General features: G+C 47.1%; 8 protein-coding genes, 1 long non-coding RNA gene and 2 pseudogenes across 26 annotated transcripts in view; 7 read left to right on the plus strand and 4 right to left on the minus strand.

Moving 5' to 3' along the window:
• Positions 1-4783, plus strand: part of LOC118499576 — an 8087-nt gene extending 3304 nt beyond the window's left edge. The window contains exons 2-3 of the long non-coding RNA XR_004902072.1: positions 4024-4136; positions 4663-4783. This is a non-coding gene — a long non-coding RNA (uncharacterized LOC118499576). The remainder of the gene's footprint in view (positions 1-4023; positions 4137-4662) is intronic.
• A 32865-nt stretch (positions 4784-37648) lies between these two features.
• On the plus strand, positions 37649-37936 carry PRM3 (protamine 3). The gene has a single exon (XM_028508058.2). The coding sequence runs from the start codon at positions 37649-37651 to the stop codon at positions 37910-37912; it is 264 nt and encodes an 87-aa protein (XP_028363859.1). The 3' UTR covers positions 37913-37936.
• A 14959-nt stretch (positions 37937-52895) lies between these two features.
• SOCS1 (suppressor of cytokine signaling 1) lies at positions 52896-54675 on the plus strand. Its single transcript, XM_028517684.2, has 2 exons — positions 52896-53032; positions 53581-54675. The coding sequence occupies exon 2, from the start codon at positions 53631-53633 to the stop codon at positions 54261-54263; it is 633 nt and encodes a 210-aa protein (XP_028373485.1). The 5' UTR covers positions 52896-53032; positions 53581-53630; the 3' UTR covers positions 54264-54675.
• Positions 54676-93274: 38599 nt separating this feature from the next.
• CLEC16A (C-type lectin domain containing 16A) lies at positions 93275-313984 on the minus strand. Of its 11 annotated transcripts, XM_036020927.1 has the most exons (26): positions 313732-313975; positions 298810-298938; positions 295629-295762; positions 290249-290397; positions 286935-287040; positions 285638-285643; positions 285138-285261; positions 282227-282401; positions 280691-280744; positions 276658-276771; positions 253487-253718; positions 237524-237653; positions 233653-233753; positions 218620-218742; positions 215036-215145; positions 214204-214248; positions 211136-211186; positions 209034-209162; positions 204273-204308; positions 200599-200719; positions 148701-148852; positions 146273-146477; positions 144383-144550; positions 106296-106457; positions 99637-99760; positions 96118-96251 (listed from the first exon to the last, which is right to left on the minus strand). In XM_036020927.1, the coding sequence occupies exons 1-25, from the start codon at positions 313809-313811 to the stop codon at positions 99684-99686; spliced, it is 2913 nt and encodes a 970-aa protein (XP_035876820.1). In that variant the 5' UTR covers positions 313812-313975; the 3' UTR covers positions 96118-96251; positions 99637-99683. The 11 variants fall into 11 exon arrangements, with proteins under 11 accessions (XP_035876819.1, XP_035876817.1, XP_028363631.1 ...); XM_036020926.1 differs by lacking the exon at positions 99637-99760 and having other exon boundaries at positions 93275-96251; positions 253535-253718; XM_036020924.1 differs by lacking the exon at positions 99637-99760 and having other exon boundaries at positions 93275-96251.
• A 2162-nt stretch (positions 313985-316146) lies between these two features.
• DEXI (Dexi homolog) lies at positions 316147-329077 on the plus strand. The gene is made up of 2 exons (XM_028516699.2): positions 316147-317000; positions 328413-329077. The coding sequence occupies exon 1, from the start codon at positions 316558-316560 to the stop codon at positions 316843-316845; it is 288 nt and encodes a 95-aa protein (XP_028372500.1). The 5' UTR covers positions 316147-316557; the 3' UTR covers positions 316846-317000; positions 328413-329077.
• A 1204-nt stretch (positions 329078-330281) lies between these two features.
• On the minus strand, positions 330282-381726 carry CIITA (class II major histocompatibility complex transactivator). 5 transcript variants are annotated; one of them, XM_028522740.2, is made up of 20 exons: positions 381354-381724; positions 355536-355679; positions 355202-355297; positions 352524-352586; positions 352264-352344; positions 350056-350100; positions 348753-348905; positions 348157-348297; positions 347053-347217; positions 346062-346130; positions 343556-345206; positions 342587-342745; positions 341824-341895; positions 339088-339168; positions 338431-338523; positions 337001-337087; positions 334594-334677; positions 334347-334430; positions 333538-333635; positions 330282-332958 (listed from the first exon to the last, which is right to left on the minus strand). In XM_028522740.2, exons 1-19 carry the CDS (start codon positions 381634-381636, stop codon positions 333560-333562), a joined length of 3627 nt encoding a protein of 1208 aa, XP_028378541.1. In that variant the 5' UTR covers positions 381637-381724; the 3' UTR covers positions 330282-332958; positions 333538-333559. The 5 variants fall into 5 exon arrangements, with proteins under 5 accessions (XP_028378541.1, XP_035876822.1, XP_035876823.1 ...); XM_036020929.1 differs by lacking the exon at positions 381354-381724 and adding an exon at positions 370283-370613; XM_036020930.1 differs by lacking the exon at positions 381354-381724 and adding an exon at positions 368693-368813.
• A 22062-nt stretch (positions 381727-403788) lies between these two features.
• LOC114502264 lies at positions 403789-404371 on the plus strand (annotated as a pseudogene).
• A 361-nt stretch (positions 404372-404732) lies between these two features.
• On the minus strand, positions 404733-404883 carry LOC114513376 (annotated as a pseudogene).
• A 40051-nt stretch (positions 404884-444934) lies between these two features.
• On the plus strand, positions 444935-472651 carry TVP23A (trans-golgi network vesicle protein 23 homolog A). 4 transcript variants are annotated; one of them, XM_036020933.1, is made up of 8 exons: positions 444937-445343; positions 448046-448125; positions 468618-468762; positions 469328-469417; positions 469598-469726; positions 470775-470873; positions 471513-471572; positions 472406-472651. In XM_036020933.1, the coding sequence occupies exons 1-7, from the start codon at positions 445317-445319 to the stop codon at positions 471570-471572; spliced, it is 630 nt and encodes a 209-aa protein (XP_035876826.1). In that variant the 5' UTR covers positions 444937-445316; the 3' UTR covers positions 472406-472651. The 4 variants fall into 4 exon arrangements, with proteins under 4 accessions (XP_035876828.1, XP_035876826.1, XP_035876825.1 ...); XM_036020932.1 differs by having other exon boundaries at positions 444942-445343; positions 470745-470873; XM_028516352.2 differs by lacking the exon at positions 444937-445343 and adding an exon at positions 447558-447793 and having other exon boundaries at positions 470745-470873.
• On the minus strand, positions 472525-491099 carry NUBP1 (nucleotide binding protein 1). The gene is made up of 11 exons (XM_028516340.2): positions 491003-491099; positions 490816-490920; positions 488711-488844; positions 482552-482620; positions 478750-478782; positions 478043-478133; positions 477227-477381; positions 475331-475441; positions 474964-475066; positions 473527-473610; positions 472525-472803 (listed from the first exon to the last, which is right to left on the minus strand). The coding sequence occupies exons 1-11, from the start codon at positions 491019-491021 to the stop codon at positions 472703-472705; spliced, it is 1005 nt and encodes a 334-aa protein (XP_028372141.1). The 5' UTR covers positions 491022-491099; the 3' UTR covers positions 472525-472702.
• An 18635-nt stretch (positions 491100-509734) lies between these two features.
• TEKT5 (tektin 5) lies at positions 509735-543293 on the plus strand. The gene is made up of 7 exons (XM_028529866.2): positions 509735-510337; positions 513471-513554; positions 514158-514228; positions 518319-518462; positions 522601-522823; positions 540114-540268; positions 542928-543293. Exons 1-7 carry the CDS (start codon positions 509762-509764, stop codon positions 543142-543144), a joined length of 1470 nt encoding a protein of 489 aa, XP_028385667.1. The 5' UTR covers positions 509735-509761; the 3' UTR covers positions 543145-543293.
• Positions 543294-576716: the final 33423 nt, after the last annotated feature.

Raw genomic sequence — 576716 nt, forward strand, 5'->3', positions numbered from 1 at the left:
AGGCCCAGCCTACTTACTTACAAGTCACTAATGCCCTCCCCCACCTGGTGACAAACAGGCTTCCTATTCCCTCATTCACATAACATCACCAGGAGGTCTCTGGACAGACTGATACTTCTTGGCCTCTGGTGCCCCTTTTTCTTGACTCCAAACCAGAGCATGGGGCCTTCCTTTCCACAGGCCCCAGCCATGGAAACCACAGGCCCAGGCCAGAGTGGGGAGAGGTGCAATTACACACCTCAATGACCAACACTGCTGGGTCCCCGGCACCAATGGTGATGCCTGCTTTTCCATGCACACTTGAGGTGACCAGCTCTACTTCTAGCTTACTGGAGGAACCTCTAAGCAAAATTCACTTTTTGGCAGTAAGAACCATCCTTCCAGGTTAATACTAACAGCAGCAACTGCTTCTGCCACTACTGCTACAGGCCATGCATGGTGCCAGCTGCTATCGCCACGCCTGCTCGTTTCATCCACAAACGCCTGCCAGGGACCTTTACAGAGGAGGAAACAGAGGCTCAAACGCACTAAGCATAAAGCAACCAAACCCACGTGATAATGCAGGATTCTGATACAGGAAGGCTGTGGTGCCGGTCTGCAACTTATAATTACCACCAAGATTGTATTACTGAAAGTGTTGTGCACATCCCACCATTTAGATTCCACAATGAACAGTTAACGCACCATATCGCATCCCTGTCCACCTGTCCTTTCTACCCATGCACCTGTGCACCTTATGTTTTGATGCATTTCAGAGAAATGAACTCATAGTATCTATGGCCAGTTGCTTTTTTATACGGGTCGACAAGATCATTCAATGGGGAAAGAATAGTTTATTCAACAAATGGTGCTGGAACATCATGCAAAAGAAGGAAGTTGGATCTCTACCTCATGCCACATACAAAATGGATCAAAGACCTACATGTAAAAACTAAAACTATAAAACTCTTAGAAGAAAACATGAAGATAGATCTTCATAACTTTTGACACCAAAAGCACAAGTAGCAAAAGGAAAAATAAACTTGACTTCATCAAAATTAAAAATATTTGTACATCAAAGGACATTGTAAAGAAAGTGAAAAGACAATCTACAGAATGAGGGAAATATTTGCATATCATATATCTGATGAAAGTCCAATATCCAGAATATATAAAGAATACTTGCAACTCAACAACAAAAAGACGAACAACCCAATTCAGATACATGCAAAGGACCTGATTAGAATTGTTCCCCAAAAGGACATACAAATAGCCACCAAGCACATGAAAAGATGCTCAACATCATTCATTCATCATTAGAGAAATGCAAAAAGGCACTAAGCTGGAATTTGAGCCTGGATCTGTCTGACTCCAGAGGCCTGAGCTTCCTGAGTCTGCTCCCTCACTCCTCCAACCCTAGTCCACATCCTCTAAGGGCTGGTCCAGGGGATTGAAGCAGGGTCAGATCTGGGGGTGGCACGGCAGTGGTGGGGCTGGGAGATGAGTCAGTGTCAGTGAAATCTGAAAACCCAATGGCTCACATCCCTCTAACAAACAGTCCTGTCTCTTTGGGGTCACTGATGGATCTCGGCACAATGCCTGGGACACGGTAGTTGTTCAATACATATCTGTTGAATGAATGAATGGCAAGGTTATGGCTTGACAGGTTCCCTGGGAAGCTGGCAGGCTGGCAAGTAGGTATACTGGAAGTAGCACCTGCCTGGTAGTGAGAGAAGCAGAAGCAGAGGGAGGAGCTGAAGTGTGCTGCTGTCCCCCCAGAAGCTCTGGAGCTGCGACAGCCCTGCAGAAGTGTCCCACCTGGGGAAGGGGCCTGGACCTTTGTACTCCATGTTGACTAGTGGTAGGAGTTGAGGATGTGACTTGGGGGCCATTCTCAGAGAGGGACTCAGCTGGGAGTCATCAACTACCAGCCCTCCGAGCAGCTGAGGTGTGAGTGCTTGAGTCCAGATGGTGTATCCCACCCACACACTCACCACAGTGGCTCAAACAGCAGGCAGTTTGTCTTCTCTCTCCAGGCTGCTTGGTTTATCTCAGCTGCATTTAGTTCCCATCAACATGCCTTCTTTCATTCAGCAAGCATGTAGCAGGCACCCACTCTATGGCAGACACTGTGCTGGCCCAGCTGACCCTGGGGTTACAGAGACTTACAAGGCAGACCCAGCCCTTGCCCAAAGGGAGCAGCAATTAAGTTGGGGGACAGACATAGAAGCAGTACCATAAGGTCACCCCTCTGCCTTCATCTCCTCTCTATTCCTTCATTTCAACCCCACTTGTCTCCCTGCTGTGCCTCAAATGCACCAGTACCCTCTGGCTTCAGGGCCTTTGCACATATCAAATCTTTGAAATCCACTGAGTATTTGACACTAACAGCCCATCTGGACTTACAAGCCACAGCTCAAGTGCTCAGTTGCCTCATGTGGCTAGTGGCTACTGTGTTAGTGTAGTTCTGTGTAGTGGAAGGCAGGGCCCCCTCAGCTGCTGGCTACATGGCCCTGGGCACAACTTACCCACATTTTCCTTGGCTTTTCAAAAACCACAAACTACTGAGAAGAGCTATGCTTTTCCCAGTCTGTCTCTAAGGCATCTATGAATGCTCTAACCCCAAACTGGAGGCAATGCAAATATTATTCAGCAGGTGAATGGAGAAGCAAACTGTGATACACCTGCACCATAAAATACTACTCAGCAAGAAAAGGACACAGCAACTTGGATGAATCTCAAGTATATTATGTTGGGCAAAAGAAGCCAGACTCAAAAGTTAACATACTGTAGCCATCAGCAAAATGAAAAAGAAACCCACTGAATGGGAGAATGTATTTGCCAATAATACATCTGATAAGGGGTTAATCTCCAAAATATATAAAGTACTTATAAAACTCAACACCAGGAAAACAAATAATCCAATTAAAAAATAGACAAAGGACCTGAACAGACACTTCTCCAAAGAGGACATACAGATGGCCAATAGACATATGAAAAGATGCTCAGTGCCACTAATCATCAGAGAAATGCAAATTAAAACCACAATGAGATATCATGTCACACCGGTCAGAATGGCTATCATCAATAAATCAACAAACAACAAGTGCTGACGAGGACGTGAAGAAAAGGGAACCCTAGTGCCCTGCGGGTGGGAATGCAGACTGGTGCAGCCACTAGTTTTGAGGAAACCAGTATGGAGTTTCCTCAAAAAAATTAAAAGCAGAATTGCCTTATGACCTAGCAATTCCACTTCTGGGAATATATCCTAAGAACCCTGAAACACCAATCAGAAAGAATATATGTACCCCCACATTCACAGCAGCATTATTTACAATAGCTGAGATTTTGAAACAGCCTAAGCACCCATCAGTAGATGAGTGGCTAAAAAAAAGCTGTGGCATATTTACACAATGAAATACTACACGACTATAAAAAGTAACTCTTACCCTTTGCAACAGTATGGATGGACCTGAAGAGTATTAAGCTAAGTGAAATAAGCCAGTCAGAGAAAGAAAAATACCATTTGATTTCACTTATGTGTAGAATCTAATGAACAAAATACACTAACAAACAAAATAGAACCAGGGGCGTGGGTACATGGAACAGACTGACAGGTCTTGGGGTGGGGCAGGGAGAAAGGGGACTGGATAAAAGGAGAGGAAGGGATTAGCCAAAGAACGTATGTGTGTAGCCCAAGGACACACACACAGTGTGGTAAAGGCCAGGGCAGCTTGGGGGCTGGAGGCAGGTGGGCAAAGAGGGGAAAATGGGGGACATTTGTAACAATGTCAACAAAAGAAGTTAACATTATAGTGTAGGAATCCATTCATATGACATTCTGCAATGGCTAAAATTATATGGACACAAGACAGAGTAGTATCTGGGGCCAGGGGAGGTTGGGGGGACTGCCTACAAAGGGGCAGTAGGGAGGTACTTTTGAGGTTATGGAGTTACTTTGTGTCCAGGCTGTGGTGGTAGTCACACAAACCTCCACCTGTGTGAAAATTCATAGCACTGACAAACACTTTCTCTCTTACACAGAGCAGAATCCCAGCCCCGGCTGACTCCATGTAAATGGCAGCAGGCTGTTTGTTGTCACCAGATGTGACCCAGCCAGAAAACACCATTTCCTCTTCAGGGGACTCAGCCTAGATGTAGGAGACAGTTCTGCGTGGCGTGGGCCCAGCTCCCACTTGGAGATGCACAGGACCCAGGCCCACAGATAGGTTCTCCCGTGGGGAATCAGGCCTGCAATGTACCTGGGCCGCTTTGAGTCTTGCTCTTGCTAAAAAACTCCCTCACCCTGAATTGAGGACATTACTGCAAAGTATCTTCCTAAAATCCATGCTAAACTTCCAAGGATGAGAGTAACCGGTTTGACCACTTTTCTCTTTTCATTTGCAAATATCCCTCTTCTGTGATGTGATTAGCGGCATTTGCTCCTTTGTTTTCTGTAAAAGGTAACCACCTAAAGCAAACCTGCACATAGTAAATGAGGATCATCATGTAATGTGCCCAGAAAAAGAAATAAAAGCCTGTCATGGCAAAGGCCGTGGCTTTTGCTCCCCTTGAGAGTAAAGGCGCCCACCCTTTTCCTCCACGGACTCAGTAGTCCGTGTGAATGTCTCATTTCATCCATGATGACGCGGACACCGCGGGCCAGTGTCTGCATCACTAGAGACCCAAGGAAGTACAACAGTGTACAAGTTAATGTTTAAAGTGTACTGAGGGGTGAGGAGTGGGATGTGGCTGCTCAACGGGCACAGTGTCTCCTTTGGGGCTGGGGAAGAGGCTTTGCAACTAGATGCAAATAGTGGTTGCACGACACTGTAAATGTACTAAATGCCAGCAAACTACACTTTAAAATGGCTAATATGTGAATTTCATCTTTATTTTTTTAATGTTCAAACCAGAAAAAAAAATGTCCTAAATTTACACCCAAGGAACCAAGACCTCTGAGTCTCGGTTTAAGTCCTTGGAGTTAACCTCAGAGAGATTAAGTAAGTGACTTACCCAAGGACACACAGCCAATGAAAGGCAGATCCTGAATCAGTCTGCCTCCAGAGCTTGAGTTCTTTCCACTGGATGTAGGTGATGAACTGGGTTACATATCACCCCATAAAGCGACTGGTTATTACCTGGAAGCTCTGATCAACTGTTCCTTTTGTACCACAGATGCCCTCAGGTCCCTGAACGTGTGGCTTCTAAGAACACCTTTTCCCAACCAAAACTGGAGACAGAGTCCAGGTCAGGATCCCTTTCCCCCTGAGGGATGTGACCTGATTTATCTTCCAGGCGTGTAAACAGGAAAACAGGGCCAATGTATTGTGCCTGTAATGGACCCCTTTTCCCGAAATGATGACAGTTCTGAGAAAGTGTAACTGTTCTAGAAAACAGACTTAGTGAGCATCATCATGCATGTTTTTACAGAAAACAAACAGACAAAAAAAACCTTTGAACAAGGAAGTGAATAGGAATGCCTTATTTCATGGGACAGGAAGGACAAGCGGGAGACACAGGGCATTGAAATAGCTCCCCAAAGGCCGCAGGTATATTCTTTGGTGGGTTTCAGGCGGGCGTAGGCTGGGAGGTGGAGGGATGAGCACGATGACCACTCGTCAAAGTCTGAAGCTGTTTCTCTGAACCAGAATACCCTAACTGCCAGAAAGAGGTAGTTTCTTAACTGTCCTGGGGCTGAGTTTTTCTGGGGAGTGAGAGGGGGCATGACTTTCATGGCAGGGTCACTGAGGCGTACAGCATTATCACCTGAAGGACTCAAAAACCTCAGCCTTGCAAAACAGAGACACTCTTGAGTGAACCCAGCTGGGGACAAAGGAAGTGTGACTCAACCCTAAGAGGTTCTGAACAAAAGGCTGCATTAGTATACCACAGGGGGTTGGGATGGGAGGTCAAGTTTGCATGAGCTCAGATATGGGCTCTGGGTGCCAACCCCCAGCCATTCTTGGGGTCCTGTCGGGTAGGCAGGGGCTGGCTGTAGAGGGCTGAGCAGTGCTAGCCAGGGAGGTCGAGGGAGGACCATTGTGCCCAGGCACAAGGAGAGGGGATTGAGGAAGCTGGAAAGAACCAGGCTCCAAGAAGGGTGGCCAGGAGGAGCCCTTGGATGAGGGGAAAGGAACGCCAACTGTGTGCAAAAGTTACCTCTGAGCCACACCATCATCCTGCCAGGGGGGTTTGATGTGGCCCCATTTTACAGAGAGAAAGACAGAGTCTGCCTTTTCATTTCTTCACTCAACAAGTATTAATATTTACTGAATGCCTGTTGTGTGCCAGACACTGGGATACAGTAGTGTATAAAGCAAGTAGAAAAGGCTACTGATTTTATGAAGTTTACAGTTTGGTGAGGGGTAAGGAGAGAGACAGAGGCTGTTTTGGGTAATGCATATGCACATAAAAGAAATAAATCAGGAGGGGTGGAGACTGGCTCTTTATCTGGAAAGACTCTGTCAGCTGGCAAAGTTAGTCTGAGACCTAAATGATGAGAGGGAGCCAGTGATCCAGGGGAGGGCACTGCAGACAGAGGGAACAGCAAATGCAAAGGCCCTGGGGTAGGAATGGCCCTGTGTGCTTGAGGAACAGAAAGCTTAGTGTGGCTAGGTACAGTGAGTGATGAGGTGGGGGATGGGGAGGTGACAGGCAGAGACTCAGGCTTTGTTCTAAATGCAACAGGGGTGAAAGGGGTGGGGAGGGAGAGGGGGAGAGGGAGAAGGAGAGAGAGAGAGATTGACTGACTGATTTTCATTTTGACAGGAGGCTGTGTAGAAAGCGGACTGTGGGAGCAGAGAAACAGGGAGACCAGCCAAGAGGCAGTAACTGCAGTAACTGGAGATGGCTGAGGCTTGGAGCGGGGTGGTATCGGGAGATGAAGATAAGTGGCTGGTTTCAGTCCACCCCCCAGCAGCCTGATGAAGGGTGACAAAGAGGAGTCAAAGATGATGCCCTGGGTTTGGAGTCTGAGGTGGATGCTCTCTTGACTGAGACCAGGATGATTTCAGCAAGTCACCCAGCCAGGGATTGACCATCCCTCCTTCTCCCTAGAACTCTCATCCCCCCAAAGGAAAGCCCAGGGTGCTCACACCAGCATTCTGGGACCTCTGCACTTCTACCTCCTCTTGCCTTCCCCCTGACCTCACGCTGCTCCCCAAGGCACAGAGCTGCTCTTCCCACTCTCTCCCTTGATGTGTCATGCTTGGGCCCCCCTCCACACATTTGCTCGCTCCATTTCTCCTGCCAAAGGGTCCTTCTTCCTCCCGTAGGCTCAGTGGAAGCCCCATCCCCTCCAAAGACCCCTCTAAAGAGCTGTGTAGGGCAGCGGCTCTAAAGCCAGTACCTACTGCATTCAAATTCCAACTTAACCACTTTGGCATGTGATCCTAAGTAAGTTCCTTAACAAGACTCAATGTCATCTACAAAAGGAGATTGAAGATGTAAGTGCTGACCACAGGGGGTGCCTGCAAGGTCAAAGAAGGAGCTCTCACTCATTTAGCTCCTGAGACATAAGAGATGTCCAACAACTGTTAACCAGTGTTATTTTCAAGTGGAACGAAAACATGTGGGGAAGCAACCACTCCCTGATACTTCCATGTGCTAACTCAGGGAAGCACACAGGGATGTATGAAGAGGCTGGGCCCACCATAGGACTGTCCCATTCCTGAAGGTTTCACCTGATGGGCCCATGGATGGCTGCCTATGTCACCTGGACTTGTGAAATCTTTCCTACACCAAGGTAAGAACCCACACACTACAGCTGGCCCTAGGCAGACCCACTCAGGGACAAGCCCTGTCCGGTAACACCTAGTGCACTCCATCCCCGCTCCCTTCTCCCTGCACAGAGGACATCCCACCTGATTTTACAGGAGAGGAAACAAAGGTCCAGGCCCACACACCTGGATATGCTGTGGGTAGACTCCTTCATGAGTTTTTCTCTCTGGTGATTTGGGCCCTGGTGATCCCTGAGACAGGTCCCCAGAATGCACCCACATTTCCTGAGGCAGCCCTGCTCTCACCAGCCCCAGTAGTGCATGACTTTCCTCAGGCTCCTGCGGTTGGCTTCATGTTACAGATGTCCCAGCCTCTGTAGCTGACAGTGGGGCCAGATGTCCTGCCTTCATTTACATCCCCTCTACACCCTGCAGCTTGAGTAGTGAGAAGGGGAAGCCACAGGCCAGACCAAACCTGGTCACAGTGCCCACCACCACTGTTGCGCAGTGTCTGCTGGAAACTAGACCATGAGATTTACAGGAATCAGGGCCGATGAGCAGCACCGAATGTGAAAGCAAAACTCACACACACACACAAGTAGGTACCCAGAGGTACACATGTGTGTATGCACACACATATGGCACGTACACAGATGGCCACAAGGTGCTCACAAGGCGCACACACATGCAAGGCACACACACTCCTCTCCCTGCAATCCCTCCTTCCCAAATGGCCGACTCTCACTACCCCCACCCAGCAGGAAGCAGCCCCCAGCAATCACAACAGATCAGAAGTGAGGGAGAGAGACCTGGGCTGGGGTTCTGGCTCTGTCCCTGCTGGCTCAGTGCCTTCTACAAAGGATTTAGCCTCTCTGAACCTCAGTCTCCATCATTACTAAAGTGGAGAGAATCATAACACTAGCAACCTGCTTCCTTGAGAGGGGTAGCATGGCCAGCCAAGCACTAAGCAAGTGCTCAGTAAAAGCTCATTAAAGGAATGAAAACGAATTCACAGCAGATTGAAGGGCTGCCATGTTTACAAACAGAACCCCGGGAATGTGCACAGCAGCCCCAGGAGGCAAGAGGGCTCTCATCTTACAGAAGAGGAAAAACTGAGGCCCTGAGTGTATTGACGTCTTGTCTGAGTTACTAAGGTCTTCAGTGGAGCTGACATCTCCTGACCTCAGCCTAGCCAGCGTGTCTGTAGGGAGAGGCAGGTCCAGGCATGAACCCACTGGGGCCTGCTTGGCGCCATCCATGGGAGGCTCCTGGCCCACCATGCTCCCCACAGGTCCTGGAAAGGTCTCTGGCCCACTGGTATTAGGGGTCAGGGAGCAGGGAACCCAGGAGCCGAATGGTGGGGGCTGAGCTAAGAGCACAGAAGCCCAGAGAGGGGAGGGGAGGGGAGTTGCCCAGGATTGCCCAGCATGTTGGTTTCCTAAGACTGCCGTAACAAGTTTCCCTACACTGGGCTAAAACAACAGAAATTGCTTCTCTCACAGTCTGGAAGCCAGAAGTCTGACATCAAGGTGTCAGCAAGAGCACACTCCCTCTGGAGGGTCTAGCGGAGCATCCTTCCTCGACTCTTCTAGTTCCTGGCAGCTCCAGGCGGTCTTTGGACCTGCATGATTCCAACCTGCCTCCATGTTCACATTCCCCCTCCCATGTCTGTGTGTCTGAACATCTCCTTCTGGCTTTCTGTGATAGGGACATCTGTCACAGGGTTTAGGGAGCACTCTAAATCCAGAGGTTCTCATCTAGAGATCCTTAATTATATCTACAAAGACCTGTTTTTCTAATAAGGTCACATTTACAGGTTTTGGGGGTTAGTGTGTGGACCTCTGTTTTGAGGGACCACTATGTAACTGATTGTACCAGTAAGCCAGGGGTAGTACCAGGCAGAGCCCTTTCCACATCTGGAATATGGAAAGACCAGGGTTAGGATAAGAGACAGATTATGGAGCATCCCAGCCTGGCTTGGTAGCTTTTTTTAAAAAAAAATTTATTGGTTGATTTTAGAGAGAGAAAGAGGAAGGTGGGAGAGAGAAAGAGGAAGGGGGACAGAGAGAAAAAGAGAAACACTGACTTTTTTGTCCCACTTATTTATGCATTCACTGGCTGACTCCTGCATGTGCCTTGACTGGGGACTGAACCCACAACCTTCACATATCAAGACAGTGCTCTAACCAACTGAGCAACCCAGCCAGGGTTGGCTTGGTATCTTGATCTTACCTTTTATTTGCTGTGAAACCTCAGGTAAGTAACTCACCCTCTCCGTGCCTCGGTTTCTTCACCTGTAAAATGAGGATAAGACAGTACTTACCTAATAATGGAAACTAAATGAATTGATAGATGTAAAGCCTCAGAACAGTGCTTGCCTGAAACTTAGAAAGCTCTCAATCAATATTTGATAAGCGAATACATAAAATCATGTCTGGCATACTATGAAGGCTCAGTAAATGCTGACTATTGTCTAAAGGCACCTGGTATAAAGGATCCCTCACCGAGTAACAACCTGGGTTCTCCTCCTCACTTCCCTGCCCCCACTCAGAAAGGCCAAGAAGGTCAGAATTGTCTCACTTGTCAGACGGGAACTTTGAGGCCCAGTGCAGGGGTGGGGGGACAGCCCCAAACTTGGTGTCCTGGCCCCAGGTGAGGGTCCTATGTGCTGGCTTTCAGACTAGGTCTGACCCTCAGCCCTATCTTCTAAGCACAAAGAGAAAAGCAGGACAAGTTAGTAGGCGTTCCATTAGCTAAAGCGAAGGCCAGGCCTCGGAACAGTCTGACAAAGAGCAGTGGCTCTCAAACTGTGGAGCCCAGGCCAGCAGCATCAGTGTCACCTAGAGACTTGTTAGGAATGCATGTTCTCAGGCCGCCCCAGAGGTAGAGGAGCCCTGGGCAGCTCTTTAGGTACCACTGATGTATGCTGAAGTTTGAGGACCACAGGCCTAGGGAGCCATCCCCCCTGTGAGAATCCTGAATTTGTCACCTAACAGCTGTGTGGCCTTGGGCACAATACTTCATGTCCCCAGCATCCACTTCCCAGCTGGAAAGAGAGGTGAGGCTCATGAGGCTGCACCAAGGCCTCTGTGAGCTCGTACCCGGCACTGTGCAAGTGCTGATCGCTGCAGTTGTTCCACTTCAGTGGCCAGCTGTCGTCTGACAGTGTGAGCTTCTCTGTGTGTGTGTGTGCGTGCATGCACACGTACGTGTGTGCACATGTGCACACCAAATATGCTTTTTAGGAATTTTAGGAATTTAGAAATGTAGATATCCATTGCTTTCTTCAAAACTCCATACTTGAAATACTTTAAAATATTTTTAACATTAGTAATTAATTCCACCAGTCAAGTCTGCTGATCCTTGAAATCTAAAATCAGGTAAGCAGTGCTCTAAGGTCACTATGACAAGCTCTTTCACAAGTTGGTAAACTGGGCTCCCTGACCACTGCCTGGGAACTCAGCTGGCACCAGGGGCTTGTTCTGGACCCTGCTGGGAGTGCCAACCCCACAGGAAGTAACACTGGCTGCCATGGAAATTTCACTGACCTGGCCCTGCCCAGGAAACAGGAACCAGCTTTCCCCAGGCTCCTGTGGCCCCCAGAACCTCACATGGGCAGAGGGCAGGCCACCCCGGCACTGCAGTCTTGAACAGGGGACCAAGTGCCAGGCTGCTGACCCGGAGACCAAAGGCAAGTGGGCTGACTGGTTTCAGTGACAGAGCCTCTCAGGCCTCAGCGTGTGCATCTGAAAAATGCTGACTTTGCAGACAGGCGAGAAGCTGGGACCCGTAAAAGGGGGTGCCAGGGCAGGTTCAGCTCCCTAGCACTACCCGTGGCCCCGATGGCCCTTTGAGGGGGGACAGGGCATAACCAGACATCAGGGGAGCAAATGACCATGTGGATGCCAGCTGGGCGGTTACTCAGCACTTACTACTGTGGAGAATTCTAAGGGCTCTACTTGTATTTGCGTACTTCATCTTCACAAACAACCTCAAGGAGTTATTTTTTATAGGCAAGGAAACCGAAGCACAGAGAAGTTTAGTCGCCCACAGACACACAGCAAATCAGTGTGGAGCTGATTCTGACCACACACACTGGTTCCAGAGCCAGAGCCCACACTCCCTACTACACAGCTCCTGGGCCCTGAGGGACTAGGGACTCTGAGGGGACGAGCCAGGCAGGACACAGAGAAGGCAGCCAGAGGGCTGGTGGTGGAGGGGGGTGAAGTGGGCAGAGGGCAGAGGCCATTCACAGAAGGGCCCAGGAGTCACCGACAGCAAGGGAGGAAGGGACAGGAGAGCAGGACTTGCTGCTGAATCACTGGGTTCCTAGGCCACGTGAGCAAAGGAAGGAGTGTCAGGGGCCCTTCCAGAAAGCAGCACAGCAATTATCAGCTGCCTGAAACTGTGCACTCCCTTTGAAGCAGTAATCCCACTTCTTGGAACCTCTCCTAAGGAAATTCTCCCCTTCCTCTTCCTGGGGGCCAAACAATAATGCAGATGGCTTTGTCTCCCCACCCAGGGACCACACGCATTTCCTGAGAAAGGCAGGCTGGCTGGAGTGTGCTGCTCTCCCATTCCCCCCAGCACCTGGTGGGAAGGGTGTGTGCGTTGGGGGTGTGGGGCTGGCGGATACTGAGAGGGTAGGGTGGGGGAGAAGAAGGCTGAGTGGCACTGTGGGTGGCCAGGCCCAGGAGATGGCTCATTAACCATTCTGGGTTCCTCTTGAGACCATTCTGGGTTTCTTTCTCAATGTTATTTAATTCCTTGTCCATGTCGCATCCCAAATCATCTGGGTGTGCATGTGTGTGTGCTCTTTTTCCTCAAGGTGTAACCCACACACAGAAAGTGCACTCATTTGAAGTATGTGGCATGATGCGTTTTTACACTCGTGCGCGTGCACACAAGCTGCAGCCCAACAAGGGCCTCGGTTGCTCACAACAGGGTCCTCAGGCCGGCAGCACCCACCCGTCTCTCCAGGGAGCTTGTTGGGAATGCAGAGCTGCAAGCCCACCTGCACCTCGTGGATTGAACAAGACCCCAGAGGATTCACGTCCTGAGGCCTGGAAGCAGGCCATCATCCAGACCAGGTGCTTGGAGGCCCAGCATTTCACTACTCCTCAGAGAGCCTTTCCAATTTAGGGGAGGGGAAGGGAGTCACACAGCAGGTGACAAGTTGGTCTAGGCACCAGATGCCCTGACCAGGCCTCTCGCTCTGGACTTGGCTACTTTGTGCCTCAACTTACCCATCAGCAAATAGGCATAAAGATCTCTGCTCGGCCTGTCTCCCATGGCAGTGGGAACCTTTGTACACTGGGTATTTGTGATGTTCTTGGCACTTTCTTAAGCATGTCTGTGCACTGTCTCATTAGAGGCACACAACAAGCTTATAAGGCAGGAACTATTATTATTATATTAATATCAATACCATATCAACATGAATATCAATAATGTGCCATTTTACAGGAAAGAAAACTATGTCTCAGGGAGGGTGGGCAGTCTGCCCAAGATAGCTACAAAGTGAAGCAGCCCGGATTTGAACCCAGACTGTGTGAGTCTAAAGCCCTAATTGATTTTAACCTAAATCTCTCAGAAAGTGAGCAACATAGGATGTCCCTCCAGCAAGCTAGTTTAGGGAAGAAAGCTTCTTTCTTTTCTTTCTTCCTTTTTAAAAAAAATAACAATGCATGCTTATGATTTAAACAAAAACTCAAAGCATCCAAAGGCTTTGCAGAGAAATACGTCAGCTTCCCTCCCACCTCACCCCAGCCTCCCACTGTCCTCCCTGGCGGCAACTGCTGGGACTGGTTTCTTGTGGGCCTTTTCAAAAAGACGCTCGTTATGTGCCAGCACGTGGAAACCATACTGGTTTTTCCCCCACAAATGGGAGTACAGTCTACACCCAGACCTGCCCTGCCCTGGCTTTTATCGCCCTGCACTTTGTCTCCCTATCAGCACATAAAACCTGGATTATTGTATGCATGTACCGTGACTTGCCTTTTCACTTTCAGATTGCCGGGCACACAGGTTGTTTTCAATCTTTTACAGCCACAGCATTGCTGTGCCAGGTCACCTGGCACTCGGGTTCCTTTGCACTCCTGTGAGCACTTCTGCGAGATGCCTTCCGGAGATGGCCCCGCCCAGCCCTTGGTATGTGAGATTGACCCTGGGAGATACAAGGGGCATTTCTTATCTGCCAGCCTTGACCAAACTCAATACCTCTGGCGCCTCTTGTGCCGGGATCTTGGGTGGTGGCTGAAAGGAGGGGCCCAAGTAGGGAAAGTTGGGCTTTCCAAGAAACTAAAAGTGAACTAGAGAAAGGTGTCAGCAGGGCTATAGGCACCTTGAGAGTGAGGGACCTGGCTGTGCAGCTACTTCTCCAGAAATGAGGGCTGGGAACCTCCTTTTCTTTGAACATCCTGGGGTGACAGCCCTGCCCCACACCCACCACATGTACATACCTCTAAGCCTCTCAGACTTGAGTTTGCCTTAGACTGGGGCCTAGAAGGCAGCAGAAGCCTTTTCTGTGTATTCACTCAACCAACAGACACATGGCACCACTGTGTCAGGACGTGTTGGTGCCAAACTCCCTTAGGCCAGGCAGAGCTCTAGCTGTTAATTTTACAGCCACTTTACTGAGTGATAGCTGGGTATCAAAGGCTGTTTCAAGCAGAGTGCAAGCATTGGTTTATTTAATGCTTCAAAACATATTATGAGGTGGTATGGTTATTATACCCATGTTACAGATGAGGACCTGAGGCCGGAGAGGTTAAGAACCACATCCAGGAGACACAGCTGGTAAGGGGCCAAGTCCACACAAACATTAAGCTACAGGCAGTGGCTCCAGCAGTCCCGGGGGAGCTTGCTGAAACACACTGTGCCAGGCCTACCCCCAGAGTCCCTGAGGGAATGGAACCCCAGATGCTGCATTTCTAACAAGATCCAGGCTATGCTATGCTACAGGTTAGGGACCACACTCTAAGAACCACTGACTACAAGTCATCTAGAACATTTTCAAAGCAGGCCAGTTAATGGAGGCTCTCTACATGCCATAGGATCCTTTACTGGATGAGAGCTGGTCATCAGGCCTCAGATGGTGATTCTTCATGTAAAGTCTCCTGCAGCACACCCGCCAGAGGCACATAGTGAAGAAGATGAGAGCGGGAATGCTGAGCATGGGCACCACTGGGCCTCCCGTGAGCAGCTGCTGGGAGTGTGAGCTGGTATGTTGCAGAAATCTGTCTGGCAGCATTTCCTGAGACTGGCCATGCACACAGCCTATGATCCTGTAATCTCCCTTCTGAGCATATGCCCAAGAGAAATTGTTGCATGGTTGTCAAAAGGCAGGCCCAAGAATGCTCAGATCGGCACTATTCTTAACAATCCAAACTGGAAACACGGAGCTCATCAATAATAGAACGGATAAATAAGTCATGGTCTAGCCACAAGACAGAATATCACACAGTGGTGAGAATGAATGGCCGTGACGGCACGTGCAAACAGAGTGAGCGCACACACGGCGCTCAGACGAAGAGGCCAGACACAGCGTAGGGCGGGCTGGGTGGCGCATGTATGACATGTGAGGACAGGGGTAGGACTCAGGTGACAGAGTCGGGTCAAAAAGGACCTATCTGGGGGGAGAGGTGTTGGTGGAGCAAGGCCTGCAGGAGCCGCTGGGAGCTGCATCTTCTCTTAGTCTGGGTGGTCGCCACACAAGAGTGTCCACATGTGAAATTCCATCAGAGAGCTGGGGACCCTACTACTTGTATAAGACAATAGTTTCTTTTATTTTAAAATTTTTAATTATGTAAAACATATGTAACAAAACTTATCATCTTAACCATTTTTGAGTGCATAGTCCAGTACTGTTAAGTACACTCATGTTGCTGTGAATCCATCTTCAGAACTCTTCCCATCTTGCAAAACTGAAACTCTGTTCCCATTGAACAATAACTCCCCATTCCCCTGACACCCGCCATTCTACTTTCTGTCTCTGTGAATTTGGATATTCTAGGTACCTCATAGAAGTGGGGTTATATTTGTCCTTTTGTGACAGTCTTATTTCATTTAGCATAATGTCCTCAAGGTTCATCTATGTTGTAGTGTGTGTCAGAATTTCCTTCCTTTTTAAGGCTGCATAATATACCATTGTATGGATATACAGTGATCCCCACCTTGTGTCCTTAGGGGATACTTCCAACACCCCCCAGTGGATATGTGAGACCATGGATAGGACCGAACCCTACATATACTATGTTTTTTTCTGTAAGTACATACCTATGATAAAGTTTAATTTATAAATTAGGCACACTAAAAGATTAACAAAATAACTAATAATAAACAATTATAACAATACACTGTAATAAAAGTTGTGTGAATATGGTCTCTCTCTCAAAATATCTTTTTTTAAATGATTTTTAAAATTTATTTTCAGAGAGAGGGGAAGGGAAGGAGAAAGAGAGGGAGAGAAACATCGACGTGTGAGAGAAACATCTGTTGGTTGCCCCTCGCACATGCCCAGCTGGGTACCTGGCCCGCAACCCAGGCATGTGCCCTGAGAGGAATCGAACCAGAGACCCTTCGCTTTGTAGGATGATACCCAACCAACTGAGCCATGCTGGTCAGGGCTCTCAAAATATCTTACTGTACTGTATTCACCCTTCTTCTTGTGATGATGTGTTGACTTCAGGCAGCCGGAACCTCAGATTAAGTGGAGACTGCTGCACTACGTTTTGTTCATCCATTCATCTGTTGATAGACACGGTGCTACTTCCACCGTTTGGCTATTATGAACAATGTTGCTATGAACATGAGTCTGCAAATGCACAATTCTGTGGTATTCTCTCTCTCTCTCTCTCTCTTTGTCTCTCTCTCTCTCTCTCTCTCTCTCTCTCTCTCTCACACACACACACACACACACACACACACGAATGAGGAGGGAGCAGGGCAGAGGTTCCAAAGCTGAGTTCTGGAATCAGACTCAGCTGGAGATCAGCTAGGCACTCACTTGCTGTGTGACCTTGGGCCAGGCACTTTCCCTCTCGGAACCTCATGTTCTTGTCTGGAGACCTCGCACAGAGAAGACATTCAGTCATTATTAGTTATTATCATTCTCATCATCATCACTCCCCGCACAGCCTCTGCACTCAGTTCCCCAGACCCCAGAGGGAATTTTGACCTCCTGAGTGCAGTCATTCCACAGAGCAGGGCAGTAGCCAGGAGGGTCCCAAGGAACGCCCAAGTGATCCACAATGCAAAGGGTGCCTGCTTTCCCAAAGGCAAGTGGCTTTCAGTTCCAGGATTCAGTAGGTTTCTAACTGTGTTCAGTAGGGTGAAGGGCCTCTGGCAAGGAACTGTGTTAATGAGGGTCGTTTATAGGGAGACAGTTTTAACGTGTTTATTCCCCTCCGATTTTTTATTATCACCAAGCTGATTTCTCATGGGTAACCTCCCATTACAAGCTGCTTGCCACTTGTGTCCCATGTCCCCAGAGCCCAGGGGGCCTCGACCCCCTGAAATTGTGGCAGAATGCAGCGTGCACAGTCTAGGCAGAGGGCCCATGGCATGAGCGGCTTGTCTAAAAGCAACTGTGTCCCTCAGACAAACACTGCTGCCTTAAACCAGGGGGGTTAGCCTTTCAACTCTGAGATTTGTCAAAATCCGCATACCTGGCCCCCATTCTCCACAGTGTGGGATTCACTGGGAGGGCCCAGAACCTGCATTTTAATAAAACTGTGGGAGGGGCCACAGTCCCCAGTTTGAACTACACCATGCCCACCTTGCCCCAGCTTCCTCAGCTGCTAGGGGCCTATGGGGCTGGGTCCTCCTCGCTCACCACCCAGCTCTGTGGTTCTCAGCAGAGGTGAGAAGTTTTGCACTTGTGGAAGTTTTTAAATAACAGATCTATTGATATATAACCAATATCCCATGCATTGCACCTATTTAAAGTGGTTTTAGTATAGTCACAGAATTGTGTGACCATATCCACAATCAATCTGAGGAACTTTCATCACCCCAAAGATACCCTAACCCATTTGCAGTCAGTCACTCCTACTCCCCCCTTTCCCCAGCTCTAGGTGACCACTAATCTACTTTCTGTCTCTATGGATTTGCCTGTTTAAACATTTCATACAAATAGAATGCTTCACTATATGGTCTTTTGTGTCTGGCTTCTTTCATGCAGCACATTTACAAGATTAATCTGTGTTGTAGCAGGTATCATGGATACTTCGTTCCTTTTTATTGACAAATAATACTCTGTTACATGCCAGGGAAGCTTTTCAAGCACACTGAAGCTGGTGCCCCAAACCAGACACGCTGATCCAATTAGTCAGAGGGGTTCGGGCAGAGCAACAAAATCTGTAAAGCTCCGTAGGCAGTCCCTGCTGCCTGGGCTTATCATTCCTGCTTTGCTCCTTCAAGCTTCCACATAGGTCTTACTGAACCGTTTCATAGACCAGGAACTCTTGGCTCAGAGAGAGGACCTCAGCAGCCCAGGGTTCCACAGACAGAGCAGCTAAAATGATCTGACTTCTTCCTTCTATTTGGCCAGCATGAATGAGGCACCAACTGTATGCCTGGCACCATGAGATCCAAATCCAAGATGTTCCCTTATACTATTAGTGTCCTTGACTGACACAGAAAGCCTGGCCTCTGTTTAATAACAAGTAGGATGAAATGAGACTGGAAAGGAACAGTGACTGTGAGGGTAGGGGATGGTTTAATCAGTGCTTTTAATAAGTGATGGCTTTCAGGCCTTGGGGAGTGCTGACCCGTTGAGAATCTGAAGGACACACTGGGACCCTGTCCCCAAGAAGAAGCTGAACAGGGACCATGTTTTGCCTACATTTACAAGGGATTGATTCTCCATCCTCTGAAGCACACTGGTTCACAAGAAGTGGAAGCCCTTGTCTTAAAGAGAGAAAGAAATGTAATCGCACACTGGCCGGATTGTTTTCTCAGCACCTATGATTTGGCAGGCACTGGGGCTGCAGCTGGGTGCAAGATGATATCCTTGCTCTCAAGGGTAGCAAACAAATAATGACACGGGACAAAGGACCAAAAGATCCACCTAGATGCGTCTTGGTGAGGGGCAGGTAAAGAATGTTAGCAGGTGCTGTGACTGGGAGGGCTGGGCAGGCCTGTGACATTTTGCTGAGATCAGGGCATTTCAGGCAGAGGGGACAGCCTGGCAAAGACCCTGAGGCAGAAACATGATTTTGATTCCAGGAGTTGAAGGGGGTCCAGAGGCTGGAACATAAGGGGTAAGAGGAGGGTAGAGGCAAGAGTGAGGAAGGTAGGTAGAGGCAGGGGAGGGCTCAACTACTCAAACAACAAATATGGGTCTGGCTGGTAATGAATGGGCCAGACTGGGAGCCTTCTCTTGGAGCTGGGGGTGGGTGGACAGCAAGTGAGCACTTTTACAAAATCCACCTCAACAGCCCAGAGGCAGAGGCGTCCAGCCAAGGCAGGTGGGAATAAAGGCCTGAAACGGCGAACAAAGGGCTGTCTGTAGGTAAAGTGTCACACATGGGGCTTGCACCAACCTGTTGTAGCCAAACTGCTGGCATTTGCTGAAATTTCGAAATGAGGCAAAACTGGGGCTTCTGAACATTTTCTCTAACTCAACATTTATCTATGTAATATATGTATATATTTCTGAGCACCCACTCTACACCTGGTGCTGGGAGATATGCTAAGATATTACTATTATTTATATCCCTGTTGTCATTTTTCAGACAGCTTCCTCTCATTCCTTCCAGCATTTATCTGCATCTCTGGTGCAGTGGTTGAACAGTGCTCCTAAAAAGATACACCCATCCTAACCCCTGAAACCTGTGAAGGTGACCTTATTTGGAAATAGGGTCTTTGTAGATGTAATTAAGTTAAGGACCCCAAAGTGAGATCAGCCTGTGTTATCTGGGTGGGCCCTAAGTCCAATGACAAGTGTCTTTATAAGGGAAGGCCGTGTGAAGATGGTGGCAGAGCTGGAAGGACGGGTCTGTGGCCCAAGGAGCACCAAGGCTGCTCACAGTGCCCAGAGGCTGGGGGAGAGGCAGGGGTGGATCCTCCCCTGGAGCCTCGAGGAATCAGCCCTGCTGACACCTTTGTTTTAGACTTCTGGCCTCCAAAACAGTGAGAGAATACATTTCAGTTGTTTTAAGCCACCTGGTTTGTGGAAATTTGTTACAGCAGCCCTAAGAAACTAATAGGACATACATAATTTATTAACAAGGTTGTATACATGAGGATTCTTGCTGATATTTTATACAGATATGGGGAAGGACTTCAAAAACTTTTGGGGACCCCTCACTTAACCTGCCTGGTTTCGAATCTACCACTCACTGTGTAACCTTGGACAAGTTCTTTGGTTCCTCTGGCTTTGGTTACCTCGTCTGTCCGAGAAGGCCAGTGGACTAGATGAAATACCGAATCTGAGGGTAGAGGCGCCATGCAGGCACACAGCAGGCCTCCGTCAGGGCCAGCCGCTGGGATTTCTGCTGTCGTGACCACAGTCTCAGAGCCTCAGGGCTTCCGCAAGCCCTGTGGGACCTGTGAGTCTCCTCCTCGCAGAAGGATGAGGAACAGCAGGGCTTGGCCAGCCCGAGCAAGGGGTTTCACAATCCACACCAGCAAGGGAGCTGAGGCCCAATCTGGAGAGCAGTGCTGGCCAAGCCCATGCTTCCTGCCCTCCTGTTGCCCAGCAGCATTCTGGGAGGCCTCTGCTCCTGCAGCAGCAAACCAAGCATTCCTGCACAGCTGCTCTCAGGCTTCACAAGCAAAATGACATTTAATCCTCCCAACAACCCCATGAGGATCTTTATTCCCATGTGGCAGATAAAGAAACTGAGGCTGAGAGAGCGCCTGCAAGGAGCCTGGTACACCACAGATGCTTGGTAAACATCTGCTGGGTGTGAACTGAATGGATAAAAGGGGATTTACGTCTTGTGCCTACGCTCATAGGACTGGTAAGGGTAGAGCTGGGGTTTGAACCCAAGCAGCCTGACTCTAGATCCCTGGCCATAACCTCCACCCTGTACTGCCTTTTGACACAGATGCCAGGCTTTTCTCTGGGATTGTATCTAATCCTTACACAGAACCTATAAGGTCTAGTTTACCAGCCCCTTTTCCAGATGAGGAAACTAAAGGCTCAAAGGGCTGAACACACCTGCCCAATTTCTACCTGACTCAGTAGGTGGCTTCTTTTTCCTCCCTCTGCTGGGTCCTTTGGTCTAAAAGTGGGGTTTGAGGTTGGGGAGCCAGGGCAGGGCGAGCCAACAGCACACGGCCAGGAAGCTCAGGGTGTGGTATTTACCTAGGGCCCTGCTAACCTGTTCACCTGAGGGTTGGCTGGCCCTTGCCAATTATCCCGGCAGAACAAGGGATGACCTCCCATTGTCCTGACAGCCAAAGGGCCACCATCGGAATTTCAGGCCAGGACTCTCTAGGCTGCGGGTCTACAGAAATCAGGCTTGGGGTCAAGGCAGAAGGGTCTGGGAGGGTAAGACCATTACTCCCTTGTTCCAGGTTCCCCCAGGGCCATGAAAAGGACCTCAGACCCAAGTGCCCCCAGCTGGCCCTCCCCTTAGGGAAGTCAGTTCATCCCCTCAGCCTCATCTGATGTGTCTGTGACACAGGGGCTTCCGAGAGGGGCTTTGGGGATAAAGGAGCCAGCCTCTGACCCTCCCTGACTGTGGGCACTGGGGCCAGGCTCAATATGGTGCTGACCTTGGTGCTCTCCTTCCAAATGGGAGAGCAGTGCTGACCCCAAGGGCTTCTCCCAGAGAGCAGACATGTGGGAAGTGTCAGCCCCCCCCCCCCCCCACACACACACTGGAGGATGAATTTGGCCTTTCCTGGAAATGGAGGCTCCTGCATCATAAGAGGTGCCCCCAGAGGTTCTTACCACAGGTCTGGGGACTATAAATAGTTCTCAAAGCACTTTTTTTCTCTCATTTTATTAACTTTTCCTTTTTTAAAATCACAAAACTACTACCCTTGCATCCAGAAACATGTCACCCAGGACAAAGATAGGTGCGCTAAAGTGCTAATGTTCTCCCTTTCTTTAATCCAACCTTATGGGACAAACCATGTTAACAATTTTGTGTAATACAAACTTTACACTTTTCTCAGACAAATTTGGACATAGTTTGGATTTCTTTCTGTTATTTTAATTTTTATTTTAAAATAGGGTCTCATAGCCATTTATGCTTCCTGCATTCTTTTTCCGACAGCCCCAACATCAAAACACAAAGCACAAATACATGCTGTTGACAAGCTTTGATTCCCTTTGGCAAATGGGGAAACTGAGGCCTCAGGCTAGAGTGAGCTCAAGCAGAGGGGGGGCAGCCGAGGAGGAGATCTCAGGGACTCAGCCCGCCGTGAGGCACTCCTGATCTCTGTAGGCAGCCCTCCTGGGTGTGTGTGTGGGCGGGGGGGGGGGGGGGGGGGGGGGCACATGCAAGGAGCTGGCTGTGTGGCTGCTGTATCCTCACTTGCAGCCTCCTCTGCCAGGTGGGCGGTGCTGCACAGTCCAACTGCAGACCAGGCAGGAAAGTGAAAACAAACCCTGGCTGGCTGCTGAGTTTCTCTTTCCCAGCAAACAAATGCCTTATTGCACCCAGGGCTGGATGTGTGTGTTATCTCCATTAGCTGTATGTGTTATCAGGGCCTTCAGGGCTGTGTCTTATTTTCTTAAGGAATAACATTTACACAGTAAAGTGTATGAACTGTATCAACCTTATAGGTCCACCCTGATGCTTTTTTAAAATAGATATGTCTCCACCACTTGAATAATGATCAAAGGCATTCCCAGCCTCCCAAAGATTCCTTTGTGCCCCTTCCCACCCTCCCCTGACCGAGGTAACCACTGCTCTGCCTTGTGTAAATATCAGAAATTGGCCTGTTCTTAAACTGCATACAAAGCAACAGCCACATGGTGTGACCTTTCCTTGTCTAGTTTCTTTGACACAATGTGACACGTGTGGGGCCATGTGTGATGTTGCATGTAGGGACAGTGTGCTATTTCATTTGCTGGCCTGTGCTCTGTCGTGTGGGTGTACCTCTATCTGTTTATCCAATCTCCTGCGGATGTTCCTAGCTTGGGAGTATTAGGGGCAAAGTTGCTGCAAACATTCATGTCCAAGTCTCTGTGTGGAAATACACTTTCTTTTCTCTTGAGTAAATACCTCGAAGTGGGACTGCTGGGTCACAGGGTAGGTGTATGTTTATAAGAAACTGCCAAACAGTTTTCCTCCTTGGCTGTACAGAGCTGCTTTAAGACCTTGGAGGCCCCATTCCACATCACAGCAAACCTGCAAAACAACCTGTGAGCCACATGAAACATCTCTTTTTTTAGTGTAAAAATACTTTTACAGAGGCTTTTCTAATTTTGCTTTTTGAAATTATTTGGCCCCAGAGCACTTGCTCTGTGGGTCTGCTGGAGTGCCTGAGCAATTGGATTCGGGCAGTCTGACAAAGAAGGAAACAGAACCCCCAAACTGTTTTCATTTGGAGTGAGATTTTTATGCATAACACACTTAGCACTTAAATGCATGTTCTTCCCTTCTTCACTGGCTTTGTGAATTTCTACTAACCCCTTGAAACCCCACTCAAAGGTCCATACCTCCACGCAGCCCCCTAGTTACAGGGAACTGCAGCCCCCCACCCGACCCCTCACCGAATCCAGAGCCTGTGTGTGCTCACGCACCCCGGAAGAGAGCACTGGTGCCATCACAGTCAGTGCACTTGAGGAGTCTGTGTCTGGGGACAGGGCCCACCTCAAACCTTCCTGGATGCCTAGACTGTACCGGACACCGGGCACTTGCTTGTGGAGCAGATTTTTCCAGAATTATTTGTACAGCAGCTGCCCTCACCCAGAACTGCTAGGCTGGGGGACAGAGAAGCTGAGACCACATTGAATTTGTATGCCCAGTACAGGGTGCTGGGGCCAAGGGCCATGTTTTCTTCCAGTTCTCAGAGAGGTTGTCTATGAACCCCCAAAGAGTTGCGAGAGAGAATCTTTGATGGCCCTGGAAGGAATGTTTCCTGGGAGAGGACAGCAACTACTCACAACCATGGAGAGCCAGAGAGGGGACGGAGAGCATTCGTCCAACAAGCACTGGGGTGCACCTTTGCTCCCTGAGCTGGGCTCTGGGGCCGTGGCAGGGCGCACGACAGACCAGGTCCAGGGGCAGGCAGTGCACAAGGATAACTTCAGATCATGATCGGGGCTGTGACAAACGAAAACAGGGGAATGTGACAGACATTAGGAGCAGGAGGAACATCAGACAGGGAGACCAGGGAGGACCTCTCTGAGAAGCAGGCAGCTGGGCAGAGCTGTGGTGTTCCATGCAGAGGCAACGGAACAGCTTGTTGTTCCGTTGGCAGACTAGCCAGGAGGCCCTCAGGATCCAGGTCTCTGCAGCACATGGAGTGAGGAGGGTAGTGATGGGTGTGTGCAAGGGAAGAGGAGGGGACTCACTGGTTCTCTGACTCCCTGAACTCTCTCTCAGCATGCCTTTCCCCATGCTCCTCTCAACCAGCTCCTACCTACCACATGAATGTCATGTATCAGAGATGTCTCTCAGACTACCGCCCCCCCCCCATTTAAACTAGGTACACCCACCTGCCTCCTCCTTACAACCTTGATATGAGTGGAAGACCTGGATTCTGAGTGCAGTCCCCTCAGAGTCTCTTCGCCCCACCACAGCCTCCTCCACATAGGGGACCCCGAGTCCCCTTCCCTACCCTATCCTAGGATAGGTAAAAGCTATCCTAGGCCAAGATGTAAACCCAGGCCATCCCTGATCCCACTAATTACAGTGGCCATGGTGGGAACCCCCCGCCCTCCACCAGGGCCTGCTGGGTTGCCAAGGCCCATGGCCCAGCCAGCCAGCCACGGAAACCCTGGCTGGACAGGAGACCGGCCCTGCAGGTGGAGCCCAGACCCGGGCCTCCAGCACTGCCCTCCTCGCACTCTCACCAAACACACCTACACCTGCGGGGTTTCCCCGAAGTTTGCTTATTATATTAGTTTTAAAAGCAATATACCAAATGCAGTGTGGGGTTCTAGTTTGGATCGTGGGATACAAAAAGGACGTTAGTAGAAAAACTTGAAACCTGCAACTGTAGTGTCCTAATACAGGGGAGGGCAGAGGTAGGTCTACAGCCGTGAGTCACAACACACAGAGTTAATGAAGCCATTGTGGTGACCGCGACCTGCACGTCTGTTTCCACGCAAACAGCCGTAAACCCCCTTCGCCCACCCCTGCGGTGATGACCGGTGTTGTGTGTTTACTTTTCACACTGAAATGCAGGAACTGGGGGGAGGCGTATAAGGGAACCAAATGGCAATGGAAAAAATGCAATAGAGATTAAATAAAAATAAATAAATTTTAAAATGGGGAAACTGGGAGGAGTAGATGAGAACTCTCTATACTAACCTTGCAACTTTTCTGTAAGACTAAAATTACTACAACGTAAGTTTAGTTTAAAAAATAAATTAAAGAGTAAAAAGAGGAAAGTAAGCCACCCCACAGATTAGTTTAAAAGTTAAGACCCGACACACAGGGAAGGTGATGTGAAGACACAGGGAGAGCCCCGCGTGACCACGAGGCAGAGGCTGGAGCGATGCGTCTACCAGCCAAGGATGGCCAGGATTGCCAACAACACCAGAAGCTAAGCAGAAGGCACAGAACAGCTCCTCCCTGAAAAATGTTGCTAATATGTGGTTAGGTGAACAAAAGTAAGTTGCAGAAATGTGGTGGGATGAAGTACTTCTTCTTTTTAAGGACAATTTTGTGTGCGTGTGTGTACGTACCAGCAAAGGTCTGGAAGGAGCCACCAGGCTGTTCAGCTGGCTCTCCAGGAGGAGGGGCTGGTAGAAGGGGACTATGCTGCCTACTGCACCTCCTTCTTAGTGGTATCAATTCTTGTTGAAAAGGATGCCCTTATTTACTGAGTAAGAAAAAGTCACCTTGGAAAGTTTGGCCAAGTGTTTAAAAGCATGGCCAAGCTCCCAGTTTCAGGCAACGGTGCTCTAAGAGGAGGTCCTTGTGGCCCTGAAGCAGGACTCAGGTGTAAACTAACACCTCCATCCTGGTGGGTGGAGCCATGGGTGGGGCTGGATTCAGCCTGAGTTTGAATCCTGACTCTGCGAGACCCTGGACAACTCTCTAAACCTCTGAGCCTCCTTCCATTCCCCTTTTATAACTTGAAAGTAATCCTTTCTGACTGCACAGAGCTGCCATCAACCAATGTGCCAGAGAGGCAGACAGAAGCCTGGCAGTGGGCATGATAGACTTGATGTCCGCCCTCCACTGGAACGGGCAAGCCCTCAGTGGGGAACTGCTGCTGTTCCAGCCCCCATTTGCCTGCCCTGCAGCACCTGCTCCCACATCCCCTCCCTTCCTGCTAGGTACTTGGGTGATCACCCCGTTCCTCTCTAAAGCCAGTTCCAACCCTTGTGTCTGGCTGCATCCGTCCCCTCTGGCCTGCTCCAGGATAGGGTTCCGATAACTGTTAGCGAGTCTCATCATTTTTTGTTCTCAAAAAATGAGCATGAGTGTTCCCACCAGGAAACACTCATGCTCTATTTTCCCATTTCAAAACCAAACTCAATCAAACCTCCTTGTGGTTCCACTTCCTCTGCCAGCTACATTCCTGTTTTCCAGTTTCCTTTGCAGTGGGAGTCCCTGCAAAACCTGCCAGTCTGGCTCTCTCCAGTTCCTCTCCTGCCCTCCTCCCTAAAACCTACTCCCATCAGCGCTCCTTGCTTCACGTTTCACACAGGCCATTCTGAAGGTTATCAGTGTCCACCACGTTGCTAACTCGTGGATGGATTCTTAGTAGGAATACCTCTGGCGACCACAGTTTCCTGACTGGGTTCCCCACCTCCACCGCTGCCCCTACGTCTTTCTTGACAGCAGCAGGTAATGTCACGCCTGTGGTGCCCATCTCATGCAGAATGAAAGCTAATCCTTAGAGTGACTGACAAAGCCGTCCATAACTTGGCTCCCCCACCTCTATGACCTCGTCTGCTACTGACCCCTCACCTCTCTTTACCCTTCGGGGGCCTCCTCACTATTCCTTGAACACAGCAGATACGTCCCTATCCTCAGGGCCTTTGCGTTGGCTGTTCCCTCTGCCTGTGATACCCTTCCCAGGTAGCCACATGACTGACCGACCACCTCATTGCCTTCAGCATTTGTTCAAATATCACCTAATCAACAAGGCCTGCCCTGATCACCTGGACTGCCACTTGTCCCAACCACCCCCAGCATGCCCGGCCACCCTCATCCTGTTCTACTTTTTGCTTTCTTTCAACAGCTACACAATGTACTTATTTATCATGCTCACCACTCTACCTCCTGCTCTAGAATATAAACTGCATGAGGGCAGGGAGCTTTGTTTTGTTTACTGTGCTTAATGAGTGCCCAGCGCAAAGGGTATTCCATAAATAGTAATTGGATAAATTCATGAATGGGAAGTTATGGGGTAAAAGTAAACAATTCCATGACCACTACATGTATACTGAACAGGAATAATTAGGTAAATGGGTGATGAATGGCAGAAGCCAGGGTTCCCACTACTGGGCAAGGACGTTACAGCTAAGCAAGGGGAAGGCTAGCATGACTCATGTAATGGTGGGTAAGAGTTGGAGACATCAGGATGAAATGTTTATTTTAATAGTAACAGACAGTTGTGTATAGAATATCTATAGATATGTATATATACTTAGGTTAATATACATACATATATTTCATTGCCCCACCACTAAGAAGGCCTGGAAACAACATCACCCCATAACAACACCATTCTCCACCCAGGGCTCCCTGGAGAAATAGCTAATTCTAGGTCTAGGACAGGAAATATACAAGGTGAGCTTGGAGCATCTCGTAGGACCTGAAAATAAGGAAGTGCTGAAAAACTCACATGATTGGGAGGAGGGGTGGGATCAGAGGGACACAGGGGTCAACTAAGAGCTCCTAGTGGCCAAAAACTGGAACAACTTGAACAATAAAATAGCACTGGATTATAACCCAGAGTATGAAATTTCCATGAGTCTGTGCTGATATAAATATATGATTAAATAAATAAATGAGGCAGGAGAGACAAACATCCAATGCAGAAAAATTTCAAATACTTTATGTACACAGTCTGCCCTCAAGGAGGTGGGACATAACTTCCCATCCCTTAAGAGTGGGCTGTGCAGAGTGACTCCCTCCCAAAGACTATTGTATGAAAAGGAGTAACTCTACAGTACAGAAACCTGATAAACACACCTCTGCCAGGTGATCAAGGTCAACATCAGTCATGATATGTCATCCTGAGAGCACGTGCCCTTGAGAGAGGATGAGAACAGCCCTTTCCCTCTGTCACCTTCCTCCCAAAGCACACAGCATCTAGTTAAGAGAGGGGCCGGCACTGGTTTCTTAGCTGTGACAAATGTGCTGTGGTGATGTAACCCAGTAACAGTGAGGAAAAGTGGGTGAGAGATACGGGAACCCTCTGTAGCCAACTTCTCAACTGTTCTCAAAAAAAAAGTTTATTAAAGAAAAAAATATATAACCTCACAACTAAATGGGATCATGAGACACAGCAAATATTCAGATAATATAGTAATGGGTATTATTACTTTTCACTATTTTTTTCTGGTCGTGGAAATAACATTCAGCAATGCCTTGGCCCTTGGGTGAAAAGTTTCAAACAATACCAAAATGAATAAAATAGAAAGTGGAACTTTCCATTATTCTATTCTCCACTGTTAAGTTATATCCTGGACTCTTTCCTAGGCAAATGTGAATGTTTATTTAAAACCTTTTTTTTACAAACATGGGACGATGCCCTACATTTTACTAACTTGCCTAGTGTTGCTCTATTGCAGAGGGATCCGCTCCGAATCTGCGCACCTCCCTCTGGCGTTCTTCTGAACAGCTCGAGCTGCTCTGCCACGAGGACCTAACAAGTGACTGACCGTTTCCTTCAGATGAACACTTTCATGGCCTATGTCCTTCCCACAGGCAATGTTCCGGTGAAAACCTTCCTACACAGACCTTTATGAACACGTGTAAGAGGATTTTTGCAGGACAGATAGATTCCTGACAACAGAACTGAGGAGGTGATGGCACATTTGAAACACTGTCATCTTACTGCTAAATTGTCCTTTCATTGTCCTGAGAATTAACTGCCTGGCTCCAACCCCTGCCTTCACCTCTTTGGTGACAAGAGGTGAACAAGGGGGTGGGCGGGGGAGGGGGGCATTGTAACATCACAGAAGTGGGGGGCGGGGCAATACACACTGTCTGATTGATTGAGCAGGACCTCAGGGGACAGTAACACCCATCCTTCTGTTTCGGCGAGTGGCTGAGATGGCAGGAGACTTTGTGATTAGTGCTGTTCCTCAGCTTGGGGTTGTACCCAACAGAACCAGGGCAGAGGACAGGGAGAGGGTTTTTGAACATTTCAAAAATCAAACACGACACCATAATTTAATAGTTGGGAAATGATAACAAACGAATTTTCTCATACAATGCATCCATTTATCATTCAGTTCTTCAACAAGTATTTGGGTTTATGTAGTGATTACTCTCAGTACAAGGATTGCCACAGTGAACAAAATTAAGCTCCTGATCTCACAGAACTTATATTCTCCTCGGAGGCAAATAATAAACGCAGTAAGTATCAGTGACAAGTGCTGCATTGTGTAGGGTAGCAGCCAGCTGTGAGAACAAATAAACCCCAGCATTTCAAAAGGCCACCAAAGTCCTCCTCACGTCAGACTAGGCCAAATGTGCTCCCCCTCCCCATAGCCCCAAGGGCCTCTTCTTCCAAGACATACAACCTATGTCTGTGATTTGATTAATGCTTGTCCCCCCACCCCGCCCCACTAAACTGTAAGGCCATCTTTCAGTTCTGAGCTTTTTCCTGTGCCCCTGCCAAGTCTTCAAACCAACAGACCACTCCCATCGGCCAAGCCTCAGCTCACATGTGCCCTCCACAGAGCGGCCTTCTCAGACCTCTTTGGGATACAAGCGTTCTGCCAGCCACTCCTCTCACCGCCAGCTCTTGTGTCCCTTCAGCTGTGTGGCAGATGGAGAGAAGAACACCAAAGATTCTCATTCCCTTTTTCCACAGCATGACATTTCTGGGAAGCAGCAGTCCACAGACTTGACTCCCAGGCCTTCTTTGTGTCCCACAGCATCATCAATGATATGGGAACAGAAATGAAGTGTGTCACTTCTGGACCAAGGCAGCAGAGAAACAGAGGCAGCTTCCCTACTCTCTCTCCCTCTGTCCAGGGGTTGGATGTGAACATCCAGGACACGCTGGAAGCTCTATGTCCAAGAAGGCAGAGCTGCATTCATCCTGAGTCCCTGACTGACTGTGTGGGCAGAGCCACTGGCTCTCTCCCTGACAGGGAGACCACATTGAACAGGGGTTGGCATAACTGGCTCCTTACCGCTCTTCCATTCGACTTATCACTTAGCTCAAATGACAGAAAGGCCTCTTCCAACACCCTCCAGTCGTTCTCTGGTACATCAACTGATTCTATGCATAGTTGTGATAAACTTCCAAGTCTTTTGTTCATTTATTTGTTCACTTGAATACTGTGTGTCTCAACTAGCATGTAAGCTTCTTGAGGGACAAGAGCTCTCATCTCTCTTGCTTATGCTGTATTCCCTGTGCCTAGAATAGCATCTGGCACATAAGAGATGCTCAATAAAAATGTGAATGAATGATTGATCCAGCCCATATGTTTCAAATACCTCATCTGTAAAACAGGGTAAATACCAAACTCCACCGTTTCTTGGGGCTCCTCCAGGACCATGTAGGTTATCTCTAAAAAGAATTGCTACAAAATTGAAAGTGATAATTTATAGTTGATTTAGGTATAAATAAATTTTTTAAATGTATTGTTAAAACATACTATATGCCAAGCACAGCCCTCTTAGTAACTCAGTGGACTTTAGCTTCAAATTCATGGTTCTCCTACCTTCTTGTGAGTTTGTGGGTAGGGTTCTGGAAGGTTCTGGCTGTAACCCCACTGGGACAAATAGTACTATCAAACTACCCACTGACCCCTTTCTTCTTCTAAGAGCTCCAGCTTTATCCTGAGGGGCAGGGTGCTCACACAGTCATTACTCTTTACAGGGGAATGATTCATTTTACCTGCCTCCTCTTCTTCTCACTTCCTGCTTGGATAGTAAATATGGATGAATTTCCAGGAGGGCCAAGGCTAGCCCTTAGTGTGCCTTTCTTGAAATTAGAAAGATTTCCACTGTAAGCAGCCAACTTGGGAAAAAAAAAAAGACGGCTCATGTGGACAGATGCCCATCTCTGGACCTTGGGTCTGCATTTCCATCCCCACCCAGTCCCTAGTCTGAGAGTTCTGAGCAGTACACCAACAGCAAAACCATCTCTGGCAGCCCCGATTTTGGCCTACGAGGCGAGCTTGAGGATGGAAAGTGCTTGCTGAGGGCAGAGCCGGAAGATGAAAGAAGCCCGGGCCCCTGATAAGGGTGGAGCCCCCACACCAGCCTGGAAGGCCTTCCTCCTGACTTCTTTTCCTTCCGTTTTTTTAAAAAAGTTTAGTGATTTATTTTGAAATAACCTCAAAGTGACAGAAAGGCTACAAGAACTATGCAAAGAATTCCCCTTGACCCAGACTAGTCAACTGTTATCATTCTGTTCCATTTACTCCACTACCCTCTCCTCACCACCCTCCTTGACCTCTTCCTCTACGTAGATACGAACCCATTGTTCCTCTACCTCTTCTGGACCACCAGAGAGCACTTGGCAAACATGATGCCATCACCCCTAAATACTCCGGTGTGGGTACCCCCAAAACAAGGACACTCTAACGACCATCCAAGTCTCCTCTGACTTCTGAAGTAAAACATAAAACTTCTATCCAAAAGTAATTTATTTCGGTTTGCTTTTAGAAGTAACCAAATCTACAATGTCACTCCAGTAAATTCACTTAAAAAAAGGAGGGAAAATAAACAAAAATAAAAATAAAAGTAACCAAATCTAATAAAAACTGCTACCCTCTGTATTCCTAAAATTCCTGGGGGACCTGGGAAAGATCATAGGAAGCTCAGAGTTGTCCGGCCTCATCTTGTCCACCTCTCTGCCCCAAATTTGTGGGCCTTCCTTTGATGCCTTACACCTGTCAAGCACCTTTTGGCCTCAAAACTTTTCAATTAAGGTAAAATTCACCTAAAATCAATCATTTTAGAGTGAACAATTCAGTGGCATTTAGTACATTCACGGTGTTGTGTTACCACCACCTCTGACTAGTTCCAAAACATTTTCATCATCTCAAAAGGACACCGTACCCACTAAGCAGTCCCTCCCCAGTCCCCGCACTCCTGGCAACCACAGATGGCTTTCTGTGTCTATGGATTTCCCTCTTTTGGATACTTCCTAGAAGTGGAGTCATACTTTCCGAGCTGCCTCAGAACTTTGCACCAGCCGTTCCCTTTTCCCCGATGCTTTTCCATCCTCCAACTCTAGCTCACCCTTTAGGAATTCACTTCCCCAGCCCTTCCTTAGGGGGCTTTCCTGGGGCCTCCCATGAGGTCAAGTCCTTTCAACATATACCCTCATAAAAATCTGAAGTTTCTCTTGTCAGCATTTTTCACAACAATGATTCTGTGTGGTTATTTCATTAGTGTTTCCTGTAGTTAAAAATTTTATTACACAAAAACGTATCTGCTTTATTTATCATGTATGCTGAGACCTGGCCCAGAATCTGGCACCTAGTAGGTATACAGTAATATTTTGTTAATTGACCGAGTGAATGAGTGATTATCTTTACAGAGAAGTCATCTTGGTGACACGGGCAGCCCCACCCTGCCCTCACCAAGGGCCTCCCACATGCCCATATATGGACATGATGCAGGACCGCTTTGGCTGTCGTCTGAGGTGCAGGCCTCTGCGACCTCACAATGCCCAGGGTCCTGCTATGTCTATAAGAGGCCCAGGAACCAGCCCCTGGCTCACAGCCCACAAAGTTCCACCTGCTCACAGGTTGGCTGGCTCAGTCAAGGTGGTACACCTGCTCTGAGCATCCAGGCCGAATCCATCCAGCACCATGGCCAGATACAGATGCTGCCGCAGCCCAAGCCGGAGCAGATGCCGCCGCCGTAGACGAAGATGTCGCAGACGAAGGAGGCGCTGTTGTCGGAGGCGGAGGAGAGGTAAAGGGGGGTCCCCATGTGGGTAGAAAAGCAGAGGAGCTGGGTGGACCTGGGGACTCAGCCCACCCTGAAATTTCCTCTCCCTTCATCTTGCTCCCCAGTGTGCTGCCGCCGCTACTCTGTGAGGTGTAGGAGAAGAAGATAAGATGCTAAAGGCACAAGCCAGCAAGTCCACCACACTCCTGCCTGAATTTTACCGGCCTACAAGACCCTCTTGCAACATCTTGAACATGCCACCATGCCAATGAAATGAACAGGAGCCTGCTAACGAACAACGCCGCCTGTCAATAAACATTGAAAAAATAACCCCACTCTTGTCTTTGCCTTGAGAAGGGCACTGGGGGGAGAGGAGGGCTTGGGGATGCCAGGAAGGGGGGACATAAGTGACAGCTGTCACGATGAGTTCAAACTCTTGACTACCCAATCCGTCAAAATCTGCCTCTCCAACCACCCCTTTATCGATCTCCCCTGCCGTGGGGACAGGAGCCAGGTCACACTAGTTTGAGTGCATCTCTCTGCACCTCTGTACTCCACCACTCTGTTGGCAGCTTGAAATGAACCACAGAACCCCGGATGGTGTGGTTCAGTGAATTGAGAGTGGGCCTGCGAGCCAAAGGGTCACCAGTTCAATTTCCAGTCAGGGCACATGCCTGGGTTGTGGGCCAGGTCCCCAGTTGGTGTGTGAGAAGAAACCACACACTGATGTTTCTGTCCCTCTTTCTCCTTCCCTTCCCCTCTAAAAAATAAAATCTTTAAAAAAAAAAAATGAATCTTGCTTTCCCTTGTCCCGGCCCCAGAGAGCCAGGTAAACAACTTCCAGCTCAAGCTCATCACTATATCCTGCCAGTTTTACCCCAAAATGCCCACGGTTTATTTCTTGCCAAAGCTCCCATCAGTTTGGGTACAGTGATGGTCACTTGCTCAGGTACCATTCACTGTAAAAGCTTTCACATTTAACCTATGAAGGGGAAAACATGGTAACATGACCATGTCATTTGCCCACTCAGGTTTCGCTGATGGCTTGAAAAACCAAGGAGATGTGGAGATGGTTCACAAGACACTGTGAACATCGATCTACTGGGCTTGCTTCACAAATTCATGGTGGCAGAGCAAAGCCCAGGGCTGACACTTATTCCCCAGTGTGACAGGGTCACCTAGAACCTAGAAACATGCCAATGACCTCCATGTTTCAGGCACCACAGTGTACAGGAATTTGCATTCATCACTTCTAGGCCTCACATCAACCTTGCAAGATTCAGGTGAGGGCATTAAATGGGGATCTGAAATGGCTTCCAAGACCCCAGGCACTAGAGGGCTTCCCGCACCCAGTCAGACAATAATGGCAGATGGCTAGACACAGAAATCCCTGCCCACCCTAATGCATGTGAACACCAAGGTGAAATTAAGCCTCTGTGTTAGTTTCCTATGGCCACTGTCACAAATTACCAGAAACTTCACAGCTTGTAACTCAAATTTATTATCTTACAGAATTCCAAAATGGGTCTTACGGGGCTAAAATCAAGATGTTGGTGGAGCCATGTCCCTTTTCCATCTTCACAGCCCCAGCATCACCAGCACATGTGCTGCTGCCTAAGTCCCGCGTGCTCACCGATTGTGCTACTGGAGCACGCTTTTCCTTCTTCTCCATCTTCAGGCCAGTGGCATAGGATCTTCAAATCTCTTTTCCTGTGACCCTCCTGCCTCTTTCTCCCATCTTTTAAGGACAAAGGTAACTACTTTTGAACCCACCTAGGATAATCCCAGGATGAGCTCCCCATCTCCAGATCCTTAACGCACACCCAGAAAGTCCATTTTGCCAGATAATGTTCACAGGCCTAGGGCACAGATAACTTTGTGTATGAAAGGGAAACCAGTTGCTATTATTCAGATTCTACTTTAACGGGATCATCAAAGTACAGAGAGGGCTGGGAAGGGGATGGAAAGCCAAGGGCATGGACTCTGAAGCCCCTTATTTTCAGTGACCTTGAAGAAGTTATTTAACCTCTTTGTGCCTCAGTTTTCCCTATGGAAAGGGGATTATAACAGCGAGGACTAAATGTATGGAAAGTAAATGACTTAAATGTCTGGCATATAGTAACCACTAAATACCTGTTGGACAGATAAGCAATAATAAAGTCCCACCCGTGACACAGCCTCTAAAGTGATAAGGCAGCTTCAGAAATGGCTGTGTGTGGATTCCCACAAGCTGGGTGAAAGAAGGGCTTAGATTTGGACAAGAAAAGGTGGGCAAGAGTCCCACCTGCTACCAAAAAAAACCCAGGAAGGAATGGCTTGCCCTTCTGGGCCACGCTGGCTATGGACGGACCCCTGCTCTATGTTTTCTTCACAGAGAGGGCTGGCCCAGGGTGAGGACAATGGTGGGGTGGGGCTGCCAAGTCATAGTGGGGGGTCCCCTTTATATACAAGTGCCCAGAGAGCTGCCAGCAGACCAGACCAACAACAGCAAGAGCAGGTGGGCAGGCCTCAGCCCTCCTCCTCTGCCCATAAAGCCAGCTACAGCCTTAGCCTAAGTGCCTGACCTGTGATCACAATGGTCCGACACCACAAGAGGAGTGTGAGCGAAACTCCACGGCAGCAGGGTGAGGAGCAGGAGCAGGACCCGAATGCAGAGGAGTCCCAGGTCGATGGAAGGACGCTCAGGGGCTGCTATCACTATAGACGCAGGCACTGTTCCCGAAGGCGGCTATATAGGAGGCGTCGCTGCTCCTGCCGAAGACGCCGAAGACGCACCTGCAGGCGCAGGAGGCGCTGCAGAGGTTCGGCCAGTCCCAGCTGCTCTCTCTCTGGGCATCCCTGATACCTCCAGGCCCTGGCACAGGAGGGTAGTGGGAGGCTCATAAATGCCCTGGGACTCCACCCCATTTGATAGTCCCCAAACCCCAGCCCTGCCCAGGTCCCCTAGACTGCCCTATGACCAGAGCTTTCTTTTCCAAAAGGACGCAGAAGGAGCAGGAGGAGGAGACACGGAAGGTGTCATTAACCCTTCCTAGGCCCGTCACACCCCTGGTTGGAAATGAAGGAAGTCACCTGCCAAAGAACACCTCACAAGAGCATAGCAATCCCTCCATGCTGGATGCCCATGCCCCAAGCCCAGAAGTTCTTGAGTAAAATGAGCAAAAGTCATCTGCCAAATAAAGCTCGAGATAAGAAATTTGTTGGCCTGTCAGGGTTTCATTTATGCAAGTGGCACAAATGTGGCTTCCGTTTCTTGGGGAGAAAAGGGGCTGGGGGCTGGGGGCTGGGGGCTGGGGGCTGTGGGCTGGGGCTGGGGGCTGGGGCTGGGGGCCAAAGCAGGGGGTTCAGCCCTGAGTGCTCCTAGGAACCAGGCATAGAGTGTTACGGAGTCAGGGTTTGCCTTTTGTGATGCCAAAGGCCACATTAGTCCCCCCTTGACCTTCCTATTTCATTGTCATCCACATCTCTGGGGGCAAACTGAAGAATCTTAAGGATCATGCTGGGTAGCTTGGGAAAGTATGCTGAGATGGGAAGCAGGTCTGGCACGGAGGAAACAAAATCAAAGGAGCAGATTTGTATGAGCCCTGTGGGCCACTCAAATTCTGAGACAGGACCCTGTGTACCAGTGTCATTCTTGCCTCTTCCTAGTTTCTGGTGGTTCCCCAGCATCCTTGGTGTTCCTCGGCTATAACTGCATCACTCCAGTCTCTGCTTCTGTGGTCACATGGCCAGCTCTGTGAAATAATCTGCGTCCCTGTATCCCTTAGCCCCCCCCCCTCCCCCGCTAACCTAGGGTCATCTCCCCATCTCATGACCCTCAGAGAGTCATTCGGCCTACCATAGCCACAGAGGATTTGGGGCAGAAAACTAGCAAGATATGACTTACATGTTGGAAAACTCTTTGGACTTAACTCCCCTTCTCATGCTGAAATTGTGTCATATGGGCATGTGGAGCTAAGACCTGTAACACCAAAATCTTAGGAGCACTGTCTTTAAAGAGTGATTTTAAGAAGATAGGAAAGGGGTTTTCTTTAGTTTTACAGGAGTGTAGTTTATACAGAGGACACACATTTTAAGTATACCTGTATAGACAGCACCCAGGTCAAGAAAATGAATGTTTTCAGCCCTTCCCACCAGAAAGCTGCTTTGTGTCCCCAGCTCCAAACGGTAGCCACCATTCTGGACTGTCAGCATGAACTGTCAACAGCTCTCTTAGGCCGGGTGTTTCTGGGATGGGGGAGGAGTCTGTGTACTCTCCTGCTCCTGGAATTTCTGTCCCCAACTGTCATCGCAGCTAGAAGGGGACTTTTATTTTTTAAAGATTTTATTTATTTTTAGAGAGAGGGGAAGAAAAGGAGAAAGAGGGTGAGAAATACTGCACGGGCCCTGACTGGGGACTGACCCGCTACCTAGACGTGTGCTCTGACTGGGAATCAAACTAGTGACCTTTCACTCTGAGGAACGATGCCCAACCAAGTGAGTCACACTGGTCAGGGCTGAAAACGGGACTTTTATCAGGACAAATGAGGACAAGGGGAGGCAGCATTGGCACTGGTATTGGCACTGGCCTGGCATCCTGTCTCTGTTCTGCTCTGCAGGTGGCGAGAGCTCATTGGGGCTGCTTGTGATGTGGGTATCTGAGGGTGGGGAACTCCAGGGGCTCCTTTGTGATGTCAGCGCCCTGCCTACAATCCTCAAGGCCCTTCCACTCTGAACGCCCCTCCAGTGGCTTTCTCTCCCAGTCCGCAAAGACAACCGAAGCAAGCAATGGGTTCCCACTGTGCCAAGCTAAGCACAAGCCACAGCCGGGGCCATGAATCCTCCATGAAGAAGCTCGTGGCCTGCGTGAGCCAAGATAACTTCTCCTTATCTTCAGAGGGCGAGGAAGAGGAGGAGGGAGAAGAGGAGGAGGAAGAGGAGCTGCCGGTACAGGGCAAGCTGCTGCTGATGGAGCCCGAGAGGCAGGAGGAGGGCGCTGAAGATGACCCTGTGGCCGAGCAGAGCCCCAAGCCCAAGCAGACACTCTCCTGATCTCAGATGATGGCCCAGGAAGAGGTGCCTGCTGCTGTTCCAGTGAGAAGAACTTTCAGAAAAGAATCAATAAAATCTCCAAAGGAATTCTTCTCCTCCTTTCTGGTCCCCCCAACCCAGTGCTGTGGTACCTTGTGTGTGTGTGTGTGTGTGTGTGTGTGTAAGAAGGTTGAAGAGTTGTCAATGGCCCTGCTCCTGATGTCCAGCCAGAAGTTCCCACAAGGTTTACTCTCTGTGACTTCTCATCTGCCCTTCCCTGTTTGGAAGGGGGCAATGAAAATGTGGTAGCCTGGGCTGGAAAGTCATCTCAGCCAGTCTCATCTCAGGGTACATGTATGACAGGGGACAGGAGGTGTAGGTGAGTCAGGGGAGATTCCTCTCCAAGTCTGATCAGACACAGGCTGAGAGCACCTGATGGGACAATGTAGCCACAGATAGTTTTGTTGAGAAGTACTGGCTTGGGAGTTCAGCATACCTGGGTCCAAATTTCCTTCTGCTAGCTGTGTGACCTGAGCAAGTCACTGTCTGTCTTTAAGCCTTGGTCTGCCCTCCCCAGCTTGCGGGCAAGAGTAGTAGTACCCAATCGGTCCGTGGGTCAGGAGAGTTAACTGAAATGTTGGGTGGGCCCAGGCCTGGCGCAGAGTGAATGTGTAAGATGGTGTTGTTACTGAAGTGTGGTGGCCCCATCTGCCTCGCTGGCCCTGCTTTTAGGGTCAGAGTGTGTGGAGGGGTCTGAGGGCTTCTCAGCCAGTGATTCTTCTGCTGCCACCCCACACTCAAGGTGGTACGCAGAGGGTCCTGTGTGCCTTTATCAAGGGGTCTGGCTGTGAGCACAGAACCCGTGTCCTCATTAGAGCAATGGGCAAAGGAAGCCCGGAGAAGCTGCCAAACACAGATACAGAACCCAGGCCGTGTCCACATACTCTGTCCACTTGGAGAAGCAACAGGATGTGTCCGTTGTCTGTCCTGCCCCTGAAGAAATGACAAATGTGATCTCTACCCTCTACCCTTGGGAGGCCCCCAAGAACCAGCCATTTAGCCGAGAAGAATCCTGATCAGGGCTGCTGGGGGGAGGGAAGGGGCAGCGTTCCCAGGGAATTTCAGCTTCTTTGGGGGTAGGGATTATGTGCTGCGGGTAAGGAGAGACCTTGGGTTACTCAGAGGGGAGGCCACTGTTGAGACTTGCAGACAGCAAAGGGCAAGTGATGTCCAAAGGAGGAGGCGCCTGCTGTCCTTGATTCCTACCCATACCCCTGACCAAGTAACTTGGTTAGCTAGCTTTGTCCTTTTGTGCAGTTCCCAGAGATCTAGCTGCCCATTCGGTCACCCAGCAAACATTTGTCGGCCCTTCTGTGTGAGTCAGGCTCTAAGATTAGTAAACCACAGTCTCTGTCCCACTACACACGCAAACATGTGGAAGTAGGGGGTTAGCAGTGGAGGTGTGTGGGGAAAGATGGGGGGCTCAGAAAGAGTTTTCACAGCATGGCCTCCAACCAGCCCAACTGAGCCCGCAAAAGGCAAGGCCACCAGAACAGAGCCACATGTGCCCTCTGTCACCCCCTTGGACCCCTCAGCAACCACAGGGCAGGACAAGAGGGAGCTAGACCTTGGTTTGGACCCTGGCTCTGCCACTGACGAGCTGTGAGACTATGGGCTAGTTACCCAAGCTCTCTGAGTCTGCTCCCTCTTTGTAAAATGTAATAATCATACCTGTCTCATAGGGCTCACTGGTTTCTTGGGGCTGCTGCAACCAGTTATCACAAAGTTGACAGCTTAAAATAACAGAAATTTAGCCCAGATCAGCGTGGCTCAGGTGTTTGAGTGTGGTCCTGCAAAGTGAAAGGCTGCCAGTTCGACTCTCAGTCAGAGCACATGCCCAGGTTGTGGGTTCAGCCCCCTGTCGTGGCGTGTGCAAGAGGCAACTGATCAATGTTTTCTCTTTCTCCCTTCCTTTCCTTCTCTCTAAAAATAAAGAAATAAAATCTTTTTTAAAAATAACAAAAGTTTATCCTCTCACATCCTGGAGGCCAGAAATTTGAATCAAGAAGTCAACTGGGCCATACTCTCCCTGGAGGTCCTAGGGGAGAACCCTTCCTCGCCCTGTACAGCTCACGGTGGCTCCTTCTTTGCTTCTGCCTTACATGGTCTATTCTCCCCGTGTGTCTTCTCTTCTGCCTCTTATAAGGATACTCGTGATTGGACTTGGGGCCCACCTGGATAATCAAGCACTCTCCTTAATTTAATTACATCTACAAAGATGCTTTTTTCCAAATAGGGTCATGTTTGCAGGTTCTGGGGTTAGGACCTGGGTATACCTTTGGGGGCCACCAGTCAGACTCTACAACAAAGGGCCATTGTGAGACTCAAGGACTAAGCTGCCTAGAAGAAAGGGGGTTGCCCGGAGCCCAGCTATATAGGGAGTACCCAGTAAATGAGGGTGGTTTTCACTGCGAGTGAAATGACATGCTTGTTAAGAAATAAACTGTAATGAAAGTAGATGATAGCAAAGCCTCATAACAAGAGGCAAAGTGTGCATGAGTGACAGACAATGAGAAATAGAAATGGGTGAGGGGTCTGCCAGGGGCAGGGAGATGGAGACTGAGGGAGTTTCATGGGGGAGAGGGGAAAACTTCAGGCTAGAGTGGCCAAGAGCTACGTCCAAGGGCATTGGCCAAGGTGTAGGCAGGGTTGGGCTGCTATTGCTCACAGGACTTCCTATGCAAACACAGGTTTGGGCTTTCTTCCATAGGTGCTGGGAGATCTGGGTCAGGGCTGGTGTGATTCCAACTATACCTGCACCTTCGTTAGCGGGCGGTGGGGGTGGGGGTGGGGTGGGGACTGTAGAGTCAGGAGGCAGGAATCTGAAAGAGGAAGAGAGTTTTCAAGGGCCTCCAGTGGCTTGACAGGGGCCTCAGGTTCACAAGAATACCAGGAAGGAAGGAATGACATCCCTTTGTCAGATAAGGAAGCCAAGCCCTAAAACCAAAGCAACTAACCCAAGATAGGACATCAGCACAAACTGAAACTGAACCTGGCTCTAAATCTTGCTGGGAAAGTGGCTTGCCAGGCAGGCCCCAGGACCACCCGTCAGCCTAATCCATCCATTACTCTTATCACTCATCTGATAAGCCATCCAATCCATTCAACGGTATCAACCACCCACCCTCCAGTCAACTATCACTGGGGTCAGGACTGTGACCTTGGCCTCTAAACTGCCGGGGTGGAATAAGAAAGAGTTGGAATGCTTAGTCAATGTTTACTGAGTTCTTACTGGGGGCTGGCCCTGAGCCAACTGCTGGACACAGGGTCTCTCATTTAATTTGTCTGGCGTCCTTAGGAGGTAGGTATTCTTCCTGTCCCCACTCTACAAAGATAGGGGAACTGGGGCTTAGAGAAGTAAATGCCCAGGTGAGTGACTCATAAAGAAAGGAAAAAGCAGATCTGTGATGTGGACACAGTTCAATCTGACCCAAGGGTCCCTACCCTTAACCAGCAGATGGGATTACCCTAGAGGGCCCCTGAAAACTGCCCCACCCTGGGGGTTAGGGTATGTAATAGAGGGCTTTGTCCCACTGGGGCACATCTGTTACACCCTTGCCAGAAGTGGGCCCAACTATAAAACTAGAGGATGCCAGGGACTCTGTAAAGCTTGGTGTGCTGGAAGAAGAGGAGGAGGTAGCCTCTGTCCCTCCCAGCGTGGCCTCCCATCACCCACACCCAGCCCTGTAGCAACTCGGCCCCAAAGCCAAAGCTGCAACCAGTGCAACCGCAGCCACCACTGCCAGAACTGCAGCTGGAGCTGCAGCTGGAGCAAGAGTGACAGCTGAAGCCAGAGCTCCAGCCACCATTGCCCACCAGGCCACCAGAGCCAGAGTCCAAGCCCCAGCCCACCACCAAGACAGCACAAACACACTATGCATTCCCACCACTGCTGCATGCAACCTACCACCCATTCCTGCAGTTGCACCAAGAAAAGAAAAAACTTGGAAGGAAAAGTGAACAAGAGGAAAATGGTCAAGAGGAGCCAGTAGGTGTACAAAACAAAGAAGTGAAGCTCAGGCCACAGAACTCCCCAGGTGAGGGGGGCTGTCCAGCCTGACACTGGGCACAGTGAGGTGAAGGCTGCAGCCTCCAGGCTACAGCACAGAGGAACCACAGGCAATGCTAAAGAAGGAGAGTGAAAACTATGGGAGTTTTACACATGATGCATTTTGCTGGACTAGTTCTTCAAATAAGTTGGATGGGTTGATCGGGAAGGTGGACAGGTGCCAGGTTAGCTGGGTGAAAGGATGAATGGGTGGATGGGAGGCCAGTGAATAAGTAATTCATTAGAAGGGTGGTTAGGTGAAGAGATATGGTAGAAGGGTTAATGACTGCTTCAATGGACTGATGGATGGGTAGAGGGATGGACTGGAGAATGCGTCAGTTGAATGAGTGGAAGGTCTGGATGTGGTTGATGAGTATCGGATAGTGAATTAGTTAAATAATTGACCAGGTAAGTGGATGACTAGATCATCGCGGACAATCCGATGGGTAGGTGAACTGACAGATGGTTAAGTGGATGGATGAATTGAATGGACCAACGGGTGGAAGAACATATATTTGGACTGAAACTAGATGGGTAGCCTGGTCATAGCTGAAAGAATGAAATAAATGTTGGATAAAAAGACTGGGATGACTCATGGACGGGCCACAAGCCAACCCAGTGTTTTTATCTTTTCACCCAGTGATTTTAAATGGTTGGGATGGATGGATTCATAGATCAAAAGGAACTTGGTGAAAGTCTATGCTCTTTCCATGTCCATATTTGATTACAAATGAGCAGTACAAGACCGAAAGGAGAGGGCTAGTAACTTCATGAAGTACAACTGTTAAAGGTCCCTTTCCTATTCCTTCCACTTAGGGCGGAAACACAACTGAGATCGCACTCCATGGCTTGCTCCTGTGCCTGTTCCACCCAAATGAGAAACACCATCACACATGGACTGCTAGAAGGAAGTCAAACTTTTTGCAGGAAGATGTTACAAGTGATTTCTATGTGGCAATGATTAAAGCTGTACATTGGGTGACTTTCCTTGAGTCGGCATTTTGAATTCACTAAGGCTGTTGTGTTTGGGGAGCGCAAAGCAGAAAAGCTGGGACGTGCACCTTGTGATGACGCCTCATGGAAGTGTAAGGAGCCATGCCAGCACAGGGGCAGAAATGAATGGAGGGTGGAGACACCAAGAAGTTTTCAAAGTAGAGGGCAACACTCTGCTTGTGCAGAGCCCTCCTTTGCCCTATATGCTCACTCGTTTGTGTATGCAAGTGTGCACACACAGGATCCCTCGGGCCCATACACTGTTGATGTGATCCAAACACAGCAGCCAGCCGAGGTATGGCAGGAGACAGGCAGGAAGAGTGAAGCAAGGTGACATGACGCAGAGCAACTCTGACGGGGTTCCAGGCCGAGGAAACAGCATGTGCAAAAGCCTCAAGGGGGGAAACAACTTGGGGTGTTCCGATGACTGGAGTAGCTGGTTCAGGCTACACAGATGGCAGGGGAGGAGGTGGGAATGCCAGGAAGGGCCAGGCTATGCAGCGGTCACAGGCTGTGGAGAGCTTGGACATTATATTGGCTGCAAGTGACAAGGTCTAATGTGTATTTAAAGATTGTGCTGGCTGCTGTGTAGAGGCTGAATTGTAGAGGGCGGAAGGGACAAGAGGAAGAGCCATTGGTAGGTTGTGGCTAGGAGAGAGGGATGGAAGGATGGCACCGGAGATCTCCAATACGAATGGGCTGAAGGAGCGAGTTCCTCCTTCAGCAAACATTTACTGGGTGCCTACTTATAAAGGCATTGGACTAGCAAGGGAAGAGGAAGGTGAAGAGAGACCTACAGGAGCACAGGTTCCAAATGAATTAGGAGATAAGATAGTGTCATTAAATGATTACACCAATTATCAAGAGAAAACTTGGGCTTTCTCATCTACAAAATGGGTCTCTTGTTGGAAGGCTAGAGGGTTCAGTGAGATCATGTGTGTGAAGTTGTATCTAGGCCCAGAACATAGTTATCACAAAATGTCATAATGACACTTTGCTATTATTAACTGGGCATATAAAGTACTAGACAAATTTTTTTTTTAATGTTAGTTGCCAGATAAAAGGATTAAGGAATGGTCAGGGTCCCATGTAGATTACCTTCTGACCTTCAAACCCACAAACCTTGGCTTTAGGGTCAGACTCGGGTTTACACTGGCTCCCACACTCCTAGCTGGGGGGCCTCGGGCTAGTCACATTCGCTCTGAGACTGACGTGTCTCATCTGCCTAGCAGGGTGATAATTCCAGCCTTGGGGAGATCAGCAGCCACAGGAGTGTGAAGGCACCTAGCGCAGGACTGGCACACGGTTGCTCTTACTCCCTTTTGCGTATCATTTGGCATTTGGGCTGAAGGAATGAGATAGAACATGTGGTGATGGAGGACGGAGCAAACGTGGACTTGGGAGGGTGTTTGCAGTGCAGGGAGAGGGACCAAAAGGGGGGCTTACTGTGGTGGTCATTTGTCTGTAACAGACACATATATCATTTCTTTAAAAAAAATAATTGCATTCCTTCCATTACCACTTGATTACATATGTCATTTCATTGTGACTAATATAATATGTCGATTATAGCTCAATAAAAAAAGGAAGTCTGAGTTTTGCAGAACAAGCAGTGGCATGCTGTGGAAGGTCCTCTTTCAGAGCTCGACTGTGTGGCCTTAGCAAGTCATTTCCTCTCTCTGTGCCCCCGTCACCTCCTCTGTAAAATGGGAGGCTAAAGTGCCTCCCTCGAGGAGTCGCTGGGAGTCTGCCGAGATGATGATCATGCAGGCATCTAGCAGAGGGTCTGGGACACAGTCTGCATGTACAGCAGGGAATGTTCCAGGTTGATACCACACACCTTCTTAGAGTGCGGGGAAGGGCCCAGTCAGGCTGAGGAAGTGACCATTTATTGAGCACCTACTAGGTGCCAGACCCTTGGACATAATATACTTCCACTGAGTCCACATATCCTCAGCAGGAGGTATTACTATTCCCACTTTACAGATGAAGAAGCTGAGACTCAGAAGTGAAATGATTTGATGAAAGCCTCCTGGAGGGCAGGTCTGGGATCGGAGATTCATCCTTTGCCCCAAACCTCCTGGTTCCTATTTAAAAATGTAAAACCACATAATCCCATGACAGTCATTGAAGTCACAGTGCAAAAGAGTTTGGAAAGCACTTCTAGGGAGCACGTTTAAGGGAGAAGGTAGAGAAAGCGGGTCTGAGCACAAGGTCAGGGACTCTGAGCTCCGCTCACCAGAGGACTTCCCTATTCTCTGAACAGGTCCTTTTATAATATGACCACTGAAGGTGTAGAGACATGGTCTCTACAACAGAGGAAGTGAACTGGGAAGCAGACAGACTGGGTCACATTCATGGCTTATAGACCCATCTTAACCCCACATTTCCCTGAAACCAACATGCAGAAAAAAAGGGGACAGATACCCAGTCACATATCAAAGAAGTCACCACTCAAACCCACTCAGATCCAGTGACCTAGGTTCATTTGAGGACTCCCAAATACATATACACCCTCCCATGCACACGGGCCGGCTCTCGCCCGCCTCCCCTCTCACACTGAAACACTCAAGCAAGCACTCACAGGCACACAGCCACCCTCCCACAGTCGGACACATGATGACAAGAGGAAAAACATCAAACCACAGATTCATTCTTTCACTCGTTTGGTTTGGGGTGGGGCAGCAGTAGTTTGAGGGCAGGCCTGCTGGAGACCCAAATTCAGGAAACAGAAACAGACACTCAATTCAGCCACTGAGAGGCTATGCAGATTCTGAAGGCAACCTATCTGACTTTTCTGGTTAATTTCGGTGGGGTACTGGAGTACGGTGAGGTCTGTGGTAGGACTGTGTTCAGCTGCCTGGGGCACCGTCACTGCTGCAGGCCCTAGATGTCATTGGGAGGCCCAGCAGTCCTGGGGGAGGAGGGAGCAGTCAAAGAAGAGGGTGCAGTGCCTGCGATGAGATGCGCATTTGAGATATGATTCAGGATGAAAACATACATCAAACTCTACAGCTACACAGACTGAGTCAACTCCAAGCTCCCCCATTCCCTCTCTGGGTGATACCAGGCCTGTCCCTTAACCTCCCTGAGCCTCTCTCTCTGTACCTCATGCTTTGTGAAGAGGTTCCAAGGGACCACGCTGTTCTTGACGGCTGCATCCCAGGTACTTGTGCACATTAGACGCTCAGTGATTATTTGTTGAATACATGAAAGATCAGGCATTAAAGCAACGGCGAGATGCCACTTGGGTATCTGTTGAATGGGCCAAAATGGAAATGGTTTGATAAAAACTAGTACTGGTGAAGGCACGGGGAAGCGCATAAGGCCAAGTGCCACTGCCAAGAGGGTGAAGGTGCATGGCACGTCGGTGGACAACCGATGGTGTCTGTTGAAGTGCTTCTCACACGGGTGCTGAGACGCTCTGCTCTATGGGGAGGTGCAGGGCCACATTGTTTGCAAGAGCAGAAAACTGGAAACAATGTATGTGCCCATCCATGGGCGACAGCTAAATGAACACTGAGGAGGCAGTTTAAAAAATATTATGTAGTTTTTTAAAGGAATGAGGTTGATCTTTTTGTGATCTATCCAGGTTGCCAGGATATGTTGTTGGGTGAAAAGGGCAATATAGAGAAAGATACAACATTTATAGAGGAAAAAATTCTACACAAAGCAACACTGTATTCTTATGGGAGAAAATGCAGTATGTAAATGCATACAAAAAGATCTGGAAGGACACACGTCTTGGGAGGGAAAATGCTTTAGTTATTTTATACAAGGAAATAATAAAGTAAATTAAGGGAGAGAAAAGAAATGTGCATCAGTGAAGCATCTAGTAGGACAGCAAGTGCTCGGCAAAGATTTGTTGGCTCTGAAAAGAGATAATACAAAAATGTTGAGCATAAACTCTGTTACTGCAAAATGCTATCTTCACTCTAGCCAATGGCATCAGATCCTTTCTGGGCTTGATAATCTGGGCAAGGTGACTCAGAAGGCTTTCCCCACAGGGACTCTCTGCCCTGGGCAGGGAGAGGCTAAGTCCGGCCCATTGCCTTCCGGGCAGCCAAGCCTCTGCCTGTAAACCATTCTGGTGGCCCTGAGTGCCTCTCCTGCTTAGCTTAGGCTCATCTCCTGCCATCTGCCACTCAGGTCCTCAGTTTTTTTCTCCAGACCTGTGTCTGTGCTGTGCTCTGCCAGGAGTGGCCTCCCTTCTTTTCCTTGGGTTAAATCCCACTTGTTCTTTAAAATTCAGGTCAAGGATCACCTCCTTCCAGGGCCTGCTCAGGGCCCTGCTGGCTTGGCCAGGTGCCTACTCTTACACCAGCAGACACTGGGCTTTGCCATGTCATGGGCCAGTTAAATCTGCTGCTGGTCAGTGTGCCCCAAAACAAGACAGCTCCTCACACTGAGAGAACCAGGCCAAATTCAACCTCTTGTCGTGGCTCCCACCGCCCTCAACAGCTTTCTCACAGAGAGGGGTCCATAAGCCGAGGAGTCTTCCTGCCCCCTACTCTCCATGTGCCCAGCCTGCCCTGTGTCAGTTCTTATCTAATCTCAGAGATTCTGCAAATTCTACCTCCACCCCCCATGTCAACTGCAAGGTTATCTGCTACTGCTTCTTGTTGTCAGCTGCTGAAACCTAACTTGCCACTTCAGAAATGGGGTAGGGTGGGAACCCAGAGCAGCTTATTAGAAAAGTACGTAAACATAGCTGTGAATAGGTTCGGGCAAGGTCCTGAGGATTTGCTGATGACAAGGCACTGGAGCTGCTTCGTGAGGCAGTTCTTAGAGCCACTGGATCAAGTGGATTTGCCCGAAGCCACAGTGCTGATAGGGGTGGGTGGGGACCCGCGACCGGAGCCAGGTCTGTCTGGACTCCACAGCCAGTGCTCTCAGAAATCCTCTTTCCAGCCCCTCCTGTTTTGGATTCTTAACACAATAATGGTGGCTACTTTCTGAAAGCTGGTTAGTACCAGCTACTTCTCATCTCTGACCAATGTCTCCTTTCCTCACCTGTCACGCAGGGATAAATGGGCCTGCTGGAAGGCTCTCATCACGTCTCCCCAGGACTGCGGAGGAGCCAGCCTGTCATCACGTTGGAGTCCGGCCGCCGGCTTGTGTTGTCACTCCCTGGCCTTTCGGTCTCCTCTGCCCAAGAGGAGAAGCTTCTTCTTGGCCTCAAGCGTCCCCAGCTAGCTGCAAAGCCCCCCTCCACTAAGGCATATAATCTCCCCTGCTGTTGGGAGGGGCTGGGACTCCCGTCTACCACACACAGTGAAGTGGGGCTCCCCCAAAACACCTTCACCAAGTTCCACCAGCTCCCTAAATGGTGCTTTCTCATCTGGTAAGTGGCGACACCTAATTTGCAGAACCATGAAAAAGAGAAAATAAGACAATGTACCACAAAAATTGTCACCAGCAAATGGTGATCCCCTTCCCAAGGTCTCCAGCGGCAAAACGGCCGACCCAGAGCTCAGGCCTCCGGAAGCACGAATGTCCCAGTGCTTCCTCAGAGGTGTCTTGACACCCCTTTCAGGGGCTAGAGTGCTGACATCCTGGGTGGGGGAGGTGCGCTCAGGGTCAGCTGTGAGGTATGTCCCAAGGTCCCTACTGAAGGTCATCTTGGCTAAAGTCCAAACTGTCTGGAAGGTCGGCAGCCAGAGGGATCTTTCTTTCCACACTCAATCCTACAGTGTCCCCTGGGCTTTCGGGTTTGTTTCCTGCAGTCAAGGTGAAATCCAAACCCCTCCTGCCTCCCAGCAAGGCCCTGCCCCATCAAGTGGCTGAGCCCTAGGCCTCACCCCTGCACTCCCCTGTGCTCTCTACGCACGTGGCCTTTCTCACCCCTCAGCATGCCACTTCACCCCCACCTCAGGGCCTTGGCACCGGCACCAGCTCTTCTACCTGCAGTCCTTGTCACTTGCTTTTAGAAAGACCTCAATTCTCATGTCGCCATCTCCGAGGGGCTTCCCTGACGACGTTATCTCGCTCCTCCCCCACCCCATAAACATCTTGTGACACCCTTTCTCCATGTTTATTTCCCACATAGCACTTACCACGATCTGAAAAGACCCTGTGAATTTACTGTCTGTCTCCCCTAGGTCTGCTAGAAGAACCTTAAGTCCTCAGTGCCTAGCAGACAGTAGGCACTCAATAAATACCTGCTGGATAAATACTGAAGAAGTGAAACAGATATGTTATTACCCTCATATTGCAGATAAGGAAACTGAAGCACAGAGGAAGTAAAGCCTGCCCCAGGTCACATGCTTATTAAGTGACAGATTTAAGCCCAGGCTGGCTGAGAGCAGAATCCATGCTCTCCACCCCACTGTTTGGGGCTCCCCAGAAGCACAGACTCCCATGGGAATGCTGGCTGCCCCCAGAGTTGGAAGAGGACTGCTGAGGAGTACTGGGTGAGAGAGCAGTTTCAATATGACACTTCCTGACCAGGTGCTGCTTTTCCCAGCAGGACTTTGCCAGTTGAGGGGTGGGGAAACCCTATGAAATTGAGTTCCTTGGGCTGGGCCCCTTACAAGGCCTGCCAAGTTGGGGAAGAGAACCTTCCCACATGTCTGGCTGTGGCCGAGCAAGCTGTGGACACAGGGCTGACGCTGTAGCGAGAAGTCATGTATGCTGAGCACGTTTTCTGTGCTTGGCACTTTGCTTCAGGCTTTGCATGCATTGCTGCTCTATGGGGTATGATACTTCCACAACACTTTTTTTTTTCCAGAATTCATTTTGAAGATGGGTCAAATGAGGCCCAAAGAGGAGAGCTGCTTGCTCAAGATCACACATCTGGGAAGCAGTAGTCCTGGAGTCCACACGCAGTCCCGTCTTGCTGTGGACTCTGAGCTCCACAGGGCTGCCATGCCCCTTAGCTTCACATGAGCCTAGCACCAGTCCTCCAGGGAGAACGGCCAGGAGGCAGATGCTTGGCAATCAGCATATTTCTTTTTTCCTTTTGGCATCTAGATTTGGTTTCATTTTGAACTCAGAGCTTCAGAAAATGAAAACAAAGCTGTAGTAACCGTCAATGTTGGCACTGAAGAGAACCCACGTGGGTTAAGCAACTAGGTCCTGACTCACCACGCTTTCACAACCAGGATCTGGCCAGGTTGGAGCATGGGGCTAGTCCCATTGTGCAGGCAAGGAAACTGAGACTCAGTAGGGCCCAAAGCCACAAAGGGCAAGACGGAGGCTTGAATGCCAAGACCTGGTGCTCACCAAGCTCATAAATAAGAGGGAAGCTGGCAGACCTGCACCCACTCTTTCCCAGGCTGGCTCAGGATCCAAATGAACCTCTGATTTATTTCCGTGACATCTACTAGTTTTCCAGAAGACAGATGAGGATTTGAGAACACCAGGTCAGGGGGAGGGAGTTTACAATGCAGTGGGCAAGGACAAAAGCTCTGGGGTCTAATATCCTGTGTATTAATCTCAGCTCTGCCCCTCTTAAGCTGTGTACCCCTAGGCAAGTGTCTCCCCTCAGCCTCAGTTTCTCCATCTGTAAAATGGGCAGGTTGGAATGTTGTATGCCAATCCAATAGTCTAAGGAGTATAAAGCATTTATCACACAGTCAGCTTAGGCCAATGTATCACAGGTATCAGTAAATGAAATGAAGGAAGGGGCCCCACAGGGATGGGTGGGAGGGTATCAGCAAGAAGGAAGGAGCAAGACAAGGAGGCCCCAGTCCTGATGGAAAAGGGGTGGCTCTCCCAAGTAGCCAAGGAAACTCTCCATGGGGGCTGAGGGCATATGGGCCATCAGCTATTTATAGATCTCCCTCTGCCCAGAGGCCTGCCAAGGAGACACGTTGGCAGGAAGACAAGTCATGTAGGAGCCAGACCAGCCTGGTGACTTTCTCTGGGCCTGGACTACCTGCCCCGGCTCAAGCGAGAAGAAAAGGAGGTGCTACCCCTCTCCACGGCCAACATCTAGGAGCCTGGCTTCCCCAGTGAAACTCTTCTCCTGCTCTGCCTGTGCCTCTTCTAATCTGTGCTCCCTGGTCTAGGACTTCTAAGATGGGCATAAGGAATGAAGCCATGTATCTGTGGGCTCCAAAGCACTGCCACACCCACAGGCACCCTTGGGTGAAAAACAGCAACAACAAACACCTAATGAATGCTTATTATAAGCCAGGGACTATTCTAAGCACTTGACCAACCCATGATCACTCATTTAATCCCTACCGCTGCAAGGGAGGTACTATTATTATGTTTCACAGGTGAAGAAACCAAGGCAGAGGGGTTAATTACATGTTCAAGAGCACAAGGCTAGAAAGTTGAAGACGTAGAATTAAAACCCAGGTAGTTTGAATCCCACGGTCCAGCTCTGGAATGACCACAGCCCCTGACCACTGGCACATGCATGGCTCTGCATCTTTGTCATCCTCTGCACACAAATATGTGCATATGCACGCACACACAACCTGGGACCACCACATCAATGACCAACACTAGCTGCTGTCACACACAACTCAGGGAGCCAATGGAGTCCTAAGCAAGATTGATTCTGGGCCACCTCCTGCACCCCCTGTTTCAAGGGGAAACAGGAGGGGGTAAACACCAGGCAAGAAGGCAGGCAGGAAAACCAGGCATCAGGGCTTCAAGAAGAGGAGCTGGCCAGGCTGCTTGAGAGCTGCCTGTAGAGGGCAGTGTGTGCCAGCGTGAGGCCAGTCACCATGCCCTTCATCAGTCCAGTGTTCTAACTCCCTCCAGACTCTGAGACTTCCCACCCACCAGCCTTAACCCTTATTCCCTCTTCTTTTCCTTCAAAAGTACATATTTCAGTCAGGTACCTACTCCACGCCTTTCTACTATAGACAGGAACACTGGATCACACACAAATGTACAAAGTATAGCCCACATCACCATCCCTACCTCGCCCAAGCCCAAGGTGTGAGTGCCAGGTAAAGCAGATGCTTCACTGAGAGTGGGAGGGGAATCTACAACGAAGAAGTTGGGGAAGAGAAGGGCTGCCCAAGATAAAACAGTAGGTTTTAAGAGTCATCACATGAACCATCTTTTCACTGGGCGCCAAAGTACACTTGGGGTGCACAGCTGCTCTCTAACCAAAATAAAAGGAGGAGGGTGAGTCTCCTCCAGAGCTTCCCATCTGCCAGTCACTGCAAACCAGAGCCCCTCCCCGAGCCTCAGTTTCTCGACAAAGGAGGACAGCCAAGTCCTCCGGGGACCTTGCCGGCCCCGCCCAGTTTCTGAGGAACTCGAAGCGCAGTGGAGGTGCCCCTCCTGCGCTACCGAAGGGTTCCTCCGAAGCCTTGTGGTCAGGCCACGACTTCCTGGGAAGCCCAAGCCAAGACCAGGGACAGCGGCAGGCAGGGAGGAGTGTGGGGGTGGGCCTCCTGGGCCCCCACCCCCCAGGCTCATGGACTACGGGGTAAGGGCAATAGCCGTAGTCCCGAGGGGTCAAAGGCTGGGATCTTCAGGCAGGACCCCAGGTTGGGTGGAGGGGTCTGGCTCGAGCAGAGTAGAAGACAAGAGATCTGCTGAGTTGGGTGCTGAGACACTTGGCCGGGAGAGGCGTGTCAGGGCTAGTCTAGAGCATCCCAAAGGGCTAGGTTGCAGAAATCTGTAACCGAAGGCAGGGGGGCGAAACAGGGGCTGCAAGTCCAAACGCTGCAGCCGAGAAGTGGCTAGGCGGTTCAGGGGCGGGGCCAGAGACCTTGATGGAGGGTTCCTAGGGCAGGTGCGATGTTAAGCCAGAGCAGTGGGCCTCCCACGGGAGAGTCTCCAGTGTATGAAAAGGTCGAGCTGGTGTGGCTTCCAACGCAGAAAAAGAAACCGAAAGTGGCGCGGAAGAAGAGAGCCTGCAGGAGGGGGGTGGAGCCTGTAAGGGGAGGGGCCTCCTGTAGATGGACCCCGCCCCCCAAGCTGATTTAAAAGACTGGTGCAGGGGCGGGCTCCGAGCAGAGCGAGCTGCGGCCGAGGCAGCTGCACGCCTCCCGGTCCCGGAGCATGCGTGAGAGCCGCCCCGGAGCCCCCTGCCGCCCCTCCCGCGGTGCCCCTCGCCCTGCCGCCAGGTGAGCTGTGCACTGGGCAAGGAAGCGGGAGGGAGAGGGGGTAAACTAAAAGGAAAGGACAGCAGAGTGCCAGACTGGCCTCAGGGCCACCAGGCCCCTGGCCCCCGCCGGCTCCACCCTGGCAGCCCCCCGCGCATGGGGTTCCCGCAGCACAGCTTTTCTTCTGCCTTTGCCCAGATCTCTCGGAAGAGGTGCCAATACCCCGCCTGGCCAGCAGGCGGCGAGCCGAGGGCCAACCCCATAGTTCAGACAGGCTATTCCCTGGCAGCTCTCTCCACGCCCCCCTCGCTTATCCAAACTCTGTGCCGGCTTGAGGCTGGACCCTGCCCCCATCAAGTCCCCACTGCCTGGAAGAGCTCTGCGCACTGGGAAGTGTATTTTCTAGACCACTAAGGCTCTAAGGGGCCGCACGTAATTGGTCCTATGCCCTCGGCTCTTTAGTGTCGGCGGCTCAGCCTTAAACTCCACACATTCCCGGCTGCCTCGCGGCCCCTCACCTGTACAGCCCACCCAAACTCTCCACTCACTGCCTCTGTTTCCCCTATCAGCGCACCCCCGGACGCTATGGCCCACCCCTCCTGCTGGCCCCTCGTGTAGGATGGTAGCACACAACCAGGTGGCAGCCGACAATGCAATCTCCACGGCAGCAGAGCCCCGACGGCGGCCAGAGCCTTCCTCTTCCTCCTCCTCGCCTGTGGCCCCTGTGCGCCCGCGGCCCTGCCCGGCAATCCCAGCTCCGGCCCCAGGTGACACACACTTCCGCACCTTTCGCTCACACGCCGAATACCGGCGCATCACCCGTACCAGTGCACTCTTGGACGCCTGCGGCTTCTATTGGGGACCCCTGAGCGTGCACGGAGCGCACGAGCGACTTCGCGCAGAGCCCGTGGGCACCTTCTTGGTACGCGACAGCCGCCAGCGGAACTGCTTCTTCGCCCTCAGCGTGAAGATGGCCTCGGGCCCCACAAGCATACGCGTGCACTTCCAGGCTGGCCGCTTCCATCTGGATGGCAGCCGGGAGAGCTTCGATTGCCTCTTCGAGCTGCTCGAGCACTACGTGGCGGCGCCGCGCCGCATGTTGGGGGCCCCTCTTCGCCAGCGCCGGGTCCGGCCACTGCAGGAGCTGTGTCGCCAGCGCATCGTGGCCACTGTGGGCCGCGAGAACCTGGCCCGCATCCCCCTCAACCCCGTCCTCCGCGACTACTTGAGCTCTTTCCCCTTCCAGATCTGACCGGCCGCGCAGGCAGCATTAACTGGGGCTCCTTGTTATTATTTTAATTAATTATTATTTCCCTGGAACCACGTGGGTGCCCTCCCCCGCCTGGGTTGAAGGGAGCTTGGGGGGGGGGGCTAGGCCCCTCCCCCTCTTCGACTGGAGATGAGGCCGCTGACCCCTCCCCAACTCTTGGGGGCATGCCCCCTCCTGGTGCTCCCTCTGGGTCCCCCTGGTTGTAGTAGCAGCTTAACTTAACTATCTGGGGCCAGGACCTGAACTTGTACCTCCTACCTCTTCATGTTTACATATACCCAGTATCTTTGCACAAACCAGGGGTTGGGGAGGGTCTCTGGCTTTATTTTTCTGCTGTGCAGAATCCTATTTTATATTTTTTACAACCAGTTTAGGTAATAAACTTTATTATGAAAAAAAATTTTTTTTTAAGAAAAAAGGTTTCTAGAGCATGTGCTTTGGTCAAAGGTTTTCCTTGGTTTTGAATGGGTCTTGGATCCATTCAAAATCCCTTGAAAGGGATCCTAAGACTGGCAGTTTGGCTGGAAGTGGTGTGTGATCCATGTTCTGTGGCTAAGAACCCTGCTTGGTTCCCCCCACAGTCTGGGTACTGTTGGTCTAGTTTTGGTATTGTGTGTCTGGGTAAAATGGCAGCTCATGGATGAGCACTTAATGTGTACCAGGCGCTATTTAGACTTTTACCTGCTTTCATTTACTTAATTCTACTGAGACAATTCTATCAAGTAAGGCTCTTAACCCCTTCTACAGAAAACAAGTGCAGGGGTAGATTTGCCTTTGGTCATTCCTGTGTCAAAGAAGACACTTGGGCCTTTTTTGGCTGTCCACACAGAATCTGAACTAGATGACAGAGAGAAATTTCCATTCTGTGACCACAATAACTTCCAGGAAGGGAGGGGGAGTGGAGGCTTGATGAGTTTTGAGAAGAACGTGTGGCACATTCTGAACTCAGCATCAAGGGTTCTCAACGAATATGTATCTCAACATGTTAGATGGGATGGAAGATACAGGGTTGGACCTGACTTCCCTCTTCCCGTCCAGTTCTGTCTTGTGTACTTTTCGGTGAACGCACAACTTGGAGTCACAAAGAGGCTTTGTGGTCTGTGGTGACGGGAGGGCCCTGCTGGTGGCTTTGGGCAATTCCCTTTGCCTCTTGGAGCCTCAGCATGGACCTCAAAAATGGGCTTGCTAGAGCAGGTGGAACCCTCAGCAGCAGGTGTTCAGGCGTCGCAGAGAAAGTGGTATTTCAGGAGTCAGGGGAGGGAATGGCTGTTCCAGGATGCTTGTGGGGCTGGTCTGCATCACTAGAAAGTCCCCATGACATGGGTTTTATGGCTACACCTCTGTCTGTGACCAGCCCGACAGATAAGCCATGCCAGCAGCTCTGCTGTGCTGCCGTACCCAATGAATTGAGTCATTCTCAGGTTTAGGGTTAAGTAGACGTCGCACTTCACTTTTAGAAGTTAGAACAGTCCTCTGCAGACTTGGACATGCTTGTATTGGAGTGTCCTATTATTTAATAATACCTTTCAGACTTGAAAGTGTGGCAGAAAATTAACTTGAGACCTGGAGCTGCCCATACTTGTCTTGGATATTATATAGTTTTCAGGCTTCAAAGTTAAGGATGGCCAGGAGAGATATAGGATCTCAGAGAGCTTTGGAAATTTCATCCTTTAATAAGGTGGGGTGGGAGGGAATGAGGTGACGTCTTATCTCTGGCTCCAGGGAATCGCTGCTTTCCCTTTTAACCATCCTCCTACCCTTTGTTCTCTTCTGTGTGGATCAAGTTCTGTCCTTGTTCCGACTTCCTGTCTCCTACCTAGTCTGAACAGTGCCTGAAGAAACAGAGAAATCCAAGAAGGCAGTGCTTGGGCATACCACAGACACTTAGTGAGTTCTTACTGTGTGCAGGGCCCTGTGCTGTCCTGTTTAATCCTGACCAACTAGCCTGTAAGTTAGAAACCTCCCGTTTTACAGGTGGGAAAACTGAGGCTCAGAGAGGCAAAGTAGGGCACACAACGAGTGGTGGAGCCAGATGTTCAAACTTAGATTGTACTGCCTCAGAGGCTGGGTACCACTAGGTAACAGCCTCCCATGAGGACCTAACGGTCGCAATAATAATAACAGCAGCAGCTGCTAACATTTACATAGAGCATTACTGTGTAGGAGCTATTCCAGGCCCCTAGTTACCTAGATTAAAACATTCAACCTTCACCCTAGCCTCATGACTTACTATTAACATCCATTTTACAGATGAGGAAACAGGTCTTCATCTATAGAGGATGCATTAGAAGGTAGTTGACAGTATTTTCAGGTTTTTCCTCCTTTTAAAAAAGTTTAAAAACAGCGTCTTCATTACACAAACCCATTCCCCCCAATCAAACCAGGAGCAAAGCAGCTAAGAAAGACGACTCCTTTGATCACACCTCCCAGATCTGGCCCCTTCTCTTTATTTAAAAAAATCTATACTAACATGTACAGTGGCTTAGCAGGACCTAGAAGTTTCCGGAAGCTGCACTCCAGGCCCGAGTGACTGAGACCCTGTGTAGACACCAGTGCAGAGGAAAAGGGCTGGGGGTGACGCAGTGTGTGCCCTGTGGCTTCCCCGGCGGTGCAGATTCTCCCTCATACCTCAGCTTCGTGATTCAGCAGCACTGACGTCAATTTACAAGAATGAAAAGTGAGAGGAGGATTTGTGTGGGGAGTGATGGGTCGGGGGCCCAGTGCTGCTGAGGAGGTACCCTCCCCAATGAGAGCTGGTGATCTGGGCTGCACGGGGATAGAGAATGGGAAAGCGGCAGCTCTCCAGCATGATGGGGGCAGCATGCAGGCGCAAGAACACTTCAACCCGCATCAAAGCCACCCCCGAGCCAGGGACTCTGATCCCCATTATAGAGATGAGGAAACGGAGGTGCAGAGAAGTATAGTCACTCAGGGACACACAGTCCAAACGTGGCAGCCAAGACCTGTGCCAGGTCCATCCCACTCTACAGGCCATTGGTTTCTTAAAGAGTGGGGGCGGGAAGGGGGAGGAATGCTGGGGAAATGCATGTTCCTAAGCTTCACCTCAGCCTGCTTGATCCTTCTAAGCTTATGAGTAGAACTGTTATTGTCCACAGCCAGGAAGTGGAGCACCGAGCCTCTTCCTGAGGTTGTGCACCTAAAGCACTTAGCACACAACCTGGCAATACATCTCTGAATGATGCAGTGCTCAGTAAACGATAGCTAAGTCCATGTAACACACAGCCACTGGGCACCTACCCAGGCATTACTCTAAACCCAAAGGATACAGGAATGAACAAAATTGAGGGAGTCCTGTCCCTGGTCTCATGGAGTTCACATTCAGGGCCTCCGACAGTAAGTAGCTACACATGGAACTAAAGAACAAGTACATTTCAAGTAGTGCCAGTGCTCAGATGAAGACTCACAAGGTTGACTGAAGTGGGGGCAGGGGGGTGGTGGGGAGAGTGATGGATTTTAGAAGGAAAGGTTAGAAAGGCGCCTCTAAGGGGACACGGAAATTGTGCCTGGAATGACAGGATGGAGCCAGACTGGGAGGCAGGCACTCCAGGCAGAAAAACAGCAAATGCAAAGGCCATCAGCCGGGATGAGTTCAGTGCATTCCAGAAGGCTGGCCTAGCTGGAAGGGATCAGGGGGAGGCAAGTAGCAGAAGAGTTGGAATGGGAAGGGGCAGTGGGCAGGGGCCAGAGTCCTTTAAGCCGAGGTAAGATAAGTGGATTTGGAGTGTGATAGGGAGCCTGGGGATGACCTGATCTAATCTGTGCTGTGACTAGATCCTCTGGCTGCTAGGTAGCAAGGACAAAGGCAGGGAGGCCTGGGGAGACAGCCTAAGGTTCTTGCCTGTGTTTGTACTTGGGGTGGAATGGAGGGGGCTGTGGTTCATTCTTGGCCAGACCCCCTCAGCTCCAGCCAATCAGGCCAACAGCAAGGAAGGGACAGCCACAGGAATGCGGAGACCTGGCTGAACGCTGAGGCTCAGGGTGCGGCAGGCCTCAGTCAGAAACCCCAAGTATGACCAGACCCCAAGCATGGGTCTGAAGAGAGCCCCAGGGCATGGGCCCCAGACTCCAATGAGGGGCTTCTTGGAGCAATGTTCACCTGTGCAGCACAGAACTTTCCTCAACTTTGGGGTAGGCTGCTGCGTAAGACTTCAGAGGGGGTGGATCAGGCTGACGCAGGGTGGGCGTGGCCAGTATTACCTGGAGGCTTTCTTTGCATCTCCCTCACCTGGTCTCCACCACCTTCATCTAAACTCTCATGGGCTGGAGGCTTCCCGGGAATAACAGGCTTGGCCTGATTTGGGGCAGGGTGAGGGGAATCTCAAAGTCCCTCAGAGATGGGATGCAGTTTTCAACAAAGCACATTCACATGGGGGCAATGTTGCCCCAGGGAGGCGCTCAAACTGTGCTGCCCAACCCTGGTCCTGGCCCCGGAACCTGCCAGACAACCTTTAGGGAAACCTGGGTTCCACATTTGACTCCGACTGTCCGGCCCCAGTGCGAACCCCTACCATGCTCCCCACCCCCTACCCCCACCCCGCCACACACACACCCAGTGTGTGGTCGGGCATCACCAAGCCCCAGTCCTCCGATGACTCCCAGCCTCGCGTAGGTGAAGGCCCACCTCCCATGAGGACCCTCCAGGCCTTCAGGTGGACCCTACCCACACGTCTAGCCTCAGCACTTACCACGCTCCCTCCTGCTACTGGGCCTTTGCATATGCTGTTCCCTCACCTCCTGCGTCATGGGTGACATTTCCCAGCCGGTTTCGAGGTTATATAAATAAAAGACGCTGTTGCCAATGCCGGAGGGCTCCAACGGACTCCCGCGCTGCCCAGTAGCCATGTGCGGCATGCTGGTGATGTCACCACGCTGCCCGCCCCAGCAGCCACTGCCGAGCCCACCCGACAGCACTCGGCAGTGCTCGGTTCTGTTCAGTCCTACTCAGTTCTCTTCAGCTTCTTGATCCCCTGCGGTCCCCTGGCCCCTTTCTCCTCAGCGTGGCCCTAATGCCAAACTATGCATTCTGACTCTGAGAGCACACATACCAAGGGCAAACCAGAGCAAGCCCATAATAGCAGGCTCTCCCCCACCCCCTCGAGTCCTCAGACAACACCCCCCCCCGCAAAAAAAAGTGCTTCCACCCCATCCCAGTCCACACCGACCCTTGCCTGCCCCAACCTTAGGTCTCAAACACTCTTTTTCTCACCTGGATATGCAATTAATAATTGTACTCAGCCCATGGGTGAAATTAAGTATGAAGATGCCTGCAAAGTGCTTTATGCACGATAGGTATGTAATAATTGGGACTGGCCGTCTGTTTCTTGACTCTTGCATTGCTTCTGTTTTAAAATAATGCCATTCATTGAGCACCTCATGGGTGCTAATACTTCACCCAGTTTGCATTGTGAGGAAACAGGCTCAGAAAAGTGAAGGAGTTGCCCCGTGCATATATAAATGGCAGAGCCAGAGTCTGACTCCATGTGCTTAATGCCCATGCTTGTGATCTTCTTACTACAAAGTCCAAGGGTTCATGGGTTTATGCTTAATTTCTAACACCTATGATCACCCTGGAGGATGTTCAGAACTAGCCAGGGCTCAGAGCATCTCACTTGCCTGCCCTTTCTTCACAGCACAGTCCGGGGAGCCAGGAGAGACAAAGGACTGATAACTTAACTGCAAGCCTGAGTCAGAGTTTAGCCTAGGAGAGTGGTCTGGGCTACTTGATCAGAAGGGATTCTGGGGAGTGGCCCTGGCACAGCCCTGGCTGCTGGTGGGGGGGCCATGGATGCAAATGAGGATGGGCAAAGACAGGAAAGGTATGAAGCAGAGAGCTGGATCCTGTGCAAGGGCAGGGCTGGGAGAGTGACATTCAGGGCTGGCCCCACCTGGGGACCTGCAGGGGCCTGTGTGGTGAGACACAGACTCCCTTCCACACCAGGGTGCAGCTGGGAGGGGCAGTCAGAGGTTTGATGAAGGAGAGGAGGGGGCAAGGCCTGGCTAAATCAGCCTTAGAGGGCCCCTCCCCACCAACATTTCCCTCTGGTAGATAGCATGGAGGAACAGAAAGAGCTGGAACTTAGGACTGTGTGACCATAGTGGTCTCATCTAGAAAATGAGAATTGGATTCAAATAGACCCACTGCCCTGTTTCAAAAGGGTCATGAGGATCAAATGATTTAATATAAGTGGAAACAAAATGAATCACCACCCAAATAAAGGAATTATAATAGCTATTTTTCATCACACAGGTTGCCCAGATATATTTGAGTCAGCATAGTCATGAGATCAGACAGACCTGGTCCCATTCCCAGTTTGCCATTTGCTAAGAACTGCCACAGCTACCAGCTCACCATGTCCAATGCTCACTAGACACTAGGCATCATTCTATGTAATTCATGAACAGTATCTGATTTAACCTCACGAGAACCATACAAAACAGGTACAATTACTATTGTTATCCTCACTTTGCAGATGAGGAAACCAAGGGTGAAACCCTGAGTGCCCAGGGTCACACAAACAGAGAGGTGGCACAACCCAGGGGATTCTAACACAGAGAGCCCAATTTTATTGCCACTCCCTCATTTTCAGCTCTAAGCTGAGTTTAACAAACCATCAGACACGAGCTCCTCTTTTATGATTTTTGCCAGATTTATTCAAGTTCCAGTTATTCTGTCATTCAATTAGTATTTTCTTCAAATCAAGTTACTTGATTTGTAAGTTTTCTTTAAGGGGAAACATCATTACCATACACAGAAAGCCAGAATCACCTGCCACAAAGAGGTAACCCTTGCAAAAATGCAATGAAATTCCAACAATGTTAGTGAATTTGAACTAGATATTGGTGTCTTACTCTGCTCTGAGAGCAGATCTATTCTGTGTTTCATTGAAAGGGGAGAGGGAGAGGGAGGGGGGAGAGAGAGAAAAGTTTCAAGTGTTACGTGTTTAAGACACAATAGCATCCATATGAGACTTTCTTCTTGACTTAAGCAGAAAGACTAAAGAGAATTAAAACAGGGAACTGCTGTTTCACGTCAGGGGCAGGGCTCAATGTTTTATAAAACTATCCCTGTGTCCCACCTAAAACCATCAGAGACCCTCCAGGGCACCCATCCCATGTCTGGGAAACACTACCCAGCTTGGGTGCCAGCTGTGTGTCTTGGGCAAGCTGTCCCTTTACCAACTCTGAGCCCCAATTTCCTCATCTGTGAAATGGGGTAAGCATCCAGATCTCACAGGGTACAGAGGATTAAACGGAAGTGCTTGTAAGCAGTTAAGCACAAAGTTGCTGCTCTGTGAGAGTCACCATGCTGGTGGGGCGGCTGGGTGCTATGCCAGGGCCCCTGTCCCCTTCCCTAGGCATGAATAAATGATCCAAGGCATGTATAAACTAAAGGTCAGATGAATGAAAGGGAAGCACTGGTGGCTGAGCTGAGTAGCAGGCCCTCAGGCGCTGCAGCCCCTGCTTCGGCGCCAGTAGCTGTGTGCCAGCGGCCATGCAGGACCCATCTGGGCTCCAGGGCTGGCCCACATCCCAAAGTGTGGCTGTGCCACCACTTGACCCTGAGAAGTTGTGCCTGTACTCCCCTCCCCTCCCAACCAATACCTTGGGCACCTGCCTATTCCACTCCGGCCCCAGAAAACTGAAAGTGAAAGCCATCCTGAGCTTTGCCCTGGCCTTCCTGTCCCTCAGTTGGTTTCTTAGAAATCAGCCGCCTGCACTTCCAGCTGCAGCCTGGGTTTCCTCCCTCACCCAAGGCCCCCCTTCCCCAGAGGGTGCCACACTGCCAGCAGTGACAGGGCGAGAGAGCTGTGCTGGAGTTGGGGACCATAAAGCATTGGGGTTATGCATTCATCCCACAAATGTTTATTCAGCCTCCTGTGTGCCAGCTGTGAAGGGAGCAGATGAATCTGAGCCATTCAGAGAGTTAGAAGAAAAGGACTTGGCCATGGTTTCACTATCACCCTATCCAGGCCTACAGGAAGATGGCTGGAGGGTTGGTTGGGTGAGGGGCACCAAAAATACATAATTAGGCCTAAGAATTATGGGGAAGAGGGTGGGAGATGTGGAGTCAGGGGAGGTCCCTGAGGCTCAGTCTGAGTCTTCTAATGTGAGAGGGAAGGAGTTCACCCTGGCAGCCTCAGTGGGAAAGAGCATCTCAGGCAGAGGGGACAGTGATCTATATTACCTCTTGTAATCCACGTAACTGCCCAAGAAGTAGCAGGTTTCTCCTTTTTTTTTTTTTTGTAGGTGAAGAAACTAAGGCTCAGAGAGGTGCAGTGATCACTTGCCCAAGACCTCACAGCTATCGTGGAGATCCCCGTGCAGCCCGTGTGGCTGACCTGTCCTACTCAGGACTCTCCTAGCCCCCAGGACCCCTGTCATGGCTGTGTCGCCTGGAGCACTCTTTCTGCCCCAGGCCTTGGACTCCCGCATACCTCATTTGAATCTTCGGCACCACTCTGGTTGAGAGGAAAAATAAGGCTGAGAGAGGTAAAGTGACCTGTCTAGGTCACACAGCTTGCTGGGAAAGAGCTGAGGTTCTCACCCAGAACCTGGTGTGTGGGATCCCAGAGTGCCCCCTCCTTCTCCAAATGAGGGATCTGGGCCCTCCCAGGACACAGACCTGAGCTGACAGTCTCTGTCTCCACATTTTAAAGAGGTGGAAGGAACAGCAAGTACAAAGCCTCTGCAGCTGGAAAGCAGGGTCCACATATGATGGGTACCAAGAGCTAGAGCTTTGCTCTGAAGAAACCGCCCACCCAGTTCTGTATGGTCCTGAAAGGACTGTCAGTCATAGAGCCTTGGCCACAGGTGGACATGGACCAGACTTGGCCAATCCAAGGTTCCCATGCCCAGGTTCAGGTCTAAGCTGCGCCAATAAGAGACTCTCCTGGGCTTTTAATGCTGAAATGAAAAGCAACTCTTTCCTCTAAGCTGGGGCCTGTTGGCAACCATTGTGCCCAATGTGTCAGAAAAGTTGGAGAGAAGGAGCACAGGCCAGAGCACTGAGGCACTCATGAATGCCTGCATCCAGCCATGCCTGAAATCCACCTCTGGATTTACCTATTACACATACCACAGGTTTCCTTTTTTTGCTTATGTTTGTCTGAACTATGTTGCTGTCACTTGCAACCCTGAGTCCTGGGTAGTCAGAGTCTGAAGAACATGGGTCAGGGGTCAGGTCTGTCTGGAACAAAGGGCAAGCAAATGAGATAGAGCGATGAGTCCTAGGAAGAGACAAAACAACTGCTGGTCGGGCAGAGACAGACCAGTATTGCCAGGATGTGGGGCCCACTGTGACCCCCTCTCACCGGTGTCTGTCCTTGAGGAAAGCTGGAATGCAGACACTTTCACACTTCCTGATTCATGGTTGTTCTCAATAACTTACTTTTTTCACTTAGAAAAAAAAAGTCCACGATAAAACAAAATTGTCTTCCCAGTTTTAAAAACAGACTTTATTTTCAGAGCAGTTTCAGGTTCACATCAAAACTAAGTGGAAGCCCCAGACTCCCCCTGTGTCCACTGCCCCCCGCACACACAGCCCCTCCCACTGTCAACGCCTTGTACCTGTCCACATTATTTTTTAACTTCCACATTTTTTTAAATTTTAAAAGATTCTGCCAATAACGTTATCTTCCTGATTTCTGCAGATACATATATTTTTTCTTTAAAAAAAGACACCCTCTTTTCTGACCCATATTGTAACCTACTTTTTCTACTTAGCGTTTCATGAGCAGCCTTCCAGATCGCTGGTTGATGAGGTGGGGAGGACTGTGCCCACCTGGCCACTGAGGAAGCTGAGGGCCAGCGGACCAGGGAAGGGCTCAGTGTGGACCTTGTGATGCACATTTCATCAAATGCTCTCAATTGTCCACCGAAGTTTTGTCCCTTTTCCTTCTTTTTTTTACATTTTTAAAAGATTTTATTTATTTATTTTCAGAGAGAGGGGAAGGGATAGAGAAAGAGAGGGAGAGAAACATCTATCGTTTGCCTCTCACGCACCCCAATCTGGACCCTGACCTGCAACCCAAGAGTATGTCCTGACTGGGAATCAAACCAGCAACCTTTCGGTTTGCAGGATGACGCCCAACCCACTGAACCACACCAGTCAGGGTATTTTCCTTTTTCAAGGATGGAAAAACTACTGTTCAGAGAGGAGAAGTCGCTCTGGTTGGGGGCCCTGGTGGGCTGGGGAGGGACTGCTGGTCAGCAGCCATGAAACTGGGGAAAGCAGGGGCTCTGGGAGCTCTGTCATGAGACGAGGGAGGCTGGCCATCGAGGTGCCCCCTGAGATGATGGGCTGCTGCTAAGGGGCTACTGTGTGCTGGGCAGCTCCATATACCTCCATCTCAGTTAATCCTTCTTACTACCCTAGAGGGGCAGGACTAGAATTATCCCCATTTCTCAGATGAGGAAATTGAGGCCCAGAGAATTGAAATAACTTGCCCAGGTTCACACAGTTTGCTTGTGGTAAAACCAAAATTGGACCTCATGAAGTCTGAATCCAGACAGAAGGATCAACACCCAGGCCTTGGGCCCGTGACTTTGTAAACTGTCTGGCACACACACATGAACATGTGCACCAACTGGATGAGCAGCCTTGAGAGTGTGTCACAGAGAGTTCTGGCCTCAGCTATGCCTTATCTTCCATCTGGATTCCTTCACAAGAATCCAGACAACTTGCTTATCGCAAAGACAATGAACCCACTGGGCAAGGGTCAGGGTCCCAAACAAGCCCTGGATTAAGGCATTGAAAAGGTACCAAGGCGAAATTTAAGACATTAATACAGCGCTGGCTGTTGAGGCTCAGTGAATTCAGTGCCAGCCTGTGACCCGAAGGGTCGCTGGTTTGATTCCCAGTCTAAGGCACACGCCTGGGTTTTGGGCCAGGATCCCAGTAGGGGATTTTGAGAGGCAGCCACACATTCAGGTTTCTTTCCCTCCTTTTCTCCCTCCTTTCCCCTCTCTAAAAATAAATAAAAACAAAATCTTTAAAAAAAGACATTAATACAAAGTCCTATATAGGGGTTAAAAAAACCAATTGCCCCATTATGGGTTGATTCCTGGCCCTAAGACTATAGTTGAGTGTAAGCTCAAGATTAACCGTGAGCACAGTGCCGCTTATGCAAGTTAATGTGGCAACAGGACCTTCCCTCAAGGATGCTAGGAACGAAGTGACCTATAGTGACAGTGTTGGCTCATGCACCTTGTGTAACATGAATGTTGAGCCACTGGATCATTCTTGCACCTGGTGCATGCTCAGAAATCATGGGGACAGTGAGTGTTGGTGACAATGAAGAATGCTTACACCCATACTGGGCACACGCTACATGTTCAATTAATGGAAGTTCTGTGGGCTCGACAAGGGGAGAATGGGTGGAGGAACCGGTAACGTTTAGTGTCATTATTATCACTGGTGCTATACCGTTAGGAGACAGAAAATATGTATTATAATGTAACACAAGGACTATTTTTATTTAGCACTTGTTACATACAGACACTGTGCTAAGCACTTCACAATGTCTTACTTAATTCTTAAAATAATTTTCTGGGTAGATCATGTTAGGCTTGAATCATATGAAATTGCTGTTTTTGTAGGTCAAAAACACAAGAGCCCTGGCAATTTCACACGGTTCAATCTAACACCATCTTCGTTTCTACAGATTAAGTTAGCCCCATTGGCAGGGCCTGGAGGCTTCTGCCTCCTCAAAAGTTTCAGGTTTTGTCCTTGGTTCCCCCTTTTCATCCACCTGTCATTCTGGGTACCCGTGTGCCCACCACCCCGCCCCATTGTGGCCAGATCTATATTTATAGCTCTGGTTTCTGTGAACTGGGGAATTGAGGAAGTGACTTATTCCAGAGTCATCACAGCCACCGAGAGATAACAGCATCCAAGAACCCTAAGTTTCTGACGGGCCCCCTCACCCCTGCCAAAATGGGATTCACCCCCAACTTGGATTTCCAAACCAGCAAGACAGGATCAGAAATGGTAGACCTGCCAAGTGTCCACTCTGGGGGGGCAGATGAAATGGATGGGAGGTTTGTGTCCATTTTGCTGCCAGTAAATCTGTGCCCAGCCTGATGGCCAAGTACCCTTGGCAGGGGCTATGAGGAGAGGGGGTGGGTTTCTGGACATCCTGGGGTCCCAGCCTGGTCCAGCCAGGCCTGAGCTTCCCAGAGGCTGTTGGAAAGACCCTTTGGACCAACCCTGACCCTCCGCCGCCCCTGCTCCGGGGATGCTGCTGAACTGACTGACAGCCAAGCTTTAGGGGCTCTGGGCCCGGATGGGGGGAGTATTTCCAGGTAGTCAGACTGAGATAGAGGGTGGCAGCTGCGGAGACAGCGGAGGAGGAAAGGGGCAGCCTGATCCCCGCTGCTCACAGCCCGCCTGCCAGGCACAGCCGGTCTTCGGGGAAGTCGCCGAGTCGGAGTTCCAGGAAGCGATAACGCTTGTTGAAACCTCTTTCTTGTGGCCTGGTCTCGTCACATGGCTTGGTGAGGACCAACGTCAGGCAGGGCCGCAGGTCTGGGCAGGCTTGCACTCTGGCAACTGCTGCCACCCTCTGCTCTCCCCAGAGGCAGAAGGGGGAGGTGGGGGCTGGGCAGGAAGGTGGGCATTTGCCCCGCCCCCCCCAACACACACACACACACACACACACACACACACACACACACGGGGCCAGGCTGAGCATCTTCTGTGTCCCCCTTCTGGTAAGTTTAGTCTCCAATTAGGCTTTCAGCGAATGAGGCTGAGTGTTCCCAGGCTGTAGGGTTGCTGTGAAAGCAGATAGTAGGCTTGAGAAATGGAAATTCTTCGCTCCTCTCCCATGAAGTCAGGGAAGGTGTCTTTTATCATTCTGGAGCAGGGTTCCTCCGCCTCGGCACTGTTTGCTGTGTGGGCTGTCCTGTGTGTTGTAGGGTGGCTAGCAGCCCCCTTGGCCTCCACCCACTAGACATCAGTATACCCACTTTTTTTTTTAAGATTTTATTTATTTATTTTTAGAGAGGGAAGGGAAGGAGAGAGAGAGAGAGAGAGAGGGAGAGAAACATCAATGTGTGGTTGCTGGGGGTAATGGCCTGCAACCCAGGAATGTACCCTTGCTGGGAATCGAACCTGGGACACTTTGGTTCCCAGCCCGTGCTCAATCCACTGAGCTACACCAGCCAGGAGTATACCCACTTTTCAGTCGTGACACCAAAAATGTCCTCAGACATGGCCAAATGTTCCCTGAGGGGGGAAACCCTGATCTAAATTTAGTGCCTAGCACATAGTAGGTGCTCAGGAATTAGTAGGCCCTCAACTTTGATGGCTGAGCATATTTGGTGCATTTTATACCCCACTGCCTGGCAGCACAGAGGTACCAAAAATAATTTGGGAGGCCCTTAGCCCTCCAATCTGTATCATCCTCTCACCCCTTTTTTTAGGGATGGTATCCCTAAAAAGTATACCATCTAAATAAAAACTGTGCCAGAGGCCTTGAATTTGAGGATGACAGGCTGAATCGAAGGTGGGGTCAGGCCTGACGCAGGGAGTAAGGGAAGACCACATGCCTATCAGCAAGACACCCCTTCTCCCACCCTTCTGCTTCGCCCCTGGAAGCTGCAGCCTTGCCTTCCCCCAGGCAGGTGGCTTGGTGGGGGTGCTTCTTTAGGGACACTGAACTGCCTAAAAGAAGACAATTCAGATGTTGACACCAGGGTCCTACAATGACAACCAGATCCTGCTCAGTCACCCAGATGAGTCTCACCTGTTCTTATGCTGTGCTCACAGACAGGGAGCTTTGACAGCGAGATCTGTTTTCAGTTTCTTGCTTTAGTATTCCTTGGATACTAAATCGTAGCCAAGGGTCCCTGGGCACAGGAGGTGAGCCCGTGACATGAAAGGCAGAGAGCAAAAGCAACAGAGGAAAAGAACTCCTGGAAAACAAAGCTGGGGCAGGAAACCTCTTCCAGACCACAAAACGCCTTCAGAGAAACAAAAGATGTCGCATTTATAAAACAAGAACAAGCGGCTGTGTAAAGAGACATTTCAGAGATCAAGAAAGAACTAAAGAGATGAGAACGGAAATAAAAAGGTCAATATTAGCATTGGAAGAGAAGGTTAGGAAGTCTCCCAGGAAGACAGATTGAATATGCGTGAGAAAAGATAAGAAAAGTAGAAGATCGTTGCACATGATAACACATCCGGCTCATGAGAGTTACAAAGAGAACAGAAAAAACGGAGGGAAAAATTTTCTGAAACAAACGGATGTGAGCTTCCACACTGGAAAAGTTCATCAACTACAGTGTTCCTTTTCTCTGTGTACCCAGTTACCCAGCTCTTAGTGGCTGTGGTAGTCAGGGTTTTAAGGTAGCCCCATTATCTAATCAATCCTGCCCCCCTGCCTAATCAATCCTCAGGACGCGAGTCTGACTGAGAACTCCGCTCCGGTGGCTGGGTGGTGCCGCACGGCACGACTCCTTCACACGAGGAAGGTTGTCCGGGGGACTGACTTAATCACAGGAACCGTTTAGAGGCAGAGCATTTTCTCTTGCTGGTGCCAGGAAAGGAAGTCAGAGATTTGAAGCACAAGAAAGATCTGATGCTCCGGTGCTCGAGTGGAGGGGGAGGGGCCGCACAGCAAGGGATGCGGGGCACCTCTCAAGCCGAGTGCAGCCCTTGGCAGGTATCTGGGAAGGAAGTGGGAACGTCAGCCCCAAAACTACAAAAACTAAGTTTTGCCAAAATCAAGAATGAGCTAGGAAGTAGAATTTCCCCCTAGAGCCTCCAGATTGGGAACTGATGATACTCCAGCTGACCCTTGGTTTTTGCCCTGTGAGACCCTGAGCAGAGAATCCAGTCATATAGTCCCAAATTTCTGATCTGGGAAAACTGTGAAATAGTAAATATGCATTATTTCAAGCTGCTAAGTTTGTGGTAACTTGTTACACAGCGACAGAAAACCCATACAGCTGTTTAAAACAGCAAACGTTGACCTCACATAGTTTCTGTAGGACACACTGGGGCTCCATCATTGCTGGCTGCTATTATTATCAATGTTTAGGTACTGGGAGGCAAATTGAAAACGATAAAAAGCTGCAGTGATGCAAAATTTCATTGCCTGGCCTTCCAAATATTTCTAACTTGCCTTCAATAAGCCTTAACCACACAAAAGGTAGTTTTGTTTCTTAATTGTATGGGAGAGTGACCTAAGCTAAGGCCCAGTGAGATGAGGAGAATGGCCTGGTGCTGCAAAGTGAAAAGGGGCAGGTCCCAACTCACCGGGACCCAGGGCTTCTGAATCCAGGTTGTTGGCTGGAGTCCTCGGTGCAGTGGGCCGGCGGTGGTCCTTGTGCAAAACAAAAAGGCAGAAGGTTGGGGTTTGCACTTGGGATACTCCAGCACCCTTGAAGAGAAAAGCTGGGAGCCCCCAGCTCTGATCGGCCCAGTCAGGCATAGCAGGTTCACAGAGACAAAAAGACATCCCAGGGCATAGTGGAGGATGCCTCTGGTCCGCGGAACGGAAAGCCTGATATAGTGGCTTAAAGAGCCTGAAGGGTAGTATCGTGTTCCACAGGAAGTCCAGAGGTTGGGTGGGTCTGTGGACTGGTGGATTCTACTACTCTCCCAGGCCATCTGGAACCCAGGCTCCTACCGTCTGTCTGCTCTGACGTTTCGGTATTGGTTTCTCGGGGGGTGGTTCCAGGGTGGCTGATGTAGTTCCAGATGTCACATCCAGAAGAACACCAGAAACCTTTTCTCCCTGGGGCTCCCCCTTTGAGGAAGAAAACATTTCCCAGAAAACCTCTAGCAGCTACCCTCCTATCTTATTAGCCAGAGCTGGGTTCCTGCCCATTGTTGAAACAATTGCTGACCAGGGACTGGAACTTCCTTAATCAACATGGAATGAGAATTGGAGAAGGTGTCAAACTGATTGAAAAGAAAAAAAAAAAAGGCACCAATCCCTCCCTCCCTGTATCCGTGCCCTTGACAGTATGACTTTGCGGCTTCTCTCATTAGGAAGTCTGTATCCCATCCAAGGAACCTGGGCTGCTTTAGCCAATAGGAAGCGATAAAGTAATTGTACTGCTTCCTACCTAAACCTCAGAGGCCTCTGGCTTCTGGTTCCGTTTTTGGGACTCTGCAACCACCGTGGGAAGAAGCCTGAGCTGGCCTGCTGCAAAATGAGAGGCCGTGCAGAGGAGAGGAAACATCCAGCTGAGGCCACCCAAGACCAGCCAGCCCCAGCTGACCCATCGGCTGGCAGTGGACCCAAGAGTGCACCAATCCAGGGCAGCCTAGCCCTGCCCAGACCAGAAGAACCACCCAGCCGCCCCACAGCCCCCTGAGCAGCAGTAAATGCTTTAAGTCACTCATTCTCGGGAGATCAGCTGTGCAGCAGTAGCTACCTGATACAGGACAGACCACCTTGCACAGTTAACTACTCATTGGAGTCTAAGCCTTTCAGAGAAGAAAGAAATATCATTCATTCATTGCCTATATCTTCCTGCCAGCTCCTTGCAGGTTTTTTACTAGGTACAGGAACCACAAAGTCTGATAAGGCCTGGCCCCTGCCTCAGGGAGCCCCCAGTCTGGCTGGGAGACAGGTTTGTCATCTGAAGCTTATTGCCCTCCAGTAGCTGTCCACTGCATAGGGAACAGGGTCTGCAAGGTTTCGCAGGTTATGCATTCTGTTTCTGCCGACCAGCCTCATTCCTTCCCGTTCCCCCGCTCCTCTGCCCTCCCCCAAGCCCCACACTCTCTGCCCTGGGCCTGTACCTTTGCTTGTTCTCCCTTTCTGCTGCTATGGCCCACCTTCTATGACTTATGGACACTATTCTCCTTTGAGACCCAGTGCCACCGTCCCCTCTCCCAGGAGCCTTCCCGGAACCACTTCCCACCCAAATCAAGAGCCCCCTTGGGGCCGCCACAATCCCCTGGGCTTCCCCTAGTCCCGCCTTTGTCACGCTGCATGGTTACTCTTTATCCTCCAGTGCAGCTGCCTCACCTCGCAAATGTGGAAACTGAGGCTCAGGAGGGGAAAGTGACTTGCTCAAGGCACAGCAGAGCAGCAGCCCAGCCCAGGGCATTTCACAGCCCCACCTGCAGCCTGTGCTGCTGGCCTTTCCTTGGCACCCCAGCCCATGGGGGACCAGAAGTGGCGTCCAGCTGGGGCAGGGGAGGTAAAGGACACCTGTGCTCCTACTGGGTGCCAGGTCCTGTGCCAGAATGAGGTTCCTGGGAGGTTCTCCTGGGAGCCTCCATCCTCTCAACAGTCCTGACAGATAAGCACAAACAACACTCCCCTTTCCAGAGGGAGACATGAGACTCAGAGGGAAGAGACTTGCCAAGGTCACCTGGACAGAAAGGGACAGAACGGGGACTTGAATGCAGACCTCACAACACTCTGCATCTGGCCCCTGCTATGGCTTTCAGGCTGAGCTGGGGCCAGCCATAGTGAGAGAGGGGCATGGAGAGAAAGCTGGGGCAGCAAGGGGGAGCAGGTGATGTCGGGGAACCACCGAGGCAGGAAGAGGCAGAGCAGAAAGTGAAAGGGGACAGTGGCCAAGAATAGCTGCGGGTGACAGAGTGGGGGACTGCAGATGCCGCCAGAGAGAGAAACCAGGATGGGCCCCAGGGAGGGAGGGAGGGGGCGGTGACCCCGTGCCTAGGAAGCCGTGATGGGCTGTGGCCCCAGCTGACCCCGACGCCCCGAACTGTGGTAACAAAATTGGGGGTGAAGAGGCTGTCTGGGAAGGCTGATTATGCTGACTTCAACATTGCTGATATCTACTACAATGGGCTTGGAGGATTTGGGAACTGACAAAGCCTGTCAAGAAAAAACAGCCTGTGAACCACGAGCCTGTGCTGCAAAGAGAAACTGATTTATTAATATCTCCGTCATCACTGCCACTGTCTCCAGTTCAGCACAGTGGTTAAACAGCCTGCGTTTGTTCCCAGCTCTCCAGGCCTCTGTTTGCCTTATGGGGGTGTCCCACGGAGCTCAAGAAACATCTTAGCTTGTCTTCTCCAACAACCACATCTATAGTGAACCACACACACACACACACTCGGGCGCGCGCACATGCAGAAAGTCCCTCCAGAATGTAAACGGCCCAATAGCAGAGACTTGATTTTGCTTGGTAGTGTTTCCAGTACCTGGAGCTGTGAGTGGCTGGCTTACAGCAGGTGCTCAATAAATGTTTGTGGAAAGAAAGAAGGAGGGAGGGAGGGGTGAGGAGGGAAGGAAAAGGAGAGCATGCTATCTCCAGGTGTGGGGCATTCAACCTGTTTCTCTGTTTTATGCTTTTATCACGTTGCGGTGCACCATTTGAGTTGACTAAAAAAAAAAATATTTTCCGGGACAGCCAAACCAGGGGGCGGAGGCTTGTAAGCTGTGATGGTCTTTTAGCTCAGGATGGCCCCAGGACCACCCCCCTCACTGCTGAGAGCTTCGGAGACTAGCCTCTCCAGGGTCAGGCTGGGGGTGGCAGCCTTGTGGCCAGCAGGCAGTGAGAGGAGGGGACAGGAAACTCTACAGGACAGACTGTTCCCAGCCTACCGAGAACTGCAAGGCGAGAGGACATACTGTTCGGGGCTGAGACCTGCAGGTCCCAGCCCCACCCACTGAGGGGATGTGTCACCAGAGTCCAGGGTGGGGACCTCTGCCCTGGCCTGGGGATCTTGTGGCTCCTCTGATCTCTACGAGGAACTCAGGGCCAGCTTGCTTTCCAGGAACGCTTCCTGTAGCAGTGGCGAGGGCTCACAGCCAAGGTCTGAGGAGGCTATGTGACCTTGGACTTGTCCACGTTCCTCGCCTCTCTGTGCCTCAGCCTCGGCTTCCTTACCTACAAAACAGAGAAAATAGGACATCCCTTGCAGGGCACTGTGTGTTTGAAGAAGGAAGTGAAAATATTTTGTTTTACTATTAATTACTTTTAAAAAATTACAGTAAAATACACATAACATAAAACTCACCATTTAAAGTATGCATTTCACACATTCACAAGGTTGTGTAACCATGGTCACTATCTAGTTCTAGAACATGTCATCTCCCCAAATAAAACCCTGTACCCACCAGCAGTCACTCCCCATCCACCGCCCCCACCCCGCCCCCAGCCCCTGGCAACCACTGGCCCACCTCTCTTCTCTGTGGATGTGCCTGTTTGGGACATAAGTGGGGTCATTTTGTGTCTGGCTTCTTTCGCTTGAACATCATGTTTCCTGGCTCATCCATGTTGTAGCATGTGCCGGTGCTTCTTTGTTATGAGTCCTATTTTAAAAGTGTTTATGTTTTTTAAGATTTTATTTATTTTATTTTTAGACAGAAGGGAAGGGAGAGAGAAGGAGAGAGAGAAAAATGTCAATGCGTGGTTGCTTCTTGCGCGGCCCCTACTGGGGACCTGTCCTGCAACCCAGGCATGTGACCTGACTGGGAATCGAACTGGTAAAAGTGTTTATCGAGGTAAAACATACAGTCAGTAGTGTGCATTCATATAGACTGTCCTACTTGATATATTTTTACACAGGTTTATGCTCATGGAACTACCACCTAGGTCAAGATCTGGAACATTTCTAGCATGTGCGAAGGTTCTGTCAGACCACCGTGCCCCCTCCCCCGACCACCGCCATCCCTGAGTGTTACTCCTCTACACACTCCAAATAACTCCGGTACAAAGACAGTCAAGGCTGATTACAGCAAAAGACTAGGAACAACCTCAACAGAGGACTCAGTAGAGGACCGGGTACACAAATCATGTTGCAACCATATGGAATACTATGTGGTCAAGAAAAATAAAATCACTTTCTGCATATTAATATGGAACTATTCTGAAGACCATTGCTTAGTGACAAAAAAAAAAAGCAAGGTGCAGAGTGAGTGAGATGTATGTCAGGCAGCCTGCAGGTGACTCAGTAGTGCTTACCTCCTAGTCTTCACACCCTGCATGGCCCTCTCTTACATTAGCTAATTAACTGTGTAATTAAGAGGAATGGTGGAAATGTGTGCCTCCTGTGGCTCTGTCATAAAAGTGTGTAGCTTCTACCTTGCCCTGTTTTAGATCATTTGCCCTGGGTGAATCCAGCTGCCCTGAATGAGGAACCAAGGCCTCCTGCCAACAGCTACATGTGTGAGCCGCCCTGGAAGTGGGTCAGTCCTTCAGCCCCAGTTGAGCCTTCAGATAACAGAGCCCCCGCTGGCAACTTGACTTGAGCCCCAGTTGGCAACCCTCCTGTGAGACTGAGCCAGAACCCCCCTAGCTGAGTGGTTCCTGACTCTCAGAAACTGGGAGATAATACGAGCTTATTGTTATTTTAAGCTGCTAAGTTGTGGGGTAATTTGTTACATAGCCATAGATGACTAATAATGTTGTGTGCGGTGTCCTAACTTTGGAGTTGACGTGTTGACGCTCTCTCAGGGTACCGTCAGACACTGGTATCAGGGAGATAGCCCAACAGCTCAGGGACAGAGGACAGGGGGACCTTTTTGTCCTGTTGGCATTTTGACCTATCTTTTAGAAAACTGGACTGAATGTCAAATACCTAAATAAAAACTTCAGCAGCCCTTAGTGAGTAGCTGCTGTGAGTTTTCATTCCACAAATATATATGTTTAAGATTTTATTTATTTATTTTTAGAGAGAGGGGAAGGGAGGGAGAAAGAGGGAGAGAAACATCGATATGTAGTTGCCTCTCATGTGCCTCCCACTGGGGACCAGGCCCACAACCCAGGCATGTGCCCTGACAGGAAATTGAACCAGTGACCCTTTGGTTTGTAGGCTGGCACTCAATCCACTGAGCCACACTGGCCAGGGCTCCACAAATATTTTGAGAGCTGCCAGAAGTCCCTCTTGAGTGTGTGGGGCTGAATCTACAATATAGATTTACGAAGAACAGGAAAGGCTGGGGGTGACAATCATATTAGAAGCCCCACCATGCACTAGCTATGTGCCTTAGGGTAGGTTGCTTAACCTCTCTGAGCTTTAGTTTCCTTAGCTGAAAAATGGGGATGATCAGTATAATGACTGGAGCCAAGTGTTTAGCCAAAGGCCACGCATGGGGTAAACACTAGATCTGGCTGTTATTATTAATAAGCTTCAAGGATCCTGCTCTGGGCCAGGAGAAGTGAGGAACCTGTGGAGCCCCTTGTCCTCATGCCTGGGGATGGTGGCCCACAGGGGACAGCTGAGTCGGCCTCCCAGAGTAGAAGCTGGGAAGATGGAAGGGTTATCAAGGCCAGGGGATCAGAGGCTGAGAGAGAGAGCCCCCAGTGCAGGATCACCTGTCCGCCCAGCCCTCATCCTTCTTTGTTCAGGACCTGTGAATGGGGCAGCCCTGATTTGGAGGTTTTGACATACGCCCATGGAACTATACCAGATAAATCATGCCTGCTGCTGCCTACTCCCTCCACAGGTCTGGTGGGCAAGTGCAGAGCAGGAGGTAGCTCCTACTCCAGAAGGAGGTGGTGTGCCTTTTCCCCGGGCCCCCGAATGTGTCAAGTGCTCTACACTTGCATTCTGGCTTTGCCCCAGGACTCACAGCTGGGAGCGGGCAGGGCAGGGGGAGGGCCCACCAGTCATGAGGCGTCACTCGGCAGAGCAGGAGGGTCAACAGGTTCTGGGAGGGGCTAAGGGGTTCTGAGATTGGGTGCCCTGGGCTTCAGACCACCCAGAGCTCAGCGTGCTCTCTCCTCTTTCTCTCTATCTCTTTCTCTCTCCCCTTCTCCCCATCTCTCTTGCCAGGAAGCGTGTTTGAACGACCGGCACCTGCACTCTGGGATGACTCTACAGGGTAGGTGGGGGGCCCGGGGAATTTCCACGTGGGAAAACTGGGCACTGGCCTGGTAGAGCAGAAAGGTGCTGGGAAGCAGGGCAGGTCCTGAGGCACAGCAGCCCCGATCTGCCAAATGACTGTGTCCTCTGAGTCCTGTGGGGTTTACAGGCTGCCTGCCTGCCTGCCTGCCTGAGTCTGAGGATGACGGGAGGCACCCCTGCCCTGGCTGGGGAGAAAGGCTTGAATGGGTTTCTTTGCGCATGACTCATGCTTTCTGGGACCAGCCTTGTCCCCTGGGAGGCACTTTCCAGGAAGGTCCCCATCTGGTGCCCTCTGCCCTGTGCAGATGTCCAGGCCTCAGCTGTGCTCAGTCCAGGCCAGGAAAAGGCTAGTCAGCCCTTGGCTGGGAGAGGAGCCCTGCTGGGATGGAGTCACCCTTTTTCTGGATGTTGAACAGCCTGGTGCACTTTTGGCAGCACAACCGATAGAGCCACTTGTCCACAAGGAGGCTCTGTGCCCCGCCCCCGCCCCCACTCAGGGCTCCCAGGCCAGTGTCAGCCACCTTGCACAAGCCGAAGCCTGGACTCAGCCTGTTCTTCCCTCTCGGCCCCTCAATGGGATCAGCAACTGTCCTCTCCGGGGGTTCCCCAGAAGCAGGTCGAGAGGAGGGTTCCAGGGTTCCCAGGAAGGGCATAGGGAGGTAGGGCCAGAAAGAAGCTCAGCCAGGAGCAGACCTGCCCCGGGCCTCCCACTGGAGCAGTGAGGGTCACTGATCAGGGCACACAAGCTGGAGTTTTTACCCCCGTGTCTTCTTCATGCCCACGCTGCTCAGGTGCGTGAACTGCCAGCAGCAGATGGTGCTGTGGCAAAAAGGGTCAGTTCCCCAGGAGAAGGCAGTGAAGGGATGAGGGGACCCAGGTGGGTCACCCACAGCGCCTGCTGCTGCTGCTGAATGATTTAGATTTGACCTCTAATTATTTCTAGAAAATGTTTGCCTCTCTCCATCCCCGTATCTGTCCTCGTCTCTTGCTGGGACACCCAGGAGTCCCTGGCCTGGGGAGGGTGGGAGGGAGCCAGGCTCCCTCTGTCCAACTTGAGGTCAGTGGTGCAAGGTGGATGAACACTTCTGCATTATACAGGTGAGGCTCAGAGGAGGGGAGGACCATGCCCAGGTCCACCCAGCCAGGGGGAAAGGGTGTGGCAGCCAATGCATGTATGGTCCCCCTCACCCCTGCAGCACCGGCCCCCCTGCCCTGGTCCTCAGCAAACCAGAATGGGGCCCAGAATGGGGCCTGCCCCTGGTATGGGCCATTCCTTGTCCTTGTCTCACAGGCTTGATGCAGATTGTCGAAGCGAAGTTGCTTGTCTGTATTCCCCAAAGGGGCTCGGTCTCCAGCAGGGCTGCTGTGGAGAGTGGGAGAGGGAGGAACGTGGAGGGGGCGGCCCCAGGATGCACTTGTTCTCTAGGCATTCGGCTGAAGGCTGTGCACGTCCCTATTTCCCAGAGGAGGAAACCGAGTCACAATGAGGAGCTGGCACAGAAACAGACCCCGTTGGCTTTTCAATTTGGGGTTTGGGGAAGGAAAAAAAGATCAAGTATCTTATGTGACTCTGGGTTCCAAGTTTTCATCCATAAAATGGGAAAATGAGCCCAGATATTCTTCCTCATCCCAAGGGACAAGGCCAGTGTAATTTGGGGGCAATGGTATGGGGTGAACCTTGGACTTGGTATCCATCTGCCACTGCTCTCTGATCTGGAGATTTCATCTAACTTCAGATGCTCCCGCCACCCCTGGGCTGGCAGGGGCAGCTCTGTGCTCTGTGATCCTCCTACCCCTTTTTCCAAACCGTCACGTTCCCAGACCCTGACTGCCTGGCCTGAATCCCTCTTTCTGGGCCAAGGTGGCTCTCTGTTTCTGCCCCTCCTCTGGAGCCCACAGCCCTGGCAGTGGTCTGGGGTTCACAGACCTGCTTTCTGTTCCCAAATCATGTCTGAAGGTCTATGTCAGCTTGGCTGGGTCACCCAGTACCTTATTCCTGAGGAGAAAACCCTGAGAAGCTATAAGGGCTTTTTAAGGACCAGATAATATTTGGGACCCATGTCTGGAAAGAAATGGAGTTCAAACTCCACTTTCTGATGGTCATGTCAGGTCACCCAGACCTCCAATGGCTCTCCTTTGCCAGCCACCCTGGACTCCAGTTCTGCCTTTGCCTATCACCACTGCCTCAGTCTTTGGGCTCTCAAGACTATCTGCTGGGACCATTGCAGTAGTTTTGCACTTGGTATCTTGCTCTTCCAGTCTCTCCCCATCTGGTCTAGTTTCCCCTAGCAGCAGAGTGAGCTTTCTAAAACACAAATCTGATCAAGTGATCTGGTCTTCACTGCCTGTAAGATAGTGTTCTTGACCTGCCATGCGGGGCTGTCTTGGATCTGATCCCTGCCAGGATCTCTGACCTCATCCTCCACCCTGAACCCCACACTCTGAACCCAGGTGAGTGGTTCTCCCCAGCACTGCCGGTACTGAAGCCTGATTTTGACCCTGGTCAGCTGTTCTCTGCTCCGGGAATACACTTCCTGTCCTTCCTGCCAACACTGGCTCCTCCTTCAAGGGTGATTCCAGGGGTGTCCCCCGGAGGAGCCTTCAGGATTCTTAGTGACAAACAATTGAACCAACTGTGGATCGTTTAAATCGAAAAAGAGCATATAATACTTGCATGCTCACTGAACCCCCAGAAAAGCAGGGGGCCCATGTGAAAAAAAGGCCGAAGGTGGAAGACCAAACCCCAACTCCAAATCTGCCACAGAGCCAGCCTGGTGATGCCTATGCATCTTTGCGGATCCCTCAGGAACTTAACCTTTGTGGAAGCTCCCTGGAGGAAGACACTGAGTTTGGACCAGCTTCTCCCACAAACTCCGGAGTGGGTGTCTCTGATTGGCTGAGCCCAGGTCACATGGCTGGCCATGCTCTAGCAGCAGAGGAGGATGGGAAAGTGAGTGTGGCCTTTTTGGGCTCCTCTGGTGGGAGACAGCTCTACCTTGCCTCAAGGCCCATGGTGGGCAGGGGGTAAGATTCCCAAATGTGGGAAGGCCAGGGTGAAGGATTCAAAGATAATCGAAGTTCGTGCGTCCTCCTGACCCCCAGCATTCTCCGTTGTGGGAAAGGCACAGTGGACACAGTGGGCACGCCTTGACACCTCTCTCCACCTCAACTCACATCCAATTTATCACTAACCCATAGGTCGAATGTTGTAAGTGTGCCTTCCATCTGCCTGTGATTCCCCGCCTACCCTGACTTCTCTGTGCCAGTTCCTCCAAGAGCCCCCAGGCCAGGGGAGGAGACAGATACAAAAGGAACAACGACAGTCCAGTGTGACACATGCCATTATGGAGGGACATGCAGGGAGCAAGGGAGCCCAGAGGAGGCACCTGGTCCTACTGGGGGTATCTGGGAAGGTTCCCTGGAGGTGATGATGCTGTCCTAAAGGGTGAATAGCAGTCAGAGGAACAAAGGTGGAGGGAATGCCATCCCAGGAAGAGACAACAGCTTGAGCAAAGCCACGGAGATGCAAGAGGGACCTGGGAGCAGTTCTGGCATCACCAGGTCAAGGTATGTGTGAGGCAGGAGGGCCAAGAGATGAGGCTACGTGGGGTGGAAGTGGCCTGACTGTGGACCATCTGTGGGAGCCTGCTTAGAGCAAGGACTTGCTACCGGGGCAGTGGGGTGACATGGTCAGATGTGAGCTCAGAGTGGCCCTTTGGACAGTCTGACCTGAGGTGGGGGTTGGGGGAGGCCAGCCAGGTGGGGCAAGAATCTCAGCCAGCCGGGCTGGTGAGGCAGCAGGGCCCAGAAGAGGGATTTGGAAGACCACTAGGCTTCTGGTAGCAAGCAGAAGTTTGCCAAGGCATGTTGCTGAGACATGTTGGGGTGAGTGGAGAGGGGCGGGACCTGGGCAAGTCCCTGGCACAGTCTGGTGTCCTCAGTTTCCTCATTTGTAAATAGAGGGGACTGGGCGTGGTGATCTCTGGGACGGGAAGGAAAGTCAGTGAGGCCATCTCTGCTTCCTGCTCCGAACTCCCTGTGCTGCGGATGCAGGGATGAGATGTGGAAGCTGCCTCTCAGCTCTCACAGCGAGGCTGGTCCCGGTGGGTTGGACAGGTGGCCAGTCCAGCCAGGTCTGGGCCGAAGACAGCTCTCCCAGCAGGGCCCTAGCCCAGCAGGCAGGCTCCCACGTCAAGAGCTGCACCAGGAGAGAAAGGGATCTTAGCCATTTACACCCTCCCCCTCCCAAGGGGGCCCCACTGGGGCCAGGTTTCTTCGGACAATCAATGCCCTCATTCCAGGAAGCCTGCCTCAGGAGAGGCCCTGATTTCCCCCCATTTGCATAGCCATAGTAACAGGAAATAGGACTCACGGTGCCTCATCAACACGGCTGCGCCTGGCCAGGCCAGCTCAGGGCTCAGCACCGCGACCCAGCCTGTCCCTGGGCAGCTGGCTGAAGCCCCAGCTGGGTGCTCTGTCTGGTGGCCAGACAGATGGCTGGATAGACACTCCTGGATGCCAGACATGGAGACCCCAAGCCAGGCCAACTGCGTTTCCCGGGAAGGAAGGGGGACAGTTAACGGTGACAGCTGGGTGCTCCACCAGGGTCAAAGTGCAACGTGCTCTTGCTGAGCCATCACAGTTCCCAGCAGTGATGGGTAGACTTTCCACCTGCAGGAAGTGTGCCTGTCGGCTACCTGGCCCCTCTGTGTCCCTTCTTGGTTTCCCCGGCTCTTTCCCGAAAGCCCCCCTGGACTTTGGGCAGGAAGCTGATTTCTCAGATGTCCTGCCGCAGGTCCCCACAGGGACCCACTCGTCTATGTGCTGAGCTGGGCTCAGACACAAGGAAAGGCCGTAAAGTGCAAGTTATTGCAGTTCCAGAGCTCAAAATGCTTTAGATCAAAATGCACTAGTCTTCTTCATGGCAGCTACTGAAAGAGAAACCAGATTTTAACTGTCTGTGAAGCATGGCGGAGCAAGGTTAGCACCCTCTGGGACACCCTGCAGACACAGCACAAGCCCGGTCTGGATGCCGGCTAGCTCTGTGGCCTAGGGCGAGCTCCCTAGCCCCCTTGAGGCTCAGGTTCTGCATCTGTACAATGGGAATAAATAGCGGTACTCGCGGGTTGGGATGAGGGCTAAATGGGAGAAGGCATGAAAAGGGTCTGGTGAGAGAAGGGCAATTTAAGGTGGCCATGAGCCCACTGAGGGGCTAAGCTCCACTTAGAAGTACCCCCTGTGGGAGGTGCTGGGGTTACAGAAATGAACCACCTGCACCTATGGCTGTGCCCTCAGAGAAGTCAGAGTCAAGGGGAGGGGTTTAGAAGCACTAAGTCCCACACAAGGAATCCAGTGAAGGGCCCAGGAAGGCCTGTGTCCGGTGGGGGCATCCAGGGAGGCTTCCTGGAGGAGGGATGTCTGAACTGGTCTCCAGGGCCGACAGGTTTGACGAAGGTGGAAGGGGAAGCATTCCAGGCAGAAGAATCAGCCTAGGGACACACTGTGCCTCCCCACCCTGCAGGGCCCCAAACCTCCCTACCCGGACATGGATGGCCACTCTCCCTCACTGCAACACAACACACCACACCAAACTCTGGTGTCTTCAGACTCCCATCAATGGGGACACTGCCTTTTCCAGGACATGGGAGCCTCCGTTACATTCGACGCTTGGTGACACCATGCCTGATGGGCTGGGCCCCATCTTTCCCTGTGGGACCCTGCTCTCCCTTCTTCAGTGTTGCTGCTATAACGCACGACCCTATAACACGCAACAGTCTTCTGGTCATGTTCTGTGCAAACGCTTTCTAAATGAACAAGGACGGGGTTGTCGTTTCAGACTCCTGCAACTTGCTCTTCCCTGTCACGGCGTACCACAGGTGTTTCCCCAGAGTAGGCAGTACTCCAAATCACCATTTCAGTAGTCAGGGCTGTCCATGGTATGGACAGGATGTGGTGAATTTAACCAAGTCTGTCAGTTCAGCAAACATTTCTTGAGGCAGCCAAGGTGTGAACGGCCAAAAGAGCAAAGTCCTGAGTTCTGATCGTGGCTCCACCTCTTACAGCTGTGTGACTCTGGACAAATGAGTAAACCTGTCTGTTTGTTCTTGGCTTCCTGAAAAGTGGGGAAAGAGCAGCCTCTGCTCACACCTTATGGTGGGACTTCCAGGAGACCCTGTGTGTGCAGCACTTAATTAAGCACAGTGCCCTGTAGACAGACAGGAGACATCCCACCCATGGGGTAAAGGTCGGTAGTTGTGCTACTTGAACCAACCTTGAATACAAGGTCTGGGGAGTGAAGGGCTCCCATGTGACCACAGTTTGAGGCAGAGGGAGAAATGCTGGGGGGTGGGGCCACTGCCTCCTTGCCCGCCTGCGCCCTGGCAGAGAAAGCATCTGAATCTCTTCAAGTTTGCCTGGTCATCAAGTCCCAGAACCATCTGGGGCTGGTTAGCCCACAGGCTGATCACTGCAGAAAATCATAACGTAACTCTTGTCTGCCTGGAGCACCATCATCCTCCCCCAACTCTGTGTTTGCCAGACCTCTCCCTAGGTCCTGTTTTCATATGCAAAGCAGCCTCCCCAGGAGGCTCTGCAGACTGCTTTGGTGAGGGCCACCATGGGGGGGGGGGCTGGATGGATGGACCAGGCACCACCACCCCACTCCAGAAGAAACCCTGGCAGGAGGGCAAGAAAGCCCCAGCCTGAGGAGCCAGCAGCTGGAACTCCCGGCATCGAACTCCCCTGGTGGGTATTGTCAGGCAGCCCTGCTCCCCAGTGTCCCCACCACAGGCCTCCTTACTGCTGTTCCTTTGTTCCCCAGTACTCCCTGAGGGTCTCAGGTCTCTGGGCCCAGGAGCCAGCGCCCCCACTCCTATCTTCCCCTCCAGGATGCTCAGCCCTTCTGAGCCTCCGTTTCTGTGGAACAGGAGTGCTGAGACTGCTGGATGGCACAACACACAAGACTGTCATGTCTGGGAGTCAAAAGCAGGTGGGATGTGGGCAAAGCCAGATGTCTCCCTTCTGGCAGCTGGGGTGAGGACCCAATGAGGAAATAGACGGAGGCTCTTGGCTCAGTGCCGGTTTCCCTAAATGCTGATTGTAATTACTATTGCGTGTTGTGGGGTGGGGCTGACTGTGAGGTGACACCGCAGCACCCCAAAGCTCAGATGGGCACCCCACCCCAGGGGTCTCTATGTTCTGCAGTCTCATCCAGGGGGGTGCCAGGAGCCTCTCTTGGCCTGGCCACAACCCCAGACTTCTCTAGAAACTCCTTACTGAGCCTTTGACTCTTATTTCCTCCAAAAGCCCTGATTCATGATCTGCTGGGCATGGGAGGTGGGGTGGGGGTGAGGGACACTGTGAATTGCAGGCCTGGAAGCAGGAAACATGATTCAAGGGAATCCTGCTAGGCTCCTTGGCATGTTCTTGTTGGGGAGTGATTAAGTGGGGTGTCATGGGTGTATGCTGTGCATAGTGGGGAACCACTGCCTCACCCCTGACCTTGTTATGACTCAGAGCTGGCCTCTCCTCCCCTCCCCAGGGCCAGGCCTCCTCTCTGCAGCGCTGGGAGGCAGGTCCTGAGTGTTTCACTCATTGATTCATTCCTCTCATCTGTCCATTCATTGCATTAGATCGATCACAGTGGCTTATTTGGGTGACTCATGAACTGGTCCAGCCCTTCATTCATTAGTAATAAGCCGAGCCATCCTTCTGTGGCCTGTCTTCCCAGTGGCTACCTTGCCAAGTGTGGTTTCTTCTGCAACCCTACAGGGCCCGAGAGGAGAGCTGTCACCCCCATTATACAGAGGGGAAAACTGAGGCACAGGAAAACTCAGCACCACTGCATGGAGCCAGGATTTGAATGGGGCCTGCCACCATCTCTAGGTAAAATGTCACTGTCCCTTCTCCAGCTGTGCCTCCCTCACTGGGTTGGGGAGCACTGCTCTGTGCTTCTGAAACAGCCGGGGGACACCCAATGCCGCTGCAGTGCCACATGCTGAGGTCATTGTCACTGTGTCAGCCTTGTCCCCAGGCTGTGAAGGCAGGGACCTTGCTGACCACCTGTGTCCCTTACTCACTCAGCTCAGGTGTCTTTAACACTCAGCTGGTGGAGTTGACTCATGAAACCACCTGTCGCTGGAGGCTACACAAGGTCCCTAGACCTGAATTCCAACCCCTCCGGAGGGCCAGGGCCTTCCCTCCAGGTCTGGAAGAACTTCCAGAGACTTCCAGTGATACCGCTGTCTCCCACCGCACGTGGGATCTCTGTTCCTCATCTCTCAAACCCAGTGAAAAACTCAGCCCTCCCGTGAATTCCTCAAAGCAAACCCACACTCCCATGAGGAGCCCGAGGTGGGTACCTCCTGGGTGCCTGTCTGAGGCTGCCTGACCACTCCCTCCCCCTTCCACCCCAGGAAGCAGACACATGGCAGGACCCGGCTGGCCACTGGCCTCAGTGTGCCTGACAGGTAAATACTGGGTGTGGCCCTTCCTTCTAGGAACAGGCTGCCTGGTGATTTCCTTAAAAGAAGTGGGTAAGGACCCACCCATCACAGCCGCCCTGAGGCTGAGCCAGGCCTCCGTTATGGACCCACTCTGTGTGCCGGGCTATGCAGGTGGCGGCACTGACCATTTTGGTTTTGCCAGGGAGGACATATGGTTAGGGGGTGCGAACCTGGGGTCTAGGTCAGAGGGACTGGGTCCTGGGCCCCACTCTGCCCTGAGCAGCCCTGGGACCTCAGCAGGTTGCTCTCCCTCTCTGGCCTTCACTTTGCCCATCTGTACAATGGGGCTGATAAAGCACTGACTGCATTGCGCATGGCTGGAGTGAGAGATCTGGTAGGTAATGTGTTTGGCTTATTCTTATGCCACCCTCTCTGAGTCTCAGCTTCCTCCTCTGTGAAATGGGTGAGTGAGTAGTGGGGCCTCCTCACAGGACTGGAAGGTGAGAGGGGTGGAGGCAAAATGCCCAGAGTGGGCTGGGCAGCGGCAAGTCTGAGTTGGTGCTGAGACTGATTACAACCCAGATGTGCAAACAGTGACAACTTCGTCCTCACTCCTGCTGATGGCAGGAGAACCTTCTCTCGTCACTCCTGCGGTTTAAATGCAGTCTTTCTCACGTCAACTTTTTTGATTCAGAACTCTTGTTTTTGGTTCCTCCCCACTCCACCCCTTTTCCCAGGGGTAACGTCCTGTTGGGGGAGAGGCCCTCTGCAACTCTGATGGTCCCCGGGTCCCTGTCCCTGGGTGTCTTGGGCTGGCATCTGCCCAGTGGAGGAGCTCATTCTGGGCAGTGGGCTGCTCAGGTCTGGAGTCCTCCAGAGTGTGGGAGACATTGTTAAGCCCCCCAAGATGTCTGGTTCTCCTCTCCTCCTGGGTCCACACCCTCTCGCAGGTCGCTGTGGTCCAGGGCCCTGCTTCCTCCGTGCGGTGTGAGCAGATGTGATGTTTGACCTCTGAGCTGAAACCCTCCGGGGCTGGTGGGATCCCCCCTGCTCGTCTGTGCTGTCTTGTCCTGAGATGCGTGGTGCCTCCCGCAGCCGGGAAACGCAATGATCGTGACAGGCAGAGCCCTGCACCCAGTGCTGGACACGTGGTGGGGGAGAGCTCACCCCAGCTGTGTTCAGCCACCTGTGACTGCAGCATAACCTAGGCCACCCTGACCTAGGTGGGCACACAGCCCCTAGGCCTCTGGTTAGATTCTGGACCCCTTGGGACTGGGACATTTGATAACTTCTGGCTTTTCTGCAGGCCCTTTGCAGGCCCTGGGCACTGCGGGTGGCCCAGTCTCAGGCCCTCCCTTAGCCGGCACGTGTCTCGCAGCCCTGTCCAGCCAGAAGCAAGGCTCCAGCCTTCTCTGTGTTCAGCTGCGCCCCCTCTGTCCTCTCTGGTTTCCAGAGTCCTGCACCCGTCCTCTCTTCCTGGGCTGAGTCGGGCTCCCTTTTTTCACCTGGCAACCACAAGTCTGATCTCTCTTTTTTTTTACTGGTTTTTTTTTTTTACTTCCACATATAAATGAGATCATAGAGTATTGGTCTTTCTCTGTCTGGCTTATTTTACTTAGTATAATACCCCTCATGTTTATTTATATTGTCAAAAGTGGCAAAATTTTCTTCTTTCTATGGCTGAATAGTATTCCATTGTATACATATACTGCATCTTATTCATTCACCTGTTGAAGGGCATTTAGGTTGCTCCCATGTCTCAGCTGTTGTGAATAATGTTGTAATGAACATAGGGATGAATGCCAGTATATCTTTTTGAATTAGTGTTTTGGGTTTCTTCAGATAAATATCCAGAAGTAGAATTGCTGGATCACCTGGTAGTTACGTTTTAATTTTGGGGGGAACTTCTGCACTGTTTTCCACAGTGGCCGCACCATTTACATCCCCACCAACAGTGCGGGAGGGTTCCACTCTCTCCACGTCCTCACCAGCCAACACTTGCTGTTTGCTGTCTTTTTCATGATAGCCATTCTGACAGGTGGGAGGTGACATCTCATTGTGCCTAACGAGTTTATTTTAAACCCAATACTTTGAAAAGCTAATTTTAATTGAAGAGGTCCTTTCACACTAATGCCACAAGTGAAACATTCGCCTGTTGCCATAAGTAGCAGACAACTTAAACAAGTACCATGAGAATACAATCGAACAGTCAGTTCTGGCTCCAGAGATTGCCTGTTGAACATTGGGAGTTTCTTTCTTTTGAAAAAACGGGAGATCAGCAAATGTTTAAATGGCTGTTAAAGACCAACAAAGCACCCACAGAGACTTCCTCTGAAGGAATGGTAGGGAATGAGAACAGGGAATCACTTTTTATTCTGTGATCGGAACTTATATGAGACACCCGTAACCCCATTGAAGCATCACCCCTGGGGGGAACCCAGTGGGGCCGTGGAGAACACTGCGGGGATTTTCAGGGAGGTTGTGGTGGAGGCTGCCGGGCTCTGCACATGACACCATTCCCATCCCCACAGGACGCCCCCTCTAGCCTGCCCTTCTTGGGCATAGTATGGGAAACAGATCTGGGTTCGAATCCCACCCCTAGGACTGGAGCGTGTCCCTGCCTCTTCCTCACCTCAGCTGCCCACTCTGGGAAAAGGACGGCACTTTGGGAGAGGACACGAGACACACCGCTGCTCTGGAGAGCACCCGTGCAGACAGAGAAGATGCGTGGTTATCCCAGTGAAGGTTGCCCCCTGGTCCCAGGCTGAGACCCTGGCCGAGGCCAAGGCTGCCCTTCTCAGCTGGGGACCAGGCGTGGCTGCTGGAGCGGGCCTGTTGGGTGAAAATCAGTCTCAGCCCGTTTCCTAGAGAGGTGATCTTGGGCAAATCTCATAACCTTTCTGTGCCTTGGTTTGCTCATCTGGAAAATGGGGGAAATCACTGTACCCACCTCGCAAGGTTGTTGAGAGGATGAAATGAGATGGATGATGATGATAACTTTATGCAGGGCCTGATGCAGAGGTGGTATTTAGCAGAGGCTAGTGATGAAGATGAGGAAGATGATGAGGATGATGCTGATGGAGACAAAGACAACGATGATAATGATGACAACTGTGTGTGGAACAGTGCAGGGCAGGGAAGCATGGACTCAGAATGTTTTCCCACCTGTTTTTCACGATGACCTTCCCACAACTCAGCAGCATCCAGGCGGGACATGTGAGTGGCTCTGTCGCTGAATCTTGTGGTGGGGTGTTTATGGGGCTGCGGCTCCAGAGGCCAGGCACTCTGGAGGACAGCAGTGACCTCTGAAGCCCCCTGCCTGGTCTGGGGCAATCCTGCACAGAGGCTCCAGAGACCTGGTGGTGCCTGCTGGTGGCCACTCCCTGGAGTCAGAAGCCAGGGTAACCAGTCCACTCGCCTCAGTGTACAAAGGGTCATTGCATGAGCACCGCTGGGACCAGTCACTCACCACTGCTCCTCTGGGTGAAGTGTGAACATTTGCCCACAAACACTTTGGGAAGCAGGTATCTGAACTTCCACTTACCAGGAGTGGGGAACTGAGGCTCAGAGATGGGAAGTCGCTTGCTCTCAATCACACTGAAAACTGGTTACAGAATCAGGAGTTGAGCCTCCGTCTGTCTGGCTCCAAGAGCTCTGTGTGTGCACTTGTGCACACGTGTGCACAAATGAGAACAGAGTGTATGTGTGTGCATATTCACACAGGTGCCAGTGTGTGTTGGAGTCTCAGGGCAAAGCTAATGGGCCTTGTTAGATTGCTGAGCTGGACTTTTGCCAACTGCCTCCTAACTAGCCTCTGGCCTCCACTCACCCTGATCTAGAACATTCTCCAAGCAGCAGTCTGGGTGGCCCTGATAGAACAGTCAGGACATGGCCTCCTGTCCTCAAAGTCCTCCCAGGGCCCCCCATGCTCCTCAGAGAAAAGTCCAAGTCCTGGAGTGGCTTCCCGGGACCCCTGGCCCACCCCACCATCCCTCCGCTCACCTCCACTCACCCATCCCAGCTGTTGTGCAGCCACGCAGGCCCTCACAGCTCCTCCAGCCTGCCCTAGGCCTTCGCACTGGCTGTTCCCTCTGCCTGGGATTTCCTTCCTCAGACATCCATGAGGCTTCCTCCCTCACCTCCCTCAATCTTTGCTCAAATGGCCTTTCTAAACATGACCTTCCATGATCTCCCTGTTTAAAGCTGCAGCTCCTCTCATCTCTTCTTTTCTGGGTTCTTCTTATAGCACACAGAACTTTCCAATCACTATGGAATTTATGGGTTTATTTTGTGTATTGCCTGCTTCCCCTGCTGGGAGGTTGGCTCCAGGTGGCACAGTGTTTGGTCTGACTGTTCACTGCTGCCTCCTCAGTGCCTGGCTACACGGTGGATGTTCCATGTTTGTTGGATAATGTTCAAATGATGAGAGAAATGGAACTTGTCTTCTCACCCACTGGGGGCTTCTGGGGAGGGGCCAGAGGGTGGTGGGGCTTTGCTGTCACTTCTCACAGACAGATGCCACCAAAGCCAGGCAGAGGGTGCAATTCCTCAGGTTTTTGGCAGTGACTGTCCTTGCCCAGGTGGATTGGCAGGAAATCTCAGCACCAATAAAGTGCCAGAGATAAGCAGGTTCAAGAGAAGACACTGCGATAAGGTGAGCTACAAGCAGTTCCTATGAATTTTCGGGGCAGGTGAGGGGGTGGGCAGGTGCCTTGCCAAGGCAGCTGGAGCTGGCAAGGAGTCTGCCTGGGTGAATGAAGAAATGAAACGTGGTCTAGCTGTGTGGTGGAGAATTGTTCAGCCTCACAAAAGAATGAGATTCTGATACAGGCTACAACATGGGTGACCTTGCGAACTTCATAGAAAGTGAAACGAGACAGCCATGAAGGGCCACCTATCACATGAGTGCACCTGTGGGAAACTTAACAGGCAGAGCCACACGGACAGAAGGATGGCGGTGCATGGGAGGTGCCTGCCTAATGCCCCCGGGATTTCCTGTTGGGGCAAGAAAAATATTCTGAAATTAGACAGAGGTGGTGGTTGCACAAGGTTATGAGTGAACCTAAAGCCACTGAACTGCTTATTTTAAAATGGTTAATTTTATATAATGTGAATTTTACCTCAATTAATAATAATAAACAAGGAGAAAAAGCTGAAGGAAGAGCCGCCCGTCCGGGGCCCGCTCTGCAGCAGGCACTGCTCCGCTCAGGCCGCCACGGCCGCACTGCCCAGCTGGGGGGCCTGGCATGACTCTGAGGGGCGCAGGGACACACGCTGAAATCGCTGAGTCCCAGGGCGAGCTGCGGCTTCTCTCTGCTCAGCCCTCTGACCCCAGCAGCGAGGAGGCCTCGGTCGGTGCTGACAGGTCTCCGACCCTGGCTGGTCTCACTTTCAGCAGGGAGAGGGCGGGCCTCAGGCCCAGAGCCCAGTTAAAATTTAATGACATGGATTTGCTTTTATTGTATTTACTTTTATGGTAGCTTTCATTTCTAGGAAATACAGTGTGTTGAATGGTGAGCCCCTGCCCCACCCCACACTTTAAAAAGATAGGTCCACATCCTAACCCTCAGTACATGAGCATGTGATCTTATTTGGAAATAGGGTCACTACGGATGCAGGGAAGTTAAGGATCTTGAGAGGAGACCATACTGGATCGGAGTGGGTCCTAAATCCAGTGACTGGTGTCCTCATAATAGAAAGAAGATTTGACACAGAGGTACTGAGGGAAGGAGGCCATGGAAAGCAGGCAGAGATTGGAGTGGGGCGGCTGCAAGCCAAGGAAAGCCGAGGACTGCCAGCGACACCAGGAGCCCAGAGAGGCCAGGAACAATCTCCCTAAGGGTCTGGGGGGGGGGGGGAAGTTCGGGAACCAACTCATGCAACCCCTTGATCTCAGACCTCTGGTTCCCAGAACTGTGAGAGCATCCGTTTCTGCTGTTTCCAGCCTCGCAGCTTGTGGGGATTCTCTATGGCAGAGAAGTAAAGTCTCCTTTTTAAATACAGTTGATCCAGCCCTGGCTGGCGTAGCTCAGTGGATTGAGCGCGGGCTGCGAACCAAAGTGTCGCAGGTTGGATTCCCAGCCAGGGTACATGCCTGGGTTGTAGGCCATAACCCCCAGCAACCACACATTGATGTTTCTCTCTCTCTCTCTCTCTTTCTCTATCTCCCTCCCTTCCCACTCTAAAAATAAATAAATAAAATCTTAAAAAAATACAGTTGATCCTTGAGCAACATGGGATTTTAAAAAATAAATACCATAAACATACAAGGTGGGGCAGAAGTAGGTTTATAGTTGTTCATATGGAAAATAATACAATAATTAATAAATAGTGCAAGAATAGACTGTTGTGCATACTCACAACTGTAAACCTACTTTTGCCCCTTCCTATATTTTCTCTTCCTTATGATTTCCTTAGTAACATTTTTTCTAGTTTATTTATTATAAGAATATGGTATATAATACATACACACATAAAATATGCGTCAATCCACTGTTTATGTTATCAGTAAGACTTCCAGCCAACAGTAGGCTACTAGGAAAGCTTTGGGGGAGTCAAAAATTATACTCGGATTTTCGACTGCATGGGGGGATGGGTGCCCCTCACCCTTGGGTTGTTCAAGGGTCAGCTGTACACTGCACTTATAAGGGAAGTCAAGAATCAAGGGCGTGACAGGCCAGGCGCTGGGGCACGTGTGTTCAGGTGGGCACATACTACCGCCAGGGGGGAGATCAGGCTGAGCTGGGTGGCATGTGGCTCAGGAGGAGGAGTGGTGGAGGCATCTGGGGGCATTGGTAACACACAGGTCGCTCATGCAGTGGAGCCCTGTGGCCTGTCGCGTGCAGGGAGGCCCCACACTGCCCCACCCACACACTTGAGTGCATTTGCAGGAAAGCCCACATGTTCCCAGGCCAGTGATTCAGACCTACCTTCCTTTGGACAAAAGCACTGTAGACAGGGACGTTTTTTTCCCACCACCCTGAAGTGCCTGGAGGAGACAGGACAAGAGGCGGAGGGAGTTTCCAGCAGCCAGCCAGCAGGAAAGCGATCTTAGGACTTGAGGTCACTCACAGGCAGGATGCTGCCCACCCTCACCTGCCATCAGAAGATGCATGGACAGGCTCACTGGCACCTCCACCAGGACAGATCCCCCAAACTCTTGCTAGCCACAGTATATGCCCCTGGGAAACACGGGGCCACTTCCAGCTGGAGGGAGGGCGCTCATGCCTTACAGATGAGGCGAAGAGACTGGCTCAAGGCCACCAAAGAAGGCCTTCCTGGGTTCGAGCCTGAGCTGAGAAAAGGATGGGGAAAGCTGCCCCTGAGGCCCCAGGCCACTGGTCCTGAGCTGAACACATTGCCAATGTGACCCCTCCAGCCTAACCACCTACGAGGCAGGCCTGTTCCTGTCCTTACGGTGTGGACAAGGAAACCCAAGCACAGGGAGGTGACCTGGCCCCAGCCACACAGCTGTCAAGTGGCGGAGGCTGAGTACCTGCTCTGTGTCCACATGGTGCAAAGGGCTGTCAGTCAGGCACCACCTCGGGGACTCACTGACCAGGTCTGGGGCAGCATGTAGTTCCGGATGGTGAACAAGTGTTCCAAATGATTCTGCCACCAGTCCACACCTGAGAGCCGCTGCCTCAGCCCCTTCTTCCTGTGACCAGCCCAGGCGCACTTGGCCCAGCTGGTCCTCACCTCGGTACCTGTCTCCTTGTAGCTGCTGTCCTCGGTCCTGCCGTCCTGAGGCCCACCTCCCACCTTCACCAAGGTTCCCTTCCAGGAAGATCCTGTTTTTACACTGAAGTCATTGTGACGCAGGAGTGCCCACGGGCCTGTGAGGCACACGCTGTGGGGACGGGCAGGGCTGCAGCCGGCCCTGACACCGCACTGGGTGCTGAGCAGGCCTCGGGGCAGAGTGGGGTCCAACCTCAGTTCAGAGACTCCCAGCACCTCTGAGGCCCTGGGCCTCGTGGGCCAACTTCAGAGAACTGGTCCAGGTAAACTGGGCCAGGAGGGGAAGAGAACCCTGCTGGGGCACGCAGGAGCCTGCAGATCCAGGGCGGCTGGCCCTTTGCAGCGGTCTCCACCTTCCGGTGGCATCACTTCAACCTTTGGCGGGGAAGGCAGGTGGTGCGCCATTCACTTTGGACTCAATTTAGGTTTTACCTCAAGGCCCAAAAAGTCTGGCTGTTTCTGGGCCAGGTTTAAGCTGGGATGTCAGGAGTTGCTGTTAAGAACCCATTTCCGGGGAGTTTCAGAGCTCACGCTGGTGCATGTCGGTGTGTTCTGCAAGGAGCCCGCCCCAGCATGGGCTTCACTGATGCCTGGGCCCTTCCCGCTTCCCTCAGCCCAGCGGCACATCAAAGCCACAATGGGGAGGTTCCCTGTGCCCGTGGGAGGTAGGGCTATTAGCGGCACCTTCCCACAGGTGCAGCACCTGTAGAGAACTACCTGACAGGCGAGGGACAAAGAGCATGGACCAAACTCACTGCACCTGGTGTGGGGCAGCGGCACCCTCTGGGGTGGAACCTACTTCCCCTGAGTTTTCCCAGCTCTGGGTAGGAACTGCCCCACCTCCCTTTTTGGAATTGGGGAATACCTGGCCAGGGTGGGGGCAGGGAGGGGCTGCCCACCCCTCTAGGCAGCTGTGACAAGCTGAGGGGTCAGACCACAGAGAACCTTCCCCTTTGCCTGCCACGGCCTCCGTGCCACAGCACCACGAAGCAGCAGCCACATTCTGGGAACTCTTTCTCTTTTATTGCCAAGTATCAATTTACAAGGAAGTTCCAGTTTTCGTTTCCACCCTGGTGTGCAGTACTCATGAAGCATGAGTCACACTGGTAAGCAGGTTCTTCCCTGGAACGGTCCCTCAACCCAGAAGCATGAGGTTTCCTAATGCTGCTCCTCCTTGAGACAAGAATTATTTACATATTTTTCAGTTCAGAGGAACATTAGGAATAGGAACCCTTACAGTGTATGCCCAGTGTCAACATGACTACATGAAACATTTCTTATTGCATCTAGAAAAGATGAGAATCAGTTCACCCCATGCTTTTTTTTTTTTTTTTTTTTTTTTTAAAACAGTGCATCTTGAGACCTTGGAGAAATCTTGTGTATGTCTGTGAAGGGGTGAGTTTCTTCACTCACCCGGGTCACTTGCTAATGCCAGTGTTTTGGTGGGAAGCTGCCTTCTGCGGAGAGCGCAGGGCAGGGCAGGCTTGATGGAGGGGAAGGGGAGCGGAGAGGGCCTGCTGGTGGAGGTGGGGCCCTCCTGCCCACCCCTCCCTGGGGAGCTCCTTGAGCTCGCCCCATCTGACTTTTGGGGAGAGGCATCCTTACTCAAACCAGAAAGGACATGTGCTTCTCCACAGCAGCTTTCAAAGTTGAGCTTTGGGGGTTCATGTGTCAAGCCTGCCCCCTGACTTGGCAAACCCAAAGGGCCCAGTGTGGACTTGGGGAGGGTGAGACCAACCCCAGCCGATCCTTCTGTAGGGATGTGGAGATGGGGCTGGAAGGGCTGACTGAGGCTAACCCCAGAGATCTGAGTCTAAGGACCCGAGGGGTCAGAGGGCCCCCCCCCCCCCCCCCCGAGGCGGGCTGGGCTGTCTCCCCTGCCCAAGACATTCCTTCCCCTTCAGTGCTCTGAGGCCACAAAGCCACCTACACCTGGACTTCAGACAGTGGGCGGTGGGCTCAGGGAGGGCCTGGGTCCGCCTGCGTGGGCTTGTTCCTCCCAATAATGCCGCTGGCCTGGGAAGTCACTGGTCTCTTCACTCCTGCTGCCCCAGTCAGTTGAAAACCAGACTGAAGGTTGGTGGACACAGCTCCTGGAGGCCTCTGATGACTAGAGACCCGCGCCCACAGGCACGACTGCGCCTCCTCCGCAGGATGTGTGTTTGCTTCAGGAGGCTGAAATGTGGCCTCAGCAGGCCCTGCTGTGACAGCTGGATTGAGGGAGGCAGTGAGGATGGTGTCCTCTAATAGATGGATGATGAGCATTCGCAGCATCTTCTGAGGCCACCCGGTAACTGGGCTCGGCCGACACCGACGCTGTGTGTGCTGACACCCCTGGTGGACACATGGAGGAAAGTTGTGGAAGGTCTTCGCATGGACCAGAAGGAAGGGGGGGTCGCTTGGCTGTGCCAAGTTGCAAGGAACACGTTGGCTGCTTTACTGGATATGGTGGAGAACTGCCCCCCGCCCCCCACACACCCAGCCCAAAGGAAGAAGGGACTGGGCAGAGGGTTCATTTTAAAAACAAGCTCATGTCTTTCTTGCAGCAGCAGAGAGGAGGTGCGCAGAGCTGCGCGGCAGGTGATGTAGAGGATGGCTTCCATGGCCTTTGCTTCCCATCGTAGCTGCTGGGGCTGGGGTCCTCATGGTCCCAAAGATTCTCTCTTAGACAAACAAAGATGGCAGCCACAGAAGGTGATGCTGAGAAACAGTCCTGCTTGCCTCCAGCCCAGAGAGATGAGGAATGGGCCCCAAGCCAGGAGCTGACTGCATGACCCCCTTTTGTGAAAAGATCTTTCAGATAACCAGTGCAAGGCCCCTTGGCTGCCACGACAGAGAAACTCTCAGCTCTCTCCACTCTGTGTGTACCTGAGAATGCATGTGTCTCCCTTATTTTGTTTAAAAAATACTCTAAACTTTCCAGGAAGGTACTTTATCATCCCACAGGCTTGCAGAGTCAGTGAGCAATAAAGAAGTAAGAATCACTTAAGAAAACAGAGAACGCCAGACTGAGAACTCTAAACCCAAACAACTGGGATGTTCAAGGGAAAATGAAAATGAAATCTGAACAGCAATCTTACACTTTTTACATGACATCAAACCTTAGCATTGAGGACTTTTTTGGACTTTGTCTTTTAAAAAATAGATGCTTTTTAAATAAATGCTTTTCACCTGCTGCCAAAAGCGGAAATAAATACCCAAAAAAGATGTTTATCAAAGTTCACTTTTCTACAAATTTCTACCTACAGCGACCTTGTCCACTTCTTGTGTGCACAATGGGATGGCACGGCGGAGCGGTGAGCAGCCTGGGGAGGGCTGGCTGCTGAAGGGACTTGTGCCGAAGGGCCCTGCCCCCCGGGGGGCGGTGGGGCTCAGAGAGCAGGAGCCCAACCTCCTTCCCGAGGGCCACCTCAGCCCTCTGGGTTTGCTGGGGTGTCTCCACCAGGCCCAGCTGTTCTCCACAAAGTGCGAAGTGAAAGAGGAATTCAAATGCAGTCAAGGAGCACAAGGGTGGGTGGCGAAGATGGTTGCTGTGGATGCTCCCAAAGTGTCTTTGGAGTCAGTGGCACTGGGTCCCTACCAGCGGGGCCACACGCACAAAGGGAGGCTGCTCAGCTCCCACTTAGTGCTCGGTGGGGCCTGCTGGCTCTGGGGGTGCAACCTCCTCGCCTGGGGTCACTGTGCCCTCTGTGGCTAGTGTGGGGGGTGGGGGGATGCCTGCAAGGGTGCGGAGGCTGTGGGGGTCAACGGGTGGGATGAGGGTCAGTGACTCTACACTTAGCGTGTCGGCAGTGTCCTCACAGAGCAGGGAGATGGTGGGCTGCTGGGCCGGGGTGAGGCTGGGGGACAGACTGACTGTCTCCATGTCCACGCTCCTTGCCAGGCTCTTGCTGGGCCTGGTGTCTGCTTCCATGTCATTGATGATCACCAACTGGTCAGGAAGGTTAGGCTGAGGCTGTTCCATAGTCATGGGGTCATCTGGGTGGAGGGAAAGCAAAGGGACACTTAGCTCTGAGACATTCTGCTCCCGCTGGCACCCTCTGCTCCCATCCTGAACAAAAGCCCAGGGAGATCTGGGTGGGAGATGGTGGTGAGGATGGAACAGCTGGCTCCACCTCCTCCTTCTGGGGACACAGAAGCTGGTAAATCCAGTCTGACTGAGGCTTGGTGGAAAATCTGTCAGGGCCCACGGTTACCCTCACTTGTGATGCAAGGAGAAAACGAGGGGTTTGTGCAAAAATCAAATGGTGGGTTATGGAAGCCCCTTCCTGGGTGCCAGGGAGTGGCCCAGGTGGGGTGTATGTTTGCACGGGTCCTAGACCACCTGCCTGAGGGTAGATACATATTTAGCGAAGAAATGGGCTTGGGTGTGCTTATCACTTTATGCCATTTCCAACATCTAATTTGGTGACATTTAGCCAAGAGGGGACTCACTGCGTGCGACAGTAAAAAAATTTAAAAAGGAAATTCTATAGCACTTTTTAACTTGTAGAACCAAACCCAAACCTCAGACGGGTCTGCCTCCTGTTCCTTCTCTCAGTGCTGGGTGAGCACTCAGGAAGGGACTGTGGTCACCCGGGACCACTCCTGCTCCCCATGGAGACAAACCACGCCAGGAGGAGGGTACGGGGGGCTCTGCCTGAAACAGTTATTCTCAGAGCGGCAATTTCTTTTTTTGGGTGCTTTTCAAAATCCTTGATTGGATTACAGCCCAATGGCCTAACTTGCTTTCCAATGACGAATTTGCCTGGATGGAAACACCAGTTGTGGCGGGAGTGCACTGTGGAAAACCTTTCCTGGGGTGTCACAGGCCTGCAACTCGACAACACCGACAGGAAGACCATGGGCATCTCCTCTGGGGAGCAAATTCTAGTGTGCAGACTGTGGGGCTGACAGGCTGCCGGCCAGAGGTGCCGATGACACTGCGGAGCTGCAAGTCTGAGCGCGCCCTGGGTTCTGGGGCTGGTGGCAGGCACTCTTTTGTCCAGTGTGACTCCAGCTAGTTTCTCCCTTTCTTATAAGTTTGCCAAAAACAAAACAGAATTGCAAACTGAACACAGAGTAAAAAAATTAAAAAAAGAGCAAAATAAAACCATAGGGCACACAGATGGGATAAAAGAGAGGACAGGATCCCCGTCGTGGAGAGAAAGTGCAAGCAACAGATTGAGTTTCCGAAAGTACACGTTGGCGTTTCTTCCCACAAGACTCTCAGGCAAGATGAGCACTGCAAGGTCCCAGCTAATGTCTTTATAAGGCCTTTTTATTTTTATTTTTTTTTAGGTGAAATAAGGCCAGAGGAAACCACTGTGTGGGACTCTGGGCCTGTCCTCACTCCCGGAGGGTGGTGGCGGGGCCCCACGAGCACCAGCGGAAAAAGTGATTCGAGCGGGGTGTGAGCTGGGCCCAGCATGCCGAACACACCACGGGCTCTCTGGTTTCTCTGAATTTCTATGACTCTGCTCCGTTCAGTAAGGATGCCTGTGGTGACGGGCTGATTTCGAGGCCCAGGCTCAAGTTCCAACCCAGCACAACCTGCCCGGCATTCATCAGGGTGCATGGCTCTCTGGGAGGGGGCTCGCCTGCTCTGGTGGCCTCCACCTCGCTTCACATGAGCGTGAGCACGCCCGTGAACTTTGTACGTATGGAGATACATGTAAGTTCAGCTGCTGACAGGGCAGTTCAGAAATGACTAGTTCTCCAAATGGCACTTTTGTGCCATCTGGAGACAGAGCTGCAAAGCATTTCCTTCAAGTTTTTCTCAAAACTTCTGTGTAAGAGTTCCCTCTTTGCACATCAGCATTTGCATGCAGATATTCAAAAAAGCTGGCAAACCTCTTTCCCTGATCCCTAACGGGGTTTTTGCTGATGAGAATAATCAAGGATATGGGAAAGTTGCCATCAGATATATTAAAAAACAAACCAACCAACAAATAATACTATATATACAAAACTGTTTTCTTTTTTAGGAAAAGAACGAACAATTTTATTAAAGGGGATGGGTCCCCCTCATAAAAATAGCCTCTATTCTTTTTTTTGAAAGAAAAAAGTAACCTCCTCTTACCCATCACCCACAATATGGCCTTACTTTTATTTATTTTTACTTTATTATTTTTTAAACTAAGAACTGCTTCCTGAATGTGATCTTCACATTCATCCACTGGGGGAGGGGGACTCTGCCAGGTTTTTAGCGGGGAAAACTACCCAGTGGGGACACATTTTCTGGCCAAGTGCCGAGCTGCAAAGGTTACTGCAGCTGGTGTTTTTCGAGGTCTGAGGCCACAAGCTAGGGCCTGCTCCAGGAAATGAGGGGTTTGGGGAACACTCTGGCCTCCCCGCCAGGGGCGACAACTGGAGCGGGAGTGGGAAACCCCGGAAGTCCAGGTCTCCGTGAGCGGTGCTTGACCTCCCCAGGCTCTGCCCCAAGCGGACCAGCGCGTCCCTGGAAGGCACCCTCCACCCTCGGCAGCTGATGTTTGGCTTTGGAGCAGGGGCTCAGCTGACCCTGGTAGAGTGAGTTAAGTTTCCAGTAAATATTTGGATTTGATGTGTTCAGTCTGGAATAGGTGGGCCTGAGTGATGTGGGGAAGAAATGAACAGCACAGCACAGCAAGTCAGAGGGCAAAGCTCAGAAGAACAGCTTTTAAACAAAAAAGAAGGCAGGAGGCTCCTGACTGGCAAGTGCCACTGCTGCGGAGTGGCAGGGCACACATGGGAAAGTCTAGGAAGCACCAAGGGCGGAGGCAGCCGCGATGGACCCAACAGGTGCGCCGCGGCCGCCAGACCAACCTCGCTGCTGTTTGGAGCACGCAATGGAAGAAGGAGGATGATGGCATTACCTTCGTTGGTGTGTCTGCAACTTTTGGCCTTTGGCTGGAATGTGATTGCAAGTATCACTTAGCTTTGAGCAAAACCAGGGAAAAAAGGAAAAAGGGAAAAAAAAAAAGAGCTGACTGTTGCTTTTTGCAATTTCTACCACCCAACCCCGTGGCCTAAACTGGGGGTGCTCTGAGAGGGCTGCACTAGGAAACCTGCCTCTAGCTCAGGGCCTGTGCTGCGCCTGACACTGGCCTGCTCTGCATGCAGAGAGAGTGACAGCATTTCCAGGTTGCCTGGGGCTGGCGTGGAAAGGGGCAAAGAGCCAGGGGTTTTGATCCTCAGATGAGAGGAGGCTACAAAGGGATTGGGAGATCCAGTGTCAGGGGAAGCAGAGGAAATGCCCACTTTGAGGATGGCTCTCAGGTCGTGACCTGGCGTCTCTGGGGCCCAGCCTGGCCTGGCTTGCCATGCAGAGCCTGCCAACTGTAGAAGTGCAGCGTGGCGCGGGGGCGTCGCGGGCCCATGGAGGCTAAGGGAGGAGACCTGCCTGAATTGACTGTGCCAGAGTTGCCGTGACAGCTGCCGTTCGAAGCACTAAACCCAGTGGCCGCCGTGACTGTCGGCCTCCGACAGGCTGAACACTCGCCGGCGTCCTTTCCTGCCACTCCTGACTAGAGGGAAACACAGCGACAGGTCACAGAAAGCCTTCAACAACAGGACAGAGAAAGGTGACACAGGGACGGGCACAGAGCAGAGATGAACACTAAGCATCGATGAGAGTGCAAGGGGAGGGGGGCAGTGCCCCAGCAGGAGCTGTGACAGCTGGGGTGTGGGTGCAGCCCCCCACGCGGGTAAGACACCCCCAGTCAGCCCCCCCGGGACGAGGTGCTATCAGGACAGCTGAGGTTTGGTAGAGACAGTGAAGATTTGGTCCTGTTGGAAAGCAGAGAGTGGGGCCATCAGCGACATCTGGTCTCAGTGAGAAACCTCAGGGGGACAGAACAACAAAATTGCCCATCAGTTTTGGTGCGAACCAGCAGTTACGATGTAAACCCTGCATCCCCAGGAGAGTCTGAGGAGGAAAGGCTGTGTGGTTGTGGGACGGGAGCCAAACCAGCTGGTGAAATCAGCAGATTTCTGACCCAAATGATAGGGCCGACGGTTCTCGGTGTCACCACCCTAAAGCCAACAGCGCAGCTCTGCGAGTGCTGGGAGAGCCTTGGGTGGGCGAGGCGCTCCGAGACATCCTCCCCAGCCGTGAGGTGGCAATGTATCTCCAGGCAACGCTCTGGCGAACTGGACCTTTGAGAACCAAGACTGAACCATGGCGGGAAGATCTGAGACCTGGCACCAAGCGGCCTGGGGGTGGGCTCTAACTGGCTGAAAGAAATATGTTAGGAGTATTTCCTTGAGAAGGAAGGGACCATCATCTCTGAGACAGAGTCAGAATTACAGCAAAGCTTAGAATTAAGGCTGCAGAACACAAGGTGAAGGTAACTAATGCCACTGAAGTATAAGCTTAAACATGGTTGAAATGGTACATTTTATGTTATCTATATCTTACTCCATTTTTTAAAAAATGTTGTGGAGAAAACTGGGGAGAAAAGACAATACTTCTTACTTGGATTTCTGCCCTTGAAATTCCTGCCTGACTCTAGTAACTGAGTTCAGGGACACCCAGTTCAATCTTGGGCTATCTGGCTCTAAGTTGGCCCTAAGGGGATCGTGTCATGGGGTGAAGGTCATACATTCAGACAATCAGCTCAGGGAGCAGGCAGGGATTCAGGAGGAAGGGCCAGCAGAGCAGTACCCTGCCTCTGGCAGGCTCCAGGCAGAACCAAATCTTCCTTCTTCCTGTAAACCCTGGGGAAGACTCACAGTGTCCACAGCTCCTAATTTTACGGGCCCACGGAATGGGCATCAGAAAAAGCAGGTTGCCCTTCACTCTGACTTCATTTCTTTAACAAACACTTTTTCTTTCTCCTGTAAGTAGCTCCCCAAGAACACGCATGAAATGCAGCAATCTAGAGACGGGAGGCACAAGTGGCTAGTTAAGGATGAAATGCAGGCCACAGAGCTCTTTCCTGAGATGATTTTCTTACCAGAATCCCTATGCAGAACATGAGTGTGCAATTATGTGTGGAAGTATGTGTAAGCATGCATTTGCATGTTTGTACATGCATGTGTCATCTATCATGTTGTGTGCACACTCATAACTCAGAAAATATTTCTGAAGAATTCTTACTGATCCTACACTTGGTTCCAAAGTTGGATCTATTTTCTCTTTCCCGCCATATGTCCTCTGCAATTTCAGCTTCTCAAAACAATAAAATGTTTAGGAAAAAATATGCTGATGCCCACACTGTAATTTTCTCACTGGGGAGCAAGCTGAGGCCTACCAGGCCAGCTCTGCTGGGCGAGTGGGCGACAAGGGGCCGGTTCCTGGATGCTTCCCAGTGCAGGGCGCCCAGCTCTCCCCAGAAGGACTTGAGGATCTTAAAGCATGTTTGAAAAAGACACTGGGAACAAGTCAACTCATGTATTGGGTGTTGAGACTGGATAGTAAAGTCCCCTCCGCACACCATTAACAGGTAAATAGTTAAAGATGAACATAAAATCCCTCGCTCCCAACTCTTCCTGGTTGTTTACTTTGGTTTCCAGAGAATTCAGTTTGAACATTCCTTTGGTTGGGAGCATCCACTGGCCCTGGTTTGAGGGTCAGTACTTGCAAAAAGCCCCTCACAAGCATCCACGGCTTGTCTCTGGCACACAAAAGAGCATCCAAAGCAGGTGCTCCCAGCCCAGAGGGTCTCTCTGGGCAACAGGCAAACCAGTGACCCCTCTGGGTGGGCTCCTTTCCCCTCCCTGTGAGGGGCCCTCTGCCAGTGCTGGGCCGTAGGCTTTGGCCCTGCTGGCCATGGAGACTGTTTCTCAGAAACAGGCCACCCTGACAGACCCCAGGGAGATGGGGAAAAGGAATCAACCTGTCTCCTGACGGATTCCAGGCTCCTTTTGGGAGACACCCAGAGACCGCCTTCCTCACGGAGCCCTGGTCTGGTCAACCCCTCATCCTTTGGCTTTTGTCCTTGTGACGCCTCCTCTGGGAGCTGCCAGCCCCTGCTGCAGCTGTTCGGTGTTGTTGGAGCCCCTGCATGTGTCCTTGGTTGTAGTTTCTAACTGGACACTTCTCTGTGTGGTCACCTGATGGACTGCACACTCCCCTGCTAGCCTGTGCATACCATACTTGGTTACCCTGTATCCTAGTGACTGTGAATCACAGGGGCTCAACAAAATCTGCTTGTTTAGAAGAAGTTAATACAGTGTAGGTGGGGTACCAAGACTGAGGCAGAAAAGGTGCAGAGAGATGAGCCACTAAGAGGCTGAGGGGCTGGGTATGCGGCCAGCTTATGGAGGGACCCTACTGAAATCAGGTCTGACAGCCACAAAACTGAGTCTCTCATACTGAAGGCCCCATGGGAAGCTGAGAAAATCTGCATTTGCTATAAACCTGTCCCCTTTCAAACTCAGGCAGGAAATTTAAGGTCCCCTGGGCTGGACAGAGGGTAGAGGCGGAAAAACAACTGGGTATCAGAATGGTTTCATGTCCTCATTTGGGGACGCACCCATTTGGGCTGACAGAGGAGATGTGGCTGTCTGCGGTCTACTTTGCTGCTGATTTGGGGGGACCACCGGGCTTTCCTCTACAGGGGCTACAGACCCCAGCCTTTGCTGACTGGGGTGCACAGTTACCTGGGTCTCTGCAGATGGGCTGTGGATTTTCACTTGGACTCTTGAACAACCATGCTCATTGGAAGGAGAGATGTGTGCACCTCATGAGCAGTGCCCAAACCTGGGGCCCAAGTCTCTGTGGCGCCCCTCAAGGTACCTGAGATCGACCGACGAATCCCATTGATATTCTGCTGGGTTGTTTCAGAAGGTAGGGCATGGGTTTTGGAGTTGTCGTGACTAGGGTTCACACCTGGGCTCCTCCGCTCACCAGCAGCAGCATCTTGGCCAGGCTGCATGACCTCTCTGGGCCCCCGTGTTTTCAACTGTACAATGTGAAGTGGGATTCCACGCAGAGGTGTCTGTGAAGCACTTCTGAGCCCAGGGCCTGCCACATGGGGGCTCAGTTTTGGGAGAAGCATCCACTGGGACACTGTGCATCAGTGTATATCGAGGAGGCTGTGTGGTGGTGCCATGCCACACTGACTGCTTAAACAGTGGGAGGGTCACCCCTGGCTTCACGGGTCTCCTTGTACAATTCCCGGACTGAAAACTGTGGAGCAGAGACACAGAAAACTGGGCCTGTGTCGTTCCCTGGTGGATGGCACTTTCCATCTTTTGTGCACTTTCCCAACCAAACACTTGGCTGAGCAAAGCATGGCTTCAAGAGCGAAGAAGCCACCAGAGTTTGCTAATTCTGGCTGCAGAGAATCTGGCAGCTGCTCTCCACACTGGGGGTGGGGGGGGACTTCCTAGACTTGGAGGCTCTGGAAACACAGGGCTAAGAATGCTTTTGATTCAGCATTGCGCCCTCAAAAACCACTTTGGGGACAAGTGGCCCCCTGGCTGGGCTGTGGGTTGAGGCCCTGGCCCACCCCCTGCCCACTGTCCCTCTAAGGAAGCCGCCTCTGGTAGACTGTGGGCAGGCCCTGAGGGTGGAGAGTCTGCTAAGAAGGCGACACAGGGCCAGCTTCTCCAAATCAGAAGCCTGGACACTGGCCACCACTCCAGGCCAATATCAAACCAGGAAACTGGCTAAAACCCACCTGTTCCAATAAAACCTTCCTCCCTTCTTCCACCCTTGGCTTCCCATTCAGCATGGCTTGGTAAGATACCAGGCAGATGATGAAACCATCTGGGTATACCTGGCCCTACAGGGAACATGGAAACCCCATGCGCTGTCTTGTGGATGCACCTGGGAGGTTGAGGCTAGCCTGAAAGGTTGGCAACGAGAGACAAGTGAATGGGGGACCTCCTGAGACCTGTAGCTCCAGCTCATGGGCCTAGGGACAGAGATGGTTCCTGTGGCTGGGTGCCTGTGATAGGCAATTGCTCGTGTACTCTGATGCTCTCTCTTCCCAGGGGTCAACAGTTGGGCCCTTGGTTAAGAGTGAAGCATAAGCTGCTGAAGAGGTGAGTTATTTCAGTGCCTGCAGCGATTCAGACAGGCAGGCTGGGCCTCAGGCTTCTACTGTCAGGTGGCATAAAAAATGAGGACTCACACGCTGGCACCCACAGGCCTGCCAAGGACGCACCAAACAGGAGCAGACACCCAGGAGGGCCTGACCGTCAGCTATTGACTAGAACTGCCTGGCTCCTCGACAGCCAGGCTAACAGCCCCTGCATTTTTGGGACAACGTTGCTGGCACCCTGCAGGGAACGGTGCAGGTAGGGATAGAGGGCTGAGGGAGGCCAGGAAAAAAAAGAACTAGTGCACCCTGAGCCTCTGGGGGGAGGTGCAGAGGTGAAGCCCTTGGGGCCACGCTCAGGGAAACATCTGCATACATGGCTGGATTTTGATAATGTGGCTCTTTGCTGGTTTCAGTTTTAGGCAAAGAAGTGTATGGGCTCATTTGTTCACTTGACTGTTGCCTGTTCTGCCTTACAAATGGAAGAAAGGCCCACCTGGCTACATAAGAAAGAGACCAAAACATAATTTTAAGTATACATGAGTTTGGGTGCACACAACACAGACAGAAATGTGCACATGCAGGCAGCACATGGGTGTACACACAAGCACACACACAGCCCTGCACTTTGGCCCCCAGAGCCAGCATGAGACCAGGCTTCAGAGGGAGGCTAAGGGATGTACTCAGCTTCTGGAGGGAGCGCTGTCTGAATTTCCCAGCTATGAGCCTGGGAACGGCAGCGGCAACTGCTTGGATATGCAGCCAACCTTAAACAGGGCTCAGAAATAGCTCAGAAAGGGCGGTCATCTCCCCCTGCCAGGGCTGAGAGAGGAGCAGGTGCTGAGCAGAAAAGGGTCTGAGTGAGGTGGCTTGAGGGTGACCTTGCTCCTTGAGCCTCGTGAAAATGTTAATAGGAGACAGAGGTAATGGATGCTTGTGTGTGGGGGGGAGGGGTGCAGGCAGGCTGAGGTCCCCCGTGAGCCACAGGCACACTGGCTTAGCCCTTTGCTAGGGACTGCAGAAGCTAAAAACTCCAGACAGAGGTGTGAGCACCCAAGGAGATCTCTGCCTCTGGAGCTGAGGGGATAGAGGCCAGGGGCCCTCAATTTCCCTGGCACCGAGGTAGCTCATGCCCTGGCACATGGCTTTTGTCATGATCCACTGATCTACAGCTTAACAAGAGTTCGGTCAGCTGTCCCTGAAACATGATGGGCGAGAGCTCTGGATGGGACCTCACAGGAACAGTGAAGAACACTGAAGGTCCCCAAATGGGGGTGCACAGCAGACCCAAGGGGTCATGATACTGGGGTGTGTGAAGCATCACACACTCTCAAGGCCCTCACTACCATCCCAGCTCAAGCTCTGCTCCTCTGGCTGCACTTTGGAGCCATGTCTTTCAGTGAGCCTGGCGTCTTTATTCCTGGGTTTGTACACAACACAGTGAGGTGCTCACGTGGGAGGGGCTCACAGAAGCTGAAAATGGGGATGGGGGGACACCCACTCACAAGTCCCATTCCAGGCTCCCTGTTCATGGGGTCTCTCTGTGACACTTGTGTAACAATTGTAAGTTACAGGAGGGCAAGATACGACGCTAGCACACCTTGACAGACACTTGGAAGGCAGCGAGCTGCACCCATGGTCACAGGTGACTGGGCTGCACAGAAGAGTTAAAGAGGAAACTGGTATGTCACGGAGGGGAAAGCATTGAGGGACATGATTCTTTTGCCAGGGTTCAAACAGTTGAGTTTAGGAGATCTTTCTTTGTGACACCTCAGGCTTTGGAGGTGATGAGGGGGTAGATTCAGGCTTGGCCTATTGTCCTCCCCCTCCACCTCTGTGGTCAGGGCAGGCCTTTCGGTGGACCGGCCCACACAAGGAATAATTCCTCCCCTGCAGGGAGCTAAATCAGCCAGCCTGTGGGCAGTGTCATGTCAGAGTGAGCATGGAACCCCCGAGTGGCAGTGGCCTCAAACAAGGTGGTGAGGAGAGGCTGGATATCAGTGGTCTTGGTGTCGAGGAATCACAGGTTCCCCAAAGACCCCCCACACTGTGCCGCTCGGCCAGTAAGTACCTGATGGGCTCTGGGCAACAGAGGGGGTGGACGATGAGCTGGCTCCTCCTGAGTCGCAGTGGCTGGTGCTCCCGCTGCCGCTGGGGCTCCCGCTGGCAGATGGCGATGGCGAGGACAGGGACGGCGAGCTGTGCTGGTTTATGCACTGGGCCACGGCAAAGCCTGTAAGGCAAGGTGGTGGGTGATGTGACCAAGTGGGAGGAAACCAGCCAGCCTGGCAGGAGGTGTACCATCTGCCCCAGCTGGGTGTGGGACCCTATAGGGCAACCCCCACCTCCATGGTGGGGCTGAGGCCTTAGTGTAAAGGCCATGCTAACCAACCCAAACCCAGCTCTTTGAAGGTCTGGGTCAGTTCCCTAGGAGCTGACCTCTCTGGTTATGGGACTAACCTGGACACACTTTGAAGCTGTTTCAAGGAAAAGGGGGCAGCCAGCCATAGCACCTGGGGCAGGACTGTGAGCCGTGAGTCTGTGTGCCTGATGCTGGCTGAGTAACACGCCAGCTGTGCTCTTGGAGGGGACACGCAGCCTCGGAGCTTCAGAAGCATCCTGGAGAAGTTCATGCAGGGACCTGGGACCTTTGTTAACGTGTCCGAGTCCTGCTGAAGGCAGGGCACCAGACCCAAGCTCTGAAGCCACACAGGGTGGGAGGGGAGAGCCCCCAAGATGCCCCCAGCTAGAGAATTCGCTCTGCCCTGGCATGTCTGGCGAATTTGGCATGGGAGGAGTGACAGCTCTGGTGAAAAGCTACCAGTTAGTCATGTGCCTCAAAAGGACGTTCTGGTGGTCCCATAAGATTATAAGGAGCTGAGAAATTCCTGTCACCTAGCAGTGTCACAGCTGTCATAGTGCAATGCATTCATTACTCATGAGTTTGTGGTGATGCTGGTACACACAAACCTGTTGTGCTACCAGTTGTCTAAATTATGTACAGTACATAATACTTAATATTGCTGATAAACGACTATGTTACTGGTTTATGTATTTACTTTTTATTGTTATCTTAGAATGTACTCTTTCTGCTAATAAAAAGTGTTTGCAGTAGCTGTGTTTAGCTTGTCTCTCAACTGCCTTGTCTTTTCTCATGCTCTTTACTCTCGTGTTGTTTTGGATGGTAACATGCTCTACAGGTCGTGGCCCAGGAGCTGTCGGCTACACCACAAAGCCCAGACGTGTGCACGGTAGCACACACAGCCTCGGTTTGTGTGAGTGCACTCTGTGATGTCTGTCCAATGATGAAATCGCCTATGAAGCGTTTCTCAGAACAGATGCCCGCTGTGTGGCTGTAATGATGGCACAGAATCTCACGTGGCCCTCGAGTGACTCAGTTTGGAGAGGAGACGACACATTTCTGGGGCCTGAGGCCTTCCTAGCACAGGGCAGTGGATGAGCCCCATGTTCTGGAGACACTCAGTGTGGGGTGAATCTTGCTTCACCACGTAGAAGCCCCGGAACACACGTCCTGTGCCATTTCCTGACTGCCAGCTGGGCGTGTTGTCACCAGCTTCTCATCACCCCACTGAGCTGGGGACACGATGAGAGTGTGTCCATTAAACTCCTGCACGGGTCTTGGCACGCGGTGAGAGCAGCGCGTTCTTTATGACGAAAGGGGCTCTGCTGCAGGGCCCGCCCGGGAGCTACTCTCAGTGGACGGTGCTTCTGCAGGCTGTGACATCTGTCTTATTTACAGTCTGCTTTTCTAAAGGGCCATGGCTTCTGATTTTATTCACTAAATACATGAAAGCTCTCATGGAACAAATGCCCATCAGTGACCCCAGGAGCCTGTGCAGACCTTGGTGGTTCCTGCTTCAGCTCCTGGGAGCTAGACAGGATTACCACACAGGTGCTCTGCAGGCCCCAGTACTTTTGCTCCATAATTCAGAAGCAGCAGCAAGTTGGGGAGGGGAAGGGGGACAAATCCTCCTTCCAGCTGAGAGTGGGAATCCTGATCCTCCTGGGATCAGCAAACCTCTCCTCTTCCTGAGTGCACTCCCCCTAGTCAGCCCCAAACTTAATTCATACCATCTGCACTGCCTGAAGCTCACACGGCCCAGCTCCTGCTGACAGTTCTGGAAGTTCTCCAGGCACTGACCTCGTCTTTTTCAGAACTCAGGAAGGTGGCAGGGTGCTGAGCAGGGGTGACTGGTAAGTGAAGTTATACTGGCACAGCCATAGTCCTCTGCTTCCATATCATCTGTGGCTGCCTTGGAGTTGTAGCAGTAGCACTAAGTAGTTGCCATAGGAACCACATGGCCTGCAAAGCCTGAAATATTCTACTCTTTGGCCCTCAGTGGAGCCTGGTAGCAGATGGAGCAGGGACTCTGGCACAGGGAAGTCTGGGTTCCATTCCTGATCGGTTCACTTTCCAGCTATGGGCCAGGGCAAGGCTGTACTTCCCTGAGCCTCGTCCCTTCACCCATCAGTGTGTGGGCACAGGGCCTGGCTGGGGGTGGACAAGGGGTGGACAAGGGGACCTGCTGCTCTTTCCCTCCCTTAGGACTTAGTAGGACCCTACACCTGGCCACCACAGAGGGGCTATTTTGTACTATTTGTGTGAAGTTATTTTTGTCTAAGGATCAGCTTCTTAAAAGTCACACCTCTACTTATATCCCCTGCCAGGCCCTTCTGGTTTGGGATGATGTAATGGCAGGTGGATGGGAGGCCTGGAGGGAGCGTGGTGGGTAAATTCACCCACCTCTCTTTTGCAGAGGATGAGACTCCCTGCCTCCACCTACGGGCGGAGGTCAGAAGAGCAGGATTAACGCACTCGAGTTCTTAGGAACAGGCACAGAGTGATGTTCTGTGAGCTTGGTGGGGGGAGGGTGTGCCTCAGATGAATGATGACAAACATAAAGACAGATCCAAACACGAGTCGGGAAGATCCCCAGAGGTAGTCAGCCGCAGCCCCACAGAACCAGCTTTATAGCTGCTTGCTTCTTAATCACTCAAGTGGTAAACCCCCAACTTCACAAGCTGTTTACCTGCCTCGAAAACGAAACGTCCTTCAACAAATCAAAATGTCAAGATGGCTTTTCCTGAGCCGTGTATCTACCAGAGCCATGGAAAGGGGGCCTGCACGTGTGGGAACAGAGTTGGGACTAAGCCTCTTGCCTTCCTGACTTCGCCTCAGCCCGAGGGGATGAAGGATGGTGCTGTCATCAAGGTGGTCACTCACCCCTGCTCTCAAGACATGTGTCTTCTCTCTCAGGCTTTTTAAAGCCCTGGTTTGTTGCCCTAAGACACTGCAGCTGGGGCCTGGAGGGCAGCAGACAAGATGCTGAAGCTGCAGTCAGACTAGCAGAATTCCTTTGTTTTGGCAAATCACAAACATCCTAAATAGTTGTTTTATAAATCTTTTTTTAAATGATTTTTTAAAATGTTGCATCCCCCCCCCCCCCCACCTCCACCCCTGCCACAGCTGCTCACTGGGGCCCTGAGGCAGCCAGCATGCGTTGGTGGTCAGGCCACTGACTGGCAATAAACACTGCATATCTGTTGTATGTGCTGAGAGTTAAACAGACAAAAAAAACCCCACCTGTTTGTAGGGTCTAGGTGGGCAGAGGTCACTGAACCCATCTCTCCCTCACTTGCGGCTACTAAAAATCCACCTTGCCTGCTTTTCTCTCCCTTCCCCACGGCACTGGGAACCCAGGAAGGCCCAACAATGTGTTGGTTTTTTTTTAATCTGGGTGCCCAGATCCGTCCTGTAATTTCAAGGGGCTCCTCCCCAATTAAGGTGTCAACCACCTTGACCTGGTTTGACTTGTCAAGGGTCAGAAGGCCACTGAAGGGAGTTCAGGACCAGGGCCTGTGGCTGCAGCGCCTGTCCTCCTGCACTTGCTGGGTCTGGGCAGGGCAGCTCCTGAAGGCCCGGCTGTGGCAGTGGAGCCAAGGGGCTTTCTGGGCGTGAGTTAAAGACACTCGGACTGCCTCGTACTGGCACACGCACAGGCAAGCCAGAGGTCATGGGACAAGGGCACAGGCAAAGAGGCCTCCCCGAGAGCTTCTCCAGCAGATATAATTCTTGGCTCTCCCAGAGTATGTCTCAAGAGCAGCCTGCAAAAGATGTATCAAAGACTGAAAGATTTTCACACTACCTGACTGATTCCACATCTGGAAGGGTGTGCTGTGGAAGGGATCCACCCAGAGAACTACGCGGGTGTTCAAAACACTGGTGTGTGCAACAGGGAAGTGGAGACGATCAGAACAGCCAAAAACAGGGAAAGGCCAAATGAATGCTAACACGTCCAGATGATGAAATCCTCTGCTGCTGATAAAAATGCTGCTATGCAAGAAGACAGAGTGTAAAGGGAAACACTCAAGACATAGTAAGTAAAAAAAGTTGGTAAAGGCATGTCCCACATGCTCCCATTGCTCTAAAATAATAAATAAAATACAGGCTCTGCCTCCTTCCTTATACAGAGAAGAACAGATAGGCTGAAGGGATCAGAGCTGAAGTTGGAGGAGAACCCAGTGGTTTTATTAAGGTGAACTTTATTTTTTGTGCTTGCCTGAATTTTTCAAGATTTCTAAAACAGACGTTAGTTTAAACCAGGAAAACAAGGGAGGGTGAAGGCAGGAACACAAGCTGCCAGGGGGCGGGACAGGCTCTGGCTTCCAAGTCCCTGACACACCCCTGGGATCTGCCCTAGCTTCCAGACTCTCTCCCTAGACTAGCTAAGAACCTCCCCGAAGCTGGAGCAGGTGCCGTGCTCCGGAAACTGGCGGCCCTGCGCCATGGGCAATGTCCGGGAGTCTGAGTTTCCCAGGGGTAGGCCGGGTCCTCCTGCTGCTCTTTGGCCTTCTTCTGCCAGTTATTCTGGGAAGATGAACTCATGAGTAAGTCTCTGGCATTTGTCAAGTACAAAAAAGTACAACAAAAGGGTCAGCCTTCTATTTGAGGCCCACTGATAGAGGGAGCACAGGGCTGGGAGTCAGAACCCCAAGTTCGAGTCCCAACTCTGCCCAAATAGCTTTGCAATCTTGGACAAACACCCTTTCCTGTATTAGTGAGAATCTCTTGGCTTAAGTAGTCAATAGTTTTCTTTTTACCTCTAAGTCTGAATCTGATTTGAACTGTGAGAAGGCACTAAAAATGTACTTTTAATATACTATTTACACACCCCTTCACTTTGGATAGCACGTCCACTAAAGTTTTCCCCATGGACAGCCAGGCTGCTGAGTGAGTCTGGACCCAGGTCTGGCCAACAGCAGCCCAGGGGCTTGCAGATGTGATATGCTTGGCTCACACCACGCGTGTGTCTGTTTGTTTTAGGTACCACCATTTTATATACTGGAAGATTTCACATGCAAACCTGAATTTCTGGCTTCATACAAAATAGAAAGATCTGGCATGACTGGGCCCCTCTGACATCTGGAGGGAATGAGTGAATTGGCTCCTCCCCTCCCCAACCTGACTTTTGTATCAACTCCCTCCTCAAACCCTACCCCTCAGAACCAGCAGGTGAATGTGTTAGGAAGGGGCCGCCTGCCTTTAGCAGCCTAGGCAGGTCCTCACACTGCATGACAAGAACCACTTTCTCTCTGCCTCAGCTGGGCTGTTCTCTTAGTCCAGAACTCCTTATTGCCTCTTTTCAGTTTTCACAAATCCCTTCCCCATTCTTTAAAGCTTGCACAGCTTAGAGCCAGCTCAGCCCAGCTGCAGCCTGGTGGGTTTAATTGTTCTCTCTCCTGTGCCTGCCCTGTCCACCTTGGGGCCTCATCAGCTATATAGGAGTTGGCCTTCCCAAGCAGAGAATAAGAAACTTGACTTCCAAGATGCTTTGCTATTTTGTGCAATGACTATCATTACTTTCACGTTCAGCATCTGGAATCCTCTGTGGCCAAGAGGGTTTTGGACAGCATTTCTGATATTGTGAGCTGTTTCCCGATATCCATTGTCCCCTTCATCTGCAGTTACAGAACCTGGCAGCTAGGCATGGCCAGGTGACTAAGTTGTAGCTGAAGAAATAGAAATAAATGTGGCATGTTGGATTTCAGGAAGGCTTCTTAAAAGGAAAGGTGTGTGCCTTCTTTCATTCTGCTACCTAAAACATGGATGTGATGGCTGGAACTCCAGCAGCTATCTTGGACCATTAGAATGAATCACATATTAGGGAGCACTGAGATGGCAGAATATTGAGCAGGAAGGAGCTTGGATCCCTGGTGCCTTTGTGGGGCCCTTGACTACCTTCATTCAGCTTTTCTCTGTCTGAGAGGGTAACACACTTGTCCTTTGGATTTTTCTTTACTATGTGGTTGAACCTAATCTTAACTGACATTTGTGAAAAATCATTGTTAACTCAGGGAATGTGATCTGAGTTCCATAGGGAGAAGGGACTGGCTGACTCCCACAGCTTCCAGTGTAGGGGAAGCTGCCCTGAACTTCTGGGGGGAAATCTGGGAGTGGGAGTGGTGGAGAGAAAGGAGGGGAAGGGTCAACCGAAATGGGGAGGTGACCTTTCCACAATCCCCCATATCTTTAGGAAATGCACCTTCAACTCTTTCTTTGCAATGTGCAAGTGGACATTTTTGGTGGAAACCAGTGAAGGGAACTGAATTTTTTCGGGGTTCATACCAGGTCACAGAGAGTTTATGCATGAAGGCCAAGACCTGGAAACAGTGGGGGTGCAAGAGACTAAAGGGTGGTAAGGCTTGCATGTGCACGGGCCAGAGAACTCGGGCGGGGGGAGGAGGTTGAGCCAAATGTTTCCTCATTTTCCAAGGGGCAGAGGGGCCCTGGATGACCTCTGTTGTCTGCTCAGAGCTTGTGCTGTCTGGCAGACTGCAATTCCTCCAAGGGCACTGGCTGCGTGACTAAAGTGCAACTATTTCGGGTTCAAAACTGGAAGATGTGCAAACTACCTAAGCATGTGAGGGATTCCACAGGGACCTCTTCAGAGAGCTGAAGTGAAAGGAGCCCAGCTGGCTTAGAATTCATCTCAGGGATTCCGCACTCAGGAAGCTCAGCCCACAGCCTCATCCCCTGCAGACACTCTTCTGTGTCACCTGCTTCCAGGGAGGATTCAAGGTGGCTCATATTTTAAAACCCAAACCCAAATGCCATAGTTGCCCAATACTGACACCATCAAAACACAAACTAAATGATGAAAGTCCAACAATAGAAGGTGGGTAGAAAGTGAAGTTACCCTAGAAGGACTTCCAGCTATGGGAAGCTGATGTTAACACTTGGCTCTGAGGGCCCTGGGAGCCAGGATCTCAAGGAAAACCTGACTCTCAAGGCATTCCAGTGCATGTGCTAGGTTCCCATCCCATTACACCCTTTCAGGCAACGTTGCCAAAGGCAGCCTCCTGGAAGAGACAGCTGTCTGGCTGGAGATAAGGCCTAGTTCTGGGAAGATCCCAGAGCACTGCACCACAGGGCTCTGCAAACTTTCTTCCTCAACATGAGACTTCAGTTCATATACAGGAGGAAAATGGAACCTGGAATTATACCCACAGAGGTATCTGTTTATTCCCAGATACCTCTACAGATCCTACCTTTGAAAATCATATACAAGGCAAGTGGGTACCTTAAAGACTCGAGCCTGTGGGCTGCAAACTCGAGAACCACAGGGCTGGATGGGTAACATCAGTGAGTGAGGAGGGGCCAGGGACAAAGGCCTGATAGTCCTCCCCATTGCCATCAGTTCCCCCGTTTGACTGTGACACGGCACACAGAGACACATTGGAAATGACAGGGACTGGGGATAACTGTACAGTACAGCTCCCCAGCCTCTCCTGATTGCTACCACCTGAGAACATGGGCCCTTATGTGGCCATGGTTTCCTGTTCTTCAAGAGAAGCCAGGTATCTGGATTTTTAAAAAAATTTACTTTTATTTATTTATTTTATATTTTTCTAGAGAGAAGAGAAGGGAGGGGGAAAGAGAGGGAAAGGCACATTGATGTGAGAGAGAAACAGTGATTGGTTGACTCTTGTATGCGTCTGACTGGGGACTGAACCTGCAACCCGGGGACCTGCCCAGACTGGGAATTGAACCAGTGACCTTTTGCTTTGCGGGATGATGCCCAACTAACTAAGCCACACTGGTCAGAGCAGGTATCTGGATTTTTATGTAAAACCTCCTGGTTTTTAAGATGGTTAACAACTTAATTCACATCCCCATTTTAAACAAGAAGCAGGCAATCCCAGGCGAGTCAAACCAAGTGTGTCTCCTGTGTGTGGGGGCCACCAGCCACAGCCTCTGCTCCAGGTCGATTCTAGGGTGTTGCACATCGAGGTCCCCTTACCCAAGCTCCTGACATGAGGGGCTTCTGGGTCTGAAGTACTTTACCCTAAGCCATTTAAGTCTCAGCAAATGTGCTTCAAAGATGTCCAGTTTTCACAAGATCTCTTTTAGGATAAAGCTCTTCAGATTTTGAGGGAAGAGCTGTCTGCCCTAACGAAAAAAAAAATCTATTTATGCTGGTTTCACACTGAAGAGCATAAAATAAAGCCCAGCAAGGGTTGATTCAGGAGAAGCAACCCATGCATTTTTGACAATCTCTGACTTGAATGAGGACCGTGGGGTGGGCAAGGGTGCACTGAACTTGCCTTCCATTAGCAAATTCATTCCACTCGGCCTCAGCTCAGGTTTCCACCATGTAGTGTTCGGATTTTCTCACCACCCCCTGATGCTGGGAAACAGTAAAAAATCAATTGGCCTTGTGACCTCGCGCATAGAACTGAAGACAGCAAGTGCGGCCATGGCCTATTTCTTCCCTCACTGGCTTCTTCCTCAGCTCTGCCCTTTCACCCCACAGTACAGTCAGCCAGGTCCCTGGGGTGAGACAGGAGGGGGTGGGACGGGACTGAGTTTGGGACTTCAGCCTGCTGGTGGCTCTGGACTGACTGTAGGTAGCATACAGGGGCTGCAGGCAGCACAGGGCTTTCTCATCCCTGCTTCTGACTCAAGAGACTGCTTCCTCCCCACTGCCACTGGGAAGATGAGACAGATGCTGGCAGGCAGTGGGGGACGGGGACCACTGAGTGGGGGGCCACACCAGAAAAGCCAGACTACCTGAAGGTGTGGTGGGGGAGGGGTGCTGAGGAAGCAGGGTCAGTCAGAGTCAAGTCAAACTGAACCACTGGGCCAGGGGAGGCCTGGGAGCTCACCCATGACTTCTCTTGAAATTCACACAAAACGAAGGACTCTACCAATGCAGGTGCAAGTTCAGAATGGCAGCACCTCTGTAGGCCAGCAGGACCCTTGGGGTTCCCTCCCAATCCCCTCACTCACCGCTAGGACCCTGACACTTGAGGGAAGGTGGAAGACAGCCATCTGCATGGAGACTGTCCTTCCAATCTCCCTTTAGTGAGCCACACCTGAGTTAGTGTTTCAGGACTATGTGAACAAACCGGGCTTTAGGGGCAACCTTTGGGCTTCCCCACAACGGTTACCTTATATGATTTCTGATTGTCTTCTTTTAAAAAATATGTTTATTGCCCTGGCTGGTGTAGCTCAGTGGACTCAGCTTGGGCTGTGAACCAAAGGGTCACCAGTTCAATTCCCAGTCAGGGCACATGCATGGGTTGCAGCTCAGGTCCCCAGTGTGGGCCATGTGAGAGGCAACCACACATTGATGTTTTTTTCCCTCTTTTTCTTCCTTCCTTCCCCTCTCTCTAAATAAATAAAATCTTTAAGTAAAATATATTTATTGATTTTAAAGAGAGAGGCAGGAGAGAGAGAGGGAGAGAGAGGGAGAGAGAGAGAGAGAGAGGGAGAGGGGGGAGAGAGAGAGAGAGAGAGAGAGAGAGAGAGAGAGACAGATCGATCGATTGGCTGTCTCCCATACGTGCCCTGACTGGGTATCAACCCTGCAACCTAGGTATGTGCCCTAAAGAGGAATTGAACCCCCAGCCTTTCAGTGTATGAGATGATGCTCCAACCAAGTGAGCCACACCAGCCAGGGCTAATTTGCAAATCAGAGGTCTGGGAAAGTGGCATTTCTATGTATGGCCTCCTCGGCTAAGCCTGAGCAACCTCATCCTAGATCAGTGACTGGCTGCACCTTAGAATGCTTACAGACTTTTATTTATGGTTGCTTCTTAAGGGATAACATGTCTAATAGATAAAAATAGCTAGGAACTTGCAGAATCTTTTAGCCAACAGCTCTTTATCCATAGATAAATCCTCTTGGATATTAAGGACTACATTTGAAAATGTGCAGAAGATAAAAAATGGTCTTTCAGTATCTTGCTTTCTCTCTCTGCATCATCTCTGTCCCAACTTTGCCCCTCAAAATGTTTGATCTCCTGGGGGGAAGCCTGCCTGAGTGGGCTGCCGCCTGTGGGAGAGACCCAAGGTCTAAATGTCCCTTGCTGCTGGGGGCATCTGGGCTGTGTGAATGCCAGCACTAGGCAGTGCTCAGCTGGGCCAGCATTCCTTTGCAGCCTCAGATATGGGCACCCTCCAGGCCACAGAGGGTTGGCTGGTATGGGGACTCAGGTGAACTAGATCTCTGAGGATCTCTTACAGTGTGACATGACCTCACCTGGGTTTTCAAAACTGAAGGTTGCCAGGATGTGGGCTTTACTCCCAAGGACCAGGTCCCTACCTGGCCAGGCCCTGTCCTCCTCCAGTGGTATTACCATCTGTATGTTAGTAAGCAAAGAACTCCACAAGGGTTTTTCAGCACAGGTGCTAGCAAGCCTGTCAGTGGTGGTCTTGGCTGCCTCTCTGTTGAGGCAGAGAACAGGGCTAAAAGAGCAGTGAGAGGGAGGTAGACAGTTATTAAGGAGTGCTTCCAGACACAGGGAAGGGGGCCATGATCCCTGACTCCTCTGGCCCCAGAGCCTAACAGGGCCGAACCTAGAATTACTGGCCAAGGCTGGCATGGGTCAGCTATGGCCCTGCTTGCAAAAGACACCTCCTGAGATTCTCATGGGCCCAAGGATCACCTGATTTTTTTCTGGCAAGTTTCTCAACTCATCAGCCTGCTCTGTGCTCTCAGGCCAGAAGTGAGGAATGCCCCACGGAGCACACCCTACACTGACATGTATGCCTAGCCTTATGTATTCTCCAAGGTGGCACTGTGCAAAAAAGCCAATGAATTAGTCTGGATCTGTTGCAAAAGGCACATACACTCAACACCTACTTAATACATTCCAAAAGCAGAACCGCACACTTGTGGTCCTGGTTCCACCTGCATGTGCATGTGTTTGCCATGACTTGGGTTCTGCAGAGTCGGGTGGTCAACTCCTGAAGCGGGGCCTCTCCCACTGTGTTTTAACAGATTGGGGCTAGGACAGACTGACAAAGGCTGATGCACTACTACATATCATCAACAAAAAATACTGGAGACGCTATCTGGATGTACGAGGGTCAGACAGGATCAGGGAGTGTGTGACAAAGACCTTGATGGGTATCGGCCCAGAACAAGCTTCAGAAGCATCACTGAGGTCGTCAAGCAGACTGGACTCTGTTAAGTTGTCTTGGCAGACCTGTGGACCACACAAGCAGGGGCTGTGCACATGGCACTGTCGTCTGCAAGGGAGGGGCCTTGAGAAGGGCAAATACTTGGGTCTGGCCACTCTGGGGGGCGTGTGACTGCGAGGGAACCGCTGACCCCGTAAGCCTGCACAAAGCAGGGTGACAAAAGCACACCTCAGAGGCCTGAAAGGGCTAAATGAGTCGACAGAGTCTGAATGTTCAGCTAGCATAAGCTAGGTTGATTACTTAACTGGCATTTACGGTCCCTGGAACTTGGGCTCAGTGAGGTAAGAACTGTGGATTTTTATTTTTATAAGTGTATTTACACATGGAGTATGTGGCAGAGGGAATGGCTTAGCTCTTTAGAAGAAACACCACCACACAAAGCGAAGTTCTTCTTCATGCTTGCTGTTGTGACTAAAGCTTTTAGGAGTTAACAAAGTGAGTAACTTTAAATATCTAAGTTTAAGGGATTTCTATGAAAACAGTAGATGAGAAAACGGACTACTTTTTCCCTCAAATCTTTTATGCTTGGGTTCAATACACATGTGACTGTGTTCTGTTTGTATTTTTTTGCTGCAGAGTGGAATGTATTAGGTGGGACTGTATGAAATAGCCTATATTCAACCATCATAACCCACCAAAAAGGGTGATTTCATACAGTTCAACCTAGCTGGGATTTGTCCCTTTTAAAGATCTCCACTGGAAGTAATTCATGGAGAGAGGAAAGGAGAAACAGCCAACTGTATATTCAAATGAGTAGCTTTCCCCAGTTCTCCCTGTTTGGTTACCATCTCTGCCTGTGTGTGTGTGTGTGTGTGTGTGTGTGTGTGCGCACATGTGCACGCACCTCTCTCCAGTCTGGATTCATCATTTCATTTCCAAAAGGCAGCAGCTGCAACAAAATGCTTGGAAGTGGTCTGGACACAAGGAGGTGTGTCTTCTTGATGGAAAAGCCCTGGAAGGGGATTACAGGGCTCAAAGGGGCTTCTCAGAGGTGCTCCAGCACAATCTGTTTCCCTTGCAAATGTTAAGCTAGTACGTTCAATGTTAAAATCACTCTGGCTATTCTGCATTTGTAGTTTTGACTTATTTTTTTTAGTATTATTAATATTTCATTATAAAAGTATTGATTTCCTTTAACTAAGAGACTAAAGTTTGCTGCATCCTTAAGCATGATTTTATTATGTCTTGGGGCCAAATGTTTTTCCCTCCCCCAAAAGAATTGCTTTTCCTTTTATATAATGTGTGTCAAGAAGAAAAGAGGAATTGATTCACAGAATTCTGCATTATAGGCAACTTTTAAGGAGCGTTATCTGGTAAGTATAGTGGATAGACATTTTCTAAACATGTTCATGGTGTCTCATTGTTAAATCCTTTTATCTCTTAAAGGTAAGGACCAAAGCACAAGATTTGCATTAAAATACAATTTAGCCCCAAGAAAACTAATATGAGAATATTAAGACAATTCCAGACATGAAGCCAAAGCTTAGAAACTCCTTACAAGTGCTCCAGGACTCCTAAAAATCCCAGTTTGCACATTGCCATCTCTTCCTTCCTTTAAGAACACCAACAGAAAAGAAGAAATACTGCTTGTGTGAGGTTGCCTACAAGAGGCTCTGTTTCCCTCTTGATCTAAGTACCTGTGTCAGTCACCAGTGCAGAGTTAGGGAACGCCTGCCCGGTTTTACAGAACCCATCCAGGAAGTGGGTGGAGGGCAGTAACTGGCAACACAGACGAAGTGCTCTGAAATGTTTAAATATTGAACATCCTTTCTCCTTCCTCTACATTCATTATTAACTTGGACCCACATCACTGTGCACATTGACCATTTCTTCCCAAGAATCCAAGACACAATGGACAATGCTCAGGGCTGGCAGGTGGGGGTGGAGCTGAGATTTGGGTTTGTTTCTTTCATGCCCTCGCTGGAAACCCTTTACGGTCAGCCCTGCGTTCTTAGAGCCATGAATTCCTGGAAACGTCTCAGCCTTTCAATGACCCCTGGCGCCCAAATGCAGATAATTAGAGCCCCAAATATTGACAGACTTCCCCTCCAAAGAAGGGAGCAGGGAGGCTGTACGGAAGACTGTCACCACCAGACTAGGGAGGCTGGGGAATGTCATCACGACAGGGGCTCTGCTGTTGGGGACGCACACACGTCCTTCAGCTTTGCCGAGGCAGAAAGAAACAATGCCGTGATGCCACACGAATGCCAGAAGTGTTTGTTAAAAAATCCGTCTACACCCAGCAGATGTCCTTTGTGCAGTTACCAGACAACTGGGAGGGGGGCTGGCAGTGGACCTGCTCTGACACGTTAAGTACATCAGATGTCAGTCAGCAGCCTGGGCCAGCAGCTAAACAAACTCAGCCTGGGCCAGTGCCATTCCTTGGGAAGGTGAACATTTGGGACTAGAAATATGAACCTAAACTCTCTGAAGAAAACATGGCAGCACCTCTCCTTGGGAACAAATAAAGGAGGGGGAGGGGGCCCAGCCATCATCCCTGTGCAGAAACCAGCTGCTCTGTCAGAAAAAAGATCCTCTGGCTCTGCTGGCAGGATAAGCTGGTGACAAGCATTCATTTTTTCCTGGGCTTTTATCTGTTCAAGTGAAATTGTCCCAAATGACCGGCCTACAGCCCTCACTTTCCTTTAAAAGACAGCACTACATTTCAGATCGATGTTTTCCCCTGAAACGCTGGCTAAATTTATCCTTCCCTGCATCCTGCTGGCCCTTGCCCTGCTGAGTGAAGCGTCTGTCTTCCCACGCCGCTCCGAGAAGGGAGCACGCCAGCACCTAGCCCTGTGCTTCTCTTCATCACACACACAGCACTCCCCAGTTCTGTTAAGCATTCCTCTGCTGCCTCCTTTTCTGAAGTCCTCGTAAATTAAGCTCCTGCTTCTTTAGCTGGCCCCAGCTCTCCAATTCTACCCTGAAAGGCCATCAAGTTGTCTCTGTGTGAATGGCTCTTGAGGACACCCTCCCTACCCGCGAGTGGCTGATGCTTATTATCTGATTGCCTTTCGAAGGAATGGGATGATGCAGGCTGCTGCCGTGGGCTCCACAAACTGAACCAAACCAGAGAACTTATCTCTCCTGGTCTCTCGCTTGGCGGGTAGCCCTGTGTGAGTGAAACTGCCCCGACGGATTTAATGTCTGATGCCCAGAGAACTCAGTATTTTCTGATATCTTTATCCATATATGCGGTTGCAAGAGAAACATGCCCTAGACAGACACTTTGAGCTATAGTTTCTATTTTGCAGTTAACCTGTGGACTCTCTCTTTTTGGTAGGAATAAGAAATCAAATACAAATGAGACTTGACAGAAAGAATGCAGGTGCCTGTGCTGGCAGGTATGTGCGCACATGCCGTAAAGACAACTGTGCCTTGACACACCCAGCAGCCAGCACCTCTGAGAGCCCCAGAGAATGAAGATATGGAGCCTGGATACGGCCAGTTGGGCATCCCCCACACTGCTTTCTGGAAGACAACCGGGCAAGGTGCTATCAAGAGACTTAAATATTGGTATTCCCAGGGACTCTAAGGAATGGTTTCTAAAGGAATATTTGGAAACATGGACAAAGATTTCCACATAAGGATGTTCATTGAAAGGTGATTCACAGTACAGTAGAAATAACTTAAATAGCCAATATAAGTGGCTGGTTAAGTAAATTCTGGCTAATCCAGGATTTTACAAATTGAATTCTCTGGCCCCTGCCCCAGTTCTTATTTTGAAGTCCTAAGATTCAGTACCTCAGAATGAGACTTTATGCAGAAATAAGGTCATTCTGTAGATGTAACTGGTTGAGATGAGGTCAACAGGGTAGGCCCTAACCAATGAGTGGTGTCCTTCTAAAAAAGGGGAAATTGAGACACAGAGGCATATGCAGGATAATGCCATGTGACAATGAAGGCAGCGACTGGGGTGATGCTTTTATAAGCCAAGTAACAACATGATTGCCAGCAAACTACCAGGAGCTAGGAGAGAGGCAAGATTCCTTATCATCATCCCCAGAAGGCACCAGCCCTGCTGAGTCCTGATCACAGACTTCTGGCCTCCAGACCAGTGAGATAACAAATTTCTGTTGTTTAAGCCGCCCAAGTCATGGTACTTCGTTATGGTAGTCATAAGCAACCAACAGACAACAGACTATTATTCAGTCATTAAAAAGGAAGCTTAGGAAGAGGTATTTTGCAGCATGGGGAAATGCTCCTGACATAGTAGTGAGGTTGCTAAAAACAAAACGCCATGACCCAATGGTTCTGATCTTGGGCTATATGTGTACACGAACAGGTACATCCAAGGATGCAGTGCTGTCTAAGAGAGTAGAAACTCAGAAATGAAGAAACCATGTATCCACACTGGAATACACAGCCTTATAAAAAAAGAGTGAAATCTGTATGCACTAACACAGAAAGATTTCCAATTCACAGCAGTGTCTGAAAATCACGCTGCAGAAAGGTATACAGAATTATCACTCTGTTTAGGTTAATAAAAAAAGGCAGCTCAAGTTATAAAACAATTATAGATTTATAATCCCTTATCTTAAGCCCTAAAGGCTAGAAGTGTTCAGAATTTAGAACCTCTAAGGGTTAAAGGGCACATGGTGCATACCTGTGTACTAGGGCACCTTCAGCTGGGTCTCAGGCAGCAAAAACTGAACATACCAAATTTCCACAGGAAGAAAACATTCATCTTCACAATAAATGGCACATGCAACTCTCATAAACAGCCTATAAATAGTTCAGGGCAGGTTGTGCCAAATAGTGAGTTGTAAAACATCTTCGGGTGTTCAGTGTTACTTGGATTTAAGAACTGCAGAGGGGTTGTGGCCCTGTCCTGCCCCTTGGCTGTGGGCACACGTACGGCATGCCGCTGCACACAGAAGAGTCTGGAAGCAGACGTGCCAAACTGTGGGGTGTCTGGGGAGGGGTGCAAATTGAGAGGAGTAGTCAAAGGGAGCCTAAGTCCTGCCAGTAACATTTAAATTTTTTTAATATGAAGAATCAACTCATGTATTTCTTGGATAAAGAAAAAAAACACACAGAACACACAGATGAGAAGAAAACTGAAATACTAATGATGCTTTTTTTCTGGGGTGGCAGTGGAGTATGATGATTTCTTCTTCTTGGTGCTTTAACAGTTTTCATTGACAATTTTCTACATTTGTGTATTAATGGATACACAGCGAGCACAAGGGGCCTGTGGGAACAGCGGCACAGCTGACAGGTTCCACCCATTTCTGTCGGCAGCTTATCCCCAGGGCCCGGGGGACTTTGCAGGGCCGAGTTCCACTGCTCTGACTTGTGGCCACCGCCACCCCACGTTTGCCCCTGTTCCGCTGCTCAGCCCAGCCGCCACCTCACCTCCATCGCCATGAAATACGGCCCCTTTCCGGGGCCCGTTCACACACTTGCCACTTTGATTCATCATCTCTCTTACTCTCTCCGTCCTTTATTTTCCTGCCCCCTTTGGCCTTTGATTGCTTTTCAGGAGTTTATCATATTGAACTTTTATCCCTTTCCAGGAAACCCTATTCTTTTTTTCTTCCCTTTCGCAATTAATAAATAATTGTGAGAGCAGTTCTTTGGACAGAAGCACATCCTGCCTCCTAAAAAGAACCGCTGGAGCATTTCTTTGGGGGCCCTTCTGGGACTGTGAAGGGCAGGTACATCACCTGTGGGATGAGCGGGAGAGCATTCTGGTCCCTCACTGTACTTGGAGGGAGGGTGCCAACGGGGTTCTCCTGATGTGAGCTGCTCTCCATTCGACAAGACTCCTGTGCTTTCACAGCCGTCCTCCAGAGAGGGGAGTGGGAGGGTGGAGCACCGGCCTGAAGGTCTAAGTGCCAGTTATGGGGAGGGAAGCAGAGGTACCCATAAAAGGTCAAATGTGGGTTTTGGATATGGACAGACTGGTTCAAATCCCAGGTCAAGGCTGACTGCCTAGGTAGCCTTGAGCCTTGGTTTCCCTGGGTGCAACATGGAGGAAATAATTCCTACTTCACACACTGCTATGAGGATTAAGTGACAAGAATACATGCAACCATGCTTAGCACAGGGGCTGATGCACAGTAACTGCTCAATAAACAGCAGCTGGCATTACTAAGTCACAGAACCAGCCACGGCTCTGAGCATTTCTCTCCTGACACCCTTCACGACTTTCTCCCACACAGAAGGAGGGGCACAGCTCGCCCTGATCTTCTCTAGGAAATAACTAGGAGCAGCAGGGATCATGTTCTTAAGAAGTTACTGGAGTTGGACGGAGTGCCTGACTATCATCTAGCAGCACCAGGAAGCGACTTCCAGAGCAACAAGCAGGTATTGTTCACCTGTTTTCCATCTTAATTCCACAACACAGACTGCCTGCCACTTCAGAGGTTTTCAACAATGCTCACGGCAGTGATTCTAATACCTACTTTCTTTCCCAGAAATCATGATTCTGAGGTCAGACCACAAGCAACAGAGATTTCTGGAAAGGTACGAAATGCAAACTTATCTCATAATTTACAGGAAAGAAAAGGGAACAAGAGGCTATTTTACCAGTAAAAACAGAGATTTTTCTTCAAAGTCAAAAAGAAATGGAAAAAAGGAAAATGTTAGGGATGAGGAAGGGTGCCAGGTGAGTCTGGACTGCATCAAGGTTTCCAAATTATTCCAGAATGTGTTGTGGGTTCCAATTTCTTTTTTTTTCTCATTTGGACTGCTTTAAGGAAAATGTTGCATAAACGAGACTATTTTATGATCAAAATGGGACATGAGTGAGATAACCTGGCCTTTAGAAAAAGATGACAACTTTGTGACAGTCTGACTAGTTTAGAACTGTTTTTTAAAAAATATTAACAGCTTTATGGAGATATAATTCACACACTGTACAATCTACCCACTTACAAGGTGCATCCCACTCTATTCCCAGAGTTGCACAGCCATCGCTACAACTCGTTTTGGAACCACTGTGATCGTAACTCGTGGCACAGGGCTCCAAACACATTTACCCCTGACTCTGCGGAGTGAGCCTTTTAGAGACCGCCCACTCCAGGCTCTGCCATTTAGTCTCTTGTATAAGGCATAAAACATTTCGTTCTTCACATCAGGCCTGAGCGCAAGAAGTTTCCATCCCAGTAGAATTCACCAGAAAAATGCCCTGGGCCCAACTCCTCTTTCCATGCTCACTGCTAACGAGGGGAGGAGACCTGGGCCATTGTTGGGAGGGAGCCCAGCCAAACCAGTGGCAGGTGTCCCGTGGACAGCAATGTGTCTAGTCCTTGGGGATGCGGGCAGCCTGTGGGCTAAGGCAGCAAGGCTCTCCCATCCACGTGGGCTCCTGTGTGGGGTGGATTTTTGCCCAGCTTTGCTCTTCCACCTCCTCCCAGGTCAATGTCCCTTTCTCAGAGAAGCCTTTCCTATTGCTGTCCAGGTCAGATACCTTTATTGTACATTATTCCAGCTCTCAGTCCATTTCTTTAGGGCCCTGACCATAGTTGGCAGTTCTGGACTATCTATAGCAAACACAGTGCCTGGGAGCTCCAAAAAGACTAATCTGTTTGGCTCACCTGAGTCCACAGTGAACAATGACTAGCATGTGAAGAGGATATTGAAGATTTGCTGACTTGCTCCATCCATCCATTCCTCTCTTCCTTCCTTCCTTCCTTCCTTCCTTCCTTCCTTCCTTCCTTCCTTCCTTCCTTCCTTCCTTCCTTCCATCTAGTACTTCTCAAGTACCACCTACCTATATGCCTCCCGGTACAGTTCCAAGAAGCTGGGTGTTTAGCAGTAAGCAAAATGCAGTGTCTGCTATCTTGGAGTTTACAATTCAGTAATGGGATGGGATAGGATGGAGAGGTGGGGTGGCAGGAGTGGACAATGAAAAAACAGAAAATGCTGAGAGGGAATGAGTGCTACCAAGAGAACTGAGCAGGGCAGGGGGTTTCTGGAGCACCTGGAGTGGGCAGGGCTATGATTTACACAGGACAGTCAGAGAAGACCCCACTGAGATAGTGAGGTCTGAGGAATGACCCCAAAACGGTGAGGGCAGAGCCACCAGGTACTTGGGGTGAGAGTGTTCTAAGCAGAGACCACCCAGTACAAGGTGAGGCACGCCTGGCAGAGGCTCCCATGGCTGCTTTGGAGTGGGCCAGAGGGACAGTGGGGAGAGGTGAGGTCACTTTTAGAAGGGGCAGAGGGACCGGACTATCTGGGCCCTTGAGAACCACTGTAAGGCATTTGGTTTTCACTGGGAGTGAAATAGGAGCCAGTGACAGGTTTAGGCAGAGGACGCATGATCTGACTTACATCTGAAAAGGATCTTTCTAGCTATGGTGCCGAGAACAGACCAAAGAGGCCAAAATTTTGAAGGCCAAGATCTGGAGTCAGCAAACAATTTCTGCAGGTCAATTCCCCAAATCCAGTAATGGGCCTGTTTTTGGAAGTAAAATTTTACTGGAATGCAGCCACACCCTCATTTGCATATTGTCCATGGCTGCTTGGCTGCTATGGCAGAATCAGATTGCGACAGAGACCACGTGGCTCATAGAGTTTTAACTGTTTACTACCTGGCTCTTGAAGAAGTTTGCCAATCCCTGGCCTAGGAGATGGGATGTAGGTCAAAGGGGACTGGATTCTGACTGCATTTCCCATGTAACAACATTGACAGGCCAGGTAAGTGGCTGAACTAGTGATTTGGTTTCCAGCTGCTTAAGGGGAAGACATGTTTTCAGCTGTTTCTTTTTTCCAGTTAAGTGTGGGTAATAGGATCCCAAGGGCAGCCCAGCCTGGGGCCAGCCCCTGTGAACAACCGTTTTCCTGCTCTGAGGGCTGTGTGTGGTCAGTTTAGGGGGCAGCCGTTAGCCCTCCTGCTTGGAGTCTATCAGTGTACCCCTGGGCCCTCAGGTGAAGTCACAGGTCATACCATGTGGTCTCATCTCCTGCTACTCCCGCCCCAAATGGCTCAGGCTGCTTGCAGAACTCAGGTACCCACTGTGTTTTCATAGCCAGGGATGCCCCACATTTAACCTGACCATCCGTCAAGACCTCCTTCCAGTGCCCACCTCGCCCTCCATTTCTGGGAGGGCTAGTGCCCGTCTTGGGCTCTCACTCCATCACAATGCAGATGAAACTATGTAGCAGTAGTGGGTTAGGTGTCACCTTCCCCAGGACACCGTGAACTACTTGAGGGCAGAACCCATCCTAAACCTTCTATGCCCCAATTCTGGGCACAGCCTGGGGCAGAGCAGTGCCCACAATGGGTTTCCTGAAAGCACGACAAGCCTTTGAAGAACTGGCATCTCCTGAAACTGAGCCCGGGCGACAAATATATCCTGCTCCCTTACTCAGAATCCCCCAGTACCCCAAACTTTCTAGAAGCAGCAGCTCCAACAGAGGGGTGTGCCTGTCTGGGTGTGCCCCAGGCTCACCATGCTGTCAATCCATCTCCAGGCCATAATTGAGGTGGCTGGCCAGGGGTGCATTAGCTCCCTGGAAAAGGGACCTCATGCCACACAAGCCCATGGCAAGTACTCAGTGAACATTTGTGGATTAAAGAAATGACAATCAGGCCATCATAGCATTTGACCCTAATGGTTACACAGAACCCTCCTGAAAAGCCATCTAAGAGCAATTCAGTGAGATCTTTTCATCTCCACTAGTGCTGTCAAGATTGGATGAATATTAGAATGGTTAAGAAGCTTCAAAAACACCAATGACCCTCTCCTTACTCTGATTTAGCTGTGCTGCACTGGTCTTGAACAGTGGGGTCTTTCAGACACTTCCAGGGTGTCTAGAAATACAAAGCCAGTCTGAGGGCCACAGGGTCAGGCTGGTTCAGCCCACGGCCCCAAGCAGAAGATCTTGCATGGCCTGGGACTCTACGCTTCCAAAGGGCTGTTCCTCTGCCCGACACTGGGAGGGCAGGTTCTATGGGCCACTCCAACTGAGTGAAGGGGTTCTAGTTGACTAGCTTCCTGATCACCTAGTTGGCCATCCCACAAAAGCCATGGAAGCCATGGGGCCATGGAAGGACAAGTCCGCCTACTTGGAGAAGCCAGGAGCTGGCCTGAAGGCTATGCTGAGCTGAGCAGGCCTGTCACCCCAGCAACGGGACAGGGAGGTCCCTCCGCTCCTTGTGGATGGTACTGCTGTGCCTTGTTTGGGTGTACTTTTAACCAAGACTCAGGGGTGTGCAACTCTAAGGCAGAACCAGTGAGGCCAGGGGTCAATCGACCAAGTGGTTTGTTGAGAAAATGCCATATGCCAGGGACAGGAGACAGTTGCACAGCATGGTTTTGGGCTTCCAGCTGTTAGTGGATTTGAGGTTAATAACTTAGAATTGTCCTCCAATGGACTTGTTAGTTTTGATATCTCTGGCAGGCCTCAGAGTCACATCGGTAGTAACACAGGACGGGGAATAAGAGTACAAATGAGAATGGAGAGACGAAAACTGGCAAGAGCACCGGCCAGAGGCAGGCAGAGGTGGGATGGAACACTGGTGTTGCTGATTCACTGTGCAAGTCCAGCTAAGTCTGAACCTCAGGAAACTTCAACTGAAAAATAAGTGTATGTCTGCCTCTCCCCATTGAGGTTCTGAAGGTATGATAATGAATCCATGGAACGTAGTTGGTACTGCTTGAAGCACAGGTGTCCCATCAACGGGAGCTAGGAGAGCCAGCCTGGTCAATGATGGGGTGCTAGGGAACCAGCGAGACGACCCCCTCCCATCAATGGGAGCCAAGGAGCCTCTCCTCTCCCCCTTAGTCTGTGCCTTAGTGCTTCCCAGACTCAGGGTCCTCATACATGCCATCCCCTGCCTGAAACACTTCCTCACCTCCTCATCTGGTATACTCCAATAAGTCCTTCCACTATTAGCCCATACCACCCACTCAGGGAAGCCCTCCCTGATCCCCACTAGAGATGGCCAGGTCTCCCATTATCAGCTAATTATTTACTGGTATGATTATTTGAATAGTGCCTGTCACTATTGAAAGAATATAAGCTCTATGTGGCAGGGCCATGAATGTCTGGTTTCCTCATGGCTGTCACCCCAAACCCAAGCACAGCACCTGGCACATAGTAGATGCTCAATAAATATTTGTTGAATAAAGGAATGAATGAAAAGACAAACTCCATGGTGTTCCACTGAAGCCCACCTTTGTGGATCCATAAGGGCAAAAAGCTAAAGAAACCCCCAAACTTGCATCACCGAAGGGCTTAACTACTCTGGGTCAGGCCCAGCATCTCCCAGAAACTTTCTAAATTCATCCCTGACCAGCAGTCCTTAAATTCCTGCTGTAGAAGCTCCTGTGCTCGGCAGGCACACTAGTGTTTTTCATGGTGGATCAGTACCTTATTATTTTTTAAAAAGAGTTCTGGCTGAGAGCCAGCCTGGGCTGCAAAAAGTAGGAGAAAAAACCATTGATACATCACACCTATTGGGCAAATGTCACTTGGCTTGTGGAAGCCTAGACAACCACTTAGTGCTGCCACCAAGCACAGGCATCTCGGCCTGATTTATCAGCAGCCCTGACAGGCTTGCTCTCTCTGCTCAGCATAAAGATGCAGCTCAGGAGCCACTTGTGAGGGGCTGCAACCGAGATTGTGGTGCCCCAGCTTCCAACTGATGCTCCCCCAGGGTAAGGCCAAGAATTTCTTTAGGTCTGCAGGCTGTGAGTAGGACTCCTGGACACTAGGCTGAGCAGACTATGGGGTGAGATAGCCTAGGAATAGTTTTAGCAACACCAGGTACCACTGTGTGACCCGTGGCAAGTTACTTAACTTCTCTGAGCTTCAGCCTTCTCACCTGCTTTGTGGGTAGTAATAGCATCTTTCTCCCCAGATTGCTATGACCTTTGACGTGAAGACATTTAGCTTGATGCTGGAAATGCATGAGCCCCAAGAAAGACTCCTCTTCAGGGGTGTCATTCAGACATTTCAACCTCAGTATGGCTCAGGGAGCAGGATGCAAAGCACACCACCACTTCCTGGAGGTGGGACCTGGTGGTGCACCTCACCTCTTGAGCCTCAGCTTCCCCATGGCACCCAGAAATCACAGATGGGAAATGCACTGCCAACCCTGAGGTGCTACGCATGTGGGGACAGTGCCATCCTCAGGAACAGATCTGTCATGAGGCAAGCTGCACCCACACCTGTTGCTGACTGACCACGCGCAGGCCAACATGTAACCCTGCAATGCCCAGCTGCTTTTGGCTTCTGGGGGCACCACAGTGCCCCTGCACTGCTGTCTCCTATCCACCCCTCACCCAGTAGCCACAATGAACTTAGACAAACATGAATCAGGTTGGGCACTCCCCTACATAAAGTCCCCCAAGCTGCCCAGAGTTCTCAGGATGAAATCCACCCCCCTACCCCCAGGCCTACCCTACTCCCACCTGGTGGCCTTCTCTCTACCCCCCACCCCTCACTCCCTGCATTCCAGCTGTATGGATCCTCTAGGTGACAGACCTATCAGGGACAGCCCCTACAATGCTCTCTGGTACAGGGATCATCCCATTTCAACATCTGCCTGCCCCACGTGGCTACCGGCTGCATGAGGGCAGGCATGGGCCCGCAGAAGGTGCTCAGTGCCCACGTGCTGGGAGAATGCACAATGCCTATGACGGGGCACAGGCATCTCTAGTGCTCTGGCAGGGCAGAAGTCCCCTTGCTTGGCAGAGCCTGAGAGTGCCGGCTAGAATACCTGTGAAAAGCCTATGAAGTGGGGAGCTGGGCCAGCTGTTCTGCAAGGGGTCTGAGCCCTGGCTGGCCACCCTAAGTGAGAGGCCCTGGGCAGGCGCTCTATCCCCCTGATTCACTCTCATAATAGCAGTGGCTACTACAATATTATGCTGGCAGGAAGCACCTACACAGCACTGGCCCAGGGCTAAGTGCCTGCCCCATGAGGCAGGTCTTATTATCAGCCCCATTTTACAGAAGAGGAAACTGAGGCTAAGGGGCCTTAGAGAACTTCCTGACATCACACATTTGTCAATGGACAGGTGTTGACAAAGCCAGATGGGCTGAGTCCAGCACATGTGCCCCTAACTTCATGGCAATGGCTCCCTGGCAGACTGGCAGAGATGTGACATGGTTTAACCAGGATGGTGGCACTTCTGGCACACAGTAGGTACTCAAGTGCTAGTAGCTTTTAAGCTACTTGAGGCCAGCAGCTTCCTGTGGGTATCTCAGCCAGCACAAAGAGCCCCTCTGTGACTCAGTGGGGACAGGAGTCAGTGCAGGGTAGCTTCTGCACTTGCTGTCTGCTGAGGGTGGAGTGAAGAGGTCAGAGAAAGGGGACAATGAGCAGTCCGTGGCCTCTGCTGGGTCCGGGCACTGCTTCAGGAAGCAAGAACGCTGCTTTGAGCCAGTGGACATTTCCCTGGGGCTTCAGGCTGGAAATTTGGCAAAAAAAAGTGCATTTTTCCAAAACGCCCAAGATTTTATAAATGTCAACTATTTCAGAACATTCTCTAAGTTACTAAGGGTAGTGGCAGGGGTATTTGAGGAGGTTCATTCCTTCAACACTGATTCTTCCTGCCGCCTGGCTGTCCAGATGATTTATGAGGACCTGCGCAATCCAAGAGACTAGAGTGTGCGTGGGATCCAGCACCTGAGGCCCAACTGTCGCTCTGTGAAGTCAACACGCTCAGAAAGCCACAACAAAGGGCAGCTTTAACTCAGACGCTCCACGGAGCCTTTAAGTCAACTTAGCAGGAAAGGAAAGAACACTCAGCAGGCGATAACCTTCTTCTCAGGAAGCAGGTAGGTGAGGCGTTCAAAAGAGCGGGAGCCTGAGACCAGACACACACACTCTTTCTCTGGGTCAACTCTGGGACCACGGGCAAGTGACTGTGCTTTCTGAGTATTACTTGTCCCTGCTCTGGAAGTGGGATTAGTGCCATGACAGTTTTACATATTTATCTCCTTATTTTATGTGAAACAATTAGCCAGTGCCTTGCACATGTTGGTGTTCAATAAACAAGACCTTTGTCCTGGAGCCTTGACAAATCTGTGATGCTAAAAGTATGCCACAGATACTATGCACCTGAATTTTTACCAACTCAATAGTATTTTGGGTGAAGCCATTGCAAATCACAGTCCACACTTTGTATTTCATACAGTTGAAGCATTGAAATCATGCCATGAGGGGGTGGCTTTCAAGGACTTGAACTCTGGAGACACAGTAAAACAACTCATCAGTCCCAATTTGATGGGCTTCAGACTGTTTTTGCGATTACTCTGGGGCTTAAGGAAGTAGGCTGCTTAAGTGTGAAAAGATGTCACAAAATAGCCATTCCAGTCACATTGGGATAATATTGACTTTTGGCCCTTTGGGAATTTGAGATGTTAAAAAAATAGTACTGTGTGTTTTTTGGAGAAGCACGTTTATACAAAATGCTATGGCTGGACAGCTGCAAATAGAAGAAGCTGTATTCTAGTGATGGGATGCTGGCTCCAGAGAGAAAAGAATCATAGAAAGTCATAACCTCAGCAGAGATGCCAGGAAGCAGGAGCAGAAGCCATTGGAGGCTCCAGTGCGCCAAGCTCTGACGTTCTGTCTGGGATGACAAGTCAAGCCATGGGCCAGTGCCCGGAGACCCCTGTGAGCACCTGGAAATCTTTTTGATCACTGCAGCTCCTGAAGGCCTCCTAGATGGAATAAGATCCATAAGAAATGAGAATTTTGCTGGGTCAGAGGTTGCGAATCATCAAATTGCCCTTGTTAGCTACATTCACAGATACCATTCATTGGGAAACTAAGGTTCTTTGATATTGTGTCTTGAACTAGCCCTGTGGCGTCCCATTTCCTCCAACCACATACTTCACCGGTCACCAAATCCTATTAGTTCCACAGCCTAGATATTTCTGGACTCACTTCCTGGTTTTCCCTGAGGTATAGTACTTACCTCAGGGAAATCCTTGTACGAGGGTGCATGGAGGCTCCAATTAGTTGTTAAGGACAAAAATATTGTCACAACCTACACATCCATCAATGGGGGATTGGCTAAATAAACAGTGATTTGCCTATGTGATGGATTGCCCTGCAGCAGTCAAAAAATGAATGAAGGTGCTCTTACAGACTTACAAAAAAACCTAAGACATATTTTTGAGTGAAAATAGCATTCATTTAGGTTAAAAAAAGGCAATGTAATATTATAGTACAAGTAAAGTATGTAAATACCCAGAAAAAGGTATACAAGGACATTCATTAAGCTGAGGAAGAGGGTGTATCTGTGCAGAGACTTTTTCTCATTCATAACATGGGCATAGCACCACCTAATGCACAGGTGGTGAGTGCCGAGGGAAGGGTTGACTGTGCCTTGAGTCTTTCTGCCCACCCCCTTGCCTCCTGCCCTTCCTGACTCCTGTCAATCAAAACCCAAGTGCTCTGACTCATCACCCCTCTGTCTTAGAACCTTCAGTGACATTTTGTTGCTTCCAGGGTAAAATTCTAACCTTTCAACAGGTTGGAAGCCCTTTGCCATCTGACCCCACATAGCTTTCCAGCTTCTTGTCACTTCCCTAACCATGGCCATGCCACCAAATATCACCCACTCCCTCATGCCTTTTTGCACATGCTGTCTTCACCACACCTGCCTCTTTGCTCTACATGACCTGTTTATACGCTCACCTCCCCGGTCTGGTCCTATCTGTATGCTTGGCACAGCATGTATTTGATTCATAAGAGACCCCAGCAAATACCTGCTAAATGCACCTCCCTTTCCTGACTCCAGTCAGTGTATTTGTCATGTACCTACTCTGGAATTCTTGTAGTTGCCATTATCATTTTTAATCCTCACCTGAGGGTAGTTTTTATTAATGATTTTGGAGACAGAGGAAGGGGAAGAAAGCGATGGGGTGGGGAGGGAGGGAGGGGGGGAGAGAGAGAGAGAGAGAGACAGAGAGAGAGACAGAGAGAGAAAACATTGATGTGAGAGAGAAACATTGATCAGTTTGCCTCCCATATGTGCCCCAACTAGGGATTGAACCCACAACCTTTAGGTGTACAGGATGATGCTCCAACCAACTGAGCCAGCCTTCAGGGCCCTTCAGTTGCTTTTAAAAATGCCAGTTCTTCCTTTACCCTGCCTTTTTCTTCTCTTCCTGGTGGTCCCCTACCCTGGGCCCTAGAAGCTGCCATACTTTGAAGAGGCCATCTAAGCCTAAAGAAAAGGGACATGTGGAGGACTCAATGACTCACGTCTCTGTGTGAACGTTCAGCACTATCATCACGTCCCCCTCTTTCTACTTCAGTTCTTCTTGCTCTTAGTGGGTCCTCACGAATTTGCAACTCTTCTAGTCATCTGCACACTGAGCAATGCCACCTACTTGTGTCACCTTTTCCTGGATCCCAGGATAGGCACTATGACTGGATTTTAGTAAGTGATAGAGTCATTCTCAAATCTTGTTCTGGGGGAACCAGAACAAGAACAGGAACCCTGGGGTTCCTTGAGCTAGTCAGAGATATTTTAAGGCAAAATTAAATCAAGGTGGTCTTTTTCTAATTCAGAGATAAAATTAATGTCTAGAGTTTTCTGTTTTTGGGTTTTACCCCACAAATGAGTCGTCAATCCTTGGCATTTGTTAACACTTATCTGCTAATGAGAACTTGCAGTTGATAAAATAAATGACTCAGCAGCAACAACAAAAAAACATCAATGGAAAAAGGCTCAGAAAGTTTCTTCAAATAATTTAATGGACTTTTCCTTTAGCTGCAGAAACTTTCATCCACGGAACACAGGACTGTTCTCTGCTGGTTTCCGAGTTCCTGTTTTGCACATGAAATGGAATATGGCAATCATTTGTGGTGTTCTGTCACGGAATGATCTTCAGGACTGGAGGAGACACCATGGCTCATGAAGTGGGAAGTAGAATGCGTGGCCTGGTGCAAATGCCAGGCTGGCCACCTGTGAGCTGTGTGGCACCAGGCCAGGTGCTCCCCCTCTCGGAGCTCAGGTTTCTTGGTCTGTAGACTGGGGAATGGCACTGGCCTCTTGGGGCTATTATAAGTTGCAGTGGGAAGTGCCCAGAGCAGGCAGATGTGGAGAAAATGATGGCAGTTCATGTCTTGGGTGAGCAGGTGTCTGCTGGGCTGGGCTGGGCTGCAGGCAACAGATGTCTGTTCTTTTTTGGCCCCAGCCCTGCCCCTAGGAGCTGTGGAACCTCAGGCAAACCAGAGTCAGAATCCTCATGGCCCTTCTGCAGGAGGCTAATTCGGCCCAGGTGTTTTATCAACACCCAAAGAAGGCTCTTCTGAAATGAGCAAATCTGTACAACTTCAGGGTCTGTTATTTATACTAGGTGGGACTACTGGATTATTAACTTTGGTTGTGCAAACTTATTTAATGTATAGTCAGGGAACCTATAATTTGGGATCCCTGGATCAGCCCTAATGATAACAAAAAATACTGGGTTCTGCCAACCTTTATTGCCTGCTGCACACGTGTGAGGAACCCTTCTGGGCACCTAAGTGAATGTATTTGCTGTATGCTCATGACAACCTACTGAGGTGGGTGACATCTTCATCCCTGCATAAAAAATTGTGGTGAAATACACCTAGGATTTACCACATTAACTATGTTTTACTACAGTTCAGTAGTGTTAAGTGCACTGACATTGTTATGTTATTTTTTATACGGGTAAACAGGCCCAGAGGGGTAAACTAACTGGCCCAAGGCCATGTAACAAGTATTAAGTGGAGCCAGGCCTTGAACAGGACTGTGTGCTCCAGGGTGGTGCTAAGCCATCTCCTTTTGCTGACTCTCTCTCACCTGGGCAAACACTCTGCTGCTGAGAAAAGAACCCCCCAAGGGATGAACAGAAAGAACACTGATAAAGAACACTGGGGTTTACTTTATGGATACCTTAGGGTATGAGATTTAGTGCTTTTCTATCTTTTCCAATTGTTCTGCCATAAATGTGCTTGACCGATTCTATGAAGTTCAGAGATGAGAACTGATGGAAGCTGCCTTCTCCGAGACAGGGTCAGCCGTGCTTACTTGCTCTGGCAAGTGCCTGCCCTTATGGTGCTGCGGTGAGGCTGCCCTGCAGGGACCCGCCTGAGCCTACAGAACATTCCAAGGTGTATCCAAGGTCCAATGGCAGAGTGAAGCTAGGGTTTTGGTCTCTTCCCACAGCCTCCTGCACAGCTCTCCACGCTCCTCTCCGTGAGGGACCCAGGGAGTGTTCCCTGCTCTCTGACACACTGGAAGGCATACAGTCACTTCAGCAGTCTGGGGTGGAGAATGAATGACCCTGGGAAGTGAGGCAACACTGAATTCTTTGGAACTCTTTCTCCCCCCCTGCCTCCACCCTCCAGGAAAAGCTGTCTGGAGCTTGATGGCTGGCTCAGCCTGCTGTGTGCTATATTTTACAAGGTGATGGCTCCTCAGACATAAGTGTTGGAGCCTCTATTGGGAAAGTGGCTTTGGGGGCCTTGACTCAGGAATGAGGCTCCTTCCCAGGCAGTGTGCTCAAAGTCCTCAGGCTCTCTCTTCGATTCTTAGTTGGGAGTTCAGAGAAGAGGTCTGGCAAGCAGGGACCCATTGATTCAGCTCAGGGCTGAGTTTTGAGTGAAATCTGGTCTCCGCAACCCCCACCCAACCACTTGAAGGCTGATCTCTTACAGACAATTGCTAGAAAGCCTTGAAAGGAGCTGAAATACCACTTTTTTTTGCTCAGGAAGGATATCGAAGTCTCGTTCCTGCTTTTTGTTCATGATTGGCCAGGAACATGAGGAGTGACCTTTGCATGACCATGACGTCCAACCTGGTTTGGAAGTGGTGGGTGTGGGAAAAAACTGTCTTTGGGTATCACTGCTTTGTAGGTCTGTCCATGATTCACTGGACATAGGCTTGGCAATGTGTGAGTGTGGCATACAATGTGTGAGTGTGGCATACAGAGGAAAGGAGAGTGCTTTGTGTATGACCAGGCTACCCTGAGTGTCCGCTCTCTAAAAAGGGCCTGTCCTGTCAACCTCGGACACGCAGAGACAAGTGGCAGAACCACTGTGTGAAGCTGCTCAGCCATGACCAGTGTCAATCTTGGAGCAAATGGGATTTAGAGGCAGAAAGTGGAGGCACGGATCTCAGCTGGCCTCGTGTGAGCTCTCTGGCCTTGATCTGAGCCTCAGACTCTTATCAGCAACTGATACCAGCTTCCAGAGCTGTTCAGAGAATAGAATGAATACATACAAAGCACCTGGCACAGCTAATTATTCCGGTCAAACTACACCCCGCACTTCCAGAAATAGATGACTTTTCTGTCTGACACATGTCAGGCTGGAGCCGACAACATGGTTTTGCCTGATACCAGTGAGGCCTTAGGTAGTGAGAACTCACTTCAGATGTGTCACAAGTTAGTCAGGAATTAAAGGGCATGGTGGTAGGGGATCAGGGTCTGACCAGGCAGACCTGAGTTTAAAGCCTTGCTCAGAAGAAAGATTTTACTATTGTCCTTTTTTGCATGTAAAGAAGGACCTGGAATCAGATACTCCACTCCCCAGCTCAATACATTTCACTTAAAAAAAAAAAGTCCTCAAGTTTTTGTAACTGACCCCACAGTGGCTGGAGTCTCTGACCAGGGAGCAGAGGGGTAGGAGGGGTTTAACAGGGAGTAGGTAGACTGGGGGAAGGTGGCAGGTGGGCTCTCCTTCCTGTGTGACTAAAGAAATCGTGTTTTTTGACTTGGGGAGCTGGAAGGAGATAATTGACTCCAATTTTATAATTGGAAACAAGAAAAAGAATAGGCCTAAAAAATTAGTTTCTGGGAAACACGGCCAAGAGATGACACTAACACCTAGTGTGTTATCCCAAGGGGTGAAGTCAGAACCGAGGTCTATGAATTAAACATTGATTCCCCCAACCCATCTTTTTTTAGATGTCAGTCCGAGGCTTTGTGGTCAGCTCAGCTGGCTCCAGGCACACTGTAATCTTTTGCATTTTTCTTCAGTTACTCAGCTGTCAAAAGCTGGCTCTGGAATTGTGCTGTCTTTCCACAGAACTATTAAGTGTTCTGGGTCAGTGACTGATAGGGCGGGTTTGCTTACCTTTGAGAAAGATAACACCTGTGGAAAGCACAGCTTTCCTCTTGTGCTCAAGGATTTAAATGTTTGCCCAGAGGCAGATGGCGCCATGAACTCAGTTGGACAAGAAGCTGGGACAAGAAGTGAGTAAAGCAGATCTTGGCCCCCATGGGAGAAAGTCCTACTCTGCAGCTGGCACCCTGAACCACCACCGACTGGTGCAGGTGCCAGATCCAGGAGTAAGCAAGACAGTACCACCCCTGCTGCAGGGGTTTACAATCTGGGACACTGAACAAGTCATCCAGCCCCGCCTCTATCTCCCAATCCTTGTTTCCACCTGCCATGGATAGTCACTCAGCACTGCTCTCTCACTGTTAGCAGTCAAGAGCAGGAGGACCAGGGCCCCCAGTGCCTTCCATGCTGGTGCAGGGCAATGAGGCAGAGAGAAAGACAAACAGGGTAACTTCACTCATGGTAAGGGCTCTGAAGACCATGAGAAAACAGGTCCTCAAAAAGTTACATTACCATTTGACCCTGCAATTCTACTCCTAGGTAGACACCCCAAAGAACTGAAAACAGGTACTCAAAAATTTGTATACACACACTCATAGTAGCACTATTCACATTTGTCAAAATGTAGAATCAACCCAATGGCCATCAATGGGTAGAAGAATGGATGAACTAAATGTGGCACATCCACACCATGCAATATTATTCAGCCATGAAAAGGAATGAAGCTCTGATTTCTGCTACAATTTGGATAAACCTTGAAATCATGGTGCTATGTGGAAGAAGCCAGACACAAAAAGCCACGTGTTGTATGACCTACATGAAATATCCAGAATAGATAAAGCCACAGGGACAGAAGGCAGATTAGTGGTTGACAGAGGAAAGGGGAAAGAGGGAATGGGGAGTGACTGTTTAATGGGTATGGGGTTTTATCAGGGGGTGATGAAAATATTTTGGAACTAGCAGAAGGGATGGTGCACAAGATTGTGAACTTACTAAATGGCACTTAATTGTATACTCTCAAACAGTTTTAGGTTATGTGAATCTCATGCCAATTAAAAAAATAAACCAGCTGCTGTACAGAAAGGGACTTGGGGAGTGGGCGGGGCCCTCAGGGAGGCCCCCAAAGAGATATCTGAGCAGAGCCCTGAATGCTGAGAAGGAACCAGCCCAGAGGGGTCCAGCCAGAGGGAAGCATGAGGACAGAGGTCCTAAATGGGATGAGTTTGCTCTTATGAGGTGCAGACACAAAGCTGGTGCAGTTGAGATGCTGGTGCAACTGAAACGCTGGCTTGTATTATGCAAAGAGAGCCCAGGAAGGAGAAGAGAGAGGAGCGAATAGTGGGTAGGGGGCAGGGCAGCACGGCACAGGTCAGTGGGCCACAGAGTGGGGCTGGGGACAGGTGGCGGAGGATTTTAAGCACTGTCATTGGAGCTAAAAGGTTGGTGATAAACAAGGGCGGGGAAAGGTTCACTTCTTTGGCCATGCCATTAAGCCCCCATCAGTGAGGGTCAGTGGGGTCAACCTGCCTGGCTGTCCCACTCAAACCCTGTGATGTCCTCTGGGCTGTAGAGCCCTTCTGTTTAGATAAGAACTAGGAAGAGCCTGGGGAGGACCCAAACAGGAGAGGCTGTGGTGTTCTGCCCAGGGAGAACACCTGGGAGCAGCCCTTGGCCAGAAGGAGCCCAGGAGTGGGAGTTGAGGAGGCTGCTCTGGGAGGCCAGAGACTGGTCCTGTGACCAGAGTAGCTTCTGAGGAGCTGCTTCTGCCCCGGGGTCTGCGGGTCCACTCAGTGTTCATGGAGCGATGGCCCTGGTGGGCTTGTTTGGAAATCAACCCAGCCCCCTCCCCCACAGGCAGTTTCTGGCAATCAGCTGTCACCTTGGGTCGGTGGGGACAGATCCTTGAGGTCTCTACCTGTGGAGAACTGTGCCCAGAGCCAGAGTCTAGAGCCAGTCCTGCCTGCCCACCCCAACACGTGGTCACCACTGACCCCACCTCCTAGGCCAGGCACACACACAAGCCTCTGCTCTCTTGGAGCCTGATGTTCTGTGAGGGCAAGGGCCATCGACATAAAACCGGCCAATAAACAGAGTTTGTGATTTCTTCCCAAGCCAAATGGAAGAAGAAAAATATACCAAAGTGGCTAGTTGTCTATTAGCACTGATTTATGTTCTACTTTAATATCTCTTCCAAGGAAATGAAAGGTATATTTTCATCAAATATAATCACTTATAGCTTCTAAAGGGGAGAGAAACTGCTCTATGGCAATTACTTGGGCCCGCAGATAGAACTGGAAGCTGTGTCATGACAGCGATAGCTCCTCCAGCAGGCACCCCGAGGCGGGTGGTCAGCGTGAGGACCCCACTCTGCCTGGGGGCCTGCGACAGTGCAGCCTGTGCCAAGGGACACAGCAATACCACTGGGCTCATAGGCCTGGATGGCAGCTGTGAGGCCACAGCACCAGAGGCCAAACAAGGGCTGCCCCCAGCCCACTCTTTGGCTTTTGAAAAGCTCTAAGAAATATGAGGCCAAAGAAATTCAGTAAATGTGCAACTGACCCAAATATACCATCCAGTGCATCTGCCCTCCTGGGATGCACATCTTGCTTACTTTGGTGATAGAAATTAAGCATAAGAATGATGCTTATTATCTGAGGTCTGGGTTCCCTCATGTTCCTGTGTCAAAGTGCCACAGACTAAACCATCCAACATCTAGGGACTCAGGAAATTTCCTCTTCTTCTTGGTGTTCACTCAGAGAGAAGGTACTAGGTGGGAAATGCTCCAAGACTGTGCTCATTCTTCATTCAACAACTAGTAAATGAAGGCACAGCACCATGTGCCAACACACAGTGGGAGCAGGATAGACCAGGTTGCCATGGAAGTGACATTCTCCGTGGTGGAGAAAGAGCACGGTCAGGTACACAGATATGTTGGCCAGGTAAGAGACCAAGGGAGACAGAGAAAATAAGCCAGGTTAATGTGATGGAGGGGAGGGGGTAACCTTTTGGGGGTAAGTGATCAGAAAAGACCTCTTTGAGGAAACTGAGACCTGAGTACTAAATAGGAGGCAGGTCTGGAGAACAACATCTGATGCAAAGGTCCTGAGGCAGGAGAGGGGGTGTGAGAACCATGCTTAGAGCAGTGGTTCTCAAAGAATGGCCTGGAGAACTCTGGGGGGTCTCTCGGAGTCAGAGCTACTTTCATAAAAATAACAAGACTGCCCTGGCTGGTGTGACTCAGGGGACTGAGGGCTGGCCTGCAAACTAAAGGGTCACCAGTTTGATTCCCAGTCAGGGCACATGCCTGGGTTTTGGGCCAGGTCCCCAGTAGTGGGTGTGTGAGAGACAACCACACACTGATGTTTCTCTCCCTCTCTTTCTCCCTCCCTTCCCCTCTCTAAAAAATAAATAAATAAAATCTTTAAAAAAAATAACAAGACAGCATTTTTCTTTTATTTTCATTCTCCCAGGAGTATACAGAAGAGTTTTCCAGAGGTCACATAATGTATGCTATCACAACAGATAGGAAGCAGAAGCAGGCACAAGAATTCAGCTGTCTTCTATTAAGCCAGATATTAAAGACATTTGCAAAAATATAAAACATTAATTTTTTTTGTTTTGAAAAAGGTTGCTGCTCATAAAAATCATGTTATGTTTACATGTGATGGGTTTATTTTTTAAAAATAAATAAGTAAATACTTAAAGCATTTCTCAGTTTTAATTTCCAATCCTGCAATGTCAATAAATATAATCCATATAAACCAAAGTTCTTTGGGTCCCTCAATACTTTTTAAAAGAGTATAAGTGGGTGCTGAGGCCAAAATGTTGGCAAATGCTGACTTAGAGCAGCAGTCGGGGCCGGTACGCCCATGCGGTTGGGGAGCTGTGTCTGAGGGCCAATCTCATAGATCACACAGGATCAGTGAAAGAACTGGACTGTGTTCTAAGAGCAACTGGAAGCTATCGGAGGGTTGCAGGCAGGAGTGTGGTGTGATCTGATTTCTCTTCTAGAAAGATCCCACCAGTTGAGTGGGAGGGAGGGGATGAGACTAACAGCCAGACAACATTGAGGATGTTGTTGCCATGACCTAGGGAGAGACACTGGGGCCAGGAAGGGGAGAAAAAGTGTAATATATTCTATAAGCAGAGTAGGCCAGTGAGTGTGGGAGAGGGAAGAGCAGAATTTGGATGATTCTGAGATGCTTGGGTGGCTGTGGGGCTGACTACTGAGGTAGCAGATGCTGAGGCCAGTGGGGGCCAGGGAGAGCTCCCCTCCCTCTCTCTGAATGATACTGACTCTCAATGGTTTCAGCTTGCTCTTTAGGTCACATCTCCAGCCCAGACCAAGGCAGGAGGCATGCGAGGCCTCTCTAGCCAAGGGCCCAGAACAGTTGACCTGGGAAGCACATCTGTGAGAATGTCCCCATCCCAGCCCACACCTGAGTGGCACTTCCAGGGGACAGACACAGCTGAAGGGTGTATGGCTGCCTTCAAGCAACCATCTTGGACTGTCCTAGTTCCAACTGGGCAACCTCACATACCCTGACCCTGGGACCAGCAACAGGACACTGGGCATCCTAGCCGGGCCAGCCCCCATGTCAAGCATGCCACTGTAGGCATGGCCACACCCCAGCACTGGATGGCTGCAAAGCAACCCTGCAGCCCAGGGTGGGCTGCAGAAGCAAGCAGTAAGTCACTGTAAAGCCTACTGCAAACAGGGAGATGCTTATGCAAATACTGAAGAATGTGACATTTGGCTCTATTTATTTACACTTGCCTTGTTTCAAAAAGGATGGAGCAGAAATAAGGCTTGAGCTTTTCTCCTTAACCCATTAGATTCCCAGCTGAAAGAAGCCCCAATGACCCTAAAGAAATTATTTCTAAACTAATATTACATGTCAATTATATATCAATAAAAATCACAAAGTGGTGCTTATAAATTTAAAATAAAATTACAACTGTGCATAAAAAAAGAGGAAGGGTGGAAGGAAAGAAGGAAGGAAGGGCTGATTTTTTTACCAGGCGGATGCGTATTTAGTTAACCTAGACTCATGGTCACCATTTATATTAACTTAGCGACCGTCTCTACAGAACACGAAACGGACCGGAGAATGTTCACATTGCACATTTCATAGGTGAAAGCAGGCAGTGCTACAATCAGTCTCGGAGCCTCAGACTGGTTTTAAGAATGAGACCAGTCCCTGGCTTGGGTGGAAACTTGAACTGGTGTACTTTTCCACAGTGCATGGTGGGATTGCACATATCAAGATAAACCTCCCCACCTTTGACGGCACATTCACTGCTGGGAATTTACCCCCCAGACATGTGAGATTTGCGCAGATCCCTCAAGGATGTGCACAGTGACGCTGGAAGAGCTAAACACTGGAAACGGCCCAAACGGCCATCAATGCCAAATGTTATAAAAGATTTATTGGGTCCCTCCATATCATAAAATACCAACAGTTAATGAGCATGGAGTCAATTTATATGTGCTAACATGCAACACTGCCCTATCAAGTAAAAATGGACGAGTGCAGAATCATGTATGTTGATAGCCTCAGTGTAAAAACAGATAAGCAAAGATATGTATGTGACATATAAAGAAACATTTCTGAAAGGATATGCAAGAAATAGTTAAAAGTGGTTACTTTAGGGCCAGTTAGACTTATTTTTCATTTTTATCATATCCTGTTTGGATTTTCAAATACCACAAGATTATAGTATATATATTTCTAAAATGAATTAAGCAAATCAAAGAATGAAAACGGAATAAATCAATGGGTGGGGGAGCGGAACAAGGCCTTGATTTTGGACAGGTTCTTATGGCTTCATTTTGTTCTTAAATCTCTAACTGCTTCTGAAAACATTTTGCAACATTTACAACTGCAGTTCAAAACCCTAACTGCGAGGAGATTAAGTTGTGGGGGGCGCAAGGGCCTGCTTCAGAAGTTCTGCAATGAAGAGCAAGGCTCTTTCGAGGGCTGGGGGTGCATATGGATTTACTTAAATATGAAGTGTCAGCACAGGAAGGGGAGAGCCCATCCTTCTGGAGCAGTTCTTTCTGCTCTCATTAAGCCGACCTTGGACTTTCTATTCATGTTTCCTCGTTGGGAGAGGGGAGGACGGGGTTACAGATGAGCTTTGTTGAAAGTGGTTAGAGAGGCTCCCAGATAGGAGACACTGGCAGCCGCTCCGTGGGCAGTGGGCCCTTCTTCTGAAGTCTCAGTTCTTTAGGGGGTTACGGCAGGAACCACACACACTATCTCTTTCTAGTCATCCTACACGAAAAAGGAAATTACTCTTCCACAACCTCATTACTAATCATCTAAGTGTTTCCAAGAAATTTCCAAGAAACTTTTTTCTTAATTCTGAGAAGTCCTTCCACAGTCCCAAGAAATCTCTGGAAAACCAAAGTCAGGCAGCAGAACACCGAAGAGAAAGCCAAGATTTTTGTCTGTGGCTTGTGTTTAATTTTGTGCTACACTTTGATAAATTCTAAGAAATTTATCTGGTGCTTCCAAATGGCTAGGTTTCTGAGAAGGGAGAAGAAGTTTACACAGACTCCACAGAGGGGAAGCCCTGGGCCCCCCAGCGGGGGGACAGGTGGTGGCACAGGGCGGGGCCGGCTCACCTGGCACCTTGTCCACAGACGCGAACACAGAGCGCTGCACTGTGGGGTCGCTGCTGCCTCGGCGGCACTGGTCGTAGAATCGGAAAGGCAGGTGCTGGGAGGAAGTGGAGGAGCCGAGTCCAAATCCGAGGACTTCAGTGGTTGGCTGGATCGGAAGGTCTAGGAGGGCTGTGTTCAAACAAACCTGTGGTCATGCTCAGTGCCTGGGACAAAAATGTAGGCCCTGAGACTTTGGGCAGGGTGGTTTTCGCCGGAGTGGCTGTGGCCCTGCCAGGCAGATCCCTCGGGTGAGGCCTAAGCAGGCAACTGGCAGCCTGAGGCTGGGGAAACCAGAGCGACACTACTGGTCCTGCCTGAGTCTCAACACACAGCTGGTGCCTGGAGAAGGGTCAGAAAGGGATGCGGGGCCAGGTTTCACGTAGGCTTCCTGGTTTCTGCACACACAAGGCCAAGGCGTAGCCTGAGGTCCAGTTTCAGACTCCAGGGGTCTGAAATGGGGCCAATTCTGCCCTGAAAGTTCACATACATGTGTTCCTGGGGGAAAGCATGCAAGAGAGAAGATACACCCATGTGTATGTGTGTATTTATGAGTGTGTGTTTATCTGTCACGGTTGCTCTCTCCCATAAACAAATCTCATGATATAGCAATTTCAAGGGGCTTTAAAAAAATCAATAGAAGAAAATACCCAAGGCGTTAGTTCTCACAGTCACTTTATGGCATAATTCTCAATTTTCAAGTGAAATATTTAGCCTTCATGCCAGCTGTGAGAAATTGCTTTACATAAAAAAAAAACCCTCCGAAAATAAATCTTGAAAGAAAGGGCTGAATGATTTACGTCACTTTGCACATTACAAAGTGCTTCTGTAATGATTTTGTAGGCCAAGTTTTGGCTAAGTGAGAACGACGACGAGCACTACACGGAATGCAGGCCTGCACACATGGACGGGGCATATGCAGGGAGTAACAGAATCCACAACATCCAGAAACCCTGCCCTCTAGGTATTTTTAAGTAGAGAAAGCTCTTCTTCCCCTCCCCCCCTCAGTGGGCTGGAAAGCCCCCAGAGACCATACCAGAATGCACATTAGCACTGGAACTGAAAGGCACTGGTGTCTTGAGAAAGACTATAATTTTAGTACTTGACAAGATGCCATTTCCCCAAGAAAAATGCTGTGCTTCCGTCCTGATGAATGGAATGCCCTTATCTCAGTGCCTTTACTTCTAAGAAAGCTGGGGCCTTCCAGACACTGGGCAGCATAAGGCATCCTCCCAAATTCTCCAGAATCCCTGTGAAATGGGAAATGACTTCTGATTTCGGGGCTGGGTCCTGGCCCCTCAGCAAGCAGGGTGGCCTCTCATAACAGCTGGGAAGGAATGGGCTTTACAGCATGAAGTTCTGCATTTGGGTTCTTCCAACTGGCTGCCTGTGTGATGCTGGGCAAGTCACCGAACTTCGGTTTATTCTTCTAAAAAATGGGCAGAACAGGCCCCACTCATCTCAAGGGTTACTTTAAGAATCAAAGGTGGTAGAGGAACATCAAAGCATTTATAAACATTGAAGCTGGAGAACAGCTACGTGCAGGAGAGAGAACGGCTGTCCACACTGATGCCTGTCCGTGCGCAGTCTCTTCCCTTCCCTGGCTGGGGGAGCTCACCTTCTCTTCCATGCAACCCTAGAAACTCTCTGCAAATCAAGTACTTAGGAAGTGGGAAATTCTGTGCAGATTCTCCATTCCCTCACCAAAACACAATTAATTCCTGGACCATATGTGTCCTCCTTGAGAGCAGTTAGGGCGGTTCTCAAGGTCAACGTGACCACCACACTGACAGCCCTGTGGCTGCTTCTGTCCCCGAGGGCTCAGAGGACACTGCACTGGGACCAAACACTCACCAGCTATCCTCTGCATCTTCATGCGTCTTGCCTGAATGCGGCCCTTAGCCAGGCGCTGCTTGGCAATGATGCAGCGGATGTGGTCTGAGAAGACGAAGGTAGCCTGGAGGATGGGGAAAGGCTTGGAGTGGGGGCTGGATGCAGGCTTGTGGATGGTGATATTCAGGGCACGGCTGTCATCCTCCACGCCAGTCACCTGCATGTCCTGCAAGGGAAGAGATGAAAGAAATGGTTCATTAGGTTCAGGAGAAGGATGACTGCTCAGAAGCTGTGGGATCCATGTCTCATCTACAAGAGACCCCCACCCCCACCCAATTTTGACTTTGCTTTTGCTCTGAGGGAGACTATCAGCTTCCCAAGCCTAAGACAGTCAAGGATGGACACAACCCAGACGAGGCCTAGCAGGAGCAGACAGCACAGGAGGCACTGAGCACTCCAAAGGAGTGATGCTGGTTGTGGTAGAGGCATCGTCCACAAGAGGACTTGAGTGAGCCGGCGAACAAAGGGGTACACCAGCCTTTTCAAGGGGCCATGGGAAACCCACCAGTCCAGCTCCAAAATTCTCACTTCCAAGAAGCCAGTGATAACCAAAATTTCTATGCCGTCTGGCATGAGCTTATGCTGACCCATCTACAAACCAATTTCTTCCTTGTTTCTCTGAAGGAGGGGGCATCATTAGCACCCATTTATATGTCTCTGAAAATTTCCTAGTTATTAAAGGAAAAAGCTAACTCTGAAAAAGAGAAGAGAGGTTCACTTAGTAGGCATCTGAAGAAAACTACATTTGAAAACCAGAGAAGGAACTCATATATAGCAAGTATAATACAGATAAATTCAATCTAAAACATCAAAATGGATTTCATGTACAGAATTTGCTTTCCACAAAGGTTGGAGGTGATTTAAGATAAAAGCCTGAGACAGGAGGTAGACGTGAATGTCAGACATGAATAGGAGGCAGGAAAAATGTTGAAAAAGGCTCATTGAGGTGGCTGCTGTTCACAGGCATTCAACCCAGCCCAGGCTCTTTGGAACAACACCCGCACGGCGATGCTGCACAGGGACCAGGTGAGAAACTACACATTTAAAACGAGGATGATGGCGTAGAGGAAAGGCCTGACAAATAGTGGCTATCGGAAGACAACCAAAAGAAAAAGGTTTATATGGCTTTCATTGTCTGGTAAAGGACACATATTAATCCTTCGAGGGAGAAAAACACTTTCCTAACACTAAATTCTATAGGAAATTGATCATAAGCCTAGATAAATAAGAAGCACTAAGTCACCTAATGGACAACCACTTCCATGGAAGTCCTTTTATAAATAAAAGATTCTTCATATAGTTGTTTCTGACATCACCCTTGGTAAAAGATGTTTCTTAAATGGAAAGATCTTGAAAAAGAGGAGATTAGGGAAAAGGTTGCCACAGCACCTTCAAACACGTGGGTGGTTCTCTTGGAGAGTGGCACGCTGCCAGCAGGCCACGTTGTGGAGAGGCGGATGTGGGTCCGCCTGAGCAAGCCTTGCCAACAACCAGGCCTGCCCAGCGGGGAGAAGACCGCCTCAGAGCAGGGCAAGCCTCAGGCCCGTGAGAGTTTACTGGACATTCAGGGACTGGGGGCTGACGGAGGTGTGAGCTAGAAAGCTGTTTTCAGCTCTTCTGGTGTGCTTCATTCAATCAAGCAACTGGCATTAGTCACCTACCATACAGACAAACACTGAGAAAATCCAAGCCTCAACTTGGCTTTTGGCAATTTTGAGCCCAGCTCTGCTGGAGAGAGGGGCAAGGACAAAGGAACTGTTACACACTGCCAGCGGCAACAATCATGTTAGACAGGAATCTGGCGGTGTCTATGAGCACTGAAAACAGGCATATCCCAACTTCCTGGCACCTGCCCAAGTGCACGAGGAAGTAAGGACGATTCAGTCCACAGCAGCACTGTTTGTAAAGGCAAAAAGCTAGAAGCAACCACAGGGTACTGGCATACCCTTCCCTGGTATAGTCAGGCAGCAATAAACAACAACAAAAAACCCAGCAAGTCCGCATACACTAATGTGGTTAGCTCTTCAAGATATATGTTGAGTGAAAAAAGCAAAGTTTAGATTACATCCAATGTGACACTATAAAAAATACACACACCCTCTCTCATGTACATGTACACAATTTTAAAAAACAGTGAGGTAGTTATATTTATGTATGTATTTGGCAAAGAGCAGATCTGGAAGGAGTATTGATAATGGGAGAAGTGGAGTGTAAGAACTGTGTTTGAGTCAAAGAGAACTTGACCTGTACCTGTAAGCTAGTTTCATTTTTTTCAATAATAATCCGTCTGTGTGGTCTTAGTGTCATTAGAAATTAACTGTAAAGATGATACTCATGTGTGTCTGTACAGTCGATGGAGAACAGCCTCTGGAGTTCTTGGCCGTCATACCTGCAGAAGGCCCGCAAACTTGACCACTCCCCAGCCAAGCCTGGACACGTCGGGTTCCACCAAACTCATCTGATAAATATCGACAGCCAGGAATCGCTGGACCATGCCGCCATCCTTGGTGACCACTGTGCACGCGATCAGGTCGCTGTTGTCTGGAAGGAAGGAGACGGCACCATGAGGCACAGTCTGGCTTCACCAGCCTGCTGGAGACACACATGCCTGAACCCGAGTCCCTCCTCTGAGTCACACTGGGCAACTGTATTTACCTCTCTGGGCTTCAGATTTCTCATTTGAAAAATGGGGATGATGCCTATCCCTCTCAAAGTTCTATCTGTGAGGCCTGACATAAAGTACATAAAGCATTAGCTCAATGTTTACTGCACATTAGGTGTTTAAACTGTAGCTAAAAAGCAAACAAATCGAGAATCTCAGTAACATTTCAATGCTTCCTTGCAGACTGCTGGAAGTTTACACTGTGATGGTGTTTGCCTAAATTAAGTGAAGATGACAAAGGAAGAGTCCTCTGCTAGGTTACAGAACCACCAAGCCCTCAAGTTGGTGTCAGGCAATGTGCAGCTGAGCTCTGCACTAGATGGTGTGTGATCCTGGGCAAGGGACTTGCCCCTCTGGGCCACGATTTTCCATCTGTAAGTGGGAAAAATGTCCTCTTTTGCAGATGTTTGGTGCAGTAAATGAGGACAGGTAAGAAATTTAGCATGGGGTCCTCGGCGTATGCTGGACCCCTTCTCTTACTTGAAAGTTATCTCCCATGTCTAATTCAGTGCCTATTCTGATGACAATGGAACAGCCAGGATCATTAAATCCTACGGCCCGCTTTGAGTTACCTCCAATGGAATCCTCTACTACATGTCATAAAAGAAATAGCCAAACCAGGAAACAACCAAAATGCCCCCAAATAAGGGAACATTTTGAGTATGATTTTTCCCCATCACATGGAAAATTATATACCCATTTAAAACTTATGTTTAACCAAACTGTGAACAGTGGTTACCTATGGGGAGGGAAGTGAGAACAGGGGGTAGGAGTGTGTGTGGTTGGAGAGAGAACTTTAATTTTTGCTCTATATACAACAGTTTTGCTTGAAATTATCTTAAAATGAGAATGTATTCAAGATGTACACTTGTAATACATATTAAAAACCCAAGTTAAAAATCCTATTTACCAATAATTGTAGTGACATTGGAAAAGACATTAAAATTTTAAATGAAAAAGAGAATGAAAGCATTCTTACTATAATTTTGGTGGGTTAAAAGATATCTCTACAAAGAAATACAAGTGCAGAGAGATATACTGAAACTTAAAAGAAGTCTCTGATTATAAGAATGGTAGGTGTTTTTTTTTTTCCACAAACCACTTGCAGGTATAATTTTATATCATAAAATCCACCCATTTTTAAAAAAATCCTCATCCAAGGATATGTTTATTGGTTTGGGGGTGGAGAGGGGAGGGAGGGCGAGGGGGGGAGAGAGAGAGATCGGTGTGAGAGAGAACATCAATGGTTGCTTCTTGTAGCGCCCAGGCTGGGGATCCAACTGCAACTTTTGGGATGACAAAAGGTGGACACTGTCATATGGGATGACACTCCAACCGACTGAACCACTCAGCCAGGCTAAAATCCACCCATTTTAAGTGGAATTTTAGTAATTTACAGTTGTGCATAATCACATCCCAGTTGTAGAAGATTTCGTTCACCCTGATTAAGTCCTATTGTGGCGCTGTAACCTAATATTCAGCTTAAACTTACTGGTGGTGGGGTAGTAGAGGAAGCACAGGTGTATACATCCTGACCCCACACACGTGTGCTAACAAACCCGGGCTCAGGTACTCGCCAAGGTCCCCCCCCCCCCCCATTTTTACTTTTCATTCAGTTCTAAGGAATGATAGATAAATTTCTCCTCTCTTTCTCAGGCACCCCCTCCCCATGCACACTTCAGTATAACCCTCTGAGAGCATAATCTATCTAGGATTCTGTCTTCTTGGCGATGAATGCTTTCCAATCCACCTTCTTGGCTTTTCCAGACCTGTGTTTCCGTCTATGCTTCACAGTGAATGAACCACCTAGGACAGCCAGCCAGGTGCCCTGTGGGAAACACCAGTGCCAGACAAGCTTAACTGTCTGGACTGTACTTTCTTACCATCTAGGGCAAGAATCTCCCTCACTTCCCCAATAGTCCAGGCAAGTACTAAAAGATTTCTAAAAATTATTTTATCCAGAATTTCTAGTTCCATACTGGAAGACATCTAGATAGTCTTCTATATTATCAGAAGTGTAAGTCATCATTTTCATTCTTATCAACATTTTCTTTGTGGTAGGTACGGCTTATTTTCTTTACTCAATACTTAAGACATTGTTCCTCAATGGGAATCTTTCATTTTTTAAAAATAGAAAACAAAACTAAATGAATATAGGGTGCTTTTCCTTTCCTTTTTCCTTTTTCTCTCTTCCCCTCCCCCTCCAAACAGTGCGACTCTGCCCTCTTTCTTTCTACACTCACAAAGGGTGTGCCCGGGGAAAGCAGGCACAGACACAGGCTTGCTGTGCTGTTGTGCTGTCGGTGGGTGTGTCGATGACAGTGGGGTTTCTCAGCAGGCAACCCCCTCACAAAGCCCAGCAGCCTCAGGGGCTTCAGGGGAAAAAAGGCCTACCACCTCTGCCACAAAGAAAAAAAAAGGAAGAACTAAACCCCAAAGCGGAACAACTTTCGGCAATGCAATTGAGACATCAAAGCCCTGTGAGAGATTTCATGAGAAAACTAAAAGCATCTGTCACCATGAGAGGACAGCTCTGAGAGGGAGGGGGCCTGCCTTTTCAGAACTGCGGGGCAGTTAGGAGAAACACAGGGACTTCCAAGGACAAAAGAGAAGGGCAGCCATCCTACAGAAAGATCAAGAGGATGCTGGTTGTGGGACTCATCTGTGGGCCTCTTGAGTGTCATTTTAGGGAAATCCTTGACCACTTCGGCCCATGGCTGCTCTGTCCTAGGGGACAGGGGCTGTCGGATAACCTTTGAATGGCCATGATGTCTTGGGTGAAGGAGGACACAGGACAGAGAGCTGCTGAATGGAACCCAATTCTACCCACAGTCTGTCCTTCATGCAGGCACCTGTGAATGCCGCTCTGAGCTGGGGGGCCATGCCGGCGGCTGAGGTACCGGGGCAGGGTGGTGGGGATGTGGGCACCTGGAAGGACCTGGAGGCAGGTGACTATGGCAGGGTACGTCAGGGTACATGATGGCCTCGTGAGCCTCCCTGTCTGCCTCTCAGGAGTGGCCTGTAGCCAGGGAGGACGGTGTAGGTGACAGGTCATCCACACACTGGCACAGCCCAAATCTCACTGCCCATCTAAACCTTCCAGGTCCTTCTCTCATCAACCTCACTTCGAAAGTGATGAGGCTCAGGACTCTATTTTTTAAAAAATTACAGAAAATTGTCAGAAGACAACATAAGAGGAGACCATCAATATGACCTCAGGGGAAGGAAAGGATTTCTTTAAAAAGAAATAAGAATCAGTATATACAAATGAATAAATATAAGATTGATAAACTAACTCCATTATTTTTTTAGAATTTTTTTATTTATTTTTAGAGAGAGGGGAAGGGAGGGAGAAAGGGAGAGAAACATCGATGTGATAGAGAAACATCTATTAGTTGCCTCTTGCATGCCCCCAACCAGGGACCTGGCCTGCAACCCAGGCTTGCGTCCTGACTGGGAATCAAACTGGTGACCTTTTGGTTTGTAGGACAGAGTTCAATTCAGCAGCCAGGGTTCCATTAAAATTTAACTCATGTATAACAAGTGACTTTATAATTTTGTGTATAATAAACAGACTAGGGGAAATATTTGCAAAGTATCTCTAAGAGGCAAAAGATGAATAAAGCAGGTAATGTGAAGGGCTCCCACAGGTCATTCATAGACAAGAGAATGGGGACAACCACTAAACACACATGAAGGTGCTCTCCCTCGGAGAAATCAGGAAACAGATTCAAACAAGATACCATCTGCCATCCATCAGACTGGCAAAAACAAAGGTGTCTGATGATATCAGGTATTGGTGAGGACAAAGAAAAACTGACATTCTCAAGTGCTGCTAGTAGGAGAACCAATTAACATAGCCAAATTAGCTATGAAGGGCAAATTAGCATTATTTATTAAAACTGAAAGTTTCACAACATATGACCCTGCAATTGGTAAGTTCCCAAAAGAAACACACTCATGGGCCAAGAGACACGAACGAGAACATTGATGGCAGAATTTGGGCCTGTAATGCCCAGTAACAGGAAAGCAGGAAAACAAATGTGTACATTCATTCAGTGCAAAGCCATATGGCATGGAACGAGTTAGATCTCTAGCTATTTCAAGAACATACTGTTGAGTGGAAAAAGCAATTTGCAGCATGACACATGCAGTGTAGCACAATTCATGTAAAATCAACCACACAAAATGAAACTGTGTATTTTATATAGGTTCAAAGTATGTGGATGTGAAAGAAAAATTTAAGAAAATGTCTGGCAGGCACCTCAGCTGGTGTGGCTCAGTGGATTGAGTGCCAGCCTGCAAAGCAAGGGGTTGCTGGTTCAGTTCCCAGTCAGGGTGCATGCCTGGGGTGCAGGCCAGGTACCCAGTGGGGGACACATGAGAGGCAACCACACATTGATGTTCCTCTCCCTCCCTTTTTCCTTCCCTTCCCCTCTAAAAACAAATAAATAGAATCTTAAAAAAAAAAGTCTGGCAGGTGCACAGTGAAACCTGTTGGGGTGGGGGAGGTGGGATTCAGGGTGCAGGGTCAAGGTCATTTTGGTTATTATACAATGTTCTGATTTTTTAAAGGGAAAAGAGGCATATTAATTGTGTATTTAAGATCAAATAAAGAGAATAGTGACCTCTTTCCATACTCAGACACAAAGGGCTTCAGGTCCTCCTGGGGCCCGGCCTGGGAGAAAGCAGCAGCAGGTCACACTGTCTGCCACCTGGCTCTGCCTGATTCCCAAGGTGGTGACGATCATCTTGAAAGGGTGATGGCAAGCAGAGGGCTCTCCCACAGCACCTCTTGGTACACAGGTGTGCACATTTTCAATCTAGCCAGGTGTGAGCTGAGGAACTGTGGCACCCGGTTCAACAAACACGTAGGTGTCAGGTGCAGGACTAGGGAACCACACCTCACAGAACAAGGCCTGGCACTGCCGCAAGGCACTCGGCAGCTGGCAGTGGTGCTGGGAGCAGGGACCCCGAACAGCGCATAGACCAAGTTTCCATCTGGGCACCCTCCAGGCAGAGCAGGTGAGATGACAGGCGTCTCCACTGCACCCAGGACCACAAAGGTGCAGCGTGCCTCCCAGCTTGGTCCAGGGAGAGGTGATGTGTCCCTCCCACTCCCAGGCACTTTGTTTCATTTATTTAAAAGGGGATATTTGACATTTTATTTTATTTGAAAATGTTAAACTTATCAATCTCTTTGAATAGATAACATTTTCATATGTTCCCCTTTAAAAAGCTATAATTTTTTTTTTCAGTGGATACTAAGTGTCCCTGTGCTTCCCAGAGGCAACCACTGCACAGATTTGTTTTCCATCCATCATACATTTCAGAGTGCGTGTGTAGCTCCATTCTCTCCACCTTGTCTTTCATAAATGCTGGAACGTCACACCCTCTGCAATGTACTTTTGCCACTTAACCAGGAGTCTTGGTGACCCATCAGCCCAGAGACCCTCCTCACTCTTTGTCAGAGCCACACAGTTTCCCTCTACAGGGACAGGTGATTTAACAGCTCCCCAGCTGTCCAGACATTCTTATTCATCTATGCATGTGAGAGTAATATAGCAGCACAGAATTTGTGCTTAATTTTTCTCTTGAAAGTGCTCACAAAGTTTTACTAAAATAAATTTCAAAAGAAAGCTTCATATCATTGACATGAACAGAAAACTGGAAGTCCTTGTAATAAAGTGACCATGAAAATAGAATTAGAAGACAATTTGATTAACTTAACAGCCTAAAGATTGCTCTTTGGATAAAAAGGGAGACCCAAGAGTTAGTAAAGTTCTAGGCCAAACTAGTGCCAACCTGAGACTTTCTCCTTGATGTAATAAAAAGGACCAGAGGGACACTGAAATGGGTTTTCTTATGGGCTATACTTTGCAAAGATAGCCCCAGCAACATCTCCTACCCTATAAACTCTTCTTACAGTGTGACTCTGACTGTCTTTCTATTGGGTGGTGGGGTCTATGTCTTTTCTCCTTGAATGTAAGTGGGACTCTATGAGTGCCTAGAGCAACAGAGTACAGTGTGAGTAATCCCACGTGATTTCTGAGGCAAGCTCAAGCAGCTGTGGTGCACCCCAAGAAAAGCCAACACCCCAGGCCAACAGCCAGACCCAGCTTGCCAGCCCCCCCACTGACTGGCCCTCTAGTCCCCAGCTGAGCCATTCCAGCAGGTGCTGTGTGGAGCAGAGCGAGAGGAGCTAGTCCCACTGAGCCCTGGGCAGATTATAGGCCTATGAGCAAAATGAATGACTGCGGTTGTTTTAAGTCACTAAATTTTAAGATGGTTTGTTACCCAGAAATAAAGAATTTCAACAGTGATTTATTGTAATTTAGTGCTGTATCCACCAGTCACACCTAAAATTCTAAAATTCTTTCAGCACCACCAAGGGGCTACACACCAGACTGTGGAAGAGGGGCCTGAACAAACAGCTAAGGGCTGGCTATTTCGGATGTGCAAAAGGTCTTGCAGTGTTTAGTAGAATGAAGAAAAAGGAGTATAGTCATTTTCTAACAAAAGTTTAAGATGCTGGGAAAGAGGAGGAGAAGAGGAAAAAGCAAGGTAAAGAGACACTTTACTTTGAAGTCCAGAATCAAAGCAACCTGGCCTGGTAAGAGTATCTTGGGCTTTGGAGCCGTGGAGACCTGGGTTCAAATTCCAGCTGTGCCATTACTCACTGTGTGGCCCTAGACAAGCCGCCTCCCTCCCTGAACCTCAGGCTCCTCACACGTAACACTAAAACCTAGCCCTTGCTAAAACCTAACTTTTGCGGACTGTCCAGGGAATTTGAGAGCAGCCGGAGACTATGCCCAGTGGCGTGCCTGATGGGCACCATCAACACAGGCTATGCGGTCTTTGTCAGCACCGGTTACTGCTTACAAGTGCCCTGACTTTTCAGAGCCATGGTTCTCTCGTCAGACCCTTCTGCTTGAGATGAAGTCATGCTTTCTGAATGCAGGCTGGAGACTAAGCAAGGCTCTAGAGAGGGAGAGAATGAATCATGGTTTTTGGTTGTTCCTCAGAACTCCTGCAGGGTCATGGGCAGTGAGTTATACAGACTTACCCCATCCCCTCCCAACCCCTCATCTGTGGTTGCCCCACCCACACAGTCACTCTCCCCCATACACACTCATCTTAGCTCCTACTGCGCCCCAATGCCAGCCAGTCTCCAATTATCCCACTCACCCCCTCCTTCCTGGCTGAGGCCTGCTCCCTATCTAGATACAAGTCCCAAGAAGGCATTACCCTGACCTGTCTCATTCACTGTTGTACCCCCGGGATGGGGCCTGGGCAGTGGCAGGGGCAGAAGTATTTGCCCCTGGAGGGAAGAATGCTCATGTCTTCTGGTCCTCCCATTTTGAGGCACAGGACTTCTCTTGACCAGCTGTCCTTTCAGCCCCTGGGCTGCAGCCTTCCTCTATAGCTCCCTCTGACAGTGTAGCTCATAACTGGGCAATAACTGGGGCTGACTGACTTTTGCTATATTTAAATGATTCCTTCATAATAAAATATGGGTGCCAATACCATAATTTAATTCTTGGCATTGGTGACTCCACACACATTTAGAATGAAGTCTTTATCATTACAGTGAGGTTTCAAACTCAGCAGAGTTCCGGTGCTTTGAAATCCAATACCATGGGCTTTAGGGCCAACTGCTGGAATACTACCACAGGTGGAGTTCAGATTAGCAACTCTGTAAACACGACCTCTCAACCTTGTCTTTCAGGTACGTGTTGTTCATCAGAGGTCAGGCAGGCTCACCCTGGGTGGGATTCCAAGATACCAGGCCCACAGGGAGACTTTACAGCTGATAGGAGACCAGGATTTCCTTTGTAAGCAGAAGGCACACGGCTCCTTTTGCAAGGAACGTGCGGTCCCCACCTCTCCTTGCATCCAAGAGCAGGCTGGGTTTGTGTTCCCTGATCTGCAGGTGTGCCAGGCATCAGTGAGAAAGACGGCAGTGGCGGCAGAGGCGTACGGGCCCTTGCAGGGTGAGCTAAGCCAATGGGATCACTGACTGTCCTGTGGGGATCCTGAGCCATTTGGGCCTTCGGTTCTCTGAAGCCACTTACTGAAAGACTGAGGGCTGAGGGTTGTGACTGCTGCTGACACCAAGACCACCCCTTATGAAATGCTGCTGTGTGCCTGGTGCTTAGCTCCCACTGGACATGTTCTGGGATCCTAGGAGGTGGATTCACGGATTCCAGAGGACACATGCTGAGGGACGTTAAGTAACTTCCCCAAGGATATAACTGGTAAGCGGTGAGGTCTGAAGCCAGAGCGAACATGTGACTGTCACACCATCCTGAGCTGTAACCTGGGTTCTAGTCTTCTGGATGGGACCAGAGGGAGGACTGGGTCTTGTTTGCCTCAGAGATGGGGACACCCTCAATGTTGCGGTTGGCTGGTTCTGACAGGGGGGCAGTCACATGACCCAAGCTCTCAACAGGCAGGCCCCAGGGGTTTTGATCCCAGGTGGCTGACGGTGTGAAGCCACCCTGAGTGCTCCTGGGCTGCCCTTGGCTAGGTTCCTACTTCACCAGGCACCTGGTGGCCCCTTCCAGCAGCACAGAGGGGCGGAGCCCCTGCCCTCACAGAGCTTCCAGACCAGTGTACCGAGAGCGGCCCTCTGGAGCTGTCCAACACTGGGAATTAGCTATGGGAGACAGAGAAGGTACTCTGTGGCATGGAATAAAGCCTTGACAGTGGCTCCAAGGAAAACCAGTCTGGCATGGCTCCCTGATGACAGAATACAGCTGAGGGGAGAGGCCTTAACTGACCAGTAATGCATGGCTGGGAAGTGACCGATGAATCATCAGGCACTCGTTGGCTCTTGGTGGGGGTGGGGAGGGGGGCTGTCAGGGGAGTGGCAGGCACATCAGTACAAGGCAGTCAATCAGAAGCCCAGTGGGAAAGTGCAATCCATCTCCCAAATGTCACCACTCTATCAATATCCACTACAAGAATGAAAATGATTGCCGTTCTGGGGCGTAAGAAAGTTACTCACATACGTTTCCTTGGGAGCTACCCTGAGTGCTTTGAGAAGGAAGCCTTGTGCTGATTCAAGTATAACCCAGCAGAGCTGGGGTGACAGGGAACTGGGTAAATTCTACCAACCCAGCACGGGACAATAGCCTTGTATGAGTGACACCCAGACCTTCTCGAGCCTGACCAATGCTAGGGGGAAACTCCACACATGGTCCACCACATTTTGAAGTCAAAACAAGAAGGAGATCCAGTCACTACCACTCAGGGTGTGAACCAGCACACTCAATTAGGTTGGCTGCTTCTGACTGTCAAATCAATCCTTTGAAGAAAATTAAGTAAGCATTTCTCCATCAACGCAGCAACAGCTTATGGGTTATTTGCTGCAAGTAGCAATCAATTACTTTGTCTTCTTTGCAGCTCCCTAAAGCCCTCTTTCCGAGCATAGCACCAGGGCAGGTATCAAGTGCAATATTTCCTGGATGGAGTTTTGTCACATTTCTACTGCCAGGCATAGAGTCTGGTTCCTCCGAGAATAAAGAGAAAAAGTGTACCTGTGTTGTTCCTAGGATCTGCAAGGGGAGTAGCAAGTGGGGACACAGATATTAGGATATGGGCTGAAAGCCAGTCACTCAGGGAAACTGTGACCTAGTGCTCAGTTCCAAGATTTCAAACAAGAACACCAGGGCTTACCCAACAGCTGCCACACTGGGGACCTGGCCCTCGGCTTCCTCTTCTCCCACCTCTACCTAGAGCTCTGAGAGTTCCATGCTCTCCTGATGCATTCCAACTCCACTGACCAACCTGTGGCCACAGCTCTAAATGCAGGGGAGCCATGCAGGGAACAATCGCCAGCCAGGCCTGAGTGGTGGCTGCCTGGAGTTGAGTTGTAGCTCTGCCACTCTAGTTGTGTTGACCTTGGGCATGTTGGTGACTTTGCTTTGGTTGACTCATCTGTCAGCCAGGGTAATAAAACGACAAATGACATTATGGCTCTATTTCATGATATGCATGCTGATGTATTTAGGATTAAGGGTACTGGTGTCTGCAATTTACTGTGCAATGCATGAAAAAGACAGAGAGAGAAAAAAAGAATAGGTAAGTTGATGGCTGAATAGAGTAGACATTTGAGAGAACCAGTAACATGTTAGTGGTGGAAAATAGATAGTAGGTAGAAGAGTGTTCACTGTACAATTCCTTCGGCTTGGTTGTATGCTTGAAATTTTTCAAAATAAAATGTTGGGGGGAAAACTGACCTCCTAAGATTTTTGTAAAAGTCACACAAGTACACAGCAGTGTGCATGACAGAGGGACTGGACAATCAACGTGACTGATTATTACTAATACTCTGACCTTTATATCACATTTTTGGGTGATTACTACAGGATCTCCTTGCTATGAAAATTTATGTGGTTTCTGAGTTTGAAAAGCAGGCATTCTAACAGAGTTTGGACATGAAGGAGCACCTGTAAGTGCTCTTTCTAGTATCTCTTAACCTGGCAGCATCTTGATATAGATTCCAGGGCCACCAAGGATGCTATTATCAAGGTTCACTTTGTTGGTATGGGTGGGTAAGTCTGTCATTTGTTCATTCGGCAATTATTCAGGCAGTTACTATGTGATGGGTCAGTGTCTCAGTGGCTATTAAATGACTCAAGTTCAGTAATTAACTGGAGGGAGGACACTGGTACCATTTTCAGGCCAGGAGCCTAAGGTTTGGGGAGGTCAGGTACCTTGCCCCAGGTTCCCACAGGCTGGGAACAGGGCTGAGCTTCGGCTCAGCACCGACTGTTTCCAGAGGAGGGGTTTTCCGTGACTAGTAAAATAATGTGACCGATTTTCAAGGTAGCCAAGAAAACCTGTCACATGTCTTCAGCTTTCCGTCTTGGAAAATTTGAAGAGATTCTCTTCTTGGGAGAACAAAGAATGAGAATTTGACTTTCCTATTGCCACACGTCTGGACATGTTTGGGGCAGCTCCCTCTGACTGCTCAAATCTACATAAGGATGGGCAACTTGCAAAAGCTTTATTCCTTGTTCCTTCTTCACACTAAACAAAGTTCACAGATAGACAACTTGGTGAAAACGTAATTACCAGAAACAGAATCCAAATGAGCAGCAATTCCAAGTACAGCCTGGCATACCCCCTTATCAAGTGACACACAGCCTGCCACCAGAGGCACAGCGATCTGATCTTTATAATGCATTGGCGACCACACTTATCTCTACACTCACTCTCCCCAGAATGCCACATTTGCATAGTACATTGCATAATTTCCTCTCTGAAAATGGCCCTGTTTAGCATGAGTAAATAAAGTTACCTAACTCTGTGGCAGCCGAATGGAATACTTGAGATTTCCAAGAAAAGATTTGAATACCTAAGCTCTTCACTATGCAATGCAAGAGAGTGTAACACAGAATGACTTTCGGTACAGCTCCCTCCTTCCGGCTTTTCAGCAGACCAGCAGCAAAAGATGGGGATGTCTTGGTCTTTGGAGCCCATGTGTCCCGCTCCTGCCCTGCATGATTTCTCTGCTTTAAGGCCCCTTTACAGGATGTGGTCGAGCTGACCTGGGCTTGGATCAGGGTTCTGCCTTTCCCTTCCTTCTTTTATTCTTCCACTGGTCTCTTCACCCGCTATTTGTCTGCTGGTTACTAGGTGCCAGGGACTGGGCTATAGGGATGAAGGAGGGTAGAAACATCCCTGCTCTGGGTGATCTTTTTGAGCTCCAGTATCCTTATTTGAAAAATGGACACACCACTTACTTCATAGGGATTCTATGAGGAGCAAATGATATGAGATGCAGAAAAAGCTTGTGATTTTTCTCTGCATGGGTCATGTGAGCACATGTTTCCTTTCTCCCTCTGGAGAGAGGGTTCTTGAACATAGGGCCAAATCTTCCCTTGGATTTCCTCTTTAAGATACTTCATCAGAAAAGTGTGCGTGGGTATTCCAGAGAACAGATCCTGGCCCAGGGAATTCTCCCTTCTTGGGCAGGGGAGGAGTGGAAGGAGGCCGGGGTGTTTCACCTGGGAGAACATCAGCTAGAGCTTTCCCCAAGTGTTAAAACCCCCAGGGTTTAATATTGCTAATGCCACTAGAGAAGGCATATGTGGGCACCACATAGACATCTGTGGGGGGCCCATGCATCCCTAGATGCTAGCTGAACTTCAGGGAGCTCTTCTGGTCAGTGGCTTGGAGCTTGGCCTTCAAGGCCCTTCTTGGGTGGCAAATGTTCTCTCTGCTAATATCCAACCCGGACCCTCCTCTTGAGATAGAGCAGTGATGGAAAATGGCGCTATAGATAGAACCGTTTTTGCCCATTGTCTCCCTCAGGGTCTCAGACTTCTCATTTGAGCCTTTCTGTGACACTTCCCTCTATGCTAGACTACGTGCTTGGCAAAGGAGGCCACAGGGATGGGTAAGACTCACCATCACCCCACAGCAGCTCCTGTTCAGTGGGGGTGACCAAACAGGTGACCACTGCATTACAGTGTGACAAAGGCCACGGCAGACCTTTGGGGGCTGTAGAAGGCTAAGAGAGGGGCTACTGACACAGTCCAGGGGTCAGGGAAGGCTGACTGCAGGAGGTGACATTTTAACTGAATCCTGAAAGAAGCCCAGAAATTGGCTAAGCAGAGGAGGAGAGCAGTGCCTCAGGCTGAATCAAGCTGCTGTCTATCTCCAGAGGGCTCACAGGCTCCACTCTAATGCGCTCCTGCACCCTTCCGGCCGGTGCTAGCCTCCCATTTTCCACCAGTTCTTGGGGTTTCAGGCTGTTTACCTCCTTTTAGTTGCAGTGGTTGGAGGGGTCAGACTGCTCCGTAGGGCTTCTGCATATTTGCTCCTACTCTGGTCCTCAGGTACCTCATGCAGCAAATGGGGTCGATGATAACAGAACTTTCCCTCTAGGGCTGCTGTGGAGACTTAGTGACATTTGCAAACTAGAATTGTGCCTGGCACTTAGGGATATTAGAAGCTCTCTGAATTCAGCTGAGTAGGAGCAAGCAGGGTTTGGTGAGAACAGAAGGCTGAGAACAAAAAGAGGCCTGGGTCTGAATCCCAGCTGGGCACTTACGAGGCTGCAGGGCCTTAGTCGAGGCAGTTGACTTTTTGCGGGGCGGGGGGGGGGGCCCTCAGTTTCCTTCTCTCTCAAATGAAGAGGCTGGAACTAAACCACATGCCTCTTTTCTGATGGGAAAGAACGTCTAAATTTCATACCAGGGGACACATTTATGGCTGTTTGGCAGAAATTAGTTCACAGAGTGAATGCTTACCGGCATAGCAGTCTGACTTTTAATTAGCTTGTGGGAATTCAGTATACTTCAAACATTAACAGTAAAATATGGGAGACCTCTGGTGGAGACAAGACATACCTTTGGGCTTAAACAAAAGCTGTATACTTCATACACCAAACTGCCTGCCTTTTGTTTCTGATCTCTAGTGCTCAAGCTGAGCATCAATAAACGTTTGGCACTAGAACAACACTTCCAAGGCATGTGATTTAAAGTGATATGGTTAATATGAAACTCAATCTTATCAGCCTAACTCTACATCCTACACACCCAATCAGAAGGCCTTTTGAAAATTATTCAGCTATGTTTCAAACAAGATAAAAATCAAGAATCTCAACTATTTTTCCATCTGAATTTTTTCTTTTAAAAATGAACTTGAACACAAAGTCTTCTATTAAATTCATGAAGAACAAAATGAGAAAGGGAACTTCATTCATTCATTCATTCATTCATTTAACTTTGGTCATCCAAGGTGGTAGGTCCTCACACAGTCTTCTGAGAATGTGTTGAAGCCAGCAGGGGAAGAGACACAAGAGAACACGTGAGTTTGGGAAACTTCTGTCCTCCGGTGGGGCTGAAGTATGTGGAACAAGGCAGCAAGAGCTGGTGGGGGGTGAGGCTGCAGAGACTGGAAACCTGTCAGAAAGGGCTGTTTATTAAAGCCAAGCTAAGGAGTGGAAACAGATGCCCAAGAACCGGGGACTAAGGGAAGGCTGTCATGGCAACTAAACATTTTGCCTGTGGTTATTTACTAAAACTTAATTCAGGTCTTTCATTGGAAGTTTATAATTAAGACCCAGATTGGAACTTATACATAAAAAAGGGCCACTAAGGATATGAAAAAATTTAACATTTCCCAATCATTCCTTTATTCATTAATTCAACAAACATTTACTGTGTATCTGCTTTGTGCCCAGTGCAGCCCTAGGCACTAAGGATGCAGGCGTGAGAAAGAAGGTTCCTGCCCTCATGCAGCTGAGTCTGGTGGATGCAGAGAAACCGTAAACAAATTACTTAAATCCGTTTGTATAAATTTTGCTACACAAGGGGAAGGCAACCCTAAATCTGCTCATAAAGAAACTCTTCAAAAGTTCACTTGCAAATCCTGCAAATAGACTTTTCAAAAGTTCCACTTGCAAATGTCTGTCTATGCTAATTTCAAATAACAACTAACAGTTATGATTTACTGAGTATTTTTAATAAGTGCCTGATTCTGTGCTATGCAGTGAAGAAGGTACTATTATTACCTTCAGGAGGTTCCAGATGAGAAAACCGAGACCCTGACAGAGTTATTTACCAGCCCAACGTTATGCTGCTGTGACTTTTTGGTAAGGTCAATTCCCAGGATCCCAGGCAGGAAATAGCCACTAGTGAGTCAAGTCCAAGGTCTTCCTCATACTCAAAATCCAACCCCAATCCTGTAGATAGATTCTTTCGGGCCACACTCTGCATTGTTAGACTAATTGGGACCAGCCGGGAAAACGTTTGACTGCCTGTGTTAAGACACAGCTGCTTTTAGTGTAAGAACGGGGGTGACTTCATTTTGACTGGGCTGTGTGAACATCGCTGCTTTGCTGATTTCTTGGCAGAGGAAATCCACCAACAGGGAGAGAAAGGGAAAGGTTAAAGAGAGACAGAGATGTTGGTAGGACAGTAGGAGGAAATGAGAGGTAGCAAGAAAGCCCAGACTCTGAGGAGCTGGGCGCCCTGCACACCTACCTCCTTGCTATAGTGTGGCTGGCACTGAAAAGCCTGTGCCTTCTTAAGCACAAAGCATGTTGGCAGAGCTAGGATACAGATTCATATTTCCTAGGCAAAAGGAAAGAAAAGGCATGCTTTATGTGAGAGCCAGTCAGGTTGTCCACTAGTAAATAGGAATAAGGCATAGGCAGAGGGAAGGAGAAGACGGCCAAGCTGCAGAGGCAGCCCGGCGCAGCCATGCCTCCAACCCTCAGGTGCAACTCTGGCTGGACAAGAAGCACAAGCCTCACTGTTTCTGCTTCCTGCCACATGCTGTGTACTCATCCACAATACAGGCTCTGGGCCTTTACTTTCCCATCTGTAAACAGGGGTGACCAGAGAACTTAGCTCCCAGGCACTGAAGAATAAACAAGCAGGGAGTCAGTGCCCAGTTGTCATCTCTTCACCTGCCTTCAGGCCACAGGTGAGGGCACTTGAGGCTCAGCAGGGTTAAAAACACAGAGCCGGTATTCTGAAGACCCCAAACCTGTGCTTTTCCCGTTTCCTGACTTTATCCCCACCTGTCAGACAGTGCTGCCCAACAGGACCTTCTGCTCAGATGCAAATGTATGTCTGCGCTGTCTAGTCCAGGAGCCACCAGCTACATGAAATGAAAATAAAATGAAAATTTCATTCTCTTTCATGTTAGCCACATATGGCAATTGAGCATTTGAAATGAGGCTATTGTGACTGAGGTACAGAATCTTTAGTTTGATTTAAGCTTAATGTTATTTTCATTAATTGCCATTTAGATAGTCACATGTGGCTCGTGGCTAGAGGAAACCAGAGAAAGAAGAGACACTGACCGCTGTGGGAGACTGTGGGAAACAGCCCAGCCTCATCTCCACCTGGGAGCTCACACGCGAATCATCTGTCTCAGGAAACCTCGGAGACACAAGGCAGTGTGACCCAGGACCTGGGAGCTCCCTGACCTGGAAGGAGTGGGGCACTCTGGCTGCATGTTCTCGGGGCTCTCGGCTCGCTCATTGTGGGAGCCTTAGCATCCATGTGTAACCTTAGCTGCCGTTGGGGAAGGGGAGAATTCCCCCCAACCCTGCTTTAGTTCTTATGCCTGGACTAATACAACAGTAAAGTCAGCACACAACTACATTACCAGGAGAAAAAACAATTTAATATGTGCACATGGGAGAACCACAATATGATGCTCAGATCATAAAACAGGGCTCAAAGAAATGGTCAAACCAGGCACACCTTTTAAACTTTTTTAGACAAAAGAATCAATAAATTTGTGGTAAACTGACAGGGAAAAAAAAGCGCTCATTAGAAAGGAATCTAAGCAAGGTCTGGGTACTCACTGATGAGGAATTTAAACAAAATAATACATTAGAAAAGAGGTAGTATGACTTGATACAGGCTTTTGGCTGTGCGTTGTTTAACTCTAGCAATAAGAAGTATCTCTTCCAAGTGCAGAGGACACCTTTCACAGGAGAGATTTATCTCCTGTCTCCTTGTTTCCAAGGAGACAAGGGAGGGTCAACGTGTCCTTCTGGCACTGGCTGCTTGTCAAGGAACTTTAATTCAAAGTAATCAATATGCCATTGAAGGATATTTTGGGGGCAGCCTGTCTTGGGCCCTGACACAGCTGTGGCCCTGCAGATCCCACAGAGGGACCCATCCCACACAGCACTCTGGAGCACTACGGGCAACAACAAGGCCGATGGGTGCCGCATTCCTGTCTCACTTCTGGGTGGGGATTACACATGGGCTGTCTTCTTCTCTCCAGCCTGGCCCGAGACAAAGCATGGTCTGGTGTACCCACGGCCCAACTTTCCCTATGCTCCGGCCGCCACATGGGGCCGGACACAGTGGCAGGGAAGAGCCGGGCAGGAAAGGCTCATGGAAAGAATGAAATGGAAAGTTACCCCCTCGCACCCAACTTGGAAGGAGATGTTTCAACACTGAAAAGGCTGCCATTCAGACACACTGGTCTGAGAGGGATACCGGGTTTCTCACAGTGAGGACCACTGACCACCTAGGCACCTGGGCAGTGTGGGTCTCAGGACTCTAGACTTAGCAGATGGGGCCTGAGAGAGTCTGTGAAGCCCAAAGGCTTTGGAGTCCAACAGGCTTTGGAGACCTGTTGGAGCCCAAATACAATTACAGAAGGTCACACTGAGGCCCAGCATTCACGACTCCTGAAGAAACCACAGCTGGGCCTGGCTCCCCTTACTGAGAAGTGAATGATTCTCCCTGGCAGAGGGGGCTCAGCAGTGACATTACACAGGTCAGGATGTAGCGATACCTGGTGGCAACTTAGAATAAGAGGCTGACCACTCCTTGGTCCTCCTGTGTCTTCCTAGGTCCCAGGCATGCTTGGGAAACCTTCCCAGGATGCAGATCCACCAGGCTCTTCCTCAGAGAGGGAGCTGGGCAGGATCTGACTTCTGATACTCCTCCTTCTCCCCAGACCAACTTTTTTTTTTTGAGGGGTGGGCACCGAGAGCCCTTCCATTAGTCACCATGCAAGAGTGCCCCTCAGAGGCCTCAGTGGAACCTTACAGCAGCGGCTCCCAAACTTTGCTGCATGTGGAGTCACTCAACTCCCACCCCTGGGCAGTCTGGTTTCACTGCCATGGGTGTGACCTGGGCACTAGAAGTCTTAAAAGCTCTCCAGGTGACTGTACTCTGCAGCAAAGTTTGCGGTCCACTGCCTTCCAGCATCACCTGAGAAGGCAGACTTGGCCAAGGCCACAGTCTGACCAACAGTGAGTCCAGCCTTAATGAAGAGGCTTATGATTCACTATTAAAATGCAAGGAACGTGGACATGGACAACAGTGTGGTGATTGCAGGGGTGACAGGGTATGAGAGCGTTAAATGATAATGGAATACAATAAAATATTTTTTAAAATAAAATACAACGCAAGGGACTTCGAAGCCCACAATTAATTCAAAACACAACACAACATCCTCTCCTTGTCTTACTCGGAGACACCAGGGCAAGATGTTTCAGGCCATTCATAAAACAGATGTCTAATGAGGCCAGAAAGCTGGTGAGTTTCTCACATACAGAGAGGGCACATTGAGAAAACACCAGTAAAATACATGGGGGCTGTAATGCAATCCCAGGTCTGATGGATTGCTTACGGCATCCTCGGGAGTTAATTAGAACAGCCCTGAATTCAATCCTGTAAGTCAGCACTCTTTGCCATTAATGATTCAGGTAAAGAAAGATGGAAAATAATAGGGCAAGGAATGAAATTAATTGAGGTAAGCCTTTTAAAAAATATTTCTGATACATCAAACTCTAATGAAAGATTAACACGCACAATGGAAATATTAAAAGGCACTTACAGAGGCCCCAGGAACACAGGGAGCATGATATCTGTCAAGGGCAAGGGAACTGATAAGAACTTTCAAATAAGGGGGTTGGTCAGGAGGCACTTCTGGCTGTGAATTTAAATAAGGAAAATAGCTCCTGGTTACCCATCCTGCTGCTCACACTGATACAGCCTTCCTGGAGGGCAACTTGGCAATAGGTGAAGACAACCTTTTAAGGAGCTTGCCCGTGAACCTGCAAGTCCATCTCTAGAATTGTACGCCGCAGCCTCAGAGATTTGACTACAGGAAAGTTCAAACTTGTGTGTGTGATGGCAGGAGGGGCTTAAACAGGGAAACACTTGAGGATACAGGGAAGCGGAATCTTGGCAGACCTTCACGATGGAGCGTTACACATCCAATTTTTAAAAATGGTCTTAAAATGGTGTTTCCTAAACCTCAGTCATTTCTTTATCACCCTAAGGATTTTTCCGTAATTGTAGCCTCTGCACTATTTATTTGATATTTTCCTTAAATTATGTCTCTCCCTTTTAAATTTATTTTAAAAGGAAACTTTGTGTCATTTACATAAGTACATAATTGACACCATCTGTCAATAGAGGACATACCCGTTTATGTGGGCAAAATATTCACAGGAGCACCACCAAACAGTCTCAGGTACCTCCTCCTGAAGAGTCCTGCTGAGAAGGTTGGTGACCTGGAAAGGCGTGCCCCTAGGGCCTGGTGTGGAAAGGAAGGCCACCTAACAGCATGCACAGAATGACCTTGTTTTATGTAAAATGAACTCATGTGGTTGGTTATCTTTGGGAATTTTTAAATGCTTAGCTCTATTTTCTAAATTTTCTACAGTGAACTGGTAACACGCTAATAATCAAAACAGTAAATTTATAAAAATTTCTGTGGCCTGTATTTCTCCTAGGGGTCCTCATTCTTGGGAGACAGTTCTGGAAGAACACACTTCAGGGAAGTGGGTAGGAGAGGGTAGGGGAAGGACAGGAATTCCCTAGTTTTGTTATCTTACAAGGATGATGTATTTGTATAATATTTATACAATTAGAAGTTAATGAAAAACGTTAAATTCCAAAGTGAAGACCTGTTTGGTGACAATCTTATGTCGCTGCCACACTTCTGGCTCCCATCTCCCTCGATCATCCAGTCACATGGCCAACTGCCAGGCCTCTGCTCCTCCTGCCCAGCATGCAGAGTTGGCCAAGGAGAGGATGGCAGGTCAGCTCGAGGTGAAGACAGGTAGGACCTGGAGTTAGAATACGATGTGGCCAGACTGGGATTAGGGCCTGTATGGCCTCGATCCCTCACAGGGGCTATTTTCTTGTTCATTTTCCACTCTCTGCCGCTTGTTGCTCTTCCTTCCTGTCTTTCTTCTCTCTGGTTTTTGCTCTTAAAGTATGGCCTAGAAAAGGCTGGCTTTCCACGTTCTATAACATCACCCACTTTTTCCTGCTATTTACATCAAAGATCCCAAGCTCACACACTTGAAACCGAATGTCATTTAAAAGATTACCAACTTAAAAAAAAAAAGATTAGCAACTGTTCAAAGAAACAAGTCATGGAAAATCTGACTTTTGTTCTGTTCTGCTTGATCACACCTCCCAAGAAGGGAGCAGACTTCAAAGGCATCCGGGGACGAGGGAGCCCAGACCTGTGAAAGGTTACTTTCTATTTCATCGGTTGATCCAGGGGTGGACAAACTTTTTCCATCTCTAACAAGGGGTGGTGTGTTTAAAGGCTCACAACCCCTTTAACTGACCCCCACTTCTTCATAAGCATAACCTGATTCCTTCTACAGACTTTATTGATTTAAATGTGATTCATGCAAAATTCATGGTGATCATGCAAAACTAATTTTTCACATTTGAGTTGTATTACGAACTACACGTCCCAGGCAGTAGAGAAATGAGACAAAGCATATTTGGGCAGTGGGGGCCCAGGCAGGCAGGCAGGGCCCCAGAGGGAGAGAGGGATTCTTTCTAAAGAACCCAGATGCAAAAGAGATGCATGAGGCCAGTTCTCAAGAAGGGAAATGCCTGGTTATGTGTGGTCAACTGTGGCAACCAAGACTTGCATTGGGTGGGTGGGGGCTGCGGTGCTACAAGTGCCTAAAACTTCAGAAGGCAAGGCCTCCTGTGAGACGCAGCTGTCCCTGTCTGAGCAGCTGGTGCCTAGAGGGCCCGTTAAGCCACAAGGGCGCCTGCTGCCTCCTCCCACAAACCTTGCACCTGTAGGTGAAGCCTAGCCTTCGGGGATTGGGTAGGGGCCCTCCAAGCTGTTTACTGTAATCAGACAAATGGCTGGAAACTTCTCAAGCAAGGCCTGGCTGGGACTGGTGTAGAGCTTCTGGGTCAAGCCTCTGGAATCCCTGACTCACATCTCCTTGCAGTTTCCTTTTGAGCCTCTGAAGCCTGTATCTTCTGTCACCCAAAGGTGACACAGCTGCGTCAGTTTGTTACAAGGTAGGACTCGTTACAAGGTAGTTTATTAGGACACAAGCTAGGAAGGGCCCTGAGGAGTCAGTAAGTACCCTGAAGAAAAGGTTTAGACAGGGGCGTCGCTTAGAAGAATGGGGTCAGTCCTGCTCCCTATGGCTGCTGTTATAAGAGAAGATAGAACTAAACTGCCAAGGTGCCCGCAGAGACTGAGGAGACCTGCCGGACTGCTGTCCAAAGGCACTCACCCCACCTACTTCCTCTCCAGCCGGCCATGAAGATAGTGGGCCCTTCCTCCCAGCGTCTACCTGTGAGACCCGCTGCCCCATCCCTGCAACCTGCCTTGGTTCACATCACCATCTTCTTGCTCAAGGTCTAATGAGAGGCACCTTTCACCAGTAACCTGCCTCCAGCCTTGCTTTCTCACCATCACCAGGATTGACTGTGGAAATGATCTTTCTGGAGCACACATCCTGGTACATCACACCTCTGCTCAAGGCACAGAATTTCCTTCCATCTGAGGGTCCCCCTCTTGGCACTGCCACGTCCTCCATGCCCTCTGCTCTCCCACCCTGCACTGCATTCACACCCTGTCCTTCTCTGCCTGTGCTGTGCCCTCTGCCTGGAGTGCTCCTGCCCACCCCTGGACACCTAGAACTTCAAATATAAGTTCCTTCTGCTTCAAGAGATATTTATTTAGTGGCTACAGAGTGCCAGGCAGCATGGATAGAGAAAGAAGCTGACCCATCGGTGCCCTCCTTCCATCAAGGAAGCAGAGGGAAAAAAGACAACCGAGTCCTGGCAAAACCACTGGCATGTCCACTGGGGCATGCCCCACGGCCCTTGGCACTGGAGGCCTGCCGTTTCTTTGGCTGAGAACCACAGGATGTGTTGGCTGGACTTTAGGAGGTCATGCTGTGCTCGAAACGCACACTTTTGAGTCCTGGACTCATACTTACTGGGGCAAGTATGGCCATGAGAACTGAGACTGGCTGAGGAAAAGTGGCTTCCTTCTCCAGATGCCCTGGCCCCAGGGCCCAGGCTCTCTGTGAGGGACCGTAGGGACAGGCCACTCTATTAGTCACTCTAAGTTGGATCTCAATCTCTCTTTCTCTGCTGTGCTGAGCAGGTCTAGCTGAACTCACGTGAGATGAAGGTGACTCTATGCAATGCCCTGAGGGCTCCACGGGGGTGGGCTGGAGGGTTCAGGAGAAGAAGGTTCCAAAAATGGGTCCCGAGGGACAGTCCAGGGGAAGACGGCTTCTCTCTGCCCAGTGGGGGCCTCATCACTTCTGGCCTGTCCCCCACCATGCTGGGGACGGTCATGACAGTGAGGACAATAATAACAGCTGACATGCTCTAAGCATTGTATTATGGTCCAGGCACTTTCTGGTAATTAAGTAATTTAATTCTCACAACAACCCTATTTTAAAGATGAGGAAACTGAGGCCCAAAGAGTTTTAGGAACTTGCCCTAAAGATTACACAGTGAATAGACAACGGACCTGGTGGAGCTCAAACCCTGATGGATTCTGACTCCAAGAGCTCCTCTGTTACCGCTGTACCCAGTACAAAAGGAAGAACAAAGAAACAAAACCCAAAGTTTTGGGGGTAAGAACTGAAATCAAGTATGTTTAAATGTGCATTTCAAATCAACTTTCAAAGAAGTGATGGAAATGCCTCCAAGCTGGGGGATGGGTTAAGCGTGTTTTAAGAGCTTATTTCCAATGGAGTATGGGGGGCTCCTGCACGCTGAGCCCAAGGAGACCCTACAGCGATTGGACTAGCAGGCAGAGAAGCCTTCTGACCAAGCCCACCCATGGCAGCTGGGGTGATAACACTCAGAATTGTCCCCAGGGGGTTAGAACACCCCTGCTCAGGACCAGGTACAGGGGCACACCTTTCCTGGAAAGGAAGGCAGTGTTTTAGAAGGGAGAGGTCTGGCCCTGGATGGACTGCGGCTGGTGCTAGAAGCCAAGCAGGTCACCTTGCAGCCTTAGTCATAAAACTGGTTCACGCACCTTTAGAGGCCTGCTGTGTTCAGGCACTGCACTCAGGGCTTTCTGGACAATGCTCCTCATTTTCCAGATGAAAAAAACCTCAGGCCAAAGCCACCTAGCTGTTGAGCAGCAGAGCTGGCTTGAGGGCTGGTGATCCCACGTGCACTGCTTATCCGGTCCTCTCCCTCTTGCCACTGCACCAGCACCCTGCCCTGTGCTGTGCCTGCGCCTTATGCGAGCACAGAGGTGGGTGGGAGGCCCTGAGCCCCAGCCCTGTTGGCCCCAAGTGGCTGGGCCAGAATTCCAGCCTCCAAAGCTGTGTTTTCACCTCTTGGCCCTGCTCTTTCAGACCCTGGAGAAAGTACCTCCACAGAGTGGACCTTCTTCATTGGTTGATGCTGAAAAGGCCAGTGCGCTTTTATTAAAAGCCACACACAACTTCCCTTGCACTCTTTGGAATGAGTGATATCTTTCTCTACACTGGTTATCAATCTCCTGTTTCTTTTAATAGAAGCAGTCTATGGTATGAGTTGGGGTGGATATAATACAGGAGGGAAAACTGCTTACCTCAGGCCTTTACTGGGAAAGAGGGTTGGAAGCTTAAAAGCAAAATCCAGGGATGCCTTCTAAGACACAGTACTGCGATTCCATGGTGGCGGGGCAGGATGCCGGGGAGTGAGGGGGCGTTACTGGAAGGATGTAGTAATAAAGTAGTCTATTTTGGAGATGCAGAGGCTCCACAGCAGCATTTTGGATGCCCCCTGACATCCCACTCTGCTCCCTGAGGACATTTGTCACGTAAGATTTCCAGTTTGGGTCCCCCATGGTCCCTTTCCTGACTAGCACCGAAGAATCACCTGCTGAAGCTTTAGTTTTAGGAGGCAGGTTCCCATCCTGTGGTTTTTCTGTAGAACCACACAGGGGCTGAGCTATATCACATGATGTAAATTTGCAAAGAACCAAAGAACTAAGCAAGCATATTTCTGGTACTATTTTAAAATAAACAACTGCTAAGCAGAGGGTTGGGAATGTCTAAGCAGCTATCCTGAGCATGAAGGATGGTAGAGGTTTGAGAGAACACAGTTGTGTGTCCTCTAAACATGCATGGAGGCAGAACTGCAACTTGTGGGAAGTCTTTTCTGATGAGCAAAGACCAGGATGGGAACAACAGAGGCAGGACACAGGGTTCACTGGTTTGGATGGTGCCATGGGGCACTGTGCCCAAGTTGCGAGCCATGCCTGATGTTTCTTAGCAAACTGCTTTGCCAGTCCTCCCAGCACTGTTCCCTGAGCTGGGCCCCTCACCACGGCCACCTGGCATCTGGAAGGCCAAATTCCTGCAGCCCCCTTTGACTACTTAACCAGGCTGGTGACACTGAGTAGATGGGTGTGCTTGTCCATCATGCTGGCACACATTACAGAAGCCGACTGTGGTCAATGTGGGTAAGGGGGCAAGGAAAGGGGCACTCCCCGACACTGTCAACAGGAGGCATAAGAGGTCTAACTGCTTCTGTGAAGGGCAGTTGGAGAACTACTGTCCTACACATCAGGGCACCTAACTCTAACACAACGGTTTCAGAGCTGGGCCTCCCCACTGGCGCTCCCCATGAGGCCCAACTCTTCTGGGTTCTTTGGAAGAGTGAATAACTAACTGGAAGCTGTCCAGTGCCCATCATGGGGGTGGTTGCATGAGGACAGCACTCAGGGCACTTCCATTTAATGCAGTGACGTGCAGATAAGCTCCACCCATGAGTCTTGACACAGGAAAGCCCCACTTTTAATTGCAAAAGCCAAGTTGTGGGCCAAAAGGAACATGGTCCCATTTGTATAAAAACAATAGGAATAGTCAGGCAGGCAATAAATATTTATCACATACCTACTAAGCGCCAGGCCGAGTGCCTTGCATGACACAGTGAACGGGATAAATTCCTTGTCTAGGAGTACAAACTCAGATGTGTGCACGTGCAGAGAACAGGGTGTGGAAGGAGAGACACCCAGACTGAGCTGGGCATTCCTGCAGGAGAGGCTGGTGGGGTGGGGAGGGGTGGCTGAATGGCTGGGAGGGCAGGGTTGAAGGGTATACTTCTACTTTTTATACACTGTATTGTTTGAGCTTTTACAGTGTGAATGTGTTTCTATGTTATTTGGTGACCATTAATAGCAAAAGGAAAACATGAAATCATTGACCCTATGGCAAGACCCCAAGCCTGACTGGGCCTAGGATAGCAGGCGGTGGGCTGGAGGGGCACAGACGAAATTAAGTAGGAGCCAATTTTCCAGCCAATGCCAGAGTTCGGGCTTTGCATCACTTCCAGGAGCTTTGGAAAGAATAGGTTTGTGGAGTGCAGTCTACTTTAGAGAAGGTCTTGGCCCATAGCTGGGGTCGGGACACACTCTCAAGCCTGAGGCTGTGCACAAGACGGCATAAATGCCAAGAGCACTAAGCTTTCTCAGCCTGCCCAGCTGGATGTCACTGTGGAACTTCTCCAGCAGCTCTCTCTGGGTGTGAGAGAACACCCAGAGGTCCATCTTCTTCCCCATCAAAGCTCTACCCACTTCCAGCTGAGAGTGGTATACGGAGAACAACGTATGAGCATCCGCAACAGTACCTGAACAGGAAGCATGCCACCTTCTTTAGTTAAGGGGAGCCTGACTCTGCCTGGGTGAGGCCGCGGGCAGAGGCCTGGCCATGGAGAGAAGAACAAGGGGCCTTGGAGACAAGGCAGCTAGGGCTCTGAGGCTGTTTCTGCCGTGTCCTAGCTTTGTATCTTTGGGTTGATCCCATGATCTCAGGGATCCTCAGTCCTGAAGATGTTATCTGCTTCAGAAGTGCGGGAAGATTCCTCTATATGCCTTTCACCTAATATATAAAATAGTCCACGGAGTGCCTGTTGTAGAGTAGGGTCCGTGTATGTCGCCAATAGTGAGGGATGAGGAAGGAGATCTTTTTTTTTTTTTTTAAGATTTTATTTATTTATTTTTAGAAAGGGAAGGGAGGGAGATAGAGAGAGAGAGAGAGAGAGAGAGAGAGAGAGAGAGAGAGAGAGAGAGAGAAACATCAATGTGCAGTTGCTGGGGGTTATGGCCTGCAACCCAGGCATGTACCCTGGCTGGGAATTGAACCTGTGACACTTTGGTTAGCAGCCCGCGCTCAATCCACTGAGCTACGCCAGCCAGGTCTGAGGAAGGAGGTCTTAGTGCAGGGGCCCCTTTGGGGATGGAGAGCACCCAGCTGATAGAAAGACCTAATAGGCCCTAAAGGCAACAAGAACCTTGAAGCCACTGGACTATAGTGCCTCAAAAGGCCCTGGGACTTGCCCCAGAAGGTACGAGTGGCTCACGCTCATGAGGTGTCTGATGTGACAGAGGCTTCCGGGGCAGCTGTGTACATGTAGGAGCTCTGGCCAGCATCTTGGACCTTTCCTGCCTCAAATTTGCCAGGCCTTCCACCCCACACACCATGCATGGGAGGAGTACGCTTACCTGGGCATCTCTCCCTCTTCCTGCCCCATCTAGCAAGTGGGGCAAGAAATCAGCATTTTAAACACCTACCCTTATTGATTATGACACATAATTGGTTAGTATGGGGTCCCTGTCTTTCTGGAGGAAGTGTTGATGAGACAGAAGTTTCTTGCTTGGGACCAAAAGAGCTTGGGGTTGAATCCTACTACTATTATTCAAACTCTCCTAAATCAATGCTCGATCAGGCAAAATCTGTCCACATTTAACATTGATAGGTGGCCATAAAAAAGCTAGAAGTAGTTTAGGTTAATTCTGTAAATTAAAAATGACAATGCCAACTACTAAATGTGGTCTTACCAACTGCCTCATGGCCCAGCACTGTAGGATGAAAATCACAGCCCAGACCCCACAGAGGGAGGTGCGTCCTCCTGGAAGCCCTGGGGAACAGCTGGGACCCTGAGGGTGAGCAGGGGCTCAGCGGTGACTATGTGCAGACCACAGGGGACGTGATACGGTTTTAGATGGCAGACGTGTGAATGGTTACTTTATTTTAGTCATTCTATATTTATCTTTATATGTAGTGAGAAAAATATATATTTAGCTCTTGGATCCCAAGGTTCATGGATAGATGTTAGGGTTAGCTTAACCTACCCTACCTGGCCCAGAGTAGGAGAACTTGTGAACAGATTTAAAAAATATTAAATAAACAATAGTACAGTTGGTTCTCTGACAATGGCTAACATCTCCAAGGTGGACTTAAATGCCACCTGTGTGGGAAGCACTGATTCCCAGGCTCAGAACTGCACCGGCTGAGTGTAGGTGAAATGAATGGAATGGAAGAGCTAGGGTAGCATTAATTTTAAAAGTGTCACTGAACTCCAGCAAGAACTGGGGCTGTGCATCCAGGCACCCAGGCAGGCTTGCTTGCCCCTTTTGGGCAACGGTATAAAGTGACTCGGCTTCTGTCACCATCTGAACTCCTGCCATCATCTGACATGACACATCTTGACTATATCTTTTTTTTTAAGATTTTATTTATTTATTTATTTTTAGACAGAGGGGAAGGGAGGGAGAAAGAGGGGGAAAGAAACATCAATGTGGGGTTGCCTCTCGCGTGTCCCCTACTGGGGACCTAGCTCGCAACCCAGGCATATGCCCTTGATTTGGAATCGACCCAGCAACCCTTTGGTTCCCAGGCCGGCACTCAATCCACTGAGCCACACCAGCCAGGGCTTGGCTGTATCTTTAACAGAAAAATTAGTTACCCCCGAGTTACTATCCCAGGTACTCAATACAGCAGAACACTGTGAAAACAACATGGAATGTCCCACTGAATCCTTATAAAGAACTGCCCCAGGAGGGGGAATCACTTATAATCCCCCTTTTACAGATGAGGTTTAGTAGCCTGCCCAGGGCACAGTGATAGCAGTGGGGACCTGACCCCAGGTGGAGCTGGCTCAGCCCATACTGAACATTACACTTCTGCCCCCACCCCATCAAGCCACAGTGTGAGTCCAGGGGTCCCCCACTTGAGCCTTACCCTTGGCTTTGGTGCTTGTGTGCATACCCCAGAAATCAAAGAAGCCACAGCTGCACAGAAAAATCTTCATCAAGCACAATGACAACGATGGCAATAGGAACAGTATGCTTTCAATAGTGGCTCTGTGTTTTATACACCTTATCTTATTCCATACTCATGACACCTCGGTAAATAACCATTATTTATTATTCTCCCTACTTTACCAAGAAGGCAATGGGACTTGAGAGGTAAGGTCACTTCTCATGGCACACAGCCACCAAATGGCAGAGTGGGGATTGGGACCCAGGCCAGTCAACCCCCAAAGTGCATGCTCATACCCACTATGCTCTCCAGCCTTCTCTGCCATGCAGGCTTGAGCCTTGCTACCCATGGTACTCGCTCTCTCAGTCCAAACCAGTTCTGAAACGCTAAAGGGCAGCCAACCAAGATAGCCAAGCTGTATTTCCACTCTTCCAGTTTCCCTCTTTTCTGGCAGTGGTTTGGGGATCTTGGATAACCCAAGGGCAATTCTGGAGCTTCCTCTGCTGCCTGTCAGCCAGCAACAGTGGTCATTGAGGGACATGGCCCTTTGCAAAGTAACCCCCCACCCCACATTGGGCCTGCCCCATCTCAGCCTGTACCAGAATTTGCCTACCTGTCTTGAAATCAGCCAGGGCCTTAATTCATGGAGTTCTTCCCTTTCCTTTTCAGTTTTAGTCTTTGTTCTTACCTCACTCTTAGTTCCTCAGATTTCTTCCTGGCTTAGTTGGGGAAGGGGCTGTGTGCCAGCTACTGAAATAAGAGATTCCCAGGGGATAGGCAGAGGCTGTGTATTTATCAGCATGGTCAAGACAAACAGCCATGCCCTCTCCCACTTTCCCACCCAAAAGTTTGGTGAGGCCATGGGAACAATGAGGAAAAAGCATGTCCCTTCTGGGCAGAAGCATTTAAGAGCAGGGGCATGGCCTTCCAGATGTTATACTCTTGCCTGCCCTTCACACTGAGAGGTGGCCATGTGCCAGGCAGTGCAACCTCAGGATGGTGGCACCTCCATCAGCCTCATCTCTGAGTGATATGGGGAGCAGGGTACCCCAGTGACCCATGTGGGACAAATAGAGTGAACAAGAAATAAACCTTTGCTGTGTTGAGTTGTGGAGGATAATCTGTTCCTGCAGACAGCCTGGCCTAACCTGAAGAATATGGCATGTGACACTTTGGACCAGGGTCCCACAGACAGTGAGATGAAGGCACTTAAGACGAAAGCATGAGGCTGTCCTCGGCCTGGCCATCCAAGCCTATAGTGGTACAATAATGACTACAAGTGCTTGTAACACAAAGGCACTGTGTTAAATCGTTTTAAAAAATGCGTTTTTTTCACCAAATCCTCTGTACAGCCTTATATTACACTGTTGTGCCTCATTATCCTCATTTTTCAGATGGAGAAACAGAGATTAGTAAAGATGAAGAGAGCAAATGAGGCCTCACAGCAAGTGACAGAGCTGGGACAGGACCCAAGTCCGTCTGTGACTACCCGCCTGCTGCCTCCAGCATCTCCACCCCTGAGGATTCAGTCTGAGGTGAGTTTCTTTCTCCTTCACAAAAATCATTGGGCCATTTGTTTTTTATAAGCCACAGATGTGCCCTCTGACCATCCAATTAAGGCTTGCAGTGTGAAAATGGGTCTGTGACGTTTTGCTCTGACAGCCAGGCTGAAAGCCCCTTCCCATAATGCTACTGGGGACAAGGACGTGGGCTTAGCAGCCACATCCATGAACCCAGTTCAGAGCTTGGCCCTGGCTGAAAAGAGGTGTTGGACAGGTGCCTTTCAACCCCTCAGACTAAGACAGACCCTAGGAAAGAGGGGCTCTGGAGTTGGCTCCTTTTCCCCACCTATGTCAAAAGCACCTGCGGGCTCTGTGGAAGACCTGCTGATTTATACACAGGGCCCGGACTGTGAGTTATTCCAGCCAATGCATAGCCATCTGGCTGTGGGCCCTTTCTGCCTCCAGAATTGATGGCATGGTATTAATTTTCCTCAAGGTAATCACCATCCGTGCCTGGGCTGCTGCTTCCTAAGCAGCATCTTGCTAGGCAGCTGCACAAGGGCAGGCATTTCAAGGAACTGGATGGAGCCCCCAAAGAGGCAGTGTGATTTACTACATATTTTGACGTATTGATTGACCTTTCGAGTTTCAGATTGCCTCTCTCCACCATGGCGATGACTCACATAGTCGGGCAAGTTCAGAACACTAACACTGGGCCCTTGGATCCAGTCTTGGTCTCGTTCCAACTTCCCAGTGAGAAAAGAGATCCATTCTGAGTGAGTACAAATGTCAGATTTTTTTAAAAAATAGCGAGGTTTACAAGTATGCCCATGAGCCCTGGAATCACGGTCTGATTTTTTAAAACAAGGCTGATGTCTTCATTTATGGGCTCGGTTCCTAAGCCACTTTCTTCCTAAGCCATTTCCATTCACTCACATCTGGCAGACCTTCACTGAGTACCCACTATGCTGTCAGCCCCAGGATTCAACTGTGAGCGAAAGAGTCAGGGTTTCTGCCTCCAAGCAGCTTGGTGCCCACATGAATCAAATAACAGCACAAAAATAGAAAATTACTAATGGTGGCTGGCCAATGTTGAGAAAAGAGAGAGACCTGGTAGAAAATGTTTTGCTGGGAAGCAACTCACCTGGAGAGATCTGAAGGATCTCAGGGAGTTAGCCAAGCAAACGGGACCATGGTGGCAGGAGAGAGTGTCCCAGGCAGAGGGACTGGGCCATGCCAGGGTCAGAAGCAGAGTGGAGCATGCAAAGCAGGTCAGAGAACTAAAAAGGGTGGTGTGGCTGGTGAGTGGGCTGAGAGGTCAGATTGCGTGGGCCCTGGTGGCCGTATGGGGCTAGGGCCTTGAACTTGCTGGTGAACAGAGGAACCAGCCAGAAAGAACTGAATTTGGATGTGACACCTGCTCCTGCCTCCTTGACCAGGTGAACAAGCCCACCCTTGGCTTCTATCCTTGGTAGACTAAACCCATGAAACAACAGATCAGAGCCACTCCTTCTCCCTCAGTTCAATAAACTCCATGATAGATTCCCCTTAGCCTCCCATCTGACAGAGCAGCTCCATGGGCAGAAGGAGGTTGGGAGGAGGGGGCTCCCCAGCTCCAGAGAGAGGGCTGGGGCTCAGGGCAATGTTTATCCTGGGTTCCTAGCCCCACCTTCAACCAAAACCAGTGTTGGGAAACTGAAGATATTACTACATGAGCTGAGGATGAATGAGGCTTCAGGGTCAAAAGGGGCTGGGCCGTGCTAGGATGGAATGGGATGAGGGGCTTTGGTGGGAGACAGCATGAGTACTGGAGCTGAATGGACCTGGGGCCAAGTGCCAGGTTGAGGACTTCTACATGTAAATCCTCATATAGGACGTGGCAACGAGCTGCCAATGAGGGGCAATTCCTGCTACTCCCACCTGCTCAGTGCCTTGGGTCTGCAGGACTTCTGAGTCTTTGACTAGGCTCTCCAGGAGTCACTGTCCTGCAGAGGTTGGAACCAGAAGGGTAAACTCAAAGATCAGCTGAAGGAGAAGCTGCAACCTTGGGGCCTGACAGGGAGATCCCACTTTCTCCCTCACTGGGCAGAGAAGCTGTCGATAGGAAGCTGGTCCTCCACTTCCCACAATTTTTAGAGTTAAATATAATCTCACAGCCACACACAACCAAACAACAAAATCAAGATATAGATTCATCAACTATGAAAGTTTTAAAAATGTATATCCAAGGCAGGAGGGACCTGCTACTCTGGACATAGCTGTGAATGAGTCTCATTCTTCTCAGGAGGAGGAGGTTGAAGGGAGAGACACAAGAGGTGGGGGACCCATTATCTTTACTCCCAGTGCCATTCCCAATCCAATCCCAGCACAGAGTAGGGCCTCAGTAAATGGCTGCTGAACAAATGCAGAGCCCCTATGACTGCCTAGACACTCTACTCATCCCAGTTCACCACTAAGCCCATTAGGGCCTAAGTTTTGTCAACTTTCACTTCTAACCCCCAAGTTTTCACCCTGTCTTTGAGTTCCTGTCTTTGGTGTCACTCTTTAATCATTTAGGGAGTAGGGGTGGGGCTGTCACTTGTTTTCGAGAGAAACACTTTCTTCATAGCAGGAAGAGAAGTGAGAGACTGGACTTGGGTCTTGGGGAAGGGCGGTCCACATGGGGAAGTGGCATCACTCATGAGCCCACGGCTCCTGGCTTGAAGGGGTAACAGTAAATGAGTGAATTTGGATTTCCATAAAACCAAGTTACTATGCCTTCCTGTTATATAGACACATGTACACATCTGCATGAACAAAAACACACATGTGTATACATGCAATATCTAAGGTTATTGTGGGTTTAATAAGAGCCATCAAAACCCAGAAGGGCATTTGCAGAACTTTGCAGAACCTCAATTCTCATTCATATACTTAAGGCCTGAATCAGAATGTTTTGCCATCATGGTCAACAATGTTCTCATTTCTTAAAAAAAAAAATAAAAAACACAAAACCAAAACATTTATTTCATTTTTAAATCCAACCACTTTAGTGAAGGATTAACATTCTGCAAAAAAGCATTTAATGACTGGAACTCTCTAATCCTTTTCTGGAAAAAGGTTCCTCTCAAAACCAAATGAGGGCTTTTCATTAAAATTCCTCCTAACTAAAACAGGCTGGAGAGAACTCCCTTTCCAGCGCCACTGTCCTAGACTGAGGTATGAGGAGGAGCAAGAAGGGCCTCTGTGGTGTGAGGACACAAGGGAGTGGTGCCTCGTGCGTGTCTGGTGTGTGGGAGGTGGTCAGATGGCCATTAAGGGTGACATTTGAGCCTTTTAAAGCAAAAATAAGACTTTGGGGGAGAAGTGAGCCTTGGTCCACTTGGGGAGAGTATCAATCATAGGGAAAAGCCCACAGCAGGAACCCAGGAGGATGGAGAAGACTGGCAAGAAAGACAGGAAGTGGCTGGGTGTCTAGAACTTGGGGAGCCGACTTGGGAATGTCAGTGGGCAGTCATCAGAGACACCCAGGGGATGGCGGCAGGAAGAGGGGAGGCACGGGGTAAAAGAGTCTTAAATTGTACCACCAAAAGTTGACCCCTGCTGGGCAGGCCTCAGCCCTGCATGGAACTGAAAAGTCGAAAGGATCTGCCAAGGACGTGGCTGGGGGTGGGGCTCAGTTACACAGCCCAAGAGCATCTGAGGGAGTCACTCTCCATAGACCTTCCTCTGCCATTGGTTCTTGGGGGCCTCTTAACTGCAGAAGGTCATGCACAGCTTTAGCTCACCTCTCTATTCCCTCCTCTTGCCAGATTCCACATTCCACCTGTGGTAGGTGAAACAATGGCCCTTAAATATGTCCATGCTCTAATCCCTGGACTCTGTAAAGATGTTACTTTACAAAAGGGATTTCACAGGTGTGATTAAATTAAAAAACCTTGCGATGGAGAGATAATCCTGAAATACCTGGGTAGGCTCAATCTAATCAGGAAGGGGTCCTTGAAAGTGGAAGAGGGAAGCAGAAGAGGTCAGAGTGATGTGATAGGAGAATGGTTCAACCCACCATTGTTGCTTTTCAAGATGGAAGTGGGAGCATGAACCAAATAATGCAGGCAGCCTCCAGAAGCTGGAAAGCCTGCATAAATAGCATAAATACCAGAAAGAATAGCAGGCCTGCGACATCTTGATTTCAGCCCAACTGAGACCCATGTCAGACTTCTGACCTATGGAACTTATAATAAGTGTGGGACTTCCAGACAAGATGGAGGCATAGGAAGATCCACTTTGCCTCCTCGCACAACCAAAAGAAGGACAACAACAAATTTTAAAACAAAAAATAACCAGAACTGCCAGAAAATTGAACTGTATGGAAGTCTGACAACCAAGGAGTAAGGGAAGGAACTTTCATCCAGATCAGTAGGAGGGGCAAAGACGGGCAGCCAGGGAGGAGAGGACTTGTGGCAAGTCAGTGGCTAGAGGACTGGGTGAGGTGGTGGCTGGAGAAACAGATGGTCCTGCATTTGTTTTGTGACAGATAAACTGGAGGTACAACTGGGGAGCGAAACGGACTACGCAACCCGGGGATCCAGCCTGGGGAAATAAAGCCTCAAAACTTCTGACTGAAAAAACCTGTGGGAGATGAGGTGGCAGGAGAAACTCCCAGCTTCATAGGAGAGTTCGCTGGAGAGACCCACAGGGTCCTAGAACATACACAAACCCACCCACCCAGGAATCAGCACCAGAAGGGCCCGATATGCTTATGGGTGGTGGAGGAAGTAATTGAAAGTTGACTGAGAGCTGAGCAAGTGGTACTGTTCCCTCTTGGACCCCTCCCCCACATACAGCACCACAACATAGCAACATGGGTTGCCCTGCCCTGGCAAATACCTAAGGCTCTGTCCCTTACTACGAGACAAAAAAATATGGCCCAAGTGAAAGAATAGATCAAAAGTCCAGAAAAAATACAACTAAGTGATGAAGAGACAGCCAACCTATCAGATGCACAGTTCAAAACACTAGTAATCAGGATGCTCACAGAAATGGTTGAGTATGGTTGCAAAATAGAGGAAAAGTGAAGGCTATGAAAAGTGAAATAAAGGAAAATGTACAGGGAACCAACAGTGAAAGGAAGGAAACCGGAACTCAAATCAATGGTTTGGAGAAGGAAGAAATAAAACATTCAACCAGAAAAGAATGAAGAAACAAGAATTCAAAACCTTGAAGAGAGGCTTAGGAACCTCCGGGACAACTTTAAATGTTCCATCATCTGAATCATAGAAATGCCAGAAGGAGAAGAGAAAGAGCAAGGAATGGAAAACTTATTTAAAAACATAATGAAGGAGAATTTCCCTAGCCTGGCAAAGGAAATAGACTTCCAGGAAGTCCAGGAAGCTCAGAGTCCCAAAGAAGTTGGACCCAAGGAGAAACACACCAAAGTACACCATAATTACATTACCCTAGATTAAAGATAAGGAGAGAATCTTAAAAGCAGCAAGAAAAAAGGAGACAGTTGCCTACAAAGGAGTTCTCATAGGACTATCAGCTTATTTCTCAAAAGAAACCTTGCAGGCAAGAAGGGGCTGGAAAGAAGTATTCGAAGTCATGAAAGAAGAAAGGCCATGTGAGGATGGTGAGAAGGTGGCCACCTACAAGCCAGAAAGAGAGGCTGCATCAGAAAACAACCTTGATGGCTTCTTAATCTTGGACTTCTAGCCTACAGAACTGTGAGAAAGTAAATTTCTGTGGTTTAAGCCAGGAAAAAAAAAGATAATAAGTATTTTTTTTAAGTCATTAGGTTTATCAAACTGTTACAACAGCAATAGGAAATAAACACACCACCCAATGTTCTAGACACGGGGTATTGACCAGGGGCACCAAACACAACTTTGCGAATTCACTTAGGATGTCCCCCGCCTGGAACATTCTTGCCCAGCTTGTCTGACTGCTGAACACCTACTTCCAACAACACTCAGCTCAATAGCTGAGGCTCTCAGCAGCAATACCTATCCTTGTTTATCCTCCATGACAAGCAAAGGCCCAACTACTCTCTATTCTCTGTGCTGCACCCTACAGTTTCCATCAAAGCACCTATATCTATCTGCTGATGTAACTCCTGTCAGGATGCCAGCAGCTGCCTGAAGGGAAGGGCTGTCTCATTCTTTTGTGTATTTCTGGCACCTAGCACAGTGCATACCACTCAGTAAGTAATAGATGGGCAGTTGGACACATTAGTGAGTAACTGAATGGACAGAGGTGTCCTAGCCTGGAGTCAAGTGTGCAAGTTGTGTCTGAATCTTACATTTGTGTCCTGGTTCTGCACTTTCTGGCAGGATGACCTTGGGCAGGTAATTTTACCTCTGTGCTTTGGTTTCTTCACCTGTAAAGTGGGGATAATAACAAGACCTACTTGGCTAGGTTGTGAGGGTGTTAACCTGAATAAAATGCTTACAACTGCCTGGTCTCAGGAAATGGATCAAAAGATGGTAACTACACTCAAGTCTGTGTGATGTAGCAGTAGATACCTGAACCAGAAGGGAAGCAGTTGCACCAGGGCCAAGGGAGTGGCAACAAGGCTACATAAGTCTAGCCTAGAATTACCCGAGACTCACATTTCCACCTCCAGGTTCCTTTAGAATCTGGTTCCGGAGCTTATGGGGTGGAGGCAGCAGAGGGAAGGGGGCCAAGCATGAAACAAAAAAAGCTGTAGATCTTCATCAATTTTGCTGCTGCGGAGAATACAACCCACCACTGGGAGAGAGGCAAATTTTATGAGCAACCAGTTAAAGGCTAAAGGTTAACTGGAGTCATTTAAATGACATGCATATTTCCTGGTTTTGCACAGTGCTGGAAAACCCCAGTTGCATTTAGAAAAACGCAAAGCATATTATACAACTCAAAGGCCTGGGTATGGGTAATGAAAACAAATGAATGCAAAAGATAATTTGGATGTGCCAAGTTGGAAACCAGGAAGTTGCATGGGACTTTTTAGCAGAAGGATTTCACAGGGAGATGAAAAGTATCTTGCATGTTGAACCTGGTATAAAAAAGGTGACCCCACCAGATCACGAGAGGAAAGAGGGGAAGATGGGATGAGAACTTTCAGTTCTTAATTATAGGCAAATGATTTCTAAGGCTCTTGGTCTGCCTGTCTGCTCTGAGGCATTTTTACAACTCTGCCTGAAGCAGAGCAGGCTGTTTTCAGGATGGGTGCTGGCTGAGGACAACCAGAGAGCCAGGCACAGACTGCGGTTTCAGTGCTGCAGAGACCACCAGCTCTGCAGGGGTCCCTCACACCCAGCCCATGTCAATTATAAATAAGGCTAAGCACAGTGGCTGCCTGAACACATGGATTGATAAGGCTGGTTCAGGAGGCCCAGCCCCTCACCCAGGCCCTTCTCTACAATAAGATGCCCCCAGGTTTGATAGGTAAAGTGATTTGTCTTCAACTAAGGCAGAGGCATGCCACATGCATGATTAACTTACATAAACTGTGCATATTTAGGAAGGGAGAGGGGAGAGGAAGGTAACAGCTTAAACACTATCAACTGCTCTGGCTGCCACCCCACCAAAGGAGTGAGCCTGAGGGGCAGGTGGAACTCTGTGCCCTCCTGTGGGCCCCTCCTGCCTCTCTCTTGAGCACCCCTCCCAGTGCCCAATGGCCTTCTCCCAGGTAGAGATACCTGCTCTCATACAAAGTGGCCTCCCTTCTACTGGTGCTCAAGGACAGGTGTATTTCAGCCCTGCAGTGAAGACGAGCTGTGTCAGATGGCTTGAGAGATGTCATTCTCCTACATGTCACCTTTCCAAAGGATTTGTAAGGGTGACGGATGGCACAAGTTTTCCACCTTGGAAGCAGACATCAGAACCTAGAGAGAGATATGACCATCCTATCATGCCAGCAAAGCCAGCTTGCCTGAAAACATCTGGTTGATGAGATGGGCAAGCAGACCTCCAAGAAAAAGTTGGAAGTTATGGAGAGCAGAGACTAAGTGTTCAATTCCAGAACATTCCCCATTCTGTCTAACACAGTGATTCTCAACACTGGTTGCACAATGGTATCCCCTAGAGAACATTTAAAAATAGATATGCCAGGGCCCCATCCCTGGAACAAGTGAATCAGAATCTTCCGGAGTGGGGCCTGGGCATGGGCAGTTTTCAAGTGATGCTCAAGTGATTTTTAAAGCACAACTCAGATTGAAGATCTCTGTTGTCTCCCTCTTCTGACACAGAGAGTCCCAGGCCAGAAACAGCTGGATTGCCAGCCTTCCCACCATCCACCCATTGCCTGGGCCCTGTCTTGTTCTACAGAATTAGGGGCAAGTTAGATGCCCTGAGAGGAGGTCCTCTGATGGGTAGCCAAGGGCAGCATGGCAAACCAATTTTCACTTCTAGTTTCAGGCAGGTCAAAGTAAAATGACAATTTCAGCTTTTAAAGGTCCCAAGATCAGTAGTCTGTACATTTCTTAAAAGCTCAGTACAGCAAACAACATTTGACATTCATTTGAAAAATCAGCCCAGACTGCCTGCTATGCCCCACATCATGCTGGCACTGGGAATATGACATCCTTGCACAGGAGTCCTGAAGTCTTAAATCAGAACATTCTTTTCACTTAGAGATTCAATGGTCATTCCATGGTATTCCAGGTGCCTGCTATACCTCCACTTTGACCTTCACTAATGATTCTAGGTGGCAACACTAAGCTGAATGAAACATGCCTCCCTCCTAAGAGAGAGAGGGAGGAAAATGCTGGTCCCTTACCCCCATTCCTATTTTTCCTAGTGGGGACTAGGGTGGGCTGCTGGTAAGGACTGGCTGAAAGTAGAGTGGGCTTGCTAGGAGGACAGGTACTGGGGAAAGCGACATTGGTATCCTGGGCTGTGGGAAAGGACAGCACAGGTCAGACATCCTATTCCTGTCGTGGACCTTTGGTAAAGGTCATGCTGTCTGTTGCTGCTTCAGTCTCCCCAGAGATTTGTTTGGGGTATTCTGTGGTTGATGAGATATCATGATCTGAAGCCAATCCTCCCCCTCCTGAGGCCAGAGCAGTTCTGTGTTGTTTCTGGTGACTGGGCTGGGTGGTGGAGGTGGGTGGGAAACTGGCGGCTTTGGGGTGAGGAGCCCTGTGTAGGCAGTGCCCCAGACAGCCTTGTTGAGTGGGTTGGAGCGAGGGATGTCTTGAAACTCAGCATTAACCCTCAACCCCATTACCCTCCACGAATTCCTGTTTCCTGTGGCAGCTCACTCCCCTCCCCCTGCCAGCCAGATGTGGTGAAAGAGGCTGGCTTCATAGCAAGATGGCAGGGGTTGGGGAGCCACTCTGAAGCCAGAATCCAGGTGGGAATCTCCCGTGCTCCTTATGGCTGGAATAGCATGGAGGGGGTGGCGCTGGGGGAGGCTAACAGGGACACTCATCAAGCAGGCCCTGCAGATCACAGACAGGAGACTTGGAGCTAACTCTGAGATGGGCAACCAGGGTCTCTGGAGGGCTCTGATGGCCAGTTTAAAAGGTTACAACAGGCTGTTGGTGAAGACAGGGCTGTGGAGGAAGCTGGCACCCCAGTCAGAGGGAGGTTTCCAGAGTCAGCACCAGGGTGGAGAAACTGAAGGCAGCGAGCAGGGGCAGATTCTAGCTCTACATAGTGCCTGAACTGGCAGCATTTTCATACAGCTTTGTTGTAGCAATGAGAGAAAGATCAAATAGTATATTCTAAGGCTTTCTGGCTTGAGTGACTAGAAAGATAGAACTTCTATTTATTGGCTGGAGAAGACTATCAAGTTTGAGGTGCTCCTCTGTTGGCCCTTGCTGGCTGGACTCTTTAAAGTCATCCAGGCACTGTGCTCAGCATACCAGGCAGCATCTTTCTCTTCCAACAGTCCCATCAGATACAGACAGAGAGATGTGCGGTTAGGAGGACATGCCAAGTTACAAAGCCTGACTGCTGGGGTGGGAATACCACCAACCAGAGTCCCGTCTGCTTTCCTGGCCACCCTGAGGTGAAGCTGTATCCAGAATCCAACCACTTCCCACCAGGTCCCCTCCTATGGGAGAAATCAAAACTATGGTCCCATTTTCAAATGTGTGGGAAGGACTGGGATTTGGGAAAAAATATTTAAATTGTAGAGTCCAGCAGAAATTATCACTTTAAAAGACCAAGAAGGAAAAAGCTCAAAACCCAGTGTCTAATACTTAAATGCCTCATTTCCCCAGTGCACAGAATAGAATCTAGAAATTCTGCTTTTAGAGGAAAAAAAATAATGACTTCTGTCTTTTTCAGAAGAACTGTCCTAGGACTGCTTCAGTACATAACCAATAACAGAGGGCATAGCCATTAGGTGACCTTGTGATTTCAGCAGAACATGTCTCTCTAATGCAGCTCAATTATGATTGTAAGTTTATAAAACAGGGAAAGATTACAGGAATATACATTAAACCACATCAATGAGAGCTACTGAGGAAAAAAAATAGGTTCAACAGACAGGTACCAATCAAATAATCAATACGCAGGAAACAGCTACATTACCCTGCTTTAAAAGAACCAAATAATGCTGCAATTGGATTTACTTAAAAATTTTCCACTTGAACAAAACTGACAGCTGTATTATAATCACATTTCCAGTCACTTTATAAGATACAAATTTCATTTCTCCATATTTCTACTTCATTTCTGAAAAGGGGCCAGCAACATTATTCATCAAGCACACAGAGAAGGAACCTAATCACAGAGAGGGGGGAGATGTTAATTCCATGTTTTCCATTCCCTTAGAGAATTGGTGGTTTAATTCAAACATGACTTTTTCGGATTAGTCTAGTTCAGGGTCTTAGTTTTCAAGAGAGGCTAGTGGGGCGGGGTGGGGGGCACCGAGAAGCAGCATTTTAGCCCTCAGGTAAAATGATTTGAGGCAGCTCAACCATGGAAATGAGACAACCTATATTTTTAGAAAACACAAAGGTGGGTTTAAGAGTATTGATATTATTTCATTGGTGGGAGAAAGTCTGCATTGGTATTTAAATGTATGGGAATGATGAAAAATAACCATTTTTTAATGCAAATCTGACTGCCCCAAGTTACTCAACAACATTTAGAGTCATCATTTCTGTATTAATGAAAGTGCCTTAAGTGTTTATGAATAAAGTGACTGCTAAAGCTTTAATCAGTTCAATTCAACAAGCCCTCTTAGAGTGTCTCTTATGTGCTAGACCCTGTGCCTGGCACTAGGGATAGAAAACAAGTGGTCAGTGCATGTGTGAGGCATGCTTGGGGAGAGAAGCACGGGCCACCTAATTTTGCAGTGAGGGGGAAGGAGGTTGGGAGTGAGGTCTGGGAGGGCAAGCCAGGCAAAGAGAACAAGCTGGGCACAGGGCCCCAGGTGAGAACCAGCAGGCTGGCTGTGTCCAGGACTGCAGGCAGCACCACAGCCAGGTGGGCTCAGCTACAATAAGATGGAAAGATAGGAGCAGAGGCCCAAGGCTAGGTCTGGCAGCTGTGCTGAGCAGCTCTGAAAGTTTACAGCAGGGAAGTGACGGTGGGCTAGCTGTGTCTTTTAGACACAGGCAGCAGGGTGGATGGACCAGTGGGGCAAGGTCATGGGCTGGGATCCCACATGGGAGACAGAGGGCATGGAGAGCCTAGAGTGGGGAGGGGGCAGAGCTGCTGAGGTCAGATGGCTGGTGACTTCCTGGCCGTGGAGTAAAGCGGGCTCGGAAATGGTTCCACCTTGGCAGGTCAGGTGATGCCCTCTGTCTCCCATGTGGAGATGCCCACTGGGTTGCTCTGCTGCACGTCTACATGTGAGGAGACCCAGTGTGGACTGCACCCCTTTTACAGACAAAACTCAGTGGGAAAGTGCAGGCTGAAGAACCACAAAACCACTCTTGCCTGGAGAGCAGACTTCAAATGCCATGTCCACACTTGCCTCTCAGGTTTCACGTTAACAACATTAGTCCACTCCAGCGTCAGCACTACACAAACCACTTCTCTGGGGCTCCAAGCCTGAACACTTGAACTAAATTGCCCCTAAGGAGCCATCTGGGTCTGAATCAAGCCTCCCCTGCAGGTTTCAGTTCTTCTCCAATCAGCTGGTGCCCACTTTCCTAAAAAGTCATCTTTCTAAGAAATTTATCATCTAATTAACAAGCCTGTGTGAACTCCTCCACTTCTGAAGCAACCCATGGACACAGCAGGAGGCTTGGCTTTGTTAGAACTCCTACAGAGAACCTTCCAATGAGCAAAGAGTTCAAAGCCCGATGTATAGTCCAGATGATGAATGCTGATGATTGTTTTTACAAGGAAAGCTTCTGCATACGGGAGGACACTGCTGAGTATTTTTGATGGATTTTATCTTTGAATCTACAGAATAGTCCTGAAGCAGAAATAATCATTGCCACTTTGTAGGTGAGAAAGAAAGGCCCAGAGAAGTTAACTAGTTTATTCAAGGTCACACGGCTGGGATTCAGATCCAGGATTTTCTGATTCCAGGACCTTGGTTTCTAAACATTACATCCCTCATTAACTAAATGTTGGATTTTCAAAAATGCTGATTTTCACATGTTGATTTTCCTTTTGCTACTTCCTTTAGCTTTTATTTTGAAAACTTTCAAATTTCCAGAAAAGTTGAAAGAATAGTACAATAAACACATCCCTTCCCCTAGATTCATCAACTGTTAATATTTAGCTGTATTTTCTTCCTCTCTCACTACAGTCACACACTTACACGTCTTTGTTTTGTGAATCATTTCCAGCTGTAGGCAGTGTGACACTTGACCCCTAAATACTTCAGCCTGCACTTCCTAAGAATAATGACATCTCCCATGGAACTACAACATCATTGCCACACTCAGTAAATTTAATACTGACCTCAATTTTATTACCTCATTACAACTATATGCAACATTTTTCCAATTTTACAAAATATGTCTTTAAAATCACTCCCCCTCAATCCAAGATCCTATCCAAGTTGACAGTTGTCATGGCTCTTGTCATTTCAATAACCTGGAACAGTACCCCAGCTCTCTCCCCCTGTATTTGGTCTTCTATAACATTACATTTATAAAAAGTTCAAGTCAGTTGTTTTCTAGAATGGCCCACACTCTGGATTTGTCTTTCACAGTCTTCATTATTTCTATCCTATTTTCTCATTTTTGCTTGGATGAGGCACATGACAATGACTGGAACATTGCCAAAATAAGGCAACAGAGAGTATTTTCCAGAACTGACAGATAGGACCACAAAACTATCATTGGTCTTGCAAGAGAAGCAAATCAATGCGCTCACATTTTCAGGGACTTACAATCAAACCACATAACTTGCTTGGGGAGCTTCATAACACTCTTGCTGGAAATGAACTTCTAGGCAGTCAGATGAATACAGCCAGGGACTTACACTTGGCTTGAAAGCTCTTGCCTGCAAGGGCATTGGGATGAAGCACAAAGAGTGATAGAATTGGAGTAACAGGGAACTACTGCAGGGTCGTTCATGACATTCACATTCATATTCATCAATGAACAAAAGAATAATAAAGAAAAGGGACTTGGTGCAGACTTGGTCCAGAATTCACACATGGATGGAGAATGTGGAGTATGGCTGCCACATGGGGGCTTGTGTGAGCCTAGTAAGTGTCCACAGCTGCACTTACTCTGCAGAATGAGCAGTTTGCAGGTGGTGGGGTGGGGTGGGGGGGGCACAGGCAGAGCAAAGGCCCTGAGGTGGGAACACGACTGGTGTGTCTGAAGAACGGCAAGGAAGCCGAGAAAGCCAGGTGGTGCAGAGGATGCTCAGCCTTGTAAGTCACCATAAAGGTCTTTGCTTTTAGTCAGAGTGGATTAGAGGCCACTTTAGAGTACAGGAAGGACATGATCTGACATATTTTAAGGGGATAACATTGGACACTGTGTTGAGAATTAACTATAGGGGACAAGGCAGAAGCAAGTGACTGGCTAAGAGGCTATTCTAACAACCCAGGTAAAAGATGATGGTAGTGCAAACCAGGTGTTCAGAGGTGAGGCTGAAAGGGATGGTCAGGACCTGGATATACGTGGAGAGAAGAGCTGAACAGACATCTGACCAACTGGAACTCCAGTTTGAGAGAAAGAAGGGAGGCAAGTGTAAGCCCAAATGTGCCACCAGGATGGAGCTCTACCAACTGGGAGATGAGAAGGCTGTGGGAGACAGGTTTGTGGGGAAGATCAAGTTCTACTATGTTCATGGTAACTGTGAGATGCTGAGTGGGCAGTTGGGTCCTTAGGTCTGGGGTTAAGTGGAGGCTCATGGCTGGAGACAGTGAACTGGTGAGAAGGGTGCATGCCCAGGAAGAGAGGCAGCTGGCTGCTGCCTGTGGGGATGGAGGCTCCATGAGGATAGACCATCCCATTTTCAAAGTGATAGGTACCTGTGTTTGCACAATAAAATACCCTGATTTTAATGTTAGTAATGAATATAAATTTTGATCATAAACATTCTATCAGCCTACATCTGTGGGTCTATCTGCCAGTAGTTTGCAACCTCTATACACACCTCATTGTTCTGCCTTACAATAATTCTACAAAGGTGGGCATTGCTGCTCTCATTTTATCAATGAAGAAACTGAGGCTCAGAGTGTGTTACCCTGGCAATTTGTCCAAGGTAACACAGTGATGAAGCAGAGCTGGGATCCAGATGCTAGATCTGTCCTCTTCTGTCTGTATTTTTCTGGGACCCAGGGTTCCACCATACTCTCAGTCTCTTCTTAAAGAGGCAGGTCTCAGGCCAAGAACAGCCAGAAGTAGAGCAGAGGGAAGGTCCACAGCAGACTGCCTCATCAAGGGAAGAGCACAAGTAAAATAGTGCATTGTTGTTAACAATTAGCTTCAAAGGCACAATGAGTTGGGTTCCAGGGAATAAGCTAGATCAGCGGTCTGCAACCTTTTTGGCACCAGGGACCAGTTTCATGAAGACAATTTTTCCACGGACAGTGGCGGGGTCGGGGAGGGGAGACAGGCGGCAGGGCTCAGGTAGTAATGCCAGTGAAGTTTGCTTGCTCCCCAATGCTCACCTCCTGCTGTGTGGCCTGGTCCCTAACAGGCCATGGACCAGTACTAATCCCTGGCCCTGGGGTTGGGGACCCCTGAGCTAGCTCAAACAGGATGGGCCTCCTTGCAATAAGGAGTCCCTGCACCCAGGCCATAGAGAAAAACACAGCAGAACTCAGGAGCACTCACTGGGGCTAACCAGGGTGTGTGAGAAACATGTGGGGACCACTTCTGGGAGACTTGTGCCGGACAGGTCTTCCCAAAGAAGCTCCCAGCTGTAACTATCCCCTCCACAAATCTACTCTTCACAGAGGCCAGAGGGGGCTCTCTGAGGCACAAATCTGCTTACGTCACCCAGTAAAAAACTCTTCTCACCATATTTAGGATAAACCCCAAATCTCTCACACACCTACAAGGCCTGCACACTGGGCAATCTCCTCAGTCTTATCTCACCACTGCTTTACTTCCGTCCTGCCCTGCCCTCTGGCCACACTGCTATTTCTCACCTTCCTCACCTCCCCAGGGGCCCCAGGGCCTTTATTTCTGCAAAGTCCCTTCCTGTCACCCACATCCACATGCAGCCTTCAGGTGGGTCTCCCTCAGAAGCTTCTCTGACCTCTGGGCAGGTCAAGCCCCTGCTGTTAGCTGCTCCCACAGAACTTAGCACAGTGGCACCTGACTTTGGTCTGTGTGATGCTGCAATCAGTGCTCGCCTCTGCCACAAGAAACCAAACTAGAAAAGACAGGCACTGGCTCTCACTCTTCTCACTGGTCTGCACTAGAGGTTTTGTAAATATACTTCAGTAAAGCACAGTATGTGGGCCAACAGTTCCATGGCTGTTTCTTAGAAAGACCGTCCCTCATTCTGAAATGATGTCCTTCCTACGTTAACAGTGTCCTTTCTTTTATGAAATGATGGTTTATAAATGCTTTTTTTTTTTAAATATGGCTACTTGGTGACATAAAAAGTTGGCAATCCTGTCCCTGGAGGCTTTATTGGGTTTTATTTTTGCTTGGCATTTCACTGGTCTGTGAAGTCCCAAGGTCTGGGAACCATGAATGACCTATACTACATGGACATTCTCTAGTCGCCGGCCCCTGGCAAATGCACCCAGCCTGGTGAGGAGTCAGGTCTAGAACACAAAGACCTGCCTGTCTGTGGATACCTGTCTGGGGCTTGGGCCTTCCTCACAGACTGCTTGACCTAGGACTCTGACAAGCTGCTGCAAAGCCTTTGAGGACCAGTGATTTTGGTTCTAACAGCAGAAGTGGCAGTGCAAACAACTGTGGAATGGTTACATGAGACCATTTTACCATTTTAAACACAGTTACACGAGTGGAATATTACATATGCTACTAAACACAGTCATTCTGAAACCTATGAGATAGTGTGGAAAACAGCTTCTGAGGTGAACAAGAAATGATTTCCAACCCACACCCTGGACTTCTAGGCCAAGCTGCCTTCCAGCACCTCTCACCTGGCCACCCAACTAACCTTGTCATCTTCCACTTGAAACCACCTCCTCCTGCAGGGCTGGTCCCTAGGTTATGGAATTACTGTTCCTCCCTCCCTTGCTGCCCAGGTTGTTCTCAAGCTCAAAACACACAGTCAGGCTAAATCCACAGCATCCCCACAGTGGGACGGTCACAAAACTCTGCCCCCAGATTGTGTCTCCATTCCTCTTTTCCCATTGTCATCAGCCCATGGGAACCTGCCACAACCTCCCAAATGGCCTCCCTGTGATGGTGCCAGGCACTGTTCTAGGCACTTCACATGTATTAACTCATTTACTCCTCCCAACAACTCCCATTTTACAGATGAGGAAACTGAAGCACCAAGAGATTAAGTTACAGGTTGAAGGTCATACATACTCTGGTAAGGGGCAAGGGGCAAAGCCGAGATTTCACTCTGGCCGCAGTCTGGCTCCCAAGGCCAGGCCCATAACCGCTGTGCTCCATGACTTCTCTAGCCCCTTGTCATAGCTCACAGGTCCCTGCTGGGACCATCTGACCTAGCAGTTCTTCTTCTAGAAGTGCACTTTCAGGGCAGACGTCCCCGCAGGAACCTTCTGATGGCTTCCCACTACACTGGAATTGAGAAGGTTTCATCTCAGCCCCTCTCCCCACTGCTCCTTACCTGCAGGCCACACCAGCTTCCTTTTGGGTTCTCATAGCCATAGCACACTCTGTTTCATCTTCCAGACTCACCACTGCCATTCCCTCTAACTGGCAGGCCTCATTTTCGCATTTTCTCAGAATCTTCTGGTCCCTCCTTGCACAGCACCTCTCCAGAGAGGCCTTCCCTAATCAGCCTACAAGGTCTTTCCTCCGAGTTATTCTCTAGCACAGCACCTGTTCATTACCTCCACAGAGTCACCTCAGTGATTGTGCATTTACCTCCTTACCTTCTCCCACCCCCAAACTAGAAGCATCAGAAGAGCAGAGACCAAGTCTGGCTTTAGCTCACTATCATGTCCCAGCTCCCAGCACTGTGCCTGCATACAGCAGGTATGTGCAAATAAGTTGTGCAAATGGATGGATTTCACTGAACGGATTTCATAAATGAATTTTAAAAATCATAATACAGGATTCAGTGTGTTCAGCACATGGTACGACTATATATATGTAAAGATCAAGTGCTTGTGTGGATAAAGCTGGGAAGGAAACCAGAAGACTCCTGAGGACGCCAGTTGCTGGGTGTCTCCTTAGAGTGTCTAGATAATGGGGGAACTTCCCCCAGCCATGATTGCCCATGTTATTTGGAAAAAGGCAAGGCTCCTTTCAGAAGGCTCCAATGCCAATCCAGGCAGGAACCTGGCTTCTCCTTGAAGCCTGCTTATCCTCAGAGCACTACCAGAGACTGTTGGTGAGTGGACCAGTTGGTGAATGTGCAGGTGTGCCCTGCCTGGTCAGGGGGTCCAGCTCCCTTCATCTCAGCCCAAGTAGCCAGAATTTTCTTACCACCCTTGCCCTGCAACAGGGCCATGCCACAAGTGATGAGCAGGTTTAAATATTTCAGAATATGATCCTTAACAAATTGTTAAAGCAGAAAAGGCCTATCCCACTGGCACCACACAGTATGAGTTATGTGTTGTTTCTCAGCAGCTACAAAAGGGATGATAGCCAGCTCTTGTTCACTGAGCACCTACTACGTACCAAGCACAGTGCTGTGCACTTCATGTGCATTTTCTCATCTGATCTTCAATAGTCCTTGCAAAGTCATCTAGAACCATTTTAATGGCAAGGCCACTAGGCCTCACAAGTATTAAGAACCTGAGCAAGGTCACAAAGCTGATTACTTCCCACTATACCAGAGACTGCAAAATCAAATGTCAATGTGGCCAGGTGGCAGAACACAGGACAACACAGGTCCCATATCTGGGGGCTGCCATCCCTCTTCCTCTGGCTCTACTCAGAGCAGCGGAGGGGTTAGAAAAGCTCACAATTTGCAGTGGTGGCAACCAACTCAATTACATGTATTAGTGAAAGTCCCTATCTGTTTGAAGTATTTATAGGTGCAATAATATGATGTTTTCCATTCACTTTAATACACTGCAAGGGGTGGGCATATTTGAAAAACAGGAATGGTGGGGCAAATAAAATGAGACTTAGCAAAACTATGGAAGCAAAAGCTGAAGACTGGTTATATAGAGATTCATGCTGTTCTCTGTAAAAAGTATAATCTCCTTTACCTAGTCTAGTCTATCTTCCCTTCCTTCCTTGTTTCTTTCCTCCCTTCCTCCCTCCCTTCCTTTCTTCACAGATGCCAGTTTGTGATCTCTGCCCCTGCTATTCTCCTCTCTAATGAAAACAAAACAGGCTTTAAGCACAGATTGCTTCCTTCAGGACGTGTGGTAACAGTGGTAGGGGAACTCAAAAGTTAAAGGTTTTAGCTGTAGTTATAGCTGATAGGCTTAAGTGATTAATGCTTGGGGAAAGCTATTATTCCAAGAACTGGAATAGTGACTCCAGGAGATCGACAAGCAAGAATTCAACCTCTGAGCTCCAGGGGGTCTGCAAGCAATCCACTGAGATGGTATCTGAGAAAGAATTGCTGATCAGTAAATACTAGAGAAATTGCTGCTAGACTGCAACTCAATGGATTGACCTTTTTTCCAAACCCCTTACCTACCCTTTTCTTCTCCTTATAAAGAGGTCGGCTTGAGAATGAGATGTTAAGATAGTTTTTGATGGTACCTAACCTACTGTCTTCTCAGGATGCTGGCATCTGAATAAAGCACCCATAAAGATTCAATCCTTGTCTCTACTTATTGGTTCTGGTAGTGACAGCATGGGTGTCAACTTCTCCAGTTTCAACAGGTTGATAGCATCTTTAATGCTCCTTGTCAGAAGCCACCCCACCACAGTTCAGCTGCCATACCTGGCCTAGAGGCCAGCTGCTGGTCAGCAAACACGTGAGATAGCTTCTGAGTACTCTTATGCTGTGGTTTCTTATCAGAGTGTGACAAAGTTTAATAAACACATCCCAAGTCACCTCTTCCTGCTGGGCACAGCTAGATTCCTTTAAGGCTGTCAGACCATATCACCTCAGATAAGAGTTGACTAACCCCAAACATTTCTCCTTGAGTCAGCTTCCTTTTTTCTTCTGTTAGGGAGACAAAACACTAAGCTCATAAGAAGTGTGCCCAGCTTCCAATCATTCAGCAAACACAAATGCCTTCACCTACATTATGATGTTCCCTTCATTTTGTATATACAAAAGGCATTTTGTAAAGTGCAAAGCATGCTAATTTTTCCCCAATGGAAGGTAAGGAGCTCCAGCATTTAAAACCAATCGCCATGCCCTGGACAGGTGGTTCAGTTTGTTTGGGGTATCATCTTGTGCACCAAAAGACTGTGCGTTTGATCCTCAGTCAGGGAACATAACTAGTTTGTGGGTTTGATACATGATTGGGGTGCATATGGGAGGCAACTGATCGATATTTCTCTCATATGGTTGTTCCTCTCTCTCTCTTTCTCTCTCTTTGCACTCCCTTCCCCTTCTTCTTTCTCTAAAATCAATTTAAAAAAACATATCCTTGGGTATTAAAAAAACAATAATGATAAAAATGTTTAAAAATCACTAAAAGAAAAAAATAGGTCAACAACACATGCAGATCTTACTCCAGTCCCATGTACTTGTAAAACCCGTAATTCCTAGCATTTTCTGGATGGCATCCCCTTTAGCAAAGATATAATTTGCAATCAGGCTGGGTAAAGACAGACAGCCATTACTTTCTTAATGGACAACTACCCCAAAAAGCTCAGTTTGGTGATCTCAACTAGCAATCTAATAAATTAAAATTGATAAGTGAAATACTTTTAACCTTTATTTCAGCAGGCCATTCTTGGCCGGGGAAGGAGGAAATGTGAGTTCCCAGCATAAAATTTAATTCCATTTTCAAATAGAATAGACTAGCCCTCTTTAAAGCAAACTGTTTCCCTGTCTCTCCCTGGATCAAATCAGAGAAAGACTTGTTTATAGTTCTCTCTAGCAAACTGATCAATTTAAACCCTTCAAGAACCCACTGTGGCCATTTCTCAAGAGTGAAAGGGCCAAAGGAGACGGGCATAGTGAACAGAGGGGACATAGCTTTTTTATTCTTCCAAGAAAAAGAAGGAAAAAAGAACATAAATAAGAAAAAGGCAGAAAAAGGAGCTAGATGACTAAGTAGACTCATAACACCATTTACTGAGTGCCTTCTGTGTGTCAGGCAGTGTGCTCTACTCTTTATATGTATCACCTCATTTAATTAGTGGGTAATACTGACTATAATTTCCTGAGAATAGTTATATCCAGGCACTATGCTTGGTCAAGTTGTATTTCATATTATATTTCATTCAAGTGTCAAAACTACCCTGAATATAGTAAGGAAGGTCATCCCTATTTTCTAGGTGAGAAGACAGACACTGAGAGTTTCAGTCCTTTGCTCATGGGAATACCGAGGAGGGATTGAAAGCCAACCCTCAGTGTTCTTTCTATATCACAATCTCTGGTCACACAACTGAATTGTTTTGTCAAAACTCATTCAATTGTATACTAAACTTGGTGAACTTTATTGGATGTGAGTTATATTTCATAAAGCTTAAGTATAATTTCTTTGTTGTGTGGTCCTTGCCATACACAACCAAGAGTGGCCATTTGCTGTTCCCACCTGCCCAGCTTCCAAATCTTCTTTATGAGTTTCCCTTGAGGGCTCCCTCTTCCTCACTGTCAAGTGATGGGGCTCAAAAGGAACAGGACCCACTTCCAGCTGTGGGCATGGAACCCCAGCCTAGCCAATTAGTGAATCACATTCCTCTGATCACTGACTGGTTCAGGGATGGTCATATGATCCAAGTTGGGCCAATGAGAGCACTTCCCTAGACTTCTGTAACAGGTGAAGAGAAGCTCTGTTTCTGTCAGGGCTGCTTAGTTGGTTCAGCAGATGTTGGAGCTGTTGATGGATACTGTCACTACCTGATGAGAGCCCTCCTGAGGATGAAGCCAGAAGAGAGGAAAGCAGAGCTGAGATGGAGGGTGGTAGCTTCCTGGTGGGAAGATGACTAGGCTTTACACCTGTTGTCTCCTTTAAATATCAGTCTCATGTTGTGGAGGGCAGAGCTGAGGCACTGTATGGTTAAATAAATAGCCCAAGGTTTTAGGCTGAGCACATAGCTATCTGGCCTCCAAAGCTTTCATCTCTACCTAAATGCTGGTGACATATTTTTATAAGCTTTCTTTTCTTTTTTTTTTCTTTCTTTTTCTTTTTTTAAGCAGCAGAATTGTTGAAATCATACAGAAAACTCTTAATAGATAAAACCAATCAAACTGATGCTGCTATGATTATATGGAGGACAGGGATCCTGGAGCTTGAGAATCCCCAAAGCACTGCACAGATCTTTTAGCAAACCACCTGCACAGTTCCACCTGGTCTTCAGAGAACAGAACCCACAGGCTCAGAATCTAGGTCCCTTTCATTAGAAGTTGCTTTTTCTTTTTTAAGAGTTCACTTATTTGTTTTTTAGAGAGAAGGGAAGGGAGGGATAAAGAGAGGTAGAGAAACACTGTGGAAGAGATACATCAATTGGTTATCTCTTGCATGCCCCAACAGGGGACCTGGCCCACAACCCAGGCATGTGCCCTGACTGGGAACTGAACAGGTGACCTTTTGGTACGCAGGCTGGAGCTCAATCCACTGAGCCACACCAGCCAGGGCTCATTTGGGAGTTTTATGGAACATGCACACTCTGTTAGCTCGAGGTCATGGATTAATCCCAGTACAAAAATGCAGATCATGCACTGACCCTCCCAGTGACATGTGAGTCAGCAAGACAATGTTCCCCTGCCATGTCTCAGTCAGTCAACTCACTGAGATCCAGGACATCATCAGTCTTGATCAGGTCTTCCTCCCTCGTCAGTGGCAACTGGGTCTCGGGTTCCCCTCGCAGTTGTAGTGACAGGGAACGGAGCATGAAGAACACCCGGATGGCCTGAATGAACAGCACAGAGAGCAGAGAAGGTGAGACTGCAGTCATTTTGGTGAGATGTTCCACATGGAGAAATCATGACATTTAATTAAAAACAAACAAAACAAAGCCCGCCTCTCGCCCTCTCTTAGTATCATAGCTCTGATACTTCCAGAGCAAGACAGGAAAAAAAAAAACCCCATCAAGGGCACAGTCTCTTTTCAGTTACCCACAGGTTCAGGCTTGGACCACTTTACCTCAATTGAGCACCTGTCATTTGCCAGGACATTTCCCCTAGTGTCATGTAACCTTGATGACACCACTGCTCAGTAGGCACCCCACTTGGCAGACAAGGCACTGACACCCAAGGAGATGACATGACCTGCCCAGGCACACATCGAGGGAGGGCTAGAATCAGGCCTCTTCCTACTAAACTGGCATGGAATTTAGAAATCCAAATCATGAGGGCAAGCGATTCAAGGACCCACCTAATGAAGGTAAGGGTGGGGCAGGGCCAGAAGAGGGGGGATGCTTGTGGAGCTTGGAGCTGGCCAGACCCAATTAAAACCCTGCCCTGCACCTCCCTGGATGAGCCCCTTTACCCCGAAGTCCCAGTCCCTTGGCCTTACACCAGGGGTACGTCACTGATGGAGCAGCAGACCTGTTGCCTGGCAGGTGTCTGGGGTGTCAGTGCTCTGAGTGCCCCTGAGGCCTCCCCAGCCACCTCTCTGGGGGCAGAGGTGGCTCCATTGGCACTGGGATTCCTGGCCCATGGAAGAGGTGTCTGGCAGAGCCCAGTGTGGCCATTAGGCATTTCCAGAGAGCAGAAAAGCAGCAGAATCCCAGGCCCTGGAAGCCAGAAAAGTGTGCAGAAAGCAGCCTTCACCCTGGGCCAGCTTACCCTAGTGGCATCCTCCCCTTGAGTCCTAGGATGGGTTTGGCTTGCTCATCAACCAGAGGCCAGGAAGCAGAGGGGCAGCCCCCAGGAGAGGCCTCCTCCAGACCATTGTCCCTGACTTTAGCTGGTGGCCACAGGGAAACAGTTCTGGAGTCAGACATAAACAATCAGTGTTGGACTCCCACACTGTGGGCTCCACCTCACTAGGTAAAGCTTCTGACCTCCAAGAGCATCAATGTCCTCATCTGTGAAATGGGGATGGTAGTCCCTATCTCTCCAGGCTGCTTGGAGGTCCTGAGATACAGCCAAGGGGGCAGGGGAGAGCAGCCAGCACATGTTCTGTAAAGGGGCAGCTATCCTTTACTCCAGTCGCTCCAGCTGGGCACGGGGGTGGGCATGGGGACAAACCACTGTCGCCACCAGCAAGCCACACAAAGATGAATTCCAGCCCAGTTTTGTGTCTTCTTGTTTACGGTTCTGAGGGCTACAGGCCTGGCCTATTGAGAGAAGAGGCTGCCCTTTATATGACAAGATACCTCCTGAAACAAGGGCTCCTGGTGACCCAGGCAGCAGAGATGCCTGTCGGCAGGCCTAACCCTAGTCCTTCCTTGGCCCAGAACCAGCAGGAGACCTTGGGCGAATTACTTAACCTAATGTAGAATACTAGAAGAACAACCCTACTTCCTGGACCAACTCTGAGGTCATGATTCCCCTGTATCAACCCTAAGTCCTAGAAAAAGATGAGCTTTTATATTATAATGATAATAATGGTGGAAGTGGTGGTGGCTGATCTGATTTTAGCTTTTTAAAGTACAATCTTCATAAAGGCATCGGCAATAGTCAGAAGAACAGGTATACTTTCATTTTTAAAAAATTAAAACAGCTTTTATTCATTAAGCTCCTATTGTGTGCCAGGCAGTGTGGGCACTTTATTGCAATGTAAAGATTTTATGCAGGAAGAAATGGAGCTGAAGAACAAAGAAATCTAAGTTCATGCAGCTGCTGAGTGGCTAGGCTGGAGTTGGAACCCAGAAATGTCTGACGCTTGCGTCACTTAACCAAGCACACAAGGAAATTCAAGTGCCCACTCCAGTCCAAGTGCAGAAAGCCCAAGAGGTGGGTGGGTACCTGAACTATGTGTCAGTTTGAGAAAACAGGGAATCATGACCTAGAGATAAGGAAAAAAAGGGAGGAAAAAGGCCCATCAACAGTCAGGTCCAAGTTGAGTGGATGCTTCATTTCACTGTCAAAAACCCATTCCTCTCAGGGTTCTAAAGGCAGAAATCGAGCATGACCCTAGATGAGGAATGAGGGAAGAGAAATGTGTATAGTGTATAGCCTGTCTATCATTCTGAAAATCAGAAACCTTCCCATATAAAAGGAGTTCAAAATTTGACTCCTACTGCAGACATTTTTGGTAAAACATCTGCTTTTGCTCTTGAAGCAACAAACTGCAAATATTTCCAGACATACAAAATAATAATAATAATAATAATAAAAAAATACAAAGCAGAATATAAAATAGAACCCCCCAAAATACTCTTTCTGGTTCCCTGCCCCAACTCCTAAGAGAAGGAACAGTATATGAGAAGCCCATGCCTATGACTGTGAGGAGGGCAGATTCTCACAGGGCCAGACGCTCCACGTGGGTGAAAGCTGAGCTCCCATGGGTGTCTATGGGTCTGACAAGCACTTTGACCAGTGACAGAACCCTGAGAATCCACAAAAGAAATAAGAAACAAGGATAAGGGCCATCAAATTTATCTCACTACCCCCTAAAACAAAAACCATGCCATCTGCTACCCACAGCCTGCCAGGTATGGGTGGGGGCTATCCTGTGTCATCTCATTCTAGCCTTTTAAGGACCTGCTTGGTTCCCATTTTACAGACAGGAAACTAAAGCCTAGATATGTTAGGCAGTCTGTTCAAGGTGACTCAAATAATAACCAGACTCCAAAGTCCATGTTCTTCCAACCACATGCCTTCATCAGATTTAAGGCTTAGGACCCAGGCTTTTACTGAGTGCCTTTCTTTACTTCACTAAATAAACAGGCAAGTTAAAAAGTACTACTAAAAAGAAATTATTATTCTTTCAGATGCTTCCATAGAATGCCAGGAAGACTGAGTCTGGAGAACAGATTAAATTGGAAAGGGGTGACAGCTGACTAAGCTCAAATATAAAGAAGAGGCTTCTCCAGTTTGCTTCAATTCTCATGGAAGCAAATTCGGACAAGGAGAGTCCTGGGGAGGAGTCTGGTTAGTGGGGCAGAAGGACAGATTCAGAGTCAGACAAACCCCGACTCAACCTGGGGTCAGGTGAGTCACGTGAATTCCCTGAGCCCAGGCTCAAGCTTTGGAAACAGGAGTCCACCACCCCCAAGATGAAGGGGTCACCGTGAACATGCAATGACACAATGCAGGTGACACACGGAGCCCTGGGGGCTGGCCACGGATCAAATGCTCAGTCTGAGACCTCTCCCCTGCTTCCCTTGCTGCATTTGCAAGCCACTGAGTTTAGGCGACAGTCAGTCAGGTTAGCAGCCCACCAAGACCGTGGGCATGGCTGTGAAAGTCAGCCATTCTTAAAAGAGTGCTGAAGCAGTGTTTAACGTGGGCACAGCCCACTGGGAAAGCAATCTGGCAATATGTAGAGAGTCACACACACAAAAATGTTCATACCCTTTGAACCAGAAATTCCACTTCTGGGAACTTATCCTAAAGAAATAAGCCAAAAGAAAGAAAACACTGTGAAGCCGCTCATTACAATTTAGTTGAAAATAATGTAACACTGCAAGCAACCAAAATGTCTCCCAGTAGAAATATGCCTAAATAAATTATGGTAGAAGTCACCAGATACACTTTTATTACCAATAAGAAATTAGACTTATTAAAAATGTATTACCACATGACAAACCTCTTGTTCTACAATGAAAAGGGAAAGGGGTGGAGGATCAAAGCAAGGTCATGGTATGCTCTCCCGGAAACCATGAGATATGTGTTCGCAAAGATAGGGAGGAGACACAAAAGATACCTAAGTGTTGATTGTTTAGGGTGATGAAATTACGGGAAATTCTTTCCCTATTCTTTTAAAACTTTATGAGATAATACTGTATTTTCTTTAATGCGGGATACATATCCAAAGAATAAAGTCAAATATCCTATTTCCTCAAGGTCATTACTGATAAACAAAAATTGTTTGTGGTTTTTACATTAGAACAGGGAAGCAAAATGAAGGGACAAGTAAAACTTTAGGCAAATGATTTATTTCATAATGGTTTCCAAGATTACTACACCATGATAGCCAATGGCTTACATTCAGTTTTGAGAATCACCAGAAAAATCCTCTCCCTAGCATTCTTTTCCCTAGTATTAACCTTCAGTAGATTTACATCATTAGAGACTATTTCTTTCTCAAGTAAGATGCTAGAATGTTCCACTACTGTTCAGCCAACATTTCCTGAGCGTGTACTTCCTACTAGACACTGGGCTTGTCACCTCAGAGTCACTCTCTCATCTACTTTCGGCAAGAGCTGAGAGGCAGGACATTCAAGGAAGTTGAGGCTCAGCAAGATTAAGTAACTTGCTCAGGGTCACACAGCTACATTTGGGATTGAACCTCAGTTGGTCTGACTCACGAATGAGCCTGTGTTCTATCTTAACTGCTTCTCTCAAATGCCCCTACACATGGGTTAGGTCCAGTCCAAGTCCAAGATTCTGCTTGCATGCTCTCATCAGATCCCACTAGTGCCAGTGACCCTCATTTCAACATGAATTTCCCTTTCTCAGCCACCATGACTCAGTGACAGTCTTGCTATTTTGGTCTTTTTTATATTATTTGTTCCTTGTCTATTCTTAAATCTTGCACAGTGCCTGGCACCTAGAAAAAGCTCAATAAATATGTCAAATGGAAGAATAAATACGTAGTATGATTTTCAAAATACAAGAGGGAAAACATGATTTGATTGCCAGATACCTTGCCATGGCCTGCAAGACCCTGCCACCCTCCTCTCCTGTCCCCCTGCCCTCCTCCTTGCCCCTTCACTCACTCTGCTCGTTATCCTGCTCCTTGAACACGCTGTGCTTGGTCCCATCTTGGGAAATTTACACTCACTGTTCCCTCTGTCTGGAAAGTGCCTCCTTTAAGCCTTTGCATGGCTGGCTCTTTCTCACTCTTCAGTTTCAGCTCAGGTCTCAACCTTGGCAGAGCAGCCTTTCCTGATTGCCCTACATTTAAAGGAGCGCCGCCCCTCTTTCCTTCAGAGCCTGTACTGCAGTGTGATAACAAACTTGTCATTCACTTACTTGTTAATAAACTTTACCTCTCTTGACTTCATGCGAGATCCAGAAGGCAGGGACACTCTCCCTATTCATTCTGCACCCCCAGGCACAGCATTTGGCATAGGAAGCCAGTGGTTCTTTGATGAATGTATGAAGGAATATTTTACAAGTAAGCAATAATTTACTAGTCAGGTTGTTTGAACTTCTCTGAAAAATTTTTAAGGAAAATAAAGGTGGGATTTCTGAAAGGCTCAGACTGCTAAAAGTTAGAAAAATCTAGTTGGCAGGAAAAAACAAAAAGAAAACCTTTGAATCCAAAAGGATGAAATGGAATGTTCTTTGGATACAAGCAAAGAACTTGAAACCACAGGAGCCCTCAACTGCTTGCTAAACCATACACTTCCTTTAGCTCAAATTCATAGCACACTGCTGTGTTCTGATGCCCAAAATGGGCTGAGGCGCTAAGCTTCTGGAGGATTCCAGACAGTTACCTTGCAACAGGAACTGGTCTGAGGTGAGGGGCAGAAATTCCCCTTCAAAAACTGACTCTTCACTGTATTGTACACCTGAAACTAATATACTATTGCATTCCAACTATACTTAAGTTTAAAAAAAGAAAGAAATCGATTATTAAAGTCACAAAGGGAAACTTCGTTTAGACTTTGCTTGGAGGTAGCCAGCCCTATTTTAATATCATTCTGCCACCTTCTCCCTGGCTCAAAATCCACAGACCCTGGAACAGGAGAGTTGCTCTTATAAACTTGTCAGACAGACAAAGGGCGACCAAGAGATGCCAGGGAAGCCCAGATTTTCCCAGGGGCTCTGTTTGTGCTTCAGTTGACAGTTTGGACTGTGCAACCCATCTGGGGCAAGGGAGGTGGGCAGCATAGCCCTGGGAACTTGCAACTAAGTGAGATATGAGGGGCAACAAGAAGCAAGCCCCTGACATCAAGAACTGCCACTGGCCTTTAGTGTTTCTGACTTTCACTGAGTCCTCACAATAACTCTGGCAAGTCAGGCACATGTTGCTTTCTAGATGAAGAGAGTGGCTTAGAAGGGAGCAGGAACCCAAGGCCCAAGCAACCCTTCCTCTGCCATACGCTTCACCCTTGGACTTCTCCTGTTCTCCTGTGCGCTGGGACTGTCTGCTCTAAGCCAGCAGGGCATGATATCAGGAATCTACCTACAACGCCAAGGTCCTTAATGGGCTCCAAGACCCTTGAGATCTGGTTCTTCCAGTCCCTCCAGACTCATCACTTTCCACATAGCCTCCCAAACTCTGGCTCTAGCCACAGCCTCCTTGGAGGTGTTGGAATGTTCCACATCCCTCTGGTGCCTGCTCCATCTCCCTTCCCAGGCAGGATTAGGGACCTGACCCCATGTTCCTTTTCTGATGGCCCCAGCCACATGGATTTATGCTTCCTCTTCCCACCTTGCCCTCTAGTCTGACTCCTTGAAGACAGAGGCTGTGTTTTTTATCTCCCCAGTGTCTAGTGCCATGTAGGGCTAATACAAACAATGAAGGTAGCAGTGGGAAGCAAGGGGTCAGAGTGGCTGTGGAGGCCACCCTGACCGAGCTGAATCCTGGCTCCGCTACTTACTAGCTGGGTGACCTTGAGCAAATCGCTTGACCTCTTCATGCCTCAGTTTCTTCCTCTGTAAGATGGGGATAATAATAATAATGCCAACCTCCTAGGATAGTTGTAGAATTACATGAGGAAATTCATATAAAGAACTGCTATGAATGATCCGCTTTATAGCAAAGAATGGGAGCTCATATAAGTGTTAACCAAGCTTGATGGACCATGACACAGAAAGGAGGCAGGATACAACTCAGAGCGGCGGCTCTCAGCATTCACAGCTTTTTGGACCTTCTGGCTCAAGGGACAAGGAGGGCCTTGGGGACAGAGTCCTCTCTGGCCTGAGGACATTGCATCCTATTCAGGTGGGCAGCTTCACTGTAACCTTGCTGGGGAGCACCTCTTAGGCTAACCCAAGGCTACGGGTGAGTGTTCCTGCATCATGAAGGAGTCATTGACATGACTCACACTCATCAGAACCAGTCCTCTTGTAAAAGCCGGTGCCAAGAATGCCCAGTGCAAACACTGCCACCCACAGACACAATCGTGTGCCCACTGCAGGGCCTGCAGCACTGGCTCGGAGCACCAGGAAGGAAGGCATCATTGGCTCAGCCAGGGTGTGTCCTGTGGTGAGGCCTGTGGGTTTGGTCAGACAGCGAGGAACGTGGATTGACTGAAGACACGCGGGTCCCACTTCCTCTGCTCCACCAGGCCTCTGCGCAAAATAGCCGGCTGGGTGGAGGAAGGCCACAGAACCCTCTGGTCTGAGGCGGATCAAGCAGGTCCCTCCTGCTTCTGATAATCCAGAAGTTAAACACCTCAGCTGCTCTGGTTACACTCAGATTAAATCAGAGAAAGATGCAGGTTGATAACGAGAGCTGAGTGCAACGAGTTCCACTAATTTATCCACCAACATTCATGTCTCCAGGGAATGATTTTCTAGGAAAAGGTTATGGTGCTTTCTAAGAAAGAAAGTGTAATATTACGAGGGTGATAAAATACCATGAACAGCCCTGTGAGACTGCATCAGAAAAAAATGCTGATAACGGAAGCACACACTCCAGCTGGGTTCTGAGAACTCATCTGCCCTTCACACACAGGTCTCTCCTGCAGGTCGGCAAGAACCACCATTTCTTTTGCGTGTGCCTCACCCCAAGATCTCTCAGATACCTTAACATCACACCATCTCTGGGGGTCCCAAGCCTATCTGGGCTAAGATTCCACATGAAGCTCACCTGCACTGCATTGACTCTGCCTACTCCCCCACGTTCTTCGCAGAAGCCCAGCCCCCTGGCTTCCTCTCCCAAAGCTCAGGGCTGGCCTGCACCAGCAAAGGCAGCCTGCCTGCAACCCACATCCGGTGCCAGATGCAATGGGATTTCAATCTCTGCTTCAGCAGAGGGCAGCATGCTTTGGGAAGTTACTCCTCTTGGCAGGGTGTTGGAGGTGTTGTCTGTCTCCCTACTACCTGAACTCATGTGGAAAGGTGGACTATTGACCTGATCAGAGACCCTTTCCTCCCTGCTCTGTGAGTAGTCCTGGCAGACAGCTGCCCAGAAGGCCAGGTCCAAGGCTCACTCACCCGCCGGGTCTTTTCCACATCACCACATGGCAGCCGCTTCACAAAATCAATGCCCGTCAGTGGTGTGCCTGTGGGGGGCAGCAGGATGGAGGCATCCATCATGAGATACTCCACGTTCATTGGCTTCATCTGGAAGAGAGACATTACAGGAGACCTCACTGATGGGAGACGAGGACAAGGCTGCTGACACAGGCCTTTCACCTTCATCTGCCCATGGTAAATGAGCACACGAATCCTGGATTAAGACTGAGGTGAAGCCTCAAGGCAGCCAGACATGCAGGAGATGTACCCTTTTTGTTTTCTAAGGTGCAAATTTTCCCTCCATTTGAAAAGTGGCCTCCCTGCTACGAAAAGCTTTGCTTTCTCATCCTCACTCCCCTCCACTCAGCAGGGAGAGGGGCCCCTCAGGAAGGAGGCTGGTCCCCTTACAGTGGTCCCTTTAGGGTGCTCTGCCCCGGGTGCGTGTGCCTGACTGCTGCCTGCCTCCTTCTCTTTCTACTGTATTTCCAATTATGACAAAACAGTCAGTGATGGCAGCTTCCATTTGAGTAGAGCTGACTATGGGGCAGGTGGTGAGCTGAAGACTTTGCATGTATGATCCTGTTTAATCCTCCCAACAATGGCGGAGGGGATGCTTCCCAATCTGCTAATGAGAAAAAAGAGACTCAGAGAAGCTAAGGAATGGATCCAGGCCCATTCAGCTAGATGGTGGCAGAACCAAGACACTGACCCAGGCTCACTTGGCTCTAGACCTCGTATTTCTACCACGTGACCAGCATCTCCCCTTCCTTTCCTGTCTCCTCAGCATCTTACTGGAGGATAATATAACAAAGCCACTTACTGAGCATCTACTAAGTGCCAGGCGCCACAAGAATCAGCTCCTACTAAATGGCAGATGCTGATGCTGTCCCATATCATAGAGGGGAATATTGAGGAAAGGCAGATGTCCATACCACTGGGCCAGATGGGGCAGAGCTGACTCCTCCTTCCACAGCACCTCCACAAGGCCTTCCCTGATTACTAAGATACCTGTAATGTCACCTCTTCCCCTCCAAGAACTCTCCTGCATTACTGACCATTTAATGTATACATGTTGGATGATGACACTTCATTTACACCTGGCATCATAAAGGAACAATATTTCACAGAGGCAGATTTCCTACAGAATTCATTTTACTCCTTAAAGCATCACAAGCTTATTTGTTGTCTTTTTTTTTTAAGAATGTGAGCTTCAATCATATCACATTTTTGTCCCCCGTGTAACATAAGCTAACTAAACTGGGCGAGGTTGTAGTGAGGGCCCAGCTGTCCAGAAACGGGGTGAATGCACCCAGGAGCCAAGGAGCCACTTAGTGCATGCTGCTGCCTTTTTCTTTTGGACATTTTAAACACTCAGGTTTATTATAAACTTCCCAAATCACTTTAGTCTTCAGTGAGTAATGGCCATGAAAAGGATCATTTATCATTTATTTATTGAGTGTCAACTAAGGGGCAGGTGCTGGGGATGCAGAGACAAAGGAACAACACAGAGAAAGCTGCAATCTTTTGAACCTATCTTGTCCCACAATTTTGCCTGCTGCATGGAGAAAGGGAAGGCTCTGGGATGGTGCTACAGATCCAAGGAACATTCCAGAACATTCTAGTGGCATGACACAAAATACAGAGCAGAAAAGGGAGCTGGGAGGCAAGCTGCTCTGCCCCTCACTGGCCGGGCACATGTGGGCACCTCACTCAATCTGACTGCTGTTTCCTTACCAGTAAAAGGAGCTAAGGGTAGCAGGTATCCCATTGGGCTGACATGGGGATTAAGAGCTTTAACATGTCTAACAGGCTTTCCATGTCTGATGTGGAATAAGTCCTCAGTCGAATACTATTCATATCAAAGTGAATCTTTCTGACCCATTTTATGACACAGCACAACTCAGGGGAATATGAATGTCCTTTGAAGTTTCCACAGTGGCAGGGATCACCATTTCCAATTTACCTTCCCACCAACCTCTGCCACTTGGGAAGAAAGCCCCAAGTCAGAGCTCTTTTTCTCCCTGTCCGTTCGAAAGGGCAAGCTTTGCAGGCACGCAGGTGAGTTCTAGCCCCTTACTTACTGTCATGCTCCTGTACTCATCTTCAAACATGTCCAAAAAAATTTCTTCTCCCTAAAAGGAAAGGAAAGGAGGAAAGAAAATCATGCATATTTTTTTCCATAAACAACAAAGTATTATAAACTCTAGTTCACGGCTTCTGGGTCCATCTGTTTCTCATTACTGAGTTCTCGTAAATCACCAGGAAGCAAAATACACACGTGAACACGAACACACACACTCAAATGAAAGCCCAGATATCAAATTGCATCTCTCAACATTCCCCTTTCTAAAGCATCATGTAGATTTATTATGCCAAGGCAGTTAGTTAAAAACAGAAACCAAAAAATAACACCATACATAATTAAAATATTAAAATGCTTAACATTTCAAGCATTTAACATCCTCTATTTGCTGAGAATGGTGGAGGAAAGGGGAACCCTGGTTAACCTGCCATGTTAAAACGATGAGGCTCCACACCTCTGCAAGGAAGAGCATAATTAAACGTGCTTAACACTGAAATTACAGGCTTGTTCCATTCGTTTTTGAGGTTTCGTAGTTCCTGTAGCCCTGAGGACGGTCCAGGAGGTCCCTCTCAGAACAGGGTGGTGGGTATGAACTTGGCTCCAAGACATATAAACCAGGGGCCAAATCCCAGCTTCACCTCTCGGAGCCTCTCTTTGTTTTGCTGCAAGGCTGGGATGACAGCCCATGTTTGTGTGGGTCTTTGTGAAGATGAAATGAGGTAACGCACATAAAATGCTGAACAAAGAGCCTGCCACCCAATCGGGGCTGGTAAGTGTTAGTGCTTACAGTCATTATAATCAGTGCTGGATGGGACCACAGCTAGGGAGGGGAGGGAAATGCATCATGACTGTTAGAATTGTCCCGTCTCTCTCCTAAGTCCCTCTCTCTCTCTTTCTCCCTCTCTCTCTCTCTGTCATGTGCCCTCTCTCTCTCTCTCTCTCTCTCTCTCTCACACACACACACACACACACACACACAGTGAGGTTGGGAACAGTGATAGGTCCTTTATATATTTTCCAGTTATCAGATCTACAGAGCCATTTCTCTACAGAGAAATTTGAATATTTTTGCGTGGTGTAAGTACAAGGCAATAACCACAGAAATAAGAACCCCTACAAACCCAAAAGCTTCTGAGATATTATACTTAGGTGTAAACCTTATAGACTAAAAGAGAGAGAAAGCTGGGTCGGGAGAAGGGAGCTACGATTCAAATATAGCCAAGTCCTCACTTAACGTCATCGCATCAATAGGTTCTAAGAAACTGCAACTCTCAGTGAGATGACATAAAATGAAATCAATTTTACTATAGGCTGACTGATATAAACAAGAGTTAAGTTCCAACAGCATATTTCTGGTCACAAAAACATTACCAAACTTCTAAATAAAAACCCCAAACCCTTCTAACATTGAACATTTAAAAAACACTAACCACAATAAGTCAGATCATTCTTTTCTAACCCGCTTATTCTAGCTCAGGGTTGCAGGTGGCTGGAGCCTGTCCTGGCAGCTTAGGGCACAGAGCGGCACCCCAGTTGGGACAGGACATCCTTCCATCACAGGGCCACTCACAACCACCCACACTCAGACTGAAACAGTGCAGACACACCAGTTCACCTCACATGCACATCTTCAGGATGTGGGAGGAAACTGGAGTCCCCAGAGGAAATCTGTGCAAACTCCATATAGACAGTGGCCCCAGGCTAAGAATAGATGTTTTTTTCCCCAACATTATAATGAAGTGACATTGAACAGAATGTTATTTGAGGACCCACTGTATAGCTCTCCTTTTAGTAATGATAAAGAGAAACCACTAGGGAAAATGCCTACTACCGTGCCTTTCTGTTTTTGCGATCTAAAAGCTTCTGGGGGGAAATACACTGAAAACAGTTATACTGGAGATTCAAAGATGACTAATGCAGTTGTGAAGCATCACCTTCTCCCAAGCTTTGCTAGAGGACATGCATCTTCACTCAGAGGCCATGTGTGGTTTGGGACGGTCCAAGGGGAGACTGGGATTTCCTCCCCAGTGCGTAGGGGCCCACAGTGGTGCTATCCTTGTCTGGGCACGCCCGCTGCCTCACAGCTGCATGGGGTCAACTGACCCTGGTGAGGTGGATTTCCAGGTAACGTGACCTAGTTTTATGTCAGCGAATACTGACAATAACAGACACCAGCTTAAAGAGTGTCCTGCAGAGAGGAAGATTCCTTGAATATATGCAGATAATTCACAGCACTTGAGAGAGGATACACAAAATGAAGCACAGGTGACAAGAAAATGGCAGTGCCGACACCACTTCCTAAGAGGATCTCTTTGTCAGTTACATTACTTGGGGAAAGCATCACTAACTGGATCTGGAGAGATGTGACATAGACGCCAAAAAATCAGAAATCTCCTAGGAGGCTTGACTTACAGATTAATCCACTACTGCTGATGAATGACGAGCCTGGCCAAGGAATATACTATGCTTTAAGATGAGAGCTACATAAAACTGTCACAATGAGATATTTCAAAACTAATCATCTAGAACCCAAAGACAAACCTACCAATTATTCAGATGTGGAAAAGTCATGGTGGTTCTTGACAAAATCTCACTAAACTTAATGACAAATGTTTGGGAACCTGTATGGGTTTTCTTAGCATACATGAGTATAATAATATATGTGTATATAATTAATAAGTTCATATGTAATTCAAAAGTAATTTTATATGTATAAGCACATATCATTCATGAGCATATAAATTTGTGTGATTTATTCATGTGTGATGTATGTGCATAACTCATAATTTACATATGAACCCATTGAGAAACAAATTTGTATCAAATTGATAAACAAATTGCTCATACTAGGGGCGAGTCTTCGAAGGTCGTACTGATAAGGAGGTACGAGCAGAAAAGTTGAGACCGCTGCTCCGGGGGCCACAAAATGGAGCATTTTCCCTCTGGAGCCGCAGGGAGGGGAACGACTGCAGACAGGCAGCCTCCGTGTATGCAGGGCTGGACCGCACAACCCTGCTCCCACCCTGCATGCCACGCGGCCGGCGCCCCCGTGCTCTGCCGCCTTACCTTGTAGAAGTGCCGCACGAGGTGGACGCTTTCTTCCCTCGCACCCTGTCAAAAGGGAGGGAAGATGTGAGGGAGCCAGGTCTCCTGGAGGCAGGTGAATGGGATAGATTACTGATTCTAAAATCTGAATGTATATAAGACAGATGCTGGGCTAATATCCTTACTCTGTAAGCAGTTTTTAATGAGAAAGGAGAAAGAGAAGGAGAGGGAGCTCAAAATAAAAAATGAGTGGAGGATAAGTGATTCAATGTGACATGGAAAGCTGTTACTACAGTTAAGTGGGGGACAGTGGGTTACAAAACAAAGTCACAGTGACACTTCTTATTAAAAAAAGTGTGAGGGAATATCTGTGTGTATCTGAAAAGACACACCAAAGTGTCAACTACAGTTGTTATTTTTGACAACTGTACTTTCTAAATTTTCTCAAATAAACATGGAAAATATGGGGGAAAACAAGATAAGCTATTTAACACAATAAATGTAGACATTAGTACAATAAACTATAAATAAATATAATAAATATGTATACAAGTTTTGTAATACAAAAAGAAAATTTTTTAAAACATGGAAACAAATAGGAGCCAAACAGTCATAAGAGAAACTACTAAAATACACTAATAAAGTAGACTCATCAAGCCAATTCCAGTGGAAGGGAAGTTCTGTGGGAATAAGCAGGATGTAGTGGGTATCCTGCTTACACTAGGGGCGAGTCATCAGGGCTATTGGGCCCAGCTTCTTCTTGCTGGTGCTGTGGACACCACAGACCAGGGATCCCTCTCATTCTCCCAGGTGGCAGTGGCTCACTGGCACTGGGAGTGGAGAGGACCCTCACCTCCAGACAGGCCAGGTGCACGTCCTTGATGATGCAGCCCATGCTAGTCACAACTTGCTGCTTTAAGAGCAGGCAGCTCAGCTCCAGTGTCGCCAACCGGATCTTCCCATCTGCAGAGCACATTGAGGTCAGCCTCACACATCCAAGGCTATATGCCCTTAATCACAGCTTCTTGCCTTCCGGCTTTGAGGTTAACAGGTCAGCTGACCAGCTGACTGCTCAAGGCCCCTGACATCCAGTGGGTACAACCCTCAGAAACCCTTTTCCCAGTAAATTACAATCAAATGTTCCCATTAAAACTGCCTAGACCTTATACTATCCTTTAGTCTTTTCATGGGGAGAGAGGATGCAGGAAAAAGAAGGCACTTAATTATTACTATAGGTCTAGAAAGTGGTCATCTGTGGTTGCTTTGCTTGTCCAGTATTCCTTCCTCTTCTTCTGGAACCAGCACCCCCAATTTCCATTAGAGAACCACTGGCTCCACTACTGAACGCATGATCCTAGGGGTGGGCACGTCACCCGGGCTGGTCACGGTGACTGGGTAGGGGATGGGTAAGGGAGCCATTCTGAGCTAGAAAGGCTCAATCCCACAACTTGCTGGAAACACTGGGCTTCCAGCAGAGAGGACAGGAACAGAGGGGGGACCCTGAGTGGCACAAACATAATAGTCCACAGTGGCCACATCCCTATTCTCACCAGTGTTTTCAATCTTTTGTAAAATGTTCAGCAAATTGAGCCCCATGCCTCCTTTCCCACCAGATTACCCAGAGTGCCTCTCCTAGAGCAAGTCTGAGGCCCCAACAGAGGAAGGCATGGCTGAAGCTGCTGGCTGCAGAGTCTAAAGACAGTCTTGAAAACACTGTTTGAACCCCTGGATCCAGCTGTGCCTGAAGACAGTGCCCAACACAAAGTTACATGAGCCAACAGTTTTGTTTGTTTCTGTTTGAATTGTTTCAGCCAGTCCAAGTTGGGTTTCTCTCAATTGTAACCAAATTCTGAGTGAAACAGTGCCCTATCCTATTGTGAGCCAGGCACCAGCTGAGTACTCTGCAGACGGCCCCTTAGTGGTCTCTATGAAAATCAACTGCAATGGGTGCTAAGGACTGAGGCTTAGAAGAGTGAAGTGACATGTCCAAAGTCTCAGTGGTGAACTCCAAGTGCTTCAAATGTCAAAACCCACACCTGGCATTGTTCTTAGAAGCATCTGTGACTGTCTGAAAGGCAAACTCGCCCCTGGGCTTTTAGCTCATTTCTGGGGAGATGTCTCAATGTGGAAGAAGGACCAAAAGAGGACCACATCTGTGAGACCTCAGAAACAGCAGGGACCAAGATGGGCCACTGGGAAAAACTCAAGGCAGAGGCACCACCACATATTCCTCTGCCTGACTTTTGAGGCCACACGTGTCGGGAGGGAAACAGAGGAGAAGAAGGAATCATTTACTCAAAAATAAATAGGCTATATGCACGCAGAAGCAGGCCTTCCTAAGCATGATAAGGCCTTCCTAAGCCCAGGGGCTGTGTGAAAAAGGCTCAGTCTCAGCTCAGTCCTTCTCCTTGCCGCAGCCCCACCTGGCGGCCCAGAACTAACCCCACTGCTGTGCTGCTGCCCTGCCCCGGCAGCACCCACGTCCTGCCCTCCTCTGAGCTCAGCAGTTCCTCCAGAGCCCAGCCTCACTGCTGCCTGCCCCTCCACTGAGCCATGCTGTCGGCTCAGCCAGAAACGCCCCTTCTGCTGCCTCCAGGGAAATGGAATGTGATTTTCCACCAAGACCCTTTTCCCTTTATAAGCTCCTGCCAAGAAGCTGACTGCCTCCAACTGGGCTTGTCTTATGAGGGAAACAGAGGGAGCAGCAAGCTCCTTAGTCCTCATCACAGCTTCCAGACTGTCCCTGTGAGCTGCCCCAACCTCTTCTCTTCAGAAATCCAGGCAGTTGTATATGCCAGCCCTCAAGGAGCCCACCCACTCCCTCCCCACCCTGGAGGTTTCTCTCCTAACATCCAGGACACAAGTCTGCCTTCCTCCACCATAAAGCCACGTTTGTTCACACAGCTCCTGCCAATTGCCCCCTTGGCCACCATCCTCAGGGATAGGCTCTGCCTTGCTGACTGGCCTTCTCAGCACAAACTGACCCTGCTGAGCACCCTTGGCCCTGAGCCATACACATCTTTCTTGCCACCCAAGACACCCCCCTTCTGCTCCTCTTCTTCCCTCGTGGGGCCTGGCTCAGGGTCCTGTGCTGGCTTCCCCTCTAGGTCACCTCCAGATATCTGTAGTGGCCCAGGGCTCGGTCTTACACATGCCTCTCTTCTCTCCTGTGGCTTTAAAAACCATCCACATGTCTGTGAGCCCAAGTGTTAGTTCTGGCCCTGATGCTCCTCTGAGCTCCAGATTACATCTCCACAAGGAGTCCCAGACTGCTAGGACTTCACAGACCCCTGGCTGTGGCTCCCGAAGGACAGGAGCCATGTCTGTCCTGCATTTAAGTACCTCCATCACCCACACACAGTAGCTGACATACAGGGGTTGCTCAATAAACATTTGGTGAATTTACTGATCCCCTGCTGACACCCTTGAGGCTATAAACTTGGATCTCCAAGATCCTGCACTTACTCCCCAGCAATCCCCTGTGCTTCTGGTCACATCTTGGAGCCATACCCCCTTATTTCTAAAGTCCCTCTCTGCCATCACAACCCCTGCCCCTGCCCTTATCCTGAGCCTGACCTGGGCCATTCCTGGATTGCTCCTGATGGCTTAGCTTAGCGGTTCCCTCAATTGGGACACATCTGAGTCAGGCCCCTTCCCGTGCACTCACTCCAACCTGATGGCCTCTCTCCCTGATTTTGCAGAGAACCTGCCTTGCAATCAGGGTTTCCCAGCCTTGGCAATGTTGACATCTTGGGTCAGATAATCCTTTGTTGTGGTGCTGTCCTGTGTACTGTGGGATGTTCAGCAGAATCTCTGGCCTCTACCCACTATATGCCAGTTGTAACACCTACCCAAATTGTGACAACCAAAATTGTCTCTGGACACTGCAAATGTCCCTGGGGAGGCAAGGTTGTCCCCAGCTGAGAATCACTGTGCTAGATCATCCTCCCTGCTATTTCTAGTCCTTGCTGTGGCAGTAAATTGGTATTGGCTAAAACCTTAGAACTAGGCTGACAAGGACACACACTAGGCACATCTTATATTATCAAAGGCACCCAACCCAACTTTCCAATATTCCCCCTCGCTCACACTCTCAGCCCAGTCCAAGCTCAAATGTGACCTTGGGCTACACCAAGACGAGGGCTGCAGACATTGGCAAAACTGGCAGAAGGGTTGGGTATGAAAGGAGAAAAAAGACAGGTTGTGGCACAGACACCACAGTGGGAAAAGAAAGAGGAGACCCAGACATGAAGACATGGCAGGACAGGAGAGCATGGGTGGCTCAGGGTATGTGTGTGTGGGGCAGAGGGAGTGGCTGAGATCTGCCTGGACCACCAGAATGGCCAGATCTAGAGCTCAGGGCTCCTGGTGTTAGGGGTGGGGGCCTAGTCCCTCTAACTCCACCGCCCCTGTGAACAGTCAACACACCCCAGGTACCTGGCTGGGCAGCATTGTTCATGATCCTGATGAGTCTTTCAGCTAGCAGGTGGTTGTAAATGGTCTTCTCAGCCACATTGGGCACTGGGAGCTGGATTCGCTCGAGTTTTTCAGGATCCATGCCTGGAACAGAGAAAGGGGCAGGAGGTGGGTAAGTGGAGCTATATTATGGAGAGTCCTCCACATCCTGAAAGGCCCCTTAGAGCAGGGCTTCCCCAGCTTCAGTCATCCACGGTACATCCTTGTGACTTTGGCCACGACTGGGCGCTGTTTGTACTACAACTTACCTTAGAGTTTTCTGTAAATATATTAAAACATACATTTTCTATCACTATATATAAACAGGAAATCAGCATTGCTGCAATATTGACAGTAACTGTAATTTTAAAAATGTTTTTATATTTTAGCCTGGGACTGTTAGTTGGCTACTCATGGCCTGAGGCCTACTTTGTCTATGTAGAGCAGGGAGCTTGGCAGGTGTTTGAAAGGTGATGAAGACACACTATCCCCAAATATGACACAGTCCTAGGCAAAACCATAGCGGGCAGAAATGGAATGGAAAGCACACGTTCGCAGTGTGCTTCACTGCCATTTTATGCTGGGTCTGGGTGGCCCCTGGGCCACCTCTGTATGTGACACAAGCTACGATGAGGGGGGACAGAGACCCAGAGAAACAGAGACCAAAGAAAGAGAAAGGAAACAACAGGCATACCCAACAATTACATCCCAAGCTCTGAACCCCAAACTCAAAAGAGCGGGGCTCACCACTCGACACACCACCGGGCAGCAGCAAGTGCTACCCTGAGCCAGAGGGTGGCATTGCAGAGGGTGGCATGGCACTAGGCTAAATCTTATGACAGAAAGGTACAAACAGCATGAAATCCATGGAGAGGCTCTCTCTCAGAGACAAAGGAATCGCCTTCTCTGCCATCTTGGAGCCTGGGGGCCTACCAGGAACAGGACTTCTACAATGACAAATACGTCTGGAAGGCTGTGGTCCGAGGCCATTTTTGCCGGCTATAAGCGGGGTCTCCAGGACCAGAGGGAGCACGCAGCTCTTCTTAAAACTGAAGGTGTTTATGCTCGAGATGAACGGAGTTCTCTCTCGGTAAGAGATATGCTTACATGTGCAAAGCGAAGAACAACACATGACTCCCCGTGGCAAACCAAACAAAGCCAGAGTCATCTGGGGAGGGGTGACGGTGCTCACGGAAACGCTGGCCTGGTTCGTGCTCATTCCGAAGCAACCCTCCTGCTAAGGCACTGGACACAGAATCCGGGTAATGCTGTACCCTCAAGGGTTTAGACTTATTGAAAAGTTTAAATCCATAAATAAAATGGATTTGTTAAAAATAAAAGAATCAAGGAATTACATTTCCTTCAGTGCATACTAACAGCATGGAAAAGACAAAAGACAAGAGGGGGAGGGGCAGGGGGATGGGGGAGGATGCAACATCTAATTGTGAATGGAGTGACATCTTTCCTAAAGCAGAATACGAAAGCTGGGTGACAGAAGGATCTGTGAGGGCTGCTTCAATAGGCCAGGTGTGGGACAAGAGCGTTCCAAATCCTTATCCTCTCATCTAACAAAGCTTTGGAAAAATATGCTTGTAGAAACAAACATTTCTCCTGATCCAAGCTTGGAGAGCTGAACAGATTGTTTGTGCTCAAAGCACGTCTTTTCCTGTTATTCCACAAAAGGGGGGAAGGTGGCACTTCTGGGAACTCTTGAAATACGGCCCCTTGAGTCCTAGATGACGCTTCATTTAGAACCTTGACAAAATAGTGGAGGATAGCATTGAAGAGCCGATTGTCTGGATTCTAAGTAACTGCCCCCCGCCCCTCCCGCCGACACACACTGACGTAAGAAACCATAACAATATATCTTGTTTTATTGAATTCCTTCCAGCTCGGAACCAGAGGCTAAGTCATGCCAAGGAGATGACATGGGTGAGGGACGGCTGAAGGGCTTGAGTTGGGTAGTTCTCTCTCTCACGCCCACCACTATGGCTTCCGTCAAAAAAGCTGATTGCAATGAAAATTTAATTTGTGGATTCTATATCCCATTTTGATGTGAAATGTTCAACTCTGAAGCATTCTGGTTTATTAAATGGCAAGAACATCAACTAAATCTTTTTGGCATTTGTTTTTTCCCAGAGATGTCAACACCATCTTAATATCTCTCTTTTTCATTTCTGGCCCTTTTGGGAACTGTCAGTCAGTGGTTCTGGGGGGGAAAAAGGTTCTTCAGCACGCCTAGTGCTTCACCCAACTTTATGAACTGACCATCCATCATCCCACTCCAAAGAAGCCCAGCTGCTGGCTCCCTCAGGATTGTGGTGGTGGCTGGCAAAACCAGGGAGAGCCCGTGGATTGAGTGCCGGCTTGTGAACCCTGACTGGGAGTCAGGGTACATGCCTGGGTTGCAGGCCAGGTCCCCCATAATGGGCATGCTAGAGGAAACCACACATCAATGTTTCTCTCCCTTTCTCCCTCCCTTCCTCTCTGTCTAAAATAAATAAATAAAATCTTAAAAACAAAACAAAACAGGGAGAGACACAGACTCAGAGTAGAGCTTGAATTTCTATGGTAAGCTCCATTTTGTCTCTTTCCTGTTATTGCTGTTATTCTCTTAGAACTTGTTAAAAATGATGAAATCTGTGGCAAAATCTTTTCTCAATAGGAAGAGGAACACTCCAAGGTTATCCTGGCCTTCCTCAACTGGCAGCTCCGCCCTCTGTTAACAGGAGACAGGAGACCCCGGGGAACTGAAAAACTTCCAGAATTTTATAGGGCTAGATTCCTTTAGTGAGGAAATTAAGGACCAGAGATGTTATATCACATCACCAAGGTCACAGAGCAAGTTAGAGACACAGTTAGAACCAGGATGAGATTACAAAGGTGGACAGGATCCAGATGGGGAGGGGGCAGTGCCACCTGCATGGAGAGCCAACCACAGCAAGCAGTGTACAGGGGCCTGCCCTCTGTGCTAACAACAGCCCCCACCTCCAAGGCCTTGTGGTGCTCTTGGGCTTAGTCTTCCCCAGGGTACCGTCCACACTGTGGTCAGGTGGAGGTGGAGAGAGCTGAGTGCAGAGTGCTGAAGGAATTTAATTTTGATACTTAACCTCTTCAAACTTCAGCCTCCTTACCTGTGCAATGGTAATAATTACAGTAACTCTGCCTCAGGGTTCTCATCAGCATCCAGAGGGTTCTCCACCCTTTGGACACTTTCCTCCAAAAAGACTTGGCATTTTAACACATTCCATGTGAGGTGGATTTTATCGCCAGCCTCAGAGAAAGAGAGAGCAGGATCAATTCCATACAACGTATGTCAAAACTTTATCTAAAAAAACCCTCGGACACCCTCATTCTTTCCCCAAAGTTCCTTCTTGGTCAGGTGCCTCATTTCCTCCCTGTCTCTCTTTTTTTCCACCATGGCCTCTAAAACCTCTTGTGTTACTTTGAATTATCCCACCCTGGCAATTGGCTTTTAAGGCCTGTGCAGCAATTCAAAAGCTCCAGACAGTCTTCTGGGTCCAAACAAAATGACTGCTGACAGTGGTGAATGAAAAAGGTCAATGTCACGTATGACAAGGATATGCATATGAAAGGGAAAATGGTACACATTTGCATGGGCAGACTGCACACGTGCATGCACACGGTGTTCAGTCACGAAAGGCAGGTTTTGTTGCAAACTTGATTGAGTTTCCTCACTAGCCATTTCCGCCTGACTGAAATAAACACTGGAGTATTGTATATATTGTCCTACTTGCTTCAACCCTTAAGGGCTGACAAATTCCAAAGAAATCCAGGGGCACTTTACATGGCCCAGGAGGACACACTAGCAACTTCAGACTTCCAGCAAACCACAAGCTTCCTTGCTCCTTTCTGGTCGGGGTCAGATCCTGCTTTGCCCAGAGGAGTCAGAACAAGTTTCTCCTTTCACTGCTTCCACCCAACAACCCCAGGGTTGGGGGTGTGGTAGGGGTGGAACTCCCAACTAATTCAAAGAATCTAAAAAGAAGGGAAGGGTGTGGTTCCAAGATGTCAATAACCAGTTACTGAGTTTTCCCCTCTAAGCTCTGATTTCTGGATTCTTCCTCAGCAGTAGTCCCCAGGAAAGGGTGAAAAAGACCCAGACCAAAGTTACATAAGAAGGAGACAATCAACCTAGATAAAGAGACCACAACAATGCTAGGTAAATAATGGTCAAAATAATTTTTCTTTTGACCACACAAGTTCTCCCTGGCCACAGTCACGCAAGCATTGCCAGCTTTGGAAGACTACAGACCAACTATTTCAAAAGCTAACCAGATGTTGGGCTGATTTCCAATGTACTTCCAGTTCTGATTATGTGTCAGTTGAGATTCAAAATGCTATTTTGCCAGCTCTCTGCATGGCGAAAGCCTTTCTTTATCCTATTACCTATCAACCTTTCCCATACCTCTCATCTATGTTCCAGTAACTTCTCAGTAAAGCAGAACAAGCCCCGTTCCTCTTGGGTAAACAATAATAAATGGAGGGGCAAGAGCAGAAGGGTGGAGGGTGGAGTGGGGGAACCTTTAAGAATACAAAAGCTGTAAATCTCACCCACCCCCTCCTTAGGCCAGGGCTCTGCAGACCTGACAAAGAGAGAAAGCTGTATTTTCTATTACAGATATGAACCAGAATTCATTATGTGGCCCAATTGAATCACAACGAGAGCCTTCCTCCACCGGTCAACCCTTTCCACTGTGGGATATTCATTTTGGTACAGCATCTAATCTATTATGATTTACTGGAAGGCCTGAGCTAACATTTGGTTTTTATTAACGTTGCTTTTATGTTAAAACTGTCTTATGATGAAAAATCTATCAGAAAAAGACCATTTCATTAGGAGGCCTGCTTGGAGGGTATGGATCTGGAAAAGAGAGGCTGAAAGTTGAGTGTACTGCCTGCTGCCTAACCAAAAAACCAAATAGCTAACCACCAACCACCAACTCTCGCCCCCACCACCAAATGCAGACTGTGCCCACAGGCCAGGACTAGAGCACAAACCAGGTGGTAGCTCCCCTACTAGGCAATTTGCCATGGGGGCCCCGAGGCACCTAGGCCTCAAGGCACCAAACTCGAACTCTCCAGCTTCCTCTCCAATCTGCTCCATGGCCCATGCTCACTGGTTCTAGAAATGGCACAACCAGCCACACAGTGGCAGCAGTCAGGGATCTGGGCATGAGCTAGACTTCTTTCTTCCTTAGTGCCCCCTCCCATCCAAATCAAGCAGAACTCCCCTTCCCCCAGCCCTGTTCCTCTCCTTGTCTTTCCATCTTAGTAAATGGCCCCACATAGTTGCTTGTGTCCCTTTCACAGCCCCCACATCTAATCCATCAGCTTGTCTGGCTCCAGCTCCAAAATATACCATAAAACCTTCCACTTTTCCCCATCTCTACAGCCAATGTGCTAATTCGATCCACATTAGCCAGTGTCTGGACCACTGCAACAGCTTCCTAACAAGCTTCCCAGCATTCTCTCTTATAACTCATTCCCCTATACCAATTAATCAACTTTCTATCCAGCAGCCCTAGGGTTCTTTCAAAAATTTCCATCCCGCTACTCTTCTAGTAAAAAATCCTTTAGGGGATTCCCACTGAGCTTAGAATAAAAATCTAAATTCCTTTCCATAGCCTACAAGGCCATTCACAATCTGGTTCTGGCCCCCTGGTCAGCTTTACCTTGGCCTGCTTTCTGCTCCTCAAACTTGTAAGTTCTTTCTCACCTCAGGGTCTTTGTATATGCTGTTCCATTTGTCCAGAACACTCTTGTCCCAGATCTTTGCAGAGCTGACTACTTTTCACTCTTCATGCCTGAAATGGGATGTTCCTTCCTCATAGCAGCTTTCCTTGACCAACCTAGCTAGTAACCCCTGCACCACCACCACCTGTTTGCTCTTTACCACCCCACAATCACAATTTATCTTCTTGTTCATGTGAACAAGACTCATCAAACTTGTTCCAGTGCTCACAGCAGTGCCTAGCACATAGTAAGTGTTCCGCAGATATCTGTCAAACAATGAGAAAGTCTTTCAGTTTCACCTCCTCACCACTGCCCACACCTGCCCACATCTCCACCCCACCCATCTTCTGGCTGCACTACTGTGAACCTATTCTGAGGGATGCAGAGAAGATCAGATCAGTTCCTGGCTGAACCATCCTTCAGCAGTCCCACCCAGCTACCAGGATGCGGTTCATGTTGCTGCCCACTGCACCCCACTCCCTGTAGAGTGGCTCTAGCCTGCCATCTCTCAGAGCACCTGCCAACCATGGGCTTGTTGATCACCTCTCTGATGATACATCATCACAGGCTTTTATGCTTCCTTTTGCCTTTCCCTCTTCCAGTTATCCTTTCAACCTTCTGGCCACTCTATCCCCAGCCCCCTGAACCTTCGGCCCAGGTATCCTTGGGAAGCCTTCCCTGACTGTCATGGGCCTGGTCCATGCCCACCACCAGGTACATTGGCCTCCACTGTGCTGCCATCTCCTTGTAAGTCTTTTGTATCAAACTGACACTTTCTTAGGCAAGGGCCGCAGGTGGCCTGGAGTTTGCAGTCCCCACGGTGAGCGCACTGCCTGGCAGGCAGCTGGGCCCCACATCTGTTTGTTGAATAACTACATGAATAAATTCATCGTGATCTACCTGATTATATGATCTTTTAGAACCAAAGAAGATTTCAGACAAAAAAGACAGTCACTTTCAAAACAAAGCAAATCTACGCAAGCCATGTGCATTATACCACACTCTCCTTGAACAACCTTCACAGCTTCCTGCTGCGCCAGCATACAGTCTAAACTCCTTACCTGCCGTGATGTGTCTCTGCTCCCCTGTCACGCTGCCTCTCCTCCTACCACTCTCCCTGTGATCCCTCCACAGCAGCCACACTCACCTCCATAAAAGTATTTGTTTGGGTCACCACCGTATTCTCAATACTAATCAGTGCCTGGCATCTACGAAGGTCTTCAAAAATATTTGTTAGAAGGATGAGTGGATAAATAAGTGAATAATGTTAGGTGAAAATGAAAGATGGAATTAGATGCCCTAAAATATAAACTCCCACACTTTTAAGAAGAAATCACCAAGAAATTAAGGTAGGCACCCCCAAGCAGGACGTTGGGAGCCTTGTCTCTGGGCTGCAGCACTGAACAAAGCAGCACTGCAGCGTGTGTGTGCGCGAACCACACCTTCCCCACCCCCCAACGGAGGGTGGGGCTCCGGGAAGAAAGCCCATAGGGAAAGCCAGCCACCCACAGGACGAGTTCATCCGTCATGTGCCTTTAGCCCTCCAGAGCCTGGCACCTTCACTCACCAGACTGTACCTCCCTGGCTGAGGCCCTGAGCACTGGCTGTGAGGAAGACGGCAGCCTAAGGGAGCTACTGCATGGTTGAGAGACCTTCTATCAGCTAACCTTGGCTGAGTGCTGACCAGTGCCAGGCACTAAGCTGGGTGCTGCAAAGGGCCATTGGGAGAAACACGATCTCTTTCTACCTTCAGAGATCTGGTAGTCCAGAACAGGAAACATGAAAAAAAAAAATGGTATAAAAAGTGCCATGGCAACTTCCTGGAAATTAAAAACAGGATCTAAATTATACAGCCACTTTGAAAAACAGTTTGGCAGTTTCTTAAGAACAAACAAACTTATGCGTATCATATGATTCACCCATCCCATTCCTTGGTATTTACCCAAGAGAGAGGAAATATATGTCCATAGAAGACTTGTACATAAATGGTCACAGCAGTTTTACTTGTAATGGTCAAAATGTCCATTAACAGATGGCTGGGTAAACAAATTGCAGTACATTCACACAGTGGAACACTATTCAACAACAAGAAGAAATGACTACCACACACACGACATTACGGCTGAGTCCCAAAATAATGAAGTAGACTGAGAGAAGCCATACAAAAAGAGTACATATTGCATGATTTTACTTTTATGAAATTCCAGAAAATGCAAATTAATCTACAGTGATAGGGAGCAGTTCAGTGTTGCTTGAGGAGAGGGTGAGAGAGCAGAGGAAGGGAGGGGTGACAGAGGGGAAGGAGTAAACATCTGGATGGATGTGTACTCTGTCCTGACTACGGTGATGGTTTCATGGTACATATGTATGCCAGAACTCAGCAAATTATGCACTTTAACTATGAGCAGTTTATTGTATATCAACTATATCTGAATAAAACTTTTTTAAAGTGCTATGGCTTCTAGCCAAGATGGGTTGCATTCAAGCAACTAAAAAGCTAGGCAAACACATATAAAACAATGAGACATGGGACAGGACAACTGGCAGCATAGGAGAGTGACTGTCAGAGAGAAGAAATAAGAGCAATGGACCCAGTCCTTCAGCTCACTGTCTGGAACAGTTTCCAGGCCTCACCACATACAGAGAGAACCCAAGCAAAGCCCTTGGTCTTTCTGAGATGAGAAGGCAGAGTTTGGAGTTCAGGGAGGCCAAGGTTGCTAGACTAGATGGGAAAAAGTACTAGAGAGGAGGGAGCTAAACAGAAAGAGCTGCAGAGGTCTGCAAAGGGTTCTTTTTGAGGCTTAAGCTATGTTCTGCTCTGTGCATGCAAGTAAGGAAGGGGAAAGACCTACTGGAATGAAGCAGGTGAAACAATCCCTGGAGCTCACCCAGGACCGAAAAAAGCTCATGTTTCCACTGGCCAGCATGGAAAAACCATCTAACCATGGCTCAGCAAGTAAAGTCCTTAGAAGGGGAGTGCCTCAGGAGTGGGGCCAAGTGAGCATGAGGCTAAAGGCTGTTCTGGACTCATACCAACAAAACTTAAAAGCAAACTTTGAAAAGAAGCAAACTGATTCCAAGAAGCTTATCCACATTACAGAAAAAGCCAAAATATATCAAAAGGAAGAAAGACTTTAGCATCTAACAATGTAAAATTCACAACTGTCAACCAAAAAATGACCAAGCATGAGATGTATATATGATGATGACGATGTGACACCTGCCCTGAAAAAGTCCAGCCGTTGTTAATACAATGAGAATGGTTTGTCATTAATGTAACCTGGAAGCCAAGAATAGTGGACTGGAAATGCATGCGTGAACAATGACGACTTCACTGTACTAGTCAGTGTGGGCGGTAGACACTACTGAGTGAGCATGTGTACTCAGTACACTGTGTGGTCATTGCATTCAAAATGACCAAGCAAGTAGGGCAACAAAACTGCATCAAATTTTGTGTTAAGCTTGATCATTCCTCTGCAGAAACTCTTCAGCTAATTCAGAAGGCTATAGTTGTGGACAATTGGTGATTGGCAGCTTCATCACAACAATGTGCCTGCTCATGTACCACGTCTTGGGCAGAGTGTTTTGGTGAAACATCAAATTACCCAGCTAGCTCAGCCCCACTACAGCCCAGATTTGGCATCCTGCCACTTCTGGCTTTTCCCAAAACTAAAATCACCTTTGAAAGGGAAAAGATTTCAGACTGTCAGTGAAATTCAGGAAAATACGTCGGGGCAGCTTATGGTGTTGGGAGAACTGTGTGAGGTCCCAAGGTGCCTGCTTTGAAGGCATCATTGTCCTATGTACAATATTTCTTGTATCTTGTATCTTCTTCACTAAATGTCTCTATTTTTCATAATGCATGGCTAGACACCTTCTGGACAGACCTCATATGTATCCATCCCAAAACCAAATCAGGAGAAAAATCAATAATAGACAAAGAGCTAGACTTGTGGCCTAGATGGAGGCATAGGCAGATATGCTTTGCTTCTTCATAATGAAAGGAAGGACAAAAACCCATTTAAAAACAAAAAAATACAACTGCCAGAAAATTGAACTGCATGGAAGTCTTACAACCAAGGAATTAAAGAAACATTCTATGACACTGGTAGGAAGGAGGGTTGGAGACGGGCAGCTGGGGCAGAGAGGACACACAGCAAGGTGGTGGCTGGAGGATGGGGTGGGTGAGGTGAAGGCTGGCTGACGGGGGGGTTCCACATTCATGTGCATTCAAGACAGGAGGAACAACTGGGGAGCGACACAGACTGCGCAACCCACGGCTCCAGTGCAGGGAAATAAAGCCACAAAGCCTCTAGCTGTAAAAACCTGCGGGGGTTGAGGTGGCGGCTCCCAGCATCACAGAAGAGCCTGAGAGACCCATAAGGTTGTAGAATGTTCACAAACCCTCACCTGGGAATCAGCACCAGAAGAGCCCAATTTGCTTCTGGGTAGCAGAGGAAGTGACTGAAAGCCTCCTTGAGCTGAGCAAGTGGCATTGCTTCCTATTGGACCCCCTCCTCCACAAACTGCATCACAACGCAACAAAGTGGTTTGCCCCACCTTTGTGAATACCTAGCCTCCGCCCCTCACAACATAACAGGTACACCCAGACAAAGAAATATGGCCCAAATGAAAGAACAGATCAAAACTCTGGAAAAAGAGTTAAACGATGAGGAGGTAGCCAACCTATCAGATGCAGAGTTCAAAACACAGGTAATCAGGATGCTCACAGAAATGATTGAGTATGGTCACAAATCAGAGGAAGTAGTGAAGGATATACAAAGTGAAATAAAGAAAAATATACAGGGAACCAACAGTGAAGGGAAGGAAACTGGGATTCAAATCAGTGATTTGGAATGAAGAAAGAAATAAACACTCAACTGGAACAAAATAAAGAAACAAGAATTCAAAAAAATGAGGAGAGGCTTAGGAGCCTCTGGGACAAGTTTATGTTCCAACATCTGAGTCACAGGAGTGCCAGAAGAAGAAGAGGAAGAGCAAGAAATTAAGGAAAACCTCCCCCGTCTGGTGAAGGAAATAGACATGAAAGTACAGAGAGCTCAAAGAGTTCCAAAGAAGTTGGACCCAAGGAGGAATACACCAAGACACATCATAATTAAGTAACCCAAGATTAAACATAAGGAAAGAAAATTAAAAGCAGCAAGAGAAAAGGAGACAGTTACCTACAAAGGAGTTCCTATAAGGCTATCAGCTGATTTCTCAAAAGAAACTTTGCAAACAAGAAGGGGCTGGAAAGAAGTATTCCAAGTCATGAAAGGCAAGGGACCTCCACCCAAGATTACTCTATCCAGCAAAGCTATCATTTAGAATGGAAGGGCAGATAAAATGCTTCCCAGATAAGGTCAAGTTAAAGGAGTTTATCATCACCAAGCCCTTATATGAAATGTTAAAGGAATTTATTTAAGAAAAAGAAAATCAAAACTATGAACAGTAAAATGACAACAAACTCACAACTATCAACAACTGACCCTAAAACAAAAACATACTAAGCAAACAACTAGAACAGGAACAGAATCACAGAAATAGAGATCACATGGAGGGTTATCAGCGGGGAGGGAGAAAGAGGAGAATGGGGGAAAAGGTACAGGGAATAAGAAGCAGAAATGGTAGGTACAAAACAGACAAGAGGAGGTTAAGAACAGTATAGGAAATGAAGAAGCCAAAGAACTTATAATGGACATGAACTAAGTGGGGTGGGGAATGCTGGTGTGAGAAGGGGTGCAGGGTGGAGAGGTACAAAGGGGAGGGAAAAAAAATGGGACAACTGTAATAACATAATCAATAAAATATACTTAAAAACAACATTCAAAAAAAGAAAAATAGAAATTGTACAGATGATAGGACAGAGGAAAATTACAAAATATTTTAAACCAAATAAAAATAAAACCACATTTATCAAATTTGTTACATGCAGCTAAAGCAGTGCTTGGAGAGAAATTTAGAGCATTAAACTCTTATGTTATAATAGAGGAAAGTTTAAAAATCAATGACTGGTATGGGGAGGGTTTGAATGAGAAGGAATAGCTCGAGGGAATTTTCTGGTTGACGATGAAACCATAAGGATCCTAATTATGGTGGTACTCACACAAATCCGTACATGTACTGAAACTCATAGCACAGTACCCACAAAAAGTTAATTTTGCTCTATGTTAATTTTAAAAGTAAAATAAAATAAATTAGCTCAAAAAATCAATGATTAAAGTTTCCATTTTAAAGACAAGAAAAAAGAAATTAAATCTGAAGTAAATGGCTAAAAGTAAGAAATAAAGGTAAGAACAGAACTTAATGCAATATAAAACAGAAAACAACACAGAAAAATCAATAAAAACAAAAGAAAGTTCTTTAAAAATATCAGTAACATTAATATAAAATTGATCAATCTCTCACCAAACTGATTAGGAAAAAGAAATAAAGACCTAAATTATTAATACCATGTATTAGAAAGGGGCTATCACTACATGTCTTACAGATATTAAAAGGATAATAAAGAATATAATGAGCAAGTCTATGATAATAAACTTGACAGTTTAGATGAAATGAAAATTCCTTGAAAGACACAAGTTATGAAATTTCACTCAAGAAGAAACAGATAAGCTTCAACAGCCCTATACCTACTAAAGAAATTTAGTACTTAATTACCTTCTCTCAAAGAAAACTCTAGGCCCAGATGGCTTCACTGGTGAATTCTACCAAATAGGCAAGGAAGAAATAATACCAATTCTACAAAAACTCATGCAGAAAATTCAAGAGGGGGGAATACTGACCAATTCATTCCATTAAATGACTATGTACTGACAGTAAACAAGAGAGTTACAAGAAGACCACATACCAATATCACTCATCAACATAGGTGCAAAATCCTTAGCTAAATTTTAGGAAATCAAATCCAGTAATGTATAAAATCTGCCTGCCACATTAGGTGGTACTAACCCAGAGTGATTATCACCTAAAGAGATCAGAGAAAACTTGGAGAAGGTGACTTCTGAAAGGACTCTTGATAGGCAAGCAAAATTTTACTTGGTGGGGGTGATAGGATAGAGGAAATGGTAGGAAAAAAACACAAATAAAAACAAGAAGGTAGTTGACTAACCAGAAGCAGGTAGGCATGTTGCCACTGGCTGGGGTGCCTGCCAGGCTTTCAAAGAGCTCCTTTATCTGGGAACAGTCCAGACACAGGGCTGAACCCATGGGGCCAAGTCTGTGCTATGTAACCCTGACCCCCTAGCCATACCTGACTATTCCCAGAGTTAGACATACCACCAAGCTGGAACAATCAGAACCTTGCCCAGGCATTTGAAACCCGAATGGAGGCAAACTCCCAGCCTGGAATTTGCACGGGCCAAATCAGGATCTATCTTGAGGAAAGTTGTCAGAGCTGGTCACTTCCTGCCCTTCCCTCAGCTTTTCAGCAACTTCTTGGACCCTATGAGCTATCCCCGGGGCCTTCCTAGAGAATTCCTCTTTTAGTTTGGTTAATGAGAAGTGGATTCTGTTGCCTGCTACCAAAAAAAATTCAAGAGTTCAGTGAGCATCACGACAGCAAGTTTATCTCTATGAAAGAGTTCTATCACAACGTAAAAATGTTAACCCCTGGGCCAGAGCCAGGGGTCTGTGAAATGAAGTCAGGGGAATCAGGTCAAATTGTAATGCTGGGTGCAGTCTGCATACTGTAAATGACAGGCACAGGAGGGTGAAGTTTAAGAGAGAGAAGGCACTAAAGGTTTCTGAACAGATGAAGAACATGGTCAACACAGTCTTATGCAGGAGTACCTCATGGTGCTATGGAGGATAGATTATAAAATACATTTGACTCCCTGGGGAAGTTACAATAACAGCTACTGAAATGAAGTGCCCAGATCTTTCTTGCTCTTATTCCTTTGGTTCTTCCTTCAAGCACCTACCTAGCTTAGAGCCAGGCACTAAGTCACACTGAGTTAAATTCTGCTGATCAGAGAGGTTGAAGAGAGAGCATTGACAAAACTTGATGACTTAATGCTGGAATCCAAGGGGGGAAGGAGCTAAAGGTCATGGCAGTTTCAACCTTATTTTGTAATTTCAACTGAACCAGAAATGACAGTAAGTATGATGAGCTCAAGGTGTATTTATGAGGATGAGCATAGTATAGGCAGACTGTTTCAAGGTATTGCTGAAACACCTAGGTAGAGTGTCTGGCATGCAATCAACAGGAGTCCAGTCTCTTGGAGGTCTGTTTACTCCCAGTAATTGAGGGCTCCTGTGTGCAAGGCACCAAGCCAGGAGCTGAAGGGGACTGCAGAAGCCATGGGAGTGAATGAGACAGTGGAGGGAGAACAGCATCACTGGTCAGTCCTGTCCATAAAAGGAAAAGTGTAGAAATAGTTTCACTGCCTTTCAATTAGGGAATGGCAGAATAAATGATGACACAGATGTATGACTAAAAAGAAAAAGGCAATTCTATAGGGATGCAAAATGATGTGTTGATAAGCATTACATTGAGTGCTTTTTAAATGTCTCTAGCTTAGTAAAACCCACCTCCACTTATTTCCCAATAAGCTAATGAGAAACCTACTAAAACATCCCTTGATGCAAAGTCTCATTTAGTGGCAGGGGCCAGAGGAACATTCTTGATTCTTTTTTGGGAGCAGTTCTGATATAGAGGCTATAGAACTTGTTCTTGTCAAGCCAGTGGGGTACACACCAGGCTGTTCCCAGGGAGGAAGTGAATGAGTGAATCCTAATCAAATCTGTCAGCTCTGAGGGAATCCGATCCTGACTGCTCAGCCTCAACAGGGGAAGCTGGAGAACCACACCTTTCTTCAGAAAGGAAACCTACACTTCCACACAATCCACCCAGAATCTATTTTAGCTCAGAACCCAGAATGAAAACATCTAGTATTATAAATAGCAAAACCAAGATTACACTTTGACTGATTTTAGTTCTTGATGTTAGGAAAGAGGTTGGACACTGAGGCAGTTGTAAAGCAAGGGGTCAAAAGGAAACCCACAGTGTGAATACAGTGTCTGGGCTGAACAGTCACACTTGAATCTTTTCACCCCCACATTGTCTAAATAACCAATTCCTGTAGCTTTAGTCTATAGAAAAGCACCTGAGAAATTCTAGGAAGGTTGAAGAGAAGTTTTAAGGGAGCCCACCAAAACCAGAAAGGAAATTGATTCTTCAAGAAAAGCTGTTTTTCTTCCTCCCTCTAGACCTCAGAGGGCAGGGATACCAAAAGGCATGGAGGTGAGCGGGCTTACCTTTGTTGTGAGACATGGCGTAGAGGAGGCAAAGCACGAAGAGCGCGTGGTAATCATCATCTGGGCTATCCAGGGCATGGTACACCATGTCCAGGAAGGGCCTGGAAAAGAGGAGGGACACTCGTGAACTTTGTGGTGGACACAGGTGAACAATTCTCCTCTCCCACCTGTGCTAGTTTTTGCCTCTTACAGCTCTGCCACCAGCATGCAGGGAGTCCACCATGTGCCCAATCCAGCACCAGGCATTGAGGACATAACACAAATGAGAAACAAGTTCTGCCCATGGGAAGCTGATATCTCAAGGGGAAAGTGACTGAGGAACAGACCACTTAATCATTCCACAATGGCTCATCAGCTGTCCCAGACACTGGGGAGGAATAAAGAATACAAAGTCCCTGCTCTGTGAAACTTCCATGCCAATGGGCAGAGATGGAGAACAGACAGATCCCATCGTCACTTCAAAGAGTGACAAGAAAATGAAGAAAACAGGGCAATGTGAGAGGCTACCAACACCAGACAAGGCACCACTTAGGAACAATTTCAGAATGTGGAACATGGAGTCAGACCGCCTGGGCTCAAATTCTGATTCTGCCTTTTCTTAGCTATAAACCCTTGGGTAAGTTACCTAAAACTCTCTGTTTCCTTACCTGTAAGATGGGGATTAAAACCTTACAGGGTTATCAAGAGGATTCAAGTGAATGACAATTGAAAGGCATTAGTTCAGTTGCCCTGTGTGTTAAGCACTTAACACAGGGCCAGGTACACAGTGGAAAGTGCTAGTGTACTGGAACTGCTATTTGATTTCCATTGTGAATATTTCAAGGACATGTCTCTATGATCTCACTTCAGCAAGTCCTGGACCAGCAATTTCTTGGCCTGACTTGCCCTGACTGGTGAGAATCTAAGAGGTCTCTCACCTCTGATGCTTTGTGGGTGAGATTTATAGAGTGGCTGCAGATATCACAAACCACACACCCCAAATGTTGTCCTTTCAGGTGAAGGGCCTGGCCTGGAAAGACTCTTCAAGGATAATAGAATATGCACAGTTCTGGCCCACAGGCTAGAGGGTCTGATCCCATGACTGTCTGTGGCTGTCTCTGGATGCCAGGCTGAAGCCAAGAGAGCAGAACACCTTAATGAGTGACCAAAGTCACACGTGACCCCTGGAAGGACGCACAGCTACGGTCAGCAACAGCTGTCTAGGGGGAGTGAAACAGTGAGGTGAAGAAGCACAGTAAAACCTGTTATACTTTTTGAATGTTGAACTCCATAAATATACCACTGATTCAGAATATTACATTGAAAAGTGCAAAAGAAATAGTAAAAATGTACTTGTCATACATTTCAAATAAACACAGGACACACAAAAATTAAAGGAAGACTCTTAAAGGGGATGTTTACATTCGGGCTATTTCCCCTGAGCCCCAGATCAAGCATCACCTTTCAGATGCGTGAATAGTTTTGCAATGTGTGCATTTGGATTTTTATAAGCCCACAGTGATAACACTTGCAAATGAATGGTGGGATAAAGTAGAACATGTTTTCTTGTAAACCAGCTGCATAGAGTCTGGATTGTATTTTCACTTGGGAATAATATGAATAACCAAACACCCAGTAGCAAAGAGAGGGTTGGGTAGATGCACCATCTATTATGAGATGAGGTACTATGAGGCCATTAGCATTTTGTTTACTAAGAATACAATAAGGCGAAAAAGAGTTTGGGGTTTGATTAGACAGAAAAAAAGAAGAAAAAAATGACAGACACAGATGGTATAAGTTATTGAGGTAAAAAAGGGCAGAATTCCCACTAAATTGACATTGAAAAAAAGCTGGCAGGAAATAACCAAAATGTCAGTACAGCTGCCTTTGAGTGCCGGCATCATGGAAACCTTTTCCTTCTTTGTACTTTTCAAGGCTTTTTTTACATGTTCTGAATGTGTGTTCTATAATTTTTAAGGCTTTTTATTTATTTTTTTAAAAGAAAAGAAAGCATGTTTTGAATGGTTTTTAGTTTCTTGGCCTATATTTAACCCCGAATGCAGATATAACCCATATGCAAGAACAGTTACGCTTTGTACTGTGCTATTTCTTCAGACAAGTGGACCAATGTCAAGATCCAATTCATGTCAGGAACAAATTGTCCCCCCCTCCACCCCCATTACCCTCCTCCCTGCTCAGTGCCGGGAACTGGGAGGAGAAAAGTCCTTGGCGGTATTTCTGACAACCTACAACTCAATACCATTGCAAAGGAGAAGGCAACTGCCCACCTGGGCTGGTCTCTCCTTGGCATTTGGTCTTAGGACAGAGCCAGGGCTCTGGCCCGAAAATTTCTGGGGCCACAAGCCTGCATGTGGCCCAACTCAAGCTACTAGGATCAACTTCCATTATAAACAATCTCAATCAACTCTAAGAAAGCCCTTCTCTTCATTGAAACTCAGAGGGAAAAAAAGAAGTCTGAACCCAAACATTCAAACATAACATTTTGGTCTGTTCACGTTTTTTGTTTTTGTTTTTGTTTTGCTTTTGGACAGCACAGGGGTAATTTTCTTCGTTTAGCAAAGCTATAGCTTTGCCATGCTATGTAAAATAGTGCTCTGTTTCCATTTATTAGATCCTAAGAAACTGAACACATCAGAACAATATTCACTGAAGAGCAGTAGCCAATAATCTATTAAGTAGATGTACCTTCATTTGCTTGAGAATCCCCCATTTCTAGTCATTTGTGGTTTTTCCAATTATTCATATTCTAACCAATCTTGTGGCAAGCACCTAAAGATTGTTTCCCCCTCCCTTTCTGTGTTTAGAACGATTTCCTTAATTTTCGGACCTTCAGGAGTTACATTTTTTGCTGACAAGCAAAATCAAAAAGGTCTCTGTAAGTTACAACAACCAACAGCCCTCACTGTACTCCAGTGTGTTCTACTTAACCAAAACTAAAAGTGGCTCCCTTGTGCTTCTGATCAAAATTAATCCTGCCGGGTAACTGAAACGTCTGCCAATCAAAGAGAAATAAGATGTGGAGGGAAAAAACAGCGTGCTTCAACTCTTTACTTCAAGTAGGATGGGGGCCTGTGTGAATGTCGGCCACCTCGCCCTCAGAGTTCAGGAAGTGAATTCCTTGGAGGCTGACCGAGAATCCATGCTGTTGTGTGTTTACTAACACTGCGGTAGGACAGCAGGTTGTTACAGGGGTCTGGGCAGTGGGGCCACCAGATAAGGAGCCTACATTTAGGCTCCTAGCAGTTGACTGCACACTTTGGGAGCAGCCTTCTACCCAAGTCCATTCCCAAAGGGGTGGTGCTATAGCAAGGTTCCAGGAGGATGTAGCTTTGTCAGGCCCTCACTGAAATGAACAGCCAGGCACAAAGTCAAAGGTGTAGAGCAGCAATAAATCATGCCAGCTGAGTCAGAAGGGCAGGCCTTGTGGATGGCCATGTGCGTGGCAGAGAATAAATGAGACAGGGAGATCCAAATGCTGCTCCCAAGGGGATCTTTCCTGGGAACCACAGAGTCTTCCAGGAATAGGCAGTACAAGGCTACAAGGCAGCCCACACCCTTTAGGACAGGGACGAGCACTGCAGTGCTCAGGGGCGGGGAGAGGAGTGGTGCCATGTTTCAGTCATTCTCTTTGCAAAGGGTGAAAGGATAGACAGGCAGGAGGCAGGATGGCTTGGTTGAGAAGCAGAAGAGACCATTTGGGTGGTGGAAAGAGGCCCTGAGTTATCCTTAGTGGGCACCCCAGCCAAGACACCCATCCTCACTGCTGAGCCTACCTCCTCATCTCAGAGACTGAGCAGCACCCCTCCCCTGCCAGGCTGGCTTGTGGGCAGCCCCACCGCAGCACCAGCACTGGCACAAGCACAGCACCCACCTGCTCCATTGCACACTCTCCAAGCCTGTGGCAGCGCTCTTCTCCTCGTCTGTGGTGTTCTGCTCCTGCACAGAGGTGCTGGCCGCCAACTCTGGGAGCTTGCTGCGCTCCATGATCACCATCTCTATCTCTGAAAGCAAATACAGAGGCTGGAATGAGCCCAGACAGCTTCCCAAACTTAGATTTGTAAGACAGACTTGTGTTCGAGACCAAGCTCCAGTAAACTGCTTCTAACACATCAAGCAAATATTCAGCAGCGGTGACAGAAGCACCAGCAACATACTTGGGGGGAGAATAAGACAAAGGCTAGAAACTCTCCTTCCTTTCATCTCGGCATCACCAAGAAATGAGTCGCTGATTATGACAACAAAGCGCAAACTGCCAAAATTTATTTTATTTCAAGGGTTTTTAAAAAAATATATTTTACTTTTTGATATCACACTTCCTTCCTGGAGTTGAGACAGCACAGAAGAAATATGTGGTTCATAAAACATAACCAAATTCACTGAAAACACTCCGAAACCGTTTATACTTTAGAAAAAGCTTTGATGTGACTAGAGCCTTTTATTTTCCTTTTCTATTTACAACTTCTGGATGGCAGAGAGAGGTTAGGAATCATGTTTTATTTTTCCCTATTAAAGAATGGCAACTTGTAGCAACTGACTTCAGCATAGTGTGCATTTTATTGTTCATAAAAAGGTACACAAGGAAAGCCAATCAAGGAAAACATCCTGACTTAGCAACAGACCGCGGTCACACCGCAAGGTGTCCTGTTACCGAGTTCCTTCGCACATGGATATAGACCTCCAAACACTTAGAACACAGAGTTCAGTTCATTCCCTCCATCTTTGGGAGAAAAAATGGGGGGAAAACAAGATGATTAGAAAGTGAACCTGCATTTCTGCTTGTGGAAAGATGGGAGCATCTCTGGGTTCTGACAGGACCCTGCCATCATCTTTCCCTGGATGCACACGGGGGCCCCCACTTGGCTACTGCTTCCTTTCTGCTTGCTTAGTTTGATCTCTGCACAGACCCAAGTGATTTTAAGCAGAAATTAGCTCATGTCACCCTTCTCTTTAAAACTGCACCACTGACTTCCCATCACACTCAGGATGAAGTCCAAACGCCTCCATGGTGTCAAGGCCCTGCACAGCCTGGCTCCCATCCACCTCTGACCTCAACCCCTGGCCTTCTCCGCCCAGCACCACTCCAGCTGTGCTGAGCTTTCCTCACTCTTCATTGACCAGCCCAAGTTTGTTTCTGCCCCAGGGTCTTTGTACAGCTGCCCCCTTTTCCTGGAATGCCTCACCCCAGGTCCTCCCTACCCAGGCATGACTCAATCCATCACTCAAGGCTCAGATGTCACCACCTCAGAGACATTTTGAAGACCACCTTCACCTGTGTTTCCTTCACCTCTTCAAATTATTAATTAAACTGCATACTTCATTCAGATTTCCTTAGTTTCCCTCTAATACCCATTTCTGTTCTAGGATCCCATCTAGGAAACTGTATCACATCTAATTATCATGTCTCCTTAGGTTCCCCTTGGCTGTGACAGTTTCTCAGATTTTCCTTGCCTTTGATAACCTTATAGTTTGAGAAGAACTGATCAGGTAATCTGCAGAATGTCCCTCAATCTGGGTTTGTCTGATGTTTTTCTGATAATTAGATTGGGGTTATAGGTTTCTGGGAGGAAGACCACAGAGGGGAAGTGCCCTTCTCATCGCATCATATCAAGGGTACAGGGTACCAACGTGACTCATGACTGCCGACGTCAATCTGTACCACTTGGCCAAGTGTTATGTTGCTCAGGTTTCTCCACTGGAAAGGAAGTTTTCCCTCCTTTCATTTCATACTCTTTGGAAGCAAGTCACTAAGCACAGCCCACACTTAAGGAAGGGGGAGTTATGTTCTATCTCCTTGATGGGGGAGTAACTACATAAATTATTTGAAATTATTCTGAATAGATTTGTCCCCTCCTCCCCCCTTGAGTTCACTTTGTAGCACTTATAACTACCTGGATTTTATATTTTCTATTTATTGGTTTGCTTGTTGCCTGCTTGCCTTTCCCTAGTAGAATGTGGGCTTCATAAGAGTGGTTGCCTTAGCTGTCTTGTTTGCTGCTAGAACTCCAGAGTCTAGCCCAGGGCCTGGACACAGCGAGTGCTCAATAAGTATCTCTGGAATGGACAAATGGATGATTGGTGTAGCCCAATGCGGGAGGTTCTGACAGCAGCAACGCATATTGGAGTGATCTACAACCCCACCCAGCCTGCATCTAATTTGTGCACAGTGTTCTCATGGGGGGCATCACACACATCCCTACCACCCTACTGGGAAGCTGCTAAGCATGACTGCACTTGCAACTAACCTGTGGGGTGGAGGAATGCACCTCCCACATGTCCATATGGGCCTTGACCTCGGCAGGGGACGGGGGCCCTTGCTCTCGCCAGCCCCTTCTCTCCCTGCACTGTGTTCTGGAGTCATATGCCATTGATTGAAGTCTCTCACAGGGCTGCCCTCTCCTACACAGGTGGGGGCTGACATGATTTTTAAGTGATTTGTGGACAAACATTTTCTTTGCATAGTTTTGTATTTATTTTCATGTGCATTAGAAGAAAATTCTAACTGCACAGAAAACCTGTTCTTTTGAGAATGTTACTGCTTAGGATAAGGCTAAATTTAAGGGAAAAATTGTGAGTGGATTCGCAGAGAGCCACTGAGTAAACAGTAGTTCAAGTAGCACATGGATTTGTCAATGAGCAGGAGGTGGTGCAGACTGCTGTCTGGGAACCATCAATGTTTCCAGTCTCTGCGTCTGTACCTCCACTGACCTCCTTAAGGTACCCCCAGCTACCCCAGGCTTTTCCACAGTGAGGTGCAAATATCTCAGTGGATAAAGATGATCCACTAGGCAGTACCTCTTTTTTTATTTTTACTTATTCTCATCTTTTATTGTTGTTCAAGTATAGTTGTCTCCATTTTCCCCCTACCACTATCCCCCGACCCTCCGACCCCCACTTCCCACCCTCAATCCTACCCCACTCTGGTTTTTCCATGGGTCCTTTATACATGTTCCTTGATGCCCCCCCCCCCCCCCGCCCCCCCCCGCCCGTTACCCCTTGCCCTCTGGTTACTGTCAGTTTGTTCTTAATTTCAGTGTCTCTGGTTATATTTTCCTTGCTTGTTTGTTTTGTTGATTAGGTCCCACTTATAGGTGAGATCATCTGGTATTTGTCTTTTGCTGCCTGGCTTATTTCACTTACATAATGCTCTCCAGTTCCATCTGTAATCAGTTAACACATGGTACTTATAATTATTTTCATCTTTTAAAAAATCTATTTTGCTGTTTTTTTTAAAAGAAATTATTTATTTATTTTTAGAGAGAGGGGAAGGGAAGGAGAGAGAGGGAGAGAAACATCAGTGTGTGGTTGCCTCTCACGTGCCCCCTGCTGGGGACCTGGCCTGCAACCCAGGCATGTGCCCTGACTGGGGATTGAACCGTGACCCTTTGGTTCGCAGGCCCCCACTCAATCCACTGACCTATACCAGCCAGGGCTATTTTGTTGGTTTTTATAATGTGGGTAACATGAGCACAGTAATATCAAATGTATAATTTATAATAAATGTATTTATATTTGGGAGATGTATGCATAAATTACATATTTATTTGTTTGTTTGTGATTACTGATAGGATGTTCCAACAAGGACATCTGAAGACTACCAAGCCAGACTACAGCACCAGCTTCCCACTCTGGTTTCTGCCCTGTGATCTTTGACCTGCCTCCTGCCCTACTGCAAGCTCCCCTTCCTCCTGGCCTGGCTGTCATGGCAAGAACTCAGCTCCAAGCACCTCCCACCCAAGTTATGGAGCCAAGCCCTAGAGCTTCAGCCTGGAGAATAAGCATGCTGTGATCTGGTTGGCCCCTTTCAGTTTTTAATCTCCCTGGACACTACCAAAATTCTGGGGCACAGGAGGCAGAAGTTAGAGATAGTGTAGTCCAGTGCTCAATCAAAATTTGTTAAATAGTTAGATGTTAGTTTTTAATGACAATTTCCCATGGCATACCACCACAGTAAGCTGATGAGAGCAGAGCTGTTCTAGGTAAAGAGCTGGTGGTCCCAAACCTCTCCAAACCATGGGTTCCCTCATGTGCTCCATGGAGGCTTCTAAAGCTCCTTTGTGAAACTCTGGAACTTCACATGAAACTACCTAAAAATCACTGGTTCGGTCCTGGATACGGTATATGAGGTAATGGAAACCCAGAAGAACAGTGAGTCTTAATACAGCTAGAAAAGTAACAGTGAAAGCCAGGACTGCTCCCCCTCCCCACCTTCCACGTCACATCCAGTGCAGGACCAGGCCTACAAGGGCCTCTCCACACTTAACAAGGTGTCCAAACCTTGGCCGGGTCACCCTGGTTCTCACAGCTGTAGCCCCACCCCTCCCATATACTCCTGACCCAGACAGCATAGTTGTGGAGTGAGCTATTCCATTTAGATTACTCTTCTAGATGAATATAGAACAGTGCTTCCAATGCCAAAACAGATTCTTCCTAGCTTCTTGTTAACAATTTTATCCAAACAACTCTTAAAAGTAGTGATTCTTACCTAGGATCTGCCAACTCCCTGTACGCAAAAGGCTACATGGGCATGGGAGGGGTGGGTAATAAGTTTTGGGGGAGAGGGTCTCCCCAGATTCTCATTGCTCTAAAAAACATTCTATAGCTATCTTTAAAAGAGGATTTGACTTATCCTGGTGATTCAAGGTCAAAGTAAATCCCCTTTATGCCACACCAGAACATCTAGCGTGTTTCTGCATGGCCTCTGTATCCCTGCCACCCCCGCCACGTTGACATCATGCCTGCTTCCCTCCCAGGGTGCACATGCCATGTTCCACCACCGGGGAAAGCAGATCAGTGGGCTTATGTGAACTCAGATTTCCACTGATGGCCACTAAGGACTCAGGCCCTGATGAGACATTCCCAGGGGGCTCCATCTGAACTTCAGTTATTAGATCATGATCCCCCAACCGAACCAGGTTTCTATTTGGGAGTCTGAAGAGACTGCAACAATAACCTAGCCCAGTTCTGCTCAAACTTCAGTCACATGGCTGCCTTTCCAATTCTGCCATGTCTGTGTGTTGTCTGTACTATTTGTTATTTACTTAATCATTTTATTTGAACTCATTTTCTTACTTAAATACATTTTAAAAGAAAACTTTCTAAATAAAAAAAAATTTAAAGTTAAAGAAAAAGGAAACTAAATCACTACTATACCCTTCAACCCAATGATCCCACTTGCAGGAATTTATCTGGAAGATACACCTCCAGCAACAATAAAATGCACATGCACAAGGGTATTCACTGAAGTATTATCTGCAATTGCAAAATACTGGAAACTACCTAAATGTCCAAGCAGAAAGATTAGCTGAATAAACTATGGTACACACAGAGCAGCTGTAGAAAGAAATGAGGAAGAACTCCGTGAACTGATATGGAGTGAGTTCCGGAGTTATTCCTCAGTAAAGAGATCACACTGCCAAAAACCATATATAGTGTGTTGTTCTGTGTGTAAGAAAAAAGGGAAAATGAGAAAACATACATACATATACTTCTTTTTACAAAAAGAAACACGGGAAGGATATTCCTGAAAACAATCAAGTTGCTCATATACAATAGGTGGGGGAAATGGATGAAAGGAATATGGGACTGAGGGACATGTCTAAACATATCTTTCGACATAGTTTTGAGTTTGTTAATATTCCATATATTTTTTAAAAATAAACTGAATCAATAAGAATAGAAAGAGAAAAGCCTAACATGGAAAAGTTTTTAAAAATGCACATTTATTTCAAATGAATATCATACCTACCCAGAAGGGGAAAAGAAAGGAAGGACAGACTAACCCAAGTAGTTTAGGAACGCGACACTTAACTCTAAACCCTCAGTCTGGGGACAGGTGAAGGACTGGGGATAGGGTGGGAATTACAAATCATTCTGAACTCTTTTTATTAAAAAATAAATAGTTCTGAAACTTTTTAGATGTTTTTATAGGACTGAGAAAAGTCGATCAGCTGATGTTGTTGGGAGCAAGAGTCCTCACTGTGGAAGAAGAGATACACATCTGAAATGGAGAAAGGCAGGAAACAGCCCTCTGGGGCTGGGAATTGATCAGAACCGGAGGCACTGGTATAAACTTATGATTTCTAAAATGTATATGTACACAAACATTTGTATGTATGTATACGTGTGTGTGAATAAATGTGTATTTTGTGCGTATACAGGCATATATTTCCTAGCTCTGTCCCTTGAAAGGCCAAAAACCCAAACAACCCAGTAGCAATGAGCACATGTAGTGCCCAGATCTTGGCTTCTAATACCATTGCCCATTGAGAAGAACCAGAGCTTTTCAGAGAAATGCTTAATCTCAGGGAAGGGCAGAGAAGATACAAGATGAACCTGGAATACTTTGTTATGCCAGAAAGTATAAGCACTTCTTAAAAAAATGGTGGGGGTTTATCACAAGGACTCAGCAGCCAGCTTGAAAGGATTCCCAATGGCTAAATCTGGAACAATTTGAGCAGCAAATTAATTAAATACAGTAATGAAATATGAACCGCTAAAAAACTGAAATCTATGAGTCCATGCCAAGAACAAATAGATAAACAAATAAATGTGGAGAAAAGAAGAATCTTGTTTATAATGGAATGCTGAAGGCTGACTTTTAAACACAGAGAGAGTGCTGGTGTTGGAAAGTCAACATTCTGCCAGCATTCTGGTAAAGGCTGCACCAGGCAACAAGCATCAGTGAATGCCAAGTCTAAGGGGGAATTTTAATGAGGCGCGGGATGTCTGCATATTCAGAGTGTGTCCCCATGGACTGCTGATTAGTTGCAAAGAAGAAATAAAGTAACTATACGGTGGAGAAACTGGGCAATACCTTAACCAGGTGACCAAAATTAACATTGTCCATGAGGGACAGAAAGACACCTAGATGTGACACCCCAAGAAAGACATGACATCACCTATGCCATATTCCAATCAAGAATGCATAACCTCGATCTAATCACAAAGAAACATCAAAGACAGAATGAGGAACATTTGATTAAAACAAAGGAGGGAGAGGTTTCTTTAAAACCTCTCCCTCCCTGTATTCTTTAAAAAATGTCAGTGTTGTAAAAGAGAAAGAAAGGCTGTGGCAATGTTTGCGAGTAGAGGAAGCTAAAGGACTTGATGATTAAAGACACTACCTGACCCTAAGTTGAATTCTGTACTAGAGGGAGGAAATACACTGTAAAGCACATTATTAATGGGCCAACGGATGGACTGGAACATGGACAGCACAAAACTATTATGAAGCTGATAACTGTACTATGGTCATGAAAGAGAATACCCTAATCTTAGTAAATGCACACTGACGGATTTAGGTGGGAAGAGGCAGGATGAAAAAAGTGTTTGTGAGGGTGCACGTGTGTGTGTTTGTATGCATGTGTGTAGAGAGACAGACAAAATAAGAAAGCAAATGGAAAATAATAAGTTAAATGGGGTATAGGGTGAAACTGGGTGAGGGGTAAATGGATGCTCTTTATACAATTTTTGTTTTTTAAAATTTTTTATTAATCTGAAATAGTACTGTAAGTATAAAATCAATATAAATAGAAAGCAACTGTGAATATACATGATGCATAAATAAAAAGGTACCCAGGACAGTTGTGTGCATTGAGAAAGGGAAATTTAGGAATGGGAGAGAGGCGTGAAAGACATGGCACCCCTGAACTTGAGGCTCCCCTGGAACTCATTGCTCAACTAGAATCCTCTCACCATAGTCTTTAAGGTCCACTCTGCCCCACCTAAAAAAATCTCCATAGCCCACAGACGGGACAATACAGATCTAACATAATCTCTGAAAGGGAAACTGAGGCATGGAGGGATTTTATTTTTTGAGGGGGTAGGCCTCTGCTGCCCCACACCCGGCTGCTGTGGGCTCTTCTTCCAGGACTGCCCAATGGGCTGAGTTGTATAAATGAGCATTTGTTTGGTATTAGCACCATGGCTCATAATCTTGAAGGCTCCAGCAACCCACTCCAGAAAGTGACCCCATTACACCACTAGAGGCTTGAGCCTTTGGGAGTGAAGGAACTTGCTGGTGAGACTGCAATGCTCAGAGAAGAAACCCAAATCTCCAGCTGCTCTGGCTTCAGCAGGCTCTGCCAGGCCCTCCTTGGCCTCTATCATTTCCACAATATCATTTCCACAAAAGCCTCCGGAGAAGAAGAGGATTTACACACTCACATTTGTAACAACATTATTCACAACAGCTAAAAGGTGAAAGCAACTGAAGTGTCCCTTGACAAATGAATGGATAAGCAAAATGTCGTCTATCCAAAAAGGAGAATGTTTTTCAGCCTTAAAAAGGAAGGAAATTCTGCCATTTGCTACAACCTGCATGAACCCCAAGGACGTTATGCTGAGTGAAAGACTCCAGTTAGGAAAGGAGAAATACTATATAATTCCACTTATGAGGTACCTAGAGTTGTCAGATTCAGACAGACAAAAAGTGAAATGGTGGTTGCCAGGGGCTGGCAGGAGGGAGAACGGGGAGTTGTTTAACAAGGACAGAGTTCCACTTCGGGGAGGTGAAAAGAGTTCTGGGGCTGCACGATGGTGATGGTTGCACACCAGCCTGGATACGCACGGATGTCAATTTCTGCCTCTCTGTGACAACTCTGGCCAAAGCCATGAGCTTCCCCAATACTCTGACACTTTGATTTTTTGAAAATAACAGCAATAATTCATCAACTCGCATGGGATGATGTGCATTCTAATCTGATTAATATTTGGTAAATGAAGTACTTTTCAGGGAAACGGCAGGCATGACCTCCCAACAGTCTTTGACTTCACAAATTCCAGGATATTCTCAGTTGCCCTTAGTGTTCTACATTCCAGCAATCACAGCAAGGGCAGACAATAAAAAGAGGGAAAGGGGAGAATAAGAAGGCTTTTAAAAAAAGATTAAGGGAAGAAGGAGAAAGATGCCCTTGCTGGTTACCAAGGACACATGAGAAGTGCATGCTGCTGACTGGCTTTGGAGCAGAATTTCAAGAGGCAAATAGGACATAGCAACAACAGTGTGTGTAAGTAAGGAGTATTTAGGGTGTCCCTTTCTTTGTTTTTTATTATCTTTTACTGAACAGCACAAGATCAAATTCAGAATATTTTTCTGGGAAGTTGGTTTTCAGAGGGTTTGTCTAAATTAACCTCCAATCCTTCTCCTTATACTAGTTAAACCCATTTGAAAAGTAGGCACTCCCACAGCTCTCTACAACAGTAGCCCAGCCTACCAATCCTTCTCCTCCCTACACACACACACACACACACACACACACACACACAGAGCCACCTCACTATTCCTTATAGAAATTAACAGAGAAACAGACCCTCCAGGAACTTGCTGGGGTGCTCAAGCATGAAGTCCCCCCAGCTAAGCTCAAGTACTGCTTCCAAGCTCCTCACTCTACTCTTCATCTTGACCATGGCTTCTGTTCGGTGATCATGTGATCCATGCTAAATGCTGAGGCACTAATGTTCTTATTTCTGACACCCTAAGTGCTGGGCATTATGAAGCCCCCTCTCAGTGGAGAAGCACAGAAAAGGCAATGACCTGTCCAGGGTCACACAGCTGCTCAAGAGCAGACTTGCAGGTCTGAGATTCAGACCCTAACTTCCTGATAGCTAGTCCCTAGCTCACCCTAACTGAAAAACTCTGCTGGGCCTGGGGTTTACTCTAACTTTACAAGAGAAGCCAGAAATGAGGCCAGCCTCCATTCCATGTTAGTAGAGACTTCAAACACACACACACACACACACACACACACACACACACACACACACACACACAAGCAAAGCTGGGCCCATAAGCTCTCAGGCACCGCTCAACTCTCAGCTGACCTGGAAGGTCCAAAGTCAGTGCTGTCACCTGCACTCCATGTCCTTGCTGAGATTCCAAGACAAGAGTAAGCTTTGAAGGTTAGGCCATGAAATTGATGCCTACCTTCCCACAGGCAAAAAAAAATCAGAAGCCAAATCCTATTTTTCAAAGAAGTTCAAACTATTCTTTCTCTTGTCTCAGGCATGTTTGTTAAGTTACTGCTCTAAGTGAATGTAAATAGTGATGACTGCCCTTTCAGACTGCAGAGCAAGCTAAGACACGAACACACACCGAGTGAACACTCTTTTGGCTGCAGGGACTAGGGCACCCCTCCGTCTTCCTTTTAGTGTTCAGTTTCTGAAAACGTAGGGGCCCTGTGATTTTCTTGGTTTCAGAATGAGTTGCCCATCACAGAGGTGGAGCAAATTTCTTTGCAAACCGGGGATGGGAGTGAAGGGTCCAGGGGTGTACATTCATTTCACACAACTTCCTCGTCTGGACTTAAATGTGGAGGAGGTGTGAATTTTGGGTGCTGCATTTGTAGAAAAAAAAAACATGTTAATGCCACATTCAAATCAGGTCATGGCAAAATTGTGACTTGTGACCACATGTCTTTTTACTCCAATTTTTTAAATAAAGATTTCATCACTAACACGGGGATGGTGGGGTAGGCAGCCGGGAACTGGTGTCAGCATCTCTTCACTGAAGAGTCACCTGCACCTGTCTGTTACAGCTAGGCTGTCAATAAGCCCCTAAATCCAGAGACAATGCAAGAAGCTTGCTAGAGAAGAGTTAATTTGGAGGAGAAAGCCACATATCCACCTTAAAACAGGAAGGGAAAAGATGGCCCTAAAGGGATGAGTACACTGAAACACTGTGGTTTTCTAGGGGAGAAGCTACTGTTTGTGCTGGCCCAGCATCTATGCCCTCTTCTTCTGATGAACATACCTCATTTTTACTGAGGGAGTCACTGTAGGCGAACATGTGACCCAGCCCTGGTTGGTCAGCACAGAATATCCCTCTCCAGGGGGAGGGCAAGCCAGATCCATCCCTAACAACCATCACACCCCAGACTTCAGCTGCAGCCAGTGGGAAGAAGTAGATCCTTCTCCACTTGGTGGTAAGTTGGCAGGATGTGAGCCTGGCACTGTCAATGGTCATTGGGGCACCTGGGTCCAGCCCTGCTTAGCCTCCCAGTTACAGAAACAATGATCACTCTTTTTGTTTAAGCCAATCTGAGCTGAATTTCTAAATCTTGCAAACTCAAGAATAATATGTATTCTCACTTAAAAAAAAGTTGTGCACTTCTGGTTAAGACGGAGACATAGGTAGATACACTTCACCTACTCTCAGAACCATAAGAAGGATCACAACTAATCTCAAAATAAAAAATACCTAGAACTGCCAGAAATATGGAACTGTATGCAAGTCCAACAACCAACAATTTAAAGAAGGCATATTCATCTAAACAGGGCGGAGAGGCGGAGATGGGGAGCCAGGGCAAAGAGGATGCAGTGGTATGGCAATGGCAAATGGTGGTGGTAAGGCTGTGGTGGCAGTGGCTGGTAGAAGGGGCAGTCTCCCATTCACATGTGGTGGATAAAAATTGGGAGGGACACCTGGGGAGGAAGCCATCCCAGCCCCAGGCCAGACCGCACAACCTGTGGTTCTAGCGCTGGGAAAATAAAGCCTCATAACTTCTGGCTGTAAAAACCAGTGGGGTTTGGGGCAGGGAAGAAATTGCTAATCTCTTAGTAGAGTCCATTTAAAGGGCCCACATGGTCCTAGAGTGTACGCACACCCCCCACCAGGACAACAGCTAGAGGGGTGCTAGTCACAAATGGGAAGTGGGTGAAGTAACTGGAAACAGGGCGAGTGCCAAGCAAGCTTCCAGCAGCCAGGCCACAGCATAGTCCCCTCTCCGAACCTTCCCCTCTGTAAAGAGCCACAAAGTTGTGAAGGGCATTGCCACATTCTGGCAGTTACCTAAGGCCCCATACAACATAGCGGGTGTGCCAAGACAGGGAGTCAAAGCAGCTCTGCCTAACACAAAGAAACAAACACAGGGAGGCTGCCAAGTTGAGGAGACAGAGAAATGTGGCTCAAAAGAAAGAACACAACAAAATCTCAAAAAAAAAAAAAAAAGAACTAAATGAAGTGAAGATAACCAACCTATCAGATGCAGGGTTCAAAACAGGGTAATCAGGATGCTCAGAGAACTCACTGTGTATGGCAGAAGCACAAGGGAAGAAATGAAGGCTACACTGAGTGAAGTGAAGGAAAGTCCACAGGGAACCAACAGTGAGGAGACGGAAACCGGGACTCTATCAACAATTGGAACTAAAGGAAGAAATAAACACTCAACTAGAACAGAATGAAGAAACAAGAATTCAAAAAAAAATGAGGAGAGGGTTAGGAAACTCTGGGACAACTTTAAATGTTCCAACATCCAAATAATAGGGGTGCCAAAAGGAGAAGAGGAAGAGCAAGAAATTGAAAACTTATTTGAAAAAAGAATGAAAGAAAACTTCCCTAATTTGATGAAGAAAACAGACATACAAGTCCAGGAAGCACAGAGACTTCCAAACAAGTTGGACTCAAAGAGGCCCACACCAAGACACATCATAATTAAAATGCCAAAGGTTAAAGATAAAGAGAGAATCTTAAAAGCAGCAAGAGAAAAGGAAAGAGTTATCTACAAAGGAGTTCCCATAAGACTGTCAGCTGATTTCTCAAAAGAAACTTTGCAAACAAGAAGGGACTGGCAAGAAGTGTTCAAAGTGATGAAAATCAAGGACCTACAACACAATTATTCTACCCAGCAAAGCTACCATTTAGAATTGAAGGGCAGATAAAGTGCTTCCCAGACAAGGTGAAGCTAAAGGAGTTCATCATCACCAAGCCCTTATTACATGAAATGTTAAAGGGACTTATCTAAGAAAAAGATCAAAACTATGAACATTAAAATGACAACAAACTCAACCATCAACAACGGATTCTAAAAGATGAAAACAAAAACAAACTAAGCAAATAACTAGAACTGGAACAGAATCACAGAAATAGAGATCACATGGAGGGTTATCAGTGGGGAGGGAAGGGAAGAATGGGGGAAAAGGTACAGGGAATAAGTGGCATAGATGGTAGGTAGAAAATAGACAGAGGGAGGTTAAGAATAGTAAAGGAAATGGAGAAGCCAAAGAACTTATATGTACGACCCATGGACATGAACTAAGGCAGGGGATGACGTAGGGAAGGGGGATACTGGGTAGAGGGCTGCAAAGGTGGAAAAATTGGGGCAACTGTAATAACATAATCAATAAAATACACTTTAAAAAAAGTAGTTACATGAACTATATTTTCCATACTCATAATTTCCAGAAGGAAAGGCCCCTAGCTTGAGAGGACCATCCAAGGCCCACGGTAAACCTGGATGTCAAGACAGGACTGCAAGTCTGCAAGTCAGGTTTCACATCTCCCAGGCACCTCCCCCATCTACACTGTCCTCTGGCTTGAAACTGAATTAGGAAATGTGCCTGACGCCCTTCCAAGTCACAGGAATTAACAGCTGTGCAGTTTTACTGAAACACTGATATAGTCTAGGGAGAGAATATCCACCAGCCACACCTTCAAATATGAGACTAACTAAGCGATCAAATATATAGTTCAAAAAGCCCCAGAATACATACAACTCCTGCTGCCCAGTTAGCTATCTGTTTGCCAGACAGGCATGTGAAAGTTATATTTATTGTTGATGAACTGGTTGGGAAGACTAGCGCGCATTTGAAAAAATAAAGCACCAAACTGCCGAGAGGCTTGTTGAAAGCCATGCTCAACTGAGCTCTGAGGTCAGCACCAAGTGAATGAACCTCTGGGGAAATTCCTGGATCTGTGTGGTACATGCTGGCTGAGTGACTGCCTGGAATATAGGTTTTTGGAAACTGGCGGACATTCTCTCCTTGCCCGCTGCACAAGGCAAATGGGCCCAGAGTGCAAGAGTCCTTATCCTCATCCCATCGGTGAGCTGGAATGGCAGCCTTGCGCAGCCACTGAAGCCCCTGTGTGTGAGGACTGGGCCACCAGGCTGACTCATTTGGTTGTGCACTAGAGGCCAAGACTGCCCTGTCTACACCAGTTAGTCACAGCCCAAGCCTGGTTGGGAAGCAGCCCTTAAAAGGTCTGGAATGAAAGAGGGTAGCATCTTTCCAAAACAAAATCAATGAAAACACGAAGTATAACATGAGATAAAGTCAACCCTCTGCCCCCTGATGTTGGCAAAGGACAGCTAAATCTAGGGTTTAATCAGACAATTTTCCGACTTTTAAACAAATATCTAAATGATCTAAATAAGCAAACAAGTATGGTTTCCCTTGTGCTTGCCCCTCTCCCTTCCATCCCCTTCCTCATCAAAGTGGTATTTGTTGGTAAAAATTTCCTGAGCCAAAATCCTTACTGCAGGCTTTGAACAGAAATAAAAGCATACTGGAGATCTAAGCCTTCAAAAGAGGACCAGGTGGCACCAGAGAAGTGCTCTGGTGATACTTACTGAAATGCGATCACGGCATTCACTGACAACTGCCAAGAAAATCAGAATGGGGCCATTGGGGTAGGGTGGGGATGGGTCTTGGCAGCAAACTCCCCCAAACAAATGATTTCCCAGTCACTGATTTACTGAGCCACTCTATTTCCCAGCTTCAGATGCCTAGGACTAGGGATTCACATAATCCAGACTGATGGGCCAAAGAGAGCTGGCTTCAGAGCAGCCACTGCTAGCCCAGGACCCAGAGGATGGCTTGCAGGAAGTACTCCCCACATGGCCAGCATACCACAGCTGGGAGCCGAAGACAGCCCATGCCTGTGCTGGGAATGTAGTGGGAGCTGACCTTCAGTGACCAGAGCCCCCAGACCGCTTCCACCTCATCACCTCTTTCACCCTGAGTGCCTGGTGCTCTGGCCAGGAACCCCATCTGTGTGGCTGAGTGCCTGGCTCATGACACAAGGACCTGGACAGTTTAAGCTTGCTCAAGCCTAGAGCAGACCACTGTCTCCAGATTGAGAAGGTCTTAGCATCTAAATAAGAGGGAGGTGAAAAATAAAACAGAATCATTCCCAAAAAAGTCAAAAAAGAGGACCCAACTATTCTGCTCATTTATCATATAGGCAGCAAACACAAGTATACCTCACTGTAAACACACAGGACTTTAAAAAACCTTAAAGTAAGAACCTAAGGGATTATATTGCATTATTTGATTCCAAAAAACCAATCTTATTAAAAGCAGTAAGTTCATTAAACACTGCCCCCTTTTCTCCCTGCAGTGCACTGCAAACAGTGACTTTCGTCAAAAGTCATAATCCAGTAATTAGGAATAAGAAGAACGGCAATAATGATGATAATCATAGTAGTAGTAACAGTGGTAGTTGCAGCAAATGTTTATGATATGGGCTAAGCACTGTTCTGAGCACATTGCATATGTTAACTCATTTAATTCTTACAGGAACAAAGTAAATACTATTTGTTACCTCCGTTTTACAAGTGGGGAAAGTGAAGCACAGGGTGAGAGTACAGAACCCTGCTGCAGGTCAGCCATCCAGTAAGGGCGGGCCTTGTACAGGATCTGCCTTCAAATGTCTGGGTTGTTTAAAGCAGCGATTTTCAACTTGTGTGCCACATAAATCATTAAAACATGCAATACCTGACTATTTAGTCAGGGGCACTGACCTCTTTTCCCTTAGACTGTCAAACAAAAAAATGACAATGGCCAACACAGTAGCCATCTAGTGTGAATGAATCAAAATTGTACCTATTTTTTATTGTCAGATTGGCAAAAACTGTATTTTTTGGTGTGCCATATAATTTTAGCAATTTCTTTATGTGTGCCATGAAATGTAAAAGGTTGAAAATTGCTGGTTTAGAGTGAGGCACACCAGTGTCAGGAATGAAGAGAAGCACCTGCTGACACACAAGGGGGGACCAGACACAAATGACTGCCTGGCTGGCGGCGCGGGCAGCAGGGCAGGGTTCACGGGCGCACTCACCTTCACTCTCCCCACTCGTCTTGATGACTTTTGAACCACCCTCTGTACCTTTAGACTTCTCAGCATCTTCTTGGGCATCCTCAGTGGGCCCTTTCTCCTCATCTTCCTCTTCCCCAACGTTTTTGTAGTTGGGTCTCTTTTGCACCCGCCTCTTGCCCTTGTGCTTATTCATCTCAAGGGACCGCTCAAGTGTCTCAGTGGGTTTAATAAAACACCGAATGCTGGGCTTGGCCTAGGAAAGTAGAATTGACACAACAAACCTCTGTCAAAGATTTGAACCTTTGTATCTCACTGGATCCTATCAAGCTGCCTGAGTTTCTGCTTCAAGAAATTCATTTCCAAAACAACAAATGCTACCTCCTAATTTGTTGTTATAACTATTATTAATATCATCATTATCAAATAATCAAAACAATAGCACCAGCTACCATTTACTGCTCACCATCCTAAGTCAGAAACTACACTTGACCAACACCAGCTCCCTCCAGTATTCCTGAAGGTCATCATTTGCATAAAAACTTCTGTTAACACTTTATGGAATTTTGTATGTGCCAGATGTGTTTTAAGGACTCTGACTATATTATCTCACTTAAATTTTACAACCCCATGAGATAGTACTATTATTATCCTCATTTTACAGATGAGGAGACTGAGGCTCAGAGACATTAAATGACCCACCCAAGGTCACACAGCCAGGAGGTGGCAAAGCTGGGATTGAAACTGACATGCCATCTGCACAATTTATGTTTTAACTACAGCATAGTGATGTTATCATTAACTTCTTATTTAAATAAATTTATTTTAAAAGAAACTGTGTATCACTAAAGGGAATGAAACACCAGTGTACCTTGTTAATATAAAAATAAATAACAGAAAACAAAAGCAAGGTGACTGTAGCCAAATGCCGGCTTTCTTTAGATGGGCAGAGAGGATCAGCGATGAGTTAAAGTTCATACCCAAAGCATACTTGCACCCAAGGAAGAAGCTTTTCCTTAAAAAGTAGGAACAAAAATGAAGAAGGCCTCTGGTGTCACCAGTGGTTTAAGTCCCATATTCTGGAAAACATGGCTGTATCTCTGTCCTTATAACAAGCAGGAGAAAGGGATCATCAGTCCTACTTTATAGATGAGAAAATAGAGGCTCAAAAGTATTAACTAACTTGCCCAATATCACACAGCTACTGAGCAGGAGAGTCGGAATTTTCACAGAAGCTTGCCCAATCCCAAAGCCCAAGCACTTCCTAAAATAACAGTGCTTTACCAGGAGCTCCAACTCAGTTCCATATTCAGTACTCTCTAAAAAGCATTTACAGGCAAATAGACCAAGGACTAGAAAGAAGCAAAGACAAAGGAAAACTCTGATTTGTTTGGGACAGGATTCTGACTGAAGAGTTTTTCTCTTTCCAGGATCTGGATGATGTTCAGACATCATTTTGTTCTTTAAAAAGGGAAAAGTTTTCAAGTAAACTTTTCCATTATCTTGATATGGTTTATTCATCTTCTGAATTTACCCCAAACAACCACCAACTGTATGCTGGGGGGAGGCAGTACCTTTCCAATAAGCAGAATGTGCTCAAGGAACACAAATTAATTTCAATAACACTCAAACGAAATGCAATTGAAAGCTAAATTAGCATCCAAATACAAACATTAATTTTTATTTACCCACTTAGGATTATTCATCAACAAAAATGACAGATGAATTGAGACATGATTCTAGTGTCCAGGAAACCCAGATAGCACATTACAGAAGCCAACCACCGAGAGCCCAGAGCATTCCAAGCATGCACTGCTTGACAGACAGCATCCATCAGAGCCCACTCAGGATGCTATGTGATTGAACGCAGCCCCAGATGCTCCCCATCCTCTCGTGAAGAACCTGAACCCAATTAGTTAGGGCCCTGAGATGAAGTGCCAGCTTCCTCTGATCACCACTCACTCCCAGTGAATGTGAGATCATACCATACACAATCAAAGCTTTTAGATCATACCATACACGATCAAAACAGAAAACCAAGACTAAACAAGGAGCAAGACACCACCCAGTTAGAAGTTTGAAGCAGAAATTCACAAGGATGGATGTAGAAACCTCTTCCTGAGCTCTGTGTGGACAAAGATGTATGGACCAACTGATAGAACTAAGGGAAGTAAAACATGCACAAACTCCAGGGCTGGTCAGAGCTGTGTGAATTGTAGCTAAAATTCACCTTAGCTGTGTGGCCCCTCTGAGCTTCAGGCTCCTGGTCTAAAACATGGGGAAAGTAGTTCTGACTTTAAACTAAATAAAATCATGGATACAAAGTTCCTTCAGAGTCTGGCAATACAGTAAGCATCCAATATATAAATGACGATTGCCTTCCTTTCCCTGCCTACGTTTAAAAAAAAAAGTCAACTACGAAAATGAATTTTAAAACTTTCCAAAGGGATCTGCTTTTCTCAGTGATCAGGTAGGTGTTGAGGAGTAGAAGAAGGGAAGGCATGCTTCCTGGGGAAATTTCAAACCTTTAAAATACAACCTACCCAGTAAACAGCTGGAAATAACCTAAATGTCCATCAACAGAGGAGTGGTTAGGTAATTATGCTCTCTCCGTACAGTGACAGACTGATATGAAACACCATCAGGATGAAAAAGTAAGAACAGGGAACAAATAGGGTCCCTTTCAGGTAAAGCTTTTCAAAGGTTCCACCTAATGTTTGTATAAACACATTTTTTCTTGGAAAGCTACTTAAGAATATATTAAGATTGCTTTTCCCTCTTTTAAAAAATTGTATTTTACTGAATATGCTATACAGTTGTCCTCATTTTCCCCCTCCTCCAGCCAGCTCCCCCCAACTTTCTCAGGCAATTCCCCCACCATTGTTCGTGTCCATGGGTCATGCATATAAGTTCTTTAGCTACTCCACTTCCTACTGTGCTTTACATCCCCATGGCTATTTTGTAACTATCTATTTTTACTTCTTAACCCCTTCACCTCTTCACCCATCCCCCACACACCCTCCCATCTGGCAACCATCAGAACACTCTCCGTATCCACGATTCTGTCTCTCTTCTTCTTGTTTGGTTAGTTTGATTTTTAGATTCAATTGTCGATAGACTTGTATTTTTTGCTATTTTATTGTTCATAGTTTTGAACTTTTTCCTTTTTTATAAACATTTTTATTGTGGTTCAGGTATAGTTTTCTGCCTTTTCCCCCCACCCCTCCCCACTACCCCAGCCCTCCCCACCTCCCTCCCCTGTGTCCAATCCCTTGTTATTGTCCATGTGTCCTTTATAATTCTTTCTGCAAACCCTTCACCTTTTTCCCTTATAATCTCCTCCCCTCTCCCCTCTGGTCACTGTCAGCCTGTTCTCAATTTCAGTGTCTTTGGATATTTTTTGGACTATAAGATGCACTCCCCTCCCCCCACAAATCTGGGAGGAATAATGGTTGTTAATGATGCTGTTGAGTTCTGTTTACATTTACATTGGTGAAATATTATGTTATTTATATTATTAAATATTTTACCACATTTTTTGCTTCAAAACTTTTTCCCCTATCTTCCTCCTCTAAAACATAGGTGTGTCTTATGGTCCGAAAAATATGGTATATTTTGCTTGCTTGTTCATTTTGTTGATTAGGTTCCTGTTAAAGATGAGATCATTCAGTATTTGTCTTTCACCGCCTGGCTTATTTCATTAGCATAATGCTCTCCAGTTCCATCCATGCTGTTGCAAAGGATAGGAGCTCCTTCTTTCTTTCTGCTGCATAGAATTCCATTGTGTGAATGTACCATAGTTTTTTGATCCATTCATTTACTGACGGGCACTTAAGTTGCTTTCAGCACTTGGCTACAGTAAATTGTGCTGCTATGAACATTGGGGTGCATGGGTTCTTTTGGATTGGTGTTTCAGGGTGTTTAGGATATAATCCCAGCAGTGGAATTGCTGGGTCAAAAGCAGTTCCATTTTTAGTTTTTTGAGGAAATTCCATACTGTTTTCCATAGTGGTTGCACCAGTCTACAATCCTACCAACAGTGTTTGATCTTTTTCTTAGATAAGGGACTTCACATAAAAATAGTTTGGTGATAGAAACATCCAGAGCTTCTAACCAAAATGGAGGCATAGGTAGATATGCTTCGCTTCCTCGCACAACCAAAAGAAGGCTAACAACCAATTTAAAAACAAAAAAACCAACCACAACTACCAGAAAATAGAACTATATTGAAGTCCGACAACCAAGGAGTTAAAGAAAAAACATTCATCCAGACTGGTAGGAGGGGTGGAGATGGGCAGCTGGGGCAGAGAGGACACATGGCAAGGCAGAGGCACATGAGCCGAGACAAAAATATGGCCCAAATGAAAGAACTGATCAAAATTCCAGAAAAAATACAACTAAGTGATGAAGAAATAGCCAACCTATCAGAGGCAGAGTTCAAAACACTGGTAATGAGGATGCTCACAGAAATGATTGAGTATGGCCACAAAATAAAGGAAGAAATGAGGGCTATACAAAGTGAAATAAAGAAAAATATGTAGAAAACCAAGGGAAGAAAATCAGGACTCAAATTAATGGTTTGTAACTAAAAGAAGAAATAAACATTCAACTGGAACAGAATGAAGAAACAAGAATTCAAAAAAATGAGGAGAGTCTTAGGAGCCTCTGGGACAACTTTAACATTCCAACATCCGAATCATAGGGATGCCAGAAGGAGAAGGGGAAGAGCAAGAAATTAAAAACTTATTTGAACAAACAATAAAGGAGAACTTCCCCAGTCTGGTGAAGGAAGTAGACATGAAAGTCCAGGGAAATCAAAGAGTCCGAAAGAAGTTGGACCCAAGGAGGAACACACCAAGACACTTCATAATTAAATTACCCAAGATTAAAAATAAGAGAGAATCTTAAGAGCAGCAAGAGAAAAGGAGAAAGTTACTTACAAAGGAGTTCCATAAGACTATCAGCTGATTTCTCAAAAGAAACCTTGCAGGCAAGAAGGGGCTGGAAAGAAGTATTCCAAGTCATGAAAGGCAAGGACCTACATCCAAGATTACTCTATCCAGAAAAGCTATCATTTAGAATGGAAGGGCAGATAAAATGCTTCCCAGATAAGGTCAAGTTAAAGGAGTTCATCTTCACAAAGTCCTTATTATATGAAATATTAAAGGGACTTATCTAAGAAAAAGAAAATCAAAACTATGAACAGTAAAATGACAACAAACTCACAACTATCAACAACTGAACCTAAACAAAACAAACAAAGCAAACAACTAGAACAGGAACAGAATCACAGAAATGAAGATCATATGGAGGGTTATCAGCTGGGAGTGGGGAGGTGAGAATGGGGTAAAAGGTACAGGAAATAAGAAGCATAAATAATAGGTACAAAATAAATAGGGAGAGGTTAAGAACAGTATAAGGAAATGCAGAAGCCAAAGAACTTATATGTACAACCCATGGATGTGTGAACTAAGCGGGGGGAGGGGGAATGCTAGCAAGAAGGGGTGTACAGGACAGAGGGGGAGAAAGGGGAGAAAAAAAATCAGGCAACTTTAATAGCATAATCAATTTTATATATAAATATATATATTTCTTATATTATTTTCTTTTTTTTTTTAAAGAAACATCCAGCCCTGGATGGCGTAGCTCAGTGGATTGAGCATGGGCTGGGAACCAAAGTGTCCTAGGTTCGATTCCCAGCCAGGGTACATGCCTGGGTTGCAGGCCATAACCCCCAGTAACCACACATTGATGTTTCTCTCTCTCTTTCTCTCTATCTCCTTCCCTTCCCTCTCTAAAAATAAATAAATAAAATCTTTTTTTAAAAAAAAAGAAAAAGAAACATTCAAAAAAATTAATGGTTTGGGGATGATGAACTCCTTTACTTTTTTTCTTGTTTGGGGAGCTCTTTATCTGCCCTTTGATTCTAAATGATAGTTTTCCTGGGTAGAGCAATCTTGGTTGTAGTTCACTGTTTTTCATATTGCAGGGACCTAAGACTTTGAATATTTCTTGCTGATCCCTTCTACCCTACGAAGTTTCTTTTGAGAAATCAGCTGATATTCTTATGGGAACTCCTCTGTAAGTAACTCTCTTATTTTCTCTCACTGCTTTTAAGATTCTCTCTTTATCTTTAACCTTTGGCACTTTAATTATAATGTGTCTTGGAGTAGGCCTCTTTGCATCCACCTTGTTTGGGACGCTCTGTGCTTCCTGGACTTGCATGTCTATTTCCTTTGCCAAATTAGGGAAGTTTTCTTTCATTATTTTTTCAAACATACTTCTAATTTCTTGCTCTTTCTCTTGTCATTTTGGTACTCCTATGATGCAAATGTTGGAATGCCTGAAATTGTCCCAGAGGCTACTTATACTATCCTCATTTTTTTCGATTTGTTTTTCTTCTTATTGTTTTGATTGGTCGCATTTTGCCTCCTTATGTTCTATTATTGGTTTAATTCTCAGCTTCATTCACTCTACAGTTGGTTCCCTATAAATTGTTCTTTATTTCAAGTAGTGTAGCCTTCATTGCTGACTGGATCTTTTTTATGCTGTTGAGGTCCTCGCTAAGTTCCTTGAACATTCTTATAACCAGTGTTGTGAACTCTACATGTGATAGATTGCTTATCTCCATTTCATTTAGCTCTTTTTTCTAGAGTTTTGATCTGTTCTTTCATTTGGGTCATGTTTCTTTGTCTCTTCATTTTGGCAGCCTCCCATGTTTGTTTCTATATATTAGATAGAGATGCTTTGATTCAGTGTCATGGTAGTGTGGCCTAATGTAGTAGGTGTCCTGTAGGGTTCAGTGACACAGCCTCCCCTTCACCCAAGCTGGGTCCTCAAGGTACACTCTTTGTTTAGTCTGAGTACGCCCTCCTCTTGCAGATGAGCCTTGGTTGCTATTGGCAGACCAATGGGAGGAATTTACCCAGGCCAGTGAGCTGCAGGGATTGGCTGTGACCACTTATCACCAACCTCTGCCCTCCATGGAGGATCGGCTGTGCAGGGGCAGGGTGGTAGTGCTCTGACGTGGTCTATAGTTGTCCACTGAGTGCACTGGCCCTGGGCTTTCCTGGATGGTGCAGGCCAAAGTCAGCCTCCACCTGTGTTTTGTCCAGGGCCACCCTGCCTGCACTGTAAAGCAATTTGAGATGGCTGCTACTTGTGCTGGGCTTGGAGATTCTCAGGTAAAGCCAAACTGTGAATCTAGGCTGGTTGCTGCTAGTGCCTCACTTAGACCAGCTGTTGCTTGTTTGAGAAGATTTAGGAAGCTGTGAAGCATAAGCCAAGACCAGCCATTCACATGGAAAAGTAGCTTGGGTATACCCATAAGTTAGGTGGGTTGGAGACTCTGGGGATCTCCAAAGCAGGTCAAACAGTGTTAGCCAGGTTGATGGAGACTCAGATATGGTACCAGCTTGCTGGCTCTATGTGGGGAGAGATTAGAAAAGAGACAATGACCTTTGCTTGCCTTGATTGCAGACACTTCAGGTTCTCCCTGTTTACCAATGGTGCCTTTTAAGCTGCTACCCCACTGCTAGAGCTCAGAGGGAGTGAGTCTAAGTGGGTGAGTCCATCCATGTGTGGGTTCTCTATGAGGAGTTGCTTGGGGCTACAGCAGTTTCTTTCACCAAGTCAAACCCCACTGGTTTTTGCAGCCATAAGTTGTTGGGACTTATCTTCCTGGGACTGGAACCCTGGGCTGAAGAGCCTGGTGTGGGGCTGGGACTCCTTCCTCCTGAGATATCTCTCCTGAATTTTTATCCACCACAGGTAGAAGGGACCAGCCCATTCTGCTTCTGTGCCCCTCCTATCACTCTGGATGGATGTGGTTTCTTTAATTCAGTAGTTGTCAGGGTTCTATTCAACTTGATTTCTGACAGTTCCAAGTGATGGCTGTTCTACATTTTAATTGTAATTTTGATGTGGTTGTGAGAAGAAGTGAACTATGTCTGCCTACACCACCATCTTGACTGGAATTCCCTCTGAATTTATTAAGATTTCATCTTTGGGGAAAGAAAGAAGGCAGGTGGCACTATGTGTGCACACCCACACAAGCGCATTTACATTTTTTTCATTTCTGTATCTTTCCATTAGGTTTGAAATTTCTAATTATGTATGCATATTAACTTAAAAAAATTCAACAAGGATCACTCGGACATTGGAATTATGGACTTTATTTTCCCTCTATTTATTTTTGTTTTATATTTTAAAAATCTGATTTTTTTCCTTAATACTAACATCAAAATCCCACAGTTACGATGGAGAAGCTGACAGAGCTTGGCCTGGACACACAGGCAGAGATTCAAGATCATTCCTGCTGCTCTGTTCAAGAACCTCTGGCTACCAGCCTCCCAGGAATCTCCTTGTTAGGATGGATAATTCCAGATGTTTCAGATGGAGAGACCCAAGGAGAGGGGTCCTGTCCATCCAACTCTCCACTGTGCTCTTAACACTAAACCAGGTGTCTGGAACAGGGCAGGACCTTGATGGGATGTGCTGTTGAGTGAATTCATGGCTTCTTGTGCTATATTGTATCCAATGTGAAGGAGAGAACAACAACAACAACAACAACAAAAAGCGAGGAAGGAAGGAAAAACCTTGCCTGACACCTTCAGGAGCTGAATTACACACAATGGAAGAGCAAGTGTGATAAAACTAACCAAAAGTGGTGAAGCCTACTTCAGAGCAAAAAAAATTGGAAGGCTTGGGTTTTTCTTCACATAAAGAAAGCACACTATGTATGCCTTAGAGAAAAACATTCTGCAAGTAAAGTCTACTTCCCAAATGCTGCAGGTGAAGTTTCACCAAAAGCTCATCTCCCAGGGATCTGGAGCCTGAGCTAAGCAGAAGCGTGGAGATCCTGGGCCCTCCTTGTTGATCACAGATTCTGCCAGATACCCAAGGGAGGAAGTGGGGGAAAGCTTTGAGTCTGGCTGGATATTTAGGCTGGTTTCTGGGGTCAGGGCCAGCTGAAGGCCAACAATGTGATTTCAGGGTGGTCTAAGGGCTTAACTGCTACCTAAAGTGTCTGCCCTTGCCTGCTGGTTAATGACACCTTCCACTAGCCTTCATCCCTGCAACCTAAGGCTTTGGTCCTTGCTTAAAAGTTAAATACTTGTGGTGATTTCCCAGAGGTTGGCAATAACTAACGCCTTTCAGGTGCTTCAGGATCTGAGCCTAGGTTCTACAAGGACAGCCAGAGGGGTTAGGAGCAAGGGGTCAGGAGGAAGGACAGAAACACACAAGCCTGGGCATCTGAGTGAATGAGGAAGGGCAGCATAGTGGATAGCCAGGATCAAATAGAACATTCTCGTCTAGGTTTGGGTATGCCCCATATAAGGGTCCAGACATAGACTGCTCATGAAAAGGCTAGTTGCAATCAATTAATCAATGATTCCAATTACAGTTAAAAAAAATAAAACTATTGATTCAAAACATGTATACATCTCTCTCGTTTTCCTGTGCTGATAGATATTTGCATGACACTACACCAAGCAAGGCCTGGAAGGATACACAAACTGAAAATAGTGGTGCCTTCTGAGGATGATACTGAGGTTGGGGGAACTTTCACTTTCTTTCTTTCTTTTTTTAAGTTTCTTTTTAAAAATTTTATTTATTTATTTATTTAATTTATTTATTTTTTAGAGAGGGAAGGGAGGGAGATAGAGAGAGAGAAACATCAATGTGCGGTTGCTGGGGGTTATGGCCTGCAACCCAGGCATGTACCCTGGCTGGGAATCGAACCTGGGACACTTTGGGTCCCAGCCCGCGCTCAATCAACTGAGCTACACGAACTTTCACTGTCTACTGTAGTGTTGCTTCTGTATCATTCAGTTGTTTCACCCCAAGAAGGTATGACCAGTCCCACTGAAATGTAAAGAATACCTTGAAGGAATGTACCTAATGCCAGTGAACTGTATACTTAAAAATGGTTAATCCACCATAAATGTTATTTGTTATATGTATTTCACCACAATTTTTAAAAAATAACTTTACAATAATGGCACCTCTGGAAATCAGAATGCGGGGTGGTAGTTATAGACTGAGAAGCTGTATGGATGCCAGAAATGTTTTCTGTCTTGACCTGAATTACACACAAGTGTGATTACATGTACAAAGTCATCAAGCAATATACCTAAGATATTGCACTTTTATGCACTTTATTTATATTATCCCTCAATATTAAAAAAAAACATTTACTTAAATAATTTTCTATAAAGTCAGATGGTCATAATGCCCTAATCCAAGCTATAAGCCAATCAGACAACTTGGGAAGCTGGTTTCACTGAAGTCACCAGGGGATGGATGGAGTGGCTCACTGAGTCTCAACTAGACACCAAGGAAGGGCTGCTCTGAGAGTCAGGAAGCTGTGACCATACCTTCTCAGTGCAGCCAGGAGTAGGCAGCGTACTGTCATGTGTCCCATGCACAAATGAGGTGGAAAAGGTCCTTGGGGGCACACCTCCCCCTTACACAAGGCACTGTCCCCCAGGGCAGTCAGGCACCGAGAGCCTGAATTATTCACTAAATATTAATAATTTAAAAATTAAAAGGAAGGAGTGGGAACTGTGTGAGGCTGGGGCAAAGGGGAGGGGGCAGTTAGAAAGGCTTTATGGAGATGGAAATGACTGTTGGAGTCTTGTACGTTAACAGTACACAGGAACACTCAGGAAAAGAAGAGAATGCTAAGAAAGACAGCTCAGAGCTCCAGCCTGTACTTCTGTCAAGGCCTGGGTCCCCTGGAATTGGTGTGCTTGGTGACACAATATGCTTGTACCCTGGCTGGTAGCAACAAGCACATGGGAAGTCAGGAGGTGGTGCTGGGCCAGCTGGGCAGCCTCACCAGCCGGCTCTTCATGATGAAGCTGAAGCTCATGGCCTGGGAAGAGATGCTAGGGTGCCCCTGCCTCAGTACCTGGTAGATACATTGGGTTTCTTTGTGCCTAGTCAGTGGTGCAATGCAGAGGGGAGGATTGTAGGGACACCAGACAGAAGCTTGGCTGGGGAGGAAAGGAAAAGAGCCTGGTGGCTAGAGGGGGCAAGTAAGGGAAAGGACACATGACCTGGCCCCAGAATTCTGTCTGGATCTATAGGAGTGGTCACAATGATGGGGTTCACCTTCCAAGTTCTCCCAGGCCTAGCCCACTCCCGTTTTGAAGAAGCAACTATAATCCTTTTGTTCAAACAGCTCTACTAAGGGATTTGAGAACTAAGAGAAAGGTTTTCCCCTAAAAAAAGACTCAGACATACTGACTAACAAAAACATGCCCAATTTAAGGACAGACCTGAGCCCAGATCTCCGACCCATTTCCTGGCCAAGTGACCCTGACCCAATAAGCCTCAGTTTCCTCATCTGGCAAAACAAGGACAATAGCAACTCTATCACATGCTGTCATGGGCTGAAATGAGATCCTGAATGCAAAAATGCCTGGCATAATGCCAGCCACAAAGCGGCACTCGAAATATTTATTTACCTCCCACCCCTTGGCAAACATATCATGAGGATGGAAGAGATGGCAGGGGAGGGGCTAACCTTTAAAAAAACAATTACACTCTCTGTTTTAAACTTGACTCCCTAGCAACTTACTATTCACTGGCTTTCTGGTTTGTTAGTAGGCCAGACTCCCAGAAGTGCTCCTGGGCCACTGGCCAACCTCCCCAACCTCCGGCCTTGGGGCTGGGACTGGCAGGGTGTACAGCACAAAGGCAGTGTGGGATCCTGAGGGACCCTGAAGTTGCCAGAGCTAGACTCAGTGCCCCACTTGCCCTGATTTGAGACCCGGCTGTGCTGTTCACTATGCATCAAGTGGGCCTAATATTAGCATTCCCCCCACCCAGATGCTATGTGGTGCCAAGAGGTAACACACTTTCTTGTTTTCTCCAGGTAACAACAATGATCAGAAATACCTAGTGAGCATCTGCAATGTGCCCAGCACTGTTCTGAGAACTTTGTTTATGCTGACTCACTTTATTCTCCAAACAATTGAATGGGGCAGGGAGCTGCAGAGAATGAGGGACTTGCCCAAGGTCATCAGCTAGTGAGAGGCAGAGCCAAGATTTAAACCCAGGGAGTGTAGCTTCAGTGCCTTTTGTTCAGCCGCCCCACTGCACTGCTCAAACATTCACCCCTACAACAAGTACTTGCCGAGTCTTTCAACATGGGGCCAGTCCCCCAAAGGACTGGTGTAAAGGCATGACACTATGCAACACTACTCGGAGAAGCAGGTAGTCAGCCCTATGAAGCAAAAGCTCAAGGGCAATTTATGTATCACTCTTAGGTGGCCCTCTGACCTATCATTATGGTCGACCACAATAAATAATCGTTTTCCATTTTTGTCGCATATACACAGAGCTCCCAGTGTCACAGGGGTCATGGTGGCCCAGGCTCCCAATTATAACCAACGGCACCAAAGCATGGCTTTGCAACTGGCTACAGAAGGAAATGGGCTGATAATTGCAGCAGAGGGAGTCTCTTCTCATTCCAGAATGAGGTGATCAGCAAGCAAACATCAGACAGAATAAACTCCAGAGTGATGTATGGGTGCAAGTGCTACATGCCAAGCCCTGAGTAATGCAGGGCTGCTGAACCAAAGCCCAAATGCGTGTCCAGAATGCACAATTGCAACCACATCAGCAAGGCGTCTGGACAACACTGCCAAATTTAATGGGGAAAATAAAACCTAGTGAGGGGGAAAACATGAAGAGGTAACAGGCCACTTCCATTAACAAGAGGAGCATGGCATTCTTCTCCATGAATTGGCCAATTATCAGGGAGTGTTGTAGCTGGAGAGGCATAAACCAAAGAAATGCCCATTTATCTAGAATCAGAACAATATTAGAGCTCAGAAGACTCACACTGCATACTTGCTCAACACTCTTTGTGAAAAAGCAGGTATCACCAAGACGGTGTTGCTATAACTTCCTGGAAAGCAAGCCCTGAGGTGTTGCTGGGTCTGCAAGAGACCAGCCTCATCCTCCTAGCCTTCTCCACTCAAGGTCATCTTCTCTGTCCACCTCAATGCCACATGTAGAAGTCAACTAAGAGCTAATGAGTGCTTTTGGGATGAATTAACTGCAAGCAATTTATGACTAGAGAGGCATGTTTGATGCTCATGCAAAATAAAATATACATTCATTAAACAATGACATACCAAGCACTTACTTGATATTTCTTTAGGAAGAGTATTTGACTATATTTTGTTCTCTAAAAAGAGATAATAGACTGAAATACTGGTGACTCTAAGGTACCCAAAACATCTGGTCCAGAACCCTACATGTTATGCTGAACTGGAAGTGACTATCACTGCACATGGTGACACAGGACACAGAATAGAAACAGCATGAAGATTTGGGGTTGGGTGCCTGCAATCCTCTGCAACTGGGTGACAACAGAATAGTCACTTAACCTCGGAGTGTCAGCTTCCTCATGCAGAATGTGAGATAACACTACTCCTTCTGTGGGTTACTGAGACTTAAATGAGATGTTAGTTGAAAAGAACTAGCATGTTCCTGTTCCATAAAGTTAAAAACATCCTGCTCTCCCACTGACCTGGTACGTTTCTTGCACAGTGGCCTCTCCTCTGATCCCAGACAGCAAGCCCACTCCCGCTGAGGACTCTGACTCGCCATTTTCCATGCCTTGACCATCACAGTTCTTGCCCCCAACCCACCCCTCAACTCTCAGGAGGGTGAGTGAGTGACTCATCCTTCAGTCCTCAACTCCAATGTCATTACCTCAGGGAGGATTTCCTCACTATAATCTCCCAAACCTGTTTTCTTTCTCTTTTTAAAATTTTTATTGAATATATTAAGGTGACATTGGTTAACAAATTTATTGGTTAACCAATAAATGGTTAACCAATAATTGGTTTTTATTGAATATATTAAGGTGACATTGGTTAACGAGGTCTGTCCAGAAGGTATCCAGCCATGTATTATGAAAAAATAGAGACATTTGCTGAAGAAGATACAAGAAACATTTTACACAGAACAATGACACCTCGGTCCCCTTCAAAGTAGGTACCTTAGGAGCTCACACAGTTCTCCCCATCACCATCAGCTGCTCCCTCATATTTTTCTGAATCTCATCGACAGTCTGAAATAGCTTCCCTTTTAAAGGTGATCTTAGTTTTGGAAAAAGCCAGAAGTCACAGGACACCAAATCTGAGCTGTAGGAAGGTTAAGCCACCTGGGTGATTTACCATTTTGCCAAAAAAATCTGCACAAGATGTGTTGCATGAGTGGCACATTGTCATGATGCGATTGCCAATCACCAGTTGCCTATAGCAACTTCTGAATCAGCTGAAGTTTCTGGGGAGGAATGTTCAAGCTTGACAGAAAATTTGATGCAGTTTTATTGCTCTCCTTGCTTGGTCATTTTGAATGCGATGGCCACACAGTACACATGCTCACTCAATGGCATCTACCACCTCCACTGACTAGTACAATGAAGTCATCACTGTTCACACATGCACATTCCAGTCCACTCTCCTTGGCTACCAGGTTATATGGATGTCGTGCAAACTGTTCTCGTTATATTAACAATGGCTGGACTTTTTCTGGACAGACCTCATATAGGTTTTAGGTGTACAATTCTGTAATACATCATCTGTATATTGTATTGTGTGTTTACCACCCAAAGTCAAGTCTCATTCCAACACCATTTATTCCGTTTACCTTCTTCTGCCTCTCCCTACCACCCTACCCTCTGGTAATCATCATACTGTTGCCTGTATCTATGAGTTTTTTAAGGGTTTTTTTTTCTTAATCCCTTCACCTTTTCCACCCAGCCCCCAATCTCCCTCTTCTCTGACAGTTGTCGGTCTGTTTTCTGTATCCATGAATCTGTTTTCATTTTGTTTATTTATTTTGTTCACTCGAGTCCACATATAAGTGAAATCATATGGCATTTGTCTGTCTCTGACTGGTCTACTTCACTCAGCATAATACTCTCCAGGTCCATCCATGCTGTTACAAAAGGCAAGACTTCCTTCCCCTCTACGGCCAAGTTGTGTTCCACTGTGTAAATGTACCACAGCTTCTTTATCCACTCATCTACTGATGGGCACCTGGGGTGCTTCCAAACCTTGGCTATTGTAAACAACACTGCTATGAGCATAGGAGTGCATATATTTTTTCAAAGCAGTGTTTTAGGCCTCTTCAGATACATTCCCAGGAGAGGAATCGGTGGGTCACAAGGCAGTTCCATTTCCAATTTCCTGAGGAAACTCCATGCAGTGGCTACACCAGTCTGCATTCCCACCAACAGTACACAAGGGTTTCCTTTGCTCTGCATCCCTGCCAACACTTATTTGTTGACTTACTGACGACAGCCATTCTGACAGGTATGAGGCGATATCTCATCATGGTTTCAATTTCCATTTCTCTGATGATTAGCAATGTTGAGCACCTTTTCATATGTCTATTGGCCATCTACATGTCCTCTCCAGAGAAGTGTCTGTTCATGTCCCTGCCCATTTTCCAGTTGGATTGTTTGTTTCCTTAGTATTAAGCCATATAAGTTCCCCCATAAATTCTGAATATTAATCCCCTATGAGATGTATTGTTGGCAAATATGTTCTTCCATTCGGTAGGTTGTCTTTTCATTTTGTTGATGGTTTCCTTTGATGTGCAAAAACTTTTTAGTTTGATGTAGTCCCATTTGTTCATTTTTCCCTTTGTTTCCCTTGCTCAAGGAGACATATCAGAAAAAGTATCACTAGGAGAAATGTCCACAATTTTACTGCCTATGTTTTCTTCTAGGATTTATATGGTTTCAAGTGTTATATTTAAGTCTCAATCCATTTTGAGTCCATTCTAGTGTATGGTGTAAGAAGGTGGTCCAATTTCATTTTTTTGCACATTATCTGTCCAGTTTTCCCAATACCATTTATTGAATAAACTATCTTTACCCCATTGTATGTCCTCACCTCCTTTGTCAAAATTTAACTGACCATAAAGGCCTGGGCTTACTTCTGGGCTCTCTATTCTGTTCCATTGGTCCACATGTCTGTTTTTATGCCAGTACCATGCTGTTCTGACTACCATGTCCTTATAGTACAGTTTGATGTCAGGTAGCATGACTCCTCCAACTCTGTTCTTCTCCCTCAAGATTGCAGTGGCTATTCAGGCTCCAACCAAACCTGTCTTCCATTTCTTCCCAAATCCTTTCTTAAAGCTGTGTTACCATGCTTGTTTACTGTTTCCCCTGACCAGAATGTCAGGACAGGAACCTTGTCTATCTTGTTCATCCTGTATTCCTGGAGGCAGGGAACATGTGGATGCTCCAGAAATCCTTGTGGGAGGGAGCAGAAAAGGGGAGCATGCCAGCCAGCCTGGCATGCACTAAGTGCTCAACAATGAGCCCTGATCTTACTAAGGAATGACCCAGCCAGGGTTCAAGTGTCACCCAAAACAATACTGTTTGAGAGAATTACTTTTTTTTCCTTCCCTTTTCTCATGATCCTTTGAGAATCTATCCCTGTGCCTGGCTGGAGGTTACAAAGAAGGTCCCCTGAAGTAAGGTTAGGAGCATCAATGTGAGTGGTCAGTGGGCAGTCACTCTCAGGTTAGCCAGGGCCTCAGAACTCACTGGGGAAACCCCACTCACTATATCCTGGGATGTTATACCCACCTGCCATGTCTATTGTCCTAGGTCAGGCAATGAGTGATTCATCATACCACTCCCTTCCCAGCTCATTGTTGCTGCTGGGGTGCCCAGAGAAAAGCAAATAAAGTGGCCCTTTTCCTGCCCATGTGCAGCCCCTCAGCCTCCTGTCAGGAGAAGCACTCCAAGCAAAACCAAGTTTCCTGGCTGGAGGACTTGGGCACTACCAAGAATGGATTTCCTTGGCTCATTAGAAATATGGTGCTTCGTTCCCTCAGTGAGATTCATTACTTCAAGACAATCAATTTTTACCACAGGAACCATGCTAAACAGTGGGGACACAAATGTTAAGATGTCCCCATTTCTGCCAGTGAAAACTTCCAACTCCTCCAATGGTGAACAAGGTGCCACATACCTTGGAGCTTCATTCTCTTCCCTACTATTCACTCTGCCTCAACACAGTGCTCCTTTCTGTTGCTCCAACACACCAGGCACTGGCCTTTGCACTAGCTGTTCTTTCTGGCCAAAATGCTCTTCCCCTAGCTATCTACTTGACTCGCTCCCTCACTTCCTTCAAGTCTATGCTCAGGTGTCACGTTCCCAGTGAGAACCTATGGAGAATGGTACCCCCTCCAAGCCTCCTAGCACTGCCCCCCTCTCTTCTCTGCTTCACTAGGGCTGCTTTTCTAGAGCACTCTGTACATTCTAACATGCTGTGACATTTATTAGTACTGTTATTGTTCCTCTCACTCTTTCCATTACAATGGAAGCTCCTGAGGTCAGAGGTCTTTGTTTTGTTCCCTGGTGTATCTCCTGTGCCTAGAACAGAGCATGGTACATGCTCAGTAATTTGTTAAATAAATTAATTAATAAAGAATAACACTGACACAGCTTCAAGGAACTCAAAGTCTGGTTAAAAAACTGAGACACCCAAAAGGGCCAGGCAGCTGCTAATAACTAACAAAGCCCCTGGGAAGACACGCCAGAAGTAATGGGTACCTCATTTTTTTGTCCCTACCCTTGCTTTTCCTGACTTTAGCAGAAACCAATGGCTCAATGTAGATGGGTCTCACTGTAGACTCATTCAGCAAGGGGCACGACACTACCTCATACCCTAGAGCTCTCTGTCTCCAGCCTTGTGGCCACCCTAATCCACTCTGTGTCATGCTGCCAGGCAGACACAAAAGAACCAGCTAGGGTCTGAGTCACAGGACTTTCTCCACCCTCATCCCCACTTTGCCCATTCTGTTCTTCATGTTGGCTCCTCCTGGATGTGGCCCTTTCGAGAATCCCTAACCCTTCTATGGCTCACTGAACCAGGACCAGCACAGCCGGCCCCTCAGGTCCAGTCACCTGCAGCTCTGGCTAAATAAAGGCTGTCCCTCATTTGCCTCTACACTAGAGGACTTCTATTAGTTGTCCAGCCCCACTTTCTACACAGGAGGAAGGCAGAGGTGACTGTTTCTAAGGGGTCTCTCATCTACAGCGATGCCCTACTTGATATTGATATGTGGAACACACTGCACCTTGGATTCTCTTTGGTTCTGTCAAATCCTCTTACATGTGAATCAGAGCTTCCACACTCAATACCTCTGCAGGCAACAATGGTGCCTGGGAGCTGTAATTCCATTGAGGGATTATGGGATCAACCATAGTGGCTTCAAAAAAAGAGAGAATACATATGAGTTCCAATTCTTTTATGGCAATGTTTGTAACTGTGTCGATTAAGGCCCTTGATTTATGGAAGTCTATTTTTTTCCCTTTGGTGTTCATAATCAACCCTCTCCTCAAGGTCTATTACCACTCTCAGGAAAAATGTATGTCCTTCAGAACCAGCATTGATTAGCCAGGGATCACAAGTAAGGTCAGGGTCACTGAATGACGTGGGGACATTCCAATCTGGGGGTCTATTCTGCCTGCTGCATTCAATACGTGGGAGGCACAGCTGCCGCCTAACTCAAGCCTGATTTGGAAAGAGCCCTGAAGCAGCAACCAGGAGGCCTCAAGCCCATGATGCTGCTCCTACAAACACACAGGCCAGAGAAGCCAGGCTGCTACTTTCACAGCTGCTGGCTCCACCAGCAATGTCCTGGCAGAGTGTCCTGCTAGCAGAGAGCCCAGTTCCCAGGAAGGACGGGTGTCACACAAAGAACTGCCAGCTAACATCCTAGGTATACACTCAATCTTTAGGATTCCCAGTGAATCACCTGGAGACCATCGCAAATGGCTGAAATGATGCCTACAGAGAGACAGTCAGCACCTTCATTTTGAGACAAATAAGCCTATTCTGCCAGCCCATTCTGAATCCATAGCCAGCCAAGGCACATCGACTGGTTAAGTATTCACACTTTCCAGAGACTGTATTTGGAGCCGATGGAATCGGAGGGCCCAGAATGCACACAGAGGACTCAGACCACTGCCACTAAATGGCCACATTTACTATTAGTGCTGTCATCATCGCATCATTGTTGCTAACACTTGGTCCTCCATGCCTTTGTGTCTTGTCATAAGGCACCTCCTTAAGGGTGCACTGAGCGTGCCTCTGTGTTAATCATACCAAGAAAAATGTCCCAAGTAGGGGACACGGGGCGGTACTGCAGCTTCAGAAACTAAGATCATGATAATGATAACATCTACTATTTATATACTTTATGCTGCATTTAACCCTCTCCAAAAATCCATGTCTCTCACTCTATAAGTACTGTGCACTAACCAATTGCACCACTGGAGCTCTGTATGGTTGTTACTCTAATTGGAAAGGTGAGGAAACTGAGGCTGAAAGAGGTAGACTAACTCACCCTGGGCCATACCTAATAAGATGAGGAACCGGGATTTGAGGAGCCCAGGCAGTCTGGCTCCAGAGTGCACTCCACTAGACTGCCTCTTAAGGTGGAATGTGGAACAGCACCAACATCAACCCACTCTTGCACTCCTTCCCCAAAAGCCTGCCTGTGAACAAAGAGAAGGTGGCATGTGAAGGTCAGGCCCTGAGGCTATTTCTGAGAGTCATTAAGAACATCAGCAGGGCCCTTATGACCCCACCACCAGTTGATCCATTGAGTCATTCATTCCTGCAGTGAGTGCCCACTAAGCATCTCTGGCAACTGATGCAGGCATCTCCAGGACATCCTGTGGAAGCTAGGATGCCCAGTGAGGCAGGGGTCATGTCTTTTCTGTGCACCACCACATCGCTGATGAGGAGTGAATGAATGAATGAAAAAACTAAGGAAGCTATCCACAAAAACCCAGGATAAAAAAAGTCCCTATTTAAAAAAAAAAAGTACCTACAGGTCATGAGGCATATCCCATAATCTAATCTATATGTTCGTTTTGCAAAAATAATGAGATGTTAGCAGTTTCAGAATTAGTGTTCTCTTACTCCATTTCCCTGACAAGAAATACACTATCTGCTCTGCATTAGAATTATAGCAAGAAATTATCCCTTAGCAGGAACCATATTATTTTAATGCACAGATGAATTTCAATTAGACATTTATCTAACCATGCTGATGTATTTTAAATTTAACCCTAAATTACAGACTTTTCAAATAGCTCTGCTCTTCCCTCTGCTTCTCTCTCTTCAATTTTGGTTTGGTTTTGTGAAAGGTCTGCTGGTAAAAATGAAGCAATACCAGTAACTTATCTACAAATTACGGGAAGGAGAAAGTAGGTTAAAAAAGACCAAGAAACTTAAAACAAGTATGACCAAACCACATCCGAGTTAGGCAGGAAACAATAGGAGACTGTTCTTGCTCAGAAGGAAGGAAGGTGAGTCTTACCAGGACTATTGTCAAACAAGTCATAAATGAGATTCCCCTCTACTCTTCCCAAATTTCAACTGCAGTCACCAGAAGACAACAAACTTTGATTTCACATCCAGGGAAAGCCAAAAACCGGAAGTAGAAAGGTGACACTTTCACTTGGCTGGCAATTCCTTCCATGCTCAAAAAACATCTCATTTTCAGTTCAGGCACCCACCACAACGAGCAGTTGTGTGTCTATCACGTTGGAGGAATGACCTTCATCCTACGTGGAGGCCATCAGGGAAAAGAACAGATCTAAACACTCCCTCTGATTAGAGGGTTTTACCGAAGTGGGTGTCCTAAACTGAGAAGTAACCAGTAACTTTCTGCAATTTGCTTTTACTCAAATTGTAAATCCCATGTATCAATGCCAATATCCTGCTTGTGGTACTGTACTAGAGTTTTGCAAGATGTTACCAATGGGGAAAAACTAGGGAAAGGGTATTATTATTTCTTACAAGGACATGTCAATCACTTACAATTAAAAAAAAAACTGCAAACCCCAGCACCCCAGTGATGTCTGGGTTCATCTTGGAAAACAAAGTCTAACCTCAGCAGTGCATGTCATATAGGAAGCCATTCTGTGATGAAGCCTTAGCAGCTATTTTAGAGCTGGAAATCATGAGACAAAGGAAGGGTCCAAAGGGACCCAATACATTCCATCTTGTTATTAATATAAGTGTAGTATGAATCAGCAGCAGGCTGGGTGGGGGTTGGGCAAATTCAATAGCAAACACATGCCTCATGTGAAAGGGCAGCAGTCTCTGAGAAGCTTCCTGCAGAAATATGTGCACCATGGGATCAGATCTTCTGACTGTTCAAGACAATCCTGAAATCAATTTTCATGTGAAACTTCTTAAATTTTAAAGCTGTACATTCATAAAATTTTCTTTTACCTATTGTGAAAACCAAACCAAACCAAACCAAACCGCTCTGAGGACCGGGCTACAACCTGTGAGGCCCCTGATGGCACTTTAAATGTATTTGCTTCCCATCCTCACCAAGAGCTCCGTGGAGTAGGGGTTGCTCTCCCTGTTTTCTATAGGGGGTAAAACAAGTTGCCCACGGTAACCTACAGGCTGGCAGGGTCCTCAGCAGCTCTGATTGGGAGGCTGATTCTGCTGATTCAGCACACCATTACTTGCATTCGTTCTGCAAAAGTGAATTTTAAAAAGCTGCAAAAATAAAATGTCTCCAGCCCCATAAACACCAAATCAGCTCCCCATTTTCTAGACCATGTGATGTCACGGTATGGACCACTAGGGGAGTGTTTCCTGCTTACCACTAGTCACCCCTGTCATCCCTAGGTTAAATCCTCTCACCAAACACTACACCTCTTTAGAGCACTTCTAAGCCTGGAGATAGTATATTGATTCACACAGCTGATCAACATTTGTCTCTCCTACTGGACTGGAAAGATCCTCTGGACTGAGACAGAAACTGTTTAGATTTTTATATATCCCCAGAACCAACATGATGCCCGATCCAAAGAAAGGGCTTAAGAAACACATATTGAATGAATCAAAGAGAGGATGGGCCAGACAGGGGCCATGAAAAGGCCCCATTCAATTCAGCTGAACTAATGCCACCACCAGCAAGGACAGAAAGTTTCTGGGAACCTTTCAGAGGCTAGAATGCTCCCTGAAAGAACAAAATGGCCTGGCTAAGCTATCAAACACCAGACAAACCAGAAGGGCAGGGGACTCTTGTAATGTTACACCATACAGTCCCGGCCTTTCATGCTGCAGGATCACCCTCCACCCACTCCTGCAGGTATGGCAACAGAGCTGACTGCCTGAGGACAAGGCCAGCCCTTTACCTGTGTGCCTACATACTGGGCTCATCTCAGACATGTTTGCCAGGTGCATGCAGTGGCAGATACAATGACAAACAAGATGCCTACCATGAACTGCTTAAAGCTGGTTAAGATCTTTGATAAGAGGGGACCAGCAGCAAGGGCCTTCCAGGCTTGGGGTTTGGTAAGGGCACAAAGGCAGAAACATGCACACACTGGAAAAAGGCAAGCTGGACCAGTACTAAGGTAGCCTGGAGCTCGGTACATATAAGCAGGAGGAGAGGAGTGAAGGCAGGCAAGATACACAAAGGCCAAGTTGGGAAAGCCTCCGGAGAAGTCATTGTACTGGTCATCCAGTGTTTTTCTTTAGCAGAGCACAAAATGCACAAACATGCACAAACCACAAACATGGTCTGTTTAGGCCACTGTTGAGTGATTAAAAACTTGGAACATTTTGCATCAAAATGCAGATTTCCAGCCTCTCTGGAAACATGAGAAAATATAGCATTACTGCATCCCTATTCCTGCAGAATGACTGCAGGCTGGGGTAGAACAAATAGCTGCTCACAAAGGATGCATACACTCTCCAATTTGCCTCAGTCCTTACCACTCCCTATTGTCCTCACATGGGGCCTATGTCTTCACAGGTGTTCGATGTCCAGCCTCTATTGCTATTTATGTCTTAGACAAGATATTCTCTCACTCTGTCCCCGTAACAGTATCTCACAGATACACAACCTGAGGCCCAGAGTAGTACAACTCCACATTCAAGAACATATAATCAGTAAATCTACTCTTATTACAGACCCCCAGATCTTCCTGGGTACCATTTTCAAGACTCCAGTTAGGTTTTCTGAATCCCAGACAAGCTTATACATCCCTGTTGCTGTAAGAAGAATGTTGGTTTCTGGTTTTAGAGAAACACAGGTTAACAAAATGAGCCATGGCTTCTTATCAAGGTCTAGAAACAATTCCAATGCGAATTACTTACACAACTTCTCTGAACATCCTGTTCAGTCTTAACGTACATCTCAGATAGGTCACCATTCAGAATGACTTCAGCTAACGAGTTCACCAGGGGTGCATGATGTATAATTAGGAAAACCTGATGAGAAAGAAGAAATGGATTTGAATTAAAGTGTGCATTCTTTCCACTTTCTTCCTTCCTTGACTTGTAGCAACACTGGCTTACACAAGTTCCATAATAAGTAGAAACTCCTGTGATACAAAACCAAAGAATAGGTCACATTCAAGAGAAATTGGTTACATGTTTCTCCTTCTAGGGTTCCCCCCTCCTTTCATTCAGACTGTTGCCTATTTGGCTGGCTGCTCTTTAGCGGAAGGAAATGCATTAAAAGCAAGATTGTCCCTCATGACTGGGTGAGGCCAAATCCAGCTGAAGTGAAGCAATGTGGTAAAGGAGCAGCCAAACTAGTACACTCCTTCCTCTCCACAGGCATTTTAGTGTCAAATTTGATTATAAAGATTAGAAGGTACCAGCCCAACACTTTAGTTATATGGAAAGAAAGGGCTGGTAAGTCTTGTTCCAATCAAGCACTTGGCAAAGGGTCAGCTACACAGAGGTCCATTACTGGAGTGAGCACTGACCCCTGCAGTGGGCTTCAGCACGTCAGAATTCCATGGCAGTATGGGCAGGCATAGAAACCGTGGGGAAGAAAAGCCACACAAGCCAGAGGCAGACCTAGTTGTGCCAGGATGCAAAATCAGAAGGCACTGGGCCATCTGGGGTGGCCCCACTACCTCACCCTGTTGCCCAATATTCAGAGGAATGGCTTTAGGAATCAGAGTATTCAAAACTGCCTCACAAACTGGTTCAGACACACCTGCTACTTTGCTTTAAAATGTGAAGGCAAAACTGGGATAGCACAGTGTGGGGTTATCTACTATTTGTATATAAAAAGGGTGTGTGCACATATTTGTATGTGTTCATACATACATGGAACAGGGTTTCTAAACCTTGGCACTACTGTCAGGCCATAATCTGTTGTTGTGAGAGCTGTCCCGTGCATCGTAGGACATTTGGCAGTATCTCTGGTCTCTACCCACCAGATGCTAGCAGCAACCCCCACCCCAGTTATGACAACCAAAAATGCCTCCAGGTATTGCCAAATGTCCCACTGAGGGGGTTGAAAATCACCCCCAGTTGAGCCCTGGCTGGTGTAGCTCAGTGGATTGAGCATGGGCCTGTGAACCAAAGGGTCGCCGGTGTGATTCCCAGTCAGGGCACATGCCTGGGTTGCAGGTCAGGTCCCCAGAGGGTGCCTAGAGGGTGCAAGAGGCAACCATACATATTGATGTTTCTCTCTCTCTTCCCCTCCCCCTTCACTTTTCTCTAAAAATTAAATAAAATCTTTAAAAAAAGAAAGAAAGAAAATCACCCCTAGTTGAAAACCCCTGGTAGAGAACATTTCCGGAAGGACAGAAGAAATCCCTGTAACTAGTCTCTGGGAATAAAAATCAGGGGGCAGAATGAAAATAGAAAGCAAGCTTCTTTTTTACTTGTTTGAATTTTTTTTTTAATTTTTTAATTTTTAGAGAGGGGAAGAGAGGGAGAAAGAGAGGGAGAAAAACATTAATGTATGCTTGCCTCTTGAGTGCTCCCTACTGGGGACCTGGCCCACCCCCCAGGCATGTGCCCTGGACTGGGAATCAAACCAGCGATCCTTTGGTTCACGGGCAGGCACTCAATCCACTGAGCCACACCAGCCAAGGCTGAACTTTTTAATTAACAAAAATGTTTTTTAAAACAAATATTGCTTTTTAAAAAAGTAAAGGCAGAAACAGAAACTGGATGCCTCTGGGGAGTGGGACTGGTTGCCTGAGAGGTAAGGGGTCAGAGGGAAACTTTCCCTACATGTCGTTTTGTATTGTTTGAATAGGGTGGATATATTCTTCAAAAAAATAAATAAAATTCAAATTAAAGGTACAGGCAAAATAGCCAAAATGTGGTTGGTACCTACCTAAAAAACAAAAACAAAAAACCACATCTGTTTTTAAAACACCAGGAAGACATTTTCTATCATAAAGACTATACAGTATAACCACATGGATTCACCAGTGTCCAGGGCTGTCGCAGACATTGAACTGTTAGCAATTATGATGATGAAAGAAGATAAGTTTTCTCACCTTTATCATGGCCAAATTATTGCCACACTTAATCACACAAAAAAGAACTCCAATCACTGAGTTCATTCATTCCACAAATACCTATTATGCACCTGTGTGAATGTGACCTTCATGATCATTTAGTGATCTTTCAGGCCACATTTAGTGAGCACCTATTAAGCCCACCAGACAAAGGCTGACTAGCTCCCACTCATGGACACACACAGGGCTGATTCCTTCCTAGGCTCTGGATGGAGAAAAATAAGGGGAGGGCCAGTCACTGCATGATACATGGAAGTGTCTGCAGGCCAGATTTGAAAAGCTGGGCCAGCCTATCTGTGCCACACTCTTGTTACAAGTGGCAGTTTAGTTCAGCAGGACAGCATCCTGTCACACTAAGTTAATGCTGTTAACAGGAATTTTCTTGGTTTCGTGGCTATGCTTGTAAAATAGATGGTAAGGATGCTTTGATGCAGGGCTTAAGGACATGGGATTTATACCTGTTTTGAGGTTTTCACACACTTAGGCAACATTATAATAAAGCTAAATGAAAACATGGGAAGAAGGGCTCTGCTACTCAAATTGAGGCACAGCAAATACAACTATATTTTTTGTGAAATTCTGAAACAAGTAATTAGGTGGTCTGAGCTGCTGGTCCTTCAATAAGAAAGAGAAGAAAAGGAGTTCTCATAGTAGGGACATGGTCTGACCCCTTACTCCTCAGAGGAGACCCGGCCCGTGCAAAGCTCCAACAGCTGAAGGGTCCTGAAGGTGTGTTTCACGAGATTCCTGTGGCTGAGCATCTGGTGCACTTGGGTCCTACCAGACTCCCAGAATCCCAAGTAGGAGATGCTGGTGGATTTGTAATGAGGTGGTGGAAAAAGCTGCCAGGAGAGGCTGGGGTTTGCACTGAGCTCTGTCACACAGAGGAGCATTCAGAAAGAGTCAGCACCAGTGCAGAGCTCCAAGCAAATAGAGCCCCTAGAACAAGACTCCAGGAGTGAACAGTGAGCAAGGCCACTGCGTCCTGATCGGCTGAGTCACTGGGAGGAGGCCGGGTATGCATCTCTCCTCAGGCCAATGGGAGACAGCCCCACCTTAAGCTGAAAACGGCCCAGGGACCAAGTTAGAAGGACATTCTCTCAGCAAAGCAAATAAATACCTGTACCATTTGCAGAAGTGAGAACAGAGCTCTGGTCAAACGCTTGACTACTTGACAGTCTAATGAGATGGCCTAAAAGTCTGGACTGCTTGTAATAAAAATATTTTTAAAGTTATGTAACTGGGTCACCATGGAGTTTTTCCCTTCTTGTAAATATTACATAATTATGAGAAAGAAACACACTGAAGGGGGGAGGCAGACAAATTGGCTCAAGATGCAAATCTGGGAACTGAGGCTGCTACAAGACACCTTCCAGAAGGTAATCTGGGAACTAGAACCATGACAAAAGCCTTTAAACACAGCCTCATTAGAGGAAGTTTTTAAAACCAGGGTTGCTGCGTATATACACACAATGAGTCCTACAGTTGGGGGCTTATTTCAAAATGCCGTGAATAAGACCCAGACAGTCCACATTTCCAAGGCATTTAGAACACTCCTTGGTTGTTTTGGAAACCTCAGTCCCTGTGGTAAAACTCAACTACCTCAGTGCCAGGTTAGATTTATTTTTCATTTCTTGTTAAATTTTCATCCACCACCAAAAAGAAGACATTGGCACCGCTACTCAGTGTCTAGAAAACAGAACCCCCTTTCCTTTTATTTTATTTCAAGATTTTCAAGATGGGGACATTGAGAGAGAAGACAGGGCAATGTGACTAGGAAATTTCTGAGGGCAGCAGTGTGCCAAGGTTCCCTAAGTGTGAACATGGTGGGGACGTGGGCAAGTGATCACACATACCTGTGACAGAAGATAGAGCGAAACTGGCAGGCTGATTTTTGGCCGTTCTCCTCCCTAGTGAAGGTTGAGGGGAAAGAGAGAGAAATCCAGGTCACACAAGTGAGCGGCACAAAATACATGCAGCTGTCTGTCTCGAGGAGAGGCACTCTGTCCCCCTGATTCCCTCCAGAAGCCTGAGGTGGCCTGGTGCTATTCAAAAGTCCACTCTGCAAAAGAAATTCACAGCCTAATCCCATTCAATACCATTTGCAAGACCATGATTTTTCCACCTGAGAAATTTTTCACCATTAGTCATGGATTAGGGGCTAGACCCAAAAGAAGAACTGGCTCCTTAAATTACCAAGAATGTTAATTTCCTTCAGCTGGGGCATCGAGAGTCCAAGGCCCAGCCTGCCAGGAAAGGTCCCCCAGAGGCCTGTTCTCAGGAAGAGCTTTCAAAATGGGACAGGGAGAGATTAAGGCCCTGCAGCCTTGGAAAAGCCCCTCATTTGTATGGAGCTTCAATGAGCTCCAGCTCACACCAACACTGGGAGGGGCCTCGTTTTGCTCAGGGAGGTTAACTGTCTTGTCCAAGGTCACAGGGTAAAGAAAGAGAAGAGACAGAATTTGAACCCAGGTCTGAAAAAAGCCACTTCCATGCTCTCTTGTCTTCCTCCTAGAGCTGCCTCTGCTAGATTTAGTTAGGGCTGTAACTTTCTTCCATTTACTTATTTTTAGTAACAATCTCCATCTTCTATCTCCAAAAAGAAAGCTACGCCCCTGTGAGACACACCTGCAAAGGCTGAAGCCCCTTCACATAATTATCTGGCTCTGTCCCACCTTCTACTAAGGCCTCTGCCCCCCTTAACTCTGGGAGGGACTGGACAGAAGGCTTCCACTCCCTGAAGCAGCATTTCTCATGGGGAAGGTACAGAACTAGCAGCTCAGAATCCCTTGGAAAGGGAGGGGCAGGTTAAATGTGGAGATTTCTGAGCCCCCCAGACCCACTGGACCAGCACCCATGAGAGTGGGAGAGCACCTGAGGATGTGCACTTTTAACAGGCACTCTCCCCACAAGGGGGTGTGAGCCTGCTGACTGGGGACCATCATTGACCAGGGAACTTTCCCTAAGTGCACTCCAACCCTTCCTGTCCATTCAATGTGCAAGGTTTGTGGCTTACTGGATCTTCTCCAAATCAATTAGCCTTGGCAACTACCAGAAAAAGTTACCAAGGATGAGAACACCTCAAGAGAAAGATGCACAGAAGCCAAAACCCTAAATTGGTAGAGGTTTCCTGTTTCATTCTGATGTCAGTATTCTTTTCTCATTCACTTTTACAGTTTTTACAGTCTAATACTCCCCGCCCCCCATACACACTGCCCACCCCTTCTACTACTCTCAGGAAGAGGAAAAGAAAACCAGTGTGCTTTGAAAGGAATTTCTCGCATGCACAAAGCCTTGGACCCCAGCAAAGCTCCCTATTCAAGGTGACTGTTCTCCCTTCTGAAGACGATCTTCAGCCTGCAGGAGCTAAGGGACCAGATCCCCACACCTACCTTGTCCTGGTTCTCCAGTGAGTACACGTAGAGGGGCAAGAAGAGTCTGTTGAGCAGGTGGTCTGTGAGCACATCATTGAGGAACTCACAGTTGATAATCAGGATGTCATTAAGATAGTGTAGGTGGTCCAGGTGCTCAGCTACCAGGTCACTCAGTTTTCCCCGATTCCGGTGCCTGCCAATAAAAATGACAACCTCAGCCTGGAATAAGAAGCTCAAAGCTTGGGCCTAGAATCAATGGCCCGAGACTTAGTTCACTGGGGTGTATTTGCTCATACAACAAATACTGAATTTGTTTCAGGAGACACCTGTCCTGGCCCTAATAGTGGGACGCACAAAGGGAAAACAGGCAGTCTACTCTAATCAATTGATTTTAGGGGACTCCTGGGGTCCCCTCATCCTTTGGGGGAGGCCTCAGTCTAACTCACCCTCCACCACCACCACAACCACAAAACAAGATGTGTAAACAAAGCAAAAACCAGCTAAGCTTTTTGCAAGTTACAAGAATAGCCACTAACCAATGTGGCAAGATCCCCTGGCTTCCAAGATAAGCAGTATTAATAGAGCAATAAATCCTTGCTAATTAAAATGCGCCAGAGGAGTTCTGAAGAGAAAAGCATGTCTCAGCAGCTGCATGGGACCCACTGGCCCTGACCATATGTGGGGCAGAGCGCAAGGATGGGACACCTCACGCCAGGCCCCAGAAGGTCACTGTCTCCTTGCAGTGAGACAGCGGTCATGCTGGTTGGGCCCCACAGGTGAGTCAGTCTCAGCCTTGCCAAGGATGGCAGAGACCCTGAAACAGCTGGTAGGCACACTTTCCCCACCCCTAAAGTGGTATCTGCTACAAAGAGCAATCTAGATAGGGTAAGACATTTTGATTGTAGCATTCAAGTAATAGATGGCCATTTTAGAAGACAGAAAATTAAAAAAGAAAACAAAAAAAAAAATCAAAGTCTCCTATAGACGCACCACTACCAGATGGTATTTGGTGACCCTACAGTCTGTTTTCCCACAGTGCTTCTCCCTACAGTCACACTGGAAATGCAGGTGTTACACATCTGTCCATCTAACCATCTCTACTTCTAAAAAATAAGTAAAAATCAAGATCACTTTTGCTTCTTTTACATAATTTTGGATAATTAGTCCTTATTCTCCTTTAATATAATATTCAGTAAATATCTGTGGTAAATACATGTTGTAAAGCCCCAGAATATAATAAGTGCCTACAAACCCACTGCCCATCTGAGACACAGAACATTTATATGCAGTGTCTCACAAGCTTTTACCCCACTTTAAATACCGTGGAAATTTTTCTTTAGCAGGATATGTAATGCACTTTACTTTTTAAACCTTTACTTTAAAAAAATCTTATCAAAGTAATATATGCAGGTGGGTTTAAAAATCAAATAGTACTGGTAAGCTGATAATAAAAAAGAGCAGCTCCCAGCCCAGCCTCCCCCACTCCTGCCCACTCTCCAGAGGAGGTGGTGTTTAACTCTTTCAGTTTCTGTGGATAGTTCCTCCCATATTTCTGTAAAGTCCATGAGAACCTCTATTTTCTGGCTGAGCCATTATGCATTATATTATGACTGAGCCCTCTGTGTCCCCTCCACCCCTTCCCCCCAACAATCTTAGCAGTCGGGGTTGATATTATCATGACCATTCACTGCAGAGACAGAGGGCTAGGGGTTCACCTCCTTCCTTGTTAACTCTTTCTTCTTCGGGGAGTTAAATGATTCTTTATGTTTCACATCCACACCTTTTCATATCCACATGTTCCCAAACGCTCCATCAGATCTGCCATCCAGCTACCCCTGCTTCTTTCTCAACATGAGACTGAATATTCTCTCTCCCTATCCCCCCACCCCCCGGAGACCTCCTTCCTGAGTCCCTTTATTGCCCTGACCCCTTCTAGGTATGCCTCTCACCAGGTCTGTGCAAAGCTGTCACTCTGGCACAGTGGCTCTCAAATGACAGCAATTTTAAAGGAGACATTTGGCAATGTCTGGAAACATGTTTGGTTGTCACTACTGGAAAGGGGTGCTACTGGCATCTAGTGGATAGAGGCCACGATGATGCTAAACACCCTACAATGTACAAGACAGCTCCCCCCCACAACAGAGAAGTAGCTAGTTCAAAAGGCCAACAGTGCTGCCTTTGAGAAATCCTCCAGAGCTTCTATTTATCACCCTAGGGCCCAAATTGCCATCTTAATCTTTTTTTAAAAATTGATACACTGAGATATAATTCACATACCATAAAATTCACCCATTTAAATGACAAAATTTAATGGGTTTCAGTATATTTGTAGAGTTATCCAACCATCATCATAATTTTAGAACTTTTTTACCCACCTCCTCTCAAAAAAGTCCTATACTCATAGCCAGTCACTTTCGATTTCCTCAGTAAATCTCTCTCATCCAGTCCTAGAAAACCACTAATCTATTCTCTGTCTCTAGGGATTTGCCTATTCTGGACATTTCATGTAAGTGCAATCATATAATATGTGGTCCTGTGTGACTGGCTTCTTTCACTGAGCATCATGCTTTCCGAGTTCATCCATGGTATAACATGTGTCAGTACTTCATTGCTTTTTACTGCCGAACATCATTTCATCATATCCAAATATCACATTTGGTCTATCTACTCACCAGCTGCCTAGCACCCCATCTATAGGTGTACTGAATTTACTAACCCTAACTCCTCTGGGAGGTATCTGAGTTGTGTCCAGTTTTCCACTATTATAAAAAGTAGACTGATGGGTAGGACTTTTTAGAGTACAGAAGTCCATATTCTGCTGACACATAAGCAAGTAAATTTTGTTCTAAAGTTTATTTTTCCCCAATAGAAAGGAAATTCTCCCCTAAGCACTCTGTGTACCTCATGAGCACCCCACGAGGTCACTTACTCCTCATCAGTCTGCACACAGTTGTCAAGTTCGATCACGTGGCTCCCGATGAACCAGACCAAGTTGGAGAAGTAAGGGACAGCAGTTTTATCTCTGATATAGTGTAGCATGGCCTGGTTATCCACTGAGAAAATTCACAAAAGAAGAAATAAAAAGAGTCAAGCTACCAAAAATAACTTGGGAGAGATTTAAAAACAACAACAACAGCAACAAATAATGAAAAAGCCCACTATTGCAATCTGAATCTCGTCTTTCCTGAAAATACTTGAAAATGGTTATCTTATTCACAACACTATATTTATCAAGGTAGTTCTTATGGTATATTTATGATTAATAAAATTAATTAACTGGGCTAAACATTAATAGTGCATTAGAAAGCCTACGTATCAGTGGTGTGTTTAGCTAGATTACAATAAAAGCTACACCATTCTAAGCAAGTTTCCCATGTTTACATGTAATGATAAGTTAAGAAAGTGTAAAACCAGAGGTTAATAACTTACATGACACTGGGATAAGGAACACGGAACTCGTCATTGAAGGAAAGGCAAAAAACAGACAACGGTTAACAGGGTTAGGAACGGGGATGGTGAGACAGCTGCTCAGAGGGAGAAAGTTGGGGCAGGAGGCATCTAAGCTGAAAGACACAGGTTAGAAGAGAACAAGAGAAAACAGGTAACAGGAGGCTGCAGAACTGCAGCCGGAACCAGGTCTCAGACTCAGAAGTCTGCCGGGCTGGCCAGGGACTCGTGAGTGGAGCCAGCAGGCCCAGCCTGTGAACTGGGGGCACCACCCCACAGGGGCGATTGTGTCTCAGCACCAGCTCACCACCACCCTGAAGGACTGTGGGCCCGGAACCGCCAAATCCACATTTTCAAGTCAGAAATCTAGATTTTTACCCAAGATCTTCTAAATTTTAGATACTAGAAACTACATGTTTTTTCAAAAAAATATCTAAACCAATGAAAACCTGTCTGAGACCTGGATTCACTGTCAGCCCCTCAGATTGAGACCTCTGGATAGGTCCCACTGAGCTCTCAGAAAGGCTCTTCGGTTTAACACAGCCCCAGAGTTAGGCTGCATGAGTCCTTGAGATGCTCCCACCTCCACCCAATTAGGGGTCATCTCAAGTAATAACATCCTAATTCGTGAAGGCCAAAGCCCTTTAGCGCCTGAGCAAATAGTTCCAGCTCCAGTGTGGTGATTACAGGGAAAATAACCTCAGCTTTAGGAAGAGAAAGCATCGCCTTGAAGGGCAATTCCAGGTCAGGAAACTTCTGTGCAGCCAGCCTTTGTGCTGGTGTGGGCAGGGAGCTGTGGAAGGTTTTCTCTTGGGGGCAATGATTTGGGTATTAAGTACATCTTGAATAAAAGGTGGCTTTGGCAGCAGGCGGAGAATACAATATTGCCCCCTGCTGTTGATGATGTGAAATGCTTTGATATGTTATTTAAAGATAACATACCCCCTGGAAGTATATTTTATAGGCCAAAACACAAAGATTTAAATCTAACATTTAAAAGAAAACTCTACTTTATCTGATGACCACATGGCTGCTCCAAGTCCCACATGTGCCTCTCTTAGGACACTACTACTCGGTCCCGGCACTGAGACTTAAACGTGCAGAGCTGAGTGTGCAGGGAAAAGAGTTATACAAAAATTTCTGTAAGGGACCAGCTACACGTTCAATGACTACAAGCCTTGAAAATAAGTGAGCTCCCTGTTATCGCCAGAAAGTTGGATTTATAGACTCCAGAGAGCGAGCACTAGCTGCCAAGGTAGAAATCATAAGGAAAACTCACCTTTGTAGACATTCAATGTGATGGTTCTGACAGCAATTCTAACCATGCTTTCAGGGTGATTAAAAAATTTGATGGCTTCTGTGTACAGGGCAAAGTCATTAGTGTGCTAAAACAGAAGAAGTACCGAAAAGGAATTACAAGCCGGTAAGACAGGCCTGTCCCAAGCCCAGCTTTCTGAATCCTATCATAGACTTAGGTAAAAGCCAAAAAGAAAAAAGTTACCAGCATGGATGTTAAGCCAGTGGTTCACTCCCCACGGGGAATGTGGGTAGGGACGGGGAGGGGAGACCAGGGAAGAAACAGAAAAGGGTTCAGACCCAGGCTCACGATCTGTTCTACCACTTTGTCGCTGTGTGATGTAATATTTCTAAGCCTCTGTTTCTTCATCTAGAAAATCGGGATAAATAATTCCTAGTTGATAACTGATAGGATTAAATGAGGTTATTTCCAACACAATGCTAACCTCAGCAGCCTGAGAGCTAACAAGCATTCAGTGGTAATGCTAGTTATTATTAGATGCTGCTAGAAAGAGAAAGAAAGAAAGAAAGAAAGAAAGAAAGAAAGAAAGAAAGAAAGAAAGAAAGAAAGAGGAAAAAAGGGCAAGTGTCAAGTTTTACTACCTTTGGAATCTCCCATGGCAATTACACAGGGTAGGACAAAAGTAGGTTTATGGTTGGTTGTATGGAAAATAATATAATAATAAATAAATAATAATATAAAAATACACTGTTTCATGTACAACTGTAAGACTACTTTTTCTCCCATCCTGTATATTCCTCTATTTGAAAATACTGAAAGAATAAACATTATAATGATGGAGGAGGGTCTTAGAAATCTTCTGACATTAAAAAGGGGTCATCAGAAGAGACCAAAACAGTTCAGAACCACAGAACTCCACTGCTGGAGCCTAAAAAGCACATGATCTGGGCCTTGAACAGAAAGGTGGCATTCTGGTGGCCCTCTTCTGGCCAGTGTGTCCACATGGCTCTGGAGCCAACTGCAGAGCACCCACACACAGTGAGGGAGTAGGGAAGAGGCCACCTCCACTGTCTGATTAAAAAAAAAAAAGCACACGCACGATTTTGAGCACTAGAAATCAAGTGCTCACTTAATAACTGGTAGCTACTATACTGGCCCACATAAAAGAGGAAACCAAGCCAACCTCAAAAATGAGGCTCCTACCACTCCTCTGGTGACCAGCAGGATCTTTTTCCAGAAGCATCACTCTGGCCCCAGAATCCCGGTGTCCTGCCCTCCTAGCTGGGTGCGCAGAAGCCCAGCTGCATGTGAGTGGAGGACTGCGCGTCTCTTCCTCTCTCTGATTTGAACTTCTCAAGTGGGTTTTCTCCCACCTGGGAGAGGCCCTCAGAAAATGCTAATGTCATCTCTCTGGTTGCTGAACATGTTTATTGAGCACCTGCTGTGTACTAGGTACTGGGCCACACAATGTTTTTTCAAAGAGCCACATAGTTTTTGTGATTGGAAGCTAGTAATTCTTCCCTCTGAGGCCGGCTCTTCCCCACTACTAATCTAGGCAAAGAAAATTAAGGTTCAGGCCACTGTTTCTGCATCATATGGGAACAGCTAAATGGATTCTGCCCAAACCCAGAGGATATGTTTGGGACTATGGTCTGCTTCAAATGCAGGCTGCAGGGCATTATGTAACCACCAGTCAGAAGCTACCTGCCAGGCAAACAGCATGTGGCTGTGTGACAGCTGGCCTCCAAGATGGCCCAATGATCCTAACCTGTATTCACTCATTTGTGTTGTCCTCTCCTGCAGCGAGTCAGGGCTGGCCCTTTGCGGACTAAAGAATACAGCACAAGGGATGGTGTGTGGCTTCACTAAGGCTGGGTCTGAAAGGTATTACAGCCTGCCTTGGTCTCCTGGATCATTCGTTCTGGAGGAGGCCAGCCAACGTGCCACGGGGGCCTGCAAACAGTCCCTGGAGAAACCTATGTAATGAATCCTCCCGACAGCAGCCAGAATCAACTGGCCAGCCATATGAACAAGCCACCTTGGAAGCAGATCCTCCAATACCAATCCAGCCTTCAGATGAGTGCGGCATCACAAAATACCAAGCTAGAAATGCCCTGCCAGGCCACTCCCAAATGCTAGATACACTGTGTGATAAATGTGACAAATTCTGACTAGTGAGACATGAGAGGAAGTGTGCTGGAAGGCTTCTGGGAAAGAAGATTTTTGGAAGTTAAAGAGACCACAAAGGGAAGTGATCTCATCAGCCTTTTTGGCAGTGGCATGTGAGCATGTGATATTTGGAGCTGCTGCAGCCATTCTGAGACCATGAGGGGTCAAGCCTGAGGAAAGATGCCTTCTATATGGTCAGCAGAGCAGGAAGACGGAAAAGCCCGGGTCCTTGGAATGGCTGAGCCACAGGATGAACTGGCCCCAGAACAGGTGGCATCTGTACCATTTGGTATGAGACAAATTAACCTATTGTTCAAGCTACTTTTTTTTTAATCCTCACCTGAGAACATGCTTATTGACTTTAGAGAGAGGGAAAGGAAAGGATAAAGAGAGGAAGAAAAACATCAATGTGAGAGAGACACATCTATTGGCTGTCTCCTGTAAGCTCCCCGACTGGGGACTGAACCCACAACTCAGGCATGTGCCCTGATCAGGAACTGAACCCGTCACAACCTCTCAGTTTATGGGACGATGCTCCAACCAACTGAGCCACACCAGCCAGGGCCTGTTCTAGCTACTTTTTTAATTGTGAGAACAACAACAATAATTTATTTCTTTAAATTTCTAGTAATTTTCCCAAGGATTACCAGGGATGTTAGCTTATAAAGAATAGCAATAGCTATGATTTTAGGGAGCCAGGTATATACAAGGTGCTTTGAGGGCATCATCTCATTTAATTCAATCCCTGAAAAAAACCTACAAGGTATATGTTATCATCCCCATTTCTCAGAGGAAAAAACTGAGGCTCAGAGGACTGGGATTTTTCTAGGGTCACACAGCAGGGAGGTGGCAAACCCGGGTGTGGCTGCAGTTCCTAATTTTCCCACAGGGTAACATGACCCCCAAGTCAACTTCCAAGTACTTCTCCCCACCAACTACAATGCTCGCAGCTCACACTAATTGAATTTTACATCAAAAGTAGAGAGGTAACATTAAATTAAAAAAAGAATTCCAGCATGCCAAGGCCAAACACTGCTGCACGGAGAATCAGGAAACACAAGCACATAACTGCTTTGTAGAGAGAAAGCAGGCCACCTGGACAGCAGGTGCCGCTCTGACCAGCTGGCTTTGCCTCCGAATGCGCCCCTCTTCCAGTAGCCACTTACCTCATTGTAAAAAAAATGGACAGTGTGGTTGTTGAGTTTTAACGAAAGTGTTTTCAGGAATGATATGTAATATGCCATAATTTCTTCATCAGAAAAGTCAAACTTATGGACAATGATAGAATTTACATAGTTATTAGAGAGCAAATAATCTAGAGGGAGAAAAAAAAAACAGGTTAATTCATGGTGGGGGAAAGACAAGCAAAGAAAATCAGGTAACAAGCCAATGATGATGTGAATACACCCAAACCAGTCAAGCTTCTGGGTGGGTGGGGTTACACAAGCTAACGGGGAGCAGCTTAACCTTTAACCAGCAAATAAATTATCCACTATGCGTAATCACTAGAAAGCTCAAAAGCAATGCCAGGGAAAGGCCCGATTACCCCGCCCTCCCACACCAAACAGAGAAGAACACTTGAACATTTTTTCATTGCCGGCGCAATTCAACGCTGAGCTGGGAGTGGGGCAGATGAGTTGGTGTGTGGGCATTTCAGAAACAACCCACGGCTAAGGGAAAAAAGCACTGTATTTTATAACAACCTGCCCCATTTTGCCATCAAAAGTCACCCCATCATCCCTGAATGCCACCAAGGGCCTCACACATATGGGGTTTTTTTCCTCCCTATATAGCAACATGATTTCATAAAAGCCACTTAATGCTGAACTTCTTTTTACTCCATGCTCGACACTAGGCTGAGTGCTTTACATTATTATAACTGTCACAATACTGCAGAGTAGGATTCATTCTTTCCATTTTCCAGATGAATAAAAAGAGCTCATTTTTGCCCCAGGAATCAGAGACAGACAGTCGCAGAGATGGGACTTGAACCAAGGTCCTGCGTCAAAGCCTCTGTTAATATCATCACTAATGGGGCCAACAATGAAAACTGGGAGGCACTGAGGCCAACCAAAAAATGGCTACCCGCTCCAAGCTCCCAGCTCCTGGTCCCTGAAGAAATGCAGGTTCAGCATGGTGAGAGCTTCCAATTGTGCAAGGGAAGCTGGGTAACAGATTTTAATGCTGCATGTTCTAATTTTTGCAATATTGGTCACTGGATTGGCTAGTTTTTAAAGCTGTGCTGGCCTGCAAAAACAGGTCTGTAGACCAGCTGTGGCCGATGGGCCTCCAGTTCGTGACCTTGACATCGGGCCTTTGCTGGACATGTTCTCCTCTAAGACCTCACCAGCCACCCTGCAAAGCAGGCTCTGCTGTACCCACAATCTGCCCTTGGGCTGCCAGCCTGGGGTGAGCTCTGCATCACCCCACCTGCCTCCCCACGAAGGGGAAAAGGCAGAGAGCAATCAATACCTGCACCTACAGGCAGGCACTCAAGGCAGCAGAGTAGAGCAGTTCAGAGCCTGGTCCTCAGACCAGCAGCGCAGCGTCACCTGGAGTTGATCAGACGTGCTGAATCCTGGGCCCCAGCGCTGACCCTCTAGTCAGACCTCTGGGAGTGGGCCCAGGACTCTGTGACTCTGGGTAAGAACCCCTCCATGTGACAAACACTGGGCTCAAACGTGGGCCTGGATCCATACTGCCTCTGCCACATCCTAGCTGGGTGACCCTGGGCAAACCTCTTACCCTCCCCAGGCCCCAGTCTCCTAGTCTGAGAACTGAAATAACAGTACCTTCCTCACAAGGCTATTGTGAGAATTAAAGATGACACACAAACAGCACTAACAGTGAGGGACACACAGTAAGCACTCAGTAATGTCAGCTGCCATTATTCTTATAACTATCACTTGGAAATTCATAGTTTCCACCACCATATTTCTAGGACTAAACACAGCTGCTCTTGGGTGAATGGAAAATAAACCATTAAGTTATTTGGTGCCAAAGAGGTACCTAACTTAGGCCAAAGTATTACTGGAAAGACAATTTGGAATCACCAAACACAAAGCCAAGGGCCACCTGGCAGCCCAGGGCCATGAGAGGCTATGGCATGGGCCATAGCTGGTTCCCCCGCAGAACCCAGCTCTCTAGGAAAGCCACCACATTCACAAAAGCACGCTGGGTATTCTGGCTTTCCAGACAGGCCGTGAAGTCTGTAGTCATAGAACAGTTTTCACAATCCTCTGGTCAGAACAGTTACTGAGGGAGATATTGGTGCCTTACTGTTTAAAAATGAGGTAACACATTCCACACATCTTGGGTGTACAGCTTGATATATGTGGAAATGTACAAATATATGAATGGTAAGTACATGTACCTATGTACTGATATATATATACACCTCACAAACCTTAGGTGTCCAGCTTGATGAATTTTTACAAATATAGACACCATAAGCACCACACAGATCAGACACAGCACACTGCAGCTCCCCAGAAGGCTCCTCATGCCCCTACCCAGTTATTACCCACTCCCCAAAGACAACCCCTAGACTGATTCCCATCACTACACATTGGTGTTGTCTGTCCCTGAACTTCGCATGCATGGAGTCACAGTATGCACACTCCTTGCCTGGCCGCTTTCACTCATCACACCTGAGAAGTACCCACGTTGCTGCATGCAGTGGTAGGAGCCCATTCCTTTTCCTCCTTGTGCTATACCGTATTCCAAGCTTTGAATACTGCCCACCTAGAATCTTAACCTGTAACCAGCAGCCCGGGTAATACTGACACCTAGAGCACTCCTTTTTCATTGTCTTTCTGGCTATGGATGAGGATGAATGAGCTGGCAGGAGAAGGGCTGCTGAAATGTCATGTTGAGCCTCATTGGGGCTGGTTAGTGACTTCCGGGCCACCACAGGCACAGACGCCAATGCTGGCAGGTTCAGATGTTCGATCATGAGCCTCTGGGCTGCATTCTTGAACTGGAAGAGCCACATGCTCCAATCATTGCCCAGTGGGGACTTTTCCAGGGCCTCCACGAGGTGATTCCGTGGGTGGTGGGGGCCACCATGGGGGCAGTGGAGGTGCCTCTATTATTTGGCTGGGATTTTTCTCCTACCCCCTCACTATGTGGCTGACTTTCTGTGGTATCCTTTTATAATAAACCCATGAGTCTATACGTAATCTCAGTCTCTCAGGCCTTCTGTCACTTAGGTCACCAAACCCAACAGGCAACAGGTGCACTTGTGAAATGGCTGCTTGTAATAGTGAAAATCTGGAAACTACCTAAATGCCCATGGTCAAGTTAAATAAGTTATGGCCCAGCAAAGTGCAGGCCTTGAACCAAACTGGGCAAGGATGCATGACTAAGATACACTGGTAGGTTGGGCAAAAGTAAAACAAATAGCAAAATAGTGTGCGCATGCCAAACTGTTAGGCTGAGATTCTCCAGAACTTCTGCTTTCTGTATTTTTGTACTGTTTGATTTTGTTGCTGGTAGTGCTTTATAATGAGGACATTTTCTTTCTATAATTAGAAAATAAAAATAAAAGCAAAAGTCATCTATCCTCTTACCCCCATTAATCCAACTTCTATAAAAAGGAAGTGATTTCTGCCACTTTGGCAGGACTTACAAAAGTACTCTGGTGAATTCCCCGTAAAGCTGGTGGTGTCTGCTTGGGTTTCTCATAGAAGGGCACCCTTTTTAGACATAATATAAGAAAAGCCATCTGACTCAGAAACTCCAGAATTTTAATTGTCCCATTCCCATCATTGGTTCAGTAGCCTATGCTTAGAAAGCGTTACCATAAAACAGACATTTGGGGGAATGCTAGATTTAATGATAAAATCAACTCTTCTGGACACTTCCATCTACCTGCCAGACCTCATACTATGCTCTGAAAACACACTGTCATACTTAATCCTCAAACTACTCCATTCCCCATGTACTAGCATTATCTCCACTGCTGCTCAGAGAGTTCACTGCCCAGAGTGCATGAGGAGAATTATGTGGCAGAACCAGCCTGCGGTACAGTTGGAGTGTGAGGGCCACTGAGCTGGGTCTTCCCCTCTTGGAGTTTTCAAAAACCACACATAATTCATATCCAGTGTAACAAACACTGATAACAGGGGAGAAACCACTTAAGGAGAGTGAGTCAACTCACATTCATGAGTCAGGGTAAGGAGTCTGGCTTGAGCAGCAGCACCATCTAGTGGCCACTTCTGAAAGTCACTATTCAACTGCTTCCTTATCTCTTCTTCCCCAAGGGAATGTCAATGACCACATCTCTACCTCCTCCCACCCACCAGAACCTCCTTTCTAACCTGTCTTGGGGACCTACAGTCTACCTCTGACATAGACATTTAATCATTTGTCTTCTCTTTCCTAATTGTTGTGGGTAGGGCTTGGGGCTTGGTATGGTCATCTTGGAATAATAAGGCTAATGGTCAAGCACCGAGAATTAGGAACTAAATCAGGGTTTCTCACCTTCAGCACTGTTGATATTTTGGACCACATAATTATTTGTTGTGGGAGCTGTCCAGTGCATTGTAGGATGCTTAGCAGCACCTCTGGTCTCAAGAGATGCCAGTAGCAGCCTCTGCCCCCCGACCACCACCATCACTACCAGAACCAAGAATGTCTCTGGACTCTGACGGATGTCTGCTGGGGGCACAATCAATCCCAGTTAAGGAGCCCTGAGCTAACTCACCTGGGCTGATCCCCTTCTCAATTTTGGCCTTGCTAGAGCTGCCACCTTGGTCCAGTGACTCAAACCCTCTGGGTGTTAAATGAGGGCAGTGACGGCCCCTGGCTCTTGGAGGCTTAGTGAGGGCAGGGAATAAGCTCTGTGTCATACACGTGCCAGGCGGGCAGGTGCCAAAGCCCATACCTTGCATGCTCTGTGGCTGAGTTCTTCCTGTCCCCGCCCCTGCTGCTTGCAATGCTTGTTTTATTGGCTGATTGACTCCAACTCTTGAGTAATAAATTATAAACAAGAAATGCAAATGTCCCAGAATCACTCAGCAGTAGGGAACTCTCCCTTAGCCCTTCACAGTACCACCATGCAGGGATAAACATGAAATTACAGACTGAATTGTGTACCCCCAAAATCTCTGTATAGAATTCCTATCCCCCAATGTGGCTATATTTGGACACAGGGCCTTAAGGAGGTAATTATGGCTAAATGAGGTCTTAGGATAGAGCCCTAATCCAGTAAGACTGGTGTCCTTAAAAGAAAAGGAAGTGACACCATAACTATGCACATGCAGGAGAGACCACATGAAGGCACAATGAGAAGGCAGCCATCTGTGGTCTAGGAAGAGAGGCTTCGCCAGAAACCAACCCTAAAGGCACATATTGGATTTTCTGCCTCTAGAAAATAATTTCTGTTGTCTAAGCCACCCAGTCTGGGGTGCTTTGTCATGGCAGCCCAGGCGTACTAAGATACACAGTAAGCAAAGACATTTGAAAAATAACAGAAAAATCACACCAAACTACACACTGCTAACGCTCAGCAGTGCAGAGGCAGGTATCAAGGATTGTCCTTACAAAGTGAGGTCTCGTGACTGATATTCTCAAAGAGGATGTTCAAGGTCTGCAACAGCTGAACACATACATAGCGGCCAGATTTCTGCCGCAGGATGTTCAAGAAGAAAACAAACATGTTCTTCTCCAGGAAGAAGCTGGGGAGAGAATGGGAAAGCATCAGTGGTTTGGTTCCACATTTGGACATCCAAATCATTCTCTAGCTCCATGCATAGCACACATGTGCACCCCCACCCCCCAAAGGCATTTGCAGAACGGCCAGACCACGCCACCTGCACAGCCTTAGCTTCCATGCTACCCAGCTCCCACGATGCTGGATGGGCAAATGCAACCTTTCAAGCTCTCCTCCCATAATCTGAAAACAGTGCTAGATTTCTGGCAGGAGGGGAAAGATCTTTATTTACTACATGGTTACACAGTTATCTATCCATGCTTATAAAACTGGTAAGCAGTATTTTTCATCAAATATTTTATATCCTTCATTTTCCTTACTAAGTTTCTTTGCACTCCATCTTTGAGTGTTAACAATGGGAATTCCCTACAAAGGAGCAAAATGATGCTGATATTAAGAGTTTTGGTTTCCAACTTGTCAAGTTAGTAGTTTCCAGATCTGCAGAAAAAGAACGGGAAGGAAACAGAAGATGCTCACATGGTGGTAGGACCCTAGGCACTCTCCAAGCCTGCGTTCGCCTTTCTTGTTCTGGACAGGACATTTGTCTGCATGCAGTCTGGGGCACTGACTTTCAGGGAAGACAGACCCACTAATGTCTTCCTTTAAAGGAAGAAAGTGATGTTTCTAGTTATGTGGTCTCTGACTTCTAGCTAAGAGCAGATAATCTCTCATTTGGAATACTCCTAACAAATCGCTGCAGAAACATGTATCTGCTGGTTGACTTAACTTTGGTGACTCTTTCCCCTCAATTGTCAGTTTCACAGAAGCAGGGTCATGGGCTGCATACCTTCTGTTTGAATCCATGAAAGTATAAATGTATGAATAAATTACCTAAAAAAGATCCCTAAAATCTTTTCCAACCCTGATTCTGATAGCTATTCATGTTGACCCCCCCAGAATATTCCTACTATTTGATCTATTTGTTTACCTTGTCTACCAAGGATCCACCAACAAGCCCACTGCAGCAGAATGATGACCAGCTTGGGAACTTGTTAAAATGCCTGGACCTAGATTTTGCCCACAGATTGATACCCTAGGTCTATCACGAAGTCCAAGAGCCTGGATTTTTAGAAACACCCTGGAGGAGTGTGGTGGGCCCCTTGGAAAAATGACTAATTCTAGGGCTGGGGCAGAAAAAAACAGAAGATGAACCTGGAGCATGGTACAGTACCAGAAAGAAAGAAATGCTCACAAACAAAACAGTGGGGGGGTGTCAGATGACACAGGAACCAAGCTGAAAGGGCTTCCAATGCCCAAAGCTACAACAAAATAAATAACAGTACTGGATTATAATCCAAAGTATAAAATAAATATCCATGAGTTCACATTGATATAAATAAATGATGGAATAAATTTAAAAAAGGGAAGAGGAAACAAATTTTCCATGCAGAAGAATTTCAAATAGCATGTGTAGATACGACCCTTTTCCAGAAGGCGGAACTTAATTCCCACACTCCCTGGTGGGATAGGTACTCCTCAGAACTGTTAAGGTCACCAAAACAAGAGACGACTAAGAAACCGTCATAGACCAGAGAAAAGTGGGGAAATTTGACAACTAAATTCACTGTGGGAGCCTGGATTGGGATCCCAGAGCAAAAAGAGGTTATTAATGGAAAACCTGGCAAAATCCAAATCAAGTCTGGAGTTTACTTAACAGTCAGGTACCAATGTCAGCTACTCAAATTTGAGACATGTACCCCAGTAATCTAAGATGTTAACAATGGGGAAACAACGGGAATGGCATATGGAAACTTTCTATACTACATTTATAACTTTACAACTTTTCTGTAAATCTAAAATTACTCCAAAATAAAAAATTGTATTAAAAACAAATTCTTTTGGGGGCTCTGTTAGGCAGCCATTTAAGAATCGCCGGGCCTCTAAGAGCTCAGGAGTTCTAAGCTGAGAGATGGACTAAGAAAGTCCATTCTAGTGAAAGGGGACATGGTTTCTAAGCTTTAACCCAAGGGTCTCTCTCATTTCCAGAAACAGAGACCGACCAACTGACCAACCAACTCCCCGGGGAGCCTTAGCGGAAGTTGGTCCCGTTTATAGGCAACCCCTCATTTCATTACTCATGTTTCCCCTTGGGGACTGTGGCCAGTGTCACAGGTTTGCATTTTCTACAAGTAGCTGTTATCTTAGGTAAGCTTACTGAGGAAACTATAGAGCTATTCAGAAAATCAGGATATCTAATAAGAAGCCATGTAAGAAATAGGATACCTTTATTTTTTTTTAATGTTCTTAAAAGTACCCTCAATACTTCTAATTGAGATCATTTTATATAAAAACAAAATCTGCCTGGAGGTTGTCATAATCCAAATTCTTCTGCACTCAGATGCTGAAACAGGTCTACTGAGGAAGTAGCTCATGGTTTATGGCCTTTGCTTTTCAACCGTCCAATGGAGACACCTCTTTACTTTTTTTTTTTTTAATGAACTGCTAACATTTCTTAGTGCCTACTCTATACCAGGCACTAGGCAGGGAACTTTCTCTCTCTCCTTTAAAGATGAGGAAACTGAGGGTGGCCTAAGGCTGCTCATCTAGAAAGTATGAGAATAAGGATAAACCCGCATGGGCCCTGGTATGAGATGCTACTTCAAAATGTACCAGCTGTGTGACTACACACGTAAAAGGGGACAACAAGGCCTCTGCCCTGGAGTCCCTGGGAAACGCAGGGGATTATTTCATCAGGAGCTTAGCACTATGCCTGGCCCATCAGTAAACAACAAATGTTTGCCCCTAGTGTCTCCCCCAGTTCACTCAGAGTCTAACTACCCAGGACACTGTCTCCTTCCTTGGAGGTGATAATCAGACACTATTAGAAGAAATATCCATGATGTTTTCAGATTTTCTAGAGAGACTCATTTCCATAACTTCCCTGTTGTACAGATAAAGAGCATAGATATCTGTACAAGACCAAGTTGGCATCAAATTCTGACATCATCAGGAATGGTTCATGATGTGCGCTGAGAAAAATACTCAAAAGAAGAAGTAAAATTAAATCCTTACTCAAACACAGAGCTGTCATTCTGATCTCCCCAAATCAGGATCTCAGTGATGGAACGGATGGTCTCCACTAGCAGATTCCGGTTCTGTTCTGTGACTGTGGTGTTCTTGGTCAAAACATGGTACAGATACCTGAAAGAAAGAAAAGCAAAGGTTATTGACTGAAATGAAAGCCAGGCTAACGATCATTAGCTACATTTGGGAGACAATATGGCTGTGCTTTTTCAGATCCAGTTAGTACAATTTCCATTCAGCTGAGACAGAACTTACCATTCAAGGAAAGTGGCAGACAACCAGGGACACACCAACCCAAACTGAGGCAAGAGAATGGTCAAGCCCTTGAAGACAGCCACCCTCAAACTTGAGTATATGAGAATCACCTGGAGAACTAGGTAAAGTGGGAGTATGGGAGCCCACTGGACATTCAGATTTGGGGGACTGAGGGGAGCCCAGGCACTGGCCTTTTCACACACTTCCCAGCTATGTGTGATGCGAGTGGAGCAAAAGAGACACATGGCTCAGGTCTGAATGCCTAACATAAGACCTGCACGCAGTGGAGTCACAGTTTAGGGAGGGTGGGTCCCAAATCCAGCACCTGGGGAAAATGTCATGAACAATCACAAAATTACCCTTGGACTGTTCATAATTCTCCACAAAGTGCAGATCACCCATCAGAACTGAAGGCTCACATGAAGTGAGTTACTTGCAGGACACTGATCCTCTTTTCTGAGTGCATATTACTGAATCTGCAGAGTCAAGTGGGCTTGAGACTATGGCACTGGATTTCAACCCCAAAATGGTCCTGGAAGGCCTATGCTGCTCCAGACCTATGCCAGCTACTGGGGCAGAGACAGGAAGGCCCAAGTCAGTCTTTGAGGCCCTCTGCTGGTGGTGACAGTGACTGAATCACTGAGGCCAGTCCTGAGTACTGTTGGGCCCAGCAACCTGGCTAGATGCCCTGGGATTGCCACCTGGCGCAGTTTTTAAGAGATGGCATCACTAGGACTCACAGACTGAGGTAACTGGACCTGTCATGGCAGCCTCAGACTTGGGAAGGCAGAGGGGATACCACGAGTCACCTTCTGACTTCTTTTATGGCCCCCCGCAACTGGGGGTTGGGGCTGGTGAGAGAAAGACAGGGAAAGATGAGGTAGGACTGTCCCATTGAAAAGCTCTAAAAATGTGGAAAAAAAAAAGACTTCCGGCCAAGATGGAGGCATAGGTAGACACATTGTGCTTCCTTGCACAACCAAAATAAGGTCAGCAACAATTTAGAAACAAGATAACAACCAGATCTGATAAAAATTTGAACTGTATGGAAGTCGGACAACCAAGGAGTTAAAATATACACATTCATCCAGACCAGTAAAAGGGGTGGAGTTGGGCACCTGGGCAGAGAGGAGTCGTGGCACAAAAAGCGACGCGTAACACATCCCGGGCGTAGCATCCTGGGTGCATAAGGCATCCCAAGCACACAGGCAGCTGGCAGACCCAGCAAGGTGGCAACTGTGAAGCAAGGTACTGCACGCAAGGCACCTGGCTGTCTGGGCCACATTCGTGTGCAGATAAACCAGGTGAAATTGGGCAGTGAGACAGACCGCACATCGCAGGGTCCCAGCGCCGGGAAATAGAACCTGGGACACTGATTGAAAACAGCTGTGGGGACTGAGGTGCCGGGAGAGACTCCAGCCTCACAGGAGAGGTTGTTGGAAAGACCCATGGGATGCATAAGCCCACCCACACGGGAATTAGCACCAGAAAGGCCCAGTTAGCTTGGGGGAAGTGGCGGAAGGGAATGAAATCCGAGAGCGGGGCAAGCTCCACTGTTTCCTCTCGGACCCCGCCCTCACACACAACATCACAACCCAGTGACTGGGTTGCCCCACCCTGGTGAACACCTAAGGCTCTGCCCCTCATAAATAACAGGCACATCAGGACAAAAAAAAGGCCCAAATGAAAGAACATATCAAAGCTCCAGGAGAAATACAACTAAGCGACAAAGAGCCAACCTATCAGATGCACAGTTCAAAACACTGGTAATCAGGATGTTCACAGAACTGGTTGAATTTAGTCAAAAATTAGATGAAAAAATGAAGGCTACAATAAGAGAAGTGAAGGAAAATGCACAGGGAATCAATAGTGATGGAAAGAAAACTGGGACTCAAAACAATAGAGTGGACCAGAAGGAAGAAAGAAACAACCAAACAGAAAAGAATGGAAAAATAAGAATTCAAAAAAAATGAGGAGAAGCTTAGGAACCTCCAGGACATCTTTAAACATTCCAACATCCAAATTATAGGGGTACCAGAAGGGGAAGAGGAAGAGCAACAAGTGGAAAACTTATTTGAACAAATAATAAAGGAGAACTTCCCCATTCTGGCAAAGGAAATAGACTTCCAGGAAGTCCAGGAAGCTCAGAGAATCCCAAAGAAGTTGGACCCAAAGAGGAACACACCAAGGCACACCATAATTACATTAGCCAAGGTAAAAATGAAGGAGAGAAGGAGTTCCTATCAGACTGTCAGCTGATTTCTCTAGGGAGACCTTGCAGGCAAGAAGGGGCTGGAAAGAAATATTCCAAGTCATGAAAGGCCAGAACCTACACCCAAGATTGCTCTATCCAGCAAAGCTTTCATTTAGAATGGAAGGACAGATAAAGTGCTTCTCAGATAAGGTCACGTTAAAGGAGTTCATCATCACCAAGCCCTTATTTTATGAAATCTTAAAGGAACTTATCTAAGAAAAAGAAGATAAAATACATGTATAGTAAAATGACAGCAAACTCACAATTATTGACAACCACACCTAAAACAAAAAGAAAAACAAACTAAGCTAACAACTAGAACAGGAACAGAACCACAGAAATGGAGATCACATGGAGGGTTAGCAACAGGGGAGTGGGAGGGGGAGAGAGGGGGAAAAGGTACAGCGAATAAGTAGCATAGATGGTAGGTAGAAAATAGACAGGGGGAGGGCAAGAATAGTATGGGAAATGTAGAAGCTAAAGAAATTATGACACATGGACATGAACTAAAGGGGGGGATGTGGGTGGGAGAAGGTGAAGAGGGTGGAGGGGAGTGAAGGGGGGAATGGGACAACTGTAATAGCATAATCAAAAATGTATTTAAAAAAAGAAAAACTCTAAAAATGTGTAAGCTATAAGAGGTAGAATCTTTCAGATGGAATGATAAGGAGCAATCTGCTACTAAGAGGGCTAGTTTTTTATTTAAATTTGCCATGCAATAACTAGAGCAGCCCTCCCAGAACAGAAATCTTCAATACCTGTGCCAAATTTATAGGCAGGGCTTCACCTGGCAGTGAATGCCAGTTTCCCTTGGGGATAAGTCCACAGCACTGGTTTACCTGGGATGAGTCTCTGTCTTCATGTCACCTTGACTCATCTTCCCCAGGAGGCTCAAAGAGCAGAGTTTTTCAAATTGTGGTTCACAGGCTACCTGCATCAGAATCACCTAAGTTGCAGGTTCTAGCCCCCCCCAATCTAGATCCACAGAACTGACTCCAGGTGTGTTACATGATGTAGACATGTAACCCTATGTGACCCTATGAATGAGTGATGTCCACAATATCCTGTCCTGAACAGCCCTGCTCAGCTCCTGTAGATTCATACCAATGGCTTCTTTTACAGAGTCAGTCCATGTCATGTGTGTCTTGATCTTTTCCTGCTGCCCCCTATTTTTCTCAGCATTACTGTCTCTTCCAAAAACCCCTGCCTTCTCATAATATCCCTACAGCAGGACAGCTTCACTTTTCTCATTTTTACCTCCAGCAATGTTTCAGGCCTAATTTGCCCTAAGACCCATCCGTTCACCTTTCTGGCGGGCCAGGGTATCTATACAGCTCTCCCCCAACACTGTATTTCAAATCAATCATTTTCCTATCAGCCTTCTTCACTGTCTACCTTTCACATCTGTGCACAGTCATTGGGAATCCGAGGGTGTGGATGATCTTAGCCTTAGTCTCTAACCACTTCTCTTTGTGGTGCTGTCCCCCAATTCTTCCATCGCTGCTCTTCTGAATCCCAGCCTTCTCTTGAGTACTCTTTGGCTGTAGTCCCCACTTGAATCGATCATAGAACTAACGTGAACAAAATCTTTAACAATTTCAGTATCTTCACTATGTTAAAGTTGTGTACTTCTTCTGTCGTCATGATTTTTGTCTTCTTGATGTTCATATGCAAGTCCTGCTTTCTTCTCACCTTCACCAGAAGTCATTTCAAACCACTGCTACTTTCTGCTATAAGATGGTGTCATCTGCATATCTGAAGGTGTTATTTCTTCCACCAATTTTCATTCCTCCTTCCTCTGAGTCTAGCACAGTTATTCACAGGATATGTTCTGTGTACAGATTAAACAAACAGGGAGATAAAATTTACCCTGTCACCTTTGCCTGTAGGAAACCATTCCATCTTTCCATAATCTGTCCTGACAGTGGCTTCCTTTCCTGTCCACAATATAGGTTACACCTCAGCACAATTGAGTGCTGAGGCATGCCCACTTCTTTCAGCGCAACCCACAGACTCCTGGGCACAGGACCCCACATCTGCATTTTGAATGAGCTTCCACTAAAGTTTTACAGCCACTGTGTCACTCACACCATGGCCGTCAGTGACACTCTCCATGTAGTCCACAGCATGCCCACCCCCTGCTGTGGTAGGCACTGTTGGTGCCAGGGAAGAGGCAGATTCTCCCCACTCTGGTGTTTCCTTTCTTGTACAGAATGGCATCCATTAGGGACAGGAGAGCTTAAAATCTTTAGGACTAGCCCTGACTTCTATCCACCATGATTTCTGCCTGGAATGCACCTGCTGCCATAACCAATCAGCAAACTCTTATTTCTATTTCAAAATCCACCTCAAGCACCTCTTGGTAAAGCCTTCTTTAAAGAACCTCCCTGCCCTCCTGCCTAGGGGGATCTGATTATTCCCTCCTCTCTGGCACCTCTGTACCCACATGTGTTTGCTGTTGCCGAGACCTCCTCATTTGCAATGGTCTGCATCCCTTACTAGACCTGAGTACCTCGATATCAGAAACATCATCTTATTGATCTTGGTAACTCTAAAATGCATTAGGCACAGTAGGTGCTCAATAAATGCTGACTGGAGGGATGGTATGGAACTGCCTTGATGAACATGCTATGTCTCAGCATACAAAGACTGAACACAGTCAAGGGTACAAAAGCCAAATATAGCAAGCGGCAGCACAGAGATGTAGTGAAGAGATCAGGCTTTTGAAGTCCAGCAGACAAACTTGGGCTTGACCCCCGGCTTGGGCTTGACTCCCACTTCCTAACTACGGTCTTGGACAAGGCACTTCACTCTCTGGAGCTCAGCCTCTATAATATGCCAGTAACAGTCAAGGCCTCCTCACTGGGCTATTCCAGGGATTCGATGTGGTAACACATAGAAAGAGCCAAGCATGGCATCTGGCACACAGATGCATTTGACAGATGCTGGGCTAGCTGCTACTAGTATCATTATGTTGTGGTGGTTGTGATGGGAACCATAATTAATATTATTACTAAATTATACATGTAATATTCCAGACCTTAGGAAGGAGAGCTCAGGCTGGATCCAAACAGTCATGAAAAGAGGACTTCATGGGAGAAGTTATAGAACTGTCCAAAGAAACTAGAGCAGGAAGTGAAAAGTCTGGACTTAGTTTGGTGATCTTGAGCAAGGCACCTCAGATCTCTGTGCATCTCAGTTCTATCGGCTGTAAAATGGGAGCAGCAATGTCACCTCAAAGCTTTAGTACCTACCTATTATGGTGCTGGTAGGCGGAAGAAACAAAAGACAGATATCTAAACTGGCAGTGACTGCAGATGATACTATTATTGTTGTTATCATCATTGCCTTTGTTAAATAATCTCTGAAAAAAATTCTAGCCCTGGCTGGTGTGGTTCAGTGGACTGAGTGCTGGCTTGTGAACCAAAGGATCACCAGTTCAATTCCCAGTCAGGGCACATGCCTGGGTTGCAGGTCAGGTCCCTGGTTGTTGGGGGGCGGGGGGCAGGTGTGAGAGACAACCAATCAATGTCTCTTGCATATCGATGTTTCTCTCCCTCTCTGCCTCCCTCCCTTTCCCTCTCTCTATAAGTAAATATATACATATTTTTTCTTTTTTTTAATTCTAGTAACTACAAGGAGGCCCTTACAGACAAGCCCAGAGGAAAGAGCAGGGCAGTAAGTCCTGAAAGGAAGATTCTACAAGCTCCCACATGTGGTGCATGGCCAGCATGCCTGGTTCTATGTGACCCTCATACTCACAGTAACCTGGGGACGTGCAAATTGTGACCACAACTGCAGAGGCCAGGACAGCAACTGAGGGACATTTAGGAGCTTGGCCTCAGCAAAATGGCCAGGAGGCACAGTTAGAGTTCCAGCTGTTCCACACCCCCTCCACCACCTGCTGTTCTTTGTCTTTTTCAGTGGAGCGGTTCTGCTGGGCATACAGTGATGTTGCACCAGGTTATTACTACATAATAATTGAAGTTGAATGCCTTTTCACATATTTATGGCTATTTGAATATCTTTTGCAAGGTACCTGTGCAAGTCTTTTGCCCATTTTTAAGTTAGAGTACTTTTTTCTTATTTGATGGAGTTCTTTATATATGCTAAGCACAAATCCTGTATTGAATATACATGACAAATTCTCTGAATATTAGGACTGTTTTTTCACATTTTATAGTTTGTCTTTTGATGAGCAAAGGTTCTTAATTTTAATGTATGTCTTTCCTTTGGATAGTGTTTTTTTGTATCAAGCTTAGGAAATCCTTACCTACCCCAAAGGTCATGAAGAAATGCTGTTTTCTTATTAAAAAAATGTTACTGTTTTATCTTTCACATTTTGACTTAGAGTGCTCTGAAAATGATTTTTGTGTAAGGCATTAAGTATTGGCCAAAATTCATTCTCCATTTAGATTCCTAGTTGACTCATCGTCATTTACTGAAAAAAGGTCCTCATTTCTTCAATTCCACTGCAAGTTACCTTTGTCATCAATAAGGTGACTAAACATGGGGACTCTTTCTGGATACTCTAGTTCTGCTGATCTATTCAATTACTTTTGTGCCAATACCATGCTGTCCAATTACTCCAGCTTTATAACAAATCCTGCAATGTAATAATGTAGGTCCTCTGAATTTCTTTCCTTCTGTTTTTTCATTACGGTGTTGGCTATTCTTGGCCCTTTGCATTTCCATATAATTTTAAAAATCACCTTCTCAATTTCCACAAAAATACCTGCTGAGATTTCCTTTAAGATTGACCTAAATCTATAAATATAGAGAGAATTGACATCTTTACAATAGTGTAACATTACAACATTTACATTTTTTTGATGTTTGTTGGGTAGGGATCTTGCATATCTTTTATTAGATTTGTTCCTAGGTATTTGATGTTTTTGATGCTATTGTAAACAGAAGTGTTTGAAATATTCCTTTTCTAAGTGTATGTTGTTGGTACTAGAAACACCCACTAGATTTCAAGCTCTCAAGCTCTATGATGATTACACGTGCACCTTGCTCATTTTATCCCTCCATCATGCCCTAGCACACACTCTTTTAGACACTGTTTCAGAAGAGGCCCTCAATATACGTTTGCTTAAATATACTGGAGAAAAAAAGAAAGCTGAATGGGTTAAGGTTTAATATTTTAATGCTGTATCTAACCCCAGAGCTTTAGAAGACCAACTAATTCCATCACCTCAGGGATATTAACAGTTTATTGACTTTCAGATTAGAAATGTAACGCTCATTTTCAAAAGGTTGGAAACTTCAACAACAGCAACTAAATGCAAAATGGCAATTGCCAAGCACGCAGCTGCCCATAGGTGGCCACTGTGGGAGCTGCCGTGCATTTCCTTGGGGCTTCTCTTCCGCTGTGGATACTTGTATAGTTGAGTTCATGTTGTATGTCCATTTCCATGCCCATCTGGCTAAAATAAAGACATTTTTGCTTTTGACAAGTGTTGCAAACATCTATAACACCTACATACTCTACATTGAAAGGACAGGCACAGCAGCTACTCTTCTGTTAGGCATTAGGATCCCTAAGTGATGAAAATGTTATGATTGCCATCTTTGTGTGCAAAGCTGTGTCCCTATCCCAGATAAGTTTCCAAGGACAGAATGATTACCTTGGACATTTAACAATAGAAAATTAAGGTTTTTCTCTTACAATGATAACAGTTGTTACAGTAACATTATCTCTCAAACTCTGTGTGTGTGTGTATATTTTTCTAATCATAATAAAAACTGTTGCAGCCTCCCATTGCCAGGCCCTGTTATGAGTGCCCCAGATGTATTTGCCCACTAGACCCTCACAGCAACCCTGTTGATCCACCCTGTGGAGAGCTCAGGCTCTGGGAGGCTGGAACCTGCCTAGGGTCCTCATAAACAGAACCCCAGGCAATCTGACTCCAGACCCCATGCTTGTAACCATTAGAGTACAGAAAATATAAATGATGAAGTAAACAACACTTTCATTAACCAAGCATTTAGATGAAGTTATGACTGCCTAGCATACCAGAAAATCAACTAGATAAATCAAAAAAAGCAAGAAAATACATATTAAATATTAAGGTAAGTCCTTATAACTGACCTTACTACATTTCTTTGGAAAAGAGCCAGCATTACCACATCTCCAACAGAAGATGTGCAGAATGCAGAATCCCAATGTCAGACCCTTGCACATCAACAAACTCTACCTTGTGAGACAAGCTTAAGAGTCAGAAATGTCTGGAAACGAGAAAACTACAGCTGTTCGCCAATGTGCAACCAGCACACTAAAGGCTTGTCAGCTAGGACTAGAGACTGTAAATAAATTCCTCTTCCACAGACCCTTCTTTTTCAAGAGAGTCACTTATTTCACAAGTTAAACCATTACAGTTAATAACAATTATGTCCACTTCAGAGACAGACATACTAAGTTCAAGTTTCATACAAGTTTTATGACATGTATCATAACATGCCTCTTAGGATGCTCCTATTGGAAGATCCTGAAACTTTTTTGCAAGCTAGAGTGTGAAACAGAGGCCTAGGGGGGCTAGAAATGCACAAGCATAGCCCCCCAAAATCAGTCCCCAAAGTACATACCCCCACAAAACAACAATTTTGTGGAGGTGAGGCAGAGGGGTATACAGAGCCTGTGTCTGTCTGGCCTGCTCAGCTCCAAGGCAGAGAGACTCCCAGACATTCCCCAGAGCATCCCACTCTGTGGTTTGAAAACTTCCATTTGGACAGCATCCAGCCTTCTGGCTGGCAGGTCAAGGAGAAAATCCACACAGCATGAAATCAGACTGGAGAATTAGAGAAGGTTATTACAGGCGGTGCTTCTCCTGATGAATCACCCCCAAAGATGTCAAACTGGGCTAGCCAGTGAGGCTGCATCTGAGGTACCAGGAGCCAGCAATCACAGCGAGTGTGTCGACAGGGTTTTCAGCCCTAGGAAAAATCACGGCTTCAGTACAGATGCTGTGATCAAAGTGGTGAGAGCAAGCTGTTGTTAAGAAAAGCCTGGCCAGAACTTGCCTCTTTTGTTCATCCTGTGACAAATACTCATTGATCACTTACTACATGCCAGGTCCTGTTCCAGCATCTGACAATTCCCAGGTGAACAAGGCACACAGGTCTCTGTCCTCAAGAAGCTTATGTTCAAATTGGGAGAAACACAAACAAACAAACAAATAAATAAATAACCAAGTAAGAATATTTCTGATGGCAAATAGACATGCCTGAGGAACCCTGGCCAGCTTCCTGGGGATCTAACTCCTGGGATAAAGCTTGAACAGCCCAGAGCACCCAATAGTGGTCTAGCTCTTTGGAGATAAGAAGACTGTATACGATAATGTGTTAATTGAGTAGGGCAGCAAGAACATAAACAAGTGAAGCTAGAGAAGATAGTAAAACTTCTTGGCTGAAGTCACAAGGGCAATTTTATGGAAGAGCTAGCATTTGGGTGGGCAGGAAGGAGAGGTGAGCTCAAGTGGAGGGAAAAAAGATGCAGATAGGTGGGCATATGAGGTGCATATAACAGTGAGTGAGAAAGGACTGTCAGTTGAAATGGCATAAGAAATATCCGGGATTGGGGCAAGCTGCTACCCTAACTTACCAGACAACAGCAGCGGTCCCCTCAGTGGAAGCTGCCTCTCATCTGGCCCTCCTCCAATCCACTCCCTGAACTTTGGAGGGACCACAGCAGACCTCTGGTTAAAAACCTTCAATGGCTCCCCACTGTTCTCAGTGTAATGTCCAAATTCCTTAATGTGATTTTTAAAAATTTATTTTTAGAGAGCAAGGAAGGGAGGGAGAAAGGAGGGGAGAGAAACACCAATGTGTGAGAGGTACATCAACCAGTTGCCTCTAGCACACCCCCAACTGGGGACCTGGTTCTCAACCTGGACAGGTAATCAAACAGACAACCTTTCAGTCTGCAGAATGATGCCCAACTGACTGAGACACACTGGTCAGGGCCTATAACATGATTTACAAGGCACAGCAGGGCTTGGCCTCCATGACTTGTCCTGCCTCAGTGCTCTGCTGTAGGGTCCTACACCTCTTCCCACCCCTTACTGAAGGACCCGAATGTCTCTCTTTCCAGCTTCTCAAATGCTGTTCCCTGTCTGAGTATCCTCTCTTCAACCCTGCCCTGTCCCACTCTCCACCCACTGCCTGGTAATAACCATTCATCCTTTAGGTCTCCATTTAAATGGGTATCTGCGTACCAAACATGTCCCTGACTCCCTAGCCTGGGTTATAGGGCCCTCCTCTGTGCTCTCAAACTAGTTGGGTGGGAACAGAGTCTAGAGTGCTCTGAAGGCCTGAAGAACTTAGATGTGACCTAGCAGGTGCCTTGGACTCACTATGTGTGATATGTTGAATGGGATATTCTAAGAAAATGAACCTGGCAATATTGCACCCCACGTTCTAAGAGTATCAGTGTTATCTTAGGCAAAAGTGGAATATACCAAGAGTAGATAAGTGTTTGCTTGCTGGTATACATTCTCCATGTCTTTGGGTAACAACCCCTGATTTTCCCTTTCTCTCATTTTCTGTCCACTACCTTAGATGGAGCTGACGCCACCCCAGCACCAAGGAAAGACCAATCAGAGCATTCTACGCCCCCTGCCACAGTCACTAGCTCAGGAATGGGCATGAGACCCCAGGCTGGTCTATCAGTACTCAATTCTAGACTTCTGCTGGCAATACTAAGAAAAGAAGCTATCTTTTTCCCAGGGATTGCTAAACTAATACAACGTAAGCCTAGAACCTGCTGAGAATGACACCAATGCAGTAGAAAGCAGAGACAAGAACTGGAAAGAGGCAGATAGTGATAGTTTGCTTCATCTCAACACTTGGATTCAGCCATGACTTAGCCAGGACAGGCTGTTCAGTAACAGGAGCTAATCAGTTCCATTTGGGGCTTAAAATAATTCCATCTGGCTTTCTGTCACTTGCAACCAAGAATCGTGAGCCACACAAAAAGGTGATCAGAATTAAGGCAACCACACAACACGAGAACAGAAAAGTTCCATCAGTTGTGAACTCACACACAGTTCCTGGTACAGGTGATGTTTCAGTAGCAAGCACACGACTCCATCAGTATAGGTTTTTCTTAGTGGTGGGCATCTGTCAGTCAATGTCATAGTCTCACCACTAGTCTGGGCAGTAAACTGCCCCTGATGTGTAGCAAATAACCTCTTACTATTTCAATCTGCCTCAACTAAATCACAAACTTGATTCAGTAGACATAAACCACAGGTACACAATTTTCCAAAAGTAAAACCCTGTCTACCAGGAAAATCCCTTTTCAGTTTGAAAGCTGGGGATGCTACAAAGAATAACATGGTTCAAAAACGGGGTTCTAGCTCTCTGGACTATCTTATCAATTTTTCTGTAAATCTCAAACTGTTCTTAAATAAAAGTCCATAAAGAGTGTGTGTGTGTGTGTGTGTGTGTGCACGCGCGCATGCGTGGCGGGGGGGGGGGGGGGGAGCTGTTCCCAGATGCTTTGCATGCCCTCCCCAAATTATCAATTCTAAATCCTTTTAAGTATCTTAATCTCTCCTGTCCACACACACTGTGCCCTACATCAGGGCAAGAGTGTATAAGGAACTGTCCCTGGTCACTGGTAGGGTGACCAATTTGTACCAGTTGCCCAGGATCTTCCCCTTTTTAGCACTGAAAGTCCCATGTCCTGGGAAACTCCTCAGTTCCAGGCACACTGGGATAGCTGGTCATCCTATGTGTCAGATGAAGCCCCAGGCTCATTCTACCCAGCCTTGGATCCCACAGCTACCAGCCCCACATCCTGCTGCCCCACACAGTGACTCCTGATCATCCTTGAAGACATTGCTCTGGTGTAGCCTCCTCCAGAAAGCTTCCAAGAAGGTTCTCACAGAACCCTGGGCCTATAGTGACACTAGTGCTTCTCATGCTGCACAGTCACTGGCTCCACAGCTGTCTCTCCCATCAGCTTGTGAACTCCCCCAGGGAATGAGCCATTCTGTATCCCAAACCCAAGATGTTTACTATCAGAGCCAAATGAAGATCATCACCATCATTGAGGTGGGTACTAGCTATTTATGGCACTCTTTTCCAAGTCACTTTGGGATCTTCTAAGGCTCACACCAGTAAGCAAACCACCAGGTTATTCAGGTAGGCTGTTATATGCATTGAGCAGATCGCCTGATCCAGGGCAGGCAGCTCAGGTTTCCAAAAAGCACCCGATCGATGACCATGCAACCTAAACAATGTACCTGGGCAGTTCCCAGGATACTTCCAAGGAACCTGAGAACCTTTACCATTCCCTGGCTGGCAAGAGGATGAAGATGCCCCACTGGGCAGTGAGACTCAACCAAGCTGAAAGTCTTCCCAAACTGACTTACAAGGAAGCTTTATTCAAACAGACAGTGTAATGAGTGCAAGCACTAAAGTTGAATCCTGGCTTTGACACGTTTCAGCTGTTGTCATCTTGGGGCAAGTGACTTAACCTCTTTGAACCTTAGTTTCCATTTCTATAAAATGGAAACAATAATAGTTCTTATAGACTAGTGAGGACTAAAGGAAATAACACACAGGAAGTCCTTAGCAAGCACCCAGCACAGAAAATGCATTTAATGAATATTAAAGTAATTTAAAAGGCCTAGAGTTGGGCAGTTAGGTGAAAGCCCACAGGTAACTGGGTGCTGGCAGGATGCCAACCATCCTCCCCTTCTCAGCCACATCTACCCACACTCCACATTCCTGAAATCCTCAAGCCTTCTCTGGTCCAACTGCCCTCCCATTTAAGAATCCTGCTTTCCTACATACCCTGCTTTTTGTCTACCTCTTTCCTCCCCATATCTTCTCTCACTACCACCCCCTAAAACCATTCCTCACAACATAATTAGCTCTCCTACCTCCCACTCTCTGTGACCCACAAACATTTATTAAGTGCATGTTCCATGCTAGAAAGGACAAAGCTGAGAAACACAGCACCCTCACCCCTGGCCAAATGAGAAGCAGCCATCTAATTTCCTTCCCATCAATCTTTTCCATGGGCCCCTGTCTTCCTCCTACTGTTTCCCCCTCCCCTGTCCATCCTTCTTTCTTCCCATCAGTAATCTTGGGAGCTCCCTCTGTAAATCAGCCTATTTCTTACCACCAAAGGCTTGCCTACTCCCCCAACCAACTCCCTCCCCCCACTATATTTTCCTCGCCAAAAGTTATTCCCTCTTCAAAGGTCTCTATTTTCTATCATCACCACCACTACCCCCAAAACTCCTAGGCTCTGCCTGCAGGCTCTCCCATTTCTCCCCAGTTCATTCATTTTTTTTTTCATTCTTTAGGTATCCATTGAGCTCAGCACTAGATTCTGAGGTACAACTATGAGCTAAACAAACAGTCAGAAAAGTAAACAAACAAACAACAACAAAAAAACCCATACAGGACAGATGCAGCTAGTGGAAATGCACTGAATGAAATTGAGAGAAAAATGGAAAGGAACTGGGGTGCGGGACGCACTTTAGGTGGTGTGGTCTGGGAAGGCCTGGACTGGCTGATAAACACAGTTGCCATTACTGGTCACCAACTGTGTAACAGACATTGGATCAGTCTCTTTCCATGCATGACATCACTGAATCCTCGCACAATGTTCACACTACCCATTTGCAGATGGGGAACCAGAGACTCAAAGAGGTTAGGTAATTTGTCCAAGGTCACACACCCATTAAGTGGTGAAATCAGGACTTGAATGCACAGCTGACTGCTGCACTCCTGCTTCCCAGGACCCTTTGCAACCCGTCCTCCCCCAGACCTCTATTTCTGATAGTCCCTGCTTAGACACCACCACCCCAAAATAGTTTGATTTCATTACTATCCTTTATTGAGCACCTCTGTGCTTCCATTTTTATGTGCATTCTCTTACCGAATCCTCAAGACAATCTTGGGAAGCAGGTGCTGTCACAATATCCATTTTCCAACTGAGGAAACTAAGGTCTAACTTCTCACACTTAGATTCGAACCCAGATCTGTCTGACTCCAAGATCCAGACCTCTGACCTCTAGGCTGTCCGGATTAAGAAGCACCACCCACAGAAACTTGGTGGCCAAGACCTGCCCTCGGCAAGAACAAAGTCTGTGTTCGTAAACTGAAATTTCCCTTACTTTACAGATGGGGACACTGAGACACCGAGAAGCTAAGCGACTTGACCAAGGTCACACAGCGAGGAGCGACGGGGTCAGGGTTCGAAACCAGGCACCCTGACTCCAGAGCCCTAGCTCCTAACCACCATACAGCCTTTCTCCAGCGCCTCTCTCAACCCCCCACATCCGCTCTCACACCTCCCAGTGACCCCCGTCGCGGGTCTATGCACCCCCATTCCAGTATCCAGCCCCAAGGCCTCCCACCTCGGGCCCCAACACACTCACTTGAGGTGGTCCAAGGAGTGGATGTTGCGGGAAGACTTGCCATGGCCCCCGCCCACCCAGCTCCGTGAGCGGCCAAACATGTCGGCGGCCCCGACGGGTCCCTCGCCTCACGGTCTCATGACCCAGCGGCCCAGCTACCGGGAGCCCGCGACCGCAGCACAAGCCCCGGAGGTGATGAAGGGACCGCCAACCACCTTCCTCCCCGGCCCACAGCCCCGCACTGACATTCAGCCGGAACCGGCCGTTCGACCGTCGCGCTTTACGGCCGCCACCACGAGGAACGCTGGGAAATGCAGTTCGCTTGAGAGGCCCGGGTGGACTGGACTGCAAAGCAACTGCAAGGGCCGGCATGCCTCGCACAACTGCGGGCCTGCCTCGGAAAGAGAGGAGGAGAGTGCGCCGGGTGGGCAGGAACGGGAAATCTGTGCGAAGAACCCTAAGAAGGAACTCGGGGAAATAGGATGAATAAAAGTAATAGCAGCATTAACAATTATTATCTTATGATATGATCATAAGAGTAGCTATCGCATAGTGTATACCATGTGCCACCATCCTAAGCAGTTACATATATATAATTATTTAATTCTAACAACCCTACAAGGTGGGTACTATTATTATTCATTCCCATTTACCGTCAAGGAAACTGAATCACAGAGGGGTTGACTTGCCAGAGGTCATGCAGCTAGTAAGTGACAGAACTAGGGTTAAAACCCAGGCACCCTTATTTTTATGCCCCAATAAACTATCAAACCCATAATGGCCTTCTTTGTCCTCACTGCCTTTTTCTTTTCTACTTCAACTAATGTACATATAGAAAGGCCCTCAAGCAGCAGTGTACCAAAACTGAACATCTTGTACTTTCAGAGGATTTCTCTGGTCTTCAACCCCAAATCCATGCCATTTCCAAAACTACCACATTTAAAAAAGAAGAAGAAGAAGAAGGAAACACTCAACTTCCTATATGAGCCAAGAAATGTATCTAAATTTATCTTCTGGATAAGTAGTGAAAAGCTCCATGGAGGTAAGATGACTGTGTTCACCATTCGTTCACTTCTTTCTATACCTCATAGACATCTAAGCCCTATTTTGTATAATCTACTGTGCTCAGAACAGAATTGGACCAGGGGCCAATGTTTTCCCCAATGCCTAGTACAAGGCTTGGTGCTAATAGGTGGTCAACAAACATTGGCAGAGTGAATGAATAACTGAAGGTTGTTTCACCTTCTGCAGTTGGAGAAATGGAGACCAGTGAAGGGTTAATGGTTTGCTCTGTAATTCATTTAAAGGGGTAAGAAATAGTCATGGAGAAAAAAGGGCAGGTTCTGTCCTTCAGGCACAGGCAGGCAGATCAACTTCCACTGTCCCTCCTTTTCTCTGGGCCTTGGTTTTCTCATTCATAAAAAGGAAGAAACATATTACACTGCCCTGTCTGGTCCCACTTAAACCACAAGTGGCAAACACACAAGGCCCTCCCGCCAAATCCAGCCCTCCACCTTGTTTTATACGATGTCAGCACTGAGCTCTCATTTAACTGGTAAAGAGTAGTTACATGTATACGGTCCTAAAAGTACATTTGGCCCTTTGAAGGCAACCACGGCTGATGTGGCCTCCAGTGAAAACGAGTTTGACACCCCTGATTAAGCAATGCATGTAAAGCACCCAGCTCAGTGTGTCTGAGATTTAAAGTTTTGTTGAACTGGTTTGGAAGACCCTGTGGGCAAGATCAGTCTGCCAAATGATGTACTAGGGTTCCCCATTAGAAGAGGATTCACTTTTCTGTGTACTTCTTGGTTGAATGTTTAACCATGTGCATTATTGTTGTCTTTAAAGATGTCTTACAAAGTACAGAGAAACAAGAAGCAACCCTACTGGCTAAGGGTCTGGCCTGCCTGGGAATTTCTTTACTTAGGTGTCCCTAAACTCTATGATGCAGAACCCTCGTCCATAGGCAGACCTTTAAACAGCCAGAATTTGGAAATGAAGGGGGCAGTGACTGATTATCCCCACCATAAAACATTGGCACTTTGGGAAAGTCCAAGATTTTCACTATTAGAGTGCACCATCCCTCCCCTACCCCGCCTCTTTTCTCATCTGCTAAACTGAGTCCCAAAAAAGGATGGCACCATATTTAAGTCTAGCAAGGCACAGAAGGTGCTCGCGATTTCCCTCAGCTTTTGTCGCCTTGGGATACATCTAGATTTGAGTTGTGTTGGGTTTTTTCCACTCCCTCTACTCCGTGGGGTATTTGCAGAACGAACTGGAATTGAGATCAGGGCGGAGCCCAGAACCCGGAAAGCAACTCAGAGGCCAGCGTCTGTAGGGACGGAGCTAAGAAGTACCCGCCCCCAGACCACTCGGGCCAATGAATGTGAGTGTTGGGAAGGCCAATGAGCGCTGGCAAGGGGCGATCGGCCAATGAGAGCGGGGTCACTCCGGAGGCGGAGCTCGGAACACTACCAGCGAGGCGACGCGGCGGCTGCAGTCATGGTCGCTGAGCCTGCGGCGGCGCAAATGGGGCTCGAGGAACTGCTGGGTCGACCTGGAGAGGCTGCCTCCGGGACTGGCCCTGGACGCTGAGCCGTGGTGGGGTCCCCACCAGCGCTGCGAGGGCACGTGATTGACAGTGGGCGCATCGGAGGAGCGGGACAACCACTTTAGGGGGTCCCGCCGCTCATCCCCGGGGGTCACCGCGGGGGCCCAGCGCCGCCTCGGTCGAGCCCAGGGCGCCCCTGGATGGCTGAGTTGCCCTTTCGCTGGCCGCCCGGGCGCCACAGCAGCTGAGCTCGCCGGGATCCCCGGGCTGCTGCCGCCCTCGCGGTCCCCTGCATGCCCGGCGCCCGGGTCGCAGCCCACCTGGACGCGTTGGGTCCCCTGGTCCCCTACGTGCCACCGCCGCTGCTGCCCTCTATGTTCTACGTGGGCCTGTTCTTCGTCAATGTGCTGATCCTGTACTACGCCTTCCTCATGGAGTACATCGTCCTCAACGTGGGCCTCGTCTTCCTGCCCGAAGACATGGACCAGGCACTTGTGGACCTCGGCGTGCTCTCTGATCCTGGCTCCGGCCTCTATGATGCCGACTCGGAGCTCGACGTCTTCGATAGTTACTTGGAATAGGTCTCACTCTCCCACCTCCTCCCACCCACCCCCTACGACCTGCAACCTTCCCCCCCCGGACCAGCCATCCGATCATGCCGCCGCTGCTGGTTGAGGGCACCGTCTGGCCAGGGATGGGACCTCCAGGACAAGGTCCTCTCCGGCCTTTGAGGCCTGTAAGTGCCCTCTCTGCTCGGGATGAGGACGGGTTGGGGCGCTGGTGAGGAAGAGGGAGGTATCTCCAAGCAGGACACACACCCCTCCCTGAGGCTTCTGATTCATTGCTCTATCCACCTCCTCCAGATCTATTTGGATGCCAGGAATGGCTGGACTCTTCTTAGGCCCTTAGTTGGAGTTGAAAAGCTTCCCCTAAGGAAAGTGACAGCTGTTGAGGAGGGGAAGGGAGGCAGGGCCTAAATAGCGTTTGGATTAGTCAAGGTACCAACTTCCAGAGCTTGTGGGGTGGGGGCGGGACGCCTTTGTACCCAGATCCATTTGTGGCAGAGTTATCAGCTCTTCCCCCTATCCTCAGCCTGGCTTGATGATGACCTTGGTTGTTTGGGGATTCACTGGTCCTAGAAGGATAAAGGCCCATTACTGGGAGTGTCACAAAATGTAGGAAGCCAAGCAGTGATCACCCTTGGGGACTGAGAGCAAGGGCTCCTGGTTGAGGCTGTAAGAGGAGAATCCTTCTTCAGCAAAGAACGCTGTACTTCCTTCCGCCTTGGGTTTGCTGCTGTTTTGGAGTCAGGTTTCAGGGTGCCCCAGCTCAGCAGTTCTGCAGTTGGAATCTGCAGGAGCTGCCAGTGTCACAGGCTGTCTTCTTAGCAGGCAAGCTGGGGGCTGGTGCTGGGACTGGCTTTGCCCTCAAGGGGCTCTTGGGCCAGCAGAAGAAACTGTAGGATCATTGCACTGAGGTGTAAAGTCCTGCTTCTCGGCTGCAACCAGGAAACTCTGTCCAGCTCCACCTGTGTGTTGGTGGGAGAGAAATGAAAATCCAGAAAGGAGAAGGACTTGGCCAAAGTAGCACATCAAGAAAGAAAGGCTAAATAAATAAATAAATAAATAAAAGAAAACAAACAAACAAAATAGAAAAAGAAAGAAGGAAGACAGGCAGCTGGACTGGAAGGGGGTGACATAGGCAGACTGTTGGGTCAGGCAAGGGTTCACAGGGTATCCAGGAACTCCTTGGCTGGAGCCCCTCAGCTGGCCAGCGTTCGTGTATCACTAGGCACAGGGCTTGAATGCCAGTGGAAGGGGGGTATTTAAGAGTTGGGCAAGGGCTTCTTTTGGGAAACAGACACTAATGACACTCACCCCAAGCAGGCTGAATTAACACCTCCCCTCTGTTGCCTTACTAAGCCAAGATGACCATAGTCAGAGGGAGATTCAAGGTGGGGCCGGACCTACTGCCAGTAGCACTAGGGGTCAGGGGCTCCCCTGAGGGGTTAATAGTGAGAGTTCTCTGAGGAAAGCTTCATTTGAGCTGCTCTGTATAACTATCCAGTCTGCCTGCCTTCCATCCATCCATCCATTGGTTCTTTTATTGAACAAAAGTTTACTTAGTACCTACTGTGCCTGCTGGACGCACACAGTGACAAGGCAGACTTATCCTCAGCTTTCCTGGCACTTGGTGAGGCAGACACGTGTGTTCTCAAACAAGATAATCAAATTTTTTTGAGAGTTATGAAGGCAGGTAAGGACATGGGTTCCCTACTGTGTCCACTGATATTTTGTCAGCACTGAGAATATCACCTGGCATCTAGTAGGTACTCAGTAAATGTCTGCTGAATAAATGACACAGAAGAATAGAGATGGGCTGCTTCAGATAGGGAGGTCACAAAGGGCCTTCTGAGGAGATGACACATTTGAGGTGAGCCTTCAATTGACAGGAGCCAGGCGTGAAGACCTGGCAAAGAGCAATCCAGGCAGAGGACTGCTAGTGCCAAGGCTGTTGGGTGGGAGAGAGTTGGTTCTTCCGTCTGCTGAGAGGAGGCTATTCTGGCTGGAGAGCAGCTCCAGGAGAGGTCAGTGGGATGGGTGGGGGTCACAGCCACGAGCAGTGGGAAGCCATCAGCAGGTTTTATTTAGGTAGGGGATGATGGCTTTGGCGATTGTGGGAAGAATGGGCTACAGAGGCAGGTTTGAAAGCAGGGAAGCCAGTTAGGAGCTGTTCAGTTGTACAAGCCAGAGGTGACTGAGGCTTGGATGAGGCAAGTTTAAGAAAGATGGAGAAACACGAACAGACCAAGAACACCTTTTCAATGTAGAATCTATGGAATCCATTCAAAAGCTATAGTGAGTGTCAATCATCTGCCGTGCCTGATTCCAGGCCTTTTTTGTATTCACCTATTCAATCATTTAACAAATGTTAGTCCTGTCTACTCTCCTGCCAGGCCCTGTGCTAGGCTTTGGAGATCCCAAGATGAATCCCTGCCCCCAAGCCAAGTGCTCAACTTTCAGAGAGTGTAACTTGGTGAAGACCGTCTTATTTTATCTCTTCACCACATCAACAGAAACACTTCCCTTTCCAAGTGAAAACATTGGCATACTCTAATCCAAAAACTGAAGCCCAAATGTTTGACATACTTTGCAGCAAATGCTGTTTGAACAGAAACACAGGAAGTGTGTCTCAGGAACACCCTGGCAAAGCTTTCAAAGCTGGACCCTGGGAAGTAGGAAGGTCTGGGACTGTATGGAATACTCATGCCTGGAGAAATGGTGGAAGCCACACACAGCATTACTTCTCCCCCACTCCCAAATCCAAACACCAATGTGGTTTTGGCCCCAAGGATTGGGGAAGCCCAGACTCGGTTAGGGGAGGGGTGGGTAGAAGCAGGAAAAGCCTTTGGGGAAGGTTAAAGATGATCTGACTGTACCTCATCTCCAGGCCCCTTTCCCTAAGCAGAAGAACACCAGTGGTCAAATCTTGTTCTTTGTCACTCACTCTCACATAGACACAGTCTCATGAAACATTGACTAGGAGTGAGGGTGTGCCAGGCAGTGGAGACAAGGGTGGATATCAAGATCAAAAGATGCACTCACTTTTGCTCCTTCTCTCTCTTTTTTGTCTTATATGTGTGCCCACATAATTCAGCCCTTGAACATTTGTTGAGAACTTGTCAAGGACATAGTGTTAGCATCAAATACTCCAGATTCAGATGCCCCAGGTTCACATTTTAATCCTAACTGTGACCTTGGGCATGCTATATGCTTCCATGTATGTCAGATTCTTCTATAAAGCAAAACTAAGGAAAGTCTACCTCCTCATGAGGATTAAATGAGAGCTATGTGAAGGTCTTAGACCTTCCTGTGTATAGTAAGTGATATATTAAAATTAACCACTGTTATCATATAATGGAATGTGTATACACTTGGACCCTTTGAGTGTATAAACCTGCACATTGATATTTATATCCCATGATGAGCCAAAGAGGACTGGCTGGCTGAGTGATGGGTAGATCCAGATCCAGACTGCTAGGACAGACTTCTCACTCTGCCTTCTAGGCCTGGGACCATCTGGAGACCTTGTGCATTGCACTGTGGCCCCCAAAGGCCACCAGGTCTGGGGCCCTGTAGAGCCACAGCTCTGTGCTTTTCCTAGAGTCTTAATCATTGCCCAAAAACAAGGAGTGGGGAGTCAGGAGCTCCCTCCTTTCCAAGAGAAAGGGTCACTTCAGCTAGCCTGGGAGCTGGGGAGAGTCCTCATGTCCTAGCGGTTCTGATGTGGAGGGAGTTCAGCTGGATTGGTTTGTCCTGGTTCCCGATGAAAGCTGATGATGCCTGCCTGCCCTCTCTTGGCATAGAGGTAGAAGTGTGGGAGAGGGGCCTCACTACACTGGGAGTAGAGAGACTGGAGAATGCAGCTGCCAGAGTCAGCCTGGCGGAGCTCAGATTTGGAGTTAAGGGTAACCAGACTCAGCAGTCAACTTATTACAGGGTTTCCCAGGCTTCAGTCTCTGGACTGGGTGCTAAAGTTACTCCTTCCTGATCTACCTGTCCTGCTTCCTCATGCCAATCTATAGCCTATGCCATCAGCAGAACACACAGGAAGTTGGGTACATCGCCACTCTGCTCAGAAACCCAAATCTTTTGGGGGGCATGGTCACGGTAGATTCAGGTCCCGGGAGATACCCCAGGCAACCAGTGGAGCTTGATCCAGGGATTTGGTCCGATGGGGAAACCAGGTGGGAAGTTGAGACTGTCATCCAGGCAAGAGACAGACAAAGATGAGGGGAGGCATGTGTACCCCTAGGCCTACTGACTCACCAGTTCTGTCCTGACATAAGGCTTACCCGGAAGGGTGCTGTCCACCAGGTACATTGGTTCTGGCTGCCCCTTTGGATGGAAAAGACCCCAATATGTGTCTCAAGGCAGCTGAGATGCCAGAGGTCCACTCTGGTTCTGAGTGATGCAAACAAGACTTCTTCCAAGGTGCACCCTCACAGGCCTTGTGTCTGTTAAACTAAGAAATTAAGGGCTCATCTGAACTTGACCATTAGTATTCTTAGTTAATCTGCTGACTTTCCCTTCTTGACTTTGGAAGCCTAGTTTGTTTTTGGGAAACCAAGATCACAATAAAAAGACAGGTTTGGGAAACCCAACTCACAAGTAAAGAAACTGAGGCCCAGAAAAGAGGGATGAAGGCCAAGGGAACAAAGCTAAGTAAGAGCTGAGCACCGCCCACCCCCCCCACCATGGTGGGGATATGGGGGGGTGGCTTCAGGGAGGGCCTCTGACCCTTGTCCTTGGAGCACTACTCCCAACTGCCAGGCCTGCCTCGTGTAATCTTCTTCCTTTTTTCTGAGTTTTTTTAAAATAAAACTTGAAATTTACAATTATACAAAAGTCATAAGAAGAGTACAAAGAATTTCCACACACTCTCCACCCAAATTTACCGATTGTACCGATTAATGTATTATCACATTTGCTTGTGTATGCAACATGTGCTCACTCTGTGTATGTACCTGTATGTGTATACAACACATACATGTTTAATTATTTTGAAAACAGATTTCAGATATTACGTTCATTTACTCCTAAATATTTCAGTGTGAATATCCTTAGGAAAGGGACCTTCACTTACAACTACAGTACAACTGTCAAATCAGCAAATTTAACATTGATACAATTTTAGAATCTAATTTATGCCTTTATTCAAATTTCATCAATTGTCCCAATAGTGTCCTTTGACAAGAAAAAGGGGGTAAAGTTGAGAGGTACAGGATCCCATCCCAGGCCAGCCCTTGCAGGCTAATGAGCTAATTGTCATGTCTCTTATGCCCCGCCTGGTCTGTCTGTTATTTTTCACGACACTTGTGAAGAATACAAGTCTGGTATTTTGTAGATGTCTCAGTTCAGGTTTGTCTGATGCCTCCTCTTGAGATTAGATTCAAGTGATGCATTTTGGTTGGGAACATCAAAGAGAGGTGAGTGCAAGTTTTTCTGAGTGCGTTGTAGCAGAAGACACGTGACACCTGTCCTGCCCATTGCTTGTGACGTTAACTGTGATCACTTGGCTGGGGTAGCGTCTGCCGGTTCTTTCCACTATGAAGTTACTATTTCTCCCTTTATAATTTATACTTTGTGATTAAGTCTACTAGTTTTAGTGCTTTATGTTTTAAAAACATTTTTCATGTGAAAAATGTTTTTAAAGAATGTTTATGTCATCCTGGCTGGTGTGGCTCATTTGGTTGGAACATCATTCTGTACTTTGAAAGGTTATAGGATCAACCTCCAGTCAGAGCACATGCCTGGGTTGCAGGTTCGAGCTCCGGTCACAGTGTATACAAGAGGCAACCTGTTGATGTTTTTTATCTCTCTCTTTCTCTCTGTCCAAAACCAATGGAAAAATGCCCTTGGGTGAGGATTTTAAAAAAAACAATGTTTATGTCACTAAAAGGAGGAAACCAGCCTCACTTGGCATGAATTAAAACAGTAAGTGCCAAAGTCATTAACTTCTGGCCAAATACTAAAGCCCGCTAAAGGTGCAGGGCCTCTGCCCTGTTCTTTGTTAAAAGGGCAGATTAGAAACTGTCAGGTGATAAAGATTCCCCAACTCCAGGTGGAAATTTCTCCTCAAATTAATCATAAAGATTGACTGAGTGCCAAAATGTATTGCTTGCTCGCTTCATGGGACTTGGTATTTATTATTTAAGGCCATCTCCATATATTCCCTGCAATTCTGACTTAGAGGTTTAGCAGTCAGATTTGGGTTTAAATTCCAGCTCCACCAACACCTTGGACAAATGACCTCACCTCCTTGGGCCTCAGTTTCCTTCTCTGTAAACTGAGGATGATAATATCTGCTGAAGGGCTTGTGCACAGTAGATGAGCTGGTGAAGGAAGGGTGCATAGTTGCTTCTTAATAAACAGTGCTGTCAGTGCTGATGGTGTGTGAGACCCAGAGGGGGCTTAGCCCAGGAAGCCTTCTCCTTTCCTTGGCTCCCTTGCTCTTCTTGGGGGCAAGTTACCAAGGAGGGTGTGTCTGTGTGGGCAACCTTTATACCAGCCCAAGGCCGATGATAAACTGGTGTTTTTAGCCCTCATCCCTTGCCCCAGTCCTGGGGATGGCTGGCTTCTAGTTCCAATTACCTCTGGGAGGGACAGGCTTCATTCCTGGGATTCCTTCCTGTCAGGGACTGTACTGGGTGGTTAAAAATAACCGCCTCTCTCACACCTCCATAGCTTCCCCTAAGCGTCACCCCATGAAACAGGAGGGCAGGGCAGGGCTCATTTGCTCCATTATTCAGGGAAGGACACTGAGGCTTGGCAAGGTCAGCGATTCACCCCAGCTGCCCAGCTATCTGGTGGCTGAGATGGACCTCCCAGCCACACTGCCAGTGCTTCCCTAGTGAGGCCATCTGTCAGGTGTCCTAGGAGGCAGTGAATGCCCTGAAGCAGAGCACCATCTGCCTCTCAGTGCTCTGCCACCTCTATGGCACTTGCTTCTTTTCCCTTTTGACCAGAGAAGCCAGGCCCAGGCTTGCCTTTGCAGGCCAGGGGTATCTAGCTAGAATTCATAGGTTCCTTTCCATCATGTTTGTTTTTAGATTGCCTTATGTTTATGACAAATGATGCCATTTTTTATTCATGATAATGTTATAAAGGTTTCTTTTAAAAAATTTGGAGTTAAAAGAGGTGTGTTGGTTGAAAATGCTAAATAAAGAGCAGTGCACGTGGTTCTTGGATGTGGCAGGACTCACAAAGGTGTTGCAAGTGCTGCCCTACAGAAGGCCCTATGGGCCCTGGCTGGTGTAGCTCAGCAGATTGAGTTCAGGCCTGTGAACCAAAGGGTTGCCGGTTCGATTCCCAGTCAGGGCACATGCCTGGGTTGCAGGCCAGGTCCCTAGTAGGGGGTGTGCCAACAGGCAAACACACATTGATGTTTCTCTCCGTCTCTTTCTCCTTCCCTTCCCCTCTCTCTAAAAATAAAATTAAAAAAAAAAAAAAAAAAAACGGCCTCGTGGAATCTTCACCAACACAAAAGGAAACCTGTTTTGATGAGGAATCTTCACGAAACCCTCAGCAGATGAGTGTCAGTAACTGACTTATGAACTAGAATCCGCATTTGAGACCCTGGTCTGTGTTTCTCCAGAACTCTGGCTTCCATCAGAGACCTGACCCTGGCAGCTTCTCCTTTCTCATCCCTTTCTGGCCACATACTCATCACCTAGACACGGCAGAGGCCCTCCTGCTCATAGCCTGTCATGGAGACCACAGTGGAGACATGGGGCAAATACATCTGGATGATGTCTGTAGTGACGTTGCCACTTTAATTGATTGTTTGGTACTTGGACAAAGAAACAAGTAATGTGTTTCCTGCAGGTGAGATCTTTGGAGGAGGAAATGGGCAGCTCCACTGACCCTGCCTAGTGAGTTTTCTCGCTGGGAACAGGTGAGGATGAGGAGAGGAGCCAGCGTGAACCCGTGCCTCCTGTGTGCTAGGTATGCTAGGCAGTCCACCCACACGATTCCATGTAATCCTCACAATAAACAGCCTGGTGAGGTAGGCACTGTTGTCTTCCTGGCAGATGAGGGAACAGGGCCAGAGAGATTAGGTGACTTGGCTGAGGTTGCACAGCTAGGAAGGGGCAGCTGGAATTACCCAGACAGGTCAGTTCCAGACCTTGCCCTGGCTCCCCCAGGGAAATAGGACAGTGGGACAGCTGAACTATAAAAAAGGGCCTTTTTTAGCACGTCCAGAGCATCAGCCCACCAGCACCTTTAAGATATATGGGCCATTTTTTCACTTAAGCCCAATCCTCTACAGAGGCATCAAGCTGGGACATTGCTGCTTAAAATGGATTAAAGTGTCCAACAGTCATTCCAATGACAAACAAGTCAGCCACTTACTCCCTCTGTCCAGCTCTAGAATAGCCTAGAATAAAAGCTATAGTCCCAGAAAAAAAGAAAGAAAAAAAGCCAATGGCTAATGAATTGCATCATGTTCTAATGATGTTAGGTACTTCCTTGGATTCTATAAGCTGCAGCCCCAGGATGCTTTTCAGCTAGAGCTTCTGATGCCGTGGAGGAAAGAGATGGACCTATGATGCTGAGAAGAATTAAGACTTTGGGGTCAGGCCACAGAGGCTGAAATTCTGGCTCTGTTGTGTGGCTTTGCACAGTTCACTTAGAACCTCTCTGAGCCCCATTTGAAATTCAGGAATGATGGTCCTTGCCCCCCACCCCAACCCCAGGTTGTTCTGAAGAATAATTGAGTTACAGCAGATAGTATAAGGTGAGTGTAATGTACTTGATCAGTGTCACCTGTCACTCTCATTCTGGGGTTTGCTGTGAGACCAGACTTGCAAGTCAGAGGAGCAAGGGGGTTTGGTCTTTAACAGCTGCTGTGAGTGACCCAGATGAGAGGTCCTCAGATGTCCTCTAGCCGTGGATGCAGAGACCTGGAACAAAGTCTCTGCTCAACTTGCTGTGTGACTTAGGGCAGGCAGGTCACTACCCTCTCAGGGCCCCTTCATTCTCTGGAGCTAGTAGGACCTATCTGGATGAAGACCTCCCAAACCTCACACAACACCATCAACAATTTTTGTCCTATCGACCTATTGCCTGAACTGTTACTTATGTAGCTGTTTTCTTTAAACTGGCTCTTTACATTTTTCAAGTGGAATTAATATTCTGGGAAGAAAGCTTTATATTACTTCCAGAAATGGAAATTGACATCACTTGCTATAAATAGAAAGTGACCTTACAGATAAACATCATGAAAGCGGAAGAGCTAGTGAATTCCTGCTGGAGCCGGCACCTGCGAGGCCCAGAGCCCACCCAGCTGGAGGTTAGCCTGCCTGACACTCGTCTGGGACTTGATGCCATTTGTTGTTGCAAGGACTGGGGAAGGAGTGAGTCTGTTTCATGGGGTGATTCTGTGTTTTCTAACACTCCGTCCACAGAAGTCTGATATGGGCTCAAGTATGATCTCCTGCCTTGGAGAGGGCTTCAGTGAGTCCCAGTGTGGGTGAGTCTGAGTAAGGAATTGTGCTCCAGGTCCATGGATACCTGGGCTCTCAGGAGCATCATGGACCCCACAGGAACCCCCGAGGTCACCTGGCGGAGGGAGGTCAGCAGAAGGCATACCTTCTACAGAGATACCCCTCTGTAGAGGGCCGAGCTCTCCAATGCTCTCTGGCTGTGGTCCCAACTCCCCCTCCTGCCTGCCAGGTCTAGTGGAGAGGTGGGGTGGCACCAAAGGATTCAAGGACTTACCTGCCAGGATGTCATTAGTGGAAGCGGGGAAAGTCTGAGCAGTGGGAGGACAAGTTCCTAGCTGGCCTTTGGGAGATAAGTCTGGCAGAGGACACAAGAAACTTAAGCGATTTAGCTGCTGCTAACCTCTTACCCCCACCCCATGCCAAATTACAGGAGGTTCTAGGACCTGTGTGCCCTGGTCACCTGCCTCTACTGGGCATACCTTTTTTTTTCAATATTTTATTTATTTAGTTTTAGAGAGAGGGGAAGGGAGGAAGAAAAAGAAGGACAGAAACATCGATTGGTTGCTTCTTGTGTGCACCCTGACTGGGGACCAAACCCACAACCCAGGCATGTGCCCAGACCAGCAATTGAACTGGCAACCTTTTACTTTGTGGGACAATACCCAACCAACTCAGCCACACTGCTCAGGGCCCAGGCATGGTTTTTGTGCACAGCCTTCCCCAGACTCTGAGCTCCATGCATCCCCTGTGCATCCTCCTGTTGTCTGGTATATTACCTCGGCGTAAAATTGCTCACTATATTGTGTGTCAAAGGCAGGGTCTGCACTCCTCATGGGGTCCCCAAGCCCAGCTCAGGACCTGGCACATGGGAGGGATGATATTTTTGTGGTGTTTAAGATCACCAGTGGGACAAAGCCCTGGAGAGGTGGGCACCATTAGACTGCTCTTAGTGTCTCCACCCGTAAAATGGAAGCATAATAGTATGTTAACTCCTGAGGTTGTTAGGAGGGTGGAATGAAATCACCTGTGTAAGGTTCGCTCTCAAGCGTGCTCTGCTGGGAGCAGACTGGGATAAAGACTCAAGTGCAAGTTGTTTATTTGGGAGGCAGTCCTAGAACTACTGGCAGCTTGCAGTTGCAGGAGATGCATGGTTCTCAGTGGAAGCAGTTCCACCCCTTTGAGTGGTCTTTGGGAATGGAGCCAGGGCACATTTTCAGTTGTCACCGTACCTGAAATGCTGCTAGCAGATAGTTGTCGGTGGCCAGGTATGCTGCTAACATCTGCAATGCCGAGGACAGTGCTCTGACATGGAGAATCATCCTTCTTCAAATGTCAGTAGCACCCTGACGAACGAGGCATGATGGGTGTTTAAACAGAAGTTTTCTGTGATTGATGCTTGATGATGTTTACAGAAGGAATGGTCTGAGCTGGCAAAGATGAGACTCAAACATGGGAGTATGAGACTTTTCAGACATACTGGTACCGGCTAGACGGAGAGAGAGAAGGGCATGGGGAGTGGGGACCTGCGAGGGGCCTGGCAGTGGGGATGATGCCATGCTCTGGGAGGCAGAGCCAAGTGGGGCTGCTGAGCAGTTTGGCTGTGGCCCAGGCTCCCTCCAGGCTGCGAAGCTTTTTCCAGGCAAGGTGGGAGCTGATGCCAAGCCCTGCCCACTACCCAGAGCTTGCTCAGCTGCCCTGGAGCTCAAGTCAGCTGGCAGACCCTTGGGTGACAGCTGGCAGACCCTTGGGTGACTCCTGCATGGGCTGCCCTCCTCCCAGGTACCAGAAGTCCCCTCCTCTCTTTCCCAATAACAAACAGTCCTTCTTCTCCCATGTTAAATTACTTGGTTCTTCAGCCCAGGATCCTTAGAAATCAGGCAAATTCATTAAAAGGAGTTTTTAATAAAAGTTGTTGGAAAACACCCCTGGCCTAAGTCTGGGGCTTCTGGTGGTTCCCTGGTAGGAGGGAGGGGTGGAAGGAAGACTCCCCTGCCCAGCCCAAGCCTCCTGAGGCCTGGTGGATGGGTCCAGGATGGAAGCCCACCATCCTGGTGGGATGGGTCCCACTCAATGGCCCCATTGAGTGGGCGGCAATTGGTGCTTCCATGTTGGTGACTACCTTTTTTTCTCTCTTGTTAGGCCTGTTCCCTTCAAAAGTTCTGTGCCAACAGAGAGGCCCCCACCCAGACCCAGGATGGTGGGACGGAGAGGCTGAGACTGAATGACGAGGTTGGGAAGACATTTGTCCCCCTCCCCAAAGGGAGAAGTCGGGGATGTGCGAAGACCTTACCCGCCTGCAGCACTGCACAAATGGCCTTGCCTTGGCTCTGACCTTTCACAGCTGCGATGGATGTTTACAGGAACCCAGCCAGCGTATGCCTCCCTGCTCTTTAACCCTGACTGCACCTGCTTTCCCCACTTAATGTTCAAGAGAACACTTCAAGCTGCAGACACAGACATGAAAGCGACAGTCAACTCCAGCTGATGCCTGGAGCCCTTCGCCCAGCTGGGTGTGGCCCAGGCTGATCTTGGATGCAGCGACTATTTCAGGGAGTGACTCCGGAGGAAGAGGCGAGGAATGTGTCCAGGGCTAAAGGCGGGGTATCGACTCATTCATTTCAAGTTGCTTCTTCATCCAGTTGCCAAAACTGATCCATTGTGGCGGGAGAAGGCCATGTTGCTCCTCTGGCCAGAAATATTTTTAGAAAATGTGAATGGTATGAATACTGGACTTTGATAAACCTGTAAAAGCAATACTTAGGAGGCTAATTTCTTTCAATTAAAAAAAATGTATGCAACTTCAACACCTTGGGGACCTGCTTTTCTTTTTAGATTCGGGAAAGGAATCCATAAGCAGAAAACCTAATGGTTGGCATAGGGTGGAAGAGTCAGGGCCTTCCAAGTTGGAGGTCCAGCTGGGTTTGGAGAGTCTGCCCAATCTAGACTGGCATGAGAGGCCGACCAGTCCCCTTCCTGCTCCCACAAGCCTAACATACCCTTTGGGGTGTGGTAGCAATGTCTTGGTGGCCAAGCTGGAAATTGGGCCCAAATCCCAGAGAAATCAGAGGTGTGGTATCCTCCTCACCCTCCCTTTTCCACTGGGCATTCGGGAGACTCTAGTATAGATAAGGGACGGGGGGATGGAGGGAGGAACAAGTGAGTGAAATCGGGTCCACTTGCAGTTTCATGAAAAACAATAGCATACTTCTTTCTGGTTTGCAGAGCACCTGCCGCTTTCAAAGCACCCTTTCCCATGCACGCCATGTTAAACCAGGTCTAAATGATTAGTTCCATCCTACAGGTAAGCAGGCTGAGGTATGGGGGACTAAAGGTCCAGCCGAACTTGAGAGAAAGGACGCTTGTGGCTCCGTCTGTCTCCATGTGATTCTAAGAAAGGGGATGCTAACAAATGTGCACAGAAGACATTCGAGAGGCCAGGGGTTAGTGTGAGAAGGGAGATGTCGGGAGAGGCCTGAGGAGAAAGTGAGGGTTGACAAGATGCCCTTGAAACCGACTAAACCTGAAATCATGCCACCGCATACAGCGTGACTTCAGACATCACATGCCCAGATTCCTGCAAGCGTCACTTCTCCCACCCGACAGGTGGGGCTCAGGGAGCAACTCCAGCCCACCGTGCCCGGCCCACGGAGAGACCTGCCGAAGAAGTCAGAAGGCAAGTATGCACCTTGACTGCCTCCTTAAGAGGGCTCTGACCTTAGGCAAGTCACATCGTCTATGAAATGGACACAGTAATTTGGCTACTTCGTAAGATGACTTTGTTAATAACAAAAGTACCCCTCTGAGCTGAGGTGGCTCCACACCAGGACCCACAGCTCAGCAAGCAGAGCCCAGACAGGTTGTAACTTCTATTTATCCCCTTGTCCACCTGGACCTGGCAGCCCTGCCCAGAGGTTTTTTTAAATTTTACTAAAATGCAAGACTTACCAGAGCATCTTATTCACCAATGTGTACACAGTACATATTTGTGGAATGAATAAAGCAAAGTTCTGGTGAGCCGTATTTGTTCATTCTGCAAACGTTTATTGAGCACTTATTATGTGCTAACACTTTGCAGGGTGGGGAAGGGCACAGCAATGAACAAAGCAGACAAATTACCTGCTCTACTGGAGCTCACATCCTATGATAAGAGCAAACAACAGAACAAATAAGTGTAAAAATGATAAACTAGTGAGGTTAGAAAGTTGAGCAGGAGGAGGGGAGTTGTCTGTGTTTAATGGAGTGATCTTATACACCTTCCTGAAGGGCCATCCTTTAAACCTAGTCCTGAAGGATGAGAAGTTGGTCATGTGGAGAGGTAGAAAGAACATTCCAGGCAAAGGCAAGAGGGAAACACATATTCATAGGAAATGAGGACAACTAACATGGATTGAGCTGTATGCCAGGCTCTTTTTCTCAGTGTTAGTGCTCTACTCTCCTGTAGCCTCATAATGAAGATGGTACTATGAGTAGGCACATTTCACATATGAGAGACTGAGGCACAAGCAATTTGCACAGGTGGCAACCTAGTCATTGAGCCCAAGTGACCTAGCCCTACAGTCAGTGCTGCTGGCCCAAGGCTGTGGTCCCTCTTGAGTAGGAAAGAGCTTAGCATGGTGCCTGACACAAAGTATAAATCATTGCTAATATTTATTGAGCCATTATTATGTCCCTTGCACTGTGGTAAGTGCTTTACATGTATCAACTCATTTAATAGATGTAGCTATCATTTAAAATCATTACTATGAGTAATTATACCCTCTGACCTCATTTTGTCCTCTCTGAACAGACCAAAAGCTGTGCACACAGTAGTGCCCTCCTTGTCTGGCCAAGGGTGTGTGCTAGGCACCTGGAATGGAGAGATATTGGCTTGATGTTCATCTCTCTGTCTGCACAAATGGGAGTCTTGTGGATGCCACAAAGCCCACAAATGCAGGGAAACTAAGAGGTAGTGCCCAAGCCATTTAGAAAACCAACCCTGGGTCACAACACCCGATGCCCTTTGCAGCCATACCAAGGTGGAAGACCCGCGCCTCTCTGCAAGAACTGCCAACCAGGCAGCTGAGTATCAAACCCTCAGACTCACCCTACCCCCAATTCCCACCTGCTGGGAAGAGGAGATGAGTTTGGCCCTGAGTATCAGGGCTAGTGCACTAGGGCTGAATAGACAGCTTCCACTGCTGCCAAAGCCAAGTCATCCCAAACCAGGGCTTCTGGCCCAGCAGGCCATGCCCCAGTGAAAAACAACAATAGTCGAACTGGCAGCTCTCTGGGTAGAGAGCAAAGCTGCCAACTCCCTTCCTGGCTTGCCCTTGCTGAGGCAGAATCCCAGCAGGGCTAAGGGATGGTTCCCAGGATGGAGTGGGGCTCAGGGGCAGAGGGAAGCAATCCCTTCTGCAAGGTGCTTTGACCTTGGTGTTCCCCTAATAATGACTTTTCCACTGAATCTTAGGACACCATAAAGAAAATCCTTTCTGAAAAGCCAAGACTTGGACCAGGGCAGACTCTGCTGTGTGTGAGTGTCTGTGCACGTGCACACACACATGAGGTGGGGGTGGGGGTAGGAAAGTGACAGCTCCTGTCACCCTGGACAAAGAATATGACAGAAGTGATGCTGTGTGACCCATGAGACTGGGTTGTAAAAAGGATACAACACTAGTCTGTTTTCTCTCCCTGTCTCCCCCCACCCTTTTCCTTTTTGGGCGATCAGCCTACAGCCCAGCCACCATGCTATGACGAAGCCCGACTAGCCCACATACAGGGGGCCTCTGCCGACAGTTCCTTAGAGGAACCCGGGCTCCCAGCCACCTGCCAGCACAGAATGAACAAGCCTTCAGATGGCCTCAGCTGACACTGAGTGGGACAGAAACAAGCCCTGCCCAAACGACAGGTGTGTGAGCAGAACAAAAGTGTGTGTTGTTTTAAGCCACTACATTTTGGTGTGGTTTGTGATACGTCAGATCACCAGAACAGTCGCTGCCCCAAAATGGTAATCACGATATAAACTCAAACACTGGACCTGCCTGTGGGATTGAATGTAGTGAAGAGATGCAGAAAATGAAGATAAAAAGGCAAACATGTTCCCAGTCCATCTCCCTCCCCTCCTCCATTAGTGTACCATCAATTGATTGCCAGCTAAGGTCCAGTGCATCTGGCTTAGCTTTGGCCTTGGCAAGCAAAGTTAGTGCAAACAGTGAGTCCTGCAGACAGAGAACAGCTGCCTCAGCATCCCAGCCTGTCTCAGTTTGAGAATACATGGGTTGGGGGGTTCCTCTCTGGTCTCCTCAAAGCACCAAGTGTGTGCTGTTCAGACAGCAGCCTGGAGAGGTACTTTCTCCCCAGGGTGTCAGGGAACTGGGTGGCTGTCTCAGTTTTTCACTCTGGACTGGCCGCTGCTGTCTGGAATGTCCTGTAGAATGCACCAGGGCTCCGGGGTGAACCGCAGCTGCCACCAGGTGCCAACCTGTCTGCCAGAGCTGCAGCAGCTGAGCAGGGCTGATATCAACCTCAGTCCAGAAGGAGCCCAGAGCTGGGCCTGGGTCTGTCCACATACAGGCTGTGAGTCCTTTCCACAGCTGGCAGGGCCGGGTGCCAGGCCCCTGAGGCTCACAGGATATGACTGGAGAAGAGCTGTGTCCACAGACAACCAGTTCAAGGTCCAGTGTGGTCAGTGATCTTGGAGAAAGTGCTGTAGGAAGGAGGTCCAGAGAAGGGGTAGGTCAGGAAGCTGTAGGATGGGGTAGCTGGACACATGGAGAGTGTTGTTGAGATTGGGGATAGAAGGGACTTGGAGGAAGAGACAAAGGGTTTGGAGGGGCCCTCACAGGTCAGAGGAGTGGGGAGGTGGGAGGACAGCCGTATCTGCACAGTGAGAGGTGGGAGACCCATAGAGCAAGTTCCTATGAGGACCATCGAAGACATCGGGCAGCCAACAGACCCAAACAGCAACACACATGGTTTGGAAGTTCCTGAAGGAAAATCTTCTCAATGCTAAGGGCTGTGGGTTGTGGATGGACCACCCACCCTGTCCTTGCCCCCGGTCTCTAATCCTTGCCACGTGGAGGGTCCTCAGGGCCAGAGCCACAAAGCCTTTAGGACACCTCCACCAAGCCCAGAGCTGAGGGGGAGGCCTCAGATGGTACATGGTCCTGGGGTGGTCCCCCAGATCCTACCTGCTGCCCTGCCCACTTTTTTTGGATTCTGCCTCCCCAGAATGCTGACCTCAGGGGCCCTTGTGGTCCTCCCCTCCCAAGTCCACCCCAGTTACCTCTTCCCATGCATAGCTGGGGTCATCTCAGGCTGATGCGGGAGTCCAGCTGCTGTAGGTGTTCCTGGACTCCAAAAGGGATGGTGGGTGTCCACATCCTGCAGTGGGACATGGGACACCGAGGCCAGGTTAGAGGAGAGAGTGTGACCTAGGGCCCCAAACATAAGAGGTCCCAGAATCTCTCCTCCTACTCAGCCTGGGACCTTGGGGACTTCCCAACTGGCAGGACTAGACCGGTGTGGAGACGCGGGGACAATAGAGGCCTAGGAACCCCAAGACCCCGCTCTTTAGACCTGGTTCTGCTGCTGACTTGCTGTATGACCTCAAAAATGTTGGTTCAACTCTCTGTGCCTCATTCTCCTCCTCTGTAATGCAGGTCCATTAGATCCACCCTATCCTCTTAAAAGATATGAGTGATTACATAAATTAAAATGCTTAGAAAGTGTATAAAGTACCAGTTTGGGACATTAGACATCATGGTGATATAATAATAAGTTGGAGTCATATGAAATTGCTAGTTTTGTAGGTTAAAATGGTTTATATAAGCAATTTCATATTGTTCAGCCCAACATATTGAGCATTTTCATGTACCAGACATTGTTATAAGTGCTTTATACATTTGGCTAATTTAAACCTCACAACACTGTGTGGAGGCAAATATTATAACCATTATTGTTTTACAGATGAGGAAACTGAGGTCAAAAAGGTGAAGTGTGTCCTGCTTGCCCAAGGCCCCCCATTGGTGAGGGGCAGAGCAGGATTTGAGCTCAAGGCTCACGGAACCACACACCGGGGCAGCTGAGACTTACGCCAGTGTCTCCACGTGAGGGCACTTTCTCAGGCTGGCAGTGAGCTGCTGGGCGCCGGCGGCTGTGAACTTGTTGTACTGGACACTGGAGAGAGAAACCCATCTTGGAGCCTGGCCCTCAGAACCATCCAGCCCCATTCCAGGGCCACCCCCACACTCTTGACAACCAGACCTCAGCCCAGTCCTTCCCATGGCACCAGACGGAGATCCCGGTCTCCCCAAAGTGCCACCCAGGTTCCCATACTCACTCCAGCACCCGCAGGGACACCATGTCTGGAAGCACGTGTGCCAGGCTCTTGGCTCCCACGTCACCGATGCAGTTATTGTACAAACTGCCAGAAACAGAAGTCAGGACAGGGTCTGGGGTGCAGGGGTTCAGGGCCCAGGGGGACCCACACAGAACTGGGATGACTGCCCCAGTTTCCAGAGGGCAAACTGATGCTCAGAGAGTTGGGGACACTTCACCATTGTGACGCAGTGAGTCCAGGGAAGCAGCAGGACTGAGAGGCAGTAGCTGCCAGGCTGAGACTTCATGAGTTCAAATCCCAACTCTGCCATTTGCTGCCTATGTCACCTTTGACAAATTTCTTACCTCCTCTGTGACTCAGTTTGCTCCTCCACAAAATGGGCACAATAGAGTCATTGTGAGAAAGAGTTGAGTTAATGTCGGTAACACACACAGAACAGACTCGGCATGTGGAACAAACTAAATGTTAGCTATGGTTATTACTATGTCCTAGGGTGGGTTGGGGGGTTGAGTGAGTTACTGTAGAAGGTATGACCAGCACTGAGGATAAAGGAGAGAGAAAAGCCCAATCGCTGGGCTGGCTCAGGTTTCTGTGGTATACTCACAGTCACCACTTACAACGTTGAAAACAGCATGACAAGTGTTGCTGACTTAAGCTGTATACTCATTATTAAGCATCCTTTTAACAAGCCAGGGACTGCTGTGGTCCTAATTTCAAGGCCATGACTTTGCCAGGACAGCCTCAGGGCTACACTACAGGGCGGCATGTTAAAGCAGCAGGTCTATACTGCAGCCAAGTGGATTCAGGCTAAACTCCAGCATCCCCTGATGTCAAGATTTGGCTGGTACCAAGGCAGGGGCTTTGCATTCTGTTCCTGGGGTGGGTCTTAAATCCCAGGAGGTCCTTCCTGCTCACGCAGACAGAGGTTCCTTTCTATATTCTGTTGATGCCAAGAAGCACATGTTCATATATTTGAGTATCTTTGATATTACGATCTATTAATCAATGGAGTGTCATATAATCTTCAGTGTTTTGCCCTCTAAACGATGTCTTACAATGGATGGCATCTTAGGTTCCATGAAATATGAGGTTTGTTGAAGCATCAGTTGGACCGGGTGGTACCTCCATAGGCCCCACCTGCTTCTGCATTCACAGTAGAAAAACTCCAAAGCCCCCTCCTGACCTATGAGTGCCTGCCTGCATGACCTGACCTCCACTTACCTCTCTCACCTCATCTCCCACCTTCTGTCCCTTATTTACTACAGCCATCCACAGTGGACCTTCTGGTGCCCAAAGACTCAACCTCTTTCCTACCTCAGCACCTTTGCATCTTCTGTTCCCTCTTCTTGGAATACTTTTCCCTAGAGCTGCCCATGGAAGGGGAAGGGTTTCCTGCCCCCTCAGAGGTTGCCTGACCTCTCTGGTGAATTCAGTATTCCCTATTGTAACTCCTGGGCCCTTATTAGTCTCCTCCCCAGATAAATCAGTATTTTAAAATATTTTACATATACTTGCTTATTATGTAAGAAACCCAAAAGTAAGAACCACACCAGTTTTGTTTGTAGTTGTATCTCTAGCTCCCAGCACAGGTTCTGGCCCATGGTTGATGTTAGAGAATATTAGATATCCTGTACAACTCTAGAGGGTGCCAATCACATAGACCATGAGTTTCAGCTGTACCCAGTGGCCCTGAGTGGAAGGATAAAGAATGGGTACATCAATAACTCAATGAACCAGATGCCATCTCCCCTGGGATCTGACTCTGGCAGTCCTTGGCAGGTGATGAGGGCCAGGGATGGAGAGGGAAGTTTCTCCCAGCCTGGTGAGAGAGATGAGAGCTGGCCATGGTGAGCTGAATGACTGGGGCTTTGGGCCAAGCTCAAAGTTCCCTAATTAGCCTGTGTACTACCATGGGCCAGGCTGGTAGTAATCAAAAGCAAGAGGTACTATGCCAAGGCCCACCAGAAGGTGGCAGTGTAAGCACTGACTGGTGTGGGTGATAAAAGCCAGACAAAGCTTCAGGAGAGTGATCAGCCTTCTAGAAATCACCACCCCTGGACTCTAGAAAAAACTCAGTTGTGCCATCCCCTGCAGGTAGAGGGCCAATACTGTACACTAGGGCCCAGTATTGCACCAAGAGTTTTCCACAGGTCATTGGGATGGTACCAATTTTCCAGATGAATAAATAGAGTCATTGCCCAACTCCAGGGCGTGGGACTGTGTTCATACCGGGTTTTAGGTGACTGCCCACCACCCCCACAAGTTGTGCAACACTGACACAGCAGAACAGCCTGTAGTGACTGCCTCCAGGGTCCCAGTGTGGGACTTTGCACTGGCACAGAGGGGGCTCTCTGCCCTCCCCCCACCTACCAGCTCAGCACCCAATCCACGGCAGGGTCCCACTCACCTCAGCCTGAGGAGGGATGCAGCCAGTGAGGGCAGGGCCTCAGCAAGCTTGCAGGCACCCACGTCGGTGATGCTGTTCTGGGACAAGCTGCAGGGACCCAGAGAGAGAAAGGGCTTAGGGCCAAACTTGTAGGCCCCTGCCCCATCAGCATCCATTTATTCCCACCCCCCATCCCGGACAGAGCTGGGAAACTATTCCTTCTTCACAGCGTGGCCCAGAGCAGCTAACACATAACAAGGAGAGCTGTGGGTAATGAACTGTGAGTGGCATTGTAAGTAGACTGATGCTAACTCTTAATAAATAAGAGGATACTGTTAGGTCCTATGGCTGAGTGAGATGATGGAGGTGAGGATGCATATGAGAGAGAGAGCACTTTCTAGACCACACCTGTTTTATCATTTTATAGCATTCCCTTTGAACAACTTTTCAGCACTGCAACTAAATAAGTGTTCATGTTATTTGTCTAATGGCTGTGGGCTCCACAAGGCAAGGAGTCTGTCTGTTTTTTGTTCATTACTGTTTTGTTGTGCCTAGAGCAATGCCAAGCACATATTAGGTGCTCAATAAAAATTTAAGTGAGATGGGGGAGAAAGGAAGGAAAGAGAGGGGAAAGACAGAGGGGGGAAGAAAGGAAGGAGAGGAGAAAGAAAGGAAGGAGAGAAGGAAGGAAGGAAGGAGGGAAGGAAGGAAGGAGGGAAGGGAGGAAGGAAGGACTAAGAGAGGGAAATCTAGCTTACTCACAATGTTACCTAGAATACTATAAGTTACCTGAGAAGTCTCAGTGTCTTTCAATCAGGAAATGCCTAAGTGAATTTTGGTGAATTCTGTGGCCATCCTGATCATAGTTATGAAGTGGAGTGTGGATAAGTTTTGATGATACCTTCTAGGTTCAGTAAAAAAAAATGATATGGATCTTCTTACATCATATCCATATCCTACTTCCCAAAGCCCAGAATAGTTTCTTAAGAAAATAAAAATGTACTATTTTGATGTTCAGCTGATAAATCCTGAACTATTTCTTCCATTTCACCTCCAATGTAATTTTCTGTCACTAAACACTGTTTACTTTCATTAGTGTATATTTTTTACTTCTGGATGTATTTGTTTGTTTGTTTGTTTATTGTACCTTCTCACTACAAGACTCCTGAGATCAGGAACTTTGTTTTGTTTAAAGCTGGATTTCTAGGGCTAAGAATGGAGCCTGCACACACTAGGTGCTTCATAAATATATGTTGATTAAGTTAATAAATGATTGGGTGCATGAATGATTAATAAAAAATGAACGCATGAAAGGCTGAATGGATGGATGGATGGATGGATGGATGAGTACATGGATGAATGACTGAATGGGTAAGTGAATAAAAGAATACAAAAGCCAGAAGGCCATGGGGGGACAAATATATCAGGAAGGGCAGGCCCAGTGCACTTACTTGAGCGTCTCCAGGGCCTTCAGCTGAGGGAAAGTGGCTGAGAGCTGTGCAACACCCTCATCCCCGATCTTGTTCTCACTCAGCGAGTCCAGGCTGCAGGTGAAATCAGATGAGGGGGCCATCAGCCAGCACCTTGGAAGCCACCTGACCCATCGCCTCCCTCTGAACCATCGGGGCCTCCTCCCAATTCCAACCCCTGGACATGCCATAGCAGATGTCTGCTCCAGGACTTTTGAGAGCATGTTTTGATCGCCAGGGGCACCAACTCACTAGCCGGGGGACATGGTTCTAGCTCCTAAAGGATCTGAATCCCTATTTTGCTTCCTAGGAGCCCCAACGAGCTTGGGAAACGTCCTGGCAATCTCTTGGGACCTCAACTGTACCATGGGGTCACGCTCTCTGACCCAGCTCCTCTGTGGGGTGGCTGGGAGCAACAGACAAGATGAAGAGTTTCAAAGATCACAAAAGGATTTAACTTGTAAAAAAAATTACTGGGGATTCCCATCCATCATTGCTTCCCTGTAGTGCGGTCATCTGATCAGTCACACCAGCCCCATAAAAGAAGCAGCAGGACAGCGACGCATACACACAAAGCAGGCAGGGTTTAGGGATGTCAAAGCCTGAGGTCACAGGGATGGCTCCAGGGCCTATACTCACTCCAGATGCTGAAGGGAGGAAAAGGCCTCAAGAATCCTCACCAGCTTGGGGAAAGCCTGGGGGCCCAAGACAGGGCCCAGCCTAGGAAGCAAAGGGCAGAGGTAAGACCCTGAAACAGTTACGGCCTCTCAGTTCAGCCCTGGGCTGGGGAGGGGTAGAGACAGGGTACAGAAGGCAGGCCCTCTGAGGTCTCCCCTCCTCCCATCCCCCCAGCCCCACCAGGTAGGACCCCAAATCTGCTCTGGGAAGATTTCACAAAGCCCTCTCAAGTAGCCAGCTGGGAACTCCCCAGCTTTCATCCCAAGCGGGGTTCTTACTCCTGCCAACATCTACACGCACCCTTCTTCTGCCCTGGCCTGAGAAGGTGGTTTCCAAATGCTGGCCTGAGGACTACTACCAGGCCCAAGAAAGATGGTTTAAGCATTTGCCCCTGCATTTTAGTAACGAGCAGAACCATTTCTTGAGCACTTATCGTATGCCAGGAACACAGAATATACTTCACTGAGATTAGATCTCATTTAATTCTCACAATGACTCTGAGCTAAGGGAACTTCTTGTCCCCATTTTACAGATGGGGAAATGGAGGCGCAGAGAGGTTAACTAACTCACATAAGGTCACAAACCCTGGGTTGCCATTTAGACTAGACTTTGAAGAAATAAGAAAAACAACGACAATGGAGGGGTGTTTTGTTTTTAAAATATGGTTAAATATACTCTGTGCAAAGATAGAACTGTTCTTTATTCTGAAATTATATTCTTTGGACTTTTTTGATGCTAAAATGTTGATTCCTTGATAAAGTGATGGTGCCAGCAGTGGTTATTTCGCTTGTTTGAATAAATGTACTTGATGAAAATTAAAAGATGGTAACTGCATAGTCATTCACATTCACTCTGAAATACTGTGTCTCTGAAATCCCAAAGTTTGGGAACCACTAGCCTCAATGAAAGGTTATGAGATGGGAGTCCCAAACCTGATTTGAATCTAGAATCTACCCCTTAGGGCGTTTTGGGCAAATCCTTTAACTTCTGAACCTCAGTCTTCTAAGATTTAGCCCTTATCATATGAGGTTTTTAGAAGCATTGAGGAATTCATTCATCAAATATTGATTATTTGCCCCCTGTGTGCCAGGCCCATAGAGCCCATTACAAGACAACTGTGAGCAAAACAGAGAAAAAACCTTTGCCCTTGGGGAGTGGGCATTCCAGTGGGCAAGACAGATAATCAAAGAAATTGGTAAATTATCTGGTGTTGGAGATAATATATGACATGGAGAAAAGTACAGTGGCTAGTAGGATGGAATTTTACTTTTAAAAATGGGTGTCAGAAAAGGCTTCGATCAGTTCAAACTAGAAGGAAGTGAGGGTGTGAGCCATGCAGCTATTTAGGGAAGAGTGTCCTGGGCAGAAGGCACAGCCAGTGCAAAGGCCCAGAGGCTGGATCAGGCTCAGTAATATTGAAAGCCAGCAAGAACACCCATGCGACTGGAGTAGAGGGAGCAAGGGAAAGAATATAGGAGATGAGGCTGAAGTAGTAAATGAGGGCTGAATCAGAGAAGAACCCCGTCTGCCAGTACAGCCCCTGTAGGACTTTCAGCAGCCGAGCAGTGGCTGGAACAGAGGCTGCCAGTCATACGCCCAAAATACTCTTTTCCTTCCTTCCTCCCTTCCTCAGAACTTGCTCAGGGTTTCCGGCCTCCAGGTGGCCTGTGTCCTGGTTCTGGGCTGTTCCACCCCACGGCTGATGTTCCACAGAGCACAGTTCCGACCTTGAACTAGGGGCTTTTGAAGCTGAAAATAATTCAAAGCTAGAGGGGCTTTTGGTGATTGTTTTCATATATTTCCTCTTTTCAGAACATTTTTATCTCTGCACAAATTTGACAACTTGTCTCTGTTTGAAACAAGAAACATTTTTTTTTCTGGGGAGCACAGGGAGCAGTGACCGGAGGAGCAGACAGGCTGTGTGTGGGTGACCAGCTGGGGACCTTGGACGAGTGACTTGACTTCACTGGTTTCTCATCTGTAACACAGGGAAGATAATGACTATCTTCCCAAGTAGCTCTTGAAATGAGTGGGATTATATATAAAATGCACAGAGTTCACTGTAGGTGTTTGATGATTCCTTCCTAGTCATTAGATGACTTTAGATTCCCATACAAGGACCAAACACAAATGTAGCTTTTTTTCTTTGTTGGAGCAAAAGCCAGGCTGCCCTGACTTTTGTGACTCTGGACAAACAATTGATACTCTGTAGGCCTCAGTGTCCGCATCTGAATGGGGATGTAATAACAATACCTCCACCCCCATGTGGCCCCTCTACCTGGCTCATTCCTACTCCTTTATCAAGTTTTATTGCTGCAGTTGCTTCCTCCAGGAAGTCCCATGATCTCTCCTAAGTCTGCACTCTCACAACCCTTGAGTTTCCTGACACCTATGACAGCAGGTAGCAACTGTCTATTTACAGTAGGCTGCAAGCTCCTTGAGGATAGTGGCCTTATTCATCTGAATAGGTCTGTCGAATGAATGAATTCAAATAAGCATGTTCACTAGTAAATGGGCCAATAATCTTCACTATCCCAGACCGGCCCTGCCCCAGCTGTTAGAAGCTAGTTTCCAGAGGGGTGAGGTGAGAGGGTAAGAATGATTCTGGATACCTATCTCCATTTTGGTGGCACAAGCCAAGCTAATGCCAGAGAAGAAACCTCATGGGGACCCAAGGCAATCCGCCCCTTTGCTTACGCAAACTCTAGCTTCTTTAGGTCCCGGATGGCAGGGAGTTCCCCAGCTGTGTCTTCTGAGGAGCTTTTTGTCCTGGAGGGAATAGGCAATGTTAGCTGGGAGCAAGCCCTTTGCCTGTTACTGAGCTACTACCTATGTGTTCCAGGATGCCTGCCCCAGTGCCCAAAATTCCCCTAAAAGACCATCTTTCTTGTGGCTGCTGTAGCCCACCTTTGGAAAGGAAAGCCTCAAGACAGGACTTAATTTGGGCATTACTGTGTGTGTCATGAAAGAGCCCCAGGGAAGACACCTACCAGCACCCATCCCAGACAGCACATAGCAAGTGCTCCAACAATGTGGGATGATGGCAGGAGTGAAAGACAGTTGTTCTGTGGTCAGGTTGCCTCCACTCTCTGGACTTCAGAACTCTGCAATCTGTCAAATGGGGGTAACACTGGTCCCGGATGCCTTGAAAGGCAGCCATAGGTGTCACTTCTGTCACTAGATGCAGAAGGTAGCTCTTTAACTCTTAGCAAGGGAGCTATGTCCCTGACTTTAGCTAAAAAAGAATTAGATACACGATGGGACAAAGTGACAAGTCCTGGGGCCTCTGCCTGGGTGGTGCCTGCACTGAGAGACTCCTGGTAGCTATTGCCCAGGGTGAGACCATGGGGTGTCCTAAAGGAGAGGAAGCATTGAAAGTGCTAATGGCAAACTTGATCTTAGGTCTTATATGCCTTCAACTTGCATGACCTGAATCACCTCCCATACCATTCCCCCTCACCTCTGGATCTGCACAAGGTTGCCCAGGTCTTCCACATCCTTCATGGACTTGGCTTTGAAAGGCTCGATAGTAAACTTCTCTTCCACTGCCTGGAGTAGCTTGTCTTCTCCTTGCTGTTGTAGGGACTCCCATAGTCCCACCGTGTCACTCAAGGCGGCCCTGTGGAGGTAGGCCCTCAGACCCAGGCACAGTGACTGGGCTAGACCATAATGGAGGGGCAGCTCCATGAAGGACCCTCCTGCCTATTCAGAAACTTTCCTCCCTCAACTTAACTCCTACTTCCCCTGAAAGCCTTCAGTGACCACTCCAGCATTCTCTGCATGGTTTTATTTTCCTTTTTGCTTTGGCTACTAGGAAACTCAGTGCTAAATTCTTGATTGAACCAGTACAATGACATAGGGCCTTACACACTGGGCAAAGTATGCTTAGGGGAAAGGTGGGAGAGATTCTCTGGAGATTAGGCGGAAGTGGTTGAATAGATTATAAAAGGATTTAAATGAGCCAAATTAAGAAATTTAGACTTCATACTGAGGGTAGTGGGATGCCTCTAAAGCATTGTAAATATGACCAGATTCAAGTTCTGATTAAATACAGTAAAGTGGAAGAGGAGAGAATGAATGGAGGTAGGGTGATTGACAGAAGGCTGTGGATTTAATCCAACCATGAGAAAATGGTGGCTTGGTCCAAAGGTGGAGAGAGGAAAACAAATTTGAACTCCAATCAGTTTTAGATTCTAGACACGGCCCAGTGCCTGGCATATGGTTGAAAGAATGATGCTATCTCTCACTGGTTGTGTGACTTGGGCAAGCTGCTATCCCTCTCTGAGCTTTAGTTTCTTCCCTTAACAAGTGAAGGAATCACTTCTGCCCTGACCTGGCCGCTGTGCGTACTACATGAGACCCAGCATGGTGTCACAACCACACGGGTGCCCAATGCAAAAAGGCCCCCTTCCTTATCCCCTGTCCCCACCTGAAACGGATGACACAGCTGAGTCCTACAAGGCTCCTGAGTCCAGAGGGATCAATGCCAGTACTGCGGAGGTCCAGGGAAAAGTCACGGCCCGCTGTTTCCAAGGTGCTGGCCAGTACGTGGATGTCTGGAGGCATAAGCCGGGTACCCAGGAAGGACAGGTGCGTTGGGAGACCCTGCACCACATGCTGCCAAAGGCCAGTGTCCAGTGCTTCATGGGCGCAGTGCAGGAGCTCCAAAAGCCGCCCTGACTGCAGCAACCCTGGCTGCAGCCGCTTCAAGTACCTGGTGAGCACCTTCTGCTTTCTATTCACCACAGTGGCCGCCACTGACCTTGTCAGGGTTCCCAGGCAGCAGGTGCGAGGCTGGAAGACCAGCCCGACCAGAAAGCGTGGCACACCATCCAGCCAATTGTCATAGGGCTTCTTCTTCCTTGGGGTTAATGCCAAATACTGTGGCAGCTCCTTGTCCTTGATCTCAGTGCTCAGGGCCAGCCACAAGGCTCCAAGAAAGCACTGCAGGAGGAAGCTGGAGAAGGCCAGCTCAGTCTCTGGGGCTCCAGGGGCGCACTGCACCAAGCCTTTGGCCACAGCCCAGGCCTTCACCTCCGCCGATGGGAGCTGGCCCTCCTTCAGGGTACTGTGGTGTCTGCGGCCCTGCTCCCAGGCCAACCTGGCCAGTGCCTCCAGGGCCCCTGGGGGGCTGTCACGGACAGCCGGGCTCAGGAGGCCAACATAGAGTCCCGTAAGTGTGGAGGGCAGCTCGGCCTCCTCTCCCAGCTCCAGGAGGGCCTCTGAGAGCTGGCACACAGCCCTGCACACAGTGGGACTGTGGCTATGACTGTGGAGAAACGGCTGGCCCTGGAGGAGCACCAGGGCTCTCTCTTGGTGGTGAGTGGCCCCCAACTGTTCAAAGTAGCGCAGCACATAGGTCTCAGCCTGCTCAGCTGAGAAGCTGGCCATCTCAAACAGGGCGTCAGCTTTGCTCAGACTCAGAGCCAGGCGGCCCCGAGACCGGACTGTGAGTAGCAGGGTGCAGCCTCGGAGCAGCTTGCGCTGGAGGAGTCCTGCTAGAAGCCCCCGAAGGGAGCGAGGCTCCGCCAATGTGGCTCCACACGTGCTATGCAGGAGGCTGTCCTGGGCTTCGAGCTCCTCAAAGGCATCCAGGATAAGCAGTACACGGTCAGGCCTCCTCAAGATGTGACCAAAGACCTCATTGTCCACTGGTAGTGGCTGCGGGCCCAGGGAGAAGAGTAGATCTTGCAGGCGGTAGGTGTCCCCTGAACGGTCCAAACAGTGGCAGGGCAAGTAGAAGACGAAGTCATACTGTGGCAGCTGGCCACAAGCCCAGGTCCGGCTCACTGCCCGGGCCCAGTGGCTCTTCCCCTGTCCTGCCCTGCCAAGCACAGCAATCACCTGTGTCTCACGCAGCTGCCGACGGTCAGTAGCAGCAAGCAGTACCTCAGCCAGACCCCTGCAGGCTGGCTGCCGCTCTGCCCAGTCCAGGGTGACTAGTTCCCTCTCTTGGCTCTTGCTGCTGCTCTTTTCCAGCTGTACCCTCATCAGGTCCACCTCCACCAGGATGCCTTCCGGGCCTGCAGGCTCGGCCTGGTACTTGTCCCGAAGTGAGCGGCAAAACTGCTCCACACTCTCTGCAAAGCCAACGGATGTGTAGGGTGAGGGGAGGATGCTAATAGCAGGACTGGCCACCATGAGGGCAGCCAAGAGGACAGCCCAGCCACCATCTCTAGCTTCTTCATTTGTTCACCACACAATCTTCACCGACTGTCTTCTTTATTCGCTGCTTCATTCAGTAACCAGATACTCATTTATTAACTCGTTCATTCCCACACCCATGCATTCCCTTGTCTCATTCACTTACCAATCAACTCCTTCATTTACTCATTAACCTCCCTCTTTTGCTTACTCACAATAGGGAGGGCATTGGTGGGGTGTTAAGAGTTATGGTTGTGGAATCCATGTGTCTGGTATAAATCTCAGCTTCCCCAATTAGTGTAATCTTGAGCATATTATATATCCCACTATGCTTCAGTTTCCTTGTCTGTAAAACGGAGGTAATATGAGGGCTGTTTGTGATGTTAATGATTTAGTATATCAGATGTGCTTAGAAGAGCACTTGCAACAGAGTAAGCACTCAGCAACTGGCCATTCTCTGTTTGCTCTCCCATCCTCACCTTCTGCCCCACACTTATCAGCTACTTCCATCCCCTCACTCAACCACCTGCTCTTCCCTTGTTTGTTCTCTCAGCCTCACAAACAAGATGGTAATGCCTAGGGGTGCTTCTTGAGGGGCAGGTCTGCAATAAACATTACTTAAGTGTGAGTGAATGCCAGAATGAATGCTGACATGATGGTACAACCCAATGAGTAATTGAGAGAGTGAATGAATGAATGAGTGCCAACAAATAAGAGGTTGAATATGTGTTGAGCAAATGAGTGAAGTGATGCCTTCAGCACCCAGGGCAGAGGACCCAGCTGCCACTCACCAGGCCATTTTGGAAGCTTGCTGGAGACCTCGAGAGCTGCAGGGCATTGGGTGGGGGACGTTTCATTCTCTGCAGATGAAGAAGGCGGTGTCAGAGTTAGAGTGAGGGGCGCCCTAGGGTCTTCCCTCCCTCTGAGGCATTCAGCCCTGAGTACCCAGAGGGCAGAGTCTACAAGGGCTCGGGGCATTAAAAGGTGTGGTTGTGTCCTGCTTAAAGATGGCTTTCTTTGGCCAGCTTTACTTTAAAAAAAGTTTCACCACTGTGTTTTCTTTTTAAATCCTCACCCAAAGACATGCTTAAAGAAGAAAGAAAGGGAGAGAGAGAGGGAGGGAGAGAAACATTGATCGGTTGCCTCTCATACACACCCTGACTGGGGACCAAACAACCTAGGCATGTGCCCCGACTGGGAATTAAACCTGCAACCTTGCAGAGGTGCCCAACCCGCAGGCTGCATGGGGCCCAGTATGGCTATGAATGCAGCCCAACACAAAATCCTAAGTTTACTTAAAACCTTTTTTTTTTGCTCATCAGTTTTCATTAGTGTTTATGTATTTAATGTGTAGCCCATGGCGACTCTCTTCTTCCAGTGTGGCCCAGAGATACCAAAAGACTGGACATCCCTGGTGACGCTCCAACCAACTGAGCCACACCAGCCAGGGCTTTTACTATGGTTTTAAAAATCACAACATCTATATAAAAATCAAGATTTGAAGATTCTGCTGACAATTCAGAAGATATGGCCACATTGGGCTTTCCTGCTGGGTGACAAGCTGGTGAAGGCCGGTGGTCTTGTTGAGGTGGTACATGGATTCTCTAGTCGTCTCCCTTGCCCACCATCCCAGGCCCTCCACCCCCTGGAGATTCTCCCTGTTTTACATATACGTGGCCTGCTTGCCCCTGCAGGCAGCTGTTTGTGGACCCTATTGAAGCAATATTTACTCCAGGGCCTAAATCCTTTTTCCAATGACCTCACAGGCTCTGAGATCCTTACCTGTTACATTTGCACGGGAGGTCAGGGCTGGTTCTGGCATGTTGGGAAGGTCAGTTGCAGATGGGGCAAAGGGGCTGGTAGAGCCAAGCCGGTCTGGGGACTTCGGGAGGCTGTGGAGAACTGGGCTGCTGGAAGGGGGTGCTTGGCTGGCCTGGGGCATCTTGCCTACATTAGGTGGGAAAGGAATATAAGAACAACCAGGTGCTCATCCAGGAACCCACTTGAGTCACCCAACCTCAAATCAGGCTGTGGGGCTTGGGAAGTCTGGAGGGAGAACTTCCAAAAGTTGGCACTTCAGGGTGGAGTTGAGGAAAGAGCTCTGAGGTTACATCTAGCTCCTCGAGCCCTGGTGTCCCCATCAGTGATATGGATACACCAGTTCATGGGGAGCTTAGGGCAAGTGCTACTATGGCAGGTTTTCTACTGTATTGTCTGTGCTCATTTTCCTAGATGCTCAGAATATTCCCCTGCTTCTGGGGTACCAGTGTACTACACAAAAATTAGTGTGTGACCTTCAAAGGATGCTTTTCAATTGAGTGGAAGTATACCCCTGGCCTCATTCTCTCTCCCATCCCTGAAAGTCCAAACATGGCCTTCCCTGAGCAATTCACAATCCATTAGTGTGGCAATCAGAAGGGATCATTTTACTGGTCAGGAAACAAGGTAATTCAGAGAAATCTATACAAGGATGCACACCAAACTGTTCACAAGGGTATACTAAGACAGTTGAGGGAGAGACTCAGTACCCCAACACTTGTAAGCATCTCTTATTATTTGGCTTTTTAAAGAGTCTGCATTGATGCTATAGTTTAAAATATAATAATGTTTAGTAGTGGGGAGAAAAAACTAAGGCTTAGTCGGGGAAAGTGACACATAGAAGGACACATAGCCATTCACTCACCCAGACCACCATGGAGACTCTGCTCCTCTACTTTGATTCTTAGCAAGTAGGGACAGAGAAAAGTGTTATGAGAGGGGCAGATCATGAGAAGGTACTAGGCTAAAACCACCAAATGCCTGGGGTTGGGGGAGGACAGAATCAGGGAATAGTCAGGCAGCAGGGAGAGGGGGTGGGGGCACCAGGGCCAGGTCTCACTCACTCACCTTGGTAGATGAGTATATTGGACACCTCTGTCCCAGATCCTGAGATTTGCCAGAGCCCCTGGGGCAGAGGGAGAGTGGGGATGATGTGGATGGGTCCAGCAGGGAGGCTCAGACAACTCAACAAGGAACTGGAGGCAGGCACTGCAAGAGACAAAGGCAGTGAGGTGAGATCCTCTACAGCACCTATGCTGTTGCTTTGTGATTATTGAATTAACATCTGACTCCCTTTCTAAAGGGCTCCAATTTCCCAAAGAGCAGCAGCTGTGTCTGTCTTGATCATGGCAGTGTCCCTAGCACCTAACAGAGGGGCGGGTACAGAGAGGTGCTCCATTCACAGATGATGAATGCATTGGGCTAGTGGGTGAATTCTCTAACTGGTGAAGACTCCATGTTGTGCCTCCTAGAGAAAGGGTTCCTTCTAGAGCTTGTTTCCTGGCTGGAGTGGAATTGATGGAGGCCTGAAGGATGAGATGGGCTGGGACAGAAGTGGGTGACACTGGTTGGGATCGGGATTCCTGTCCCTGGTGGACCCTGCCTTAGTTACTCATCAGGCATGGGGAAGGGGGAAGCCCACCTTCTCCAAGCCCCCCACATACCAGGAGTCAGGACTGTTTCCTCTAGCTGGGTCTGTCCAGATGCTGTTTCCTTGTTGAACAGAGCAGGTGGTGATGGGCAGGGCAGAGCTGACGAGTTGCTTGCTGGACCCACTAGGAAAGTGCCAGTCACCATGGGCACTTTTAGGGGCTCGGCTGTGTGGAAGGAGCCATGTTAGAGGCTGCATGAGATCTAGTGGGTTTCTGGAGGGGCCTTCTTAGGATGGGGAGCACTCTGGGAGCACAGAAGATCTCTCTCCTGGCAGTTGGAGGAAGCTCCTGTCCTCTTCTCAGCCCTGGGTGAAGCTGGTCTGATCAGCAATCATTCTATGCCAGGCAGCCCCTGCTCCCAGCCCTCTCCTTGTGACTGGGCCCTTAGAGCTTCCTGAGATGGAGACCTGGTGATGGACCCATTAGGTCACTAAGGCAGGACAGACCTATAAGTAGGCCATTGGCCCAGGGCCCTACCACCTTTTACAACTAGTCACAGATCTCCTGGGGTGGGGGACTTAAGAAGCATCAAGCACTTCCCAAAGAAAGAAGAGGGTGTACCTCTATCAGACTGGGGCAGAAGTCTTTCTCATGTATTTAATGGGGAGATCTAAGAGGTTAGAGACTTCCTTCCCCCAGCAGACTGGGGACTCCCTGGAGACAGGGACTACTTCACTATCATGGGCTCTTCATGGGCAGAGTCCCTATCTCTCCCATCAGATTGGAACTCTCTGAGGTTGGGAACTAGGCTTCTTCCATCAGATTATGAGCCTTTCATTCCTCAGTCTGTTTCCCACTCAGGGGCTGGTCTTTTGACTTTTGCAATAACAACTGGGTGGGAGGAGAGTAGAGAAGAGGGGAAGGAAGGGGAGGAAGCATCTGTTGGGAGAAGATGGTGAGCTTGGAGGAAGAGGCTGAGGTATGGGGGGTGGTGGGCTCGGGAGGGCACTGAGTAACCAGCTAACCCTAGGTGAGTACTCTGAAAAGAGAAGGCAGTGGAACGAGGTGAGGGGAGTGTGTGGGGAACAGTGGAGTGGAGCAGGGCCTCAGCTCTGACTCAGCATATAGCAGAGGGGATGCTAGGGAAGAATCTTTGTAGGAGAAGCTGAGTCTCCTAGTGGCTCTCAAACTATACAAGATATGGAATCATGGATCTTGGTTTCAATCCCAGCTCCACCTCTCATTAACTGTATTATCATGGATAAGGGGCTTCGCCTCTCTGATCCTCAGCTTTAAATGCCAGTTTATATGTGCACCTGAGGAGACCCAAGCTTTCCTGCCTTGTAGTCTCCCGGGGCCCACCAGCCCTGCTCACCGAGCTTCATGTGCTTCAGGTCTCCAGGCAGTTCCTCTGGGAAGGCTGCAGAGAGAACACCATGGTTATCACCCCAGGGAAGGGGTGTTCCAGGCCAGGAGGAGCTCCTGAACCCTAGCAAGCCAAATAGCTTTGCCTTCAATGTCTGGGAATGGCCTTGGGAATCCCATTCCCTTCCCCTGACCATTCCTGTCCCCTTGTCTGTCTGTTTGTGGTCAAATTCCACATTGAAGCTCACAGGAAAGTGAGACACTGGAAGTGGCAGAAATGCAGAGGGGACAAACAAGATGAGTTTGAGTTTAAGGAAATAAAAATAAAAAACAACCTGCTTTTGATCTCTTCCTAGCCATGTGCCTTTGCAACACAGCCTATATGAGACTGTGATCTCTCATCTCTGAAATAGGGGGTGGGGAGTGTGTGGGGGGGTGATTCCTACCTCGCAGAAGTACACTGGAAATCAGTGAGTGAGTATTAAGCACTTAGCACACTAATGGAGAAAAACCCTATGTGTCCCTTAGCAAGGGGCATTATGGTTCATCTACCAACAAAATACCATGAGCCCTGAAAATGAATAAGGATCCTGAAAGATGTATAGGGAAGTGTACTGGCATCTGCAGTTTACTTTGAAATGTTCCAGACATAACATGAATGAATGGGTGGATGGATAGAGGGATGAAATATAGCCAAACATTAATTGTAGAATGTAAGTGGTAGGTATGTGGTGGTTTGTAGTAAAATTCTTCTACCTTACTGTGTATGGAAATTTTTCATAATAAAATGTTGGAAAAATATTTACCAAATGAAAATGAAAGGAGGGGAGAGAGAGAGAGAGAGAGAGAAAGAGAAGAAGAGAAAGGAAGAAAGGAAAGAAAGGAAAGAAAGAAAGAAAGAAAGAAAGAAAGAAAGAGAAAGAAAGAAGAGCAAGCCAGCCCAGGAGGCAGGAAAATTCTCTATCAGCGATAAAGAAATGATCTTCCATACATGTTACATGAAGAAAGCTAGGTGCAGAATAGTGTGGGTAAAAATGTGGTCATTTGTGCAGAAAATTTAGAAAAAGAGTTGGCTTATAAATAAATAAAATATTTCTAACAAGGCCAAAAGGAAACTGACAACATAGGTTGTCTTCAAGGAGGGAAACTGAGGGAAATAAACTGAGGAAAACTATATGAAAATAAATAAATTGGTACAGGGCTTACCCATGATCTGGCACATAGTATGCACTTGATTAACTGATATTTTCATCTAACGGGTATTTACTGAGGTGCTACTGCATGCCAGACAGTGCACTAGATGTTGGGGATGTAGTAGTGAGTGAAAGACTAGGTCCCTATCCTCACAGTGGGAGAACTAGGCAAAAGGCAATAAATAAGTACAGATTATGACAAATGTTAAGGTGCTAGAAGAGACATGACAAGGTGAAAATAAATGAGGTAATCTATGGGAAAAAGGTGAACAAGAAAGCCCTCCAGATCCAATTAGCCAAGACCTAGAAGGTTTGAAAAAGCTGGCCATGCAAAGAAGTGGGGCAAGGCATAGAGGGAACAGCAAGTGCAAAGGACCTGAGGCTAGAAAAGGTAGGTGGATTACAGGAATGGAAAGAAGCTAGTGTGGCTGGCGCATAATGGCTTTTGGGGAGTTTGGACTGGTGGAAAGGATCTAATCATGCAGACCTTGTGGTATGTATCTTGTAGCCATTGGAAGGTTAACAGGGAAGCAAAATGATCTGATTTATATTTAAAAGTTCACATTGGCTGCCAGGTGAGGACAGATTGAGGAGGCAGGGAGACTAAGTAGGAAGCTCAAAAAGGTACAGGTATTTGACACAGTCACAGAGAGCAGAAGTTGCAGGTACAGAATTAAAACCCAGTTCTTGCTGAATTCTGTGCTTGAAGAGACCCACCTCAAATACAGTGGTGAAAACTAAGCACAAAAGGGAAGTCAGAGCCCAAAGGTCCTTTGGAAATGGCAGTCAGTACAGCCAGTGGCAGAGACCCACCAGGAGAGTAGCCATTTGTACTTGGGCTGTCTGCTTCCTCCCTTAGTCACCAGGTGACAATGGCAAGGGGAGAGGCAGGTGGGACACTCAAACCCAGGTGGACCAGACAGGACTCAATGAGGGTAGCAACTGGAATCCACAAAAGGCTTTGGAGCCAGGGTAGGGCTGGCAGTCAAGCAAGGCTGGGTAGGATGAGGAAGGGGCTCACTTACGTCTTTTCTGACTTTTTTGTCCTGCTTCTTCCAGCATCTCCACACTCTCACTGATTATGTCTTCCAATCCTATGTGCTCAACTTTAAAGAAAAACCAAAGACACCAACATGCACAGTCAAGGGATGCCCCAGGCGAACCTGCATTGTCCCTGTGTTGGGAAGGCATCTGACTACCTATCGAAGGGTGGCCATCATTTCTTATGGTGCTCCCCAAGGAATAAGGAAAGAAATGTGGACTCAGCCAAGAACCCCCAACTTACTGAAAACGTCTTTGCTCGGGCCCTCAAACTGCGAGTCCTGGAACACATACTGGTCCAGTTCCGCTGCCCAGACAAGGAAAAGTGCAGTGAATCAGTGAGTTCTCAGTGTTTGCTGAATGAATGATCAAATTAATGAAAGAAAACTGAACCTTTATGGGCTGTTTATCTTATTGAAGGGGTGGGGTACATATCCATGAAAACTTACCTATTGCTCTAAGGTAGTGCAATGCAGCATGAATGAGCTGTCTTGGGGGCTTGAGTTTAAATTCCAGCTCTATCCTACACTAACCCCTCAAGCTATATGACCTCAGGCCAGCTAGTTAACCTCTCTGCACCCCCACTTCATCATCTGCATAATGAGAATAAATAATGCCTGCAACCCAGAGATGGATGACAAGGATCAGCAGCTCTGCATTTAAAGCATCCAACACAGTAGTCAGTACAGAGTAAGCACTCATAAATGGTGCCTAGTTATATGAAGTAGAACATGGGTTGGAACCAATGGAAAGACAATTATCATGGTGGAGGTCAAAGGAGAGAATAGGATGGGGCATTTGGGGAGTGATCCCCAGAGGAAGGGATCCTGGAGCCAGGCCTTGAAAGATGAGGCAGAGTCTGAGAGGTGGAAAGTGGAGGGCTTTCTGGATAGCAGGAACAGAGTAAGGGAAAGTGTTTACACTCTGTGTGGGAAATGCTGAAAGACAGATGTCTGCACCAGAAGTTTCGTGTTGGAGAAATTTAGAACTAGATTTTATAGGTAATGAGGAGCCATAAAAGGCATGTGAGCTGAATAATGGAGTAAAGGCAGAAATGAAGATGATGATTGCAAATTCCTTTTGTAACTTCGTTACACACAGAAATTTATTTAATCCTCACAGCCATCCCATGGGGTAGGTATGATTATTATTCCCATTGCACATATGGAAGCCAATGTAGTATTTCAGGATGTCTCAAATGACTGCATGCTCAGGCCAGGGCGTGGTCTTCTAGGAACACACAAGAAAACCCACAGACTTTAGGAGCACACTCCAGTGATGCTGCATCCTCCATTTGCTTAGGCAGCTCCACTTCCTGTGTAGATGCCCTCAAGGGAAGAACCCCCAAATTCTAAGTAATGCCCAAATCTTTCACTACTGCCTCCAGTTGTGAGGAAGTGTGGGTGCCCTCAGCACCAAACCCTTCTGCTTCCTGCAAGTATATTCCCAGGAAGAAAGGGAAGCAGGCAGCCTTTCAGTTCTGCAATTTTGAGACATCTCTCCGTTTTCTACCCCAGAATGATGCTGGATTAAACTGTGTCCTGAGGAAAGACTGGCCACATTTGTGCAGAGCACAGACCTCCTGAGTGATTTGCTTCTTGGGTTGCCAGAAAAAGGGCAGGTAAGAACACTTGTGCAATTTGTTCACTGTACAAGGGTCCCCAGCTAAGAGGGCAAATGGGGGGAGGAAATTCAGTCTGTACTTCAATAGCTAAGGTGCTACCTCCCAGTGGGGAATGCATCCTCCAGAAAAAGGATGCCATTTTTTAACTTAACAAAGTCTCTGTATGAAATACTGGTGACTGTGGTTAGGAGGGATCCTTTACCCCACCTCTACCCCCAAAACAACAATAATGGAAACACCTCTCCCCAGAAAGTTCTGCCTTTATCTGAAAGCTATGGTTTTCTCTCTTGTCTTTCTTTCTTCTTTCTTTCTTTCTTTCTTTCTTTCTTTCTTCTTTCTTTCTTTCTTTCTTTCTTTCTTTCTTTCTTCCTTCCTTCCTTCCTTCCTTCCTTCCTTCCTTCCTTCCTTCCTTCCTTTCTTTCTTTCTTTCATGTTCACCCAAGGATATGTTCATTAATTTTTGAGAGAGAGGTAGAAATAAACAGACAGGCAGACAGACATTGATGTTAGAGAGAAACACTGATCAGTTACTTCCCACATGTGCCTCAGGACTGAACCTACAACCTAGATGTGTGCCCTAACCATGGATCAAACCCAAAACTTTTTGGTGCATGGGAAGATGCTCCAACCAACTGGGGCACACCAGCCAGGAAATGCCTTTTAAAACTGCAAACTAGCTTTTCCACTTATGCTTTGGCAAACCTTCCCATCCCAGATACTTCCTTTTTTGTGGCTAATAGGACTTTGCAATGAGAAAGACACAGGTTAGAATTTCAGACCTGCCCATTACTATCTCTAATGAAGCCTTGGGTAGGTTGTTTCAGCCTTCTGAACTTTAACTTTGTTATCTGTAAAGTGGAGATACTCATAATATCTACTTCCTTTTTTGTTGGGATGTCACATATCCTGCAATTAGAAAGCAAGTGCAAATACTAGAGTAGTTTGGCTTAGGAACCGGTGAGAAAGAGAGGGAGGGATGTATAATATGGGTTTGGTGGAAAGGAAGGTCAGAACAAGAAATAGAAAAAGGTATAGAAATGGAGGCACAGAATACAATAGTGAGATTTTGTTTGCTTGCAGGTCATTAGTGGAGGGGTCTATTTCCCTTACTACTCTCCATCTTCTTGGAGTCTTCCCTGGAGTCTCTGTTCTTTTAGCCCTCGCTGCCCATCCCCCTTGCCATGATTTCTGAGAGAGGGGCCTTCTGTGGCTCACATGAATGGGCAAGATTAACAAAAGAGAAAAAAAGAACCTTTCCCCTCAATTGCCCTTTTTCTGGGCTCAGAGCACTTTCTCACCGATATTGGCATAAGCCTCCCTGGTCTCTTCGTCACCTTCTATGTCACACAACATCCTGCTGAACTGTTCACAGTTGATGGTGTCCATGTCAGGTTCTGTGGGGAAAAGCCTCTTGTGAAGCAGGGAAGATCTGGGAAGAGGGCTAGTGGGGAAGGTGGGAGAGACAGGTAGGGCTGGGAGACAGGGAGGGAGTTTCTCGCGGCCATAGGCTCGCGGCCATAGGAGCTGTCCTTGGTGCTGATCGGAGCTCAGTGGCTGTACTCACTGCAGTGGTTGCGGCCTGTCATGCAGCAAGCTGAGGGGTTGGGAGGGGACTGAGGGAAGAGAGCCCACCTGAGCAGAGCTCCATCTCTTCTCCAGCCAGTTCCATCTGGTCATAGAGGTGGTAGAGCTGGAAAGGGTCAGCATTGCTGTTAAGAAGCTCCAGGTACCCGCCTTCCAGAGGCCCAAAATCCATGGCTTCACAATGTCCACTGCCTAGAAGGGAGACATACTCGGTCATCTCATAGAATGTCGAAAAGATGCAAAGAATTAACATAGTTCCAAGTTGAGTCACTTGATAAAGGATAGGGCAGCAGAAGCTAAAGAAAGTGAGCAAAAGTGCTCATTCACCACCTCATATATGCTCAGGGCAGTGGGAAGAGAAGACCATACTTCCTTCTTCCAAGAGATTTACAATTATACCAGAAAGATGCCTGTGATACAGGAGAGGAAACTGGAGAAGTATAGAGTCAAGAGATCTTACACCTGTGAGCCAGGAGACCTGAGTTCCATATTTCATATTGCCATAAATGATGACAACTAAGACTGAAAGAGCACCTACTATGTGCCAGACACATAGGCTAGCACATTTAGTCTTCACACCAACAACCACACAAGGCAGATACTATCACTATACTCATTTTGTGCCTGAGTAAACTAAGTCTCAGAGATATGAAGTGACTTACATAAGGTAACCCAAGTCCAGGTGGAACCAGGATCTGGTTCTAGGCAGTCTGACTCAAGGACCTGCATTTAACTGTTTTGCTCTACTGCTGTGGGTGACCTCCAGCAATTTTCTGCTCCTCTCTGTGCCTCGGTTTCCTAATCTGTAAATTGAAGGAGTTGGGGCAGATTCTCTGTAAGATCTCTCATTATCATTTGTTAAAAGACACATCAAATACCTTAGATTCTACTTCATTTCATCTTTAAGACAACCTTGGACATGCCCACACAAATCTTTTACACAAAGCATAATTGTATAGATGCATAATTCATACCAAAATATGGAAGCAATTTAAATGCCCACCAGTGCACGAATGGATAAACAGGATGTGGTAAATCCATACAGTGTAATGTTATTCAGCCATAAAAAGAAATCAAGTATTGACATGTCACAACATGGATGAAACTTGAAAACAATTATGCTAAGTGAAAGAAAATAGATGCAACAGATCATATATTGTATGATTTTGTTTATATGAAATATGTAAAATAGGCAAATCTTTAGAGACAAATAGTAGATTAGTGGTTGACTAGGGTTGGGGTAGAGTTGTCTGGGGGGGATGGGAAGCAACTGCTAATAGGAGGATGGTGAAAGAAGCAACTTCTTTGCGGGAGGATGATGAAAATGTTTTAAAGTTGACCATGGGGATGGTTGCACAACTGTGTGAATATACTAAAACGGCCATTGGATCATACACTTTAAACGAATGAATTATATGATGTATGAATTATATCACAATAAAGTTTTTTTTTTTTAATTTCCTCTGTCACTTTTTTTTTTAAAGATTTTATTTATTTATTTTTAGGGAGGGAAGGGAGGGGGGGGAGAGAGAGAGAGAGAGAGAGAGAGAGAGAGAGAGAGAGAGAGAGAGAAACATCAATGTGCGGTTGCTGGGGTTTATGGCCTGCAACCCAGGAATGTACCCTGGCTGGGAATCGAACCTGGGACACTTTGGTTCCCAGCCCGTGCTCAATCCACTGAGCTACGCCAACAATAAAGTTTTTAAAATGAAATGAAACACTAACCCCTAGAAGGAAAGCTAAGCCCTTGCTGTCTAGAGCCAATTTGAAGCCTCATTTGTGTGGCTCAAATACCCTGCCTGCTCCCTAGTTCAGGTAATCTACAATTCAACATAGGGTCCTGGCTGGAGCTATCTGTTATAATGGGCTGGGTGGTGGCTGCAGAAACCCAAACAACAGGCTTGCGTCAAAGGCCTAGCCAGCCATGACTTGAGAAAGCAGAAATGAAAGATACTGCCCTTTTCCTGGACTGGGGCCAAGGCTGGGAGGTGGGGGAGGGAGAAGGGCTGCACCCCTCCCAACATGGTGGCCTAGAAGCCAGTCAAGCGATCTACTGCTCTCTCAAGGATGGTGAGAAAAGACTTCCTGCCCCAACTCTTTCCCGCTGCCTGCTTCCCACTTTCAGCCTATGCTATTTATTAAGAATCTACCTTGTAGGCATCTGCCTCTTTTTCTAGGCAGTGAGATCTGCTGACAACACCTTGGGGGCTGACACCGGCAATTCCAGGAATGAGTTGTATGTCTTTGGTCAAGTTACCCAATCTCTGTTTTCTTACAGGGCATCACGGCTGCCAGGGACCTTCAATCTCCTTCATCCTTCAAAGAAGATGAGACCCTGAGAGGGGATATGCTTTGCACAAGTCCCCACAGCCTGCCAGTGGCCAAGCCTGCACCTGATCCCCTAGCACAGCACTCCCAGTCCAGTGCTCCTTCTTGCCAATCAAGATATTTCCATTCAAATGAACACCCCCATTGTGCCCAGGCCCGAGAAGAAGGACTAGCTCCTTTTACAGATGGGCAATGACAGGAGGTGCAATGGGAAGGAGCCTAAAATGGTCTAGCCCAGCCTCACTATCGACAGGCTCAGCTTCCAACTTTGGGCAACATTGCCAAATGAGGTCAAACACCAGGAAAATATGCTGATAGAGAGAAGAAGGCAATTCACATGAGTTTGGGAGTCAAATTGCCTAACTTTGAAACCACTCCTACCTACCAACCCACTGCAACCTGGGAAAGTTTTTTAAAACTCTTGGAGTATCAGTTTTCTCACATATAAAATGGGAATTATAGCCCTGGCTGGTGTGACTCAGTAAATAGAGTATCGGCTTATGAACCAAATGGTTGCTTATTTGATTCCCAGTCAGGGCACATTCCTGGGCTGCAGGACAGGTCCGTAGTCAGGGATATGTGAGAGGCAACCCCACTCGATATTTCTCTCACACATCAATATTTCTCTCCTTCTCTTTCTTCCTCCCTTCCCCTCTCTCTAAAAATAAATAAATAAAATATTTAAAAAATAAAATGGGAACTATAATGATTGATAGCTCATAAGGGTTGGGTAAGTTAATTCATGTAGAAGAGCATGTTAACTCATGCCCTTCCAGAGGGGTAGCCTACATGTAATGATCAGTCCCAGTGGAGTGCAAAGGCCTGGTCACCCTGCCTCAATCTGAGGTAATCCTGTAGTCCTTTCAGTCCCAACTGAAACCCTGTGGTCCATCCCAGCATCAGTACTCCCATGGGAGTGGCTGAGACCTCTGTTGTGACTGTAGTGCACCCTATGTAGAGCCTTCAGGAAGGTGACTGGTGCCTAGTAAGCACTTAATAAAGGGAAACTCAGAACAGCATCTAACATATACACAATGAGTGATGGCCATTATTATCATTATTATTTTATTATAATTCACCTTTTACCTCTGAGGTTGACTAAGGGAGTCTTTCTCTTCCACTCCTGTCTGATTCACCACATTGCCAAGCCAAGATTTCTGTTGTTTTGCATAAGCAGGCCTCACAGACCCCAAAGGAACAAGAAAGCCCCACAGTCAGCAGTGTAACCAGGAAGGTCCATTAACACTGCCCCTACCCCTATCACCACCACCAAGAAGGGGACTGAGAGAAGTTATCCCAGGGCCTGAGTTCTGTGTCATTGGCTCAACCTGGACAAGAAGAAACCTACTCTTGGACACCTCCAACATGTACCATGGCACCTCCCTTCCCCAAGATGAAACCCGCACCTTGCACCGTTCCTCTCAAGTATGCAGGGACACAATAGACTTCTGCCTCCACTCCCATGTCCCCATATGAACTCCCAAAGAGCCTCAGGGAGAAGGAAGGATGGAGCATTATATATACTAGACAGAGGAGGATACTCAAACACTTACCCAAGGTCACCTGGTTGGAGAGCTTGAGTTTGAATTCTGGTTGGGAGGCCTTAGCAAGTGACTTAACTGAGTATCTCTTTTCCCACCAGTAGGTCAGGATAATGAAGTTAACTTTGTGGGACCATCAAAAGGCCAAGAGGGACTCTGGGTGGTATACCAGACACATAGGTGGCTCACAGTCAAAGGAAGACCATTATTTTGGGAAGTCTCAGAGGTAGGACTCAGGCCCAAGGCTATAAGCTTATAGTCTAGATCTCCCCACAGTGCCTGACACTCATGCCAAGATCTACTAGCATCTTGGTCTAGCCCCTCCCCCCTCTGGTGTTCCCACAACCATGTTTTCTCTGCCCTTAGATGCTTAGGATATTATTCAAAGGCCCATCAACTAGACTCTTTCTCCCACCTGCAGTTCCAGAGGGAACAGGAAGGCAGAGACAGACCTGCAAAGGAGAGAGTCCCCTTCATCTGGCCTACACAGGGCAGATTTTAGAAGCCAGGAGCCATGGGAAGACAGGACCCTGTCCATCTCACTACCCTGTCCCTGGGTTGCAGCACATAATAGGCTCCCTGCATCAACAAGAATGAGGTATAATTAGAATTCACAGGTGTTTTCTCAGTGCCAGGCACCAAATGATGTGATATGTGAACATTACCCCATTTGGTCTAACTCACACATTAGCTATCTGTATTTCCATTTTGCAGATGATGAATCAGGCTCAGAGAGAAGAGTAGGGATCTGGGATCTGAACCAACTGCCTAGCTCCAAAGTCTCAGCTTCTTCTAGTCACTCTTGAGCCTTCAGTTTCCCTGGGGAGCTGCCCTCACCCAGTGAGAGAAGGCAAGATAATTTCTCCTTTTGAGGAGCTCCTGGGCTGCAGCAGAGAAGTAGACTATGTTTTTGGTAAATGCACAGTATTTTTAGAAGGTTCTCTTTGAACACACCATTCCCACTGGGCCATCACCTTCCATGTTCCTTCTGGGGTTCATTTCCATCCACATTTCACACTACACTGTAGGTTTTTTAAAGCAGGTGCACCAAAAATGTTTTCTAAAATAAAAATTTGTTTCTCTCTCTCATGAGGGAAATCAAGTGTGACAAGAATGTCCTCACTCAGACCAGAGCAACTTGACATTCAGTTCATGTGGTTCTTCTTGTGCCAACATAGCATCCTTTCTCTCCTGGGGAGATTCTTTTGTGACTGTGTTGTGCCGAATGCTCTATATTTATTATTTTCTTTCCATTGTCATAGCAACCCTTGGGCATTGGTATTATTATACCCATTTTACAGATGATGACAATGAGGTTAGGGTCAGTTTTACAGATGCTTTTTTTCCCAGAAAGAGGGCATATATCCTTGAAGTTCTGAGGTAGTGTTAAGAGGGCATGAGGGACTCCTCTGCTGCCCCCCAAACCTTCAGCACTGCTCTGTACAATACAAGAGTGTTAAAAGGGATTCTTCCCTGTTTGTCAACTATGAGCTTCTCTTCCTGGGGAAGGAATGGAAAATCTCTGAACTGTTTGACTAGAGGTACGAGTTTGAGATTCTACTCTGCTTTTGATCATGAGTATATTTCTTTACCCCTCTGAGCCTGAGTTTCACCAACTGGATGTGGGAGCCCATACAGCTAAAGATTTTGGGGTTCCTCACTGCCTGTCAGTCTTCCCCTGCTTTCTTTTCCTCAAGGCCCCCCTAATACCACCCTGCTCCACAACCGAATGACATGCTGCTTCCTTGGCGGTCAGATGGTGGTAGAAAGCAGGAGCCCAGAGACACTTATCTACCATAACCAGCTCCCAATCAGCATCTTTGTAGGGCTCATAGATCAAATAAGTTCCTTTTTTCCTCTTGTACCCTGTAGGCCTCCACATAAACTCTAAGAAACATCTTGTACTTTTTTCTCCAAATCTGTAACCCAGTGATTTACTGAGCATCTCCCACAAGAAAATCCCTGGGCCCATGTCTCCAGGGGCCCTAAAGGAGTTTAAAACAGTCCCTGCCAAGAAGCGTATAGTGTAGTAGACCCAGATAATATTTAGAAAACAGACAAAACATTATAATAGTGCAGCGGTTAAGAAGGTGAGCTCTGTGTTCAAACCTGAGTTTCGCATTAACTGTGTGAGTTCACATAAGTTTTTCAGTTCCTCTGGGTTGTGAAGTTTACTGTATTTGGTTGGCATAGTATCAACCTTACCAGTTGGCTTTGAATTGCCTAAAGTGATACATCTAGGATGTGCTAATAAGATATCAGCTCCAAAATGAAAACAGCAAGGTGTCACTTGACACTACACTTGGCAAAAATTAAAATGCTGGGCAATGCTTTTGAACAGATTGGTGGGTGTGGGCTGGTAAGACCATCCCAGTGGAGAAACTAGCACCACTTACCATACCTACAGATGTGTAGATTCTACAAACCAGCAATTCAGTTCTTGGATATATACACCTCAAAGAAATATTCCCACAACTCTGCAAGGTCACACATCTGAGAATACTCACTGCTGTACTATTTGTGGTAATAGAGAAGTTGGAAGCCAACTGAGTTTCCATTGCTGGGGGATGGATGGGAAAAAGTAGCAGCTGCAATCCATGGAGGATGGCGCAGTGATTAGAAGAGGCAGACCAGTGCACACAGAGAAACACAGGTGGGTCTTAATAACACAGTACCAAGTTAAAAAGTAAAAACCAGAATAAACTCTGATAGCCCAATTCTAGACGTGCAGAATGACAACATGCACATAAAAAAAGCAACGCATATTTTACAATAACACATACAAAGAGGACAAAGAGGGTAAAGGGGGTCAAATATATGGTGATGGGAGGAGATTAGACTTTGGATGATGAGCACACAATGTAGTATACAGATGCATATCAAATCACACACTGAAACTTATATAATGTTATTAACCAATGTTACCCCAGTGAACTTAATTTTGAAAAAAGAACACTTACAAACAAAAAGATACACCTTGAATGTATTAGAATGGGTTCCAGAAAGGAAAAAGGGGGAGTGAGAGTTGCCTCAGGTAGATCAAATACCATAGAGTACCATGAAGTAAGGTGTGCAGCAAAGCAAAGTTTGAAAGTTTCCTGAAGTTTACAAGAAACGAAGCAAAACCAAATGTAATGGATACCCCACAGGGTGGGGTATCCCTGTGGCTCCCCAACAGGGCCTGCTCAGAGCCTGGCCCTCTAGATGCTCAAAAAGCAGCACCTGCATTCCGGTGACCCTGTGGGTCGGGGTGTCCAACCCATGGGCCTCATGCAGCCCAGGATGGCCATGAATGCGGGACAACACAAAATTGTAAATTTATTTAAAACATTATGAGATTTTCTTGTGATTATGTGTCACAGTGTATTTAATGTGTGGCCCAAGAAAACTCTTCTTTAGTGTGGCCCAGAGGCGCCAGAGGGTTGGACATCCCTGCAAGGCCATCCCAGGAGGGGCCAAACTGGGCCCAAGAACCCCCAGCTCTGGGGGAGGAGACAAGAATGCTCAGGACTTGGGGAAGGCAGGTACCATCTTCAGAGGTAGACGCCTCAGCACTCTGGCCTGCTGTTTGCCAGCCCAGTGTGGGAATCCCAGGAAAATGAGGCAGAGAAGACTTAGAGAAACTGCTGGTTTCATTCAAGACTTTCACTTCCTGAAGGGACTTGAGGAAGTCACAAGAGACAGAAGGGAAACTGAGGTATGTGGCAATGCTGAGGGGCTTGTAGGGGTAAAAGGTGGCTAGAGGTTCTAATGGCTTCTCATTCAGGAGGGTGATCGGATAACATGTGTGCGTGCATGTGCATATGCATGTGTTTGAACATGTAATAGGGGGCAGCAGGCCAGACAAGTTTCATGTCAGGAGAGGTCTGGAAATGCTGCTATTGGTTAGCTCTGGTACTCGCCTCTAATGGCAGGCTCCTCATCTGTGTCACAGGGGGCTTGGCTTGGAGTATGGACTCAAAAATAAGGGTTGAGTCAGGCCCACCTAAGGTCCTATGTGTTTTATTTCCCAAGGTAATTTGAGCCTGTACATGTGTGTCTTAATTACCTTCACGGTCATGTACTCCATATAGAGTACACGATTGTTGCCAAAGTTCCCAGTACTCCGTATTGCCTTCTGCCTGACCCCATTTTGCACAATTACAGCCCCTCAGGCATTTGGGTTTGCAACTCTTATCTTGGAGGCTCTCCAAGGTCCCTTCTATCCCTGATCTGCTAGAAAGATGATGGCTTGGCATGGGCAGGTGATTAGGGCAGACAGAGGCAAGATTAAATTCTGTCCTGCCCCACAATGGAACTGAAATGCACAGGAGGGTCTATTCCAACAGAAGGGTTTGGAGGAGGTTAAGAGATAAACTGTCTGGGAAGAGTGGGGCATGGAGTGCCATTGGATCCCACTGGACCCAGCCTGATGCTCCACCTCCCCCTAGTTCTAGCACCACCCTCCAGTATCTTAATATTTCCATCACAGCTCCCCAGCCCCTCTGTGCTCGGACTAGCCTGTCAGGACAAAGGGACCTCAGACCAGGAAAGCCGAAAATGCAAGTGCCATTGGCTTCAGGCCCTGTTCATAGGGCTTCTCAGAAGTTTGAGGATGAGTGGAGGAAGTGGAATGGTGCAGCCATGGAGACAGATGAGTTTACAACACACTGGTGGCATGGGATCAACACAGGGACTCATGAGACTTGAGCTCTGGGCCCTGCTCTGTATCTGACAGTCTGTGGAACCCTAGGCCAGTCCCCTTTTCTCTCCTATCTCCAGTGCCCTCATCTGTTAAGAAAGAATGTTACTCCAGAGCACTGGTTTTCCAATGAAATTGAACAAGGAGCCCAAATCTTAGAACAGGTGATGGAGCTGTTTGTAAATAGGATGGGGAGCCCTGAACCTCCCCTCCCCCAAAGAGGCTACCAGAGTGAAAGACGCAACTCCATGTGACAGTTTAGGCCTTGGCCTCCAGGTACTCTCTGCCTTGACAATTTCTACTTGTGTAGTGGATGCTGTGTTGTGCTGCTCAGATCAGCCCCATTAGCACCAGCTGCTGAAGGGTAAGTGGCTCAAACTCACAGCTCAGGCTCTTTCTGAATAGCTCAAAGTCATGCCCTTCTGTAAGGATAGCCCACATGTAATGATAGGTCCTAGTGGAATGCAAAGGTCTGGTCACTCTGCCTCAATTTGAGGTAACCCTGTAGTCCTTTGAGATAACCCTGTAGTCTGTCCCAGCATCAGTGCTCCCCATGGGATTGGCTGAGACCTCTATTATGACTGTATTGCACCCTAACTCCTCCCTCTGCCCAGTCCTGCTTTCTGCCTTACCTTTTGGATGCCCCCCACCCATCATAACCTCTCCAGTAAACCTCCCATGTGTAAATCTCCATCTCCTAGTTTGTTTCCTAGGGAGTCACACCTGAGACAACTGGGCTCCGGAAATCATAAAGAATCCCACAAAAGGCCCCAAAGAGACCACATCTGAGAGCTCAGGCAAGCCACCCATCTGTTTGGACCCCCATCGATGACATCCACCTCATCGTAACTTGGGAAATCTTAGAACTCAAAGGAAACCATGTGAGCTTGTGCATGTGCTTATAAATGGCACAGTTTTGGAGGGTGGGGAGCCTGGTGGTCCTGGGGTAAAAAGGGAGGAGACCAACTGTAAGAGCTGCAGCCAGGGGTGGAGGGGTGCTTTCAGTGCCAGTCCAGATGCAGTCCTCCTTCCAGCTCACCTGGCCTCTCCCACCACCCAGTGGCCTTCCCTCTGCATGTCCCAACATTCCTAACTGCAGTCAATCACCTGCAAAAGGAGTCCAACAAGTGTTTTGGGAAAAGAACCTGAGCCAGATGCTGAGGCAGGGAGGGAGATGAGGATCCTGTGGCTGCAGTTCGCAAGGCAGGCCCCCAACTCCAGTTCTGACCCCTAGCTTAATCTAACACGGTACCTAAGCCAGCACTCCACCCTCTGCCGGAGTGCCGGAGACTCCAAGGTAAATCACAGGCTGGCCCTGCCTGCCACAATCTGCCTATAGAGTCCAGCAGTAGGCAGGCTTGGCTGTTGATCAAAACTGCCTTGAAAGGGTGCTAACCACATAGCAGCCTGGGCCTCACCTCCACTAAGTTCTAATTCAGTAGGTCTCGGGCGGGGCCCAGGAATCTGAATGTTTAAATGAGCACCCCCCTGTGCCTCCCCCTAGACATACACACAAATTAGTGATTCTGAGAACTGAGAGGTTTGATTCCCAAGGAAGCCTGAGTTTCTACTTGCCAAGAAGACACTAACTCCCTTGCTTTGCATGGCTTTTCTTGAACACCAAGAAGGCTACAATTCTCCTTCCCCAAAGCAAACTTTCTAGACCATCTATTTCTACCACCACTGGACACTTCCTCAATTCTTATCTGTTTCCTTCCAAAAGTCCCTCAGCTGCCACGCTCTTGATCTAGCAACCCTCAGTCCCACACTCTAGACTAAATAATAGCTATAGGTCTTTCCACTAATCCAGAGTCTCCCAAACTTCAGCCATGCATCTGCCTCCTTTACAGTTTTTCATCATATGGTCATATCAGCTACTCTCTCTATTTTTTTATTTTTAAAGATTTTAATTTATTTTCTATTTATCCTTAGAGAGGGAAGGGAGGGAGATAGAGAGAGAAAGAGAGAAACATCAATGTGCGGTTGCTGGGGGTCATGGCCTGCAACCCAGGCATGTACCCTGACTGGGCATCGAACCTGTGACATTTTGGTTCACAGCCCGTGCTCAATCCACTGAGCTACACCAGCCAGGGCCACCTCCTCTATATTTTATCTTAGTATTTTCCTTACATTAATTTTTAAAGAAAAAAATATATTCATTTTAAAAGGAAAATTTTCTAGAACTGAATGCAAGGACACACATGCATGAGTGTTTATAACAACACTGTTCGCAATAGACAAAAGGTGAAAACAACTCAAGTATCCATTGACAGATAAATGGATAAGCAAAATGCGATCTAGCCATCATACATTGGAATATTACTCAGCCATAAAAAGGAATGAGATTCTGACCCATGCAACAACATGGATGAACCTTGAAGGTGTTACACTAAGTGAAAGAAGCCAGACACAAGGACAAGCACATGATTCCACTTACACAAAACACCTAAAGTAGTCAAATTCATAGAAAGAGAAAGTGGAATGGTGGTTGCCAGGGGCTGGGGGGAGAGGAGCATGAGGAGTTATTGTTTAGTGGAGACAGACTTTCGGTTGGGAAAGATGGAAACATTCTGGAAATGGATGGTGGCGATGGTTGCACAACATTGTGAATGTACTTAATGCTGCTAAATTGTACATTTAAAAGGACATATAGGTAAAGTTTATTATTTTATTTTACTTTTTTAAAATTTTCACATGAGGACATGTTCATTGATTTCAGGGAGAGGGGAAGGGAGGGAGAGAAACATAGATAGGGAGGAAAAATATTAATTGGTTTTCTTTCCTGTGTGCCCTGACTGGGGACCAAACCCACAACCCAAACATGCACCCTTTCTGAGAATCGGGCCCTCAACCTTTCAGTTTACAGGATGACATCCAACCAACTGAGCCACAAAGGCTGGGGCAAAGTTTGTTATTATTTTAGAAGAAGAAAACTTTCTATGGCTACCTCAGATGGAAAAAACAAAAACTGTATCATTTGCCACTGAAAACAAAACAATGTTATCAAAATAATGTCTGCTGCCCCACCAATTTGTTTAAAAGAAACCTTAGCCAGTATAATACAGTATTTAGAGTGCTGTTCAAGATCCTACACAAAAAACAAAAATCACCCCCCTCCAAAACCAACAAAACAAAAAAAAAAACAGAAAAGAAGGATGAAAAACAATCAGAAAAACACCAGTTTCCTCCCTGTGAGAACCAGTGTCAATTAAAGCTCTTTGAGAACTGCCTTTGGACCACTCACCACATGTGTGTCCAAGTCCTCAGAAAACCTCTCTTCTGCTCTGGAGACTTTGCTTCACATCCTGGCTCTGCCAACTACTCGACATATGGCCTTTGACAAAACCTCCCGGGGAAGTTCCCAGAGTTTTTGGAACATGGACAGAGTACAGGATTTGGACCACATTTGTGCCTCTTAAAGTTGTATGACCACTTGACCCCTGATGTAAGAATCACCCGGGATAAATGGTTTAACCTGACATTTGAGCACCACCCCAGGTCTAGCCAATAGGGTTTAGGGGCGGGGTCTAGGAACCTGCACACTGAACAGCTTCCCGAGTGATTCCCTCATTTGGGAAGTCTGGGACCCCCTGGCACAGTTATCTCTGAGGACCCTTCCACTCCACAGCCTGGCACCTTGGAGATCAGGTCCTTGCCTAAGGCAGCCTGGGTTTAGAAGATGATGATTTACCAGGGTCTCCTCCCTCCCCCTTCAGTCCCACCAGCCCTAGAATAAGAAGCACCAATTTCCTCAACCTTCTGATCTACCAGGAGTATTTCTTTTGTTGGGGAGACGCACAGATGGAAGACTTCCTGCCAAAGTAAGGAGCTCCTGGCTGTGACTGAGGTGGGGCACTGTGGGTTGTTGGGTTCCTGTCCCCTCCTCTGCGCAGGTGGAGAGACTGTGGGACTCAACTTGGGTGTTAATGGTCCCAGACAGAGCTACGCATTGTGGCTCCAGTTCCAGCATTCTGGGATTCTAGAGAACCCTATGCCCCTCTTTTCCAGGGACCCCTTATTTCTCTCTTTAGATGGAGGGGCTGGGACCCCAAAGTGAAGTAGAGATACCAATCCTCAAAGGTAGTTTAGGAAAGACCACACCTCCTAGTACAATCAAAGAGAGGTGAGGATTTCTCCAGGTGGCTAGCTCAAGTTCTGACTTCCCACAGCCCTCCCTGCACAGGGGATCCCACCAGGAGGGCCATGTACCCAGACTCCAGAATCTGAGCAGAAATAAGATCTAACGGGGAAACTAAGGCTCAGAGAGGGACAGCCCTGGTCCAAGGTCCCCCTCGTAGGAAGAGCCTCTGTCTCCTCTGTGCTCTCCTGCGTGCCTCCACAGACTCGCAGTGTCTGTCAGCAGAGGGCTTGGCCCCACCACCAGTCCCTGCGCCGCACGCTGCCTTTCGCCTCTCATCCCAGTCCTTCTGCAGACGCTCCCTGCTCCCACTTGGCTTTTGCTTGGCTTTCTCCCCCTGCCTCCCTCAGCCCCAGCGCTCTGGGCATCGCAGCTGGAAACAAGGAGTTTCCCCGGTCTATCTACACTCTGTGCATTCTCTCCCCCTACTCCCAGCTATGCTGTGTGACCCCAGGCAAGTAGCTGCTTATTTCGTGTCTCGGTTCCCAGCCCAACTTTAGGGACCTCGCTCACTTACTGCTGTTCCCCAGACTCCCAGGACAGCCGCGCTGATGGTGACCTCTTCCTGCGGGCAGCTCTGGGGCTGTTGTGAGCCTGCGGTGGCCAGTCACCTAGCCACACCTTCTTCCCCCTGCCCGCCACACCTTCTCCCCCCCTGCCCGCCCCACCAACAGCGGTTTTTCTCTTTCACTTTCTCTCTGCACAGCCAGGCTTGGGTCACACTGTAGAGCCGGCAGGCATCCAAGCCGCTCTGCTGCGTCCACCACGTGTTTTCTCAGAAGCACCTCTGCTGCACCCCATACACTCCTGGGTGCTTCCAGAACAGCCACTCGGCTCTTCTTTGAAATGGCCAGTCCCCTGCTGGGGGGGACCCAGCCTGCCCATGGGCTTGTGATCTGCAAGACTGCCCCCTGAGTTTTTTATTCCTGGAAGCTGGATGTCCTTGGAAGAGAAAATTCTTTGGGACTTTCACTGGCCAGTGGCTCAGCCCAGCAACCTGGCATTTCCAACACCACAATCCCTGCAGCATTACCCCTGCCTTCTGCCTCCAGAGGTCCTGGACCCCTGCCCCACCAATTGTGAGAACTTGGGGAGGTCACTTCCCTTCCTAGGCTTGGATTTCTTATCTGGAATTGAGGGGTGGGTCAAGGTGACCTGTCTCTCCCCCTCAAAAACTCCCCCAACAAGTTCTGGCTGCATCCAACAGAGCTGGAAAACTTGTCACCATTCTGGGGTTCAGAGGATGCCACACATTTCAGTGGTGTCCGAGAAAAGGAATCCCACCCCTCTCAACCACACAGCAACTGTGACACCAATAATATTGGGCTCTTATGATGATAGTCAGTCCCTACAATGTGCCAGGCACTGTGCTAGACCCTCTAATTCCTCACCATTATCCTGTCATTGGACACTACCCCTAACCCCATTTTACAGCCCAGAAAAACAGCCCCAGATGGGGTTGGTGACACGTTCATTGTCACACCACACCCAGCCAACCGTGGAGCTTGGATTGAGACCTGACCCTCTGACTTCAGAGCTGGTGCCAGTGGTCTGCACTATGCTGTCTCTCACCATCTGTCCCCTGTCCCACACTTCTCCCCCAAAACACAATTTGGAAACTGGGGAAAGGGCATCTGTCTGGGTGACTGGCTACTGCTGGCTGGCTGAGACTCAACAAGTATACCAAGGAGCCGACTCTGGCTTTGGTTCCTCTGCTCCCCCGGGGATAGGGTGGGGTCTGGCAGGGGTCCCATCCTTTATGGGCACCCTCAATATTTACCTGTCTGGTAGACAACCCAGTGGTTGGCCAAGCTGGGCCATCGATGCTTAGAGCTAACTTTGAAAGTGGACCCTCTAGAACCCTTCAAGGGCTGATAAAACCGTCTCACATTCCAGCATCTGGACTGACCTGAGTGTCCCTCAAGTAGAAGGAAATGGCGAACCACCTCACTTCTTTCAACAACCACAGCAGGACAAGGACCCCCTCTCTGACCCATCCCCCACAGTTCAGAGCATGTCTGTTTATTCGGGATGGCAAGACCAGCTGAGACCTCACCCTAAATTAAGAAGCTTTCTCAGCCCCAACTTCCACCACCCACTGTTTTACCTTGGGGCTCTGGCAGACAAGACCCGACAGGGCGTGGAGCCAGGCAACGCATGGTGTGGGAAACGCTGTGAGTCTGGCAGCCCTTCCTGGTGGTACCCTCAGAGTTCTGGAGGGTGGTGCTTTCGGATGCCCAGTTCAGGAGCAGGCAGCCTCATCTCTAGCATGTTTCCCTAGAGCAGATCAAGAGCCCGCCAACATTAAGCCAGCATGCAAAGGACGAAAGCAAGGGACCATCAGGAAACTCCCCTCTTGAAGTGGCATCAAGCTCTCAGATCTCTTTGGTCGATACAGGCTCTAATTTGTCCACACTCCCTAACTCTCCTCAAGCCTCTAATGATGTTAATTTCAGTTCCTTGTTGGGGACAAAATGGGGTGACTGAAGAACGTTGCAAAGTTGTTTGCTGCTCGGGACCTTCAATGCACTAACATTCTAAAATGATAGAGACCGCAGTGGTGCCAGCTGCCAATATCTGGCATCCTCTGCTGGGCGGGGCCAGGATGAAAGACCCGCAAATGTCTCAGACAAGCTAAGAGTCCCTGTTGCTTTCAGCAGACTCCCTAGACTTCTCTCCCCTCCACTGTTACTCCCATACCAGGTTGCCCTGAATTTCCCTGCAGATCACGTATGGTTAGTCCATCAGTTTTATTCCAAGACATTGAACCGAAATGTAAAAAAAAAAAATTATATCCAAAATATGGGATATATGCCAGGTGGTTTGGAGTGACATGCAGATGTGGTGCCAAATAACATTGACTCACACAAGGAGAAAGTTGATGCCCTCTCAATTGCTTGCCCATGCTCCTGCTGGCATCAAGGAGAAAGTCTCAGTTTGGGGTTTACATGTCTTTAACAGCTCTTCTAACGTATGATGTCCCCATTTCACAGAGAGCAGCCCCCAGCCTCAAGCCTTCGGCAGGCCACAGTAGTTGGCTAGAATTGAATAACATTGCTCTGCTTTCCTATTTCATATTTACCCTCTGTGTGTGGCATTCTTTTTCATTTATGACAGACACAAACTTTTCTTAGGAAATAAAGTTGAATAAAAAAATAGGAGTGGTTTGAAAAAAACTTCTCGAGAATGGTACTGAAATGAAAGCAGTTCAGGAAACTACCACTAAAGTTCCTCATGCATTTTTACTGAAAAAGCACTGGGCTGGGAGGGTGATGAGCTGGTGTCCAGCCCCCGCTCTCACTGGCAGGTGTGTGAGCTTGGACCCTCACTTCCCTTATGTGGGCCTCAGTTTCCCTGTGTATATAATGAGCATAATGATGCCTATCCTTCCATGGTGGTTATTTCGAAACAGTTGCTGCTCTCAGAAGTCCCAGGGGGGAAGTAGGCAGACAAATAAGAAATGTGAATAGTCAATTTGAAACAGTCTTGTTTTGGTAGGCTAACAGAAGGGACCAATATTAGAAATCCTAAGATGTTTTATTGTCCCCATGACCTGGTGCCAAGAGAGAGGTGTCCCTGTCTATTTAGCTATCTTGAGGCAACCTATGGGAGTCTTTGCCTGTCCTCGAGGGCAGCCAGCCCCAAAGGCTATGGCCAAAGCAGTTCTGAATCAGCCTCTTGGCAGGAAGGGGCTTACAGTGAGTCAGCCAGGCCTGGAGGAGCGCTTGCCTGGATGCCATCATCTCTCACTTGGATGATAGCAGCAGCCTGCCTCAGCTGATTTCTCAGCTGTGTGAAGGTCGCCTGTGTGTTTGGCTGATGACACAGGCTGTAGATCAGTACAAGAAGGGCCTGAGGTAGAAATACCTGGCAGGAGGCATCATGCTGCCCAGCCAGGAGCTGATGGGAGTATGAATACCAGCAGAGACATGGGGATGCCCAGCAGGAGATGGAGAGATGAGGAGAGGGGCAGGCTGGCACAGAGGTAGAAGACAGCATCCCAGACTGAGTGGATAAGGGCAAGGAGCGGGATGGGAAGGTTAAGCCAAGCCTGCATTTACTCGCTATGAAAGCACCCTCTGTATTACTGCTGATGTTCCTCTTCAAAACTCCCCCAGAGGTGGGGACCAGGCTCTTTTTTAATTTTCTTTCTTAAATATATTTTATTGATTATGCTATTACAGTTGTCCCATTTCCCACCCTTTAACTACCCTCTGCCCTGCATACTCCCTCCCACCCACATTCCCCCCATTTAGTTCATGTCCATGGGTCATACATATAAGTTCTTTGTCTTCTACATTTCCCATACTATTCTTATCCTCCCCCTGTCTATTTTCTACCTACCATCTATGCTACTTATTCTCTGTACCTTTTCCCTGTCTCCTCCTCCCACTCCCCTGTTGATAACCCTTCATGTGATCTCCATTTCTGTGGTCCTCTTCCTGTTCTAGTTGTTTGCTTTTGTTTTTGTTTGAGGTGTGGTTGTTAATAATTGTGAGTTTGCTGTCCTTTTACTGTTCATATTTTTAATCTTCTTTTTCTTAGATAAATCCCTTTAACATTTCTTATAATAAGGGCTTGGTGATGATGAACTCCTTTAACTTGACCTTATCTGAGAAGCACTTTCTCTGCCCTTCCATTCTAAATGAAAGCTTTGCTGGATAGAGCAATCTTACATGTAGGTCCTGGCCTTTCATGACTCGTAATACTTCTTTAAAGCCCCTTCTTGCCTGTGGGGTTTCTTTTGAGAAATCAGCTGACAAACTTATGGAAACTCCTTTGTAGGTAACTGTCTCCTTATCTCTTGCTGCTTTTAAGATTCTCTTCTTCTCTTTCATCTTGGGTAATGTAATTATGAAGTACCTTGGTGTGTTCCTCCTTGGGTCCAACTTCTTTGGGACTCTGAGCTTTCTGGACTTCCTAGAAGTCTATTTCCTTTGCCAGAATGGGGAAGTTCTCCTTTATTATTTGTTCAAATATGTTTTCCACTTGTTGCTCTTCCTCTTCTCCTTCTGGTACTCTGTGATTTGGATGTTGGAATGTTTAAAGATGTCCTAGAGGTTCCTAAGCCTCTTCTCATTTTTTTGAATTCTTATTTCTTCATTCTTTTCTGGTTGTATGTTTTTTTCTTCCTTCTGGTCCACTCCATTGATTTGAGTCCCAGTTTCCTTCCCATCATTATTGGTTCCCTATATATTTTCCTTTAGTTCACTTAGTATAGCTTTCATTTTTTCATCTAATTTGCAACCAAATTCAACCAATTCTGTGAGCATCCTGATTACCACTGTTTTGAACTGTGCATCTGATAGGTTGGCTATCTCTTTGTCACTTAGTTGCGGTTTTTCGAGCGCTTTAATCTGTTCTTTCATTTGGGCCATTTTTTTTTTTTGTCTTGATGCATCTGTTATGTAGTGAGGGGTGGAGCCTTAGGTATTCACCAGGGCAGGACAACCCAAGCGCTAGATTTTGATGCTGTATGTGGGGGAGGGGTCTTATAGGGAAGAATGGTGTTTGCTCCACTCTCTGGTGGTTTTCAGTCACTTCTCCTGCTACCCACACACTGAAATTGGGCCCTTCTGGTGCTGATTCCCATGTGGGTGGGTTTGTGTACATTCTAGGACCTTGTGGGTCTCCCCAACAAACTCTCCTGTGAGGCTGAGAGTTTCTCCAGCTGCCTCCACCCCCACAGGTGTTTTCAATCAGAGGTTTGAGGCTTTATTTCCCCGAGCAGGGGCCCTGGGTTGTGTAGTCCATCCCACTCACCAGTTCTTTCTCCCAGTTTATCTGCACACAGATGTAGGATTGCCCAGTCTGCAATCTGCCACCTTGCTGGGTCTGCCTGCTCCTGCCTTGCTGTCCAGCTGCTGCCTTGCACGCCATGGTCCTCTAGCCATTGCCTTGCTGTGAGTCCTCTCTGCCCAGTTGCATATTTCCTCCCCTCCACCCAGTCTGGATGAATGTGTCTTCTTTAACTCCTTGGTTGTTGGACTTCCACACAGTTTGGCTTTCTGTCAGTTCTGGTTGTTTTTTGTTTTTAAATTGTTGTTGTCCTTCTATTGGTTGTGCGAGGAGGCACAGTGTGTCTACCTATGCCTCCATCTTGGCCGGAAGTCCAGGACCATACTCTTTTGAGCCCAGAGCTCCATCCCCTCCTCACCAAGGGGCCTTCTCAGTGCTACTGAAGCCAGCCTTGCCCTGGGCATCTGAATGTCTCTGTCTTAAGTTAGAATCCAGCATGGCAAAGGCCACTAGCTACCAGTGGAAGCATTGTTAAAGCTGCCAGATTGATGTCCAAAGGAGAAGAGATGTTGAGGGACATGATCTTCCAAGTAAGATTAGCACTTCAGAAACCTCACCATCCCTTGCTGCAGTCTCCCCAAACGAACCTGGCTTGGCCCTACCTCTATACCTCTGCTCAAGCAGAATCTCCTCCCAGGACCTCACTCCTGCCTCTCTCCGTATTTTAGCCATCCTTCAAGGTGTGAGTTCCCACCTTCCTTACTTTCCCAGCTAACAACAATCTTCTGCTTAATTCATTTTTAGAAAACTTGTTGCCATGCATTTTACAATACATTGTGAACTTCCTATTTCATGAATACAGGCCCCATTAGATGATTAAGTTGTTAATGTCTGGAAGCCAGTGTTTTATTTTCTGATTTAAAAGACACTACTCCAAGATTATTTCAATGAATAGGATGAAGCTTGAATTTGAAAGATCAAGGTAGACTCAAGTTCCAAATGGATGAAGAGTCCTTCCTAACTAAGTGGGAAGTGCTTTTTCTTATGCTTTCTGTGACTGCCACAATTTTTAGCAGGTGCTAAATAAATGATTAAGGAGGAGGGAAGGGGAGGGAAGGAAGAAAAAGAGATCAATGAATATAGAGGTAGGTAAATAGAGACCATAAAACTGTGTGTACCCAAATTAGAAGCCTTTTAGTAGATAATATACAAATAGATTAGTTGGTAGAAAGGCTGGTAAATAAGTTGATACATAAATATATAAGTAGAAAGACTGATTAATTGATAAGTACATATAAGTAGATAGTAGATATAAATAGATAGTAGATGGGTAGGTAAACCAAGTAAGTTTGAGGATAGGCAAGTGGGTGGCTGGGCAGGGGCCTGGAGAGACCAATAGACAGTAAGGACACAGGTGTGCTGCTCAAGGTAACAATGACAGAGAACAGAAACTGTCTGTGGTTGAGTCAGGCACTAGGCTTGGAGCCAAGCTGAGTGTGGAATAGGCAACTGGTCAGCCCGGGAAAACCCATGGGGAAGTGCCAGTTTCCGGGGGCAGGTTCTTCTCCTCCTGTGGTTCTTGGGGTGAAGGTGAAGTGGGTCTGATTGGCTGAGAAGCTGCCCAAGGTGAAAGGACAACAGTCACTCTTGCCAACACAACGTGCCTCTTTCCAGCAAGAAAGAGGAGGCTTCCCAATGGGAGCAGCACAGCATTTGGGGAAAGGAAGAAGGAGGGAGGGCGCAGTGCTTCTTCTGTCTGTGGCCCCAGCCCTGGTGGCTCTCATCCTAAGGGCCAAATGGGGAAGGAAGCTGGAGGAAGAGCTTGTCAGCCTGAAGTGTGTCCCTCCCTTTTTAATAAATCAGGCAACATCATAAAGGGAACCTTTGTCCTATGGTTTCTAAAACAGAGTTCTCATGGGCAAAAATATCACATTGTGGAAACAGAGAGTGATGTAACAACAAAGGAAAGCCGAAGGAAACAATAAGATACAAAATGGGGTGGCAGGGGAGGAGGAGGACATGCCCTACAGCCCCAGGGAAAGCATGCCCAAAATGCACTGCTGCCCCTCACTCTGTTCACCAGTTCACAAACGCAAGGCCAGCTACGTCTGACCTCACCTAATCATCCTTCTCTTCACCTCAGGCCTGTGCTTGCCCCATCAACACCCTCAAGGCTCATGAGTTAGAACCAGCTTTCCTCTTGCCAGAAACTTGAGTGCCTTATCTTGGATGAGGTCACTGAATCCTCAGAACACTGCTCTGGGCATTATTATTAGCTCTATCTTTTAGAGGAGGAAACTGAGACCCAGATGTGTCCCAGGAAGTGCTCCCAGTCACAGCCCTTGGGATCAGGGAGCCACGACTGGAATTCAGGCCCTCTGAGGACACAGCCCAATTAACTAATGTGCCAATCTGAGGGCAGGGGCCACATTGACTCGTTGCTCAGGTGCTGACAGCACCCAAACACTCAGCACTGTGGTTCGCATGGAATGAGTATCTAGATATTATGTGGGGCTCCCAGTGAGACTGCAGGCATGATTGTTTTCTCAGCTCCTCAAACAGCTGGTTATTTCTTCCTTGTCCAGTTCTCCTTGCTATTTATCTTCCTAGAGTCATCTGCCTAAAGCCAAGCACCACCTTGGAAAGTTTCCCAGCTGCCATCTCATTTAGGCCTCACTGGAGCCCTGGGAGAGTTCCGGAGGGGCGAGATAGACCCGCATCAAGGCCTTGGTTCTTATCTCGCCTGCAAGACAATAGTTCAAGTGAGAGACTAACATGTGTCCTGTGTAGTGGAAATGAGAGAGCAAGTTTATTTATGAAACACATACAAGCACAAAGCTGCAAGCAGGCACGGCAAGTCTAAATGCCCCGCAGAGGAAAGAACATTGTTAGTAAGTTTGTTCATAAGTTTGTTCTATACACTAGAGCTGAGGTTACAAGTGCTTAGCTAATCTAAGTACGCTGACCATTGGGGTTCAGGGGTTATATACCTTAGTCAGTTTCCAGGTTCCTCCTCCTTCTTCCCCTTGGGAACAGTGTACAGCTGCAAAGGCTTTCTCTTTCCCAGTCAAGGCTCTTTGTCTTAGTGAAATTGTCACAGAGGCCCCCTTTCCTAGCATAGGCCCTCCTCTTCCTCCTGTGCGATTCCTGCTTGTGATATTCAGAGTACCCCACGATCTTAGTAAGACTGTTATGAAGCCCCCCTTTTCTCAGCACAGGCTCAAGAACTCCCCCTCTCCCGATCTATTTTGCTTGTAATGCTCAGGACACCTGGCAATCTTATCAAGCTGATCTCAGGACTGCTGAGTTAAATGGTTAGACAGGTCTCCCTTTTGTCTCTAGCTCCCTGTATTAAGTTCTTTGTTAGATCATAATGGCAAGGGCCCTGTCTTTATTTCCACTCTGGCCTCTCATTCCTAGCTGCTACCTACCAGGAGGTTTATATCATCACTCCCAGTTTAGAGATGAAGAAACAAAGGGTCAGGGTGGTTTAGTCACATAGCCAAGGTCACAGGGGTTGTACATAGCAGAGCATGGCCTCAGACTCAGAACAATCCAGCTTCCAGCTGGGTTATTTTATCATCATTGCCCTCCTAACTTCTTTTCTGGCCTTAGATAGCCCTTCCAGGGGTTGTTACCCCCAGTGGGCCAAAGAATGCCTGAGCATTTGCTCTAATTCCCCAGTGAAGCTGCTGAGTTCTGTCTGGGCAAGGACTTCGACTCTTGGGCCTCCCCACCACCTTCTCCTCAACAACCCACCAGGAGCTTGCCTGGGGCTGGATGTACATGTGCTGCTTTGTGTAGCACAGTCAAACTCCCAAGGCCACATCCCCAGAAGTGGGCTTTCTGCAAAACTGCAGCCAAATTTGCTGTAGTATTGGAAGGTGCTTTCTGAATCATCTGGCTAGTTTCAGTCTGAAGCTGGTTAGCCTGTTTTTGATACTTTTATGGTATTCCTTTGGGCCGTTTAAAAGAGGTAGCCAAGCGAAAAGTGCAGCAATAGATCTGAACTTGGGAGATACAATATCCCCCTTCCCCAGGCCATGACCTGAGGCAAATTACTTAACCTCTCTGTGCCTCAGTTTACTCATCTGTAAAGTGAGAATGATGGTAGTACACAAACTATTCACCTACCCACCCACCTATCTACATACCCTTTCCCCATCCACCCACCCCCATTATCCATCCACCTACCCATCCACCCAACTTTAGGGAACCGGTTTGATTTGGTCTGGCAAATGTGACTCAGCTCTGTATGGAAAACCTACAGAAATGAGGTGGTGGGCAGGAGCCAGACCTTCAAACTGAGTTTTCCTGTGGGAATCAGGCCTAGAAAATGCATACAGACTGTTATGGCTTACTCTTGCTAAAACTCTATCACCCTGGTCTGAAACAGTAGATGTGTATTGTCTATCTTCAAGGTAATTTCCAAAGCCTGTGTGAGTTTTCCCAAGGACAGAGATGATCAGCTCACCACCTTTCCCTTCTGCATATGTTAATTTCATTTCCTTGATCATACCTAAAATGTAGACAATAATATTCTGTGTAATAGATAATAAATCCTTCTTTGGTATAAGACCCAAGAAAAACAATAAAAACTTGTCTAGGCAAGGGTTGGGGTGCTCTTCTCTGAGAGAGTGGCCATGCTATCCCCTTTTTCTCCACAGGATTGCTGTAGCCTGTGCATTTATTCTCGTCATCAGTCACAGCAGGCGGACTCTGCTGGCCGGAGTCCACCACACCCAACCACCTGCTCGCTCACTCAACTACCCACCCATCCATCCATCTCTCCATCCGCCCATCCATCCACTCATCACCCAGAGTCCCATCCACCCACCCATCAAAAAACACATACTGCATATTGCATATTTATCCTATATCAGACCGTTAGGAGGCACCTATGATCAAAACATAGATCCCTGAGTACATGGAACTTACTTTCCAGTGGGAGAACCAGAAAATAAACATACAAAAGTAAAATATACTAAGGTGAAAATAGTAATTGAGGGAGGGGGTTCAGAGTGTGATGGGGGAGTTGCAATTCTAAATGGGATGGTTGGGTCAGGCCTCATTGAGAAGGTGACATCTAGACAAAGAGCTGAAGGCCATGAGGTGGTTGGCCAAGAGGATATCTGGAGGAGGGTTCTAGGTGGAGGGAACTCCAGGTGCAGAGGTCCTGAGGCTTGCTCTAGGAACAGCCAGGGTGCCAGCATGCCTGGAGTATAAGCAAGGCAGAAGTAGGTGATGAGAGCAGAGTGGTGATACAAGCCCAATCAGGAAGAGTTTTTTGAGCCATTGTCCTGATTTAGCTTCTCTCTGAGTGACATGGGGTGTGGCTGGGGGCAGTGCAAGGTTTAGAGCAGTGAAGGATGAAGATCGTTACAGGGTTGTGGAGAGAGTTACAAAACTTCACATGATGATTTCCTTTTCTGAACCCCCAGTGAAACTAAAGTCAGTGCCTTTATTTATAAACTACACAAACGTCTTTCCTGTTCTTTGCCCCCTCTGACAACTGCTGACTCCCCACTTGCACCACAGCCACATATAAGCCCAGGCCTGTGTCAAGCCTTCAGTCCCAGAGAGTGGCTGACCTGGAAGACAGAAGGAGCAGGAAAGAAAGAGATTTGTCCTTCTCTCTCTCTCCCAGCCTCCTGAAGATCATGTGACCCTGAGCCCAGTTCCTTTTCTAGAGTCATGTGGGATCAGAAATAAAAATATTATATCCCCAGGGAGGAAATGCAGTTAAGTTACAGGAACCAGAGAGAGAAGGGAGGGCAGAGGTGTCTGAAGCAGAGTGCAGTTTGTAGAGGGGGTGTGTCTAGGAGAGAGGAAAGTTTTGACTTCCCCCAAGGTTGGTCTCTGCAACCCCGTTCCCTTCACCCCCACGTGGGCTGCAGGCAGCTAGCCGCTGGTTAAGAAGTCAGGGAGATCACTCAGATGTAAAGATGCCTGTTTCCCCACAGGTTTGTTAGGTGAGAAAGAATAAAAGATATGTCCATGAGACCTTCTGGGTGAGAATTTAACCACAGGAGAGCCAACCCCAGGTAAATCTGTGTCTTGACAGAAGAGTTGGAGAAATCATTACACCACCCTGGTGCCAAAGACAAGACCATCAAAAGGCTTTATACCCCTCAAGGCCAAGTTGAGGACAAAAGCTTGTCTGTCTTCAAATCCTGACTCCACAACTTTGCGCCTCCACCCCTTCCCACCTGGGGACCCAGAGTTGTGTCACTTCTGAGCAGTCTCTGTTTCTTCTTTATGTGTAAAATCAAGATGGAGATCATCAAAGGGCTTAAGATGGATGTGAGAACAACCTAAAAAGGTGTTTGAATGTGTTTAGGTTGTACCTGGCACACAGTAAGTACTCAAGGAATGTGAATTATTATCATTATCTCAAGTTTCCAAGTTACTCTAAAACAATAAAGGGACCAAGGAGGATTAGGAATTTATGATGCCTAGTCATAAAATTGGAAAACACAGATTTGCATAAAGATGAAGACAGAACCAACACATGTCTTTGGGAAGAAGGTTGTTTGAAACGAAGAGAAACTCTTTGTAACTCTAGGAAGACCTAACATGTTTGAAGAGCTAAGGCTGTGACTAAAACATATGTTGTAAGTTTTTTCTGATTTAAGATACACCAAGTGTCATCAGCTTTCAAAATAAGCAACTCTCTCCTTGTGATCTAGTCCTTATTCCCCCCCTCTCTCTTTCTCTCTTTTCCTCACCTTCTTTCTCTGTCTCTCCCCAATCTCTGTCCCTTCCTCCCTCCCTTCCTCCCTGCATTCCTCCTCTCTATCTCTGTCTGTATTCTGTCTCTCCCTTCCTTTCTCTCTCCCTGTCTGTCCTTCTATTTCTGTCTCTCTCCATGACACAGATGCACATGCATAAAATGCATGTACATGGACATATCTGACCCCACACATCCTCACACACATATAATTGCACAAATGTACACACAGCATTCTTCGCTCTCCAGCACTTTGGCCCCTCTTATGTGTGGCACCTCATTTCTCCATCAGTGAATCACATGGATTGTGCCTGCATTTGTCTTCCCCACTGGACTATGAGCCCCTTGCACATGCAAGACCTGATATGTCTATCTGTGCCCCCAGCCCCCATGCTCAGTACAGTGCCTCACACATCAAGGCAATTCAGAGAATAGAAATCAAGAGGGCATTTGGCTACGTGCCTCCAGGAGGGTTTTCTCTCAAGCAGAGTGGGGAGCAAGGCTCCGGCACCTACATCATCATAGACTGAGGTCCCCAAGCCCTTGTTGCTCCTGCCAGCTCTACCAGAAGCCCTGATTCCTGCCCAGCTCTGTCTTCCCATCTTGGAACAGGAATGCTCACATTGACTTCCCTTTCAGGGAGGAAGGAAAATCCTTGAGGTGCCTAGGGCTAGTCATTGCTCTTGGAACAAAGGGGATGTCAACTTACCACCATGGTCCTGGTAGCTAGGATCCTTTTCAACCATAGGACACTGTAGCCCACTCCAGGCCCATCCCAAGAGGGCCAAGTCTGGGTCTCCTTTCTGCAGCAGGGTCAAGGAGATCTTCCTGGCCAGTGCCTCTGCATCAGGCTCGTGGAGCAGGGCGCAGTGGTACTCCCTGGAGAGAAGCTCTTCATGTAGCATGTTGTCTAGAAGGGCCTGCACCTGGCTTGGCTGATGGCTGGAGAGTAGCATCCGGACCTGAGTCAAGATGGTCTGAAAGTGGTTCATGGCAGCACTCAGAGGAGGGCAGCTGCCCAGGGCCAGAGCCTGGGATTTCTGCTTAGGCGGTCTGTAGCATCTAAAACATGAAGTGAAAAACAGGATGAGGGAACCTCTGCAGTTTATTGTAGTTTATTCCTGCTTAGGAAGATTTCCTCATTTGCATTGTAGGCTGGGGTGTCTAGTGAATGGTTGGAGATGGGCTCTTGGCTGGATTCAGACCCCACAGATAGTTGCAGATACTAGCAGTGTGCACGTGCCAGAGAAGCCTGCAGCCTTGAGGATTCCATTGAATGTAATCCTGTATTTACTAAAAGGAAGGAAACCTTGGAGGTCTTCTGACTGAAGACCTCTAAGGCAAAAGACTTTTTCAGATGTTTTATAACAAGAAGGCAATTGGAACATAAAGGTTGAACAATTGGGTTTGGAGCTAATCTGCCTGGGTTCAAATTCCAGATCCACTGCTTGCTGATTATGTGCCCTTGGGTAAGTCACTCAGCCTCTTCTAGTCTTCCACAGGAGAATGTAGAGTGATAATAGTAGTAGTTACCTCACAGAGTTGTTGGGAGGATTAAATACACTCACAGTGTATAGAACACATCACATTATTAACAATATAATAGTTGGATAAATATGAGCCATTACTTTTAATTTTTATTTTCATTATTATGATTGTTGATTAATCATGCAAACAACTCTGTGTCATGTTGGGTTTAGCCTCACTAAACTTCAGTCCCTTCCCCTACAAAATATTCTGTTAAAAGTAGTCCCATCTCATCTAGTTGTCTTGAGGATTAAAAGAGATAATGTGTTTAAGGGACTTAGCATTAGACTGAATAAGCATGTAATGAACATTGACTGTATACTAATATTATCCCCAATTTACTAGTGCATTAAACAGAGGTTTTGCACAGGAGTCAGTCTCTTTTAGGATTTTCCTCTAAAAATCCCCAAACCAATTTTTTTTAATCATACCTGACTGTTCCCTCTGCCCACTCTGAAAGACCCGTGACCTTGTTTCCTCTCCAGGCCTCAGATTTACCATCTCTTAGATGGGACCATTTGCATTTGCTCATTTAAATGAGCCAAATAAGGATTGCCACCTCCAGTTTGACTGAGTGGCTTCTATCTGATCAACTCTACCATAGATGACAACTATAAACTCTGGGGAAAAATATAGAAAATAACTACCTGAAGCCACTGGAGAGTGACCAGAGAAGGCAGATACTAGAAGGGAGTCAACTTGTGAAGGACAAGAATACCCCTGGTGTATTCTTAGCTCACATGTTTAGTTTGAAGGCAGGCCTCAATCACTGCTATGCTGGCAACTCAAACTCTGTTAAAACATACAAAGGATTACTCCCCTAAATGACCAGAGGACAAAATTTGGGGTGACAACCCCTGCTGGAAAGTAGGCATAGCAGTTTGAGAAAGGAGAGAAGCAGAGAGAAGTTGCTCCAAATTCTATGTATAAACTGACCAATTTTTTCTGGCTGACTGCTGAACCATATACATATCTATGATCAGACTTCAGAGAGCTCAGCTTAGGCTAAGGGAACTGAACTGAGATTTGAGTTACAACCTACTGTGGGGGTGGGGAGGGGCTAGGAGACTTTGTATTTGATGCCAGCCAAGTTATGGGCCTGTGAAAGAAGAAAACAAAATGAACACTGGTTCTATTATAGTAGACTCCAGAGTATTTACAATGGATCATTCATGATATGGAGTATACATCCAAAATTACTTGACTATAAAGAAACAGGAAAAGGGACCCATTTGCAAAAGAAAAAGACAACCAATTAAAACTGACCCAAAGGTGACCCACATGTTGAAATGAGCAGACGATTTTTAAAGCAGTGACTATAACCATGAATGAAAAAAGACATAATGAATATAAAGGAAAATATGCTCATAAAAATAAAAAGATAGGGAATTTCATCATAAAAATAGAAAATATTTAAAAATTAACAAATGAAAATTATCAAAGTGAAAAGTACAATATATCAAATTTTAAAAGTCACTGTTTGGGATTAAGAGGAAATTAGGGAAGAACATAGAAAGAAAAACTTTAAGATGAAATGATAAAAATTATTTGATATGAATAACAGAGAGAAAAGGATTGAAGAAAATGAGCTTCAAGAATTTGGGGGGCAATGTCAAAACATGCAGCTTATACATATTTGGAGTCACAGAAGGAAAAGAGAAATAATAGGGCAGGAAAAAGAATGAAAGAAATGGAGCCCAAAATTTCTGTGAAACTTAGTAAACTCCAAGCAGGATAAATACAAGGAGACTACACCTAAGTACATCATAGTCAAACTGCTGAAAACCAGATCAAAACAGCATATTATATACAGGAGAGCAATGGAAACCATTGAGGCCAGACTATGTAACAGTATCTGGGAAGAACTAAGAGGAAAAGACATTGTCAACCCAGATTTCTAAATCCAGTGAAAATGTCCTTCAAAAAAATGCAGAAAACAGGTATTTTCAGATAAAAGAAAATTTTAAGAATGTGTTGCAGCAGGCCTATGTAGCATCCAGCACATGCGAGAACCAATATCGGAGACTTTCAGGGGTTCAAAGATGTTATTTTATTGGCCAAGTTTAACCTGTGCAGGGGCGAACTCTCAAAGTGTCCAGCGACACAGTGCCCACAAGGAACTGCAAACGAGAGCCGCACCCAGCGCGTACAACTACTTTCTTATATAGGGGCGGGCAAGCAAGCATTATACAGAAGCAGACGTGGCAGTTAGCAATTCGCTTACAGAGACCGCGCTCGGGAATTTCAAACCAAGCATTTTTGCATAAGGCGGGAAGGCAGGCTGTTTGTTCATTAACCTAGTAATCTCCTGGCTCTAGCTAGCTAGTTTTCTATTTTCTCATTAAAAACTACAAAGCACTGCTTATCTAGCCTACCCAGGGGAGAGCGTCTGCTAGACATGGGATGTTTGCTTAACTGCACTGTGTCTCCCTTATCATTTCCTTTTAGCTACAATGTGGTTCTTGTCTATTAGAGGAAATTTAGTTCTTAATTTCCTTATTCCCAACAGCCTATAAACTTAAGAAATGCTGAAGTAAGTTCTTTATGTGGAGGGTAAATGATACCAGTTAGATCTACAGGGATGATCAAAGAGCAATAGAAATAGTAATCTCACCTTGGTCAGAGTGGCTTAGTTGGTTGGAGTGTCACCTGGTAACCAAAGGGATGCAGGTTCAATTCCCAATCAGGGCACATGCCTGGGTTGTGGGTTCTATCCCAGATTCTTGATCTGGGTGCATACCAGAGGCAACGATCTGATCAATGCTTCTTTTGCATCACTGTTTCTCTCTCTCTCTTCCTCTCTCTCTAAAACACAATGAAAAAATGTCTTTGGGTGAGAATAAAAAGAATTTTTTTCTCTTATTTAAAAACACAATTACTTAAAGCAAAAGTTATATTATTGTCTTGTGACTTTTAAATGTATGTAGATATAATACATATGATGACTAGAGCATAAAGGATGGTTAGACCTATATAGTTGCAAAGTTTCTATATTTTACATCAAGAGGGAGAAATGGAAGATGTATATTATCATCCCTTGTGCAGTCACTAAAACATAATGCAAAAGGGTATAGCTAAACAGCAATAGAAATTAATGCAGACTTTTAAATGAGATGGACTCTCTACTCTTTGTTTGAATGAGCAGTCCAACAAGATCATGGCATTATAAACTTTGTGCATAAAGGCAGAAGGGGAAATTACAAAGCTCTTCTTTTCATCTAGCAAAGTATTTATGCTTTTAAGTAAACAGAGACATCAATGTAAAAATAGTCCCCAGGGCAACAAATTATCAATTAAGATAATTAAAAATGCATACTTTTTAGGCATTAAAAGGCAAATTCAGAGGGCAAATCAGTAATTTTTGCAGGCTTCCTATCTTAAGACTCCTTTGTACAAATAACACTTTCAAGAATAGTTTTATAATCACAAAACGAAGCTTTGCGTCTTTACACAGGTCTTCTCTCACAGCAGGAGAATGCAATGGGTATTTGTGCAAATGTTTTCAATTTTACCAGAACTAACTTTGTGATGCAGAACAGCCACTGCTTTACTGCAGCTAGAGGGGAAGAGGAAGCTTTCTCCTGCTTGCCCCCTTTCTGAGGTTTCTTTTCTCAGCAGTTGGAAGTCCATGCATTTTCTTGGACAAGGTGGTAATGCCCATCAATTAGACCTGAGAGGAAAAGATCTGAGGAGCTTAAAATTAGGTAGTTAAGGAAGAAGGAGCCAAAAGAGAATTTTCAGAGATGGAATAGATGGCATGGGATCTCCAGCCATGGCTGTGGAGGAGCTGGCGGGGGTGGGGGTGGGGGTGGGGTGGGGGGCCGGGGGGTGGTACTGGGAGATATAAGGAATTCGTGTTCTTTTCTTTTTCTTTTTAATTTTTAGTGAACAAAACACAAAATAATGAATTTATATTTCAAATACATTATACATTCTACTGCCACACGCCCATTTTTATCATACTGTGATCTTATTGAAAATGCAGTATTTTAGTTTGATTTCTAAAAGTAATATACCATGTCAACAATACACTTGAAAAATATTATTGTCAATAGTATCCCATTGCTTGGACTAACCCAATCTATACTTGCTGGTCTTTAAGATAGCATTCAATCCTTTTGTCATTATAAATTCTACTTCAATACAGAACCTTGTCTATATCCTTTCATATTTATATAATCTAATTTTTTCCACATTGGCAATAGCCTTACTATTTTTGTTTTGAAGCTGTTTAAAGTAATATAAAGCATAAAATAAACTGATGGTTACCAGAGGCAGGGGGTTAGGAGGCTTGGTGAAAAAGGTAGAGATTAAGAAGTACAAATTGGTAGTTACAAAATAGTTACGAGGATATAAAATACAGCTCAGAGAATATAGTTAATAATGTTGTCAATAACTACATGTGGTGCCAGGTGAGTACTGAAAATATAGGAGGAAATCACTTTGTAAATGATATGATTATCTGACCACTATGCTGTACACTTGAAACTGATACAAAATAAAATGGAATGCAAAGTGCAATTGAAAAATAAAATTTTATTTTATTTATTTATTTTTATGTATATGTTTTACAATTGTTCTAGTTATTTATCCCCTTTGCCCTCCCCACACCCCTCCTATTGCCCACTTTAGAAGAAGGAACTTGTGTTCTTAAAGACCTCATCTCTGAGGCCCTTGGGAGAGAGGCCCACACATGGGAGTCCATCCCCAAGCATCCAAGGAGAGATGATGGAGAATGAAAGAGCAAACATTGGGTACACTGAACCAGGGATAAGGATAAGTTCTCCTTGCTACTTGTAAGGTGTCTTCCTCTTTCCTATCAATCCAGCCAGTACCAAGTCATGAGTTTGGTCAGGAAAGCCTGAATGCCAGCCTCTACTCAGTCTGACTCATTGTGCCACCACAGGCAAGACATTTCCTCTCTCCTGACCACAATTTCGTCACCTGCAAAATGAGTGGGTCATAGTACATGATTTCTAAGATCTCTTTCCATTCTGAAATGCTGCCATTTTCAGAGATGTGTTACTCAGCTGCAGAACCCATTGGTGTCAGAGTTCCATGATATTCCCCCTGTGATTAGTCATGAGGGTAGAATTTCCCTCTTCTAAGGACATTCAGATCCTCCTGCATAATTTCATTTCTCATGCCACCTGTACTATTATTTACCAGATATTTTGCTTTAATCTGGTTTATTTACTTAGTTTATCCTAGAAGGAAACTTCACAGTTGGGAAGTCATATTGTAACCGGAAAAGACACTGGCATTCGGGCTGCCTGTCACTACCAAATCTAATAAGCAATGACAGCGATCGAATCTTTTATGGGCTCTTTATTTAGATGGCCAGCGATCCAAGAAGATGGTGGGTTCATACCCTAACGAACCATCTTTCCTTCTCTTTTTTTCTCTTTCCAGATCTTTTATAAGGGGGTGGGGGAGGATAAACAAGGTGTGATGAGGGCTTTGAAATTCAGGGAGGATTAGGTGAGCGAAGCTGCAGCCTTCCTGTTTTCAGCAGTTAGCTGTTCCCAAGGTGGGGGAGGTGGTCACACAAAAGGCCCGGATGCCTCCAACACCTGTCCCCAGGCAATGATCTCTAGCCAGTACCTCAGAAGGTCGGCTGCTTCCCCCCACCTCCACCGCTCCCCACCAGGATGGACCTTATCTGTAGTTTCTGAAACAAAAGCTTAGCATACACATTACTTGCTAGACTTAAAGCTTTTTACCTTAAGCTCAATTTTCTGAGTCTTGAGTCCCTTATCAATATCACTTGCCAAAGAATAGTAGGCAAACACATGGGAAGTAAAATGTTAATATGAAAGTTTAGAGTCTTATGCTTGAAGTTTTTGACCAAGTGTGGTTAGCAAGTGTTAGAGAGATGTTAAATATAGACTAGCACCATGCTGAATCTGCCTGCATCACCAAACTAGTAAAAAAAATTAAAAACCACTAGTAAGGATCTAGAAAAATGAAAACTCTCGTGGAAACCATACAGAATAGTGCCATCACTTAGGGTAACAAGTTGGCAATACCTGTGAAGATGAGAGTATACATCCAGCATTTCCACTCCTTGGTATATACCCCAGGAAAATTCTTACCCATGTGCATTTGACACATGAAGCAGCATTATTTGTAATGGGAGAAAAAAGAAATAAAAATCAGCACAAGAATAGAGAAAATGTCTTTTGTAAACACTCAGGAGTATGTGAGATTTTAATGAATTAAACATAATGGACCCACTTGAAATGAAGGAATTTATCATTGTTAAAATGAACTTAGTCAGGTTAAATTGGGATCTAACTCAAACTGTAAAAGTTTAACGGTTGGGTCTTTACAATTTCTTCTCCTTCTGTTTCATAATAGTATGGTGTTACATGTAAACGTAAAACTATAATCTGCTAAATCCATGAGAGTGTTATATTTCTAAGAAGAGACCAGTAAAACAGGTTACTAAGGGTTCTGAATTCAGCTACAGGTGTTCTTCTCATGAGGTCAGGGGCTAGTACACCCTCCACACCTTTTGTGGTCATTCATGATCGTCCACCTGCAATTCCTTCTAGAATGATCACAAATTATGTATCATTAGGGCTACCTTAATACACTTCCATGAAAAACTGATAATCTTAAATAAAAGTGCTGTTCATCTTTCTGTGTATTGAAGGACAATGTCTTAAAGTGGTTTCTGTTTGACAACCCAACATAGTAAAGCAACCACATTAAACCTGTCTCATGTATGGCAGCCATCTGGAGCAGACCAAGATGTTGGATGGTCTGAGTTCCATTCCCAATTCCAGTTATATTCTGTATATCTTAAAATTGTATGACTTTGTTATAAAGCTGGGTGATTTTATACAAATGTCTATACTGTATATTGTGTACATGCTTAAGAATGACTGTTTCAGAGAGGAAGGCATGATAATACTCATGAACAGTGACAGATACACTATGCATATCTATAATTTAATCTTTAAATAGCTGTGACTTGATTAGCTCCTTCTCAGATGATGTGTAGAGTCATGTAAGTCCTTGTAAGCTTTTGTGTGGCTTTTAACTGCTGTCACATGAAAATAATGTGTAAAGCAAGGTTTTAAGGAATCAGAGTGATTGTATTTTATTATTGAAAGTTGAAGCATAACACACATAAACAAAGACGAATAAAATATAGTCATTTCATTGACTATAAAAAGTCACCTGGGACTTCCAGCAAGATGGAGGAATAGGTGGACGCACTGTACCTCCACACACAACCAAGATTAGAACAACAACAATTTAGAGGCAGAATAACACCCAGAACTGACAGAGGATTTATCTGAATGGAAGTCGGACAGCCAAGAAGTTGAAGTAGACCAGAACACCAGACTGGTAGGAGGGGCCGAGAGGAGGAGCCGGGCGGGTGCAGGTCGGCGGTGCGCGGAGGTTGGGGAAAACTTGGCGTAAACTCGGCGCATAAGGCATCTGGGGCGCGCAAGAACGCAGCGGTGGACCCTGAGTACGCAAGCTGCGGCTGGCGGACCCAGTGAGGTAGCGATTGTGGACCAGGGCAGAGTTCACAGCCCAGGATCCCAGAGAAGGGACTGAGATCCCAGGAGAATGGAACTACCGCCATTGTTCCCTCCCATCCCCACTCCCACCCCCACCCCCACATATAATGTCACAATCTAGCAACTGGGGTGCCCAGCCCCGGTGAACACCTAAGGCTCTGCCCCCCACTGTAACAAGAGCAACCAGACGGGAAAAAAAAAGGGGAGACAGGGAGGGACATGTTTCCAACAGAAGAACAGATCAGTCCCCCAGGACTCATCCTTTTGAGTGATCAAGAAGTAGCCAATCTATCAGATGCACAGTTCAAAACACTGGTGATCAGAAAGCTCACAGAATTGGTTGATTTTGGGTGCAAATTAGATGAAAAGATGCAGGTTACCATAAAAGAGATGAAGGAAGATACACGGAGGAGAGCCAATAGTGAAGGGAAGGAAACTGGGTCTCAAAACAATACAGTGGACCAGAAGGAAGATAGAATCAACCAAGCAGGAAAGCATGAAGAAATAAGAATGCAAAAAAAAACGAGGAGAAGCTTAAGAGCATCCAGGACATCTTTAAATGTTCCAACAAATTATAGGGGTACCAGAAGGGGAAGGGGAAAAGCAACAGAATGAGCACGTATTTGAACAAATAATAAAGGAGAACTTCCCCAATATGGCAAAGGAAATAGTCTTCCAAGAAATCCAGGAAGCTCAGAGAGCCCCAAAGAAGTTGGACCCAAGAAGAAACACACCAAGGCACATCATAATTACATTAGCCAAGGTAAAAATGAAGGAGAGAATCCTAGAAGCAGCAAGAGATAAGGGGACAGTCACCTACAAAGGAGTTCCCATCAGACTGTCAGCTGATTTCTCCAAAGAGACCTTACAGACAAGAAGGGGCTGGAAGGAAATATTCCAAGTCATGAAAGACAAGGACCTACATCCCAGATTGCTCTATCCAGCAAAGCTCTCATTTAGAATGGAAGGGCAAAGTGCTTCTCAGATAAGGTCAAGTTAAAGGAGTTCATCATCACCAAGCCCTTATTTTATGAAATGTTAAAGGGACTTATCTAAGAAAAGAAGATAAAGAAAAAACATGTATAGTAAAAGGACAGCAAACTCACAATTATTAACAACCACACCTAAAGCAAAACTAAAAGAAACTAAGCAAACAACTAGAACAGGAACAGAACCACAGAAATGGAGGTCACATGGAGGGTTAGCAACAGAGGGGGTGGGAGGAGGAGAGAGGGGGAAAAGGTACAGAGAATAAGTAGCATAGAATGTAGGTTGAAAAAAGATAGGGGTAGAGCAAGAATAGTACAGGAAATGTAGAAGCTAAAGAACTCATAAGTATGACACATGGACATGAACTAAAGGGGGGGAATGTGGGTGGGAGAGGGTGTACAGGGTGGAGGGGAGTGAAGGGGGGAAATGGGACAACTGTAATAGCATAATCAATAAAATATATTTAAAAAATTGTCTGAAGACCCTAGAAACAACTTAAATAGCAGTCTAAAGTAGAAAGTGTAAACAAATTGCTGTATATCCTTATGATAGAATCCTATGCAATAGTAAAACACATAAAGTAGGCCTACATATATTAACATGCCGAGCTCAAAAATGTAATGAACAGAAAACCAACTGTAGTCTGCAAAAAAATTACCTAGGGATGGGGTTCATAACAGGGGGGGATGTGCATGAAAATTACCAACTGTCATTTTAGGAGACAGGTTATTTCTAGAGCAAAGGGGGTACGGAGATGGGAGGGAAAATGGGAAGGGTATCAGGAAAAAATCCACTGGGGACTTTAATAAAACTTTAATGTTTTATTTCATTAGCAGAGTTGTGATTACATAACTATTCATGTTCTTATTCTTTATAACTTCTTGTATGTCTAAAATATCCTACTAGGCTTAATCATAAGAAATTGCTAGTGTTTGTTTTGATCTACAAAAATAGCCATTTCATAATAATAATGGTGCTGATTACAAATAATTGAAAGGAGACCCATTTTCTTTCCATGTGGTTCACTGTTATTTAAAGCCTCTAGGTGAACCCTCCCTTTCTGGTTATCTGGTTACCAGCAGGGTGGTACAGGAGCCACACTTTGGGCAACACTGATTCAGTGAATGTTGTCATGGCTCTGTCACAAATCACGACTTATGGTCTGGCCTTGGGGATGAGAAACTTGTGGTCTGAGACTAGAAGCAGGGGAAAGAGAGGATGCAGAGGGGTCTGCAGAGAAGAAGCAGAGGCTATCGGGGTCATATGCAAAATGTTCATGCTTCAGGTCCCTAGATCAAGTTCAGGGCTTAGGTAGTTCTTGAGGTCACCCACCTGTTGTGTGAGAGGCAATCATCTTCTTTGCATTTCCTGTTCCACTGATTTGGAGATCACTGATGATAATGATGATGTATTAAAATATTTAAATACCATTTCTTGGGTGAAAGTAGTGGGGAGCTAGACACTTCCTGTACATAATCTTATCATCATAGATGGTACTACAAGGTAGGCATTAATCACCTCTATGAAGAGATGAGGCCCAGAGATGTCATGTAACAGAACCTGAGCAGGAACCTGGGGAGGAATGTTGGTCTGTGGTTTTGCAAAAGGAGAAGAGGGCCTGGCTGCTTCCTTCTGAGAGGCCAGGGAGACCAACTTCCTGGGTCCACAGGGCTTCATGAGCATGAGAGGGCTGGTCCCTGTGGCTGCTGTGGGTCCACCCACAGACCAGGACAAATAAGCTGGTGTGTCTCAGCCTAAGTCACCTTGGTCACCACTCAAGTATGTGAATTGCTTGCTACCTTTGCTTCCTAGGTTTTCCCCAAGTCAGGCGGAGATCATTTCTGGCTTGTGACTGCAGAGGTACAGGGGAGAATGTGTGGGGACTGGCATGTAGTCCACAGGTGAAGGACACAACTCACTGTGGCTCATGTGGGCCAGAAGTGAGAGTCAGGAGACCTGGGCCAAGTGAGCTGCTGGAGTCGGTTTCACCAACCCCCTCCACCAATGCTGTCACCAGAACCACCATCTCCCCTTCCATCATCACCACCTTTATCTTTCCCACCCCTTCCATTATCACCACTATCAACTGCTCTACCACCTCCATCATTGCCACCATTACTTCCATGATCACCATCATTCCATCACCTTCATCATCATCATTCCTGCAACCTCTACATTTTCTACCTTCCCCACCACTACTTTCACCACTTACCCCATCTCTGTTGTTATCACTCACTACCACGTTCACAATCACCATTGTCTACACACTCTCCCTACCTCCATCATGATAAGCACTGTTCCAGCGATAGCATTATTACTACTTCTGGCACTATGCATTATCTATTTCAATTGAGAAACCTCTACACCAGCCTATAAAGTGGATAGTCTTCTTATCAACAAGATATAATGAAGCTTGAAGAAGATTCAAAACCAGGATATGATTCCTCTTCACATTCTTAACAAGGAGGTCTTAGGGCCACTTACTGACGTCAAATTTGACCTGAAATAAGGAAGTCATCTGTTTCTTCCAGTGGGTCAATTCTGGAGATGCAGAGAAGATCAAACAGCTCTCTACAAGAGAGTTAACATTTGCCAAAGGAGTTTGGGAACTACATGAATCTGAGACTCACAGACATCAAGTGTCTTGTTTAAGGTCACACAGCCAGTAACTGCTAGCATTTAATTAGAGTGTACACTGTCAAAGCCTACAAGACTGACACCTGAATCTCTGCCTTAGTCACAGAAATTAGGTGATACAAGTCCTTCACAAAGGCTGTGACAGCCATGGAGATGTGCCATACAGCTGTCCTCAAGACAGAACCAGCCACATGGTGTGCAGTCATCTGACGGCTTCCAGCTGTGGATGCTTCTGGGCTCTGCCTCAGCTTCTAAGTCCATGCCAGACACTTCCTAGGCAGTCCCTGGGCAATGACTGAGCATGGCAGTGACATGAAGACTCACCATTTCTGGGCATTGTGGGGCTCTTCCATGGGCAATCTATATACCCAGGCTCCCTGTTGACCTGGCTTAGCCTTCTCAGAGCTGAACCACAGTCTGAGGCTGTTTTTACATAATCCTCCTGTGTTCTTCCTCTTTTCAGCGTTGATACCTATCTGCTTATTTCTGTGGTCTCTCTCATTTATCTTTAACAGGTGTCATTCTCTATAAATATCTTGTACCCCAACTCTTTCTTGGTATATGCTTCCTAGAGGACCTCAGATGACACAAATGCGTACTTTTGTACTACCATGGCATAGGGACTTGTTTTCCTCCCTAGCCTTAGGACTTTAGACATACATACACACACTCATTAGCTCGGTGGAATGAGTTTATACTAATATAACTGTTTCCTGTAGCAACTATAACATTATTATAAGTCAACTATTCTGCCATGTACAAGCTTGAGCAAGCCACTCTACTTCTCTGTACCTTAAGGCCTTAATCTCATCTGATATGGTGTTAATCATCTTAACATTGCAGGATTGTTTGAGAGCTAAATTATTATTATTATTATTATTATTATTTATTTATTTAGATTTTATTTATTTATTTTTAGGGAGGGAAGGGAAGGAGAGAGAGAGAGAGATCAAGAGAGAGAGAGAGACATCAATGTGTGGTTGCTGGGGGTTATGGCCTGCAACCCAAGAATGTACCCTGGCTGGGAATTGAACCTGGGACACTTTGGTTCCCAGCCCGCGCTCAATGCACTGAGCTACACCAGCCAGGGCTCAGAGCTAAATTATTTATTAGCATAAAACATGTGTACCTGGCCTGACACATCATAGGCATGTAACAAATTTATTCATTTATTGAGTGCCTCACCCAAGTGCAACACTTTATATTAGGCATGGGGATACAGCAGTGAACAAAAAGACAAAAATTCCTTAAGGAGCTTATACTCTTATTAGTTAAAGCTAAATCTGAAATATCTTGAAGATATCTTAACAGATATAAAAGCCAAATAAGATAAGCCTCTCCTTTGAGAAGGGAAAAATAGGAGACTAGAGCTGTAAGTACCTCTTTAAGAGGGAAATTAACTTCAGTTAAAGGAAAACCAGGAAGAAATCACCTGGAACGTTTGACACGCAGTGCTGGGCAGCAAATTATCTCTTCCCTAAAAGATTTAAGGGGGCACAGATTGAATAGTGAAAGTGGATTAGTTGGACTTAGTAAGCAAAGTTCAAAGTTTCCAGGTCAGAGTACATTTTGTTCCGTCTTATGAAGTCCCATTTTCACAAGGTCTGAAGAGATAAATGTTGTACAGAGTCCGTTTTTAATTCCTTTAGTTGTCATTTTATTATTCATTTATAACTTAATAGTATTGTGGTCAGAGAATAAAGTCTGTATGATGTTTGTTAAGGTCATCTTACTGTTCAGTTTATGATTAATGTTTATAAGCATTCTATGGGCACTTGAAAATAAAGAATATTCATCCAAATTTAGAATGTAATTTCCTACAAATGCTCCTTAGATTGAGCCAGTTAATTGTGATGTTTATATCTTATTGATCTACACTGGACTTGGTCTGTTCCATCTATCAATCAATAAAAAACAAGCAAAAATTTCCCAAAAATAATAGTGGAGTTGTCAATTTCTTCTTGTAATTCTAAAGATCTTTGCTTTATATTATTTTGAGGCTGTGTGAATTAAAGTTTAGGATTGTTACATTTTCTTGTTGAACTGAGCTTTTTATCATTGTGGAATTACTCTCTTGACCTCTGACAATACTTTTACCTTAAAGTTTATTTGTTTCATACTAATATAATGACACACTTTTGATTATGTTTACCTGGCATATCTTCCCCATTATTTGACTTTTACTTTCCCTAGAGTACTTACTTTTTTAAAAAATATTTTATTTATTTATTTTTAGAGAGAGAGGGGAGGAGGGAGGAAGAGGGAGACAAACATGATGTGCAAGAGAAACAGCTATTTGTTACCTTTCTCACTCCCTAACTGGGGATCTGGCCTGCAACCCAGGCATCTGCCCTGACTGGGAATTGAATTGGCAACCTTTCAGTCCACAGGCCAGTGCTCAATCCAGTGGGCCACACTGACCAGGGCCTTGAGTTTTAAATATACCTCTTATACAAAACATATCCAGTCTAGCTGGCCAAGATGAAGGCGTAGGTAGACACACTGTGGCTCCTCTCACAACCAAAATAAGGGCAACAAAAATTTAGAAACAAAAAATGACCAGTATTGACAGAAAATTGAACTGTATGGAAGTATGACAACCAAGGAATTAAAGAAGAAATATTCATCCAGATCTGTAGGAGGGGTGGACTTAGACAGCCAGGTGGAAGGGACTCGTGGCAAAGTGGCGGCTGGCAGGCCTGGGGCGCACAAAGTGGCAGCAGGCAGACCCAGTGAGGCTGCAGATTATGGAGGGGGGCACGGCTCACAAGGCAGTGGGTGGACTGGGAGGTCCCACATTCATGTGCAGATAAACCAGGCAAAACTGGGGAGCGAGACAGACCACACAGCCCAGGTTCCCAGCATGGGGAAATAAAGCCTCAAACCACTGATTGAAAACACCTGTGGGGGTTGAGGTTCCAGGAGAGACTCCCAGCCTCACAGGAGAGTTCATTGGAGAGACCCACAGAGTCCTAGAATGTACACAAACCACCCACCAGAAGGGATCAGCACCAGAAGGGCCCAGTTTGCTTGGGGGAAGTGGTGGAAGGGACTGAAATCCTGCAGAGAGCAGAGCAAGCACCATTGTTCCCTCTCTAACCCTTCCCCCACATACTGAGTCACAACCCAGTGATGTGGGTTACTCCACCCAGGTGAACACCTAAGGTTCCTCCCCTCAGTACATAACAGGAGTGTCAAGACAAAAAAATGGCCCAAATGAAAGAACACACCAAAATTCCAGAAATAATACAACAAAGTGATGAAGAGATAGCCAACCTATCAGATGCACAGTTCAAAGCACTGGTGATCAGAATGCTCACAGAATTGGTTGGATTTGGCTGCAAATTAGATGAAAAAATGAAGGCTACACTAAGTGAAATAAAGGGAAGTGTACAGGGAACCAACAGTGATGTGAAGGAAACTGGGACTCAAATCAATGGAGTGGACCAGAAGGAAGAAAGAAACAACCAAACAGAAAAGAAGGAAGAAATGAGAATTCAAAAAAATGAGGAGAGGTCTAGGAACCTCCAGGACATCTTTAAACATTCCAACATCCAAATCACAGGGTACCAGAAGGAGAAGAGGAAGAGCAACAAGTGGAAAACTTATTTGAACAAATAATGAAGGAGAACTTCCCCAATCTGGCAAAGGAAATAGACTTCCAGAAAGTCCAGGAAGCTCAGAGAGTCCCAAAGAAGTTGGACCCAAGGAGGAACACACCAAGGCACATCATAATTACATTACCCAAGATTAAAATGAAAGAAAAAATCCTAGAAGCAGCAAGAGATAGTGAGGCAGTTTCCTACAAAGGAGTGTCCATAAGTTTGTTAGCTGATTTCTCAAAAGAGACCTTACAGGCAAGAAGGGGTTTTAAAGAAGTATTCCGAGTCATGAAAGGCCAGGACCTATACCCAAGATTACTCTATCCAGTAAAGTTATCATTTAGAATGGAAGGGCAGATAAAGTGCTTCTCAGGTTAGGTCAAGTTAAAGGAGTTCATCATCACCAAGCCCTTATTATATGAAATGTTAAAGGGACTTATCTAAGAAAAAGAAGATGAAAAACATTTACAGTAAAATGACAGCAAACTCACAATTATGGACAACCACACCTAAAACAAAAACAAATTAAGCAAACAACTAGAACAGGAACAGAACCACAGAAATGGAGATCACATGGAGGGTTAGCAACAGGGGAATGGGCAGAGGAGAGGGGAGAAAAGGTACAGAGAATAAGTAGCATAGATGGTGGGTAGAAAATAGACAGGGGGAGGGTAAGAATAGTATGGGAAAAGTAGAAGGCAAAGGACTTACACGTATGACACATGGACATGGACTAGAGTGGGGGAATGTGGGTGGGAGAGGGTGTGCAGGGTAGAGGGGAGTAAAGGGGGGGAAATGGGACAACTGTAATAGCATAATCAACAAACTATATTGAAAGAAAACTAATGTTACAACCCCTTCCCCATAATACAGTTCTCTTGCCAAATTGATTTTTTTTTAAAAAAAGAGCTAATTATTTTTACAAAACTACCAGAAAGTAATAAGAATAAAAAATAATGACTGTATAGGGAAAGTGGATGTGTGTTTTTGGTAAAGGAATATGAAAAGGGGAATGCACATTGAGTGAAAACAATACAGAATGTATTTTTTGGGGGGGGGGATAAGGAAATATAAAGGACATGGGATTTTAGGGGGAACTTTTTGTAAAGGAAAAAAGAAAGTAATTTTGTCATAAAGTGAATGTTCAAAATAAGAAAGAAAAAGGACAAAAGTTGAAAGGTATATGAAAGTGGAAGAAGGTTTGTAGAAGTTGCAGAATGTTCCAAGCAAAGGAATCTTGAGAAGGAATTGCATGTATGGCCAAGCTAAGAGTGAAATGGATAACTGAGCCAATTGTATCATTTGGTGTGTAATGAAATCTTACTAGATCTTTGATCAAGGCTATTTTAACATCTTTTGTCATTTGCATAAAGTTATTGTTTTCCTCTGATGCTTTTGCAAAAGTGTCACTGCCAAGGTGCTTCATTTTCCTGGAGATTCACGAAAAGATTCTGACAAGTACAGGTTTCTGATAACTAAGATCAATTTGCCTTCATGTGGAAGAAACAGTAATGAACCTCTATCGAGTGCTTTCCCCAGACTACCTGCACAGCCCCACAATATGTCATGGGGTAGTAGCCCGAGACCGGCTCTGTTCTCCTTCCTCCCATGAGGAAAATGAGACCATGGCATTGATGACAGAATGTTAACATGTGACACACATGACTTCATGGACACTCTGCAGGCTTTGCTGGAACATCTAGGGAGAAGATGGGCAGTGAACTCACAGAAAATTCAAGGCCTAAGCACCACCAGAAGATTTTGGTTGTCATTTGGCCAGGTAAGACCTGCACGTTGTCTCAAAAGCATGAATGATAAGGTGCCACCCCATCTAACCACAAAGAACAGAAAGAAGATGCAAGACTTTGTAGGAATTTGGGGGTCTGGAGGGCTTTCATTCTCTACCTGGCACAATGCCTGCATCCTTTATGCTGCCCGGTAAAGAAAGGGCACATGTGGGACTGGGGATCCGAGCAACAAGCCACCTTTGAGAAGGCAAAAATACTAGCGAAACCATTAGAGCTCCAGGCCTCTCCTGAGCAGGGCTACCATCTGAGTCAGACATGTCTGTGACTCCAGAAGGCATGGGTCAGGAACTGTGGCGGAGACCACGGAAGGGGAGAGTGCTCTACGGATTTTGGTCCCAGTTCTGGAAGGGGGCAGAAATCCCATATAGTCCATAAAGCAACTACACAGTACCTCTCCATGTGGAGCCTTTCAGGAGGAAGGGACACCAGCAGCCAGTGGGCTGAACTCAGCAAGGTTTGGCTGGTGACCACTTCATGAGTCCTGGCTGTTAACCCTTTGCACTGACAGTCAGGCTATTCTAAACAGATCAACCCTATGGCTTGGACAATGGGATACTGAGGGGTGGATTGATGAGTGGGCTTTATAGGATCAGGATGTGTGGAGAGACATCTGGATTCACCAGCAAGAGCCTCGGGCAATCCTTACTGTCTTTTATGTCCCAGCTAATAAGGCATTGACACCCCTGGCAATCAAGGAGCTGATGCCCTAGTTTGGGTATAAGCCCTAGCAATTGATCCCGTGATACAGCAGGTAAGGTACATAAAAACAGTGGTCTTCACAGTGCCCAGGCAGGATGGCATATTTTCAAGGATACTGGATTGCCATTGAAATATGGGGACTTGGTTGATGTAGTAACAACATGTCATGTGTGTTCTAACCAACAGGCAAGGCAACTGCCAAAGGAGCCTGAGCCTATCCACAGGAGTTTCCAACAGGTAAGGGGTTGGCAATTGATTACACTGGCCATTCTCTGTGGGTGAGGTTTCTAAATATGCCTTGGTTTGTGTGGACACCATCTCTGGTTTAACCCAACCTTTCCCTGTCACCATGCACACCAGGCCACCATTAGGGGATTAGAGAAGCTGAGTACCATATCTGGATACCCTCGCTGGATAGGTAGTGATCAGGAGTCACATTTCAAAGGTCATGATATGCAAGACTGAGCAAAAGAACATAATGTTGAATGAAAGTTCCATCTCCCCTATAGCCTGCAAGCAGCAGGGTTGTTAAAAAGGAAAAATAGAATATTAAAGCAGCAGATTAATTTATTAACAAGTAAAATACTGTGGCCGGGTAGACTAATATACTGTCCCAGTCTTTAATACATTTGAATGATCAACTAGTAAGACTATTGCCCCATATGCCAGAGTGGGGACCCCTGGCAAGGCACCTGGTACTGTAAAGACATGGAAGTTTCAGGAAGCTGCCATTTCCCTGACTCCCGCTATGGATCAACGTGTTGTGCTGCTGAGAACACTGAGCCCCATCACATCTGGGAAAGGAGTTAGCTACTGGAATTCAGAGTGGGATGCCCCATCGGGTGGAGGGAGTTACTTTGCACCCTTGGGTGAGGGGGAAATACTCAATCTCCACTGGGATCCTGTTGTCCTACTGCAAGCTGAGCCTATTGAAATGCACTATACTTGGAATGGAACAAGAACTGCTGATAGTGGGGAGAAGACAGGGGTTCAGGTCTGGCATATCCCACCCCCTGTCCATGTCCTCACTCCTAACAGTGCTGCCAACATGGACAATATGCACAACCAGGTCAAGCTCCTAAAGCTAACAACCTCCCTTTCCTCAAGACCAGGTGGACACTTTCTGTTTCCCATTGATAAGGGCATTTGGCTATCATCTTTGTTCCCTCCATCATCCTGGAGGGCATTACAGCATACATGGAAATCCTTACTAAATGCACCCAGCAAGCCTTCAATGAGAGCCAGCAAAGCCTGTCCTTACTGAACACCGAATTGTCTCTAATGACAAAAGCTGTTCTCCTAAATAGTGTGGCCTTGGACATTATTACTCCCTCGCAAGGAGGCACCTGTGTCATTACCCAAAGAGAATGCTGTTTGCTCAGGCCTGATAAGTGTTAATGTGTCATCTTGATTAAATCACATGAGGGCACAAGGGGACTCCCTGAGTGATCTATCTGGTCCCAGCCTAAGGGACTTGGTAAAGCAATGGTTCAAATCATGAAGTTTTTGGTTAAAAAAAGTTGCCACTAATTTTGGGAATCATTGTCTTCAGCTGTATTTTCTCTGTATTTATGCTGTGGTATCTGCCTCCAATATAGCCAGATACCAACCAAATTGGGCCACCTCCACGCAAGTGACAGCCTTGCTGATGGCTCAGAGCACATTGTGGAAGCGGTGGGAGTGGGGGGCGTTGTGACGTTGTAAGAGCTGGTCAGAAAGTGTGGAGTGTTGGGAGAGGTCATCAAGAAGGCATTCCAGCTGGTTTAACCCATGAGCTGGTCCTGGGCAACAGGAGGCTCCTCATCCCCTCCCCTGTATTTCAAATGTGGGCTCTGCTTGCCTTCCCTGCTCTCCGAGCTGCTCCAAGGATACAGCCTTGAGATAGAAATGTGGTGATGAGACTGTCTGGACTGGGGATGTGACTGATCCCAATTAAGGCCCCAGGGTACATGACCAAACTCAGCTAGGACCACCACATAACCTTTTAAGATTTGGCAGTTAAGTGTGCAAAACTACTTGTTTTGCAGCTGCCCATGACAAGCCTCATAAGTCCCCTTGCTTATTATACCTGCTACTTACCAATGTGTAGTATTCTGCCTCTTTCTCTGGTCCCTCCCTGCCCTCTGTGTATGGGTGCCAGTTTCAAATGTCATTCAGGAAGCTCCTGAAGAGGATACAAAGCAACAGTTCTTTGATTTTTTCAAGCTTCTCTTTTAACCCTTGAATATATTCACTGGTCTTTTCGTCAATGTTTAACAATGGGCTTGCTCTACAAAAATACACTTTAAATACACAAATAAATACCCTCTTTTATAGTGTTTGCCAACTTCCGTGGTATGAATACTCCCACAACAGCCAATCTCAAGCTACCGACATGATACTGCTGAACATGGAGTTGGGAAGAGATGCCCACCATCAGCTCTGGTGAGCTAGCATCAGCTAGCTTAAGTACCTCACTGATGTGAAAGGTATTTGTATTTATATTCTGGTGTCTGAAGTCTTCACGTCTGTTTCTGCTGTCTGTTGTTTCTACTTGTTTACCCTCATGGTGCTGTGCTTCCTTTTCTCTTTGTGTGATTTTTTTTTGTCTGTGTGCTGTACATTTCTTTAGATCCTTATTATAGGTGACCTTTGAGTCTTAGTGTGACATTCCATTAGTATGTAATTAATTGACTTCACTTCTGCTAATCTCTGGGGACTCTACTTCCAAGTTGTAATATCTTTAAATTCTTTGCTTGAGGTTTTTTTTTTTCCTACTTAGGTAGCGTGAATTCAGGCCACAAATATGAGTGAGGACCCCCTGGTGGTGACAAATTCTCAGGAGAGATTTTTTTTTTCTCCCCTGACACTCAGCCCTGAGATTGAGAAGAACAAATTTCATAAGCTGTCTCGTCTCCCTGGGAAGTGGGAGTTACATATCACTCATTCTTGCAAAGAGGGTATAGTTCTTCAGGGTCTAGCTCTATGAGGGACCGATTGTTAAACTCTTACCTGGGGTGTGCCCTGGAATTGCATTCTGCCCTTATACCCTCTGCCGCCTTTAAAGGAGAAGCCCAAATTCTCTGGAGTTTGAAAGAAACCCCCAGGAAGAAAACCAGCTTTGGTGGGTGCTCACCACTCAGCATCCCTGACTTCATGTTTCTAGGAACTCTGTTGATCCCTTATCTTTGTACTAGATCACCAAAGTGTTTAAAAGATACATTCAAGTATTTTATCCAGCATTTTAGTTGTTTCAGTGAGCTGAGTATCAGAGTATCCAATCCTCCAGAGTACTAGAATTAGGAGTCTATTACTTCTAATATATAAATGACTTCAAGAGGTATGAAATTTACTAGAATGTTTTCCTAGTCATCCTCTCCTTCCCTGAATAAAGTCCTTTGTTCCTCAGACTATAAAAGTTCGGCATAATCTTTAGTATTTGAGATAGTCACTGTAGTTGCCATAGTTCCTTCTAGAACTATTTATGGCACACTTGGACTAAATAAAAGCACTTCTAACCTGGAAATAAAGCTATATAATTATGATATGACATCTCATTCTTCCATACATGCTCAAAAGAAGCCCAGTGGCTCTGAACTAAAAACCTTCTCCTCCCTCTTTGTTCCCTGAGTCAGCAAATGATAATCCCTTCATCTGAGTCACCAGGTCAATGACCTGGAATCCACCTTCCTCCTGTACCATATCCTCCCCATCCCCCAGGTCATTTAACTATATGGTCAACACATTTCTGGAGTTTCTCATCTTCCCACCTTCTTTCATCTCTGCCCAGATGGAATTATAATCCTTGATCTAAATCTTCCCAGTTGTCTCTCATCTAGCCTCCTATGTGGCACATTGTTTGACAGTTAAGCTTCCTGACAATCCCATGACCTAGGTACTGTTATCATTCCCATTTTAGTGATGAAGAAGCTGAGGCCTTATTCTCTTGGAATTGAAAGCACCACTGAGAATGTGTGAAGATATTCATGGACAGTATACAGATTTACTATGAATATTTGAATATAGAGGTTTCCCCAGAAGCTACTATTTTTTAAAAAATCCTCACCTGAGGACATTTTTTTCATTGCTGAGAGAGAGAGAGAGAGAGAGAGAGAGAGAGAGAGAGAGAGATCAACGTGAGAAAGAAGCATCAATTGGTTGCCTCCCATATGCACCCCGACCGGAGACTGGACCTGCAACCTAGGTATGTGCACTGACTGAGAATGAACCTGCAACATTTCTGTGCATGGGATGATGCTCCAACCAGCTGAGCCACCTGGCCAGGGCCCAACTGTCTTTTCTTAGGAGATTTTGTGGACAGAAGAAACCAGTGTTTGGAAACCATTTGTTTGCCATTGACTTAAAAAATCAAATATCCAGAGAACTTCTTTCTCTTAAGAGGAAACCATGAGTGTGGTAGCATCAGTCGCATTTATGGATTCTATGATGAATGCAAGCAAAGGTTTGATATTAAATTATGGAAGGCCTTCACCGTTTGTTTCAACTGTCTGCCTGTAGCTGCCATTGATGAGAAGATGTGTTATCATGGAGGACTGCCAGCAGACCTGCAATCCATGAAGCAGGTTTGAAGAACTGTGAGACCCACTGATGTCCCTGATACAAGTTGTCTCTGTGATTTGCTGTGGTTGGACCCAGAGAAGGACCTGCAAGGCTGGGGAGAAAACAATTGTGGTGTTTCCTCGCTGATATAAGCAGTAAGGAAATCTGAATCATCATGATTTAGACTTGATTTGTAGAGATCAGGTGGTGGAAAGTAGATATGAATTTTTTGCTAAATGACAATAGGCAACCATATTTTCAGCCCCAAATTATTGTGGCTAACTTGATAATGTTGGTAGAATGATGAATGTGGATGAAATTTTGACATGTGTATTTCAGATATTGAACCATCTGGAAAGAAAGCGAAGTAACAACATGGTGGGCTGAATTTGGGATGTGCCATCACTCTACCTCAAACAGTTAATTCACCAAAAAAGAGGTGAAGAAAGGAACTCTGTAAATTAACTAACCATCAGCTTTGTTAAGAACTCACTTCATAATATATGTGTGCACTGTGAAACTGCCTAGCCAGTTGACACCCTTCCTGATGTCACACCTTTAACTTAAAGAGATGGGTGAAGGATCTTACATTTTTTTTTCATAGAAAGATGTGCTACACTTTAGCGTAATAAGTATACCCTGTTATAATACTCAACTCAAAGTTAAATCCAAATTTAAAAGTACCCATTAAAGTTACACCTTCACTTACCAGAATTAATTAATTAATTAATTAATTAATTAATTTATGATCGGGAGAGCGTGAGTGCAGTCCTCCACTATCACAAATCATGTAGTTGAGTGGGAAATTGCAGGGCTCAGCACATCCAGAGTGCAGTGGGTAAGCCTCACCCTGGGAAAACCACCATAGTGATCATGGTATCTCCCCGCCAGGTAAATGTCACTTATCAGTTTTTAAAGTTGAAATGTCTCCCAGTTAAACTAGATGTGAGAGTTCAACCAGATAAAAGCATGATAATCCCTCTGTGTAATGTGGTTTTGATGTTGCTTGGTTGTTTGATTATGTTGAGCTTGTTTGGTTTGTTTGTTTTTAATAGGATAATGGGGAGCATTTTAAACGTTTTTTTCTAAATATTTTTACAAGTGAAATGTGGGGTGAGCTTCACAGATATTTACCAACTATTGTTTTCTTTCTTATTTACTTATGTAGCTCATTACCATAAAAAAGAAAATTCATGTCTCGTTATTACCATAAAAAGGAATTTTAGAGGTTGATCTTTTTAAAAATATGCAAATCATTCAATCCAGTGATTTAATCAGTTTTGGGAAAACATTACAGCTGATTGCAGATATTTTGCTCCCTATAGAAATTGCCACTGATTTGTATTTGTGCACTCTAATTTTTAACTTACTGATGCTCTATAGCGCAGTAGCATTCCACTTAACTTTAAGATAAGGCTCATATAACATTAGCCAGCTAGTTGGTGATGTGATTTTGTGGTACCTTGATTTTATGCTTTAATTTGCATGAAACACCTTTTGGCATGCTTAACTTTCTGGTAACACACTCACCTACATCAATTTTGTTTTGGCAGTTGCTTGAATTTTGTTCACTTCTCTGTTTTTAGACAGATAAAACATGAGGATCCTTAGAAAGCTGACATTATCTCTTTTTTCCTTCCTCTGTGTAAAGGATGAATTTAAATCAAGGTTGGTCAGTGGGACATTTTGTCGACTATGGGTATTGGGTACTTAACTTCTTTTTTTATTAATTTTTTACTGATGTTCAAGTACAATTGTCTCCATTTTCACCCCACCACAGTTCCCCGTCCCTCCCATCCCCACCTTCCATTCTCAAACCTACTCCCTTTGGCTTTGTTCACATGTCCTTTATACATGTACCTTGATGACCCTTCCCCTATTTTCCCCATTATCCTTCTCCCCTCTCCTCTCTGGTTACTGTCAGTTTGTTCTTTATTTTAATGTCTCTGGTTGTATTTTCCTTGTTTGTTTTGTTGATTAGGTTCCACTGATAGGTGAGATCATATGGTATTTGTCTTTCACCTCTGGCTTGTTTCACTTAGCATGATGCTCTTCAGTTTCATTCATGCTGCCATAAAGGGTAGGAGCTCTTTCTTTCTGCTGCATAATGTTCCATTGTGTAAATGTACCACAGTTTTTTGATCCACTCATAAACAAATCAACAAACAAGTGCAGGAGAGGTTGTGGAGAAAAGAGAACCCCACTGCACTGTTGGTGGGAGTGCAGACTGGTGCAGCCAATGTGGAAAACAGTATGGAATTTCCTCAGAAAACTAAAAATGTAACTGCTATTTGACCCAGCAATCCCACTGCTGGGATTATACCCCAAGATTCCTGAAACATCAGTTCAAAAGAACCGATGCACCTCAATGTTCATAGAAGCACAATTTACAATAGCCAAGTGCTAGAAGTAGCCTAAGTGTCCACCAGTAAATGAGTGGATCAAAACACTGGGTACTTAACTTCTAAAATTGCCATATGAATGTTGTATTCAGCAGTCCCCAACATTTTTGGCACCAGGGACCAGTTTTGTGGAAGGCAATTTTTCCACAGATGGTGAGGGGAGTGGGGATGGTTTGGGGATGATTCAAGGGCATTACATCCAAGCTAACATCCTGCGGTGTGGCTCATTTCCTGACAGGCCCAGACCAGTACTGGTCTATGGCCTGGAGGTTGGGGACCTCTGTTATGATTGTAAAGCTTATGTCACTAAAGATTTTTATTTTTTATGGTCAAAGTTCATGTGATATTATATAGATATGCTTTGTGGTGAACCATGGTAGCACTGATTTCTGTACATGACCAAGTGTTTATTACAGCATTTCTTTTCCTGTTCTCTCTCTCTCTCACTTTAAAAACAAATTTAAAGTGAGAGATAAGAGTAGAAAAGTGACCATAAAGATTTTATAAGGAGAACTTAGAGGACACAGATGTATGATTTTTAGATGTGATTCTAAAAGCTTTTATTGAACATTGTCAAGTTTGTAAGCTTCATAGGGATGGACAACATATTCATAATGCCCTTCTATGTGTGCTACCATAGATGTGAAATTCTTGACCTTAAAAATCATCTTTGAAAATGTTAAATTGAGAATTCTGTTAACTTAACATTTTATGAATTGGTCTATTTTACTACTTCAGGAGATTTGATTTTTTAGCACAGTGCATAGCTCTCTCAAGTGCATAGGTCTTTTTTTTTCTAATTCCATTTTGTTTTAAAGAACATTTGAAATGTAGTTTTCTCACTTAATAAAAGTTGTCTAATTGACATGGAAAAAAAGGAGAAGAAGCTGAGGTTTATAAAAGCTATGTGGGGCTCCCAGGGCTAGTCAGTGGTGGAGCCTGACTCCACACAACAGTGTAATCTAGAGCCTGGATCTTAGCCACCACCCTCTAAGTGTTTTCTTACCTTCAGTCTCATCTTCTCTAATTCCCTCCCCCCACACGGCAGCTAGAGGGATCTTTCTAGACTACAACACTGCTCAGGTCCTTCCTCAGCTCAAGGTTCCCTACAGCCTTGGGATAAAGCATCAGCTCTTCAGTAAGGCTCATGTCTATAGCTTCTACAGCTTCATCTTTGGCTGCAGAGAATCACCCCTCACCCCAGTCTACTCTGCTGCTGCTGAATGTAGCCCACTCACAGTATCTGTAGGGAAGCCACCACCAGTTTCCATCCTCTGTGCCTTCAACTCATGCTGTTCTCCAATGGCACACATTGTGTCCTCTTCCTCAAACTTGGAGAATTCCTCCCACGCATCCTTTAATACTCAGCTCACCCATTAGTAGAAAACTTTCCTGACCTTCCGCAGGTAGAATTAGTCATTGTGTCCTTCACTCTATGATACATCAGCAGAAAATTCTTGATCTTTGAGGATTTTTAGGACTGGAAAAAGTCAAGCAAAAACAAATCTGGTTAGAATGGGACTAAAATTTCATAGTAAATATCAAGGGTTTGACTGAGAGTCTACTTTAAAAAATGAAACCAAAATTTATTTTATGGACATTCATCCACCTTTAGCTAACAAAATTACACTGCAATTCTGTATGGATTCTTAGACTAAACACATATGTGTTTTTTTCTCTTTGGCATAATTTCCTGACAAAAAATTTTGAAAGCATGGTATGACACCCTTTTCTTACAAATTTTGTACCATAATCATGCAGAGTTATTTTTGCAAAAGCAGATGTCAGTTTCCCAGCAGGCCTTTCTTAGTATTTTATAATGAAATTATTCTCTTCTAAGAACCTGCCCCGTCTTCTTTGCATTAACATCCTCTTCTTTGGTTGTTTCTTGGTCTAAGAATTACATCAGCCAGATGCTCATTTGTCAATATTGTTGGGTATGCTTTGAATACTTTTCCAACGTAATTTACATCAACTTCAGGAAATTCTGTAACTTTGCAAGGATGGCAATTTTATTTTGCAGAGGATTGCAAACACTCAGACAGTCTAGCCAACGCCTAAGAAAGAGGATGCTGGTGTGAGGGACAGAGCTAGACACTGGTGCTCTGCTGGTCCATAGTCTAGTTAATTTTGTTGGGACGATGGCAGTTGCCTGGGTCTAACAATACACTTGTACTTATGTGAGCTGTTGCCACTAGAGGAAGTGGGGTGAGGGTCACAACCCCCCACTTGGTGCTATTTTTGCCACATCTTACAAGTTTATACTTATTACAAAAAAGAATAGTTAAAATATTATAAAAATAACTCACAGCCAAGGGAAACCTAAGGAAACATGGAGACTAAATGCATGACAATGAAACTTGTAAGTTAAACTTATAAATGACTGGATACTTCATTAAAATTTTCTTGAAATTTTCACTTTTGCTTTCCTAGGCAATCTCATCGCCATGTGGGGACAAGGGGTTTTAACTAAATATTTGGGTTTTCACGAAATTCTTCCATGGATATCTAATTATTATTTTTTAAAATATATTTTATTGATTATGCTATTACAGTTGTCCCATTCCCCCCCTTTCATTCCCCTCCACCCTGCACACCCTCTCCCACCCACATTCCCCCCATTTAGTTCATCTCCATGTGTCATACATGTAAGTTCTTTGGCTTCTACATTTCCTATACTATTCTTTTTTTTTAAAGATTTTATTTATTTGTTTTTTAGAGAGGGAAGGGAGGGAGAAAGAGAGAGAGAAAGAAACATCAATGTGCGGTTGCTGGGGGTCATGGCCTGCAACCCAGGCATGTACCCTGACTGGGAATCGAACCACAACACTTTGGTATGCAGCCCACGCTCAATCCACTAAGCTATGCCAGCCAGGCCTACATTTCCCATACTATTCATACCCTCCCCCAGTCTATTTTCTACCCACCATCTATGCTACTTATTCTCTGTACCCTTTCCCCCTCTCTCCTCCTCCCACTCCCCTGTTGCTAACCCTCCATGTGATCTCCATTTCTGTGGTTCTGTTCCTGTTCTAGTTGTTAGCTTAGTTTGTTTTTCTTTTTGTTTTAGGTGTGGTTGTCAATAATTGTGAGTTTGCTGTCATTTTACTGTACATGTTTTTCATCTTCTTTTTCTTAGATAAGTCCCTTTAACATTTCATATAATAAGGGTTTGGTGATGATGAACTCCTTTAACTTGACCTAACCTGAGAAGCACTTTATCTGCCCTTCCATTCTAAATGATAGCTTTGCTGGATAGAGCAATCTTGGGTGTAGGTTCTGGCCTTTCATGACTTGGAATATTTCTTTCCAGTTCCTTGTTTCCTGTGGGGTTTCTTTTGAAAAATCAGCTGACAAACTTATGGGAATTCCTCTGTAGGTAACTGTCTCCTTATCTCTTGCTGCTTTTAAGATTCTCTCCTTCTCTTTCATCTTGGGTAATGTAATTATGAAGTGCCTTGGTGTGTTCCTCTTTGGGTCCAACTTCTTTGGGACTCTCTGAGCTTCTTGGACTTCCTGGAAATCTATTTCCTTTGCCAGATTGGGGAAGTTCTCCTTCATTATTTGTTCAAATAAGTTTTCAATTTGTTGCTCTTCCTCTTCTCCTTCTGGCACCCCTATGATTGGGATGTTGGAATGTTTAAAGATGTCCTGGAGGTTCCTAAGCCTCTCCTCATTTTTTTGAATTCTTGTTTTTTCATTCTTTTCTGGTTGGATGATTCTTTCTTCCCTCCTTCTGGTCTACACCATTGATTTGAGTCCCAGTTCCTTCCCATCATTATTGATTCCCTGTACATTTTCCTTTATTTCACTTAGCATAGCTTTCATTTTTCCTTCTAATTTGTAACCAAATTCAACCATCTTTGTGAGCATCCTGATTACCAGTGTTTTGAACTATGCATCTGATAGGTTGGCTATCCCTTTGTCGCTTAGTTGTGTTTTTCCTGGAGCTTTGATGTGTTCTTTCATTTGGGCCATTTTTTAGGCTTGATGCACCTGTTACATAGTGAGAGCAGAGCCTTAGGTATTCACCAGGGTGAAGCACCCCAAGTCGCTGGGTTGTGATGCTGTATGTGAGGAAGGGGTCCGAGAGGGAACAATGGTGCTTGCTCCACTCTCTGCCATCTTTCAGTCACTTTCCCCACTACCCACAGTCAAATTGGACCCTTCTGGTGCTGATTCCCAGGTGGGTGGGTTTGTGTACATTCTAGGACCCTGTGGGTCTCTCCAACAAACTTTCCTGTGAGGCTAGGAGTTCCCGCTCCCCCTTTGTTTCGCCTGGTTTACCTGCACACAAATGTTGGGCTGCCTGGTCTGCCAGCTGCAACCTGTCGTGCCTGTTCCACAATCCACCACCTGTGCCTTGTCGTGAGTGCTCTCTGCCTCTGCTGCCTGACTCCACCTCTCCTACCGGTCTGGAGGAATGTGCCTTTGTCGGACTTCCATACAGTTTGACTTTCTGTCAGTTCTGGTTGTTTTTTGTTTTTAAATTATTGTTGTCCTTCTTTTGGTTGTGCGAGGAGGCACAGTATGTCTACCTATGCCTCCATTTTGGCTGGAAGTCTGATATCTAATTATTTATTTAAGTACCTATCTTCTCCAATTGGACTGTGAGCTCCTTATAATCTAAGAATGGATCTTACTCATCATTCTGCTTTGAATGCCTATCGTAGGGCCTAGCACAGATTAAGCCTCTGATATAAACTTAATGAGGGAATGAATGAGTGAAGATGTGAGCAAAGACACTGAAAGACTGGGTTTCTAACTTGGTCCCTGCACAGCTAATCCCTGGCTGGAAGGATAGTGCTGGTGATATTTTCCTCTGGAGGTGGTATGGTTTGAGTTTCCCATGTAACAATAGTTGCCACAGCAGAAGAGAAGCTTGTCCCAAGGATATGCTCTACTTGCTCTTAGCAGATGCAGGCAGGTGGTGCTTAACCGCATACCTCTCCTGGCTCCCCTAATCAGTGAGGAGGGCTTGGGGAATTTCAGGAGTGAGATGTCTGGGAAAGCCCAGTTTTTGGTGCCACCACCTCCATTGCCCCCTGGAAGGTGCCCTGAAGCTACAAATCACCTCTTTCCCATGCTGCCCCTTCTCAGGCCCAGTAAGGGGCTCCTCCTGGGATCTAACAATTTTGTCTTCAAAGCAGTATCAGTTCCAGCACAGTCCTTGCCTTCTTTCTTCTCCATAAAACTGATTTAAAAAATAAATTTTGCTACTTATATTTAGTTCCTCTTCCTAGAGGCAATTTAGGGAAATTTTCTAACATCATACTACACATATGGCTAAGCAACTTCATTTTCACAATTTGGACATCTTTCTATTGTCCACATGTGTACATCTCCTTCATTTCCTTTCATAGCTGTATAATGTTGCATGGAATGGTTATATTATTGTTTACCTACCCAGTTCCCCTTAATGACAGCCATGATTTGGTCTGGTTTTGTTGCAGACAATGCTGCAGTGGTCATACACTTTGAAATGCCTACGTTTTGCTGGCTAGTGTCAACTTGCCTTCCCAAAACATTGCACCTGTTTTCACTCCCACCTACAGCATATGACCATGAAGCTGAATTTTTAAAAAAAATCACATTACCCATAATGATGATGTTTACTATATATGAGAAGAATAAACTTCACTTGGCAATGAGCATTCAAAGCTGTTTTTGTTCTACTTCCAACAATTCCCTAACAATCTTATGGGGACAATGGAACCAGTTACTGGTGTTGCTATTATAGTCATTATTTATTTTATAAACATTTAGTGCCAAGCCCACATGAGATGTCAAGTGGGGGATGGTTCAGGAAGATGATGATGGATGGCCAGGAGGAGAAGACAATGCTCTGAGGTACTTCATTGGGCTGCACATCCTTTTCCAGCCCTAGCTCCCTTTCTTTTTTTTTTTTCCAACTTAATGATATATAATTGACAGGTAATATTGTGTAAATTTAACATGTACAATGTATTGATTTAATTTTTTTCATTTTTTATTGTTGTTCAAGTACTGTTGTCTCTATTTTCCCACCACCACTCTCCCCTACCCCACCCACTCCCACTTCCCACCCTCAATCTTCCCTCATTTGACTTTGTCCATGGATCCTCTATATATGTTCCTTAATGACCCTTCCCCTTCTTTCCCTCATTATTGTCCTGCCCCCACCCCTTTGGTAACTGTCAGTTTGTTCTTGATTTCAATGTCTCTGGTTATATTTTGCTTGCTTGTATGTTTTTCTGGTTAGGTTACACTTACAGGCAAGATCACATGGTATTTGTCTTCCACTGCCAGGCTTATTTCACTTAGCATAGTGCTCTCCAGATTCATCCATGCTGTTGCAAAAGGTGGGACCTCCTCCTTTTTTTCTGCTGCATAGAATCCCATTATATAAATGTACCACAGTTTTTTAATCTACTCACTTACTGAGGGGCATTAGGTTGCTTCCAGCACTTGGCTATTGTAAACTGTGCTGCTACGAACATTGGGGTGCATATGTTCTTTTTTTAAAGATGTATTTTTATTTATTTTTAAGAAGATGTTATTTATTTATTTTTAGAGAGGGGGAAGGGGGGAAAGAAAGGGAGAGAAACATCAATATGTGGTTGCCTCTCATGTGCCTTCCACTGGGGGGACCTGGCCCACAACCCAGGCATGTGCCTTGACTGGGAATTGAACCTGCAACCCTTTGGTTCACAAGCTGGCACTCAATCCACTGAGTCACACCAACCAGGGCCATAGGTTCTCTTGAATTTGTGTTTCAGGATTCTTAGGGTATAATCCCAGCAGTGGAATTGCCAGATCAAAAGGCAGGTCCATTTTTAGTTTTTTTTTGAGGAAATTCCATACTGTTTTCCACAGTGGCTGCACCAGTTTGCATTCACACTAACAATGTGCTAGGGTTCCCTTTTCTCCACAACCTAGCTACCACTTATTGTTTATTGATGTGTTTATGATGGCCTTTCTGACTGGTGTGAAGTAGTATCTCACTATGGTTTTAACCTGCATCTGTCTGATGGCTAGTGATGCTGAGTGTTCTTTCATATGTCTCTGGGCCCTCTGTATGTCTTCAGAGAAGTGTCTGTTCAGGTCCTTTGCCCATTTTTTAATGGATTGTTTGTCTTCCTGAAGTGGAGTTGTGTGTATACACAACTTTATATATTTTGGAGATCACACCCTTGTCTGAGGTGTCATTGGAAAATATGTTTTCTCATGTGATTGGTTGCCTTTTCATTTTGATGATGTTTTAACTGTGCAGAAGCTTTTTAATTTGATGAGGTTCCATTTGTTTATTCTCTCCTTTATGTCCCTTGCTGTAGGAGACATATCGGTGAAAATATTGCTGCGTAGATATCTGAGATTTTCCTGCCTATGTTCTGTTCTAGAACTTTTATGGTGTCATGAGTTATATTTAAATCTGTCATCCATCTTGAACTTATTTTTGTGTATGGTGTAAGTTGGTGATCGAGTTTCATTTTTTTGTGTGCAGCTTTCCAGATCTCCCAACACCATTTGTTGAAGAGGCCATTTTCACTCATTTAATGCCTCTGCCCACTTTGTTGAATATTGACCATAGAGACTTGGGTTTATTTCTGGGCTCTCTATTCTGTTCCATTGGTTGATGTGTCTGTTCTTATGCCAGTACCACATTATTTTGATTACCATAGCCTTGTAATATAGTTTGATGTCAGGTATTGTGATCCCTCTTACTTTGTTCTTCTTTCTAAAAATTGTTGCAGCTATTAGGAGTTATTTATGGTTCCATATAAATTTTTGAAATGTTTGTTCTGTATCTGTGAAACATGTCATTGGTATTTTAATAAGGATTGTGTTGAATCTATAAATCATTTTGGGTAGTATGGACATTTTGATGCTAATATTTTTAATCCACGAACACAGCATTTGCCTCCATTTATTTGTGTCTTCCTTAATTTCTTTCTTCAGTGTTGTGTAGTTTTCTGAGTACAGGTCTTTTACCTCCTTGGTTAGGCTCTTTCTAGGAATTTTATTTTTCTTGTTGCTATAGCAAATGGGATTTTTTCTTGATTTCTGTTTCTGATTTTCATTGTTGGTATACAAAAATGCCTTCAATTTCTGAATATTCACTTTGTATCCTGCTGTCTTGTCAAATTCACATATTAGTTCGAATTTTTTTGTGTGTGGAGTCTAGAGGGTTTTCTATGTACACTATCATGTCACCTGCAAACAATGACAGTTTTACTTCCTTCTCTCCAATTTGGATGCCATTTATTTCTTTTTCTTGTCTGATCACTGTGGCTAGAACTTCCAATGCTATTTTGAATAGAAGTGGTGAAAGCAGACACCCTTATCTTGTTCCTGATCTTAGTGGGAAAGGCTTTAGTTTTTCTTGTTGAGTATGATGTTGGCTGTAGGTTTCTCATATACGGTCTTTATTATGTTAAGGTATGCTCCCTCTACTCCTACTTTGTTGAATGTTTTTACCATAAATGGGTGCTGTACCTTATCAAATGCTTTTTCTACATCTATTAATATGATCATGTGATTTTTGTGTTTTCTTTTGTTTAGGTGGCATATTACATTTATTGACTTGCATATTGTACCATCCTTGCAATCTTGGGATGAGTCCCATTTGATCATGGTGTGTGATCTTTTCAGTGTATTGCTGGATGTGATTTGCTAATATTTTGTTGAAGATTTTAGCATCTATATTCATCAGCGATACTGGCCTGTAGTTTTCTTTCTTTGTTGTGTCTTTATTTGGTTTTGGGATTGGGAAGATACTGGCTTCATAAAAAGAGTTTGGGAGTCTTCCCTCTTCTTGGATTTTTTGGAATAGTCTGAGAAGGATACGGGTTACCTCTTCCTTAAATGTTTTGTAAAATTCTCCTGTGAAACTGTCTTGTTTGGGGCTTTTGTGTGTCAGGAGTCATTTTATTACTGCTTCAACTTCACCAGCTGTTATCTATCTGTTCATGCTCTCTGCTTCTTCTTGATTCAGTTTTGGAAGATTATATATTTTTTAGAAATTTGTCCATTTCACCCAGGTTTTTAAATTTCTTGGCATATAGTTGTTTGTAGTGATGCGTTTAAATATTACAATATGATTACCACCATAGTGTTAGCTAATACTTCTATCATGTCACATACTCTGTTAGCAACTTTCAAATATATACTACAGTGTTGCTATCTGTACTCACAATACTATGCATCAGATCCCCCCAGAACTTAATCATCTTATAATTGAAAGTGTGTACCCTTTGATGAATATCTCCCCATTTCCCACACCCCACTCCTGATAACTACCCATCTATTGTTTCTATGAGTTCAGCTTTTTTATATTCCAAATATAAATGATATGATATAGTATTTGTCTTTCTCTGTCTGACTTATTTCACTTAGCATAATGTCCTCTAGGTCCATCCATGTTGTTGTAAATGGTGGGATTTCATTCTTTCTTATGGCTGAGTAATATCCCATTGTAAATATTTACCATGTCTTCTTTATCCATTCATCTGTTGACAGATACTTAGATTATTTCAATCTCTTGGCTATTGTGAATAATGTTGCAATAAACATGAGAGCAAAGATATCTCTTTGAGATCCTGTTTTCATTTCCTTCAGACATATACGCAGAAGTGAGATTGCTGGATCACATGGTAGTTCTATTTTTTTATTTTTTGAGGAACCTCCATACTGTTTTCTTTAAAGGTTGCAACATTTACATTCTCACCAGCAGTGCATAAGGGTTCCCTTTTCTCTACATTCTCGCCAACACTTGTTATCTCTTGTCTTTTTTATGACAGACATTCTAACAGGTATGAGGTAATATCTGTCTCAGCTCCATTTAAAGTCAAATTAATTGAAAGCATTATCTAAACACCTCTGTGTCGGATTCCTCTCCTCCTCTTCTCTCTTAAATATTCTCCAATCAGGCTGTCACTCCTACCATCCACTGAAATTGCACTTGTCAAGATCACTGTTGCTTCCACACCATGAAAAACAATAACCACAGCTAACTTGAACAACTGGAAGTGTTTGGCACAGTCCATCATTCTCCGTTTGAAACACTTTCCCTACCTGGGCTTGTTCTCCTCCTATATCTTCTCCTCATCACCTCCGCCTATCAAAGTTAGAACACCCAAGGCTCTGTCCTCAGACCTCTTCTCTTCTCTGACACACTCCCTTGGTGATCACAGCCAGTCTCATGGCTTTAAATGCCATCCATATGCTCTGGATTCCAATGTTTACATCACCATCCCAGACCTCCAGCATGAACTCTAGACCTGTATGTCTAACAGTCTCTGTATCGTCTCCATATAGATGTCCAGCAGACATCTCTAAAGTAATACACTCACACATGAATAGATGCTCAGTATTGTCATCAGGGAAATGCAAACTAAAACCACTTCACACTTACTAGGCTGTCTATAATCAAGAAGATGAAGAATAGTGAGTGTTGGTGAGGACATGGAGAAACTGGAACCCTTGTACATTGCTGGGAATGGAATATGGCACAGCCACTTTGGAAAATAGTTTGGCAATTCTTCGAAAAGTTACATGGAAAGTTACCATGTTACTCAGCAATTCCACTCTTAGGTATATACCCAAGAGAAGTGAAAACATGTACACACAAAAGTTTGTATACTAACATTCATAGTAGTGTTATTCAAAATAACCCAAAAGTAGAAACAACCCAAATGTCCCTCAATGGATGAGTGGATAAACAAAAAGTGATATAGCCACACCATGGAACACTGTTCATAAAAAGGAGTGGAATCCTGATACATGTTGCAACACAACTGAACCTTGAAAACATGATGCTCACCGAAAGACTCTAGTCACAAAAAGCCACATATTGTATGATTCCATTTATATGAAATGTTCAGAACAGTCAAATCCACAGACACAGAAAGTAGGTTGGTGGTTGCTAGGGATGGGAAGAGAGGGAATGAGAATGACAGCTAATGAGGTTTCTTTTGGGCTGATGAAAATGTTCTCAAATTAGACAGTGATGACGGTTGCACAATTTTGTAAATATACTAAATACTACTGAATAGTATATTTTGAAAGGGTAAATTTTAGGGTTATGTGAATTTATCTTAAAGTTTTAAAAAGATGTTAAAACTGCTTCCAGATTTTTAAAAAATGTAACAAACTCATGATTTCCTCCTCCAAATCTACGCAGCCACTAACCCTTTTATCTGTTAATGACAGTTACACCCACCTGATTCCTTACATCCTCCATCTAGGCCATCAGTGAAGACTGCTGGCTTTACCTTCCAAATATATTCTAAATTCTTATCACTTCTTACTACTTCCATTTCCACTGTCTGTGCTTGATCAGCTCATTTTTCCTGTAGTCACTACAATGTATTCTCGATCTCTCAGGTAGGTGTTCTACAAGAGGATGTCTCTCCTCTGCTTGCTCATGCATTTGATGGCTCCCATCTTCCTCAGAGGAAAAGCCTAACCCCTCGCCGTGCCTGTAAGACCCTAACGTTTCAGCCCACGACTACCTCTCTTCCCTCACCTCCTCCCTGCCCCGCCCCACCCACTCTGTTCCAGGACTGCTGATCTCTTTGCTATTCCTCAAGTTCAAGGCACACCTGAGCCACCTCAGGACCTTTGCACTTGCTGTTCTCTCTGCCTGAAATACACTCCCTCTTCATTATCCACATGGCTCTCTCCTTTCCTACCCTCCTTCTCTGCTTTATTTTTCTCCATAGCATGTGTCTCCCACTTGAATGTGAGCTACACAGGGACAGGGATGTTTTCTGTCTTGTCCACTGTTGAACCCCCAGGACCTGACACCTACTAGGTGCTCAGTAAATGCTTGTTGAATGCATGAATGAGTGAAGTGCACACAGGTTATGCTCAGGAACACCCCCAAGAGCATGAGGACCAGGAGGCTGCCAGTGTGGAATATTTTCATATAGGAAACTGAAGTTGAGAGGTAAGCTCTTGGCACACTACCTGGCACGAAGCAAGCTTTCAATTAATTAACACAGTTGTTGTTTTTACAGTTTCTTCCTACTTAACATTTTAACCGAACCTAAATTCCTCTCACCCTCCTTGCCAGTACCCTCCAATCAGACACAATCTGCTTCCACACCCATGCACAGAGCATGCCAATTCCCTGCCCCCTCCTTGCCTTTATCCCCATAAATACACACACCTGGAATTCCCTCACTGTTCCTCTGTACTGGTCAATGGCCCTAAACCATCTCACTGTCTGACTTCACATCTGCTTTCTCCAGGAAGCCTTCTCAGATTAATCTGCTCACTGCTCACCACTTCCATACTCCCTTTGTCCCTCTCCTCATCCACTTGCAATCTCTGACAACATTGTAGTTTGCTGGGAGCTTGACATCTTACAAGCATTTTTCACAGATCAAATAGCTCACATTGGGGAGCCTGGCAAGCCTCTCCCAAGCTTTGTGGCCTTGGGCATGTTAATTGACTTCTCTGAGCTTTGTCTGTGAAATGGAAGTAGAAATTAGTCTCTACCTCTTGCCAGAGGCTAAAATGAGACACGGTAAATGAAACACCTGAGCCTAGCATGTGGTACAAGTCCAATACACATTGGTATTTGTTATTATTATCTCAAAATGATGCTGCAAAGTAGATACTCTGATTTCCAATCTACAGAAGAGACACTCGAGGAACAAAGGGATGGAGCAGTGTGTGCAGCTCACAGTAGCGAGCTGGAACTCAAACCCAGTTTCTGGCCTTTCTGCTCTGCTTCCCCACATCCTTCAGGGATTCTTTCTGTTTCTGATATTGTACTTTACACTCATTAGTGTTTCTCTCATGTGTGAACTCTGAGTCATTCTCAGATTTCAGGTCTCACCTAACACTGATGACAATGCTCCGGGCTTCCCAGATCTTCATGACTTTTGAAAGCATGCTCATCTAGGTTTTTTACACTACAAGGTGGATAAGAGGCATCCTTATTTTGCAGACAGAAAAACAGAGGTTCAGAGTGGCAAAGCCACTTGCTCATGATCTCACAGTAAAACAGTGGAAAAGCCACCATTAGAACTATCCCAGACTCACCCTTCACCATCTCACAAGGTTCCTCTCTTCCCCTCATCCTATCAACAAAAGTTCTACATTCAGCAGGCATTCAATCTGTGCTTATCTGAAGCCACCACCTAAGAGTGGGTGATAATAAATGTGCACAAGGACAAGGACCATCTACAGGGACACTGAGGAAAACCCAAGAAAGGCAAGTGGAGGTGAGCTGCTGCCTTGGCCCCACTCAGCCGTAGAAATTTGCCTGTCCCCATGCTAGGCTGGGTCTGTGCTTCTCCACACATCATTTGGATTGTGGTGATGGTAGGAAATTCTAAGTATCCAACATATTTTGGAAGAAATTGTTTTAAAAACAAGTTTTGTTTGTTTATTCTTTTCATAGAACTTCCTCCCAGGAAGGAGAAACCATGGGGGAAGTTCTTCTTTCCAAATAAACTTATTAATCTGCTTCTCCAAATTTGTTCTGTGCAGAGGACAAAGATTCACCCCTATTGCAGCAAAGTCCAGCTCCTGTCATCTAGGAAACCGCCCCATTTATTGCTCACTGATCTTCAGTCAACAAATGTGTTGCAGCAGAGCCTACAGACTTGCAGGGCATATGTGGTTAGTGTACAAAATGAAATTCTTTTTAATGTGAAAGGGAATATTCTCAAGGAGGTGTTATGGATGAATTGGGCCCCACTCCCCAAATTCATATATTGAAGGTCTAGCCCCCAGAACCTCAGAATGTGACTGTATTTGGAGATGGGAGGGTCTTTGAAGGGGTGATTAGGTTAAAATTAGGTCATTGATGTGGGCCCTAATCCAATACAACTCCTGTCCTTAAAAGAAGAGATTAGAACACAGAGGGAAAACCTATGTGAAGACAGAGGGAGAAGATGGCCTTCCGCAAGCCTAGGAGAGAGGCCTCAGAAGAAACCAACCTTGCTGACACCTTGATCTTGGACTTCTAGCCCCAGAATTGCGAAAAAAAAAAAAAAAATCAATTTCTGTTGTTTAAGCCACCCAGCCTATGGTACTTTGTTATGGCAGCCCCAGCAAACTAATACAGAGAAAATGTCCTTCTTAGTTGGGCACAATCTCCACCATTCCCTATTGCCTTGTACATGCCTGCTTTACTCATTTATATTGCCTCTTTTTCTCCTGATGTTGTTTGAGTTTGTACTACTGAAAGGTTACTTGTGGAAAGTTAAAAAGGTAGCTATTTGCACTGGTTGATGTGGCTCAGTTGGTTGGAGTGTTGTCCTGTTAACTGAAAGGTTACAGGTTCTATTCCTGGTCAGAAAACATGCCTGGTCAGAAAACAGGACTGTGTCAGGGTACATACAAGAGAGAACCAGTCAATGTTTCTCTCTCATCAATGTTCTCTCCCTCTCTTCCCCTGCTTCCCTTGTCTCTCTAAAATCAATAAGCATGTCCTCAGGTGAGGATATAAAAATAAAATAAAATAAAAAATAAAAAGGTAGCTACTTTTTTCTCCCATTTTTTTTATTGTGGTAAAATACACATAATGTAATATGAATCATCTTAACCATTTTTAAGTGTACTGTTCAGTGATACTAAATACATTCATAATGTTGTGCTACTATTACCACCACCCTTCTCAGAACACTTTCATCTTATAAAACCGAAACTATACTCACTAAATAGTAACTTCCCCGTCGCCATTTCCTACCAGCCCCTGCTGTCTACTACTCTCTGTTTCTTTGAATTTGACAATTCTAACTAAGTACCTCATATGAGTGGAATCATACCGTATTTGTCTTTTTGTGACTGGTTTATTTTACTTAGTATAATGTCTTTGATGTTCATTCATGTTGTCGCATATATCAGAATTTCCTTCTTGTTAAGGCTGCATAATGTCCATTGTATAAATACACTACATTTTGCTTATTTACTCAGTTATCGATAGACACAGGTTGCTTCCACACTCTAGCTCTTGTGAGTATTGCTGCTATGAACATGGGTGTATAAATCTCTTCCATACCCTGCTTTCAGTTCTTTTGGGCATATACCCAGAAGTGAAATTGCTGGATCATATAGTAAATCTATTTTTATTATCTTATGGAATTGCCATACTATTTTCCACAGTGGCTGTGCCATTTCACATTCCCACCAACAATGCACAAGGGTTCCCATTTTTCTGCATCCTCACATCCTCAGCATCATTTGCGGGAAGGGGGAAGGGGGGCCCCCCTGCCCACCCCCGAGACTGCCAATCCTGATTTGCATTTCCTTATTGGTTAGTAATGTTGAGCACTTTTTCATGTGTTTATTGGCCATTTGTATATTCTCTCTGGAGAAATAACTATTTAAGTTCCTTGCCCATTTTGAATCAGTTTTTGTTTCTCTTTGAGGGGGTTGTTTTCTTTTGTTTCTTTTTGTTTTTCAGTTTTCAGAGTTTTCTATATAGTTTGGATATTAATTCCTTATCAGATATATGATTTGCAAATATTTTCTGTTGGTTGACTTTTAAATCTGTTGTTAGTGTCTTTTTTTTATATCCATCAAGTCCAATTTGTCTATTTTTTCTTTTGTTGCCTGTGATTTTGGTGTCGTATTCAAGAAATCATTGCCAAAGCCAGTGTGTAAAGCTTTTAGCCTATGTTTTCTTTCAAGAGGTTTATAGTTTCAGGCCTTGCATTTATGTCTTTGATCCATTTTAAATGAATTTTTGTAGATGGTGTTAGGTATGGATGCCAATTCATTCTTTTGCGTGTGGATATCCAGTCTTCCCAGCACGATTTGTTGAGAAAACTGTCCTTTGCCAATTGAATGGTCTTGGTACTCTTGTCAAAAATCACTTGACTATATATAGGAGGGTTTATTTTTGGGTGCTCTATTCTATTCCCACAGTCTATATATCTGTCTTTATGCCAGTACCACACTTTTTATTAGTGTAGCTTTGTAGTAAGTTTTAAAATCAGGAACTGTAATTTGTTCTTTCTCAAGATTGTTTTGGCTTTTGGGGATCCCTTGATATTCCATATGAATTTTAGGGTGGATTTTCTATTTCTAAAAAAAAAAAAGGGCCATTGGAATTTTGATAGGGATTGCACTGAATCTGTAGATTGCTCTGGGTAATGCTGACATCTTAACAACATTATGTCTTCCAGTCCATGAATATAGGATATATTTCTATTTATTTATGTCCTCTTTATTTCTTTCAGTAATGCTTTATAGTTTTCAGTGTAAAAGTCTTCACACACTTGGTTAAGCTAATTCCTAAGTATTTTATCCCTCTTGATGCTATTGTAAGTAAAAATCGTTTCTTAATTTCCTTTTGGGATCATTCATTATTAGTGTATAAGGATGCAACTGATTTTTTTGTGTGTTGACTTTGTATGCTGCTACTTGGCTAAATTCATTTATTAATTATAACAGTTCTTTTTGTGTGTGGAATCTTTATGGTTTTCTACGTATAGGATTATACCATCTACAAACAGAGATAATTTTACTCCTTCCTTTCCAGTCTGGATACCTTTTATTTGTTTTTCTTGCCTGATTGATCTGGCTAGAACTTCCATTACTATGTTGAATAGGAATGGCAGATGTGGGCATTTTTGCCTTGTTCTGATATTAAAGGAAAAACTTTCAGCCTTTCACCATTGAGTATGATGTTTACTGTGGATTTTTCATACATAGTTTTTATTAATTTGAGGAAGTTTCCTTTTATTCCTAGTTTGTTGAGTGTCTTTATGATAAAGGTTGTTGAATTTTGACAATTGTTTTTTCTATAACAAATAAGATGATCATGTGATTTTCCCCCTTCATTTTGATAATGTGGTAATTATATTGATCAATTTTTGCATGTGGAAACATACCTGCAATCCCGGAATAAACCCAACTTGATCATGGCATATAGTCCTTTTGACATGCTGTTGAATTTTGACATGTTAGTGTTTTGTTGAGGATTTTTCATCAATGCTCATCAGGGATATGGGTCTATAGTTTTCCTGAAGTGTCTTTGGCTTTGATATCAGGATAATTCTGGCTTCAAGGAATTTGTTAGGGGGTATTCCCTCCTCTTTGATATTTTTAGGTAAATTGAGAAAGATTGGCATTAGTTCTTTAAATGTTTGGTGCCATTCACCAATGAAGCCATCAAGTCTAGGACTTTGTTGGGAAATTTTGATTACTGATTTAATCTCATTAGTTATGTCTATTCAGACTTTCTATTTCTTTATCAGCTAGTCTTAGTAATTTTGTGGTTCTAGGAATTTGTCCATTTTATCTAGGTTATCCAGTTTGTGGGCATACAATTTTTCCTAGTATTTTCTTATAATTCCTTTTATTTCTGTTGAGTTGGTAGTAATATCACTATTTTCATTTGTAGCTTAGTAATTTGGGTCTGCTCTTTTTCTTAGTCTATCTAGTTAATGATTTGTCATTTTTTTGATCTTTTAAATTTTTTATTTTATTAATTTTTCCCTATTGTATTTCTATTCTCTATCTTGTTTATCTCTGTTCTAATTTTTATGTGTTTATTAAAATATAATAATTTTGTTATTTTTTTCTGCTAGCTTTGAGTTTAGGTTATTCTTCTTTTTCCAGTTCTTTAAGCTGCAAAGTTGACTTGAGATTTTTTTTTTTAAGATTTTATTTATTTACTTTAGGGAGAAGGAGAGAGAGGGAGAATGAGAGGGAGAGAAACATCACTGTGTGAGAGAAACATCCGTTGGTTGCCTTTCCCATGCCTCTAACCAGGACCAGCTGCAACCCAGGCATGTGTCCTGACTGGGAATTGAATTGATGACAATGCTTAATCAACTGAGCTATGCTGGTCAGGGCTGAAATCTTATTTTTTAAAATGTAAACATTTGTAACTATAAATTTCTCCCTTAGCCCTGCTTTCACTGTATCCTGTAAGTTTTGGTAAGAACTGCTTTTGATCCACCACCTCCTATTGTTACAGGGTGCAGCCAAGAGGGGGGACCCCAAATGGGCATTTGAAATGGGGTCCAGAACTTAAGGTGTCCAGGAGATTTTGGGATGTCTCCATCCCCCCCCCCCCCACCCAGGGTGTGGGTTGGGGGAAGGGACAAATGGAGCAGGGCCATTGAGAGCTGTTTAGCATAGCAACAGCCTTGCAGCTAAGCTCTGGCATGGTCATTTGGCATATCTATAACCTTTGACTGGTTGCATAGATATGTTAAGTAGCTGTGATCAGCTCTAAGCCAGGGGAATGGAAGTAACTTCCCCACCCAGATGTAACTGGGGGGGGGCAGGTCCCATGAGTTACAGCGCCTGCGTGGGAGCTCAGAGAGGATTGGCTCCAGGACATGGGGCCATGCCTGCCCAGACTCAGGATGGCAGCCCAGTAAAGCTGGAAGGATGCAAGTTCTGGCACGTGAAGCCGAGTGTGGGAGGAGTCGGAAATGAGGCTGCAGAGGAAGATTGGCTGGGGGGATTTAAAACCCAGATTTGGCGGCCATTGAGGAGGAGAACCACGCGGACTTGACGGAGTGAAGACTCCCACAGCCCTGAGAGGAGGAGAGCATGCACAGCCCCGAGGAAGAGAGCCATGTGCAGCCCTGAGAAGGAGAGCCATGTGCAGCCATTGGGGGAGAACCATGCTGCTTTAGGAAGGAGAACCATGTGGCTGTGGAGGTGCAGAGAAGATCACGGCCATTGGAGAGAGAACCACATAGCTTTAGCAGAGTGAAGACTCCCGTGGCCCTGAGAGAGAAGACCATGTGCCTATGCCAGAGTGGGGACCCCCACAGCTTTAGAAGGGGGAACCACCACCTGGTTTTAGCAGAGATCCCGGCGACTCAGCTGAGGGTGTCGGGAACCCAGGGAGGTCTCCCAGTCGAGATGGAGTACTAACTGGGAAGAACCAGCGGACTGCCTAAGCCATGCACCTCTATTTCCTTTCCTGAGATACGGTACTCTGGACTGGGCAAAGGGGGAAGGAAGGAAGGACTGTGTCTGTTTGTGGGTGTTTTAAGGGACTTTGGGATTTTGGTAAAGACATTAGGTCACTACTTTAAGTTTGTATAGCATTAAATAAACATTTCCTTTCCTTTTCACAAATCTCTGGCATTGAGAGACGTCTTTCCTAGGGCAGCGGACATAACAGACCCGGGGCCTTCTTTCAATAATAGTATATCGTCCCAGGCCCCCCCTGTTGTGTTCTGTAACACTATGACTGCCAAACTCATCAGGACGCTTTCTCATCACATTGGCAGGAGCAAGCTATTTTAGGAACCACCATTCATCCTCTGTCCTGTTTGCTTCAGGTGCAGGAAATCTTGTTTTATTGGTAATTTCCTCCCTTCTGTATTTTTAGTTCTCAATTTCTGAAGCGCCTTTTAGTCAGTGTCAGGCATCCTGGATTGTTCCTGTCACTCTTTTATCCTTTCTCTCCTGTTTCTTGCATCTTTGTCCTTTTGTTCTGCTTTCCAGGAGGCGAGAAACTGCATTAGTGTCTCTTCTGGTCAGGTCTCAGATGTCCCCTTCCCCTGCTCTGCTAGTCAGTCACTGTCTATCAGCTTTTATCTTCCAAAAATGTGTTATTTCTCTTGCTGGCTTTTATCTCCTCTTCCGTTCTTTTCCTCCCACCCCCCTTTCTCTTTCTGTTTTTTGGGGGATCCTTTCCTGTACAAGTTATGCTGATAAAATCTTTTTACACAGTTCTCCCCATAAGCCCACCTGTCTTATGCACCTACTCAGGTTTCTGCCCCAGTCTCTCTCTTGCTGTCTGTAGAAAGCAGAATGGTGGAAATAAACCGAGCCAGGTTGAGTGCAGTGGGTTGAATTTTGTCCACATGGTGATATGTTTAAATTCTAACCCCAGTACCTATGAATTCAACCATTTTTGGAAATAGGACTTCTGTAGATGTAATGAAGCATCTTGAGTTCAGCCTGGACTTTGAGTTGGCCCTACATCCAAGGACTAGTACCCTATAAGAGAAAGGACAGGACAGGAAGATTTGGAACATAGAGACACAGGAAGAAGGCCATACAAAGATGAAGGTAGAGATTGGAGTTATGGTGCCACAAGCCAAGGAATACCAAGGCTTTCTGGCAGACACCAGAAACTAGAAGAGGCAAGGAAACATTCTCCCCTGGAGCCTTGAAGGAAGTGTGGCCCTGCTGACACCTTGATTTTGGACTTCTGACCTCTGGAACAGTGAGAGAATACATTTCTGTTGTTCTGACAGAATTTGCTGTGGCAGCCCTGGAAGATAAAGATAGAGCTAGATTCAAATTTGTGTGATCTTGAGCAATTTACTCTACTTGTGACACCTTAGTTCTCACCTCCACAAACTGGAAAAGGAGACAAGAATACACTCTCACAGGGTTGTTGGACTTTAGCATGTCATAAGATTCCTCAGAGGGCTTGTTAAAACCCAGATTTCTGGTCTCCAACCCCAAAATTTCTGGATCAGGAGAACTGGACAGGGCCTGCGAACCTCCATGTTACCAACTTTCTAGGAGATGCTGATGCTGCAGGTCCCAGAACACACGTAGAGAAAGAACCATTGCTATCCTAGAACTGGGCCAATTAGAAAAAAAGACAACTCCAGAAAACTAAGAAGGGAGCTAAGAGAGAAGAAACAGAACAAGCAGGAAAGCTGTTGGACTGTGCGCTGGCAGGGGGTTTAGTAGAGAATTTGGAAGCTTGGTTTTCAATCAGGGATGACTTTGCCCCCAGGGGACATTGGCAATGTCTGGAGACATTTTTGGTTAATAAAACTGAGGAATGTGGTGCTACTGGTGTCCAGTGGATGGAGGCCAGGGATGCTGTTAATTGTCCTTCAGGGCACAGGATGGTCCCCACAATAAAAGATTATTGTCCTGAATGTTGGTAGTGCCAAGATTGAGAAACACAGACTTAGACCAGTAGTTCTCACTCCTGGCTGCATATCAACATCATGGGAGTTTTTAAAAGGTCTGATATCCAGGCTGCACCTCATGCCACTAATCAAACTTCTGGGAATAGGATCCAGGCACCTAATGATTCCAATGAGCAGCCAAAGTAAGCCTCACTAATTGAAAATTGAAAGCAGTGTTTATCCACACAGAAATCTTGCAGGAACCCTGTTGAAAGCAGAGTCCAATTCAGTGGGTCTGGCCTGAGATTGTGCATTTCCAACAGGAGATGTCTGAGGTGGGGTGACTGCATTGGAGATCTTCTGTAAGCGCTGGGGCTGTGGGAGTCACCTGGGTCAACTGAAGGCTGGAGAAAAGTGTCTAAATCCTTTCTCTGCCTTTTGAGATGTAAAGATTTCCACCCAAAACTGTTTCCTCCAGGACCTGAGTGTGGTCTCTTTGAAATGCAAACATTCAAGGAGAGAACTGCTGCTCCCCCTCCGGGTCCTGTGCAAGGAGAAGGGCCTAATCTTGCTGGCCCCTGCTTCAATGTACACAGCTACCTCCTGTCACCCAGATAGCAGAAGCTTGTTTCTCCTCCAGACAAGTGTCACTTAACAAATCCAAGGGGCCTAGTCACGTGGACAAACTGCTTTCCAACCCCTCAGTGCCTTTCCCTTAGCAGAACCCAGGCTTACTTCCGGTTCATGCCAGGGCCCCTCTGGCTGACTGCAATAGCATTGCTGAACAAAACCTGTCCTTGGCGCTTTACTAGTTAGTGTCCAGTTTTGTTGACTATTAATGGAGGGAGCCAGAGGAATAACTACCTCAAGGTCAGTCTCATCCACCTTTCCATCTCCTGTCTGGGTCAACGGAAGCCTGAGTGCTTGAGAGCTTGTCTACTGAGTGGTCCTTGTGGTCAGCCCCCTGTGCTGAGGCGGGAGGGCCCATTTGGAGGGAAGCAGAAGGACGCACTCTGCTTCCTCTGGGGTCTTCTCATTGCAGTCTATCAACAGCCATGTCATTGCTTTACGCTAGCACAATCCTGAAGAGGCCCCTCTTCTGGAGAATGTGTTCCCAAGTACAGGATCCCTGCTAGCCCTCAGCTGTGTCTCAGCCACACTAAGACATCTAGGCTTTCCAGATAACTTGTTATGTCAAGATGAAGTTACACCATCCTGACCTCTCAGGCCTGGAGTGTTAGGCATTTTAAGTTGTTGTGTCTGGCCCGTGCCCAGTGCCAGAGTAGCAGTCCAGCCCAAGCCTCAGCTTTCGGTTTTGATCTGAATGGGGGAGCTTGAGGCGAAGCTGAGGCCAAGCACGCTCCTGTCTCCCGATTCTGTAACTTGAGGAAAGTCCCTAAAACTCCCAGTGGCGTTTGGGGACTCTAGACCTGGGGGTGTAGTTTCCCTCCTAGTATGTCCTCAGCTCAAGGCCACCCAGCCTTCCAGGCCTTCTTTCCTCCTTCGGCTTGGAAACAGGAAAAAGAGGCTCCTTGGCAGTGAGGTGGAAGTCATGTTTATGAATAAGAGCTGCCACTCCTCATTAGGGTGGAGAGTTTTAAATCCAGCAAGGAAAACAAAACAGGGCCATTGGAGGGAGGGGCGGAGAAGGGACTGGAGGGCTGGAAGCAGCCTGCTTTTTGATCTGGGTGGTGGTTACACGGGACTGCTCAGTCTGTAAAGACGCATGAAGTTGTACATCTATGGTTTTGTACTGTTATGTACATTATGTTACTCTTCCATTAAATTACTTTTTAATTTATTAGGGCTTTGGAGAACAGCCTGGCAGTTCCTCAAAAAGTACAGAAGGCACAGAGAGTTACCACATGATTTAGCAATTACACCGCTAAGTATTTACTGAAGAAAAATGAGAACTTATGTCCACACAAAAACTTGTCCATAAATTTTCATAGCAGCATATTTATAACAGCCAAATATGAGCACAACTCAAGTGTTTGGCAATGGATGAATGAATAAATCAACTGTGGTCTATCTATGCAATGGAGTATCATTTGGCGATAAAAATGAACAAAGAACTGACACATACCATAGCATGGGTGAACATTAACACGTCACATTTGGTGAGAGAAGCCAGTCAGTCACAAAGGAGCATGCATTGTATAACTACATTTATATGAAATGTCCAGAATGAGGAAATCCACAGAGACAGAGTGGATTATGGGTACTTGGTCTGGGTGAGGGGGAAATGAGGAGTTTGGGGAGTAACAAATAAGGGGTACAGGGTATTTTAGGCTAATAAAAATGTCCTAAAATTGATTGGGGTGGTGGTAGGCAACTCTGTTTATATACTGAAAGCCATTGAATTGTACATTTTATTGATCTGAGAGAGAGAGAGAGAGAGAAACATTGATGTGAGAGGGAAACATTGATCAGTGGCCCCCTGTACACGTCTTGACCAGTGATTGAACCCACAATCTAGGTATGTGCCCTGACCAAGGATTGAACATGCAGCCTTTTTGGTGTACAAACAGGACAACATGCCAATCAACTAAGCCACACAGCCACAGCAAATTGTACACTTTAAATGGATGAATTACATGATGTGGGAATTACATCTTAATAAAGCTGTTATAAAAAGTACAGTAGGGCACCAGCATTCAAAAGGATACCAGACATCAGAGTGAATAGCCCCTGGACACACCTGCAGGGCTACAGCTGTGCTGACCAGGTGACCCCAGGAACTGGGCAAGAATGAGTGGCCTGTTGGCTTCTCAGGCCCAGGAACACTTGGGAGCACAAATGGGGCTAAGAATCCTGAATGCAGAGAATGTAGGTAAATTGGGCCCAATCTCTGGGCTCTCTAGAAAGGGATCCTGAGATAAGGATGTGGGTGGAAATATTTTATTTGGGAAGGAATCACATGAAGGAAAGGAAACCAAAACAGGAGATGAGTAACTCAGACTCAGTCCCACCTCAGGGCAAGGGTGCTGGCACATGTCTCCTACACCCCAGGGTCACTTTTGGAGCTTCACCGCCTCCCTGTCACCCAGCACAGGCTGAGAGCCCACAGTTGAAGAGTTGCCAGTGTCTGCAGTGAGACTCTGGGTATGTACTGGACTGGTGCGTGCTAAGGGCTGTGGGAGGGCAGCTTTCAGGAGTTGTGGAACCCTGGGTACACCCAGCCTTGCAGGCCGCAGTTTCCTTATCTGGAAAGTACAAAGAGCAGGTGAAGAGGGCAGCAATCTGCACCAGGATATTGTGCCCTTGGAGAACACTGGCAATGTCTGCAGACGTTTTTGGTTGTCACAACTGACTGGTGGGTGCTCCTGGCATCTCGTGGGTGGAGGCCAGGGACGCTGGTAAACATCTACAGTGCACAGGACAGAAGTCCATGGTATAATTATCCAACCAAAGTGTCCATAGGGCAGCAGTGGAGAAACCTGGGCTAGGAGGAGTTAAAGGTGAGTTCCAGCTTGAACCACGCAAGCCCTGAGTGCACCCAGAGAAGGCTGACCTCATGCTAGTCAGGAATGACTCTCCCCTGAGCCATCCCAGGGCCCTGGGTTGCTGAGCTCCAACCCTGCTGCAGACCTTCTGTGCCCCTCACCCCCAAAACACCAGAGATCCCCTGGTGGTCAATGAGGAAAGAAGCCAGCACCATCGTTGGGGCCTGGAGCTAGTTGTAGAGGCCCCCACTCTTCAACCTGAGCCCCCAATTTTAAGCAGTGTGATTCAGAGGCAAGTGCAGGTTTTGGGTCACACACATCTGGACTCAAATCCCAATCCTGCCACTTACCAATAGAACCCTGGTCAAGCACTGGCTGGTGTAGCTCAGTGGATTGAGCATGGGCCTGTGATCCAAAGGGTTTCGGTTTGATTCCCAGTCAGGGCACATGCCTGTGTTGCAGGCCAGGTCCCCAGCAAGGGGTGTGTGAGAGGCAACCACACATTGATGTTTCTCTCCTTCTCTTTCTCCTTCCATTCCCCTATCTCTAAAAATAAATAAATAAAATCTTAAAAAAAAAAAGAACCTTGGTCAAGTTGCTGAACCTCCCTGAGCCATGGGAAAAACAGCACAGCTACAAAGCAGCACTCAGATTTGGGGGAGTCTGTGTGGCTTTTAGATTGGGACTCACACGGAAACCACTGCTTTCTGTTGTTAGCATGTTAACCTGAAGTTCCCTCTCTTCATCTGTCAGTCTCGAGAACTCGTCATGGCCGGTGTCTGCTCCCTTGGAGCCTGGATGACTGCTTGTCTCTTTAAGAGGTATCCCCAAACTTGGGTTATGGAACCAACATCTAACTCAAACCATCCCAAGCATAACCCCACAGTGGATGAATATCCATCTAGCTATTTATGTATGATATAGTGCATGAGAAAAGCTATAGGTGTGGCTGCTGTAACAAAGACCAATGTAGAAAGTGTATTTCTCGCTCTTGTAGCAGTCTGAGTACAAGCCACCCAGAATAGAAAAAGTGACCCCCTGGTGCAGAAACCCAGGCTCCCTCTCTTGCTTCACGTTCCCACCTTCACTCATGGCTTTCACCTCATTATCCAAAATGGCTGCTCCAGCTCCTGTCATCACAACTGCATCCTACCAGAGAGAAAGGTATAACCCCAAAGAAGTACAACTGACTTCTACTAGTTTGGTCACATGACCACATTAACTATAGCGGAGGCCAAGACAGGTAGTCTTTAGTTGATTGGGGCATGAGTAAAAATTAAAAATTCTCTTTCAGTATAAGATGGTTTTGGGGTTAGCTAGTAGTTTTTGCCACATCTAACAGAAGAACAGAGAAAAAATTCATATTATTTGTACAGCTATATGAACACTCAGACCAAGTAGTGTGAAGAGAAGCCCCCAAAACCCTGTCAGTGGTTTTCTTTTGTCAATCAACAAACATGCATCTACAGTGTATTTGACTAGAGCAGGTGCTGGGTGTGTGGAGCGGAAGTGGGGAAAGGCCTGGTTGTTTCCAGCTGGCATGATTATCAGTTACTTGCATGCCTTTATTCACTCAACCTCTTTACTACTATGTATACTACACTATGCCAGGCCCAAGTAGAGGACATCAAGGAGGAAACAAACCCAACCTTGCCTCAAAAACTCTCACAATGAATCCACAGCACCCACAAGCCACATGGGAAAATCCTTCTGTTAGAATCGTGCCTGCTGAGAGGCTGGCAGGGGGTAGCTGCCTAGCCTCATGCCTTCGGCCCCTGCCCCACCCCACACTGTCCAGCTACTGCCCTGCCCCTCTTTTCTGACATCCAAGGCCTGGAGTAGGTATGCATTAGTCTCTCCTAGAGGCAGTTTGATCTTTTCTTCTAAAAATGTCCAGGACTGAGAATGTGTCTGGCTGAGTGGGATTTTGTTCAGGTGGCTTAGAGAACACTTAGGGTGACCAACTCACAGTCTTGGTTTGCTGGGGACGACCCTAGTTGTAGGACCACAAATCCTGAATCTGGGAAGCCACTCAATCTGGGCAAACTTGTATGATTGGTCACTCTGAGCCTGTCTTGTCCTGTGCAGACCGCCCTCCACACCAGTGCTCCTCAACTCTGGTTGCACATTGGCATCACCTGGAGGAACTTTTTAACATGCTGCTGGGGTCTCACCTTCAGAGTCTCAGGGGTGGGACACAGGTTTTGTGAAAAAATACCCATGGAATTCTAACATGCAGTGGGGATGAGAGGTCCTAGTCCTGGAGGGAATGAGGCCATGCCAACTTTAGTTGGGGATGATTTTTTGTCTTCTAGATGAGGTGGGAGGTGAGCAGAGGTGAACAAGGACCACTGGGCTGAGGTTCTTAGAGCTTCATTCATCAGTTATGTGTAGAGGGTCTGTCATGGGTCAGACACTGTCCTGGGCCTGGAGATATGGGGTGGAGGGTCGAGGACAGTCAGGACCTGCTTTCATTCTGGTGGAGGACACAGACAGTAAACAAAGGCGCCATCTGGATACTCTTGCAGAAAGATGCTCAGTTGAGCGATGTGCCAAGTAAACTGGGATGTGTGGGGTGCAGCACCACTTAGATAGTACATTTGTTTCCTGGAGCTGCCAGAACAAATTACCACAGACCGGGAGGCTTAAAACAACAGGAATTCATTCTCCAACAGTTCTGGAGGCCAGAGGTCCAAAATCAAGGTTCAAAAGGGATGATTTCCTCTGGAGGCTCTGAGACAGAATCTGTTGCATGCCTGTCCTAACTTCTGGGGACCATTGCCAATCCTTGACATTCCTTGGCTTGTAGATGCATCATTCCAATCTCTGTCTCTGTCTATCTATGGTCTTCTCCTCTGTGTCCTGGAACAGCCTTTTTTTTTCCTTCTCTCCTTATAAGGTCATTGGTCACTAGATTTAGAGCTTACCCTGGTGATGCAGAATTATCACATCTCTAGATCCTGAATTACATCTGCAAAAATCCTTTATCTAAATAGGGTCACATTCTCAGGTTCCAGGGGCTAAGATGTGGACCTATCTTTTCTGAGGTTACAACTAACCCCCTACAGGGAGGTGGGCAGGCAAGACCCCTGAGAACGAGACTTAGTGAGAATCATACCAGAAGCCAACTCCACATCAGGGATATGAGGAGACTACAGAAAATGCTGTTGGGAGAAATTGAAGGGAGAGAACCAATTTGGGGTGTGTTATTGAGCAGATGACCATTGTGGGCAATTAGGGCTCAGTCCCGCTGGGAACCTCCAGGCTATAGCATAGAACAGGAGCCTCAGAGCTACCCACTCTCCTGGAGGCATTCAGACACCAACTCCTGAAAGTCATAGCTGGAGGAGCTCCTGGGGGCTTTACCACCTCCCCTCACTCCACACCCCACCGATGGCCTTGCAGGTTCTGGAGGACAGAGAAGCCCCCAAGCAAAGAATGGAGGGTGTTTGCCAGCAGGGGAACCATGAGTGCTGAGAGGTTCTGGCGGGGTGCCAACTGTGGCTGCTCCAGGAAGTAACATTTGAGCTGCCACTTGAAGGTCATGGGTATAAAAGAGCCAGCTGCAAGTGACAAGCATGCCAGGGCCTGTGGAGACAGCAAGCGCAACACCCCCAAGGCAGGAGCAAGTGTGTGGGCTCCTTGAACAGCAAGGATGGCAGTGTGGCTGCAGTTGGTGAGGTGGGTGGTGGGGGGAGGTGGCAGGAGCAGGAAGTCTCAGGGGCCACATCCTGCAGAATCCAGAGCTAGGATTGGATTGTGTGGAAATAGAAAGCCTTTGGAGAGCTGTAAGCAGGAATCGACAGGATCCAGCTCTCGTTTGACAACAATCACCTTGAGTGCCCTGCGGAGGAGGGACTGCAGGGGCAAAGTGGAGAAACAGTGTTGTGAAGGGCGTGGCTCTGTCTCAGCCAACTGTGTGGACTTGGGCCAGTCCCTGCCCTTCTTTGGCCCTCAGCTTCCCAGCTGAAAAGTGAGGCTCACAAGCCTGGCTTGGTCTATCTCAGAAAGGCATCAGTCAGTGATTGTGAAGATCACCTGAGCACAGTCAGATGAGGGTCCCCGGGCTGTGCCTGGAGCAGAGGGAGGGGTCTTAACACAGCCCCTGAGGCAGAAGTGGCCTTGCCTGGGCCAATCAAGTTCAGAGTGAAGCCTCCACTGTGTGGCTGACCTTTTTCCAAAAGTGAACTCAGCTACAATTATGGAGGATGAATGCCATGTCCTGGAGACATGAAGACCACGTGAGTCTGCAAAATGAAGATTGAATCTTAACCCCTAGTAACTCAGAATGTAACTGTGTTTGGAAATAAGCTGGTGGCCAATGTACTTACTTATGATGAGGTCATATTGGAGTAGGGTGGACCCTTAATCTATTAGGACAGGTATCCTTATGAAAACGGGGAAATCTGGCCACAGACACACAGGATAACACCATGTGAGGGTTGGAGTGGTGCTGCCGCAAGTCTAGGAACCACCAGAGGCCAGGAGAGAGGCTGGAACAGACCCCTCCCTAAGTGCCTTTGGAGGGAGCATGGCCCTGTCAACAGCTGGATCTTGGCCTTCTGGCCTCCAGAACTGAGATAAGTAATTGTTGTTGCTAAGTCATTCAATTTGAAGTGCTTTGTTGTGGCAGCACAAGGAAGTAAATACACCTTCTTTGGGACTTTACCTAATATCACGTGCCTGTGTGGCCTTCCTCCACCCCAGCACATCACCCCACACTCCCTGGGGACACTGCCTAATACCTCACATCCACCTGAACCATTGTCACAAGGTTCATATGGTCTGCTTCTGGGAAATTCCACCTAAGACAGGGGGTTCTAGGGAGTGATGGCAACTTAGCAGGGGCAGACAGAAAGTGCAAATGAGCTAACTGGCCCCTGGGCAGAGTGAACCCCCACTGAAGAGGGACAGCCACTGCTCAGCTCCCACCATGGGGGATGCAGACTCAGTGTTGCCTGAGTCCCAGTTTTTCAAGAGAACTCAGAAATGTGGATTTTCTAAAGTGACGTTTGATGTTTACACACTGGCAATTAACTCTGTTATCTCCATTTGTTTGTTTATTCTTTTAAACTACTCAGGTCCAACCAAAACTTGTCTAGAGACCAGGCTTCGACCTCAGGCCTGTGCTTTGCAACCTCGGGTCAAGACCTTGGCAGGGACTGCACACACTGCCTTTTGTGCTCAGAAGTGCTCTGAGTCAGAGGCAGGAGCCCTGAGATCTACTCGTGGTTCTACCATTTGTTTGCTATGCATACATGCTTTAAAAACACCTCTCTGATCCTCAGTCACGTATCTGTAAAATGGGTACCATCTTGTGTACCTTGCTTACCTCCTGGGATGGTCATGAAGGCAGGCTGACATAATTTCTTTAGCAAAAACTATGCGCAAACAATGTTCTGAGCATGTGGGCAAATACTGGAATGGCCAAAAGGTTTGTTCAGTTTTCTCCATATGATGGCTCTACTAGTGCTTAGTTGTTTTTAACTTCCTTCGAAACTATTTTGTGAGATTGTATTGTGACAAACTTTGTTAGACTGTATTGTAAAGTTAAAATACTTCACAAACTGTGTGTTTTTTAAATAAATGGGGAGGAAGGGAGGGATAGGGGAACCTTGGCCTTCTCCCAAGGCGCTCTGTCAGCCAGCAGCCAAGGCCTCTGGGAGGAATTAGGTGTGGGCTGACGTCGTTGAACAGGCTTTCTGACTGGCCTGAATAGGCCAGCATTAAGCCAAACATCCACCCTTTCTCCCTAGTCGGTCATTTCCCGTAAGTGATGGCTCCCTGCCCGCTGGCTTGTAGTCCTATCTGGTTGGCCGCCAAGAGAGGCCTGGGCTTGATTGGATATACTCTGTAAATACACTTTGTGAAGCTAGGGCAGGGCAGGGCTCCCAAGCTGGGACCTGGACCACCTGGTCCCTACTGCCTGTCCCATCCCAGTCTGTGTCTGTAATGTGAGTGTGTCTTAGAAAAACCTGGATCCAGACTAGACTCCTGACTGGGTATCCAGGCCTCTGTTTGCCTAGACCTGAGAAGCCCTCATCTGCACAATGGGCAGAGATTCATTGCCTGCACATCTCCAGGAGCTGGCCATCTCTTCTTCCACTTGCTCACTAGGCACTTGTCCAATGTCCACGGTGTGCCTGGCACTGTGCTGGGTGGACAGAAGGAGCACCTGCTCTTATGGAGATATAACCTAGTGAGGGGATGGAGAGGAGATGGATTGCTAAACTAATGAGAAAACAAGATAGAAATCATGGAAAGTTCAAGAGAGAGGAAAAACATGTCTAGATCCCAGACCCTAGAGAGGGACTGTGTGATTGGGGGTCAGGGAAGGGACACCTCACATTCTCAGTCCTAAGAAAATCTGGAGAGTAGGAGCAACAGCAGGTTGTAAAAGCCCTGAGATAGGAAGGGGGTTGTGAGTATCTGGAAATCTGGAAAGGTTGTAAAAGCCCTGAGATAGGAAGGGGGTTGTGAGTATCTGGAAATCTGGAAATCTGGTAGCACAGTCTGGGCAGTGCTACTAGACCATGAATGGTGGGTGTGAGATGGGACAGGTTGGCAGGTCCCCACCAAGCAGGGCCCAGTGGGGCCATGGTGGTTGGGACCCTGGTGGCCCTTGCTATGCATACATGCTTTAAAAACACTTCTCTGATCCTCAGCCACGTATCTGTAAAATGGGTACATTTGGGCCTCCAGCTGTTAGGGGCAAGAGCAGCGTTATGATCTTCCCGGCACTGGACCCGTGGGAGGGGCCCACCAAGCTCCCACTACTGCAGGCAGAGGCCAGGGCTGTAGGATGAATAAGAACCACTGCCCACTCTTCCAGCTCCCTGAAGAGAAGGCCCAGTCCTGCTGGACAGGACATTTCTGCTCCATGTCCCAGCCCTTGAGTGACAAAATGCTTTCTCTGCCCTGTTTGCCGACTCCTCTTTGGCCTGGTAGGGAGGCAGGTTACTTGGGAGGCCAGGCCGGACACATCAAAGCTTGGCTGTCCCTTCTGTCCCCCAGTGTGAAATTTTTCCCCTTAGGGCAATTGCCCAGCTGGCCGAGCAAAGGCCTCCCATACCAGGCAAGGGCAGCCTGGAAGGGGCAGAAGCTTCCAGGACAGACAGGAAAGCATTGCAGGATGGCAGAGAAGAAGGTCTCTGCAAGGTTGGATGGCTGGGATGAGGCCACATGGAGGGGACAGGAGCAGCAGCTGCAGAAAGCACATTTAGAACACAGGTCCTTAGTGGCAGGCACTTGACGCAGCAGGCCGGTCTGTTAGCCCTCACACCACCCTATCACAGAGGGGATCCTATCATTAGAACAGTACCAGCCAGGGAACAGTCGCAAACCAGATAAGCAACTGCCAAGGTGTCCCAACTTTTGGCGTGTCCGGGTCACACTGGAAAAAGAATTGTCTTGGGCCACACATTAAATATATTGTGACATGTAAGCACAAAAAAATCTCATACTGTTTTAAGTAAATTTACAATTTTGTGTTTGGCCACATTCACAGCCTTCCTGGGCTGCAGGTGACCTGTGGGCCACAGGTTGCACACTCCTAGGCCATGCCCACCTCTAAGCATGCAGACATTCTGTTCTGTATCCTGTAGGAAAAGGGCAGTTGGAACAGGGAGTTACATAGTGAGGGCAGGGGTACATGTGATCAGACCTGGGGCTGGAAAAGACCCTGAACTGCACCCCTTCCCACATCAGGCAAGGTGGAAGTGGCACCCCCAGGCCTGTCATTCCTGGGCCAGGGCAGAGCACGGCACCCAGGAAGACAGAGCAGATTGCTGAGCAGCTCCCATGGGCTGCCCTCAGGGCCCCTGTTCACCTTGTTGGGAACAGATGGTATGTGGGGTGAGCCCTGGGCCTCTTTCTACCCAGATTGACCTCTGCTGTGCCTGGGCCTCTGTTTCCCCACCTGTGAGCTGGGGAGAGAATTGTTGCCCTGCACCCTCAGGCCAGGGTTCTCACCCGCTTAGCCACCCACTGTGTGCTGGCTCACTGGGCTGGCCCCAGGGGTGCAACACTCAGTGGACACATGAGGTACCTGCCCTCTTTGGGACAATGTTCTAGTTTGGATAGATTAAAACAATGAAGTAAAAAGAGAAGTCACAAGAGCCTTTAGAAAAGTGCACCGAATGCCACCAAACAAAGCTGAGCTGCCCAGTCCAAGAGCCATGAGTCACTATGAGCTCCTAAAGTGGGCGAGGCTGAGCAGAGAGGAGCCGTCAGTGTGACGCACACACTGGGGTGGGAAGACCTAGCAGGAAAAAACAGAACGTAAAATACCCTTTTCATAGTTTTTACATTGCTTACATGTGAAAATGATCGTTTTTAATGTATTGGGTTAAAGAGAAATGATTTTAATCAATTTCTCTTGTTTCTTTGTATTTTTCTAGAAGTAGCTACTAAACAATCTAAAATGACAAGTAAGTCCCTTTACATTTCTATTCTGATTGGGTGTGAAATTGAAAGGGGGACAGGAAGTCGCTCTGAGCCTCAACATTAAAAAAATTTTTTATTCATACATGTAAACAATAGTAAACAACATAATAAAACTCCGTATGCTCATCCCCAAATTCTCAGCTCACACAGCCTGTCTCCTTGCATTAATACATTTCCTCCTTCCTCCTTCTGTATGATTTTGAAGCAAACCTCGACATCTTATCATTCCACCTGAATATTCTGGTATGCAGTTTTAAAAATGGACTCTTAAAAAACAAAACAAGTCCCCTCCTAGGAAGGTCCACGACACAAAACCTTGTACAGGAATGTCCACAGCAGCATTATTCATAACAGCCCAAAGGTAGAAGCAACCCAAGTGTTCACCTGTGGATGAAGAGATAAACGAAGTGTGGCATATACACACAATGAATATCATTCCACAACAATGAAGCGCCAGTGCACGCTGCAACATGGACAAACCTTGCAAACATTATGCTAATAAAAGTAGCAAGATGCAAAAAGCCACACATTATATATGATTCCACTTGTATAAAATATTCAGATTAAGCGAACCCATAGAGATAGAAAGAAGATTAGTGGTTTCCAGGGCCTGAGGGGTGATTGCTCACTCTTTAGGGTGATAACAAATTTCTGGAATTAGATAGTGGTGATGATTGCACAAATTTGTGAATGAGCTAAAAGTCACTGCATGTTATACTTTAAAAGGGTAAATTTTATGGTGTGTGAATTGCATTAAGTCCTCACTTAACATTTTTGATAGGTTCTTGGAAACTGTGACTTTAAGTGAGATGAGGTATCATGAGACCAATTTTCCCACAGGTTAATTGATTTAAAAAAACAGTTAAGTTCCTATCCAGATTTCTGGTCACAGAAACATCACCAAATTTCTAAATAAAGACCCCAAACATTTCTAATATTAAACATTGAAATCTATGTGAGCTATATGTAAACTTAGAAAAGACTAATAAAAAAAACAGGTCAGATCATAATTTTCCAACATGCTTATTCTGCTTCAGGGTCATGGAGGGGGAGGACAAAGGGAATGGTCTATTTCAGCAGCTCAGGGCCCAAGAAGGGACCCACCCTGGACAGGACGCCCTTCCATCACAGGGCCATTCACACACACCCACACTCACTCAGGCTGGGACAATGCAGACCCAAGTCATCTCATGTGCACATATTTGGCATGTGGAAGGAAACTAAAGTTTCCAGAGAAAACCCACACAGACATGGGGAGAAAGTGCAAACTCCACGCACATGGTGGTTTGGGCAGAGAATACATTTCTTTTCCTCACCAACGTTAAACAAAACGATGTTGCATGAAACAATGCTTTTTGAAAACCACAGATCAATTTTTAAAAGCCACAATATCATCATATCTTAAAAATTTGAATAGGAGACTTCCAGTCAAGATGGAGGTGTAGGTAGACACACTATGCCTCCTCCCACAACCAAAAGAAGGTCAGCAACAAATTTAAAAACAAAAAACCACCAGAACTGACAGAAAACTGAACTGTATGGAAGTCTGACAACTAAGGAGGTAAAGAAGAAACATTCCTCCGGACCGGTAGGAGAGGTGGAGAGGGCAGCTGGGCGGATAGGACTCATGGCCAGGCGGCAGCTGGCAGACAGGATGGCCCCACATCTGTGTGCAGATAAATCTAGAAGAACAACTGGGGATTGAGACAGACTGCGCAACTCATGGTTCCAGTGAGGGAAAATAAAGCCTCAAAATCTCTGACTAAAAAAACCAGTGGGGGTTGAGGTGGCAGGAGAAACTCCCAGCCTCACAGGAGAGTTCGTTGGAGAGACCCACAGGGTCCTAGAACATACACAAACCCACCCACCCAGGAATCAGCACCAGAAGGGCCCAATTTGACTGTGGGTAGTGGGGGAAATGACTGAAAGCTGTCAGAGAGCTGAACAAGCAGCATTGTTCCCTCTCGGACCCCTCCCTCACATATAGCACCAGCAATGTGGTTGCTCCACCCTGGTGAACACCTAAGGCTCCACCCCTACTATGTAACAGGCACACAAAGACAAAAAAAATGGCCCAAATGAAACAACAGATCAAATCTCCAGAAAAAGGAACATCGCTCCAACTAAGTGATGAAGAGATAGCCAACTTATCAGATGCACAGTTCAAAACACTGGTAATCAGGATGCTCACAGAATTGGTTTAATATGGTCACAAATTAGAGAAAAAAATGAAGGCTATGCTAAGTGAAATAAAGGAAAATGTACAGGCCACCAACAGTGACTGGAAGGAAACCAGGACTCAAATCAACGGTGTGGAGCAGAAGGAAGAAAGAAACATTCAACCAGAACAGAATGAAGAAACAAGAATTAAAAAAAAAAAATGAGGAGAGGCTTGGGAACCTCCAGGACAACTTTAAACATTCCAACATCCAAATCATAGGGGTTCCAGAAGGAGGAGAGGAAAAGCAAGAAATTGAAAACTTATTTGAAAAAATAATGAGGGAGAACTTCCCCAATCTGGCAAAGGAAATAAACATACAAGTACCAGAAGCTCAGAGAGTCCCAAAGAAGTTGGACCCAAGGAGGAACACACCAAGGCACATCATAATTACATTACCCAAGATGAAAGATAAGGAAAGAGTCTTAAAAACTCTTTAAGGAAGAGAAAAGGAGAGAGTTATATACAAAGGAGTTTCCATCAGACTATCAGCTGATTTTTCAAAAGAAATCTTGCAGGCAAGAAGGGGCTGGAAAGAAGTATTCAAAGTCATGAAAGGCAAGGACCTACATCCAAGATTACTCTATCCAGCAAAGCTATCATTTAGAATGGAAGGGCAGATAAAATGCTTCCCAGATAAGGTCAAGTTAAGGGAGTTCATAATCACCAAGCCCTTATTATATGAAATGTTAAAGGTACTTATCTAAGAAAAAGAAGATGAAAAATATGAACAGTAAAATGACAACAAATTCACAACTATTAACAACCAAACCTAAAAATAACAAAAACAAAAATAGGCTAAGCAAACAACTAGAACAAGAACAGAATCACAGAAATGGAGATACCATGGAGGGTTATCAGCAGCGGAGTGGGAGAGAGGGGGAAAAGGTACAGAAAGCAAAGAGCATAATTCTTGGGTAGAAAATAGACAGGGGAGGATAAGAATAGTATAGGAAATGGAGAAGTCAAAGAACTAATATGACCCATGGACATGCCCTAAGAAGGGGAATACAGGAGTAAGGGAATGTAGGGCAGAGGGGAATAAAGGGGGAAAATGGGACAATTGTACTAGCATAATCAATAAATGTATTTTAAAAAATGAATAATAACCCTCAGTACTATCTAACATCCCATCAGTGTTCATTAGCTGATTTCCTCATAAATATTTTTATTTCCCACAGTTTGTTCAAATCACATTGTAGTAAGGTTCACACATGGCATATGATAAATCTCTTTAAATCAGATGATTCCTCTCCCACGCTTTTCTTGCAATGTATTAGTGGAAGGACCTAGGCCCTTTGCATCTTCCCACAGGCTGAGTTTTGTTGCCTCCCTGGGGTGGGAAACCTCACATTCTCAGCCTGCGGGGAACCCTACCTCACCTCCAGGGGCAGTTGGTAACATGGCAGACAACTTGCCAAAGAAATAGTGTTGCCAAGCCAGGGGTGGGACTGAGCCAGGTGCGGGTGAATAGGAAGGGCTGGGCCTTATCTGCAAACCATTTGCTGAGTGAATTGTGGTAGTTGTCAGAGAGACCAGGAGGTCCCCAACGGATAAAACCCTTCCCATGCCCTCCTACCTTTCCCCTTGGCATGGATTTCGCACCATCCTGCCAAAGCTGTTCCCAGCCCTGTGCAGAGGTGGGTACCAGGAAACCTGAGTCTCCGTCCTTAGTCAGGTGGCTTCAACCTTCCCCTTCCCTTCAAATGGACGCAAAACTCCCCTCAGGGAGCCATAAACCTTTGGAGGGCAGGAGCGGCTTCCCACTCCCCATTGGCTTCTGTGAGGCACTGTGCTATATTTTAGGCAGGCCAGAGGCGATCATTCTCAGAATACACCCAGGCCTTTCCCACTTCAGGGCCTTTGTGCCTGCTGTTTCCACTGAATCAATGCTCCCCACCACACACCAATTTTTCACAGGGCGGAAAATGTGGAAGCTCCGAGGCCCTTCCTGACCTCCTCCCAAAGGTCCCCTGCAACCAATGTTGCTACGCCTTTGCTCTCTGTTTTGAGTTCTCCAGAGACCTTTCACATCTTCCTCTTTTTGTTTTTTTAATCCTGACAGGCTTGGTAATTCTTATTCTCTCTTAACTAGAATCTCAGGTCAGTGAGGGTGGACTCAAGCACACAGTAGATGGGTGAGTGAAGGACCCCTGAGGGTGCAGGGCAGGGATTCCCCATCTCACAGGTGGGGAAATGGAGGCCCAGCCACAGCTGAGGTCCATCTGGGTAGAAATCCAGGGCTCACCCCACGCACCACTTGGCCCTGGCGAGGTGATATTAAACCCAGGATCGGCTGCCTGCTGCTTGGGAGCCAATAATTGGAAGACCAGGCCTGGTGGAAGGAAAGTAGGTTTATTCAAGAGCAGCAGCTTGAGAAGGTGGTAGACCCACGTCACAGAGACCATCTTAACAATTGGACAAGGGCAGAGGTTTTTGTAAGGAGGGGGGAGGGAAAAAAATAACAGAACACAGGAATCAAAAGGAGGGGGTTGAGAGTTCTCCACTGCGGGGACTTCTGTAAGCCAGCACAGTCTGTGCACGTAAGTGTTGAAGGAGGTCAGCAAACTCCCGAAGCTGGAATGTCTGCAGGTCGGAGTCTGCGTCTTTTGAAGTTAGTTCCTAGAATGCTCAAGCAAATGGGCCATTTATCTGCAGTCACACATTAGTGAACAGGTCGTCATTTACAGAAACAATGTTAAAAGAATGGTGGGATAGGTTACATAGGGGCTCTGAGGGGAGCTCATGGCGGGGGGGTCCACCTTCTCTCGGCAATCTGCTCTGCCTTCCTGGGTGCCATTGTGGAGAAGAACAGGGGCCAGGCCAGGTGGAAGGAGCACTGTGACACGGCGCAGCTTCTGCAGGAGGCGGAGGGGGAGAAAGGCAGGGGCAGCTGCCCAGACCCCAGGGTGAGGGCCCCAGGCCTCATGGGCCCGGATGCACCTTGGCCTGGAGCCGTAAGGTTGCAAATGAAAGACAGAACAGCAGGTAAATTTGAATTTGAGATAAACAATTGATCATTTTAAAAATATAAGTATGTCTCAAATATTGCATAGGACATACTTATGCTAAAATTATTGTTGTTTATCTGAAGTTCAATTACCTATTTTTTCCCCTTATTTTTACTTGCTTGATCTGGCAACCCTTCCAGGAGGGAATGGCAGGGCCGTTGCCAGGTGCCAGGTGGGCAGATCTTAGAAACTAGAAGGATCATGGGAATGCCACCCATGGGAAGTGTGGGGCTGAGGGTGAGGAGAGGCTACTGGCCTGGGAATGGCAGGTCTGGGGGTGCTACTTCCACCCTGCCTGACAGGGGAATGGGAACAACTCAGGGCCTTTTCCAGCCCCAGGTCTGATCACACGTACCCCCTGCCCTCACTATTTAACCCTCTCAACCAACTGCCCTTTCCCCACAAGACAAAGACCAGAATGTCTGTGCGACTTAGAGCCAGGCATGGAGCAGCCCCGCCGACACCTCCTACCTCCTCCAGCCATACTCCGGGCTCCAGCATTCAGCCACTCAGTTCACACGCCAGCCCCTATCTTCTGGTCCAGGGCCGTTTTCCACTTGGAGAGAAGGGCTACACACATCCTCTGTCCCAGCTGTCTTTGTCCTGGACACATCCAGTGCAGGGCTCATGGTAGGTGCTCAGTAAACAGCCAACTGAGCTGAATGTACAGCTCCTGTTACCCCATGAAGACAAAGGCCCCTCAGTGGAAGGAGTGACTCCAGCATGAAGCTCCCCTCCTACGTTCTACAAAGCCCATGGGGTTCCCAGGACCCAAGGCCTCTCTGCTGGTGACCATAAGTCACTGTCACCAAGGCTACTATTTTCTGAGCCCCTACTCTGAGGAGGCATTTTACACATGTTTTCTCTATTTGAGGCACAATCCCTACTAGGTGGGGGTAGATATGGCCCCATCTTACAGATATGGAGACTAAGACCAGAGAAGTGGAGTCTCCTGCCCAAGGCCACCCAGCTAAGGAGTGGTGAAGCCCCCTTCTCAGCCTGGCCTGCCCAGCCCTAGATGTTGACCTCCAAGGACCATCCAGAGGCCAGTGCTGCCTAAGCCTGGAGCCCCTTCCCCGAGTTGTTCTGTCTCTAAGACCAGGGACCAGAGATGGGGCTGCCCCTCACAGCTCTGCTCCCTAACCCCCTACTGGGCCAAGACCAGCAGAAGGGAAGTTGCATCAGGATCCCAGTGGCCATTTGCAGTGGTAATAGTGTCAGGGGAGAAGTTCAGTGTCTCCTGAAAGTCTCTGATCCCAAGAATTCCCCATAGCCCTTATTAAAAGCAGATTCCCAGGTCCTGGCAATTGGAAGCCTGAAATGGGACCCTGGAATCTGCCATTTCAACCAGCAGCCTCAAGTGAATCCCTGGCAACCGGTTTCAGAGCCAATGGTGAATTCCCTGCAGAAGCCTTGAGCTGTCTGCCCACATCCCAGATTCTGCAGAGACCCTGCAGAAGGCCGTCACATGTAAATGCCGGGAGGGGGCTTTCTCCAGGGAGGGAATGCCGAACCTCCCAGGTCTGGCCCCACAATCTGCATCCTCAGCCTATGCCCCCAGGAGGACAGGCTGGGATTTGGGGAGAGTGGCATGATCCTGTGTTTTGGGGTGACTTCCACGTGCTTGGAGCTGTGGCTGTTTTTGAAGGCACCTCCAACCTGATGGCTGACAATGATAGTTTGTCCCTAAATGGGGTTTCTAAAGGGGTTTTCCTACCTCCTTACCCCCTTGGGGAATCTCTGAGCCCCAACTTAACAGATACTAACAGCTGGTGACTCTCAGGGTAGGAGGAAAAGCCCCTAAATGTTCTGCAATGGCTTTTCACCTCTACCTGCCCTCCTCCCGAAACCTTTCCCAGGTACCCGGGGCCCAGCCTCTCAGTGTGACATTCTTTTTTGTTGATTTGTTTGACATTTTTCTTTTTTATTTTAATTGTTGTTCAAGTACAGTTTTCTGTCTTTTACTCCCATCCCAGTTCACCCCCCTCTGCCCTCTCCACCTCCCTCCCATTCCTCCCCCGCCCCCGCCCCAGTTCTTGTTCATGTGTCCTTTATACTTGTTCCTGTAAACCCTCCTCCTTTTCCCCTGAAATTCCCTCCCTTCTCCCCTCTGGTCCCTGTCAGTGTGACATCTTTATGTGCCTGGAGCCAGCTGTGGTCTGGAAGAGCCAACAGGCCTTTCTAGGAAACCAGGCTTTGGTGGTTGAGATCCTTACAAGTTCAAAGGGTGATCCAGGGGCCAGCAGCCTCAGCATCACCTGAGAGCTTGTTAGAGCTGCAGCATCTGGGCCCCAGCCAGACCCTTTGGCCCCTAAAGATGACATTCTGTCCCCAGTAGAAAGCACCCTCCCTCCACACGTACCTGGCAGGTCTTTTGTGGGATCAGTTTAGGCAATGAAGAGACAACCCACGCAGGGATTAGGAGGCAGCTCTGCTTCCTCCTCCTCTTCCTGGGCACATCCCAGGGCAATCTCCCCTGTGGGGGCCAGTGGTGGTTGTATATGTCAGAAGCTTGTGGACAAGAAACCCTTCTCTGGGTCACCAGGGGTGGGGGACAGGCCCCTATTGCCTCTGGCAGGAGGGCAAAAGGCAGGACTAGGGACCTTGGCATCTAGGACCCTGACCCTGGGTGGGAGGTCAGGAGAGGGGGAGGGCAGAAGGAAGGGGAAGTCACCTTGTCCTGGGCCAGGAAAGATTTTCAGGTGGCAAGCCTTCTTTTCTGGGAGATACCTGGAAGGACTTTACATCCAGGAACACTGCTATTACCACCAATAATAGTTACTTTGTGTTCAGTATGTGTCTGGCACCTGGCCGCATGCAGCTGTCACCGTGGTCAGCGAATGATTCCCAAACTGTGGCTACAGCAGAGTCACCTGTTAAAAGGCAGATTGCAGGGCCTTACCCCAGACTTCTGACCCTCCAGGGTCAGGCCTGGAAATCTGCGTTTAGTAAGGGCCCTGGGAAATTCTCGGGTTCAGAGACTTTTGGGAAACACCCACCTTTTCCAAACCCTGAATGAGGCTGTTCAACACTGACACTCACTCGTTCATTCGTTCGTTCGCTAGGTCATTCTGCATTTATGGAACATCACCTCGTTCACTGATCTGCCCCTTGTGTTGCTCCCAGGATCACAGTTCAAGGTCCCCAATCGTCCTCTCCCTGACACCGCTCCTCCTACGCTATCTCTGCACTATGAGATCCCGCTTTTTCTCTCCTCGGTCCGGCCCCGGGAGAGTCCCAGGGACCTGAGACCCTTCATGCCCCGCCCCCTCCAGGGCCCTGGCGCCCACCTCCCCACCCCGCGACTGCGCTCTGGGCCTGGTGCGCCCCGCCCCCACAGGAGACCTGCGCGGAGGCCGCACTGCGGGCTGCAGGCTCTGACCCCGCCAGGTCTGCAGCCAGTGGCTCTCGGGCGTCGCAACCCCTTCGCTGCGAGAGGTGGAGCCGGAGCGTGAGGTCTGGGCTCCAGCTGGGCCCAAAGGGAGGATGAAGCAGGTAGGGCCGCGGGGATGCTGTGCGTGGAAGGATGTTGGTGAGGATAGGAGGAGCCTAGTGGAGCGCTAGGAGAAACCGGGAGGAGGAGGGATAGGCGAGTCCGGGGCCTGGGCTGGACTCCAGATGGGCATGAGGGTGGAGAAGGCCAGGAATCACAGACGCAGGGGAGGGGCCCTGCCTCCAGGGAGGGTGGGGGTGGAGCTGTGCTCAGCCGGCAGGTCTGCAATTCACCTTTCGTGTCCCCACTCCCAGGCCCTGGTGGACGATACTGAGGATGTGTCCTTGGACTTCGGCAACGAGGAGGAGCTGGCCTTTCGGAAAGCCAAGATCAGGTATGTTTGGACTGGCTTTGGGCAAGCATCCCCCCCCAAAAGCTGCAAATTCATTCATTTACGTTCATTCACTCACTCACTCATTTATTCATTCACAATGTATTGAGCACCTAGTGTGTGACAGGCATCGGCTATTGACACACCTTGGACCGATTCAGACAAAGTCCCTCCCTTCCTGGATCCTGCAGTCTGGGGGACGGGGGAGGGGAGGAGAACACACTGAATAGGCAAGCAAAGATGTTAAGATAATTACTGCCTGTGAGAAGAGTTGGGAGAAAATCTACAGGGTGATGAGAGGGAAAGTAACAGGGCAAGGCCACCTGCCTTAGCGCAGTCAGGGAGGGCATCTCTGAAGAGGTGACATTTGAGCTGAGACCTGAATGATGAGAAGCAGCCAGTCTTGGGACACCTGGGAGGAAGGGTTCCGTGTGGAAGGAACAGCAGGTGCAAAGATCCTAAGACTCTGCTGGAAGGTCAGAGAAAAGCCTCTATGTCTGGAGGATGGCTGGAGAGGATAAAGGGGTTGGCAGGAGGCTGGAGAGGTGGGCAGGAGCTTGAATTTTTAGTCTAACCCCTGCTCCAGTCCTAGCCAGACAGACGTAGTGTCCTAGGTCAAATCACTTGCCTGCCTGAGACCTTCAGCATCACAGAAAATGGCAGGAATAAGGTGAGTAAAATAAATGAGATTGCTGATGACCCAGACAGCCGCTACATCTGGAAACGCACAGCTCAGTCACACTCACCCTCCTGTTTCCGCCCCATCGCTCCTTCCAGCCATCGGAGCCAGCAGGCTTGGGGGCCTGGCAGCTACATGGCATTCTTTTAAATCCTCCAATCCAAACCCAATAGTGGAATAGGACAGTATTAGTTTTCTAGGGCCACTGTAACAAACTATCCTAAACTTGTTGACTAAAACAACAGAAATATATTCTCTCACGATTCTGGAGGCCAGAGGTCCAAAATCAATTTCACTAGGCTGAAACCAAGGTGTGTTGGCAGGGCCACACTCCCTCTGGAGCCTCTAGGGGGAAATCTGCCCTTCGTCTTTTGCAGATTCTGGCAGCTGCTGGCTTGGGGTCCCTTCCACCCTCAAGGCCAGCAGTGTGGCATCTTCCAATCTCTCTCTGCTCCATTCTCACGTTGCCTTTTTCCTCTCTGTGTCAAATCTCCCTCTGCCTTCCTCTTATAGTGCTACTTGTGGTTATATTTAAGGCCCAGCAGTTTGATCTGGGATAACCTTCCCATCTCAAGAGCCTTAATCACATCAGCAAAGCTCCTTTCATTGTATGTGGTAACACTCACAGGTTCCTGTGTATTTGGTGTGGGGACATTATTCAGTCTACTTCATTATTCAGTATACAGTGTCTAAGGAAAAACACTGTAAAAGGACTGGGGTCCTGGAGAAAGAATCTTACACAGTATCTAAACTCATTGTATGTTCAGTCTTGATTGAGCACCTCCTGTCTGCCTGGCTCTGGGCTGGTGGCTGGGGATATGTGGTGTAAGGACACACCCCCTGCCTTTGTGGAGTTGCCCAGTGCAGAGCAGAGATGGTTAACCTCGACACTGCTGACGTTCTGGGCCAGGTACTTCTCAGTATGGGGGTGGTCCTGTGCATTGTAGGATGTTTAGCAGTGTCCCTGGCCTGTACTCACCAGATGCCAGTAGTACCCCACCCATGATGTCTCCAGACACTGCCAAATGTCCCTAGGAGGCAAACTTGCCCCCAGTTGAAAACCACTGGTGTGGGGATACAGGGTGTAGGTGTGCCCATGACTGTGGCGACTCAGTGTTTCCATGCTTGGGCATCATTTTCCTGGTCAGGGGAAGGAGTGACAGCTGAGCTGAGACCTGCAGGACGGTTACGAATTAGCTAAGCAGGGAAGGAGTGAGGGTGTCCGATGCAAAGGCTTAGAAGTAAGGTGAGTTTAGGGAGTTGAGAGTGTGGTTCACTAGGGACTAGTCTGGACAGAGCCTGGGGCCGCACCCTGAAGGGGTTATAAGTGAAGTTGTGGAGGTGCGATGTCCACTAGCCCTTCCTATGAGGATGGGAATATACTATCTGTGTTGTCTAATATGGTGTCCGCCAGCCACACATGGCTGCTGAGCCATTGCTTTGTGGCTGGTGTGACCAAGGAACAAAAATTTGGACATCCAATTTTAATTTAAATAACAACACGTGGCTGCCATATTGGACAGTGCAGTCCTAGAGCTGGGATTTGTTCAGGGCAGTGGCATCCAAACCTCACGTAGCTCTGACTGAAGAGGATACCTACACACAGGGCGGCAACACAGCATCTTCGTCTCATTGGGACACGCAGCCACGTCCCCCACACATACGAGTATTCCTGCTGCCCTGTCTCCTACACGGGCCATGTGGGGCTCCCAGAGGCAAAAGCAAGTGTTGTGATGCACTCTGCCCAGAAGCCTAGAAGTTTCAGCCTCTTATTTCCTGCAAACCTTTCTATGATTCTGTTCACCGAGATCCACGGCCTGCTTGCCAGCTCACAGTTCCCTGACCCAGGGGCTGTTCCACCCAGGTCACTCCCAGGCAAGTCTGATGTTAACCCTTTATTAACAGTGTCCTTGAACAAGTCAGGGTGCCTTCCCGATCCCCCATGCTCTCATTTGTAAAATGGGGAGGATGTTAGTTCCATCACAGGGCTGCATATAGAGGAGTAAATCAAGTGACAAACATATGTAACAAAGGCTAGTGGGACCCCGGTAACTCATGCAGGTAACTTCACAAACGCTAGCTGTCTTCTGACCCCAAGTGGGGCTTCTGTGTCCTCTCTGTGGCAGGACTGGGGCAGAGGCAGGTCCTCAGCTGGATCAGGATGTTGCATTGGGGTTGTCCTTGGAGCTGGAGACTGTCCCTCCGGTGGAAAGTTACGTTTATGCTTTCAAGGCACTGTCTCCACAAAATTCATTTGGACCCAAACGTCACGGGTTTCAGTGGATTCTCACCCAAAGTAGGATGGTCTTGTCTTGCCTCAGACGAATTTTTTGGACCTGGTTTGGGTCTCTGTTGTCAGGGCCGGTTTGTCTGCAGGGTTTGGTCAGTGTTGGTCCTCATTCAGCCCAGGGGGTGTCAGATGAGAAGACGCCACAGGGAGTCACGTGTTAGTGGGGACCAGGCCCCAAGGCAAAAACTACATGAAATCAAAACTTCCCTTGCAAATCTCTAGCTACCCTGTCAAGTAGAACAACATTTTATCTTTCAGGTAGTCTTTCACTGTCCATTCATCTTCCCACGTTGGATACAAAAGCTGTTCCTCAAAGTGAGCTGCAAATGAATTTCTTGGCTGTGTTTTAGGGGAAGTTATAGTGAATGAAAAACAATAATAGCAAACACTTCCGTAGTACTTACTATATACAGGCACTATTCTAGGTGTTTCACTTATAATAATTCATTTACTCTGTATTACAAAACTGTGAGGTTGACACTGATTTTTATCAGTTTCAAGATTAAAGGAATTGGGGAAAAGAGTTGAGTGACTTGCAGAACATTGCACAGATTTTGAGTGGCAGGGTGGGGAGTTTCGCGCTGGGGCCTGCATCTTGCATTACACTGAGTGCAGTCAGGTAGGCAGCCCTCAGGGATGAGCTCTGCCGTGGGAGCAGCGTTTCCAGGGCTTCAGTCTGCCAGCCCCCGCTACCTAGAGCAGGCTTTCTCAGCCTCTGCACTGTTGACATTTGGGGCTGGATAATTCTCTGCTGTGGGAGCTGTCCCGTGCACTGTAGGACTTTAGTGACATCCCTGGTCTCTGCCCACTAGATGCCAGTAGCAGTGCTCCCCCTGTTTCCCAAGGTGTGAGACTGCAGATGTTGCCAGATGTCTCCTAGGAGCAAAGTCGCCACATCCCTTAGATTATTCTCTGGCTCTCTGGGGTGTGGATTTGGAAAAGTTAAATTTGCATTTGAAGGAGCTCAGAGCATTCCTGACACCTCTGTGTTTGACACTGACCTGAGGGAAGCTGGTAGGGTGGGGGGCAAGGGAGAAGGGGCAAAGGCCATGGCATAGGCATCACTTTGGTGGCTGCACATTATTCTGAGAAATCAACACAGGCACATCTCTAATTGTTTCCCCTCCACACATGCAGACACACACATAGAGACACACATGCAGACATCATGCTCCAACACACTGAAGAGAAGGAGAATTTTAGTTTTCTTTGTTGTTATTCCAGGAGGTCTGTTTGTGCCAGTAAGCAAGGACCCTGTGCCCTCTGGGGTCCCCTTGTCCCCAGTGACTTTGGGGAACAAGTCACCCGGCCCCCTTCCACTCGAATATCTATTTAAAAAATGTAGAAATGCAACACATAAGCAGGTCTCACCAACATTGAGGAAGGTCCATGATTACCAAGGAAAATAACCCACAGAATCAGGGAACTAGACCAATTTCGGTTCTCTTTGATTAGGGCACGGAATTACATATTTTGAAATTAACTCCTTACATCTACAGTCACTTAACTTCCTCTTATTTATATTTTTTGTTAACATGAAATTGATTGCGTAAGGCGTCCCAACTTACTGAAGGGAGATTTCTGCTGAACTGTGATACACACAGTTCAAGGAAGCTGGTGACAGGAAGGGGACGGCGGTCAGGGTCCTTGATGTTTGATGCTGGACAGCTTGACTGCACGGACCTGGAGGAGTTAACTCGTTTATTTGTTCTAGGGTTGATGCTTCTGATGTGTGGGGCTGGGCACCCTTTGTTCCGAGGGCCGTCCTGTGCACTGTGGGGTGTTGGGCAGCATCCCCAGCCCCGGCCCAGTAGGTGTGAGTGGTGGCCCCGAGTTGTGACAACCAGCAGTGCTTGCAGACATTGCTGGGGAAGCTCCACATCAGCTCCCTTTTGAGAACCACTGGTTTATTCTTTGGTCCACTCATTTATTCATTAAATCAGCAAAAATGTTCAAGGAACTTTGTGTGCCAGACACTGTTCCAGGGGACACAGAGGTCCCTGCCCTCCTGGATCTGGCATTTTAATTAGGGGGAAGACAGTGATCATATAAGCAAATATCTAAACGAAGTAACATCAGAGGGTGGTAAGGGCCACACAGGGGAATGTGAGAAAAGGGGGCCCAGGGCCAGGGGCCTTCTTTAGATCATGGAGGGCTCCGAGGAGGCCTGAGGAGGTGCATTTGGACTGAAACCCAAATGTGAAGGAGGAGCCAGGCGTGGGAGTCCCGGCAGAGGACACGGCAAGTGCAAAGGCCCTACAGATCGTTGGAACCAGGCCAGGGTGCAGACAGTGGGGGAGTGGGAAGAAGAGACACAGAGATTTGTTAGGGAAAAGGATGTGGAAGGCTCTGAAGACTCCAGTGGGGAATTTGGAACTTTGTCTGCTTTTGATGGGCAATCTTTGTAGATGAGCAGGGGATGTGTATGATCTGGGTGACACTTGAGAAAGCTGCCCACGACCGCTGTGTGGACTGTAAGGCAAGAAAGGAGGCAGTGAGGGCTGTCAGGAGGCCAAGGAAGGGTAAAAGATGCTGGTGGCCCACACTGGCCAAATGCCAGGGATGCACGTGGGAACTTGGTTCACACTGACCTTTGTCTGAGTTCTGCCCACTGTAGGTCTGGGACTGCAGAGACTGGAGCTAGAGGGTGGAAGGCAGGGGCTCCTGGGTGCAGGTCTTGGGATCTGCATTCCCAGGAGATCCCAACTTCAGCAGCATCCCTAGGGACCTCCAACAAAGGAAGGCCCAAAACTTCAGGCTCTCTCTCTGGAAGATGCTGACTTGGTGGGTGTGGAGATGACTGTGGAAGGTTCCTGCTGTGTGATTCTGCTGTGTTCCCTCGGACTTGGAATATTTTTCTAGTTGTTCTGTTCTGGATATGTAAGGAATGCGCACGCTAGTGTGTGTGTGTGTGTTTCACTTTCATTGGGGTGGGAGCAGGTGCTGACACAAGGCCAGATATTCTGGCAATTCATGCCAATAACATTTAGCAAATGCAAACTTAATAAACACAACCTGGGATCCAAGGGGGAAAGCCCCGGGGCTAACCCTTTGCCAGGTCCAAGGAAATGCTCACAGGGGCTCAGCCTTGGGTGTTCCAAGGTCAATGACTCACCCCTCACTCATCACAAGAGTAAGGAGGCTTCCAGAATGACTCAGAAACAGCCACAAATGTGAATGGATCCTCACATTTTTTCTGCATGTCAATACAGATGTTTCTCTCGGCTGAATTTTAAAATACTTCAGAATAGAAATTGCAAAAAGACAGTCAGATGACTGACTGCAAGCCTGGCATCTTAAAAATTTTATTTCTTTTTAGAGAGAGGAGAAGGGAGGGGGAGAGAGTGGGAGAGAAAGATCGATGTGCGAGAGAAACACCAATCAGTCGCCTCTCACATGCCCCCAACGAGGGACTGGACCTACAACCCAGGCATGACCGGGAATCAAACCGGCAACCTTTCAGTTTGCAAGACGATGGCCATCCCACTGAGCCATACCAGTCAGGGCCCAGGGAGGCATTTGAAATATATGTGAATTTAAATCTAAAAATTGGAATGTGTCACATTATAAATGTGATTCACCACAGAGACAGAAGGCAGACTGGTGGTTGCCAAGAGCTGTGGGGAGGGAAAAACAGGGAGACACTGCCAGGTGGGTATGGGGTTTTACTCTGCACTGCGTTGTGGAATGGCATCGGGAAGTGCTGAATGCCACTGAATTGTTCACTTTAAAATGGTTCATTGTATGTGATGTGAATTTCACCTCCATAGATTTTTTTTGTTGTTTTACTTTTATTTATTTATTTATTTATTTTTTAAAGATATTTTTTAAGACTTTATTCATTTTTAGAGAGGGAAGGGAGGGAGAAAGAGAGAGAGAAACATCAATGTGCGCTTGCGGGGGGTCATGGCCTGCAACCCAGGCATGTACCCTGACTGGGATCGAACCTGCGACACTTTGGTTCGCAGCCTGCGCTCAATCCACTGAGCTATGCCAGCCAGGGCTATTTTACTTTTATTTTTTAACCTTTCTTTTTTTTAAGTAGTTTTGGGTTTGCAGCAAAATTAAGGGGAAGGTACAGAGATTTCTCATATACCTTCCTGCCCCCTCCAACACATGGTCTCCCCATTGTCATCCCCCGAAGGTGAAACATTTGCTACAGTTGACAAACTTACACTGACATGTCGTAGTCCATAGTTTACACTAAGGTTCGCTCTTGGTGTTGTATGTTCCTTGACTTTGGACAATAACGTGATTGCACCTACTGTTACAGTGTCAAATAGACATTTCCCTGCCCCTCAGATCCCCTGTGCCCCGCCCATTCACTCTCTTCTTGCTTCCCAGCCCCTGGCGACCACTGATCCACTGTCTCCATACTTTTGCCTTTTCTAGAATGTCATGTATTTGGAACGATATTGTATATATCCTTTTCAGATTGGCTTCTTTCACTTAGTAGCGTGCAGTTAAATCACTTTTTAAGAAATCTAGATTGCAGACTTTTTTTGAGAAGCCACTTGAGTTCGGAGGGTGAGCCCAGTTTTACTGTGGCGCCTCCCCCTCCTGGGTGAGCCCCACAACCCTTACCCACCCTGTTAACTCGTTTACCAGCCCAACTTGGCCCTGTAAGCACCTGAGTTTGCAGGCCCCCCGCCTCCACCTCTTAAAACAGTAAGGAGCAAATACTACTCCTTTGAGCATTTCTACACTTTCTAAGGGTGCGAGAGGCTTTGAGTTGGAATTCCTCTCTAATGCTGTGCTTTTCTGCCCAAGCCTCTGGAAGCTGCTGCCAGGTGACAGAGGGGCCTGTGGGGTGGGGGGCAGCCCCAGGGGTCAGGCTGGGTGTGGCCATCCGTGCCTGTCTACCCTGACCCCCGTGTTCCTGCTCATTCCCCAGCCTTTGTATACACCTTGCTCTCTGCTGCCTAAATTTGTCCCTTAGATATTAAAACATTTTTTAAAATTCATGTTTTTAATTGAAATATAATTTACATACCATAAAATGCACCCCTTTGAAGTAAAGGAACTTCAACTCGGTGATTTTCACTTAGCAGATTCAACCACCATCACTACCTAATTCCTGGACCTTTTAGTCACCGCCCCCCTCCCGCCCCCCAGAGAAACCCCATATCCTTTAGATCTGAACTCTTACGCAGCTAAGAAGCAGCCCCCACTCTGAGCCAGGTGCCTCTTCTCTCTGCACCCACAGCCCCGCATCTACCCCAGGCCTGATGACTAATTTGTGTCCACATCTTGGGTTTCTTACAATGTCAGTAAATAACTGGGAACCTCATAGATGCCCTGCCCAATTCCCATGCTGAAGGCTTGGCGACTGAAACAGCCGGCATGGACAGCTGGTGGGACTCTGCTCCGCTGTTCGTTCTGTGTAGTCAGTGGCCATGCCGTGACAATTGTTGGAAATTCTGATCATGATTCTTCCTACCCTATTAATGACACTTTTCACACTGAGTTGAAATTGCCCATGGGCTTCTCTGCCCCCCCCCCCCCACCCCCAACAACCAGACACTAGGGGTGTCCCTGAGGGCAGGGCCGGGTCCATCTTGTTCACTGCACTTGGCTCAGATCCAGCACGGTGCCGGGTAAATAGTATAGGTGCTTAGTTAAAATCACATATTTCTTAAATAACTTTGAAAATCACTTTAAGTCATTTATGTGTTGATAACAAATTTAGTTCTATGTCCTTAAACAGTGTAACTACAGTTTCCATTTCAGTACTGGTTACTTTGAGTACGAGATTCATTTGCCAATAATAAATATACATGCATGGCAATTACAAAACTCTGCCTTCAGTGTGATGGAGTTTTGGAAGTTGGACAATGATATTTTGAATCAATGTCCTTGTAAGGACTTAGAAAAAAACCTTTCTACTTTGAAATAATTTCAGACTTACCAGAAAATAGCAAGAATAGTACAAAGAACTGACACACCAATGGTTAACAACTTCTCGTGTGTGCGTGCATGTGTGTGTGTGTGTGTGTGTGTGTGTTTTCAGAAGTGTTGGAGGGTAAGTTGCACATCCGATGGTCCCTTACCCCTAGACAGTTCAGTGAGTGCTGTAAGAATAGCACATTTTCTCACATAAGTGGAATGCAATGACCGAGGCTGGGAAACTTGTCTATGGCCCATGTCCCAGTGCCCTTTTTACCCCCGTTCAGGGTCTGGTCCAGGCTTCCCACGGCATTTAGTCATTCTGGAACAGTTCTTGGCCTTTCTTCATCCTTCGTGATATGAACAGTTCTGGAGAGTAAAGGCCACCTATTTTGACCCATGTGCCTAAATTTGGGTCTGTCTGGTGTTTCTCACAATTAGATCCAGGTTATAAGTTCGGGCTGAAACGATATAGAAATGATGTTCTCTTCTAAAAGCACATCTGTTTTCAAGCTGTGTCACTACTAAAGGTAGCCCGGAAGTGGCACTTCTTTTTGCCTTGCACCACCTCTTATCTGCATCTTAGGCCCCAGATCTTGGTCTTTGATTCTCTTCACCACCCAAAGAACCCAAGGCTCCTTAGAGGAGAGTCAGTCCCAAGTTCAACTGGATTTGGAACATCCTTTTGTTACCAGAAAGCACACATATTTTTCCTAAACATCACAGACTATTATAAGGGATGAAGACAGCAGTTTCATGGGGCCCCCACAGGTCAGGCTGTGGTACTGATCAGTATTTGCTGAATGAATGAATATGATTTCATTTGGTTCTCCCATTAAATAGTCTGTATATTGAGCTTTTTGTTTCTAAGATGATATTGTTTTAAAGTGCACTGGTTTGGTTATAGCCTTTGGGGGTAGAAAATAAATACTATATTAATGATTGATTAATATGGTTAATTAATGATTTAGTGGGTATATGATTTTCAATGATTAGTGGGTATATCCTGATTCCAAAAACATTAAAATGTAAAATTTAAAAAACTCAGTCCTGGATGGTGTAGCTCAGTGGATTGAGCACCGGCCTGCAAACCAAAGGGTCTCCAGTATGATTCCCAGTCAGGGCACAAGGCTGGGCCATGGGCCGGGTCCCTACAGGGGACCATAACAGAGGCAACCACACATTGATCTTTCTCTCCCTCTCTTTCTCCTTCTCTTCCCCTCTCTCTGAAGAGTAAATAAATAAAATATTAAAAAAAATCAAGTTAAGCCCTGGCCAGCATGGCTTAGTTGGTTGGAGTGTCATCCCAAACACCCAAATGTTGTGGGTTTGATTCCCAATCAGTGCACACACATAGGCTGTGGGTTTGATCCCTGGTCCAGGTATTGTACACACCTAGGAGTGTACAGGAGACAACCAATCAATGTTTCTCTCTCTCCTTCCCTCTATTTCTAAAAGCAATGAAAAAAATGTCCTTGGGTGAGTATAAAAAACTTGCAAGTTTAGACAGGATTCTCTTTATTTTTCAGATAAGGAAACTGAAGCTCCCAAGAGCCAAGTAACAGACCCAAGCTCACGCAAGAGCTAATATTTGATGCCTTCAAATGCTGCCCATTTTCTAGAAGAATCTAGTAGCTCTTCAGAAACAAAAGCACGTAAATGGCTAAATTCTACTTTCTATTTCCAGTGTGGGCAGGGGAGACACCCTACTTAGAGCAAGGGTGGAAACAATTAAGAATCCAGGTCCCTTACCTTCTTCAACCTCTCCAAGGCGCCACCTGCTCTGAACACCTTCCTGCTGGCTGACTTCCTCGCCAGCCTTCTGGAAAGTCAGTCCTTGGCCTCTTGGCCTTTTTTCTTTCCCTCAGTTAGTAACTCCTAGTCTCCTCTGTAAAAGGGGTGAGTGCTCCCCCCAACCTCCAGCTGTTTTTAAGTAAGCCTGGGACTGTTCATTTTACACCCTGATTCTTAGAGGAACCTGATCTCTTTGTCCTTCCTGCCTTTGAGAACCGTCTGACAAAATATAACGTGGATTATACAGAGTTAAAACTCTGCAACACTGGAGCCTGCATTATCAGTTAGTTATTGCTGTATAACAAATTACCGCCAAACTTAGCAGCTTCAGACAAAAAATATTTGTTACCTTACACTGTGCCTGAAGGTCAGAATCTGGGAGCAGCTGCACTGAGTTGTACTACTGTGTTCTTCCATCAGGAGCTCCTAATGCCTGTTCACTCTCAGCTGCTACTCTGTAACATCAGGGCTGCATCACCGTGGCATTCCAATTCTATCATTCTGTCTTCATTCATGAGCCGAAGAAATCTAGGAAGAGAAACGCTCCCTCTTCAAAAAATAGCCATTGCAAGATATGGTAAATAGATACTTGATTCTAACCCTTCTTTTTTGTTGTGTTTTTTTTTGTTTGTTTGTTTTCAGGTAATGAGATCATTCCCCAGCATCCTCCACAGGTGACCACTGAGAGTTTAAGTATTACATGACTCATGGATTAAAACATAACAGGTCTATCCAGGAAAAGTCAAGCCATTGTTAATATAATGAGAACAGTTTGCTCAACATCGATGTAACTTGGCAGCCACGGAGGGTGGACTGGAATGCATATGTGTGAACAACGATGACTTCACTGTACTAGTCAGTGGGGGCAGTGTACTATGTGGCTGTTGCATTCAAAATGATTGAGCAAATTTTGTGTGAAGCTTGAACATTTCTCTGTGGAAACTATTTGGATGATTCAGAATACCGCAGCTATATGCAACTGGTGATTGGTGGCTTCATCATGACAACACACCTGCTCACACATCATGTCTGGTGCAGAGTTTTTTGGTGAAACATCAAATTACCCAGGTGACTTAGTCCCACTACAGCCCAGATTTTGCCCCCTGCAAAACCCTGGGGCAGTTCACTTCACCTCTCCCAGCATCCACACCCTCATCTGTAGAATGGCTCTCTGCCCCCTTCTTACCTTACTTACTTTCTTTGGGTTCCTTTGTCCCAAGGCAGGTGTTATGGGTTAACTTGTATCCTCCCCCCAAAAGATATGTTGAAGTCCTATCCCCCCAGTATCTTCAAATGTGGCATTCGGAATAGGGTCTTTGCAGATGTAATTAGTTAAGGTGAGGTCATACTGGAGTTGGGTGGACCCCTAATCCATTATGACCAGAGTCCCTATAAAAAGACAGCCATGTGAAGATGGATGTGTGGGGAAGGCCTTTTGACAGTGGAGGCAGAGATCGGAATGATGCGGCTCCGAGTCATGGAATGCCCAGGTGCCAACCATCCTCAGAAGCTAGGAGGGAGGCCTGGGACAGATTGCCCCTCAAAGCCCTCAGAAGGAACCAACCCTACATACACGTGATTTTGGACTTCTAGCCTCCAGCTGGTGAGAGAGACGTTGTTTTAAGTCACCCAGTTTGTGGTGCTTTGTTACTGCTGCCCTGGGAAACTCATACAGTATGTTTCCTCTATTCCCTGCCAGTCTCTGGACCAGAAGCCCTGGCATCTCCTGTGTGCTCATTAAAATGCAGATTCCAAGACCCCCCACGCCCAGACCTCCTGAATCAGAAGCTTCATTTTAGGAAGAAACCAGCTGATTCCTAGGTGGAGGACTGCCTCATACAAAAGGAAGTTAGTGGTATGATCATGCCCCACTAATTAGCTGACATTAATTGAACACTTGCTGCCCACCAGGCAGTAACCTAAGTCCCTTACATGCACTGTTATTCTAATGCAGTCTTCCCAGCAACCACATGCTGTCGGTACCGTCCCCAGGGAGCACGGCCACGCCCTGCACTACTCCAGGGAACGGACTGTGACTGAATGGTGCCTCCTGGCGTTGTGCACTGCAGCACCTCTGACTCCTATCCCGTTCACAGATGAAGCAACTGGGCACATGCTTGTGGTTAAGTCACTTGCCCAAGGTCACGCAGGTCCTCCATGACACCCTCCCACACACCTCACCCCGCTCTGCTGCCTTCTTTCTAAAGGAGAGCCAGTGAAGGCGGCATCCCTTGTTCCCCCACTTCTTTTGTCCCCCTTTCACAATGAGGTAAACTACACATAATGTAAAACCGACCATTTTAACCTTAATAAAGTGAACAATTCAATGGCATTTAGTACATTCCCAGTGTTGTGCCACCATTACCACCATTCAGTTCCAGAACGTTTTCATCATCCCAGAGAGAAGCCCGTGGCCATTAAGTCAGTTCCCACTCCCCCTCCCATCCCGCCAGCCCCTGGCAACCACAAATCTGCTTTCTGTCTCGATGGATTCTGGACATTTTGTATGAATGAGATTGTACAAGATGTGACCCTTTGTGTCTGGCTTCTTTCACTGAGCAGAATGTTTTCGAGCTTCCGTCATGTTGTACAACAGCATGTATTCCTTCCTTTTTGTAATTTTAAAAATTGTGGTGAATTATGCATAGCATAAACTTTCCCATTTGAACCATTTTCAAGTGTGCTTGTGGCGGCACTAAGCACATCCACACTGTTGTGTAACCATCACCACCGTCCATCTCCAGAACTTTTTTGTTCAAGACAAACTGAAACACGGTATTACTTTCAGTAGTAACTCCCCATTCCCTCCTCCTGCAGCCCCTGGCAGCCCCTATTCCACTTCCTGTCTCTATGAATGAATGTGCCTATTCTAGGTACCTAAATGGAGCCGTACAATAGCTGTGCTTTGAGTCTGGCTTCTTTTACTTACCCTAATGTTGTCAAGGTTCATCCACATTATAGCAGGTATCAGAGCTTCATTCCTTTGTGTGGCTGAATAATATTCCATTGTACGGATAGACTACCTTTTTATTTATCCACTCATCTGTTGATGGACGATTGGGGTATTTCTATCTTTTGGTAAATGGTGCTACTCTGAACATGTACTCAAAAGCAAGTTTTTGTTTGAGTCCTGCTTTTAGCTCTTTAGTGCTCCCTTTTTTCTTTCTTGCTTGCTTTTAAAAAAAAAAAACCCTCTGGGTCTTTAGCTAAGGAATGTGGTCCAGCCGTAGCAGCAGGAGAGTGTGGGCTGGATGGGAATCGCTGGGTGCTCCAGGCTGAGAGGTAAGGATTTTCACACAGGGCCCAGCCTCTTGTCCCTGGGGGTTCACTTTCATTTTGCAGGCTGAGCATATCCAGCTTCTAAGGTTGGGATGTCTCTTTAAAAAGAAATAAAGAACAAACAAGAGGGAAAGCATTGGTAACCAGAGGGAAGTGTGTTCTTTTATTCACTTCCACATGCAAACCTCTGTTGTGCTGACCTTTGAATCAGAGCTGTGAGCACTTAGCAGTCAGCATCTACTTACACATCCCCACAGTCCGAAAACCTGCCGGTCCCAGGCTCAGATATGGGGGGAGGAGGAGGAGATGCTGTCGTTTGAAGTAAGAAGCCAGAGCCTGAAGGACAATGGTGTAATATTGTGTATGGAGCATTCTGGAGAATGAAAGTTAAGATTCCACGCAGACGCTTCAACCCCTGTGTTAGCTGGTCCCCATGTGATTTCTGAAGGGCTTCTAGAGGTCTCCTTTTTTAGGCATGGAACACTTAAGTGCCTTCCTGCTTTGTTCCTGGAGCTGAGTTTATCTGGAAAATGGAACAGAGGACAGCTCAATTGTAATGAGCACAAAGGTCACCTAGGGTCTTGTTAAAATGAAGATCCTGCATTCCAAACAAGCTCCAGGGCATGTGGAGCTCATAGATGGAGATCTGGCTGGTGGCGGCAGGTAGGCAGGCAGATGCCATCCCAGCTGAAGGTCCCCTCCCTCCCACATCCTCACGGGGGCATACTGACTGATGTTAGCAGAAGAGCCACCTGACTCCCAGTGGGTGTCAGGGCTGAAGAAATAAATAGTAGCACCCTAATCATTTTTAACAATGGGGAAAACATATTTGACAGATGACACCCAAAAAAGAGCATCGCTAGTCAAGGCTTTTTAAAAATTTTCCCACTTCTCAAAAATCTTGATCGTTAAGGAGTCAAACAAGTATAGTACTATTAGTCAGAACCACCCGCTGGTCTGATGTCGTAGGCATTTTATTTCCTGGTAGCTTCAGACATCTGAGGTAAATGTTCTTGCATTTTACAGATGAGTAAACTGAAGCTCTGAGCAGTGTAGTAGCTTGTCCAGGGTGCGACACAGCATGGATGGGGCTCGAATATGGATCTAAGCTCGCTGGCTTTCACTGTCTGGGTGGGGCCTGGGGTGGGGGCCGGGTAGGCACTTGTGCTCCATATCTCACTGGCTCTTTCTTTGCAGAGGGACTGGTAAAGAAAAGACCTGCTTTCTGGAATTTGTCTCATGCGTCCAACTGTAATGGCCAATTACTCAGTTGGGGAATTTTAGGTTTGTGTGTGTGTGTGTTAACCACATGGCCTCCAGAATATCAACCATGGGCTTGGTTTATTCTGAAAGGTGTTTTGCCTCAATGCAAATTGAGGTTTCCTCTGATAATTTTTTTTATTTTCTGCTTTTTAATTCAAATTTACATAAAAGTACAGAGAACAATGAACTTGGTGTTCTGGTTGTCCAACTTTAGTGGTGATCAGCATATGGCCATCCTGTTTCATCGTTGCCCATCCAGTGCCCACCCCTGAATAATCCTGAAGCAAATTCTTGACATCATAGCAGGCACTTAAAAAAAAAAGATTTTATTTACTTTTAGAGAGAGGGGGAGGGAGGAAGAAAGAGAGGGAGAGAAACATCAATGTGTAGTTGCTGCTCTTATACCCACTCCTGGGGACCTGGCCCACAACCCAGGCATGTGTCCTGACTGGGAATTGAACTGACTAAGAATTTTTGGCTTACAGGTGCGCACTTAATCCACTGAGCCACACCAGCCAGGGCACAGGTGCTTTTTTTTTTTTTTTTTTTTTTTTGTAGTGGCAAAGTAAACCTAGGAGGAAAGATACTATCTTTCCTCAGACCCTTGCCTCAGGAAAAAGTCGAAAACTTTCCAGAGTGTCTCAAACATGATGAAGAATTTAAAATAAGATGTTTGATGAGGAATTCAAGCAGGAGACAGTCTTAAAAATCAGAGTACAGTTTTCAAATTGAGTTCAGTTTACTCATCTGTTCAACAGTTAAATAGAGGGCAAATTTTAATTCAATCGCCGCTGAATTTAGGATTAAATCAACCTCCCCCCTGCTCCCCAAATCAAACCTGCCTTAGAAGCTTGTGGGAAAGAGGACGTGTGAGCCTGTGGGACATTGTCTTCCCCAATTTCACTTTTTGTACTGTCTAGACAGAGCACCCCTGCGCTGACCTGAGTGCATTTTTTTAGAGTGGTTTTAGGTTTATAGAAAAAATGAGCAAAAATACAGTTCCCATAAGCCCCTCCCCATCCCAATTTCCCCTTATTATTAACCTCTAACATTAGTGTCATAATTTGTTGTAATCAATGAACCAATATATTATTATTATTATTATTAACCAAAGTCCCTAATTTCTGTCAGGGTTCACTCTTGGTGTTGTACATTGTATAGGTTTTGACATGCCCGAAAAATCCCCTGTGCTCCACCTATTCATCCTCCCCCGCCCCCCCCGCCCCCTGGCAACCACTGATAACCACTGACCTTTTTACTGTCTGCCTTTTCTAGAATGTCATGTCGTTGGAATCATACAGTATGGAGCCTTTTCAGACTGGCTTCTTTCACTTAGTCATGTGCATTTAAGGTTCTTCCATGTCTTCTGATGGCTCGATAGCTCATTTCTTTCTAAACTGAATAATATTCTGTTGTTTATCCATTCCACAGTTTATCCATTCACCTACTGCAGGACATCTTAGCTGCTTCCTAACCTGGGGAATTATGAATAAATGTGCTATAAACATCTGTGCACAGATATAGATGTTTACTCAACTTATTTGGGTAAATACTGAGGAGTGAATTGGTGTATTGTATCATGTGAAGAATTTTTACAGTGACTTGGAAAGATTTTTCTTTGGTCAGTGGATTCAATCAGAGATTTTTTTTTCAATTGAGGTGTAGTGCACAGTCAGCCAAGTACACTAATCGTAAGCATACAGTTTGGTGGATTTGAATACACGTGTGCACACGAGATCCACATCTCCAGCACCCAGAGAGAGGTTCCTTGTGCACATTCCCCGTCAGCGCCCCTCACCGTCCCGAGAGAACACGACCCTGATGTGCAGCGGAATCTTTTGGTTTTGCTAATCAGGCAACTCCCACACTGCTACTTTGGAAAGCAGATTTTTTTAGGCGGAAAGGGGCTGTTAGCAGCAGTTTTTTCATTTTTGGTTTGTTTTGAATGGAGCCAGATTTCATCACCAAGTTGTTCCTGCTGGTCTGCAGCAGGGGTTAGCACGCTTTCTGGGTAAATATTTTCAGCTTGGCAGGCCAGTGAGTGAGTGAGCATGGCTGTGTTCCCATAAAACTGTATTCACAGACACAGGATGTGAGCCTGAAGTGGCCCTTGGGCCAGAGTTGGCAAATCCAGTATAGAGTCGTGCTTTTCCTTTGCAAAATTCATATCTAGGCTCCACTCTAAATCTGGATCCATGTGTCTTGGGACAGTAGTAGCCTGTGCACATTTTATGCCCTCAGGAGCCTTTCCTGCACATTCCAGGCTGAGAACCTTCTGCATTTCCTTCTAAGGAGGAAGATAATAGACATCCTGGGGCCCAGAACTATGAAAATGGATTTAAACTTAAACAAAAGCCCATTGAGACTCTTCCCACCTTGACGACACTTTCAGTTGTCTCATTTCCCTTTGAAATGAGTCATGAAAGATGGTCCCTTTCACCATCTGTCATTCTTTCCACCACCTCTGCTGGACGTAACAGACTCCTGCCTGGCCAGGTGGAGGGAGTGCTGGCTACCCAGTGGGAAATGGTCGGTGTTCAAGTGGAGGAATGAAGGATGTTTTTCAGTGAAAGCACTGGGGCTGGGGAAATGTGGAATCTGGAGTCTTGGGGGATCCCTGACATGAAAAGTCTTCCCCTGGGGAGAGAGAAGGAAAGTTGTGGTCAGAGGGGGAATTTTTTAGCGTGGCTCCTCGAGGTGGAGCAGTTTCGAGTGACTCTGAGGGTTGAGATAACAACAGCTGCTCACAATCACGGAGCACGAGCTGTGTCTCAAGCACTTCATACGTGCCAGCTTCACTTGATCTTTCTAGTATCCTAGGAAATGGCTGCTGTTGGCATTCCCGTTGTACAGAAGCAGCGGCTGAGGCGTCGTGGGTTATGCAGCTTAGGGAAAGCGGAGAGCTACCCAGAGGTTGGAGCCAGGACTGGAGCCCTGCCAGTTGAGCACCTCTCAAGAGGCAACCAGCTGGGTGCCTGGGAGGGTGGAGCTGGCAGCCCGTGGCATGGAGATGTAAAGGTGACTGGTGCTTGTGTTTGCTCCACAGATGTGGAGGTGGCCGGAGAGAATGCTGGGAGGACAGAGGACCCCGTGGCAGGGAAGAGTGGACAGGCTTAAGCCACGGCCTTTGGAACTCTCAAAGCTAGAAAACTGGTCTGAGACCAGACCAGGGTTAGCTGGGGACAAAGGCCAGACTCCAGAGAGAGACTGAGTGAGGGTTTTCGGGGTTGCCCAGAGAACAGCCTGCACAAAATAGAATTAAAGCAATATTTGAAAGTGCAACCGACATCATTTTCTACTTGCTTTGGGCTTTGTTTGAATAATAATAATTTGATTGAATAATAGTAGCAATACCTCTCAACCAAGCAGAACTTTCCAACAATTGGAAATTTTTCTGTTTTATTTCAGGAAACCACAGCCAAAAAAGAAAGAAAAAAAAGTGGTGGGCAGGGGATTTATTCGAATACATCAACTTCCAGGTTTTACCCTGGATCACTCCACACTTGGGTCTCTTACATCTTCTAAGTCTGTGTTGTTCTACAGAGAGGACGGATACCCCAGCGATCCTTGATGGACTCAATCACAGTTACGACACAGCAAATACTTGCCTAGAATCTTAAATGTCCTTCATTGTTGGGATATAAAATTATCTTAGACATGGTTTCTGCTTTTGAAGAGCTTTCAGTTATGGCAAGAAGACTCATTTATCTTCAGCGTGAAGGGGTAAAATCATATTGAGACAGTTTGTTGAAAATCTTCAATAAGATTTAAGGCAAAAAGACTGTAAGTGGTTGCCAAGAGTCTTGTCTTCTGGAACAGTCCAGATTCAGAATTTCAATGTCATCACTTTTAATTCTTAAATGCTGGGTACTCTTCCCAGGCTGCCTTTTCACCCAGGCTGCCTTTTCACCCAGGCCGCCAGGAGAGCTCGGTGTCAGAAGGCACAGATGAGAAGCGTCCAGGTGCATAGCTGGTGTTTGGCCGTGGACCCCTTCTTTCTTTGCAACATCATGAGTACATGCAGAAGTCACTATAAATTCCACTTCTGAATCTGAGTTCATGGTCCCTTGGGAGTTCGAAACAGTTCAGTTCTGTGGGAGCCCCTAGTCTGCTTGTCCTGACCACACTTCTTTTTGGGAAGACCCAGCGGACTCATCCCCCTGCAGATCTGCTGGCTGCCTCTTTGATCACCCTAAATCCTGCAAGCTGGTGGTTCGTGGGCCAGGGCGATACATAGCCTCCATTATTTTATTAACATAGTTAGTAGCCATCATTTAAAAATCCTAATTGCAATCATAAGTCTGGATTTCTGGCTTCTTGTGAAATACTGGATTTGGCAGGACTAGGGCAGGCTGGCCAAGAAGAGTCAACTGCTCTGGGGGGAGGCCTGCCCCTCCCTCCCCCCTCCTTCCTCCTTGGCAATGGGGTAGCACTTTAATTGCCATCATCACTGGGCTTGCACTGTTGCTTTCTTGATCTTGGTTGAGTGCTTTTCTCTACCTGTGCTCTATCGGAAGTGGATGCCTACAAAAGAAATAGAAATCCATGAGTGTCTTTACCTGGCCCATGTCACCCATGGCTGCCACCTGCCTGACCCCTACAGGCCTGTGTTATCTATCTGCTCCAGATAAATGGATGACCCCTGTTATTGATCATCCTTGGGGCTCTCATCTTTCAGGCTCATTTTTTAAAGCACTGGATGTAGGATGAGCACATAACCTCTTGGTTCTGTCCCTTCTTTTGTGCCTACAGCTCCAGTGAACAAAAACCATCATCCCTTAGAGTAAATTTCATCATCCAAGTACCACTCATTACGAGCAGCTATGAGTTAGACTGGTCGTTGGCATGTCATTCTCATTTCCCTCTATCCAGGAATATGCATTCCCCGATGACAAGAGACAGCACCCGTGGGCTGCACGTGGCCTTGCTGCTCCGTTACTGGGTAATAACCCAACGTTTACCTTTAGGGAACTGGTGACTGTCACTGCTAGGTGGGAAGGCAGTGAGACATCGGTCACATTTCACTTCAAATGTGACCCAGTTTCAAAGAGGGCAAGTAATATTTGGAATCAAATTAGGGGAAAGTACGGGATTCTTTGAGAGGGAGAAAAAAAACGAGCAAGTGTAATAATGACTGTTGCCGACCTCCTAATTTAGTGATGTGTCAGTCCCGGGAGCTGCAGCCTGATTGAGTTTGGCTTGAAGAGCACTAGAGAGAACATGGAAAGTCAGAAAGCATGGAGTGAGCTCAGCGACAGCCCGTTTGGCCCTTGAAGTGAGAGGGCCTTCTGGGTTGTCTCCTAGGCATCCCTTGGCCACCTTTTTCCACCTGTTTTTCCGAGTGAGTGCCATCGTCACCTACGTGTGCTGTGACTGGTTCAGCAGAAGCTTTGTGGGCTGTTTTGTCACTGTGCTCCTCCTTCTGTCCTTTGACTTCTGGTCTGTGAAGGTAAGTAAGTCCCCTCACCTGTGATGCTGTTGCCCCCGACACATGTGGGCTGTGTTCTGGATGGTGACTGTCCCGATGAATGTCGCTGATTTGAGCCAAGAGGTACTCTGGTTGAAAACTGCTGATACATACTTAAGAATACTGAGCTAGGGTCACTTAAAATTAGAGGAAAAAAGACATTGTTTGGTGTTGAATAAATGGCTTCAGGATATCAGTTGTCATGGTTACAAATATGTGCCATGTGAGGATGACAACTCCATATATATATGGCTTTGAATTTTTAATAAAATTTACATGTAATAAATATTTACATAAATATTTAAAAGTACTATATGAGTATATATATATTTGAGGAGTCTGTCACTTTTTAAGGTAAGCTTAATTAAAAATTAGAAGCCTTAAAAGATGACTTTGAAACCACCATGGTTCAATTCCTCTCTTCTCTGCACCCAGTACAAGTTTAACCTGGCTGAATCGGCAACTTTCCTTTTATTCGCCAATAAACAGGTAAGGACCTTCTCTTTGCCCATGACGTGCTTAGAGTGTTTTTGTCCATTTCCCTCAGAATGTAACTGGAAGGCTCATGGTGGGCCTCCGCTGGTGGAACCAGATAGATGAAGATGGGAAAAGCCACTGGATTTTTGAAGCCAGAAAGGTATTCTCCTCAGACCAGCATGGGGAAAACGGCTGTGGAAAGTCTCTGGGTTCCTTCTGGACTTCGTGCAGATCTGATGTCCGCCCTGCACAAAGCCCGCTGCTGCTGGCACCCCAGCATGTAACAGAAGCACGTGTAAAATAAATGGAAATGATAGCATGAATCACTTTCCCACAACAGGTCTCTCCGAATAATATTGCTGCCACAGAAGCTGAAGCCCGAATCTTCTGGCTTGGCCTCATTATTTGCCCGATGATTTGGATTGTGTTCTTTTTTAGCACCTTATTTTCCTTGAAGCTAAAGTGGCTGGTAAGACAACACCTTGACTCTGACATTGTTTTGACATCTGTACAGAACCCAGGGTTACAGGGGTAGATTGTTATCTATTAGCGATAGATTTATTGATATAGCTGTTTTGAGATAATTCACATACCATACAATGCACCCATTCAACGTGTATAATTCAGTAACTACTGAATTCCATTGTATTCCATTCCATTCCAGTGTATTCCATTGTGTAACCACAATCAATTTCAGGATATTTTCATCACCCCCAAAAGACACCCTGTACTCTTCAGCCTTGCCACCTCCCTGTGCCCCTGTTCACCTAGCCCAACACCCATTCACCTTTTTGTTTCTATAAATTTGCCTATTCTGGACACTTCCTGTAAGTGGAACCCTACAATATGTGGTCTTTTGTGACTGACTTCTTTCAGTTAATGTAGTATTTTCAAGGTTCATCCATGTTGTAGCATGCATCAATACTTCCTTTTAATGGCTAAATAATATTCCATTGTGTGGATATGCCACATTTTATTTGTCCCTTCATTCATTGATGGACATGGTTGTTTCCACCTATGGCACATATGAATGATGTGGCTAAGAGAGGCATTTTTAGAAAAAGCATATGACATCCTACCTTGGACAGAGAACCCTTCCTCAGTGGGGAATAAATTAGCCTCAGAGTTCTGAAGTTTTCTTTCAGAGTTACTGTATTTGTTGCCATGACCGGGTTCATTTGTTGAGAAGACAGAATATCCACAGATGGTATAGGCAACAGTGTGCTTAAAGGTGTGGGCTCTGGAGTGGGGATCCTGGCTTGGCCACACATTAGCTCTTGGACTTTGGGCAACTGTAGTTTCTCTGGGATGATAATGGCACCAGCTTCTCAGGGTGTTGATCACTGAGAGGTGTCCATCAGTATTTGTAAATGTTCAGTAAAGGTTGGTTGTTACTTTTTGTGTAGGCCTGAGCCCCTGCTACCTGGGTTGGAAGGAACATTTCAGTATATGCTCAGCAAACTTCCCTTTGCTTTTTATGAGTGCAGGCGCTTGTGATAGCTGGGATTTCTCTCCAGGCCGCTAACCTATATGGCTACATCCTTTGTAAGATGGGAGGCGAGAGTGACATCAGCAAAGTCACAGCCGGCTTTCTGTCCCAGGCAGTGTTCCAGACGGTGAGTTACTGAAAGCCGACTCCCGGACCCCTGCTCTCCAGAAGCTCAAGTGAAGGAGGCCTGGTGGCAACTGCAGTTTTTAATGTTTTCCATCTTGGCCAGGCTGCCACTGTTAGCTTTTAAAACTGTGCTCAAATACACAAACGTAAAGTTCACCATTTTAACTATGTTAAGTGTATGGTGCAGTGTCATCGAGTACATTTACATGCTGTGCAAGCATCCTTCTCCACCCAGCACTCGGCCACCTTCCCAAACTGAAACTGTACCCAGTAAGCCAGGATCCTCCTTCCTGTTCCTACGACTGGGATGACTCCAGGGACCTCACTCAAGTGGAATCACACAGTACTTATCCTTCTGTGACTTTTATTGTTAATTTTAAAAACTATAGAATTAAGAGTCACACAAAAAATTTTTTAACCTTGCATATGGTTTCCAGAAGTGAGAAATATTTTAAATTTGACCAGGCTCATCCTGGAGTGGTTTGAATCATGTTAATATTTACGGTGCCGCTTTATGCTAAGACATTCAGCAACCAGCTCTGTAGGCTCTTGGTACATTACAGGTTTGCTCTGGATTTGAACCAGAATTGGGCCACGCACAGGTGGGGACCAAAAACCATGGCTGACTTTTCCCTTGCAGGCCTGCCCAAGTGACTTTCGGAAGCCTGGCCTGGAGGGGCTGGAGATCCACAAGTGCTAGGTGAGAGGTGGGATCTAGGCACGGTCTGGACAGTGCAGGGCTGGGGGCCTGTGAGGAGAGCAGCTCCCCGGCGCTCAGCTGTGCCTGTGGTCTGGGTGGGCTTCCCCGAGGCCTGAGGGCCAGGTGCAGAGCCAGGCAGGAACTAGCCTGGGTGCCAGGCATTCCTGGGGCTTTGTGACCTTATCACCCTTGACCAGGGTCCCAACTTCCTCACATTGGACTTGTCCAGTTTGACCACATGTGCAAACATGAAGGAGATCAGGGGGGGGGGGGGGCAGGGAGGAAATGAGAGAGTGGGAGGGAAAGAACAAGGGGATTTGCCCACCCTCCTTACTGTGGGCACTTAGGCCCACAGTAAGATGACAAACAGGAATTTTCTCTTCTCTCCGCCATCTCAGTTCCTGTGCATCTGTCATGCAAAGAGTGAGCGTCTCACAGCAACGTAGATAATTCTAGACTTTATATGTCTTTCCTTTTTATGTAATTGACAAAACCCCTATGAAATGTATTATATGACACTGGGAATCGCTGAATGCAGTGTAACACAGCATTGACACAGACCCCCAACTCTGTGTATGCGGGCGATTTTCAGGCTTCTCACAGGTATTTTGACTACCTCAGCTGTATCACATGCTTACCCTCAGAACAAGCCTTAGCTTGAGGCTCAATTAATATTCTAACTGTTCCTCAAGCTGAAGAGTAACTGTGGACTATGCTGTTTAGAACCATGACTGTGAGTGGGACTGGGTGGCCGAGCGGTTAAGGTGATGGACTGCCAGGACCACGGCTGTGTATTCTGCACTGAAGCCACACGTCATCTGTTTCCTTTCCAGACTTGTCTTCAGAGGCGGCAGTAACCGACGTGAGAGGGTCTGTAATCAAACAAGCCTGCAGCAGAGAAGAATTCCACGACCAACAAACTGTTGGATTTTCAGTGAAGCAGGCCTTGGGAAAGGGTTGAGGAGATGTTTTTATTTTTTAAATGGCACATTTGTAAAGAATGCCCTTTACATATGTTCTAAACAAAACTGTACAAATATTAGATGATTAAAGTGTCTCTGCAAAAGTGACTTCACCCCGCTCCCGAGTCTGGTCCCTCTGCCTGCGATCCCCTACTCTGCCCGGGGCAGTCAGGACGGGCTGCTTTCATCCAGAACGTTCTGCTGTGTTTCAGGGGCTAATGAGGTTCTCTCTTCTTTTGGCTGGTGGAGACTACAAAACTCTTGGATTCCTGGAAAACAAGACGCCAGGCAGAGAAGCAGTGATGACTCCTTAGTCCCCCAGCCAGCCCTGCCCTGTGCCTGGCCAGGGCACTTCTAGATGGGGATGGAATCCCCAGAGGGCCTGATACCCTAAAAAGCCCCGTTTCTGTCGGGGCTCTGAATCTTCAGAGTGACCTGAATACCACGCACTGCCCATCTGTGCTTTAAACCACCAGCTGGAGGCCTTTCCTTGGTCCATTCTGTAGGTCAAGAAGCCTGGGAATGATGTCATTTGCCCCTGACACCACTTTACTAGGCAATAAAAACCAAGACACACCAAGCCCCTGAGCTGTAATACTGACACCTCTGCCCTACATCTGGGGGAATCAGGCCTGCATGCGGGCTTGGTTTGGCTCACGAGGCTTTGTGTGTGTTTTTTTTTCCTTAATTTGCTTTTCACAGCTTTACTCAGATGTATTTCCTATGCTTTAAAATTCACCCTCACTGTGTCTTTTAAACTATGACTTATTTCACAATATTGATGTACTGAAAGATTTCTCACTGACTCCTGGCTTCCTGGGCCGAGGGAGAGACTCTCCAGGTCATCCCAGACCCTCTGTCCTTACTGTCGTGTGGCAGTGACCATTTGTGATCCTAAATGGGATCTTCTCGTACCCAGCCCACTTCGCTCATTTATGTCGCTTCCTGGCCCCACAGCCATCTGGATTCACAAGACTCACATGAACACTTACTTTGAATTATGCTCCTGTAGGCTAATGTGGCTGGTGAATCTGGCACATCAATCAAAAAAGACCGTCCTTCATCACAACTCTTACCTTAAAGAAACAAATGAAAGAAAATTAAGTCCCTAAAAAAAACAAACTGGCAACGTGACACTGGGGTTCTAATCCCATGCCTGTGATGAAGAAGATGTTGAACCCACCACATTCATGAGGAAGAGCAAAGCCCAGAAAGACTGCCAGGGGTCTCAAAGGACCTCACTTGCTTCCTCTCTGTCCAGCAGGGACCTTGGCTCGCATTTCAACACAGCTCAGCCCCCCACCTGGCCAATGGTGTATAGTGTGTGTGCCTACAAACCAGATTCCAGGGCCCCACAAAGAACAGATTCGGCAGCCTCTGGGTGTCTGTATTTTAAAAGATTAATTAGTTCTTTTGAGTAAAATGATAATGAATGCACATGGTAAAAAAGTATGGAATACAAAATGCCATACCATAAAAGAGTCCAAACGAGACTACCAGTGTTTCAGATGTCTTTCTAGAAATAAGATGTGCATATCAACATGGCATATATATGTACATACACACCCACATACTTAAAGACAGAAAATGAATGGGGGCATAAAATATACATGTTATACCCATTGCTTTTTCCTTGTATAATTTCATCTTGGGGGTCCTTCCACATTGGTATCAATCCATCTGCTAATCTTTCACGAAACTGTCCACTCCAACGCCCTGCTGTGGACACGCATTGTCCCTGGGGCCACATGCTGACCCAGTGTGTGGGTGAGTGAGATGCTGGGGCCTGTGCCAGCAGCCACATGGCGTTCTCACCTCCTCCATCTGCTCTGCCCACCGCCAATCCTGGGTGGACCCCTGGGGTCAGCTCCCCCCACGCACTGCTCCCCAGATGCTGAGCACTGCTGGAGAAGCAGGAGCCAGGGTTCCATGACCCACAGCTGCTCCCCAACCGTAGGTGGACCTGGTGAGGCCCACTGTGGAACTGCCGTTTCCTCGACTCCCCGAGGGCACTGACCCATGGAACAAGGAGACCCAAGTGAGGGAAGGAGCCCAGGGTGAGAGGGCATGGTAGCAGTGGAGCTACCATGGGAATTGGTGGAGGCAGCTCAGGAAGCCCCTGAGTTCACAGTACCAGGACTAGGTCTGGGAAATACAGGTCCCAGAACAGTCCCCTATGAGTCACTTTGTTCCTCTCCTAGTGCTTTCCTGCACTCAGGCACTTCCCTGACCGATCTCTACCCTGCTTTTCCAGCCCCAAGTCTACCCCCCTCCTCCCTGAGGTCTGCCTGCTCCCTTGGCTACCTGCCGCATGTCTCACAGCTTCTCTCCACTGGAGGGTGGGCTCCTGGAGGGCGGGTTCTGGGGCCCATGCCCCAGAGTGTGAAGGCCCACTGAGCAACCAAATTGGGGCATTTAGACTCACCCACCTATGTGTGGGTCCAGAGGCACTTTGCCAAGGAGAGGTATCTTCAGATCCTGGCACATGACCTCGGCACCCCCAGTGGTTGGTGCGAATATCTGAGACTCTTTCTGCGAGGCAAGTTAAACGGGGGAAGAATCATGACTTTGTTTCAGAATCGTAAGACTGGACCACATTTTAAAGAAACTTCAACAATGTCCATTTTGAATGTGAAACACTAACTACCAAAACAATTTTCATCAAAGCAGCAATGGTGAATTTTAATCATGATCCCACCTGTGGAGACTATGGGGCAAGCAGAACCAGCTCACAGAGACCCGCTCCTACTATTTCCTCGGCAGCAGAAGAAGGGGTGGGTCAGACAGCAGGCTCACCTTACACTTAGGGCAGATGAAGCCGCTCATGTTCTCCACCACCCCGATGATGGGCAGCTTCACCTTGTGACAGAAATTGATTTCTTTTCGGACATCCTGGAGGGACACCTCCTATCAAGATTCAAAAGACCGGCTGTTTCAAGGTTCAAGTACAAGAAAGAGAGTGTCTGCATGGTTGAGGGACGGTTGCAATGCAGTGGGTTACCATCATAAAGTCTTAGAGACGTGTGCCATTTATTTAATGAGTACTTATTTAGTGCCGACCATGTGCTATGCTGCCCAGGCCGTATTTATTCTCCACAAAACCCTGAGAGGATAAACCTGAACAGCCAAATATCAAATGTACAATAAATCTACAGGAAAGTGACCTTTTAACATATCTCAGCGTCTACTTTCTTGTTTACTTTCTCATCAGCATACTACGCCAGGCCAACACTCTTTCTTGGATCAGGTGCCAGATGTGAAGAGCTCAGAGGAAGTGGGTGCCCCTAGCCTGAAGTCACATTTCCCAGAGTTCTCTACAAACGGCACACACCTGTAGAGTGTGTGCCCATGGCTTCCTGAGGAAAAACCAGTACCTGCTCGGTCTGTCCCCTCTTCTTGAACCCCAGGGGACTCCTCGTTTCCGTTCACAACAACTGTGATATTGGAGAAACCATCTTTGTGTCAACTAGATTTTTGTTGTTGTTTCCTAGTACTTTATTTTTAGAGCAGCTTAATGTTCACAGCAACATTGAATGGAAAGTGCTGAGGCCTCTCATAGGCCCCTTGCTTCCACACACAGAAAACCTTCCCCAACATCCACATCCTGAGTGGTACATTCCAGCTTTTAAGTAATTTCACTGGGGCCCTTACTAGATCTCCACAATTTAGTAGAAAACACTCCTGAGGAGAAGTCCATCTTCTCTCCACCCACATCCTCGAGCCAGGTGCCCCATCTCTAGCCACCTAAGCAGTGCCTTGCTTCTTCATGTGCCCCCACCACATCTCTCCACTGGGACACAGAGTGATCTGACCGGCATGAGTCCCGTCACACCACTCCCTGATCTGGGCGCCTTCACATGGCCCACTGTGCCACGTTCCTCAGTGAACAGCATGGGCCATGAGGGAGGCCCAGTCTGTTTTACTGCCCTGGTACCTGGCCCAGGGCCTGGGCATAGTAAATGTTCAGTAAGGTGAGGGCTTGGTGAAGGATGCGGGGCTGCACTGACTGATTTAAAAGCAAACTAAGATATACCCTTTTTATTATGCTTTCTTAGGAGTGGAGAAGAATATTGTGAAGAGAATTATCGCTGAAGAGAATTATCTGTTAGTTTCTTGGGACCCGTTAAGATCAATGGCAATAATAATAAAGTACAACATAGACCTGACTGCTTTTATTGCCTGCTGGATTTATATTCAGTTTGGGTTCAGCACAGCCTTGTGGCGCAGCCTCTATCCCACAGCCTCGTGGGATACAAGGAGCTGGCAAAGACCAAAGAAGAGGCAAGGACCACAGCAGCTTGCCCAGAAATGCCTGTCTATGCCTGGGGCTGGTTCTATGGAAACCTGGGGAGAATTCCCGAATCGATCTGAAATGTACAGAGGCCCTGCAGATTGTGGGGACCCGAGGCACGAGCACAGTAAGGGTGAAGCGACCAGGAGGACCAATCTAAACTATAACAGCACCAACTGTCTCGCTGGCTTTGTGAGGGGAAATTAAAAGGCAGCTCTAAACCACTATTGGACCCAAAAATTCGACTGTGGAACACTTATTTGTCAACGGAAAGTGCCCGGACCAAAGATAAACGAGGTTTCTGCAGAGCCATCTGGAAACCAAGGTCTCAGGGCCCTGTGAGGAAGAGAGCTTTCCAGGCGGCGTGGTTTGGGTCCAGCTCCCTCCGGGTACTCGCTCACCTGAGGGGTGGTGATTACCACTGCCCCATCGATGTGTGCTGCGGCCAGGTACTGGATGACCGAGAGGTGTTCGTCGGAAGTCCCAGGTGGGGTGTCCACGATGAGGTAGTCAACCTCTCCCCAGTCCACATCTCGGAGGAACTGCTTGATCATGCCTGAAAGGAGGAATCCACACTGATGCCAGATTTCTCTTTTCCCTTTACTGTATTTAGGACTCTTTCAGGAACACAGCTGTGATCCTCATGTACACATACATTTGGTCTATACTCAAAATCAGTGCTTCTGGCAACGTCTGGAGACATTTCTGGTTGCCATGAAGAGAGAGGGGGTATTACCGGCATCCAGCGCCCAGGAGTACCTCTAACACCTGTGGTGTAGAGCCCAGCCCACCCCCTCCTAACACAGAATTATCTGGCCCCAAGTGTCCACAGTGCCGAGTTTGAGGGATCTTGCCCTAAGTGACACTTTCGGATTGTCACCCTAAGCCTCTGTCCAATCAACCTGGTATCGATTTCACCTCATACACTTCTCTCTCTGACACAAATAAGCCACTACAAAACCACAACGCAAATAATTACAGGGCTACATAGTTTTCTGGAGAAACAAACCCATAAAAGAATTTAAAATCTGTAAAACAAAAACTGATATTTCTATTAGCGGTCTTCAACCAGTGAAGAAAGAGGCAACTGGGTGCTTAACAATCCTGCCCTGTGGAGCCCAGCAGGAGACCGCTGATCTGGACAGGACGGGGCACAGGAAACCCAGAGTTCTGCCCTGGGAAGAATGCGATCAAAGACAGAAAGCAGAGGGGCAAACCATTTTTCTTTGGTCCTCTCCAGATAACAGCGTCGTCGGGACTGCTGAGCAAGAAACCCACCGACATCACCCCCAGGTTGTCTTCCAGGAACTGGAGAGGATGAGGCAAGAAACATTTTACTTAAAGCCACAGCACAAGGCACTTCCCTATGTCTTTTCGGACTGGAAAAAAAACATTTTAGGGACAATGTTACTATGTGATCTCTGAGTATATTCACTCTTTGGATCTATAGATCATTTTTGAAAAAAGAAAAAAAAAGAAAGTTACCAAACTGGGGGCATGCAAAGAGCTATCGTATGACCACAGCTGCGATGACAGTCAGCTCGGCTGGAATAAGCGAGTATCACGTCCTCAACGGGCTGAACCTGGGGGGCCAAACGTGGCCCACCATCTGTTTTTGTACATCACGTTTTACTGGAACACAGCTATGGTCATCCATTTACACACCACTACTTCCGACCTACAATAATGGAGAGTGTATGGCTCACGAGCTGAACATACTTATTGCCTGATCTTTTACAGGAATGGTTTGCCAGTCCCTGGCCCTAAATGTAGTCCCTATGCCTGGAAAAGTGTCTCAATAGATATGTGTTGACTGATAAACAGGTGGGTTGAAAACAATGTTGCCAGCCCACCACATACCCATTATGCACACATGACCCATAATTCACTACCTTGAAAATAAGGCAAACAGGTGGAAACTCACCACTGGAGACCAGCCCGAGCCACTCTGGTGAACCTGTGTGAACATGGGCATCGAGATTCATTTGTAAATTCTGCTCCCTGGTCACTTTATGCACAAACAAATTTTACACAGTAAGAAAACAATTTTATAAAATACAATTTGTCTAAAATGCTACTACGAAACTCTTAATAGGGAATGAATAGCTTGGGGGGAGGGGGATTAATTAAAGCTATAATTAAATTCCCTGGGACTTCCAGCCAAGATGGAGGCATAGGTGTGTATAAGCTTTGCTTCCTTGCACAACCAGAAGATGGACAACAACCACTTTTACAACAAGAAACAACCAGAACTGCCAGAAAATTGAATTGTATGTAAGTTTGACTACCAAGGAGTTAAAGAAGAAACATTCATACAGAATGGTGTGCCAAGACAAAGAAATCTGGCCCAAATGAAAGAATAGATCAAAACTCCAGAAAAAAAAACTAAGTGACAAGGAGATAGCCAACCTATTAGATGCAGAGTTCAAAACACTGGTAATCAGGATGCTCACAGAAACAATTGAGTATGGATGAAAATAAAAGGAGAACTGAAGGTTATACAAAGTAAAATAAAGAAAAATATACAGGGAAAAAATAACACTCTGGAACTCCTAAGAATAAGTGTCATAGTCAGTGAATTGAAGTCAGAAATCTCCAAGGTAAAAAAAAAAAGAAAAATGTGCAGGGAACCAACAGTGAAGGGAAGGAAACCAGGACACAAATCAATGATTTGAAACAAAAGGAAGAAATAAACATTCAACCAGAACAGAATGAAGAAATAAGAAGTCAAACAAATGAGGAGAGGCTCAGGAACTTCTGGGACAACCTTAAATGTTCCAACATCTGAATCATGGGGGTGTCAGAAGGAGAAGCGGAAGAGCAAGAAACTGAAAACCCCTTTGAAAAAATAATGAAGGAGAACTTCCTCAGTCTGGCAAAGGAAACTGACATTCAAGTCCAAGAAGCCTAGTGAGTCCCAACACACCAAGATGCATCATAACTAAACTACCCAAGATTAGAGATAAGAAGAGAATCTTAAAGGAGCAAGAGGAAAGGAGACAGTAACCTACAAAGGAGTTCCCATTAGGCTATTAGCTGATTTCTCAAAAGAAACCTTGCAGGCAAGAAGGCGCTGGAAAGGAGTATTCAAGGGTATGAAAGGCAAAGACCCACAACCAAGACTACTCTATCCAGCAAAGCTTTCATTTAGAAGGGAAGGGCAGATAAAGTACTTCTCAGATAAGGTCGAGTTAAAGGAGTACAGGATTGCTAAGCCCTCACTATATGAAATGTTAAAGGCACTTATTTAAGAAAAGAAGATGATCAAAACTATGAGCAGTAAAATTACAATAAACTCGTAACTCATCAACAACTGAGCCTAAAAACAAAAACAACACCAAATTAAGCAAATTGAAACAGGAACAGAATCACAGAAATGGAGATCACATGGAGGGTTATCAGCGGGGAGGGGGAAGATGGAGAATGGGGGAAAAGGTACTGGGAATAAGAAGCATAAATGGTAGGTACAAAATAGATAGGGGGAGGTTAAGAATAGTAGAAGAAATGGAGAAGCCAAAGAACTTGTATGTAAGGCTCATGGACATGAACTAAGGGGAATGCTGGAGGGAAGGGGGTGCAGGGTAGAGGGGGATAAAGGGAAGAAAAAACTGTGACAACTACAATAGCATAATCAATAAAATATACTTAAAAATACCCTTTTCCCTACCAAATTGGATTATTTTGAAACTCTGCTTAGACATATAGTCAGGGAACCAAAGTTACCTGAGTTCAAATATAATTTGGATCTGAGGTATTTTCAGAGTGACAAATTCTTTGAGGGGACACTGAGAAAATGCAGGTAACTGTGGAGCAGTGAGGTTGCCTCTAAAAGTCTGGGAGTAAAGAAAGTACCTTTAGTGAGCCAGGTGACACAGCACCTGCCCTGTCAGTGGCCTGGGCTTCAGCTCTGGCCTACTGTCCCCAGGGAGCAAGAACTGGGAGAAAGGGTGTGCATGGGAAGCTCACTGGGGCTACTTCAAGAGTCAGACTCTCCTTCACAGGTGTTCATCGATAGCCAGGGTTCAACTTCACATCACCTCTGTTATAAAGCTAGAACTTAGGCAACTCCCAATTACACATCAATCTTAGAAATTAGAGCAACACAGGAGCCAAAACAGAAAGTCTGTTTTTCTTAATGAAGTTTTGCTTTTTAAAACAGCTCTACTGAGACATAATTCACGTACCATACAATGCACCTATTTAAAGTGTACAACTTAATAGCTTTCAGGATAGCCACACAGTTGTACAACCATCACCACAATCAATTTTAGAACATTTTCATTACTCCAAGAATATACCTTGTACCTCCCAACTGTTGCCCCCAGTCCCCACACTTCCTCCCAGAACTAGGTGACCATAGACAGACTGTCTCTACAACTGTGCCTGTTTCAGGCATCTTGCAGAAATGCAACCACATCATTTGTGTCTGGCTCTGAAGTCTCACTTCTTTTTTTAAACTCATACATTCCTACTTATCCTTGTTCTTTAAGTCACTGGTCTTCAGAGAGGGGTAAACATGATGACCTGATAGTGTAGGAGAAGAAAATAGTCGAGATTCTATTTTATCTCACCATTTAAAAATTTGAAATTTTCATAAAATACTTATATACTGGTACACTAAGTAGTGTATATATATCACTTATAAGTAAATACAATGAATGTATACCTACACTGTGGGTGTGTGCTACAAAGCTTGTTACTCAAGGGTATATGGCAACAGATGTTTGATCTTACTGCTGGACCCTGACCCAGCATGGGATCACACCATTCCTAGCACCCTCAGAAATAAATCCCAACCCCTGAGCACAGTGGAGCCAGGAATGTCTCCATTGGTCTCTGGCTACTCTCCAGCTCCCTGAGCCCCCGCCCCACCGGCCACTTTGCAGAGAAAACCACAGCTCTCCCGCCTCAGGGCTCCTGCACTTTCCTCAGCCAAGAAGGCCCTTCCTAGGCTTTCTGTAGCAGGCTGCTCCGGACCACCCCCTCCCGGAGAGCAGCTCCCGTGCAAGCCCTGCTCCACCCTGTCTGTCCCCTTACTACCCTGCCTTAGCTTTCTGTTATCTATCACCTGCTCCTTTCCAGGAGGGCCAGGGTCTTTTTCAGCCTTGATCACCACTGTACCCGGAACCCAGAATAGAGTCAGCACTTAAGTAAAGAATGAACTAATCTTGACACCTCTGGAACAGCCTAGCCCTCCAGCCAGATTTAAAGCACCATCCCTGGGGGAACTCCTCCTTGGATTACTTCTTGCTACTCTGAAGGGAGAGGCACTAGCACCTGCACAGACTGCTGTGGCTCTGCCCCTACCCCTACTCCATGTCACTTGCCTGCTTCACAGTCTCAGTTCCCCAAAGGTGACCACAAGGCAGAAACATTCCCTTGCTTCCAGGGTACAAACCCCCAGCCAACCCTGGTCTAGCTTTCCCAGTCACAGCTAAGTTTCCGTGTCTTACTTCTTCATTTCACTTGCTGTTTCCCTTCCTCTCTGAGAAGGTACCAAAACCAACTTCTTGAACGCTTTGGATGAACTTTGTACATAATCCTCCCCAACCTCCCAATCCACAGTTGTTGTTAAAGTAGACAGATGGATTAGCGAACATTTACCTGGTTTCTTCACGTCCGTGTCAAAATCCATGGGCTCTGCTAACTCCTTTGTTTAGGTTGAATAGTTTAGCACTACAGTTTGCTGTAAGAGACCACTTGACTGTTTTTGTAACAGCTCTTACCTGTTCTCCTTCCAATCCCATCATCTTGGGAATCGACGGGCCGCATATATCAATGTCTAGAAGAGCAACCTGGGGAGCAAGAAGAGACCAGAACAGTTAATGTACTGAACATGCAATCCTCCACATACACACAGTTGGGAGAGCAATAGGGTCCCGCCTCTAAGAAAAAGAGGGATGGGAGAAGGCGGGAAGAACGTGGGTCAAACATGGACCAAGTAGAATCTCACGAGGAAGCTCCAACATTTATCTTCCCAGCCCTGGAGACACAGTTCAAGACTCCAGAAGAGAACCTGGGAGTGTACATCCACACCGACTCCCTCTGTCCTGGCCCCAGTCTGACCTGGCTCCAGGGTGATCCTGAGGACCCGGGTGTCAGGTCAGCTGGAAATTCAGGTCTTGGCACTGTTTACTTAGCCTTTATCATGTGCCCGGGGGTGGGTGTCATCTCTGATTTAAAGAAGAGGAAACCAAAGTTTCAGGGGGGCCCAGTGACTTGTTCAATGAGAAAGGAGCAGAGCTGGGACACTAGACTGAGGTCTTCCAACTCCGATGCCAGGGTTCTTTCCACTACCTGATGGGGCCTAGTGAGGAGCTGGGCTCTGACCAAATCCCATTTTCCTGTGATCCTAAAGTTTAATAATAGCTTAGGCTCAACTTCCAGAAAAGGAAGTGAAAATAAGAAGGAAATCTAGAAAACCTCTTTGCTAGTACTAAGTGCAGCCCTGGATGACTCCCTCCACCCCAAACACCCTGCTTTCCGTGTGATAAATAAGGTCTGAAATGGCCTTCAGGAACTCTCTGGAAAGCTGGCTAGTATTCATCTGGCAAGCTCTAATGTCTTAGATACGAAGAGCAGCATCTCTGGGGTAACTGTTGAACTTGCCCTGAATTCACTTCTTGCTTGCCTCCCCAGGCCTCTCAATAGATCCCAACCTCCTACATCCTCATGTGCTCTCAGATCCGGGTTAGGAAAGCTTTTCATACGTTAGCTCAGCCGGATACCTCATGTGCTCTCTGCTGGACTCAGCGCGGAGTGCAACAGAATGATACAACTTGACAACCTGGCTTCCTTGGCCTTCTAGATCTCTGATACTTAGGGACCAATGGGTGTCAATGATCCACAGGCACTTTACGTCATGGCTTCATGATTTTAGAAATCATACCATCATCACGACCTTAACAGAGCCTTCTGTCAATACTCGCGGTTTCTAGCCTGGTCTCCAAATTATTTGGGAACAACCTAATCAGTTTCCTTTTGAGGCACTAAACTCCCCACAATCAAGGAAGTGAATCGTGAGTGAAATGACACAAGGATGGACAGAAGAAACAGACTGTTTAAACTCCTGTGGTGGTGGCCAAAAAGGCTGTGACATGTTCCTGCTGTCCAGATCTCCACAGTGACCCTGTGTCTTGTCCTCTGTCCCGTCCCTTCCAAACTTCCTGTTGATTCTGTCACTATCCCCAATATCCATCCAATTAATTCACTTTCTACTCAAGTTAAGCCAGAGAACCCTAGCTAAGAGACGCGTGCCTGCACTAACTCTCACCAGGGCCTCTGTGGAAGGTGCTAGAGCCTGAGGGGAAGAGGAAGCCCTGACACACCTCTCCCACCCACGGCGTGGTGGAGTGGGGTCTAGTCCCAACTCTTGGCCCTCCACGGCTGTCACCACACAGATTGGTTCTCTTCCACCAGCCCTTCCTGTCTCAGTTTCTGCCCTGTGAAACAAATGTTTCGGGAGATTGTTAGGGCTCTTCCAACTTTAGAGTCTACAAACTCCAGAGATGGGCCTAAAAACTCTGTAGTCCTGAAGCACCTAGTATGGCTCTTTCAATGATCAAGTTCATCTTTAGGCAAGGTTAAGTGGTAATTTATGGAAGCTGGTGACTTGCAGTGGAAAGGTGGCATGTGCTTCTTTGATGTCACAGGGTAGGCTCCTCCGCTTCCCTTAACCACAATTGAACACATTTCTCAGCCCGCCTGCGAGCAGGCAGGAGTGTTTCCCAATTCTCTGCCTCTTGCTGCAACGCCCTTTGCAACAAGCTGTCAGACACCTGCCTGCCTTGAGTGCTAACACAAACAGCCTTCCTCAGAGTCAGAAAAGGGACAGGGTGCTTCCCACGATTCTGCTGAGTTTAGGGCAGGAAGGAATGTGTGCAATCTGACTGTAATCTACAAGATACACCATGTGCTGACATTGTGCACCTTCTGGAGACAGTGATACTTTCAGATACAAGTAAGTCTGCTGGGGAAAATACACTTTCCCAAGTGCTGACATTTTTTAAAAACACCACTGCATAAAGAAATGCAGCTTATCTAGCCATCCTTGCACACCGGATGGTATGCTTTCCTTCAGTATTCTGCAAAGTCTAGACGTGTGTGCAGTGAGGACTTCTGGGCATAATTATATGGAAGTGTAATTATATGTAAATAGCTGTTGATCCATAAGTGGTTACTTGCAACTGACCTGGTGAAAGCCTGTCTCTACAAAGCTGTGAAGGATATGCCCAACAGCTTCTAAAACCAACAATTATTCTGGATAATCTGGGCAATATGAGAAAACAGATTTCTTGGCTAGCCAATGGACCAATACAAATCTGACCCTCAAATGGCAAGAGATTGTTGATTAACAGAAGAATGAATTGACAAGTATATTTCGAACCTGCTCAGCACTGTACTTTGGGTAGACTACCAACTCATTATCACTAAAGCAGAAATATCATCACTCCTCTAGATTTCAGCAGTGAAATAAAGTAATAATAATGATTGCTACCAAGGACATTTGTTCAGCACTTACTACATGCCAGGTACCATGTTAAGCACTTGACACTTACACACATCACCTCACTCAGCCTGAGCCTCATTTTATTGATGAGACAACCAAGGCAGAGAGAGCCTGCTCATCTACTGAGGTCACAGCAGTGGTGTGGATGGGGCTGGGGTGTGAACCTGGGTAGTGTGACTCCAGAGCCTGTGTTGTTGGTCACCATGTTAGACTGCACCCCAAATGTTCAACTAGAGTTCTGACTCCTCGCTTCTCCAAAAGTTGGGAGATTCTGATTCTTCTGTCTCCCCAACTTTGCCCTCATTTGTTCTCTGCCATTTGTTCTAGTTACTGCCCTAGTTTGGACCATTGGGGCCTCTCATGGGAACATGAGTAACACCTCCTGGCTGGCTTCCTACCACCCTCTAACATTACTCAACCACACACTCGGCTGACTGCCACAGCAATGCTCCTAAAGTACTGGTTTGGCTCAGGCTCATCCTGGCTCTCTTCACTGGAACAATCCCCCCAGACTGCCTGCCTTTCCATGTCTGCCCTGGTGGCCCCACTTCTGTGCATTTGCCACCACCTCAGCCACCCCCATTCACCAGTCCCCATCACAGTCCAGATGCAGCCTTCTCCAAGCCCAGTGTCCCCCACCCCAAGTAGTCTCTCCCTTTCCCCAAATCCCTAGAGCACCCCTGGATGGCAGATATGAGATTCTAGAGAAGCCCATATAAGCCACATAGGTCAGTGATAGCAGCTCTTCACGTTATAAAATGAACGGAACAGAAATGAGGGATTAGGCAGAATTCAGAGCCCTAGTGAGTGACAGGAATGCTGAGCTTTATAGATCACCCAGTCCAGCCACTTTGCTGCCCCAAGATGGCCTGCCTAAGGTTTCAATCCTCCAAAGACGTTCTTCCCCAGCCAGTGCTGGTGCTCCTGGTGTTACAAACCCAACCAGGGGCCAGCAGACTACAACCCAGAGGGCCAAACCCAGGCTGCCACCTGTTTGTGTACAGCCCACAAGCTAGTACATTTTTAGAGGGTTGGGAAAATAAAAATCGAAAGGATACTTCTGTCATGTTGTAAAAATACCTGACATTCAAATTTCAGTAGCAATAAAGTTTTATTAGAACATGGCCAAGCTCGTGGTTTACAGATTATCTATGGCTGCCTTCATGTTTAAGGGCAGAACTGAAGAGCTGCAACAGAAACTGTATGGCCTGCAAAGCCTAAAATATTTACCATCTGGCTCCTGATATAAAAAGTTTGCCAACTCCTGAAGCAAATTCTATTGTAATTTTGCAACCCAACAATTTAAAAAATGTGTTTCTGGAATTCTTGGATACTAGTGAGGTGTTTCAGGGGCTGTGTGTGTGTGTGTTTGAGCTCATGTGAGAATAGTAGGCTTGATCCCCCTTGCCCACTATAGTTGGCTTTACTGTTTCTGTTGTTTGTTTTGTGGAGAAAATAAAGTCTTTACCATATTGAGACCTTAGGGTGCTATTGCATACTGAGGTAAATGGTTTTCATACAAGTAGAAAGTACTGAAATTTATTCAGCTTTTAGAATTTTAAAAAAGGCAATATGTGGCAATTTTGAAATTTCAATATTAAATGTACCTCTACAGTCCCTTCCAGCACTATCTTTAAAAATAAAAATCAAACAAAAGTAAAGGGCCATTTGTCAATGAGTAAGAAAAGAAACTTGAAGTGAAAGTGTTAGCCCTTATATATAAAAATAATTTTCAGTCCTGGCTGGTGTGGCTCAGTGGGCTGAGTGCCAGCCTGTGAACCAAAGGGTCACTGGTTTGATTCCCAATCAGGGGACATCCCTGGGTTGTGGGCCAGGTCCCCAGTAGGGGGTGTGCAAGAGGCAGCCACACATTGATGCTTCCTTCCCTCTCTTTCTCCCTCTCTTCTCCCTCTAAAAATAAATAAATAAAATCTGTTAAAAAATAACTTTCAATATTCAAAATGTTAGAAAAATAATTTTCAGACAGAAGACAATGCATGAAAGAAGGCACATACAAAGACCATGAAAGGGTAGGGAATGGCTTTCAACACAAACAAAATAAAACTGTTTGGGTTGCACAGAACTCTTCTGTAGGCCCCCAGAAGTGTTCTGATGGAGAAAATGGCATTTAGTTGGCAACTGAAATGGAGTGACTAGCGAGCTCTCTAACCCACAGCACACATAGCACCGACACACAAGTCCTCAGCAAGGTCCCTCACTCCAGGCATCAACACGTCAGGCAGATGGGTTCCGAGAGACACCCACGCTATTCTAGCAGTTCTGACATGTATGGAAACAACAAAAAGGTGGAAGTGTTCTGTGTGGGTTTTTTTTAAAAAGATTTCATTTATTTATTTTTAGAGAGGGAAGGGAGGGAGACAGAGAGAGAGAGAGAAACATCAATGTGCGGTTGTTGGGGGCTATGGCTTGCAACCCAGGCATGTGCCCTGACTGGGAATCGAACCTGTGACACTTTGGTTTGCAGCCTGCGCTCAATCCACTGAGCTACACCAGCCAGGCTTGTTCTGTGTTTTAAAAAACAAACCTGAAAACTGCAATAATCATGGTTTTATTAGATATAAAATGATAAAGTGAATATCAGGATCATTGTCTAAAGTCAATGTAAAACTACCATGAGTGCTAAATGAATAACCCACAGTATTTTAAAAATCACAGGTATTGTACATTTCCACTGGATCTTTTTGGTAAAAAGTATTCTTCTTTTTCCCTGCTCTACCATACTTTTTTATTAAGGCTGAAATCCAGAGAGCAGCCCTGGGTACTGAGTGTTCCTGCTCATCTGGGTACCTGGGTATAAGTTAGTGGTCTAGTACAGGGGCCAGCAAATGTTTTCTTCAAGGGCCAAACAGAAGACATTTTAGGCTTCATGGGACAAATTAAGACTACTATGTAGGCACTTACATAACAATTTAAAAGCAACTATTTAAAAACAAACAAAAGTCCCAAAATAACAAAAAACAATTAATAAATAAAATAAAAGCAACCATTTATGAATATAAAAGTTATTCTTAGTTCACGGGCCATAAGAAGACAAGAGATGGGCTGGATTTGGCTGTGAGCTATAGTTTGTAGATCCCTGGCCTAGAAAAAGGCAAAAATGAGTTAATAATGAGATAGAAGTCTGAACATAAATAATCAGCATGCCAAGAGAAATGTACACCTGTTATCTACTTTCGTATCTAGAGCATCCAATGAAATGTATCGTTTCACTGCTTGACTGCTGTTTGTTTCCTAATCTCTCTGCAGGGAGCTAAATTCAAAGAGGCCAATTCAACTTAGTCTAAGGAACCAGTTCTCTACAAGCTATCACGAACCCTCAGACAGGAGCCTCTCCCAGTTTTTCCCGAGGTCCCACCTGTGTGTTTTCATCCTCTGCTAGGGCGTGAGCAAGGTGGGCGCTGAACGTGCTTTTCCCAACACCACCTTTCCCAGACAACACCAAGATTTTATGTTTCACGGTCTTCATTTTCTCTTTGATTTCCTCTATGGCTGCAAAGAAAGCAATTCAGGTGATAACGTTCTCCAACTAAATCCCAGATGTGACTGTTCTGAAGGGCTAGAAGCAACTAAGTCCTCAGGGCTGTTTCAAAGGATCATGACTGAAATACCACCTAGTCAATGGTAGTAATGAGAGCTACAAAGAAAATAAGGCTATCATCATATCTGTCATTTTTTAACTTATTGGTTTATCTGTCTCTCCCTAGAATATAAGCTTCATGGGGCTGGGACTCTGTCCTGAAGTGTTCATTCACCACTTTATTCCCAGCTCCAAAACAGAGCTTTGAATATACAGCCATACATCACTTAATGACAGGGATACATTCTGAGAAATGTGTTGTTAGGCAATTTCATCCTGCAAACACCATAGAATGCACTCACACAAACCTAGTGGCAATGACTACTACAAACCTAGGCTATATTGTATGGCTTATTGCTCCTAGGTTACAAGCCTATACAACATGTTACTGCATGAAACAACAGAAGTTTAAATCAAGCACAAAGAAGATGATGTAATCAAAAGGTAAACATGAGAAGTATAAGGCAGCTGTCAGTGTAACACAGTATGCTGTTTTAAAATAAGTATAATATACTGTAGTAAATATATAAACTAGTAACATGGTTGTTTATTAGCATTATCATGTACTGTACATAATTATATGTGCTATACTTCTATACAACTGGCAGCACATAGGTTTGTTTACATGAACATCACCACAGGCATGTGAGGAATGCTTTTCAAGAGGAATTTCCAACCCTCTTTTAATCTCATGGGACCACAGCCATATATGCAGTCCATCATAGACCAAAATATCATTATTCAGGGTATGACTATAGTAATGATTCCCAACCTGAGGGCAAAACGTATCAGAGGACATTTGGCAATGTCTGGGGACATTTATAGTTGTCACAAGGAAGGGTGCTCCTGCCATAGAGTGGGCCGAGGCCAGGGATGCTGCTAGACATCTGACATGCTCAGTACAGCCCCCACAAAACAGAAGTATCCAGCTCCAAATGTCAACAGTGCCCAGGGTGAGAAACCCTGACACATGGCAGGCACTTGCTAAGTACCGGTCACTGATGACTGTGACTTATCAGGCATTTGCTGTGCTTTCACTATTCCACCTTATTTCAAATCCTTCAAACAACACTGTGAGGTTAACTTTTTCTTCCCATTACTGGTGAGGAAACAAGCTCAGGAAGGCTAAGACTCTTGCTCAATGTCAATATTGGTTGTGGGACCCAAGAATCAAACCCAAGTCTCTCTTTGAACTCCTTCAAAATTCTTCTGCAGCCTCCTGCTTTTCAAGTTCCTTTTAGTAAGTTCCCAGAGCCCTCCCCACCCTCCAATTTGACCCTCATAGTACTTATTGATGTGATGACTTATTTGTTTGCTTACTTGTTTATGGTGGGCCTCCCCTATTAAACCAACATCCACTAGAGCAGTGACCTCTCTTTCACAGCTATATTCCCAGCTCAGAGCACTGTGCCTAGGGGCCGATTAATACATATTTCTGTTGGATGAATGGAAGAATAGCTCTTTAAAGGAAATTCTGTCCAAACAAAGTAGCTGATGGAGCCAGGATTTAAGCCCAAACTGCCTTCAAAGTTTATACCCTATTCTCCTGCTGGTGGCCTCATCCAGGCCAGTTACTGTCACTCAAACCTCTAACTTCTAGCCGCACCCCTCAATTCAGCCCACTCTCTTCTATGCCCCGTCTCTCTTACCTTTTGATTTCACCCTAGTCACTGATCCTTAGGCTCCACCCCCATTCTGCCACTTTCCCTGATCCTTGCCTAAAGGCCCTGCCCCTCGGGCCCCGCCCCAGTCACTCATTTCTCAAGTCCCGCCCCTCAGTCCACGCCCCGTCCCTATCAATCATTCTTCAGATCCCTCCTACCGTCACCGCCAAGTTTTCCCATACGCCCCACTTCTTCCTGTTCAGGCTTTGCCTTCCTCACCCGGGTCCGGAACCGCGCCGGCTCCTGAAGCGCATAGCTGCTGGTTGGGGCACCCTTGGCATGCGGACCCTCGGCCCGCCTGGGCGCTGCCGGTCCCGGGACAGTCTGCGCAGAGACACGATCAATGACAGTTAGAGCAGCTCCTGTCCCTTCAGGCCCGCCGCCCACGCCCCTTCCGCGCGCTCACCGTGAGGCGTCTCCTCCATTTTGCCGCCTTAGTCGCAGGAATTACGCAATCACCGGAAACTCCTTTTACGTATATCCGCCTTGTGGCATTAAGTCTGACCCTGGAGTAGCGCTGTCTCAGGAGAGAGCAATGCGCACGCGTGAACCTTGGGTAGGGAGGTTGAGGTTGTTTTCTAATTATCTGCTTGGAAACTGCTGCAGACTTCTATCCTAAATACCCAAATACATATCTCTTGAGAACAAAGGCGTTATCTTACGTGACCTCCACACGATTTTGACACCCTAGAGATTTAACTTGGATGCAAAATTATCTGATACACACTTTATATTCAATTTGCTCAATTGTCCCAAATGCTCCTATACAGGATCCAAGTCCAGAGTCGCGCCTTTCCCTTCGTTTGTCTCTTTAGTCTGTTTTAATCCAGAACAGCTCTCTCCCCTTCCTTCTCCTGGCCACATTTTTTTTTTTGTCTTTCGTGAGATTGATAAATTTGAGTATTCCAGACAAATCGTTTTATGGAATAGCCATGATCTTCGATTCCCTCCACCTCTCATGATTAGATTAAGGTTGAATTTTTGTCAGAAGACACTTGAGTAACATGCAGCACTTGTTTCACAGCAGGAGGGACATAATGCCAATTGTTGGTGTGAACAAACAAAATTCAACTGAGTAAATTTTAAAGATCTTACTGGCTTTGTTAGTTAATAGTCTTTGGTGCCAACTCAGTGCCAGTGGGAACCCGCACTTTGGGTGTGATGAAAGAAACTTTATTCATTGCAAAACAGCTCAGCTATGAAGTAGCCATGAAGTCAGGCTCCTCTCTGGCTAGACAGCTCTGCTAGAGTGAGGTAACTTCAGTGCTTTAGCTCCGCTGGGGAAACGCAGTTTTCGGTGGAAATGGAAAGTGTACTTCCAGAGCCAATGAAGAGCCAGCTCATGTAGACAGAAGTACCTGCACCTGCTCCCTGGGTGGTCAGTCCTCATGCAAATGAGGACTCCGAATCCTCATGGTTTGATTGGTCCAAAGGCCCTATCTGATTAATCATAATAGAGCTGCACCAGTTGATGGCTCCAACTGGAGAGGAAAACCTCAGTCCTATTGGTTGAAATAGGATTCCAGGAACTCCTTTATAAATTGGCTCAGATGGCAGAAACTCAGTGCAGGCAGGCAGGTAGTTCAGTGCTTTCTCCCTGAAGTGTACGTTTGTGTAAGAGGCCCTTGTGTGGAAATAGCTGCTAGGCTCTGTTTTTTAAAATTTGAGCTCAGCCACCAAGAGCCCTTCTTAGTAGGTGGTTCGTTTCTCAGGGCTCACAGCTTTATTTAATGATTAATTAATCAAGCAGCATCCTGTTTAGCAGACAGAAAGGAGATATGGGGAGCTGTATAAAATGAAAGACAGAAGGGAGCAGCACAAGGAAGTTATGCTAGCAAAAGTGGATTGGTTGTGGCAAGGGTACTTTCCTTTAAGGAATGGCAGGGGTCTTTTATGCAGGTACCTTATTAGTGATGACCAGGTAATTTCTGATTGACTGGTTTAAGATTCCATCTCTAGAACCAGAGACCAAAACTGTAATTAAGTCTTGGTTTGGTGATGTGGGGCTTAGCATAAGTGACCCCATTTTGGGCCTGTGTCTTGTTTAACTGATAAGTGAACCTTGGTTACTCTGTAAAGGTGATGTATGCCCTGTTTTGCCAATGAATGCCATCCTTTTTCATTTGTGATTAATGAAGTCTCTCTGGAGTGATTTGTTGAGAATATGTTCATCAACCTTTTATTCAGTGGTTTTAACATTATTCTTGCCTGAATCATTCATATCAGTATTTGCAAAAGTGTGCTTTTTGCTAACTCTATCATTATCCGTATCCGCTTTTATTAACTGACATTGCCTCTGTAAATAAGAGCTCACCATCCACCTCCTTTTTAAGAATCACTGTGAATTTATGGATTTTTAAAAAATTCTATGTTTTATAGTTGTAATGCAGGGGGTTAAGCCTTGGGAACCTCAACTGTTTGTTCGGATAAGCCAAAAAAAAAAATGCACAAGGGCTGGGTGGAATAGACGTTGCCTTTATTACATTACAGGGACCACCAACGGTGGCAGGTTGGCGAAGCAGGACCACACCCCTCTGAGCCTGAGACTTGTTTGAAGGGGTCCCAGACAAAGCAAGTGTGTGTCCTACACGTGCCTCTAAACTGCATTACTTCAGTATAAAGAAAAGGCCAAGAAGCAGCCACAGGACAGGAAGCCACTCCCAAAAGGTGATAAGGAGGAAATTACAATCCATTTACGAAACAATACATTCCTTCTGGCCAGGGGCCCCTGATCAGCCCTCAGTCATGGGAGGAGGAAGGGTCATGTCCACTGACCCCACACTAGTACATTACCATTATTTTTTCTGGTCAGTTCCGCCACCACACACACCAAATTTGGCCAGCAAAGCCTCATCAAGCCACCTCCTGTCTTTTGAACACCAATCCAACTTCTTAGAGCACTTTGTTGCTTTCTGACACAGTAAGATGTTCCAGGCTCCCCCCTGCTTTCCCTGCCTCAGCCACCTCTCCAAGGAACCCAGCTGAGTGTCCTGCAATCAGTTCTGACACTGTACCAGAGATAGTGCCAAATTCCACATGACTGCTTCCCTACGCTGACTTCAGACACCAATCGCAAACCACATTGTCACCTGTGCTTCAGACCTACCAGCTATCAATTGGGGGTTCCAAGGACCTCCTCCTTGTGCTTCAGGCACCAGTTTAAAGTCCAGGTTGTTACCTGTGCTTCTGGTGGACTGTCCGTAAACCAGAGTTTCCCATGACCTTTTCCCTGTTTGAATTTACTTGAGTGCCCTTAGGGAACTTGGAGAAACATTTTAATTGCTAGATTACTGGTTTATTATAAAAGTATGTAACTCAAGAGCAGCCAGATGGGGAAAGGGTGTGGCACTTCCATGCCCTCTCCAGGCTGCATCTCCCCCTCCCAGCATCTCCACAGGTTCACCAACCTGGAAGCTCTCGGACTGTCCCTTGAGTTTTTATGAAGGCTGCATTACAAAGGCAGGGCTGATTAAATCACTGGCCGCTGGTGGTTGATTCAGCCTCCAGGCCTCCTCTCCTCCCAGGACGTTAGGGTGGGGTGAGGTGGGTGAGACTGAAATTCCAGCCTTTCAATCACATGATTGGCTGTCAAGGGGAACCAGTTCCCACCCTTAAGTGAGGTCCAAAAGTCACTCATTAATGTAACAGAGACACATTTATCACTCTTAAAGCTTAGGAAATTACTGAGGTTTTAGGGGCTCTGTGCTAGGAATGGAGGGGAGAAGACCAAAAATATATTTCTCACAAGTCACAACATCACAGCATGGTTTAAAAACTTTTGGGGGGTTCTAGTGACAGCACTATAGCTTCCACGGCGGAGATGGTTGCAATGGGTGAGGGGTGATTACATAGTTTATACAGCTTACCACAGGGCAAAGCCAGCCCCATTTGCTATGTGACACCATTTGCCTAGCAGGCCTGTGACCTTTAAAGGTGACTGCCATTTTACTCTTCCGAGCTCATCCCCAGGACTGGAACTTACTGGGAAGCAAGAACAGAAACCGCTTCCTGCAGCCAGGGGCAGAAGATAACTTTGGAACAAACTGCAGCCTCACATTACAACAGCCCAGGGGCCACACAACAGCAATCTCCCCACTTTTTTTTAATCCAATTATAACCCAATAAAAGCTCAAAGCTTCACACCTCAATACTGGTGCATCTCTCCACACCATACCCCTCTCCTTTCTTGGAGAGTGAATAAAAACTTCATTCTCTACACTTTCTTCTCTTTGTGAATTCCTTCACAGCCCTGTCACTGACCATTCTCACAGCTCATTCTCTGTGTTAGGTAGCTGAAGTGGCTAAGAAAGGACCCGGAGCCAGAAAAGTCCAATTAAGAGCTTTCTTCAGAGGGGAGACACTGCAATTGGGCAGGCTGAGCCTGAACAGGCTGCATCCCCAGGGGAAGGGGGTAGAGGGGTTTTTAAGGACGTGGAGCAGACCCCCAGGAGCATGAATCACCTTGCTGGTCTCTTCCAGATGTTCAGGGTGTAGGTGTTTGTGAAACAACAATGTCCTCTGGTCAGGAATGACTGATTTGGCAACAAAAAGCCCTGGGGTTATGGGCTTTGTTTCTGGAGAATGCTCCAGGGAGAGGGGAGAGGGCAGTGGGGCTCAACCGGTTTCCAGCAGGATGCTGGCAGCCATGCCCCAGTTGCCTCTGATAAGAGGGAGCCTTGTGGGCAGGTACAGAGCCTGTGACACATACCCTCATTGTTTCAGCACAGGTGGTGGCTCAGGTCCTCCACGTCCCAGGACATTCTAATCACATGACTCATGTTCACATCCTAACTCCAACCAACCATTATGAGCTGAAAATGTTGCAGAATGGACCTATGTGGGGGACAAGGTACTGTTACTGAATGGACCCTCCCTCCTGGGGTCCCCCTGTACTAGGTGCATCTTGCCTGCTGTCAGGAAATTATGGCTCTCAATGCCAGAGTTTGGTGAAATGGAATTATTTATTCAAAAGTTATACAGGCTTAGAGTAATGACTTAATGTCTTTGTTAAAATCCCAGAGTCCCTTAAAACACTCACAAACACACAGCCCTTCCTTCCCCACTTCACCCAGTCAGGCCAGTCTCAGCACATGCCAGTCAGAAGTACTGTCCTCCAGAAGAAAAAGAAGAGAAGTCCACAGCGAACTTCTCCCAGTTCCTTCCAGAAATCTGTGCTGCTCAGCTGTAGGCCTCCCGTGGTTCCCAGCACCATCAGCTGTGTTGCTGGGATCCCGAGTTGTTAATCTGAAACTGCATGGCACCTTCTCATGGCCCACCAGCAAGAGTCCTTTCACCCCTTTCCTTCCTGCAATATCTCTCCTGCATTCTTCCAGACTGCTAAGAGAGAGCTCTGCATCACTGCTACATCTCACTTTCCAGCTTCCTGAGTTATATGGCAAAGGGAACCCCCTAACTGTGTGGTTCCCCCCAAAACATGTGGTTCCACACCTAACCACAAACCACGTGTTTTCCCCCAACCTCAAGACCACATGGTTCTGACCTGCATGGCTGCCGCGCTTGGATTCAAATCCCAGCGTGAATCTTTCTCTGCATCCCTATTTCCGACTCCTCCCACCATCGGCTACATCTGCCAGCATTCCTGTATTTTTCCAGCTTTTCTGGGCTGCCATAGTAAGTCCAGGCAGGCGTGGCCCTGTGGCATGGAGGGAACTGCCTCCAAGTGCTGTAACCAGGGGGAGTTGCTTCCCAGTTACATCCTGGGGTCAAAGTCACTCTCTGACTCAAGGCTTGGCCACAGCTACTTAACATATCTATGAAACCAGTCAAAAGTTATTGATATGTTAAATGACCATTCTTGTGTTTATTTACAAAACTGCTGATATGCAAAATAACTCTCAATGGCTCTGCTCCATATGTCCCATCCCCCAGTTCAGATTTGTGGGGGTGAGGACATCCTATATTTTTTATATTTCCTGGACACCCCAAGTTGTGGACCCGATTACAAATCCCTCTTTGGGGGGGGGTTATGGCTGCTCCCTGCTATGAAAATATTGGGCAAGTCCCTTCATGTCTCCAGCCTCTTTTTTGTTCATCTTAAAATGGGGATAATAAAGCATTTGTCCTGTGAGGTTGCTGTAGAGATAAAATAATTTAACTCCTGCAAAGCACCAAGCACAGACCATTCAGAGAGCAAAGCTCCAGTCTAGGCATAGCTTGGAGATATCGCAGGTTCCATTTCAGAACACTGTAATAAAGCAAGTACTGCAATAAACCTAGTCATGATCATTTTTGCCTTCACGTTGTGAAAAATGTAACACCTGTAAAGAGCTATAAAACAAAGAGCAAGAAGATGAAGGTCTGCCTGTGCAGTTTGCAGGGCTGTAGATGACAGCTGTGGAGATGAGCTCCTGCGTGGTCACTTACAGATGGGGGACCGAGGCCTTCGCAGAGAAAGTTGCCTCAAGTCACATGGCAGATATAGTGGGGGAAACAAGACTAGTGCTTGGGTCAAACTGAGATAGGAAGTAAGAAGCTAGAAAGATTCCTGGGCAAGCAGAATGGGGAAAATGAGACAAGGAAATCAAACAGGGCCAAAGAGTTTGAAGAACTTACAGCCCGCTGGTGAATAGCAAGACCTTATCTTCCCTAACCAAGGACACTTGAGAGCAAATGGTTTATGCCCCTCCTCCCTAACCAGAGAATACTTCGCTTCTCCGGCCATAAACCACAGGTGTCAGGAAGAGAGGAATGCTGATGCAAATGGAGAGCAAACGCCAGGGCAAAGGGAGCAGCCTGGGAAGAAGCTGTGAGTGAGGCTCTCCTTTCAGCTCGCCCCACCCCCTTACTCCCAAGGGAAACGGCCTGTCTGCACTCCCCTCAGAAATTCCCCCTCCCAAATCCCCATATTTCCTTTATATAAACTTGTTCATGAAAGGTTAAGGGAACGTGGATGTTAGGGTTTTTACCCACCACCTCTTCAGATTGCTGGCCTCTGATATTAATAAAAGCACAATTATAATCCAATCCTTGTCTCTGCTTTTTGGTTGAGTGGTGACAGGCAGCACGAGCCCCAAACTCGGTTGCCCTCTGGTTTCAAAACTAGTTAAGAATTTAGATACTGATTCAGCAGGACAGGGGCATTTTAAACATATGGAGATGGTTGGTGAAAACTAAGTGCACCGGAGGGGCCTGTGGTTTTGCATTTTACCACCAGATGGCGATCTTCCCCTATCAATGAGGAAAATAGTCAGGAAATGGGAAAAAAAAAAATGGGCTGAAAGTTTTTACCTGTTCCCGGTACCCAGCAAAAATATCTAACAAAGGGCTATCAATATACACCACAGGCACTTAATATGTAACTGAGATGGGATATAAGGTTCAGATTTATTATTATGAGGGGGAACCCCCCCAAACCCAGAATTTATTTATTAAAAATTGTGTATTTATGCTTACATGTTTAAACATCAGTCACCTTCAAAGTACTCTCCATTTGATGCACTACACCCACAGAGATTTTTGCACTGCTCAAAACAGTTTTTAAAGTTATCAATTTTGATGCCTTTTAGTGCTCCTGTGGTTTTTGGTTTCATTTCTTCCACATTGGCAAAATATTCCCCTTTGAGGACTTTTTTCACTTGGGGAAACAAAATAAAGTTGCTTGGGGTAAGATTGGGTGAATAGGAAGAGTGGGGCATGGGGATCCTGCTGTTTTGGGTCAAAAATTGCTGAACACTTAGTGCAGTGCAGGCAGATGTGCTCCTAAATCACCTGTCATGAAATGGACAAATGCATTGAGAGTCTTCAAAGAAAATTCATTGAAGCAGAATGCAGCCTCTCACAACACCACCAGCTGACACACTGATACAGATGGGTTCCTAGAACACTCACTTTGTGGGGGAAGCTAGTACTGTAAGGGGCCCACCCTCCAGGAGATAATTCCTGGCTTTTGCCCCCCTCCCCCCTTGTATATGGAGAAACTGACTTCTGCGTTGGTTAAGAACTTGCATTTTTGAATGCCAGGTGTCTACATTCAAGTTCCAGATCCCCATTTACCAGCTTTCCATCTTTTCTTCATGCCTCAGTTCCCTCCTCTATAAAATGGCAATAATAATATTAAGTACCTCAGAGGGTTATTGTTGGGAGGATTAAGTAAGTTAATATGAATAAAATAGTTTTTTTAAAAGTGCCTGGCACATTTGAGCCCTGTATGTGTTCTCAATTATTAGTTTAATTCTAGAAAAGTTTTATAGAAACCATCACCACAGTTAAGGGGTGAGCACGTGAGTCAACCCCCAGAGTTTCCTCATGACCTTCGGCAGACCTGCTCCTCCCCCCATTCTCAGGCAATCGCCGATCTCTTTTCCATCTTTGTAGCTTAGTCTGGGCTGCCTAGGATTTTACACAAATGGAATCCTACAGTAAATACGTCCTCTTTTTGGTCTGGCTTCATTCACTCAGCATATTTATTTTAGATTCATCCATGTTTGTTGCGTGTGTGTAGGTCTTTTTTTCCTGGTTGCTATGTAGTGTTTCATTGTCAGATTACACCACAACTTGTTTATCCATTCACATGTAGGTGGACATCTGGATTGCTTCCAGTTTGTGCATGTAACAAATAAAGTTGCTATGAACACTGTTGTATAAGTCTTTGTAATGACATGTACTTTCACTTCTGTGGAGCAAATACATCGGAGTGAAATGGTGAAATGGTGGGAAACTGCCCAGCTGTTCGCCACAGTGGTTGCACACGCCCACCTGCTATGTGTGTGGATTTTAGTTGCTCCATATTCTCGCCAACAGTGGGTATGGCCCCAGTTTTTATTTTTTATTTTTGACAATCTAAGAGGTGCATAGTAGTATCTTATTGTGGTTTTAATTATTTGTATTTCCTAGTGAATAATTATGTTGAACATCTTCTCATGGGTTCATTTGCCAGTCAGCATGTCTTCTTGGTGAAATGTCTCTTCAAATCTTAAGCCCATTAAAACATTTTTTTGGTTGTTTTATAACTGAATTTTGAAAATACTATAGCCCTGGCTGGTGTGGCTCAGTGGATTGAACATGGGCTTTGAACCAAAGGGTCACTGGATCGATTCCCAGTCAGAACACATGCCTGGGTTGTTGGGCCAGGTCCCCAGTAGGGGCCGTGCAATAGGTAACCACACATTGGTGTTTCTCTCCCTCTCTTTCTCCCTCCCTTCTCCTGTCTAAAAATAAATTAAAATCTTTAAAAAAAATAAAAGTACTATAAGTATTTTGGATACAATTCCTTTATCAATTATAGGTTTAGTAAATATATTATTGTAGTCTATGTTTTGACTTTTCATCCTCTTAAAAGTGTGTTTTGAAGAGCTATTTTTAATTTTGATGAGGTCCAGTTTATCAATTTTTTATGTATTGTATTTTTGACATCATATCTAAATCTTTACTGAACACAAAGAAATCTTTGCCTAATAAAGATTTTCTCCTATTTTTCCTTTTAGAATGTTTATAGTTTTAGACTTACATGTAGGTCTATGGCCCATTTGGAGTTAATTTTTATATGTAATTTTTGCATATGATGCAAAGTGTGGGTTGAAATTCATTTTTTATGTATGGATATTCAACTGTTCCAGCACCTTTTGTAGAAAAGACTATTCTTTCTCCACAGAATTAACTTCACCCTTTAGCTGGAAATCAACTGACCATGAATATGTGGATATATTTATGGATTTTATTCTGTTCCATTGATCTTTGTCTATCTCTATGCCAATACTATGCTATAGCTTTATAATAAGTCTTGAAGTCAGAACATCTAAGTCCTACAATTTTGTTTTTCTTTTCAAAGTTGTTTTTGGCTATTCTAGATCCTTTGGATTGTCACATGAATTTTAGAGTCAGTTTACTAATTTCTACTCCCAAAAAAGGCCTGTTGGGATTTTGATTTGGTTTGTATTGAATCTAACTTTCGATTTGGGAAGAACTGACTCCTTAACAATATTGAATCTTCCAGTTCACACACATGATACATCTCTCTATTTAGGTCCTTTTGAGAGAGGAAAATAAGAAGCCAGGAAAACCCCTGGGCAAGTGGAGTGGGGAAACTGAGACAAATAGCTGATTCAAGCTAGCCTCATCGAGCACCCTGCCTCCCTGCCTCCTTCTCCCTTGCTTGACCACTCCCTTAAGCATGAAACCCTCAGGACAAAGAGGTTCTGACCCACATCGAATAATCTTAGAAAGAGAGCCTTGGGTCCGTTGACCACAGAGACAGAGTTTTGGTCAAACTAGGGCAGGGCTGTCAAACTCATTTTCACTGGGGGCCACATCAGCCTTCAAAGGGCTCAATGTAATTTTAGGACTGTATAAATGTAACTACTCCTTAACAGTTAAGTGAGAGTCCTTAACTCAGCGCTGCTGCTGGATAAAACAAGGTGGAGGTCTGGATTTGGCCCACAGGCCTTCTGTTTGCCACCTGTGAACTACAGGTGACACCTAGACCTCAGTTGTGTTTCAGCTCCAGGCCCAGAAAAGCAGCAAAACCAGACAAAGTGACACACGGCTACCTCAGGACCGGCTGCAAGGACTAATGACCCCCTACCCTAGTGCCAACCAATCAGTAGAGACCATGACCCTGACTCTTTGATCATTTTGATGCATCTGCATATTAAAAGACACACCTGGAAAGCTGGTGAATATTCTATTGAGATCCTCTCAGACCTTCCCTAAAATTCCAACCTTTAGAAAGCAAATAAAAACTCTTAAGACAAAGGACCCAGAGCCCATTCGTCCTGGAGCACGCCTACACCTTTCCCGTGCCCTTTCCTCGGGTGTGTAGTTTTGTTTTCTTCCCCCAAAGCTCTAAAGGTTCCCAGGAGACTTGCGACCAGGGAAGCAGCAGGAAGTGGCAGCTCATCTCAGCTGACCTCCTGAGCCAGTCTCCAAGGGCCCTTATTTAGCATCTGTAACTTGTTTCCTGAGTCCACACATCCCAGCTGGCTCACTTTTCTGCCTCTGTGACTTTCTAAAGGGCAAGGCATCTATCTCTCTGAGCAGCTCGCTTGAATCTTGTCTTTGAGTGTATTAAGTTTGCACGCTAAATAAACTCCCTCTTGTGCTAGAGTTCTTGGTTCTGAACTCTGTTTTTGCCCAGTTCAAGAACCAGAAGCCGTCATTGCTGCTAACACTTTTAAACTTATTCAGCAATATTTTATAATTATTTTTCAGCATTTTTCTTTTGCACTACGTACTCTGCTATATAATGGACTGAATGTTTGTGTTCCTCCAGCCCCGCATCCATATGTTGACGCCCTAACCCCCACCCAATATGATGGTGTTTGGAAGTGGGAGTCTTAGGAGGTATTAGGGTTAGATGATGTCATGAAGGGGGTGTCTTATGATGGGATTAGTGTCCCCATACTCAGAAAGGCCAGATGAGGACACAAAGAGAAGGTGCCATTTATAAGCCAGGAAGAGGGAGCTCACCAGAACCCAACTGTGCTGGAATCCCAACCTTGGACTTCCAGTTTCCAGAACTGTGAGCAATGACTTTCTGTCGTTGGTTAGGCACCCAGGCTGTGGTGTTTTCTTGGGCAGCCTGGGCTGACTAAAGCATGCCTTTAACCTCATCTTGTGTAGTTTTCATTTCAGACATTGTAGTTTTTGTCTCTGCAAATTCAATTCAGGTTTTTTCTTTTTAAAAATGTTTTTCATGTCTCCATTGGATGTGTCCAATATTTCTTCTAGCTTCTTGAACACATAGGATGCAGTTATAATAACTTTAGATATCCTTGTCTACCAATTCAATTATCTGTCATTTCTGGTTTGATTTCAGTTGATTGATTCTCTGCCTCTGTCCACCACAGGTCATATTCTCCTGCTCCTTTGCAAGACCAATAAATTATTATTGGATGCCAGACATTGTGAATTTTACCTTTTGACTGATGAAAAATTTTGTATTTTTACACATTTTAAAAATATTTTTTCCTGGGGCACAGCTAATTGACTAGACACATTTTTAAAAATATTTTTTATTTATTTTTAGAGAGAGGGGAAGGAAAATAGAAAGAAAGGGAGAGAAACATTAATTGTGTGGTTGCCTCTCACATGCACGCCCTACTGGGGACCTGGTCTGCAACCCAGGCTTGTCCTGTGACTGGGAATTGAACCTGTAACCCTTTGGTTCACAGGCCCGCACTCAATCCACTGAGCCACATCAGCCAGGGCAACTAGAAACATTTTCATCTGTTGGGGTTTTGCTTTTCAACTTTGTTAGGCAGGACCCTTCCAGGTGTTTGACTTGGTTCTGCACAAATCGTGACTTTCCCTACTGTGGTTGGCGGGACAGGAAACTATTCCCAGCCCCATGGGAGCTCTGGGGATTGTTCCCTCTAATTCTTTTGGGTTGTTCTTTCCCCTGCACAGGGCTGTTCTGTCGCATGCAGGCACTGATCTTGCTCAGCTGAAAACCCAAGGACCCCTCTGCAAACCTCCAGAGCTTTCCCTGGGCAGCTCTTCCTTTTCCCCACTCTGTCCTTTGGACTCTAGCCACATTGGTGTCCCACCCCCGGCTCTGTCTCCTTAACTCCAGAAGAGATGCACCCCTGTGCCAAGGACTCTCACCTCCTTTGTTCTCCATCTCTCAGGGATGACTGTCCGTCATAACCTTATGTCCCTGTTGCCATCAATATGGAAATGAACACGTACACGCACGCGGTTCAGCACAGTGTATGTGTGTATGTGCAGGGACATTTCCAGAAACTTTGCTGGGTCACTGGACACCAGCCAGGGCCAGTGCTCTAAGCACCAGAAAGACACCTTTGGAAATTCAAAGTGAAAAATAAAATGCTTAATTATGAAAAACAGTTTTTGTTTCTAAATGATACATACCTAGGTGGATGCTGAATTCAAAGCAGCTTCTTTCTGGATTTTCTCTGTTTTCCCTGTGTGGGTCCCTATTTTGCTGGTTTTCTGAACACTGACTGGCTGCGAGGAATTGTGGCTGCGAGGAATTGTGGCTGCGAGGAAAGCACAGGTGAAAGATCCCTGCCGACCCATAGGGGTCACCCAAGGAGTGCTTGCTGCCTGGCTCGAGGAAGCTGCGCCAGACAGTGCGGCCCTAGCCGTCACCTTTCTTCTGCACACAGAGGGTTTTGCATTAAATTCACTGACGGGAGCTGCCCCTTCACAGCCCATGGAGGCCAGGCCGCCCAAGCAGCAGAGTGGAGGAGAGATCGCAATAAAATAGAGCCAATGCAATCCTGGGCGAGGGGCTGGGGGGGCGGGTAGGGGGGGAACTCCTTGTGGGGGGCGGGGTGGGGTCAGTCAGGTCTCCCCTCTCCTCAGCCTCCCCTACTCCACTCCCCACAGATGTTTCAGAAGAGAACGAGTTTTCTATGGGCATGGTGTAAAAGAGACTGAAAAAATCTTTTAGTAGGATCTCCAAACAGTGATGTGCCTGACAACACACAGAGTGGGTGATTTCATTGACATCTTCCCCTCTATACCTCAATTTTCCAGAAGGGTTGTGCTCCTGGTTAGTGTTTTAGTTTTGATAGAATTGACAAATACAAAGATTACATACTCAAAGGGCCTTACTTTTAGTATTTTCACTCTCTAAATTTTTAGAAGTTGATTCCTTTAGTCTTCTGGACAGAGTTTTCAGGTCTTACTATTCTTTTTTGGTTGAGCTGTGGCCAATTGTTTTCAATTTATTTTTCTCATTTAATGGCATCTGAAGTTCTATCACTTCATTTATTCACATACTCACGTTCTACTCACTCACCCATCCATCCATACATGCACCTATCCATCCATCTATCTATCCATCCACCCACCTGTCCATCCATCATCCACCCATTTCTTTCATTCATTCGGCAAACCCAAACTGTGCACCTACTGTGTTCCAGGTACCCAAGTAAGTACTGTGGATACAATGACGAGCAAAATCAAATAAGGTCCCTTCTCTCATAGAATTTATTTCAGGGCTTCCGCTACTCCAGGTATGTGTGGACCAGTCTCACCTGGGAGCTTGTAAGGAAAACATCTCTGGGCAGTCCTAGCCCTAGTCAACCAGCCCTGGCCTTTTAGCACGCTCTCCAGGCCATGTGAGGGCACAGGAACAAACGAGAGGCACAGGTAGGAGAATGCAGTGGGAACTTAAGTTTGGGTGATACAGAGAATTGTTTTTTAAGATTTAAATGCGTTAGAAATTGATGAGACCTTGGGAACAGCAGTGGTTTAGGAGATGCTTCAACCTGCCCCCTCAGGTCCGAGTCCTTCTCAGTGTGGACACTCGTCAGCACATCACTTTTGCCTGACTTTTTATCACCCAGCATCCTTTCCTATTGCTTACTGTGGTGGAAAGAATGGTGGTACCCTGAAGATGTTTACACCCTAATGTCTGGAAGCTGTGGTATGTTGCTTCACATGTCAAAGAAGACTTTACAGATGTGATTAGATTGAGAATCTCCAGAAGGGGTGATTCTCCTGGATTACCTGGGTGGGTCTAATATGGTCAGAGGGTCTTGTAAGAGGGAGGCAGGAGGGTCAGAGGGGAGAGACGATGCTACACTGCTAGGCTGCAGACGGAGGGAGGGGCCTCGAGCCAGAGGGGCCAGCAGCCTCTGGAAGCTGGAAAGGCCAGGAAAGGGATCCTCCGCTGGAGTCTCCATGAAGAACCAGCCCAGCCCATACCTTGATTTGAGCCCCTTATGGCTCTGAGAAGTTTGTGTTGTTTTAAGTCACAAACTTTGTGGCGATTTGTGACAGCAGCTGTAGGAAAGTCATACACTCACCACCAGCAGGATTCCAGGTTTAATAGAATGCTTTTTGATTGCTATAATAATCCCATTATTGCTCTAATGATTAGTCTGACTTCAGAAAGCCTGGACATGGAATCTGGCTTTTCCACTTCTTGACTAGGTGGCCTTCATTTATGAAACGGCTGGAGGGGGGCGAACCAAATCAGGGCTTCCACTGAGCTCCCCGGAGCTCACCTCCACTCCCCGCAGCCTGAGCACCCCAGGGCTCTTTGTGCCACGTGCCCTGCTCCTGTGGGGGAGTTTATTTGAAGACAACCTTCCATGTCAGAGAATGTGTTTGAAAACCACTGCATTTTTGAAATTCTTTATAATGTTGCAGGTAAAAGAGAAACCTGACTTCACTGAGCTCTTCTCTGAGCCCCCTGCCAACTCCACTGGAGGAGCTGGATTTTTATCTGGTTGTCCTCCCTCTCCCCCGGGAAACAGAGAGGGTGCTGCCTGAGCCATTTCTGGACACCAGCTGTGTGCCCCTGGGGAAATGAGTTCACCTCTCTGAGCCACAGTTTACCCACCATAAAATGAAGGTGTGACTAATGCCCAACTCCTGACATTATCAAAGGATAAAAATAAAAGGATGTGGTGAAGTGTGGTATAATAATAATAATGATGATGATACTGATACCGATAACAATTGCCTAACACCTACTACGCACTAAGTACCTTGCTGTGCCCTCACTTGATTCTTGAAACTCCTGTCCAAGGGCAGCACGGTTGCCATCACTGTCCAGGCCGGGAGGGGTGCGCAGCTGTGATGGCACTTGGGGGAAAGGCCACCTTTGCCCGAGCAACACCGATCAGATGTCCCCAAGTGCATCCTTCCTGCCACTGGAGCCCCTCAACCCACGGTCAGGGCCTTGCGACTGACATTGCTGTCCACAGGTGGAAGTAGGAGGGCAAGTACTTAACAAGCCTGGGAAAACAGATTCATTTGTAATCAAACCCCTTGCCAACTTTCCACCCCTCACATGACATAGATTCTTCTTTGTCTTCAGAGCCAGAAAAAATGCATGAGTCATATATATACATATATGAATGTACACATGTGTGTATATACTATATGTGTGTAAAAAATCCATATATTATAGGGTGCTGCAATAAACCTAACTGAAAGTTACCTCACAGAGTCATCTGATCACACATTTATAACTGGGCAGGTCACGGTGGGTAGTCACTCCCCAGGCCTATAACTTCTTAGTGAAAGGTTTACCTTTGCCTTAAGCCAGCCCTGCCCGTTGTTCTTGGGCACCTAGGTTAATGCACGTTTGGGATGCCAGAGTCATCCTCTTTTTCAGACCCCTCTGAAGTGTAACCACCTTCAAGAGAGCACATAACGTTGCTAACTATCCTGTAATCTGATCCCCACCTCTCTTTCTCCCACCTTCATGTAATCTTCCTTCCCTTTCCTCCTTAATTACAACTGTACAAAAGAAACTGCAAAACTGCTATTATTCGGAGCATTTGAGATCTTGCTTCCCAGCAGTGTTCTTCAGTTTGGCACAAATAAAATCTTATAAAAATTCTCTACGGTTTGGACATTTCTTTTGTTGACAATAACATACGCAGAGTCAAACATCAGGACTTTGAGATCTGTTCTTTTCTTCCAGGAGTCCCGTCTTGCTCAGGAAAGTCAAGCCAGGGCTCCAAAGTGCTGAAAGGCAGGTGGGCTAGTTTCTCTGGTGGCAGTTTCACTTTGTGGAGGGCTGACTGTCAGTGGGGTTTGTCCCTGCACATTTTGCCAGATCAATCAAGCAGGCGACCTGGAGTCCAGGGAAGGGAGGCCACAGATACTTCCAGCCTGCTTGGAGCTGTTCCTGCTGGAAGTCACCAAGGGACTTATCTTGCCAGTCTTTGTTTTTTTTCTAAGGCCCTACTTCCTCTCCGCAGTAGCCCTGTAGCTGGTGCGGCAGGCCGGCTGTGGTGTTCAATCTGAGCCCCCCCACCCCCACAGCACCGGTTCCCAGCAGAGGCAGACAGCAGGAGGAGACACTCCCGACTAACGTCCCTCAGTGTCCGAATTGAAAGCCATTGCCAGGATTCAGAGAAAACCCTGGCTGCTCCCCTCAGAGACCAATGGGGCAGGAAAAGCTTCAGGGCAATATACATACATGTAGAAATATACTAGTTGTCAAGTGTGTGTCTCGAGGCCCCCAGGACGAGGGAAACCTCCAAGACAATATATATCCAAGGAAAAAATACACATGTGCTTCCACCCTGTAACTTCTTCCAGAAGCTGTGCTTGGATGTGCCCAGAAACGTGTGAGGAAGGACACCGCTTGCATTTAGCGTCATGCTAAACGAGAGAGGCCAGGCTCGAAGGACTTCGATCCCACTCGAAGGACATCTCCAGGATCCCACTTACAGGGCATTCTCTGGGGACAGAGGGACCAGGAGGCTGGTGGTTGTCAGGGCTGGGGACACAGGGGAGAGTGCAGAGTGAGGGAATGCGCTCCTCCTGAGGGTGGCGGAGGCTCCTCTGTCAGACTCGGGAGACCGTGAGCCGAGAGGGTGACTGTGCTGTGTGGAAACTGCGACTCCATTAACCTGACTTAAAGACAGGCATGTGGAAGGACACTCACTGAACAGTGTCTGTGGCAGCGAAAGACAGGAAACAGCCTAAAGGCCCAGTCACAGCAAATGGTCAATGAGTCACAGAAACTCACACAATGGAGGGCCGTGCAGCTACGTACAAAAAATAAAAGACATGTTTATGGACCAAAATGAAGGGCTGTCCTAGAGCTATGGTTATATGGAAAACGGTGTGCGTCCTATGTACCATTTATGTAAAGAAGATACAGATTTATGTGTGTTTGTGTATGTATAGGGTATTTCTGGAAAATACAAAACTCTGACAATGGTAGTTGTATCTGGGAGACTGAAAGTAGCGAGGGGTGATGAGAAAGTCTAAATTTTACTTTTATACCATTAGATATTGCTCATATTATTGTTTTTACCTTGAAATTCAGGGCTTTAACAATGCCCTGAGTCTTCCTGGTCCACTTCGTGACTGCCCTCGACGTGCAGGCTCTTCCTGTGTGGAGCTCCCATTTCCAGGAAGGACCCTGCGAGGTGAGCACTGTAGGGTCCGAGGGGTCCGGACCCCACCCTGTGCGCTCATGTCGCCCTGTGGGAAGGGGGTGTCAAGGCCTTCTTCATAGGTTCTCTGTGAAAGTGAAATAAAGAAGTCTATGTAAAGCATCAGGTATAAGGAAGGTGCTTAATAAATGTTATTTCTCGCTGCCTTAGTCCTCTGATACCCACTCCCATTTTTCAGCTCTGGTTTTAGGCAATCGGGGAGGACATTCCCATTGGCCATCACACTCCACTAACAGGGACTATTTGAGGGTTAGAATCTTGTCTTTCCCATTTCAAAGGGGGAAACCAAACGCCCCTCTTACTCTAGACCTTGAGATTTTGTTGCCACTCCCACCAGATCAGGGGGCGGGGAACTTTCTTGATGGTATAAACATATTGATGTACAACAGAGGGTTGAATGCTTTTTCTGAAATGATAAAACTCTTCTTTGAGATGTTCATCTGTCATTCCCTCATTCAGTGGTGTGCTGGGACCTAATGGTGAACCAAACAGACAGGGTCCCTGCTGAGTCGCGGAGCTCATGCTCCCTCGCCCTCCCCTATCACAGTCGGGTTTATTGAAGTATAATTTGTTGTATACCGTGAAATTCCCCCTTTTTAGTGGGCAGTGCTACAGGTTTTGACAAACATGTTTAGTTGTGTACCCCTCACTGCAATCAAGATTTAGATCATACTATCACCATCCCCACATTTTTTTGTCCTCTCAGCCCCCTGGTAACTGCCTGTCTTCTGTCCACATGGATCTGCTGCTTCCAGAACGTCGTTTAGATGGAATCACACAGGATATGGTCTTTTGAGTGTAGCTGCTCCCACTTAGCTGAATACGTTTGAGATTTATCCTGTTGTTCTGTGTACCAAGAGTTCTTTCTGTGGATGTCCCACTTTGATGCCATCTTAGGGACAGAGACAGAAGGAGAACCACCCACCTTGACCAAACTGGCCCTGAACTGACTGACTGTGTTTTACTGGAGTGGACAACATTAAATTTTCTCCCATAGGCAGAGGTAGGTCTGGAAAGACAGATTTGATTGTTATGAGAAAATAGATAAATGTCATTTCTTGCACCTCCAACTCTGTGGATTGAGAACCTCACATTCACTTAGGTGATTTTTGGTGTGTTTTGACTGGGACAATATGGCCCCAGCTGGCCTGAAAGTGAGCGAGGGCCCCAGCAAAGCCCTGTCCCCCAGGCTTTATGACAACAGTGCAGAGTCACAGAGGTCCTGCAGTCCCCAGGGGTGCTCCTTCCCTTTGCTGTGTGCCTTGGCACCTGTGAGCAGTGTTTTGCCCTTTCAGGGCTGATGGGAGAGGATGGAGTTTCTTGGAACCGCTCAGACTGCCAGTTACTGTGGCCCCAAGAAAGCCTGTGGCTTCAGTGTGGTGCCTCCAGCTGTGACAGCCCCAGTGATCCAGGAATGTTACCAGCCCTATTACCTGCCTGGGTACCGCTACCTCAACTCATGGAGACCCAGCCTCTTCTACAAGGTCTCCAATGCCCAGACCTGCCTGGACAAGGGAGCCACATGCCACAGCTCTGTGAAGCCACCCATCACCCTGCCTGTGCTCCACTCGGCGCTCTTCTGTCGCTACAGCCCCCATGACTGGGACAGGTCCAACGAGCTGCAGATGCGCGGGGCTGAGGCCTCTCGGCTGTGGGCTGGCCGGCTGACAGGGGACTCCTTGCAGCTCATGCAGGACAAGGACCAGCTGACCCGCCAGATGCAAGAGGGGACCTGCCGGAACCTGGGCCAGAGGCTGTCGGACATTGGCTTCTGGAAGTCTGAGCTGAGCTACGAGCTGGACAGGCTTCTCAACGAGAACCGCGGCCTGGACACCATCAAGAAGCGGCTGGAATGTGCTGCTGAAGAGGCCAACTGTCCCCTGCAGGTGAGTGTGGGGCTGGGAGGGGGGCGTGGAGGCCGCCATGATGCAGCGCCTGCACTTTTTCTGAGTGAAGACAATGATGGTAGGCTCTTGGGGGTTGGTTTGAGCAGCGTCATCCTCTTAATCAGTTTTTAAGACAAAAAATGTAATCTTAGTCATTTTAAGATAGTCCCAGTCAAATCAGGGTTCCTTACAGTGAGTGGAATTTCTTTTCCTCTTTGGGGTTACCTGGAAATGAGAGTTCCATCAGGCATGTGTGTGGTGGTGGTCTGGAGAGGTCATGCTTACAATAACTGCTTTGTTTTTCTATGAAGTCCTTAATATCTGCTCACATACCCTATGATATTCACATTTATTTACTTACTGTTCCTCTCTGCACACTAGAATATAGGTACCACGAGGGCAGGAAGTTTTGTCTGCTTTGTCACCCATGTGTTTAAGACTGATACTCAGCTCTGATGTACCTGCACATCTCTGCTGGTTTTTTATGAGCAATGTCCGTGCTCACAGCCTGTTGACTATACCACTGGTTTGAATCTCTTCCCAGCCTAGCACAGTGTGGGGCACATAGGAGACAGTCAATGAGTATTGCTTAAATAAATGAATAAATATCTGAATATGGACATTCTCAAGACTCCCTTTGTCTCCCAGCATACCCTAGATGGGTAAGGATGGCTTTGGGCTGCATGGAAACAGGTACCTGACTAAAGCAACTCAACCAGACAGGAATTTCTTTTTCTGCCATAGTCAGAATTCTAGAGAGAAACAGAGCAAACATCTGCACTTGATGCCAAAAGGTAGCCAGGCTCCAATCTCTGCTTGGCCATCCTCAGCATGTAGCTGCTGTCCTACTGCTTGCAAGGGGGTTTCGTATCTCATATTGCAAGTTCCTGCTTGCAAGGAGCTTTGTCATATTTTCATGTGAGACAGGGAGGTAGGGGTAGGGCATTGTGCCAACTGTGTCTGTCTCTTTTTATGGGGAGTATCAGTTTTCCAAAAGGTGCATCATGTGATTCCATTTTTATCCCATTTGCCAGACTCACCTGGGCTCCCTGGCTTCAGGGAGTCTGGGTGTTTTACTCTGGGTTCTGGAGTGGACGTTGGGTAAGGAGCCTGCCTTGTGCTGGGGGAGCTGGTCTTGGCCACCCAGAATGATGTGTTGTGGCTCCCTGGAGCACGTGGGGACTCAGAACCTCTTGCCTGGAAACCCTCTGCAGCGGTTCCTGCTCCATGTCAGGTGTGGGGCTTCTGTAGGAGAGGTCCTGCCGCCAGATCCTCTGGGAGACATGGCACAGATTCCATCCACTACGGTGGGGTGGGGGGAGTCCTACTGTTTCCCAACAACCCCAGGTTTCTCCCTGGGAGGAGAGTGGGCAGGAATGCTGCTCAGAGACTGAGGGCAGCGTCCCAAATCTATGCTGTCCTCCCCTGCTCTCTCCCTACTCTCCCAGCCTGTCTGGAAAACTCAGCTCTGGCCCTCACATCCTGTGGCCTCCTCAGACAACCACGTGGTGGCACAGGGACCAAAGACATCTCAGTTCTCTCTGCTTCTCTCCATCTGCAGGGTCACTGCCTCAGTCCAGGTGCCTCTCACTGGGCAGTGGTGACCGCCTCCCTCCTGGCCTCCCCGTTCCTGTTCCCCTACAACCCATTTTCCAGACAGTGGCCAGACTTTAAATATTAAACTGGATCTTCCCACTTCCCCACTCAACCCCCCTCAGTGGCTTCCTAACGTGCCCTAATTAACATCTAAATTGCTAATCACAGCCTCCAACTGCATGAGGCAGTTTCTGCCCACCAGTCCATCCTCACCTTCTCCACTCCAGTCCCAATGGTTTTCTGTCAGCTCCTCCTCCTACCTTGGCCCTTGCACCTGCTGCTCCCTCTTCCTGCTGCATGATTCCCATTCATCTCTGCTGCTTCTCTTTGTTTAATTTAGGTCATGCATGGTGTGTGACCTCAGAGAAGTCGTCCCTGACCACCCTGACAACCTTACTCCCCACCAAGCCCCTACATCACCGTTTTCCTCACAACTCTTACCACAGTCAGAAATGATTGAGTTTATGTGTTTACGTGTGTGTGTTCTCCCCTCTCTGTGAAAACTCCAGCACAGCTGGGGCCATTGTGGAGTTTATTGCCATTTCCCCAGTGCCTTGACTGAAAGTGACATGGAGAAGGGGCTCAATAAATTCTTGAGGAATCAATGAATCCCTCTCTTCCCTGTGGTCCCAGATGCACTGGCATCCTGATACCAAGATGTGATGCTCCCCATTTCCTGCCCCACCCCCCATCCTTTGTGACATCACAGGCTAGTAGCCCATCGCCATTCTCAGTCTCATTGCAGGGCCTCCCTGAGCTGCCACTTCTGTCCTCTGTTCCGCTCTGCTCGTGTCCCCATGACAGTTGAAGGTCCATTGCTGGGTGGCAGGGTTTACTGGGCTTGGCCTTAGTCACTTTCCAAAGCTTCCCTCTCATTTAGAAATATCCAGGAACAGGTTTTCACATCCAGTTGACCCCTGGACAATGATGGGGTGAGGGGCATCAACTGCTCTTGCAGCCCAAAATCCTCATATAATTTTTCACTTCCCCAAAACTTAACCACTAATAGTGTACTGTTGATAGCCTTACTGATAATATAAACAGTCGATTAACCCATATCTTGTATAAACACATATAAGTATACTAAAGTAAGCTAGAGATGAGAAAATGTTATTAAGAAAATCCTAAGGGAGGGAAAATTACATCTACAATATTTATTGAAAAAAGATCTGCGTATAAGTGGACCCGTGTAGTTCAAACTGATGTTGAAGGGTCAACTTCAACCACAATTGGTATTCATAGATAATGTTAATTGCCAGTATTCTGAGTGCTTTACCCTTCTCAAGCTGACTTAACCCGCACAGCAAAACTGGTGCGATACACACCAATATTACACTCATCTGCCGTCATGGCATCTCATAGCCCCCTGACCCCCCTGCCAGAAACCCACTCAGATGCACAATGATGCGGCTACCTGAAGTGTCCAAGTTTCTCGGGGATAAAAGCAGACCATGGCCAAGAGAGATGTGAGCCCCTCCTCTCAGGGTCTAATAGACCACAGAAAGAACACCCAATTTCTCCTGTTTGGTTCCTGCAGGTGGCCCTGGAGTGTCTGTACCACCGAGAGAAAAGGATTGGGATCGATTTGGTCCATGACAATGTGGAGAAAAACCTTATTCAGGTAAGATGCCTCCTGGGTCGCCCAGTCCCTCAAGGTGGGAGGGAGGACCAGCTGGTCAGAGAATGTCCCGAGCTACCTGCTGGGAGCAGAGGCCCCATGTGTGAGCCCGTGCAGAGTTAGGGCTCAGAAAGCCTGGGTGGAGGGGGGCAAGGTTGTGGTTTAGGAACAGGGAGAAGGGTCATTTGACTTTTAGTCTTTTTATCTCCAAAATGTGGGTGCCATCTTCATCATAGTAGTAAAAAATAATAACTAGCATTAATTGAGCACCTACTGTATGTACTATTTGGTATGCATTATCTAATTCAGTGATAAAATATTTCATAAATGAGTAGTTGGAACAAAGTAGGTGGTAGATTTTCTTTTAACCTGGAAGTGTATAAAAAAGAAAAGAAGGTGGGCAACGTATGTGGAATTTCCATAGTCAACCCTCATCTGTCTAGCTCTGGGATCATGTGGGGTGAGGCAAGAAATGGACTCCACCCTGACATTTCAGTTTGTGGGGTCCAGGGTGGGCAATGGGAGGTGAGGGTGGGGACACTGGTCTGGGGGACAGGGGGCTGTGAGTTTTAAGGGGTGCTGTTCTTGCTGACATTTTCATTGCAGGAGGTAGATTTGTTAAAATGTTGCCAAGAACAGATGAGAAGACTAGCTCAAAGAATTGATATCCAGATGAGGTAAGGGCTGCTTTCTCTCCTTCTTAGAGTTTGTATCGTGGGGAAAGCCAGATGAACCCCCGGCTCTAGGTGGTTCTCATGGTCAGTGGTATCCTGGGAAGTGTTTAACAACTAGCTCCCTAGGAAGGAAAAAAAACCCTGATTTGGAGCATTTGACAATTTCAGTGGTATAAATGCTGCCATCATAGCTGATTTCATTCTACCAGTAGGATGTTACTGAGATGTGCACATTGATTCCCATGAGTCAGCACATCACTGGTTGTTCCCGTTTGCAATGAGAGCCTCAGCAAAAGAAATCGTTCTCACTGTGGCCTCCTCACTGTGGCTGCGTCATGTGAGTTCTGAACCTTGGGAAATGGCAGAGAGTGGGTAGCATTAGACATCAAGGTGAGAGGCAGGGGCATCTCCAGAGTAGAGCTGGTGGATGCCTGAGCAGAGATCCTTCAAAAGGAATCAGCTTTTAGTTCTTGGAAGATTATGTAACTGGTACCATGACAAGCCAAGAGGCTCCCTCATAATTAAAGGGAGGCTTGAGTTTTACAAGGCTTGGAGCCCTAGCTAATACCTTGGCTCCCAGCTCTTCCAGAGGCGGCCTTCCTGCCTGGCTCTTGACCCGGGCACTTGCTTTTAACTCATGCAGGGCACACAACTCTACTAGCTTCTCTATTTACTCAGATAGGATAGCAGGAGGTAGGCTGGCAACCTTTTCAGGGCTTCCCTCCTTGCTGTGTGTGGCTCATTGGCAGCCCAGATGGAATGTTAAGAGGCCAGGCAGCTTGCAAATAGGCTCTAGGGGTGCCTTGGCCTGCTGTACCCCGGGAACAGCAGTCACCTCCCCCCCTCCACCACCACCACAGCAGTCCCTCAACTCCACTGAGGCAGTGAGAACTGGGTGGCAGGGATTGCAGAGACTCGCCCAGGGCAATACAGCATCCAAGGCAGTGTTGAAAAGCTACCAGCAGAACTGAAGGCGAGGTTGGGGGCAGAGCCGAATGAGGTGCAAACATAGCATCTCACTGAATGGATGAAAGCAGGGTTAAATCCTGTCACCTGTGTGCCTCTGTCCCGACTTCTGATAATTCCACCCTCCACTTGGATTGCTGTTTGCCTAGTGTTTGTCTATACACTAATTCACTTTTTAAAAACCTTATATACTTGAATTTAAACAAAAATGTGGGTAGGTGAATGCCTTTATTGTATTTTTACAATGACTTTTTTTGGCAAGAGCAAATGGTTTTCCTTTTGTTGTTGACATAAGGCTGTGACAAAACTCGGTGTTCAGGAGTCAAGAGAGCTCAAGTTTGGGGAACAGGACAGTTTGAACTGACAAAGTGAGCAATAGGCCAGACTTGAAACTGGGGAGCTGGACCCCAGGAGAGAAATTCTGAGACTAGGGTTGGGGGAGGCTACTTGTACAACCCCAGACAATGAAGGACATGGCGGGAGGGTTGGGAGAACCAGAGAGACTGAAACAGATCAAGACAGTCCCATCACCTGGGAGATGGAGTCAGCACTGAGAGAGAGAGACAACATGAAGTGGTCAACAGAGATGGGAGGGGGGTGTCAGGGAGACAGAGGGACAGAGAGGGACAGAGGAGAGACATAGTTGTGCTCAAAAAAGAGAAATCAAGGGGTGAGTTAGAAACAGAGAAAAGCAGAGGTGGAGAGGGGCAGACACGGAGAAACAGGAAGAGAAAGCAGGGGATGCTGGAATGGACACTGGGAGATGCACCAGCTGAGGCAGAGGGTTGGGGGTGGGGAGCATTCCCTTCTGTGGGACCAGAGGCTGGGCCACCCTGGATAGAGACTGTTCTGTCTCAGGGAGCAGCCCGTTTGTCAGAGAATGCCTATCCTCCTGCAGGGAGGCAGCCTGTGTTGTCACGAAGCCTAATTAACCTAGAAATGGCCAGACCTTTATTATCAGTATGTCCTGGCTGCCTGTAGGGAGGTTCTGCTGTTGACCTACTCAGGTGGCTAACCTGGCATAGGCAGGCCTGGACTTATTGACTTGTGGTTTTCCTCAAGTCAGGGTGAGGCTGGAGGCCCCTGTCTGGGCAGGACCATGTTCTCAGCTCCCCAGCCTTCCGTGCAAAGCAGAAAAGGCTCTTCCTGATTGGGCGGGAGCCAAGTTCTGGCTTTTTCTGGTGGATAAACAACTGGGTGAGCCTTGACACTAGCAGGGCTTGCTGTCTTGGGCCAAGGAAGGGACTCAGGGGCTGTCCCATCTTTCTCCAGGCCTCATTGTCAAGGGCCAAGAGTCTGGACCAGCTCACCAGGGATTCTGAGGCCCCAGGATGCCTCCTTCTGCCCCAACATCATCCCGAGTGTCCTGATAGGTGTGGGCCCACCATCAGGATTTAATGTTCCTGCTCCTGGCCTGTTTGTAGCCCCTCACCAGCTCCCAGGATCCATAGCAGAAAAAGAAAGTGGCAAAAGGATGGAGATAGAGAAGGAAGAAGGAGAGAGAGAGAGAGACAGAGACCCTAAGGCAGAGAGAAATCAAGAAAGATGAGGCAGAAAGAGATAAAAATGTGAGAAAGAGAAACAGAGGAGGGGAGAGAGAATGAGAGGATGCAGAAGGGGAAAACAAGAAGCCAATGCAAGATGTGCACCCATCATTCTAGTTGGTATCGGGATATCAGCTTGCTGAGTCAGAGTTACTCCCTTGTTCTCTTTCAGTTCTTCTAAGCACTTCAGGGCGAAATTCCCAATCGATGCTTAGGTGTTTTTAACACTGACTAATCTCTTTTTTGAACAAGAGGGAAACAAAAAAGTTTCAGGCTTACAGCCTTCTAGAGACAACGGATTCTAGCTAGGATTCTGTTAGTGCTTACTTAGTATTTATGTTTGAGGTGACCCATTAATGGAAAGAATTATTGTTTTTTTTTAAGACAGTGATGGAAATTTTCCCTTTAAATACATTTATGGTATTTATATTTTAAGTGATTTAATACAATGATAAGTAGGACGTAACTAATAGTGTATGTACTTTGGGACTATGACAAGAATCATGAACGTGGTTCCCCAATGACTAGAATTTGGCAAACAGGGGTCTTTGAGTCTAAGCTTCTTAACCAAGATACCAGCCCTGTAGGTTCAAGTTCTGGTCCCCGACTTATTGTCCTCTCATTTCCTCTGCCCAGTCCCTGACTCTGCCCAGTCCTGGACTCCACCCAATCCTGGACTCTGCCCCATCTCTAACTCTGCCCAGTCCGGGATTCTGACAGCCTTACTGAGCTGCTTATAGATCCCTAAACACCTGGAGGTCTCTAGCTCCTCTGCTTTTGCACATGTGGTGTCCTCAGCTTGGAATGTTCATGCCCCCACCCAACTTTGTCCACAATTTCTACTCCTATTATTAGGAAAAGCCAGCTTAGTACCTCCCTGGGAAGCCTTCCTTGATTACCCCCTCACCCTGAGTTAATATTACTTGGTATCCTTTACAAACCTGCAATGTTGTCCTTACCATTCTGTACACATGTAGTTTTACTATATTTATTTACACAAGTCTGTGAGCGATGTGAAGGTAAGTGACTGGGTCTTATTCACATCTTTTCCTTCTGTGCCAGCTGTAGGATGAGATACATGATTTAAAGCCATACCAGGCTTTGTTCAAAGTATGAATTCATATCTTCTAAATCAGGTCAGCACACTACAGCTGAAGGGCCAACTCTGGCCCACCACTTGTTTTTGTAAATAGAGTTTTATTGGAATGCAGCCATACCCATCATTTACATATTATCTGTGACTGCTGTCTGCATAGCTGAAAAGCTGCTACCAGACCATATGACCCACAAAACCTAAAATATTTAGCATTTGACCCTTTACAATAAATGTTTGCTCACCCCTGTTCTGATAACAACAGGTCTGCTTGGATTGGAAGGAGGCCCTGGGTATGTGGTGAGGGCATCAAAGTGGGAAGAGGCCTGAGAAGCTGCTGGGGGTGGACAGAGCACCCTCCTGGGAGTCCAAAGACTTGGCTTTCAGCAGTGGCTCTGCAGCAACCTCCCATGTGCTCTCGGGTGAGAGGCTCTTGGGTTAGTGCATAATCCAGGGATAAATCCTTGACAATGCCCCTGCCCCCACCCAGGGATAACCGAGATGCTCAGCATGCTCTGGAGAGGGACCTTGAAGACAAAAACTCAGCGCAGTTTATTGATGAAAAATGTTTTAACCTGAGGAACACATCAGACTGCATCAGCTACTTCCATGGCGTGGAGAAGGTGGATGGCACGTAAGTACTGGGCTCTTGGTCCCCATCTGCCCATGCCCAGTGGGAGTGGGGGTTTCTGAGTCTGCTCCTGCCAAGCAGCCTTAAAGGGGCATCATTCACCAGTCAAGTGAGAGGCAGTGTGGTTGAATGGGAATCCGTGGTTGCAACCCACAACATCCAACTCTGGCTAAAAACTTAAGACAAGTTGGAATTTATTGGAAGGCTTCAGGGAGCCACGAGGGAAAGGCTGGAGCGGAAGGCTCTGGCAGCTTAAACAAGCGAGCGAGGAAGTGAGAGCTAATCAGCCCTTTTGTCAGAGCAACACTGTCGTTTCATTCTTGCCCCACTTTGCCCAAGATTCAGATTCCAGCAAGATAGAGCAAACGATCGGCTCAGTGAGGGTCACACAACTGCTGCTGCTGGGCCAGGACATGCCGAGACACCTCAATTGGCAATGCCACCAAACAATTCCCAGAATAAAATGGTAGTAACCAGAGGGAGGAGGAATTCGAGCTCAGCCAGGAGAGCCAATTGATGTTCACCATCACTGGTGGTGGTTAAGAGTGGATTCTACAGCCAGGCTGTTGGCCTCAAATCCAGCCTCTACACTAGCCCTTGAGGTAAATTACTCAACCCCTCTGGGCCCCAGTTTCCTCATCTATAACACTGGAATAATAATAGTCCCCAACTCCCACCGTTGCTATGAGTATGAAAAGGTGGGTGTGTGAAGTGCTGAGAACAGAGCCTCCGGTAGGGGAATGACAACAGCCAACAATTACCGAGAGCTTGCTGTATGACCTCATTTTCTCATCACAGCAGCTACTAGCTGAGTGCCTTCTGTATGCTGGCCACTGTGATGGGCATGTCACAACAACCTAGAACTTTATGCAGAACTAAAGTATGCTTTCCCAACTGGTAGTTTGAAAGCTGGGGAGAGAGGGGGGTGGTTCTGGGTACAGACAGAGGGTGGTGTCTCTCTTGTTCCCTTTAAAAAATTTTTCTAGCACATAGATTTGTGTTTGTCACATAGTAGATGTGCAATAAATATTTGTTGAATGAAAATGCGTGAAAGGGGGAAGTGAGGGAAAGGAGGACAAAAGGAAGGAAGGGAGGGGAAAGGGAAGAGAGGAAAGGAGTTTGTTGGTAGTCTCCTGGACCATGCCCAGGGTCACCTTCTGGATCTTAGTAAACATAGAAGTGTTGAGAGGATGCTTTGGGGTTTTCAGCAATGATGCCTGCTGGGGATCTTTCTTTTGCTAACAAGGTTGATGCCCCCATAGTGCTGGCAAGGTGAGTAGGACTTAGGGGGCTCAGTGCCTTCGCCCACAGCCACCCACAGATGCCTCCCTGACACTTGAGCAGGCAGGTCGCATGCCCAGGAGGGGCTGCTATTTAAAGTTCCTCCCCCAGCACCCCCACTGCTGTTTGTGGTGACTAATCGCTCCCCAGATGTGCTAGCTCAGGGCTGTTATTTGGGGTTTCTCAGAGCAGGGCCATGTCTAGGCAGCTGAAAGGATGTTTGGAGACTCTGAATTGCAGTGTCTGTTTATTGCAGTTCTCATTGGCATGAATTAACTGATGATGATGGTGGTGATGATGATGATGATGGTGATAGTGGATGCCTTTTACCTGATGTTTGCTACACCCTGCTGACAGATTTACACACAGCATGTTATGAATCATAAGTATTTATCAAATACATTTTGATAAAAGTGTTTATTATTGTCAGGTGCTATGATAGGGGCTTCATATTCACTCAACAAATACAGGGGGTAGGCGTCATTATTGCCCATTTACAATGAGGAAACTAAGGCTCAGACAGGTGAGGTGACGGGCCCACACTCACACAGTGAATGGCAGAGCCACAGTCTGAGCCCACATGGATGGACACTGTGCCTGGGTGTTTTGTCTGGGTGCCTTTCTGTCTCCCCAGCAAAGCCTGTGGACTCTGCCATCTTTAGTCTTCAGAGGACACAGGCTACAGGAAGCCGTCCCACCCGCTCCTGAGGCACACCACCTGCGAGGAGACAGGCTGCCTCTGGCAAATTCTCCCCAGGGAGAGTGTGATTAAGCCAGTTGTTTTCTCTGAGGAGCTCAGCTGTCTGCTCCAGAGGGGGGTGAGGGCTCAGAGGTTGCTGCCTTGACATTGACGGTGCCCCATTCAGCACTGGGGTACATCTGCTGGTCTCTATCTGCTGTCCTTGGTGCCTCCACCTTCGTCATCTGATGGTGAGTAGCTGTGTGACCTTGGAAAAGACACTCACCTCAGGTCTTTGTTGACTGAAAGCTTTGGATCAGACACAGTGCCCCTCCCATCTCCAGAAGTCTGAGAGACCCCTGTTCATTGCTTGCTTTTAACTCCTGCAAAAGCCAGACTAAACAACCATGTATTATATGTTTGCACATTTCTATTCACGATGCAATCTAAGTGTGATTTAAAATGTTTGAGAAGAGACTTCTATTTCATAAGATTCAGTCTCTTTTTTCCTACTGTCTGAGAATAAAAATCTACTTTACTTAGTAACTGGAGAGACTTCCTGGCTAGAAAAGACCTTGAAAAGTTAATGCATTTCCCTCCTTCTCAAAGGCTTCCCAGAGAACAAAACTCTTGTTGGTTGCTTGTCGTAGGGATTTACATACCTGCGGGAAGAACTTTATCTTGCCTAAACTGAATCCCTTATGAATCACCACCTCTGAGAAGTCTTCCCTGCCTGCCCTTTCTAATGTAGCCCGTGTTTCCTTTCATTTCCTAGGTTGATTCCTTAGCTGCCTGCTGCAGAGGAGGCTGCCCTCTGCGGAGTGCCTTTCTTGGCTCTTTGCCCTCTGGTTTCCAGTTGAGTTAACCAATAGGAGGGACACCAGCAGTAGCTGGAGGGAGGACAGAGGAGAAAGCTGTTGGGCATTTATCCTTCCTTGCTCCTTCTCTCCCCCCTCCCAGTGACTCTCCAGGCCTTCTCCTCTCCGACCTGCCCCTCTCCTCTACTCTTCACAGCTGGGGTGATGACAGCTTAGTGCAACTGGTAATCCATGGGCACCTCCACCCTCTCTGAGTATAAATTCCATTGATTTCCTTCTACGACCCTGACACATAATAATGGCCCCTTTCCATTTGTCTCTCTTTTGTCATCCTGCTCCTAAATTCCTTTATAGCACATAATCCCTCATGTAAACATCTTATCTATTGTCTGTCTCCCTCCACTGGATATTTATCACCATGAGGTCAGGGATGTTGCTGTTCTTGTTTATGGCTCTATCTTGAGTGCCTAGAACAAGGCTTGGCACGTGGTAGGGGTTCAAAGAGCATTTGTTAAACAAAGAAGTCAGTGCATTAGCATGGTCCCTGAATTGAAGGGACTCTGCAGCCAGCATTGTGCCCTCTGTCTCTATGATTTTGTGGTGGCAGTGGAGGAAGTGTTACCAAAAAGAACCTTTCCAGGGAATCTCTTCAGAGAGATAACTCACCTATAACTCACCAAGGAAAGCAGCCGTTCTCTCCAGGTTGCAGTGGCTTCACCTATAAGTAAGGAGGTTGGATTAGCCCAGTGGTTCTCAGCTGGGGCCATTGTGCCTCCTCCCCTAAGAGACTCTGGGCAACATCTGGAGACATTTTTGGTTGTCACACTGGAGAGGCATTGCTACTGGCACCTGGTGGGTAGAGGCCAGGGATGCTACTAAACATCTCATAGTGCACAGGACAGCCCCCACAACAAAGTTTGATCCCCAACCAAATGTCAAGAGTACTGAGGTTGTCCAGGCTGGTATAGCTCAGTTGGTTGGAGCATCTTCCCATAACCAAAATGTTGCAGGTTCGATTCCTGGTCAGGACACAAAATGTTGCATGTTTGATTTCTGGTCGGGGAAGGTTGAGGGTTCATCCCCAGTCCTGACATGGGCACGTGTGACCCCTGGTCTGGACACGTATGACCCCTTGTCTCAGTGCAGATTCCTGGGTGTGTACAAAGGCAACATTGATGCTTCTCTTGCATTGATGCTTCTCTCTCTCACTCTAAAAAAGCAAATGAAAAATGTCCTCAGATGAGGATAAACAAAACAAAAAAAGAGTGCTGAGGTTGAGCAACCCTGGACTGGGAGATCCCCAAGTCCTGCCACAAACCCTCGATCCTCCCCTGTGCTAAATTTGTTCTTGTGCCTCTTGCAGGATCTCTGTGCCTGAGACCTGGGCCAAGTTCAGTAATGACAACATCAGGCACTCGCAGAACATGCGAGCCAACTCCATCCGGCTGCAGGAGGAGGCCAAGAACCTCTTTGAGACCTTGTCAGATCAGATGTGGAAGCAGTTCACTGACACCAATCTGGCTTTCAATGCTCGCATCTCCGAGGTCACGGATGTGAAGAATAAGCTGCAGATGCAGCTGGCTAAGGTCAGTCAGTGAGATGTGCCTGAGGACTGTTGTCCACTCGGTCACACTCTCACCTTCCTTCTGTGGTCTCAGCAGCATCTGGCCAAGCTGTCCACCCACCCCTGCCGCTGAAAAGGCTGCCCTTGTCCCACAGTCTACAAGTGTGTCCAGCCCAGAATGGGGCAGGTGCTTTGAGCTTCCCAGGAAGACTTGAGCATCTAGGAGTAATCTACCTTGTTCTCTGGGTGTTGGAGCATAGAGCTTGGCTTGGCTGTCACCATAGCCCCCAAAGGCTACTTGCTGATGGCCCCCAGGGCCAAGGGAGACCCAGGAACCATGTCTGAGCAGATCATCTCCACTCTTTGAAAATGATCTTTTGACCTTCAAAGGCTTCAACAGCAACAGGACCCTGTGTGGAGGAGTGGGGTGCCTTTTGAATTTGAGGAGCACAAAGGATGGTCTAATTTGTCACTATCTCCTGCTACTCCCACACTGACATGCCCCTTTCACTACTCCCTTATTCCAATGTGTCATGCTGTTTCACTCCTCTGTGTGAAATTTACCCTCCCTGCTCAATGTAAATTTAGAGAGCCTGTTGGATGCCAGAGCTTCACTCCTGGTTCAGCCTTGTGCCCCTACCACTTGGTATGCTGCCTGGCACAAAGAAGACACTCCTGAAATCTTTGTGTGATGAATGAAAAGAATTGCAATGATGAGTTTTGAGCTGATGTTGAATGATGTATGAATGAGTGAATGCTTTTAATTTTAAGCACCTTTCTTTTTCATTTTTGTAGGGAAAAATCGTTTTTATATTGCAGTAGGATATACATAAAAGTTACCATTGTCTTAGTCCCTTGGGTTGCCATAACAAAAATCCCACCAACTGGGTGGCTTGTAAACAACAGAGATTTATTTCTCACAGTTCTGGAGGCTGAGAAGTTCAGGATCAAGGCTCCAGCAGATCTGGTGTCTGGTGAAAACCTGCTTCTTGATCATAGACTTGTCTTCTCCCCCAGGAAAGGAGCGCCGAGAGGTCTCTTTTACAAGGTCACTAATCCCATTCACAAGCCTGTGGATGGCATAATCACCCCTCAATGACTCCACCTCCTAGTACTTTCCCAGTGGGGATTTTGTCTCAGTGTGTGAGTTTGGGGACACACAAACTTTTAGTTCGTAGCTACTGAGCTATGACAGTACTTACTGTTCAGTGGTCCCAAGTACCTTCGCATTGTTGTGTGACCATCGCTGCCATCCATCTACGCAGCTTTTTTCCATCTTCCCCAACTGAAAGAACTTTGCATTTCAACTTATACCTTTTAAACAATAACCCCCATTTCTCCTTCCCCAGCCCCAGGCAGCCAACATTTTACTTTCTCTGTCTGTGAATGTGACTGCCCTATGTACTTCATTTAAGTAGTCATACATACAGTATTTGTCTTTGTGTGACTGACCTTTTTCACTTAGTGAAATGTATTCAAGTTTCATCCACATTGTATCCTGTGTCAGAACTTCCTTTCTGTAAGTCTGAATAGTAGCCCATTGAATGTATAGACCACATTTTGTGTGTTTATTCACCCGTTGATGGACACTTGGATTGCTCCCACCTTTTGGATGTTGTGCAAGTGTTTTCATTTAATGAGCATTTCATTTGGTAGATCAAATACCTTGTATTGTCGTGTTTATGGCATGAAGTCTGAGGCCTGGGGGTGACTTGGGACGGCTCCTCTGGTGGGTCTGGGTGGCTCATCTGTGGAACAGAGAATAAGAATTCCTACCTGGTGACATTATTGTGAGGATTAATGAGTGGATCTCTATGCACATAGTAAACACTTAATTAAAAGGTAACAAGTATTGATATTATTATCAATGGGAAGAAAAAGGATCTTTTGGGTGGAGGTGGGGAGCAAAACCTTTTCCGTTTCCAAATTTCTCTGGAGAAGTTTTGAAATATTACTAGCAGCCTAATCACTACTGATCAGAGAGTTTTTGCAACCATGTGGATTTTAATTGATAGGCATTATATAGTCCCAGCCAGGTAGGTCCACTGGCTAGAGCATCATCCCAATATGCCAAAGTTGTGGGTTCGATCCCTGGTCAGGCACATGCCTAGCTTGTGGGTTCTGTCCCAAGTTGGGGTGCATTTGTGAGGTAACTCATCAGTGTTTCTCATGCCAACGTTTCTCCCTCTCTCACTCCCTACCCTTCCCCTCTCTCTCTCCAAAAAAAAAAGCAATAAGAAAATGTTCTTGAGTGAAGGTAAAAAAAAGTAGAAGTTGATGTAATGAAGATAAATATATAGCCACCATTTTACCTTTCAACAGTTTGCTTCCACTAGAGGATTTGAAATGGTCCTTTTAAAATTTTAACTGTTAATTATTGAGCTTGGCATGATTTTCCTTGACAAGAGGCATTTCTGGAAATTCTAGGTCCTCATCCTCACCTGTGCTGCAAAGCAATTACATTATTGCCCAAAGTGCTCATGGGAACCCACTCTGAAAGGCCAGGTCTACATGGCATTTCATGCAGGCATCGTTGAAGCCCCCAGTGGTTTGGGGATTTGTAGGCAGACTTCACTATTCACCATGATCTCTGGGGTTCAGTCACCAAGGTCACACCCCAAACCTTATAACTTGTCCTGGGTCCTTGTCCTTTGTCCTTGCGTTTTGGGGATTTGGGGCACTCTTGGTCATATTGACCCCTGCTAGAAGAGAGGCTGGTGACTCCTGTGGGCTGAAGCAATTGATAACCACCACGTGGGAGGCTGCCTTTGAGAAATGATCTGTCTTGAAAGCCAGGTCCTGAGGAATCTCCAGACAAGCTTAAGTCCCCACCTATATTCAGTTACCCAGCTGAACGTGCCTTTTAGGGAGAGGACTTTAAGTGGGGAAAAGAGGCAAGGATTTATGGGAAGGAGGTATGGGGGCAGGGACACTGCAATAGAACAGCCCTTATTCTAAAGTTGTAGGGGAAATGACAGTAGGTGTGTTATGTGGACACAGCATCAATATCATTGAATCACACAGTTATTCTTTCTTCAGTCCTTTTTCAATCCTTATGATGACCTCAAGAGGAAGGTCTTGATCAGATGCTAGAATGCCTCCTTCACCTCTATAAGACTAGCTAATCTCCCTTTTAAATAGCAAGTGTGGGCCTCAGGCTAAGAACTTTGGGCAGGCAACAGTACTCAGCCAGAGTTGAAACAGCATGGTTTTACTTTCATCTTGGTTTTACTTTACTTTACTTTCATGCATTTTTATGGTCATTTCCAGTTACGGCAAGTGATGCTGATTTTCCACTGATGATTGTGATATGAAGTTTTATTTTTTTTAAAGATTTTATTTATTTATTTATTTTTAGAGATGGAAGGGAGGGAGACAGAGAGAGAAACATCAATGTGCAGTTGCTGGGGGTCATGGCCTGTAACCCAGGCATATACCCTGACTGGGAATTGAACCTGTGACACTTTGGTTCGCAGCCTGAGCTCAATCCACTGAGCTATGCCAGCCAAGGCTGAAGTTTTATTTTTAAATAAACATAAGGCTTTTTGAACGAATTGAGTTGAAGAAAAGATTGTTAATCATGTTGAAAGTAGTGTAAGGGAATATGGCAAAAATGATAAGGATGGTCAGTGAAAGCCCGATACTTAGAAAACATCAGGGTGTACCTGTATGTCTCAGATATTATGTATGTGCAGTAATCATGAGTATCACCTGGGGATTATATCAAAATGCAGATTCTAATCCAGTGGGTCTGGGTCTGGGCCTGAGAACCTGCATTTTGAACTGGATGGTAGGAAGTAGCCAGAGGGAAGGTTGTAGAGTGCTTTGGCTTTAACAAACACCTGGGTAAGCAGCTGTCTCCTTCCAATCTCTCCCTCCTTTCTTCCTCTCTTCCAGACTCAGAGTATTAGGAGAACCAAATCCTTCCAAAAGGCAAGCCTGGGTCATCTAATTGTAATCAGATTTGCTCTAATTTCGTTTTGTTTTCAAGTTCCAGGCCAGGCCCAGTCATTTCTCAGGCTCGGATGGGATCAGGCCGTCTTACCCCATCACAAAGCCGGTGTCCAATTGCGCAGGTGCAGACACCCCTCTGGGGTTCCTGCCTCATCCCCCTGCAATGCGTGTCCTTGAGTCAAATCTCATTTTCCCATCCTGATTGTTAATGTGGTTGGGGCAAATGATGTTATTAACTGAGGGATCCGGATAAGCCAGAGGCACAGCCTTGATCAGGTTGTTAGAGCATCAGATTAGCTGGATTTCTCTGCTTCCTTTTGACAGCTCACCCCACACGTGCTGTAGGCTTTCTTGCGGTCAGAGGCAGCAGACAGGAGCAGCCAGCTTTCACCTTCCCTCCGGCTCCACTTGGAGCTCTCTCATCTAGTTGGTGGCTATGATTTCCAGGTGCTTCCAGGGGGTCCCAGGGGCCTCAGATTCCAGGTGCTCAACACCAAACCTTGGAGTGCACTTCCATACTTCCCACCCCACATCCACTCCACCAGCAAATACGATTGGTTCTATTCTCAGGATGTCACCACTTCTCACTCCCTCCTCTGTGTCCCCCTCACCTGGGCCTCTGCCACCTCTTCCCTGGATTTTTGCTGTGGTCTGTTTACTCTGTTTGCTTTTGATGCTGCTAACTGATTAGGCGACAGCTAGTTAAGAGGGCATTTTTCCTTGAGTAGGCCAACTGGATTTACAGAGAGAAAAAGTTCAATTACTTTAGATTCTTCAGAAAACCCGAGAGTTTAGAGGGAGAATGCAGGCAACAGGCTCTCTCTGGGTAATGCCTGCCTGTGTCTACAGGTCACCGTCTTCATGGTGGCCAGGCCGTCCTGTGCCACTGTGGCCATGAAAATTTCTCAGCGCCACTCACCTTGGCAACTGTAGTGCCTCATGAAATGCATGGTGCACAGTGAATTCCAAGTGAATGCTGACAGAATGGTTAAATCAGCGGATAAACATGAGTAGTCCATGTATGTTTTGGTTCCTCACTTTTTTCTCTTAACAGTTTTATTTCTACTTGATACACGTATTTCAAGTGTACAATTTGAGGAATTCTGACTTTTTTTGTCATGAGGTCACCACTTCAATCAAGATAGTAAATAAATGAAAGGTTTCCTCGTGCCCCTTTGTTACCTGTCACTGCTATCTCCCACCCCCAACCCCACATAGCCCTTGACTTGCTCTCACTACAGATCAGTTTGCATTTTCTAGAATTTTATGCAAAGGGAGAAATATCCTATGCACTCTTTTTTTTTAATTTGGTGTCTTTCACTCAGCATAATTGAGATTCCTAGTTTATTCTTTCTCGTTATGGATATACCCTAGTATATATGGTGTCCATATACCACCGTTTGTTTATCTGCTCACCTGCTGGTGGACATTAAGGTTGTTTTCAGCTTGGGGCTGCTATAAACATTTGTGTGCAGATTTCCAGAATCTCTTGAAAAATTGGTAGCTTTAGCAACTCTGAGCCTACTTTTCTCCAGAGGAGCAATGGGAAAAAGTTGAGAGGCCACTGCATCTCTTTGGACAGGGCCTGGGCTCTAATTTGCCTCAGTCACCACCATGTCCGTCATGGCCCCCTTCACTCATCCACAGCATTCGCCTGGTTCCAGCAGGCTTGTGCGTGGACATGGTCTGCTCTGTGCATCAGAGGTAGTGCAGGAAAGCTGATGTGTAATAGTGGCCAGGCAAGGAAAGAGTTTAACACAACACAGAGGGGCTATGAGCTTTAACTTTAAAAGGCTTTGCTCTTATGCTGAAGTTTCTTTGGGGTTTTGAGTTCTGAGTGGTTATTAATACCAGCAGAACCACCCCTTCCCTGGGAAGCAATGACAGGGCAGGATGGTGGTGTCTGAGGGGTGAGGGCCAGCAGCTGGCCAGTGATTGAGGACCCCAGTGCCTGCTGCCTGCCCGCCTGTTTGTTTTAGGAGGTCTGGAACCCATTGTGGAGTGGGAAATGCTTTTGTGCTTTGCAAGCAGCCAGATTCCTTCCAGCATCGGGTGCTGCAGCCAAGCTACTGACTGGCTTGTTTCTAAACATGGCTCAGCCCAGGGGAAGAGGAATCCCATGCCCCTGGGGGCAGTCTGGGAGGAGGGCAGGGGTCAGGCCTTAAACACCACTGCGCCTTGGTGAGCAAGTTCCCTTCATAAGTTTTCCTTCTGAGAGTGTCCAGGAGCAAGACGGATTGATCCAGTTTGTCAGTAATCTCTGCCTTTCATTTGAGATTTCTGTTTCTAACAGCAAGGCATCAAGCCTCAGGCAGTTTCTGAACCTTTGAAAGACAGCAGAACATAGAATTAACTTCTTTTTTCCATTTTCTCTATTGTTATGGGACTCTTTCTTAAAGGCAAGGGATACTAGCTTTCTACTTCCATATAAACATTCCATCTCAAATACATTTGTCAAAGGCTTAAAAGGAGTTGAGTTGAAGAAAAAGATTACATAAGTGTATAGGTACTATGTAGTGGACTTGGCACCTGATTCTCAGGAAAAGCTGCAGGGCCACATGTGGTAGGTCTCTCAGCCTGATGCTCACCTGAGCGCCAAGAGGAATCAAATGCTCTTCAGTGATGACACATGGGCTCAGGTGTCATCACTGTACCTGGGAGGTGTGTGCCTGGGACACTGTGCATGAGGGGTCCATGAGAGCCCAGAGGGGTGCATCACCAGTATTTGTCCATATCGACACTGTGCCAAGTGGGAGAGGAGCTGTTGGAATCAGAGAAATAGAGCCAAAATCCAGAGCTGGGAAGGTAGTCAACAGATGCAGTAGGTTGGATGGACCAGACAGGAGCAGGCGGGGAGAATAAGCAAGGGCTAGCATGGCATAGGTGGGGGTGGGGGAGGGCAGTACAAATGAGGCTATTTGAGCTCATTTTGTGAATGCCACTGATACTCAAAGAAGCTATTATTTTCCTCTTCCCACTGCACTCTACAGTTGGTATTAGCCAATCATATGCTTTGACTGGACTCCCTGGGTGGGGCAATGATTCACATTGGTTACTGTGGAGACAAGAAGAATGTGAGATGCAGCCTGGATGAGGCAGAGGGTTGCCCGGGCATCTCCTGGATATGACCCAGCAGTCTTTTGACTTCTTCCAAGTGATGATGTGTCCACCTTTGGGTCCTTGGCTGTCCAAGTGCTTGGGACCTGCTGCCCAGCCTTGCCTATACTCCCAACTTCTACACGTGTTTGCAGAATCCTGGTCCAGATTCCCCTTCCATCTTGACATTCTCCATCCCCCATACATAAGCCCCACAGTGCGGTGCAGATGGCTGGGTTCAATTCCAGCTCTAGCACTTCCTGGCTACCTGGCCAAGGTCAGTTTGCCTCATCTCTGTGCCTCAGTTCCCTCCTCTTTCAAACTGGAGTAATAATGGTAGGCAAATATTTGTTGTCAGAATAAGGGCAGCAACCATAGTCACCTTGTAAGTGCTCAATGAATATTAGCTCTAAAGATGGTAAAAAGCCATGGTCTGATTTATGACCTGCTGAAGGGCAGGGACAAGCAAAGTGACTGAAAGAACACTATGTCTGCAATCAAAGGGCTGGGGCTGAATTTTGGCACAGCTAAGGGATCTCGGGGAAGATAAAGGAATACTCCTACCAGCTGTGAGGATTGTATGAGACGGTAAAGCTGAGCAGGTCTGAAGCTTGGCTGCACACTGGAATCACCCAGATGCTTAGGTCCTGTCTCTAGGGAGTCTGATTTCATTGGTCGGGGTGTGACCCGGGTATCCAACCTGCAAACTCCCCAGCCAGGAATGAGAGCCAGGGGTTCAGAGTTCAAACCAGTGGTTCTCCAGCTATGTGATCCTTGGACCAGCAGCAGTGTCACCTGGGAACTTGGTAGAAATGCAAATTCTCAGGCCCCATCCCAGACCTTCTGAATCAGAAACTCTGGGGCCCAGCCATCTGACCTTTAACCAGTCCTCCAGGTGTGCCTCACAGGTGTAGGCATGCAACAGATGCTTGTTGATGTCCTCCCTCCCTGAAGCAGACATTTACTTAGTACATCCTGTGTACTAGACTCTGAGTTAGGTGCTGGGGATGCAATATGAATGGGACAAGAGTCTCTGGCCTCAGGTGACTTATGTTCTAGCGATGGAGACTGGTTTTAAAAACTAAGTAGATGCATAACTAAAAATTGTGATGTGTTAAAGAGGAGGTCCTCCAAGGCTTGAGAATGGATTATCATGAATTTTCACAGACTCAGACTAAGAGATAAGTCATCTCTTATCTAGCACAGAAACCCCACCTGTTTCCAACTCCATCCAGGACTTTCAGGACCCCTGACCCCAGATGGCCTCTCAGCAGCTGAGATTTGTATTGACCTGGCATCGTCTAGGGCAGCTCTGGACAGAATCAGCTGTGAGCAGGGCTTGTGCAACACGTGACCTCCAGAGGACTAGTTCTCTCCCAGGTGGCATTTGCTTCTTGGTGGCATTTGCCAATGTCTGAGACATTTTGGTCATCACAACTCGATGGTAGTGAGGAGGAGGGCAATGTGCTACTAACAGATAGTGGGTAGAGGCCAGGGAAGCTGCTAAACAGAAGGCACAAGACAGCCCCCCAGAAGTGTGGCCCCAAAAGTTAAGAGTGCCGAGTTTGGGACAGCCTGCTCCAGAGCCTTCCCATCCTGAATTTCAGGTGAGGTCCCTCAGGAGCAATCCTCTCCCCCTTAACTTTTTTGTTCCTGGGCTTGGTTGCACTTGAAAACCTTCCACCATTTGACCAGAAAAAGGAACCCGAGCTGCCTTCTTGCTTCCTGAGCTGGGGAAGCTGCGCTGAGCCAGGCATCTCCTTGGAAACTCCTTGGCTTCATGCAATTTGGAAAACAATAAATTTGCAAGGTTGCACAAGGCATCCAGAAACCAAAAGCCGGCTGGAACTGCTAAACCCATTTTTCCCCTCCACATCAAAAATCATTTCCTGGCTGTAGAGACTTTCTCTGCTGTCACAAGACAAGACGCAGGCAGATCATTTTACATGGCAAACAACCTAGCCAAACACATCCCCCCTTTCAAAGGCTTTTTTGGGTGGATTTCTATTCCAGCCAGGAATATTATTGGGGCACTTTTCTGCTGAGCTGAGCTTGGTTTCATCTGAGGCAGACCTGGCAATTGCCTTTCACACCCCAGACGTGGTCAGAGACCATTTCCAGTGCAGACCTCACCCTTTCCCCACACCGGGGGCTGGGATTTGCCCTCAGCTGGTTCCCAACAAGGGCTGAGGTGGATGGTCATGGTCTGGTTTGCCATAGTCTGCAAGTGGAAAGAGAAAGAAGAGATACATTCCTCACAACTACAAAAGACATATTAACTTACTAAATGCAGCCAGAGTTCTAAGTGCTTTTCTTTTGTTAACTCATCTTTCCCTCCTACAATGCTATTAAGAAGGGGACGTGATTAGCCCCATTGTAGAGACAAGGAAACCAAGGACAAGCAATTTGCCTCAAGTGTAACCTTCCCCTGCCCCACTAGTAAATGGCAAAGCCAGGATTTGAATCTGGGTGTCTTGCTTCAGAGTTCATGCTGTCAGTTAATGTGAACACCTCCCCAACTCCTACCAGCACAGCCTCATAATGACAATATATAGGTAACATCCAGATCTGTGGTTCTCAAAGAGGACTATTTTTCACCCCAGGGGACATTTGGCAATGTGTAGAGACATTATTGCTGGAGTATTACTAGTATCTATTGTATAGAGTCTAGGGATGTGACTAAAACATCATTGTATAATGCATAGGACAACACCCACCACAGAGAATGATCTGGCTGAAATGTTAATAGTGTCAAGGGTGAGAAGCCCTGGTCTCCTGACATTAAGGTTTGATGAGAGAGAGAGAGAGAGAGAAATGGAGGGAGGGAGGGAGGGAGGGAGGGAGAAAAGGTAGTAAACAGAAAGATGGATATGTGTGGATGGGTGGATGGATGGATGGATGAATAGATATAAAGTACTGAGGCTAATAAACCCAGATCTACGTGTACTGGCCACAGTGCTAAAAACACTGTGGGTACCTAAATCAATCCTCATAGTCACCCTCTTAGGTAAAGACTGTTATTATCTTCAGTACACAGATGGTGAAACTGAGGTTCAAAGAGGTCTGTTGATTTGCCAAGGCCACATGCTCTGCGGTGTGGTGCTGGCATTTAAACACAGACTGGAGGCTCCCAAGCCTTTCCTCTAGGAGGCTCCTGATTCCAGGGGCTGGGCTAGCTGAAACCTGACCTCTCCTTACTTGCCATACTCCATCCGTTATGGTGCTTCCCATCTTGCCTGTGATATATGCTGTAACTTTGTTCCTCTGTGTCTGTCTGCCATGCTTTGATATGGGCCCTTCTGCCTCTCAGTTCTCACTGGGAGAACTGCCTCTCTCCCCTCTGTCCGTTCTCCAAATGACAGCCAGAGAGAGAGAAATCTGCCTCAAAATACAAACCCAACTATTCCCCCTCAACCTTAAAACTTTAATGGGCCTATGATTACCATTTTCAATCTGTTAAAATGCAGATTTTGTTAATAGGTCCAGCTGGAGTGGGGCCTGAGATTCTGCATTTCTAACAAGAGCTTCTAACAAGTCCTGCAATATTGGTCCATGGGCCACACTTTGAGTACCAAGGTGCAGCCTTGTATGAAATGAGATGCTTAAGGAGAATAGGACTTCCTCTGTGATGGGCTACAGTAGGGCTCTCAAGCTATTGGTCCCAGGGCCAAATGGCACACCCTACCTGTTTTGGTAAATAAAGTTATATCGGAACACAGATAGACCCCCCCCCAATACATTTATGTATTGTCTGTGGCTGCTTTTGCACTACATTGGTCAAGGTGAGTAATCATGAGACCACATGGCTCATAAAGCCTAAAATATCTACCACCCAGATCTCTACAGAAAATTGTGTCCATTGTGTAGCACATCTTCACAATTCTCTGGAAAGCTGTGTATTTGTATTCCAGCCATCTGCAGAGGGTTGACTTGAACACACACACACACACACACACACACACACACTCTCACACCCTGCCATACCCACAGCTGACAGGTCTCAGGCTGATCTCAAAGCATGTGGTCCCGGGCATGCATGGGAGATAGATGGTGGACTAGAGCAGGTATAGAGCACTTACACCAGTGCTCCTTATCCAGGAGCACTTGCTGCACCCCAGCCAGAGAGGAAGCACAGGCTTTGAGTCCCCATTTTCTGGATAAGGAAATTGGGATGCTGTGTAGACTAAGACTCTGAGTGGGGTTGTGAGCTCCACAGCTGGTTTGTGTTAGGGTTTGGATGGGAACCCCGGTCTCCAGACTTCCTGCCCAGGGCTTCTACCTCCAAGGCACCCTGTGTGGAGGCCCCTGGGGCTGGGAATCTGCCTGGAGGGGCATTGGTTAACAAAAAGAACTTTGGTTGTGGGGAAGAGGTGGCTGTCATACAGAGGACGTTCCTCCTCTATTGCACAAGTGACCCCTGCCTTGACCCCTTACACCCAAATACATGGGTTGTTGAAGCCCAAGTCCTGGGCTGGAGGGCTGACGGAGTTTAAGTTGCCTGCAGAGACAAATTCCGTCAAATGAATCTGAGTTTTCTATTGTCTTATTTAAAAAAAAGGACCAATGATCCCAAAGGAAACCTCTCCTAACAGACAAAACATTACAGGATGGCGGTTGGTGTGGGATGCAGGGCGGTCCCATGGTGTATGTCAGACACTAGACTAAGCACTTTACACACATTATCTCATTTAACCCTCACAGCAACCCCGTGGGTGAGTTATTATGATTACTCCAGTTTTACAGACAAGAGACCAAGTGCCCCACACAATGCCAAGCTCAGTAGAAGGGCTACTGAGTGAAGTAGCTCAGGACATGAGTTCACGATTGCGAAGAGGCACAGAGAAGTTAAGAGTCCTGTTCAAGGTCACTTAGCAGAGAAGAGCAGGAGCTGGAATTTAAACCTAGAGCTCTGCGACTATAGAGGGGCTCAGTCAGCTGAGGTGAACTGCTCCTTTCCCCCATCCAGCCATGCACAGCAAGTGGAAGGCCTCGGACTCTCTTGCCCCAGTCTTGTAGCCTTGACTGACAGGCAGAGTGCAGCAGGCAGAGCACAGAGATAAAAAGGCCTGGGAAGCGAAGTGAGGTGGGAACTCCACTCCCACCACCTCCTCCTCAACCAAGTTCCTGCTGGAGGCTGCAGAGGCTCCTCCCATGGGGTGACCCCCTGGGCCAATCCCCCAGTGGCCCCGCCCAGCCGCTCCAGTGAGCCAGGCTGAGCCCTGCTCCAAGGAGCCTCTTTTCCCTTAGTTCTTTGGTTTTGTGGGAACAGAAAGGTTAACCTCCCGGGGGAACAGGGAGAAGGGGGGCTTTGGGGACTCAGGGCAGCCATTTAGAACTGAGGGTGAGAGGCAGGAAGGATAGGAGAACTCTAACTGGTCGAGGGAAGGTAGGGACGGAGCATATGCCTTTCTTGTGGCACTTTACAGGGTGTGTTTGTGGGAGAAACATGCACGGCACCGCCGCTCTGTGTGTGCCTGCGTCTCTCCAGCTGTGTCCCAGCAGCGAAGGGCTTTGTACACTCTCTAAGGTTTCCAAGAGCTCTGTCTCAGCCCTGGGGCTAATCACCTAATCTCCACTCTGTGGGGTGGGAATAATGATTATGATCCTCGTTTTACTGTTTTTCTGAAAATGCCCAGGCAGCTTCAGACACTTGCCTAATCCAGCTTGGATGTGCTGGATCTGGGATTTGGACAGATCTAGGCAGTCTAATGTCAACATCCACACTTTTGTTTTAACCAAACACCCAGGAAACAAGGGTTCACTGAACACTTGGTGTTTGGTCAATTAAAAATTACAGTCCCCAGTGGCTCTGGGTGAAGACACCCTCCAGTATGTACCCAGGAGTCAATGTGCTGGGCTGTGCGGGTCACCCTTTTGGACTCGGGGCTCTTCTCCCAGAGAACGAACATCAGGGAATGTGAGGTCCAGGAACCAGGCTGACCTGGAGCTCAGAGCCTGGTGGGCCAGGTTGGCACTGGGAGCCTGTGTTTGCACCAAGCAAACCCTTAGCTTCCTCCTGAGCATGAAGCTCTGTCTTCAGACCCGGCCCACAGTCAGCCCACTTTCTCTGCCTCCTGGCCCTTGGGGGTTGCATTCCTCAAATCCTGGAGCCTGAGTCACCACACCTGGGGCTTCTGGAGATAACTGGCTGGCAGGACAGGGCTGGGTGGCAGGGGCTGCCCCCAGGACAGTGTGTGTATGGCTTTTTTTCCTCCCTTCTAGTGAAGAGGACCCTGGCTGTGAGTGACAGAGGCTGGACAAGAAAGAGGTTAGCAGGGGTGTCCAACCTGCAGCCCACAGGCTGCATGTGGCCCAGCATGGCTATGAATGTGGCCCAACACAAAACTGTAAATTGACTTAAAACATTATGAGATTTTTTTTGTGACTATGTGACACAATGTATTTAATGTGTGACCCAAAACAACTCTTCCTTTTCTTCCAGTGTGACCCAGAGATGCCAAAAGGTTGGACACCCCTGGGTTACAGGGAACATTTTTGGCAGAATACACACCCACTTGGGCAGATCTGCCTTGGATGTGAGTCATTGATTGGTTCTAAAGCAGCCAATTCCAGAAAACCCCTACTGTTCCGGAAAATCCACAGACAGGCCCGCTCAAGAAATTCCACTGGGGTACAGGGGGTGGTGGCATGGAGAACAAAGCAACAGCCGGTTCCGGCCCCTGCACACACACACCCCACCCGATGCTGCCCTAAGGAGGAGATGGGGAGCCAGGGACTTCATGGTGATCTTCTCACTTGCTGCATCTCAGTCTCTGGGAGACCCAGTGTGATCTGAGGTTTCCCAAATTCACTCACTCCAGGGTCACTCCTAGCCCCCACCCCATTCAGAAGCATATTTCCAATTGTGTTATATCCATGTGCCACCTGGGCTGTTATTTACTTCATATTTCTGCTTAAACTACTTAAAAATACATTTATTCAAAATGTATTTATATCCCCTCTGTAAATGGAAAACCAACAGCACTTGCCCTAAACAGAACGATACATACAATGAAAGCAAACTTGTTAGCCCGTGGCTGGATCCTGTTATCTACGGAAACCTCTTTATTCCACAGTTGTTCTTTGTGGACCAAGGGTGAGGAGCAGGTGATGGAGAGCCAGTGCCCAAGGCTGGTGCCACACTGGAGTTCCATCTGGAAGCATTCAGCAAGTTTGAAAATACTTGACAAACTCAGGAGCTCCTGTGCATGGTGTTGCTGTGTCCCTGTCCCTCCGCTGTGCTCACATGGGAGTTCCTGGAGAAATGAAGTGAACATGTATTGGATACCTCATTTGTGACCACACCCCCCACAATGTTCTGCACACTGAAGGTGTCCAACACATGCTTTTAACAGGAGATGAAAGGACTTGAACTTCCATGATGCTAAAGAAAGTATTGTCCAAACTGTGGGAAGCACTTGTCAATGGAGAATAAAAGCTTGTTGCATAAAGGTGCAAATGAATGCACTTACACTAGAATGTAAGCTCCACAGGACAGAAGTCTGTCCTGTTCCCTGCTGTGTCCACTGCCTAGAGGAGTGCTGGGCACTTTACAGGTGCTCAGTGAGTCCATGAGAGAATCAGTGAATCCATAAATCAATGAATGTGTGGATGAAGGAATGACTGAGCACAGGATGACTGTCACTTTCTTGCCTAGACTCAAAAGACGGGCCTTTTCTAAAGTTAGTTGCAGACCCTGGTAAGGCTGGCCAAGCCTGGAGCTGGGAACCAGGGTGTGGAGAGAGCAAACAAAAGAAACCAAGATAAGGGCAGCCTCAGGGCATTGGCTGCGCATCTGAAGGTTCCCCCAACAGCCGCCCTTACTGGCAGCTGCCTTCAATGGGCTTGGGCTGGGGCAGGACTGACGGGAGCTGGGAATGGCAGGCAGCTAAACCAGCTAACTGGTAATGTCTCTCTCCCACCACCTCAGCAATAGCCCTCTCCCACCCTAACTAGGGGCATCTAGATGGTAGAGTGAGGAGCTGTTTTCCACATTGGGCAGTGGGGTCCCAAGATGCATTTTTCCTTTACAGTAGGCTCAATTTTCTTCTGTACTAGGCTGGGTGGTGCGTTCTGAGCTTTACCTGTCTTTGACATGCTCTTCTTCCAAAGGGCAGGTTTCTGAAGAAATTCTGTAGGGTTTCTAAGAGAGGTGTTCCCCACTGGAGTGTTTACATGCCAGCTCATGTGCTTGACCAGAATGTTCTTACAGTGTTTAACCTGAGAGTGGTCAGCATCACTCTGGCTCTGTGTGCTCACTGAGGGCCTGGTGAGGGGCCGGCCTTCTTCCTCAGGGTCCTTTGAAGGCAGCAGAGTAGGCATCCTGCCCTCCCATAATCTGCCACCCATGTCTCAACCCAGTAGGAAATGGGCATTCTTTTGTCCCTTTGAAGTAGCAAAATGCTCTTTCTCCAGATATTTTTCTTAAGCTAATAGGAAAACCAGGACTTAATTTCTTTGGGAAAAAAATCCTTTTAAGCCATTCCTTGGTCCCTACAGAATATGAATGCAACCCAACTAAAATAGTCATCCTAGTACCCATTATGATTTGTGAATATTTCATAGCTTGTGAAAAAGGGAAACACAACGTGATTGGAAAAGTCCTTGAAGGAGGGGCCTGGGTCTTATACTTGAGTCCCCACCCCATTCAGGAGCACTGGCATATTTGTGTGTAAGCAGTTTTCTGATATCAAAATCACATCAATTTTAGGCCACATGGTTTCCAAACCTTAGCATGCATAGAGACCATTGGGGAGCTAGCTAAAAATCTAGACTTGCAGATCCAACTGTGATTCATTCATTTGATGTTTATTGAGCTCCTACTATGAGCAGAGTTGCCAGATTTAGCAAATAAAAATGCAGAATATCCAGTTAAACTTGAATTTTGGGTCACACAGTAGTTGGGACATGTACAAAAAATGTTTGTCATTGATCTGAAACTCACATTTAACTAGTCATCTTGTATTTTACCTGGCAGCTCTCAGTCTGCACCTAACACTCTCTGGAGCTCAGAATACAGCATGGGTGAAACAAAGCAAAGCCCCTGATTTCTTGTAGCTTAATGCCAGCAAGGGTGATAGGCAAGTAAACAGCTGAAGGAAGGATGTTGGGGGCTGTGGCAGGAGCCACTTCTAAGCTTGTGAAGAACCTCACTATTGGGCCCTGCCAAGTCTGGGAGGGGTGTTGGCACAGCCCCCCGCCCCCCTGGCAAAGAGCCTTCTCCTGGCAGAGGAGCGTGGACATCAGAGCTGCCCACAGATCCAGGGATGCTGGTGGTGGTGGGAGGAGAAGGGGTGTTTTGGTCATACATAGTAAGGTGGCATCTGGTGAGCATCCACAGTTCTGGGTGTGCTTAAGGTTGGGCAAGTGTGAGGTCAGGTTCCTTCTAGTAATGAGTGTGCTGCCTTCTCTGTTCATCCTCTCATTCTTTTATTTTGGAAAAATTTAAAACACAGAAGTATAGAGATTCTTAGAAAAGATCCACATGTACCCAACATGAATATCAACATTTTGCCAATCTTTTCTTGTGATTAACCTTTTTCTGATTTTAGTTTTATTTTTTATTAAGATATAACAGTCTTAAAGTATAAGAAAATCTTGATGAATTTTGGTGCTGGGTTGTTTTTTTTTTTATTTGTTTTTTGCCTATGTATGCACCTGTGAAACCTCCACCTAGATCAAGGTATAGAATGTTTCCAGGCCCCAGCTGGCTCCCTCCTGTTTCTTCCTGAAAGCTGTACGTTGGTCATTTGTAGGGCATAATGGGTATTATGTTGAGGAAAATATTTCTATAGTTCAATACAAAACTTTGAATTTTTTCCCCACCCTGCTCCCTTTCATTTCTTCTTTTACTTTTTTTCTTTCTAGTTTATTTACTGACCTAGTTATTAGGAAGGTAAACTCTGGATTGTAAAATGAAATAGAACAACCTTGATTAATTCAGATTAGAGTGGATTTAGAAATTAACTATTATTTTTGAGTTATCCATGCTAATCTTAAAAGCCCTATCCCAGTGAACATTAGTAGGCTAACTCCAGTGGATATTGGAGATAGAAAACAAAGCCAACCTTAGTAGCTGCCCCTCCCCAGCATTCACAGTGGCCTGGGTAATGAGAAGTGCTGAAGCTACTTTCTTAAGACTGTCTTAGGAAGAGCGAGGTCCCTGCCCCTCAGGTTGGGGAAGGAGTCATTTAAGCACCTGAATGGATACTGAACGAGTTGACCCCATGTTCCCTCTGTGACACCTGACATGTTCCCCGCAGACGCTGCAGGAGATCTTTCAGGTGGAGAACACCATCCTGATGCTGGAAAGGTCCATCATGGCCAAGGAGTGCCCGCTGAAGTTGGCGCAGACACGGCTGGAGTGCAGGACCCGGCGCCCCAATGTGGAGCTGTGCAGGGATGTCCCACAGTTCAAGTGAGTGATGGAGGCTCCCCTAGAAGGCGAGCTCCCAGGAAACCTGGGTCTGGAAAAGCGACTCTCCACCAATTAGGACATCTAGTCTCACAACTCAACAGGGTGGGGATCTGGAGTTGTGAGGGGTCCCTAGATGACCTCCTGTCATGGGGAAGGCCCAACCCTCTGCACTGAAGCCTGTCTCACCTGCCTAAAGCAGGGATGGTTTTATAGCCCCACTGTGTTCTGGGAACCCCCCACTCCCCACTGAAAGCTAAGGAGAAATACTCTCCCAGCCAGAGATGTGGCCTTTGGCCCATGGTTGTTTTACCTTTCTTCTGTCCAGGCTCCCATGAGAGAGGAGCCCAACGCACACCTCACTCATTCTCCATGGCTCTTTCTAAAGTTCTCACCTGTGAACCATTGGAATAGCTTCCTGCTTAACTAAGGAAGGGCTGCTTCTGTTGATAAAGGGCCTCCTCACAGCAGAAAGGGTGAAAAGAGCAGGCAGGCTCAGAAACAGGGTTTGTGAGCCTGGAGTACGAGCTTGGGAGTGATGATGGCCAGACAAAGCAGGAACGACACACATGGTGGGTATTTTCCCGCGATGTGCTGTGTAACTTGGCTGCTCTGTTCCCTCCATGCTGGGGGCAGGGGCAGAAAGACTATATTAGTTCTCTATTGCTGTGTAACAAATCCCCCAACTCAGTGGCTTGTCCTCCTCCTAAGCCAAGATGTGAAGACGAGAGCTAAACTAAAGAGAGGGAGGAAAAATGCTCTGAGAGAAAATGCTGGTGGTTCCAAGGGATGATGTTTGCACAGCCCCATTACTGCCTGAGATAATCACTCAGGAAACAAAAGCTGGGTGTTGTGTGTTGTGGGGATAGGCAGGGAAAGCGACCCCTGGCTTTGAACGTGATGGCCTGGCTACCTGCTCCTCAGCCTCCTGCTGGCCTGGAGGATTTTCTCCCCTGGAAGTGGGTGTAGCATGCCCAGGGTCCCACCCTGCTGGGCTGGAAGGGGTCCAGATCCTGGGTGAGGGGTTGGGGGAGAATCTCCTTATCCTCCTTCCACCCACTTCATGCTTCTTAGTCGCTGAGGTTGGACTCCAGCTCCTCCTGGAGCAGAGGGTTCTGATAGCCCATTTGTCCCCTCCGTGGCTGCTAACACAGAACAGGGCTTCAGGGGAGTGGCCAGATGTTGTTCTGGAGGACCTACTGCTTGCCCTTGGACAAGCTCCCTGCCTCTTCATCCACTAGCTGTGTGTCACCTAGAGGGGTAGATAGGGAGCATGAATGGGGTACATTTGGCTCAGGAACCCCAGACACTGTGTGTGTATGTGTGTGTGTGTGGTGTGTTTGTGTATCTGTGTGCCCCTGTGTATCTGTGTCAGTGTACTATGTGTATGCCTGTGTGTGTGCTATGTTCATTTTCTTGTGTAGGCATATGTGGTACATGAGGTGTGTGAATGTGTATGTGCACGGTATGTGAGGGGCTGAGCAGATAATGGGACTCAGGCTGTCTGCCTTCTCCAGCAGCTGAACTGGCCCATCTGTGAATTACCTTTGTTGCCCCACATTCCTTCCAGCACCACCTCTGGGCCTTCACTTTCCTTGTCTTCCTACAGGTGGCCCCTCTTCTCCTGACCCTCTCTAATTGCTCAGGTCCCATCCGTGCCCAGTCCCCATAATGAATACCCATTTAAATTTGAATTTAAGTTAATTAAAACAAAACAAAATTTAAAATCCAATTCCCTATTCACACACACACATTTCAGGTGGTCAGTAGTCAGTGCTAGGGGCTACTGCATTGGACGGCACATTTCTGTCACTGTAGAAAGTTCTGTTTGAACAGTGCTGATCTACAGATCCCCAGGGAGAGAAGGGTGTCTCGGCTGCCTCTGTCGCCTCTCCAGCTCACGTGTGCCATGGTGCAGCTTGTCCTGATGGCAGCTCAGGTCCTTCAGGCAGCAAGTCCTTCAGCCCTGAGCACAGTACCATTGTCCCATTCCCCCACAGGTGAGGCCCATTAGTAGTCACTCCCTGTTCTCCTCCCTCCGGCCCTTGGTAACCACTAATTTACTGTCTCCATTGATTTGCTTATTCTGGATATTTCATGTAAATTTAATCACAAAATATGACCTTTTATGACTGGTTTCTTTCACTGAGTGTAATGTCTTCAAGGTCCATCCATGTTGTCACATGTACCATACGTACTTTATTCCTTTTTATGGCTGAATCATATTCCATTGTATGGACAGACCACCTTTTTATTCATTCATCTGTTGGTGGACATTTGGGTTGTTTCCACCTTTTGACACTTGTGGTTAGTGCTGCTATGAATGTTTGTGTACAAGTATTTGTTTGAGTATCTGTTTTCACTTCTCGTGGGGAGATAACAAGGAGTGGAATTGCTGGGTCATGGTAAGTCTACATTTAACTTAGTGAGCAGTAGCCAGATTGTTTTCCTAAACATCCTGTCTGTTTCTCCCTCCTCTGCTCATCACCCTTGGTAGCTCTGTCATACGTTTACTTCCCTGCCTGTCTACCCCCGATGGCTGAACCTTGCCTGTCTGTCTTACCACAGTCTCTCAGCATCTGGTCCAGTTCCTGGCACATAGTAAGTGTGCCTGTGTTGAACAACTGAGTGAACAGTGCCTTATTCTCTGCTCTCACCCCAGGCTCGTGAATGAGGTGTGCACCATTGACGACACCCTGCAGACCCTCAAGCTGAGGCTGCGGGAGACACAGGACACACTGCAGCTGCTGGTAATGACCAAGTGCCGGCTGGAGCACGACCTGGCTATCAAGGCCAACACCCTCTGCATAGACAAGGAGAAGTGCATGAGCATGCGCAAGACCTTCCCCAGCACCCCCCGGCTGGTGGGCTACACGTGAGCTGGCGCCACCAGCCCTCAGTCCCTGCTCCGCACCAGTTCCTTACACAGTATAAAATTTGAAAAGGCAGACAAACAAAATAAAAGAAAGTGTTGTTTTCTCTCTTTCCTCCTATTATGGAAAAATATATATCTAAAATAAATGTGCCCAAACTGAAGATCCTGGTGCTCATTTCTTGCTGTAGGACCAGACTTCTGGTAGATTCTGGAGGAGACAGACCATGGCCCCTCAGGAAGAGAATTGTGAGGTTGTCGGCATCCCCAGGAATAGAAGGGGTCTCATTTTGTAAATCCTGTTTGTCCATTTAGGAGCACAGTACAGAGAGACTGTGGTGTTCAGAAACTGGACACTGGAGCTGAGAGTCTAGAGCCTACCTGTCACTTAGGAACAGTGGGCCTTGAACAAGCTTCCAACCTAAGCATCGTCATCTATACAATGGTGTTTTAGGGATTGATATGGTAAAAGAAGGAGGCAAAATCAGTTCTGTGGATGGATCAGGAGGAAACAGATAAGGGTTAAAAGAAAGCTCTATGAACAAGTGACAAAAAGTTAAATGTAGCCCTGTCTGGTGTGGCTTAGTGGATTGAGTGCTGGCCTATGAACTGGAAGGTCACCAGTTTGGTTCCTGGTCAGGGCACATGCCTGGGTTGCAGGCCAGGTCGCTGGTGGTTGGGGTTGTGCAAGAGGCAACTGATTGAGGTATCTCTCACACATCAGTGTTTCTCTCCATCTCCTTCTCCCTCCTTTCCCCTCTCTAAAAATAAATAAATAAAATCTTTTAAAAAAATTAGATGTAGAATTACTACATGACCCAGAAATTCTACTCCTGTGTATTTAACCAAGAGCACTGAAAATAAAGGAAAAATAAAACTAGCACACAAGTGCTCATAGTACCACTAATCACAATAGTCAAAAGGTAGAAACAACCTACATGTCCGTCAGTGGGTAAATGGGAAAACCAGATGTGGTCTAGTCATGTAATAGATTATTGTTCAGCCACAAAAAGGAATGAAGTGCTGATCCATGCTATAACACAGATGAACCTTGAATACATGATGCTAAGTGAAAGGAGCCAGACAGAAAATGTCACATATTATATGATTCCATTTATATGAAATGTCCAAAATAGGAAAATGCATAGAAATAGCAGATTGGTGGTTGCCAGGGAGAGAGGCTAGGAAATAACTGCTTAGTGGGCACAAGGTTTTATTTTGGAGTGGTGAAAATGTTTTGGGACTAGATAGAGGTGGTTGCATCACACCGTTGAATTGTTCACTTTAAGTTGTTTATTTTATATTATGTGAAATTCACCTGAATTAAATAAGAGAAGAAAGAAGTCCTATTGCAGCTGAGTCTTGAGTGATGCAGAGGCTGAGGCAGAAGAAGGTGGGATTTCTGGAGAGAGGAATAGCATGGTAAAGGCAAGGAGCTAGATGGAGAAGCTTTTGGAGAGGCATATGACTCATCTAGGAGGGTCATGAGGCCAGACCATGAATAACAAATAGTTTTGACTTTTTTCCTGAGGTCAGTGTTTCTCAAACGTTGTTATTCACATCAGTGCTTCCCAATGTTTGATGTGCATATGAAAATCACCTGGAGACCTTGTTAAAATGCACATTCTGAATCATTAGGTCTGAGGTGGAGCCTGAGATTCTGAATCAAACTCCCAGATGATGCTGACAGTCCATGGATCACACCTGGAGTAGCAAATAACACCTCAATTTTTGCCATGACCAAGAATCACCTTTACTATTATTAACTCAGTCTTTTATATTAGTGATTTTCAACCGGTGTGCTGCAAGAAGTTTAAGACATGCAACACCTGACTATTTAGTTAGGGACACTGACCTTTTTTCCTTTAGATGGTTACATACAAAAAAATGACAACAGCCAATACAACAATAGCCATCCAGTGTGAATGAATCAAAATTATACATGTTGTTTTTTCCAGATCAGCAAAAAGTAGCTTTTGGTGTGCTGCAGAATTTTAGTAATTAGTTTATGTGTGCCATGAATGGAAAAAGGTTGAAAATTGCTGCTTTAGATGCTTGCACTTAAAAAAAAAGTCTATTTAGTTTAAAGGCAAATTTATAGCATGATTGCAAACAGGAAACCTGTCTCGCCCAATGTTGAACAAATGAAAATAGTGTTGATGGTATCTGGTTAGGGAATATTGTCTGACCAAGGTAATGTTGTATGAAATCTCCTTTTGTTCAAAAGGGAGATCAGCCAGCACACCGTAAAGAGGAGTTGAAGACCACTTAGCATTCTGTGGAGACTCTCTTGAGGCAAGTTTCCTTGAAACAGAATAGAAAAGTCAATTTCTCTACAAATGAGTAGGGATCCCTAAAGAGGAGGTGTGAAGTGACCAGATTGGTGTTTTAGAAATAATTCCTTCCCGAGGAGAAGGAAGTTGGAGGGGGGCACGGAGACTAAACTGTTAAAATTTCAGGCACAAGATGCAGAGGGCTTGGATTAGGACAGGTGCATAATGAATATTCGTGAGAATGGAGCCAGGATAATTTGAGTGTGGGTTGAAAGGGACAGGTGGGAGACCAGATGGGGCAAAGAAGCCAGGCTTGGGCAGCTGGTGCCTGGGGTGCTGCACCCTTGAGGAGGGGTTTGAAAAGGTGGTAGAAAGAGTCAGGAAAAAGTTGATGAACTTCTCTTTCACATGTTCAGTTTGGATTGTTGCCTTGAGGAATGTCCTGATGTAAGTGTCTGAAAGGCAAGTGGAAATGTGGCCTTAGAGCTCAGGAGAGAGGCCATGTCTGGGGATGTGGGAGAGATCCAAAACCTCAGCAACAGATGGACTGGTGCAAGGAGATCCTTAAAAGTGAGCCCTGACTGGTTTGGCTCAGTTGGTTGGGCTTTGCTCCTTCAAAGAAAGGTTGCCAGTTCTATTCCAAGTCAGGGCACATACGTACATTGCAGGTTCGGTCTCCGGTCAGGGCACATGCAAGAGGCAACCAATCGATGTTTCTCTCACATACTGATGTTTCTTTCCCTCTCTTTCTCCCTTCCTTCCCTTTTCTCTAAAAAAATAAATAAATCTTTTTTTAAGTGAAAGAGAGGTTCTTATTTATTTATTTATTTATTTATTTAAATTGTTCGAGTACAGTTTTCTTTCTGCCTTTTACCCCCATCCCACCACCCCCCCCCCCAGCCCTGTCTACCTTTCTCCCATTTCTACCCAACCCCTAGTTTTTGTCCATGTGTCCTTTATACTTGTTCCTGCAAACCCTTCCCCTTTTTCCCTGAAATTCCCTCCCCTCTCCCCTCTGGTCACTGTCAGCCTGTTCTTTATTTCAGTGTCTTTGGTTCTGTTTTGCTTGTTTGTTTGTTTTGTTGGTTAGGTTCCTGTTAAAGGTGAGATCATATGGTATTGAAAGAGAGGTTCTTGCGTGGAATGTGATGCTGGGTGGGTGTGGTCCAAGGCAGGAATAGAGGCAGCACAGCAAGAGGCAAACAGCCAGGAAGAAGCAATGTCAAGGGGGTCTCAGGAAGAGTTTTAAGAGTTGTAAGAGTTGTAAGATGCTCAGATGAAGAGTAAAGAAAGCCCTTTGGAAGTAGGCATTCTAAATAGACCAATGACCTGAATACCAAAGGGTATATACATTTTTGAACAGCAAATTGGCAATATGTGTCAAGAGTCCTGACTTATGAATATCTTTCTTAAGACTCTGTCACTAGAAAACTGTCCCAAATGCAGACTCAGGTGTGTATGTGTTAAAGACTTATCACAGGTAACCTTAGAAAGTTAGTCAACGGCAGAGAGCAGCTAAGTAAAGTGTAGCACAACCAAATCATGGAGTATGAAGTAGCTACAGAAATGATGCACATCAAATGCTTGAATGCTGAAGTAATAGACTTGTGGGGCTAAACATGCACAGGAAAAAAGATTGCACTGGAATGTTAACAGAGTTGGTGGTAAGCAACTGCTGGGTTCTTCTTCGTTTATATTGCGAATTATCTACAGTAAACATGTGTTCCCTTATTAATCAGGAGGAAAGTCTTTTTTTTAATAGACTTTTAAAAGTCTGTTCAATTTATGGAAAAGTTGCAAAGACAGCATAGAAAGTTCCCACTTACTGTTCACCCATTTTCCCTTGATGCTAGCATCTTATATAACTGTTTGTTATGGTACATTTGACTAAACTAAGAAATGAACATTAGTGCATCACAAACGCTAGGATTTGTTTTTCCACAGTTTACCCTTTTTCTGTTCCAAGACCCAATTCAAGGTATCACATTGCATTTAGTCTCCTCTGCCTGCAATCGTTTCTCAACATTTTCTTGTTTTTCATGACCTTGACAGTTTTGAAGAGTATTTATATTTGTAGATATTTGTCAAATGCCCCTGAATTTGGGTTTGTCTGATGTTTTTCTCATGATTAGTCTGGATTTATAGATTTTGGGAGGAGATCACAGAGGTGAAGTGTCCTTCTCATCCCCTCATAGCAGGGCATTCATGATGTCCCCGTGACGGCCTGGGGTTGTCAACTGGACCCCTTGGTGAAGGAGGCCTCTGCCAGGGGTCTCCACTGTGAAGTTATTGCTTTTCATTACGTTCAGCCCACACTCAAGGGAGCAGTGATTAAGCTTCACCTCTTGGAGGGAGAGTATTTTACAAATATTATTTGTAATTCTTCTCTAATAAAATTATGTCCCTTCACCCTCATTTGTTCTATCATTTATTTTTATCTATATATACTCATTAGATATTTAGATTATACTCTGGGTTATAATCCAATACTAATTTATACAGGGTGGGACAAAGGTAGGTTTCCAGTTGTGAGGATATGAAACACAGTTTATACTTATATTATTATTTATTATTTGCCATACAAACAAGTGTAAACCTACTTTTGCCTCACCCTGTACATACTGTTTGCTGTGTGGTTCCAATGGTTCTAGCTTGGCCATTAGGAACTCTTTCAGGTGGGTTCCTGTGTCCCTTCTGCACATCCTCTTGTTGGTGGTGGTGGGTTTTTTTTTTTTTTTTGATACTTCCTTATTTTCTAGTGCTGTAGGATGCTCCAGACTCATCTCAATTTTTTTTTCTATTCTAGCCTAGAATTAGCCATTTTGTCAAGAACCCTGGTTTCTTTTATAGGAGAACAGTACTTAGAATTCAAGGTCTGGGTGCTGGGGGTACTCATTGCTAAGATATTTTTTTCAGTTTTTCTTATTGTGGTAAAATGCACATAACATGAACTTTATCATCTTAAGCACTTTAAAGTATGATGTTCAGTGGTATTAAATGCATTCATATTGCGCGGCTGTCACCACCATCCATCTCTGTAACTCTTTTCATCTCGTCAAACTGAAAGGCTATACCCATCAAACAACAACTCCCCATTCTCTCCTCCCTCCCCTGACAACCACCATCTGCTTTCTATCTCTATGAGTTTGACTGTTCTAAGTACCTCATATTCATAGAATCATACAGTGTTCGTCTTTTTGTGAGGGGCTTATTTCACTTAGCATAATGTCCTCAAGGTTAACCCATGTTATAGTAGAGGTCAGAATTTCCTTTCAAGGCTACCTAAGCCTTGACTTCTTTCACTGTATGCATATCCACATTTTGCTTATCCATTCATCTGTTGATAGACACTCAGGTTGACTCCACATCCTTTTGGTTCTTGTGAATAGTGCTGCTATGAACATAGGCATACACCTATCTCTTTGAGACCCTGCTTTCAGTTCTTTGCATGTGTATGCCCACAGGGGATTGCTAGATAACATGGTAATTCTACTTTTAATTTTTTGAGGAATCACCATGCTATTCCCATTAACAAGGTTCCAATTTCTCCATATCCCCATGAACACTTATTTTCAGGGGCTTGTTTTGTTTTTTATAGTAGCCATCTAAATGGGTCTGAGGTGGCATCTCATAAGTACCACGTGCTAACGGATTGAGCCACTGGAGCTCCAGAGGTGGCATCTCATTGTATTGTAGTTTTGACTTGCATTTCCCTGATGATTAGGTTGTTGGGTATGCTCATTGTCAAGAAAGTATTTTTAATAAGAAAACTTTGGTGCCCAGAAGACTTTATGTGAGTTGTAAGAAGTGTTTTTGACTGAGTGATGTGGGTAGAAGACAAAGTGGAGGAAATGGGATGCCCTGAGATTTGAGTCACCTCTCTACCCTCAGTCCTGGCAACAGTGGGTGTCCCATACATATTTTATTAAGCAAATAGTAAATAGCTAAACAAGCATATACAGTGCATGTATATCTATCTTGGACCAGTGTGTGATTTCTGAGTTTGAGAAGGAAAAGGGTGTGGTTGCCTTTGGATGTGGTAAAGTAAGCCTCCCAATCCATCTGCTGTTTACAAGTGAGGGACCAGTGATGTGGGATCCCACCATGGCTCTCAGAAGCTGGTCCGCTGACCATAGCCTCCCAGGTGTCTCCCGTGCTGTAGCCCAGGCAGGGAATCCCAGAGACAACTCCAAGCACTGGCTCCCTTCCAGGTCTGAGAACAAACTTGGAGAACTTAGAGGACCTCCCACTTGACTTGCTTTCCTTGTTGGCTCAGCTGGCTTCAGGGAACACACCAACCACAGCCTAAGCAGCGCGTGTGTGCATGTGCACACACGTGTGCATATGCTCCTGCTCCTAGTCTTCTTCTGCCTCCATGGCCTAACCCAGCATGTTAGCATTTTTCAGAAGACCAAATCTCTGTTAGAAACCCACCAGGTTCTTCCCTGGCTGGTGTTGCTTGGTTGGTTAGAGCATCATCCTGCACACCAAAAGGTTAGGGATTCCACTTCTGGCCAGGGCACATACCTAGGTTCCAGGTTTGATCTCTGGTCACGGTGCATATGGGAGGCAACCAACTGATGTTTCTCTCTCTGTCTCTCTCTCCCTTCCTCTTTCTCTAAAATCAATAAACATTAAGAAAAAGAAATCCAGCAGGTTTTGGAGATAAAGTGAGAAACCACAAGAAAGGAGATGGAGTTGAAGACACAGGGACTAACAAGGCTGATGAGCATAGACCTGAGTCTCAGAAAGCCCTTTAAAATGTATTAATTGCCAACATTTAAATAATAAATTCTGCATCAAAATATATGTTTTTGGCTTGCCTTAAACATGAGATTATCTGGCTGCCCTGTGCCCACATTCCCCTGTGTAGTTGATATACTGAGCTTGCAGCCTTTATTCTGCAAACTACAGTCCCCACCACTCCCTATTGCTCCACACTGGTTCTGCTTCACTCACATATGTTACCTGCTGACCCTTTAGGCAGCTGATTCTGTCCCTCTACCTTATTGAGGCTCCCTGAAAGACCCTTTGATCCAGCCTAGAAAATTGAGGCCCAGGGAGTGGAGAGGAAAAGGCACTTCAAGTGGGGTCACACAGCTACAGAAGAGGTAGATTTGGGTAGGCATCAGGTCACCTGAACCATGTTCAGTTGATTTACTGTAATACCATCCATGCTTCTCTCTTCATGAGTTGTTCAGAAGTTATTATGTGCCAGACACTGAAAGTGACTCCCTGTCTTTGTAGTCCTTTCCCAAATGGAGTGCATTAAAAGAAGGGTTATGGGGGGCTGAGACATACAGGCTGGAACCATTAGGGGCCAGATCACTTTTTAATTTGAACACTATTGTATTCTCCTTCCCAGTTCCATTTCACAAATTAAACAAACTAAGTCTAGGAAAAGTATAGTAAAACCTCAGTGTCAATGTTCTGGGAATGCAAAATTTTGGGGTATGTTTCATTTTCTGATTAACAAAGGTGACCCTTATTTGGTTTTAACCTTTAGTCTTAAGTGAATGGATGGATGAATAGGTGGATCTAGTGAGGACCTCAGGAGGTGATACTTTCAACCCCTCATTTTTTAGAAGAGAAAGGCCCATCCAGAGAGGCATAGTAACTTGCTCACCAACACACAGCAAATTAGAGGTGGAGCCAGTACTCCCCATTCTCTTCAAAATTCCCAGGCCTGCTAACAGTAAAACCTGCTGAAGAGTTTCAGTCCCCTTTCTCTCCCAGTTAGGAATGCCGCGGAGTCAGATTGAGCCGATCTTTGTTGAGGTTGCCTTTGAAGGCCTGTGAGTTGTACTATTTGGTCTGGGAATGAAAGTGGCTGTAGATTAGGGTACACAAGAGGACTGTTTTTGGAAGCTGCCTTATTCTATATAAAGTTGTATTCATTCATTCATTCATTCATTCATGTCTTCATTTGAGGTAATCACCAAGCACCTGGCACATACTGACACGTCTGCAGGGCATTGCAGCCCCAGCAGGGAACATGCCAGGTTGAGTCCTGCCTTCATGGAACTCACAGCCGCAGTTGTCTGTCAGACATCAAGGGGAAAACAGTTCTGTTTCACTGAGGAGTCAAATGAGATTTTTAAAAATGGGCTTCAAATATATACACTCATCTCTTGAAAAAAAAGAACCTGCAGGGCCTTTTTTGACTCAGCAGCTGGGTCAGAAGAGGAGCCTGGGTCTGCAATTCCCTGCATCTGATCTCAGCCAGTTCCATGGGGGGACCCATCTGCCTTTTGTTCTGCCTGAGCAGCGTCAGGGGCCTGCTCCAACGGAGGCCTCAGCCACGGGTCCGTTCAGTGAATCCATGCCACATCCCTTCACCACTGAAACCCCCCAGAGGCTTCCCATTGCAATCTTTCCAGCCTCACTGAAGAGTAGGTGACATATTGCAAAGTACACGTACTTAAAAAGGAATACAGTGTGATCAGCTTTAGCATATATGTCCACCCAAGAAATCATAGCCACAGTCAAGATAGCAGACAATCCATCACCCCCAAAGGCGTCTTCACTCCCCTTCATCACCCCTCCCTCCAGGCCATCACTGATTTCCTTTATGTTGCTGTAGATGCCTTTGTGGTTTCTAGAGTTTTTTTTTAATGCAAGAACTATTTTTTAAAAGATTTTATTTATTCATTTTTAGAGAGGGAAGGGAGGGAGAAAGAGAGAGAGAAAAACATCAATGTGCGGTTGCTGGGGGTCATGGCCTGCAACCCAGGCATGTACCCTGACTGGGAATCGAACCTGTAACACTTTGGTTCACAGCCTGCGCTCAGTCCACTGAGCTACGCCAGCCAGGGATGGTTTCTAGAGTTTTATGTAAATGCCTCTTTTTCTGTCTCACTTCTTGCAGTCAGTGTAATTGTTCTAAAATTCATCCATATTGTTGTATATGACAATAGTTGTTGAGTTTCTTTTTATTATTAAGTAGTCCACTGTCTTTTCCATTGTGAGCTGAGTGAAACCCAGACCTCTGATTACATTCCATAAGCCTCCTGATCTGCTCCCTGCCTTCCTCCACAGCCTCAGCTCCTACTCATCACCACACTCACTATGTGCTGGCCATACTCACTTTTCCTCCACTCCTCAACACACCTAGCTTACCCCTGACCCAGGGCTTTTCTATTTGCTGTCCCCACTTCATAGAATACTCTTCATGTATATGGTTCCACTTTGTCATTTGGGTTTCAAATATCACCTCCTCAGTGAAGCCTGCCCCGACCACTCTGCCTCACTTCCTACCTCCGTGACTACCTCATTATCTTGTTTTACATACTACACAGAACTTACCCCCTGAAATCCACGTGAGCAGAATAAGTGAATGAATGAGTGAAACTATAAAAAACTCATAACAACTCAATTCTGTCATGATGCTTAGGTGTAGGTTAAAAACTCTGGTATAAACTCAATAAGACAATGACAGAATTATCCTCCAATGCCGGAACTTAGAGAAACCTCAGGACACCTAGTAAGATGGCCACACTTGAGCCAAGTTGTGCATTTTTTTAAATCCTCACACAAAGATATGTTTTTCATTGATTTTAGAGAGAGAGGAAGGGAGAGACAGAGAGATAAAATGAGAGAGAAAGAGATCAATGTGAGAGAGAAATATTGATTGGTTGCCTCCTCTACACGCCCTTATTGGGGATTGAACCCAAAACCTTTTGGTGTACAGGATGATGCTCCAACCAGCTGAGCCACCTGGCTAGGGCGAGCTAAGTAGGGCATTTGAAATCTTATTTAGAGAAGCAGTAACTAAAAGCTAGAACCCTCCTACACTTGGACCCAGCTCCAGGGTTCTCTGTACTTCTGCTGTTTGCCATCTTACACTCAAAATGCCTGGCTTCATTCCATGGAGAAGGTCCAAGAAATGAGACCCTGGAGCCCCCAACATCCCTGTCCCTGGGCCCATCCCCTACTTTCACCTCTGCACTCCCCTCTCAGTTGTAGGTTTGATGGTGCCCACTTCCCAGCCTGCACAGGTCTCCATCAACGTGAAAAGGTTCACTTCCCACTGTGGGAGCTGGAGCCAACTATTCCAGGAATAGGGACCCTGGGCCTTGAGTCTGTTCAGATGCTTTCTCAGTCTCTAACATCAGCAGACATGGGGCAGCAGTCCCCTCTCTTCCACGAACTTCTGGGGGGGTGTCGCCCATTCCTCTCTTTTAACACCTTTCATCCCCTACTGGCCTCCACATCTGTGTCTCTTAACCTCAGACTCCTCTATCCCCCACCTGACAACATTGCCAGGTTCACTGGCCCAGAGCCAGTGCCACCACCTGTCCCTCCCTAAGGAAACACGCCCACCACCCCACCCAACCTGGCAGTCATCTTGGCTTCCTCTCCTCTCACACCCCACATTGAATCCACCAGCAAGTCCTGGTGGCTCCACCTTCAGAATCTCTTCTGCACTTGACCGCTGCTCACCTTCTCCATTACCACCCTAGGCAAGTGCCCATCGTCTCTCACCTGGGTGACAGGCACAGTGGGGGATGAAGGTGACTGTGGTCCCCAGGGTGCTTACAGGGGCCAGAAAGGATGCAAACACTGGACACAGCTAATATTCAGTGAGGCAGATGGAGGTTGGTGACCTTTATGGAAAAGATCAGCACTGAAGTCACATAGACCTGAGTTGGTAAGGTTCCTGAGCTCCAGTGAGCCCCGGTTCCTGGGGAAGCCTCAGCACCATCAGGAGAGAGTCCCTGAGCCCATGCGTGCAGCAAGACACAAGTAAAAAAAAATACATAATACACCTCAAACAATATTAAAACTGTTATTTAAATGTTTATAGGTGTGTTTGACCAATATATTATTAAATTGATATTGGCTTTCTGTTGTTAGAGATTTTTCTTGACAAATCCTGAAAACAGGACTCTTCTGTGTGGGGAAGGGAGCCTCTTAGTCAGTGTTTAAAAGGGGCAGTGGTATAATGTCATGGTTAAAATCAGGGCTTTCAAATTTAACCTGGGTTCTAAGTTTCTACTCCCTACCAGCTGTGTTGCTTTTGGGAGAGCCCCTTAATCATTTCGAGCCTCAGTTTCCTTATCCATAAAATGGAGCTGATAATGCTCTTCTCCTGTTGTTACCCAAACACACTTTTAAAGAAAGGGTGATTGTTAAAACCAGTATGACACTTCATCTAAAGGGTATCCAGTAGTATTTTTTAAATTTCTTAAAAATAATTTTATTTATTCATTTTTAGATAGAGGGTAAGAGAAGGTGAAAGAAAGGGAGGGAAACATCACTGTGTGGTTGCCTTTCGAGTGCCCCCTACTGGAGACCTGGCCTGCAACCCAGGCATGTGCTCTGACAGGGAATCAAACTGGCGACCCATAGTTCGCAGCCTGCACTCACTCCACTGAGCTACACCAGCCAGGGCTCCAGTAGTATTTTTAAAACACCTCACGTTTATTGAATACTTACTGTGTGCCAGGCAATTTTTAGAAAGTACTATTTCATTTAATCATCACACAGCCGTGGAACATGGGTTCTATTTATCATGTCAGTTTATGGAAGTGGCAACTGAGGCCCAGAGGGGTTAAGGAACTTGCTCGTTGCCACACAGTCAATAAATGGCTGAGGCATGGCTAATGTCCAGCTGTGTGGCTTCAGGGTCTGAGTGTTGACCACAGCCTGTCAAATAAAGGAGAAGCCATTGTTTAAGATAGACCCAGAGTCTAAGAGGGGTCTGGCAAGGCCATTGGGAAAGGCCAGCCCTGCAGGGTGGTCTAAAGAAACAGAGGACCCCACGTCCCTACTGACAAGCAGCTGACCCGGAGGAACAGCATTTTTCCCGTCTCTGCTAACAAATAGCATTAATAATAGTAATAATTGGACTTAACATCTTGAATGCTTGTGAGATGCCAGGTGCTTTACCCTCTAACCCAGGATCTTTTGAAGTAGATGCTGTGTCTGTCCCCACTTTACAGATGAGGAAGCTAAGGCACAGAGAGGCTAGGTCACTTGCCCACAGTGACACAGCTGTGATGAGCTGGCACTGGCCCCCAGGTGGCTCCCCACTGGTGCTCCCACCCACCCTCACACCCACACAAACCAGCGTCAGACGGCAAGGTGCTTGGAGGGAGGCGGCTGCATATTTTGCCTTGCCCAGAAATGTCAGTGCGTCACCATCACACAAAGTCCTGGCTGTTTGCTCCTGTGGTTCCTGGGGTACTCTTGACAAGTGTCCCCTCTCGCAGGCTGAGGGGGAGGGGCAGGAATGGGAAGCAGGTTCAAAGCGCACAATTAAAATTCCTGAACAACTATGTGGGGTCCTTCTATTCCTCTCCTAAAAACATGCAGAACATTCTTGGTCTCCATATTGGGCTGGGGGCTGGGCTTTAAGCCTCTTGCTGCACCTTCTCTGGTCCCATGTGACCACAGAAGGGCTCCCAGCTGGAATTCTCTGTGTCCCAGAAACAGCCAGTCCCTCCCTCCTCCCCACCCAACTATGCTGCTTGGGATTCCTGGCGCTCCTCTGGGGGCAGGCATGGGTGTGGGCACCCAGGGGGAGCAAAGCCCAGGATACCCTGAGCAGGGGGCCTCCAAGGGGCTGCTGGCCCGGCCCTTCCTCTGCCACACGCCTGTCGAGTTTGGGCCTGGCAGTGTGTGTGCACGCATGTGCCTGTGTGTGCACACGTGTGACTCCTGGGAGGAGGGCAGCTCCAGGCTGTTAGTGGTCTCAGAAGAGAAGGGAGACCCCTCAGCTGTAGAAGAGAGTCATAGAACTGGCCTTCCAAGGGGTGTGTGGCCTCCTGTCTTGATAGGGGGTCATCCTGATGGGGAGCCAAGAAGCAGATCAGAGAACCCTAATTTCCTAGCAAGGAAGGACAATAAGGAGGGACTCCCTCTCGGGTTCTCCACACTTCTAAGGGCCTGAGGGCAGTAAGATATGGGGAGTGACTGCTTAACAGTCTCCTTCAGGAGTGATGAAAATGTTTCAGAACTAGATAAGGTGATGGTCACACCACATGGTGAATGCACTAAGTGCCTCTGAGTTGTATGCTTTAAATAATTAGTTTGTGAATTTCGCTTCAAATTTTAGAAAAGCGAAAAGAGAACCACTGTAGCTGGTGCAGCCCAACCCATTCCCTCCTTCTTCCAGCCTGTTCTACCTAAGTAAACATCTGTGTGAGCTCTTACGCATTTCCACGAGATAATAGAAAATGTACTGACTGAAAAGTTAGAAAATATTTTGAAAATGTATGTAATACACTGAAACACACACACAAATATAGGGAAGCCCTTGGGCCCGGGGACCTGTGAGTACAGGGACCACACAATCACAGGGTCCATACAGCAGGCACCCGGGGTCCTCACTACATTTTGCTCCTCGTTTGCCTTCCCGTACAGGTGAGGTGGGTGGCTTTCTCCTTCTTTGTGAGTCAACACGAGGGTTAAAAGCACCCACTGCCAGGGGTGTGCAGCCACTCTGCCCGAGTTTAATCCGGGCACTGCAGCTCACCCTCTGGGTGATTGTAAGGAACTCAGTTCTCTCATCAGTAATGTGGGGACAATGATAATAGTTTCTGCTGACAGAGCTTTAGCCTGTTCTTTTGGATAGTGTCTGTAAAGTACAGGCTGCAGAGACTGGCAACAGCAGGGGTTTGCAAGCGGCTCATGATTGTTAGGCTGGCCCTGCTTGCCCAGTATGTGTTAGTGACCCCCGCCACCAAGCACAGAGCTCCAGGCCAGGGGGGATCCTTCAGAGGTCTTGCCAGCTCAGGACTCGCTGAGCCACACAGTAGCAAAAAGGCAGAGTGGGCTTGGTGACAGAGGTCCTCACCGAGGCCCCTGGAATGAGAGAGAGTTGGAGGTCTCCAGGAGGGAAACGAGGGGAGTGAACCATCACTAAAATAGAAGAATGCAGAAGGCGCTGGTGGAATATGCCCCTCTCCCCACACGCTCTCCTCACCCTCGTTTCTCATAAACCCAGTGGACTTGGCTTTTCTCAGTAATGGTTCCAGGAGCGTTTTTTTTCATCAGTTCACAGGATGGGGGTCATTTTGCCCCTTCCCTCCACCTTCTTGGATTCCAGGAATTGGTCCAGAAGCTTTAAATCTAGTCAAAGAGATAAAGATGTTGGGGGGTTGTGGGAAGGGTGAAGGCGCACCTGGGTCATAGGGGCGGTGGGCCTGGCTTCTGTGGAGGTTGGGAGACTGCAGATCAAGAATTCCCCATAAGGCCAGGCCTCGCCTTCTGGCCCCGCCTTCCGGCCCCGCCCCTCAGGGTTGTCTGCAATCCAATGCAATCTGTAACCCCGCCTACGAGCCACGCCCTGCTCCCCAAGCTCCTGAGTGCTGTAAGGGAACCTGGCTAGCATTGCCGCACCTTCCCCCACTGCCTCCCTACCCACTAGCCTCTGCGGGACTGCGGAGGCGCTGAGGACCCCCCTGCTCTCCATCTGTCAGCTAGACTGCAGTGCAGCAGGCTGGTTGTTGGTGGTGGGGGAGCGGGCTCAGTCAGGTAGAGAGATGAGGAGAGTCCCCTGAGGGGATGAACATCTGCTCTTCTGCATTCCCTTGCTGGGTCTGTTAGCATCTTGGCAGGTGACTCTAGAGGGCAGGGCAGGTGGGTGGAATGTGTGTGTGGGGGGGGGGGGGTGCTGGCACTGCTAAGGGCTGGAGGAAGCAGGTGGGTCTTGGCAGTGGGACTAGAAAACAAGATTCTCTCTGGAGCTGCCCACCGGCTGTTGAGCCTGAGGGGATGCAGAGGTGGGCACAGCCAGCAGGAGCCATGTCTGCCAAGGTGGGCCTCCAGGCTACCTAGGCTCCTGCTCCTCCTCTGCCAAGGCCCCACAGAAGGAGGCGCTTGGGAAAGAAGCCTGATTCTGCCAACATCTGGCCCAGGGCCTGTTAGGCTCAGTGTGTGTTTCTGCTAATGAAAAATCTTTTCAAAGCACCAATTATGTCAACTCCTCTTGCACAAAAACCCTTCCAAGGCACCCCAGTGCTCTTAGGGTACCCCTAGCCCCAAATTTAACTCTTGTGCAACTCTTCAGCTTCCCGTCTCTCCTGAGCGCCAGCTGTACCGATTTCTACCTTCCAACCCAGGGCCTTTGCATGTGCTGATCCCTCTCCAGGAACACGAGTCCCTCCCCTCTTCACCCGGTTAACAGCTTTGCGATTTAGCTGCTGGCTCTCAATTTCCCAGGAAAGCCTTACCTGATTTCTCTGACCAGTCCTCTCAGCTTCCTTTAAGTAACTTCTCAGTAAGTAACTCTTTTTACCCACTCCCCTATTCCTTGGGGATATGTTTCCAAACTCCTTTGATAATAATAATTATGTAAAAAACACTTTTTAAAATGCAGATTCCTGCCCTGGCTGGTGTGTACTCTGGATTGAGTACCAGACTGGGAAACGATGGGCTGCATGTTCGATTCCCAGTTGGGCCACATGCCTGGGTTGTAGGTCAGGTCCTCATTAGGGGGAGTGCGAGGGGCAACCACACATTAATGTTTCTCTTCCTGTCTTTCTCTCTCCCTTCTCCTCTCTCTAAAAATAAATAAGTCTTTTTTTTTTTAAGTTTAAAATGCAGATTCCTGGCCCCCTTTCAGCCTCTAGAATCAGAAACTCCAGGAGAGGGGTCTGGCACTCTTTAAGGAGCCCTTTGGATGATTCTGTCCATTACTGTGGGTGGTGGCTGATAGATGCTTGTATCCAGCCCCGCTCCCCACACACAGTCTTTTTCCCTGCAACTCTACCTCTAACACAGTGTCTGGCACATGATAGGGCTCAAAACAATATTTGTTAAACAAATGGATGACTATAGAATGAATAGAATTAGTTCCAGCGACTAACTTTAATTCTATGCTGAGTGTATTTATTACCCTGACTACACATGGCCTGCAGAATCCAGAATGGGCTGATGTGCCCCGGGAACTCTAGCTGAGAGTAAACAGGGTATTAATAAAACTCAAGCTGGGATGTGACACAGAGGTGAGTTGGGAAGGGGACCCTGCCTGTGCTGTGAACCAGAGCAGAGGGCAGAAGAGTTCTGGACACCCTCCTGAAGTCACGTAGCCCACCCCCTTCTCTGGGAAGGCACCTGCCCCCCAACACAGGTAGGGACAGAGGGACTGTTTACACCTGTGGGAAGCTGAGGGCCCAGGGAGAGGACAGAGTAACAACAACAACAACAATAACCATGGTAAATTAAGATACTTAATGGTAATTAAGGCACCTCTGTAATGCTAGGTCCTGTTCTGAGATTACACACATTAGCTCATGCAATCTACTAGCTCTTTGGGCAAAGACAGTACCTCTCCTGCCCTGTACCCCCTTTCCCTCTGTTCCCTCCCCCTCAATTCTCACCAAGCATTAAACAATGAATTGGAACAGCTCTAGCCCTCCTTCCACCCTGCTGTGTCCTGGATTTCAAACAGCCCCCATTCCCAACAATCTCTACAAACAAGAACTGCAGGTCTGCCTGCCCTTCACACCATTCTCTTGATTTTGAGGTTCTGAAAAACATCACAGGTACCCTCAAGTAGGTGGTAGGGGACTCCTCTGTCTGATGCAAGAGTGTAGGGGTGAGGAGAGGAAGGATTGGGGTGCAGCACAGGGAGCCAGCCCCACCCTGGCTCTCCTCCCTTCTGGCTTCCCACGCTGCAGCCAGCACCCACAAGGCTGCAGCTGGCAATTCAGGATTTTGAACTTGGCCCAATGCCTGCAAAGTTCATTTCTGAGGGGGCAGAGAATGGAAACAGAGGGTAGGAGGAGCCAGAGCTTTCCCCATGCCCTGCCCTGGCTGGGATGGACAGTATCTTTGAGATCAAAACCCAAGTGGCCCACACCCAGGCCTCTGGTGAGTCCCTCCCCTTTGATGAGGGAGGGGAGGGATGAGGATGCAAAATAGGGGTGGGTGGGAGAGGGCCAAAGTTGAGGGTGGCTTGCTCTGCAGTCACTGGGCCCCCAAAGAGTTACTATCAGGCCCCACCCCCCAGGAAACAGAAAGGACATGTTTCAGGGCTGGGTGGGCTGTGCTGACAGTAAAGTCTTGTTTGCCTGCTGCCCACACTCACTAGGAATCGCCTGTGTGGCAGGGCTGCCACTTTCGCCAATGCCCCTGCAGTTGGCTCCCTTTCCCTTTCCTGACTGTGCCTCTGTGTCCCTGGGGCATGGAGGACCTTGGGATGGTGAGCTTTGGGGCAGGGTGGGAGGGATCAGGCTGAGCCAGAGCACCTGGACTCTGCCAGGACAAAGGGGTAAAAAGCTCTGAAGTCTCTCCAGACTGCGCATGGCCAACTGACTGCTGCAAGGGTGGGGAGTGTGTAGACAGGCTGGAACTTGTTCCTGCCCAGGGCTCCCTGGAGCAGGCGTCCCCCTGAAACCAGGAACTCTCAGCCTGCTCTTGAGTGAGGCTCCTAGAAACAGTCTTAACTGTACCCTTCCCCTTCCCAAACCTGGCCCCCAGCTCCAGTGGGTCCGGAAAGGAAGCCCCCTGGAAGTTCTGGGTCCAGGACTTCAAAAGAAAACAGGCAGCGAAGCATTTCTTTGGCAAGGGGTACACCTGTGCTGGGGTTCTGTGGGTCCACCGGGGTGAGGTGCGTTCACATCCAGGAGGTCAGGGTGTTCCTGACTCAGGTTGGCTAGAGCAGGCTGGGCAGGGGAGGGGAGGGTGGGCTGGTGTTTTGGATTCTGACTTTGCCCTTGTGGTCTGTGGGTCTTAAGCAGAGCTGGCTTTGTGGGCATGTGGCCTGTGAAGTTCCAAAGGCTCTTGAGTTCAGAAAGGCCCTGCACTGTAGTTCGTGCTCTGCTAGAGCCATTTTGAAATTCATAACAATGTTGAACAAGGGGCTGTGCATTTTCACTTTGCACAGGACCTGGGTAGTTATGGGGATTACATAACTGATCCTGGTCTTAACACTCGAGGAAAAAGTGGTGGCTCTAGAGTTTCTACTTGGGGGAGAAGCTTCTAAGTTAAAAGCTGGTTGGAAGTGAAAGCTGGGCAACTTGTCCTGAAGCCACACTTGAATAATAATAGTAATAGTAATAATAACAAAGCAGCACACTCTTACAGTGCTAACTATGTGCTGGTCACTATTCTAAGTGCTTTCTATGAATTAGCTCATTTAATCCTCATAATGTCTCTATATGGTCAGAACTATTATACCCCCATTTTACAGAAGGGGAAAACGGAGGCCCAGTGAGTGGCCTGATCAATCCTGGGCAGTTTGGCTCCACAGCCCTTCACCTTGTGCTGGAGCTCCCCTTCATTTATACTGTGTTGGCCAAAAAGTGTATATGGGTTTCTTTTTCTGTAAAAGACACATTTTTCATTTTCACCAGTCTCTTTATTGATTTGGATGTTTTGTGCTATCTTTTCTATCTCCACATGGTATGATGTTGATTGTCCTCAATTAATGTCTCGACCGGATTGCTGTCAACTTCAACCAGTCCACCCGACTATGGAGCATCGTCTGGCAGGAAATCTCTAGCACAAAACTTTGCAAACAACTTTGACACATTTGAGCAATTGCAGCACCCTCTCCAGACACGACACAATTTTGTGTGTGTGTGTTTCAGTTGTGTTTTTACCTTTCTTGAAATAATAAAGAATAATATGCCAAAAATGTTGCTTGTTTTCTTCTACCTTCAATATTAAAGTGGTTGCACAAGAATTCACCAGTTTTGGTAAGTTTTATTTTAAATGCATGCTGAGATGACAGGTGTCACAACACAATCTAATAGAATTGTTTCAAATGAAGTTAAAGACAACTAAGCACTACTAGAGCCATCTTATGAAAAAAGACAAACGAACTTGTTGGCCGACCCAATATTTAAAGTTGGTTTCTCGTAGACAGCAGAGTTAGGTCTTGTGCTTTTATCCGTTTGGGCAGGCTCCCTTTTCTAGTTGGTGTACTGACACCATTCACATTTAATATCAAGATATAGTTGAATTAATATCTACCATGTTTGTAACAATTCTGTAGTCAGTGCAGCTGTTCTTCCTTTTTAAATCTCCCCTCTTCTGTTTTTAATTGTTTTCTCTGTTTTTTATTGTTGTATATTATTCCATTTTTTTATCCTCTCTTTGCCTGTCAGTTATACTTCCAAAATCTTTGTAGTGGTTGCCCTAGAGGTTTTACAGTGTGCACTTACAACTAATCTAAGTCCACTTTCAAATAGCACTACCCTACTTCACAGAACCTTCGTAATTCCCCGCTCCTCTCCCTTACCCTATGGCTGCAATTCATTTCTCTGCAGTCACCCAACACATTACTGCTGTTCTCTGTCATTTATTGCACTATTCATTTCCTGAGTCCTCACAAAGACGTTATGAAGTGGGGTTGTCCTCATCTCATTTTACAGGGGGTGTGTATAAAGGCACAAATGTTTAAGGAGTTGCCCAGGTCACAGCTATTAGGACCAGGCCCTCCCAGCAGGAGGTGAACTTGAATCATCCTGAAACCATCCCTCCTTCCCCTCACCCCCCCAAGGCTGCAGAAAAATGGTCTTTCAAGAAACTGGTCCCTGATGCCAAAAATGTTGGAGACCGCTGATCTATTTTATGCCATCCAATGGAGCAAAAAATTTTAAGACTTTTATTATTTTATATGGTGTTTTCATTAACTGTTGTTCTGGTCAATGTACTATTATGGGGGGGGCGGCTTTGGAGGGGCCAATGGAGATGGGGAGCCAGCAAAAGAAGAATTTGGGTTCTAGTCTCATCTGTTGACTCCTCCTCAAGTCACACCCTGCCCCCCGCCCCCTCCGACTTAGAGTGTGAGAGAGGAGCCTGGGGTGCCTGTCCTGTGGTGTCAAGTACTCAGAGCTGGGCCATCCTATGCAGAAAAATGGGGGGCTGCTCTTCTAGAAGGTTAACACTCTGGCCTGTGTTGCAAAACCTCTCTGCCTCTGGATTTTCAGGCTGTTCCCTGGTGGCCCAGGGGTTGCCCCTCGGTCCTTGGAGAGTTGGCCAGAGAGGGATTGTGGGGACCCTCCCTGCAGGAGCCAGACTTCCTGAGCCAGCTGGGCAGTGCCATTCTCTGGGGTGGACAGGAAAGAGCCACTTTCTGTTTGTGAACGGTGACCACACCCTGCTGGCATCCTTCCTTCCTCCGCCCTCCCTGAGCTCCGCCCCCTTGGCAGGGAGAAGGAACTTGGCCAAGGGTCCTGGGGCAGGAGTGGGCAAGACTGTTCTCCCCAAGCTTATTGGGCTGATTTACCAGGCCAGAGGGGATCCCCCTGAAAGGGTTTCTGGAGTTCTGGGGTAGACACAACCTTAGCTGATCTTTGAGGGGGAAACCATGCTAAAACAGAGGGGACCTGAGAATCCTCACAAATGCCCATGGAGCTGGGGCTGTGGGGTACCCAGTGACAGGCCAGGAGAGTACACATTATGGTAAGGCATCTTTTTGTTTGACCATCATTTGTTCTTTCTGTCTCCAACATCTCAATTTCCCTTTGAGGAACCACCCTCCCACCTTTTCGGTGACTTCTCCCTGCTGGAATTTCAAACCTGGCCAGTCCCAGCTACCATGTTGGTTCAAGGTGCCCACTGAGTCAGCCCTGGGGCTTTTGCTGGGACTCTGAGAAGAGAAGACTTCTATTTGCTGAGCTTTTTGAGCTGCTCAGATATAAACTTGGAGCTGCTGGTAGCCAACTTGCCTGCCAACAGAAGGAATACTGAGCCTAAAGATGAATTTTTAAGTGGCATTTCAAATTAGTGAGGAAAGAATGAATTATTCAGTAAATGGGACAATTGGCTATACACGTAGAAGAAAATTAACTCAGATCCCCTCCTCCCGTCACACAGAAAGGGATTCCAGTTGGATGAAAGAAAAAAAAGATTAGAAAGTGAATATAGTAGAAGAAAATGCAAGATAATACTTTTTCTTAAGTTTGGGAGTGAACAAAACAAAATCTTCCTTGTCGTGACACAAAATCCAGAAGCCACAAAAGCTATGCACAGACTGGCTGCATAAAACAAAACCTGTGCAGCCAAAGGTACGACAGAAAAAGTCGAAAGGCCAATTATTGCAATTGACAGATGTAAATACCCCTCATTACAAAGAGGTCTGGCAATCAATAGGATAAAAGGAAAACCACTTGAACCCACATTGGGCAAAGGACATGAGCAAGCAAATGACAGAAGAGCAGTCAGCCAGACCGTTGTTCACTCCTAGAAGCTCCCATCGAAAGAAGCACTTGAGGGAAGGGATTAGAAATGATGTCATGTGTGAACTGCTGAAGAAATGGAGAATATTTAGCCTGGAAGGAAATGAAGCAAAGCAGCACTGTCCAATAATTATAATGCCAGACACATATGCAACTTTAAATCTTCTAACAGACACTTTTAAGAAAAGCAAAAGAGAAACTGGTGAGATGAATGTTAGTAATATATTTTATTTAATTAAGATAGTGTCATTTCAACATGTGATCAATGTAAAAAATTATTTTTGGGTTTTGGTCCTGCCTCTTGGAAATCTGGTGTGTATCTTATACTGAAGGCCCATCTGAATTTAGCAGCCACGTTTACAGTGCTGGGCAGTCATAAAACTGTTAGCACCGTATTGAGCACCCTGTTAAAGGCTACGAGAATGGATCACAGAGCCGGGGCCCTGTCCTAGCTTTTCCATTTCTCCATAGCTAAATGGCTTCCTCATTTACCAGCTGTGTGACCTTTTTAAGTTTCCATGTCTGCATTTGAAAAATGGCACTAAAGGACCGTGTAGGTTTTAAATGGAATTCACATCATCCAGCTCACTGGCTGGCACAGAGTTAAGAGCATAACAGATGTTTATTTGTAGTTACTGATAATTACCAAGCAGCTGATAAGTCTGTAAGCACAGTGGACAAAACAAAGGCCAACATGTAAAACATGGTAGGATGTTATATTTTAATTCAGTGTAAGAAAAAGTACTTCACAACTGAGAGCTGCCCTGTCCAATACGACAGCTGCCAGCTAGCCCCATGTGGCCAGGGAGGACCAAAGTGATGAGTCTGACTGAGAAATGCTGACATGTAAAATACACAACAGAGTCTTGGAGAAGACTTAGTGCAGAAAACAGAATGTAAAACATCTCACTAAAATTTTTAATGTTGATTGCATGCTGAAAAGATCAGATTTTAGACAGACTGGGTTAAAAATATTAAAATTAAATTTATTTGTTTCTTTTTACTTTAAATAACTGTAACTCGTTCATATTATGGTTCTGTTGGATAGCACTGATTGAGAACTCTGCAGCAATGGAATAGAATGCTTTGTGGAGTAGTGAGGTCCCCATCCTGAGAGTGTTTCATGCTGAGGATAAATGGTCAGAAAGCAGGGAGGGTGAATGATGACTGTAGAGTTGGCAATTTGTGGGTTTCTTTAGTCTGGGTCTCCTACTCATGCAGGGTCTTCTGGGTTTGCAGCTAAGTATGTGGCTGGGAGGCAGCTGACTGTCTGCCTGGAGGTGGCCTAGAAAGCAGCCCTCACTCCCAGGCAGCAGCATGCAGCTCTTCCAAACAGGAGTCTAGTGTGACGTACTATTGGCCCAGGGGGCAGCGGCTGGCTGGCTGTGTCCTTGTCTCTTAGTGTCTAGGTTCAGCTTTGTGAGTTCTTCATTCTCCCCTGCTTCCAGACAGTGTCTAGAGGGAGGGTCCCTCATGGCTGTCTGCTCAGCCCAGATCCTGGGCAAAACTCCGCAAGGGAAGCTTTTGGCTGCATAGATGTGTGGAGGATCCCTTGCAATAAGTATCTTAGCAGATGTGAGGCTGGAACAGCTGTTTCCTCCACCCCAGCAGCCAGACGGCTTCCTCCTTGCAGCCTGTCTCTCTCCCAGGAAGCAATCCCACAACCTCATGTGGGCTTGCCTGATGCAAGCCAGGCAACCAAGAACTGACGTGAGGCTCCAAGTCTGTGTTCCAGCCCTCATCTTCTCTGTTATAATGAGACCTGAGGCAAGTCTCTTCCTCTCTCTGGGCCTCAGTTTCCTCATTTATCGAACAACGGAGGGAGATGCCAAATGGCCCTTCCAGTTCTTACATTCAGGCATCATTTGATTCATCAACATCAGCTCCTCACAGCTCCTGTCTGTGGCATCTCTTATTTTTCATTGCTGAGTCTTATCTGTCCCAACTTAATGGCAAAGGTGATGGCAATAATAATAAACCACAGTAGCATTTGTCAGTTTCTCTTTTACGTGCACTAAACTTACTCAATCCTCCCAACCACCTTATGCGATAGGGACCATTACGTCCATTTTATGAATATAGAAACTGGCAAACTCTGAGCCCTTTATAATAGTCTGCTCAGGCCGCCATAACAAAGTGCAACAGATGGGTAACTTAACAGAAATTGATTTTCTCACCATTCTGGAGGCTAGAAGTCCAAAATCAGGGTGTTGAAGGTGTTGGCAGGTTTGGTTCCTTCTAAGGCCTCTCTTAATTTTTTTCTTTTAATCCTCACCTGAAGATACATTTTATTGATTTGAGAGAGTTAGAGAGAAACATCAGTGTCTCATCAGAGTGAGAGAGAAACGTTGATTGGTTACTTCCTGTACTGACCAGGGATGGAACCCGCAACCTAGGTGTGTGCTCTGACTGGAAATCAGAACCATAAGCTTGTGGTGTGTGGGATGATGCTCCAACCAACTGAGCCATGCAGCCAGGGCTGAGGCCTCTCACTTGGCTTGCTTACGGCCATCGTCTCCCTGTGTTTTCATTCTCATGGTCATCCCTCTGAGTGCATCTCTGTCCCCATCTCCTCTTCTTATAAGAACATCAGTCGTGTTGGATTTGGGCCAACATCAATGACCTCATTTTAACTTAATCACCCCTTTAAAGACCCCCCATCTCCAAATAGTCACATTCTGAGGTACTGGGGGTTAGGACTTCAACATATGAATTTGAGGGGCGCAATTCAGTTCATGATACTCCTCAAAGGCAGGGAGACACACTTTCCCCTGTACCCCACAATAGAGGTCCTCAGATGATCTTCACTGAAAATCAAAACTGGGGAGATGGGGGAGGAGGAAACTGAAGAGGTAGGGGGATGAAAAGACCCCCTCAGGGTTCCCCAGGTCCACCCTGACAGTACCTGTGGTGGTGGGGGGCGCTCAAGTCCTCTTTGCCGCCCAGTGGTGCTGACAGCCTAGATGGGGAAATGACCAAGTGGGGAGAAATTGCTTCTTCATCATAGAAGGGTGCTAACCTCATTGGAGAGGGTCAGGAGGAGGCACCATAAGGGCAAGGGCCCTAGCCAGGTGAGAAAGGTTGGGAAGGAAGAGCTTTCTGAGCAAAGGGAACAGCAGGTGCAAGCTGGGAGTGAGAGAGTGTGTCCTGTGAAGGGGGCTCTGGCAGCATCAAGTTCACAGCTGGGGGACAAAGAGACAGGAGGGGTTGATCCAGGAAGGGCTTGAAGGCTAAGGAATGTGGGCTTAACCCAAAGCTCCAGGAGTTATTAAATGATGTCAGGCAGGGGGGCGGAGGGATGATTTCACCGCGTTCATCACAGTGGTGAGTGGGCCCCTGGCTGAGCTGTCTCTCCTCCCCACCACCTCCCCCTCCAGTTCTCCAGTCCCTGCCACACTGCCAGCTCACAGCCCTTTCTTCCCTTTCCTGTGGGAAGCCAGGGACCCCCTCTCATTTGTTGTTCAGCTAGGACCTTGGACCATTCAGCCTCCCAAATATTAGTCTTGAACAACCACCTTGCAAACACAGCTTTTGGGCAGATTTTGGGAAAGCTGGGTCCTGACCAGACTGAAAGCAGGATGCACTCTCCATCTTTACAAGGACTGCACGTGCCTTGCTGAGCTCCCCACATGCGGGGACAGTGTATCAGGAGGACGTGTCTCTGGCTAAGCCTCCGGAGGGAAGGAGAGAGAGAGTGCAGGGACTCAGGGTGGGCTAAATTGGGCACATCCTGTGACTCAGAACATCCCCCCTTCAAGCTGCTTTGGCTAATAACAATAACAATGACAATAATAAAAATAGAGAGAATATTTAGCAGGCACTTAGTTCATGTGCACTTTATAAAATTAATTCACTTAATCTTCACAGCGGTCCTATGAGGTAGAAACTATTTTTATCTCTATTCTACAGATGAGGAAACTGAGGCACTTAGTAGCTAAGTCACTTGCCCAAGGTCACTGGTTCAACTGCTCAAATAAAGGAGAAAGGGAGCTTTTTGCTGAGCATAGACGGGGAAGGCTACCTATGGCTTAGAAGTAGACACAACTCTCAGTTTCTGGCCAAATCCTTCATAAAAATTAGAGGACACAGGCTGGCATCTCCAGTTTTTCCACGCAAAGCTGAAACATCTAGAAATTAGATGCAATGTGTAAATGGAGAGGTGTATAGGAAAATCTGGCTCCTGGCTTCCACTTGGAAAACTAGAGGTGTTGGTGCCTTGGACCCACAGTCCCAGCAGTTGTCTGGGGGAAGACCTATTGGCAGGGGACGCCTACCCTACCGCTTGCACCACGTGGGTCCTGCACTCCTGATGGCTGCCAGCCCCGGGGTTGGAGGCATGAGTTTGTCCCCCAGCTGGGTAAGGGTAGCCATAGAAAGTAGTGTTACAAAGTCCTCTAGAAATTGACTTGGACACTTTTAGTTGACATACCTGGAAACTGAGTCCCAGGAAGGCAATTTCAGATTACACAAAATCTATGCTTTTTTTGTATGTGAAATGTCATTCTCTCTAAAAATCACTTGGCAGAAGTAGTTAAAATGCAGATTCCTTGTCTCTGGCCCCACAGGATCTGATTCAGTAAGTCGAAACTATGTTCTAAGGACCATTCTCTCCCCTCCCCCCAGGGGATTCCCTCACCTGAGGTCCTTGGATTATACATAGAGATGCGCTGCTTTAGACCCTGGGCACTCAGGATAACTGAATGGCATACTAACAAACAGCCTTGGACCTAGTCCAAAGGTCCAGGTTTTATGCTTGGTCCCGAATGGCCGTGATGAACCCATATTCAGCTTACTCAATGTTAATGTCTTCCAACACCAAGATCACACATGAGGCTTTTCTTCCTAGAGCATCTAGTCAAGGCTCACATACCTGCATTTTGTAGCCTGGAAGCTTTAAGGACTCATCAGCCCCTGCCCATCCTCACCCTCTCTACCTGCCCCACCTCCCACCTATGGCTGAAGGTGCCAGGTCTGTGTGGAACCTGTTTCCTTACTCGTTGTGCAGGTTTGGATGAAACAGACTTTGCAGTGGGGTGGGTTTTAGAGGAAGGAACCTGGATCCAGCCCACTCCAACCCCTTATGACACAGAGGGTTGGCTTAGGATCACATATAAAGGCTGTCAGATAAGCAGTCAGACTTCCCAGCCTGCTCCACTAGCAGCTGGGGTGTGACCCCAGAGACAAGCAGGCAGAGGGAGTCGTCCCATTCATACCGGGTTTACAGTGAGCAGTCAGATTGGCTATGTGAGTGGAGGGATCCCGAGCTGCAAGCTCCCTGAGCGGTGGGGCAGGGCTCTTGCACACACTGTGTTCCCTGAGGTTCGAGTCTGCCCTGGACATCCCAGGTCCCACATGTGATCACCACTGTCACCAGCAGAAAAGCCTCTGTTGACAAGGACTGCTCGCTCGCCTGGGGACAGGATCCCGCCACCATCTGGGGAGGTATAGCAGGGCCAGCTCTCTTTAACCCTGCTCTTGTTCTGGCTGCTCTTCATGTTCAGGCGCAAATCCCACTGCAAAGACATTGTATTGTACTGCTCTTTAGGGCTCACATACACAATTCACAACTAACTCTAATCCTCACAAAAACATCCTGACAGAGGTACCACAATTAGCCCCGTCCCATAGATGAGGAAATAGAGTCTCAGAGCTCACAAGGGATCCTGCAGAGGGTGGCTGTAGAAGGCTGAATTTTTAATGGAGAGAATGAAGACTCATAATTTTAATGTGTCAGTGAGTTTTTTAAACCCACACTTGAGGATGTATTTATTGATTTGAGAGAGAGAGAAAGAGAGAGAATGTGAGAAAGAAACATCAATTGATTGCCTCCTATATGTGTCCCAACTAGGGATTGAACCTGAAACCTAGGTGTGTGCCCTGACCAGGAACCGAGCCTGCGGTGTTTGATGCATGGGATGATGCTCCAACCAGCTGAGACACCTGGCCAGGGCTTTTATTTTTGTTAAGACTCATGCTCTTCCTCCGACACCCCACCTTGGTCAACCATCCTATATGCCCCAGGAAACCTAGGATAGCTTCGAACCCTAGAAACAAAGACTTAACTGTCCAAGGTGATAGCTGCATTGCCCAATATGGGGGCTGCAAGCCACTGGTGGCCACTGAGCATCTGAAATGTGGCTAGTACACACTGAGACTTGCTCTAAGTGTGAAATACACACCGGGTTTTGAAGACTTAGTACAAAAAAAGGACATAAAATGTCTTATTGATATGTTTTATCTTGATTTCATGCTAACATAATATTTAGGATATATTAGGTTAAAGAAAATACATTATTCAAATTAATTTGACCTAGTTCTCCATTTTTAACATAGCTACTAGAAAATATGAAGTTACATGTGACTCCCACTGTATTTCTGTTGGACAGCATCTCAGGCACTTCCTTCCCAGAAGGCCCTGAGCTCATTATACAAAATTTCGTAATGTATCCTAGCCATCTTTAAAATACACACATCACAGGGAGGAAGAGATGGGTAATTTGCCTTCATTTGCCTACAGAGCCCAAGTCAGAAAAATACCACTAGCACGCTCTCCTTTCCCTTGATTTCCTCTGTGCCATGCATGACCATATTAATTAGAAAAACAAAACAAAACAAAACAAAACAAAACAAAACAAAAAACCAAAGCAGAACTGTGCGAGTCTCTTGGGATTGCTGTACCAAGCTGTCACAATCTGGGTGGCTTCAAACAACAGCCACTGATTCCCCGCAGTTCCGGAGGCTGCACGTTTGAAATCCAGGTGTCGGCAGGTTGGTTCCTCCTGAGGGCTCGAGGGGGCATGTGTCCCCATTTCTGGTGGAGGCCGAGAATTCTCAGTGCTCCTTGGCTTGCAGCTGCTTCACTCACATCTCTGCTTTTGTCATCACAGGGCCTTGTCCCCTGTGTGTGTGTGTGTGTGTGTGTGTGTGTGTCTAATTTTCCCGTGTAAGGACACCAGCCAGTGGGTTAGGGCTCGTCTTAATCCAGTGAGACCGCATCTTAATTACTAACTCCACCTGCAAAAACCCTATTTCTACTTAAGGTTACATTCTGAGGTTCCGAGTGGACCTGGATTTTGGGGGGACACTGTTCATCCCAGTACTGTGGGGCAAAGGAACTCTTCTTACAGGTGACCTGTTTTGGTGAATTAAATGGGCAAATGGAGAGAAGCAGCGTCATGGACATGGATCCTGAAATGAGTTTATGCCACTTCCCTCAGTGACTGATCCTGGAAAGCCTGGGAGGAGGACAGCCTTGCCCCAGAATGGCTGTGTGGGGGCAGCTCTTCATGAACAGAAAGTGGGGAGACTAAAGGGAGGCATTAATCTGGGATGGCAAGGCAGTGAAGTCTAAGACCTTCCCTGAACCCAGAGCTGCCCATGGCTTGGCTGTAGATGTAGGAACCAGATGCAGGGCTGGCTGCGTTATCTGACTAGCTGGGACTTGGGACCACTGATCTACTCTAGTACGGTCACCGAATGCAGGTCAGGCTGCCTGCTGCTATGAAAGCCAATACTCTCAAGGCAGGTGCTGATGTAAAGGAAAGTTATTTGCAGGTGCCAGCCATCTGGAAGATGGAGGACTCACATCTCAAAGCCCAGCTCCTGGAAAATGGGAGATTCATGTCGCAAAGCCCATCTCCACGTCTCACTGGAGACAGGGGTTTTTATAAGGAGGGGACGGGGAGCGGAACAAAGAGATCAAGGGAGGAGGTTGCAAAGTTCTCTAGGTGCAGACAAGTACAGTCCATTACGATAAGGCAAGCGATGGTCTGGTGTGCACTTTCCTGGTTTAGTTATTCTGGCTTCACATCACGCTGGCTCCACGGTTGAGGTCAGCAAATATCCCAGAGCTGGGATGCCTCAAGGTCGGATTCTATACCTTCTGAAGTTAGTTCTTAGGGTTCTTATACAAACATGCTGTGCATCTACAAGCTACATATTAGTCAGAGTCAGCACTTAAAGAAACAATGTCAAAAGAATGGTGGGGTGGGTTACAACTCCCGGTTACAATTTTCCACTGTTACAGTTCCACCAGTCAGCCATGGAAGGGGCCTCTCATGGGGCCAGGGGCTACTTCCTGCTGCAGGATCGCCTGCAGCAAACAGGTCTTACTTCAATGCTAGATTTAGAGAATGGGGCCCCAGGGTATGTGGGTCAGCTGTCCTGGTTTTATCTCTGGGGGTGGGTAGAACCAGGGCTGGCGCTGGCACCTGGTGCACCCCAGGACGTTTGGGACTTCTTAAGGGGAAGGGAAGGGAAGGCTCAGACACAGGCATGGGACACTGTCTCCACCCATGAAGCTGGACACCCCAGATAAAAGGAAGATCTTCAAAGAGCCCGACTGACTTCCTCTTGATTTCCCACTGTGGCCGTTGGGGTATTTAATTTAATTGTCCCCATGAATTCATTACGAGTCTTGGTTGCAAATAACAGAATCCACTCTGGCTAATATAAGTAAAAAAGGCTTTTATCAAAACATATTAGGTAGCGCTCTGAATATAGGATGGGGAGACAGAAAACTAGGTTTGTGTGGTAGATAGCCAGAGATGCAAATCCCATGGGGAATGCTTTAGCAAGTGTGCAACTATCATAACACCAGTGCTCCTGCAGACACTCGGCCCAGCCATGGCAGCCCCAAAGACCAAGTGGCCTCTGCCACATGGTCACCAAAAGTAAAGATGTTGCCAATTTGACACCCCCCACCCCACCAGTTTGCATGGATGTCTTACATGGCTGCCTCTGGTTCATGATCCGGTGCTTGGGCCCTAACTACAAAGATCTACGAAACTGAGTTCTGACTTCCATGCACAGTGAGTACAGGCTCAGACTATTAGCATTTCCCCAAACTCAAAAAGGTGATTTGAAGATGACAGGCAGCCACGAGAATGAGAAATGCCCCCAAACTCCACTTTACAAATGGGAAAATAGAGGCCTAGAGAGGCTGAGAGGCTTATCTAAGGAACACAGCTAGAAATGTGGCAGTTAGATTCCAACCCAGGCTGTCTAGCCATAGAGTGGAGTCACGAACAGGGAGGGACTGGACAGGCAGAGATGGGAGGTGGGAAAGGTCACGGCAGGTAGAGAGACCCACGTGATCAAGAGCCCAGAAGGAGGGGTGGCCACTTGGAGGAAGACCCATTGTTCCTCGTATCCTGTTAAAGAAAAGGGCAAGGAGATAGGACTGGGAGCCTGAGCAGGGCTACGAAGGCCCACGGACGCCCGCTGCCTGACATCGGTTCCTTGGTTCCAGCGCCCAATATGGCCATGCGCATGGGTTAGGGTCTCCGACATAGTGAATCATGAAGGGGGCGGGGGGCTCCATGGGTGGTCTGCTCCCACTGCTCAGCCTGTGTCCCTGGCAGATCCCAGCAGGTCTCTTGGACCTGAAGGTTCTCTGAGTCACGTTGACATTGACGGTAAACAGAGACATTCCAAACCTGAAGGAATGGGAACAATGTGGCTACTGCAGGCTGAGAGCTAGGGAGGGGGTGCCAGGCAGGGCAGGGTTGCATCCAGCCATGGCTGCAGACCAGGCATGGCCTTAGCAAATACTCCAAGTGCCTACTGTGTGCAAGACGTGGAGGGAGAGGCATTCCTGAGCTCCCTGCCCAGAAACTGTGGCAGCCAGCCGATGGGGTACGGGCCAACTCCCTCTTGAAGGAGTGGGAGAGTTTCGATCTCGCCTCTCCTCTGCATCTCAGGCTTCTTGAGCGCTCAGGGAGGGGCAGGGCAGGGCAATCTGAGCTGCCCCATCTGAACACTGGGCAGGGACAGTATCAGCAGGGCCTGCCACCCAGAGAACTGAAGCCAGCTGTTCCCAGACTGGGCCCAGAGTCTCGAGGTCCTGTGACCCTGCTTTTGTATCATTAGTGCAAAAATTCCTCTTGGACTGGAATCTGAGCCAGAAAGTATAAGACAAACAACTCAAGAAAATTTTAGAAACTCCAGGGCAGAGTGGCATGGTGGGCGCAAGCACAGAGTAGGGCAGAAACTGTTCCTTCTCCTGAAGAAGATTCCTCTGAATTGTGGGAGTGGTTGGGAGGATAGACTATGGGCTGGGAGAGTCTACCCCGCCCCCCCGCATTCCCACCCCTGTGGACAACCCAACTAGCCTGTCTCTTTCTGTTTTCTCCCAGTTCCCACCCTGGCTCTTGTCGGTCCTGTCTGCCAGGCACTCAGCCTAGTACATCGGGTCTTACCCATCACTCTAGCGTCCAGCCCCTGGGTGTGGTATCTGGGGCAGGCCTTGTAGCAGCCAGTTACCCACCCACTCTCAAAGGTGCATCACTCAAGTGTGGTCCACAAACTGTTGCACAAGCTCCCACCAGCCCACGGAGAGCTGAGCAGAGCACTGGGAGTTAGGGTTTAGAATGTTTCCAGCAGTTGGCCATTGCCGGGACATGTAGGCACATGAGATTTTTATTGTACACGATGGAACTTTTGATGGATTGGCAACAAAAACCAGGCAAACAAACTGGCCTTCACCGCAAATGTGTTGGTGAACACTGAGCTCTGCGAATTGCAGAGCAGGAGAAAGTTGCCCCAGGATGTATCAGGGTCACGGTCCCCCTCTCCTTCCCTTTGTCTCTCTGAGCCCAGGTCCCTGGGAACAGGGGACTCTCCAGAGCTTCCCAGGCAGGGAGTGGGCGTGCTTGCCTGAACTCTGGGGGGTCCTACCAGCTGAGCCCCAGGGGCCTGGGGTGCGATGCAGAGAGGACATCCAGGAAGGCTAGCCCCTCTTTACCAGTAGCCCCTCCCCTCCCTCTGGAGGCCTCCAGGGTGCTCTCCCTGTGACTTTGTCACTCATTCCCATGGATTTGTCACCGGTCGGATTCTTTAGGCCCCAGGTTAACATGGCCCCGACCTTGTGGAGCTTCTGTTATGAAGGCTGGGGAGGTGCTGGCCCTGCAGAAGATGAACAAAGGAGCTGGGTGATTTCAGGTGGAAATAAAACAGGATGACATGACAAGGAGCAGATGGAGTGGGCTTGGGAGTGCAGTATATTAAATGGGGGCAATATGGCACATAGAGGAAATAGTGGTGGAATTATACATCTTAACAAGGCACAATGGGTCTTTCCAGAAAACGTCAAGGAAGAAAGAAGGAGAACAAAGGGGAGAAGAAGAAGAAGAAACAGTGTCCTGGGAACTTGGCCTGCCCAAGTTCAAGGTTGGCTTGGCCTCAGTTTGTGCACACCCTGGAGGGGCCCAGCCACCTCTGTGAGGAGAGCAACAGTCGGGGCGAGGATGTCCTCTTCTGACCAGATCCCACCTCTTAGGTGCAAGAGGAGGCGAGGTCCTGCCTTCAGGGGGCTTACATCCTAGGGAACTCCAAATCTCACCCCAGGTGTTGGTTGAAGTCTGTGGAATGGTTATTGGTCTGTTAAGTGTCCTAAACTCCTGCCCTAGCCATCCTCTTCTGCCTGCAGACCACGACATTCATGAACTCTCTGTGCTACCTGCCCTCGTGAGTTCTGAGAAGGGGGTGCTGGCCATGCTCCTTGCCCACCTGTTTGCACCATCCCCTTGGCTGGTCTGTCTGCCTGGCCTCTTTACCAACAGGCCTCCAACCTCACTTTTATTCCCTCTTCTTGGAATTTCCCTCCTTTCTGGGTGCTTTGGGAAAACGCCTTAGGCTGTGGGACGAGGGTCAGGATCCACTTCAACTATAGCCAGGGTATTGGTTTTCTGTGGTGCAAAACAAATTCCCACAAACTTTGCAGCATAAAACAACATGCGTCCACTAGCTCCCAGTTCTAGAGATCAGTCCAGACGTGGTGGGGTTCTCTACACTGGGCCTCATGAGGCTGAAATCAGGCTGTCAGCTTTTAACTGGAGACTCGGGGGAGAATCTACTTCCAAATTTCTTTGGTTTGTTAAAATAATTAAGTTCCTTTTGGCTGTTTTTCAAGGTCCCCATTCCATTGCTGGCTTTCAGCAGGGCCACTCTCTATTCTTGGTGACCACTGCTTTCCTTCTCACATGACTCCTCCATCTTCAAAGCAAGCAACAGCGCACTGAGTCCTCAATGTCACCAGCCAGAGAAAAACTCCCTGCCTTTAATGGCTTGTGTGATTAGGGTAGGCCCACTGGGATAACCACCCTTACACTCTGATGAAGTCCTTTTGCTGTGTAAGGCAACAGGACCACAGGAGTGACAGCTCACAGGTT

The sequence above is a fragment of the Phyllostomus discolor genome, chromosome 3 (assembly GCF_004126475.2).
Source record: "Phyllostomus discolor isolate MPI-MPIP mPhyDis1 chromosome 3, mPhyDis1.pri.v3, whole genome shotgun sequence".
Taxonomy (NCBI): domain Eukaryota; kingdom Metazoa; phylum Chordata; class Mammalia; order Chiroptera; family Phyllostomidae; genus Phyllostomus; species Phyllostomus discolor.

Excerpts from the sequence above, each read along its gene's own strand:
- TEKT5 (XM_028529866.2), top strand. The coding sequence starts at position 509,762 with ATGGAGTTTCTTGGAACCGCTCAGACTGCCAGTTACTGTGGCCCCAAG. Across the intron at positions 513,555-514,157 it reads TGGAGAAAAACCTTATTCAG|GAGGTAGATTTGTTAAAATG; the intron begins GTAAGATGCCTC and ends TTTTCATTGCAG. Across the intron at positions 514,229-518,318 it reads AGAATTGATATCCAGATGAG|GGATAACCGAGATGCTCAGC; the intron begins GTAAGGGCTGCT and ends GCCCCCACCCAG.
- TVP23A (XM_036020932.1), top strand. The coding sequence starts at position 445,317 with ATGTTGACCTCCAAGGACCATCCAGAG. Across the intron at positions 468,763-469,327 it reads TTGACTTCTGGTCTGTGAAG|AATGTAACTGGAAGGCTCAT; the intron begins GTAAGTAAGTCC and ends CATTTCCCTCAG. Across the intron at positions 469,727-470,744 it reads CCTTGAAGCTAAAGTGGCTG|GCGCTTGTGATAGCTGGGAT; the intron begins GTAAGACAACAC and ends TTATGAGTGCAG.
- PRM3 (XM_028508058.2), top strand. The coding sequence starts at position 37,649 with ATGGGTTCCCACTGTGCCAAGCTAAGCACAAGCCACAGCCGGGGCCAT.
- CLEC16A (XM_036020924.1), bottom strand. The coding sequence starts at position 313,811 with ATGTTTGGCCGCTCACGGAGCTGGGTGGGCGGGGGCCATGGCAAGTCT. Across the intron at positions 211,187-214,203 it reads TCGTGCGGCACTTCTACAAG|GGAGAAGAAATTTTTTTGGA; the intron begins GTAAGGCGGCAG and ends CTTTCCTTTTAG. Across the intron at positions 204,309-209,033 it reads ATGTGGAAAAGACCCGGCGG|GATAAGTTCCCAGAAGTGGA; the intron begins GTGAGTGAGCCT and ends TTATTTCTTTAG.
- CIITA (XM_028522740.2), bottom strand. The coding sequence starts at position 381,636 with ATGAACCACTTTCAGACCATCTTGACTCAGGTCCGGATGCTACTCTCC. Across the intron at positions 352,587-355,201 it reads GGAGGCTTATGCCAATATCG|CGGAACTGGACCAGTATGTG; the intron begins GTGAGAAAGTGC and ends TTGTCTGGGCAG. Across the intron at positions 345,207-346,061 it reads CAAGCTTCCAAAATGGCCTG|AGAGTGTGGAGCAGTTTTGC; the intron begins GTGAGTGGCAGC and ends TTGGCTTTGCAG.
- NUBP1 (XM_028516340.2), bottom strand. Across the intron at positions 488,845-490,815 it reads CGGCGCGGTTCCGGACCCGG|CCATAGAGGAAATCAAAGAG; the intron begins GTGAGGAAGGCA and ends CTTTCTTTGCAG. Across the intron at positions 477,382-478,042 it reads GAGAGGACCAAAGAAAAATG|GCATGATCAAGCAGTTCCTC; the intron begins GTTTGCCCCTCT and ends TCCTCCTTTCAG.
- SOCS1 (XM_028517684.2), top strand. The coding sequence starts at position 53,631 with ATGGTAGCACACAACCAGGTGGCAGCCGACAATGCAATCTCCACGGCA.
- DEXI (XM_028516699.2), top strand. The coding sequence starts at position 316,558 with ATGCCCGGCGCCCGGGTCGCAGCCCACCTGGACGCGTTGGGTCCCCTG.